A 467,148-nucleotide genomic window follows, 5' to 3' on the forward strand; every position below is an offset into this window, starting at 1 on the left:
TATATTATTATTATTATTATTATTTATTATTATCATTATTATTAATTATTATTATTATTTTATTTCATTTTATGCCCACATGTAACATTGTGCAATAGGAGCACTTGGTACTTTGAACTTTAGTTGACTTTGAGTGGATCTTACATAGAGTTGTTATTGGACCCTCATTATAATTTTAATTTATTTAGATTATTTTGAAGTGCCTTTAGCTTTTATTTTGAAGTACCTTAGCGCTAAGATGGCTGCCCATCCATCTATTTGTGACACAGTTGGATGGACATCAATTACAAATTCTATTATTAAGTTAGTGGTTGCTAGTTATGTAGTAAAAAAAAGTTGAAAAGCTATAGGTTCAACAAATACAAGTCATATCCCGATTGCTGGTGGGATAATTGACAGCCACGTGAAGGGAGAGCAGCTAATTGATTATATAGGCTTGTCCTACTTCAACATAGTGGGAGACTGAAGGAGGTGTGTCAAAAAGAAGTCTTTTCTGAAGTCAGTTCCTTCTTTTCCGTGTCCGGAGATTTGAGAGAGTTTCAAAGCAAACAATTTCTTTCAGTTTTTGTTGTGGAAAAGCCCTCCTACACAGTGGGGAATCCCAACGCTTCTTGATGCAGTCATACAAAAGCAGGGAGTTCATCATTTTGCTTCTGCTTCTCTGCTTCTAAATAAACTCCAACAAGAAGAATGTGATATTATCTCCTCCCACCACTGTCAAGCCTTTTTGGCATTCCTTCTGTTTGTCTTCCACAAAGGGAGGAAAGAAACATTTCTTTTCTCTTCTGACATGACAGTTGCATACAAAATAAGTATCATTATAAGTAAACAGCTGTACATAATTTTTATTTGAAAATGGTGAAGCTCTAAAAATAACATATTACAAATAAAACAAATGTATTCACCATCACTTGGGTATGATCACCTCTCATTGGTAAAAAAAAATCTCAGGAACACTCTACTCTAAATTGCCAGTTCATCACATTGGTTTGGTTCCCAAGTCATTTTTTGTTACCTATCAAAGTGAATGTTGGGTCCACCCCGTGGGAGGGGCGACATGACATTTCCACGGCAGCTTCTAAACAGGTCAACCAAGGGAACCATGGAGTCCAAAGCGATGGGAGGGGTACACTTTCAAGCAAAAGCGTGTAACTGAATCTAACCTATTGAGCAGTCGTGGAATGGGGAGCACTCTTACAATACAATACTATTCATAGGATAACACAAGCAGAGGAATGACAAGGGAGGGGCTCGATCGGGGAGCAAAGGCCGTCAGCCGTGAAGCTAGCCAGTCATCTCCTCCGCGTAAACATAAAGAGCACATCTTCACATCTACAGCCATGTCACAGTGTTTGTTTAGGTCTATGCGATTCTTCTTCACACAGAGAAGGGGAAAAAGAAAAATGTGAAGGCACTTCAGTTGGCAGTGGATGCAAAATGTGACAAAGGGTGAGGAGAAGGAAAATGGGGTCTGCCCTCAGCCTGACCCGCAGCTTTCAGAGTGCTTGAGCACATCAGAAATCCTATTGTGGGTGGTGATTAATTGAGAGTGATAACTTACCATGAACGCAGATTGTTATAGGCTTTAATGCGGTAGGCCTGGCTTTTTAAATGCTGCTTTCACATTGCTTTGTATTCTAGCATATGGGCCCAGACGTATTCACTGACAAAAGAGCAACGAAAATTTATCACACTTGTATGTCCTGCTAACAACGTGTCCTGTTTTTTTTTTTTTTTTGTAAACTGGTTTTCTTTGAGACCTCACTAACCTATGATACTGATGGGAAACATGCTCATAAGGTTCTGGGCATGTTCATTCTAACTTATTTGTAAATAGTGTGTGTTCACAAGCGATAGATTTGTGCGTACTTTAATGTTTACTCGTGTTTTTGGTCAAAAAGCCTCCGAGAAAAAGAGATCACAATTTGGATAAATTTTTAAGTGAGGTCAGCATATTGATATATTAGATTGTAGTATAACATTTCAAAATGACATGGAAAAACAAATTTAAATCAAAATAATATTTCCAATTTAACATACAATAAAATTTCTTAAAATTAACAATTAACTTTCAGGTTCTCACAACATCTCAAGCAAAAAAATATATAGTCGTACAGGAAATATATAGCTCTCTCACTGAAATTTCAGCAGCGAAGAAACGACAGGTGGCTCTGGCCTTCAACTCAGACCAAAGATCAAACTCTTCAAGAGTAACAAGGGAAGCATGTAGACCAGTGGCAGCCGAGTCAAACAGGTTATGCGGTGACACACAATGTTTGTTCTTGGCTTTTCAGCCGTGTCAAGACCCCGAGGCCTGGACCGCTGGCCCTTATCTATCCGAGCTCAATTACTGATGTGTCAGCAGTGATCTATGAGCTTGGACCCTCTCGGTTTACCCTTGGATGAGGAGGCTGAGGAGGTGGTGTGGGTGTTGGGGTCAGAGAGGGAGACGGAGGAAGGGATGAATAGGCTGGCTGGGGCTTGGCTGGAGGTGGCCTGAATCCACATGGTCAGGTCATGTTGGAGGAGTGCGTGTGGACTGGCCCAGTATGAGCTTACCCATGACTGGTGTTGTGCATGAAGGCGGAGGGAGGGGTGGGGTAAATAGTCTGTGGTCCAAAGGGGTCACGCTGTGTTTTTCACCATGTGCGTGAAGGCAGGTAGCTTTTCAGTGGGTGGCTGCCCTCTAGCATGATCCCTGTCAGGCTTCGTGACTTCTCCTTGACTGCTGGACTGCACAGCACAAAGTGGACTTGCAAAGCTCCGATGGATGCGGTGATAGATGGATGGACATGAGCAGGGAGGTAGTAATTGATGAACAATAAGAGGCCCAACGGGTATTGCTAACTCAGTTTGGATAACTGGTTGAGTGAAATGATAGTGGTTAGTCGTTTAGGATGCTCGTAGAACAGTAGATGGATGGATGGGTGGATGGATGGATGGATGGATGGATGGATGGATGGATGGATGGATGGATGGATGGATGGATGGATGGATGGATGGATGGATGGATGGATGGATGGATGGATGGATGGATGGATGGATGGATGGATGGATGGATGGATGGATGGATGGATTTTTTCTTTTTCAATAAAGTGAGACACATCTGTGACACACAGGAGCGATGGGCAGCTCGGTGCAGGTGTCTGAGGTCACATTCTGAAGAGACTCCCATGCAGCGGAGAAGCGTTTGTCTTTGCCGATTGTGATTGATCCTTTTGTTGAGATTTTAAGACTCTCTTTTAACAACAAAGACATAATCTGGTCTGATTAATAGTCTGGCTTCTGTGCATCTGATAGGGCTTTCTGCGCTGTGAGCTCCCATATTGACAAAGGGGTGATCTTTACCGACGACCCCCAGATTTAGTCATGACAGCTAAGCTCATTAAAGACACAGGCAATTATCTCCAAGTCAATATCAGGCTAGCAGATTATGTCTTAACTCAGCTGACCTGGTCAGTGCAAGTCTCAGTTTCCTCACCAAGAGATTCAACAGGAACCCCAGCTGTGACCTTTGCTCTTTTCTCACTTCATCACAAGGACAAGGATTACAGTGTCACGCCAGTGTTGACTGGAAGTTTCGATTGATATGATAAAGATTTACAACAAAGCTCAAAGTAGATTTGATTTAGTGAATTAAAATACTGAACCATTAAAAGACTTTAGAGCAAAAGTGGTGCCTTAATTATAAGATAAATGTTGTCCGCCAGCATTATTTTTCAATAATATATATATTTTTTATATTCTAATCTGTAGCTGCATCACAAATTTTTCCCTTCATAGAAATACATTGGAACCTAGAGTGATGAATATAACTCCTTCCGTTCTGATTAGAACCCGAAACATGAAGTGCGTGCGTGTGTGTGTGTGTGTGCATGCACGACTGCACGCCCACGCACGCACACATGAATATATTTAGATGTAAGTGGCTGAGGCAACAAATTAAAGTCTTAATGAAGAAGGGTGGACATAGTAGTATGAATATTCATTGGTTGTGTGAAAAGCTAGTTGAGATGAGCTGGGTTTTGCACAATCTGCACCTGGTCAAACTTCAACTCTTAACAAGTAACAGAAATTAATTAAAAATTGTGTGTGAGAGTGTTTTTGTGTGTGTGTGCGTGTTCTCGTGCATGCATCTGTGTGTATGTTTGTAATTTCCTATGGATCAAGTGCTGCTAACGTTGCTTTGTACCAGTGGTGCTTTCTGGTGTTTTCTCCTGGGGTCTTTTGGATCTAAATACGTACACAATATACCACAAAGCAAGCAAACACCAAGGTTTGACTCTATTATATTTGCATAAATTAAAGCAACGTCATTAAGTGAAGTGTTTATTGTTTAACCCGCCTGGATGGAAGCAGAGTCTGCAGTCTGCACTTCTGATTTCTCGCTTTTTAAAAAGACAGCATGCAGTCAAGCAGTTTATTTGTGTAGATATTGTAAACTCAGAGGCAGCAGGTGCTTATGTAGAATTTTATCTATAAAAGCATAAACTGTAAAATATTGATCAATCAATATCATCAAGTCAGTAGGCAAGAATGAATTAAATTCAGACATGGTTCAGATTAGATGTTGATTATGGAGGCGTTGCCGGATGTTTCTGGAACACATTTGTGTGTTTTCCTTCATTTATTGATGGTCCACTCAGACAATAGGCATTTTTGTGTGGTTTTGTGCTTACTTGTCGCATCGAAAAAAAGACTCCTTTGACCTCGCTAGCCCAGTCCTTTCTCATGGCCCATGGTCTTGCATTGTCAAAGACCGTGCCGCCCTTTCTTCAGGGACCCCTGACCACCACTGTGAATGGGCTGTTTAAAGCATGTGGTCAGAGAAGCAGGTGAAGGTCAGGGCAGTCGAGGTCAACACCATAACATCCGATTTAGTCCATTTCAATATGCCTGCAGTCACGTCGATGGAGTTGTAATGACCATTAGGACTGATGTAGTTGGCCAGCAGAGAAAATGGATGGATGCTGTTTTGTTACTTCTTTTTTTTTTTGAGAACTGGCAATGACCACACAGGTATAAATGACTGCTTCAAAATAATCTTAGAATGGTTCCACCATACAAGCAAGTTTTTATGAAGTAATTGAGTCATTACTTTATCTCAATTAAAATACTGTGCATGAAATTTATTCCTAATAATAATTCAAAGCCATGTTTAGGGATTACTAAAATTATTAAAGGATTTTTATTTTTTAATAACATGTACACATTCCTGATGTTGTTGGTAAATGCTGATTGGATAAAGAACTTCATTGTTGACTTTGTGCTGAACCAGCAGTTGCACATTAACAAAAAAATCAATAGTGGCGAGAATGCTACATGTGAGCAAAAAAAAAAACTTTTCTGATAGCACTAATGCAGTAACAACATCTCGTGAGGTGTTGATTAAGCATCTAAAAGCCGGACAGACTTTAACCTGCCTATCACGAGGGCACAGGTGGATTCCTGGCACGTTTTACCGCCATTGTGTCAACACTCATTACTCTCTTCTTTAAAAAAAAAAAATACACATTGAATATAGTCTTACACTGAGATATAATAGATGCATTACAATGCCAAAAAAAGTTTGAAATTAATTGTATTAGCTGTGAAAGTGTTCTCTATATAAGATTAAAAATCAGATTTTTTAATACTCAGATTGTTAACATAATCTGATTTTTGTAAAACAATAATTTCTTTTTAAACACAATTGACAACAACGTATTGATTAAATGTGTCATTTTTTTGTGCCAATTATTTGATATTGTTTTTTATTAGAGATACACGAGTCATCTTCTTCATATTACTCACCTGCTTCATTGTGTTCATCACCCGAGTTAGCAGTTCTTAAAACAAAAATGTGCCTGCTGTTTTGTCTCAGACATGGCAATTGTGTTGTATAATAATAAGACACCATTCACACCCAACTATAAGCCCTTGCCATCATGAACCCTTGTGCTGAGGCCCCAAAGAGACTGACCACTTCTTTGAATATAGCACCTATTAGTAAAGCTACATTGTCCTCACAAGGATGATTAGTGGCCAGATCTTCCGGGGATGTCCATGTTTACTCGTAATACACTTAAGAAAGAGCCACTCGAGTCAACTACAAAAAAATTGAAGTTTTCCATTTAAACTCGGCAAAAGGAAAGAAGGGGAGTGATTATTGAATAAATGTGCTATTGTTGTAAGCGTAATGTTGTCACTGTGGATGTATATATTTGTTTGCACTCTAGTACTGAGAGGCCCACCATTAGGACACAAAGGTCCAGCATAATACTGTGGGGGAGAGCAAAAGATATACTATGGTTAAATCACTGCACCTGCTTGTCTTTCTACACCTTATAAGAAATATATATTCGGATCTTGGAAGCATTAACTGCAATTATTGGCAGTGATCATTACCTTGGTTGCACGTTGCGGTTTTAAGCCAAGAAATATAATTATTTAAATGAGTTGGAGTTGTTAAGCATATATATTTATCATATTGTGTGTCATGCGGCTGTGCTAGGCAAGCAACGTAATATCGAGGTCAAGATATCAAATATATCATTTTTTGTGTCCATCACGTGGAGTTAGCTTTTACCATTACACATTTGAACTGAATTTATAGAATAACAGTTTAGTCTGGGTTGTGACTGTTTTATTTTTTTGTATAATCCATCCATCCAAATATCAAGAAAGTATTGTATATATAATCAGCGCACGTGATATTGTGTCGCCCAAACTAATATTGGTTAACCAGGATCTTGCAGCCTCATAAAAAAATCAAGTGACAACCCAAAATCATCTGTTTACCATGTGTTTTAGAAATCAATAGGTACATGCATGTTAATCATTAACTCGCTCTGTGCTGGTATGAAAATGCTGATAAAACCTAATAAAGTCATTTGTCTGTTTGCTGTAACACAGTATCCACTTTGTTGGTATCAAATGTAATGGATGCACTGGTTGTTTAAATACAAGTAGAAGGCAGCTTTCACTAGTCTGACAAAATTGTTTACAATGAATACAAATAGTTTTTCTTTCTTCAAAATCATTGGCGAGAGGGCAATCAAGATCATGCAGTGTCATTTCTGATCTTTCATCTATTAGATGTAAATATGTTTGCACACACGGGCTACTTCTGTTTGAATGATTCATCAATCACTGATAGAAATGTTTTGCACAGGTCTTTTTAGCAGTTCTTTTGGAGCCCTTGAGGAAGCCAGCCAAGTTACATAAGCATGTTGAACAGCAGTCAAACATTTGTGCTAGATAAAGAAGCCCTTGAAAGCTGTTAATCCACCTGTATTTTGTTTATCTTTTCTCAGAGAGCTCCCACACTTAGTCTGGCAATTGTCAAATAAAAGTTGTGTAAACTCGACAAGGACTAATTAATCTTTTGCAAATTGTCCTAAGTCTGGAGCTTTTATTTTTATTTTTTGCATTATAACAAACACAGATAGTATAAGACTTAAAAAAAAAAAGTAATTCCCAATGGGGAATGAAGGTAATTGTAACATTTAGGTAATTAAATAACAGCTAATATTCTTCTGAATAAATGTGCAAAACTCTCACAGATTTTATTGTGCAGTTATGTTATTATACTCTTCAAGATAGTCATAACTTCAATTTAATAACATGGTATGTCGATCCATGTCCCAAATTACAGTTCCTCTTCAAAACAAGTCATTTTACAACTTACTGCCTTTGTCTTATGTCGTGCATAGGATGTGGCGAAAAAATATAGTTATATTTTTGAATTTTTATTATTTTAACTCAACTACATTTTCTAGAATTGTCATTCTTCAAAGTTAGCTTGTATCTAGAAGCAACATCACTGAAGAAATCCATGTCTGTTGTGTGTGTGTGTGTGTGGGGGGGGGGGGGTCTTTGTGCCCCCCCTTCCTCCAAACCTCCCACAGTTTTGAGTTAGACTTCATTCACCCCGAAGTCCATCAACTGTGTTTTGCAAGTAGAAATCATATTTGACTAAAGGAAAAAAAAAACCTTTGTGTGAATGGGCTTTTCTCTCGCCTCTGGAAAGAGTCCAGAGTCTTTTCAATGCGGCATAGGCAACAAAGCCCTCTGTAACACCAACCTTCATTCAGGTTAGAAACCTGACAAGAGTCAAAGACAACTTTTTTTTTTTTAAAAGGGACATAGAAAGGAAAATAGTTTCAGTCAGGTTCAGAAAAAAAATATTCATGAGTGTGAATGCTGCAAATTGTCTGAAGCATGACTGACCCTCATGCCGGGAAAAAACAAACATTGACCACCACGTTGCATGTGATGATGCATCTGCAATGCTAATATCACTTTTTGTGTGGCATGTTAGGCCAGCTACTGGTAGTTGTTCATTTGTTGATCTCCTGCTGGATGACTGGCCAGCCATTGCTATTTGCTGGTGCGTTTGATGTGTATGGGCAATGAGCCATTCACCTTGGCACAGGCACATTGACCCAAGCTATGTGACTATGTTGTAATCAAACCTCGCTGTACTTCAATGAAAAGCTGCGTTGAACTGTGTTTGACATAGCTAAGGATAAAAGAAATAATAATAAGACCTAATAATAATAATAATTGGACATCCACTTTTTCATTGATTTTCATATTATGTATTATTTGTGCCCTCTCTGCATCCATTGCAACCTAGTGATCCTGAAAGGGGGATCCTTCCATCTGTGGTCCCTCCTCAAGGTTTCTCATTTTCCCCTGGTAGAGGTTTTTTGAGTTTTTCCTTGCCCTTTTGGGAGCTTAAGATCAGGGGACGCTTTGAAAATAATTGTCAATTTTTGTCTATGTGAAGCCCTTTGAGACTGCTTGTGATTTAGGGCACTACAAATAAACTTGACTTGACTTGACTTGACTTGACTTGACTTGACTTGACTTGACTTGACTTGACTTGACTTGACTTGACTTTCAATTTTTGTCTATGTGAAGCCCTTTGAGACTGCTTGTGATTTAAGGCGCTACAAATAAACTTGACTTGACTTGACTTGACTTGACTTGACTTGACTTGACTTGACTTGACTTTCAATTTTTGTCTATGTGAAGCCCTTTGAGACTGCTTGTGATTTAAGGCGCTACAAATAAACTTGACTTGACTTGACTTGACTTGACTTGACTTGACTTGACTTAACATCAGTCCTGCAGCGGTCCACCTTTGCCTGCCTCAATCCCTTTGGCTTTGTCCCTTCGCGTCCACCCTACATTCCACGTCAGCCAAGTCAAGCTGGTCAAGGTCATTCTTGAACTCAAACATTTTGAGTAAGTTCCAATCAGGATTCTGACCTCATCACTGAAAGGACTACATGGAACAGTTCTAAAATGCTTTTGGTCCTACTTGCATTATTTTGTAGCCATTGAGAGTTTTGAATCTGGTTGAATGGCCATGACATGTGAGGTCCCCCAAGGGTCAGTCCATGGACCCTTCTGTTCAGTCTGTATATGTTGCCTTTAGGTCAAATGATTCAGAAGACCAATGTTTGGCTATTATGACTATGCAGATGACACAAAGCGATGATTATCAAGGTCCTTAGATGACAACCGTTCAATGATGGTGTTTTGTCACTCTTTAAAACAATATGGATGAACCAAATTTTCCTGCTCGTTTTATCCATGCACTATATTACTCTGAGGTGGCATTTACCTTTTATAAAGTCTAAACTGACTTTTTGACTGCAAGAACAAGATGGTATGACTTGTGACTTGTTTAATGATCATATGTGACTTACTCCCACCGCCGCCCGCCTATATGACTCCTTGGAGTGGCCTCAGACCCATCCTTTCAGATGGCTCACCATAGAGCTTTCTGAGCTCAGTGTTGGGATGAATGGGGACCACAGTTTCTGGAACTGGCCGCCACTAGCCTGCCAATCAATTTGTTTAACTCCCCAGGCGAGGGCAGCGATTGGTGGACCCTCCACACACACTCCCTTCCTGACAACAAAGCAGCCCATATGCCCTCCCAGCAGGGATCGGCCTTGATATGGGGGCCCGTGCATTTACAGACCTAGTTATAGGAATTTGGAGCTAATGGGATGAAAGGACTACCATCAGTGAATTGAAGCAGAGAGCAAATCAAGCGGAATGCACATTCAGGGTGTCAGTCATCATCCCAGCATTGCCTCCAGTCCGCACTTCTTTCTATCAGCTAGCCTGCAACAGCAACAAGTAAAGACTTTTAAATTGCATGGAGGTTAATACAATTTCACCATAATAACATGAATTAACAGGCCTAATCCTATTTTCACTATTGTTAACAAGTGTTGGTCATGGCCAAGCAGTATAGGATTGACGTGGCCTGTTTGTAATATCATTATTAAATGGGAAAGAGCTTTGTGAAATACCTGTGGAGTTCACAAATTAATGTTTTATTAATAGTAATGTAACAGTAATAAGAAAAAAATCAATTCAAGCATCTTTACGCTTTCCAATATTTATGTCAAGCGGATTTATTTTCGTAGCAGCAAAAATATTTGGTCTTGCCTGAACATGACCACTTATTAATCGAGTTTCGAGTAAGTTTTTGTTTTTAAAAATATACATTAACGTTGATTAAATAAATGTTTTTTATTGTAGTCAGATACCGCAACAGGACGAAATGGATAGAAAATGTTACTTTTAAAAAGTCACCACAGTTAATAAAGAGTTTGACCTTGGAATGGATAGTTGCTCTTTTTTTTTTATGTCAACAACAATGAACAATGATCAATTCTCATTTTGAAAATAATACAAATTATGTGCAGGAGTATCGTGAAATGTAATGACAATAACCAGCCAACATTTGAAACTGCAACATTTCTATGGTATTGTTTCAAACTGTTGATTCTTCAGAAGTTAAACAGGTCTGTAAAATAATTTTGGTCATTCCCTTTTGTGGTTCAACTACTGATGTCTATGTATTTATTATTAATTTCGCTGGGATTAAAGGACATAATTGTGTCCAAGGGGTAACACATTTCAAAGCCTCTAATTGGTTTATGGAAGCTCTCTATTAAAGTTTTTTGGATTAGTAAAATCAGACTAATTACCACAAAACCTTCCAAACATATTGAAACGAATGGATCTCTGAGGATTTGTATGGCAAGAATTATCTTCTTAAATCATCGCTTTTACATCTGTGAGCCATTTGATGCCTTAATCACAAAGCTGATTGTTTTCACCCAAGAAAATGATTTTGAAAATAGCTGTTAATCTCATTCTCATGTCGAGTCTGTTTCGGTCAGACATAATCTGCCAGAGTCTGATTGAGCTGCATAATCCCTGCATGAGGAACAGTCCAACCGACCCCCTCGCCCCCACTGGCCCATCTAGCTCCACTAGTGGCTGGAGATGTGACCCCACCCCCGTCCGTCTCCTCTGGCGTAGCTTCTCTACCGTATGAGTCTGCCCTCGGGGCTAAACAATATGCCTCTATTTTTCTTAATTAAACAAACTTAAATCTGTGTGTCTCCACAATCTGTCAGGTAATTTTTGATCTGTGATGTATGTTGAGGTTGTGTCTTTTCTCAGTTGTCCTTTCCCTTCACTTTTTTAACCCCAGCCCCGCCTTTTTAACGTCTGTCCTTGTTTCTATCCTCTCCTGTCCTGATTGCTTATGCACTTAAGATGCTTGTTAATTCAGCCATTTTATTCTCCCTTTTCTGTCTTAAATGCCTGTTAATATTAACAGACCCACCCGCTGTTCCTTCCTTGTATGTACTAAAATGGTAAATTCAGTACTACCATAACCAGTCCAAGTTTCAGTGTGAAAATGAACAACCCTTGAAAATGCAGTGAAAGTGTCTGACAGGTGGAGTGGCCCGGGATTTAACTGAAACTAAATGGTACATAGAGAAAGATCACTAGATCTTTTACGAAGCAAGAGTGGGGAGCGAGGTTGTATTCATATACTTCTTTTTAATTGCTTTTTTGTATTTCTTACCAGCCCATTTAGTCTACATACCTTGGAAATTTCAAATGTGTTTTTTTTAAATCAATAGTCAGATTTACATGTGGATTTCCACAAATGAAAAATCTTAATAGGCTTAAAATCTGGCTGTTTTACTATTAACACATTTGTTTTGATCTTGACATGTTGCCAAACTCTGAACTGTTTTTCTGCGTGCTGTTATTGGTTGGCAATCAGCCCAAGGTTTACCACGTTTCTTAAATCGACTGAAGAAGCTCCATTATATTAAATGCACTATCCAAATTTAAAAAAAAAAATAAAATAAAAAAAAGCTAACCAAACTGTGGTCGCTATACTTCATAAGGACAGAGGCGTCAATATGTTGCCTTCTGTGCTTTTCAAGCACCCTCTAGTGGCTCAAGAGTATATTTTGAAATCATTGCAAAATGTTAGTATTTTAAAACTTGTAAAATAATAAACACACATGAAAAAAACGTACTTAGAATAAATAAATACATACATACATACAAATTTACGTGCCAATTTTTCCAACTTGGTGCATCACAATTGCACATTGACCTACAGTACAATCACGATTACTGTTTAATTTTACAATCCAATTGCATTTTTTTTAAATCTTCTCTGCATTTAATTGTGTCTATATTATATTGCATGAATATTTGTTTTTGTTTACTGTTTATTATTATTATTGTGATCCAGAGTTGGGAGGGCCATGCATGTTCAGACCCCACTGTCAGAGAACAATAGACCATCTGTGGTCAAGAACAATTCTAATGGCACCATAGCTTAGCCAGATAGGGAGGGGGCGGGGTTGGCTAGGCAAGGGTGAAGGGGGGTGGCGGGCAGAGAGCAAGGAGGGCTGGCTGGCAGACGGACAGTCAAACGGTTATTTTATGAAAATAACTTCCTACAAGCCTCAGTTCCACTCGGCGCCTTTCCTCATAAATTTGATTTTGTCTCCCTCTAGTGTCCATTTGGCATTACAACGGCTTTGATTACATACCTTGACCACACTCAAGGGCGTTAAAATATTTTTTTTATTTTTTCCAAAATTGACCAAAGAAAAGAGACAGAGACACCACTTGGGAAACAGCATCATAAAAGATACATGATACACAGATTAAAACTAAATTAACAGTTTAGATGATAATGCCAACAACTGTTTTGTTATTGTCTACCTTCAGTTGTATTCAACATTTTTATATATCAAAAAGGCTTCAGACCATTTTGCATTCTGCTGGATCAAAATCTGGGTAAATGAATACCAAAAATAAAAGTAAACTCCATTCACAAGTTTCATTTGAATTTTGGATCTCACACATTTTGGATTATAATGAATGATAATTATCATTTTAAAAATTCTCGTCTCATAGAAGCCACTTTTAGTTTACTATCAAGGACGATAATACTTTGCAAATTGATTCTTTCAGATTCAAGTCTTTGAAATATTGATTCCAACTGAGAATAGATAAATACAAACATCATACCTAATGTTTATTACGTGAACAAGATTTTTTTTGTGTCATGTTTGCTTGTTAACATTATGTCATGTTTGCTTGTTAACATTACTAGAGTTAATGCGGTTTAGCTCTGGCATTATAACAATTTTGTTCCTGACAGGAGGCCAATTCAATCCAAAAAAACTCTCATGCAAACATGCATCTCACTGATCTTCTGCTTCAATGAACAAGTGGCAAACAGCATCTTCTGCAAAGGCTGCAGGGGATAACACCAAGCTTGCCCAGTGGAAATAATCACAAGGTAGTAGGTTCGCTGAAAACAATAATAAGATAAGACAAAAATAATTTATTTCTTGTACGATGTGAATATAGAGACATCAGGATGGATTTATTGTGTCAAGTAAACTGCCAACATAGCCTGAATATGATAAGGGAGCGTGAGAAAGGAGGAAGAGAGAGAGAGCGAAAGAGAGAGAGTGAGAATGCAGGAGGGGGATTAAAGGGGGAAAAGATTAAAAGCAATAAAGACGGGAGAGAGGGAGCAGGAGATGACTGAGAAAGAGGGAGACAGAGTGTAGGAAGATGCAGAGCTCTCCCAAAGGAGTTTAGACTCATTGGGAGCAGGCAGTCGGAGACCATGCTCGGAAGGAAGCCAACAGCCATCGTCAATTTGCAATCTGATCAAAACAGAAAGGAGGAGATGGGAGAAAAAGTACAAGAAAGTATAGCTTTACTCTAAAGTCAGTCTAAGAAAAGCCCTAGATAGGAAAAAAGAACGACAGGTACTTTCCACAACCCTGTGGGTAAGATGTCCAAGTCTTCATCCCGTCTGGGTCGACCTGGAGTCCAGAACTGCAATTCAAGAAAGGACCTCCAAGGTAACCGCTCTTGCATGCTGCGCATCGGAGAAAGGCTGATGAGAGCAGGCAGTGAGGGAAACTTGGTCCAAAGACCCTTACCAGCACAGAGCCAGCACCAAAGCAAAGCCTCTGGCGCAGGACAAGGACACATCGGAGCAGCAAAAGTTGAGAGTGAAGACAAAGCCCCTGAGCCTGCAAAGAAGTACTGCAATGAAGGTAAGCAGCAAAATGTGTCAGCCAATATAGGGCAAGTCACAATTGTACGTGTATTCACTATATTTTAATTTGTACTTTGTATTGTATTTTACAAAGTAAAAAGTCTATTATATTTTGTATTTTAAGTTGTACCAGCTTGGGCTTCAAGAGTTCACTTCAGTCTCATAGTTCAGAAATGCATTTCAAAGAATATCTTTATATAAAAATATAAATATTAAATATGAATATCGTATATAAAACCAACAAATTGGGCAGAAAATTCATGAGAATTCTAAGCTCCCATAACTGAACAGAGGTCCAAGAAAATAGTGTTTTCAATTATTGACAAGAGGTGGGGCCTAAAGTCCAGGGGCCATAAATACCTGTTACCTGTGTGTATTTCTCACGATAAAATTGGCACAACTTTTTTTCTATGTCAATTTAAAACAAGTGCAGCTTGTAGTCCAGAGTGACTTATATATAAACAAAACAGGATTTTTCCCTAATTTTAGCTGGTGCGACTTATATACAGGTGCGGCTTATTGTCTAAAATATACGGTAGATGCTATATCATGCATTGCATCTGCATTTGCACAGGAATGTTAGCATTTCTACACGTTGAGGTTTTACAGCGTCCTTTTTCCAACCCATTCCTAGTCTTCTTGAAGCAGTCAGCGAATATAACTCCAAAACACGCGCCCATGAGTCAAACACCCCAGAGCAATCTGTGCGTGTCTATTTGCATGTGTGGTTGTGTAGCGGTGGAGGTTTGTTTGGGTGCACAAATAGACTACTCCAGCAGCATGTTATACACTAATTAGGTAACATATAAGTCATATGCTAATGTGTTGCTACGTGCACGATTTTGCAGATGAAGTCAAGAGTGATTAAAGATTTGAATTTATGCATGACATCTCCCAGGGTTCACTAGTTATGATGACTTTATTAGGTGATGTGGGCATTTGGAATATTCCAATTAATTTCAATTATAATTGTATAATGTACAGGTAGAACATAAACAGGTGATTTTTTTTTTTTTTTTTTGCATTTTGCTAGACTTTTCGTTGGTAGAGTTGGGCGTTTGCGCTTTTATGTGCCCTTGTGGGCCACAACCAAGCCATGTGCTGTCCTTCATTTGCATAAAAATCAGGGCGGTCGAAATGCAAACCTGACTAGCTGTCCCCACACAAACACACACACTCACACACACACAATCGTGTCAGGGGTTCTTTTTTTCACGATGATGACGCTTAAAATACGTTCAATTCATGTTTCTGATGGATTGTCCTATGTTGGTGTCATATTTATGAATAAAATATTTATGAATAAAATACAATGACATCCAAATTTGGCAAATGTGACCCAGATCAGATTTATTTATTTTTTTTGCCCGAATGCGATCTGTATCTGATTTGGTATTAATATTATTTTTTGCAAAATGACCTCAGTCTGAATGGTCAGGTTTCATTTTTTTTTCCCTCTTTGCACCGAATGGTTTGCACTTTTTGTTGCACTTAATACAATGACAATAAATCCGAATCGAAATGAAATTGTAATACATCCAACCCAAAATGTTACACGTAGCAGCGACGAGATGCGTGACTAGATTTCTCCAAATATAGAAAAGCCTTACCTAAATTCTCCAAAATTGTTATAACTTTTTTCTGGAGTTATGAGATGATATAATGATGAGTTGATACACACTCTACCATGTTAACTTGCATGTCACTTTGGAACACCCAGTGAGGCATAGCGTGTCTACCAAATTTACAAATAAATCCAACTAAATCATTGGCTCTGCTTTAAAATGATGATTAATAAAGAGCAGACTACTTTCTGTCATCAAATCCGGTGAATTAGGAACAAGGCTGTTTCGTGGACTGTCATGCCAGCTGAGCGCCAATCTACCAAAAACTGTTTTGGTGGTATGTGTAGTGTCCCTATGTGTTCCCTTCAAAAAGATACTTCAGTATGTTCCAGGCTGAAAAAGAAAGAGAGGAAGTGACAGAAATTTTTTCCGGACCAAATGTTGTGGTCCAATGAGAAATCAAAGAAACACATACTGACTACCCTTTTTGGGTTTAGTACCGAAATAGTCTAATTGGACAATTGATGGAGTGGCTGTCGAAATTATTAGCCACATATCCACACAGTGCTGCCCTGCACAGTAAAAAAAAGAAAAAAAAATACAATTCCCCTGCGGGGCTCCACTGAACTAGATCAATCAGATCTACTTTGTCAAGGATTAAGGAGGAGGAAGCAAGAGGAATGGGGTGGGCAATTGTGATTGTACATGTAGCATCAAGATTGTAAACAATCCTTTGTCACCTCAGATTTTCATCTTCATGAAAAATCATACGGATACTTTACTGGTAAGGACGTGGGCCAATCCGATGAGACGAAAGTGTGTTTGCTAAGGTCTTGCACATGTACATATGCTCTGCCAAATGTGCAGCTCTCAATTTGAAGATCGTAGGTTTGATGCCCAACTCTCCTCCAGCTCCTTTGAAAAATCCTTAATTGTATTGTTGTTAATTGTATGTATTGTTTAATTGTGTATTGTTAATTGTTGTAGCTTAATTCAAGACTCGGAATTGTCATTGTCAATAGGTTGAATGTGATTGGTTGTTTGTACGTTCTTTGCGATTGGTGTCTTGTCCAGGTCTTCCTTGTCTTATCACTTTCTTTATATTTAGTTTGCTGTTTCCATTCCGTTCGTATTGGTTGAATGAGATGGCGATGCAATGTCCCATTATTACAGATTGCATTACATAATTCATTTTTGTGATTACAGTGAAATTGATGTGGTGTGAGACTGTGTGGTTGAATCGAGGACATAAGAAGCTGAAGTGACAACATTAAGACAAGATCTCACTATGTGACCTTTCCAGCAAAGGACTGAACGTGACAAGGCAGTCATGAGTAGTCTCTGTTGAGTGCATCAAACACTGCTGGGCCTGAATTTCTCGTTCAAATGTCACTATAGCCCCACATGTGTGTTTTTCCAGAGGAATGTGTGCACTAGAAATTCAAAGCCATCAGTTTAGTTTTTTTGATCATTTATTTTCATTTTTTTTATTGGTATTATTAACCTTTATGGTTTGCATATTCATTGCTTGTCTACAATCATACATTTCAGATTTTAGCTAATTTAAATTAAAAGACATTTAGTGCATTGTAAGTGTGTTAAAGCGATTAAGTGTTTCATGAAAGAACACATTCACCGAGAATGAATTAAGACCAAGATGAAGGTTCCTTTGGTCTGTTTTGCTTTTCTGGAAACTAGAACAGCTTATCTCCTTTGGGGAAAAAAATATCCTAAATAAGTCCAGTTAACCAATTAGCAGATATGCCTTGTGATCAATAATTTGGGCTTTTATACAAATCCAACAGCAAGTTCCATCTATGATCTGGTCCTTGAGCCCAAAGAGTCCAAATCACAGTCCCAGCGTTTATTTACAAACTTCTGAGTGGTGCTTCCAGGACTTAATGGGAGATACTTTAAATCAGCAATGGAAGCTTCTGTTCAATCCACCCCACATCAGCAGATATTTATGTAGGCTACATGCATGGCATGACGTGGTATCGAGGGATTTAAACCTTCAGGGATCATTTGGAGAAGAGGAGTAACATTTCGGGATTACTTACTTATTCCCTTTCCTCAGCATCTTGCCCTGGATTTTCAGTGCCGTTTTCTAAATTCAGTAGAAAGGTGTGAAAAGGAAGCCTGAGCGTTTGGGGGAAACTGTGTGTTACTCATTTCATAACAAAAATATTAAAGTGGTAGTCTCCTGGCTTGTTCCACTAACTTCCCTAAATAAAGTTTCAAGTAACCTTGATACCACCTTGATGCATCAAACAAGAGTTACAATTTATCTCTTCTGTTCTTTATTTCTCTCTGTCTTTGCATTCCATCAACTTTATCTATTCTAGGCCATGCAGTGTCTATTCCCGCCTCCTCTTCCACCGTTGACGGAAAAACTGAGCATCAGCTCCCGAAGAAACATCACACGAACAACAACCTTCTGCGCGACCCGGATGGATCTCCACGCTCACCTAGCACTTTACCCCGAAGCCATGCTGCCAACAGTAGGGACAGTGAGATAGAGAGCCTTCTGATGCAGCACTCTGAAGTGGAGAGAAAGAAGGAAGTGTTCCTGGATCACCTGAGACAGAAATATCCACACCATGCTGCCATCATCTTGGGACATCAGGAACGCATGAGAGACCAGGTACAGTTGATTCATTAACCCGAAGAATTATTTAGTTATTAGTTCAAACATTGGTTAACTATTGTTTTTGTAGCTTGAGTGAATGTTGTTTAGTGATGTGACTCATGTTGCTCACTACTGCCGACTAGTGGCGACTTTCTGCTATTGCTTATTCAAAAGTAAAACTACCGGTCTGGAAATAGCAATAAGGTAGAATTAGGAAGCTCCTCCCACATTCTAAAGACATGCATAAGAGTCACGAAACGTTTTGACACTGCGCAGTGCTTGAGTTAAATGCAAAGTTTTATACGCTCTTCTGAAAAGTGAAATTATTAGGCTTACGCTATGTTTAGAACGAGGCTGCAGGTTACGTGGTGACTTATGCATAGAACAAGACCGCAGGTTACATGATGACCTGCGCTCTAAATTGTTCATAAGTGTGAATGTCATTGTGAATGTTTGTCTATTCGTGCCCTGTGATAGACTACTATGCGTGCACGCGCGCGTTTTCATGCGCGTGTGTCCATGCGCGTGCTTGTGTGCGCGAGAATGTGTGCGTGTGTTGCTGCTGAAATCTTAAGACTTCCTTCCAGTACTGCAGGGGTGGACAAAAAAATTTTAGCGGGCCGCATTGTAGTCATAGTTTCTTTCGGAGGGCCATTATGACTGTCAACCCAAAAAAAATTATGCGCACCTCATATTATATACAGTAAAAGCGACAAAACAAACTGACAAATAATTCGTTTTTAAATCAGATGAGTAAAACCTGGTGAAATATTTAAAAAATATATTATTAAAAGTGAAGACAATCTGCAATTCTAGTAATGACGCACGAATTTGATGCGCAATTTGCCACATGAAATGATGCCGGGTCTTGAGTTTGACACATTGCATTACTGAGTTTTGTCGTGCCATAACGTGAAATACGACAGTTGTGCTGCTAGTCGAACTGGTACAGCCAGCATTATTTGCCGAGGTGGAGTTTTGTTGTCACAAAGAAGAGGTGGGGTTTGTCAGTCCATCGGATTTTGGACACGCACTGCAAACATACATCCACAGTTTAAGACTCCAGTGCATTTAAAACCAAGGGAAGAATTTGGGGGATTTTATACTAGCGTTACCTGGCTGCTAACAATTGGAAGTGACGTCATATCTATTGTTAGGTAAGTTGTTAGAATTATGTGTATGATTTGCTGAACTTTTTGAGAGTTTTGACGAACTTGCTTTGTTTGGCTAGCATGACAGGTTTACCTGAAGGATGTGTAAAGTTTGATTTGTTTTTTGCATCCATAAATGTGGCTCAGGTATTTTGCCTTGCTAATTACGTTTTAATATTTACTTGTGGTAAAGATGTTAAAGTGCCAACTGTCTCAATGTCTTGTGGTTTAGATGTTTGTTTTTGAACTTTGTTTATTTGTAGTGAGTCAACATCAGGCTGTTAGTATGAGCCCAAGAAGGTCATTTTTTACCTGAGGTCATATGTGTCAGTTGCTTTATCTTTCATTCTTGATTGTTCCTTTCTTGTGACATCCCAAGTTATTCCATCAAAATTTCTTCCCCCCATTAATGTGGGTTTCTTTATTTGCTTGCATATAATATGGGTAAATTTTTTTGATATATTGTCAATTCAAAGTATTAGTCCTAGTGGTGTAGTCCTATGAATTAAGTTTGTCTGCGTCAAAAAAAAAAAAAAAAATAGCTCAAGTAATTATTTTCTAGATAAAAAATGTTAGAAAAGAATGTTATTACTTCTTTTCTTCGCATTAGTATTAAGTACATGAGCGAAAAACTGAGTAAATGTCCATGTGCACCCTTTTCATCAAATAATGATCTTCTATATTGTGTGCCAATTACACACAAATACTCTTCTACTTCTAAGTAAATAAAGGAAGCTTAAGTCAAGCTAGTAATGTACGAGCCGTGGCTAAGAACGGTTTGTTTACGTGCACATGTTTATAGCACACATCAAATGGGCACTCGCATTTGTAAAATGAGGGTACAAATCTACCGAGCAGTAAACTGCTTTAGGGCAGAGCTATGGTTGGGCACAATAAAGAAGAATGCAGTGAAGGGATGAGGGACCCTATTCTAATTCAGTGGATTAGTGATGATTGTCGTGTATACTTGAGATCTTTCTTGAGGTAAACAGTGGATTGCTGGAAACAAATGTATTTAAAAAAATATATATATATATGGAAATGTTTTTATTTTGGTTTGTTGTTGAAGTAAAATAAATATCCAAATTTAATGTAGTGATTTTTTTGTTTTAGAGACTGGTAAATGTGACCTTATCCCATGCATATATTTTTTTTTAGTAAAGTTTGATCTGACGCCCTATCCTCAAATGTTTGTTTCTGAGAAGGCGTGCTCGATCTCAACAGTTATACGTCCCAACACAACTCACTTTAGCCAGTAAATTAAACATGGCAGTCTGGGCTTCAAGCCCAAACACATAATCACAATTGTTTGAGTAATTCCATGTGACAGCTGTCTTGCGTTTGATTTAAAAATGTCTTGGCAGGTATTTAATTTATTTCCTCACAGTTACGGATCTAATGCAGAAATTTACTTGCGTTTTGCATTTGTTCATTGACGTGTATTGGAGAATTCATTTTTAGTCTGTTTTTTAGCTGGGATGCGGGCCTTGCCTTGCAGGTGCTAGAGATGGTACGGCAAAACTGAAAGCACGGCACAATTGAGCTGTTTTGAAAATACCTTGATTACATAATGTCTTTTTAAAGTAAGCGCTCACAGTCCTAGATTATGATCAGTTCATGTTTTTACCTGTTCTTGCCACTCTTTTTAAAATATAGGAACAATTAAATTACATAGATTTTTCTCATTGTGTTTGTGTTCCATCTAGTTAAGAAGCCCTCGACCTCCTGAAAGCACCATCTGTGAAGGTGTGTTGGCTGCAGAGAACATGTCTGATGCAGAGTCACTGACCATGACAGTTCCTTTCTCAAGGGGTTGTAAAGCCCGATCGAGTCTACCGATTGGACGGTCGAGCAGTCAGGCAAGAGAGTCAGTTGGTACGTCAATACACAAGTGACTTTTGTGAACTGCGTTGATTTTGGTTGTTCGAGGACTTTGAATACTTTCCTGTCCAGGTGTGTTGTACCTGCAATATGGAGATGAGACAAAACAGATACGGATGCCCGTAGAGATCAACAGCGAGGATACGCTGCGGGCTCTCTTTGTCACCGCTTTTCCTCAGCAACTCACCATGAAGAAGCTTCAATCTCCCAATATGGCTATTTACATCAAAGACACACGTCGCAATGTTTACTTTGACCTGGAGGACATCAGGTAAGAAGATCAAGATACTGCCTAACACAATTAGAAGCATCTCCGAAACATCTCATTGAGCCTGTGGGATATTTGTGGACGGGGTGTATTTTTTTTTGTCTCGTTTTATTCTTGTCAGGCAAAATGAAGGCGGAAACTGCTGCACCACAAATCCAGCTCTGTAAACTCGCACCCTCGTTTCTTCACACAGGCATGTCACATCATGTGTTATCTACTTTCAGAAATATTACATCCCACTCCTGTCTGAAGGTTTATCATAAAGATCCATCACATGTTTTCAACCGCCACACTCGGCCTACCAACACGGACGGAAGGGTGAGTCACTCCATACTGGCTCGTTCACAATTAATGTTTATTCAACAATCGGCCTTTCTTTTTTTCAAAACAATGTTCAATCCAACGTATCGTGAAGCTGCGATAAGATTTCAAAACTATTTTAACAACACTCCAAGTGATTAAAAGATTTGCACATGCAAAAACGGGTGTAACAGGTTGAGTATGATTTCCAATAGTGTGAGTTTAGTTAAAGGGTCTGTTAAAAGGTTTACCAACCACAAACATTTGCATCTTATGAGTCCACATAAGAAAAAAAATGGGGTCAATGAAAGTTAATTTTTTTTTTTGGAGCCTCCCACATTAACGCTGAGAGGATAAGCTACTTTTTATTCATCTTTCATGTCCTTGGGGCTGCTGAATTATAAATGTTTACAAAATGCTCAATTATACACTATCACTTGGAGCCAGTTGTTGGGATTACTGAGAATTTCCGTCAGAAAGGGGGTCTAATTCTTTGTAATTGTGGCTTCCAAGCTTTTGAGATAAGATACTGAAAGAAAGCAGCCTCCCTGTCAGTTTCCCAAACTATATACCGTCTTTTTTTTAACTTCCTCCTCCTTTGTCCGCAAATAAAGCAAAATTCCAAATGACTTGGGCAGTGACCCAAACTTTAATCTAAAAATTCTGCGACGAATTTTACAGATATTTTTCAGCTTTCATGCCGCCATCATTTAAGTTAATGGTGAAATGAATAGGAATGAGCAAGTGCCAAATGCAATTTACTCAATTATTGTGTGCTGTTGGGTTAAATTTGTACAGTGGCATTTAATTGCCCGTTCAGAAGATTAATAGAGCAAAAGGAGATAAATTGCATTAGATGTAGCCAAGCTAACATGAAATCATTTCCACTATTTGAGGGAGACTTTAAATGGCAACTTATCTCTACCAAATTTTTGGTTTGGAAAAGAAAGCTTAATTTATAAACTCTAATTTTGACAGTAGTATTCTAGTTCCTTTTCATATTATATCTAGAAGGATTTCATACCGTTTTGTTTTGGCAGCTCTCCAAAGAAGTACTCTATGGTAGCCACAGTCCAGTCCACAGACTGTCATCGTCCAGTCGTGGCACCCTACAGAGCTTGCAAGGCTCCATGTCGCCGCCCATGGTGCGTTCCATGCCCTCTTCTCCATCCAGGATGGCCTACAGTGGAAGGAACACACAAGGCTTAGTGGGAGTGAAGGATGCTGGCAGCACCACATTGCCCCGAGACCGGCTATCAGGCACAGGACGATCCAGCAGTTTATGCACCAGCAGCAGTGCCATACTCGAGAGGAGAGATGTCAAGCCTGGTAAAATAAATGGATACGCAAATCAATAGATGAACAAATCCACGTACACACGTTTCTCGAACGCTAAATTGAACCAAGTCTTTGGATTCACCAACTGACCAATGTCTACTCTGTGATATTTTCGACATATGGGGACGTTTACAAGTCTAGTATTGTTATGTGCCTTAGATGAAGATGGTGGCAGCTGCAAGAACATGGCCCTGGTGTTGCATGGGGAGGGAGGCCCCCATTACCCAGACTCCTACTGCTCATCCCTACAGGACGGAGGGAGGAGCAGTTTTGCTTCTTCCCAGTGTAGTGGTTCTTTGTCCCATGCTGGAGAAATGGTAGATGCTGGAGTCGCTGGGATTCCTGCGGGCTTACAGCAGTACCGTGCTTCCGTCAAGCCTCTGATGGGATACGGTGACATCACGGAGTACCAGATGGAATCGCTGCACAGGTATGTAGAATTGAGAAATTTGAATTACAAGTTTCTTTTTTTGTAAAGAGTGGTGCAGAGATAAAAACCAAATTTGGTGAGTTTGTTTCGGAGGTGCATTCATTCACCGATGGACTATGTTGCTCATTTGTTTTGTTGCCTCTTACAGACAAAAAAGTAGGAAATTTGGTGAGAGCCAACTTCCTCAATTAGCAACCCCGCCTCCCTCCCCGCACAGATTAAATGAAGTCAGAATGAATGAGGGACAGATCATTGGAGGCGTGGGCCTGGTCTCACCTGAGCGGATGTCCCCAATTCGTCGATCCCTGCGGCGAGAAAATAATGGAGCTACCGTGGGGGTTATAAACAGAAGCAGAGGGAGTGGTTCATCATCATCTACTTCATCTGTGTTTATGGACAACCCACTGGGACAACCAGAAATGCTGATTCAGGGTCACATGACTGCCTTTGAGGCTCAAAGGTGAACATAGATGTGGATTTTCAAGAACCCAATTTTTGGGGGGGTTATATTTAATTCAGTTAACTACCTAGGAAAAATATAGTCATTTTTATTTCGAAAAAAATTGTTTTTCAGTGAGAGAATGAAGACAATGGAGGCACAAATAGCCAGTCTAGCTGGGCTGGTTCACCAAGCGTTGTCTGTGGGAGGAGATCTTCCAAAAGATAAAGGCCCGGTCAGGTCTGTAGTTGTGTGTTTGTGTGTGTATAGTATATATATATATATATATATACATATACTAACTATGTAAATATGTATTTGCAGTGGAAGCGCTGGGAAAAGTCACCCTGGTGAGTTTTTGATAATCTACTTAATCCTCATTACAATCAGATTATTCATTCTGTGACGCAGGTCTAATTTTAAGTTTAGCATCTTCTAATACCTGTCATTTTGGAAATAAATTGTTGCTGAGTCCAATCCATCTTTCCATCACAAGATTAGGATAATCAGAAAATAAAATGAAGAGCTCTTTTATGATATTCATTTTTTGAAGTCCAGTGCAAATATAAAAATTTTATTCAAACGTCAAGGTATTTTTGTACAGTAAAAGTACTGCTTTATTCATTTATAAATCAGATAGCTGCATTTGTGACATTTGACATCATTTCAATATTGTCTCTTTGGTTTTCAACAGCTCCACCTGAGCCACAGGCAACAAGCACTGTAGCTGATGTGATCAACTCTGCCATCTTAGCTCTTCAGGCCCCAACCACTGATAATGAGATGCAGCAGAACTTGCTGCAAGTTAAAAGTAGTGTGTCTGAACTACGACTACAATTAAATCAACTCCGACACCTACAGGTAACTGTCCGTCGTGTATTACCAGTATCCACGATAAATTCAGCCTTTCGATGAACCTGTCACTGTTCTATCGCAGATATCACAACAGCAAACCATGAAGTCCATGTTGCGCACGGCTGGTCAGGAGCTGGTCGTGTTGTTGTGTGATCGCCTGGTTCAGTCTGAGGAGAGAACATCTGGACGAAGAGCTGAGATGGAAGAGGAGAGGATTCAATATATTGCTACAGAAGAGAAAATACTCAAACAGCTTAGGTGATATTTTGGTCACGACGCGTTAAAACAATATTGTAGTTGAATATTACAAATTGACAAATTGAAGAAATAAAAGAAAACACACTTATTGAAGGTTTTTAGTAAAATGTAATGAACTTCTTGTCATTATGAAAAAAGGAAGCTGTTCAGATTTTAATGAAATTTATTTTACAGTACATGCGTTGGTAATATCATTTTTTTCCCTTTATTTTATTGTTTCCGAAGTGATTTTTTAGTCTTTTAGAAATTCCTACACACTCAGACTTGACGCCCAATGCTTTAAGAGCACAGCTAAAGCTCATCTTAGATGGCAAACATGTCACAACGCTCTAACAATCCAGGCAGAAAGAAAATGTGATACTTCATAGGAGAGTCAGGACAATAGAAAATGATTTGCCATGATATGACAACAGTCCCCAAACAAGAAATATAAGTCAGTAAAAATGACATAGTGGTATTTAGAAAAGTAGTCTCCACTGACTGTGAACAGGGAGAAGAGTTGCTTGCAGAAATAAAAGCGAGATAAGTGCATGTGCCAGTGTACTGTATATTTCTAACTTGTTTTTTTTAATGTCCATTTCTCAGTGAACTAGAAGATTATGTCAACCATTTGCAAAAAAACACGGTATCACTCCCTGGCCAGTTGCCAATCACTCTAAAAGACGTGGAAGAGGGGGCGATGAACCTGCGCAGAGTGGGGGAGACTCTGGCCATCCTTAAAGGTTAATGACTGTAATGTAAATCCATCCATCTTTTTGATTCACTGATGAGCTGAGATTTCAGGAAATAAGCAGTACTGGTTGCAATGATGAGTTATCTGGGGTTTTTTTCCCCTACAGGGGAGTTTCCGGAACTGCAGGTAAAAATGCGTTCCGTGCTTAGACTGGAGATAGATGCGGTTCGCTTTCTGAAGGAGGAGCCTCATAAAATGGACTGGATGTTAAAAAGAGTCAAAGCCCTAACTGAAGCTCTCAGCTCTCTTCGCAGGTATTGTACCGTTTCACATTATATTTGCTGTTACCACATTCAAAGTGTAAAATGTTATATTTATTGTTAACAGATGTGTCTCGGAATCAACTTCCCCATCTAAAGGCACCCAAGTTGAGCCCCTGCCGACCCAGAGTCCTCAGTCCTCCCCACAGCCTCAACCTCGATCTTCAGTCAGAAGCCCTCAACCCATTCCATCATCTGCTTTAGCTCAGCCTGAGCTCAACTATGCAGCCTCAGCCTCCCCAGCCACAGCACGCAGAGTTAAGACGACTCAAGTCACCGTAATCCAGGCCCACCAGCACAGCCCACCACTGAACTTCACCCATGGAAGAGATCTACCAACTGTAGCCAAGGTAGGTCTACATTTTGAGGTGTGAACACTGTTTTCTTTGTGGGCCACATAAAATGATGTGATGGGCCGTATCTGGCCCTCAGACCTTAAGTTTGACACCAATGTTATGGTATGAGAAGATTGAATATATGGTGACAGATATCATCATGTGTCGTGAAGGTAAGCCCTCGTAGCAGAGAGGGCAGCCCTGCCCTGCAGAAGAGACCTACTCCTCTCCAGTCGAATGAACTTCACAAATCAAGCATGCCGCAAACAACTCAGGAGAATCACACAACAAACCAAGTCAAGACTTCTTTGAAAACCACTGCCAGATCTATTGAGGTGAGTGTTACACCTAAAAAAAATCACATGTGCATGTTTTACATTTTAGTTAATTTTTAGTCATAATTCTTACTTAATTTTTTTTTTAAACAAAATAATTTTCTTTAAAAATATAATGTTCACATGCCGAGTATTCAAAACATTCTTAATCATCTGCTAACCTCGATTATTCCGAATGTCTTAATAAACTTGATTATAAAATGTAGCGTCCATGATGACGATTAACATAACTTGACTGTTTGACAGAATACTGAACGAGAATCTCCGGAAGGAAGTCTAAGTCAAGAAGCCAGCAGTGTAAGCCAGCCAAGCACCCATCAAACAAACCAGCCCTCAATCGCCACCAAAAATTTAAACCAGGTCCTGCAGGAAGCCAAGGCCATTCTGATGAATTCCATCCCTGATCTGAATGTATCAGATACAAAAGTGGGTCACTCGGACTTGGCTTCTGGAGACGTAAATCCTCATACTGAGATGGCTAAACCTCTGGACACACCGCAAGGTTGACTTTGATTTATTTGAAAATTATACGCACATAACCTGAAGTAGCACAAGCGCTCATAATAGTTGAAAGCAAATTTGGAGCTGTGTGAATTTGTCAGAAATTAGGTCAACAAATCTTGTGGTTCTTTACGGCAGACTTGCTGTCTGGAACTCCGCATCAAAAGCCAGCACGGCAAAATGATGAAGCGAAGCCCCCAGGTAATAAATATTATTTTTATTTTTACATTTGGATCAACAATATCTTGGCTCTGTGATGCATTTGACATGTTTCCTAAAAAAGGAAAATAGTTCTAAGAATTTTTTTGTACCCACACATTTTGGGTGGGGGTCATCTATTTCAAAAGATTTTTTTTTTTTTAAAGTCCTGGACTTCAAACACAAATTTAATCTTACGGTTCCAGCTGTATTAATCTACAATGAAATGGAAAAAATATAATATCTAATATCTCAGCCATGAAATAAGTTCTTGATTGCATTTAGCTTCTCACGCAACAGTGGAACTGCCATCATCAGCTTCTCCATCAGCCTCCCCAGGACCCAAACGGGGGACACGTCCACAAATGGAAAAACCTAGACGCTCCAGTGTGGAAAAGAAACAGAGTCCTGATAGGAGTAGCCAGTCTCCTCCAGTTGTCCCAAGAAGGTATTTATCACCGTGAATGAACTGTCACCTCTATTGTGAAGTTCTTCATGATATCCTCAGGTCTCATGCAGCCACTGTGGGCCTAACCACTGAAAGAACTGGAGAGGTGATCTCTACTACCATGAAAGAATCTGGTGGAGAACAGGTGTGTGGTTGCAGAGTTTTTTTTCTGTATGTGAACAGTATTTCAGAATTTTCCATGCTTCTCGCATCAAAAGGTAAAAAACCTAAACAAAACAATAAGCCGTTATGGGCTCTACTTTCGTCGACGGTAAATGTTTGGGAATTTCGCAAACTGCGCCATGCTGGACGTTTCCGAAGACCAGTTTTTTTTAAGCTCTTCAAATCTCTCTGCAGATATGCTAAGTTAATCAAGTACTATATTTTAGAAACAAAGAATTAATTCTGTTATGTCTGTTTAATCTTTTGAAGGGTGTTAGTGAGAAGGAACCATCTGTTGTTCCTCAACCCAAACCTCTGAGACAACCACCGGAGGTCAAACCCAAACCCAAACCTTCAGGCACCACTCAAGCTATTGCCGCAGAAAATATGGATGATAAGGAAGATGACAATACTAGAGTCCTGAAAGAACTTCAGGTATGTGCATCTCATTGAGTTTTTGTTTATTAAAATAAACAAAAAGCTTTATTACACCGTGATGTCTCCCGTCACTCACTCAAAAACTTCATCCTTCTACTTTAACATCTTTTCCTCTCACAAAGGTATTTCAGAATCACACTAAGAGGAAACTTTCAGCCTTTAAGCCAAGAGATTGAGCCTAAGGTATATAATAATGATAATAATAATAATGCAAATTTAAAACTAAAATGAATTATTGAAAAAAGTACAGTAATCAGCGTGTTTGTCAGGAAGCTCTTGTGAGAACTTGTCGTGTGGCGAGGAAAAATTCTGCTCATGAAATTCAAAATATTGAAGTCAATCTAATATTTGCAAGGGGCGTTTTAAGTTGCTGTTCACATCAACTTTGAAGAACCATTGCAGTTGTACGACATGGAGCGACGTGAAGTACGTCTGCTTTAAAGGGACGGTAAAGCGAGCCCAACTTTGGCACTCTCTCTTTCTCGCTCTCTCTCTCTCTTGCTTTCTCTTATATACATATTACTAATATCAATAACATACATATATACATAAAAACAAGTATATATGAATAGAGATGAATTATTCAATCTCCATATCCTTTTTTTTTTTTTTTTTTTAGGTGACACTAGAAACATCAAGCGATGATAAATGGCTTGTTGAAAAAAGTCTGGTAGAAGGACAACAAAAGATATCCTCAAAATCTGGCCAGAAGCACAACCTTTCAATTAGCTCCACATCAGCACCTCATTTACGACCTACTAATGGTTGTCTTGATAACCATTCAATGGCTGTACCACAAGAAGAATCTAGAAAAGGTCCTATGCCACCGGACTGGAAAATGATGCTTAAAAAGGGAACGATAAATTTAAATAGCGAGAATTCTCCAAATGTAACCTCACAATATATTCATAGACAGAAAATGGAGGGAATTACCAGCCCGGATAATGACGACAGCTTCGATCTAAGATGTATTCAGGAATTCCATACAGAAAATAAGATGTTAACAACAATCACCACTCTGGAAAAAGATGATATACAATCAAATGACACAGCAATACCTGATCAGATGGATATAAATGATGCCAAACAGGTACCAAATGAAAACCTAAATTGTAATAAAACATTACAAAAAGAAAAGACTACAGAGTATTCTAAACAACAATTATTAAATAGCACGCAGGATACAAAAACACAATCAGATGATGTCAAGTTGGAGCTATCTGGAGACAAAGAACAATTTCCAGAAGAAGAAGGAGGTAGTTTGAGTCCAGATATTGTTGATGATGGGGGACCTCCCCCTCCTCCTCCTCCATCTGGTAAGATTGCCCAGCAAATCTCAAAAATTAGAGTCAAGTGTAAAAATCAAGATCTGGACAAGATGAAGGGCTCAGACAGAAAAGAGAAACCACAGTGTTATGAGAACCAAGGTTTTGAGGACAATGATTCCTGCGACACCTTGAATGAGCCTTTAGATTTAGAGTCAGATTTTAAGCGTCTATCAACTATCTTCGAGTTTGAGGAGGATGTTGACCCAATCGTTTCTCCAGAGGGTATTGTGGAAGAGGATGAAATTGACGAAACTAAAAACATGTCTGAAGAAAATAAAGTCTTAGACGTCAACGACATTTTAGATCATGGTCAACATTCTCAGCACAATTCATCATTTGATCAAAACCAAGACAAAACTAAACCAGAATTACTCAAAAATGCAGAGATTAACCGCAAATTCAACTTACCCAAAATCAAATTGTCAGCATTTACCCAGGCGTTACGATCAGAGTCTTCAAAAACGAGAAAGAAGAATCTTGAAGCGGAAGTCCATAAAGAGGACATAGTGATATTTGACCAAGACCCAATAAAAGCACCCAAGAAGCTGAATAAGGAATCAAACCGCAGCACCAAACGACATCAAAATAAAGACGACAAAAGTGCACTCATTCAAATTAGCTCACTTCCTGTTGACGTGAAACCAATATCCAACGGCAAGTCGAAAGAGGACGGACAAGACTTGTGCAAGAATGCACGTCACCCAATTGGCATGGACAGCATAAGAACTTCTCCTTCATCTCCTCCCAAATCCATTGACAGAGCTCATCTGTCAGATGAGGTCAAGCAACTGAGAGAAGGAACCCCGTCAAAGAGGCCAGCCTCTCAGATCCTCAAGAACTCAAATTCACCCCAAAGCAAAAGAGTTAAAGCACAGCCTCCGCCAAACTGTGTGAAATCCTCCACTAAGAAACAGGTCGGACATTTACACTAGCTGCTTTGCTTCATTGGTGATGGATGGGCTCTTTATTCTGTGCATTCATGTTATTTCGGGATTCCTGGTGAGGTTTTTTTTTCTACTAAATCTTTACTGGACTTTTAACTATTTGGTGTTTTAGAGTACAAATTCTTTCCTTTTATCATGAGTTTCTATTATAACATCTTGTCTTTGCTTAACTTCATGACATTACTTAATTTCTATTTAAAATACCTGTTTGGTTAAGTTGTCTACTTTTGTTCATGAATCTTCTTCCAGACTACCACTTCTTGTACTCAGCGAACTCATACCAGGTTACATCACTCTTCTGGCTCACCTGAAAAGACAACCAAAGTGCAAAAAGAGGCTTCTCCAAAACAACCGAGCCAGGTAAATATTTAGCCTGACAAAAAAAAAAAAAAAAAAGCACAAGACAAATGGCAGTAGTTTTCCATAAATCACATCAAGTGTATCCATCCAGCCAACAACACATTTTTTGCTAACCCATTAAAAGTACAATCAGTGTGACACGTGCCTGAAATAGCCAAAAATACATTTATCGAGATTTATTTTCCTATGGTATTCAATGTGTTGCATGATTCTCCAAATCCTTCCATCTTAAGATATCAATTCTTGCTATAACTTTTTTTTCTGACTTCATTTGCCGTAAGTCTTCCTTCTGGCATGCCTCATTCAAAATACACTTTTTACCGTCACAGTGTATTTTTGTAATCCTCCATGTTCATTGGACATAGCAATTCTTCCTCTATTTATCAGCATCTACTTCTTTAGACTTTTAGTAGTTGGCAAATAACTTTTGCTACATTGCTGCCACCTTCTGAAAAGGACACAACTTCCAATCACTACACTTCTAATATAAAAATAGAGATTTAAAACTTAAACCCCATGTTATCCTAGTTATTGCATGTGTATGCCGCCACCTACTGTACATATGCCGTCAATGCAGTCAAACAAACGTTACATAAACAAACGCAAGTTGTTTCTGTCAGTGACAGACTGCATTATATCAACTATTTTGAGCTTTAAATGGTTTACTTTAATACCAAATATACAAATTTGTGGGGTTTATAGTGTCCTCAAATACCAAACATCCAGAGATATATAAATGGATAGGTGGACAGATGACTAGATATACACATACTGACGCGGGAAAACACAGCATTTTAATTAGGTGACATTTGTTGACATCCAGTATTCCTGTTTGCAGGCTGACAGCAGAGGCATAAAAGCAACTGGGGATAGTAACCATTCAGTCGTTGCTTTGCGTGCCTCTAAGATCCCAGCCTTGTGCCATAATTCTGGGAAACACCCTTCATCTTCCGCCTCTCTGTCCACTCCTCACTGCTCAGATGCCACCGATAGCCTCCAGACCTTCTCCTCTTCCTCCTCCTCTTCTTCTGCTTCATCACCCACAGCTTCTTCTTCTTCCTTTGAGAAACACTTACTTCTTTCATCCCCTTCTTCCAAAGTGTGCACTTCCCGTTTGTCTTCTCCTGGCACTCCAAGGTCCAAGCAGGCGCGCTTTAACCCCACCTCCTGCTCGTCAGTGCTTAAAAACTCAGAAAGTTCCCCAGATTGTTTCTCGTCTGTGTCCTCCTCCCCGCCTCCTCACAAATCTCTAATCCCTTCTCTGAATTTGAGTCGTATGCTCCCCTCATCTAGCAAAGCATCCCTCGCTAGCGGTGACCCGGCGACCCCAAGACTCGCCCAAAGAGGTTCTCGCAGCGGCAGCAGCAGCAAACATCAGAATCGTCGCCTCACGCTCACCTCCGCCACCGCCGCCATGTCTCAGCTCACCTCTTACTCTTCATCATCGTACTCTTCGTCATCGCCATCCTCCTCCACCTCCTCCTCCCTTTCGCCCACCTCGTCCTCATCCTCTCCACTCTCCCCATCTTCCTCCTTCCTCCAGCCAGTGGTAGTTCATGGAGGGGGGAGCAGTCAAACATCTGTGCTCAACCCCAGTTCCCCCAATTGTGGCAAGAAATTCAGCCACACCCAACACACAGTGGCGGTGGCCACAAAAGAAACCATGTGATGGTTTACTTATGACACAACATCCTAACACAGTATTGCACGCAAAAATATCATTGCAGCACTGATATTATTCTTATATATCAGGATTTATATGTTGAATATAGATGTATAATGCAGACTTGTATTACTATATATTAATTTGTTGTAGTTGTGATGTTTGGGAGTCACATGCATGATTTGTTTGGCAGGTTTAGCTAAAAAAATTATAATATACAAATATTATATCACACATGATGGCACTATTTTACTCACGAGTTTAGTAATTGTTTGAGGTAAAGTTATTTTTTTATGGTTAGATAGTGGAAGGCATGTTTTGCCTATAGATATTTTCAGTTCCATTTCAAATGGTGCAATAGAGTTTTACCCCCAAAATTTTACAATATATAGAAGTAACTGGTTGGATGGACCATTTTTGTTAAATGTTTCAAAATATGTATTATTTTATTAAGTCCATGAGCAATTCGATAGTATTTGTATTCTTGTTTGTATTGTATTAGGATCTGCTTGCCTGCACAATTGCGATCAAATCTAGGCAATACTGTTTAGCACATGCTCAATGCACTTAAATTTGTTGTAATTTTTCTTTATTTTTCAGTTATTTTCTTTTTGAATTACAATTTAAATGTGACATTATCATTTTCCCACGATAACAAAACTTTCATTAAACCCTTTTCCAAACCTCCCTTTGGTTTGCTCATTTTCTTCCCATCATCCATCACTTGCTTGAAAGGATTTGAAGCTTTGGAATGGACCAAGAATGAAACTGCCTTTTATATGTTTATATGATAAGCCAGGCCGTGATGCAAAAATATTCAATGATTATTAAGTATAATGTGAGTGTATGTGTGGGTTTTTTTACAGTTTAATTTTAATTCTGATTGGAATGATGAATAAACAATGTATTGGGCACAACTCTATACCAAAAAGAGTAGGTCCAATTAGAATTCCAAAGAATTGAAATATGTAAAGTCCAGTTCTTTTTGTTGTTGTTGTTTTTTAGCTACTACTACCATATAAAAAATGTAATATAGCTATTGTGTTCACTCAGTTGTTTCTTGTATAGTATCTCGATCATGTGACTTCAACTTTCTATGGTAATGTGTAACCCACCAAGCCTAAAGTAAAAAAAAAAAAAAAACTTTGCTGTAAAAAATACTGACTTTAATCCCAGAAATGCTAACTTTAAAGTCCTCTTCAGTACAATCAATAACTTCAGTTCTACACGTTCCTGGTTTGTATTACCAATTTTCAGTTTATTCTCATAAAGTCTAATACATTCTCACATATTTACTATGTTAATATCCATTTTTTTTAAATTCCCCAAATTTTGAAACCCTATTTGATCATGAACACAGAAGAAATTTGCAATATGAAGCGTGAACGCTTAATATTGATTTGATGCTCTACTTATGTTTGTCTTAATGAAACAAAATAAAAATAAAAAAGTCTTTATCGTTACTGCTAAAAATCTAAACGTAGATTTTTTCATATTTCCTCATCAATTACAATGCACTTGGTGATATTTCCGTCAGTATCATGTCAAATTTCAATGATGTATTGTTGTAAGCACAATTAATATGCAACTGTGAAAAATAAACAAATAAAAAAACTATGCAGAGACCTAGGCTTGTTTCCTGATGGTTTTGTATCAAATGCTGTATGAAATAGGGCACACAAGACAATCAATATAATGATGTGTTATTTACACCCCCTTTGTAAAACACACTGCATGGACCTTTCACTGTCTTCATTGCGAAATGTACATAGAGTGCAGTATACTTTAGTTTCCGGTTGACTGTTTCACTTTCTCTTTAAAATATTATAACATTCTATTATAAATAGGTGTAAATATTTATTTGTCAAAGTAAATTATGAGACTGTCTAGCGGATATATATCGATGCTCTAGTAGGCGCTCGACGTGACGTCATTCATCTGTTGGAAAAGCGAAGAAGAGATTTTGCGTAGAAGAAGAAAAAGGCGGAAGTTGACTTTAGTACTCGGGGCTTCCGATATTAAATTAATATCTAGGTGTTATTTACAAGGAAAACATGCTTTATTCTCTTAATAGAATGTTAAGGCCGCGAGTTTGTTTCATTACTGATTCGATCAGTACGACATGCATTTCTGCCACTCGACGTGAAGCCCTGTGGCGTGTGTCTAATTTCGGCCGACCGAGGATAAACCATCTCCATGCCGTCAGAAGGTCATCGCTTAATCTGAAATATAAGGTACCAAATTCGATATATCAAGGATTCATTCTGAATTTAAGGTCGTGATGGACCTTCTGCTCGAGTCTAAAATTTTAACGTATTTTATAAGATACAGTATATATACACTGTAGAATATTATTAACTTTAATACAAATACACATGGATGGATGGATATGATATGGGTTAACAAGGACATACAATATAGTAAAGGAATGATGAATAATAAATAGTCATGTTTTTTTTTTTCTTTGGCAGACACAGTCTCACACTCCAGCGTCTTTTCTAACTACTGGGACCAAATCAGATGATGGGAATCTGATTTACACAGGCAGTTTGAGAGCTGCAGTTCTTGGTGAGTTCCTTTATATTACCCTTGAGTTAACCTGCAAGTGACGACCGAGAAAAAATAGTCGCTAAATAAATGTTGTGTTCACAACACCAGTGATATTTTCAGATGCTGTAATCACCCAGCTTAAAAAAAAATAAATGTATTTGTGATACCGGTAGTGATTGTAAACCAGGGGTGGGGAGAATTAAACAAATTTGAGACATTCGAACTTTGTGTTTGTCGGAGTAAATGTGGTCCAGCGAGTAGGCGCCGAGGTCTAACGTAAGTATTTTTCTTCTGTTTCTCTTTGTCTCGTATCAGGGGTGAAATTATTCTCTTACACCACAAGTGGAGCCAGTCTCTGTCTCATGCCCCAGATCTTCTTGAAAACTGGACTAGGAGTCCAGGGTCTTGCCCTGCAAGTGGCTTTCTGCGGTATTATCGGCTTCTTTACCTTCCTCACCCCTGTGCTCCTCCACTTCATTACCAAGGGTTACGTAATCCGTTTGTACCACAACCCAGACCGGGATACTTATACTGCGGTAACCTACGGTGTTTTCCTCACGGAGCAAAGGACAGTTTTTCACCAGGAGCAGGTCACTATACCAGCTGTCAGCAAGATGTTCACCACCTTCTATGCCAACAACGCAGGGCTGCTAGTGAACCCTGACTTGTTTCTTCTCCCTCAGGATTACAACCACCTTATGGGCTATGACAAGCCTTTTACCTTAAAACCAGATTGTATGGAAAGACCGTGATTTTATGTAATGTACAGCTAACAGGTTTCAGAAGAATCCGTTAAATATATGCTTCCAAATTGTTACGCATCTAGTCTTTTTGTTCATTTTCCAAAATGCAATGCAATTTCAGTGATTAGACTATTTTTGGAGTCCTCAAATATGATCTAACTATCCATTATTTTATTGATTCTTTGATAGTTAGAATTTGGAAGTCTACACTGCTTTGTATTCTGGCCCTGAAGTTCAAATCACACAAGATTCAAGAATTTTTATTCACCGTGTTTGAGCGTGCCAACAAGGAATTTGACTTGGGTACATCACAGCCTCTTTTCAACATTTAGGTGACTAACAATACTCAGGACGTGTGAAAAATGACAAATATTCTCAAACATCCCCTGATCTTAAACTCCACAAACACTAAAGTACAAGCAAACTGGAAACAAAAATTGTAAAAAAAATAAATAAAAACATAATACAAACACTTAAACAACATTGTGAATCAAAAATTGCAAACAAGGTAAGTAAACAAGAAAAATAAATTTCGAACAAAAAAGGCATCTCAAACACTTTCTTCATCTCAAATATTTTCTTTTCTTGTCACCTCTCAATACTTTCAAAATACACATCTAGCTCCACTTGATAACTGATCATGGCATCACCAGTCCAAAAGACATATTTATCTGCAAATAAAAATCACAAATTAAAGCTTTCAATGAACAATAAAACGAATGTGCAATTATTTTGCAATTTATTATGTTGATATATTACAGCTGAAAAAATTACCATGACAAGTTGTTAGGAAATTTATGTCTATTTCCTCAAGGGACATGAAAAAAAACAAAGACCTAGTATACACCTAAGTAACTGGCTGACCAACATTTATCTAACTATTTTTATTTTTTAATATCTGTGAACATAGACCAGGTAGGTGATTTTTAAATGTATTATGATTACACAAATAAAACAATAAATATAGAAAAAATAAATATGCAAATTGGTATATGTATGGTAAATAATATGCAGATTAAAAAATAGTTATAAGGTTGAAGCATTATTACCATTGAACAGCTATCTTTCAGTATGCCATTGGAGGTCAGTGGCAACTGCAAAAAATGTTGACCAGTGGCTCTGGCATCTTATTAGGATGCCTTCTCGACGCCTCTCTGGTGAGCTGTTCCAGGCATGTCCCACCAGTAGGAGATGATCCAGAATCATTTTCCTGGCAAATGTTTTGATAAATAAATACAATAAAATTGATCTTGTGTATATCCAAACCATTATCCAGAGGCACTCGCTTCTAACTGTCGAGGAGAAAAATTCAAAGTGTCATCTTTATCTCTATGCAATACTATGCAGATACTCCAAATGGTTTAAGAACACCTTCAAATTTACTGCGGGTGTACATTTTTAAGTGTTTTAGCGTCAAAATAAAAAAAGATCACATGCAAATGTATTGTACTAAAAAAATATGATAAATACAACTAATCTGTAAAAGCAATGATTATTTGGGGTACCACCAAAATTAGCCCGTTTGAGAAATTTGAGAGATTGCTTGCTTCGGTTTGCATACTTGAGCTTCCTCCCACATTATGAAATCACAACTCTAACGTGTGATGTTTGTTGTTGTTGTTGCCTGGAGTAAAATCAACAACACCACCAGCTACTCTATTTAGATCACTGAGCTCCAACACGTAAAAAAGAAGCAAATTATATGCATGCATCTAAAAAGGTGTAACATATGTAGCTAATACTTTAACTGACTAAATTTTCCGTGCACAACACAAACACTGAACAAGTCCAAATAAGAAAATACAGCTGCTGCATTTATTTGCCTGTTGTCAGTTACTAACTGGAAGCTTTGTGACAGGCCTTAACGAACCCACGTACAGATAAAGCAGATCAATAGAGAGGCTGATAGAAATAAATCCATTCTCCTAGCACCCAGCAGGGAGAGAATCTGCCAAGCGTTTCACATTCCTGCTTGGGCCCTTTTCACCCATCAACACGTCACTCTGTAAAATAGTAAGGCAGCTGTCGACATTCGTCAGCTCAAAGTGCATCTATGAACATATCCAGTGTACAACACACCCACCCATACACAAATGTAACACAGTCACACATGCACAAATGTGTTCAAGTACAGATATTTTTGTGAGATTTAATAAAAGCTCTTTTCTCACCAGCAATAAAACTTGATTTCCATACTTACCATCAAATGATTGATTCAATTGATTGGTTTCATAAGGCTTGAAGTGCAGTTATAATTAATTAAATAGCATAATTGTGGTTTAGCTAGTAGGAAAAAATTATGTGTTAACCACAACTATAAAGCAATAAAACATATAGACAAAATAAATCACCCAAAAGAATCATTTTCGTCAAAGAAATGGATGAGGCAAAAACTTTATTGCAGCACTGAAGCACTTCCAAGTTTCAAGAATTGCTCAGTGAAAATGGAGATAAAACAGAGGCCATTTTAAAAAGACCGCAAAGTCTGCACGTTCATTATCAACTGTCCATGTGTGCTGTAGTTTCGAAATCTGTCTGAGAATCTAAAGTTGAGTCTCAGGTGTTATTTTCTCCCTTCCTATTTCCGACCAGTGAGCACTTGCTTCAACTTTCACTGTGCAAGTGGAATTGCAAATCATCCCCAGTCCAATCAGGTTGCGCCGAGCACCAGAGACAGCCGTTCAGTCCATCCGGACGGAGACTGTGGTGATAGCGTTGGTTTCATCTTTCTCTACCGCTGCTTTCTTTCTTCTTGCGCCAGCTTCTTCTTTCCTTCCTCACCCCTCTTATTTTCAATCCTCCATTTTTTTTCCATTCTGATTGGAACCCATTTTAAAAGGCTGATGGAGAGTTATCAGCTTGGGTGACAATTTTGAAAAAATCTGAAAGATCGGAAAAGCTCGTGATCAATGGAGGAAGTCATCTATTGACAATTTGGGAACAATTCATGCATGTTTACATTTGTTCATGATGAAAAAATCCAATGAGATGTTACTAAAATTGGTATGATTAAAATTGAGTTTCAGAAATTATAAGATTAATAAAAAAAAGAATGTATTTTGTTGTTACTTACCTGAGTTCAGATTTGGTCAAGTCAGGAAATGGACAAAAATAATGGCTAGACCAACATTTAATAACATCACCAGAGCCACCAAGATCGAGTTGGGACCCTGTGGAGGGGAAAAATGAAATTTGATATTCTACAAATATGACAAATGTGACCTCGTGTGTCAACACAATATTTCTTGTTAAAATACCCAAATTGTAAATTTTCTTTCCTTTTAATAACCGTGAGATATTGCAAACATTTTTAAACCTCACTTTGAAATTAAATTAGAACATTGTTAAAAAAAAAAAAAATTATGCTGGATTCTGTTGTGTGTACGCAATAATATAAGATACTTATACTAGTAAAACACTTTTCAGATGAGAGAACTTTAAAAATCGATCATATTGCACTTACCGACTCATCCTCAACAATATCGGGGCTACTTTCCACACTTGCTTTCTTGGTTTCTGCAAAAGTCTTTGGTTTATTTGATTCCGTTGCTTTCTGCTTGGAAGACTCTGGAGCTTTAACGTTCTCTTTTGGTGGCACTGGAGAAGGACTGGGAATGACTTTTGGTGGCGGTGCCCAAACTTGCTTGGTGGGAGGTGGCAAGCGCGCAAGGCTTGATGGGTGAAAATCATCTTCCAGGTGAATAGTTTCTTCAGGTGGCAGCATCTTGACATCCTTGACGTAGTAACCATGATATTGGGCGTGGATTTGTCCATTATTAGGGTGACCACTATTTGGTATGGCTGGTTTAAGTGATGACGATTCTGCTTGTTGCCTCACTTCCTGTTTGAGAGAAAGCTTCGATGCTGCCTTGCTAATGCCTGGTTTGGAAAAAGATAAAAGTGTCATCCTGTATATGTTCAACAATAAACATCACATGTATGATATGACATGTATACTTAAATAAATAATAATAAATATAAAATATAAAAGTAGCAAGCACATTTTTATTACTTTCATCAAAAGATTCTACTTTGCATCAGGTAGTCACAACGTAGACAAAACAACAATCGGAATAAATGTTACCTTCTTTTACAGGCTCAGCTGTTACTTTCCCAGGAGGCTTTGGTGGACTGACAGTGGCAGATGGTTTAGTGCTGAAAACAGACTTCTGGATGGGAGTTGGTGAGGGAGTGGGACTGGGGCCCGGGCTCTGAGATGGAGAATGCGTTGGTGTTGTTCCTTTTCGGTAGAAATGAGGGCTGCTCGATGGCGTTTTCTCCATTTTACTCTCCTCAAGGACATCCTTCACTTCCACTGGTACATTGTATTTCTGCCGTATATAGTCAGGGCCTGCAACACGGTTCCCAAAACGAAATCATACACATGAAAACTATCCAGCATATGTTCAATCTACCGTCGACTATTATCAATTCTTTCAGTGTTGTGCCAATGATGTAGATACCTGGCTGATGGAAATTTGGTGAGAGTTCTCTGGCCACAGTTCTTGCAATATCTGAGTCTTGGCTAGCTGACTGAGCAGCTTGATCTGCTGCCTCTGCTTTGGCCCGAGTGTGAGATGTTCTGCAAAAGTCCTTAGTTTAGTGATGGCAAGAAAAACTCAATGAGGATAAGAGCTGTGACTTATGGTCCAATTTTGCAAATACGATCGTAAGTCAAATTAAGCTTGTCAACATCATTGTGACCCATTGGCCAGCTTTCAAATAATTGCACCCTAACCCTAACCCGGGGAAGTCCTTAGAAAGGACTGGGCAATGAGTGAGAAGGGGTGACAAAGACAATACCTGGAGATGGCGATCTCTACTTTGGTTCTGGCAATGGCAGCAGCTCTCACTGCTCCTTCAGTGGCACGATCCACCTTCTGTTTAGTCTTGGTGTTCCTCAGCGGGATGAACTGTTTTCTAAGACTCCGGGTCAATACGTTATTTTTATACTTCCCTTCTTCTTTGGTGCCATTAGGAAAAATAGTACAGCCATAGCCATGGCGCTTATTGTTTAACCATTCTCCTTCATACTTCATGCCGTTGGAACGCTCGGAGACACCAAAGCCATTGCGTTTGTCGTTCTTCCACTCGCCCATGTAGGACTCGGTAGTGGTGGCATCTACATTGTCCTCTAGAGTCAAGAAGTCATCACCTGGGTCTCCGTCTCCGAAACTGATGGTGGAATTGGCATCACTTGAACTGATACGACTCATCGTGGTTTCACTACGTGCTGAGCTGCGCTTACTGGAGATGGACGAGCGTGAATCGGATTTGCGCAATCGATGCAGGCTGCCGAAAAGAGAGCCACGGCGAAAGAGACCCTTCTTCTCAGAACCTTCTCCATCCGAATGAAAGTTGAGCACAAAGCCACCACGGGTGCCGGCGGGGCTGTCAGATAGACTGTCTCGTAAAACTGTGCCGTTACTGTGTTCACTCCGCAGGGAAGCCAGTGAGGTTCGAAGTGGTGAGCGGATGACTGATGCCATACCGTACGGAACACTCTGACGGACACCGTATCCGTGACGCATCCCCCCGGTCCACTGACCCTGGTATGTACCTAGAGCAAGAAAGACAGAAAAGAAAAAAATCTTGGGAATCAATCAAATTCATCAGAATTTTAACGTAGCATCTCAATGTAGAAGGACTCAGTAGAAGTCATAATAAAAATACTCATTTAAAATCTCCTTTGATCTTAGAAGTCACTGAAGTACATGGAACCTTGCAAGTGAAGTTCACAGAACTTTCCGTGGAAATTTCTCACACAAGCCACGTCGTGCCGCTCATGGCTCTCTGCATGCCACCGGTTACGTTCCAATTCAATCTCAGATAAATAATTGCAAGACAACCCCCTGAGGTCAGCTTGTTGAAAAGATTGGCAGCATCGGACTTCCAGCAAGAAGGCCCACCCTTCATCTGAGTGTGGCCGTTTTAAGAACTTCCTTTTTGGATAGGCAGCGGAGGGGGTCATTGAATATATAACCACTCATGAACAATTCATAACAACTGTTTGAAAGTAGATTTATTCCAACAAAGAGAGTTTGGTGATTGATAATAACAGGCAGAAATAAACGACTACATATCCACATGTGCAAAATGCGGGCAGCTGGTGACATCCAGATGACCAAATAATCGAAACCAAAAAACACTAAAAATCCCTAATCCCACTAAACCAAAGATAACTGAACGGAAATAAATGAAAACTGCGTAACTAAAATTTCTAAAACCAAACATACACCTCAAGGTGCTGTTCTTGTTTATCGCAACACATTTGACCCCCAGTAAACCTTCATATTTTCCTTGATTTGCGAATAATGAAAAATCATATCTTGAAAAATGTTCATTCATTTCCCCATATAGTAACTTCATCTAAGTGGATAACGGCATATCTTCATATCCAGTACAAATCACGCTGTAATGTCAGTTTTTTGAATAACTAAATTAATGTAATAATAAATAATGCCAAATCTATGTTTATTACCGTAATTTCCGGACTATAAGACGCACCGGACTATAAACCGCACCAGCTAAAATTCGGGGATATTTTAGTTTTTTTCATACATAAGCCGCACCGGACTATAAGCCGCACGTGCACAGGAGTTTTTTTTACAAAGAAAGACAGTACACAGAAAGCCTTTTAAAAGTTTTAATAACATACTTTAACATATCTTTCTAAACATTACCTGTGACGCAGCAGTAGTACCGCAGCAACACGGAAGTGTGCACTGCTTTGTGTAATCTCTGAGTCACATGGCAGAGTAAGAGAAAGGGTTTAGATCCCTTTGACGCAGGTCACCTAGCGTGCATTCCTACTAAACTCATAATAGTCACAAGCAACACAGCCAGAATAAGCAGCAGCCATAGTAGTGTTTCAAAATAGTATTTTTGTTGTTGCTTTTTCTTCAAGATACCGCACAACGGTGGTCCACAGCCTTTTTACGAGTGTATAAAAGTGATCAAGTCATCACAAAAATCACGAAAAAAAATCTTATATAAGCCGCACCTGACTATAAGCCGCAGGGTTCAAAATTTTGGAAAAAAGTCGCGGCTTATAGTCCGGAAATTACGGTATCTTGTAAATTATTGTTTTGTCATTCACGGACTATGTCTCCATGCGGTCGCCATTGTCGAGTGATGTCACGTTGTAGTCCGCCGGTGAATTTTTTTTTCTGACTTTGCAACTCGGACCTCCTAGTTCAAAAGTGTGTACCTGTGCACGTTTCCTGGTTGGAAATTGCAAAAGTCCAACTTCCCACTTTTCTGGAATGCAGGATTACAATATTACTATTTTTATTAATATTGATGATAAATTGGCCCTAATCAATAATGTCATCTTTAACTCGCTGGAGTAGTTGATACGGATTTTTTATAAGACATATTCCTGACCTGATTTTGTAGCATGCACATTTATGTACCTCGATATTTGTGAGTTCCGTTCGAAGCGGCCGGTTGACCCGTTGTTTTGTGTCGGCCGACACGCTACGGTAGTAGCAGTAGCTACAACAGGCCCAGCTTGACTTGACTGAAAGTCGCAAAAAACAGAGTAAATGAAATTAGGGCTATAACGATACAATATTGAAAGCTAAAATCGCAGGACAAACTCGTGTCAGCTGTGTAACGGCCGTAGCTCCTTCCGAGCTACTCCTTCATTGATAAACTTTGAGATTTCAATTCAAACATCTAAAGCCCATGTTGAACTGGGTGGCGAACTTTTGTGAGGGTCACTGATATTCTTTGTTTCAGGGTTTGTTCAAGGTCAAGGTGGGGAACGTTTCCCCGGTCTGTACTTATCTAGCAATCATGAATCGCTAACACTTCCAAACGGTATCAGGGCAGCTGTGGCTAGTTCTGAGTGGAAATAATAACGTCCAGAAAAGTGCTAAATAAATCTGATTATTATTATTATTGACATTCGCACCTCAGCGGGATATGAGCCTTGACAGCATTATCTTTAGATCTGTAACCCAAGTAAAATATGACCAGCGGCGAGACAGAGTTGTATAACGGTGCTAAAAATGAAGAGAGAGTGCAAAAGAGGCACATGCCACTCGACCAGGAAGGGAGGTTTCATGTAACCACAAGCTGGCAAAAGGAGACGTCCTAAATATTTGCTGGAGATAGGATACCATACTGGTGAGGGCAGTTTATATAATTGCCATTTGAAGATGATCTACTTATTCATTCTTACAATACTAATATGCTAATTGTCTTTCATGCACGGTTTCTCAAACTTAATGTACGTAATAGTGTAGACAGCTTAAAGGCAGAATGTAGTGGGATGGGAATCATATTAGTTCCTGGGTATTTCACACTTGTCGCCAACAGCTCATGATAGGAACTACTTAGCAAGACTGGTATCGGTAGGAATCAAAGAGTCTACTGCACTACGTTTTGGGAAAGGTAAATGTAGCCTTTCTTCACTGAAATAAATGTTAGTCAATGGAGATCAGCCAAGTAAGAAGCTCAAAACATATGGTGGCAACCATCAGCTATGTTTCTCACACTCGGAGTTCAGTCAGCAATACAGTACAGTGTCTATAAATAAAACGGACAACCTCAGGAGAGTAGCAAGTTTCAAATGACATTTTACCATTATTAACATGCAAACTGATTGCAGCTACAGAGAATGTAGAGCCCATTCTTAAATTTGATATTAGATCATTTCATAGTTTGTGATAGATGCCCCGATCCAGTATTCCGTAAAGGCTCTTTTGTGAGTATGGCACAGAATCTGATTCAGCACAGGATCAGCCCAATCTTGTTTCATGTGTTTCTGCGGCATCCTCAAGCTTTATGGCTGGTGTAAATCAGAATGCCAACATGTGTGCGATTACGTTTCACCGCAACAAAACGACGGTCAACCAGCGACGTGCAATTGCTAAAGTTTAGAGTCTGTTCATAGAAAACTGACTTTTGTTGTTAATGGACTTTTTGGGATGAACTTCCTTCTTCCTACACCCAGCCACAACGTTATCATACAAGTGCCAATGTTCAACCCGCTTTAATTTCTCTTTTGCAACAAATGTACGTTTGTTAAGTAGCAACATGACAAATAGCCACAATCATTCTAGAATTTCCTAAAAATGGGATGAGTACTTCACATCCCTCCAAAATCCTCCATAACAAATACATGTATGAAACAATAGATTCCTAAAGTACCGTATTTCCCACACCATAATGGTTAGGACTAACTAACTAACTAACTAACTAACTAACTAACTAACTAACTAACTAACTAACTAACTAACTAACTACATGAAAGTGTTATAACTCATTAGTCATACATGCAAGCTTTTAAATAATTCTGTTTTCTCAAAACAAATAATAATAATAATAATAAAATTAAATAATTCTGTTTTCTCAAAACAAATAATAATAATAATAATAATAATATCCAGGAGGAACTCACTTCTGGGATCTTCTGCCCGTATCACACGAACTTACCTCCATCAGAGTACGTCTCGATGCCATAGCCGTCCTGCAGCCCGTTAATCCAGGTGCCCTCGTACCTGGCTGGTGTGTTCTGGCTCTGTCGCACTCCGTACCGACCCTTAAACCCGTGGGTCCACTCTCCTCGATAGATCCACTTGCCCTTGGTTTCTACGCCGAGTCCATGTCGTTTTCCTTGCGCCCAGTAGCCTTGGTACACGTTCCCACTGGGCCAGGTGTACACTCCCACCACCTCGAAGCCGTTGGACCACGAGCCTGAATATTCGCCCTGGCCCTTGGGTCCGGTGCACACACCGTGGCCGTGAGCTTTGCCGTCCCCCCAGCCTCCACAGTAGGTGCCACCATCGTCAAAGTCGAAACGACCGCCCGTCATTCAGAAAAGGTGTCTAAAGTTGATCACTTTGTTGCTCAAACTTCGAAGAGAGCCGGGTGCTTGAATATAGACTGGCAGGACCCGGTGAGAATGCAAAATCTCAGCGGGGGTGGGAGTGAACGCTGATGGTGGGCGTCGGGGAGCATCGGCAGGAACGGGGCATGGGGATGACAGGCGGCACAGTCACTCACTCCACAGCTGAGAGTTGAGACAGTCTCACGACTTTGAGGCGAACTGTCAAGCTCAGGCTTACGACGTACTGCTTCCTTCGGGGATTTTCAAAACAACAGACGTCAATATCTACGTGAAACATTTACGGAGTGAGGTTCCACAAACTTCAGCAATAAGACATTTTTCATAGAGAACTGTAGCCTACTATTTCATACACTACCCCGAGGGACCCAATAAATCACTTTTGACTCGCAGAGCCGGGTCTAGCCAGGGGCAAGAGGGGGGCCCGGCCCCCTCCAAAAAATATTGTTATATTTCCTATATTTTGATTATCTCAAGTCTCTCTCCTTCGGTCTACTTTTTAGTTCTCTTGCTGTGGTAGTGCAACTGTAACACAAGATGGCAGTAACGAGCTATCTGACGGTTAAAAACACTGCAACAAAGGCATCTGGAAAAAAAATTGTAGTACCATAACTGAAACACTAGATGGCAGAAACAAATTGTGTGTACAGCAAATTGGTCTGTCTGTCTCTCTCTCTCTCTCTCTCTCTCTCTCTCTCTCTCTCTCTCTCTCTCTATCTATCTATCTATCTATCTATCTATCTATCTATCTATCTATCTATCTATCTATCACATTGACTTAGTGCCTCGATAATGATGATATTTCTGTGAACACAAATTAGAAGTGGCAAATGAGACTGAACATTGGATTTGAAATTACATCCGCCCCCCCCCCCCTTATTAAAAAAGGAGTGTGAAATTCAAGAGGCACACGTTAATAGTTTTTGTGAGATTCATTCTTGAGTGTCCTATTACAACCCAGCTGGAAGACAGGAGATACTTTCTCAAATAAGTTTTGATTGTCTTTCACCCAAGAAGCACATCGACATAAAGGATCATAAAAAGATTATTTAGTCAGAATTAGATTTGCAGATACTGCATGCAGTACTGCAAAACAGCCACCTGCCACTCTTCTGCTTGTTGGCCATAAAACAGTCCCCATAAATCACCAGCACCATTTAATATCGCCCTCCAGTCCACCACCTCGGCTTATGTACAAATAAAAACACATATCTTTTCTAAAGTGCACCAATTATCTGAAAATGATGCTCATTTTATGTCACTTAAGTTGCCATGGAAGCCTCTTCCACAAATAACCTCTTGTTTTGCAAATGTTCACATTCACATAAGTGCCCTAAAATAACAAATTATGTGGTTAGAAAATCATGCCAGCACTTAAACAAAAATCAAGTAACCCCAAAAGGACAAAAGCAAGCATTAACAAGCAGCTATGGGTTCAATTACTGTGATACACCAATCCCAATTTCCATATTTTTCTTTGGAGCCGGACAGAAATCGTCATCCTTTTTTTAAAGTCCTTCAAAATTCTTACAGACCTCACGACAGACTTCCAATTGCCAGATGCACCAAAGTGCAAAACAAACGCAGAACTTCAAGTTACATGAGATTTAAAAGTGCAACATATTCAACACAACAGTTTATTACTAGAATTTGTTACTTCTTGTAAGCGTGGCCTTTAAAAATTCCGCAAAATCAATGCAACCTTCACTTTGCGTGAGAGACGTGATGCCCTTTCTTTCACTGAGGAAATTGTGTGTGTGTGCGTCTGTGCATTTGTGAGCGTGCGTGTGTGAGTAGATGCGTGTATGTGGGCGATAATGGCTTCTGGTGTCACCGAATAACAAGTCAACAATCTTATTTTATTAAACCCTGACTCTGTTGAATAATTAACTTAATGCAAAAAACATGTTTACTCAATGTCATGAGTAGAAATATTAGCATAACACGCGTCAGAAATGTCACTATTTTTTTTTCCACCAAGGATGCAAAAGAATAAGATTGGTTGCTTTAATGTCTTTATAGCGTTTGTGCAAATAAGGAAAAGTAAAAACAAAATATCTGTGAAAGTATGTTCATATTCGGCTCGTTATTACAAAGAAAAAGAAATGTTTATTATTCAGTATTTTGATTTATTTGTTTTATTTTTTTTATACTACAATGTTCATTGTTCTGTGTGAATAATTTATTGACGTTGATTATTGCTTGCTTGACCAAGCGATTCTTAGCAAAACAATGCCAGAAGGTGCAAGTCATTGCAAAATTTCGGTTGGTGCCGAGTTATTGCGCAATTCATGGCACGAGCAGTGCTGGCTAGTTGAAAGGGTGTGTCTGTCTAACTAGGTGTGTGTATGTTCTGTTATGGTCAGATGTGGGTGAGTCGTGTGCAAGTCTGATTGCAAGAAGACCCAGCTGCTTTGCTAAATTAGGAGTTGTCTTCAGGTCAGGGGTCGGGTCACTGTTCCTGTTATTCACCCACATTCTGTTACAAGCGCTCAGTCACCCTTTAGCTTTCTTCCAGACAATTTCCCTCTTTACAACCCACTCAGACACATTAGCCCTTATCAGTAAATCAAAATTTTAGCCAACAGCACTCCAGCTAATAAATGGTTTGGGAGCGAAAATCCAATTACATGTCACCCTCAAATATTCACCACCGAATTGATGAATTTTATATTCATTTTCAGGTTTAGGGCAAGTTATTTGTCCGTAATATTTAGTGTTACTCTCACCCAAAAAAAAAAAAAAAAGGAATTGACAGTGAGGACTACAGTGTGGACCGTATGTGTGCTTCAGGCCTGTGCTCACAATTAGCATCACCATCTGTGAGTCAGTGGGTGGCAGATACACGCCATGTTTTGTCCCTGCCTTCAGCTATTAAACAATGTACAGTATTTATGTTATTTTCTCAAACTCAGCGATGCACATTACTTTAAAGACTTTTTCAATGTCACAGAGTAGTCATGGATTTATGAGATCATCTTTTACAACACTTTTAAACTTGACTTGACTTGACTTGACTTGACTTGACTTGACTTGACTTGACTTGACTTGACTTGACTTGACTTGTTTCTCAGAACATATGCAAATGAGAACTTTTATTTTATTATAATTAAGTTTATTATAATTATTTGATTTTAATTTCAAAAATTATTTCATTCTAAGTAGCCTAAGTGAAAGTCTCCCAAAAAAAAAGATCTGACTGGGGCATGTACGATAATATCAGAAATAAAACACAGTCAACAAACAATAGTTGCTTTTTCGAAATTCGGTGAATAGAAAACCCAACCCTCAGTTTAAATTGAAGCACTTTGTTTACCATCTCTGCACCCCGGCCTCTCTTCCAACTGCTGCAGTTACAGTGTGTTTGTTTGAGCTAAATAGCAGTTATGACAGCACTCATATGCAGAATGGTGGTAGCTGCTTGTCCTTGGGTCAAGTACACGAGAGCTTCTATTTTCATACCACCCACTTATCTAAAACAACCTGATTTCACTCACCCTGCCTTTCAGTGGTTTTCACAACATTAAATTCCCAAAACAGTCCAAATAACCATGCTAACTATAGATTTATAATAATAATAATAATAATAATTTGATGACAATGTCTACACACACACACATGCACACACACTTTGCCCTTCTGATTCTATTCTGCTAATTAGTCTCCTCCCTTCCTAAAGTAATTTCTCCTCCCCAGAGTTTCCTAGAAACAATAACATTAAAAATGAACAACTACCCCTCCCTTGTTTCGTATTGTTCACGATAAATTGATAGATGATAAAAGCCACTAAATAGAATAATGAATGTTTGCTTGAGAAAGGTTTATATTCGCAAGTTTGATTTGCTCCAGTAGTGTCATTGAAAACTAACAATTTTATTATTTAATCTATCTCTTTGATCAAATCTGCCTCTGTAACGTCACTTTAAATTGTTTCAGTAATAGGAAAATAACTCTACTGTAGACTGTTGCTGGAAATATTATATATATATATATAATATCGAAGTGTCCTTGAGCAAGACGCGTCATCTGTGCTATCAGCACCACGGACAGTTCCGTTTCTCTGCTCCTGCCCATCCCAATCCTGTGATGCAGATTATCTTGTCTTTTTTTTTTCCAATTTCCTCAAACTTTTACAGTTTCATCAATATATTGTTTTTATTGAATATCTAGCATCAAGCCTAATGATAAATAGGTATAACAAAGGACTAAATCTCCCAACACAATTTAACAATGGTTACCTGACGTCAATGGCCGTACAGATGAGTGCTACGCTATGAAAGATCATAAATGCACCATTTTTGTGAGCTCTGTACCTACCTTTAATCTTTCTTTAATCTTACATAAACTACAACCCTACTTGCAGTGTCTTTTGAATGTTTGTGTGTTGATCATTTTGATTTACGTTTCTCTGGTAGGTATGGCCCAGCCAAATTATCTTCTGCCTGGGCATATGAACAAAGCAGTCAAAGTAAAAGAATGGAAAAAAAAAATAGAAATACTTGGAATTTTTCCAATTGGGGTTTCAGAATTGTTCCCATCAACCATAATGATGCAATCATAGAAACACAACTGACAACATAGTGAATACATCTTTGATAGTGGAAATGCTTTCAGCTATTGTACCCCCTGTTGTGTGGTTTGGGCAAAATTGTTCTGCTTTCTAAACCAAAACCTTTCGATATATTTTGCAGACCCCAACAACAGCTGGTATATTCTTATATTGTTGTAGCGTGGATAAAACATAATCTATTGCTCTAAGACTTTCAATTCTGTGTGGCATCCTCACCTCAAATATCTCCAAAACATGAATAAAATATAAATCAATGTTTAAAAATTAAATTACAGATACTAGTAGAAGCAATGGCGGTGTATCTGTAGACTGTCGAATAAAAACACCAATGTAGCTCATTACACACATACCAGTTAGTTCATTACATATACTAATTATCTTTAATTTGCAAATCACATCAACATAATTTAGATGATGCTAGACACCAGTATAAGGGAAAATTATCTTCTACTTTATAAAGAGTAATTTTCTTCCTGTCATTATGACTAACACCAATTATGCTGCTTCAGGATTTCCAAAGCAATCAATCCTCAACCTCACTGCATTGTTCTGTGTGCACTCATCCACTTTGACTATACGATAAAACCAATAGAAGAGGAAAGATAGATGATTCTTTACTTATTCTCTCTATAATGATGAGATGGATGACAGGAACACACCAGTGAGAAGATAAATGTGCTGTAACCTCGCACATTCCATCCAATAATTCCAATAATAGGTTGCAAATATCAGCGATAAAGCAAGCTGGAATATGCTGTCTTCCTCACCTGTAAAAAAAAAAAACGTCATATACTGTAAATAGAAGCTCCAAAAGGAAAAAAGATAAAGAGCACTTTATTTTGACCGACTTTCAGTATGTCTTTGTGTCCAGAGGCAGTACGAGTCGTGACTGTCGCTGGCGTCACACTGACACAGGTGCATGAGTAATAAAAGACAGAATGCCAGGATGGTGTTGAACACAATGTGTGAATGTCCTGAGCCTGCTTGGGGTAATTGTGCTTTAAAGGTCAGGTGGACCTTATATAAAGATACATTTCGTTGAATATTGTTGAAACGATTATACAAATTTTTGTGTATGTGTTTAGTATGATTCTCTCCACTCGACATGGAGCTCTACCGTAATTTTCGGACTATAAGTCGCGTTTTTTTTTTTTTTTTTTCATAGTTTGGGTGGGGGGGCGACTTATAATAAGGAGCGACTTATATGTGTTTTTTTTTTCAAACATTTAAAAAAAAAAAGTGAAACCGCGATAAACAAACCGCGATCCTTCCTGCCAACTCTTCTGCTGTTGTGGATTTTTTTATTCTACTCCCGAGTCGATATTCTACGACTGAGCTCATTAGTTCCGCACCTGCAGATCTCGCTTACGTTGCCTCACACCACGACCTTTGCCAGATCATGTGTGTGTAGAGCTCGACCTCCCAGCATTCAATTCCAGATTGACTACCTGGTTGCAACTTTCTTACCTAACCTTCCATCATTGTCATCATCATTGCCCAGTGCAAGTCCAGCCACAGGTCACCACTGTGAAGTAAGCACCTTCTGACCTTCTTTCGGGTCCGTTTGGTCTGCAAGCTAAGGTCGACGGCTAGTCGGCAACACTGAAGTACCTGCTGTGTGTTTATTTGGTCGATTGAGCTGTCACAATGACGGATTTGTTTGATGGCGTAAGGAGGTAACAGATGCAGCCCAAATGCACAAAAGCAGGAGTAAGCTAATGTTTTAGAGGATCTGGAATCGGTTCATTGGAGTTTTTATTATTTCCAATGGGGAAATCTTTTTAGGGGTTTGTTTGCCCGCCCGGCATTTTGGAATGGATGAATCAGTAAGAGGTTCCACTCCAGAATTTAAATTGTGGGAGTTGTGGAACAACTGCCAAAAATTTCCTCCACTTGAGTCAAGTATGAATTATGTACCATCTTGAACTGAGGCTTTTTATTAAAGCAATAAAAACTGAAAATGAGTGTAAAACCTAAACCAAATGCTGCAGGTGTGAATTTATTCATTTGCTGGCGTCATTTTAGCATCCTGAAGTCTCCAAAAGCAATTTTTACTTTGTCACACAAACCATTATGAAGGGACGTGGGAGCTTATAAAAAAAGTGCAGCCTGAAAATGCGTTTCAAATGCTCTACAACAGAACAGGAGTGTTTCCTCTTCGAGAAGGCGGCTGATTCAGTTTAAAGCATAATTTGGTTTGAATAACACACCCAATTGTTTTCATTATCAGCTTCATCTGCTGCATCCTGCATTTAAAGTTCCTGGAGAATGTTCTTCATAATCATCTAGACATGCCTAGGATATCACACCAAATTTCCTCTATTATGAGATTGGGTTCGGGAAAAATGTACTCTATATCAATCCTGTTACTGCATTGATATTGTATTGTTTACACAGTATTGTTAGAGTTAATATTAATGTCCCCCCTCCCATTGCTTACATTTTATTTTAATTCCTCGTAATGCAGCAAAAAATATTTATCAGAGGATAGCAGAAAATATAACCCAAACTTTTATGTAAATCAAACTGCACTATACCTTATCACTACGACAATGGAGTAATAAAGTCCTAATCATAGTAAATATTTAATTATAGTAAATATTTATATGAAAGACACTGGGCTGTGAATATTTAAAAAAAAACGAGTGAAAATCAATAAGGAAGGTAATAACATCTGCTGCTGCGGCTTAGTTCATTACGCAACTTTTAAACATGAGTCATATTTACTAACAGCTCACACCTTTCCATTTTGTATAATTTTCCTTTATATGTATATCTCTGTTTTAACGATATTGCTTGTGGCACACATGACACCTGTTGCTTAAGAGATTTTCATCTCTCGTAGTCTTGTAATTTCCTTTTGGTGTACACACACACACACACACACACACACTCAGTAAACAGTATCTGCAGCCTTCCTAACCAGCTTTGCAGTATAATCTTTATTGCCGCTCCCGTTCCTGTCAAATAAGTGCTGAGAACAAACAATGAGGTGACTCAGTTATGTTAGAGTAATGTCTATTCCTAATTAAAAATCTTGTCTTCAGCTTGTTGTTATAGCTACAGAAAAGATAACAGATTACTGTGAGAGAGAGAGAGAGACAGTATATGAGGAATACACACACTTTGACGAGAGCAGGGGTCTTCAAAATACGGCTCTTGATCCTTTTGCTGAGGCTGTCTGATTTGGGAAAATAAGGAGTACTATATTTCATTTTCAATTATAGCGCTTTGTCGGTTTTCCAAATGCGATTGTAAATATGAAGATTATATTAGTCTTTTTTTTTTTTTTTTTAGATGCCAGGACCGGGTTTTCAGGTTGAAAAGCAAATCCCTCGAGTAAGGCAAACTATATCATCTAAATAATTTACAGGATTAGTGACAAAAGGAAGCCTTGAAATGAATCTGTTAAAATAGTTATTGTCGTAAAATATTTATTATGTGAATCTTTTTTATTTTTAAGATATTTATTCCAAGAAAATTTTACTCATGTCAATATAACAAAAAGATCATTCTGGAAAGCTACTACTGATTCATGTTAGTTACTGTCCTAGGGCAGAAAATAAATTTAAAAAAACATCAGGAGCAGTGAGAAATACATTTATGATTTACATGTTAATGAAGATTGTAGAAATTAGTCAAATTAATTGAGAAAGATCACTTTGTAATGTATCAATTCACTAAGTGTTATTGTTATACCAGCTAAAAAAAAAAAACATCAACTGGATAAGATGAGCTTGCTCCATGTTCCAGCCCCTGAGGTGCCATGGTGGAGTTGCATCCTGCTGCCACTAATTCCAATACAAGAAAACAATGTGACCTGATGGCAACCATAAAAACGGCTTGCTTTCTTAAAGCACATTAAAGTCATGGAGTAATTGATGCCCAAAGCAACTTGTTAGATTTTACTGTTCTTGTAAGAAGTCATCATCAACACAGACATCCATTAAATTATCCCACTGAGATACATATGCCAAAAAATACAGATATTAAAAAAGGCGATAATTCATAAATATCAATTACCCCAAAAATAATATCATCTTGTTCATAAATTCTTTTTAGCACCTGGGGCATAAATGATTGAAATTCAGTGAAGCAAGCATGCTGCCATGACGGCATTTAGCTTGAAGAAATATGGTTCAGACAACACTTCTGTTTCACAGCTGATTGAGAAAAAAAAATTGGCCTCACCAAAAATATGGTAAAAAGTGCCTATAAGGAAAATAAAACTTGAATCTGATTTGCATTTCATTAAAACAACAGTCTCGGGGTGTGAATGTGGGTGTGATTTGTTGTCTGGTGGAATGTGTGAAAGCCCCGTGATTGATGGCTAAGCTTGTTTCTCACAAGATGGGGTGACTTCAGGTTCATCAAGACATTTAGGTGACTTTTGCCCTTCCCCACTTATTTTTTCTTCAACTTAGTTAGCCTGCCACACATAAAACAACTTTGTTTTGTCATAATCAGATAGTTACTTTCTAGTACAGCTGCTTTTAATGTGAGTAATGTAATTGCCAGGAGTCATGCAGCAGCATGTTTTCTCACTTAGGGGGTAGATGGAAGGGAAGGGAAGGGAAGGGGGGCGTGGGGGTGACATGGTGCCTATTAGAAAAGGCTGCTAGCTGTTTTTGAAATGAAAGCCTAAAATGGCTCATGACTGATCCCGAAATGCCCTTTTGTCTCTGAAAGCCGGTTATCAAAATACAAAGGGAAGAAAGGAACATAAGATGCGTTTGGTCGACACAGGTTGGATTCTCGACGGTGATGGGAAATCATAAATGAATTACATTTCTAGTATATATTAAATAACAAAACGCAAGCTTGGTGAAAGCAATGATGATTTTATTGTAACATTCAGAACAGTCGGTTACAAAAAGAGTCATGTAATAATTGAAATATTTTCCTCTTATTGCCTATATGATAAATGCGTCGCTCTTAATAAAGTAATACCCCGCCCCGCCCCCCCGCATTCACTCCCTTGACACGATATATGACGTAAACTAGAAAAGCTACTTAAACAGCTCCGCTTGACTACTAACGCAGTGATTTAAGTAGCAAAGGCATTTGAATAAGACACTAATAAAACACTGAGCGTTAGGTGGCGTAGTGCGTGTTTTTATCTCAAATGATTTGCTGATTGGCTGAAAGCTGACCGCGCGTGCCACTTACGGAACGCACGCACATAAATTGCGAGCACCGGCTTGGCCGTCGGTCACCCCGTGGGTACATTTGGAAGGAATTGGTCACAGTGAGTTCATAACTTCACCGTAAGGTAAGACTTTTTGTGTCATTCAACGATAGTAAAGTTATTTATTTCTTACATCAAAAGAGAAATGGAAAAAGAAGAGTTTATTAAGAGTGTTTTTTTTTTTTTTTTTTTTTTTTGGTTATTTCTTCCTCAGTCAATGGCTTTCCCCGCGTACCGCAACTGCATTTGGATGTTGCTACTGGGATCATGCGTGTCGATGGCACTTGGAACCGACTGTAGAAAGGAGTGCGCTCTCTGTGTGTACCGTCTGCTTGGACAACACACTGGTTTTTCTACTTTGGTAACGCTGCTACACTTCTTATTGATTTTTTCCCCTTGTCTACATTTTTACTGCTAAAACAATGACGTCATTAAAAAAAAACACCTTAATTAATGTACGGGAGTTCCTCAATAATAGTACTACAAAATAGTCAGGCGAATAGCATTGTGGTTTCTAATAAACTAACATACCTGTAGAAATATGAATGCACGAATTAATTAATTAATTAATGAACGAATTAATGAATTGTGTTTAATTCCAGCACCCCTCAAAATATTTATTTAACTTGTGGGATTTTTTCCCCCTCTCTTTCATGTAGACTGGAAATGCACATGCCACTTTAATGCGCAGCAATATGTATATACAAATCTATATTTATTTGTCTGTCCATCCGTCCGTCTATCCGTCTACGTGTCTATCTATCTGTGAAAGAGTAAAAGCGCAAGGAAATCACAACATTTGATCGCTTCTCACTCTTCCCGCAACAGCTATTGTGTACTTTTCATCACTATCATGAGTGAGGAGCGTGCCCCTCCCCACCGCTGAAGTGCCAATATGTCTTCAATTCAATTTTCCCGTTCATTAATTCTGTCTTCATAAGCCAGCGGCATTGAAAGCTCAGCAAGAATCCGGTCTCAGTCCAGTCTAACAGGAGTTTCTGATGGTTCAAATAACTGAAAACCAATGACACGTAAGAGATTTAGAGCATATGATACTCCAAATAGCGACCCCTGGGGTATAGTTGGTATCCCGATGTGTTTGGGAGAGAGGGAAACGACCAATATTTGAAATATAGACTTTCATTAGAAGCACTGAAAATTGTGTCATTGACTGAATGGCATGCTGAGGGGTTTTCCTTTCATTTTAAAGAAGTGCACTTGTGATAGATATTGAGATACATTTTGACTTTCAAAAAGTAGTATCTGTTAAATGTTGTAACCTCATCCTCGTCAAGCCATTCCTTCTTCGTGTCAATCGTTCCCCAGATAACAATTTTCATTTTCTTTCTTTTACTTCAAGTGCCAATTTAGCATGGCTTGGCATATGGCGTGAGGAGTGGGTGGGGGGTTAATGAAATAGGGATAGATTGAATGAGTCTCGTATGATTGAAAATCCCAGACGGAAAGTGAAAAGAAATCAATTTCCATTAAAACAGTACCCTAGCTACAGCCAGCAGTTGAATAATATAACAGATCCTTTAAATCAGCCTTGATAATAATGATAAATAATATTAAAAAAATAATGTTGACGAAAATGTTGTCCTTAACGCTATAAATATATTACTACACATTAAAAAAGATTGATTTGTAGCCTGTTCCCTAATGACTCAAGATTACATCAAAGTGAAATAAATAATGACAAGATTTGATTTCTAAACACTTCATGGTGGTTTTCCACTTGCTCCGTGTAGATGGGTCCAGCACACATGTACAATATATTTTCACAGGTCCAAAAAAAAAAAAAATGCAATTGTATTAACAGCAAAATATGTGTTTACAACACTCATGGGTTTCCAGCATGTGGATGACCACCAACTGAATGTTTACATCTGTAATTGATGTACAGCGATCCCTCATTTTTTGTGGGCGAAGCGTTCCAGAACCGCACGCAAAAACCAAAAATCCGCAAAGTAGAAACTGTATGTATATTATTTAAAATTTCAACACCAGTGTCGAAATTTCCAACAGTGTTTCTTGTTGGCCGCTAGAGGGCATGAGTGTATTGTAAGTTAATTAGAAGTTTACCTTGCAAAGCAATTCAAAGTGTCCACCTACAGAATTACCACGCGACACTAACCTGGGCGTCCTGCGTCTGAACTCAATCACGTCCGCAGTGACGCACATGGCTCAGAGCCACGCCTTGCGCTATTAGGGTTCATTGCCGCTGTCCCGACTCCTGGACGGCAGTGTTTTTTTTCTTACATGCGCAGCAGCTAGCCGTGCACCTGCCCCGCGCTTGTCCGCAGTGACGCACATTAGTCAGAGGCACGCCCTGCACTACCTGCGTATATTTAAACGCCATTCTCCCATCACTTATAAACCCGCAAAGTAGCACATTCGTGAAGCGTGAAGTGGCGAGGGATCACTGTATTACAATTCCCTTTTTTCCAATTACAAAGGAACACATTTTTCACGAATAATTGTAGTTTCAGTGTGTGTGGACTAACAAAGACTGCTTGAATATGGTTGTAAAGAGTTGATGAGAGATTTTTTTTTCCCTCAGACATGCTCACTTGAGTGTGAGGGTGAGTTGGACAGTGAGAAGCTTCGCCTCTGCTGGGACATCCTACTGGAGGAAGAGAACCATGTTCCTTTTGATGGGGACGTACGGCAACAAGAAGAACCAGAAGCAGCTGGCATCATTACAACTAATGACGAGGATGAAACATCACCAGGACATCAACTGGCCAAGAAATATGGCGGCTTTATGAAGCGTTACGGTGGCTTCATGTCTCGCCGTTCTTTTTCAGAAGAGTTGTTAGATGATTCTGTAAATCAAGATGAGGAAGAAAAGATACGCCTGGATATCCTAAAGGTCCTTAATACAGCGACTCAGCAGGGGAAAGAGGGGGGCATTCAAGACGGTGAAACTGTAAAGCGCTATGGAGGTTTTTTGCGTCGTGCTGATGATGGGGAAGCGCAGAGTGATCTGCTGGAGGCAGTGTTAGGCCGTGGGTTGAAAAAGCGTTATGGAGGGTTCATGAGGCGTGTGGGCCGGCCTGAGTGGCTGGTGGACGGCAACAAGAATGGGGCAGTATCTAAGCGTGCGTGGGAAAATGGCGAGCTACAGAAAAGGTATGGTGGATTCATGGACTAGAAGCCCAAAGTTAGGACCCCATTCTTATATAAGCCCATTCAACCTTCCTTCACCTTCATCTGGCTTTGTATAAAGTACTGCTCCCTACTTTGTTGCTTCAGTGGGTCCTGTAATGACATGAAATATATGCATTCTGTCAAAATCAATATTTGGGTGTTTAGAATTTGAATATATTATTTATTAAAATACGGTGTTGATCAAGGTGGTTTGGTTGTGTTCTCTTTATTTATTATTTAAATTTTCATTTTGTTAATTTGCCTTGCCTGTAAATAAATCACACTACACATTATGCCTTTATAATTCAATAGGGTGAGTGAGTGCACCACTACAAACACATTTATATTTAAAGTAGAGCAATTTATATTGTAATGCTAACAAAAATACATAACATACAAAAAGACGTATGTTCATAAACAATGACAATAGCTCTTGCCACACCACGAAAACTTCAGTTTCCTTCCCAATCATACAAAAATTAGATTATACCCAAATTATTTAATTATACCAAAAGGTGACGGACGCTTATATGTCCGTAGTGCCACACCGTAGTTGGCTATGGCACTGCATTGTGGGACTTGAAGTTTTACGGTGAAACACGGCTATATACTTTTAGGCGTTTAAAAAAAACAAATAGTAAATTGCATGAGTGGATTACCATTTGTGTCATTTTCATGCACAGATCAACATGTTTAGAGTTCTTATTTAAGTGGGTTTTCGCAGAGCGTCAGGTTTTTTATAAAATGTCACATGATCCATATGGATCTTCCCCTTTTTCTTTTTTTTTTTTTTTGCCACATGTAACATCCCCGTTGTTTTGTATACTCAACTTTGACGTAACATCCTGAAGTTGAGTTTACGTTCCCTGAAGCTATATTAACGAACATCAGCGTCGTCACACCGTTGTCCCTGCTGTAGCGACTTCCACCGTAAGTTAACCGACTTCCACCGTAAGTTAACCGACTTCCACGGACTTGTTAGTTCGCTATTTATACATTTTAATGTTTTCAGTAAGCGAGGCATCAAATCCCGTGTGCCGTGCGTGTCCTAACAAAAAAGCAAAATATAACTGTGATAGGGACGGTCATGTAATGTGCACGTCCTGAGGCCCAGCCTGTATCTTTGCGTCAACTGTAGTGGACTTTTGATTTTGATATGTCATTTAACTCACTTTTGCAACTACTAAGTCAGGAGAGGACATCCAAACCTTTCCAATGATATCTCATGTGTTTGGGTGGGATCAAAAATGAACTTTGCTTTCTTGCAGCGACAAAATTAAGATTGCAGCAAAATACACGTTAGGAAAAAAAATGACATACTTTATTGCTGTTTAAGCAATACTAATCACTACAGCAGACATGCAATGAGTAAAAATGCTTTTTTTTTTTAAATGTTGATTTAGTTCCAAGGAGATAGGGAATAATAAAAAAAAAGAAATACGTACTTCCCCCCCCCCCCCCCCTCTGATCTCACGTTTTTTTTTTTAGTTTTTTGGCAAAAGATAAATGTGTAGTTTGTTTTTAATTTACACTTTTTAATATACAATATTATATAATACTATTTATAGTTAATGATTCTAAGGTTCTCTTCAGTATTATTTTACAAATTAAACTTGAAATTATTGATTGAGCATTGTTTTTGGTAATGTACCAACATTTCTGGACTATAAGTATAAGCTTTGAACCTTGCGGTTTATTTATAGAATTTTTATGATATTGTAAGACAATTTGTTTTGTTAATACAGGTAATCAAAATGCGGACATTTGCGCCTTTATGTATGAACAAAACTGGATTTTGGCCTAATTTTAGCTCGTGCGGTTTATATTTAGGTGCGACTTATAGTCCAGAAATGACTGCGGGAATCCCTTCTGTTGAGAAATGTTAATAGGCTAAAGTAAATGCCTTCAAAACCATACTGCCCAAAATACGGTTCCCTTTTAAATCAAATTTAGGTCATCATTTTGCTGTGCCCTACCTACCTAATAAAGATAAGCAGATAGGAAAATGAAAGAATTGATGCATTTTATGACTTGACATGTTCTTATTATTCTCTGATTCTCTTCACCCCAGGTGTTTTTATTTTTTAGACCACTCTGTCACGTAACAATGAATTGTTTCCTGGAAACCCTAAAAGTCATCCTGTTGTCACTATGGTTCAATGTGGAATCCTTCATTCACTGGTTTATACCTAAGAAGAGGAAGAACATATCCGGTGAGATCGTTCTAATCACAGGGGCCGGCAGTGGAATTGGTCGTCTTATGGCCCAGGAGTTTGCAGCTCATGGTACTACTGTGGTGTTGTGGGACATTAACCAGGAAGGCATGAAGGAAAGTGCCCGATTAGCCAAACAGAGTGGTGCCGTTCGTGTTCACTACTATCTTTGTGACTGTGGTGACAAAGATGAGGTCTACAGAGTGGCAGACCAGGTAAGGATTATAATCTTAAACTTCTTGTAACTTGATTTTATTACGCAATTGCTTGAATAAAGGTTTTAAAAACAGTCCCAAGTACACAAGTTTGAAGTACTCATTCCGTCTATTTTTTCGTTTTGGGTTAGGGTTAGGGTTAGGGAATTCCACAAAGATGGCGGCCACTTTTTACATGACTGTTGCTACAACCTCAACAATTACTACTGCTGCTGAACTGAAACATTATATATATCTTAATCAAAACATTCTAATGCCATTGGGGTTAATTTAATTTATAATTAATTAGTCTTTGCTGTGATAGTGGGAAATAAAAATCATATTTACTAATTCCTGGACCCCCTTACAGGTAAAGCGAGAGGTGGGTGATGTCAGCATTCTAGTAAATAATGCTGGCATTGTGACCGGAAAAACATTCATGAACGCTCCAGATGCCCTCATCGAAAAGACAATGGAGGTCAACACCATGGCGCACTTCTGGGTCAGTCACCTAACGTTTTAAATGCAGAGTGATTATATCTTAATGTCTATCTGCTGTGGTTAGTGGCTTACATTGGGTACTCATGATTTATCTTGAAGAAAATTGCACATGATGATTGTGATTTGTTCTTTGTCTGCGTATTTTCCCTAACAGACCTATAAAGCATTCCTTCCTGCCATGATTGCAAATAATCATGGCCATTTGGTTAGCATTGCCAGCTCTGCAGGTCTCATAGGAGTCAATGGATTGGCAGGTACTGTATGTGTTCTTCATGTTCAAGTCTGTTCATTTTATTGTATTCTGGTTATCTGTTATCAACCCTGGGGCAGATTTTGCTATTGATCATAAGTTGTCAGCCACTTTGATACAAGTTACAAATAGAAGAGATAAAAAAAATCTATTGTTAAAAAATAGCACTTGAAAACATAAGCAATTCATTTTCGTTAACGTACCGAATATATGCGTACTTAGCGTAGTTTCCGGACTATAAACCGCGACTTTTTTCCAAAATTTTGAACCCTGCGGCTTATAGTCAGGTGCGGCTTATATAAGATTTTTTTCGTGATTTTTGTGATGACTTGATCACTTTTATACACTCGTAAAAAGGCTGTGGACCACTGTTGTGCGGTATCTTGAAGAAAAAAACAACAACAAAAATACTACTTTAAAACACTACTATGGCTGCTGCTTATTCTGGCTGTGTTGTTTGTGACTATTATGAGCTTTAGTAGGAATGCACGCTACGTTACCTGCGTCAAAGGGCTCTAAACCCTTTCTCTTACTCTGCCATGTGACTCAGAGATTACACAAAGCGGTGGCGCTGTTTGGACCATCTGCATTGTATTAAAACCCAATTAATCAGCATTTAAATTAAATTCTTCTGACATTTTGCTCACTAAAAACAAGTTGTAATGAATGTGAACTTTTAATGCATTTCATTCAGAAGGTTACTTTGAACCCTGAGGCTTAAATGGCGGCGCGGCGTATTTAGGGATTTTTACGGCTTTCTGTGTACTGTCTTTCTTTGTAAAAAACTCGTGTGCACGTGCGGCTTATAGTCCGGTGCGGCTTATGTAAGAAAAAAACTAAAATATCCCTGAATTTTAGCTGGTGCGGCTCATAGTCCGGTGCGGCTTATAGTCCGGAAATTACGGTATATGTTTACAAATTCACAAGGTTAAAAGACTGCAAGAAAAAGAACATACACAGGCCAAACATTAAAGAAATAAAATAAGCATTGATGCAGATAATAACTACAATAGTAACCTTACTTCCATCTATGGCTTTTTTAATCATACTTTTTAATTGCACAATACGTGATGAAGTAGTCATTTTTCCTCAAATAGTGCCGTGGTAGCAGTTTTGATTGGACCAAGGATTCTTCAACAACAACGTCACTTTAATGTCAAGTTTTGGTTTTGGTTCTCGGCTGCAGATAAGCGCTGTCAAGTCCAAAGGCGACAACATCCACGATTAGTTTTGCGCGTTTAGACGTCAAAAGTGCTGTTGCTGTTGAAGTTTGATGGAAAAAAAAAAAAAAAATAGATGCGCCTGACACGTACAAACTCTCTATATACTGCAATACTGAACACGCTATTGAATCATGTTATTTCCGAGTCCTTTCGTTTACCATTGATTGTTGTGCACATGCTCACACGTGTTCCTCAGTGACGCTGGGTACTTACATGATGGTCCTATCACTGCCAACACAGGCTCTTGCTTTGCACTTTGCTCCCATCTTGTTTCCCAACGGTTCCTTAGATAACTCTACCGTTCCACCCTTTGATCGATACGGAAGAAGATTATCCAACTCTTTCAAACGACTCCTCATATAATTCCCTCAAATTTTGTAAACAGATAGCTATGACAGCTGTCATAGAAATATAAAAGCAGCCAAGCAGTCGTTAACATTTACAGTCCCGATTTTGATGTTTATCTAGCCTCAATGTGTTTTCTAAATACTGTTGGAGGTTTGATCTATTATTTTGGGCAAAGTGTTCTCTCCAAAAAAGCTCATCATTGAGGTCTACGTGACGCACTGCTGCATTACTGTGCTCGAGCACAGATGTCTGTATTAAAAAGCAAACAGCCAGTGGGAGCAAGCAATGGTGATGCAGTTTGTCTGTTTAAATCAAGAAAATTGGCATAATAAATTCGCTGCATCTGTCTAGTAATGTCTGCCATTGATTATTTTTTTTTTTTTCATCCACTGAACATTTCAATCATGTTGTTTGAGCCTCCGTGTAAATTTAATTGTTTCATCCAAACTCATTTTCGTCCCGCAAAACTGAGCGATGCAATTCTTAGCGTAATAGATATTTCATGTTACTTTTCTAATGTCCCCCCCCCCCAACAACTTGATTTGACCTATGTTGCATGTCTGACTCAAATATTTCTTACAGACTACTGTGCCAGCAAGTTTGCAGCAGTAGGTTTTGCAGAATCCGTGGGTTTGGAACTCCTGGCAACTGGGAAAGATGGGATCAAGACCACCATCGTTTGCCCATACTTCATCAATACTGGAATGTTCGATGGATGTCAAACTAAGTAGGTGTCTTTACAGGATCTCAACGATGTTAACATGTAAAAAAAAAATGTTTTGCACATTATATACAAATTATTATATTGCACATTATAACAAAATCTTTCTCCATGCTGAAATGTTCGATAATGACTTCCCTAGTTCAAAAGGAAAAAATAATGGCTAAAAATAATGAATCACCAGACAAAACTTTTGGCCAGGATGAAAACAATATGCATTCTGTGAAAATGCTGTGTTCCACAGTATTGTTAATGGGTCGTTATCCACCTCCAAACTACTTTGAGACACAGGCTGACTTATTGGAATGAATGGAACTAGCACAATTCATAGTTGGAAATGCATCAATGAGGGATTGCATAACGAAATACAGATAAATCAGGAGAATAGGATTGCTGTTTTAACATGGCTTGTCTTCAACAGATGGCCAAGAATCCTCCCAATTCTTGATCCAACTTTTGTTGCCAAGAAGATCCTCCAGGCCGTCCTCACGGACCAGGTCTATCTTCTGTTGCCCAAGAGCATGTACATCATTGCTGGACTCAAGAAGTTAGTCCCTACATTTTTTTTTCATTTTGTAGATTTATTTCCTTTGTAATATTCACCAAGAACATTCTAACAACTTGGCATATATCTCCAACGCAAGATTTTGGTTTCCCATCTTTTTTTTTGTGTGGTTTTGTGACAGTAACAGATCAGCAGATATGCTTATATACTTTAATCAATTAAGTTTAAGCATATCTGTTGTGTAGCGATGCTGTCTGGCTACACTACTCATGAACCTACGAGGCTATTTAATTCTGGATTCAGTTGGGCCAAATATTTTGGGTTGGTTCTGGGCTGTATTTGGCCTGCCCTGCCTACACACACACACACACACACACACACACATGCCTATCGATACTACACAGTGAACCTCAAAGTAATATAAATTATCAAGGTCCTGACCTCGTGGACTTCACAGCTCGTTTTGGCCATGATGATGGGTGACTCATTGAACCTATTAGCGCAGCCACCACGCATCTTGCCGCTATAATTGTTGGGGTAATGGCGGCCCTACACATGGAATTGTTCTGTCCATGACACACAGAAAGGGGTTACAGTGCAGTGGTCATTTTTAGTTTAGTTATTTTCCTGCTGCTGTTGCTCCTTTACAGCAAAAATCTACCACAAATATTATTGTTTTTATTGTGGGGGTGCATGACAGTACCGTATTTTCCGTACTATAAGGCGCACCTAAAAACCTAGAATTTTCTCAAAAGCCGACAGCGCGCCTTATAGTCCGGTGCGCCTTATTTATGGGCCAAATTCCTAAATTTAAACTGGCCCGAAGCATTGTGTCATGAAATCAATCATAAGTGGCCTGCTGAAGACTATGAATCATGAATCAAAAAGACTCTGGATCATTATATTGTGATTATAAAGTAATTTGTTGCGTCTGAAGTTGAAATAAAAAAGATAAAATGGAGAATTATTTGGATGAAAAATCTGACATGATGCATTAATGGTGCGCCTTATAGTCTGGTGCGCCTTATATAAGGACAACGTTTTAAAACGGGCCATTCATTGAAGGTGCGCCTTATAGTCCAGAAAACACGGTAGTTGAAAATGAGGATAAAACACGAGACAATTTAAGGAACAGTTTAAATAAAGTTTTGATTTTAGCCAGAGGTGGCAAATGGGGGGTCAAGGTGGCAGCTGCCACTCCTTGCCACCCTGTAAATCTGCCCATGTATTCTTTTCTGAATAACTGTTTATTCAATACCGTTGTTTTTGCATTGAACACTTTCTCAAGTTATCTTCTCGCCTTGTTCTTGTTTTCTTTATTTGGTCCATTTGTCTGAGGACAGAGCCATTATTCTTTATTAGAAAGCTTTTTTCTCTGGAACACAGCACATACAAATGGATATAGTGGCTCGCCTGTCACCTCTGTTAATTTCACATAAAAGCCTTTGTATTCAGGCTTCTAATAATGTTTTTTTTTTTCTATTAACTATTATTGTCTTTCTTCACTTTGAAGGAAGTCATTGTTAGTCAAATGTCAGTCATCCAAAAGCTGGAAGCATTGACTGATTTTTAGAAGGGAGGCTTTGTTTTTGCTACGAGCAACACCTTACAGAAAAACATCCTTTGATGCTCTGCCATTAAAATCATCTCGACTGAATTACATTGGAGTGATTGGATAAACCTGATACACCTAGTACATTATCCAGATGGAAAATTGAGCCGGATGAAAAGAAAACCATCGAAATGTGGGTATTTGATCTCGCATTGGTCTCAACACATTGGCAGGTTCAGCACGTTCACGTTTGTTGTGCAAATTGATAATTAAGTGTAACTCGGAATGCTGAGTCACTTGGGAAAGAAAAATGGACTGCACCAGGAAGTTAGGTCAATTTAACCCCAAGTTTGGGCTGTTTTGGGTCATATTGAAAAAAATAAATAATTTGGATTTATTAGAAGCGAGTCGAGAATGAAGCCCAGTTTACCAAAATATAGTATTATAATCCAATCCGGTGAATGTTAAGGAATTAAAAAGTAGTATCTGTTTCAAATGGCCACAATGCAAAATAACTAACGCATTAATTTTTCTTTTTTTTTTTTCAAGAATTGTTGGAAATGATGAAGCTAGAAACAAAACCCCCCCTGGGAAGTTACACCACATTTGCTTAGCCACAGCAAAAAAATGTCTTTCTTTCTTCAAAGCAAGCAAATGTTACCTTGAAATAAATGAAATAAACATTTAATGTCACCTTGTTTGTAGAATGACCCTCCTCCCTGGAAGTCAATAAGACTTGTTAAACATTAACTAGTAGGTCATGGTATGTTTACTCAAATTGATACATAACCAATGTCCACAAAACGTGGACTGTGCTGTTATTTTTACGTTTAACTGATTTTCGGAATTAATTTTTGTTTTTCTATACGCAGTATCCTCCCGATGAAGCAAGGCCTCCTGCTCGGTCAATACATGGGTGCCTTCAACGTGATGGATTCATTCCAGGGAAGAAACAGAAAAAAGGACTGAGGAGAGAGATAAAAGGAAGGATGCCAGAAATGAAAAGATGATTATGTTCTACATTGTGGCAGAATTTTCACAGAGTAGCTACCTCCTATCAGTGGTCCAAGAGGTCTTTCAAATTAAGTCCTATTTGCTTTCAGTCAGTGAGGTACCAAGCTTTTTGAGACACATCTACTTTTTGTGTACTGATCAGTGTGAAGGGTTACCAATTTAATAACACATTTCATATCATTAATATTACTATTTGTTGTTAATGACATGCATTTTGAGACACTGATCATCTTAACGTCTCACAATAACAGATCAATTCTTTTTTTGCATACATTTCTTCCAGTGTCCACTTTTTCAAGTGATATAAATTCCTACAACAGTACTTCATATTTTTGCATGATTATTTTATTTTTCCCTTTCACTGAAATTATAAACAAAAACTTAGTTCTGCATATATTTACTTACAATCATCTGTTTTGTTTATTCCATTTTGTCTTCTCACTTACACCGTTCACCCAGAAATTTTTCATTCCAGATACAGTTCCTCCTTGCACTGTTTTAAATTGTGCTAAACAAACAAATAATTCCTAGAAAATCACAATGTGCTTTCACCGTTTGGCTATTTTTGGAACAGCTCTGTGGGCTACTCCTCACATCAATGGGAGGCTTTTGCTAGGTCCACTGGGAGCAATTTAGCGCTCGCTCCCTTGCTCAAGAATACATAATTATGGTGACCTGACTTGAGGATTAAACCCACAACCTTCAATTTGGGAGACCACCTCGCTGAGCCACGTCAATCTAGACTTAAAAAAAAAAGTTGTCGATTTGTAATCGAAATACTTGAATATGTTGATAAAATGTGAGAAATAATTTCGTGTAACTGACTTCGTTGAATTGTACCTGCTGATTTTTACAGCTGTATTACGTTTGTAAAAAATAATTTTAATAAATCTTTGAAATTACAATAGTTATAGTCTCCTTTAGTTTAGTTCTATCTATCTATCTATCTATCTATCTATCTATCTATCTATCTATCTATCTATCTATCTATCTATCTATCTATCTATCTATCTATCTATATTTGTGTATGTGTATATATGTATATACCGTAAATTTCGGACTATAAGCCGCGGCTTTTTTCGTAAATTTTGAACCCGGAATCACGGGTTTTAGCTGGTGCGGCTTATAGTCTGGTGCGGCTTATAGTCCGAAAATTACGGTATGTGTGTGTGTGTGTGTGTGTGTGTATATATTATTATTGTCTATTATTTTAATTATAACTGATCCAAATGAGAAAATTGTTAGGAATTTCAACCAGAAGCAGCTTGTTGTTCTACCGATGTAAATTAGCCAAGAGAATTTGGCGTATTGATTTCAGCTACTTAACTGGATGTGAGGCAGAAACCCACTCAATGATTCGATTCCTAACATCAACGCTATTATTATTATCATTATTATCCTGCAGTGTTGTCAAATAGCTGAGGTCATAAATGCAATTATGACAAAGATGGCTACTGCACATGATTAGTTCCAGCAATATTTCACTTCTGTATTAACAGTCAACTGAAGATGATACTGAATTTGTCCAAACTGCATTTTGGGATAAACAATATAAAGTGAAAGCTATTTTGACCTCCCAAACTCCGTAAAAAAAAAAATCCTAGCGACACAGTGAGCAACATAGGCCAGTTCTCAGCAATACAACAGGCAAAGAGATTACTACTCTCAGCTGGATTCTGAAATGTTCCTACTCATGACCGACCACAGCTCCACAGGCTTTCTCTGACTAAAATGTTACACAACATCATTCTGACAGCTGTTGCTTTTTAATACAGTACGTCTGCACAGCGTGCTTACATTTGAAAGAAAACTATGTATGGCATACTAAATATTTTAAAACCAAATGATTATCCTTTTCTGCAATGAAAGGTTCTCATTAAAACCCAGAACAATTTGAAATAATGATTTCATTGCTCCATCAATATAGAAGACGGCTGAAATTCTAGTAGGAGAAAATATTCTGCATTTGCATATACCGCAACCAGGGATTTGATTCAGACCCATGAAATACAGCAGATTAAGTTATGATCTTGTAAAAGAGTAAGCAATAGGTTCTCTCTGCCAGTCTTTCTGAATTTCTCTTTTAATCCTGGGTGGGGCACTACTGCCATCGCATGTTATTTTTCTGTAAGGCACTCTGGAAAGAGTTGTTTTGGGATTTGGCTCAATACACCAGAGCCGCCACTTAAAAAATGCAAAACATGCATTCACTTTAAAAAAATAAATAGGGTGTGGAATTTTCTTAAAAAAAATAGTCAAGTTTTTTCAGAAATTCTAAGAAAATTTCACAAGAGTGTTTCTGAGTAAATTTGACTAGGAAATGAAAATGTACACCTCCTGTCTTATTTTGTTTGTGGTGACCGATTTTTATTTATTTATGTATTTAATCTTAACCGTTTATTAATTCATACTATTTTGCACGTCTTTACAGTTTTTTATTTAAGATTTTAATAAGAGAGGGCCAATACTTTTCCATATTCAGAACTTCATCTTGAACAGCAACCCTGAAAATATCCCGCACTACTTTTGCAGCTGCTGATGAGTGATGTGCTTTTTTCCACATACAGATAAAAGCACTCTTTCCAGCACTTTCCGTGATGACCCTTTTGATGCTGCTTTATCCACCTCATTGGTGGCAATCAGGGTGAGAGCGTGAGCTGCACACCATTGATGAAGGCAGAGGAATAAATGAAGCTCATCTCATCTCCCTCAATTTCCTGAACAATGTCCATATCCAAGAATCGGATTCCATTGTCAAAGTCAGGCAGTTCTTTTAGTCATGGAAAGCTTTCACAAAGTTACTCAAGTTCTCCATAACTAGTTCCTATTTTTTGTGGCAACTTGTATGCCATCCACTCAACATATATGTATCTTGTTGGGAAGCACTGGATTATGGCGACAGGTGAACGTAGTATTAAGTAGAGAGGGAGCTTGAGAGGGAGAGACGCTTTATCTTCAACCGGCTTCATCCTTCTCAATGTCTTCTGGCTGTTGAACCACCATGACACCACAACAGTACGTATCCAGAAACTCAATTGCTCAAGCCAAAGCCAGGACAGTCGGTGGAGCGATACATCCGGATACCTTTTATGGTGAGTAACAGACCTGTTTTTAACTGTAAGGATCATCCAATAACATATTACAAGTCTTAAAAATATTAAAACCTAGTTAAAATGGTTTTACGAACATTATTGAATTGATTCATGTGTATGGAGATTTTTTTTTTTTCTGCAATGTTTAAAACTGTCTTTTTGCTTGCGGGTATTGTTGAGGAACAGGAACTTAATACTTGCAAAGTCCCTATATTACCAATACTGGTTAACTAACATTTACAAAAAGTACATATATATCTAGACTTTGAAATTTTATATTTACAAATCTAGCTCTGACTCTCATTGCTATATACGTGGAAGCACTTTGTTATAGCTTCAACTGTTTTAAAATGCACTATATAAACAAGGTTGTATTGTAATGTATTATATTGTACTTTAATGAGAACAACATTTTATAGTATTTCAAATTCAACAATGTTTTTTGCAAAATGCCAAATCACAACAACAATGACCACAACAGTAGTGTTAATGCTGAGACCAGTGAGTCCTATTTCAGTCATCAAGAGGATAAAGATTAACACAAGGGAGTATTACTCTTCAGTAATGCCGTCAGATTAACTGAGGTTAGTCTAGTTCAACAAGGTGCTGACGCGTCTGACTTTGTTTTAGTCGCTGAATTGCTGTTGACAGTAAAACCTGTACATCTCGTCCAGATGGTCTATATACAGAAAATTCATTTTCCATTACCTCTGGATCATTTGTCAATCATTTGTTCCATCACACCCAGGTTCTCAGTTATCTTCTAGGATCTTGAGATTATTCCATTTAGATCACAATTAATTTTTTTAACCATTTTAATTTTCTCAGGTGAGCCACACAAGTTTGATCCTTTCTTCAAAGGTCCAGTCCACAGAAGGTAAGCCAATGCTTCATCCTCATGTCTATTTTAAGGTGAGGGGGCTTAAGTCACATAACTTGACTTATAAATGAACCATATCACTTGACAAGTATTATGTGTATATATGTTTATTATATTAGTCATTTCACTTAGTGACCCATGTTGGTCATACATTAACAAAGCCAAATTCACTACGATCAAACCCTGCACCTCAGAACGATGAAGCGGACATGCTAATTTTTCTTAATTATTTGTCAAATTACCTTCAGCTTTCAGAAGTGCTAGTGAGAGATGGTCTTAAAAAATGGATGATGATCTTCTCCTGTCCCAACAGAAGCTGCACAGATGTCTTATGCTGTTGGATCTTCGTTCTTGCCATTCTTTCCTATGTGGCCATTGGAATAGTGGGTGAGTCAACCATCTCCTTGTGCAGAAATTTAAGTTCCTCCAGTAATTATTTCAACAATACGCTTGTTTCAATTTTTGTCAAATAATTACTCGCTTTAATCAGCCTGGCTACATGGTGACCCCAGGAAGGTGCTCCATCCAACAAACAGCTATGGCGAGTTTTGTGGTCAGATGGGAACCTCCAATGCGTGAGTCATTCATTTATATGGTGCAAGCCCCATACCTGAGTGGCTAGCTAGCTAACTATCTTGGACATGACAAAAGCATTAATTCATTTACTTTTGAGTGTGTTGGTGAACTGATGCTAACAATTGATCTTTTTGCAGGAAGAGGCCCATTCTCTTCTATTTCAACATCTTGAAATGTGCCAATCCTTCTACTCTAATTAACCTACAGTGCCCAACAACACAGGTAACTAACTGTTCCATCAGTTTTTGCAAATTTCTGCTCAGTTGATTTAAAAATCCAAATTGCTCAAGAGGTTCACAAACCTTTGAGCAGCACGGTACTTTTGCTTGTGAATAACATCACGTGCTTTCAGATGTGTGTCTCAAAGTGCCCCGACAAATTCGCGACTTATACTGAGATGCAACTGGAGCACAAACTCGGCAACAGTTACTGGCAGTATTACAGACAATTCTGCAAACCTGGCTTTAACAACCCCGACAAGGTACCAATTACAATCTATGTTGATTTGATAAATTCCTAACGCTTTCCATTTATCTGTTTTTCCTTCATGTTTTTGTTTGGGTCCTTCTAGCCAGTATCTGAGGTTCTACGAGACGAGGATTGTCCCTCTATGATTGTGCCAAGTAGACCATGTAAGGGTGACAACTTTAATTGTTAGAATATGAAAATCTTCCTCACAAAAATCCAACCTTCATGTTTTGTGTGTGTGTGTGTCAGTTCTTCAGAGATGTCTTCCAGACGTCATCACTCTTAATGGCACTGTGACAGTGGCAAATAAGACACAGTTCAAGGACTCTCTTGAAACAGCACGCAACGCCAATGAACTCCAAGATGCTGCCAAGTATTGTCTATTTTCTACTATTTGACATCATTTTACCAAATTATTTTTTATTTCACATTCGATTTGTCTGATTTAACACAATGAACGCCAATGAACTCCAAGATGCTGCCAAGTATTGTCTATTTTCTACTATTTGACATAATTTTACCAAATTATTTTTTATTTCACATTTAATTTGTCTGATTTAACACAATTTTCACTGTATTCCAATTTTATTTCACTAAACACGCCACCAAGTGTGATTTTGCTGTAAATTGCGCAATAACTCGCCTTCCGACATTGTTTTGTCACAAATCGCTCAAGAACTTGATCAAGTGAGGCCTGACAGGAGATGCACGTCAAGTTGTGTCTGTAACGGCAATATTAAATCCACAAGATGGCAAAATTATTTAAAAAACATGAGAGCTTATGTTCAAGAAGAAACAGACAGCTGAATTTTACACACAATACCGGAAAACCTTAATAGGGAGACATAGCTTCTATATTTACCATTTACTAATATCTTAAGTGAAATTAGATCGGCACGTTCAAATTTGGAAATATAATAATGACAGGTCTTATTGATAACAATTGTTTGCATTTTCATGGAATTCAGAATTATTTTATAACTTAAATGACCTCTCTTTTTTTGCAGTGGAGTAAGAGGACTAGTGGATACTCGGGAGATGGGCTTGAAGATAGTGGAAGATTATGCGAAATCTTGGCCATGGATTGTTGTGTAACTACAAACACACACACACACACGTAATTTTGATTTATTTTGACAGCAAGTGATGAATAATTTAATTATGTGTTTTCACAATGGCTTCTCTGTCCTGCTGTTCCAACTCGTATTTTTTTTTTTTTTTTTTGTCAGAGGTCTACTGGTGTCCTTGGCATTAAGTTTCCTCTTTATAGTGCTGCTGAGATTCACAGCCGGGCTGATGTTGTGGTTGACCATCATAACCATCATGCTGCTCGTGGCATATGGCATGTTTTTTTTTATCCATCCCTCTCAACTGCTCTCTCGCTCTCTTTCCAGCTCTCTAGCTTTCTCTCGAGCTCTCTAGCTAGCTCTTTAGCTCTATTACTAGCTCTCTCTCTCTAACGCTCTATCTAATGTGTTTATCTGGTAAATATTGTAACCTGACCAGTGTGGCTTTCAACATCTCATTCAAAATGTTTGCACAATTCTAGGTATGTGGTACTGCTCTGTGGTGTTACTCCGACTCGGACACGATCAAGGTTCTGATGTATCTATTGTGGAAGTTGGACTGCAGACAGATCTCAAAGTCTATCTACAACTCAGAGAAACTTGGATAATTTTTTGTAAGTCATCTTTTCCTTTTGTCATTTTGTTTACGGTATACCGTATTTTCCACACTATAAGGCGCACCTAAAAACCTCCAATTTTTTCAAAAGCCGACAGTGGGCCTTATAATCCGGTGCGCCTTACCAATATGGATTGGTGGATGAGGACTAATTTATTAAAGTAAGCTTTGTGTTTATTTTGTGTGTTGTGTGATATTAAAGTTTGAGCAACATTGAGTTATTGATATATTGTTATTGTTTTCACTATTTCGAGTGTTACTATATTGTGATTGCACTAACGTTTGAGCAACGTTGAATTTTTTATTCTATGTGCTTTATATATGGACAAAGTTTTAAAATGGGCCATTCATTGAAGGTGCGCCTTATAATCCGGTGCGCCTTATAGTGTGGCAAATACGGTATTTTCTTTTTTGTCTTTTTTCCCTTACCATAGTCTGAATCTTGAGTTGTAGTGATTTGTCATATCAGACACCCTTGGATATTGTCCTGGAACAGAGATTTTTTTTTTTTTTTTGCCAAATTTAATCCAAACTAACTATCCTCTAGGTATTAAAAGAGATGCCTACATAACCAAACAAGTAACGCAAGAACACATTTCAGTGTCATGGTTGTTATTGCTTTGCTTTCTCATTTTTAGTGGCATCCCTTGGAGTGACAGAGGTTTCAATTGTGTTGATACTGGTCATCATGAGGAGGAGGGTCACGTTGGCCATTACCCTGCTCAGAGAGGCAAGCAAGTATGTAAATCTTGATGTGCTTTAAAAAACAACATGACTTTTATTATTTATTTGATTTGTCTTTTGCAGAGCCATCGGACACGTCACGTCGGTCCTTTTTTATCCGGTTGTAACATTTCTTTTGTTGACTGTTTGTATTTCCTACTGGGCTGTTACTGCTGTGTATCCTTGAGAAAAGGTCAAATATGAACATTCGATACAACTACAGGTGCAAAAAATCTCTAGGGATAGTCCATTTAATTCAATATTGTGTTTCAAAAAGGGATTATTTGTTCATGACGGACAAAAGTGATATATTCCAAGCATACAACGTTAAATTTTGTCATATTCCTGCATATTTTTTTAGTTTTTTTCAGCTTTAATGTTAAAAATGCATACAAAAGAAGGCTTGAAATATTTCATTTTGTCAAGTGACATGATCGTTTGCTGTGGCAAGATACTTAATCATGTTTCTGGTTTGATACATTACATTTATGTTGTGTACCCTCTGCACTCAGTCTAGAATTCTTTAACCAGAACTCTCAATCAGTTACTTAGCATCCTCGGGTGATGCCATATATCGAGTTATGTCCCCTGATGTGAGCTGTCCACATTCCAACAACACTTGCAATCCAGAGGTAACAGTATTTTGTTTTTTCTTGTCAGTTCAGAGATTGTTTTCAGCCAATTTCTATCATAAAATGTTATTTATAAGGCATTTTATCCTTTTTTTTCTCGATTTCATAAGACGTGATTCATTCAAATGTGTTTATTTTACAAATATTAAAATAATAACGTTTTTTTGGTCTTAACACTATTACCTTGTTTTCATCCATGCCCTCACATCATAGACTTTCAACAGAAGCAACATATCCAAAGAAAAATCCTGTGAAGGTTCTCAGTGCCTGTTTGCATTTTATGGAGGAGAGACACCCTACCACCGTTACAATTTCCTACTACAGATTTCCAACTTGCTGATGTTTCTCTGGCTGGTTAACTTCATCTTGGCCCTGGAACAATGCACTCTTGCTGGAACATTTTCCAGTTACTACTGGGCTAAGAGGAAGCCCGACGATGTCCCTCCCTGTCCATTGTTCTCATCCTTCAGCAGGGCAATCAGGTCAGAAAAATTAAAAGAAGTTTTCTAAAAATCACCAATGGGATTATTGTGGCAAGGTGTGGCATGGGTGTAAAATAATCTAGGAAAAAAACTTATTGCAGAAGGACAAACATGAATAGCAGAATTAGAAATTAATGTACAAGAGGACTTTGCAAATGGGACACATGACTTGAGATAACGCAGCACAGCTCGACAAGATTTATGCGGGTGGAGAGCGCTAACGGGCTGATACGAGGGGAGTAGAACTGACGACACCTGTTGGACACAGACAAGACAAGCAGAAACGGAAGGGAAAGAGAGGAAAGTTAAAAAAAAAAGAAACATAAAATAATAGAAAACCCAAAACAAAGACCCGATCATAAAATCCAGGAACAATAAAAACATAAATTATATTAATAATAATAATAATAAAATCAGACCCAAACAAATATTGACAGAAAAAAAAACTGGGCTACTCATTTTCTAGTCTGAAATAATTTACGTATGATATAATTAAAGAGTTTTGATTACATTGATCATTTATTTACTATCATGTGTCACTCCTTTTTTTTTTTTTTTTTTTTTACAACCCTCTTACTTAAGTGCACCATAATACGTGTCAAGACAATAAGACTGCAATCATCCCAACATGAGGAGAGTTATCACAGCAATTAAATGTACCGTAATTTCCGGACTATAAACCGCGACTTTTTTCCAAAATTTTGAACCCTGCGGCTTATAGTCAGGTGCGGCTTATATAAGATTTTTTTCGTGATTTTTGTGATGACTTGATCACTTTTATACACTCGTAAAAAGGCTCTGGACCACTGTTGTGCGGTATCTTGAAGAAAAAAACAACAACAAAAATACTATTTTGAAACACTACTATGGCTGCTGCTTATTCTGGCTGTGTTGTTTGTGACTATTATGAGCTTTAGTAGGAATGCACGCTAGGTTACCTGCGTCAAAGGGCTCTAAACCATTTCTCTTACACTGCCATGTGACTCAGAGATTACACAAAGCAGTGGCGCTGTTTGGACCATCTACATTGTATTAAAACCCAATCAATCAGCATTTAAATTCAATTCTTCTGACATTTTGCTCACCAAAAACAAGTCGTAATGAATGTGAACTTTTAATGCATTTTATTCAGAAGGTTACTTTGAACCCTGAGGCTTAAATGTCGGCGCGGCGTATTTATGGGTTTTTACGTCTTTCTGTGTACTGTCTTTCTTTGTAAAAAACTCATGTGCACGTGCGGCTTATAGTCCGGTGCGGCTTATGTAAGAAAAAAACTAAAATATCCCTGAATTTGAGCTGGTGCGGTTTATCGTCCGGTGCGGCTTATAGTCCGGAAATTACGGTAATAATTTGCCCATTGAAATCTTGCTGCGAGGCAACATTGTTAACTACAAACTACACATATTGTTAACTTCCCCCCCTCTCTTTTTTAACTCTACTTTAAACAGTGTTAACCTGTAGCAATAACTAACTTTTATCAACCTTCGACTGTGTCTTCTACAGGTATCACACAGGATCTTTGGCATTTGGGGCTCTCGTTCTCTCTGTTGTCCAGCTTTTCCGAATTACACTGAAATACTTGGAGAAGAAATTAAAAGGTTTACATATTACACACAATGTCAGTGTGACACTATCAAGTAAAACTTTTCATGTGTTAGTATCCCAATGATTTCGTTTGTGTCTTTATAGGGCTTGACAACAGCCTGTCCAGGTTTATACTATGCTGTCTGACTTGCTGTTTCGGGTGTTTGGAAAAATTCCTTCGCTACATGAACCGAAATGCTTACATAATGGTTAGTTTCCTAAATTGTGTGTTTGCTTTCTTGTGTCATAAAAATCTGGATAATGCTGTCATTGCATGTGTGATATATTTTCCGTTAGGTGGCAATCTATGGCAAGAACTTTTTTAGGTCAGCTCAAGATGCTTTCTTCCTTCTTACGAGGAACATGGTCAGGTCAGCCTCTGTTCAAACTTATATATACATATACACACATATATATATATATGCACACATATATATATACATACATCTTTTACAGGGTTGCAGTTGTGGACAGAGTGACTGATTTTCTGTTGTTTTTGGGAAAAGTAATGATAGCAGGAGGAGTTGGTAAGTCATGATTAATGGCCCCTGCAGCAATTCATTATTTATGTTTTATGTGGAGCATAACACAAACAGGCAATTTGTCCTCCCATCTTTGTTTCAGGTGTTTTAATGTTACTTTTCTTCACAAAGAAAGTCACCCTTTTCCAGGAGGAAGTACCCTATCTCCATTACTACGAGGTTTCTCTCATGGTAGTTACAAGCAGACACATGCACAGATATACTTTATATAAAAATAACAAAATAATTACTTTTGAAATCAGAGGGGAGTAAAAAACATCAACTTTACAGTTATTTCAAAATGGAGACGATTTGCCCTGGTATATATATTTGCTTTTATTTTAGAGTTGCTTTGAGCGTGTGACCAATAATATTTGTTTTGGTTATGAATGAAAATATGTTCAAGTATGCAACAGTATGCATTTGCTTTTTTCAAGGATGATGAACAATCATTTTTATTTTTTTTTCTGTATCAGACAACGATGGTGGGTGCCTACCTGATCGCTCATGGTTTCTTCAGTGTTTATGCCATGTGCGTCGACACATTTTTCCTTTGTTTCTGTAAGTAAATCACCCGTATATTTAAATATTCACTCATTCATCCCAAATAAGCTAACATAGATTACGATACAATACAATGCAACTTTATTTATATACCGCATTTTACACTAACAGCACTTTTTTGAAAGAAAAAAAATAGCAGTATATTAAAAACACAATTAATCTCGTCTCCATTCTCCCCTTTCCTTTTCATGAACTATTTAGGTGACGACTTGGAGAGGAATGATGGTAGCGCAGAAAAACCTTTCCTCATGTCACCTGAATTGCACAGGATTCTTGGAAAATCCTCCCGGTCATGTTGAACCCAAATACTGCTGTGGGAGAAAAACAGACTTTTTGATATATGACTACATTTTCATGTTTCTCTGTATTGCAATAAGCCTCATTAGATGCGTGATACAGAAACTGATTGCCAAATTTTCCACACAGATAAATAGAGCTACTCTTGAAATTATTTATGTTCGATTTTAAATAAATTACATTGACTCTGTTTTGTAAAATTTTTCAAAATCAGTTCTTTGGATTGCTGTTAAAATTATTTCAAAGCCAAAATTAACAAGCCCACTATGGTCTAGGCTTCTAAGGAGACAAATCTTAAGGACCGATGGGGAATTGTGGACAGGGTGGGTTGTTACTTACAATTGTAATTAGTGATCACAGCAAAAAACAGGAAGAAGACAAAGCTTCTTCTATGACGCACTTTATTTGTTGAACTAATTAGGTGCTGTTCTCCAAAGGCTAACAACTAATTCCCAATTGGTTTCAGAGCCACACTTGTCTATGTTGTAAACAAAGTGTGACGCCCACCACAGTAAAGATGTATGGCAGAGCTGCATGTGTGTAATTTGTTTTTATTAAATAAAAAATCAAAATCAAATACAAAACAATTTTATTTATTTCTATTTTATAATTATTATTATTATTGTTGTTTTTTAATTTTTATTATTAGGGTTCTTTGAAAGTAGTTGCCATTGACCGAACAATTCTGTCGTTTGGAGGGAAAGTCACGATTTGGAATTTTTCATCTTTATTGATTTCCTACCCGCACACACAAGGTAATTTAACATCGCTTTTATTTTGAAGGTCCAGAAAGGATGTGGTTTTTTTTCCTCGGTGGTCTTATCGCTACGACTCTCACCATAAATTATTGTCATTGTGTCCGACTGTCCGAGCATTTTGACTTTTTATTCCCCTCGGGAATCTTGATATTCTGCAGGAAAAGAGGGCCTCTGTACTGTCATCCATTATTACAAGCTTGCTGCATGATCGTTGACGGAAGCAACGGTCGGAGGATGAGAGTGGGAGGACTGCAGTAATGATGCGTTTTGTTCTGGACTGCCTGAGGACATCGAGCGCGAGGAACCCAAAGAATGAACGGTTTGTTTCATACTATCGATGATATTCTATCGCATGACATGGCTTCTAAACTTAATTGGACTGAAAATCTTGATGGGCAATTATGACTTTTTGTTAATGCTGTGCACTTCAAGTCGGTTGCAGAGATTTGGGCCAGTTCTGTGGTTGCCCAATTGTATGCAATAAAACCCCACTAAGGCAATTTGTTTTCATTAGGCCTAAAATTCTCTGCAAACTCATTCAAGAACTGTCAGCCTTACTGTAGGAAATAAGTCCAAGCATGATAAATTTCCAAATAAATGAAAATGTTTTTCATGCAACATTTCTCTCCATCCATCATAGCACCACTTTAATGTGCTTATCCGGGGTCAGATTCTGGCATAGGTTTAGCGGGGTGGACTTCCTTGTTTGTCCAACTCTTGAGGTTTTCCCAGGCCTCTTCATCCTCCCCAGTGTGTCCTGTGTCGTTCCCATGGCCTCCTCTTAGTCGCAACAAAATATGTACAACACAAATAATATTGTATGTCACAATGAGGTTGAGTAGATCAGAATGTCAACAAAGAAATTAGGATTCAGTTAGTATTTTGGTCTGGAGTATGTCAGAAAATCAGGGGAAGGGTCATTGGGTCAATATTATCCCCAAGTGAAAGCAGCTGCTTCCAAATCACAGTCGAAATGTATTTTCATTTGGGTTCAAAGAGCTAGCATATTGCTTTTGCCTATTCTGCAGGAGTTTTAGATTAAAATTAATAATTTAATTCCTTCCAGGATAAACATCATAAAAAGGTATAGAAGGAAAAGTAGAGTGGTGGAAAGTGCTTCAAGTTAATATTGAGGTTTTCAACATTTGTTTTGCTATCTGAACACCCACGTACTAAATTTGTGACTTTTGTTTTGTTTGAAAGAGTGACATTTTCCCATTCTAAATTGTGAAGCTCCGCCCATCGCTGGTTAAAACTAATTAAATCCAGTGATTTTTTTTTTTAATCTTAATAGCAATGTAAAAAAAATCCTGATGCTACTGCTCTAGTTGCATAAGGTGCTTGTTGAATATTTCTATTGCACTGGTTAGCGTCCAGTGCACAGATTGCGGGAAGTGACTGCTCCACATAGAATTGAAATTAAAATCCTGATGAATTTTTGTTTGCAACCAGATAATATTCACCCTGGTAGTGTTTTCTGTGGCATTTTTATGAATGGCTCTGTTCCTGATGCTGAACACTGCAATAGCAAATAATGGATGTAGGGGTGGGCTTTGGAGGGGGAGCCAAGAGAGAGGGATTGTGAAGGAGGTAGAAAGAATGAATTTAAATTAATAAGTTCCCTTTGCAATGAGGCTACGCCCACTCGACCAATATTCTGTCTGACTCATATTTTTCCCCGCCTCACATTGGTGCAGTGTGGCTTCTAGCTTCAATGACCACAGACACGCACATGCACGTACTGTCACGTTCCCAGATGTAGCTCCGCCTCCTCTGCAGTGGAGCGACTGCGAGCAATGGAGGAGCCAGCAGTGCAGCAGGATAAATTAGACAGCTCATGGGAAGAAGGGCATGATGGAGGAAAGGCTAATTGGAAGAATGAATGTTCCCTTTCCTCACTCCTGAAACACTCTTGTCTTCTCTGCTGGTCGTCTCCCAGGGAAACTGACGTCGTGGAAACGGACGAAAGAGTCCTCAGCAAGTCAGCCGAGATCAGAGTAAGAAGACCGCAGCACCTTGCGCTGGTGTGTGTGTGCGTGTTTTGTGTGTTTGTGCATGTTCATTTCTTATTGGTTTCTTTCATGATGCATATGATGCATGCCATCTGATTTTTCTTGCATCTGTCTGTACCATTTTTAAATTCACTTCATTTCCCATGATGCTCTTGTGTCACGCATGCTGTAATGTGACGTGGTAGTAAAATCAGTCAATCCAGCTAAAATGAATGGAAGGTATTCTTGTAGATTACCTCGTAAATCTGTGGTTTGATTTTTAATATGTAAGGTGTATATTATTTTTTCAATAACTTCGATCATTTAGGAAAGCACATCATCAATCATATTGTTTTCTGATGTTAAGCCAAACCTTGCTCACTCACTCCCAAATGCTCAATTTAAATTTGGGGTATTTTATTTTGGTTTACCTTTTCATCATTTTATATGATGTCAAACCTCCATGCCTTCAATTTTTTAAATGTGCATGTGTTTTTTGCATTTGTAGGAGCTTGAGAATGCGGTAACAGTGGAAAATCTAGAGCTGCAGGAGCAGCAGTCAGACCGCAAGGAGCTAGAAGAAACACTGGTTAAATTAGAAAATCACAAAGATAAGCTTATTCAGCAAATAAAAGCAACCAGACAGCTCTGCTATGAAGAAAGTCAACAGGTAACATTAATGATTGTACGGTACTCCACCATTTTCCGACGATCTGTGATGATAAAACACCTGACTGTCGATATTTGTATTTTCCAGATACTATCTCTGCAGGCTGAAGAGGTTAAGAGGGAGAGCCAAGTTGAGGAGTATGAGCGAGAGCTTGCCAGAGCCAGATGGAGACTGAGGAAGCTCAAAGAGGAGGTGAAACAGGCCAAGAGCAAGATGGAGGAGGCTGGGGAGAGGAACTATCCTCTCCAGGACTCCATTAGACAGTCCTATGAAGAAATCTTGCAGGTACAGGCAAAAGTGCATATTTGTTATATGTATGAACAATGTATCATGAAATAAGGATTTATTATTAGATGATATTGACAATATTTGATTGTTTTTGTATTTACCAGGAAAAGAAAAGGCTATTTTTTTTAAATATATATAAAAAAGCTCATTTATTGTAATGCACCAAATAATCCGAACAGCTGCATGTCAACTCAAGTTGCAGGAACAGCTGCTTTGAGAAACTGACCTTGGGTTTAGTGGCAGGGGCGGGCACGAGTGGCTCCTCACTTTGTGATGTCACAATGTGAGAATCTGCTCGTTTTCATGGATTGTATTTGGAGCTATCAAAGAGACATTCCTGGAGTTTGTGTAGCAGTGTTTGTCAACACTTTTGTTTCTTTTGACTATTTAGTAACGTTGGTTGGTCAGCACCAAAAAAAACAGTCACTGGTGTCATCCATGCAGGAAGAGCACACGCTATGTTCTGTGTCAGGTGGTGCAGTCACTCCAGAGAGCCAGCTTGAAGGCTCAACATCTCCTGCAGATACAACTGAGGATGAACCACTTCCAATCAGACCATGGGGAAGGAGCCAATCACTGCCTGCGTATGCTGACCTAATCATGGTAAATCATTTTAAAGTCAGCTTTTGTCTGCCATGTTGATTTCCGAAATTGTATTTAAATCATTCGTAACAAATATCAGAGAATGGAGTGGGGTGGGACGGAAATGTCCCACTCTACTTGCTCCCGTTGTTACTTCAACTGTGTAGCTATACAGTGATTTGCCGTTTTTGCCAATTCTTTTTTTTTTTTTGCAGTCTATTAATATTTTTCTTTCGTGTTTAAACTCATCTGGTGGTAATCGTGTTTAGGTGTGATCAGTTCATCTTTCAAAAACTATAATTAGCCACATTTACTTTCTCACTGTATGTAAATTTCCTTTGTGTTTACGTGTGACTAGGTAGCCAACAGCGCACCTTTCTGCAATAATTTGGCTGATACCAGAGAAGAGGTAGATGACAGTAGCAGCAGCTCACCAAAGGTTTGTTTAGTAAACACAAATGTCTTCCAGGGAATACTACCGTATTTTCCGCACTATAAGGCGCACCGGATTATAAGGCGCACCTTCAACGAATGGCCCATTTTAAAACTTTGTCCATATATAAGGCGCACCGGACTATAAGGCGCACCTTCAATGAATGGCCCATTTAAAAACTTTGTCCATATATAAGATATATACATTTGGCCTGCGGGCCGGACTTTGGATACGCCTGCTGTAGTGGCTCAATATTGGTCCATATATAAGGCGCACCTGATTATAAGGCGCACTGTCGGCTTTTGAGAAAATTGGAGGTTTTTAGGTGCGCCTTATAGTGCGGAAAATACGGTAATCATTATCACGAGACTTTGTTACAGTGCTTCCATATGTATTTATAGTAGCAATAATTAAATGTTCAATTTGCCGTTTGTTCTCTAGATGGACAGGTCTAACCTGGAAGACGATCCAGACGAGGGTGACATCAGTGAGGATCAAGGGGAAATAAAGGAACAGTCCATTCTAAACAAATTGGACTTCTATCAAGCTGACCCATTTGCGCATTGTCATATAGGCCGTATGTGTCACATGATTTGTGATTTGAAACATTTAGTTTTATTACGTAGTTTCGTTTTTCCAGCAGAAAGGTTACTTTTTCACCCTGTTTTATTTTGTTAAATAACCAGACTTCATCATACTTGTTTTCTGTTTTTGCAGATGACCTATTTAATGAAGACCTCTTTCCAAAAACAGACTCATCAGGTCAGATTTAATAATCAAGTCAATAGAATATTATATGATATTCCAATTCTGATATTGTCTGGGTTTTTTTTAGATGGATTTACATCAGATCCTTTCAAAGGCAGTGACCCCTTTGCAGCGGACATTTTGTTTCCAGAAGCCAACGTTGGTTGTGATGACGGAGAAGTAATTCTTTGCGATGAGGCCGACACTAGTCTATCTTGTGCTGAAAATAAAGCTTCAACGGGAACACAGTGTTTTGAGTGCGAGTTTCCCGATGAAGATAGTGACATTGAGATCAGCTATAGTCAAGAGGATCTTGACACCATCCCTGGGACAAATGATAACCATGGATTTAAACCAATCCAGAGTTCATCTGAGGAACTCGGCCCAGAACCCATACGAGGCTGGCATACCCAGGGTCAGTTTTCTGTAGAATCTGATCCCAATGGGTATGAACTGGACCTCAGCGCCGTCTCCCCACCCTCTGACATCGAGGAACACAGTCTTGGATCTCTGGTTGGAGAGTTTACCAAGGAGGGTACAGCAAAAGTGGAGGAAGGTAATTTTTGGGGAAAAATATTCATAACCTTTGAACTTCAAGTCTGGTTTCATAATTTGGAAAGCAAACCTTATTTCTCTGTTTTTTTTCAGCCGCCATTGTCCCTGAGCTTGGTGATCCAGCATCGTTGGTGTCAAACACAACAAGCACGAAAGACAGCACTCAGCATCTTGACAGTGATGGAGAAGTACCAGATTGGCTGAGTGGCATCAAAAAGAAACCAGAAGACCCTTCAACATCTCCAAACTCTGTCGCCGCTCATAAAGGCTACACTGAACACGAGTCACAACAGGCCAACCTGAGTTTTGACTGTGAACTAACAAGTCAGTCTTCTTTTGATCCATATGGCTTCAAACTCAGTCCAGAACATTCTAGTCTCACCCTCTTGGACCCCGATGAAGCTGAGCTGAGCCCAGCACCCAGTGATCAAGATCTGGATTTTGACCCAGAACACGCTTCTTCTCAACCAGACCCATTGTGTTTTTATTCCTATGAGTATGAAATCCCTTCTTCTCAAATGCTACAGGACTCCGATCCCTATGGCTTTAAGCTCAGCCTTGAAAAAGAGAATCAGGAGGTGCCCGAACCTTGTTGCGATGATAATATGGAAAACATTGGTGAATTTCACAATAAGGACAACGAAGAATCCTTTCACTATAGCAATCAAGAAGTACTAGAACCTCTTCCTCATGAAAACCAAGAAGTGCTTGATCCTTGTAGCGACAATAACCAAGAACTGCCGGATGTTTTTGAAAGTCGAAACCAAGAAGTGATGGAATTATCTTCTCTGGCCAACAGGGAAATTGTAACGTTAGTAAGCCAAGAAAATCAAGAATTCACAAATCTTTGTAGTCCTGAAAACCAAGAAGTGGTTGAACACTATTACTTTATAAGTGACAAGGATGTTGAAGAGCATAAAAGTGATAACCAAGAAGTGCTGGAATTTTGTAGCCAAGCTAATCCAGAGCAATTTGATTTCTCCTGTACTGAGAATCAGGAAGTGTTGGATTTCGACAGCTACGGCAACCAAGAAGTAGTTGAAAATCAGGACGAGCCAGCTTTAGATCACCAAGGAACAATGAATCTCGATAATAACGAATATGAGAAATTGCTCGATTTGGATGGTCATAATAACCAGGAAGTGTTGGACTTGGTAAAAGATGAGCCAAGCCCTGAAACCAACAACAATCAGTCCGTCCTCAAACCAGAGTTGAGTAACAGCTCCGACAGTGATATGGCACCAGAAGAACTACAACCCAGCAATATCAGTGTCGGAGACGCCCTCATGGACTGCAGCCTTATGTCCACCAACCAGACTTGCGTATCTCATGATCCTTCACACAACATGTTAGAGGGTGATCTTGGTTCTGTGTTCAGGGCTGGTGGATACATCGGTTGTCCTGATGTAGCTGATGATCTAGAACCTATGTCCCACAGACAAGTTAACAGTGTAGCAGAGCCAGTACGGCCAGTCAGACCAGTAAGACCTCCCCGACCTTCACTCAGGGTAAGTTCCTGCGTAATATTTATCAAACGCTGCATGCAAATTTGTATTATTCATGTATCATTGTGTGTTTTAGGCAAAGGAGAAAGTCGAGTCCCCAACTCAAGGAATCGACCTGAAATGATCCAGTGACCTAAGAAGATGAACAATTTTCGAAAGGGGAATTGACAAAGGGATGCAGCAGTACTGTAGACGCACGTCTGTTTTTTTTTTTTTAGCAGTTAAACTGAAATAAGACCCAGAACTGGTCTGTTTCAACAGGACCAGCTTGCAAAGAGGCCTGACAACATACAATATGTCTCAATTAATTAGTACGTTACTGTTAGTCATTTATGTAGATCTTTTTTTTGGGGGGGGTAACTGTTTTCAGCCAACTGTGAAATTAATATCTCTTTTCATACAGTATCTACATTTTCTTGTTTTATGTCCAAGACAAGGCTAACTGGTCCAACATAAAAATAATTTCCAATATTTTAATTCATCTTGAGCTTGTATAGGTGGACTTGTTTCAGATGTATATAGGAGTGTGGATTTTATCCTCTGTAGCGATTGAGTTAGTTAGTTGGTTAGTTAGTTGGTTACAAATGAAAAAAAAAATCATCTTTTTCTGCCCTGTTTATTGGGGGTGAGCAGTTTTCTCATCATCCATTGTACATTACATAATAATGAAAACATATACATATTGGACACCAGTGTAGGTCACGTACATTCAGTTCCATGCTGGTCAATTTCCATTCTGAATTATTTGTATTTATTTATGAATAAATAATAATCAATGGAATTTACAGAGGTCCGTTCCAGCATGAAACTACCACCATCTTGTGTGCTGCATGAAAACTCTGCAGGCAACATTTTACGTCATCCACTGTCATCAATGTACAGGTAAAACCTTCGTCCTAATTTAACAATACACATACAGTGCAGAAGCTAAGAGAAATTGCTGATAAGCTTCTATTGTTAACTATATGATCTATCACAATATTTTTTATTTTTGGTGTTTTAAAAAAAAAAAAAAAAAATCACATGGGCAGAAAAGATCTCTTCTCCACCTTGTCTTCATCATGGCTATGTTTAGGGATGCTGTCATTCAGACACGGTATTTAAAGATGTATAATCAGCCGGTGCATTTTGTCTCAGGTTTAATATTAACACACATTATGCGCACTAATCTATACGTATTTGCTCCTCCCAGAAGGCGCAAAATGAGCTAATGTGCAATGACATTTCTGCCTTTTTTTGGGACAGGTAAACTTTAAGTAAGTTTACCGCAATGCTCCTGCAATACTGTGTGATACATTAGTTCCACTGAGAGTGATTCATGAGTATAGCAGTAGGTCATTGATATATTAAAAAAAAAGACACACAAAAAAATTAGCACTGTATTCAGTAAAACGTGTCATTGCGTATTTGTGTAGCCAGTTCACGTAATGAATATATTCAATACACTTAGTGCATATCATTTAAACAGGCCTGGAAGCAAGCACTTGAGATTTTCTCGTTTTAATTTATACCTACCTCATTCTTATTTTGTTAAAACTGCATGTTAACACCGTGAATCCTGTGATAGCACCCAGTTCTGTGAATTTGACATTACGTAAACATGCCATCAGAAATGCATGACCTACTAACAGTCATTGGTCATCACGTCTTATAGAATGAGTCGGAAATCTTTCACTGATCAGTGATGTGTCTAGGCCTAGGGGTGATACTATCCTTGTTAATGCTTGATATGTGATGTGTAGTTATTTCCTGTCTAGGAAGATATCCTGCTATTGCTTCATCCAACCCAACACTATTTTTGGTACACTATCATCTAATATAAATTGAAATATGCTTGTCATGATTTAGTCGAACTGAAAGATGTCAGTTGAGCAGAAATCTTCTCCGGAAAGACTAAGTTGCAATTTTCAATATGGCACTGTGTGTTTTCTGTTATACAGATATTGGCATTTAAAGTCAAGGTTGCGTGAAACGGTGTTTGTTGTGATATTGTATGTGCTGCAATGTAAATACAATCGTCTGTGCTTGAAACATCAAGGAATACATCAATATTGAACCCCACATGAGGTGTAGTGCCATATTTTTGAAAAGTCAACCTCCATTCTTGCATTGTATACCATACGTACACCGAAACCCAATTTTTCTGCAATCAGTGTGAATTAGGCTGAAGTTTGCATAGTGCGTAGTCGTCCAGGTCTCTGAACCTCTTTGATTTGATTATAAAATAAATATAATTATATATAATTCATATATATATATATATATCAAGAAAACAGACTTGCATCCATAGACAGACAAGTAATCTCATTGACCTTTATTTGACCCTGTTTCTCTAATATCTATCACTGATAATTCGTTAAAAGGAAAAACAATGCGAGAATTAAGAAGCAAAATGATACTGTTTGTTGCTGTAGGTCATAGATCAGTTGCACTTCATGTGCACTGCATCTTAACATAAAAAAAATAAAAATAAAAAAGCAAGAGAGAGAGTTCAAAGTTGTAGTAGTGTTGGCATACTTTTGATCAACAAAAGTTACCAGAAATGATATAAATTCAATGAAAAAAAAAGCATTGAAAGAAAGAAATGCAAGGCTTGCAATTGTACACTATTGATGGGAATGGAATAAGAAAATACTTATTGCCATTTCTAGCTAAGGTATGGTCCATTTGCTATCTAGATACATTTTTTTTTAAATAATATTAAACCCATAATGTATTTTTTTTACACACACATCGTAAATATTTTGTGGTTGAAATGTAAAAATACAATATAACATTAGTGCAGAGGCATATAAAATGTTGTAGTGAACACACACACACAGTACACAGAGGAAAACCAGCTTCCTCGGGTGATGTTAAGTTTGGACTTGACCCCAAATTAAAACAGACAATGTGGGTCATTTAAGCACACACACACTCACACACATTCATTTAAACAACTGTAGATGACTGATACGTTTGCGAGGCTCTGTTTCTTCGTCTGCAGCATACAACTGTCACTGTGATGATGACGATGAGAATTAATAGCAGGATAAAAAGTCCACCAACCAAAGTTCCGAGACTCAGCGCTAGAGGAGAAAATGAAGATTACATTTAGACAGAAAGACTTAGATTTTCCAAAGAGTGCATGTACTTTACCTTGAAAGACATTTTTCTGTCCGGGAGTACACTGCTGGATGCTCCAGGCTCCTTGCTGGTGCAGTTTGTCTCTTGAGGGGATGAAAGCTGCCACCATGAAGCAGTAACTTTCATCTGCATCCAACCCAGACACGTCTCCTTTATTGGACTTGAATATGATGTCTCTCTAGAATTAAAAAATTGAATATGAGTGTGTGGGTGTGTGATGATTTGTTTTTAGGTTGCTTTTTTTTTTTATAGAAGACAGAAGATGTAGTGTCAGTCTTCATTTTTAAAGCATTTTTTTTTTCATTTTTAATATATTCATTATAATTTCCCACCTTTTGGCCAAAGTCAGCTGTGATAGGCTCCAGCTCATTTATCATTAATACAAAAAAGTTCCACAAACCTTTTCTGAACATTTGACTTATGGGAGAACCTACTAGAGTGGGTTTTGGTTTTTATCCTCCACTTTAAGTGGCTTTAGTGGATATTTAATTGCATTTCCATTCAAAGTCATAGTTCTTTAATGCTCTTACCTTTCCTGTATTTCCAGACTTGTAATAGCTGATCTTGTACTGAAGGTCACCCTTAAGAATGTCTCTGATGGTGAGTTGCCTCCCGTAGTTGTGGAAACTGGTTAGAGGATCTTCAATGTTGACTCTCACTTTGCCTTCTTCCACAACCTCCACAGTGAAATTTGCTGCACTAATCTCACCTAAGCAGAAAATATCAAACTTGAAGTTGTGTCTATTGCAAACGAGCCTCTATTGAGGCCCTCATTTACTAATACCGTATTTTCCGCACTATGAGGCACACCTAAAAACCTCCAATTTTCTCAAAAGCTGACAGTTTGCCTTATAATCAGGTGCGCCTTATATATGGACTAATATTGAGCCACTACAGCAGGCGTGTCCAAAGTCCGGCCCGCGGGCCAAATGTATATATCTTATATATGGACAAAGTTTTAAAATGGGCCATTCATTGAAGGTGCGCCTTATAATCTGGTGCGCCTTATATATGGACAAAGTTTTAAAATGGGCCATTCATTGAAGGTGCGCTTTATAATCCGGTGCGCCTTATAGTGAGGAAAATACGGTAAATGAAAGTTCTTACGCAGCAAGTTTAAAAGTTTAATTTTGTGTCTGTTTGTACATACATGTTTGCATTGTGCGTGCGTGTGTTTATCTTGGTGTAAAACTTACTCTGCCTATAAGGGTTGAAGGGTGGTGAGTAACTGCTAGGTAAATCGTCATCCTCATTGTCATAGTCTGTAGCTTCTGTTCGAATTTTAGCAGTAAATGTCCTGTCAAAGTACAAAAGCATGAATTTGTCATACACAGAGAGAAACTCTGCACAATTTGTCTTCGCGGGCCACAAAAAATGATGTGGCGGGCCGTATCTGGCCCCCGGGCCTTGAGTTTGACACCTGTGGTTTAGCCAAATCAATATTTCTACCATATTTGCATAATGATGCAAGTCTGGGGCTGCATAGAACATGTTATTGTAAAATTTGTAGGTTGACTTCACCTTTAAAACAAAGAGATTAAAATAATATTTAAAATACCCTCAGAATTCAGTTTATGAGGTACATACCTATCGAGAGGGTCAAGGTCAGTGGTTAGATCGCACTCTGTCTCTTCTATTTCGATGCAGTTGGGACTTACCATCCACGTGTCACTGTTGTCCCTGATATTCACATAACATCAAATTAGTTTTTTTTTTTTCATCAAGCAGATATTTTTGACTCACCAAGTATACTGGACAGTAAACATGTAGTTTGATGACGTTGTACTCCACATGAGGAGAGTTTTAAAATCCAGAGATACCCAACGTACATTGTCTGCTTTTGGTGCATGTTCATCTATGAGATGACAAACTTAGCGTTATATAAATACACACACATATTGGATAGCATGACAAAGGAAAAATATATCACCCCACCCCTAACTGGAATTGAAAATATTTTGTTTAATGGTAATGTGAAAACGTGAAAATTTGTGTTTAGCAATATGTGTCATGTGACCTCATGGCCTATAGTTTCATGATGTAAAATGGGAAGGATCCTTGTGTTGTGAATGTTTACAGATGACCTCAACTCAGAGGAAGTATGGTGACTCGATAGAAATAATTTTTATAACCCATTTAAGTGAGAAGAAACCCGTCACAATTCATGCACGATGACAAAACAATGAGAAACCAAAACCGCAATTTGTGTTGCAACACCACAAACTCCCCCTCAAATTAATTTCATGTGTGGCATCTGTCTTTTACATTAGTCACCCATGTTTCACAACTGTTTTAAAATATTTCGACTTATTAGTGTCGTAATTCAGTGACGCCTGATCTTAATAACATCTTACCGAGTTTTCTTGGAACATGAACGACTTCATCCTACTCAGTCTTTCCCATAAACAGACCATGATTGAAGTAATACTTTAGGAATGGGGCTCAGCAGATCTAACCCAAAGGTGGGGCTCTTATATGGTAACAAATCACAATTCTCAGCTTTTATCTTCAAAGCGTTTTACTCAAGTAGATTTGAATTGTAAGCTATTTAAGTTAAAAAAAAAATTGCTAGGCATTTTGCTGGCAAACCTTTCCATTTTTATTTAATTCAATACACAAAAAATATATATATATATACACAATTTTTTGGGGTAAATATTCTCTCATTTTAAATTGTAAATATTCTCTGCAACACATTCCAAAAAAGTCATGGATAACAAAAAACTGGGAAATTTGAGGAATGCTAAAGAATACTAAAAAAAAAAAAAAAAATTGAAAAACTGTACTGTGGTCTGTCAAGTCCACATTTAAATGTTTGTTAAATTTTGTGGGATATTTTACACATTATGTTATCTTGCACGATACCTATTTGTACCTTTTATAGACCAATCTGTACCCAAAAGTACGTTATCTGCCTACACAGTTGCTGTCTAGAACCGGGCTGGGCAACATCATAAAAACATTGCTCTACCGCACATTTCTAAATTGTAATTGGATCATATAAATAATCAACACGATAACTTTCTCGTAACATCAACAGATTTAACAGTTTTTTTACATCCTGAGGTTATTCTTATTCAAGCCACCACATGACAAAGAGATATTTAGTCATAAGTAACAAAAGTTTAACATCACCAAACAACTAAAAATGATTCTTCGTGAGCATTTAGAATATAATCTCATCAGCAAAAAATTGGCATGCTCCTCACTTGCGCTATACAGATTATAGAAAGGAATGTGAATTAGAACCACATGAGGCTTAGAGATGGTGTGTTAAAAATGCCTTAATGATCATCTCAGCAGTTGTTCTCTTGTATGGGACCTTACCTGCAAGTGTGATAATCCAAGCAGACATGTAGACTCCAAGACAAAGAGCTATTCTCATTGAGGCCATGTTAAAATGCGTAAATTCCTTCAAGTTGTGATGGCGAGTTCTTCCCTCTTTGTGTTTAAGTTGCAGAGTGTGCGATGTGAATTTGGGGGAGCTGAAGGGTCTGATCAGGGTTCCGCCCCTCTGTTTCACTGACTGATCCCTCCCACATGCCTGTCCCTGATGGAACGTTCCCATAAAACGTCTTCTATCAAAACATGCGCACTTCCCTTACACTCGGAGTTATCTTTATCTAGCATCTCAGAAATACAAGAGTCTACATGTAAAACTCGCCCCGCTCTGACAAGAACCATCTGTTTGTGGGGAGGGTGTAATTTGAGAATGGAAAATACCTTGATTCCATGTTACCATGGCAGCAAATGGGCATTGTTCCAAATGGTCCAGTTCACATTCTGCTGAAGATCTCTTCACATGACTACAAACAAGAGGGCCGTTAGTCAGACTCGTGTGCTGGAACGCTGTGATGCGAGCAAATGAAAACAGATTTAAAGAGCAATCTTAGAAATACCAAATTGATGTGTCATGTTCTTCTGCAGGCACTAAACAAAAAGCTCAAACTGGAGATTTTTGTGAGAGAGAACGTTTACAACTTGTTTTCAATTCCAGTTTGCAAGGATGAGCAGTTGTCACTGTGTGTTGTAATGACGGATATTTTTAGACATTAAATATCTTGGGAACTACTCTAAATAACCGTGTTGAAATCAAAGGTCTCGGTTTGTTGCAGAATGAGCAATGAGTTTGTTTGAAGTGTTCGAATAAGCTGGGAACATGCTGACCCATTGATCTGAGTTCATTTACATAGCAAACAGATTATTGGCAGGTTTGGATCGGTTTATTCCCGTAGCAATTTTTGAGCTAGTCTCGTGTGTGGTATGTGTACTATCATCAGACTCATATTAATTATTTTTGTGCATTTAGCCAACATCTTTGATCCGTATATGAAGGATGATGATACGTTCATTTTGTAATGCATGTCCGGAAATACAGTAGGCCTATGTTACATTTAATCAATTGTAGTGTAACAATTTTAAGTGCTTGTGGGCCTCAGTCAGTACCCCCCTGAGAGTGGAAAGAAGCCAAAGAATGTGGGGCTTGAGAGATGCACAAACATAATACACAGATGTTGAACTGTGGAAGTAAGATTTTCTGGAATTCATCTCGTGCTGCTCACTTTCATCATTGCTTAACGGAGTTTGGCAGTAAAAATCTGAGCCCCACTTGGAAAGAAGAAAAGTCATTGAGAGAGTGTGGGAACATAAGGGGTAGTGTGATCTATAAATCTCTCTGGTAGCAATTAACAAGCCATGTGAATGGTGTACTTGCTCAAGTATATATAACTTTCAATATTTAAGTCAAGTCAAGTCAAGTTTATTTGTATAGCCCTAAATCACAAACAGTCTCAAAGGGCTTCACATAGCCAAAATTGACAATTATTCTCAAAGCATCCCCTGATCTTAAGCTCCCAAAAGGGCAAGGAAAAACTCAAAAAAAAACTTACTTAAACATATTCAATGGTTTTTCTTGCAAAATGTAAAACCCACTAAAACATCAACTCTGCAATGTGTCCTGTTTGTCTGATTTCTATTAAGATAAATAAGATTTGTGATTTCATAGATTTAAAAAAATGGAACGAGGCAAACGTTAATCCGGGCATGCAGTAGTCAGACAGGGGTGAATTTTATTCAGAAATACTATATAAAAATTAAAAAAAAAAACCACAGTCTCGCAATCATACGTTTAAGTGTCATTAATGAATTTGTAGCTCAAGAGGAAGGAAAACACAATGTTTTCAGTGACCCAACTGTAATATGATCTGAATGTTATGAGAGCTCAGATCATCTAAACCATATGACTCCTTCCAATTCAAACAGCACACATCTGTTCCGCTACACAAACACGTTGTGTTATTGTTACATGTATCACTGACAAAAGTGTCCTTTGCAGGCTCTAGAAATGCATGTGAGCATTTAGGTGGAAAATTGATATTGTGTAAAAATGTTTTAACTCTTAAAATTGGATTGTGCGGGCGGTAGTTTTCCCAATATGAAATGCATTTTGCATTTATATTTTTAAAACATTAAAAGGCATCACCAGAATGCAACTTGTTCAAGTACTACTACAAGTCATTCTGATAATGTGTTCTGTTGTTAAAGGAAAACCTGTTTGTGTTTTGCGGTGAGTCGTAACGTGTACAAATGTTCAACATTTACAAACATGTTCAACATGTACTCGTATAAGCACAATTTTTGATGACACTCGAGTTTCTCATGATCATATCGAGATATGGTTTGCCCTCTAGTGGATATTCGGAGTACTACATCGTGAACAACCATGCCACTGTGCATCCCAACCACGTCGGATGCCCTTCCTGACACAAAATATTTTATTTTATCTATTCATTTTTTGGGACATTAAATACCGTAATATTTTATTTTTGCTCGGTTATTATACCGTCTAAATCTGATACCACCCCATGCTCCAAAGAGGGTGAAAATATCCCTTTATCAGATCAAATCTATCAAACAGAAATCTACTTCAGGCAACAAATAATTTTAGCCATCACATTATCGCTTTTTTTTTTTTTTTGTGAGATTGCACAATACGATTGTCTGCATATGATCAATCACATTGAGAAGCCATATATGTGACCTATATATATTTAGCACAAAATAAAACCAAAATATCTATATTTATTCCAAATCATTACTTAAAGGTGTCCAGTAGAAAGAGCATATGGTGACAGTAAAACTACAAAAAAATAATTTGCATAGATCAATTTATCTATGATGACAAAAAAAATCCATCCACGTATAGCCTGGTTTCTTCCTGTTGCTAGGTAACAGTGAAAGGGTTTGCACACATAGGAGCCTCTGAAGCTTTGCATGGCTATTTGTGTGTCATGACCGAGAAACAGCGCTGTCTTTCAGCTAGCACATACTTACCGACTCTTAACACGATCTCCCCTGCTCTCTCGAGTCTGTTTATCTTTATCAGCTGCAGAGGTTGAAGCAGTTTGGCTGGTATTTTTGGTGGTTATTATTATTCTATAGAAACTTGCATGGCTGGCATTGATATCAATAATGGCAATGTATCGAAATGAGGAATTAGGTTTGTGTACAGGGATTTTTTTTTAAATTTTGAAATGTTCTATGAGAACTACATGTATTTCATGGGATTGAACAGAATATGTGCACTTATATCCATGGTTACTACTCTATACAAGCGGGACAAATAGTTAGTTTTCCATTTTGTGATCATTCGAGTTGCACAAAACACCTATCCAGATAAATCGAGCGACTAATTGTGATTGGATTTTACTTTCAAAACTAAGTCGTATTTGTCACGTAAACGTTCAAATATAAAATACGACATTTGTCAAATTCATATTCTTGGAATTTCATGATCTTTGCAAAATAATACATTTGTTTTTAGTAGTTACTTGATCGTTATTGGTTAACTTTTAGATCGTCCATCAAATAACGGTGCCATCCCACCGTGGCCTTTTATTGTGAAAGTCATGAGCGGACATAGTCGTGCTCATGCCAAATGACGTGCAGTATTGCTCTCGGCTGCGAACAGGATGCTGTCAGGCCGAAAAGACGCACCGACCAAGCGATGGCAACTGTAGCTGCATCCTTTGTTTACCTGGCCTAAACAAAAAGGTAAGACCCGTTCATCAACATTATGACGACGCAGATGTTTTTTATCCTAGAAAGCAGAAAATGCATCATCCGCGGTACGCAGTACTTGTAGCGCCTCTTAAAATTGCTGTGATGCTTCAACATAGCCATTGTTCTCAAACTGTCAAATAAGCAGTAGCCCGATCACGTTCATTTCATACGGTATACCTTTATTATGATGAAGAGAAGTAGTGTAAGTAGTGAAGGTAAGCTTTTAATGTGTTAAGAGATCTGTGTGTGTCGGCACGGTGGAGCAGCTAGCTTCCATGCATGGCGGTGGTGTGATGTCGCTGAGGGTTTGGCTTGGGTTTGCTGCATCACCAGCGCGTGCGTGCGTGCGCAGGTATACTTTGTGTTTACGTCGTGCTTCGATATAGCATCGTTCACCCCCATCACCGATCACCGACAGAGCTTCCGGTTTGCCTGCACGATAGAAATGTGAGAGCAGTTGCCTCGTTTGCTTTTCTGTAGACACATCCCCTTATAAATTTTAGCAGCCAAACCGTTTTGTAGTGATTAGAATATAGAAGAGAACAGCCATTGATTGATTTGGCAAACTATGACATTGCAACCAGTCACCGATTTTGCATAAAAATGCAAAATATCAGATGATCCCAATCTAGCCACTACTTCATGCTTTTGTGCGGCCATGAGAGAGTACTTGCATGCATTCTCACAGTTAGTGATTTGGTGCAGGTATTTTCATGATTTCAGGATGTTAACCTTGCCATGTAGTCTGGGATAAGTCATGGAGTTTTTACATCAGGGGCCCCAGTGGAAAATCTGCTGACAATGCACTGCTTCTGTCTGCATTCATGATGACTAATGCTGGATAATTTAGTGCAGGCAAACACAAACAGTCAGGAATTGTCCTGGCTCTGATTGGAGTTATAGTGTTTGGCCCAGGGCTGCTCTGGTAATGAACTGTTGGCTCTGTTTTTTTTTTTTTTTTTTAATAAACAAACATACTGCAACTGTATACTCCCAACAGACATTCTACTGCACTGAGAAGATTCATATACAAGGATTTTGAAATGACAGATTTTGTCCGGTTCCTTCACTGATTCCCAGCAAGGCATGGGAAGAGGGAAGGCAGGGGGTTGGCTGTTTTGCTGAGCAGAAAGTGGTGCTGCACAGGGAAAGGCAAAATAACCCACGGACTACTGCTGAGAGCTCTGTAAACTTACTCGCAAGTCTAAAAACACTACTGCGTGTCCACACCACCCACTCACAGTGATGGCAAACAACAAAAAGACTATGTATTATTATTTTATGATTATGAAGTATTTTGTTGAAGTTAAAATAAAAATGATATAATGGAAAATAATTGAATTTGGATTCAAAATCTGACATGATACAACCTATTATTTTAATCTTTAACTATCCCGGTGATGCAATTGACAATAGATTCTCATTTGCAACCTATCAGCAGACAGCAAAGGATATAGTTACATATTTACAAGTTAATTTACAATATTAGTTGGAAGAATGTCAGTCTGAATGGTTGGCAGCCCTGCACTAGACCATTCTCAGGCTCTGTTGAATATATTTTATGTTCACAGCAATGTTAGATAATATTTTATTATGTAAGGCAGATTTTCTCAGCGGCATCTGCTCCTGAGGGTACGTATGTCCATACTTTATTCGAACAGCTGCAACTAGGATTTAGTCATGAATGTTTTCCTAAGATTGGATTTTTGGAGCTCTTGTATAACTAACTAATATTGCTTGTTCTAAGAATGTCCTCCGGTCATCCTTTTGTCGTCCATATAAAAGTAAAATTGGTACTGAGTGAATCGAAAATCAAAGCGAATCAATTCAAATCAAGTGGATCGAATCGACTCAATTTTGAAAATCGAAATGAACACCCAGTCCTTATTATTAGTTTTTATTGGTATTCTATTATTATTTGTGGTATTATTGTTCTTCCTATTAATGTTCTCATCATTTATTATTGGCATATTTATTGTTTATTGTGGTTTATGTTTCTTTTGTTAGAGCTCATGTACAAGACTTTGTTAAAAGTGTAGTTGTTAAAGTGCTCGCCGTATAAATAAGGTCGAGTTGAGGTCTTCTCTAAATCTTTAAGCGTTACTCAGTAGCTCTGTGCTAAACCCATTAGCTTGGATACAACGGTGCTGTAGCTTAGCGGTTCCAGTGTTCTACTATATTTATTTTTTTATTCTATATTCTGGCCTATTTTATATGTATAGTGATATATTTTAGAAAACAACTATGGCCATGGATGTATTGTTGTCCCTGTTGTCGACACAGCATTCATGTGTTGTAATATTAAGCTCGTTGTGAGGTGGAACTTGCTTTTTGCGATGGGCAACAATGTGTACCGTGATTTTGTGCTTCCTCCTTCGTCAGGTTATCAAATGCTTGATAACTGTTTGGAATTCCAGAAACTGCTCTTGTGGTAAGCTCATTCACTTTATTGTCATATGTAGCTGGTTGGTGGACCAGAGTTGTGACATGAGAGCCAAAAAAAATAATTTGTTCAAATCCAGGTCAGGTCAAAATGATATATGCGTTAAAACAAACCTTCCTGCTATGTGCGTGGACACATTTCATAATTTATTTGATTAACCTAAATCAGAAGTTAAAGGGACAGCTGCTTTGAGAATCTCGGCATGTGTTTAGTCTGCAGGGGCAGCACGGGGGAGCTCCTCACTTTTGTGATGTCACAAAGCCAGGACCTGGTCGTTTTCTTGAATAATGCGAGGCTGGTGCTTAGAGAGAAGGAATAAGGAAGAATTGGCGAATATAGATAAACACTACTTTGTGGGTGTTTGGTGAGTAAAATGCATTTTTACGTGGCTAAGAGCTCACAATAATTGATTCAGTATGATACAACTCCTTTCAAGACTTTCTGAAATCACATGAACTGATTATTGAATTATTCATTAGGAGCAGCCCAAACGTCTTTTAAATAATGTCATTGGAATTTGATTATTTTTTTACAAGCAAAATAAAAAATATTTAGATCAGGAATTTTAGTCAAATGCTTTCACACCAATTTCACTGTTCATGAACATCACATGACCATAGGCTTTGTCTTGGAAAAGTATTAAATGATTTAGTTCTGCATCAAAACAAAAAACAAAAGCACTCCATTGTAAGTTGTTTGTATTGTACTTTTTAATTGTTGCATTTGTCATTTTTATTAGTTAGCCCCTTGCCTAAATAATTGGCTAACTACGTGGCTGTCTTACTTACATGTTACAAATATAATAATGTGGATTACACACAGCCCACTTCGTCGGCCTCCAAGGGCTGAAAGCCTGTAATAAGATTAGAAGACTCGCTGGAATCTGGTAGTGAATTTAAGATCTACAGGAGTTCGAGGTGATATAGGGGTCATTCTTTTCACTTTCACGAGACATGCAAAACTCTTTTTGTTATTGCTGAGGCAATACATCATTATTAGTTCAACATAAATGTTGTGTTTGCAACTGATAATTGTTTTTCACCAATGTTTGTATCATTCCAGACAAGCAATCCCTCATTGATCCGCCTGGGGGCAGTGTTGCTGTCTCCATTGAACAGGAGAGCTGTCTCCCTGTGTGAAATCAAAAAATCATAAAACATATAAAGGCTCGTTTTCTGCTTTTTCAGTCGCCAGTTTTCAAATGAGAAACGGACACGTGTTCGCTGATCCACAAACGCATATTCACACCCATGCAGAATTGAATATTTACAGATGATTAATGCACACACAATAATAATAATAAAAAATAACACGTGAAAATCACAGAATCAGAAGAACATGTAAAAATGATGAATATATTTGTGAATCCGAAAAATGCGTGAAAATCACCGATGTATTTGTCTGAAAAATTGACACAAATCTCTTGTGGCAGATGATTTACCACTGACAAACTATATTTTTGTTGGTGATCTATTGTCAATGTTTGTGTCTTTGACAGCTGTAGTTCCCTCCGACAACCAGCAGTACCTGGAGGAGAAGAGGGAGGCATCACGTTGTAACAGCCAAAGTTTGGAAAACTGAAGTGGCAATCGCATTCCTTCAGTCCATGCTATGAAAAACTACAGATGTAACTCCGGTAAGTGCATTTTTGATGATTTTCTTTCCATTTTTATATTATGGACTGAATTATTAATTAACATTATTTGTCGTTATTATCGGTGGCACAGGGAGTTGTCAGTTTCATTTTATTCTGCACTTTTATTCATTTTATATAAATCCTAAATTTAGAGTTGGGTGATTTTTTTTTTTTTTTGGACTTCAATTCTCTTTTGCAGCGAGTGTTCTGCTTTTTGTCTTTCAAAATATTTGTCATTGCTTTAATACAACTTTACGCATCAAAAATACTATGCTACTGGTATTAGTGAGTATTTGAGTTGAATATTGGCAACTGGTATCAGCTTCAAAATAAAAGTGGCACTGTATTAAACAACCCTAGTGTGCATATGTGTGTGTGCATGTGTGGGAGCTGTTATAAATGTGTGTCTCTTATCTAATCCTGATTTTGTTGCTAGGTGCATCATGCCATTTTTAACATTATTGCTAACCCTGGTGTTTTTTTCTTTTTTCCCTTTTGTTCTATTTCAGATAGTGAGGATAGCTGAAGCCAAGGTGTAAACTGACAGTTTTCCTTTCCTCCACATCCTCTGGTATCCATTCACCACTGCATGCAAACAAACACACACACACACACACACACTCGTACGCATGCACATTCTTTGAGCTTGTTCTTGCTGGATGAATGTAATTGGGCTCACTACTTTGAGTTTAGCACTGAAGACTAAAAGTAAGAATTAAATATTTGTCCAGAGTCAAGTTGAAGATTCACTGGTTCTTCTCGGTGATGGTGTCTTTCCTGTCTGTAGGTGGTCTCTTTTCCACGTTGCGTCTTCATGTTTTGGGGGTCCTTCAGTGCCCCCGCCCTCTGTCAATCCCCCTGCTCCTGCTGCCACCACGGCCGGCCACCCCAGACACTCAGTTGCCATGCCAACAGAGACATTGTCTCCAGCTCTGCCAGATAGCAAGGCCACTGGCACTGCAACACCTTTCAGTTCTACTGTACCCCTTCGAATCCTTAACAAGGGCCCAGACTACTTCAGGAGACAAGTACTGGTTCTTCACTCAGCACTCAACTCCATCTTGACTTAAATCTGATTTTTTTTTTTTGTGTTAATATTATATTTATCTATTTCAGGCTGAACCCAACCCGAAACGTCTCAGCGCTGTTGAGAGACTTGAAGCTGACAAAGCAAAGTATGTTAAGAGCCAAGAAGTCATCAACGCTAAACAGGAACCAATCAAACCACCCATTTTGGCCAAGCCTCCAATTGTTCTTTCGAAGAGAACTGGAGGAGTGTGTGGTGGAGTACACGGAGGCGGAGTACCTTTCAAATCTTCAAATAACAACGCTAAGTCAGACACATGTGCAACGAGCAGCAAACGGGAGAATTTAAATTTGGAGATCCTAAAAAATCTTCTTAACTCGTCGTCGTCTTCGGGTGCGGGCTCTGACGGGCTCGGCGGTGGAGCTAAGAGTGCTGTGTTGATGAGGTCATCTGGGGGACTGACAAGGAGTTCCAGGTAAAAGATGAATTTTATTTTACGTTAACTTGGGTACTGATCATTTCAATGTTTTATGCTCCTAGGATGCCGTTAACCTACCGATCCACAATGGCTCTGAACGAACAATCACGAGACTCTGCTCCCAGTCCAAGTACCTCACATTCCCTGCGCTCCTTTTCCCATTCCTTGAAGGTTCCTCCAGGCAGTAGCGGTGGACGGTGCAGTCCACAGCTGGTAGGAAACCTCAATCTCAGCAGAGTATTAGATGAACGAGGATGTGAAGGAGGGGTTACGGAACGATCGCGGTCTCCACTTCCGCCGCTGCTGACTTCCCATTCCTCCTCCGACCTTCTGCGACTGTGCAACGGCAAGCCTCTCCGCGCAGCTCGATCCAGCAGCTCCTCAGCTCCGCCGCTCCCCCCGAAACCGAACCCTGCTTCCCTCCCACCTCCTACCCTCTCGTTATTACTGCCTCCCCCTCGTACAAACGTATCTCCGTCACCTTGCAACAAAACAACCCTTCAGTCGCTGCCATGTGATGTCGGAGAAGCTGCCAATCCCTCAAAAGATCCCAACCTGGAGTTGGAGCTGGGTTCCTCTGTAGCACGTCGTTCCTCTCTACATAGATCAAAATCAGACCTGTCGGACAGGTATGCCCGAGCTGGAGCTGACGTGGAACGTTTTTTTAACTATTGTGGCCTCGACCCCGAGGAACTGGAGGCAGTCGGTCCAGAGAACTTTGCACGAGCCAATTCGGACATTGTGAGCTTGAACTTCAGATCGGCTTCCATGATTTCCTCCGACTGCGACCAGTCACGGCGGTCTTCAAATGACGGATTGTCGGATGGGGACGAAGGAGAAGATGAGGACGAGGAGGCCGGAGAGCGAGTTCCTTACGGCATCTCTGCTGTGGAACGTAACGCGAGAGTCATTAAATGGCTGTACAGCATCAAACAAGCGAGAGAGACTCAAAAGGTCTCGCATGTCTAGGTAGTCTTCAACAAACTGCTTCTCGTCTGTCATGTGATTTTTCTCATTGCTCCAAGACGGCTTTTGAGAATGACATGGACAGACAGAAAACAAAAAATGACATCAGCAAAAGAATAGAACTTAAACACACGTACAAACTTTTATGAACATCAAATAGTTCCTTTGGGAGTATTTTGGGACGCTGACAAATGTTCACATGTTGGATTCAGCAACACGAACAATGTGACTGCCTCATGACAAAGAGCTACTGACCTATCATAGCGGACAATCCATCAATTCACATCTAGTTAAATGAAATGAAATTCGCTCTGGGTCCTCTGAATCATAACCCGCTTTGCCCGTTCAGCTGTTAAAATAGGTCAAGTGATGTGCATGAAAGAGACACAGTGGACCAATCAAACCTTGAGGAAAATAAGGATGGAACTGTCATGGCTGTTTCAGATTTTACATTCAAGGTGCCATGTTTCCTCAAATAGTCACCAGGACTCTAATAGATGCCTGAGGGCGTCTCCACAAAGACATTTTTTTTTTCTCTCTGAAAAAGACAAAAAAAAAAATCAGGTCGTGGCAGTACATTTATACTAATTTCTATGAAGTTGGCCTCATGAATTAAAATTGATCATGTGGGCCTGAAGAATACATGGCTGCTACATTTGGCGTATATAAACATCCGTGGCCACTGTTTGAAGAAATGCGGCACTTGATGAAATCAAATGTTACAGCTCCACATTGTTTATGCCATATTTATGAACAAGAGCCCTCAAGCAGAAGCAGAGCCATCTATAACATCACCCTTGATTACCGTAATTTTCGGACTATAAGCCGCACCGGACTATAAATCGCACCAGCTAAAACTCGTAATTCAGGGTTCAAAATTTGCGAAAAAAGTCGCGGCTTATAGTCCGAAATTTACGGTATCTTGTTAGGAAAGATCAAAATTCTTTTCAGAAATGTTTTTATTGCATTGTCAATGTATCAAGTAATAGTGACCTCTTAAAGTCGGTTATGCAGGTCACCATGTGATCACATTTAGGTCATTCATATTTCTTATGTTTTTAAAATGAAGAAGAAACAACAGAAAAGTTCATTTGTCTTAATGCAGTGGTTCTTAACCTTGTTGAAGGTACCGAACCCCATCAGTTTCATATGCGCATTCACCGAACCCCTCTTTAGCGGAAAAAAAATAATCGAATTCAAGACATAGATGTTTTTTTTACTGGTGCACAAAATGAGCCGTGCATGAACGTCACCTTGTTCAAAGAATCAAATCAACACGATGCATGAACTCACAACAAATGACATACCAGCAAATCAGTGTGACTTCTGCTGTTGCCAGTTCAGATATGAGTTATCGCGAATTTACACGACATTAAACCCAGGTTAAGAACCACTGTCTTAATTCCGTTTTTAATAAGGTGGTTTATTCCATGGGAGGACGAAAAACACAAATATGACAGAATCAAATATTGTGTCACACGCCGTTTAACCGACATCGGACCAATGAGTGCTTTTGCAAATAAATGTACTTTCATCTTTATCATTTTACATTTCACAAGATCATTTGTGGGTTCCATTTTTTTATGAATTCAAAATCTTCTTTTTTTTTCTTAGCCGCATGTTCAAATTAGAGTTCACATTGAGTCACATCCATTGCATTTGAGTTATTTCAGTGTTATTGTTGGATCTCGGAAATGCTCTCGGGGGTTCTGCCAACTAGTGGGGAGGATTCAAAATGGTTTACATAAGCGCTGCTTCTTTTGTGGGTGGATCATACACACCTGATTCCCCCTCAAGCTAAAATTCAAAGTTATGCTGGCACTGTCTGTCCAATGAATACAATTCAAAGTGACTGGGAGAAAATTAATATATCAGCTGTATCATTGCATGACATTGACAGTGAGACATCAGATTATTAACTTTAGTTAAAGCAATACTAATAACATGTCTGTTCACTGTTACAGGACATTGTGGTCATGTCGTGCCGGTGTTCTCCAACTAATGTGTTTGTAGATGCTTTTGCTACTAATGACATAGCTCCATTCAGGGTGTTGTTGCTGGTTCAGTTTAGTATCTGACTTCAACTTTCCAGCTCCCGATAAGCAAGTCTCCTAATTGTACGTGCTTCAGCTTGACCCCCCCAGTTTACATCTTTACATTGAGTGACCTCCATTTTCATTTCAAGAGAATAGGTTATCGCTGACTTGAGTGGCTTTGCAAGCTTGATTCTTAGCCAAACAAAAATATTTTAGCCAGATGTAGAAAGTCACCGGTAAAGACGGCTACAAAAACAATGGGACACCAGCATCTTAACGAGAATCAAATGTTTTCAAAGCTGCGAACCTATTTTCAGCGTATTTAAATGAAAATGGCATCCGTCTATGTAAATAATAGATTCCAGCTGTTTTCTGTTCTGAGGGGAGACTCGCAGTCCCACACTTTGAAAACCTGCTTTCGGTATTTGAGCACTAGACAAACTATTTCTTCTGCATTCTTCTAAAAGTCCAATTTCCTGCTGAAGGTTAAGCAAGTATCCATCCATCCATCCGTTATGTTGCTGTTGAATACCCTTGTCCTGTCATTTGTGTTTTTCCAGTGGAATCCAGAAAAAAAAGTCACTGTCAGCATTAAGTAAACAAGAGTGTATTGTTCTTGCAATGTCATCATACTATTAGTTCTGTCTAAAAGATATGAAGTTCTTCTGTGGTACTTTTTCTCTCTCAGTGTAAATGATAAAAGAAAAAAAATTATAATTGCTTCTGGGGGGAAATCAATGTGTGGATTTCTGTTTTTGGTTCGTTCGTTTCAAGGTTTGCATTTTAGAAAAAATTCCAAGCAACATTCTTGGGTAACTGCCCTCAGAACCGAGCTGTCTGATCTAACCTCGGCAAAAAGCTTCGTGTTGGCTGTGTTTTGCTGTGGAAACATTCCATTTTACTTGACTAAAAATAAAAACATTCATGTTTAGGTTCTTCTATTTTGCATTATTCCAATAAATGGATTTTTGCCATTGACTGAACTGCAGTTTTTTCTTTGACCAACATAATCAAATTCCTGGCTTGGACTGATATTTATTTGAAGAAAGAAATGATTAAAATGCCATCACATTTTTAAACATAAAAATCCAAATCAGTAATCAAAAATGGGCAGGACAGTTTGTGGTAATATTCGTTAGAAAAAATCTTAAATCACAGCAGATTATTTTACGGAGATATATTCGCTTTCGCCAATCTGTGTATCATCACTGCCATCTACTGGTGAAAATAAATACAACACCTACGAATGAACGACTAACAGAACCAACCCAAATACTTAATATAAATATAAATATATAACGAAATATAATCAGTATGAGGATGGCTGCGTGATATACGCATGTTCCGCTAATAAAGGCACAGGGGCAAGAAATAATAAACCTGCTGTTGACTTAATTGTCTTGTATGTCACGTCAGTTGATAAATGTGTATTTTTTTCTGCAGTCGAATTAGACGTAACCTGCTCGCCCCCCAAAAATATATGATTTAAATATCGTTGGGCTTTTTTTTTTTTCGTACGTTCTGTTACAGATTTTTTGTGACGCTGAGTGACGTCATCTAGAGGGCGGACACCAGCAGTCACGTGATTTGTTGTGATGACAGTTTGGTTCCGTCTTCGATGCCGCTGGTTTCTCCCGTGCTATAAGAGCAATTGTTTGGAATGTATCTCAAGAAATCGGTAAGATTTTGCAAATCAAAGTCGTCATAGAGTAGCACTTTGAGCCCGTTATCGTTTACCTGCACGCAAATGCGTTAAACGAATTTGTCACACAATATTACATTGCTGTTTGTGAGCGCGACCAAAATAGCAAGAATGTACTATTGCTTTTGAATTTATGTTTGTCAACATTCTGTATCTTTTTCGCTACCGCACTAAACTAAAGTTAGCCTTTTAGCCCCCTTGATTTTGGATGCCGGAATGACTTTCGAGTGAAACCAATGCCTGGTTAACAACGTTGTACCGTAATGCCTCTGAGTTGCCGTAGCGAAAAGTGAAGTCTCCTCCGGCCATCTTGCGTTGCCATCCGGTCTGCCATGCATGTTTTGGGAACGTGGGAGGGAATTTTATGCCAATCGTCCATGAGAAGGATCGACCGATATTTATGGGCTTAGTTATAATTCACAAGGTTTTTACATAGCTTTATTTACGGAGGCATCATAATCATATTCTTTCTGTGCAGAAATGAGCTGTCTGCAGGGTGCAGAAAACTTCCATCAATGCTGTCAGGTCCTCCTCAAGCTGTCTGATCAGTTAAGAGATGGCTGGAGTTGGGAGCCCATCCAGGTGAAGAATTTATACTCTATGGCAAAGATATCTGTTGTGCATGTGTGACTAATGTGAGTTTATCATTAGGGTTCAGAAGAGGGCTACATGAGAAAGACTGCTCTCAAGTCAGTCTTCATAAATTCCCAGGCTACACGGAATCATGACGGCTCGAGTTCCGACTTGGAGTCACGCACTTCTTGCGACACCATAGGTGATCAACTAGAAGAGGTGAAAAATTGCTAGACCTGTCCATTTTTTTTCTTGAAAAATGTTCATCAGATTTCTTTTCATTGTTATTTATTTCACCCCTGTACGTCGGGTTGTCGAGACTTTGGGCAGCATTGCCAACAATATGTCAGAGTCAAATAATAAAAATCGAATTTCCAGGCACAGATTAGCGCAGAAGACAATAGATGCACGCATGAATGACGACTCATAAACTCTTTTCGTCCTCTCTAGGGTGCTACAGCTGACCAAGCGGATGTTTACGTCTCAACTGATGACTTTGGTCACGAATATGATGAAGATGGAAGCAGAAGTTTACTTCAGTATGAGTATCACATCGTGTATTCCTGCAGCTATATGGCGCCTGTGCTCTATTTTAGAGCCTCCACTCTAGGTTAGTTCTTTTTATTCCCTTCATGACCACTAAGTGGGGTCAGTACATGGCGAATCATCCCGCAGGTTTGATTAAACATGCTATACTTGAGATGAAATCTAAAATTTCTGGTCAGTTGGAGCATTTGGGAACTATGGCACGTGGAATTTCAGTATTCTCTACAAAAAGCGGTGTGGCCACCTTCTTTTCAACCCTTATAATAACCCAGAATACAGAACTATAGAAAAATACATTTGAATCGTACGGCTTCAATGACACCTAAATTCCGATGTTCCATTGCACTTATTTTATTTTATTTCTTTCTTCTGTCTGTATATCAGAGGGAAGGAGTCTTTCTCTGGAGGAAGTGTGGAGTTTTGTTCATCCAAACTTCAGGTCACGATTGCAGCACAGCCCGTTGACAACTATCACGCAGCAGGTAGTGTATCACTTTAATATGGATATTGAATGTGACTAAGGTATTTTATCAGCTATTTATTTCTGCGGCAGGAGCATCCACTGCTGGGTCAGCCTTTCTTTATGATCCATCCGTGTAAAACTGAAGAATTTATGAGACCGGTACTGCAGTTAGAAACAGAGCAACATAGGTAAGACGGAACAGACATGAGACTTAATCGTTTTCATCATTTCATGACTGGCAAGAGGGTGGTGTAATTTTATATACAAACAAACGTATAAACGTGTTTTGTGCTTTTGTGTCTGTAGACAAGCGAACTACATTTTGACATGGCTCAGCGTGGTAGGCCCCCTGGTGGGTTTGGATGTTTCCCTCAAGTACTCCACCCTGCAGTCTCCTCCCACTCAGGCTGAAGCTTCTCTGCAGCCCGTTTCACCATCTTGACTGTGTAGGTCAGAGGTCCTCAACCACCGGGCCGTGGACCGTTACCGGTCCGTGGGTCATTTGGTACCGGGCCGCACGGAAAAAAAAAACTTTTTTATCGACGATCAATTAATTAAAGTCAAGACGCTCGTCCCAGTCACGTAACCTGTTTCCCCGGTCGAGCCCGCAAAGCTACGGAGCAGATACTTAATGGTGAGTTTTATTTTTATGCGGTTTTCATTATAAATGTATTATTTATTTATATATTTATATAAAGGCCGGTCCGTGAAAATATTGTCTGACACGTGACCGGTCCGTGGCGCAAAAAAAAAGGTTGGGAACCGCTAGTGTAGGTCACCGAAACAAATCCACTGTGACATGACAACACAATGTGCACTTATATCACCCGACTCCGTGTTTTGCATCTGTCGGCTGTCATTAACCTCAAAATTCCTCGAGAAGAAACAAAAGGATGAGCAAGTTGCAAATTGTCAGGGTTCCCACACATCCCAGAAAACCTGAAAAATGATTGGGTTAGGGTTAGGGTCCCCCCCCCCAACCCCCATCAGGGCGTATATGAGGCTGCCTGCATGATGATTGGATGATCTGCCTGAGGCGGAGCTGAGTTTCCCCTCATATGAATGCCCAGCAGCCGCTACTACACATTGCTACGTCTCGTTGCCATTGGACCCAACGCCGGCGTACCTGTGTGGTGAAAATGTTGCTACAAAAGTGTATTCACACTTGACGGCAGAAAGATCTCCCCCCCCCCATACTATATGAAAAATGACTTGCTTAAAAACATGCAGCTACTTCCTAATTTTCCATTAATTAGGCTCACTTGGGAGACTAATTATCAATGAGATTAATATCAGTTATCTCAACACATATGCATAACCCTTCCCAGAGCAACCCTCCCCTTTCTCCTCCAGTCTCCCTCCTCCTGGCCATCTGCCTCTTTTGAGTCCAAGTCCGAGAAAGAATGAAGCCTCCCACTCTTAATGAGTTAGATGTGAGGATTAGATCTTAAAGTTCTGGATAAATACACATTGCATATGGTGATTAGCTTTATGCTACATATTTTTGTTTGTTGTTCATCAGTGGCGTGCATATAATCAGCTTGTTTGCATATGGAAAATGAAGTGTGTGTATGTGTGTGTGTATGTGTGCGTATGTGTGTCCACTTTTGCACATTAGGCATCTGCTGTGGGGATTCATGGGACGAGAACAGTGAACCATATGCTATTATCAAGGTCACATGATTAACTCTGTGTGTGTGTGAGTGCGTGCGTGTGTGTGTGTGTGTGTGTGTATATGTGTGCAGTATGTTTGCTGGTAGAAAATGTTTTGGGTGGTCCAATGTCAGTGTGTGTGGGCCATGACTTTCCCATATGTTTGTTTTGTATTTCGTGAGATTGAACATGCGTAGCTATTTAACATTCTGTATATTTCTGTTTGGATACCTATATTTAGATTTTATTTTATTTTTTTTAGAAGAAAAATGTACTTGTAAAATCTGTCAATTAAATCTTTTTAATGGTCACTGTTTAAGTTAATTCTATGTTTATAATACTCCACTATTCAAGTAGATTGGCAAATTAATAACGAACTTGCGATTAATTAAATTACATAAAACAAAACTTTAAAACATTTAAAGAGGTGGAGAGAGGATTGCATTCATCATGTAAATATTTAAAAAAAAAAAAAATTGTTTTACAGCGATGAGTACACAAAAGACTGTACATTTAAAGAAATCAAAGTAATTTCCTATTACTTTGGGGGAGGTAGCTGATTTTTTTGTAGTTTGTACCTGCTGTTTTCTCGTTATTCGACTGATTTTTTTGTTCACCGTCTCATTTTCGTGCCCTTCATACGTCTCCCTAAGCAAACATACGGACTCATGCCCTTTCACAACAAATAGTCAGAGCCTCACTTGGTCCTAAGAGACACACACAGAGTAAGTAGCAGCTGCTGTCCATGCACACAGGCACACACATGCTCACATACACACACGCGTGAACACACGCACACAGACACACACGTGTGCACACAACACACTGTTTTGTCATGCTTGTTTGCCATTTGTAAGGGTTGGTAAACATTGATACGCCTCCATTCACACAACTGGTATCCTGTGATATGAGCCTCAAGGATTTAATTATTCCATTTTTTCCATTATATATTTTAATGATGGCGGTATCATTGGTATTAATAGCCCAAGGATATATCTTGAATGACATTGTGCCCATCACCAGGAACACTGCGCCTGCTTAGGGACATTGAACATGAACATCCATCCATCCATCCATCCATCCATCCATCCATCCATCCATCCATCCATCCATCCATCCATCCATCCATCCATCCATCCATCCATCCATCCATCCATCCATCCATCCATCCATCCATCCATCCATCCATCCATCCATCCATCCATCCATCCATCCATCCATCCATCCATCCATCCATCCATCCATCCATCCATCCATCCATCCATTTTCCATATTGCCTTCACTGGCGTGCCTATCACGGGGTGCAGTCTGAACTGGTTCACAGTTCAGAAGAGGTGCTGGGTCCCAATTCATGCTTCGGCCTTCCTTTGTGGAGTTTGCATGTTCTCCCCGAGCCTGCATGGGTACTACATCTTCTTCCCGCATTCCCAAAACATGCACGGCAGAGCGATTGACCACTCCAAATTGTCCGCTGGTGTGATTGTGAGTGTGAATGGTTGTTGTGCTCTGTGATTGGCTGGTGACCAGTTCAGGGTGTCGCCTCAAAGACTGAGGGGATAGGCTCCTGCACACCCGCGACCCTCGTGATGATAAGCGGTTCGGAAAATGAATGGATAGTGTTGGTGTCACTCTGTGGATGAATGCTTCATTCAAGATTCAAGAGTTTTTTTTTCAAGAGGTGTTGTTGGTCTCTCTCTCCCTCGCTCTCTCTCTCTTGCCCCTCCTCTCTGTTACACACATGCACTCTACACATGCACACACTGAGTGAAATTTTCCAGTACTGAGATGATAAGAGTGTGTCAGATTATTGCGACAGTTGCTGAATGAAGATGTTGGGCTGCTCAGCCATGGTACAATTTCCACTGCTGACATGAGCACACACCAGACAGCAGCATCCAGACTGGAATGCCATGGCTCGAGTGTATAGTGAGCAAATGCATAAAATGCACAAAGCAGAATCTATGGAATGTTTGGTATGTAGGCTACTGTATTTCCTGACCAATACAATTGAGCAGTATAGTCAAAGAATGAAGAAGGAAATTGAATGAGATTATCATCTCATTAGTGTACGAGTCCATCACCGGGACGTCATGACAGTTTATCGTCATTAGGTCGAAAATATAACCACACTGTGACTTCTGTCAACTCCTGTATATTTGATCAGGAATCATGAGTCTGAGGTCTTAATTAATCAAAATCCATTGAGCTCTCTGATCAGGGCTTCAGGTAACTGGAGACGATCCAATATCACGCTGGACAAGCGAGATACAATCATTAGCATTGTAGCATTAAAGAGAGCAAGCCATTTTTAACACTTTAGATTGGTCAAAAATGATAAATAAATCATTAATAAATAAATAAATGGAAAAAATAAAGACACCCACACATGTAGTCAGACCAATTATATAAATTTTTGAAAAAAATATAAAATACACTTGATGGCACTGATAATTTACGTTTGCAATATAAACAAGCAGTGGATCTAACCTGACAGCCAATCTTCCTAAATACTTTGAATCCCACATTACAGCCATGCCACTGAACGTCAAGCTTAATTCCCTCACACGGCGTAATGAAGTGATTCCATATGACACCTCCAATTGGTGACTTTGGAGGTGTGCCCACCAGACGAGTTCATTGTCACACTGGCTTTGAAACAGTGAAATTAGAAAGGTAAATTCATCAGAGAGAATATTTATTGAGCTATAAAAATTAAAAACAAGATCTCTATTCTTTGTTTTTTAAGATATCATTGTGATACAACAATTTTAACAGTTGGGTTTCACCTCTTAAAAACAAATTGCATTTTCTTATCAGGAATTAAATGCTGAAATAAATGCTGTAAATACTTTAAGTCACATAGGCTCATTTGAACATGGATAATAAATTCCTGCTATTTGTAATTTCACTTTGTTGGTACGGAATTAGGAAAGGGTCAAAGCAAAGGACATAACCTCAACAATAAAGACAGCAATCCAAGATAAACCAAGTCTCATTAATGTGACTGGCACCACTGATAGTCTATTTTTAAATTGATCAATACTGCATATCCTTTACACAAGTACCACTATATAAAAGAAAGAATGAATACAGGGTTGTTTAAAACAAACTAGGAGGAAAAACAATTACCTTGTCACCTTGATACAGACGACGTCAATATTTCTTTCAGCGAGGCAGAGTTTATCAGAGCTGGCCTTTAGTGAAAATCGAGTGAAAAGCTCTGCTGTCACTGATAGCCGTCACACGGATACACAAAGCATCCTGTTGTCAAGGTCACACAACTAGCTGCCTGTAGAAAGCAAATGCATTAAAATGTAAAATGAAACATTAGGGATGGGAAACGGTGTAACTTAATTTATTATTTTGCAGCTATTAAGCAGTAATCGTTCATTCGTCCATCCATCCATCCATCCATCCATCCATCCATCCATCCATCCATCCATCCATCCATCCATCCATATGTCACGTATCTGTGCCATCAGCACCTGGGACAGTTCCGTTTCTCTGCTCCTGCCCCTCCCTCCCCCATCTTCTGCTCATTACTCTCTTTAACTCTACTACTTATACCCTGCATCACTCCTGGTCGGTTCGTCTGTCTTGCTACTTGTCTGTTTGTTACCTGTTTCTACGCTCGGCCTGTTTCCTGTTCTGACTCCCTTTGCCGACCTAGCTTGCCTGTTGACTCGACCACTCCTGAATGCTGCCCGGCCCTAGAGAAAAATCCACACAGGAAGGCCGAAGCATGAATTGGGACCCTGCACTTCTGAACTGTGAGGCGGATGTGCTAACCAGTGCTCCACTGTACTACACAGCCCTAAGAAGTAATCAATAAAATGAAATACAGTACATCAATTGAAGATTCAAGATATCAATATATCAATACATGTGCATTTACTAAATATTCAAGACTGGGGTTTATTATGCACAAGAAAAAGGCTATAGTGGCCCTGACAAATTAAATGGAATTCTTATTTTATTAGCCTCCCTGTTCTAATAAGTGATATGAGACAAAGAATATAAAAGATGAAAAAGAAATAGAAAAATACATTCATTTATAATATTGTTTAATCCGGCATAGTCCAGAACCTCTTTTCATTTACATATAGTGTTTTATCATTTTTACAATAAAATATATTCCGTGAAATTACAGCTGTCACCACTTTTGGGGGTGCTGAAATCAAATTTAGGGATCTTGAATTTGATTGGTTAACGTGATCTTCAACGTGGCTACACTCCAGTTAAGCACGTTGCATTAGTGGAATGAACATTGTCAAGAAAGGAAGTAGGTATAGTAAGGTTTGGTGTGTGTGCTTTCAAAATAAACATAAGTTGTTTTGTGTTGACGCAATAAATAACACTAATGCAAGAAAACATTTTTTTACAGACTGTAGAGAGTTGTTATATCAATAATGTGGCATTTGAGGTTGCACTCACAAAAACAACTGGCGTTGTTCAGGTTGCATATATTTAATTGTGAAAGTTTGTAGGAAGTCAGGCAGTCGTACCGTCATGCAAATGAAACCTGAAACGACCGACCTGTTGTGACAGTTCGTGTGAAGTCCCAAACAGGTAAAAGCCGAAAATGCAATATATGACAGTTGTTCGTTGTTTTTATACCACCGTATTTAGTTAATCGGGAACAACCCTTTGTCCACTGTGAGCCGGTTTTTGCTTGAATTTTTTGCTCTCAGTAAGACGCTGCCTTCTAGGAAGAGTACCAAGCTCCAATGCAACATTATTGAATGTTTGGTTTCATGTTACGGTCAGGCGCGTAAATTGCAGAAACAAAGCGTAAAATAAATTTTGTGTAAAACTAAATAGAACCGTTTTTAAATTGGCATCTACGAAGTAATTATTTAATAGTTGTAAAAAATTTAATTCACCTATTGATTGCTAGTCAACAAATTGGATCAGGTATCCATGTCCATATGTCTTCAAGTAACTTTTACAGTTCAAACAAAGGACCTCGTATACATCCATATGAATGTTGGCTACTTTTTTTTACAAATCTGTTTTGTACCAAATGCGCGCCCGCACACACCAAAATTTCACTAGCCAACACCTGTGGTACAGTGATCCCTCGCTACTTCGCGTTTCATATATCGCGGCATCACTACTTCGCGGATTTGTTTTTCCAAATTAAAAAATCATTTAAAAGTCAAAATAAAACTTCTAAATTGAGGAATCATGTGTCTAACCTCAATGTAGTATTACTCCATATGTTCGTTTACATTCCTTTAAAAGTCAGTTTTCGCGTGTTAGCACGATCGCGAATTAGCATCTTCCCGCTAACTCGTTAGCCTGCCCAATACTTCTTGTTGGTGACCGTACTTCGCGGATTTCATTTATCGCGGGTGGTTTTTTTGGAACAAATTATCCGCGATAAACAAGGGATTACTGTATTTGCGTTTTCTGTAATTCTCTACTTGGAAATGCACATTTACCAATTTATTTGTCTGTGTTTTCTATAATTCTCTACTTGGAAATGCACACTAGTTAGAAGTGTCCTATAGTAACTGACAATCCAGCCGCGATGGTCTCTTAATGTATTTGTGGAAAATTGACATCTATTTTATCCATTTATTTTGGAGAAATATTAATAAAATAACTAATGCCTTCAGAAACGACCACTTTTACTGAAGAATATGACTACACCCCTCTACCGTCCCTAACCCGGTCAAGTACGTTCCATGGACGCCCATTTTACATACTGACAGAAACATGCTGACTGAATATGAAATATCACGACGCGCCGGTTGTCTCCTGCATGTTCAGTGTTTTATGCAAGAGTGACTTGCTTCCTAACTATAAAAAACTGGAAGCTGAGCTCCAAAAGTGGGCGGGCCAGTTTGTCATAAATCTCATCCCCAGAAAGCCCTTAATTTTTTTTTTATGGGATGAATTTTAGTGCTGACATCATTTTTACATATAGACCTATTATATAAATGCCAATGTTCAGCTTGCTGAAATGTCACTAACATTTCGACGCACTCTCTCTCTAGGTTAACAAAACACTATGGGCCAATGGATTCTACAGATAACTGTGCTGTTTCTCTTCATTTGTCGCAACCAGGCAAAGAGGGACCCGACATTATACTGTTCTGGTGAGTTATTTGGTATTATTTTCTATGACACCATACTGACTCCATGCAACATTTTCGTTGCAAGCTTTGGCGAATGTATAAGATTGTAACCACCAAAGTGTACATTTTTCAACTGCAAAACTATTTGAATATAATGTGAACTGTACACTAGGATTTCCGGCAACCAAATCGCATCTAGCCCTAACCCTAACCTGTGTTTTCCAGCTTGCCGTGCAATTGTGGATGAATTGAATCACTCAATTGATCAAGTGGACCCAAAGAAAATGATTAATATTGGCAGCTTTAGACTCAATCCAGATGGAACCATGAAAGACAAAAAGGTAAATTACACAGATACATACAGTGATTAAAAGCATCATAGAGAAGGCAAAAAACAAAATACGGAATTGGTAATACAAAACTAAAGTAGGAGGGTGCCTTCTTAAATTTGTGACCTGAACTAGTTTGTGTAGAAAATGAAATTTCCCAACAATGTAAACGAGTGTTTTTTTTTTAAACATGTTCAATAAATGCTGTTCCAAACATACTCAAAACATGATTTAACAGTTTCAAAAACATAATCGTGTAAATAATTGTGATTACGCTATTGAACAGAATAATGGTGATTATGATTTTTCTAAGGCAAACGGTATCCAAATAGGATATATCTTCTGTTTCTCCCAAATTTAACAACCAAGGTTGTTTGTCAAGAAGATCAGGTGTGCACGGAATAATCCATTCGGCTACACTACCTTGGCAACTGAGGAAGCAAAATACACAATAGGATCATGACCGTGTGTATGTGCGTACATTTGAGAGAATGACAGATACAGCGATAGCGTTTGAACACACCAGTACTTTGGATTCAGATTATTGTTGCAGGCCTAATAAGGTTGCGTCCCACTGGAGCAAGGATATCCTTTATTCTCCAAGGGCCAGGCTATCATAAGGTGTCTAGCTAGTATTGATTTCCCAGGATTAGTTCCTGTTAGACTGGCAGTGACATCTGCATTGATTAGTTGGAGCAAATGAGAAAAGGGGAGCGACTGCAAAAAAAAGGGGGCTTCAATTTGTGCTACTATTAAGACAGGCAAAGGGCTGTTTCATTTTTGTTTGTTGAAATAAGTACTGGATTGTGTTCTTTAGGGTTAGTCAACACATTTGGTGTAGTAATGACAATACAGTTTGACATTGTTTTAGTATTTTGGCTAGTGGTGTGACAAATAATTTAAATCGGAAAATTGTTTTTGATTGACTTAGATGTGAGTGCATTGAATTCAATCTAATCGATCGTGCATCAAATTATTTCTCTTTGGAGAGATACATGTCGGCCTATGTCGTTCATCCCCCTGTAAAATAACACGAACCTAATGGAGGTCATTTAAATGTATGGAGTCTGGCCTACAAGAGAGAACAAATGGAGCATTTACTAATTAATTCTAAGATTGATTTTACGGGCGTGTCCGAAATATTGTTTGTCTCCAGAAGCCACAATGATTATAACAAGTCGGAAAAGGCGGTGGTTTATTTTATTTTTTTTATTTGTTGAAAGATGTCTAGCCCTGCTGAGATTGTACTGGTGTCAATATGATTCTTTCTACTCTTTTTGTCCCTTTCTGTTATCTGTAGATGGCTTGTTTTCCGGAAGTATGGTCCTGTTCAATGCTCAAACGTTGACTCACTTCGAGGGTTGTGATTTTCTTCCCTTTCAAACCACTTGTCGGATTTTACCGCTTACAATATTTCAGATCTGTTGTCGGAGATAAAATAACTCGACAAAGATTTGTACTGTGATTTATTTTGAGTGGTGTAAAATGAATCGTCCGCAATCGATATATCGTCATTAAAAAACACGTACGTAGATTCTGCCCATTATCCTGCTTCTTCCACTAGGTGGCGCTCACTATTTACTACAGTACTTACTGTAGTCACGATAATAATATTTGTGTCAAACTTTTTTTCCTTTTTTAAACTCCACGACAAAAATTCAAATGAATGAATTATTTCAAATGAGTTGCACACACTATTTTAATGTCATATTCATGCATTTAATTCATAAACCTTTGCCCAAATTTTGCGTCTTTGTGGACAATTGTTACCATTCTAGTCGTCAGTTTAGTTCAGGGATGAGCTCCTCCTCTGCCCTTTGCTGACACAATCCTCCACCTGTCGTTTAGTCAATCAAATGTTACTGAACCACAGAAGAAGCCAAACCTTGATCCCATGCCCTCCCAGCTCCCTCCTTTTCAACAGCTTTTGACCTAGTGTGAATCAGAGAGGGAGGGATGTCACAGCTTAGATGCCATCAGCGAGAAGGATTTGCTGGTTTTAAGTCTCTGCTCTTTGGCCTCTTCACAGTAGGACTTCCTGGGGCTGTGGGGCTGCTCAGTGACACAAAAGTTAAACCTGCCTGCTGTAACAATGACACATTTAAGATTTCCAAAGACATTGAACTTAGTTTTAAGGCAAGTTGATCTCATAGCGACCGGTGGGAAGTCATGCATTGAGAATGAGAAGATGCACAATGGTGTGCTTACACAGTGACACATGATATCATGCTCCAGAAATGTGACGGAATAAAGCTAGTTTATGTTCCCAAACCAATGAAAAGATGAGAGAAATAACTTGCAATGATATTTCTGTCACTCTCAGACAATATTTTGGCTCATTCTTCATGAGCAAACTGCTTTCCACAGATGTTTACAGCCACTTAAAAATAGTCCAATGTTTTGCTCTTAGACATTTGTCGATGTTCTTAGCTTTGTGTTTTGGGTCATTTCCCGTTGCAAGACCCATAGACCAAGCTTTCTGACACTGAGCAGCACATTTCTCTCAAGAATCCCTTGATAGTCTTGAGATTTCATTGTACCATGCAAAGATTCAAGACACCCTGTGCCAGATGTAGCAAAGCAGCCCCAGAACATAACATTTAATTTTGGTCCCATCTGTCCATAAGATAGTCTCCCAGACGCTTTGTGCCTTGTCAACACAGTTTGGCAAATTCCAGGATTAATTTTTTATGATTTTCTTTCAACAGTGGTGTCCTCCACGAAGTACACTTTAGCTCAAACAATGACGGAACCGACACTGATGCATGACCTTGGAGTTCACCTTTAATTTTTTTAGGAGGTTGTTCTGGGCTCTTTTATTGCCATTTGTATTATCTGTCTTTTTTTCATCAATTTTCCTCCTGAGGCCATGTCCTTGCACATTTCTGTGGGACAGTGTCTTTGTCACCATTTAAATAGGCCAACTAACTGATTAGCAAGTTAGCAGAAACGTTTGATGCTAATGATATAGCAAATTATTTTCAATTTATAAAGTTGACTGTTTGATTTTGCAGCCTTCTATTTTGAATCCAGCTGCACACAAATTGTCTTGCATTGTCATTCTTCAGGGTTTTTGGCACTTCTCATTTCACGTCGTTTCTTTAGCATGTGATTCTTTCTTCAAAATTTTAGTTTTTGTCTCATCTGCTCCCTTGATTCACATAATAAGCAAGGCTCACATTTTTATATTTAAAATCCAGCTCCCATTATTAGTCAAAGGAAATTAACCAATTTAACTTCCCTAGTGAAAAATATCCTCAAGTGTCACACCACTGCATATGTCACAGCTGTCCTCCAATCTTCTTCTGAAATGCTGACATAAAATAGCTGTAGGCTAAGTCAGTATTTTTGAGCTCTTCCAAGACTGAATATAAATTACAGCAACTCAATTACATATCACCCAATGGGCATAATGAAGTTCTCCTATCAAACCTTTTTACTCTACTGTTTTCATTTGCATCGACAAGTACATTTCATTTTATATTTTCATCCATCTGCTTCCGAGTCAATATTATTATTATTATTTTTTTAATGGGTCTTCATTGGCCCATTTTAGCAGGACAATGAAAGTGAAAGGCCCCCGTCCACAGCGGTGTAATAATGGCGCCCTCTCCAATGGGAATTGAATGGAGGATAGCATCCCTGAGAAGCCTATTCTCTGGCCCAACCGATTGCCCCCCATGCACCCCCCTCCACCTCATTCTTCAAACAACACAGTGACTGACAGCTCCTTTTCACAGCGCTGCAACTGGCAAGGAAGGGGTTTAATTCTAAACCATTTTGTAGCATGGCATGATAATGACACAGACACAAGCCCAAGGGCTGCAATGGACCAACATGGTTTTGTTGTGTTGGACAGGAAAAGTTTTTTTTTTTTCTTTCCCCTCTGGATGAGAGTAATAAAGTCAAGGAATAGTCATGAAATATTTTTCATTCAATGCCCGTTACTAGGTGAATGTTTAATAAATAGTTTCACTTTATTTTTTGGGGGGGACAATAATAATTGTGTCTGTCGTGAAAATGATTGTGGGCTGTGAGACAATTTTAAAAAAGTACATAAGGATTAAATGAACACATGCCCATGCAATGAAAGTATCTAATATGGCAAAAAGTTAGTGCGGACAGATAAAGATTGACATCTGAACCTCATCATCATGGGCTGGGGGGTGACCTACATCCTTCATTGCTCGCCCTTCAGCCTTTGCCCTGGTGCTGTAACATTCTGTTGTTCCGCCAACTTCCTTCCTCCTGTGCACAAGCTCAAGGGATCCTCTTCTGAATGACTCACATTTCTCCTTGAATGAAACGCATGTGGAAGAGTCCGACGGGGGGGATTAGTGATTGCTTTAAGGATTTTAGTACTGCTATTGCAAGTAGAAAAGAGTCGCAGAAGACAAATGCAAATTAATAGATGATGTTGGAGGAAACTACACGGAATGTCTGCAAATGGCGCAGAAGGAAGCGCAATAAAGTGACAAAAGCTAAATGAACATATCCGAGTCTTTATTCATCTTCAAATATTGCTTCCATCCTTCCCGCCGAACTTTAGTTACCACAGTAACAGTTGTCCACTTTTGAATGGGGAGGAAAAAAAAAAGACAAGGAAGATTTCTTCTGTTTGATCATTGGAGGATGGAGCAGATGAAAAAGTGGGCTTTTTACCCTGTACTTGGCTTCTGTTGAGCCCCCCCTGCGTTTTCCATCTCCTTTGACGACCATGCTCCAAAGGAAATGCACCCCTCTGTGTTTTTTCCCAGCCCTGGTCAGTTTCTTTTGCCCTTTTCATTGCCCTGTCCCCACCTCCTGCTCCCCCATGCATCACCACAGAGCCCCAGATACGGGTGTCCTTCCGGGGCTGGTCAGGGCGCTGCACCTGGCTTGACCCGTCTAGACTTGGCTGCTCTCTGTTTTGTCTTGCACAGGAAAAAGAGCGTGGGGTTTGGATGGAGCGATGGGGAGGTATTGGCACAGGTTAAAAGTCAGAGTTGGGGGGTGAGGGTTGTTAGTGGGGATGAAGAAAACCAGGCAGAAATAGGTCATACTGCTGACCTACAGAGTCTTGTGGTGTAAGACAGCTGACACAAGGGCACTCCAAAGGACTTATGGAGGTTTTAAAGAGTTCTTTCATTAGTTTCTGTTTTTTTACTTGCCATTACCGTGACGCACAATTTCGATGTTTACGTTGACTAGTTTGAATACTTGTTTGTTATTGCTTTGAATTTTTAGATTTTGCAAAGGGTCCATTTTACATCGATTTTTCTAACAAAGGAATTGATTTGAAGAAAATAATGACATGTTTAGGAAGTAACACAATAGTCTACAATCTCAGTTAGCCTCCCCCCTTATTTGTGTGTGTGTGTGTGTGTGTGTGTGTGTGTGTGTGTGTGTGTGTGTGTGTGTGTGTGCGTGTGTGTGTCCCAGGTACCTCTAGCTCGTTCTGAGACTCACCTCAGTGAGCTCTTGGATGGAGTTTGCAATTCCATGAGTGACTATGCCCTCCACGTGGACCCTGATACCCAGAAAAAACAATACATAAGGTTCGCACCTCGGAGCAGTGGGCCCACTGGGGACTTCCCTGACCTTAAAAACTTCCAGTTCGACGGACCTGAAGCTCCCAATGCCTTGAAGTTCGCAGTGAGTGCAAAAGCTGGACACATTTCTGTAGGCTTTTTGATCCTGCCGAATTATCATAGACATTGAGACATTTTAAAAAACGAGCTTGATAGAGCACTGTAACATTTGATTTATTTCAATGTAGTCTAAAATAAATCATAGTTTATTAACGTTTTGGTTATGCATTTGAACATTTTAACTCTGCGTCCAAAGGTGCTCAAGTTAAAGTTCAGCATAAATCTAGACCCCATGAGTTATACAAGATTTAAAATAAGGTCCATATCATGATTTCTAAATGGTTTATGATTTTTTTTCAGGGGCATTTTAGTCAAATTAAACATTAAAAATTGAATTTATTGAATTAGTACCCTTGGATTTTCCATTTTACTTGAATTTAGGTTTATATGCTCTAGTCACGGGTCCAGACTCATTATTAGTTGTTAATAATGTAAAACTGAAAAAAAAACAACTAAATATACGACTAATTTAATTGTAGAAGGAAAGAATTGCTTTTCATCGCAAGAATCCCTGCCCGGTGGTATTGAGGGGTGAAGGGGTGATTTTGCTTTTACCAAGTACCAAGGATTATTATTTAAATCCTTCCATTCTAATCCCTTTTTCTACATCTTTCCATTCACACTCTCATAACATTCATCACCAAAAAGGATATACCTTAAATAACACAGCCAGATACATTAATAATGATAATAAGAATAACTGTTTGACAAGAGCTGTTAAGTGTTTATCTTATGAGTTTCGGAGATGTGTGTTATGCAGTGGTTTTAGTTTGATGACTTGAAATTTTCGATGTGTTCATCGAGAATGGGAGCTCTTCTTGAATGCAATATTAGTATGATGATCTATCATGACCTCAATCCTTTTGTAAGTGATAGAGATGAGTGTTACGCATATATCTGTTTTGGGATGTTTTACGAATACACAATCACACCAGGATAAGATGAAATGTTGATTTAAAGCCAGTAATTGGTTGTTACAAGAAATGAATCATGTAAAAGCTGAGACAAAGAACACAATTGGTAAGGACTTCAGTGCAAACACAGCAGCGACAAGACCCAAAATGCAAAATCGTGGCTACTCTGAACTTTGAACCCAATTTTAAAGGTACACAGAGGTCAGGGCAAAAACGGGCGTGTAAACGGTTTAGTTTTGAAGCCAAAACAAGTTTCAAAGTCTTTGTCAACCTCTTTCTTCAAATCAGTTGGTGGATGTATTTCACGGTCAGGATTCTGATTTGTTAATCATTTGGAAAATTCCCAAAGATATACGAAATTGATGAGTCAGATTGATAAATGCAACGTTCATGTTGCTGTGACTTTTGGCTTGTTCCGTCAGCTTTCGCCACAGCGAGTCACTCGCATTATTTTTTTTGGGCACATGTTTGATAACCCTGACACAACCTACCTACTTTTCATCTGTGGTACTGACCGGGTATCAAACCCGTGCCGTTTGAGGCAACGGCAGCAGGATGCAACACTTCGCAAGCAGAATAAAACGCGTGAATCGGAGCCGTCAAAATGGCCGAACAGTTGGGCAAGCAGTGGGGGGAAAATGGCCTCAGCCCTGCAAACAGCGGTCGTCCATTGTGTAAAAAAAAAAAAAATACATAAGACAATACTGTGTGTGTATGAGTATACGCATGGCCAAGCTGCTCTACTTTTACCTCCAGGCCAAATCTTTCTTCTCTAATGTTTTTTTTCCCCTCTCAGTGTGAAATCATTGTAGAGGAGCTAGAGGATGATATCATCGCTCTTTTCAGCCAGAACACAGAGGATGCGCAAAAGGAGTTATGCAACATTGTTTCAGGTACCGTATTTCCCCTCACACATTATTTAGCACGTAAGTCGGGTTTTTGTCAATTTACCCAACAGGATATCCCATCACTATTTACTTCAAGTAGATATTTGGTCTTAACATTCTTGTGGGTTTTGGATGCATACATCAAAACATAATAAGGGCAACAAATCACGTTTTAAAGCATTTCTCTTGATATTCGGGGTGTGATATAACTATCCGCGCCCCAATGTGTACATATTATATAATAAGTTAGTTTTTGTTAATTGTTCCTAACTACTGAAATACAATTAGCGTCCGTTAACCCTGTTAGACATACTTAAGTGAAATCATGCCGAGCTCTTTAATTAATAACGAAATGCGATCAGGAAGCGAAAATAACGTGATCATTTTGGGTCTGCGGCATCTCAAATAAATTTTTTATCAATTGCAATATCAATTAATCAACTTGCTGACCTACACTTTTTTTTCTGCTTTTTTCCAGACTACTGTAATGACGCCAGTAAAAGAAATGATGAGTTATAGTTTTTATGTATAAAAAAAGTGTGACCAACTTTGTTTAAATGAAATGGAAAATCAAACCTCCTTTTGTTTGTTTTTAAAAAGGAACTAAATAAATATTTTATCAATATTTTTCTGAAGTTTATAATTAATGCTTTGTGGTGAGCAACTACTAAACTTCTAACAAATGGAGTGCATGATCGTAGCTGCAGTTTGTTCTATAAAAAATATATAAAAGTTCATTTTGTCTGGGGAATAAAATGTGTAACAGGTGATATGGTACACAAAGTTGCTTCTAAACGTAATGGATTTTGTTGAGTTACGTAACTGTGGTAATCTGAAGGTATCTTCACATATTAGGTTCTTTCCCATGTACAATGAGACTTTTTTTCTTGAGCATAATACTTGATAAATTCATACTTCAAAGAAATATTAGAAATGATAAAAAAATCTAATGGGTTGGCTTTTATTTGCTGATAATAAAAATAAGCGTATGTGAGTAGTATTTTATTACAAACACTAATTATCTCCCATAATTATTTTGATATCTATGTTCAATATGAGTCGGTTTATAAATTAAATGTCAAACGTGTTCTATAAAATACGCTTGTTTTCTTTGGTGTCATGGTGTCACTCGTCGCATTATGGTACTACCTTCAGGATTTGGTGTTGTGTTATTATATTTATTGTCATGCAAACATGCAGTAAGGTAATTCATCTGTGTTTCGTTTTATTTTGGTAGTTCAATTTAGATTTAGGTTGAAACCCAAGTAAGTGTGAAAGATACAACTCCGCCCATCCATGACCTTACCGGGTCTTTACTTACGATATTACATAATATATACAATCCATTTAGCAACTGAAACTCAAGTTGAAATGTTTAATTATGCATTATTCATTCCATACTTTATCATTTCAATAATTGACAAAGTTCTCAAAAAGCGGGTGCAAAATTGTGTGTTTTCTCAAAACAGGTTGCATACGCTTTTGGTGGATTTATTAAGATAGCATGACTACACTATGTAACTGATGTGCAGGAAGTGTGTATGTGTGTGCGATTGGTTGTAGTTTTATCATTTTTATGAAGTAAAATAAAGCCAACTTTATATGACATGCCTTGTCACAATGTCACCCTCCACACTGAAAATGACAAAAGGCCCAAATAAATAAAAATAAGAAAATATATACCAAAATATCATTGAATACTAAATAAAAAAGTATATTTACTTGTATTTATATCTATATTTATTTTGTATTTATTTCCATGTGTTTTGCCAGGGCAGCACCGTAGCGCACTATTTAGCATGTCCGCCTCACAGTATTTATTTTGTATTTATTTCCATGTGTTTTGCCAGGGCAGCACGGTAGCGCACTATTTAGCATGTCCGCCTCACAGTGCACAGACAGACAGACAGACAGACTAAACCTAGTAGGACATCCAATATAAACACGACTCCTCCTCCTAAATAAGAACTAGTGCATTAGGCATCCCTTTTGGTTTCCTTTTTCTGCTCTAGTCTCAACTTTCTTCCTTCCTTTCCTCATTGCTGCTTAAGTTTCCTCTCAATTCTGTAATTAAAGTCACGGCAGGACCCTTGCAAAGTCTTTGTGTAGCTGCCTGTCTGGAAATGTTCGTGAGCTCAGCTTCCACACATGACAGATCAAGGGTTACAAAAGTGCTGACAAAAGATGACAGACAGTTCTCACAGCTGTTGTTGCTCATTTCCCACAAACTATCTACGGATTGGCAGAGATTTAGGTCCTGTCGCTGTTTTTGGTAGATTTACTACATGAAACCAGAGCAACAGTATTTGAAGATGGGTATCATTTAAAACAGACATGTATAATTTATGAGAAAAAAAAAGAATCGTATTTGAAGTAGGTTGCAAGACCCAGAATGTAAAACTTGGATTTTGGACCAAATCAAGCCGGCTGTGTCTTTTGAGAAAAGTTTAGATCAAATATCTAATTTTGTACTAATGATTAATTTTAAAAAAAAAAGCAATCAACAACACATCTTGTCTCCTATGAGTGTCCTGTCCCCCACCATTTGTTCCATAAAGTAAAGAATTGAATTCATTGCTAGTTAATATAAATTTCACTTCAATCCACCATTCTTAGTGAATAGGAAAAAATCTTTGTGAGACAAAAGTGTGATTTTGTATCCTTATGGTATAAAGTTTGGTCACTGAGCTGTGGCATTAACTTGTATTCTAACAAGATTAAAATATATTTGTCCTGGAGATTAGCATAGTTAAGTCTCCCTTTTTTTGGCTTTTGGGGCGGCTGCAGCAGGCTTTGATCAGTGTAGCACAGCAAGGCCCAGGCTTGGCCTGGCCATCCAAAGCCTGGGTGTGAAATTGCTCTGATGTCATCCCCCATTCTCCATCTTTTCCAGCTTTCAGGGCAGTAATTATATTTCCGCCACAAAGCCCCCGTCCCCTTCATTCCATATTTCAGGTTTGACTAGGAAGCGTTTTAGAGAACTATGGCTAAATTACTCAGTGGGGGGAAGGGGAACTTGATGGGTCATCTTTTGTCTGGCAGAGACACAGGGGGACATCGCTACTTGTATATGTACTTTTCTTTTCTCTGTTTGTCTGCCATTTGCCTCTTGCAGAAGGGGAGGAATTTAAGACGAGTGAAAGGACATGAACTTTGTTTCCAAAAAAAAAAAAAAAACGGAACTATTACATATTCAAAAATATGCGTCTTGATAGCTTGGGAGTAGTAGCTTAAGACACAATAGAGGATAATCACAGTGACCATGATTTCATAATAGATCTATTAACAATATTTGGAGCATCATTTTAGTTTGTATACATTTGTTCAGTGTTGTCAATATTTCTTCATTTGTAAATGTTGAGAAGAAAGCCCCAAAAGGTTCATCTTAATATGTATGTTTCTTCTAAAATGTTACTTCAGAATTGCACGACCTTCATGAAGTATAAAACTGAATTAAGTTATCACAAATGGATATGTGCATTTTACATATTTGTTAAAAAGTTTGGATTTTTCCTTCATAAGCAAGCATAGCGGATAGCCAGTTGCTAATCTTTTATCCTTTGACCATTTTTTTTTTGCAATATAAAACAATTCATAACTTTCACTGGGTTGAATCCGCAATGACGATGCAGTTACAAAAATGAAATATTGAATGCTTGTATGTCATACACGAGCAAGTGCATGACATGAAGCATTTGAATATGAAATCATCTCCACAGTTGGAACCACTGAGGAGATTGATGTCCTTTTCTCACCAACCTTGGCAGCAACTCAGGCACCTGCTGCTATTTGCATGGACACCCAAAGTATTTTGACCTTCGTCCAGGTTCTCTGGTGATTTTACTCCTCTCCCCCTCTACCATCTCCCCACACCCTCAAGCCCTTCAACTGACAAACACAGACTGTGCACAGAGGCTCTGTTCACTGCCTTCCCCCTTTCCCAGTCCCAAGTCAAGAGCTCAGCTCATCAAGTCAGCAAGCGTTGGGTGTTACTTCCATATACAAGACAGCTCATAAAAGAAAATGCAGATGAAGTCCTCTAGTAGCCATTCACAGAATCTGAGTCAAAGCTTCTCCGGAGGAGTCAGATAAATAACTCTGGCTCTTTACATTCAGACAAACATTACATCTTTTTTTTCCCCCCATTCTTTCTGCTGTTTCATCACTAAATTCAGGCCTTGAAGACACAAGTAGCATGCTATATATATATATATATGTGTATATATACTATATATATATATATATTTTATTTTATTTTTTTAAATTATTATTTATATATTTTTTTTCCTTTTATCCTGTGCCAAGTGGAAAGGGTAGTGCTCTTTTCTCTGTCCATCTATGCATTTATTGTTATGCAAATTGATTTCCCAGATGACAGAATCATTAACTCAGTTTTCTGCTCAATGCAAACTTTCATCTCCTCATGTTTGCTGTACGTTTCTGTTATTTCAAATAAAATTGCAGAAATCACTTTGCACTGATTTTATTTACCATCATTTTAAAAAATCATTGCCATTAGGACCATGTAACAGAAAAATTAAACCGGCTGAGGAGCAAATGACTAATTTCAATTTTATAATTTTTTTTTTTATGTCAAAGACCCATTTACCGTATAGAAAACGCCATCCCTCTCTCGTTACAACACTGCCACAGACTTCAGCTTTTATTTACATCATTTTAAGGCAAATGAGTTTACTTGCCAAACAATTTCCTCAAGCAGTCGAGAAAATATAGATTAAAAAAAAAAACATTCACAGCATTGTAAGACAACCATTTGGTTTGGCTCATCGTTAACTCTACTCAGCAAAAGGCCTTTGATATGTTACACTCCCAAAAAATTATTGCAGGAAAAAATAACTTATGTAAACGTGAGTCAACATGTCGGTTTTATTATAAATACGAATATATTGTTTATGTGTTTCTAGAAGGATTAAAAAAAAAACAGGTTTCTTAAACATTCGTGGATGTGATAGCCTATAGTAATATAGGTCCATAAATTTCGGTGCCAACTCTTTACTTTGAATGACAACCTATTCCCTGAAAGCACGCGCGTGGAGCTCAGCCAATGAGACTTTTTAAAAGGATTTGAGTTTAATTTTATTATGCTGGTAATGACTGTTATAAAATGATCATATCAGTTGTCTAAAGTAGGCTCAATCAAATCGGGAAAGATGAGCAGCGTGCAATTTTTATGCCAATTCGGATGTGGAGAGCTTCAATCTCTGCTCACTTATAAAATAGGGGGGGGGGGGGGGGGGGGGGGGGGAAATAATCAAGTAGAATCTTGTGTGTGCGTGCGGGTGCCGGCCGACGTGTTCCCAACATGTGGCTTCCGCATTTCGGCATAAAATAGGCACCCATAAAGGCGGTTTGAGGCAAAATTCTGAGCTAAACAACCAGACTTCCTGTCACCGTACTATAAGCAAACAGACACTAACGCCTATAAAAACAAACAGACACTAACGGCGATAAAAACAACCCCAAAAATATATATCAATTAATTCAGAAAAGATAAAATAACATTTTATAAATTCTTAACAGAGATACCAAAATGCAGCAAAACAAATCTTTGGATTTTAGCATATAGTGTTTTTTTTTTTTTTTTTTGTTTTTTTTTTAATCACTATTGTGAATCAGGCTTCGTTACTGAGCGCGTCTTTGTCCACGCAGGTCACTTGTCTCAGCCAGTCAGTCCACACTCTCACGCCCAAGTGTCTCTTTTGTCACCACACATTAAAAATAATGAGAAATAAAAACATGGACATTTTCATTTTTGTTTGACCACGCATGCGTCACTTAAACAAAACAAACGCTTGACTTTAAGTTGTTAAGACTTTGAGTGACAACGCTTTACTCCCTCGTGTGTTGTAATTAAAGAATATATGCTCATTATTTTTCCAATATTTTTTTTCCAATAATTATAATGAATTTGGCCAAATTGCCATTTTCTGCCGCTTTTTAAACTATCACCATTGACAGCCCTGAGGGCGCGTAGCATACGCGCACACATAAACGCACGCAAACACATTTTACACATCTAAAAGTTGTCTCTATTTGAAGTATGAATGCTGGTGTTGACGTGATTTATTTTATTTATTGCATGGTTCAGCGAGAGACGAATCATCTCGGTTAGTCGCTGTCCGACTTGGCGTCCTTGGACGAGGCGTGGTTGTACAGTCCCTGCGCCATGAGATGCAGCGCCAGCGAATTTTTATTCCCTGTGGCCTTTTTTATTTTGGCCCTTTTGTTCTGAAACCAGATTTTGATCTGAGATTCGTTGAGGCCAAGTTCCCGGGCCAGGTCCTGCCTCCGCTGCTCGGTCAGGTACCGGTTGCTCTGAAACTCAGTCTTTAGCCGGTGGAGCTGCTCTACGGTGAAGGCTGTCCGAGGTCGCTTGTCTTCTTTTGTCGGGGTCCGAGCCCTCTTTGGCTTACGGGATCTGGGCCCTTGGGGGGTGGGAATGAAGAAGAGAAATGTTGTGATTCAATCAGTTGTTACAAGTTTGGCATGAATTGTTTGCCTCATATGGAATCTTTTAGTAATAATGAATATTGTGTTTTAATCGCACATTTTTCGCCGAGTTCAATAACTTGTAGGATGGTTTTAGTTATTTTTAAATAGTTATTCTGTGGATTCTTTGTAAAGCGACAATGTTTCCATTAGTCACACAAATGCATCTCCCTGAATTGACGCCTACTTCAGATGGAGACTCGGTGGATGAGTAAATAAACACCACCTGCCATGCCTGATAAAAGATTGTCACAAAAATACGTCATGGTTGCTTTATATACATATAAATGATCGAATGTCAAGTTTAATCATCATAAATTACATGCAGCATAGCCACAAGCTACTTCAGTCATGTGAAACATGATGATAGCGCAAGACGGATTCTGTTGGGTGAGAAACAAACACACTGTTATATTGTTTTATTCCAGTGTTGGGGCGGACGCAGAATAAACCGAACGATAATGAGGAAGACTGATACAAGGTGTCCTCCAAATCCGCTGCAGCGCGCACACAGTGAAGCCTGCAGGAGGAGGAGCGGGGGTGGTGATGGGGGTGGGGCCAGACTGAGATGGATACGGGGGGGGCGCCTCTTTTCCCTCTGTTCCCTAAATAATGCATTTATTTCCTTAAAAAGACACGATAAACAAAATTTCCCCACTTAGGATATCTGAGGGCTGTCGGAAGGAAACATATAAACGAAATTCCAATTAGCGGAGGCTATGTTTAACTCTAAAATATATGGGCCTTAATACAATCATGCTATTTAAAATCAGAAAAGTCCGTATGCTCGTAAATTCGCAAATCAGCATGCTTCATTTGACAGAAATTAACTCTGGGGGAAGGGATGTAGATCGTTTGCAATCACGTGTAAAATATAATGCTTTTCTTTTTATGACGTCAGTCTTTATTTCCATCGACTCTTTTGGTAGGCCGAATGCGGAAAAGCTGCAGCAGCCCCCTTGCTCTTTTAAAGGCCCATTGTAGTGATTCCCGCACACTTTCCATTAGTTTCACGAAAACTTTTCTTGCTACAAAAACAAATTTCTTATTGCTTTGTGTCGCACTTTGCCCTTATATGATCATTTCGGAGTTGTCTTTGAACATCACCAAATGTCTGTTTGGGGGGGGGGGTCAACGGGATTTTCCGTACATCACACAAATCAAAAAGAAAGAGACAAATCAAAAGTTGCGTTCAAAATATTCGGTTTGACTGCAGTTTTAGTTATTTAAGTCAATGAAACTATATACTTTTTGTCACATTTTATGCAAAAGAACGTAGCCTCAAATATTTTGTTTCAGCGAGTGACAAATAGCCCAAATCAAATTATTGACAGAATTGCATGTTTATACAAATGTACATTATTATCTATTTCGCATGTGCATGGCTTGCTCTTTTTTGCGTGTTTGTGGCCTGCGTTTCACATCTAATCCATGCCTTCAGGACTCACCACTCTCACTTTTTAGGCACCCACCATTGTCAAAAATATGCTAATAGAATATTAACAAAGAAGGGTCGGGAACAATGGCGTTAAACTTGGTTTTACTTCATTTTCTACATTTTTGCTTCATTTTTTTCACTGTATATTCTCATACGACTTTATTTCTAGGGAACTACTATATACAAAACCGTCGAATTTATATTTATGTATGAGAAAAGCAATTATGAATTAGGCCATTGTTATAATAGTTTCTTCTGATTTTGGAAAGGTGCAAAAAAGTGAAGGAGAAAAAGTAAGAGCGTACTATTCAATTGTTATGATCACATTAGTTTATTAAAAGTAAGGTGTGATAAAGATAACTATCTATGACGGTACAATAATTGCTTTGTCAATTGTTACAATGATATGTCGATTAAGTTGGGGGTGGATGTGTAGCTCTAACTATTTAAAACAAGTAATTCATAACCTTTTGTGCTATATTTTTAGGGTAGTAAAACTTTCACGGAAGTTTATTCTCAGAATTGATACAATTGCAGATCATAACAGAGATTTTTTTTTTGGGGGGGGGTGAACTCTTTGGGTTTTTTTTGTTTTTTTTTTGCACTCCAGCATATTAGGTTACATTTTCCCCTTTTTGATATGCTATTAAAATGAATACGTGCATATTTTTTTGCACCAACCTGACGACGGACGGTCTGAGTAGCGGGTACAATAAACCCACGCTGGCCACAGCATCTGTTTGGCCCCATCAGATGCTGAGCTGGCTTGGGGGCTGCTACAGCGGTTGTCGTTGTCTCCTCGGACATTCTCACTTTCTTCACTGCCTATCAGCTCACTCTTCCGACTAATTATATCCGAATGGCTGTCGTCGGATGATCGAGAATCGTCCTCTACTCGTGCAGCTCTTCCTTGTACATCGAGGTTGCCGATTTTGGGGTCGTTTCTCATCTCATTTCTTCTTGTGATACTCTCCTGAATTGGAGTCCCATTTTTCCTCTTCCGACCAAAATCCGGCCTTAAAATGTTATCAATATAAAAGTTGGTGATCCTGTGGGACTGCTGGTTGCCAGGTGGTAGGATAAGAGGCAGGATAGCTCTATCTGACTCCTCACCAGAGTCCTCAGGGCTCTCCGGGTCTCGACGAGCATTTTCTTCCATGATGATGACGCCTGATCCTCCCCAGAACTTATTCACCAAAGTATTCCAATCTAATGATGCGGACTGTTGACTATGGTTTCAAAAAGTTTATCACAATAATAATAATGAAAACAACCAACTTTTATTTAGTATCGTATGATGAACGAAAAATCTGCCGTTTTTTGACTGGAAAAAAATCATAGTCCAGTATCAGATCATTCGATTCCTCATCGTTTGCTCTGTTCAGTGATTTCATAAAGAGAAAAATAAATTGGGTTCGTTTTTAAAAGTTTTTCAAAGGGATCCCTGCGCACATTTTTTGATGCGCTCAGCAGTAAATCATTCTGATTCAGACGACGCTCAAATACTTTCGCGAAGGATTTGGATCTCATTTCTCATTGGCTGAGAGGCGCTACGTTAAGGCGCTTTAGACACGTGCCTTAGACCAATACAGTTGCAGAGATCCTGTCACGTGACGTTACCGGAATTCCTTGGAGGCTGTACGGGTCCAACCCATATGCTACGTTCAAGTTAAACCAAAAATGTCCGTGCTATCAAATTTAATAGCCTACTAAATATTCACATATGACATGACCATTAGAAAATAAAATGCACCTTGGTTTATTATAGCAAACTGCATAAAAACGATTGGATGGGTAATGTAAAACAACTAACATTGATATGATTTCATAGTTAGTCGTAGTATCATTGTAGTAATCAATTTTAATTGTGTTTAGCAATCATCTCACATATTTATGTGTACCCACATAACTACAGTTTAATTATTTCAATTAGATTTTTATGCTGTTGGGTTGTTCAATAAAAATACAACGTTGAAATTGTCACCAAAAGTGCAAAATAATAAATTCATGTATCACAATATTGATATGAAATAACACATTTCAACAAAAAAATAGATTAGTTATTAATCATAAAAATAAATTGCATGGCTGAACATGGATGGAAACAATTATTTAAGACAATCACTTATACATATGTTGACTTTTTCGTTCACTTTCTTATGCATATTTTCAATTGTGGTGTTTTCCAAGACCACTATACTCAGTTAAACACTTTTACACCTTGTCTCTGCGATAGTACGTGAATGCAGCAGGGGTAACAGTTTTTGCGCACACGCTTACACACACGCACGCACACACGCACACACGCACACACACTCAATGCCTGGGAGCAGTGAAATCAGTGACGTCATAATTTCTAATTTTGAAAACATTGAGCATGCACAATCAATTACGTTCTTTTGCTGATAGCTACATCTCAAGTTTTATATTGATTATTCATTACTTCCATCGTCTTACAATATCGGAACTTAAACGTAAAATCCAATAGAGTGAAAACTCGTGTGATAGCTTATGCCGGAGGTGTCGATCCCTCCGTCTATAAATAAATAGATAAATAGATATCTATCTATATGAAGACATCCATCCATCCATCCATAGTTCGGTTCATTGTTTTTATTTTTCAGGAAAACATGAAAACACGTGAAACCTATTAATAATGAACCTCATATCAATTCTAAAATTGGTGTCTTTATTTGCTTATTTCACTCTGGATTCAAAAAGAATGGAAGCTCTTACGGGAGTTCCGCAACGAGCTGTGCGAAGCCATTGTCTTTATGCAGGAAGGCAGCACCTGACAATGTACGTATGCTTCTTGTCTGACGCTTGCCTGGACGCACTAAACAAAGGCTCATGTCCAGACGATATTTATTTGCGCGTACATTCGTCATCCACAAATTTCAACTTGCAAAATTAACTTGACCTTGAATTAACTGGATGAAAATTGATGTGAGTTTGGAAGGAATATACTTATGCTATATACTTAGTAAATGTCATATGCAGTCAGACTGAAAAACGAAAGTAAAAAGCTCTTGTCTCAGTATGTGTTGTGAATGTATGATAATCATTTTTGACGGTCCAAAGTGAATGGGCATAAACGATTTTCTCTTTGGCGTCTCATTATCACGACAGGAAGACATCAAATCATCACATTTTGGAGCTTATACGTTATTTATTTATTTATTTATTTATTTATTTATTTATTTATTTATTTATTTATTCATTCATTCATTCATTCATTCATTCATAGTTATTTAGTTATTTTTATACAAGACTTTATTGTAGAGCAATAGTCACATCTTGCACCTCCACTTGTACTGTAAGTCATGGGATGAATTATATTACAATTCATTATATCTGACCCATTTTATGGTATAAAAAAATATAGGGTGTCTGTTTATACTTTATGTTATGTTAGATTTAATTTGCAACCAAAGAAAACAAATTGTAGTGTAAATAAATGATGAATTTTACATGCATTTTGTCTTTATCTCATAATCGTTTAAGTGATAACTTCAAGTGTAACATCAAGACTTTGCAGCTGTTTTGGCCCACATTTCTCTTTAGGTATTTATTTTTGCGTTAGTTACGCCAATTTTGAAAGTTGAATAATTATCAAATCAGAAAAAAAATGAAATGTGTCCTTTTTTGGCTTAAGGGTTTAAATTTATAAGGGACAACCCAGCTGTTGATAAGCCTGTAAATAAAAACTGCTTTGCAGTTTCTTCATTTGAATATTTCAATGATTAGTCACAATATTCAAGAACAAATGAACATCTAGGTACTGTAATGTTCTGTAAGGACAATCATTAAGTCTAAATACATTTATTTGTATCACATATAGTAAAAAATATCTTCAAATTTATGGTCACTTACATAGTATTGCATATAAGTAACACAAAACATCAAGCATTTTTTTGTATGTTGTTTTTATACCATTTCAGGATAGCATGATTGAATAACAATTTTTATGTATTTCCAATGCAAATGCGTATACTCATACTTGAAATCAATTGATGGAGTCCCATGAAAATACCCGAACATAATTTGAGGTCAAAATGAAGTTGACCTGTTGCTAATAGGCTATTTTGTGCTTTTTGCTAACAGAATGTACAGAGGAGTAAGATTTTCTCAGAGTACCTGTTTAAACGCTTCGACGTCATTCTGATCCAAAAGCGGCATATCATTTCCATCAATTAGACTTTGGTTGATGTGCAGCTCAGAAGATAAGAGGTGGGCTTTGTGATACTCTGAATGCTGCTGTCTCCTACATTGTGTGGGTGCCCAGATGTGAGATGAGTCAAGAGACAAAGCAGAGGTCAGCCAGTGCCATCGGCTTCCTGTCCGCTTTACAAAACCTCCCAGAGGGGGAGGTGGGAAGAGAGGGGCTCCGAGGTTAGGGGACACTTCCTATTCCACTCTGTGCGCTCTGTTTACACAGGGACAGGGGAATTAGTGCAAAGCCACACAATCATCACACACACGCTAACGCATCATATTAGGAAATGGAGATGGTTGAACTGTGACCTCTGTTCACAAAAAAAATTCATCACGACAACAGACTTTTTTGTGCTGTACATGTACTGTATTTGAGGGACATAAAGAGAAAAATCTCAGACTCAGAAAAGGCACTAAAAGTCACAGAAATAGATTGCTCCCATAGCTAAATAAACAAACGAAATAAATCATGAAATCAACCAAAATAAAACAGGTGATTTTTTTGTTGCCATGATAAATGAATAATTACGGTCAATCTAAATTTAGATTACGATTTTCTATATAATAAATATCTGCTGATGATCATTTATGACAAAGATAGGCATATTTGTATTCAATCTACATAGATTCTATGTAGATTAAATACAAATATGCCCTTAAAATAATCAAAGTTGTGTTGAAAATCCACCCACTTCCTTGGTAGCAAAATGTCAAATACTTCTTGATCTCTCTGGATGACGTTTACAAATGTTTTTGAGACGACTTTTATATTGGACGTCAGATAGTACATGTAGTCATTATGTCGTACGCAATCCTTGTGTATCTCATATAATAGAGAAACCAAGATCATGAAAAATCTCTTAGAAGATTTAATCACATTTCTAATTTGGTCATTATTGAAAACCATTATTTAAACTGCAATTAACTGTCTAAAATCTTCTGTGATAATAGAAGAAACAAATTTCATCCACAGTTATTTTGATCAGAGTGGAAATCATCAGCCTAACATTGTGTCTAATATTTTGCCCAGTAGCCACACGAAGTTAGCCCAATGTCGCTCTGTGTCATGCAGGGTAAATATTGCAATCAATTTGATTGGAGAGGAGTACCTACTGTTGTGTCCAGTGTGTTCCATTCTCCCCTCCACCCACCCCCCTTATATAAACCAAAACTAGATTTAACCCTTACCTGAAAACACTCATCTTCCTGTATCTGCTTTTCTAGCACCACTCGGTGCATGTGTTTCAGTCCGGAGCGTTGACAGCATGTTCAAAAGGCTGTGAGTAGGCTTGTTACTATCAGTTACTGCTTTAATCCCCCTGATCACCATGCCGTGGATTAACCTGGTGTGAAAGCAGCCCACAGGCCCGACTGATGGGCCTCCCTGGCTCCAGAAGAGCTTGGCAGCCTGGACTGGATGCTCAGTCCTGCATGAGTTCACCGCAGTCATGGGTGACAAAGGGAGGTTTTGCTCCACTGCTTTTTCAAATTTAAAAGCTCTCTCAAACTTTCTCCTCTGGAGAAGAAAGGGTGCGTCCCGGTGAGTGATTCCTGAAGCTGTGTGTTACGTTTAAAGTGACACACCATGACACCAAATGATGAAAACACCATCAAGTATTGTGTAATTGTTCATCACACTCTGTGTGTTTGCTGGCTTTAAGGGAAACCAAAAAAAAATTACATCAAGGTTGATTTAAATAAATAAATAAATAAATAAATAAACCTACCACACCCACAGTTTTCCATAAGTAAGGTAAAAAATGACCCCAATTAGAATAAATGGATTTTATTCTGTAAACTTGACAAATTATTTCATATTTTGGTTTATGATGCTTTATTTTTTATCAAAAATTATGTTCGGCCAGATGATTTTTTCTGTGTCCAACTGGTATTGTTAATCATGGGGAAAGCGTAGTCGATGTCACGTCACAGTTGATTAAAAATAAAAGGTTTTTGGAGTTAACCTTAGAAATTAAATAGAAAATTCTTGGAGTCATTTTTGACCCCAAGTATGGAAAAGTGTGGTACCAAATGGGTGTTCCAGCACGCTTTTCCTTGTTCAAAGTCGGAAAAGGCCAATTTACCACTTTCGTTGATTGCAGCATAATAAATTTGCAGGTCCTCAATCAGTCGAGGCTCCCTCTAGCGGTTATTTGTGTCTATGGGCTTCTTCTGCGTAATGCGCCAATGGCGCACATCACAGCGGCAGCGCGATACTTTCTTGGCTCCATCGTGCACTTTTGTCAATTTGTGGATAATGCCTGTCACCGTGACTACAAATGGCTTTGTAGACTGAAATATGTTCTTGAATTTCTGTATTGCAACTTTTTCAGATCTTTTGGCTTACTTCAGTTTGTCAGACAGGTTCTTTTTAAGTGATTCGTTGTAGTTGTTTTTTTCAATAAATGTACAAAACTTTGCAAAAAAAATGTTCATGGTGTAATTATGGGGTGTTGTGTGAATTTTAGAATTATGAGAAAAAAAATGTATTTAATTTAGGATTGGTAATAAGTGAAAAGTGTAATAAGTGAAAAACATGACCGTGTCCACCAGCACTTTTAATGTTCTCTTTCACCACGGATCAGACAATCATCCATGGACAATTATTCAAACAATTCCGGTTCAGGTTTGAAATGCCCTAATTAAAAGTGTGTTGCTTAGTCTCTTTTTAATCAGATGGTGCTGATTTAATCTTGCTGGAAGTAAGTACCACTCCCTGAAACACCCAGGGGAAGTTGATTGTCAGGCAATTTGTGACTTCTTTTGTTCTGTTTTTGGCTCTTGGAGGTCACTGTCTCTTTTTAAATTAAAACACTAGTATTAAAACGGCCTTTGTTCCATTTCATTTGCTATACTTCATTTTGTTATGCAAAATGGGCTCATATGCTCAAGACTTGGCTCAGTATTTGTTCCTCCTCCCTCTCCATCCAGAATGTAAGACTGCTTTGACTGCCAGTCAGATCTCCACGTCTATTTATCTTGGATTTTCATTCTAGTCACTGTTGCATTTGATGACATCTCATCGTTACAGAGGGTCATCAATAGTGCAACCCTTCGCTTAGTCATATGATTACAAGGTAATAACATATTTATGATGTAATTTTGTCATTTCTTCCTCAAGATGCAGTTATTGCAATTTCTTATGCATATTTACTGAAGCATATGAGCTGAGTTACCATAGTCACACATCTCTATCAATGCTCCAGAATAGCATCCAAAGGTGTCATTCATGCACCGTGTCTAATTGTGTTGGAGAGGTGACATGAAGATAGATTTTACATCCTAAAGTAAGACGCTAATGATAGGTGATGTGTCTAAAGGATAATGTCTCCATTTCACACCCACAAAGTCATCAGGTGATGTATGTCATTAATGTGGCTGAGAGAGCTTATCCAATTATTGCTCTCAATTGGCTGCAGCTCATTTTGACAGTCAAGGTTTTTAAAAACTGACCCATCTATAATTCACCGTGTAGTATGTCTCATTCCTAAACGCGCTGGTTTGATCATTGGCTTGAGACTAATGAATTAAGTAATTAACCAATGCATCAAATTGTCAATGAAATGACAAGATGCAAAATGGTCAGTTGGTTTGCAGCGCACATTTTATTTTGTGGAGGTATCACGTGATTCTGTGTTATTGTGTGAGTGGTTATTTCAAAGGCAAACTAAAACCAAGTTTCTTTCTTTTTTATTTTTTATTTTATTTTTTTTTAGAAGATGTTGTATGTGTCAACACTTGTCAAAACACAGTACAGTAGAACCCCGGAAGTCAACCGCCTCGGAACTCACCACATTAAGTAAAATTGGTGAGCCGTGATTGAGTGTGACCTGTGACCTGGCGACTGTGATGTCATTTTCAGTCGACAGCAAGTAAAAAAAAAATGGCCGCTCCGTGAGATGGACGAAAAGGTAAACACAAATACTCAAACATGCATGCACAGATAGATTTCTAATTCAGGTTTCATTTTCTGGATTCCCTGGTAGGTTTTATGCATGTCATGTGAATAACAGATATTAATGTTGCGTATGTGTAGGCTATGCAATAACAATTCTTAACTATAGCGCTACCGCCATCAATTATTTGCTAATTGACGAGTCTCTTAAATTAGTAGACTAATTAGATCATATGTAAATCGCATCATATTGCACCAGCAAGCAGCTGCTCTTACATAACCATCATTAGCTTACAGCAGGGGTGGGCAATTAATTTTGCAAAGGGGCGACATGAGAAGAACGTTTGCTGTAGACTACACGCGAAGTACGGTCACCAACAAGAAGTAGTACTGGGCAGGCTAACGAGTTAGCGGATAGATGCTAATTCGCGATCGTGCTAACACGCGAAAACGGACTTCTAAAGGAATGTAAACGAACATTTGGAGCAATAATACATAGTTCTAAATGTTAGACATGTTTCCTCAATCTAGAAGTTTTATTTTGAATTTTAAATATTTTATTCATTTAGAAAAAAAAAATCCGCGATGTAGTGAAACGCGAAGTAGCGAGGGATCACTGTACTGTACATGTTTTTCAAGCCTGATGACAACAACTCGTTTGCTAAATGAAGTTATTGTCATGAAGATGTCATGAGGTCAAGTCGAATGAAGTCTTCCGTTCAGAACAAAAACGGATGGAAGGAACCTTCAAAATGAATGTCAATGTTCTCCTCATCATCGCCTCACCTCAGTGGGGCGGAAAGGGTTACCGCAAAATAAGAGAAAACACTAACCCGAACAGTATAGGGGTGTCAGAGGTTTATAAGAAAAACACGCATGATCTTGAAGTTCACTCAATGTTTTTTTTTTCTGCGCAAGGTGTCTCCGTGGCTTGATTAGAATTCTTTTTTGGACTGAATTCATGTTCGGATAATTGAAAAAGCATGTAGACTTTGGCCCTTTTTTTTTTACACACCCTCTTCATTTGCGAATGGTCTAGTCCATGACGCGCTCACCGATTTGGCGCTAGAGAAGCCCGGGTCTCCTGCTCTAAGCACACAGCAGGCGCAGTAATGTGCAGTTTTTAAACCTTCAGCTTTAGGATCGCATAAATGTTTCATCATATGAATTTAATGGACAATCATGTCTGAAGAGGAAAGTAAGGTTGTTGATGAACTTTTTAAAGATGTCAAATTCTATGTGGTTGGGGACATTGACCCAAAGGTGAGACTGATGTTAGCTCCTCTTAGCTAGTATGATAGCATTTTAACTTGTTAGCACTATTGAATCTCAATGGGTTTTGTTGCACAAGCTAACTAGCTGGCTAACAGGCTGTCTTGCTACGCTCGAAATAGCGCGTTTGATCTAGCGATCATTTGATCAATGGCGACATTAGTATTCTTTCTTTCTTAGGATCTCCCGTGAAGTTGTGTGCTTGCTAATAAATGATCGCACAGAAGAACTTTGCCCCTAGCGACGTTTTGTACACTCAAATCTCAAGTGTACTGACTCTTAGGTTCTCAGCTGCATGTAGCTCCGTTTTATAAATCTGTTGACTCGTGGCGTAACAATATAAAGTTATGTTGTCATGCATATTGAATGACTAAAGTTGATCTGAGCTACGTTTATGTACCAAAGTGAATAACTTTGACAGTGTTCATTTGCGTCAACCTGTCAACATTTTACTCCATCTGCGGTGTTTCACTTCCTGCCAAATAGTGCACCCTCGTCTCGCTTCATGTAATAATTGTTTATTTTTCCTCAAATCGTTTCTAAAATGTAATCTAGCGTTAGACAAATGAAGTTTTGGTGGGAACTAGGAGGACATAAGGACGTCATGTGGGCGTGACACGATGCTGAAATTATGAATGGAATATGATGTTACACGCTAATTGTCATTTGACTAGGTGAACTCTTTATGGCCATATTTTAGGTGGTGCAGCTGTTAAAAGACGGAAAAGGCAAAGAGGTCTCCTACAATGCTCTGGCCACTCATATTATTGCAGAGGATGGGGACAACCCAGAGGTGGGGGAATCTCGTGAGGTTTTTGATCTGCCTGTGGTAAAGGTAAGAAGTCAATCCAATCTCGTGTTTAGTGAACATCCAAATTGACAATTGTAAACACTTTGTTTTGGTCAGTCGGGAAAAACAAAAATAACTTCAGTCTGCTGCAGACAAAGTCTAGTTACAGGCACAGTGGGTATTTTAATTGTATGATTAATTCATGATGATCAGTCCTGTTTTCCAGCCATCCTGGGTGATCCTCTCCGTTCGATGTGGAGACCTTTTACCGTATCCTTCCGAAATGTCGAATGTATGCATTATGTGTATTCCCTGATATGATTGAAGAAAAATGTTCTAATAATTCCATGATAGAGTTGACTATGTTTTCTTAACCAATAACCCACACAGTGTCACAGGGTTCTCTCCAGAATCGGGTCAAATATTTTTTGGAGTGACAGCCTGTCTTCCTCGTGTGAGTAAATGCATATTATACTCATTTCTGAAATATGATGCAACCTTGTGGGGCTAAACATAGCAGAGATTTTGATAAGATTGGTCAAATATTCATGTATGGACACATTATTCTTAATAATGGAAATCAATAATTTCTACATTAAAAGTCATAACTTCTTCCATTTTTTTTATTGTTATTATGACTCTTTTTTTTTTTCTCCACAGCTTCCAGACGACCTCAATGCATTGTGGGCATATATAACTTTTTATGGCGGAGAATGTCAGCTTAACCTGAACAAAAAAGTAACTCATTTGGTGGTGAATGAACCAAAGGGGGTAATTGGAAGATTTGTTTCTGAATTTCATATTTTCTAAAAGAGAACTGATTTTACCATTGCAAATACAGGTATTTATTCTTGCCGAATTCAGTTATGTGTTTTTGTTTTCACTTCAGGCCAAGTTTGAGTGTGCCCTTAAACATCCTGGAATTAAGATTGTCACTCCAGACTGGATAACAGATTCAGTAAAAGGTAAAGTTCAGGTCTCTCTGCGACTGAGGATTTTCTTTTTCTATCTGAATAATTTAATCAAGAATTGTAATCACAACTTTCAAAAGAGTAACAGTTCATCTTCAGTGATTATTCCAAGTCAGGCAACAATTCTGTGTGCACTCAAGTCTCCCTGTACGTCTCCATTGCTACACATCGTCAAAGTCCACTAAGCATGTAATTGTGAGATACATGACACACAAGTCCCTCAATTGGGCAACGTTACCTTGCCAAAAGTTCCATTATGAATGTTAAAACTTCCCAACTTTCCACTACAGCTAAGAACCGGAATGATGAATCGCTCTATCACCCTCGACTTACTTATGTGGAGCCAGAGGAAGCGGATGAGAGTGAGCCAGAGTCATATGACCAGCGCTCCCATTCAGATGGAAGCTACAGTCCGCGACGCTCCCGGATGTCCAGTGGTGGCTCATCAGCAGAGTCAAGTCCTCGCAGACGACCTGGCCCCAAAAAACTGAACTCCATCTCCCCGTCGTCCCCACGGAAAACCGAACGCCGCAGCGAGCGCATGTTTGACGACTCTGATGACGACTCGTCCACAGAAAAGGAGGGCACTAACCTCAACTGGACACCAGCTGAGGTTGTGACACCAACCCCTCCATTTGCATCAGGCACGGCCAGGCGGCGAAGTGGGCCACCTGGCAACAAGGATCCCGTATCCTCAACAGGCAGTGGGTTGATCAACCTGTGTGCCACTGTTCCTCCAGTCCCTGGTGCCGGACCCATATCAACAGAGGTCCGCACTGCTGCTGCCATCAGTCAAAATGCACAACAAGGTCAGTAGATACAAAAATGCAAGGCTTTGTTGACATAGTAGAGGTATAGTAAAATGTTATGCAATGTATCATTTTATCATTATCATTTGTCATCATCTCCACCCCTTCAATATCGTGATTGCAATTTTAGATGCGATTTTTCCCAAAGCCACTTTACTGTTTATTTTTTTATACAAGCAATAAATTCATCTGTAATATTAGATTTAATTAGTATATTTTATACATGTTTGCATACATTTTATGTTGTCATGATCAGTTCAATTACTTAACTTGTGAAATATTTTTTATTGATTTATTTTTTTGGGTGTATCAGTTCCAGACAACATGCCCGGTTGGAGCCCAGCCGCTAGAACACTTCGCAACATTACCAACAATTCTGACATGCAACCAACTATTCGACCCACCAATGTAGCACATGTAAGACATTCTAAAAGTGGATGTTTTTTTTTTCTTCTCTTTATAATTGTTCATATATTACTGTTGTGGGACAAATTCGATGTATTTAAGATGCTTTATTTCTTTCACAGATTATCCAGAATCTGACAGCCAATCAGGGAAAGCCAATAGAGCAACAAACCAATCAAAGCCATGCTCAGACTCCAAACAGTAACAACCCCCTTCTGTTCAATCAGTCCAAAATGGCTGGGCAACAACTCACTGCGCAGCAACAGCAGCAGCAGCAGCAGTTAATGCAACAGTCACATCAGGCAGTTCAACAACACCATCAACAGTTACCCCAACAAGCGCAACACCCAATGATGCAGCTCCAACAGCAGCAGCAGCAACAACAACAGCAGCAGCAGCAACAGCAGCAGCAGCATCAAATGATGCAGCTACATCACCAACAGCAACAGTCACAAGTTGTACAACAGCAGGGGTTCCCTCAGTTGTCCCAACAGCATCAGTTCCTCCAGCAGCAGCAACAGCAGCAGCAGCAACAACAAATGCACCAACAGCAGATGTTTTCCCAGCAGCAGCAGCAGCAACACACCTTCTCTCAGCAGCAGCTGCGCCCTCAGCAGCTCTTACGCCCTGGTCTACAGCAGCTGCAACAGCAGCAAGCTCTGCAACAACAGCTCCAGCAATTCCAACAGCAGCAACGCATGCAGATCTTACAACAACAGCAACAACAAAATCAACAACAATTACACCAACAGCATCTACAGCAGCAACAGCAACAACACTTCTTGCAACAGCAGCAGCAAATCCAGCAGCTGCAGCAACAGCAGCTGCAGAATCATCATCAGCAGGCCATACAGCATCAGAACCAACAGGCCATGCAGCAGCAGCAACAGCAGCTTCAGCAGCAGCAGCAACAAACTCTTCAGCCGCAGCCACAGCAGCCTGCTCATATCTCTCTTTTCGGACATGAGCCAGGACAAGAAAGTGAGTAGGAAATTGGCTTTTTCGATTTCCATTGACCTCTGAGCAAATTTAACGTAAGCTCCAAGCCATTCATTTGAAATAAGCATTATAACTTCAAACTAAACATTGACCACGTGACTTTTTCAACATACAAAAATAGTATGATTCTCAAAATCAACCAAGCTCATCCTCCTTGCGTAAATGTATTTATGAACTGTCCCCCCCCCCCCCCAATGTCACAGTTCCACAGGACGGCTTTTTGCTGGGATGTGTGTTTGCCATTGCTGACTATCCAGAACAGATAGCAGACAAACAGCTGCTGGCCACATGGAAACGGGTAAGATAATTAGGTTTCACCAACACGCGGTACATGGTTGTTAATAACTCATTCACTAACTCATTTTAGAGCAATCGGGACCAATTTTTATATGAACACCAAACTACCAAATAAAAAGAGACTCTCTTTTCACCAGGAAGAATTTTGCCTCTTTCCATTCTTTTATAGTTAGTGTTAGGAAAAAAAAAAGGTAGTTTGCACTTTGCACAAATATTTCTCCCAGTGCATTCACAAACTTTGCTGATCTCATATTTAAAATGGAGCATCGGCATCATCACAATGGTCTTAAAAGAACATTTTCTGCCCTTCCCTCCACTCGCAGGTGATCCAGTTCTATGGTGGTGTTGTTGACCCCTCCCTGACCAGTCAATGTACTCACCTGCTTTGTGAGAGTCAGGTCAGCAACATGTATGTCCAGGTAAGGATGCTTGTTTCTGTGTCTAGATGGTGTCTCGAGTACAGCAGCATCAAACTGGCTTTTCAAAGCAAAGAGCTTGTCAGCAAATGTTTTTTTGCTAACACATACCAACCAACAAGATGTGATACGTATGTTAAAGATCAAACATGCTTACGCAGCAGCATGTCAAGCTAGTCTCTTTTTTGACATCCTTGGCATTGGGTTGATTGTCTCTGACCTACCAGGCCCTCAGAGAGGGAAAACGCTGTGTGACAGCCCACTGGTTAGACACGGTCCTCAAACGGAAGAGGATGGTGCCTCCTCATCGGACGCTGCACCTGCCATTTGCCTTCCCTCCTGGAGCCAAGCCTTGCTCTCAACATGTACGTCCTACTAACATACTTTCGATTTCGAATATCTCGATGATATTGCATGCTTCTTATTCTAATCAGCCTTTCCTCCTCTTAGATTATATCTGTGACTGGTTTTGTGGATGCTGACAGAGATGACTTGAAGCTGATGTCGTACTTGGCCGGTGCCAGATATACCGGGTACCTGTGTCGGAGCAACACCGTCCTTATCTGCAAAGAGTAAGGAGGGACTTGCATTGTCGTGTTTTTTTTTTTTGTTTTTTGTTGTCACTACCACAATTAATTTGTCTGTGCTGTGGGTTTCTCTTTAGACCCACTGGGCTCAAGTATGAGAAGGCCAAAGAGTGGAAGATTCCATGCGTAAACGCTCAGTGGATGTGCGATATTCTTCTGGGCAACTTTGAAGCATTAAGACAAATTCAGCACAGCAGATACTCAATTTATACGCATCCTGAGCCGCTGGTGCCAAACCTCCAGTTGGTCCAGAACTTGCTTGGTATGTACTGTTTTGAGCAGCCTGTTTACTGTCATTTAAACATAATTTAAGATGTTTTGATTTCCAATTTTATATAGCTCCTTGGAGAACACCCGTCAAAGTATCTCAAGAAGCTTTAGCAGTGAGTTTGTTGCCACTTTTATTGGTTTTCTATTAGTGCTTGGAATGATACATTTCTTCAAATTGTTGACATTGCAGTCCGATTAAAGACTTGAGGTACAGTTTTGTTGACTTTGCTTGACTTCCTTGTTCTCTTTATGAACTTTGTTTAGAACCTGCTGCTCATCCAGAAACAGAAGCTGGCTGACTCCACAAACCAGCCAGCCAACAAAAAGGCCAGGTTAGTCCCGCAGATCTCACTTTTGCCTTTTTGCTTTGTGTACTTCCTTTTAGCCAGTGCTTATTTTGTGTGTGGTTCACACAGACTGGAGGAGATCCAGTCCCCCAGTAAGAAGCTTCCACCAGAGTCCACTCCAAGAGTTGTTTTCACAGGGTTCGACCCCACTGAAGTTCAGCAATACACAAAGGTGAAACCATCACAAGAGTCCAGCACAATTTTCTTTCCCCAATTGGAGATTAAATTAATACTAGATAGGTTGTTTTAAAACCACAAAAGCATTGTTCTGAGACTGTATGTAAACATCTAACTTAAGCTCCCTCCCTCCCTCCCTCCCTCCCTCCCTTAGAGGCTGCATGCTTTAGGTGGTGAAGTAGCAGAGGGCAGTCTGAAGGCGACTCACCTGGTGGCAAGTAAAGTGATGCGCACCATCAAATTTCTCGCCGCAATGTCTGTGGTGAAACATATCGTCACCCCAGAGTGGCTTGAAGAGAGCTGGAGGAGCCAGAAGTTTGTTGGTATGTTTTCTATTGATATGAGCAATCTACTCTTGAGTGCAACCCTTTCAAACTTGGAGTTAATGATGTGAGGGCTAGCTATAGCCTTGTTAAGTTCACTTATCAGTGTAGTTCAAGCTAATGTGGATGACAGCGCTGTACTTGTGTCTGTGTTCCAGATGAACAGAACTACATTCTGCGGGATACCGAAACCGAGGTCTTGTTTGGTTTCACTCTGGAAGAATCACTCAAGAAAGCTCACAGTGCACCACTCTTCAAGGTGATATGGACAAAAGTTCAGGGACAGTTACAATACAGGGGAGGGGGTCCTTGGTTTACAACAGTCCTGACAAACATATGACAAAAACAATGACTTCTGTACTTATTGTTGTTAAGCCGAAACACACCACATGATATTCGTACCTACAATAATGATTGTTAGATATTACGGAAATGAAATTCAATGGTGTGCGTACTTCCTCTGATTGATTACTAGATTTTTTTAGACAGTAAGGTGCACTTAAAATCCTTCAATTTTCTCAAATAGGACAACTTGGATGTCGATTCAAGGTTGATCAAAATCTGACTCAATTTTCTGTACTGTTTTTTTTTTTTTTTTAATGTGCTCCTCATGGAAATTTCCCAAAATAGACCTGTTCATTGGGATTGTGCCTTATAGTCTAAAAAAAATCACATTGTAAAGGACCCATTTAACTCCCCACCTCTTCTTTACTCGATGCTTTTCTGTCTTTGTACCTTTTCTTTCCGGAATGTAGGGAAAGTATTTTTATCTAACCCCTGGAATCAGCCCCAGCCTCAGCAGCATGAAGTTGATTGTAGAAAGTGCTGGAGGGAGAGTGGTCGCCAAACAACCTTCTTACAGGAAGATTATGGAGCATAAACAGAACAAGGTGAGTTTGGTGCTTGACCTGATAAAGGATGATGACAGGGACAAAAAATAATATATACTGTGAGGACTATAAAATGCATTTTGTTTTGCTGCAGAATCTCCCAGAAATCATCTTGATTTCGTGTGACAATGATCTACACTTGTGTAGAGAGTACTTCGTCAAAAACATTGGTAAAGTCTGCACACACAAACGCACACTGTGTGTGAGGAGCATCTGAAAGTGTGTGTTGATTCTGTGACGTGTTTCTGTTCAGATGTCCACAACGCTGAGTTCATTCTGACCGGAGTTCTCACCCAGAAACTTAACTATGATTCATATCCTTTTACAGTTCATCCATCTCTATGATTTTGAATTAGGGCAGTTTGATTAAGGTTTTAGTATTGATGATTATTCCATGAAAAAAACAACAATATAGATCAGTCATTTCTATAGCATGCACGCCCAAGCACAGAACAATATTTTAGTATATCATTTTAAAAAGTTACAAAAGTTGAGCAGAGACAAACGGACTTCGCAAATGCTATCTCGTACAAACTGAAATGCGATTAGTGAATTAATATCGCAAAATATGATTCCTTGACATTCACACGTATAAGTTCACTTGATGAAACAATGAAGACAATGAAGAGGAGCAATCTGTTAAACCACACTGACTTTTCTATGTTTTTACTTTTGTGCATAGATAATCCAGTGTTTTTTGTAGTTTTTGGTATATGTTTCGGAATAAATAAATAGATGTTATTTTTGTCAGATTAATGTTCAAATTTTGGACTGTTTTAAATCTTGTTCTCACTGTTCAATGTGTACAGGCTTAATCGGTAATACAATGCTTTTTTTGGAGTAAAATTGATAATTATTTGTGAAGTTGTTTTCCTTTTTCACTTCCAACGTGTGCAGTGATGATGGTTGTCAATTTGTGAGCACTGTCTTCAGATATTTATCCTTCAAATATACTAATATTTTAAGATAAAAAGGCCGACTTTTTAGAACAAAAGCTCGCTCTCCTCATTTAAATCGGTCTCGAAAGCTTTCTTGAAGGTATCCCTTCAAGGTTTGAGCCCATAATTCCTGATAGATTTGATTTAATTAATTGTTAATAATGGTTTGGGGTAGTTACTGGTGAAGTTCTAATTGCAGACTGTCAAACAGATAGCCTGAGGCCTTGTGTAGGCGGGGAGGCTGCTTAGGAGTGAGGCACTTCATGTCGCTTGCGGTGCTGCCCTCAAAACTACCAAAGACTGAATTAGACAACCTGAGCCAAGGTCATGTGCTACATATTGTATTAAGTTAATGCTACCATCTCTACCCATGTATTTGTTCAGATCCATCCATCTGCTGTCATAATATGGGTCGTGGGTGACCTTGAGGTCAGCTGGGCTACACGCTTTGCATATCAACAAACAAGCATTCACAATAAATGTGTAGGTTACCGTATTTTCCGGACTATAAGTCGCTCCGGAGTATAAGTCGCACCAGCCATAAAATGCCCCAAAAAGTGAAAAAAACATATATAAGTCGCTCCGGAGTATAAGTTGCATTTTGGGGGCAATTTATTCGACAAAATCCCACACCAAAAACAGTCATGAACGAGCAACAACAGGCTAAACGATAGGTATGCTAACGTGACAAACACAAACAAAGAGCTGAGAACGGGCCTGACGTAACATATAGAGTGATTAAGGACAACTATTACATGAAGGACAACAAACAATGAATAAATAAGAGTGTTGAATAAATGATAAATAAATAATAATAAATAATAATAATAAATATAAGAGGACCAAAAACGGAGCAAGTGTACATACAGCAGACAGTGGACTTGGATATGGTGCTTTAAAGTGTTAATTGGTTTATTTGATGTTTTCTCTATTTTTTATGTTTTGAATATGTTCAAGATAAAGATATAAAAGCATGTGAAGTGATCAACTATACTAAAAATAACATGGGAAGTGGTCAACTATACTTATAAGTGATGTCTTAATGTTCAAGTAAAAATTTGTGGGAAAAAAACATATATAAGTCGCTCCTGAGTATAAGTCGCCCCCCCCCCCCCCACCCAAACTATGAAAAAAAACGCGACTTATAGTCCGGAAATTACGGTAGTTGAAAATGGACTAGTCTACAAAAAAACAACCTATGAGAATTGAATAGAATAGAGTAGGAATAGACTTACTTAAGGTCACTTCATTTAACCTTTTAACTACATTGTTTTTACTCACTACTCCAAAATATTGTTGGTTCAATGTGATTGTACTGCTTTATGCGGGGTATAAAAAAAAAAAAAAGCAGGCATACTTAAAACTAAAAATATTTTGGATCTCTTGATAGTGAGATCAATATGAAAATATCACCTCCTTTAAAGATATAATTTTGCAGCACACACACACATGCACACACACACGGTATATCCTAATTAATCCCAATTATAAATGCAAATGAGGACCATCTTTGATTAAGAAGCAGCTAAGTTCCTTGTTGGTTTGTGATGTCCTCCTTTGATGCAGCCCAGTTGTGGAGGAGGGAAGGTAGACAAAGAAGTACTGGGACACTAAAAATGTTGTAATTAATATACAAGTGCTTCATGTGAGACATTTCTAATTACTCCCAGCCCCTCCCTCTGTTACATCAGACACACTTTTGGCCCACCAACTTCCTCTCTGTTCCGCAGGATGCTGTGGAATTACAGGCTAATTATGCAGAGGCGGGCACTGGGATTCATCCGGCCTCACAATTTACATATGCACTAATTATGCTGAAATTGAACTAATTATGAATAATTTGGCCAATTATTGGTACTTTCTCATTAGATTTTTTTTAAATGAGTTCTAGGAAAACGTATGTAAGAAGACACACAAAGGAAAGATGAGAACTCTTTTAATGTGGACAAAAAAGAATAGTTTTTCTGTAACGTGTGTATATATAGCACACAAACTATTGCAAATTTTTAAAATTGTGGTACATTTAGTGGAGTTAACTATTAACAATTGTTAAAGTTTGACTGAGAAATTTAGACAATAGAAGAGTTGTTTTTTTTTTTTAAATCAGTATAGGCCTCAAAGTTAATTTACTTTATTTGCTCTTTGGGCGAACATTTCTTGGAGGTCAATGGGGCATGCTTGTGTGGCCTGTCATGTTATGTCATGTCAATCCCGCATAAATAACACATTGCCCTCTCTCCAGTTCATATTACTTTATTCAGATTTAAAACATCTTCAATCTTTACAATGTACATGATTCCCTTTAATTCCGTGTAGGTGCAAAACAAACAATGGTTTCCTAAATCACGACAGTACGGCCTGCATAGATGTATACATCGGAGGATTTGGCTTTGTGTGCCTACACTGCCCACTTCTGGACAGTCATGGTAGGAGCAGCTTCTTCTGCAATCATTTGGAAGACCTTTTATTAGAAACCTTATATATAACGTGATAACCAAGACACCACCTTGAACCATTCGCAACAATTATTATCTCTTGTTAGGCTACAATCAATTAATTTATAAGTTGTTTGGCTTTGTTTTTAACAACCATTGATCCGCACATGTGAAGTGTGGTTATTTCCGTAACCTGATATAGACGTCTATTTTAGGTTATTCTATAGACCTAAAATAGACGTCTATATTAGGTCTATGTGTAGACCTAATTTAGACGTCTATATTAGGTCTATAGAATAACCTAAAATATACGACAAATTTAAATCCATGAAATATTAAACCCTAAACTAGGTTGTATAAATAATGAACAGAGGTTGCATTGTTTTGTATTAATATAATTAGTATAATTTTATAATTGTTTCATAACAACATATAACCAGTATGCTTGTTTACAGTCAAGCTCCTCTGAGGATGACGTCACCGTCGCAAGCAGTCCGACGACGACAGCCACATTGCATCAACTGAGAGATGAATTGGGTCAGGCAGCACTATAGCTACATTTCAGCACCGTAAAAAGAGGTAGTTTGGCAGAAGGTAGGAACACATCTTTATTCCATGACTGTCTGACAACATTTTTATGATAAATCTCTTTGCTGTGCTGTACAATAATTTTAGTTGATTAAACTGTCACCCACCAAGCAAAACCACCACAAAAATGAATAAAAATAAATCTTAAATACACTGACTGCATTAAAGGACAGTATTTATGTTCCAGAGCAACAAATCAATGCTTTAATACACACCACTACAACATCTATTTACAAAAGTAGCAAGACTTCTACATTAATATTTAAATATACACTATGTACATTTTGTCACATGTAATGAAGTTATGTTTTGCAACAACCAAACAATTAATAGTTAGATTTCAATTTGTATCTAAAATCTATGTCATATGTTGGTTGAAGGATTCCTAATCCAGCACGTGACTGGTCAAGAGGTGGGACTTTGATGGCAGGGTCCAGAAGTTCCATTTCGAAGTAAGCCAGAACTAAAGTCAAGAACTGCTTAATTTCATATATGGCAAAAAATCTGCCAGGGCATTTGGTGACTCCAGATCCAAAGGGCATGTAGAAGTAGCGTAATTTCCTGCCATTGCGATAGAAAGTCGTTTTCTCCTGACCAATTTCATCCAGAAATCGGTCAAATTTATATTCCTGCAGATTCAAGAGGACAGAAATAGCCAATAAGCAAACTTGCTGTATATTACGCTGATCTTATATATCAACTTTGAATGCTTCTTACATAGGGATCTTCATAGATTTCTGGATCGTAGTGCAGCATAGGAGGATAAAGGGCTATGACATCATCTTTGCGTATATGATATGCTTCCTGGTTGTCAAGGTGAAGTAAAAAGTCCTCTTTGGCAACTCGCACGTTCATGGAAGCACTGGATAGACGCATGGCTTCCTTTATGATACTGTCTGTGATTGAAAGATAGGTCGATATAATATAAACATAAAAAGATCAAATGAACTTGCAACAGTTTTCTTAAAGTCTGACGTGTTAAAATGCTAATATCAATCGACTTATTTATTGCAATGAACTCACCCAAAACAGGCATATTGTCCAGTTGGTCCCTTTTCAGGTTCAATGTGGGATCACACGGGTTAATGGTCTGACCCGATGCCTCCAGTACTCTTTGCACCTCCTCACGAGCTGCTTTCATTGCATCTGGACTTCTACAAATAGATATAGGAGCAATGTGGTCACTATTGCATGTGCACTATTTTAAAATCAATAGTAGGAACTTGATTATGGCTACTGGAGAAATTAATTAAATAAATAAATTCATAAAATATATACCATAAATTCCGGACTATAAGCCGCACCGGACTATAAGCCGCACCGGCTAAAATTCAGGGATATTTTAGTTTTTTTCTTACATAAGCCGCACCGGACTATAAGCCGCACGTGCACATGAGTTTTTTACAAAGAAAGACAGGACACAGAAAGCCGTAAAAATCCATAAATACGCCGCGCCGCCATTTAAGCCTCAGGGTTCAAAGTAACCTGAATAAAATGCATTAAAAGTTCACATTCATTACAACTTGTTTTTGGTGAGCAAAATGTCAGAAGAATTGAATTTAAATGCTGATTGATTGGGTTTTAATACAATTCAGATGGTCCAAACAGCGCCACTGCTTTGTGTAATCTCTAAGAGAAAGGGTTTAGAGCCCTTTGACGCAGGTCACCTAGCGTGCATTCCTACTAAAGCTCATAATAGTCACAAGCAACACAGCCAGAATAAGCAGCAGCCATAGTAGTGTTTCAAAATAGTATTTTTGTTGTTTTTTTTCTTCAAGAACCGCACAACAGGGGTCCACAGCCTTTTTACGAGTGTATAAAAGTGATGAAGTCATCACAAAAATCACGAACAAAATCTTATATAAGCCGCACCTGACTATAAGCCGCAGGTTTAAAATTTTTGAAAAAAGTCGCGGTTTATAGTCCGGAAATTACGGTACATAATGGTGAGTCATTAAAAAAAAATTGTCATACCTTATCATGTAAAAAAGACTCCAAAAGGTTGCAGGCAATGTATTAGCCTGTGAAGCCCACAGCAGCGCAACATGAGTTCTGGCCTTGCTTACATCATTGAAGGTAGATAAGGAATCATTAAGGATCATCCTCATTGAGATTAGATCCGAAACATTCTCCCTCTTGGATAAGTTTTCAGCATGCATTGTTTTTGCTAGATTCTACATATTTTTAAGAGGAAAAAAAAGGCACAGAAATACCAAAATGAATTTTTACATCATAGAGACATGAGATAAATAGGTTATCATTTCATCCAATCAATTTCTTCTCAAGATTGATACTGACCTCTCTTGCACTGTAGGCACTCTTAAAGACATGAATAGGGAGGCCAGCCACCAAAGCTGGGAAGATTTTGTCAAACTCCTTGAAATTTTCCAACGTATTCAGCACCAAGGCTTTCTGAGCTGCCTGCCGGGCTTGGCATTTATCCCCACCAAGATCTTTACCGAACAATGTAAGATAGCCAGACTCAAACATCACCTGGAGGACAAAATTTAAAGCGGACCAAATTAGTTTAATCAAGTCTGTGCTATGTGGCGTACAAATGGAAAGTTATTCGCTTACCTTGTAGCAAAAAGCAAAAATGCCATCTACTTCCCAGCGATCCATGCTGGGACTGAGCGTGTTGGACTTCAACATTACATCTTGGAGATGCTCCATCATGCTGTCAATTAGTGAGGGCAATGCCTCACCTTGCAAAGTCTTCAAAAAAGTCTGGTGAAGATTTTCCGTGGTGTGGCCATGTCGAGGGTCAAAACTATCATGGCCGAATGCCTGGTGAGTTAGTAAAGAAAATTGACATTAAAAATGTCACATTACGAGTAAAACAAACATTGACAAAAACTTTAGAGCTTTCAAATGGTATAAATTCACCTTTACTGATGTAGCAAAGTGGAATTTCCTCCAATCCAAGTGTCTACCTTGTCTGATGACTGAGTGGTAAGAGAAGGGGTCACACAGGAAATGAATGTACTGGCCCGCAATCTTGCAGGTGAAAATGTGGCCATACTTCTTCTGGCGGCTACGGAGGAACTGGAGAGGGTTGGCCCCAAATTGCAGAGCACAACCAAGGTATGGTATCAAACCATTTTCAACTGCGGGCTCTCCAGATTGCCTGTGGACAATGAAATAAACCAACTACTTGATTTACTGAGTCACTATTATAGCAAGCTTAAACTAACAGAGGTTTTGTTTTAGCTTGATAATTGATGTTTTAAAGGCAACATTCGCACTTCCAGTCAATTTTTTTCCAAAATCAGATAAGAACAAATTTTAACGAGCGATGGCTTTATATCCAAAAATGTATTTTTGACGCTCATTTGAAAAAATATCTCATTTTTGAGGTATCATGATTTGCTTTTTTCTCAAATTTTGTGCACCCAAATTGAATATAATCTTACCTGCGCCGTGTCCCCACAGCCAGCCAAAGGATGCAGCAGAACCCCACCAGCACTGCCCATATCAAAGCGATGCTTATTATCATATTGGCAACAGTAGTAATGATGGGATGTTCCAACAAAATAAAAGACTTTCCCGCAGTTGTTTGACAATAGATCAAAAATGTGTAATCAATCAGTAGTTTTACATGTGCATGAGTGCGTATGTGCCATTGATCAGCATGAGAGTGATGGCACATTCGCATGGAGGAGGTTTTTATAACACATTGTGTCTTGGGGTGGGCCCAAAGGCGGACCAAAAATTTGCATTATGTCATCACTGAATATGAGCCGGGTGATGATTTGTCACTATTTCTTAGTCACTCCGATTGCACCAGATTGTCTATTTATATCCTTTAAATAATAATCCCCGATGTGGAACGTTATTAGATCTTGCAAGTGATTTTAACTCATTTGTACATACCATCTATAATCAGTCCAAAAGACTTTTCTATCAAACACATGTGTGCAATGACTGAGTGGGCTTGTGTGAATGATGGCCTTGACCAGAGTCCATGGACAGTGTTACCTGAAAGACATAAGGGTTGGTAAATAGATTCAAGGTCTCTTCTTTGCGCTTGTTTTGTTGTCATTGTAACTATGTGTGATGAGGCAGATGGGGGAACAGCATGTGATATGTACTTTATTCAATTCTGTGTATCCAGCGAACACGTGTGTGGGGATAAAGTTTAACTGTAAAATACACACACACACACACAACCTCAATTTAACAGACTACTTTGGAGAAGGGGTCGTTTTGTTGGGCAAATTACTTCCAAAATGTAATTAGTTACAGTTAATAATTTAATTAGTATTTTAATTACTTCTTCAGAAATGTAAATGTGCGTTGCGCGGTGCATTGCGCGGTTCGTTGCGCGTTACGCGTTGCGCCGTGCGTTACGCGGCGCGCTACGCGCCGCGCTACGCTGTGCGTTACGCTGTTCGCCCCAAGTCACGTCCAAATTTGTATTGTTAATTACTTTACTTTGTTGCCTGTAGTTTTTGTTTTTCCTTGTGATCACCGAAGCATCCATAGTTCTCAAAACCTTGCATTGCCTTGTCTTGCTGCCACAGCTCATAGTTAGAATTCCTTTTGTTGTTCCTTTTTTCACAATCATTTTCACTTTTTTCACTTTTTGCTGTCCTTTTGTTCCCCTGTCTGTTTGTGCTCTGCTTGACTTTTTAATTCATTTAAATAAAAATTCTTTGATCAAAGTAACTATCTGTCCATCTTATGAAAGGTCACTTGAAATGTACAGATCTTCATTGTAGAACTCGAAAGACCTGATTGGAAATTGGATTGCGGCGCTGTAAATGCTGATAAAGAGTGATATGTATTATCCTTGTGAATTCAGCTGGTCCACTTGTCAAGGTCAAGGCTGCAGTGATTGACTGACGGAGTGAGTTCTCTTGGCATTCGCAGTTGTGTGACCTTTGTACCCATGTAACCGAAGCTATTGCAACATTGAGGACTCCATGACTTTACTGTGACTCGTTTGAAAAAAACTGCAAATCACACTTCTGCTAAAACATCAAGAGATTTGTAAGATTAGGGGTTTTTTTTTTTTTTGCATTTAATGCAGTTTCGCTGTCTTACACATTGGTATCAATGAAAATTGGTCAACCTATATATTATATGTGTCATAGAATGTTTTACTTTAACAAATAATGCTTTCAGGCTCGCTTATTCACCCATACTGACCTCACTCCAGTCATCTGTTGTAGTTAACATAAGTTCACACTCAAATAACCTGGAATGGCTCTCGCTCTCTTAGGTCACTATGGGCTAAATTGGATCTGACTTTATGGAGCTCTGGATTGTTGACACATGAATTGTGACGCATCCACTTACTGTACATGCCCAAATTCAGAAGTGGAGGTTTCCAGGGACTAGAATGAAATGTTTTGATTATGTTACATTAAACATGACCAGACTAAAATGTTGTTTGAAAGGTAGTGATTTATCAGTGTCTTGCAAAAATGATGAATTAGTCATCCACCAAACCAAAAGTTGAATGCTGATCCCCAGAATTTGAATGCCTTTATTACAAAATACCCCAAAAATGCACATCTTAAATATCAAGACAACATAACAGCATTAGAAACACATTAGTCATTATCAAATAAATGCAAAATCATTGAATAATTTAAAAGCAATTCTCTGAATGATAATAGAATGTGGATTGATAAATGCATATTCTTTAAGATCATAAATTATTTTCACAGTTTAAACTGCTTTTTCTTTTTCTCTTAATCCACCCAGCTCGAAACCCTAGCTAATGTTTAGCTATGTGTGTATGTTACATAAGACTTTTCTATGCCACTTCTACTCATCAGGTTTGCTGTCCAGCTGACTTAGGGCAAGAGTTGGCAGAAACGAGAGGTAGTGGAGACTGTCTCCACTCAATTTAAATAGAAAGCCTTGTTTTAGTTTGTAAGGTAAACAAAAATAAATGATCTATTTTATCTTGTTTTATTTGTAATTTTGTTTTATTGTTTTGTTTAGGGGGCGGCTCGGTGGAGCACTGGGTAGCACGTCCGCCTCACAGTTAGGAGGGTGCGGGTTCGATTCCACCTCCGGCCCTCCCTGTGTGGAGTTTGCATGTTCTCCCCGGGCCCGCGTGGGTTTTCTCCGGGCACTCCGGTTTCCTCCCACATCCCTAAAATATGCTTGGTAGGCCGATTGAGCACTCCAAATTGTCCCTAGGTGTGAGTGCGAGTGCGGATGGTTGTTTGTCTTTGTGTGCCCTGCGATTGGCTGGCAACCGGTTCAGGGTGTCCCCCGCCTACTGCCCGTTGACCGCTGGGATAGGCTCCAGCACGCCTGCGACCCCCATGGGGACTAAGCGGTTCAGAAAATGGATGGATGGATGTTTTGTTTATTTAGTTTTTGATTGCGCTTTACTGTAGTACTGAAGGATTCTGATACAAACTCTATACCAGTAGGGGCGGTAATGCACCATGAAGAACAAGATGAAGAACAAGATGAATAAGAAGAAAATGAAGAAAAAAGATTAAGAAAAAAGGAGTTTTATTTTTTCAGACTACTATTCACTCGGCTGCAAGAAAGACATATGGACATTAGCCTACAGAAAATGTTCACACTAGAGACAGCTGTTACAACTTCCTCCACAGTTACCTGAAGAATATGGGATTACTGCACGGAATATAGAGCTACTCGCTACATTTTATTTTATTTTATTTTATTTTATTTTGGGGAGGGAACCTCTTTAACCACACTCCAGTCCAGATGATGGCGGTAATAATCCGTAAAATCTGATTGCCAACCGCCATTAAACAAAAGATGAAGAAATAAGACGAAAACGAAACTCTGTTTTAAACCGCCGTAAACGCTTCAAGTGCTTTTTTTGTCTGTCACTGATGCGTTTGATAAGTATTCATATCAATTATTCTTTTGTATCGAGCTAATAATGAGTTTTGTTCAACCAGCGCGGTTTTATAAACATCTGCCAGTATGGATCGTAGAGGACCACCACGATGTAAGTCAGTGCTACTGTGTTGTATTGTATTGTACTGTATTATATTGTATTTACTGTACTTGAGATGTTCCAGCGAGTGATGGCCAGGTAAAATAGTTAATAAGACTTGAAGTAGGGACATGACTTTCTGCCATTTTTCATGAGTTGATTTTGATGTGAGCACGTCGCGCAGGTCGCAGTTCAATACTTGTCAATCTTTGGGTTGTGAAAAAAATACAGATATTTCGTTTTCATCGGCGTGGAAAAATGGGGAGATTTTTTTTTTTCATTGGCGTATCGGCCCACAATTTCTTTAGCCGCAGGGGTTGGGGGTTATTTGTCAACCGTTTTCTTGCCATATAGGGATTGTCACCCGGTGGTTCGCGGCCCTCTAGTGGTCCCTGGCGGTATTGCATATGGTCCGCGAAATTGGAAATGGAAAATAATTGTAACGTTTTTAAAAATAGAATTGATTTGTTTTTATTTTAGACTTTATTTATTTTACGTCAACCAAATCTATTGCAGTGTCCATGCATTCGTCCATCGGGGTTTGGCTCGGAGAAAATCAGAGCTCATGGATTCTCAGGGTTTTTATGAACTCACAAATACCACAAAAATTCAACTTGCGGGCAAGGTTAGAGCTAACAGGTTTACTGAGTGAATGGAAAATATCAAGCTATTTCTGCAGACATTTCTGTGTGGTTGCAGTTTGATCATTTAAACAAATAAATGCAATCCATTTTCAAAATATAAGCCTCATTTGTTCTTGTCTCCTCTAGGTGGTGTGCCATATATATCGTGCCATTGCAACAAGACATCTCCCCATGAAGAACATTAAGCTTATTCATTTAGACTCCCATCCAGATCTACTAATTCCTGTCAACTTGTGTGCTGATACAGTCTTTGAAAAGGATAAATTGTTTAGGTATGTTTTGTCTCCCTTAAATAGCATATTGTTATGGTAAATGCTCACATGTATTAGATAGTAAGACTGACATTGTGCTTAAAGCCATTAATTACAGACATTTTTTTTTTTTTTTTTAGTGAGTTGAGTATAGAAAACTGGATCATGCCCATGGTTTATGCTGGCCACATCTCTTGTGTGGCATGGCTACACCCATACTGGTCACAGCAAATCATGGAAGGGGAACACAAAATGACTGTTGGCAAAGATTCATCCACAACTACCATCAGGTATTATGCACAAATTCTAAATTGGTTTTGATTAGACTATTTTTTTTGTATCTTTTACACAATTCTCTCCATTTTTGGCAGGGTGACGAGTAAAGATCATTACTTCCTCAGCGATGGCTTGTATGTTCCAGAGGAACAACTTGAAAACCCCAAACCCTTCAAATTAAATGTGATCAAAGTCAATCCCGTTAATCATCAGCAACCTTTTGCAGGTATGTATTCAGCAGAGGTATCGTATCATCTCCCATCGGCATTGCCAAAATATTTTGCTTTTTTCCGCCCCCCAAAATAAATATTGCAGAAATGAAAACAGAGGAAGATTCTGAGACACCGCTTGCCAAGAAACCTAGAAGAGAATGTCCACAAGTTGGGGACACCAGTTGCTCTCAACTCCTTCCAAGAACTGATGTACCACAGCTTGAAGATGCCAGGCAAGAACAAAGCTGCAGTGTAAAAAGAGATTGCAACGATGGAAATGAAGAAGGATCCACAAGTTATGTTGTTGAGAGGATATCATCTGTCCTGAATCAAACAGAGCCATACATTCTGGATATTGACTTAGATTTCTTCTCCTGTAAGAATCCATTCAAGGAACTATATACAGCGGTACCTACTATGGCTTACTATTTCCATTTTGTATTTGTGGATGTTCTTACTGTGATTGTTTTTGTGAAGTGAGTGTGCGGAATTTTATTTGCATTTACCATGCAACATAATTAATTGGTTTACGGTCTCTTTTTGAAGGAGGAATATACCATCCTTCAGGAACTCTACAGCTTCAGAGGACCTGCTCCGACAGCTAATGAGGTCAGACTTCCATAATACTCCAGAATGAACACTCCTAAATTTCAATATGTTAACATGATTTTATTTTCATATCCAGGAGGAGCTCAATGAATGTGTCGATCATCGTATTCAACAGTTGGAAGACTTAGAAGCAGCATTTGCTGATCTGATAGAAGACGATCGAGAAGAGGTTGTTTCACGTTGGGTTGGCAAACTTGGGTAAGGACAGCTTTCCTCAATATTGACCAAATGTTCTCTCTTTCTTTTCGTTTTTTTAGTCCCCACAAAGAAATGACCAGTGGATAATGACTTTTTTGTGTCTTCAGAAAGGCGTGTTTTGTCCGCCTGGTTTCCAGTTTGAAGTCACGAAATCCTCACCCAGATTATGAATTGGTAAGAATGATCAACGATTGCCACAGATTAATATACGTAATAATGACTCTCTTTTTGCATTGATTGTAGGCATTTTTCAACTTGATTTTTTCTCACTTGTTCACATCTGACTTTGTACATTGTTGTCCTTATTAGCTATTGATTTTTTTTTTTCTCATCCTCAGGTACATCAGGCAGGTTTAACCTGTGACTCCATCGAGTTGCCCCATCATATTAGCTCTGATGAAGAGATCGACAGACTTGTATCAGCTGTACAACGGTTTCTGAAGCACCTACCTTTACCTACTCTGGTGACAATGTCCAGGTGAACAATTAGTTATGTTAGTTTCAGAGCCCAATGAGTCCAGGGCTAGTTTGGCATTATATTATTTATATATGCATATCTCTATACAATGAACCCTTGCTATAATCCAATTTGTCTTCACCAGTTTTTGCTATTTGCTCATTCTCTATCCTCTTTATATAGATCTAAATAGCTAGAGTTCACTGTACCTACAAAGAATTGTGATTGATTGTATTCTGTTGATGACTTTTATTCTGTCTTGTGCGTTTTTATATATGTTTTAGATCCAGTCTCGATGAATACTGCCCTGTAGAACAAGTGGATTTAGTCCAATGCAGAATACTGACTGTACTAGAAAAGCAGTATGGACCATTGGACATACAAAAGGACTATGAAAATACTAAGACGGAGGTTCAGGATCATCAAGCTCAGACCCCATAAGGACTCCAGGACTGTGATCTAAATTGTGTTTTTTCAAGCACTGTCTGCATGTAAATTGATATTGTTGTATGTTAGTTTCTGGTTTATGCCAAGACTGGTAAAAACAACATGGGGAGAGCGGTCGTCGTGAAGGACGATCAATCCTGCAGGTCATAGGTTCAATTCTCTAACGCAGGGGTGTCAAACTAATTTTTTTTTTTTGCGGGCCGCATTGTAGTCATAGCTTCTTTCGGAGAGCCATTACGACTGTCAACCCAAATAAATGTATGAGCAGTAATAGTCATTTGGGAGCTGTGTCGCATTTCAGGTTGGCCGACTTGGTGAGAGCAACAGGCTAAGACGTTCAGGTCGTTGTCTGCGATGCAACCACATAGATTCATGCCTATGGTATTGCTAAGCTAGTAGGGTCAAAGATGCTAACCATGGGCGTCGCCGCCAAGATTAGCAAAAGAACAAAACCGCAAATCATTATACAAAGTGGTGTACACTCATAAAAATCATGCGGCACAGATTACAACACACACACACACAGCGGGACACAGCGACGTACAGTTAACCTTACACAAACACAGATTTTCATCGCCCCGCCCCCCCTTCCAAATGTTCTGGATTGATATCCCACTTATTGGCATTGACAACTAAAAATTAAACCTCATATAAGTTGGTTGCGAAATGAACTACTTTTTTGGGGAAATTAACACTTTATTGACATAATTTTCGTGCATTACCGTTGATAGAAAAACCGCCCCTGCCGACATGGCCGTGACGTAGGCACGTGAGTCAACCGGGGTGCGGCAGCACGTTGACATGTCTTTATATATCTGCTTGGACACACACCCGAGGAGGAGATTAAATAAGTCACAACGGAGAGAAAATGAGGGATATTATTTACCCCCGAATCTTTGTCATCGTCTTGTGTGCGGTGGTTTTTGTGGCAGTTTTAGTCGTTAACGGATTAGCAGGGGCTGGTAGAGGTAAGTAGCTTCAATAATCTAAAATGTTTTTAAAGTCCCTATGCGAGTGGTGCGTTGGTTGACGCATTCCCACATGACTGAATACTGTGATTTTTTTTTTTCTGAATAACAATTATTTTACATGGACTTCCTTAATCATTATCCTTTTTGGTTGATGTTACCAACTGAGAAAGTTTGGAGCTCTATTCTATTGCTATCACGGAAAAAGTTAGTGTAGGCCCTCATTCCAGAAAGTTTGATTTCAAGTTGCATTTTAAAATCGGTCTAATGAGTAAGTTTTCTGGAAAGAGTGGGTTCGATTCCTGAATCTGGTCTTCCTGTGGGTAATCTGCATGTTTCCCCCGTGCCCAAGTTCTCTGTGCTTGACTTTGTCAAGTGACTAAGTGAAATAAACTAAAATAGACTCTACCTTACCTGTGGTGCTGAACAGGATGAGTTGGAGAAAATAACAATTGTGACTTTGTTTTGCAGGTGGCTTCTCATCTTCAACAGGTAACGTGTCAGCCCGTTATGAGACCAACATTACTCCTGCTGGCTGGACCTTCTCCATTTGGGGTGTTATTTATACCTGGCTCTCCTTAATGGTCATATATATTACCCTATTTGTGTTCAGGGGGTAAGCAAATATTAGTGTGCACTGGAATCTTTTTAACCATTCATTCTAAGACCAATGGCAACTTTTTTTTCCCCCGTTTTCAACAGATCCTGGGCTCAGTGTCTACTGCCGTATGCATTCTATTTCTTCTGGCTGTTCAACATCGTGCTGAATATGATATGGCTGCTGTTGTGGGACAGAGAGTATGTATATGGTTTCTTGTTCTTCTTTTTACGCAATGCATGTTAATGTTAAAAAAATCTTATTTATCAGGAAACAATAAACAAAAAAAACAAAATACCTCAAATCTACTATGCTAAAAATTGTACTAAGTTCATTTTGTTTTTCCTTATTTAATCACTTCACTGGTTTCTTTTATATCAAACAAATTGTTTTAGGTTATTCACCTGACATGTTTCGGCGGTTTCTTCCGCCTTCATCAGAGTGTCACAGATGTGATGGTGACGCGTCTTTAATGTGATGGTGACGCGTCTTTATCAGCTGATAAAGACGCGTCACCATCACATCTGTGACACTCTGATGAAGGGGGACGAAACCGCCGAAACATGTCAGGTGAATAACCTAAAACAATTTGTTTGATATAAAAGAAACCAGTGAAGTGGTACTATGCTAAAATATGAAAAGCTGGGCCCACTTGAATCAATAACCCACATTATAAAATTCAGATTATCATAAAATATTAAACAGATACTAATTTGATGATTTTGTCATGTCTGTTCTCCATTACAGGTTAATGCTGTCAGCATTGGTTGTATTGATCCTGGTTGTGTTAACCAACCACAGTGCCTTGGGTATCTGTTGCTATGTCACAGATTATTATGGACTCTGGCTAAAAACTTATTATCCCAAAGACCTGACCTGTGTCAGAATTCTGGTAGGTGGATTGTTGTGTGAGTGCAAGTGAAGAGTTCCCTTGAAAAAGCTCTTTTTTTTTTTAGGTTTATAAAAAAAATAATTACTTCCAACCAGTTACCCGCTGGGCAGAACTGTGGAAAAGCGGTTAAATATAAAATAACAACAACAAATAGTATATAATATTGTGTTGTTAAAATGACAATCATTTCATTTGGTCTCTCTGTTGATTGAAACTTTGAAGGTCCAGAATGGTTTGGCGCTCTACACCACATGGACATCAATTGCTTCGTTGATCAACTTCACTTTAGTTCTTCAATTGTGGGGTGTGGCCAAGAGCACAGCAGCAACAGTGTCCCTTTGCCTCCTGTTTGCTGAGGTGGTGGGCTGGTAAGCTTACGAAAGACATTTTGTTCCCGGCTTCTATTCGAGAAAACAATTTTTTTGCACTTTTTTCTTTATAAAAATTAAACAAAAATGTTTTTATAGACTGCCAGATGTATTGATGCAATAATATTTATTATTTTTTGGGTTGTTGTATTTTGCTGTGGTTATGCAATCATATTTTACAATAAGTGATCTCCGTCCAGGTTTATTCTTGAAAACTGGGTACTGGATCGTTGGGTGCGCTACATTCTGACAGTGTACCCGGTTGTGATCGTGGCGCTGCTTGGAAATGTCTTCAAACATTTTGATCCAGCCGACCCCAGCCCGAATGCTATCTTTACGGGTGCGTGTCAAACTATGCAAATGATGCTGAGAAAATGCGTTACATGGAATAAAGGGGTGTGGTCAGACAATGTATGGGTTAGGGTTAGGGTCGGTTGTCACTGTTCACTTGTATACTGTTTGTGTCATTAGTTGCTCTCCTGGTGTTGGCATGTATCCTGCTGGTGTTCCGAGTCTGTAACGTCATCTGGAGAAACAAAAGGAGACCCCTCTTCTCTCTAGGGTCGGCACGACAGCTGAATTCACCTCTCGATGGAACCAAATTCAAGATCTTATCCTAGGTATAAGGAATCTTCAGACCACTAGACACAGAAACCCTTTTGACACTTTGGCTGTTGCTGTCAAACTTATTTTCTATGCCAAAACTTTGCATGAGATTTCTATTTTTGCCTTTCCAATATGAAGGTTCTTAACTTTTTATATCTGGCAGTTAATAGGTCATTATACTTGTAAGTATGAAGTAATTTGTTTGTTATCTACACATTTTAAATAACTTCTGCTAATAATCATGTACTTTTACATTGCCGTCATTAGTACATATGCCTATTAAATGCATGCCATGTTTAGCTCTGTGTGTAATGTTCAATATCCTGGTTTTTATTATTATTGTTACAGCCTAAATCTGATGACATGCACTATATATTTTGTCAACCCTTTGAAATTTTGCAGCTTGTTATATTTGATATTAAATCCATATAGTATTATTTTGTGTGTTCGCATTGATCATCAACTGAAATGAATATGATTCCAATTTAATAAGTGATACAGAAAGCAGCTTGCAAAAAGAGCAATGCCAAGGTGCAGCGCAGCACCGTGTATGGAAACTATGAATTCGTTTTGACGTGTTTCAGAACAAAAAAAGCAAACCGGTATCATCAACAGTCTTTGTATGTGAGTGTGTGCATCTCAAATGACACCGTTCCCCAAGTAGAGTCCTGCTTATAGCCCGAGAGCCGCTCATTTCTTTTTCTTCTCGTCTTTCTTGGCGCTGTCCGTTTTGTCCTTCTCCTTGTCCTCTTTCTTCTCCTTGTCGTCCTTCTTCTCCTTCTTGCCCTCTTCCTTCTCCTGGCCCTCCTTCTTCTCTGCGTCCCGGTTGGAGATCTTGTTGTTGATCAGATTGTGCAGGGCCACCACTGAGCGGATGAGCGACGCCAGGTAGACCACCAGCATCTGGTCGTTGGTCTTCAGGTAGAACGCCTTGGTGAATTCCTACCCGGACAAAGTGGGCAACGGTCAAATAACACAGACTAGACAGCAGATTTGAGGTAAAAGAATAACAAGTCCAAAATAATCCTCTACAATCAATTTAATGGTTTCGTTTACATTGTCTCATGTTCAGCGGTACGTCAACTTACCAGCAGGTTGACGTCGGGCAGCAGGTTGAAAACATCCTGTAGCTGGTAGATGATCTGGTGGTTGATGGGAAGCTTGCCGGCGGCCACCCTTTCCAGGTATGAGCGGATTTCCAGCAGCTTGGAGTTGAGCCCTTTCAGACCATGGACTTGGTTCGTGATGCGTTGCGACAGCGTCCCCACAGTCGTGTCCTTAATATCTCTGTGCACGCACACACACCATTTGGAAGGGGGTCGGTTTTATAATCATCTTATACAGCACTTTTCCTTATTAGGCTCATGGGTCGTTATCGATTTATGAATATGGCAAAGCAACAGCGCAATTGAATACCTGAGCAAGTGCTCCACTCCCACTTCTTCTGCTTCCTCAGCTCCAATTTCACTGGTAACGTGCTCAAACGTCTTTGACGTTGGCGTGCCATCCTACAAAGAAACGATATATTATGTAAAAAAAAATTTGGCTTGTTTGGCTATATTTTGGTGACAATATTTATTTATTCATTCATTTATTAATTAGTTTCTCTTTATTGCTGATTTCCACCTAATGTGTGTGGGTCCCTGTGATTAATGGGAATTTCAAAATTTAAATTACTTACATCATGTATTTCTTCTACAGAGATGTACGCTTCTGTGGGAAGGCCGAGGTCTTTGGGCTTGACATCAATAATGACTAAAACCTAGGAGGGTCAAAGAGGCACAATGCAAAGCTTGCAAGACCCAGGAAGGAAAGAAAATGCAGTTTCTTACTGAATTGGTACAGTACTGCTTGATGAGCTCATTGATGGCAATATCGTTCTTGTGCAACTTGGGCCCTGTGTGGTACCACCCCACAATTCTTTCTCTAGCTAAAAAGATAATATGCACAAGTACATGTAAATGCAATACACAAGAAAATGCAGACATGTCACTTACATAGCTAGCCAGCGGTCAAATCTTACCATTGACTTTCTTGAACATGCCATACATGTTCTCCAAGTAGTCGTGGTCCAGGAACCATACAGAGTCATCCTTGTCATCTTCGTCAAACGGTACTGCACATAATCAGGTTTATTTTTAACAATTACTCAGATTGTTGTGCGCCATGTCTTGTCACCGTGGGATAGGGGGGAACGAAATTTCGGTTTCTTTGTGTGTCTTTGGCATGTGGAGAAATTGACAATAAAGCTGACTTTGACTTTGACTTTGATTCAATCATGATAAGTTAATATGAAATAATGTGAACACACTCACCTGCAAAACTATTTGACACATCAAGAACTTTCTTCTGCCACGACCCCAAGAGGACACCCACCACTCTTTTCTGATTGCCAACCTTGCCTATTCTGCATAATTGAATTAGACAAAGTTACCAAACAGTTTATCCTTGTCAGAGGGATAATCAATGCTAAATGCTAAGCACAACACCACTTATTACATCATTGACGAAATATCATAAGTGTTTGATGCCTCGGTATTCATGTATAAAACTGTCCAGTTGTCAAAAATATATGATTTTACAGATCTTATCATTTTACTGACATCGTGTTTATGGAAAACACATCTAGCATTAGAACGCTAACTATGCTAGGCTCTTTACCATTCATTCTCAACGGCGCGCTGACTCAGCCGGCTAACATAGCTTAGCTCAAAGCGCACTTGCATTGGAGGGACTTTGTTTTCATAATTTAAACAGAAAGGAGTAGCCCACTAAGAAAACACGTAATAAACGCACCGACCTGTTAAAATGATCGACCACGCTGAGCAATACCAAAGGGTGAACAACCACATTTTCTACTGCTAACTCCGGCATCTTCTTCGTAGCTTTTACACGCCTAACAACAATGACGGTTACGCTGTACTTCCGCCGACGTCACTTCCTACACGTCACTTCTGTTTCCAGTGGCAACTTGAGGACGCAAAACTCGCCGACGAAATGGTTTTAACTTTTTTTTTTTTATTATTTAATATGATCGTATTTGTTTCGGTGGGGTATTATTGCTTATATCATAAATATTTTTTTTACCTTGCAGGCAGAAGTTGAGGAAACATTCCAGAGAGTGGAAGCTAATTGGAGCGTGACTGGAACAATAATTGCCAATGCAGATGGTAATGGTGACTTACCTCTAGAATAATTTGTGTATTACATCTAGAATTTGAGAAAGGCATTTAGACATTGTCATTTTGAGGGAGCCATTTATAGCTGGAAGACAAGAATATTTGGCACAAGGCATCTATTTTAGCTTGGCATCCGGCATTCATTTGAGGGTAGCATTAAGTTTCTTTAACTATATTGACACTATATTGATTTGGCCCGCGGGCCGGACTTTGGCTTAGTTGAAGAAAAAGACCGAACACGCATTGAAATTCCGACAATGTCCCAAAGTGGGCCTCCACGTTCCCACAGCCCATACATGCCCACTTTCCCAGAGCTGCTGACCCTACGACTTGAGTTGACATTCATCTACTCTGATTTTGGTGCGTGAAATAAATTATAAAACGTTTCCACATACTCCCTGTAGTATGCTCGTGTAACTGTCATTGCTGATTAGTGCATTGAATTAGATTATTTTAGATTATCTATGTTGTTTTGAGATGTCCTACTTTGTGTGCGGTACTTAACGCACCTCGAGTCTCCCGACGAACTGCACGTAACGTGGAGGCGGGGCTTCAATGAACCAGGCGTTATAAAAATAGCAACCAAAATAACTCGTAAGAAATTCGACTGCCGTTGTACCAAAATCAATATATAATAATATGCATGCCTATAAAACTTAAAATACGACGAAACAGAGCCTTTATGTTAGAAAATAAAACAGTTTCTTAATAATTTTGTTGCGTTGTTTTCTGTTATTACGGTAACCTCCATTGCCTGGTTTTCTGCGACACGCCTCCAGTCTCAAATGTTGCAGTAAAACAGTCGTCGCATAGAAATTAGACCGCAAGTTCCACTCGTCTGAGGACGGAGAATACTTAGGACGGACAAACACTTTACGGGGTCAGTCGTTTGAATCAATGTCAACATGATCATAATTCTGTGTGTCGTAGTCCTGGTTTGTTATGGTTGACAGAGTGGGTGATCAGAACAGATTGGAGAATTAAAGCACAAGAGGGAATGTCATTTCTTGCACAAGTGGGAACAAGAAATTTCTTGTTCAAGAGGTTTTGCATGTTGAAATAACGCAAAATACGTTTTGTATGTAACTCGAACATACTCCGTCATTCCAGGACATACCTTTGAAGGGCCTATTGTCACTTGATGTGCACCTTACGTGCAAATGCATTAAGAATAAATTATAATCTATTTCTAATTTATTTTTCACCCCCTGTCTAAACATTTATGCATGCCGAGCAGTTAAAAAAAACACAAACGTCTCATATTTTATGTTGTTTGCTCTGCTGCTGTTTGCCAAGGCAAGTGGACTTAGTACATTTTGAAGCTACATTTTTTTTTTGCTGTCATATCTTACGTTTATCTAAAACCTGTTCTAGTTTTGCCGTTAACGGTTGACATGAGCAATGGCTGGCAAGTAAGCTCAACAGTGACAAGAGTTATATAAATACACGTTGACATTATCAGTTAGATTCCTGACCTTGTCCAGGGAAAAGCATGAAGCAGAATCAAGTTTGACGTTTCTGGGGGCTCCAATGACTGCTTTATACTGTATCATTTCATGTTGCCTTAACTACGAGGCAACCCCATCGTTTCCCTCTGAAATGATTCATATTTAAAAAAAATTGGGGTGCAGGAGAATGTGTTTCATTGGTAGTGTGACATAATTACATTTAAATGAGCAAGTAACTAAATAACTTCATTTGAAAGTTAGAGATAACTACATCTGTGTCAAATCAGATTAGTGTGAATGTTTTATCAGTCCTATTAAATTATTGTAATGTATAACAAGTCCTTTTTGCAGGTGACCAGGATTAAGCATAACCGAACCCCCCCAAAATGCTGCCTCAAGACTTGAAGCAGGTCCGAGTACTGATACTCAATGACAAAGAGAATTTAGAGAGGACCCTGTTCAGACTTGATCAAGGTAAAATTTGTTTTTAGTTCAAACTAAAATGATTTAATATTATGGTTATTAGTAGGCTCTAGCATGATTGCGACCCTCGTGAGGATAAGCGGTTCAGATAATGGATGGGTGGTATTATAGGGGTATTGGAAAATAAATTAATTAATCACCGTTGCACACACTGAAAAAAAGAAAATTGTTATATAATAATTATGTATATTATATAATATTTATTTTAAATAATTATTCTTATTATTAAGAACAAAAGTCTCAGATTCCAGAGAGTTAATATATTTATGTTTCCTCAGGTTTCGAGCTCCAATTCCGTCTGGGTCCAAGTCTTCAGGGCCGGAGAGTTACAGTCCAAACCAACTACCCACCTGAAGGACAAGCGTTTGAACGAAACACTTTCCGTGTTTTGACCTGGAAGAACCCGACAGGACGTGAAGATGACTCTGATAAGTTTTGCTGTCTAGATATCAAGGTGGCTGGTTCTTTCCAGTACTACTTTGGATTTGGGTAAGACTCCACTTTAACTGTAAGGATGAAAATTAGTATTCATTTGACATGTCTAAATATCAACATCACTTGATTGCCATTGCGATCAACTTGTAGCTAACTCAAAACGAAAAATATTATTCCCCCTTATAGGGACGCAGAGAAATCTGGAGGAGGCTACATTGTTGTCAACCCAATCCTTCGTGTTGGATCAGAGAACCGTGTCCTCCCATTAGACTGCATCACCATTCAGACCTATTTATCCAAATGTTTGGGTACCTTAAATGACTGGCCAGCCAGATTGCAAGTTGCAAAGGAGTCAGGTATGTGTGTGATTTCTTTTGAAGATGGCAACATGAGTGTGAGTCCAGTCACAGGAGTTTGGGTTACCATATTAACAATGCATATGTTTATTTTATTCCCTAGGGTACAACATGATCCATTTCACGCCTTTGCAGACATTAGGACTATCCAGGTCTTGCTACTCCTTGGCAGACCAGCTAACCTTTAGCCCCGAATTCAGCCCAGATGGCCAAAACTATACCTGGACACATGTTGGAGCGCTAGTGGAGAAGATGAGGAAAGAATGGAACATGCTGTGTATTACTGATGTGGTGTACAACCATACTGGTAAGTAACCCAATGTGTTAGAAAAGTTTAGGTACAGAAGTATTTGGCATTACGGTCTTTTTTTTTTTTTTGTGATTTTCATCATTGTATGTTTTTGTGTTTTCAGCTGCTAATAGCAAGTGGATCCTTGAACATCCAGAATGTGGTTACAACCTGGTGAACTCTCCCCATCTACGTCCAGCCTGGGTGTTGGACAGAGCTATCTGGCATTTAACCACCAGAATCGTAAATGGACGGTACGAGGACATTGGCCTTACTGCTAATATCACCAATGAGAATCATCTGAATGTAAGTGCACGATTGCTTTTTAGACTTTGGTTTTTGTCAATTTGCAAAGGGAACATGGACTGTTCGGACAACTGGGAAAATATTGACAATTTTACTGTTGTGTTTGTGTTTGCGTGTGTGTTTGTGTTTGTCAGGAGATTCGAAGTGTGCTATGGAAAGATGTGTATCCTCAGATTAAACTCTGGGAGTTCTACCAGGTCAAAGTGGACAATGCTATCGAGCAGTTCAGAACTCTCTTACAAGACGGTATGTAGAACTGTTCATCTGAGATATACGTACAGTATACACTTGTAGAGGAATGAAACAGTACGGCCATTTTTTTTTTTATTTTGGCTGTTGATTGAAATAAATTTGGGTTCCAAAACATGAATATGAGACAAGAATAAAAATCAAATACCTAGCTTATATATTATTTCCTTTTATTTTTACACTGTGTTGTATAGGTCTGAACTATTTATTGTTTTTAGAACCGAAATCGCAATCCCAGAAGACAAGATTTTTTTTACAGATTTTGTTGAAACGTACAACATTGGCACTAATTTGATTCTGTCAGTCTGCTACAACCCCTGGAGGTCAACCGTGTCCTTGGTGTTGGGTCGCATTAATCATTGTGTGTATTTTAAGGCGCGAAACCAGACCATAGTAAGACTGAAGGGGAAAAAGGCCTTACGATTATCCAGGACCCTGGTTGGCGACGTTATGGCAACACAGTGGACATGAACTCTGCTCTCCAAACATTTGTACCTCACAGGTAAGACACATTTTAACACAGTTCATTTGAATTCATACCTTTATCTTTTTTTTTTTTTTTACACAAATACTTGTGCACCCCTATCTTATTTTATTCCCACTTCAATCCTTGAAATGTCTATTTTCAGAATCTGCCAACAAGCTGAAATAATGTCCGAAAGACATCTTTTTGAACCTTTTACTGCACTTAACTTAATTGTTTTTACTGTTCATACAGCTTTTCCCCACAGCACATCGAGGACTGCTGCCAATTGTTGCGACAGAAACTGAACCAGCTTAATGACGAACAACTCCACATTGTGCATCAACATCAAGAACAGGTAGACAAAACATAACCTAATCTGTTTATATTGATGAGTCCATTTTTCTTGGAATTAATGATGAGAAAGTTATAAACCATAATGCGTGAGGAGACATTATAGAAATTCAAAAGAATAAGCATTTTGATGATCTCTGTTTTTATTTCATATTTGTTTGTAATCGTTTGCTTGCAGGCAGCCAACTGCATTTTGGGAAATGTTATGTATGAGCGTCTGGCTGGACATGGACCCAAATTAGGCCCTCTTAGCAAGAAGAACCCTCTTGTTACCAGGTCAATTTTTTATTTTTTGCTTGTGTGTCTGTTCAACCCTTCCAAGAAGCATCAGTTTTTAGATAATTTTGGAGTGTTAAATGATGGTATTTAAAAACAAACAAACGTTGTTGTTGTTGTTTTTTTCAAAAACTAGACTACCAAAAATACTCTAATACGTTATTATTGATAAAATTAGGGTTAAGGTTATTTTTAATCTTAGAATAATTTCAATATTTTCAAAACAGTTTTACCTGGAACAAAGGTTTTTAAGGTTTTTTTAGGTTTTTAAAAGGCCCTGATTTTTTTCTGTCTTCCTCTCACAGGTATTTCACCTTCCCATATCCAGACATGACTCTCGAGCAGGAGATGCAGATGATAGATGAACCAGACAAGACATGTAACTTCATGGCTCACAATGGTTGGGTGATGGGTGATGATCCGCTGCGCAATTTTGCTGAACCAGGTAAACATTGGCTAATTACTAGATGTAAGGTCCACATGCAGAAAGCATATTTGAGTTGTTTGGACTACAAATGTCTGTCCGAGTAATAAAGATGGCGGATTTGCGAAACCGTTTGGCCACACCCACTACCTTGTTTTCAAGTAATAGAAAATGGATAAAACTGAACGGAGTAAATAATATCGCCCAAACAGATTATAAAGAAAAAATTTTGCAGCACCTGGAGAGATTAGATTAAAATTTCTACAATCCTGGAGACTACAAGTAATGTATTTAAAAAATAAAAAAAGGAGAAAATTCGAACTGGTGATGGCTAAAGGAGTAACAAAAAATAGGGCAGTTAATTATTGATTTTGACTTTTTTCCTTTCCTAAATTTAATCTGTGTTGTCTGTTTGGCCCTGCTGTAATTGTCTGTGTCTCTGCTCTTAATTTCTGCTTACTTTAGGATCCAATGTCTACGTTCGGCGAGAATTGATATGCTGGGGTGACAGTGTCAAACTTCGCTATGGCAAGGGACCTGCAGACTGCCCTTTTCTCTGGGCTCACATGAAGAAATACACTCAAATAACAGCCAAATATTTCCATGGAGTCAGACTGGATAACTGCCACTCTACACCATTACATGTTGCTGAGGTAAGCAATCTCGGAGTAGCAGCAGTGATGAGCATTCCGTCTCAGGATGGATGCTGATCGTACGGACGGACGACGAGACGTTTTTTAAAAATTCGCACCGCAATTTCTACAATATTGTGCATTTAAAATACAACAGAAAAAAATGAGGGGTCCACGACCAAACCATGTTAGACAAAATATCACGTAGTATCGAAGCGTGTAAAATGAAGGCTTAGCTGTATTTTGTTAGATCCTCATTTGATTTGAGCTCACAACAAAAGAAGAAGAACTCTCGCAAACTGCTGTGCACTAAATTCTCTTCTTTTCTCCCTGTCTGTAATGTAATGTCTTGTCCAGGCTATGCTTGATGCAGCCAGAGTGGTCAGACCCAATTTGTATTTGATAGCTGAACTGTTTACAGGCAGCGAAATCATTGACAATGTATTTGTGAATCGGCTGGGAATTAGCAGCCTTGTAAGAGGTACTTGTTCAATCAAACTAATATTGTTTTGTTTTTTTTTTTCTTCTCTTTTCCCTGCATTTTGTGTTCTTTCACTTTCCTTCCTATTCTGTTTTCCTGGACTGAATGAATTAATTGTGGTGTTACTTTTCCCTTCCTCTTCACTGTCACTAACCGGCTTCATCACAATTATATCCATTCCTCCACTTCCTTTTTGCCATCCTTAATTTTTATTGACTTCTTGGACTTTGCTGTGTTGCTTTGTGTGTTGGTTGACCAGTACATGCTAGATGTGGCTAGAACAGTGTGCCCTAACCTGTATGTGGTGGCTGAACTCTTCACTGGCAGTGAGGAACTGGATAACATCTTCGTTACAGATCTAGGGATTACATCACTCATACGAGGTACGGTATTGTATTTTTAAAACCTCACATAGATATATCTAGTCACAGTTTGTATAAAAAAATATTAGTATATAATATATATAAGTATTTGGCTATGACGGATGTTTCATCGTTTAAATTAATTATTTAAATTATTAAATTTAAATTGAATTATATTGATTTAATTATCACATTTATAATGGATAGGAATTAAAAAAAATTGAAGAATTACACAGTTGTCTGACATCCAGTGAACATGAAAAAAAAGAAAGGGGAAGTAAGTACATTAACTTATTTGCAAGTTACTCAAACCTATGTGACATCACCGGAATGGCTGTGCCGAAATACTGGAAAGGTGACCAAATCACTAAATAAAAAAATAACAACTAATTGTCGAATGTTGTATTTACATTGCATTTAATTACAAATTAACATACTAACTAAAAAAAACATTGACTGCTCTGTTCTACGAAGCTACAAAAAGTAATTGTCGAGTGTTGAATTTAAATTGCATTTAATTACAAATTAACATACTAACTCAAAAAACATTGACTGCGCTATTCTATGACGCTACAGTATCTGGAATTTGCATGTTAACTAATAAGCACACTGAGAAACATGACTGAATAGCAATGAATATTTTTTAAGACGTTAAAGCTATAAAGTAGCAACAAGCTTTTTCTTCTCTGTTTTGCACCCTTAATCTTTTAGAGGCCATGTCCGCTGGTGATAGCCATGAAGAGGGAAGATTGGTCTATCGTTATGGTGGTGAACCAGTCGGAGCGTTTGTTCAGCCAAGTCTCCGCCCACTGACGCCATGCATTGCACATGCCATGTTCCTTGATGTAACCCATGACAACGAATGTCCTATACAGGTGGTTTATCCAAATCACATCATGACATAACTAACTAGTGGTAGAAAAAATTTATTATATTTACATTATAATTCCCGTATTTTCCAGACTATAAGGCGCACCTAAAAACCTAAAATTTTATCAAAAGCCGACAGTGCGCCTTACAGTCCGGTGCACCTTATATATGGACCAAATTCCAAAATTTAAACTGGCCCGAAGCATTGTGTCATGAAATCAATCATAAGTGGCCCGCTGAAGACTATGAATCATGAATCAAAAAGACTATGGATCATTATTTTGTGATTATAAAGTAATTTGTTTTGCGTCTGAAGTTGAAATAAAAAAGATAAAATGGAGAATGATTTGATTTAGATTAAAAAGCTGACATGATGCATTAATGGTGCGCCTTATAGTCCGGTGCGCCTTATATAAGGACAAAGTTTTAAAATGGGCCATTCATTGAAGGTGCGCCTTATAGTCCGGAAAATACGGTACCAGTGTTTCTTTGTTTCCATTGTGCAGCTGCGTTCAGCACTGGACTCTCTTCCAAGTTCTGCGATGGTCTCCATGGCCTGCTGTGCTACTGGCTCAACAAGAGGATATGATGAATTAGTTCCACATCAAGTAATATTCAACATACGCTTTAATACAATACACTGCATTTTATATTCAAATTTATTGAAGTTTGTGTGTGTGTGTAGATTTCTGTTGTCACAGAGGAGCGTTTTTACCCAAAGTGGAACCCTTCTGCTTCCCTGACCTCTGCCAGCGAGGTTGGACCACAGACTGGCATCATTGCCGGGAAACTGGCACTCAATAAGTTGCATCAAGAACTGGCTGCTCAAGGCTTCATACAGGTATAATTTTGGTCGTAGTTTTTTTTAATATATCTATTTCTACATATAATATTTGAATATGTCTCCTCTATAGGTCTATGTAGACCAGGTTGATGAAGATATTGTGGCCATTACTCGCCACTGTCCCAGCACCCATCAGTCAGTAGTGGCAGTTTGTAGGACAGCTTTCAAGAATCCTAAAACACACAACTATAGAACTGATGTGCCACCGATGTTTATACCTGGTAGGAGAATCACACACAACGCAAATAGTTGTGGTGCAGAATTTTTTTTTCTTTTTTGTGCTTAATGTCATTAATTAGAGATTGAGATTGATGATAATGTTATGCCTTTCGTTTTATTTGAGTATTCAGCAGGGTTATAATAGTGTGGGATTTTTCATTATAGTCATTTGGTGTGTTTTTTTGTCATGATCATTGTTATGCATTGATCCTGTTACCCAAATCTTCTCTCCAGGAAAAATTGAGGAGGTTGTGTTGGAAGCAAGGACAGTGGAAAGACATGCTGGGAGTTTCGTAAAAGATGACAACTTCATCAACGGCATGCCCGAATACACAGTTGAGATAAAAGAGCATATTCCGGTAAATAAAATACCTACTTTCTTCAGCATTGAATTCTCGTTATATGATTCATTTCATTAAAAAAAAAAATCATGTTGCATGTTGATTCCAGTAATCACAAAGATTTATGCTTAATCAAATATTTGTGTGTATTTGCAGTTACAGGAGAGCTCAGTGGTGAACCATGCTGGTGTGACATCTAAAGGTCGATCAGAGTTTGTACAGGAAATCAGCTTCAAGAAACTGACACCGGGAAGTGTCATTGCCTTCAGGTACTATAGAATTCATTACCTCCTCAAAACTGCATCGTTACACTAAAATCTCTGATTTAAAAAAAAAAAAAACACCTTTCTCTTCCTTATAGGGTTAGTTTGGACCCCAAAGCTCAGAAGTTGGTCGGGGCACTCCGCTATTATCTGTCCCAATTTAGCCTAAAATACCGAAAAGGCAGCATAGCAGATGAAAACCCACCAGACGCCCTGAAGATGCCTTTGGCACAGTGAGTCCACATCTAGATATGTAGAATTTTCCTGTCATTATCATAAACATGATGCAATCCATTTGACTTCACTGAATTTAATCAAATGCTTTGAATAGTTATTTTTCTTTGTGTATACCGTAATTTCCGGACTATAAGCCGCGACTTTTTTCCAAAATTTTGAACCCTGCGGCTTATAGTCAGGTGCGACTTATATAAGATTTTAGTTAGTTAGTTCTACCATTTATAGCATCACTATGTTGTACATGATTATCTTGAATGAAACTCTAGGCTGATGTCAAAGTTGACGCTAGCAGACATGAATGTCCTGCTATTTCGCTGCGATGCCGAAGAACAAGAGGATGGCGGAGGCTGTTACAATATTCCAGGTTGGGGAACCTTCAAATATGCCGGCCTCCAAGGTAAGTGATATTGGAGTTCAATGAATTCCCTTTATCCTATGAATTTATTTGATGAATATTGTGCTTCTGTATACTATATGCAGGACTGATGTCAATTTTGGCTGATATTCGCGCCAACAACGACCTGGGCCATCCTGTGTGTTCTAACCTCAGACAAGGAGACTGGCTAATGGAATATATTGTCAATAGACTCGTGAATAAAGAAGGACCTCTTGCACAGGTAAAACTTTAAAATATCTTTGAGCCAAAATAACTACGAGACATAATTACTACCGCTGATTTAGTCTTGGTGAAATCTCACTTGTACATTCCAATGGAGACAACTTGAGTCATTTCTTATGTGCAGGTTGGACAATGGCTCGAGGCCATGTTTACTTATTTGAAGCACATCCCGCGCTATCTCATACCATCTTACTTTGATGCAATCCTTGTGTCAACTTTCACCACAGCTCTGGATGCAACTTTCAAACTCATGTCAAGGTAGTTTTTTGTAATTATGCAACCAGTGTTTATGCAAATTATGCAAATAGTCTGCTTTTCATATGAAGATTAATCAGAGTTTCCGTTTTCAATTTTTATTTAGTTTCATTCAGAGTGGCTCAAGCTTTGTGCGACACTTGGCGTTGGGTTCACTTCAGATGTGTGGTGTCGGACGCGTCCCTGCCCTTCCTCCTCTATCGACTAAAATTGACAACATTCCATATTGCATCAGCCCAATAACTGGCCAGAAGGAGCAGTGCTGTGTGACAGTGGCTGCAGGTCACCAAACTACGAAATTATCTATAATCGTTTATCGTACCAATCACTTGAAATAATCTAGTATCGGCACTGATACCAATATCTAGTATTGGTACTCCCCCATCTCTATTTTACTTAATACTGATTCAAATTTGTTTCATCAGGTCTTCCTCATTTCTCTACTGGAATTTTCCGTTGCTGGGGCAGAGACACTTTTATTGCTCTCAGAGGACTGATGCTGCTCACTGGGAGACACACCGAAGCCCGGTATCCATCTATGTCTGCATACATGATTATTTTATGCCATGCTATTATTTCCTGTTTGGATAAAGTAAATTAACAATAAATGAGGTCTTCTGCTGTGTCCTTAGAAACATCATCTTGGCCTTCGCAGGGACATTACGTCATGGTTTAATCCCAAACTTGCTGGGAGAGGGTCGCTTTGCCAGATACAATTGCCGTGATGCTGTGTGGTGGTGGCTGCAGTGCCTGCAGGTAGGAGCAAACGAGAATGTACTACATATAAACGCATACCACAGAGGTGCTTAAGGTAATTAAATACATAAATAAAATTCAATTTTTCATTTTTGACAGTCAAAAGAAAAACGCAGAGATCTAACAATTGGTTCATGATGGTGATATAGTTAAGTAGGTAGTAATACGAACTTTTCGACATACAAACCGGAGCCTCGTGATTTTTTTGCATCTACCGTATTTTCCGGACTATAAGGCGCACCTAAAAACCTAGAATTTTCTCAAAAGCCGACAGTGCGCCTTATAGTCCGGTGCGCCTTATATATGGACCAAATTCCTAAATTTAAACTGGCCCGAAGCTTTGTGTCATGAAATCAATAATAAGTGGCCCGCTGAAGACTATGAATCATGAATCAAAAAGACTATGGATCATTAATTTGTGATTATAAAGTAATTTGTTGCGTCTGAAGTTGAAATAAAAAAGATAAAATGGAGAATGATTTGATTTGGATTAAAAATCTGACATGATGCATTAATGGTGCGTCTTAAATAAGGACAAAGTTTTAAAATGGGCCATTCATTGAAGGTGCGCCTTATAGTCCGGTGCGCCTTATAGTCTGGAAAATACAGTACTTACGGACAAATTTTCGACTTCCAAAGCGACACCCCAGCAATGCACCCCCCTCCCATTTCTAATTATCCTTACAATACTATACTATTTATTTACTTTTCAGGATTACGTTAACCATGTTCCCCAAGGACATAGTATCCTCCAGTCTCCTGTCACACGCATGTATCCAACTGATGATAGTGAGCCCTGCCTACCAGGAGAAGTGGTATGTACCTTCACATGTCTCTACTGTAATTCAAAACACACAACTTTCAGTCATCAAAAAATGGAACTTTTGAATTATGTATTGAGATATACCGTGTTTGTGTACAGGAGCAGCCTCTATATGATGTAGTCCAAGAGATTCTGCAGCGTCACCTCGAGGGAATTTCCTTCAGAGAGCGAAATGCTGGACCCAAGATAGACATGCACATGAAAGATGAAGGTCTGAGGATGTGCGCGTGCGTGCTTGTGTTAACCACAAACGACGCTGCTGCGCTAAAATAAACAATTAACTCATAAAATATTGGTTATTTTTCCAGGATTGATGTGTATAAGGAGTTTCATGATTTTTCGTAGGTTTAACGCTAAAAATTAGCTTTTTTTTTTTTGATGAACTGCGTATTGCCCCAGTTACAGCGTTGACCAAAAACTCACAAATTTTGTGTTCTAGCATAATGAAGGCCTAAACACTCTTCCGACTTTCTTCCTTCCAGGGTTCAATGTTGTTATCAACGTCGACCCTGCAACAGGCCTAGTCCATGGAGGAAACCGTTTTAACTGTGGCACGTGGATGGATAAAATGGGAGAGAGTGAGAAAGCAAAAAACAAAGGCATGCCAGCTACTCCCAGGTAAAAGCGAGAAATACTGATCACACTTGAATTTGCTAAAATAGTGTGATACTACCTTTTTCTCTGTATGTACGTACATTAATATTGGACATGTAATTCACTAAAAAAAGACGACAAAGCTTTTACACCATTGTGGATAGCTCTCAGCTGGGTTTCCATTGCCCTCAGAAATGTGCATGATTATCTACATGAATGAAAAAATGCAATGTCAAATTCTCCTCGCAGAGACGGAGCAGCTGTGGAGATCATTGGTCTAAGTAAGTCAGCCATCCGCTGGATTGTGGAGCTCCATGCCAAGGGACTGTTTCCTTATGATGGAGCAAAAGTTCACAGAAATGGTATTAAACACACATTAAAAATACGCAGTAGTAGTAGTTCATAAAATACTGTATATTTTGCAACCTAAATCTGAGATTCCATTGCATTGTGTTGCAGGAAAAGAGGTGTTTATCTTATACACCAAATGGAATGAACAGATCCAGCAGTCCTACGAACCAAATTTCTGGGTGTCCGAGGAGAATCAATCTGATCTTGTACACAAAAAAGGTATCTATAAGGACAGTTTTGGAGCATCTAGCCCATGGTGTGACTACCAACTCAGACCGAACTTTACAATTGCCATGGTCGTGGTAAGTTGGTACTGCTATTGAAATAATAAACTTCTACGTGTTGATAGAGCTGTTTGATTTGATTAGATTTTTTTAAATGACAGGCTCCAGAACTGTTTACTGTGGAAAGAGCCTGGAAAGCTCTTGAAATTGCTGAGGAGAAATTACTTGGACCCCTAGGAATGAAAACCCTCGACCCTGAGTAATACACCGTCCTCAAGTGTTAATACTAATATGGAAATGTAGTAGCTTAACATTAAAAAAATATATTTTTTTAAAAATACTGACCTAAATATTCCGTGTTTCGTCTATATGGTTGGATTTTTAAATATGTTTCCTGCATTTTTGCGTACCTGCAGTGATATGGTCTACTGTGGCGTGTATGACAATGCACTGGACAATGACAACTACAATGTGGCAAAAGGCTTCAACTACCATCAAGGACCGGTGAGAAAGTCAATTTGAGTTTGATAATTGGTAGTAATAATGAAGGACAAGGACAGCCATTGTTTAAAACAAGGTCCACTTCTAAATTCATCTTGCAGAATGACTTGAACCCCTTTGCGATTTTGGCATGCAGGTTTGATGTTGAATGGCACTGGACGAGTCGACTAATCAGTTCAATTCCTATTTCCAATTCTTATGTCTGTCCAGGAGTGGCTATGGCCTGTCGGATACTTCTTGCGTGCTAAGCTCTACTTTGCCAGAAAGCTTGGTGAAAAAACCTATGCCAAGACGGTGACCCTGGTGAAAAATGTTCTTTCACAACATTACACTCATCTGGAGAGGTACGAATGTCATATGTTGTATATAAAAATGAAGCTCCCACTTTTTTCATTTCATCACGTGATTGCGTATGCTCGTGTGTACGTGGTCATCAAATGTGTTATGAGTTGCATTAATAATTGCAATGAAAAATATTCAATTCGATTTGCCAGTACCTGCAGGACCCCTGTTTTGAGCATAATGATAAAAATCATGATCAACAATAAAGTTATCTGTGTTTAATTTTTGCTTTTCCCCCTTTACCCCCCAAACCTCTGTCGTTATCTATTTTAGGTCTCCATGGAAAGGTCTACCAGAATTAACAAATGAGAATGGCCAATACTGCCCGTTTAGCTGTGAGACTCAAGCATGGTCTTTGGCTACTCTGTTGGAAGTACTGTATGACTTCTAGAAAACCTCTACAAGGCCCTTTCCAATATCTCTTTGACTCAGTTGAGATGAGTGTGTTAAATTCCAGTGGTTTTGCAATGCACTTCATGTTGAAATGAATTTAATTTGAAAAAATGTCACACCCACAAAAGTATTTATTTCAAGTGTTTCTAATTGATTAAATCAGCTAATGTTACATAGTTATTAGGTGGTTTAAATTCAACCAGAGTGTGAAATTCAACACTCGACTCAAGTAACACCAAGTTTTTGTTCAAGATTTTTAATTAGAAGAGTATGAAGGCACAGTGGAATAATGTTATATGTGCAAGTAGCAAAGGAATCAGCAATATTTAGTTGTGTAGAAATAAGCAGAAGTAACATGCAAGCAACAGGAAAATATGCATGCACAAAGGCAAAAAAAAAAAAAAGAGCTAGTGCAACATTACCATGGCATCAACTGCTTTATACCATATTGTTATGGCTAGGATAAAAATAAATAACAAATACTGTAAGTGAATCATCTGTCAATGTTGTGTTCATACATTTGGATCTGATGTCCTCATTAATTCAAGGTTCATGTTGTCTTTGTCTTGCTAACTTTTGGTCTCATACTTTTAATTGTACCTATTTGTAGCACCTTTTATGTTCACACACTGTTTACTTACTGAAAAAAGTCACCCAAGTCTACCTGTACTGAACTGTTCTGTACTGTACTGTACTGTATTAATGCAATAAAAATTGATACAGGCTTTTAAGTGTTTTTTTTTTAATTTGGAAAAAAACATCCGCGATGTAGTGAAGCCGCGATAAATGAAACGCGAAGTAGCGAGGGATCACTGTATGTCGTATCAGCACTGTTCGCACTAATTTCAGAAGGTGGCGGTAACGCACACAAGTGCTTCCTCACCACCAGTCGAGACAATAAAAGGAGGCGAAGAAGAAACCCTTCTCGTACTCCCCAGTCGGCCATATTGCATTTACCCAAACGCACTCTTTGGTCGACCTTTATTTTGAGTAAGTACGGCTACGTTTTATTGTAGACTAACTACGAGTGTTTTCAACGGATATTCATCTTATTTGTGTTTGTCCGGGTATTTATAACCGTCAAAACGTTGAGATTAATGCTTGGAATCCATACTAGTGGTACATCGGTTAATAGGACGGACACTCGTACTGTTGTTGTTTGCCGTGTCAAACGGACTAGCTAGCTAATCCTTCGGCACGTTAGTGGTCCAGACGTTTTGTCTGAAGGCATTGTAGGGGCCTATGTAAGAGTAAATGTTTGTCTGCGTCGGGCTGCTTGATAGTCGATATCCTCTCCAATTTTAGGATCGCGAAGATTTGGCCTAATACCGTAGACGGTATTAGTGTAACCTATAGAAGGATGACGGCAGCATTAGCCGTTTAATTTGATTATTTCTGAGGCTAAATTTGGGTTGATTTGTTTCGGAAAATAATAAAATTGCGGCTCCAACATTGCGATTGCGAGTTAATATGCAATTGTTTTTATTTTGTTAAGGTTTTCTATCCAAGTATTGTCTTGTTTTCAACAAACACATTCTCTCTCTCTCTCTCTCTCTCTCTCTCTCTCTCTCTCTCTCTCTCTCTCTCTCTCTCTCTCTCTCTTTGATAAATAATTGTTCGGTTCAGGTTTTTTAGTAAAATACAGTTGCATATTAAGGATGTTGGTTATGTTCCAAGTCATGCAGTTAAGTTTAAGGAAAAATATTCACCTTCAGTCACACTCCTAACCACATCTATCAATTTTGTTTCAGTTTACGACAATGACTCAAGCCGTTCAGACCAATGGTGTCCAACCCCTCAGTAAAACCTGGGAGTTGAGCCTTTATGAATTACAAAGAACCCCACAGGTAAAATGTTTTTTTTTTAACTACATGAATAATTTCTAATCCTAAAACCGAGCTGTGTAAAAGAATCCATTGTCCAATGTAAGGTCACAATTATTCCTGTTTTTTTCCTGTTAATTGTATTATTGGAAATTAACTTTTTTTGTTGTAAATTTTGGCACAGGAAGCAATTACTGATGGGTTGGAGATTGCTGTGTCACCCAGGTCATTGCACAGTGAGCTCATGTGTCCTATCTGTCTGGATATGCTGAAGAACACAATGACAACCAAAGAATGCCTGCACCGTTTTTGTGCTGATTGCATTATCACAGCTTTGCGATCTGGGTAAGTTTTTTTATTCTTTTGGTTATTAAGTAGGGGTAAAAAAAATAAACAAACTAACAAACAAATTTTTCATCATATTGGTTGGGCCACCTACTATCCCAAGAATATACCTCTTTGTGTCGTGAATGCTTGTTTGGTTTTATGAAAAGCATTTATTCAATGATTTGATCATTAATTCACTGTTGATTAACCATTGCACTATTTTTTTAAAGTCTTATAATTGCTGCATCCAATTTACTTTAATTGTCCTGTGATTTTTTTTTTTATTTTAGCAACAAAGAATGTCCTACATGTCGCAAGAAATTGGTTTCCAAGAGGTCGCTGCGTCCAGACCCTAATTTTGATGCCCTGATAAGTAAGTTTCCAAATCAACTGCAGAAAACAGGGGTTGTGTGAAATTCAATGTTGTCCAATGTATTATTCAAACATTCCTTACACTGCATACAGAATGTACACCAAAAATTACTCTTAAGCACGATAGAGCATTTACGTTTCGCATCCCACAATGCACTGGGCAAAATGTAAGCAAATTTCCTTTGGCAGTATCAAAAAACATGTCACTCGACTGTGATGTCTTTAAATAAACACAAAAGCCAGCGTTAATTGGTGATGCTGTTTAACAGTGTTTAAAAACTCCATAAAAATATTAAAACAATTGGTAAACATGTGGCAACTATTTACCATATTGAACGATTCCCTCTACCAACAGAGGTAAAAAAATAATAATAATTTGTTGTCATTTATCCTAACAGGTAAAATTTACCCCAGCCGGGATGAGTATGAAGCACACCAAGAAAGAGTGTTGGCTCGCATCAGCAAACATAACAACCAGCAAGCACTTTCTCACAGCATAGAGGAAGGACTAAAGATACAGGCTATGACCAGGTAAAGCAGCTTGTTACATGAATTTATGTAGACTGCTATCTAGGTGGTTTTTAGACTAGATGGTCAAGTCTGCCATTTCTTGAGAGCCAATATTGTATTTGATGTTAAAATACTTTGAAGGGGGTTCCTTTTTTTCTTTTCTTTCAAATTGTCAGACTGCAACGTGGTAAAAGACAAACGGTGGAGAATGGTAGTGGAGCTGAAGATAATGGTGACTCTTCACACTGCAGTAATGCCTCTGTCCACAGCAATCAGGTAAGTTCTGGACCTTAAAAATGCTACAGACAACCTAGTTGACAGACTCAACTGACACTGATTTGATGACCTATAGTATATACATTAAGTAATTATATTTTAAATTGTATTCTTTCACATTCATTTAAAATATATTGTATTTTTTAGTGACAGTCAATAAATAATGTTAACATGTATCATAACATGAAAATCACCTGCCCATTCATAAAATAAAAGGAAGTTGACCTTTTACATCAGTTGCAGGAGTGTATGGCTAAGATCACTCTTCCTCCATCTGCCTTTGCGCCATACTAACGATGAATTTGAACCGATCCCCCAGGAGGCTGGTCCGAGCATAAAACGCACCAAGACAAGTGATGACAGTGGACTTGACATGGACAATGCTGCTGAGAATGGAGGAGGTGACTCTGTGATTGACAGCGGTGCCAGTGAAATTGAATTGGTATTCAGGCCTCATCCCACACTCATGGAAAAGGATGATGGTCACAACAGGTAAATAAAAGTTGATATTTGTAATATAGAATAAAGGATTCATTTTGGGAAAAGTTCAAGGAGTATCAATACTCTTGACGCCACAGAAAATCATCCCATTGTCGTTTCTGCGAAATCTGTAGTCTTTTTTTTTTTTCATTTGTAATTGTGAAAGTTTGCTTTTTTTTGCACCATTGTTTTTTTTCAATCACAGATTGAGAAAATTGGCAGATGGGCTGCGATATCGCGCATTTTGTGTTATTTGTGCAACAATTCACATGTAGCAAGATAGCAGTGAATCAGGTGACACCGCCACCACATAAAAATGAGACGTTGCGAACTATGCTCAAATGTGCATATCTTCTCTTTCAGTCCTGAGGTGTTGCTGAAATCGATAAATTATGTTGTTGTGCGTGTGTTGTTGTGCGTCCCAATGTAGTGTGGAATTTGTGCCTCGCTACATAAAGACATCTGGAAATGCAACAGTGGATCACCTGTCTAAATACCTGGCTGTCCGTCTGGCTTTGGAGGAGCTTCGAAGAAATACAGAGGCAAGTCCTGTTAATGTGGAGGCAGCTTCAGAGAAGCAGTACACTATCTACATACCTACTGCTGGAAACCAATTCACAGTGAGTACTTTTAGATACATGGTATAACGACCCCGTGACCCCCGTGGGGGAAAGCGGTACAGAAGATGGATGGAATAATGGTATAACGACGTACTTGTGTATAGTCCTTTTTTTTTTTTAGCTAACATGTTATTTTATTCTGAATTTCTGAATTCTGTCCATAGGTTCTGAATGGTTCTTTCTCTTTGGAGCTGGTCAGTGAAAAATACTGGAAGGTGAACAAACCAATGGAACTATACTTTGCCCCGACTAAAGAACACAAGTAAATTATTTAAAAGCAGTGTGAGTCAAGTTGTGTACCAGGACCTGTGTACACAAAGTAAAGAAGGTGAAATGGGAAAGATTGACAAATCCTTCTAAATGACTCTTCGAAATAGTTTTTAAAACTTGTTACTATACCTTCTCAATATGTGTGTCTTCGCCCCGTAGAAGTTAGCAGCCAGCAGGTGACAGAGTGACAATAGACCACTAGGAATTGTACCAATCATTCACTTGGAAATGGCAACATGACATTTTTAACAAATATTTATCTAAATTAAAATTTTAGCTCAACTCACCCATGTATTTAATTTGATATGAATTGATTCTTGGTGGTGTAGTCTTTGGAGTATGGTCATACAATGTCCGAACATTGGTATGTCAAAATGTACATCAGTAAATTCAAGGGAAGGACTCACCAGTGCCCTTTTCCACTATATCTATTCAGCATGAAATAAACATTACTTACAAATATGTTTCGTAGAGGCGACACGACTGACGTGCCTCCAAGTATGTAATTACAAAAGGCGCTGATGCTCCTCCATTGTTGGTTTTTTTGCATCTTGCTGCGACAGATATGCTTAGTGCAGCATTATTATTTTTTACAGTTCCCCATGGTACTATTTGAAAGTTGATTGCCCGAAAGGTTGAGCGGAGCTGAGCTGGAACTTTGCAGCAACTGATTAGTGGTCACAACACATTGACCAATATACAGTGGACCCGTGCATACTCGCCACACCAATTTGGGGATTTTCAATACTTTTCAGTACCCCCACACCACACCATTACCACCCCAAATTTCCCCTTTGGTCTTTGTGGAAAACACATTGGCAGTTTATGGGGATTTTTTGGGAATAATCTTTTGGGTTGTTTTTATATAATACTCTCAAGGCATTACAGCAGGCATCAGTTTTACTATGCACGAGTCTACTATATTCCTAAACATCTGTGAAAAGTGTGTGTGGGGGGGGGGGGTCCCAAGTATTGTCGTGTATATTTGTATATTACCTTTTAAAACAGTGGTTCATAACCTTGTTGGAGGTACCGAACCCCACCAGTTTCATATGCACATTCACCGAACCAGTCTTTTGTAAAAATAATTTTCTTTAATTACATACCAGGAAATCAGTGTGACTTTTGCATCATCACAAATTTACACGACATACAGATCTGTTCGGGTTGCTCGGTGGCGCACTGGTTAGCACAGGAGTCACCAACCTTTCTTAAACCGAGAGCTAATTCCTGGGTACTGATTAAGGCAAAGGGCTACCTGTTTGACGCAGACTTCTGACATAGCCAATTTGCTCAATTTGGCTTTCACTGTGTTATTGTAATTTCCAGTTCACATGTGAGTGTGATTTTAACAAGAATAGCAAAAATACAGTCAAACCTTGGTTTTTGACCACAATCCGTCCCAGAAGGCAGTTCGAGAAGCGAATCGGTCGAATTCCGAATCTATTTTTCCCATTCCTTTTTTCATTTGCGCATATTTGTCCGATCGCGCAACCGCAGCGCACCGCCGAACGTGCAACCGTAACGTGTCGCCCACCGTGCAACTGCACCGCGCTGGTCGCATTATTGTGACAGAGCCGAAAGGTTGTTGGTCTCTTTGTGCCCTGCGATTTGCTGGCAACCAGTTCAGGGTGTCCCCTGCCTACTGCCCGATGACAGCTGGGTTAGGCTCCAGCACGCCCGCAATCCCCGTGGGGACAAAGCAGTACAGAAAATGGATGGACAATGTGTTCGGACCTCCGCAGTGGAGACTCTGCCGAACCCCTGAGACCGACCCGCCGGACCCCTAGGGTTCGATCAAACTCAGGTTAAGAACCACTGCTTTAAAATAAGTGTATAGGCTTTTTTTTACGTGTTATTGCATTCTGCCATGTGTAGATAGTCCATTATTCCTTCAATGTCCAGTTATGTTATTGTAAACTTTCTAAGGTCAATTGTATTGTGTTTCTCAAAAAGATCATTTTCATTTGATGTTTAAGTGCCATTTTGTAACATTAAAACTGACCTCCAAAATATGTTCACGGTTAGGTTTATTTACTATGTGCTGCGAGCGTCCTGGTTCAGAGGCTCGACGGGGCAGCAGTCCGGGACGGCCTGACCAGTATTGCCGACCCCACAAAGTTGCTGTTTGGTGACATGAGCTGTGTCCTAACCCTAACCCAAGTACAAAAGTATAAATATAAAAACAAAGTACAGTGTTACTTTTCTAATAATAGGATCCATTTAGAAAAAGTCAGGAAATTTTCAAGTTGGAAAAAAATAGTTTATGGTATTTTTCTACAGCTAATTATGGCCCGCAAGACAACGCAAAGGTTAACGTTTAATCATAGAGTTCTCAACAGAAAATATTGCCTTTCGCTTCTGCTCTTGCCTATGAACTGATGATACTCCAGTCCAGTAGGTGGTGCCATTACACCTCAACGCTACCAACCCCATTACACGAGGAAGTTGACGCTGCTTTTACCAGTTTTAAAGCTTTTATCATAGCTGGCGTCAAAAATGGAGAAAGCGTTTAGTGAGTGTAAGAAGCGGTGTCTCAACAAATGTGACATTAGTAAAAAGGGAAATGTGGATGAAGACATTGTTCACTTGGTGTCTTTGCTCAATAGCTGCGAGGAGTATTTCACCACGAGTTCATGCTCAGGACGCATTACTGTAATTGACACGGTAGGTGAAATGTTTATTTGATACGTTACTGGATACGGTTGTTTTAGCTAATGACAATAACATAATTGCCACGTTGCAGATTATCGACAGTTAAATGCAAAAACAACAAATTATGCATTTCTAATGTCGGTGCCCCTCTTAATCGAGTTTTACCAAAACTACTCTCTCCAGGTGGAGGTGTGGCATTGGGGGTCTCAGTGATTAGGCTTGCGGCATTTCATTACAAAAAGAAAATACAATGTCTTCCAAATTGTCTGTTCAACAATATGGTATCTCCTCTCCCCTTGTTTTGGATGTTAATGTGTTTTAGGCTCTTGAAAATTGTGGTGTACAGAAGAAGAACCTTGTCTGGCTGTATGTCTCACATACAAAGTGCAAATTTGATGATGTGGTAAGTATCTTTTTTCACTAGGTCATTAACCTGTTCATTAACTCAATGATGTGAATGGAGTAATATTTGTAAATACTACATGATTATTGAATATGCGATTGCTTTTCAGGTGTCTGCTCTGGCCCGCTCCTGTGGAAGTGCCGTGCTGAAGTTTGAGCCATTTGTGCTCCATGTTCAATGTAGGACACAAGAGGATGCACGGTTGATGGTGAGTTTAGTTAAGTCGTCCTCAGATGAGCTTTCATAGTAGAAGCTATACATTGCTAATAATGACTGTGGGGCGCAGCTCCTCACAGCATCCCCAATCCAACCCTTAATGCTGAGTGCCAAGCAGGGAGGCACGGCATGATTCCCAACCCTCCTGCGTTGTGGGATTTGTTTTGAGTTGAAAAAATGCGTTCCCATTTTTTTTTCTCCAATTAACGTCTCTTCTGTTTAGCTTTCTGCAGCTGTGCAGTCTGGCTTCAGGAACTCCGGTCTCACTTTGGGCAAGACCGGGAAGATCATCTTGGTACCGTAATCTTTCGGAATAAAATTCCTTGTATTACCCTATACATGTTTAGACTTAGTGTTTTAACATTTTGAAAGCACTCGTCGGCACAAAAATGAAATAGATCTTGTTAACCTGCTGGGAGAAAAACATTAAAGAATTAAAAAATTATTTCCCATAGCCAGTTGGTGGCGCTACCACTAGAATGAAAAATGTGTTTTTTGTAAAGAGAAATGGAGTGCAATTCCAAGCGAAACAAATTGTTCTCCACTTGTTTCCTCCCTGTCACGTTGTCATGGACAGACTTGCCTTAACCTACTTAATCTTTTTTTTACCAATTTCTCGTATCACGTTTAATTTCTTGTATTTTCCATCTGTAGGCAGTCCGCTGTACCCATAGCTTGGAGGTTCCGCTCAGTCACCAAGGCAATCTTTTGGTTTCACATGAGTATATAGATTTCTTAATTGGGATAGCCAATCAAAAGATGGAAGCGAATTTAAGACTAATTGAAAGGTGAGTAAGGTTTGGTTAAAATTAGTTACTCGCCAAAATTGTGTTTTGATTGTAAACGTAGACACAAGTCCTGTAATTCATATTTTCTAGGTTTTACCAGAGCATCCAGACAACTGTGATAAAAAAAAGCACCCAAAAACTACAAAACAAAGAAGACACAAATCAATCAGTTGTGTCTGAGCAGAGGCAAGAACTATGATATCTATATCTGTTTTTTTTTTTAACAATCTTCCCAAAACATGCAATAACGTGAATTTTCAAATGTATGCAGATGATGCTGTAATTTACACTCATGCAAGGAGCGTTAAAGAGGTAGCTTCTGTTCTGATATTAGCCATGGAGTGAGTAACTTACTGGCTTTTTAAGTCATGTTTGCTTCTCAGTTAAAAAAAAAGTTAGATTTATCAATCAAAAGAAATTAAATGTAAAAATGTATTATATGCACATAAATGTATTTATATGTATGTATATATTTGTGTGTTCTATTTTCTTCTGTATTGACCTACCTGGGGACTACAATTTAAAAATTAGCTTTGTAGCTATAATATGGCATATTTTATATTTATATAGTTTATATATATTATTTATTTTTATATATTGCTGGTCACCACTCAAAAAGTGCATTCTCTGTTTTCTTACTTTGTCTTGTCTGAGATTTATTTTTTTGTTTTGCTTGTCTTGACCATTAAAGTGGGTAACTTGGAAGAAAGTAAGAATTTGTGATGAGGGCATCTAGTACTCTTCACGGGAGTAAATTGTGTGCGCGCGTGGGTGGTTGTGTGCGCGCGTACTTGTTTCCCGTGCGCCAGCCTGTGTGTGCATGTGCGTGCGCAAGTGGCTCGCGAGCCGCAAGTTGGTCACTATGATCCACCAGCGCAACAGAGCCGGGGGAGTAGAATTCCATATTTGAGCAGTGGATTTGAGGAACTGCACTCCTCGATAATAATATTTGAATTTGGGCATACGAACCTTAGCAGAGCACCGAATACACGCATTTACGTCAATCAAAGCCGAAAGGCAGGACAACCATCCGCATCAGGTTATCATCTCGACAGGCGAGAGACATTATTTTGCTGGAAAACGATCGAATTTTGCCTTAAATAACATAGCTATTAAGTACGGCGCCTTGTCTCTTGGCAACGGGAAAGAACAGCAGCGGCTCGTAATGACTACCCTGAAACGACTGAAATTTGGAGGGGAGACAAAGGAAAGCGTAACGTTGCTGCCATGTTTTTATTTTGTTGAGGTTAGTTTATCTATCTATCTATCTATCTATCTATCTATCTATCTATCTATCTATCTATCTATCCATCTGTCTATCTGTCTATGTCTGTCTGTCTGTCTAGCTATTGTGTATATGTAACATGTATATATATATATATATACTACATGTGTGTGTATACTACATATCATAATTTTTTATTGAGCAACAAATGTAATAATACACAAAATACATAATTGATTTTTTTTTAAACAAGATTCATGCTCAAAAGGAATTGGCTGAAGCATATTCGCCCACCCCCTTTCTAATTTAGCATTTACAATAAATGATGGCAAACATTTCAGTTTAACCAATTATTAACAAGCATTCATGAGACCAAAATAAAGCAGCTGCCATTTTTAAGGATTGTTTGATTGTCCATGATTACCGCTTTATGATATATAGAGTGCATATGGTGTACCTGGTCCAGTCAGACTGTTTACTGATACTCTGTCTTAGTATATTTAAGCAGCAAGCGTTTTTTAAATTTATATATGGAAGTATTTTCTTTAACGTCTTGTTTCAGCCCGTTCCATGAATCTATCCCACTACAAGAGATATATTTTTCTTCTAGAGTGTTACAGGCATGTCGTTCGTCAAAATCTTTGGTCCCTCTAAGATTGTATTTGACTTCTTTATTCTTGAACATTATTTGAATGTTGTGAGGTAACAAATTATTATATGCTTTGTACATTACTTGTAAATGAGACAGACAGACAACTAGCTAGGGTTGTCCATGATGGACAGCAGCCTGGAAATCCAAGAAAGTAATCCTCACAGCACCTTGGCCCTTGTCCAGGTGAGAAAGAGAGAGAGAGATGCAGCGTGTAGGCAATAGCATCCTCCACTCCTACCTTCTCCTGATATGCAAACTGTCGAGGGTCAAGGGCATGTCGTACCTGAGGCTTGAGATGATGAATCAGCAATCGCTCCAAAGTCTTTAATGCATTTTATGTGTTTGTCTTTTTTGCAGCTACCTATTCTAGCCTTATCGGTCATCAGTCTCTATTTCCTGGAGGTAACAGATATTTTCCAGCCAGTGCATTCTGGGTACAGCTGTAACGACAAAAGTCTTTCTTTACCCTACATCATACCCCAAAAAGAAGTTTGTCCTCTGCCTTTACTCTACAGCTTGGCATTTGCCATTCCCACTGCTACGGTGAGTAGAATTTGCAGTTACCAGCATTTTGAGAATCGCAACATCTTCTCTGCCACGTCCAGCTCTGCCTCCTGTCTTTTTGTTCACGCCACCGTCTCGAAGCCATACAACATAGCTGACCGCACAACCCTTGATCAGGGTCATAGGACATTAGCTGTCACAAGTAATCAATATATCCTGGATGCAATATAACAAATGGTCTTGTCCAATGAATGCATATGCATGAGTATTTTACCTGTTCTTCTTTTTGTTTAGATCCTTATAGGAGAGGCTATTCTATTCTGCTATCTATCGAGGAAGTCCTCCACTATGCAGACGGAGGCAAACATCAGTGCCGCAGGATGTAATTTCAACTCCTACATTCGCAGAATTGTTCGCTTCATCGGTGAGGAAACGCCTACAGCAGTATACTGTATGCCTTTTTTTTTTTTTTACAATTACTACAATGAATGATAGAATACAGACAAATGATAAGTGGGGATGACTATATTTCATATTTGAAGCGGTTTGGTTCAATTCAGTAGATGTGCAGTGTGAAGGAGAGGATCATGCATCCATCCATCCATGCATCCATCCATGCATCCATCCATGCATCCATCCATGCATCCATCCATCCATCCATCCATCCATCCATCCATCCATCCATCCATCCATCCATCCATCCATCCATCCATCCATCCATCCATCCATCCATCCATCCATCCATCCATCCATCCATCCATCCATCCATCCATCCATCCATCCATCCATCCATCCATCCATCCATCCATCCATCCATCCATCCATCCATCCAATATACATAATTTTCAATTAAATACAATTCTACTGCTCTTTCCCAGGTGTCCATATCTTCGGCCTGTGTGTGACAGCTGTGATAACTCACATTTTTCAGCTCTCCACTGGACAGCACACACCTTACTGGCTGGATGTGTGCAAACCCAATTTAACTCACATTAATATATCAACTTGTGATGAAGCTTTTATCCTGGATGATATTTGCTCGGGACAAGACATTCTAATCGTTGCTGGGAGGTAAATATTCTTTTCTGTCCTAAATGAACAGTATTTACACATGTTAAGTGTGCACCAGGATATGTGTGTCAATTAATGATTGCAGTTCTGTTTTGACAAATTTGCACATACAATAATTTAGCTGTCAACCTTTTTCAACTCATAGGAGATTGATAACTATGATCTTTTTGCACGATAAAGCCACATAATTAATTCTGCTTATTTTAAAGGAAGTCTTTCCCCTCCCAACATGCCTCTTTGGCTGGCTTTGCAGCTGTCTATGTCTCCGTAAGTCCACGCATGCACGCACACTCCCACGCACAAACTTGCACACACACACGGACGCTTGCTTGCTGTTGTCCATCGAAGCCGATTATGACGATGATGATGCTTAAAACAAAGTAGCTTTTTTATTCGTGCATGCTAGGCAATACCCTGTGGATATCACAATATGATGCGTGATTGGATTGCATAAATGTGTTTCAGATGTATTTGAATGCAGTGCTGACGGATTCCACAAAGCTGCTGAAGCCTCTCTTGGTGTTTTCGTTCATCATGTTGGCCATCCTCGCCGGATTGACAAGGGTCATACAGTTCCGAAACCACCCTGCTGATGTCTACTGTGGATGGATCCTTGGGCTAGCTGTTGCTACCTACCTGGTAATGCAGTCAACATTTTTTGTTTTATTGATTTGAATATTAGAGTCTCGTGTCATCAGATTGACTTTGTTACTTTGTATTCAGGGAATTTTTGCAGCGGGAACTTTCCGGCCCAGTGAAGATAAATTGAAAAAGCAACCGCTTCTCTTCACATTAAGGAAGCATCTCCCTTCTTCTTTCCATAGCGTCTGCCAATCAGATGCCACCAGCAACCACCAAGGTATAAAAATATTTAGCTGATATCGCGATATAACACAGTTCACCCCAATCCTCAAGACATAGCAAATTAATCCACTATAATTTTGTCTTTTTACTTTGTGATTTAGTAGGCCACCACATGATGACAGCCAGCCAACCAGAACCAGTCAACATCAGGACCCCTTACCACACCTTGTCCCCTAAGCAAAGTGAACAACTTCTCAAACGAAGCTCTTCCTACCGGGAGCCTTCTCAATCCAATGTGAAGATTGCCAGTGGTAATTTGGAGATGCTCGTTCCACCAAGTCCAATGACCAATTGTGACAAAAGCTTCAACAGCAGCACTCTGCCAAGGTAATCACCAAATCTTGGTTGTAGACTGTACATATATAAGGCTATTGTGTTTATTCCCCAAGGTCTCATGGTGGCTCATCATTGGAGGGATGTCGCATTCCTCGGCGTCAAGCCTCTGTCCATACCTCAATGGATTCTGCTCGGTCCAAGCAACTCCTCAGCCAGTGGAAGAATAAAAACGACAAAAGGAAGCTGTCTCTGCAGGTCATGGATGGCATCAAACCAACTTCCTTATCTCCTCAAAAGGATGTGCAGCGACACTACCCCACTGAATCATCTGGCGCAGGTTTGGATACAGAGGTCCAGAGTGGAACCCACTTTTCTTCAGCGACTGCCCAAGAAGCTGGAGCCCACATCCCAGCCTCATATATAAAAATAGCTGCAAGCTGTGTTTCCATAGCCAATAAAAATCCCCTGCCCCAGAATGGAGGAAGTGGCTTTGCTGGTGGACCAAGAATGGTTGTTCAATCACGTCCTGGATCTTCTCAACTCGTTCACATTCCTGAAGAGGAAAATTCTACCAGCAAAGATCAGGAGAGTGAATCGGAAGATAGCAATTTTGATGTGGTCGGGTCTGCTAAACAGAAATGGATGAGAGTTTCGGAGAAGCCCACTATCCCCTGCAGACCTCTCAGTGCAGGTGGTCAGCCTCGACTCATGCAGGTGACTGATCTTTATATTTATTCCTAATTAAATCCATCTAATTGAGTGTTGCTTCTAACATTCTGGAGATTGACTTTCCCACAATAAACGACCCTATCTGTCATTCTAGGTCATTTCTTTTTCAAAACAGCAAGGTTTGCGCAACTCTCGATCAGAGGACGGTGGAAGCACTGTCAGCTGCACTGGATCCATTCGGTATAGAACCCTGATGGACCAGGACCCATCACCACCAGCCTCCACTACTGGTGCAATTGAAGGTACAGACCAAATTGACAAATTTTATTTAAAGTCTCTGATATTTCTTCTTTCTTTTTAAGGCCAAGGTTTGGAACGAACCGGCAGTATAGTCCGTGTTGAAGCCCATCCAAAGTCAAATAAGCCTGTGATGAAACCTCTGAGCAATGATGGAAGTGGCCCTTGGCGTTGGAATCCATCAGAAATGTGTCAATCATTACAACAGCCGGCTTTTAACATCAGTGATTTGCACAGAAATACAGAAAACTGTGATTCCATGCAGGATGCTGGGTCATTGGATGGGCAACAGAGTGGAACAGGGACCAGATTGGAAAGCAAAGTTCAAGAAGTTCACCCACACATAGTATATCAACCACATTCTGCTTTTCAGGATACCAACACAAGCAATCTTCACACTCCCAGTCCCGTATTTGCTCCTCCTTTCCATCATCACCCTCAATCTATCACCACCATCAGAGTCACCCCAGTGGAAGGGACAGTTGCAAGTAGTGAGTGCAGCTCAGACAGCCAATCAGCTGCATCTTCTAGCCGAGAGTCCACCTTGAGGAGAAAAAGTGGCACGCATATTCATTTTAGCCAAGATTCAAGCCTTATGACGGATCACATCATCTGTGATAAAAGCAACCTCTTCAAAAATGAATGCGGCAATCTTTTTCAAGGAAATTTGGAAGGTTTTCAAGATAACACCATTCATACTAACAGGCATCTGGAAGGAATGTTTGGCCATCCAGGCCCACGCCCGCCACCTACTTTACCCCGTCCCCTTATGATTCACTCCCCACCTCCAAATCTAGGCTTGGCCTTTAAGGAAGCTTAATGTACACACTGTATATTTTGGCCATTTGACAACCTGACTGGGCTGTACCCTTCAGCCATTTTATCTATTTATAAATTATCGTTTTAAAAATCCTTTTACTTCCCTTGTGATATGAGCATTTGACTTTCAACATCATGTCTCGGCTGACTGGACATATGGTAAAAGCAAACACAAAATTTGGACTGCTGAAACTGCTGAACATTTAAAATTTCACTGCTATTACTATTTCTATATTATTATAATCTCACCAACTGATTTGATTCACCCCTGTCGCCTTCCTAGTGGGTCACTGATGAAGCAGAAGAAACAGAAGACAATAATCTCATCCTCCAAACTATTGCTTCATTATTGTACAAATTGTGTAGACCGATGTAGAATAAGTGGGTAAAAGATTTGAATAAAATAGTAGTCATTTTTTTTAAACAAACATTCTAAATACAACAAACTACATATGTATATCCTGTTTTAGCAAGTCATATTCTTTTATATTGTAACAATCTCAAGAAACTGTGGAACAGTAAAATAGAATTCTATCACCAGTCAAATGAATTTACTCCCTAACAATCAGTTTTTATTTTATGAATTTACATTCTGCTGTGTTTGTAATTTTCAACTCAAACAAACAAAAACAAACACAGCTGTACAATAGCAGTCCAGAGGAAGTTTGTAATAATAAAGCTATATAATGTAAAATACAAGACATGTAGAATACTAAAATGTTTTTAATAATACTATTAAACTATATAATAAAGTGTATATTTATATAGCTTCAAAAAAATGATTGATATACTTTGTAGAATTTTTAATAAATAAAAATACACTGCACACTGCAAACTAATAATGTATCACGCTGTCAATAAAATTGTATAATAAAATTGTATACAAGGTACTGTGCTGGCTGCTACTCACGTCTTTGACAGTTTTACGATGCCATCGATTCACAAAAACAAGCAGTCTTCTTCCCAAATGCTTTTTTCAAAACCGTGAGTGATACCATAAATATAACAATAAGCTTGTTCAACTTGTTTACTCGCCTTTTGATGCTACTTTTAGCGGTGTGTGGTAAAATGACTCCTGAGTCTTTTTTCGGAGTCATCACTTTTATGTCTAGAGCTTCAAAATAAGTGCCATCATTGGAGGAACATTTTGCACTTCTTTGACGTGGCCTCAACACTGCAAAAACATATTTCTTAAAACTTTTAAAATACTTTACAAATATTAATATCTTGTAGTTGCTGCTGGTTATGTTGCTGTTATTTCATACTAATGAAATGTCATTTTTTTGCCCACTAATTTTTGACTTGTAACTCTAAATGGCGTGGGTGAAATACTGTAATTTTCTGTTGCTTATAAGTGTATCAGCAAACATATTAAGCCTGTAGGGTGTTTCATAAAAAAACATATTCCCACTTTAAATGATTTGTTTTTTAATTATCAAAAATGTGATGTGGCTATGCGGTCATGTATTTTTATTGTAGAATTTGATTACGAACAACAGCTTCATTTTGTGGTGCAGTTGTGAACTAGAAATGTAAAACTTTCTATGTATACAAGACAATTTGTGTAGATGACAAAGAGCTTTGAAATGTATTTATTTTTTATGTTTTTGTACTCAAGCTGTAAGACAAATGAGCAAGTGTTGAAAAGCATACATACGTGAGGAGCTGACAATGTGCTTGAATGTTTTGAGGGTATGGCATGGCTAAAATGATGCTTCATTTTTAAACAATACAAATGAGTTTTACTTCAAATTATTCAGATTTATGATCATTTTAAGTGTTGCCTGAATAACCTTTGTGCATACATATCTATAGATACACTTGCAATAGCTTTTACTATGATTACCATATCATCAAATATTAAATATCATAGTGTATATAAATTTTGCAAGATGTGCACACACAAGTAATGCATACAGTATTTGTTGTTGGATAGATAAATGGGTATTTTACAATTCATGTTTACCTTGCCTTATTTAGAGTAAAAGACCTATTTTGTATTTTGTCTGTGAAAATATCATTTAAAAATCGATAGCTTTTGGAAATTACGACGAACCCCGCTTCGAATGAAGTTGGGCCATGTAAAACATCAATAAAAAAAATGAATAAAATTGTTTACAAAACCCTTTCCAACCTATATTCAATTGAGAGGGGAAGGGGACTTTTGAACCACACTCCAGTCCAGATGGTGGCGGTAATGCTTCAAAAAAGCTGGTAGCCAACCACCATTAGAAAAAAACTAATAAAAAAAGAAGAAGAAAACGAAGAAGCGGCTGCCACGAAAGAGGCCGTTGCAGATAATGCGACCATTAAACTCCCTGTCTCGTGCGACATTTTGGCGCTAGATTGAATATTAACATATTTTCTTAAAACTACGCACCACTGTCACTCTTTACGAACAATGGCAACATTTGGACTCGATAGCTATGCTACAATGAAATCATAATTGGGGATTAGTGTCAAGAATAGACGAGGTTCGTTAGCCATGATTCGTTTATCCTAGTGGCTTTTTATTCAGTCAGTCAGTCGATTATCTTACAGCGACCTGTCGGGGGTCAACATATAAAATGAAATTCACAGAGCATCTTTCAGCTCACATCACCCCAGAATGGAGGAAACAATACATTCAGTATGAGGTATGTCTGAAATACATGCTAACTTCAAGTTCGTGATGCACCGTATGCATTTGTGTTGTAAATAATAATGTAAATGTAATGCACATTTTCTGTCGGTTGTACGGAATCAATTTGAAACGAGAAATACAGTACATCTGAATTGTTATTTTCTAATGTTTTTATTGTCTGTCAGCACACACCAGTGCAATTACTCTTTGTCGTGGATTCAGTTCGTCAAAACATGCTGACTATGCATGTTGTTGTCCATGTTATTTGGCTGTGTTGTGTGATACGAACTGCTTCAATCTACAGCAGTAACCAAACTGTTTACCTTTTCGTACGCTACACCACTGTGGGGAAGCGAAGGATTTTTGGTCGTAAAATTTTTCATCAGCCCCACTGTTTTTGAACATTCATCTGTTATTTTAATGGGTCTAACAATTTTGGACAATCATCTAAAATGTTCCCCTCAAAATTGTTATTTGTGAGTAAATATAAAATTGATCTGGTTAACCTGCTCCAAGAATAATAATAATAATATTTATATCCTGTAACCAGTAGGTGGCGCTTCCATTGTGATAAAAAATAAGTTTGTCAATGTCTTCAGGTCCATACAGTGATCCCTCGCCATTTTGTGCTTCACCTTTCGCAAATGGGCTACTTCGTGGGTTTATAAGTGACGGGAGAACCGCGTTTAAATACACGCTGATCGCTCGGGGCATGCCTCTGAGTGTGTGTCAGCCGACCAACAGGCCGAGAACAAGACAGGGTGGTTCTGGAACGCATCTCTCGTGTACTGTATTACTGTATTATAATGTTTTGTTTCTGTATCTTCAGGCTTTCAAAGAGATGTTATATGCTGCTCAGGATCAGGCCCCGTCCATTGAAGGTATTTTCGTTCTGTAATATGTCTCCCTGTGTCTGTCTCACTCCCTCTTTTTGTCTCTCTGTGTTGTATAATCACAACAAGTATGCAATGGCTCACCGTAAATGACCTTTGACAAGTATTTAATTTCTCTTTCTGTAGTTACGGATGAGGACACCGTTAAAAGGTATTATGCCAAGTTTGAAGAGAAGTTCTTCCAGTCATGTGAAAAAGAGCTGGCCAAGATTAACACGTTTTATTCAGGTAAGAAAATTAAATGTAGAGAGACTGCGAGAGAGAGATGTATGTTATTGTTCATCCCATAAAATGTTATGCCTCTCTTTTATTTTCCTTTGTCTTCTAGAAAAGCTGGCTGAGGCTCAGCGGAGATTCGCCACCCTACAAAATGAATTGCAATCATCATTGGATGCCCAGAGAGAGACTGCAACCAACGGGCGGGATCTGCGAAGGAGGAAAACCGTGTTTACCCTATCGCAGCAAGAGAGATGCAAACACAGAAATATAAAAGACCTTCAGCTGGCCTTCTCAGAGTTCTACCTCAGTTTGATCCTGTTGCAGAACTACCAGGTGTAGAAACACAAATGGCTCACTAAAATATTTGGTTTATTATTATTATTTTTATATTCTAATTTTCAATGGTTTGTTGGAAAACTATTGCAGGAAGACGAGCACGCCTCGTACCAATTACCTATGTCCAACTTGAAATCAAACACTATTCAAATCAAAACTTAATTATAGGTGAAGTTACATTTAATTGGTCAGTTTTTGGACGGTATCTCTTTCAATTGGGTTGCATGAGGACAGAATAGCCTCCAAGAACTATTGCTTGGATGTGAGCTCCCTCCCTCCCGTCATCATAGACCTTTCCTTTGATGATACTCCAAAGGTTTTCAATAGGGTTGAGGTCAGGGGAAGATGAATGGATGGATAAATAGGAACATAAAAAAGTCAGCTGATTTCATAATTGTATAGGCAGGCATTGTGGAGTTTTTTTAATTTGTTTTCAAACATCACTGTTATTTTTCCCCATGGCCTATTTAAATGTTTCTGTGATGACATGACCTAAAAGTCCATTAACCATGGGTTCTCTCTCTCACTCTATGCCTGTCTGCAGAACCTGAATTTCACAGGCTTCAGAAAGATCCTGAAGAAGCATGATAAGATTTTGGATACATCTCGGGGGGCTAATTGGAGAGTGTCCCACGTTGAGGTGGCTCCGTTCTACACTTGCAAGAAAATCACACAGCTCATATCTGAGACTGAGGTAAACACATTTCATATAATCGCAAGGAATTTGAAAAAAAAGAATGATTGTGAGGATATTCCAGCGGACTCGTGACAATTGTCGCCAGACCACGTGTCCGTTTGTGATACATTGTTGCTGTCTTTCAGGCATTGGTCACAATAGAGTTGGAAGGTGGTGACAGGCAGAGGGCCATGAAGAGATTGAGGGTACCTCCCTTGGGAGCTGCGCAGGTGAGACACACACACACACACTCACACACACAAAGCTTTAATAAAAAAAAGTCTGATGATTGCATTATTTGTTGTTTTTTTTATTTACAAAAACAAGTGGGCTCAGACATACATGAAGACTAATGTCGATAATTCATTATTTTTGTTTTGATCAGTTTTGTGCGTTCTTCTTGTTCTTTCTGTCTTCTTACAGCCAGCTCCCGCTTGGACCACATTTAGAGTTGGACTATATTGTGGAGTTTTCCTCGTCTTAATGGTTACTGTCATTATTACAGGTATTACACACCCAATTTGAAACGACTGCATATTTGTTGTAGTGTAATGTCTAAAGAAGATACTAGGGGCTCTCACAAAGCAATCTTTTTAGAATCAATGATCCTATCGATTTATAACACAATTTAATTTTTGGGGGAAATCTCGACACATCGCATGTTCAATTAAGCTGTAGAAATTGGTTTGACTTTTCGTTTTTGTCTATAACTTTAAATCTGTTTTCAGGAGCTGTCATGTTTCCCATCGCTGACGTTTGGCCAATGATTAGAATCTACAGAGGAGGCTTCCTTTTAATAGAATTCCTCTTCCTCTTAGGTAAATACACAAATGTGACAAATGTCGCACAATCACATCAGCATCCTTGGGCATCTGTTACTCAGGCGACAGCCATCAATAAATATACCCTTGAGTCTTCTCACAGGTATTTTCTTTTTTCTTAATTCTGTTCTAGGTATTAACACCTATGGATGGAGGCAAGCAGGAGTAAACCATGTGCTTATATTTGAACTCAATCCCAGAAATAACCTATCGCATCAACATCTGTTTGAGGTTTGAACAAGCACACATGCATGACCAATTCCCCAATAACATTGGCTGACTTGGTCTTGTCTTCAGATTGCAGGTTTTCTGGGGGTGTTGTGGTGCGTCAGCCTGCTGTCATGTCTATTTAGTGACAGCATTCCATTGCCAATGCAGGCCCATCCTTTGGCTCTTTATGGCTTTTTTATTGTCTTCCTTATCAACCCAATCAAGACCTGCTACTACAAGTCACGCTTCTGGCTTCTCAAACTTCTGGTAAACATCACTTACTGCACATAATCTGAATGTAAAGGAACACACACATATCCAGGTTGAACTCAAATGGAAACATCCATCTTTTCTTCCACAGTTTCGAGTAATGACCGCACCATTCCATCGTGTTGGCTTTGCTGACTTCTGGTTGGCTGACCAGTTGAACTCTTTGGGAGTTGTTTTGTTAGACATGGAGTACATGGTCTGTTTTTACAGTTTTGAACTTGACTGGAAAAAACACGACGGACTCATCAGCAGTGAAGGTGAGACTGCGCTCTCAATTGCAATGAAATAATGAACATTTACATGAATCAAATCATTTTGTTTGTAAGCAATCAAATGTTATTGTAACAGGATTCAAATGTCGTCATGTTCAGGTAACGATGTGTGTAATACCTACTCCTATGGCGTCCGTGCAGTGGTTCACTGTCTTCCTGCTTGGTTCAGATTCATCCAGTGTCTTCGTCGTTACCGGGACACGAAAAGGGCCTTCCCTCACCTGGTTAATGCTGGGAAATACTCCACTTCCTTCTTTGTTGTAACTTTTGCTGCTCTCTACAGCACACATAAAGGTACACTTAAGAAACAGTTTCACACAGATTTATGCGGACAGTCAACAGTAGGACATTCTTTTTTCTCGATTCTATTATGGTAAGGTAAATTACATTCAAGCAAAAAAAATAATGTATCACTTGTCTTTTCACCTTTTTCAATGAGATACTTTTTCCCATAACAAACAAAAGGCTCATGTGTATTTGTGTAATGAGGGATGGTGGGCCCACAGCATATCAATTCCCTATATCACAGTATGCATAATTATTAGACATCTTATTTTCCTCAGGCAAAATGAGGCAAAACATTTTTAGCTGACTGTAAAAAGTCTGTCAATAGAATGCAGCACTCTTGAAATTCCTGAGATACCGGGGCGAGGTTCTATGCATTTAACAAAAACATGCATGTGTGCTTTTTGCCACTCGAACTGACTATTTTTGTTATGTTTCCTCAGCTCAATCATATGATGATGCCAAGATTTTCTTCTACTTATATGTAACGTGTTTGGTGGTCAGCTCATGCTACACACTAATTTGGGATCTGAAGATGGACTGGGGCCTGTTTGACCGCAATGCTGGAGAAAATACCTTTCTGAGGGAGGAGATCGTCTACCCACATAAGGTACGTATATTCTTCCTTCTCTCTTTGGACATTGAGTACCTAACTGCAGTTTGTAGATGCATTTTGCTCATGTATTTTTGGTCTGTGTGTCTTTCTGTAGGCCTATTACTACAGTGCCATAGTAGAGGATGTACTGTTGAGATTTTCGTGGATTTTAACCATCTCCCTCAGCACAATCGCCAGTGTTCATGGCATCTCTGATATAGTGGCAACTGTACTGGCCCCGATGGAGGTCTTTAGGTATGTAGCAAGCATCCATGCTGTGGTATGTTTATGAAACTATTTTTAGTGTGCCTTCATACCTGTAGTTTTATTTATTTTTTTGCGTTTAACAATTGGCCAGGATCACCAAATTGAATTAATACTGGATTTCTCTCTTCCAGACGTTTTGTGTGGAATTTCTTCAGACTGGAGAATGAACATCTGAATAACTGTGGTGAGTTCAGAGCTGTCAGAGACATTAGCGTGGCTCCACTCAATGCTGATGACCAGACCCTGCTGGAGCAGATGATGGATCAGGAGGATGGAGTCAGGAACCGACAAGGCAAAAAGAGTTGGAAACGGAGCTATAGTATGAGTCTACGTCGACCAAGACTTTCTTCACAGTAGGTCTTCCGACACCCACACGACAGCAGAATACATTATCAACTTGCAAAGTTCTCTTGAGGCATATTTACTCAGTGTGTCATTTCATCTCAAACAGTGACGCAGACAGGGTTGCCTGGTTGGCATGAATGGGAAAAAAAAAGAAGCTTTTCTGTTTTTACTTGCTTGCTTGCTTTTCATCCTACATAGGCAAATTGTGTTAACGTGCAGATTTCAAACTATAAACTTGATGACTTGTAATGTCATGTAGTTCCAAGTCTAAGTGAAGTGCATCCTAAATTTGTAATTTGTTAATTATATGCAAATATATATATTTACTCAGAGGTCTGTAGCTTAACTGTACAATTTATAGCCTACCAATTTCTGTTTTTTTTTCCTCCCCCTCCAGATCCAAGACCCGTGATACCAAGGTTTTGATAGAAGATACAGATGATGACTCCTGACATCAGGCCACGCCCCTTGCCTGGGTCCAGAATTTATTCAAAGGAGGAAATACATCCTCCTAACCAAGGAATTACCCGGCAAGTTGGGCGTTGAACTCACTTGAGTTCAAGACTCTCATGCTTGTAAAAAAATCTCTCATTGTATGAGCATTGTACAGGTTCGGCACTATTTCAAAACAGAGTCAACAGAACTGAGAGTGCGAGAAAAACTGTCACTGAATACTTTAATGTGTAATTTACCTTCCCTTATAACCTTCAAGATTCTTACCTCACCTTACTAGTATGTGGACCCCGACTATCCATGTCATGGACAAACCCCAGATGTCTTAAACTCCTTAACATTCCTCTCCTCGACTCCTCTAGCTTGGCATGAACAATCCTGGTTTTTGGAACCTAAGAAGACTATATTATCATGAGGTATCTGTTCTCCATTTACTAGATGCTCCGCCACCATTTAGCTTGAGACGGACTTCAACGCAACTCCTCCTAAGACACCCGAAAAGCACCTTGTAGAGTTATCATCTTTCTTTGGTTCAACCTGGTTTTTAGACGCACCACATTTGAGGACGATTTTATTCATTTTTTGTTCACTGTCACACATTTATTATGGATGAACTTAAATGGAATATTATATAAACACACGTAACAAATAATAATATGTACTGTATTTTTGGGAACGTAAGGTGCACTGGATTATAAGATGCGGTTTCTATGAACAGGTCTATTTTGGGAAATTTCCAGACATAGGGCACACTGGTTTGTTTATAAGTCCCACTACTGCACATTATGGGAAACAAACCTGTATAGCAAATAAGTCAAACTTTGTTCAACTTCAATTCAACATCCATCCATGTGATTAAAAGGCATACTGGTGATTTTTAGAGAATATTAAAGCATTTTAAGTGTGCCTTGTAGTCAGAAAAATACAATACCTGTGGTTATGTGTAGAAAATGGACAAATTAAATTAAGGTGTATAGAAATTTTGGGGAGAAATGTTATGAATATAGTTCCAGGACTGTGAGCTTCTTAGTTTTCTAAACATCCAGTGACATGAAATATATAGATAAGCCTAGGTATATATGTGTATTAGTTGAATGTATGTTACATGCTTATTCTGTCACAAGGGCAAATGTATTTAGAAATGTGTGCTCTGAATTCAAAATTTGGTTGAATTACCTCACAGCTATTGCAAATATTGTTGGGGGCCTCCCCAGAAAATAGTTTCTTTTGGTGGGTATGGGGTTGTGTAAGAAGTATTAGCTACCACTTACATTCCAAACCATGAAAGAGGTCAAATTTTGAGCAGGAAAGTGCTCCATCGCATACATCCATCTCAAAGTTTCTCAAGGCGAAGATGATCAATGTGCTCTGTGACTGGCCAGTTCAGTCACCGGACATTAATATCATTGAGTATGTCTGCAATAGAATGAAAGAGGAAGCATGGAAGACAACAAAACATTTTTGATGAACACTGGGAGGCATGTAAGACTGTTTTCTTTGCTATTCGTAATTGCGTCATCAATACATTTTATGGATCATTGCCAAACCAAAAGTCTTCCAAGTTATGGAAGTCAGATATTAAATTTCATAGCATCACACCTTAATTCACTGATGTTTAGTTGGTGACAAAACTTGTGTCTTGACAAAACATGACCTCTCTGTGTTCATTAAGAAAATAAAATGTGTCTTGACAAAACATGAGCTCTCTGTGTTCATTAAAAAAAAAATAAAAGCGTTTGTCTTGCCAAAACGTGACCTCTGTGTGTCACCGGTGTCAAGCTCTAGTCCTCCGGGCCGCGTTCCAATATGTTTTCCAAGTGACCCTCGTTAAGTGCAGGTGCGTGAAAAGTTTTAGCCACTGTCACGTTCAAAAGGAGCTAAAACTTTTCACGCACCTGCACTTAACGAGGGAATCACACGGACACTCCATTAGGTACACCGCCATTTTCAAGTGTACCTAATAACAGGCCGCTTTATTAGGGAAATATCATGGTCACAGTTCACAGGTGTCAAGCTCTAGTCCTCGGGGCCGCGTTCCAACATGTTTTCCAAGTGACCCTTGTTAAGTGCAGGTGCGTAAAAAGTTTTAGCCACTTTCACGTTCAAAAGGAGCTAAAACTTTTCACGTACCTGCACTTAACGAGGGTAACTTGGAAAACATGTTGGAACGTGGCCCCTCAAGGACTGGAGGTCAATACCCCTGGTTTAAGTGCCACACCCGCCCTCACCCCCACTTTCTGATTGGCTGTTTGATCTGTGACATCACACGGACACTCCTTCAGGCACGCCGCCATTTTCAGGTGTACCTAATAACAGGCCACTTCATTAGGGAAAAATCATGGCCAAAGCTGAACTGAAAGTGAAAAGTGCCACACCCGCCCTCACCCCCACCTCCTGATTGGCTGGTTGATCTGTGACATCACACGGACACTACATTAGGTACACCACCATTTTGTACCTAGTGTACCTAATACAGTCCAAGTCCAGTCCTCGAGGGCCGCATTCCTCCATGTTTTCCAAGTTTCCCTCGTTAAACACACCTGATTCAATGAAAAGTCCCAAATATCGTGAGCAGCAGGGGGGGCCCCATTTCAACCCCTTACACTGAGTGCCAAGCAGGGAAGAAATGGGTACCATTGTTATAGTCACTGGTATGACTCGGCAGGGGTTTGAACCCACAACCTCCCAATCTCAGGGCGGACACTCTCCTCTTAGGCCACTGAGCTGGTAAACACTTGTATCGTAGTACAACACTTGTAGTCGTTTTTAAATAACGTGTATACGCCTAAATATTGTTATCCAATATATCTACTGCAATTTCACATTAGATTGCTGGTTTGAAATTTGCTTTTAATATTATTATTTTTAATAAACATTTATGTTAAAACTTGTCTGGCGTCTTATTCCTTGTTTTTATATTCGCCAATTAAAACATTAAAATCAGACATTTGGTTAACTGCTTTATATGACAATATGTGTAGGTACACTACACGAGGTTAAAAAAAAAAGAGAATAAATAAAGGGTTAATTGCACAACAAAAGCATTTCCTCGCACCTGCGTTCGAACAAAGGTCTTGCCGAGCAAGAGCCCGACTCACTAACCAGTCGGCTGTTTCGACCGGCGGTCGACAATTGCTTGCACTGTTTTGTACTAGTGATGTGCATTCCAGTTCTCAAGTGAGCTGAATCTTTAGAATCGGTTCACTCAAAATATTTGTTCAAAAGAATCGTTCACCAAATCGTTCGCTACACTTTCTTATTTTATTATTTTTTTTACCTCGTGTAGTGTACCAAAATATCCCATAATTATCTGCCTAAATAATTATGACTAATTTAAAACTATTCTACTTGTTAATACCTACAAAATAACATATTCTAACCGGAGATTGCATTGACCTAATTTTCACATGGTCCTTGTTTACATTTTGCATTTGACACTGACAGCTGTCAAGTGCCACGTTAGGGCTCTTCTTGTGTAAGTTTTATTTGTTATGGGTTTTCTTTTGTAAGTTTAACTTTGGGTACTTCGAAAGTGTCATTTTAAATTGTACTTTGCTAGGTGTTCGTGTACGTTGATGACATCTGGAGCTGCTCCATAAAACCATACATGTTCCATGTACTGAGAGCAAGGCTTCCATAGGGTAGTGGTTAGTGCTCTGGGCTTCCATCCCGGCGACCCAGGTTCGAATCTCAGTGGGACCCAAAACATTTTACCATAGAAAATTTGCAACACAGTTGCTCGTGTAACCATAAAACCATACATGTCGCATGCACTGAGAGCAAGGCTTCCATAGGGTAGTGGTTAGCGCTCTGGGCTTTCACCCCAGCGAGCAAGGTTCGAATCTCAGTGGGACCCCAAAAATTTTATCATAGAAAATTTGCAACACAGTTGCTCGTGTAACCATAAAACCATTCATGTCGCATGTACTGAGAGCAAGGCTTCCATAGGGTAGTGGTTAGTGCTCTGGGCTTCCATCCCGGCGACCCAGGTTCGAATCTCAGTGGGACCCAAAACATTTTATCATAGAAAATTTGCAACACAGTTGCTCGGGCAACCATAAAACCATACATGTTCCATGTACTGAGAGCAAGGCTTCCATAGGGTAGTGGCTAGTGCTCTGGGCTTTCACCCCAGTGACCCAGGTTCGAATCTCAGTGGGACCCAAAAAATTTTATCATTGAAAATTTGCAACACAGTTGCTCGTGTAACCATAAAACCATACATGTCGCATTCACTGAGAGCAAGGCTTCCATAGGGTAGTGGTTAGCGCTCTGGGCTTTCACCCCAGCGACCCAGGTTCGAATCTCAGTGGGACCCAAAAAATTTTATCATAGAAAATTTGCAACACAGTTGCTCGTGTAACCATAAAACCATACATGTTCCATGCACTGAGAGCAAGGCTTCCATTGGGTAGTGGCTAGTGCTCTGGGCTTTCACCCCAGTGACCCAGGTTCAAATCTCAGTGGGACCAAAAACATTTTATCATTGAAAATTTGCAACACAGTTGCTCGTGTAACCATAAAACCATACATGTCGCATTCACTGAGAGCAAGGCTTCCATAGGGTAGTGGTTAGCGCTCTGGGCTTTCACCCCAGCGACCCAGGTTCGAATCTCAGTGGGACCCAAAAAATTTTATCATAGAAAATTTGCAACACAGTTGCTCGTGTAACCATAAAACCATACATGTCGCATGCACTGAGAGCAAGGCTTCCATAGGGTAGTGGTTAGCGCTCTGGGCTTTCACCCCAGCGACTAAGGTTCGAATCTCAGTGGGACCCAAAAACTTTTACCATAGAAAATTTGCAACACAGTTGCTCGTGTAACCATAAAATCATACATGTCGCATGCACTGAGAGCAAGGCTTCCATAGGGTAGTGGTTAGTGCTCTGGGCTTTCACCCCAGCGACCCAGGTTCGAATCTCAGTGGGACCCAAAAAATTAGGGTTAGGGGTTAGAGGTGGGGTTAGGGGTAGGGTTAGGGTTAGAGGTGGGGTTAGAGGTAGGGTTAGGGTTAGAGGTGGGGTTAGAGGTGGGGGTAGGGTTAGGGTTAGGGTTAGAGGTGGGGTTAGGGTTAGGGTTAGAGGTGGGGGTAGGGTTAGAGGTAGGGTTAGGGTTAGAGGTAGGGTTAGAGGTAGGGTTAGGGTTAGAGGTAGGGTTAGGGTTAGGGTTAGAGGTAGGGTTAGGGTTAGAGGTGGGGTTAGGGTTAGGGTTAGAGGTGGGGTTAGAGGTAGAGGTAGGGTTAGGGTTAGAGGTGGGGTTAGGGTTAGGGTTAGAGGTGGGGTTAGAGGTAGGGTTAGGGTTAGAGGTAGGGTTAGGGGTAGAGGTAGGGTTAGAGGTAGGGTTAGGGTTAGAGGTGGGGTTAGAGGTAGGGTTAGGGTTAGAGGTAGGGTTAGGGTTAGAGGTAGGGTTAGAGGTAGGGTTAGAGGTGGGGTTAGAGGTAGGGTTAGAGGTAGGGTTAGAGGTGGGGTTAGAGGTAGGGTTAGGGTTAGAGGTGGGGTTAGAGGTAGGGTTAGGGGTAGGGTTAGGGTTAGAGGTGGGGTTAGGGTTAGGGTTAGAGGTGGGGTTAAGGTTAGGGTTAGAGGTGGGGTTAGGGTTAGGGTTAGAGGTAGGGTTAGGGTTAGAGGTAGGGTTAGGGGTAGGGGTAGGGTTAGGGTTAGAGGTAGGGTTAGAGGTAGGGTTAGGGTTAGAGGTAGGGTTAGGGTTAGGGTTAGAGGTAGGGTTAGGGGTAGGGTTAGAGGTAGGGTTAGGGTTAGGGTTAGGGTTAGAGGTAGGGTTAGGGGTAGGGTTAGGGTTAGAGGTGGGGTTAGAGGTGGGGGTAGTGTTAGAGGTAGGGTTAGGGTTAGGGTTAGAGGTAGGGTTAGGGTTAGGGTTAGAGGTGGGGTTAGGGTTAGGGTTAGGGTTAGAGGTGGGGTTAGGGTTAGAGGTGGGGTTAGAGGTAGGGTTAGGGTTAGGGTTAGGGTTAGGGTTAGGGTTAGAGGTAGGGTTAGGGTTAGGGTTAGAGGTAGGGTTAGAGGTGGGGTTAGAGGTAGGGTTAGAGGTAGAGGTAGGGTTAGGGTTAGGGTTAGAGGTGGGGTTAGAGGTAGGGTTAGAGGTAGGGTTAGGGTTAGGGTTAGGGTTAGAGGTGGGGTTAGGGTTAGGGTTAGGGTTAGGGTTAGAGGTAGGGTTAGGGTTAGAGGTAGGGTTAGGGTTAGGGTTAGAGGTAGAGGTAGGGTTAGAGGTAGGGTTAGGGTTAGAGGTGGGGTTAGGGTTAGGGTTAGAGGTGGGGTTAGAGGTAGGGTTAGGGTTAGAGGTGGGGTTAGAGGTAGGGTTAGGGTTAGAGGTAGGGTTAGAGGTAGGGTTAGGGTTAGGGTTAGGGTTAGGGTTAGAGGTAGGGTTAGGGTTAGAGGTAGGGTTAGGGTTAGAGGTAGAGGTAGGGTTAGAGGTAGGGTTAGGGTTAGAGGTGGGGTTAGAGGTAGGGTTAGGGTTAGAGGTAGGGTTAGGGTTAGGGTTAGAGGTGGGGTTAGGGTTAGAGGTAGGGTTAGGGTTAGGGTTAGGGTTAGAGGTGGGGTTAGAGGTAGGGTTAGGGTTAGGGTTAGAGGTGGGGTTAGGGTTGGGTTAGGGTTAGAGGTAGGGTTAGAGGTAGGGTTAGAGGTAGGGTAGTTTAACTACCATGTATGGTATTTTTTTTGTTTGTTTTTTTTTTTTTCAAAAAAAAAAAAAACGGTAGTTTAACTACCATGTATGGTAGTTTTTTTTTTTTTTTTTTTTTTTTTTTTAAAAAACACGGTAGTTTAACTACCATGTATGGTAGTTTAACTACCGCGTATGGTAGTTTTTTTTTTTTTTTTTTTTTTTTTTTAAACACGGTAGTTTAACTACCATGTATGGTAGTTTAACTACCGCGTATGGTAGTTTTTTTTTTTTTTTTTTTTTACGGTAGTTTAACTACCATGTATGGTAGTTTAACTACCGCGTATGGTAGTTTTTTTTTTTTTTTTTTTTTTTTACGGTAGTTTAACTACCATGTATGGTAGTTTAACTACCGCGTATGGTAGTTTTTTTTTTTTTTTTTTTTTTTACGGTAGTTTAACTACCATGTATGGTAGTTTAACTACCGCGTATGGTAGTTTTTTTTTTTTTTTTTTTTTTTTTTTTTTTTTTTTTACGGTAGTTTAACTACCATGTATGGTAGTTTAACTACCGCGTATGGTAGTTTTTTTTTTTTTTTTTTTTTTTTTTAAAAACACGGTAGTTTAACTACCATACATGGTAGTATGGTAGTTTAACTACCATACATGGTAGTTAAACTACCGTGTATGGTAGTTTTTTTTTTTTTAACGGTAGTTTAACTACCAACTACATGGTAGTTAAACTACCGTTAAAAAAAAAAAAAAAAAAAAAAAAAAAAAAAAAAAAAAAAAAAAAAAAAAACTACCATACACGGTAGTTAAACTACCATACATGGTAGTTAAACTACCGTGTTTTAAAAAAAAAAAAAAAAAAAAAAAAAAAAAACTACCATACACGGTAGTTAAACTACCATACATGGTAGTTAAACTACCGTAAAAAAAAAAAAAAAAAAAAAAAAAAAAACTACCATACACGGTAGTTAAACTACCATACATGGTAGTTAAACTACCGTTTTTTTTTTTTTTGAAAAAAAAAAAACAAAAAAAAAAAATACCATACATGGTAGTTAAACTACCCTACCTCTAACCCTACCTCTAACCCTACCTCTAACCCTAACCCCACCTCTAACCCTAACCCTAACCCTACCTCTAACCCCACCTCTAACCCTAACCCTAACCCTAACCCTAACCCTACCTCTAACCCTAACCCCACCTCTAACCCTAACCCTAACCCTACCTCTAACCCTACCTCTAACCCTACCTCTAACCCTAACCCAACCCTAACCCCCACCTCTAACCCTAACCCTAACCCTACCTCTAACCCCACCTCTAACCCTAACCCTAACCCTACCTCTAACCCTAACCCTAACCCTAACCCTACCTCTAACCCTAACCCTAACCCCACCTCTAACCCTAACCCTAACCCTAACCCTACCTCTAACCCTACCTCTAACCCCACCTCTAACCCTAACCCTAACCCTACCTCTACCTCTAACCCTACCTCTAACCCCACCTCTAACCCTAACCCTAACCCTACCTCTAACCCCACCTCTAACCCTAACCCTACCTCTAACCCTAACCCTAACCCTACCTCTAACCCTAACCCTACCCCTAACCCCACCTCTAACCCTAACCCCACCTCTAACCCTAACCCTAACCCCACCTCTAACCCTAACCCTAACCCTAACCCCACCTCTAACCCTAACCCTAACCCTAACCCCACCTCTAACCCTAACCCTAACCCTAACCCTACCTCTAACTCTACCTCTAACCCTAACCCCACCTCTAACCCCACCTCTAACCCTAACCCCACCTCTAACCCTACCTCTAACCCTAACCCTAACCCTAACCCTACCTCTAACCCTAACCCTACCTCTAACCCTACCTCTAACCCTACCTCTAACCCTAACCCTAACCCTACCTCTAACCCTAACCCTACCCCTACCCCTAACCCTACCTCTAACCCTACCTCTAACCCTAACCCTACCTCTAACCCTAACCCCACCTCTAACCCTAACCTTAACCCCACCTCTAACCCTAACCTTAACCCCACCTCTAACCCTAACCCTAACCCTACCTCTAACCCCACCTCTAACCCTAACCTTAACCCCACCTCTAACCCTAACCCTACCTCTAACCCTAACCCTACCTCTAACCCTAACCCTACCTCTAACCCTAACCCTACCTCTAACCCTAACCCTAACCCTACCTCTAACCCTAACCCTACCTCTAACCCTAACCCTACCTCTAACCCTAACCCTACCTCTAACCCTACCTCTAACCCTAACCCTACCTCTAACCCTAACCCTAACCCTAACCCTACCTCTAACCCTAACCCTACCTCTAACCCTAACCCTACCTCTAACCCTAACCCTAACCCCACCCCTAACCCTAACCCCACCTCTAACCCTACCTCTAACCCTAACCCTACCTCTAACCCTAACCCTACCTCTAACCCTAACCCTACCTCTAACCCTAACCCTACCCCTACCTCTAACCCTACCTCTAACCCTAACCCTACCCCTAACCCTACCTCTAACCCTAACCATACCCCTACCTCTAACCCTAACCCTAACCCTACCCCTAACCCTACCTCTAACCCCACCTCTAACCCCACCTCTAACCCCACCTCTTACCCTAACCCCACCTCTAACCCTAACCCCACCTCTAACCCTAACCCTACCCCTAACCCTAACCCTACCCCTAACCCCACCTCTAACCCCTAACCCTAATTTTTTGGGTCCCACTGAGATTCGAACCTTAGTCGCTGGGGTGAAAGCCCAGAGCGCTAACCACTACCCTATGGAAGCCTTGCTCTCAGTGCATGCGACATGTATGGTTTTATGGTTACACGAGCAACTGTGTTGCAAATTTTCAATGATAAAATTTTTTGGGTCCCACTGAGATTCGAACCTGGGTCACTGGGGTGAAAGCCCAGAGCACTAGCCACTACCCTATGGAAGCCTTGCTCTCAGTGCATGGAACATGTATGGTTTTATGGTTACCCGAGCAACTGTGTTGCAAATTTTCTATGATAAAATGTTTTGGGTCCCACTGAGATTCGAACCTGGGTCGCCGGGATGGAAACCCAGAGCACTAACCACTACCCTATGGAAGCCTTGCTCTCAGTACATGCGACATGTATGGTTTTATGGTTACACGAGCAACTGTGTTGCAAATTTTCTATGATAAAATATTTTGGGTCCCACTGAGATTCGAACCTTGCTCGCTGGGGTGAAAGCCTAGAGCGCTAACCACTACCCTATGAAGCCTTGCTCTCAGTGCATGCGACATGTATGGTTTTATGGTTACACGAGCAACTGTGTTGCAAATTTTCTATGATAAAATGTTTTGGGTCCCACTGAGATTCGAACCTGGGTCGCCGGGTTGGAAGCCCAGAGCACTAACCACTACCCTATGGAAGCCTTGCTCTCAGTACGTGGAACATGTATGGTTTTATGGAGCAGCTCCAGATGTCATCAACGTGTACACGAACACCTAGCAAAGTACAATTTAAAATGACACTTTCGAAGTACCCAAAGTTAAACTTACAAAAGAAAACCCATAACAAATAAAACTTACACAAGAAGAGCCCTAACGTGGCACTTGACAGCTGTCAGTGTCAAATGCAAAATGTAAACAAGGACCATGTGAAAATTAGGTCAATGCAATCTCCGGTTAGAATATGTTATTTTGTAGGTATTAACAAGTAGAATAGTTTTAAATTAGTCATAATTATTTAGGCAGATAATTATGGGATATTTTGGTACACTACACGAGGTAAAAAAAATAATAAAATAAGAAAGTGTAGCGAACGATTTGGTGAACCGATTCTAAAGATTCAGCTCACTTGAGAACTGGAATGCACATCACTAGTACAAAACAGTGCAAGCAATTGTCGACCGCCGGTCGAAACAGCCGACTGGTTAGTGAGTCGGGCTCTTGCTCGGCAAGACCTTTGTTCGAACCCAGGTGCGAGGAAATGCTTTTGTTGTGCAATTAACCCTTTATTTATTCTCTTTTTTTTTAACCTCGTGTAGTGTACCTACACATATTGTCATATAAAGCAGTTAACCAAATGTCTGATTTTAATGTTTTAATTGGCGAATATAAAAACAAGGAATAAGACGCCAGACAAGTTTTAACATAAATGTTTATTAAAAATAATAATATTAAAAGCAAATTTCAAACCAGCAATCTAATGTGAAATTGCAGTAGATATATTGGATAACAATATTTAGGCGTATACACGTTATTTAAAAACGACTACAAGTGTTGTACTACGATACAAGTGTTTACCAGCTCAGTGGCCTAAGAGGAGAGTGTCCGCCCTGAGATTGGGAGGTTGTGGGTTCAAACCCCTGCCGAGTCATACCAGTGACTATAACAATGGTACCCATTTCTTCCCTGCTTGGCACTCAGTGTAAGGGGTTGAAATGGGGCCCCCCCTGCTGCTCACGATATTTGGGACTTTTCATTGAATCAGGTGCATATTTTGTAAGTGTCAAGAATGTGTATTTGACTACTTCCTCTTTATTTTGGGGGACACCAACACATATTACACATCGTAAAACACATACATATTGTCATACAAAGCAGTTAACCAAATGTCAGATTTTTGTTTTCATGCCCATAAAAATAAAAACAAGGAATAAAACACCAGACAAGTTTTAACAGGTTTTAATGTTTATTAAAATAATAAAGTAAATGTCAAACCAGCAATCTAATGTGAAATCTCAGGAGATATATTGGATAACAATATTTAGGCGTATATATGCATACACGTTATTTAAAAACTACTATAAGTGTTATAAAATAAAGATTATCCAAAGAGAAGCATAATCTACCCGTTTTTGCATAACGGCACATCCATTCATGCAATACAGTTAGCCATTAGCTTGGAGAAAACGTGCATAAAAGAAGTGGTTCCTTGGCAAATCGTAAATCTACATTCTGGCTTACATAGTTCACGCCAGGAGGGAGATGCAATACGTTCACTGACTGATCAGTGCACGGGAAGGAAGGCAGTTCACCCATTGACTCGTTCGCGAACGGGAAAGTCAGGATTCATTCCCTCAATGATCCGTTCTCGCGATGAACTGGGAATGCAAATCGTTCAGTTGATGAACGGGAAATGCAATTCACGACTCGTTCGTGAACGGAAAGTTACGTCATTTCCTTCTTCGTTTTGTTTTACGGCGAGGTGGCACCAGCTTCAATGCCCACCGACACCTACTGGTTGAAGTCATATGAACTGAAAAAAGAACGAATCACTTTAGGAAGTTATTCTTTCACTCTCGTTCACTGAAAAGATTCGTTCTTTTGAACGAATCGTTCACTCACGAGCCAGCACTAACAGACAGACAGACAGACAGACAGACAGACAGACAGACAGACAAACAGGAAAAAAAAAGGCCAAATGTGTTGACATCCATAGGTTCTTAAGTTCTGTATTTTACTGAAGCATACTTCAAAAGAAATTGGTAGGACCTTAATGCCACCACTCTTCCACTTTAATGGCATTTCCAATGTTTTGAATCACTCAATGCAGTTCTGGTTGGCTTCTTTGGTCAACTGTAAAGAGGAAAAAAATGAACTTAAAACTCCAATGACAATACATGCACTTCCATTTAATTTGAAAGTGTGTAGCCACATATATCAGTCAATGTTTAGCTGTGATTCCGTTGTCCTCATAGCCATTGTTTTTTTAACACTGCTTAAGGTAATTAACACTAATCTGGACCCAAAAAGTAATTTCTTGAACAACCAAGTACTTCACGGGGGATCAGTTCAATACAAATATAAAACCCGAAAAATTCATAGTCTATGATACACTTTACTGACAAAAATCTTTTTAAAAAAGTCATTCAAATCAAGTAACACAAGCACATACTTACTGCAAAATAAACTGGTTGATAAATTCATTCTGCTCAGATTCCATTTTAGACAAGGCATCACATTCAACACGATATCTGAAACAAGGATACATACAGGATTGACCATCTCGTACATATAAAAACATGTTAAATATTAACAATTTGACGTGTTCTAGCTTTGATGCTAAATGTCCACATCATCATGGCTGCGTGCTGCAAGGTCCCTGTTGTTTTTGTATCTTGTTTTCTCCGTAAAGGATCGCACTTTTTACACCCTAAACATGCATGTAAACTAATCATATTTTGCACCCTCATCAGCCCTAGTGTAAATTTTTATATTTTATTGTCATAAACAATCACAACAAAATGGCTCTGTAGTGCCACCTAGAGTGGAAAAAATAACAATCTCGATCAGTGTGACCGAGGCCTACAAAAAAGCTCGTTGACAAATCCTACTGAAAATACTGAAGCTACGTCGAATGTTGTGACTTTTCAGCAAAAGGCCACAAAATCTCTATTTTACCTTTCAAGCTGCGTCTTCTTCTCCACAATGAGAGCTTGAAGCTGCTGTTGCAGCGCCTCTCTTTGCTTTGCCACTAATTTCAGCAAGTTTCTTGCTCCAATGGCCTACAATTAGAGAATCCATGATTTAATGTAATATAATGGAAATATTTGTCTAATAAATGGCAATACATATTTTTTTTTACTGAAATTGTTCAGCTAGAGTAGTGGCACTTGCAGAGTTGTTGTATATCAAGGGGGGAAATAAAGCCCAACCTTACCTTGAATTTTTCCATCTCCGCCTCTTTTGCCAACTGATCTACGAGCTCTATTAGAGATCCAACTTTTCCCTGAAACTGTCCTATTTCTGTAAGGGATAGAATGGTAATCAGGTGTGTTGTCAGTGGATGAGATAAATTCATTAACCTTTATGCATAAAGAACAATAGACAAGTCTTACTTTCAACAAATTCTTTGCACTCTTCCTTAAGGTCTGATGTTTTTTGGCTGACATCTGGTTCTAGTGCTCGTAGTTTGTGGAATTCATCAAAAATTATGCCTTCCTCTTCTATTAAGTCTTGAGCCATTGCCAAAGGGCCTACAAACAACATAGGGAGGTAAACTGAAATGTGAAAGAAGCGGTGCACGCTATTAAGGTTTTAACAGTTAAAAACAATAGTGTACAGTTTTAAAAATATATATTATATATCTTACAGGGAATAAGGTCACAAAGCCAAGTAAAACTGATGACTGGTCCCAGCCCCATATAAAATGCAGTGGGTTATATTACACCTACTGGCAATTGTGTTTACACGTTCAGAGTTCCTAAATAAATATTTTAAAAAGTAATAATAAACCCGTCGCCATGGAAACAAAGGTCTGTTGCATTCGTGTCACGTGACATGCCGTCAAGTCGCTCCGGAAATTACGTCATGTGGCCTGAAGCTGCTCTCGCTCAATTATACTACCAACAGTGCACAATAAAAAATATAAAAAAATCGGCGGATACTTCGTTGCATTTTACCTTGATTAAAACTACACGGGCTGCAAGTGCTGTAATCTTTAAGTTGGTCCATTTTAAGTCGGTGTGTCGGGGTTAAATATGTGGACCAAAAAACAACAGCTGGTGCTCATTTGAGAACCACATCAAAAGTGTTATGTACATTAACGCAATATTCTTATGGAAAATGCAGTTATCACAGTTATAAACTGTGCAAAATTCATCGATCGAGCTGTGGGTTCGTGCAAGCATACCATAGTTTGAAGCTTCCTTGTTAATAATATAAGAGCGTTACCAAAGCAAATAAAACCTTACCGTGCATACGTGTGGTGTAATAAGTGTCTAATGCTTACCTATTAGGATATTGTGTAAGGCTTAACAGTAGACCGATAACTTTTCCGTTGTTGTTCCGCTTATGTGGAAGAAGTCCACGACGCACAACCGTCCCTTGTAGGTACCAGATTTACTCGAGAAGTCATATCGGCTTGAGAGGGCTGCGACAGTTGATGACGTCACGCTACGGCAAACTCAATTGGACAAACTATACTTAAAACACGTTTACATTATGGTCAGCATGCATTTGTGTTTTCTGTATACGCGTCGTAACAGAGAATACCTGGAAATAATATTGATAACTGTAATGCAATATTGTGTCACAATAAAAGAGAAAAAGTGTTCGTTTTTTTTAAAATTAGCGTTTGCTCATTCAGTTCACTCCAAAGTTCTACAAGGAAATGAAAACCTTTTTTTGTGTGTGCTTTGGTTTGTTAGTTTTGTGTTTTTTGGTATTGGGGATGTCTTATTTTGTTTTTGTCTACAAAAAAAAAAATCGGGCATTTAAAATTGCACTGAAACATGAAATTGTAATTGCTGACTTTAGGGGGCGCTGGTATTAATTTTTTCCACACAACTATCCCAGAAGTTCAGCAGTCTGTTGTCCTTATTGGCACAGAAGTCTGTAAAGTCTTTCAGCAGGCGGTCAGCCAGCCTTTCGTCACCTAGAGCACCAGTCCTCCAGGCTTTAGTCAACATAGTATTGTAGGCCCAATAGAAGCCAATGCGATCTTCACCACTGAATGACCCCTGGCTGTTGGATGTGGTGGAGTTCCTGCGCCGACGCTGTTGTCCGCTGGTATACTTTCTTTTGGAGTATGGCAGTTGTAGTAGAACAGTGCCTGAAAGGAAAGGGGCAGAATGACGCTTGAATTTTACAAAATATATCCATACCTTAAAGTTGTGGGACCAACCTGTTACATGGATGTATTGGGGCCTGTTCTCTGATGGGAAATTAAAAGCTGAAGCAGAAAACTTGTCAACGATGAACCCAAATCTGCAAAAAATATTTATGTTGTAATTAGTGCTGTCAGGCAATTAATAAACAAGGGGTCATGGTGCCACGGTGGAATTGATGATTTATCTTCAGAAGTTGTGGGTTCCAAACTTAAAAATATTTCCACAAGTCAAGCCCAACTTTTACTTGTTAATATCTATTGCTGCTTTAATGAATAAAATATGAACATTTGTGAGGATAGTAGAGATTAGAAAAGAAAAAAAAAAAAAAAAGAAAAACCTGTACAATATGGCCTCTTGAAAGAGCTGCATCCTGTCCCAGTAAGATTCTGGTTCAAAACCTGTTTGATGAACAAACATGATAAATGTAGAAAATACATGAAAGAAAAAAAAAACTGTCATATGTATAGAGTGTGTACCTTCAAACAGGTTTTCACTACCATTTTTCATAAGGCAATGAATATTCAGATTAATGAAGAGTTGAGCTCTCAGAGGATCGCCATACAGGTGCGATGTCAGGGCGAACGGACCCTCCAACACAGGAACCAATAAGAAACCACAGGATGCCGCTTTCCTGTGCCAACCTTGAATCTAACAAAAAGATTGAAACAGACTTAAAAGTGGACCATACTGTCTCACAGATGGATGGATACAGTAGATAGGCAGACCAAGACAAGAGTTTGAGAAGGATATTGCAGCCACAGCTCCACAAATCTTTCCTGCATACCAGACATGCCAGACTGTCATGAAGAAAAAAAAAAAGAAATCAAAAACTTAGTTACCATCTCAAAGAGTACTGCTGCAGTGACAGCCATCCAATGAAGTTTGATCTCAAAGGCAGAATTCAAGGAAAAGGTGCCGTGGTAATAACAGGTGCACCATTCAGTTCGACCCCAGCGATTATGAGCATCCATATCCAGAGTAACTGTCTTCTGCTCTGGAACCGTAGCAGCTGGAGAATAGACAAATAGGAGACAAATGACATGATGGACAGAAAGGACAATGAGCATGGACTAATAGGATGTAATGATTGCCTTTCTTCTCTACTTACGTGAGCTAACGTTGTTTACCAGAGAGACTTACCGTATTTTCCGCACTATAAGGCGCACCGGATTATAAGGCGCACTATCGGCTTTTGAGAAAATTGGAGGTTTTTAGGTGCTCCTTATAGTGCGGAAAATACGGTAAGTAAATCAAGTGCTAAGTATTAGTATGCAAGTATAAGTATTATATGGGCACGGTCCGTATCAACTAAACAAGAGAAAGACTCTCTTAAGTGCAACATGGATTGTCTGGTTGTACCTAGCAGTGCAGCTGACTGGCTGCGTCCTCCAAAGCTGCGACTGAAAGAGCTATGCCTGCTTGCATAAGAGGCTGGTCGACTAGGCAGCCATGGCAGGAGGAACGCTGGGAGATCAGTTGGTTGTTGTTCCTCAAACACAAAGGCGACCTCAAACCATTTTCTCTGAAACAAGGCAAAGTCTTCCAAGCCTGCAGTAGACCAGCCGCACGCCACTGTTGGGGGGAGCTGTGAGGCTTGACCTGAAAGATGGGAAAGAGAAAGATGTCACATATGTAATTGTGGAAATTGTGAACAATTTGGAAAGTAATTTGAATCCATTCACCATCCTTTTCTGCCACAATCCGATAGATGTAGAACCCATAAACAAAGGTCCGCATAGCATCTCCGGATGCATGGGCCACCAAACCCTCATCGAGCATTTTCTAAGAAGAAAAAACAGAGAAACAAAGATTCAGAGAAATGGATGCTTAAGTGAAATGCAGTCAGGAAAGACCCCCCCCAAAGAGTGCTTTGGTTTAAATATTGTATATTGATGTTAAAAATAAATGTTTATTTTTTGTTTTGTACCGTATTCCATTGTAAAATCCCTTGAAGAAGTGATATTCGCACAAAAATATTTTAAAAATTTGATGAAAAAAAAAAGTCTGCTGCCACACCTGGCAAGAAAAATACTTTAAAAAAAAAAAAAAAAAAAAAAGTATAGTGCTATAATGATGTTCGGAAATTAGTGATGCTTTGATTCTGTCACTTCAGAATTCACAACAGTCAGTGTTGTTATTTTCAATATTTTATAATATATATATATTTTTTTTACTTTATATTATTTATAATATTTGTAATTTACCTGCATAACATCGACAGCCATGCTCTGTGTGGTTACACCCTCAACATTGGTGACTAACCAGTGGATGACCTCAGCGCTTATGAAGCAGTTGAATGGAAGGCCCCTCTGTTCTGGTAGCAGTAGTATCCCTGTCCTATGTTATTACAGACCATAATATGATCATTGTGTACTTCTCCCACATGAACACTTTCACCCAAATACTTACGTAGGATTTTTAATGGCATCCAAGATTTCCACGAGTGTTGACGAAGAGGATAGGGAGAAGTCCTCCAGTGCAAACTGACTATTACTTCCCGCTAATCTGTTAAAGATAGCAAATCAATAAGAGAGTTTGACGTGCTATCGAGTCAAGCAGTTATAAAATCTGAGAAACACAGACAGTTTTAAAAGTAATCATTCCACCCTTTGTTTTATGGCATATTAAAAAAACATGCAAACTGTTTCACAGATCAGGCAGGAAGAAAAATGGCACTCTTTCAATAAATGAAAGATATTGCTGTTAATAATAATATAAAAAAAAAACTACCACTTATGGTATTATGTCATTTTTACAATTTTTCACGGTATGATACTGGAACCGGTACTTAGTGCAACACTACTGCAGATAATAATTTGATTTGGACCTTCAGGATATTTCCAAAGTGCAGTTATTAAAAAGGTGGAAACTAATAATCTTACCTGGTGTCATTGCTGACGCCAGTTGCATTCTCTCCTGCAAACTGCATTGATGTTCCAGCTGTCAGTCCCACTTGGAATGCCCCTTCAATGTATTCAGCGGTGATCTATATGAATAACACAAAAGCAACAATATTATCATCAATCATAACTTCTTTGTGAGGTGTCAACTTTAAGACGAAAGTTTACCTTGCGTGGACTTTCGGCACTTGATAGTTCAGGTGTTATGGGCTTGGGCTTCTGCTGTTGTTCCTCTAATGTCCTAACATAAATGAATACAAATAAAAAAAAAAAAAGAGACATTAATAGTCATTAAGATGAAAATCCCTTGCTATAGTGTGACTATATTTGATTACAACTAGAGCTTTTGTTTTCACTGGCCTACCGGGATGACGATTGAGAAGACGCCTGGAAACTTTTAATTTGTGAGGAAAAAAAAATATTGCATGTCTGATCAAATCATGATCATCATGTCCAATTCTGCATTCTGTGGATGAAAGCTGAATAATAAAAATGACCATCTTCCTAATGCTTCTGCATCTAAATGTAACCTATGATCGTGTGCTGATAGGACACTTACCTATGGTTCTGATCCATCTCCAGTAAAGCAGATAAAGCTGAAGTTCCTTTTTTGCCTTGCAGTGGCACCATTGGTTCGGATGGATATGAAAGGAGAGAATTCATGGCCTTCATGGGAGTGCCTTTCTGTATTGTCAAAAAATGATGAATGGAGTTAAGTTTAGCTCTGCTGTAGGTACCAATCTCAAAGAAGGGGATTTTGTTTCTCGCAAAAATATTTGCAAACCACAGAGCTTCTAGTTATCCGAGAGATGAGGAAAGCTTGTCTTCATACGATCCCATTCCCAAAGATACTCACCCTGATAATCCTGTCGGAACGGTGGCGTCGGCGAATGCGGTTGACTCCCTCAAGGAAGCGGATGAAACCATCCAGCAGGACCCAGTCACTACTACTACCTATTCCTGTACTTGATCCAGCTCCATAAACATCCCAGTGCCCATCTTCATCAGCCACACGCCGAGCTCCTCCAGCTGGAAGCAAGAGGACCCTTGTCCTCCAGAACTTGAGTGAATCGATCAAACTGGCAGAGGCAAGTTAAGATTCAGGTTAAAAAAAAATAAAAATTGGGCATCATACATCATCTTTATTTCACAACGCAATGTGTCGGTCTCCAAATCAAAATAAAATCTCTACCTGAAGTCCTCCGAGCCTGCAGAGCAGATATATTGGTCCAAGTAATTCCATTTATATTCCTCTGGTCGTTCATGGCCAAACTCAACCCAACAGGACACAAAATGAGCATCCACATGAGGAGGACACAGACTGTAGCTGTACTGGATATGACGTGACTCATACGGGTATCTAAAACACAAAATCAGTGCTATTGTACCATTTATTTTCATAGACCTAGAGATATGATGTACTGTACAACAGAGGTCCCCAACCACCGGGCCGCGGACCAGTACCGGTCCGCGGGTCACTTTGTACTTTTTATATAAATGTATTATTTATTTATATAAAGGCCGGTCCGCGAAAATATTTCTGAAACGGTCCTTGGCGCAAAAATGGTTAGGGACCACTGCTGTACAATATTTGCCAGTAAACTCACTTTGGCAAGTATCGCGTAACGGTGAGTATCTTGTCTTTGAGGCAAACTTTATGGAAGGTCCTACCCATACTGAGCCAACAAACTGTCTCTTCTTCCTCTCCTCGACGCATTGATATCAAACCTATTACATATTAAAAAAAAAAGAAGACATGTCAAACATTGATTGTGAGTTTTATGGCAGCCTCTGACGTGTGTATAACCAGAACGTTATTTGAATGTACAAAACATTTATGAAGCTTGTAATTACCTCTGGTGTATAAAGGACTGCTGCCAAGAGGAGTAGCCACAGAGGGTTGTCGTCTCCTCTTGTTCGATGGGACGATGATCTGGTAACCCTGCATCAACCTCTGACAGACAAATTCTTCAAATACTTGAGTAGCATTCATCCCCGGCATGTCATCTTCTCGCCTAAAAAAAAAAAAATAATAATTAAAGAGAACATGAGGGCAGGTCAATTGGGTCAAAGTAAATGTTGAAAGACACCTTTCCAGATCACTGTGTGGTAATAAGTCATAGCATCCTTCGGTGTAGTCACTTTGTAGCTTTTGCCGATCGGGGAAGTAGTCAGTGGTGAGGGGCAAGCAGGCCGGTGTGGTCAGAGATTTCCAGTCAACCCCCACTGCACAGCAGATGCTGGGAACTATCAGACATAATATCATTATGTACTGTGTATAAAAATAATTGACCCAAAAAAAAATTGAGGGAAAATGTGAAACATTAAAGTAACTTAAAGATGAGTATGACAGTACAGAAAGGAGAAAATATGAATTACACAGAGCGCACAGTTTATATACCATTATGATAAATATTTTAAGATGTCTTAATTAACAGTGGTGTGTGGGGAGTATTTTGAGAAATATTACTAAATAAATTCTAAATAAGATCCTCTGTAATACCTTTAAAGATAGATAAAGATCAAATAAATTAAGAAAAATTTTCAGGGGAATCGTCAAGTTCACTGTATTCTTAATTTACTTACTTTGATTGTCAGCACATTGGGATGAGTCGACAAATTCAGAAGAATTGTTGGTCGCTATAACGATACCACATTTAAGGTCAGCTGACAGAGCAAAGAGATGCATTTACATCAATTATTATAAACGTACATTCGATGATTAGTAATGGAATGCTATTTAAATACTTTTTATTTGTTCAATCGTCAAATGTTTTTGAGTATTCTTACCACCACTGTTGCCAGGGCTTTGAGTGTATTCTTCCATCCCTCCCCTCATGTAAAAAACATTCTCATCTGCTTGTGGGTAGCTTGCTTGCCTGAAACAGAAGGTGTTTAAAGTTATACTCAGCTATTCCCTCAGCTGAGTTTCCAACTACTTTTAGGGTTTCTTAGATTAGGGTTTGTAACTAGGCTTTCAAAGCTAGAGTTAGGGTTAGGGTTAGAGCTAGAGTTAGGGTTAGAGCTAGGGTTAGAGCTAGAGCTAGGGGTTAGGGTTAGAGCTAGGGTTAGGGTTAGAGCTAGGGTTTCCAAGGAGTCTTGCTATCGCTAATTAAGGTTTCAAACTAGGGTCAGGGTTTCCGACAAGGCGTTTAAACCAAGGTCAGGGTTCTGAACTAGGTTTTAAAGCTAGGGTTAGGGTTTCAAACGAGAGTTTCCAACTACTTTTAGGGTTTCTTAGATTAGGGTTTGTAACTAGGCTTTCAAAGCTAGAGTTAGGGTTAGGGTTAGAGCTAGAGTTAGGGCTAGAGCTAGGGTTAGGGTTAGAGCTAGAGCTAGGGTTAGGGTTAGAGCTAGGGTTTCCAAGGAGTCTTGCTATCGCTAATTAAGGTTTCAAACTAGGGTCAGGGTTTCCGACTAGGCTTTTAAACCAAGGTCAGGGTTCTGAACTAGGTTTTAAAGCTAGGGTTAGGGTTTCCAACGAGAGTTTCCAACTACTTTTAGGGTTTCTTAGATTAGGGTTTGTAACTAGGCTTTCAAAGCTAGAGTTAGGGTTAGGGTTAGGGTTAGAGCTAGAGTTAGGGCTAGAGCTAGGGTTAGGGTTAGAGCTAGAGCTAGGGTTAGGGTTAGAGCTAGGGTTTCCAAGGAGTCTTGCTATCGCTAATTAAGGTTTCAAACTAGGGTCAGGGTTTCCGACTAGGCTTTTAAACCAAGGTCAGGGTTCTGAACTAGGTTTTAAAGCTAGGGTTAGGGTTTCCAACGAGAGTTTCCAACTACTTTTAGGGTTTCTTAGATTAGGGTTTGTAACTAGGCTTTCAAAGCTAGAGTTAGGGTTAGGGTTAGAGCTAGAGTTAGGGTTAGAGCTAGGGCTAGAGCTAGAGCTAGGGTTAGGGTTAGAGCTAGAGCTAGGGTTAGGGTTAGAGCTAGGGTTTCCAAGGAGTCTTGCTATCGCTAATTAAGGTTTCAAACTAGGGTCAGGGTTTCCGACTAGGCTTTTAAACCAAGGTCAGGGTTCTGAACTAGGTTTTAAAGCTAGGGTTAGGGTTTCCAACGAGAGTTTCCAACTACTTTTAGGGTTTCTTAGATTAGGGTTTGTAACTAGGCTTTCAAAGCTAGAGTTAGGGTTAGGGTTAGAGCTAGAGCTACAGTTAGGGTTAGAGCTAGAGCTAGGGTTAGACCTAGAGCTAGGGTTAGAGCTAGTGCTAGGGTTAGAGCTAGGGTTTCCAAGGAGTCTTGCTATCGCTAATTAAGGTTTCAAACTAGGGTCAGGGTTTCCGACTAGGCTTTTAAACCAAGGTCAGGGTTCTGAACTAGGTTTTAAAGCTAGGGTTAGGGTTTCCAACGAGAGTTTCCAAATACTTTTAGGGTTTCTTAGATTAGGGTTTGTAACTAGGCTTTCAAAGCTAGAGTTAGGGTTAGGGTTAGAGCTAGAGTTAGGGCTAGAACTAGGGTTAGGGTTAGAGCTAGAGCTAGGGTTAGGGTTAGAGCTAGGGTTTCCAAGGAGTCTTGCTATCGCTAATTAAGGTTTCAAACTAGGGTCAGGGTTTCCGACTAGGCTTTTAAACCAAGGTCAGGGTTCTGAACTAGGTTTTAAAGCTAGGGTTAGGGTTTCCAACGAGAGTTTCCAACTACTTTTAGGGTTTCTTAGATTAGGGTTTGTAACTAGGCTTTCAAAGCTAGAGTTAGGGTTAGGGTTAGGGTTAGAGCTAGAGCTAGAGTTAGGGTTAGAGCTAGAGCTAGGGTTAGACCTAGAGCTAGGGTTAGGGTTAGAGCTAGTGCTAGGGTTAGAGCTAGGGTTTCCAAGGAGTCTTGCTATCGCTAATTAAGGTTTCAAACTTGGGTCAGGGTTTCCGACTAGGCTTTTAAACCAAGGTCAGGGTTCTGAACTAGGTTTTAAAGCTAGGGTTAGGGTTTCCAACGAGAGTTTCCAACTACTTTTAGGGTTTCTTAGATTAGGGTTTGTAACTAGGCTTTCAAAGCTAGAGTTAGGGTTAGAGCTAGAGTTAGGGTTAGAGCTAGGGTTAGAGCTAGAGCTAGGGTTAGGGTTAGAGCTAGGGTTAGGGTTAGAGCTAGGGTTTCCAAGGAGTCTTGCTATCGCTAATTAAGGTTTCAAACTAGGGTCAGGGTTTCCGACTAGGCGTTTAAACCAAGGTCAGGGTTCTGAACTAGGTTTTAAAGCTAGGGTTAGGGTTTCAAACGAGAGTTTCCAACTACTTTTAGGGTTTCTTAGATTAGGGTTTGTAACTAGGCTGTCAAAGCTAGAGTTAGGGTTAGGGTTAGAGCTAGAGTTAGGGCTAGAGCTAGGGTTAGGATTAGAGCTAGGGTTAGGGTTAGAGCTAGGGTTTCCAAGGAGTCTTGCTATCGCTAATTAAGGTTTCAAACTAGGGTCAGGGTTTCCGACTAGGCTTTTAAACCAAGGTCAGGGTTCTGAACTAGGTTTTAAAGCTAGAGTTAGGGTTTCCAACGAGAGTTTCCAACTACTTTTAGGGTTTCTTAGATTAGGGTTTGTAACTAGGCTTTCAAAGCTAGAGTTAGGGTTAGGGTTAGAGCTAGAGTTAGGGCTAGAGCTAGGGTTAGGGTTAGAGCTAGAGGTAGGGTTAGAGCTAGGGTTTCCAAGGAGTCTTGCTATCGCTAATTAAGGTTTCAAACTAGGGTCAGGGTTTCCGACTAGGCTTTTAAACCAAGGTCAGGGTTCTGAACTAGGTTTTAAAGCTAGGGTTAGGGTTTCCAACGAGAGTTTCCAACTACTTTTAGGGTTTCTTAGATTAGGGTTTGTAACTAGGCTTTCAAAGCTAGAGTTAGGGTTAGAGCTAGAGTTAGGGTTAGAGCTAGAGCTAGGGTTAGACCTAGAGCTAGGGTTAGGGTTAGAGCTAGTGCTAGGGTTAGAGCTAGGGTTTCCAAGGAGTCTTGCTATCGCTAATTAAGGTTTCAAACTAGGGTCAGGGTTTCCGACTAGGCTTTTAAACCAAGGTCAGGGTTCTGAACTAGGTTTTAAAGCTAGGGTTAGGGTTTCCAACGAGAGTTTCCAACTACTTTTAGGGTTTCTTAGATTAGGGTTTGTAACTAGGCTTTCAAAGCTAGAGTTAGGGTTAGGGTTAGAGCTAGAGTTAGGGTTAAAGCTAGGGTTAGAGCTAGAGCTAGGGTTAGGGTTAGAGCTAGGGTTAGGGTTGGAGCTAGGGTTTCCAAGGAGTCTTGCTATCGCTAATTAAGGTTTCAAACTAGGGTCAGGGTTTCCGACTAGGCGTTTAAACCAAGGTCAGGTTTCTGAACTAGGTTTTAAAGCTAGGGTTAGGGTTTCAAACGAGAGTTTCCAACTACTTTTAGGGTTTCTTAGATTAGGGTTTGTAACTAGGCTTTCAAAGCTAGAGTTAGGGTTAGGGTTAGGGTTAGAGCTAGAGTTAGGGCTAGAGCTAGGGTTAGGGTTAGGGTTAGAGCTAGAGCTAGGGTTAGGGTTAGAGCTAGGGTTTCCAAGGAGTCTTGCTATCGCTAATTAAGGTTTCAAACTAGGGTCAGGGTTTCCGACTAGGCTTTTAAACCAAGGTCAGGGTTCTGAACTAGGTTTTAAAGCTAGGGTTAGGGTTTCCAACGAGAGTTTCCAACTACTTTTAGGGTTTCTTAGATTAGGGTTTGTAACTAGGCTTTCAAAGCTAGAGTTAGGGTTAGGGTTAGGGCTAGAGTTAGGGCTAGGGCTAGGGTTAGGGTTAGAGCTAGAGCTAGGGTTAGGGTTAGAGCTAGGGTTTCCAAGGAGTCTTGCTATCGCTAATTAAGGTTTCAAACTAGGGTCAGGGTTTCCGACTAGGCTTTTAAACCAAGGTCAGGGTTCTGAACTAGGTTTTAAAGCTAGGGTTAGGGTTTCCAACGAGAGTTTCCAACTACTTTTAGGGTTTCTTAGATTAGGGTTTGTAACTAGGCTTTCAAAGCTAGAGTTAGGGTTAGGGTTAGAGCTAGAGTTAGGGCTAGAGCTAGGGTTAGGGTTAGAGCTAGGTTTAGGGTTAGAGCTAGGGTTTCCAAGGAGTCTTGCTACCGCTAATTAAGGTTTCAAACTAAGGTCAGGGTTTCCGACTAGGCTTTTAAACCAAGGTCAGGGTTCTGAACTAGGTTTTAAAGCTAGGGTTAGGGTTTCCAACGAGAGTTTCCAACTACTTTTAGGGTTTCTTAGATTAGGGTTTGTAACTAGGCTTTCAAAGCTAGAGTTAGGGTTAGGGTTAGAGCTAGAGCTAGAGTTAGGGTTAGAGCTAGAGCTAGGGTTAGACCTAGAGCTAGGGTTAGGGTTAGAGCTAGTGCTAGGGTTAGAGCTAGGGTTTCCAAGGAGTCTTGCTATCGCTAATTAAGGTTTCAAACTAGGGTCAGGGTTTCCGACTAGGCTTTTAAACCAAGGTCAGGGTTCTGAACTAGGTTTTAAAGCTAGGGTTAGGGTTTCCAACGAGAGTTTCCAACTACTTTTAGGGTTTCTTAGATTAGGGTTTGTAACTAGGCTTTCAAAGCTAGAGTTAGGGTTAGGGTTAGAGCTAGAGTTAGGGTTAGAGCTAGGGTTAGAGCTAGAGCTAGGGTTAGGGTTAGAGCTAGGGTTAGGGTTAGAGCTAGGGTTTCCAAGGAGTCTTGCTATCGCTAATTAAGGTTTCAAACTAGGGTCAGGGTTTCCGACTAGGCGTTTAAACCAAGGTCAGGGTTCTGAACTAGGTTTTAAAGCTAGGGTTAGGGTTTCAAACGAGAGTTTCCAACTACTTTTAGGGTTTCTTAGATTAGGGTTTGTAACTAGGCTTTCAAAGCTAGAGTTAGGGTTAGGGTTAGAGCTAGAGTTAGGGCTAGAGCTAGGGTTAGAGCTAGAGCTAGGGTTAGGGTTAGAGCTAGGGTTTCCAAGCAGTCTTGCTATCGCTAATTAAGGTTTCAAACGAGGGTCAGGGTTTCCGACTAGGCTTTTAAACCAAGGTCAGGGTTCTGAACTAGGTTTTAAAGCTAGGGTTAGGGTTTCCAACGAGAGTTTCCAACTACTTTTAGGGTTTCTTAGATTAGGGTTTGTAACTAGGCTTTCAAAGCTAGAGTTAGGGTTAGGGTTAGAGCTAGAGTTAGGGTTAGAGCTAGGGTTAGAGCTAGAGCTAGGGTTAGGGTTAGAGCTAGGGTTAGGGTTAGAGCTAGAGCTAGGGTTAGGGCTAGAGCTAGGGTTAGGGTTAGAGCTAGGGTTTCCAAGGAGTCTTGCTATCGCTAATTAAGGTTTCAAACTAGGGTCAGGGTTTCCGACTAGGCGTTTAAACCAAGGTCAGGGTTCTGAACTAGGTTTTAAAGCTAGGGTTAGGGTTTCAAACGAGAGTTTCCAACTACTTTTAGGGTTTCTTAGATTAGGGTTTGTAACTAGGCTTTCAAAGCTAGAGTTAGGGTTAGGGTTAGGGTTAGAGCTAGAGTTAGGGCTAGAGCTAGGGTTAGGGTTAGAGCTAGAGCTAGGGTTAGGGTTAGAGCTAGGGTTTCCAAGGAGTCTTGCTATCGCTAATTAAGGTTTCAAACTAGGGTCAGGGTTTCCGACTAGGCTTTTAAACCAAGGTCAGGGTTCTGAACTAGGTTTTAAAGCTAGGGTTAGGGTTTCCAACGAGAGTTTCCAACTACTTTTAGGGTTTCTTAGATTAGGGTTTGTAACTAGGCTTTCAAAGCTAGAGTTAGGGTTAGGGTTAGAGCTTGAGTTAGGGTTAGAGCTAGAGCTAGGGTTAGACCTAGAGCTAGGGTTAGGGTTAGAGCTAGTGCTAGGGTTAGAGCTAGGGTTTCCAAGGAGTCTTGCTATCGCTAATTAAGGTTTCAAACTAGGGTCAGGGTTTCCGACTAGGCTTTTAAACCAAGGTCAGGGTTCTGAACTAGGTTTTAAAGCTAGGGTTAGGGTTTCCAACGAGAGTTTCCAACTACTTTTAGGGTTTCTTAGATTAGGGTTTGTAACTAGGCTTTCAAAGCTAGAGTTAGGGTTAGGGTTAGAGCTAGAGTTAGGGTTAGAGCTAGGGTTAGAGCTAGAGCTAGGGTTAGGGTTAGAGCTAGGGTTAGGGTTAGAGCTAGGGTTTCCAAGGAGTCTTGCTATCGCTAATTAAGGTTTCAAACTAGGGTCAGGGTTTCCGACTAGGCGTTTAAACCAAGGTCAGGGTTCTGAACTAGGTTTTAAAGCTAGGGTTAGGGTTTCAAACGAGAGTTTCCAACTACTTTTAGGGTTTCTTAGATTAGGGTTTGTAACTAGGCTTTCAAAGCTAGAGTTAGGGTTAGGGTTAGAGCTAGAGTTAGGGCTAGAGCTAGGGTTAGAGCTAGAGCTAGGGTTAGGGTTAGAGCTAGGGTTTCCAAGCAGTCTTGCTATCGCTAATTAAGGTTTCAAACGAGGGTCAGGGTTTCCGACTAGGCTTTTAAACCAAGGTCAGGGTTCTGAACTAGGTTTTAAAGCTAGGGTTAGGGTTTCCAACGAGAGTTTCCAACTACTTTTAGGGTTTCTTAGATTAGGGTTTGTAACTAGGCTTTCAAAGCTAGAGTTAGGGTTAGGGTTAGAGCTAGAGTTAGGGTTAGAGCTAGGGTTAGAGCTAGAGCTAGGGTTAGGGTTAGAGCTAGGGTTAGGGTTAGAGCTAGGGTTTCCAAGGAGTCTTGCTATCGCTAATTATGGTTTCAAACTAGGGTCAGGGTTTCCGACTAGGCGTTTAAACCAAGGTCAGGGTTCTGAACTAGGTTTTAAAGCTAGGGTTAGGGTTTCCAACGAGAGTTTCCAACTACTTTTAGGGTTTCTTAGATTAGGGTTTGTAACTAGGCTTTCAAAGCTAGTGTTAGGGTTAGGGTTAGAGCTAGAGTTAGGGTTAGAGCTAGGGTTAGAGCTAGAGCTAGTGTTAGGGTTAGAGCTAGGGTTAGGGTTAGAGCTAGGGTTTCCAAGGAGTCTTGCTATCGCTAATTAAGGTTTCAAACTAGGGTCAGGGTTTCCGACTAGGCGTTTAAACCAAGGTCAGGGTTCTGAACTAGGTTTTAAAGCTAGGGTTAGGGTTTCAAACGAGAGTTTCCAACTACTTTTAGGGTTTCTTAGATTAGGGTTTGTAACTAGGCTTTCAAAGCTAGAGTTAGGGTTAGGGTTAGGGTTAGAGCTAGAGTTAGGGCTAGAGCTAGGGTTAGGGTTAGAGCTAGAGCTAGGGTTAGGGTTAGAGCTAGGGTTTCCAAGGAGTCTTGCTATCGCTAATTAAGGTTTCAAACTAGGGTCAGGGTTTCCGACTAGGCTTTTAAACCAAGGTCAGGGTTCTGAACTAGGTTTTAAAGCTAGGGTTAGGGTTTCCAACGAGAGTTTCCAACTACTTTTAGGGTTTCTTAGATTAGGGTTTGTAACTAGGCTTTCAAAGCTAGAGTTAGGGTTAGGGTTAGAGCTTGAGTTAGGGTTAGAGCTAGAGCTAGGGTTAGACCTAGAGCTAGGGTTAGGGTTAGAGCTAGTGCTAGGGTTAGAGCTAGGGTTTCCAAGGAGTCTTGCTATCGCTAATTAAGGTTTCAAACTAGGGTCAGGGTTTCCGACTAGGCTTTTAAACCAAGGTCAGGGTTCTGAACTAGGTTTTAAAGCTAGGGTTAGGGTTTCCAAAGAGAGTTTCCAACTACTTTTAGGGTTTCTTAGATTAGGGTTTGTAACTAGGCTTTCAAAGCTAGAGTTAGGGTTAGGGTTAGAGCTAGAGTTAGAGCTAGAGCTAGGGTTAGAGCTAGAGCTAGGGTTAGGGTTAGAGCTAGGGTTAGGGTTAGAGCTAGAGCTAGGGTTAGGGCTAGAGCTAGGGTTAGGGTTAGAGCTAGGGTTTCCAAGGAGTCTTGCTATCGCTAATTAAGGTTTCAAACTAGGGTCAGGGTTTCCGACTAGGCTTTTAAACCAACTAACCCTAACCCTAAAGCCTCAGTAAGTTTCTCTGGTAAGTTTCTCCAACCTGCCCGTGGTGTCCTGATATGTGAGTTCCAGCAGCTCAGCTGAGGCCTGGGCATGATCTCTTTGGTAACTGTCTTGCAACTCTGCAATGTTTTGCCAGGTCTGGTGATGGATTTGAAAAGCTTCTCCAAAAGGATCTGGAGAACAAAATATCACTTCTTAGACATACAGTGGATACAAAAAGTCTGCACACCCCTGTCTAAAAGTCAGATTTAAAAAAAATAAATAAATAATAATCATTTCAAAACATCTACTGTTAAATTTATTATAGGAAATAAAATATAATAAAAATAAAATAATAAAGAATGAAAAAGTGATGAAGAATTTAAATGACTAATTGTATAACTCACCAACAGGGAACGTGTGCATCCAGCGCCTGCGGTTAGATGTGAGCTTCATGGGCATCCTGGTTGGTGTGAAGGGATTCATCAGCGCTCTCTGTGGTGTATAACCTCCCGATTGTATGTACAAGGTGGACTCGGCACTTCCCACTGTAAACCTAGCAGGGGCACTTGAGTCTCGATGAGACTCGACAGTCTTCTCAAAAAACTCTGAATAAAGAATCACAATAAATGGAAGGAAATTTGAGAATAAATGTGTCATTTTCTCTATATTACGCAACCTACCTTTGGCACATGTGTATCCCAGTGAGCTACTGACTTCGTTAACCATAGAGGGCATTCGGGGTATCAGAAGCATGTTGGATACAGGTCCGAGACTATCATCAGATGCCAGACTATGTTGTTCATCGGTACCAGCAAAACACAAAGTAGGAGATACACCCATGCCAATGGCAACCTCCACTGATGCGCAGATTTTCTTTCCACTCTTCTCTTTCCCCCGACCCATCCTGCAGGATAAAGTTGAAGAATTTCTGGCCAACATGGATGCAAGTGTTAAATCTAAATTGGTAAATATTATTTGAGGTGAGACACTAACACACCTGCAAGTGGGACTTCTCTGAATCAGTGAAGGACCAGGGAGTCTGAAAACCTGAGAGTCATACGCTTCATAGTCCACCTGTATTGGCAAGCCGTTCTCACACTCCTTTTGTATACATAACGCTATAACAAGTATGAAAAGAGATCTTGAGTCCAAGACAAAAAAAAGATACGTTTTTACAACTTACTTTGTTCTGTGCCTTTCTTTAGTTTTTCATAATGACGCTGAAAGAAAAATATGTAGATATGTTTTAATTAATAACATTAAATTGCAGATCGATGTAAAAAAATAAAGAATTTTACCTTTTGATCAGCAAGTTTAATTCGGGGAATAAAATTATTACAAGAATTCTGACTTTTGGAAGTGTAGAAGCTAAAAGGCAAAAAGGAAAATTATTATTTCAATCTATTTTTATATCGGAAAAAGTTGAATGGAATGATTGAAATACAGTCTTGCCTGTGGTTGATCCAGTGAGGCAGATTATAGTCATTCCCTACAAAGGAGTCAGGTGTCGCTTTATTGTGCAACTGTGAATTAAATGTGGAAGTCATCATTAATAAATGTACTTGATTTTAAGCAGCTATAGTGAATTTGGGTTTTACCTTAAAGAGCGGCACTGCATGTAATGGCTGTTCGCCCATACACACCAAGTCAACACCGATCCCTACAATAATAATAATAGAGACATTTTTAACATAGTTCACTGCAGAATCATTGAGCGTTTGAGTTGAGCCTTATGTTTGAACATTTGCACTTACCGTTGTCAATCATTCGTTGCTTGGTCAGAATCATAAGCAGACGGTCAACTTCAAACACCCCCACACCCGGCGTGATGACAACACACATCTGACCAGCCCGGTCAAAGTTACGATTGATATAATGTTTGTCGAACACTAAAAGAAAATGGGAGAACATCAGATTTATAGAAAGATATTTCAGTGGAACTGGCATAGTCAAACATAAACATATATGATATTGACTGTCTTCCAACTTGTTCCAATTTCAATAACATTTTGAGTCAGCAAATAGTCACCCTCATAATCCCTTGTTAATTGAATTGTCAATTACCAAAATGCAAAGATGATTTTTTTTTTTCATGAAAATTCAGTTGTAAAATTATTACAATTCAGCAGCTTTTTTTTTTTTAAATAAATTAGGGTGCTAACCATTAAAAGAAAGGTTGATGGCTTCCAAGTAGTTTCCCTGAGCAGATGTTGAATTATATCCAACTGGAAAACCATCTGCCATCAAGAAAAAAAAAAATCGGAGTTAATACACATAATTTGGAACAAAGTGCCAAAGTCATCTAAAAGGTTTACCTGCTTCTTTAAGTCGCACCAAGACAGGATACTGAATAAAGAGATTCTTGACAGTGACCAATAAAGATGTCCACTCATCACGCCTTTCATTCTGAGCCACAACTCTAATAATAATAATCAAAAGAACATTTCATTCTTATTAAGCTGCCATTAAATTGAATTGAGCTACATAAAAAAAGAAATGATACCTGTAGAAGTCTTCATAAAATCGACCTTCGTGATCTTGTTGGATTGATGCTCTAAAACTCTCGGGAAATTCATCTATAAAAGATGATTACTCATATTTTATTGTTACAATTCACAAACATTAAGATGACGAGTGGCTCACCTTTTGATTTAGCATTGTAGAATGTACGTGAAAAGAGCACAACTGTCACTTCATGACTGCAGTTTTTATCCTATTCAAAAAAAAATTACCAATTATTTTGGGGATTCGACATTTTATAGAACATGTAATAGAAAACGGGCCAAACCAAAGGTGACTCACAAACCTTCCACTTGCCAAAAAGGTCTGAAAGGAAACCGTTCACAGCCTTTTCAAAGTATAAATCACCTATGAATGAAACGCTGACATGAGACAAAACAACAAAACTGAAAACATGTCACATAAGTGTATCGTGTAGTGCTAGACCGATAGATTTTTTTTTTTCAGGGCCGATACCGATTATTAGTATTAGGTAACTGCCAAAATACCAAATATCTGACCCAATAATCAGGACGATAATCGGTCGATCACTAGTATGGTGCAAACCAAGGCAACTAACTAACCGTAAATGTCAAAGTCCCACATCTCACAGCTCATTTGGATGAAAACGTAAACCATTGCAGATATGGATCTGAACACAACCTGTATCACAAGGTAACAATGACAAAGATTCACCATCCGTCCATCATATAAATATAAATAAACAGAGCCTCTGTCTTACCCTGGTGTCGTCACTGATGTATCCACAGGTCACTTTTTCTCCCTTCCCCCACAGTTCACTTGCCTGGGATCTAGCACACCAAAAACACATGAGAGGAACAGCACTTTTGTTCCCGTTGTTTTAAAAAGTTCAAAAAGTTGAGTTACCTGATTCCAGCATACTCCACTTTCTGTGACACATAGGCACATGTCCTCACCTACAATATACAAAACAAAATAAAATGAACCAATGACAGAAATGCATTAAATTCAGATGTATATTTTTACAAGCCCTACCAAACTCTTTTTCAGTCTCCACATGTCACCCCTGCCGATGTACTGGTCCTTAAATGTCAGTTCCATCAAGTCCAGAGTGACGTCCTTTTATGGCAAAAATATGACATGGGTATTACGCACTGGTTTCCAAAGTACTGATACCTCTTGAACTGTTTCACATGTTGTTATATTACATTCACAAAATCAAAGTTAAATTCCTGATTTATCATCTTTCAAATTACTGTTAAACATGATACTGTGCCACCACCTCGTGCCCAATAGTGGAATTACACCCTAAAATGGAGGGACCACAATCTGGGAACCTATGATGGAATGACGTACATACTGTATACTTTAGAAAATCATTGTAGACAGAAAAAATAACTTAAGTTAGCAAACCTTTGGGTCAACAATGTTAACAATGACATCTTGGTATGCACGAAGTCTGAAGGCTTGTGCCACAGTCTGATCCACACTGATGGTTTCTAAAAGGGAATAAAAAAAATGATGTGATTCAAGTCACTTGTAAGTTAAGAATTTGGTATAGTACTGCCACGACCCACTAGATTTCAAATCAATGTACATTTTTAGGGGCGCCATGTAATTCTGAATAATTACTGTTGTGACAGTCTAATTTCCCAAATGGGACAAAGCAGGAGCTTTTAACCTTTTGACTAAGAATGTGTGGACATAAATATTTTTTTCCTGTTTCACAAGAATTTTAAACAAGTTGAGATGGTTGACTTACCTTTCGGGAGGTCTTCTTTTAAGCTCTTCACTTGGAGCAATAGGGGACTGTGCATTTTAAGGAAGAGAAAAAGGATGGTCTCATTAGGGTAAGAATAAATTGATTTAAAAGCAGTTGTACATATAATCCCAAACACTGTATAATCTCCCAATATTAACTTCCTTCTCATGGTACAAACTCACCTGTATTCGTCTGTGGGGTGTGCAATTTCAATAATGTCACCAAGACAGATTTGAGGGAAAGCTTTTGGATTGACAACCACCTCATCATCTGAACAAAACAAATGTTTGATTGCAAACAAATCTCAAAGAAATCAATATAGTACAACTGTGTAGGACGTTTTTAACTTACCATTTCCACCAAAACCTCTTTTGTGCAGAACAAGCTTGTAAGATTTATTGGTCTTCATAATGTAGCTGATGAAAAAAAAAAGGACATCAGTTAATTGGTCATTTATAGCGGCGCAGATGATCGCTTCTTCATCCAACGCAGTCCGGGCGAGCAGAATGACGGCGTAGATGATCACTTCCACATCCAAAGCAGTCGAGTTGACTTCATCCAATGCAGACGAGTTTGACTGCCTCGAGTTTGACAATCACTTCCTCCCGGGTAGACTACACCATAGTTTGTTACAGTAGACGTTTATACTTCATTTGTCCCCGTCAAACTCGATGGCTGCACAACGCCAAAAGGGAATGAGTCCAAATTTTCACAGACAGCAATGGAACGGCGCAGCAAGTTGCAAGAATAAATTCCGTTTCAATTTGTTTACTTCTTCTTTTTCTTCTTTATTGGCTTAATGGCGGTTGGCAACCATTTTTTTACGGAGCATTACCGCCACCATCTGGACTGGAGTATGGTTCAAGAGTTTCCCTCCCCTAAATACGAACAAAATGATTAAATACACAAAAAAATACATTAAGTGTAGATAGTAGCTCTATAGTCTGTGATTCTGTGCAGGATCCAAATATTAAAAAAATTAATTTGTTTTTTCTTAAAAAAAGGACGTTTTAGAGCTGTAAATCTAATATAGTGATATTGGAATATGTCAGAATTTAATATCAGTCTATTTCTAGTTTCAATTTTTTTTCACTTAATGTCAAGGACGTTTTGAGATAATTTCCCATAACCTCAAACTTTCACACATACATATTTATTCACAACTATGAATGGAGGTCTTTAGTGCTACACAGCACCGTGAAGGTATAGGGCAAGGAATTTGGAGAATGTCTCTGGCTTGTATCCTGCAAGACCAGCTGGGACCTAGAGAGAAAGATAAAAAATAAAAAATAAAGGTACATATATGGTATATAAGATATAAGTTTTGATTTCCACATTTTGATTGGTGAAATGTACTTGATAAATGAAAGTCAAAAGAAAAAAGGTCAATATATGGATTGGGTATACTCGATTGGATATATAGGACTATAATGACTTCTGCCCCATGTATCCATCCATAGGCATTTGTTTGCATGATATAATTTCATTGTAAGGGTGGCACTGAGATGACTGGCCATTTATTCAAGCCATTTCAATTTTATATTGATATTGAATTACCCCCTCGCCCCTGAGTTTATAATATAAAATGTACTTTAATTCATGATCTTGTGTTTTGACAAAATAAAATTTGTTAAATTGTGAAAACGATGCAACCGTTCAACTTTAATTATAGAGCTCGCTAAGGAGCAATTACCTTCAGTTGCTTCTTCTTGAATAATGGTCTGACCTTTGCAAACTCATAGAGGTCAACATCTTCCTCCATCCACACCTAATACAAATGAATAAAAAAAAAAAAAATCTAAGTTACAAAAGCATACCGAGTACATTAATTAATTAAGATTGTATTTGTGCATTGGTCTCTTATATACACTTACCTGGTTTTTGATGCCATCGTCTTCTCTCAGATCTGTGGTGTTGAGTTGGAAAACAACGAACTGGAAAAGTCTGCCATTGGTCCCGACGCCCTGTATTGTGATAGGATGATCCAAGACTCTAGAAGTGTTGGCCTTGGTGTATGAACAATCCAGAAATGACAGCGGGGATGAAAAGGGAGAAAGGAAAATGGAAAGCAGTTTGTCAAATTCACAAAGATCCAACAGTAGCACAGATTTAAAGTCAGGCACGTCCGCGGGCAGCCCTATGTAAATGGTGATATGGAATATGCTTCCTTAGTGAAGGACCCCAAACCAAAATGTCTGGAATACGTACTCAACAACACTAATTTCAATGAATTGCCTACGTACACCCAAGGCATGGTAAACAACAATGACAACCTCAACAAGCACAGTCTTACCCCATAAAGCAAATGTGCACGTGCCAGCGCATTTCCAAAAAGAAACATGATGATCTTGGCTCTGAACTGCTCAGGGAGAAGCTTGTAAGCAATATCACGCTCCAGGAAGTAAATTGTGTGGGCATGAGGGTAATAATGCTGTCCTCTGAAACCTGAATGGAAAAAAAAAAAGAAACATGTCCAAACAATAAAAAGACGTAAAATAATAAACATAAAAAACTGTTATATAGTGTGTAATACTGTGATCATATATAGTGGATATAAAGTAACCGAAGTGAGACCGCAGTCGGGCGTCAAAATGGTTTAAAACCTGCTTAATAACAATGCCAACTAACGTCAGATTCCGAAGCTTCGTTCAAGATCAGAGGGAAAGATTTCCCGACATTTTGCGCCGAAATCCGAATATATTGAGTACCAAGGAGGTCGACTTCCGGGGTTCTACTGTATATATTTTTATTATTACTTTTATTGATTACGTGAAAGGTGTACCAATTTTGGTGTTTACATGTCGGAGAAACATTTTGAATTAAATGGGTTAAAATGCTGCACCTGCATTCTGACACAACCAGTAAATGTATTGGTCACAGAATTACTATGAAGTTTATGATAAGTAATTCCCAAGACACAAAAGACAGAGCTATTCCTCACCTGTACAGTTCATCTCCTTGTACACATGTACCTTCTGAAAATCCACCGTAGGCGACACAGGATAAAATGTTTCAAGAACATGATCTGCTGTGTCTGACACTTGCTTTTTATCAGAGACCCTTGGTAGAGGATCCATGCTGCTATAGAGCAAACCATTTTGTCCCCGAATCTGAAACAAGTTTTCACCTGGTACACAAACATAAAACCACATCAGTGCTTTGTCCTGAGCTGTTTACCGCACTTCAATGTAAATACCATGAAATAAAAGCTGGAACTAAGAACATTTGTGTAATATTCATGTTTTGATCAGAAACATTAAGCTTGTTCCTAAACACTAATGGAGGCTGAATAGTACCTATTGCTGAAATTGGCTCACTAAATAAGTATCATTTTAAATAGCAATGATTAGAATTGGTGTTAGTAACAGAAGGAATTTGGTTTTTGATAGTTTACCTCTTTTCCATGAAGCTGCCAATGAATATTTCTCAGTTACCATTCTCCTTCCAATCAATGGGTGGCTGGACTGAAGCGTGTCACAAAGATGGAGCAGGTTCAAGAGGAGTGGGTTGCTAAGAAAGATAAATATTAAATATAGTGATCCCTCATTTATTGCAGGAGATGTATTCCACAAACACCCACGAAAAACAAAAAGCCATTCAGCACCCATTTTGCGTATCACATATTTATCCAATATCATGCCACCCTAATTTCAACCAAAAGTTAAACATAGATTTAGTTCTACAAATACCAGGGTATACTATGACAAAATACCTGTAATGTTCTGGTCGCTCCTCAGTTGTGTCCCAGAAGCGGGCATGTTTGATGGCGTTCTGAACACGCTCATCCTGATTTGGTAATTGATTGGCAGGATTCTCTGCCAGTGATAGAAGCTGAGGTGGCAAACCAGAGACTGCCTTGGTTTTGGTTACCCAAAGGGCCTGGCGAATACCTGGAAAGACATTACAAAGTCATTCCGTTATCTCCCTGCCCACTTGCAAAAAGACATAAGAGCATGGAACGGTGCTAGAGAATTTAAGTCACTTCCCACTACAACATCGGACCCCCAACATCTGGGTTGGGAGACGATCACTCTGCCACTGATCCACGCCAACAAAGTGCCTTTACGTACGTTACCGTTGTTTTAAAAGATGTTAAAAATCCAATACGATACCTTCAAGTGCGCTGGTCCTCTGGTGGAAGACATGACACGGTGTCTCTTGATACAAAGGCATGTCATGAAGTGGAGGTGACCTGTAAAACTGGGGATCCTTACGGTGCCTTTTCCACGGTGGACAAAAAGGCTTAGCTAGCCACGGGACATGGTGCATCTTTTCTCCGTAAGTGACCATATCCAGTCCCGGGATGTGAACTTTTTCTGTGGGCTTGTTTACACTCGGAGCCTTCCTACAATGAACCTGACTGCCATAGAAATGTCGGACCTGTAATCGGCTTCTCGGTCCATGTGGAGAGAACCAGGTCAAGTCTCTGAAGCATACCGATTTAGAAAAACGCCAAGGCGCTACTGCAACAGAAGTTTCCACAAACATTGGTATTCCTGCTTGTCGGTAATCAAGCGGTAGACACTTGAACAGCGACGCGAGGTCAACACTTGCGTCTGTCAAGACACAATCAGAGCCCTGGCTGATTTGAGACGCGCATATTCTTCTTCTTCTTCTTCTTCTTCTTCTTCTTCTTCTTCTTCTTCTTCTTCTTCTTCTTCTTCTTCTTCTTCTTCTTCTTCTTCGTCTTCTTCTTCTTCTTCTTCGTCGTCTTCTTCTTCTTCGTCTTCTTCTTCTTCGGTGTTTAAATGGCGGACTAGACACTTTTCTGTTGTTATACCGCCATCTACAGGAAAACTAAGTCTACTACTAGGTTACCCGTAATTTATTTATTTTATTTATTTATTTTTTATTGGGGGAAGAAAATTGTAATAGCCTTTACATTTTTGGAACCATAAACTTGGGTCATAAAATTTCAGTTTGACAGAATTGACAGGTTCATTTTGAAACTTGTGAACTAAGAAAACTAAATTAACGTTCCTATTTTTTTATTTTGAAACACAATATTCCATTTCTTTCTACGTTAAACATCAATACGCATGCAGATAGAAATTTTATTTATTTGGATCCGGCTATCTAAATACTTTAAAAATACATATATTTAAAAATGAATTGAAATTTGTGTTATTTAACTATTTCAATTGAAATAAAATGTTATAAATTATTTTAAGTACACATTTATTAAAAAAATAATAATAAGGAATATTGGGTCTTACAATAAATGTACATTACATTTATCTTAAAAGAATCCTGCGAATATATGAATTTACTGAAGTGGCCGAGATGGTTTCAGAGGTCAATAGAGTCATCGTCAACGGCAAGTGACCTGTCAGCATCCATCAGTGCATGTCACTGGTCGACCTGCAGCAGCAGGTCCCAAGAGGTGCCCTGTGATGTTGAATGAAAAGCAAGTGTTAACCCCCTGGTCAGAACCCGCTTAGTGGGCAGTTAGTGCACCACACAGCCTCACTTCAGCGGGGACACTGAAGAAAAGAGGCGAGGACACTTTATCTGGTGAGACAAACAATGTCCAAAGAAACACAAAGCACTGAGGAGTAGAAGGAGGAGGTTCCCACAGAGTTTAGGGCGTCCAGCGTGGAGTGAGGTGACAAGGTCACAAAGAGGTCATACGAGCCTCCGTGCCTGAAGCAAGAATACGGCCGGACTAATAGATTTGGAGAGAAAGTAAGTTGAGCTTTCAATGTGTTCCCAAGCTTTTATCTGTCAAGGAACCATAATTGATCAAATCACCTTTAGGTGAAATGTAAGAGTGAAATGAAAGCAATATTAAACTCTAAAAAAAGGCAGTTAATTCAAAAATCAAAAATCATTAGGTAGACAAGTGAAAGCAATTAGATCCTTTCTACACACCACCATGAAAGGCTGACCCAAACTTCTCCAAAACACAAACGGGCCATTTTGTGGAGTCCACATGTGAGCCTTGCTTAGAAACCAGGGTCAACATTTACCCCTTAATGCACGCAGACCACCGGCTGCATTGGTGTTAGTGCGCAAATTAACAACAGATGACCTGATGCGGGTGTTAAGTGGATGCAGAGATGTCATCCGAATTGCATTCTGGTACATGGCCTTTTGTCTTGAGCATAACAGGAGGCTATAAGCTCCTTATCGTCACATTACAATTATCAAAGTTGAATCGGGGCCGACCGACGGTGCCCCGCCGCCTCTCCCAAGACACGCCCTAATGTGGCCGTCCTTGTATTGTTTCCGGCTTCCCAGATGGGTTTTATTATTCATTCAAGTCCTTCGGCCCGATTTAGTGGTCGTTCTCCAATTAGGAGTGATTTCTCAAGAGGCCTTTGTCACAGGACAGAGAGATGTGCTCAATTGGCTCAATGACATTCAACAAGTGCCCTAACATGGGGAACTCACAAGGCTCATTGTGTTGGTGGTAGCTGCTTTTTACCATATTTCCAATTAACTGAATTCACACTATTGGGTGAATTCTGAGATTTACTTCTAATTACTGTCAGTTTATTTCAATAACATACAAAGAATGAAAACGATGTTATTAAAAATGATTTATTTTGGTGATTTTGGAAGCATTCAAATTTGGCTAGGTTGTTTACAAGGGATTTATTTTCATTTTATAGGAGCTACTGCAAGGCTAAAATTAAAGTAGCCATTTTCCTTGGCTGGCATATGGCCAAGAAGTGCACGAAGCCAGACAAAACGAGCTTCCTGCCATCCGACGTCCACTTTGAAGACAGGATGACTTGTGATGCATCACCAGTGTGACTCACTTTTAATGCCCTGGCCATTATGCCCTCTGCGCGGGACCAAAGTGATAAATTTGTGTCTCCCAATACTGTGATGTCAGGCTAATCCTTGATTCATGCGTGTGGAAGCGTCACTGGAATGTTGTGAGTGTTTTCCAAAACAACTTGCTAAATCAAAAAGGGACAAAGGGCATTCACCATTGATATCGAGAGCCCGATTCATTCATTGGGCACGACTCACAACGTCGACCCCCATCGAGAGCCATAACACCCCTTCAGACAATACTGCGCCAATTCATCCGTCGTGGCAAAGGCAGAGGAGTTTCCGGTGTTATGTGCCCGTTGTCGCAGAGCCATCAATCACTGGCGACGGTGTGCCCAAAGCAGAGGGGGTGGGGGGTTGGGGGGGGACAGCGAGAGAGGGTGGGACACAATAAGACAAAAGATGGAAGTAGGGGTCCAAGCTCGCAACATTCCCAAGAGTGGTTATCATCTTTTGGTGCAATGCCACTGCGGGATTTCCAAAGATGGAGGCAACCCGTCATGACCTCACAGCTTCTCTTATCTGAAGAGCACAGCCTGGCGTGAAGGCGCCGAGAAAATCTTTCAAAGCAGGACCTCGGGGAGCTGCCGACAATCTCACCTCTTGTTGAAAGTGACAGCATGCTCACCCCCACTTCTTTCTAGCTATCAAAACCTCTTCCTGGACAAACAAGGGGAAGCTCCATTATGAAGATGGAGAGGGTCACAGAAGGAGGAGCTATTCAGCCTTTGAGGGGCCCACCTTTGTTTTTGTACTTTGGGGGTCTTTTCAAAGGATATTGGGGGGGGGGGCTTGTTTTGTCACTTTGTACGCTTTACCAGGAAAAATAGAGATTTAGGTTTCGATGAGAACGATAAGAGCGATATTCTGTGCAAGTTAGTCCAGAATCTTCTAGTTTTGCCACAATGTTACGGTTGTGGAGGTGCTGCAATCTCTGGATTGTCAGATTTGAGGTGAAATTTTTTCTTTTAAATATTACCATATTCTTTAAAAAAAAAAAAAGACCATGTCACACTTAGTCAGTTTAGCAAACTACCACAGGGCAAATGAATTACACTATTTTGAGAACAATAGTACAAACAACATAAAAACATTTTATTCATCTTGAAAAATACAGTGCTTCTCGATAACCGTGTTCATCGCATTAGGCTAACGAATTGTGCCAAGCTGGATCGGTGATTTCCAACACGTGCGCTCACGTGAGTGTGGCCATAACACTTAATTGATATGAAAATTATTCACTACAAATAATTTGTGTTGAAGTAAATTTGTGTGCGTGTGTCTGTGATGATACATTATTTTATCAAGTCAGTAACCTTTCTTTCGGGAAAAAAATAAAAATATAAACAATATTCTCTCCAATACCTTTACAAGAAGTATAAAAAAAATCAAGTCAAATCATGTGATAGTCCAGTTTTCCCTTCCTAATTTTCCCTACCAGGGTCTCCACACAGAGTCTGAAGTGAGTGGAGGTGCACCGGGAGACATGTACTGACCACTCTGTGCACTCAAAGGTGTGAGAGCTGCGCTGGGAACAAGAAAAGCAAAATGTCCATCAGGAGTTGGGACCACCTGATAGCTGCTGTGGAGATTCATGGTGTCAGCGGGGGGTCCAATCGGTGAGATGCTTTTACAAGGTCCCTGAAGGGCGTTAATGCCAGTTTGTCCCAGCGGGCCCGAGTGAGGCGTGTAGAAGTTGACGGCGTTCATTTGGGAGACACGGGCGGCCAGGTGGCTGAGTAGGCGGGTCCTTGCTTCGGAGTTGACCTCATCACACGCGGAGAGGTAACGGGTGACCTCACCGACACACTCGCTGAAACCGGCCCGGTATTTACCCAGGACGGATGAGTCCGTGGTCACAACAGCTGTGGAGGAAAACACGTTTATGATGGCTCACTATCACCATCTTGAGTTTCTAAACACAATGTTGTTCAATTATAACTTGTATTGGTAGCAGATACAGTTTCACAGTCACATCAAAACCATGACATAATAATTTAATTAAATACTATAGATGGGTGGATAGACAGATATAGTTTACATTCTAATAAATACATTCAAATTCAAATAAACCTTTTACCTGTCATCTGAAATCGTTGCAGGTTCCTGAGGTGCTTCACGGTCATTTCCAAGATATCTGCCTTCTCTAATTTGGAGTGTCTGGAGCTCTAAAGGCATTTTTAGAGTAATCATTATCAAATTGCAATGTGTACACGGCAGATCTCGTCTAATTGTCTCCTTACATCTTTCTTGAGTGCGTCCAAGATGAGAGTCTTGAGATGGCCGAGACTCTCGTTGATGCGCGCGCGTCTCCGCTTTTCCATAATAGGTTTGGAAGACTTCAAAATGACACATCATGCATTTTAATTAAAAAAAACACACACAAAAATTGGTCTTTAAGAAGCAAAGAGAAAATTACTTACTTTTCTGCCCGTCATCTGACTCCGTGTACTTTCCACAGTGGAGTTCTCACTGGGCGCGGATGAAGATGTTCGTTCCAAAGTACCGGCCGGCATCTTCACATGTACCCCTTCCACTCGAGGAGGGGGGGGAGAGTTAAAAAAAAAAAAAAGTGCAAAGCGTGTCCCGCCTTCCCCTGGCAAAGCTCCGAGGAGTTTGACTGTGACAAACGTCCGTCGCTGGCCAAAGTGACATTGCGCCAACAGCTCCTCTGGATCTATTTATAGAAACGGAGGAGCCGCACGCGAATGGCTCGTGCGCCAGCGCACTCAAGATGACCAATGAGAGCTCTTCATGCGACACTCAATTTAAGTTTAACTCCACTCTACTGTCATCATTTTATTGCTAATTTTCTTATTTGATTAATAACAGAAAAGACACCATTTCAAATACATAAATAAATAAATAAATAAATAAATAAATAAATAAATAAATAAATAAATAGTCCTATTTTCAAAACGTTATTTCGAGTAGGCGGCCATACTAAAGACAATCAAAAGATAAATACACTATTTTTATGGCAGTTCAAAGCAAAACCAATCTGAACAAAAACATTTCTTAAACTTGTGTAAGGGGAAAAAATCCTAAACAATGACAATTATGACGAGAGCCCACTAAAATACACTCCTTGAATAGCGACGAAGACATTCACAATCTTTGCACAATTGCAATTCTCTAACAAAACACTGAACTGTATTTGATCTATGAAAATTTTAGCATCCTCATCTACAAAAGGCAAAGTGTCTTTCTGTGACAAGTGATTTTGATCAAGTCATTTTGTCTGCCTTCCATCCTCTGTTGATAGACTTCAAACACTGTGTAGCCTTCAGATGTGAAATGACCCCAAAAGCCAGGCCACTATTTGCATTTGCACCAACTACCTTCTCCTAATTCCTTTTCACTTCAACTCATATTAGACCAAGTCATACCTGGGCTGAAATGGAAATTAAAAAAAAAATCCAGGAGCTGCACAACAAAATTCCCAACAGAGGCTTAAAGGGGAAGTCAACCCCCAAATTTTATTTGCAATAAAATTTACGAGATTTATGTTCTGTTTGTGGAATATTTATTATATTAACTATATTATATTACAATTAATTAAACAGGCCCTTTGTTTTCATCCATCTCAAGAGGCACATAGATATTGCCAATAAAAGTTTGGGGTTGCCTTCCCCTTGAATAGAATGCCTTTTAAGACAATGTCACCAAAGTCAATTAAACTGTCTGGACTAACGATCCTCTTGCTAGTTACAGTGTGTGTGTCTAATGCTCGTTCACCTTGGCTATAAACTTTATCCTCCGCTACCACCTTCGCCAAGTCACAAGCATGTTGGCAGACAAATGACCATCGTCATCAAATACAGCAAGGCAGGCCTTTTAACTCCATGCCTGGTCAGGAGGGGAGGGAACAGACCGAGGGATCACTTCAACATCTCATCCAGTGCTGCACTTGCTCCTTCTCCCTTTGAATTCCTTTAAAATAGGCAAGGGGGGCCCACCCAGAGCAACTCTCAGAGCTGGCTCTACCCGCCTTTTGTCCCCCTTCCAAGCTGCAGTTTCTGCTCCAGAAGCCTTAGACAAGGCCTCCATTAATTGCACGTCTGTATAGAATACACAGGGGACAATGGGCCCAACAGTGTGTCCAGCCCCCAGACAAGACTGGAAACAAGCGGTACAGGAATCCGGCAGAATGGAATCATCCCGGCTGATGTCACTGAATACATTTACCTACCTCAGAGCACATTCACTCTGCGCTTTGTTTTATTTGAGACGGAAAAAAAAAAAGGAGCAGGGCTGGGTAGATGTATCAATGGAAAAGAGCCGTCAGTGGGGGATCAGGGATGGGAAATAAGCGACTGTCATGGCAACGAGTCGAATCCAAAATATGGTCGAATTTAGCGGAGGCAGGGATGTTAAAAAGGGGTGGGAGGTGTTAGATTAAACCGTGCGTGAGATAAGAGACGGCTAAGGTTTAGTTTTGGGTGGCTATTTGGGTCTGTTTATACGGCAATAAAGAGTGTATAGGGGGGGGGGGGATTAGAAGACTCATCTGTGCTCATGTTTGTCAACATTAACCTGAGCTTATTCTCAATAGTAGAGTGCAAATACTATTTTATATCTCGGTGCAGCACAACCTGTTAATAATGGGCCAGAATTCATCAACTTGGAGAAGAGTAGCAATCATGAAAGGAGATCCTAGTCATCAAATTGAAAAAAGAAAAAAAAAAAGAAGCTTTTTACAGAGTCAAAGAGAGGCCCCCGGCATTTCATTTTTAAAAACCCTGACATGAAAGTGTTCCTCAACCACATTAGGAGGTTAGCAACTCTTTAAAGAACTAGTTATCATGTAGATTACGGCGACGTGTATTTACATGTTAATATGTTCAGGGATACTATCGTGTTGAAAAGGTGCCGGTTGATTAAATGTGCTTTTCTGTCTTTGCAGCATGGGGATGAAGGAAGGGGTTTTGTTCTGATGAAGTTCAAACACATTCCTGTACAAGCATCCAATAGAGTAACCTATGAACTTGATATCCCTTGTGCTTATTATGGGATGTTAACAGTGTGGCATTAAACGGTTGGCTGGATGAGATTTTACCGTACATTTTTACTGAATAAAAATCGTTTTTTTTAAACTGTTTTTTTTTTTACTGTTCATACATTAATTTCACGTTCACAAAAACATCCGTGAAAATCCTTGAAAATTTCCGCCATGGCAAAGTCAACAGTAACTTCCGACATTTATTTTTCAAATTAAGGTTTTCAGATAATGATCAATATTTGTGTTATCAAATTTAGAGTTTAAAAAGACAGCTATTAAGTTGGCACCAATTTGGTTGAATTTATGGAGCTAATTCTTTTGGAATCTAAAAAACTGGTTGGTGCTTACATCGTTTTCTATTCGATGTAGCTATAGAATCATATTGTCTCTTTTTTTTTTTTTGTATTAATAATCCCTCTCAAGAAAGGACCAGTGGTTAACACGCGGTCCTTATCCTCCCCCACGCTTCAGCCATATTCACGAGTGTTTGCATTGGGATTTATGAAAGTGAAGATGGCTCATTCTTGCCCGTCAAGATGGCTCACAAGACCGGCGTTTTGGCCACTTAGGCATTGAATGCAGCCCAGGGGGATGCCCTTTCAGCACTGGAGGACCTCTGGCTGAGTCCCCTTCACACGGGAGATCAGGCCCACTTGGGAAAAAGACCCGCTGCCCAGAGCGACGGCGCCCTCCTTGTCCCGGGCCTTTCCTTCTTCACCTGCCGGCTTAGCGCTCATCACTTATGCACATAATCTCTGGTTAGCGCATGTGATCCACAAGCAGCGGGCCCGGGCCCCTGGCTCAAGCGCTCACATGCTTGCTGGGTGGCTCTTGGGTGGCCATGGCAACGCTCATCTTCTCATGACAGTCAGACTCCATGGCTGGAAATCCCTCTTAAGGTTTTGTTTGTCTTTTTATGTACATACGTAGCTTTCTGCCGATTCAATGTTTGTATTGCTTGATCCGTGGCTGTCCGTCTCAATATTAATATAATCGGCTCAAGTCTGAAAGTCTAATATTTAGGTGCCGAGGCAGATGTATTTGGCTTTTGAGAAATCACATCTGCATCTCTATTTACTCAAAAATATATTTAGAAGTGCCATGGATAGAAGATATTTTTATGAATGAATCAAAATTTTTGGACCTAATTTCCCTCAGATGATCTCTCAAATTTTACAGACAGGAATCAACAAGCAACAATGAGGAACAAAAGCTGGATGTTTAAAATTTAAGCATCACTGCCTGGCCATATTTTATTGTGAGTCTGATAAGTAAATTGAAAATTTGTTAGGGTTAGGGTTAAATTGTTAAGATTCAGGACAACAAACTTCTTTTCTGTATGGTGAATGCAGTTCACCTTACCCAAACAATAAAGCAGTAGTTTGTTTAAAATATCGTACGCGTCCTGGGAGAGGCAACCTGGGGCCCCCGCAGTAACAAGTGTCGCAGTGATCCGGGCCGGTCCTCCCCCTGTGTGAACACCATGTGAGAGGCGGCTCTATCCGTGCCCCTGCCACCTCCACACAAGGCCCTCCATTGACTTCTAACCTGTTGCGGGACCAGAGGAGACAAAGAGCCAGGGGGCGGGGCGCGTCCCTTCGACAAGCCTGTGAACAAATGTTAACACGGCTGCAACTGTCCACCCCCTGAATCACTGAATTTATTGACCAACCACAGAGCCCATTCAGGCACCGGGGATGCGGGGAAGGTGCATGCCCAAGGGTTTTGTGGCCTTCTGGTGGGTCACGGACCTTTTAGCAGACGAGCTCGCTTTTGTGTCTTCTGTAACACGAAGCCAACCGTAAGTGAGCATCAGGTCGGCCTTGCGTCCTGACTATTAATCTGGACCGGGGCCTTACGAGCACCCACCCATATTGACGCCGGCCTGAAGTCGAAAGACACCCATGAAAAGGACTTACACGTTATTCTGTCTAGGCCCTGAAAGCGCTGCAGGGGGTGCTGTAAATAAAGACTGTGCGCATTGTCCTAAATCTTGAAAGTACACAGAGGAAAGAAACGTAAGGGCGAGAGAGAAGAAAGTTGGAAATGTTTGAAATAGCACAAGCTTGAGAAAATCTTTTCCAGGGGGTGGCTCACTGTGAGAAAGAAAGGCTGTGTGTTTTGGCTTCTTTATTTCTTTCCACTGGGCTCCATCTGTTGCTCTACGGGTACAAAAGGAATACTGCGGAGAGCACAAAAAAGCCATCTTGCTTTGTGGAGAGGCAACACTATCCTCCAAACTACATGGCAAACACATCTCCACTTTGTACGTGTTGATGTTTACCAAAAAGATGATCCACGCAAGTCGTATCAATTCATGATGTATCCTCATCCTCATCATGAATATTCCCAAAAAGCTTGTCACTGATCTGCAGGGGAATCTTTTCTTTTAGTACAAATGAAGACCCCCTTCCCTCATTCACAGCCCCCCCCCCTAAATCCACCCATTCATTGCATACATTGGCCCTGATCTCCACATGAAATGATAGCCCTCTGTCTCCTGTGCTCCGGCTGCCTTAAGCGCCCATATGCCAGCCAGCGAGGAGGCTGGGAAAGTCCATAAATGATCAGTAGGTGTCGGCTGAAAATGTGTGACCAGGGTCAGCCCCCCCAAGAAGCACCCAAGAGTGGCTTCATGTGGAGAGTCCGAAAAGAAGGAAAATCAAGGGGGTCATAAAATAGTGGCGACAAACTGGAATTTAGCAATGACTGAATCGTGATTAAAATGATGGAGTGGCTGACCGTTTTGGTTCGGCTTGAAATTATGAGCCTGAGATAATTGAGATAAAAATGAGATAAGATAATCTTTTTATGATCCCTAAAAAAATAATGGCATCCTTATCACACTGAAGTACCTTTGCAAACTTTATATTTGAGGATTTCCTGAACCGCTCCTTATGTAGAAGACTTTGGGAGATGTTGTGGTCCTCGCCATCCATCTGAGCTTTGGATTGCTGGTCCACATTATCAAAGGGGGTCTTCCCGGGAGCCGCCATCACTTTTACTTCGGCGCGAAACCATTGCTTGAAATCATCCTGTGAAAGCAACAGTAACAGATTTAACAGAAATTCATTTCATGTTGAAAAAAATACATGTGAATATTTAAATTCTAGCACTGTGCAAAAGTTTCATTCATCTTTTTCACAGCAGTCATTTATCATGGGACTGCTCGGATGACATGAAAATTTTAAACTGAGCAGTGGTGGATGGAAAGGTCTCGCGCAACAGTTAATTTGGAGAAGATCAGGCTACAGTTGCAAACACACAAACATAAATACCGTGGTCCTGAGGAGCAGTGTTTGTGCTTCCCTCAGTGAGGTAAGGGTGCAGGTGGCTTTGACGCCCCACTCGGGCAAAGAGTAGAGGAGCAGGAGCAAGAGACCACCGGAGAGAAGGGTACCTATGCCCACCAGGATCAGTTTCCAATGGCAAAGTCGGTATCCCCGTACCTCCTGCACGATCAAGATCCATTAGAACAAATAATGATTGATGATAAATATGAAGGGCTGATTACCATTTCATCCTCCAGGCTTTTATTGACGAGCTTCACTTCTTGGATCTTCATGCTGACAAAAGAAGAACCACTACAAGGAAAGCAACAGTTTCACGGTCGAGGGCCTCGTCAAGTTTCAAGTCTGACTACGAGTCAATATGAAATACAAAGAATGGTGACTATTTAATATTTATAATTTGATATTAAAATATTTATAATAGTTTATAATATTTTGCATTTTGTTTTTTCCTACCATTTGTTGTCATGTCATATTTTTTAAGTTTTTAATATTGCACATTTTAGATAAATATGCTGTAATTGTGGCAGTTTTAAATTGGAAGGATGGAAGCGGTCAATAACTCACCGTGTTATCGTCCCTTCTTTTCTCGGAGTTGTGCAGCTATTATCATGCACGGCTTCAATTTGTCAACTCAACTCACTTTGTTTGCACATGACAGCAGTAAGACCATTTAAATAAATAAATAAATATTAAAGAGGTCAATAATGGGCGGATTAGCTGGAGGCAAAAGGATACAGAAAGCTCAAATGAAAGAAATCGGTTAGCATAATTCAACAGTGTGTTTACATAGAAATGGACACGAGAAAGGGTTATTTGAGTGGAAAGCAAAAACACATGCTAACCCGAAAAAAAGACAACAAAAAGATTTTTTTAAAATGGACGATTATGGAATTGTGTCTCATGAAAACTCCACGATCCCAAACATCAGGGTCACCCTCAGACCTCATCTAAAAATATGTCTGAGTTACACAATTTCAAATGTCACAACATCTGTTTTTGAGGTGTTCTTATCGCAAAGATTTTTTTTGCCTCAAATTCACTTATCACTCTCTATTGCAACCTGGTGGCAACCATCGGTTATTTGCTTCATTGGGGGAGAAGGCGTGAATTTGCCTGTGGAGATAAAAGTTTCCATCCATCCACTTGTTGCCTTCTACAAGTGTCTGGCATCACATTTGTTTCTTCAAAAAACAACTTCAATCAACTATGAAATTGATACAAATGTCTTTTAATGTAAAAAGTCTAAATCAAGTCTGGGGGTTCAGGGATAGCCTGAAATCACAGAAGAAGTCCTTAAATGTTCAGTTAACTTATTTTTTCCCCTATTTACTGAATCCATCCATCCATATCCATCCATATCCATCCATATCCATCCATATCCATCCATATCCATCCATATCCATCCATATCCATCCATATCCATCCATCCATCCATCCATCCATCCATCCATCCATCCATCCATCCATCCATCCATCCATCCATCCATCCATCCATCCATCCATCCATCCATCCATCCATCCATCCATCCATAAAGCACCAGACATCTCGTAGAGGCAAGGCCTGTGTTTAAGGATATTCTGTCACTCTTGGTGTCAAAATGGGACCGATAAGTGGTGCTGAGGTGTTCCAGCATAGGTGATGCTTGAAGGTGCAGGAGGCCAGTCGATCTCCTCTTGCAGCTTCATTGCCAGATACTTGTGTTTAGTCTTTGGGGGCCGGTTTTTATGACAAAGGATCCTGGAGAGGAAGGCCAAGCCCCAATGTTGATTCGCCATCTGAGATGAGGTTCAGCGTGAAGATGGAACACAAAAAGTGTGTCAATAGAAGGTACATTTGTCAAGGATGTTTTGGGCGGTGAGTGTTGCATATTGTCATTGTCGAATTGTTGAATACTCACATCTAAAAAATGACTAGTAGGTGTTATATCTATTATTGCTATCTATTATGAACTAATATAACCACAACACAATCATGTTCAAACATTGATTTAATTTAAGTCTCTAACAATTTTCAATACTTAAGATTGCTTAGTAATCTTTAAGCATAAGAAACTAAACAGGGACCAAGCATTAGCATCAATTTGTAAAAAAAAAAATATTAAATTTACTATTTTGTTTCTCAACAGCAATGACATTTTGGCTTTACAATTTATATGTGCGCACCAAAATTAATTCAAAAAAACATGAATGTAAGAGTAAGCATGAGCATATACTAGACAGAATCAAAAATCAAAATCCTGCCAACCTGTGTTGTGTTACTTGTGTGTTTGCTGGTCCACTTTACACCCGGATTAGTTGGAAAAAACTTCCATAGAGTGTCAAGGATCAAATTCTAGGAAACATTTGCAGTGATCAGAGGACTCCACCTTATTGATTCGCAGACCCACACATGCACAATCAGGACTATTTCTCCATTGATTATTAGAAAGCATGAAATAGTCAAGGAACAATCATTGTGCAAACAGAATATAAATTGGTATTTTCAAATTAGATTATAAAAAGGCATCCAGAGGGAGATGCGAGCGTATGAGCATACCTCGAGGATGAAAGACAGAACAGCGTGCGCTAAAATAATGATGAGCAGCATAATGCGCCAGTTGTAGGGAACATCCGCGATCTGAGGGAAGGAAGGGCAGAGAAATGTTTACACTTTCATACTTATATCAGTATCAATTTATCGCAAAATGGCCAAAAAAAGCAAGAGAACTTGACTGGTTGTTGGACATACTAATAATTTCTAGATGACATTACCAGAAAAGCTAGACCTTATGTCAAAAAATAAGGGTCCTAGGATTGACCTCTGGGGAACCCCATGGGTTATTTCCATTTGGTATACTCTTGATGTATTTTTTTTTTTTAACTGAAATGTGATAGTGGTGTTATTGAGTCAAGTATGTCCCCACTGATAGGCAGCTAATTAATAAAAGAAAACAAGATTCACCTCCATGACCTCATCAACAGCAGGAATGGGATACAGCATGATGAAGAGGATAAAAGTGTACAGAAGAGTGCAGGTTAACACGAATGACCCTGAAATTTAAAAAAGCAGAACAAGTCGGTCAGACTACAATAAACACAAAGGTCCTACTAGAAACTATAACTCAATTAGATGAGCATAGTTTTGAATACTCTGATTTGAATTGACTACAAGGGTAAAAATAATGGTGAGCAAAATGATGTTGAAAACAATTTTGCTATCTTACAGTTTTTATAGCTTGGTTGTCTGAAGGGTTTTCCTTTTGCGAATACAATCGCAACAATCAAGTACTGGAATGCAGAAACGTAGAAGAGGGAAGTGTTTTCAAAGTTCTTGATGATATATAAACCTCCATCTTTGGTTTGGTTGAGGCTGCAGGTGTCACTGAAACTGGAGTCGTTGCATTGACTGTGACAGAGAAAAAAAGTTTGTCACGCCTTTATTTTAATAACACCGCAAACTACAAATCAATAGTTAAAAATGACTTCAATCTTTTAGAGACTCAGGAATGTTTAAATACTGTACAAGGTGACACTCACATTTCCTGAGGAGTCCGATACCAACTCTGTTGTCGCACCAAGAAAAAAGTAAAGATCTGAAAGAGTAGACAGTTGACTATCTGAAACAAAATTGACGATAGCACAGGGATGGTCATCAGACTGCTTGGGGGGGTGCGTCGCACCAACTTCTTCCACGCTGGGTTCAGACTCACTAAAATGAGATGCCAGATCAAGAACCTGAGTTGTATCATCACAAAATGCAAATCTTGATTAGACCGCTCCATGACCGTCCACGATTTAATATTACTCACTGGTAAGGATGATTAGAGAAAGCATCACAGAGTCAGTTAAGAGGTACTGCCAGTCTCCAAAATTGCTGAGAACCTAAAGACAACATCAGTCCAGTATTTTACCTCCCCTTTTTCTTGGTCGTCCTGCCCGGTACTTTATAATAAAACTCACTTTTAATATAATTAGTGAAACCAAGCACTGTCTCATAATGTATTTTCATATTTATATTTCAGAATAATTACCGTGTAGAGCAGAATGACTCCACAGAACATAATGAAGCTGAAGAGGGACATGAATTTGAACACGCAGAAAGTTGTGACGAGAGCACCACGGCCTTGCCTATGGACAGTGAGGCAAGCAAAAAAATTTAAAGTTCCACTATTACCGCCATGTTAATGTGCATTATGTATGACAAGTGAGATTTGACACTGAAATGTCAAATTGTTGTCCAGTTGCAAGCTACCTGATGAGGTTGGTAATGCAGGAGATGTTTGGGATGGAGGAGGTGAAGGGAGAAGCCACAGAGGCCTCCAGCTCAGAAAGAGAGATCCCGCTGTGAGCTTTCTTCAGTGCCTGCAAGAGAACGAAACAATTCAGAGGAATGAATTCAACAATTTCATGGTGCATAACTCACATCATTTACTTTTCACCCAATTGAAAGAACACTTTAATTATACACAATTATGCCAAAAGCCAATATATCATAGATTTAAAAAAAAAAAAATCTCATTAGCATGGATTCCACCAAATGACAGGTCTATTTGCATAAAACTAACCAAAGCGCATTACTACAGCCAAACTCATAAATCAAGTAATATTGTGCTTTAAAAAATATAGTGAATAATTTGTGAACCACGTATAAAATGTGATTTGCAAATACAGATCTCAAATACTTACCCCACAGTCATTTGCGCCATCCCCACACATCCCAACAGTGTAACTGCATGGTAAAAAAAAACAGTAACGATAACATTATTTGCTAATATCAAATGAAGAACACAGATAGCATGTGAAAATTCATAAATAATCTGACTCGATGCTCTGCAGGGCTTGCACCAGCTGAGTCTTCTGGTCCGGAGTCATGCGAGCAAACACGCTGGCTCTTAGGAGGAACTAAAGCGCCCCCGTGAGGAAGAACAACAAATTACACCCAGTTGTTTTTTTTTTATGGCAAGATTCTGAACACTGTTAGCTAATTGGTAGCGTCATACCTTTTGGAAAATTTCTGGAAAGTGTTCAGTGATGACATTGAAGGATTGGCCACTGACAGCGAAGTGATAGCCAGGGTCATTGTTACTGCACAGCTCGTCACCAGAAAAAGGGATCTTAGTAGTCTTAATTGGAGCGGAAAATCAAAGCAGCACAAAAAAAGTTATTATAATTTCCCGAGACTTTTAAAGAAAAGGATTTTAACAAAAAATATACCTTCGGTTGGAGACTATGTTCATTTGCAAACTACACAGGTCTGTGCATGTACTTGGTTTTGAGTCATATAAAGTGGAGCCACTTTTAGGAGCTACATAAAAGTAACAGGAGGAACCAGCGCGCCTCGAGGTCACATAACGAGTTTGTGCAAGCTTGAACAATTTGACAGATGAAATACCACATACTGGATTTCTTTCTATTCAACACAAATAGAATGACAAAATTAATTTGTCATGCTTTTGATTTGATGTTAAGTTCCTTTTTTGTATTTGGCAAACATCACCAATAATTCTATTTTCAGCATAACATCCCTGTTTTACCTGATTGTTGATCTGAACTGGGCTCTTGCAGTAGCGCCACGTGATCTTGGCGGGATTTTGATCATTCGGAGACACTGCATCTGCAATAATGACTTTCTCATGGTCTGGAATCATTCCGCAATCTCGAGCCACTGATATTGCTGTCAACATGTTGTCACCTGACATCACACAAAAATAGTCAAATATGTGAATTCGATACATTGATGACCCAATAAGAAATTTACAGTGTTTACCTGTCACCATTAAAGTTCGAATGTTGGCTCGTCTTAACTCAAGCAAAACGTCAGCAGTCTGTTCTTTGATTTTATTCTGCATGATGATCAAACCAAGGAAGTCCATGTCGGTTTCTATCTGCTCTCTGTTAACACCAAAGAAAAACAGACGGAAGTCAAACACCTTCATCTTCTCTACAGAAGGAAAATTCTCAAAGAGATGGAAATTCCTCACACAAACGCAAATAAAATGGAATTTTTTTTAATTAGCAATTTTTGGGTGCTACCTTGCAGTGGTATAACTTTGGAATGTAAAATGAGTGGATAAGCACTTTTTTTTTCGTTTGAATTTTAAATGCATCAACGTAATATAAAACATTTTTTATTTTAAGTGCATTATTAGTGTCAGACTGATATTTTAAGCAGACAAAAACGATATTTTTAAAACAACTATATGTGGCCACCAGAAATCTGACTAAAAAAAGGACATTTTAGTGTGGGATTATTCTGCAATAAATCTATAAATAGATGAATGCATACCGGCTTAGGCTCTGGACTTTGAGCCAGGAGAGTTCAGACTCTAGCTGGTTATGGGCCAAGGCAATAACCCTGAACCCTTGTCGTGTGTAAGCCTCAAGAATCTCTGTGAAACTTTGTGGAACTGCGGAGACAAATACATTATATATTCATATTTCTATAGAAGGTCTATCTTGACTAAATGAATGAAGGCATACTCAAGATGTCACCCATTGGAAAATTGACAGACTTTGGTTAGACTGAATGACTTAAAATGTCCATGGACACATGTCCGACCTGTGTGTGGTTTGCAGAGATTAGCCACAGTCTCTGGTGCTCCTTTCAGATACACGTCAAAATGTTTTAGTCCCAGTTGTCGGACGACCACACACATTCTCTGCAGCGCCGAGGAGAAAGGAAACTGGCGCACAATGCCGAACTCACAGGACTGAAAGGTAAAAAAAAAAAGGCTTTAGGGGTTGTACTTTTCAGGATTAAGAGAAAAATATACAAGTCACTTGATTAAACTATTGAGTTTAAGGATTACCTGATCCGGGAATTGAACAACAGAGGAAATTCTGGCATTGTAAAGTGCAGTGTGGTATTCGGTTGCCTCCTCAAGAATCTGATCAAACAAAATGTATAGTTGAATTTTAAACATGACTTTAAAATATGAAGCCCATTCTTCTATAATGTACTCATTGTAACGGGATTCTCATGGGAAGAGAAACCTTTCCGTGCTCCTTACCGAGCCCGTGGCGCTGAACACCTTGATGTCTAAAGGGTCCCCGCAGAGTTTGCCTTCTATGGTGATCAAGGTGTGGCAAGTTGCCATGCAGGCAGCAAAATTAGTCTTCGTAGATATCTCAATGTCTGGAGCTGAAAAACTGTGAAACAATTAATTAGTTTAAAGTTCAGAATTCAAATGGGAAAGATTTGTTTTGCTTGTTTGACATTTTGAGGTGATACATTTGCCTGTCTACCTCATTGTTGTACAGATTATTGTCATGAACATAAATTTTGCGATAGCAAGGCTTAAAGTCCCCCAGCTATCAGGCAACATGAGGTGCACCAGTTTTTATTTCAATCATAAAGCTTTAAATGAGGACTTGGTGAGTCCAAAATGGTTAAATGACTCACATGCCAGCTTCAGCTCTCTGAACACCCCATACGTCTAAACAGTCTTCGGTGAGAGTGCCCGTCTAAAAAAAAAATAATAATAATAATAAAAGAATTGGAGTAAGGATTTCTAATTAGATTGACATATACTCATTAGACATACAAAATCATTTGAACAAGCTCAGAACATCCTAGTCCTATTAAGATAAGGCAACTGGTTAAACATTGTTTTAAATTCCATACAAAAGGTTTCTCACATACATTTATGGGTGTGGAGTCCTATTTGTGTCTCTGGTGGGTGTGGGGGGTGCTAACATGACATTTGTTGGTGTTGTCACTAGGTGCGGTTGGTGAAGGGATGAATGAATGTTTTTGTTCACCAAAAGGGCTGCTTGTTAGCAGCTACAGACAATATCCTATTCTAAAAGGATTTTGAGAAAATGGTTTTGGCACAAACCAGTCAGACAGGGAAAACGGTTATGCGTAGTATCATAATAGATAATCAGAGTATCAATGTAATTTTTGAGTTATTAAATGCTATTCCGAGTAAATACTTTTAGGTGGAAGATAATTTAGTAATTTAGTATTTTGTTGGGATAAGTGAGGCAAAATGATTTATGGCTGGGTATTTAGGGATGATTAAGATACTCAGACACTCTAGTGCACTAAAAAATTTCAGAACAGTGCGCTTTGGGCTGGGATTTCAGGATGGACTTAAAAAAGCATTTGTTTTGTACAAAAATAAATAATATATAAATAATAATAAATAAATAAAATAAAAAGACTAATATAATGAAACAAAAGCTGTAGATTAGACCCACCTTATCAAAGCAGACCAGGTTCAGCTGACCCGAGATGTTGATCCTCTGCGGACTGATACAAAAGATGCCGTCTCGCTTCAAGCGCCGCTGCGTGTGCACAAGACCGGCGGTCAAGGCTACGGGTATGATCGGGGGCACGGCAATAAGAGTAATATTCAGAGCGTCGTAGATGACAGCCTGGACAGAAACCTGGAAAGGATGCAAAAAAAAAAAAACAACCGATATTACACACCTCACTTGATAGATGGATCTTTTCAAGGCGTGATGGTAGTTCCGGGTGACAGAAAAGTAACAAACTGCAACGATATAAAAGCTTGTTGAGTTTGAGGTTCCACCTCCGGATAGCTCAAAAGGATTTTTGTTTTCACTTCAAAAGTATCAGAATTAAACCTGTGTACATGAAGAGAATGTTGGAGATTGCAAAACTGGAAGACATTTTCCCACTGGTATGTATAAAATGCCTGGGGCAGGTTTTCTTGGAGTAATTCAAACTACGGTGGTAGTGAAGGAGACTAAAATCATGCATCATGCCATTTACCCTGTTTTCTCAATCGAAGGTTTATCTTCTGCCACCCGGGATTACATGTAACGTCATGATGCAAAGTATAGAGCTGAAAAGTGATACCCCCAATAGGACATCAACAACGATGGCGTAGAAGAAACCAAGCACTCCCAACACCACCATACACATTAGGAACTGTGTAGCATCACGGTGCAGTTTGAAGTTGGTGGGTTTTGGGTAGAGGATGGAGCGCACGAGCTGGCCCTTTTCCGTCTTAAAGCCTGTTGAGCATATTCACATTATGACTAAGGCAAAACAGTTGAAGGTTGCTTCGTTTCATCATATGGTATGATCATCACTTGGGTTACAACATTTCAGGAATCCTCACCTGTCCTGACCACAATCACCTTCACCAGCTCGTCAGCATAGTAACGGCTTTGGATGACATGTGAGCCACAGAAAAGGGTGTGTCGCTTGTGTTCCTCTGTAGAGTAGATCCTCTCTGCGTCATCGCCTGAACTTGGCAAACTGGTCTTCGTAACAGGTACGCTCTCCCCTGGAAATCCAGACAAAATTCCAGAGTCAAACGTGTTCATGAGAACAGTCTGAACGTGTTGTTTGATGTTGGGAGATCTTTATGAGGAACTTCATGAAACGGTTTATTAACTGAATAAAGTGGGTGTCGTCACAGAAGTCTCGAGACTTCAAATGTTTTGTTTTTCACAAATTCATTTTGAAGCGTTGCAGATGAACTACATGGCAAAGTTGCATGTGTTTGCGGTTTTGATCATTTCATTAATTGCAACGTGACAGAAACCGTATGTTCCACATACCTGTCAACATGCTTTCGTTCACAATGCAGGTCCCATTGATGAGCACGGCGTCACACGGCATGATCATCCCATTGGATGGAATAGCGATGACATCACCAGGCACGAGCTCAGTCGACATGACTTGTTCAGTATCTGGGATCAAGTTTGAAAAGTGGCCACAGATAATTCCTGATAATTATATTGAGTCTTGATATTACAGGAAATGTTACTACAATGGTACCTTGACTTTATTCACTCAGATAAAATTTACATGTAATGAATTGAAATGCCGTTAATAAAATATAAGAGCATAAAAGCTAAAAAAATAGAGCGTGTGAGCATTTGGGTGTAAGTTGTGGATGACAGCAGCTTCAACTCAAAATGCGACGTTTTTAATTCACTCAAGTGGCAGGGTATCTGGGTCTTGTTTGTAACTTATATTTTGCCAAAAAAATAATTAAATTGACTAAGTGACGGCTCATACTTCCAATAACTTATAAGTCAAGCTACCACTGTATTTAAAAACACACAGATGTTATTTCAGAACAGAATTAGGGGATCTAATGAAAAACGTACCTTCATTTCTTCTGCACACTGAAACTCCCATCATACTGTGTGCAACCACCAAGTTATGTAGTTTCCTGTATTGCTGGAATGAGAGTGGTGAGAAAAGATTTAAGAATTCTATCGACGGTTTGGAAAGGACCGCTTGACTACATATCACACGGTATTATTATGTTAAGTTGAAGTGATGCCAAAAGACACACAGGATAAGCATAAATCTTTACTCACCTTTCGTATGGTGTACAAAGAAGCAGCTATTAAAAGTAAAGATAAAATTAACATGCTGAGGGAATAATGGAAATATTCCTGAACAGCCCACAGAACAATGGCAAAGAGCTGGAAGATGTAAAATGGGTTCAAGACCTTGAGGGAGGGGGGGAAAAATAAAAAATAAATGATCATTCAAAAATCAAGAGGCTGAAATAAACGATGAAACAAATGTTTGTTTCTGATCCCCAAAACATACCTCTTTTACTAAGAGTTTAAAGAAAGATGGAATTCGTACGTCAATCTCATTCTTGCCGAAAAATATAGCTCTGTTGACGACAAGCAAAGTATTAGTTCAGAGAACCGTTTTTGAGGACAAAAAAGCAAAGTGTCATCCCTGCATATTATACATAATATTGTACAGTGTAAAATTATTGAACAAAAAAAAAAATTAGGAAAAATCTTGAATATTGGTACCTGTAGTCCTGTATTGTTTTTGTGAGTCCATAGCTGTGGTCTCTGTAAATGGCTGCACAGCTCACCTTTAAGTGCTCCAAGCCCCTAAAAATCACTTAAATGTTATTTCTGCTTTCACTGAATTCATAGATCAGTGATTCTCAAAATGTGCTGGCATACCCCTAGTGGTACACAAAATAATTACACTAGTATGTACAGTTCAGTTGTATTTAACTTTGAAAGACTGTTAAGTGTACTTAGAGATTTATTTTCTAAATATATTAAATACATTTAATCTTGGACATAATGGTGGTGCTTGGAAAGCAGAGTATTTTTTGTGGTGGTACTTAACAAAATAATAGCAAATAGGACAGTGTTTTACGTGAATGTTTCAAAGTCCTGTGTCCCTTCGTTCCAGTAGTATTTGATGCTGTGGTGAGTGAAGTAGCGGATCTGCGAAGAGTGAAAAAGAATCTGGGTCACAATCTAGGCTGATGTATTATTTTGAAAAGAAAAAGAGAAAAAAAAAATGTGTGCAGTTCTCACAATGTTAGCAGACTGTCTGAGGTAGAATTTCTCATTTTGCTCCTTCTCTTCAGCAAAAAGGATTTGGTGGTGGTGGACATTCAGCAAGTGAGCCACGGACTGATCATCCACACTATCGAAGGGGGTCTTCCCTGGAGACAACATCACACGTACTTTGGCACGAGTCCACTGCCTGAAATCATCCTGTGAAAGCAATGAAGCCGAACATGAATTTAATCGTATTTTTTAAACTTCATAATTTTATCACATTTTTTTTTTTTTTTAAAAAGTTACTTTTTAACTAGTAGGGCCACATAAAACATTACTACCAAGAACATTTTTGACTTGACTTCCCGAGTGCATACCTATACATCAGACACTAAACCAATTACTCCTCCCTACCTTGAGGCAAATTAGATGCGCCACTATGACTGAGAGTCATCCCGGCATATTTTACCGATGACTCACTTGGTGTGCAGCATTTTTCAGCTACTGTGCACCAATAATTAAAGATTCAGTCATCAAGTGGGCTAAACAGAACTTTGTCAAAGCGTACCGTGGTCCTGAGTAGCAGAGTGTGTGCTTCGCTCAGTGAGCTGAGCGTGCAGGTGGCTTTGACCTCCCATTCGGGGAGCCAGTAGAGCAGGAGTAGCAGGAGACCACCAGAGCAAACGGTACCAACACCCACCAGGATCATTTTCCACAGGCAGGGTCGGTAACCCCACACCTCCTGCAATCCCAAAGAGATATTTTATAAATTCAGCTCTTTAGAAAATTTAAATGGAATATCAATAGTCCGGTGAATAATTATTTTCCGTAAATATTGTGTAAACACTGGCGTTCCTCAAAGATCTGTTTTAGGAACACTTCATTTGTATCATTTGCCCGATTTTTCTCAGTGGATAAATTGATTATACTACAAATAACAAATATCTATTTTACTACGAGCACATAGGTTGTGGTTTCGCATAAGCTAACGCAAATATGCCGTTACGCGGAGCGTGCTGTGCCTCTCTGAACACACCCACTCTCAGAGTCATGAATGGACGTCACAGTAAATGAATGAACACGCCCATTAAAACACAAACTGACGCAGCATTTCTGTTTTGGTTCCTCAGCCATTCACAAACCTAATGGATAAAATTTCATTTCAGTTTTTGCCAGGGCAGCAGCTATGGACAATACAGATAGAAAAAGAAAACCAAACCTAATGAGTAAAACAAATTAGCCAGCTTGGTCTAAATCCACAATAAGCAGGTAGGGCGAATGGATAAATACATCGGGACAATTACCATCTCATCCTCCAGGCCTTGATTGATGAACTTCATTTCTCTGGTCTCCATGCTGGCAAAAAAAACTGGAACAAAAATACAAGGGAATTTGGTCTCCTAAATCACCTCACAGTGTTTAGAAAGAAGACAAGCTGATATAACTATTTAAAAGAATATACTGCACTTTTTTTCCATTGGAATCCTTACAAAAGTGTAATTATGACTTAATTTTTTGCTTACTTTAGTAAAAAGAGGCTTCATACATTCTGATTCCTATACAGCAGGGGTGTCCAAACTTTTTCTTCCAAGGGCTGCATACAGAAAAATTGAAGAACTCAAAGGCCACTTTGACATTATTCACCTTGAATATATTTCAATGCCAAAAACAATTCATCAGTGTCGCTCAGAATATCCTCAGAGATTTTACATTATATTTATAAATAAATATAAATTATATAAAGAACATCTAGGTGCATGCACTTTTTTGTGCTGAGTACCATACACTGAAAATAGATCATTTTCTCTCAAATAAAAAATAAATTAAAAAAATAAGAAGAAAAGACATCAGCAGTTGTTTCCCAAGATTCTTACTTACATTGTGAATAATTTTGCCTGGCCTGCTTGTGACTTAACATTAATATTAATCATCAAATTTTGTCTGTTTATCAGAGGCGGGTAGTAACGTCGTGCTACATTTACTGAAGTAAAATTTTGGATTAATTGTATTTGTCAGAGTAGTTTGACTGCACCATTTTTATGTGTATATTTAATAAAATCAAAGTACTGCTATGTTACTTTGAGCTATAGTTTGTTCTTTTATCTAATCCATCTATAATTGTTTGCATTGTTTGTTGAAATTGTTCGGGACAATTTTGCTTTAATCCATATGGATTTTGCAAAATCGCAAGATTTAATGCATTATTAATTTAATAGAGGTGATAATGTTGGTCACTTCCTCAATTTGCACATTCCTCATTTAATTTTTTTTGTACTTAACGTTCATGCCCGGATTGAGAATAAATCAGTGACTTGAGTATTTATTTTTACCATTTTTGACTTTTATTCGCGTAATTACTTGGAAGACTATTCTTATTTGAGTACGGTTTGTAGCTATATCTACCTGTTAAAACTCGATCGTTATTATGAATTCAAGTTTTGTTAGCAATTCCGACTTTTGCTTTGAGTTGCTTATACTTCAAGTAACGTGAGTCAACAATCGAAACAACCTCCATGTGCAAAACGAGCAAAACAACACGTCAATGATTTCCCAAACGTCAACGCGCGGAATTTGACAAAAAAACATTACTATCAGTAAACATTCCATACCGTTTATTTGGCCCGTGCTGGCTCTTTCTCCATACACGGAATTGAATGAGCCTACCTGTACCTCCACATTTCTCTTCTGGCCGACGTCTGCGGTTATTTTGGCTTCTTTAATCATCAGGACACACCTCTAAGGCTGGATTTACACTGCATGCTTCAAAAGACATAAATCAGGATGTTTTTTTTTTTACCCCCACTCATTCAAGTAGAGAAAAGACAACAAAACATCCGACGGATCTTCTACAAGCCTCTTCAGAGTGTGAGATAAGAATCAGATAAGCATCGGCTAATTTGCATGGTAAATAGACAGATTGTAAATCTTCATGTTATCGATCTACGACTACTATGACTAACAACGTGGGAAAATGAATACGAAGCTATGTAGGATACAAACTACAGCTAAACAAACCAGTTTAAAAATTAGGAACCTTTAAAATTAGGAAAGTTGTGTCATCGTTTCACTTGAAAAACGGGAAATGTACGATGGTGCATTAGTCCAGTGATTTTTAACCAGTAAGTGCCTTTACAGATCATCGATTGTGTCGGCACAGCAAATGATCCAATATTGCTTGAACTCTGAAAATGTTTTATTTACTAGGAATAATTTTACTCATTTTATTCATGCCAGCGACACATAGTGGCAGAACAGTTAAAGTACCTGTAAAGTGAGAATAAGTATCACTCAATCAATATAAAATAAAATAATGAAATGAAATAAAGTATAGGATGGACAACTCGTGCTCACTGCTGAAGGCATCACTTGGGCATTTTTTTGTCAAACTAAAATGTTGAAAAATATTTGATCTTATTTCCCCCAAAGGCAAGGTGGATTCACTTTTGTAGTTTACAGCTAAAACATCCAAATGTCTAATCTAATGAATTGTTGATTGTATTAATTGTATTAATATCATGTTAACAGTTTGTAAATACTGGCAAGCACATTAAAAAAAAAAAAAGATTATCTGAAGAACGGGCATCTGACTACATTTAGTTGATAAGCTAAGAAAAAACATACAATGTGATTATGTATTAAATATTTTTTTGTAATTGGTCAATCTTAGATTGGCTGATCTTTCTGGGCTGTCATAGAACTGACCAAATGAGTCCAATTTGTTCTTTTACTTCCTTAATAGTGTCATAAATGTCATGTATTTTGAACCAAACTGTTTTAACTACAGAAAAATGATAACATATGAAATATGTAATGCAAATCAATCTACTTAAACTGCTGAGATTTGAGTTATTGATTCAGAGTAATGTTGATAATTCTGCTTCCTGTTTGAGATCTTATTTGAAGTTCCATGAAAGGAAAACGTTTTTTTTATTTAGTTTTTTTTAAACAAGGGGAGACAGAAGTGTGCAAGAGAAGAGTGCTGTTGGCATAGGCAATTGTGGAGGGTGCAGGAGGCCAGAAAGCCTCATCTTTCAGCTTCAGAGCCAGACACTTGTATTTAGTCTTTGGATGACGTTTTTTACAACAGAAGTTCCTGGAGAAGTAGGCCCAACCCCAACGATTATTCACAATCTGAGGTCAGGTTCAGAATGAAGGCAGAACATAAAAAAAATGTCAGTGAAAATTATATTGTACTCACAAGCCAAATTACAGTGGAACACTAGTGCCTTGAAATTAAATAAAACATTGAACTTGTCATTTGTGATGTCATCAGAGCACATGGGTGCCCTCTAGTGATAAATGAAAGAATTACTGTCCAATTACAGTTCCGTTGTATTTAACTTTTAACTCGTGTACATTTGCATTTACATTTAATCATCAATAACTGTTAATATTTAGGCCTCAATTTGATTTAGGTGCAATACATTTTAATTGAATTATTATTCAATTAGAAAATATAGAAAGGCATAGATGTCCTTGGAAATGTTGGAAAGTTTAGATGAGGTCAAGTTCAATTTAGCTCAATAGCAAAAAACGTTTTGATTTTTGATTATGATGAAGACAGATAAGTTTATGAGCGTACCTCCAGTAGGAAAGACACAACAGCATGCACTAAAGCAATGATGAGCAACGTAATGCGCCATTCGTAGGGAACATCCGCAATCTGAGTGAAAGACAAATACACATAATTTTTGTGCACCTGCTAGAATAATACATTTCACATCTATCAATTTGATAGTACACTGTGTGCACCCTTTATATCTACATTGTGGTTAGGATTAAAATAAATTACTGGTGTACCCATGTTATGCCTACGGGCTTTTTTGCAATTGAAATGTTAACCACAAAAAAATTCTAAATAAATCAACACAACGGGTTCATCTGAATTTACCTGAAACACATCGTCAATAGCAGGAATGGGATGAAGCAAGGCGAACAGGAAAAAAGCATACTGTGTAAAGACAGAAAGCATAAAAGGCCCTGAAAATGGAAAAAAAAGTTAAAACAAATGTTAATGAAACATTAATAACTGTGATTCATTTTAAATTATTTACAAGGAAATATGCTGGTTATAAATCCACATATCTGACGAAGAAAGTTTTGTCTTACAGTTTTTATAGGATGGTTGTCTAAAGGGTTTTCCCTTGCAGAAGGTGATTGCTACAGTCAAGTACTGGAATGCAGAAACGTAGAAGATGGAGGTGTTTTCAAAGTTCCTGACGTCAGCATACAAGTAATTTACACCGTACAATTCTTTAGGTGGTGGCGTTACACTGAGGTTGGACAGTTCGTTTGGGTCATACTTGGAGAAGGGATCGTGGCTGTGGAGAGACAGAGTTTGTCAATCGCATCTAATATAGAAAATAATATAGAAAATAAGAAAGAATGTGTGCAAGTATGTTTTCATGATAGCTTTTCTTATTTCGCATGAAACAGCCAGAATGCAAAATGTGTAAATAAAAAAATAAAAAATATTTGAAAAAATATAATTGAAAACATAAATTATAATACAAATTATTTGATGATACTTGATTTCCACATTTTCATTTTTAAACCTTTACATTTTATTTTTAATTCTAGTTTTTATTTGTATCAATTTTTTTATTACATTTTTCAATGATATTTTTTGTATTCATTCTTATTTTCCCTTTTATTTATTTATTTTTTATTCTGGCAGTTTTCATCCTGCAATGCGGAAGGAAATGTTATTCAAATGAGGGGGCGGTCCTAAATGTGTTCAATTATAAAAAAAATAATAATAATTTGTTTTTATTTTCATTTTTATTTACTTTTAATTTTGGCAGTTTGATCTTCTATACTAAAATACAAAATTATAAAACAGAAAATACTGTACAAGTCATAAGTTGGTTGATCCAGGGTAGAATTAAAAGATGGGAGTTATTAGAAAAATAATTTATGCTGACACAAAATAGACTGTATACAGTAGCAATTACAGCACAAATTGCATTTGTAGTTCAAGTGATTCATTTCTTTGTTTGGTAATTTTCATAGGAGACGTTACTCACATTGACTTGGGCGGCTCATACCAACTCTGATGTTGCACTAAGAAAAAAGCCACAAGCTGGAACAGTAGGCAATTGAAGATCTGAGAAATAAGCGAGGAGAGCACCGAGCAGGAAATCAGGTTGGTTTCAGGGGTTTGCTTCACCAACTTCTTCCACGCCGGGTTTAGGCTCACTACACATCGAAACAAACCCGTTGGAAAATTATGCATTAAATTCAGCACTCTTGTGTCAAATGATTGTGACTCATTATGGGAGACCATCCTGCTCATTTCTAGACTAGATCATCTTTGCACATCTAATAAATGGATTTCAAAGATTATAATAAAAAAATTTTTTAAATTATATGCGTGTTACTCACTTGTAAAGACAACAAAGATAGTGACGCCAATGTCAATAAATAAGAACTGGTAGAATCCAAAGTTTGTAAGAACCTGGAGAAGACACATCAGACACACTGCACATCTGCATGTACAAATTTTTGGTTTTAAATCATTGGAAATAATAACTAAAAATGACACTTGCAATCATTTCTTTCCTGTCTGTTATTAAAAAAAAAAAACTCCCACAAATATGCATCATAGCAGAGCATTTATAATTTGTGGTCTATTTCCCTGTTCTATGAATTATAGAACAAATGCATCACCGTGTCTACAAATGAGGCAGAATAGTTACCGAGTAGAGCAGAGTTGTGCTGCAGAACAAGATGATGGTGAAGAGGGCCATGTATTTGAACACACAGAAAGATGTGACAAGAGCGGCGCGGCCTTCCCTGTGGACAGTGAGGGGAAAATAATTACTTTTCAAAAATGGTCAGCTATCATACATAGATGTCTGCGCTCTTTTTGTAAGAAAATGACAAAACCTGATGAGGTTAGGCACACAAGAGATGTTCGGAACGGTGGAGGTAAAGGGGGAAGCCGCTGAGGCCTCCAGCTCAGAGAGGGAGATCCCACTGTGTGCTTTCTTCAAGGCCTGCAAAAGAAAGAAACTTTAGCCCAAAACTTGAGATGTCCGATCAGTTTTTGGATACTCACCCCACAATCATTAGCACCATCTCCACACATCCCAACAATGTAACTGTAAAGTAAAAAATATCATGCAGAATAACCCGCTATAAAAATAAATTTGGTAATTGATAAAGATTACAAATCAAGCTGACTCGATGTTCTGCAGGGCTTGCACCAGCTGGGTCTTCTGATCTGGAGCCATTCGGGCAAACACAGTGGCTCTCAGGAGAATCTGAAGCACCCCCAAAGTCCAGCATCCAGTCAATGTGAAAACCATAACATTGAAAACTAAACAAGCCAAATGTATCTTCATACCTTCTGAAGAAGTTGTGGAAAGTGCTCAGAGATAACAGCGAAGGCTTGGCCACTCAATGCAAAGTGATAACCTGTGTCCTTCTCACAATGTAATCCCTCACCAGCAAAGCTGATGGTAGACATCTGAATGGAGTAAGCAACAGGAGATCACACACAGGTTTGATCCAAATGTGTTGTTTCCAACAATTATTCAAAACCATTGCCACATTAATCTGGTAATGTATTTGGAATATTCCTTCACTTTCAGTAAAAAGAATTGGGGGCAAAAGCCAGAGCATGCAATACATAAAAACTACAAAGCAGGGGCAGAGCTAGAGGGGGGCCACGGAGGGCAAGTTCCACCATAAAATATCTTTGGACAACACATTTTCAAATTTTTCCCTGATTTTTTTTTTTTTAAAGATTTCTACTCATCCCAGAAGGGAGCATATAATGAATCTGAATAAAGAAGCGTTTTCTGATGAATTTAAAGACTATATTTTTATATATATATATATATTCACACGGTTCTTAGTGCCTGTCTTACTTGATTATTGTTCAGAACAGGATTCGCCGGGTAGCGCCACATAATACTAGCTGGGTTTTGATCATTCGGAGGCACAGCATCTGCAATAATAACTTTCTCATGGGCTTGAATCATCCCACAGTCTCGAGCCACTGATATTGCTGTCAACATGTTGTCACCTAACGGCGCACAAATGCGATGGCAAATACGTGAACTTCAAAAACTGGCAGCCTAACGATATGCAAGATACAGTTTTTACCTGTCACCATTAAAGTTCGAATGTTGGCTCGTCTTAAATCAAGCAAAACGCCGTTAGTCTGTTCTTTGATTTTGTTCTGCATGATGATCAAACCAAGGAAGTCCATGTCGGTTTCTATCTGCTCTCTGTTGAGGCACCAAAATGAATGCAAAGGGAAAAAGACATGGTAGAAAAGTGAGTAATTCATAATGCACCTCTTCTAAATGTCTATAATTGCTTATATGGGTAAGTAAAACCAACTCAACCACAAACCTCTCCCTGAGGTGTGAATTTTGTCGAGATGTCTGGTTGCATTTATTGTGATCATCTAACAGATTGAAACTAAATGTATGTGGAGGAGAAAATAACTAAACGACAGTCGCCAACATCAGAGTGAAGCTCAGAGCTTGAAGAGCAAGAATTTAAATAAATAACATCTTTGTATTCTGGGGTGGGATGTTCCTGTAATTGTCCCGTGATGGAGGAATACAACAATGGTGAGTGTAAACTTTGTGCCAAGAGTGTTTGGACTTGTTGTTTACTACAAGTATCATTTGAAAATAAGATGTGTTCAAAGACATGGGATGTTTGTGTATTCACACATAAATTCGACATAAGCATGAATACGCACCGGCTGAGGCTATGGATTTGTGGCAAGGAGAGTTCGGACTCCAGTTGAAGGTGTGCCAGGGCGATAACCCGAAACCCCTGCCGGGTGTAAGACTCCAAAGTCTCTTTGAAACTCTGTGGGACTGCGGAGACAAACACAAGCACAGCAGGCCTGTCTGTCATTTGTGAGCTCAGCATATTAATTGTTTTAATGACAAGAGAAATACACAAAAAGTGGCTTGCAGACACAAAAGCGTTGATTGTCTGATATTTACTTGAAAATGTGCATTTAAATGTTTAGAGATGGTCAATTTAAATTGATTTTATGGCCACTGTTCGGCACACACACACACACGTGTTTGACCTGTGTCTGGTCTGCAAAGGTTAGCCACAGTCTCCGGTGCTCCTTTCAGGTAGACGTCCAAGTGTTTTTGTCCCAGCTGCTGGACCACCACACTCATCCTCTGCAATGCTGAGGAGAAGGGGAACTGGCGCACAATGCCAAATTCACCGGACTGAAAGTTAAATGTTAATATATTACATTGAAGAAGAGCCATATAGGATAACATCAATCACTGAAGATGGATTACCTGCTGCGGAAGTCGCACAACAGTGGAAATATTGATTTTGTAAAGGGCAATATGTTCTTCTCTGGGGTCATCGAGAATCTGAACAAAACAATATAGGATGTCGCTTTTCAAAATAAATATGGTTACGGAGTCTCCACGGCAGGCTTGAATGCGTAAACAATCAGTGTTCTTTACCGAGCCTGTGGCACTGAACACTTTGAGGTCCAAAGGGTCGCCAAAGAGTTTGCCCTCTATGGTGGTCAGTGAGTGGCAAGTTGCCATGCAGGCAGCAAAACAAGTGTTGAGCAGATTCTTTGTTGACACCTCGGAGTCTGGAGGTAAAAAACTGTGTGGGACAAGAGGACTATAAGGATGCTCATAGGAGAACTTAGAAGGACAAAATGCACAAAACATTTCTTGATATTTTGTCGTCTAAATTTTCAGTTGTGCGGCAAGACTCATTTTATCCTGAACTAGTTGCGGCATCAAAAAACTAAAATGTCGAGAAAAAAACAAAAAAGAAAAAACAGGTCTTTCTTACTTACCTTCCATCTTCAGCTCTCTGAATACCCCACAAGTCCAAACTGTCCTCAGTAAGAGTTCCAGTCTAAAGTACAGACACAAAAGTCTTATTAGGGCAGATATGTCATCAAATCTGAAAGCCTGTAGGTGACCTCCACCTTGTCAAAGCAGACCAGGTTCAGCTGACCACATATGTTGATCCTTTGCGGACTGAGACAAAAGATGCCGACACGCTTCAAACGTCTCTGTGCGTGGCCAATACCAGCGGACAAGGCCACGGGTAAGATGGGGGGCACAGCAATAATAACGATATTCAGAGTGTCGAAGATGATGCCCTGAATATGAACCTGGACGGGATGAATATGTGAATAGGACATATAGACGGAATAACTGGGCTATTTTTAGATACGACACCTCATTTAGGACATCGATAGTGATGGTGTAGATGAAGCCAATCATTGCCAAGCCCACCATACACATCAGGAACTGTGTGGCATCACGGTGCAGTTTGAAGTCGGTGGGTTTCGGGTAGAGAATGGAACGCACGAGCCGACCCTTTTCTGTACTGAAGCCTGTTGGATCATGGAAGGTAGAATGATGCACAAAACAGCGGGAGAATACATTTTCAGCATCAGACCGCACCGGTTCTGACCACGACCGCCTTCACCGGCTCATCAGCATAGAAATGGCTTTGGATCACATGTGAGCCACAGAAGAGGGTGTGTCGCTTGTGTTCCTCTGAATTATAAATCTTGTTTGCCTCCGTGCCAAAACCTGGTAAACTGGTCTTCATAACAGGTACGCTCTCTCCTGTGGATCCCAAGACAGAAAGACTTACTCACCAGGCTTGTTCACATTTTTTCCCTATCATAACGAGTGGAGTTTTGCTATGTGCGCCCAAAATAGTGCCAGTCCTTTGTACATAAAGTGGAATTATTTTTTTCATTTTGTTTCAATTTTGCCAGTTCAATAAATACAGTTAAATAAATACAAAGAAACACAATAAAATTAAAATAAATAAATAAATAAATAAATAAATAAAGGTCAACCTGTCAACATGCTCTCGTTCACTGTGCAGGTGCCACAGAGAAGCACGGCGTCACATGGCATGATCATCCCATTGGTCGGAATAGCGATGACATCACCAGGCACGAGCTCAGTCGACATGATTTGCTCAAAGGCTATGAGATAGAGGGGGGGGGGGGGGGGGGGGGGGGGGGGGAAATAATGGCAAAAACATGGCGATGCTTACTATACAGCAGGAAATGATTAAAGAACTGATATGAAATATTTAAAGTGCACATATTTATGGGCGTGGGAGAGTATGCACATGAATATTTGTGTGTGTACTGTATGCATTTCAGATTCCACTTCCTTGCCTTTTTTTCCTCTGCACACAGACACTCTCACCATGCTGTGTTCCACCACCATGTCATGCAGCCTCACGTGTTGCTAGAATGAGACCAGACAACCGGTGAGAAAGGATCACATGCTTGTTCCAATGGTGTTTAAATTCAATAAGACTCGTGAGAAGTTAAACTCGAATGTATCGGCACATAAATATTTCCTCAGATTGGTCTCCGCTCACCTTTCGAATGGTGTACAGAGATAAGGCGATTGCAAATAAAAAAATTAATGCCATGGCCGCAGCATAATCGTAGGAGTCTTGAGTGGACCACAGAATAAGAGCAAAGAGCTGGAAGACGTAAAATGGATTCAGAACCTTGAAAGAAGAAGATAAAAAAATGATTACGAAGCTAAAGAAACGATAATTTTCCTCAAACCAAAAACGTACCTCTTTTACAAAGATTTTTAACAAAGATGGCACGCGTACGTCAATCTCGTTCTTGCCGAAAAACAAAGCTCTGTTGACAATGAATATTCCTAGTCATGAAATGTGCATCATGGACCTGCTAAACGATTTAAAAATTGAAATTGTGGTACCTGTAGTGCTGTTGTGTTTTCGGGAGTCCAGAGCTGTGGTCCCTGTGTATAGCTGCACAGCTCACCTTGATGTCCTCTAAGCCACTAAAATAACCCCCAACATTTATTTACGCTGACATTCTACAGAATAAAAATAATTACCGTATTTTCTGGACTACAAGGCGCACTGGACTATAAGGCGCTTCAATGAATGTCCCATTTTGAAACTTTGTCCTTACATAAGGTGCAGTTTTTAGGTGTGCCTTATAATCCGGAAAATACGGTACATTGTTTAAGGACCCCGTACTTAAATGGTTCAAAGTTCTGTGTCCCTTCATTCCAGTAGTATTTGATGCTGTTGTGGGTGAAGTAGTGGACTGAAGAGAGGGGGGCCGTCAGTAATGTAGTTGGCTTCATATACTTAAAAACATACAAAGCGTAAAAAGTCACATGATCATTTTCTTTCTGTTAAATATGTCATCTTGTTTCAAACTTTATTTTACAGTACCTTGACAGACTCGCTAGGGATGAGCTTCCGTATTTGTTCCTCATGTTCAGTCTCGGGACCTTGATGGTCATCTCCATTCAGTGGGTGATTTGTTGACTGCTGATTGAAATTATCAAAGGGGGTCTTCCCTGCTGCCATCATCACATGTACTCTGACACATATCCATTGTTTGAATTTGTCCTGTGAATGAAAATAGATTTGCATTATTTGACTTACCCTTCAAGTCACACATTTATTTGGATTAAAGGGAGAAATTCCAGTTTTCTTTCTCACGCACAGGCACATTCAGAGTTAGGGACGCCCCATACCGTCGTCCTGAGCAGAAGTATTTGTGCCTCCCTCAGTGAGGACTTTGTGTAGGTCGCTTTGACGCCCCATTGGGGCAGCCAGTAGAGCAGCAGCAGGAGGAGACCACCAGAACAAACTACACCGACACCCACCAGGATCAGCTTCCACAGGCAGGGCCGGTACCCAAACACCTCCTGCAGGGACCATTTGAAAGGATCGTGAGCATTTTCAATTTTTGGAGTCCCTCAGGGACTCCTTTTAGGGCCACGTAATTGATTTATCTCAATAAGACAGAACAAAGGAAGCAGGAGCAAATAATACATTTAATATTTTAGCATGTCAAATAAAAAGAAAGAGATTATTACCATCTCATCATCCACACCCTGATTGATGAGTTTCCCTTCGCTGCTTTTCATATTGACAAAAAAAACACACTATAAAACACAAAGAGAATTATTACATAAATGTGACACATTCTGCACATTTTCATCTCAAAGTAAAAAAATGTTAACGTCATTCTGATATTGTGGCTTCTTTTACTTTACATTTTGGCTCTTGATATTTTAGTTGACGGTAGAAAATACACACAAACACTAATTACAGACTGGAGGTCAAAATAAAGGAAAGAGTACATTGACTATTGCATGAGGGCATAAAGTTCATCTGGAAGTTTACAGTGGGGGAAAAACAAAGTCCACAAATTCCAAGAAGAAGAGCAACAACTAACTCAGTGACACTTACTTGCATTCACGCTGCCATAAAATTTTAATTTTAATTCCTTGGAGGCAGTAACCAAATTAAATTAGTTTAGTAAATTAGTTAATTATGCATTAAAATCATCTTTGTGAATAATTACTGACTGGAAAACAAACACGTTGGTTTTACATTATAAATCTCACTGAGAAGTAAAAAAAATTCTGCTGAAAATATAAAAGTGGCAAGATAAAACCTTTTTGGTTTTACAAACAAAGCATGCAAACCACACCCTTTATTTTGGAGATTTTGATGTTGCTATTTTAAAAATCAACACTTTCGATTTGTAGACCCGTCATCACACTGACCAGGTTTTGCAACTGTCATCGATTATAATTATTTTTAGAATGAATGAAAGACATAAGTTTATAAACTCATGTGAAAGTTGATTCAAAGAGGCAAAACTCACCCATATATGCACTCCACTTGGTGTATTCACATCAAATGCCCAAGTCCACAGCTCTGTTAATGTTTGCCAATGTTCTCCATCCGTTTTTCTGCCTGCAGCTTTTCTGGAGAAACATGACCAAGACACACACTGGCGCAAAGGGAGTGAACAAAACACTTAAGATTACAGTATTACTATTAATCAGAGGAGGTGTAGGAATTTTTAATGAAAATACAATGTATACAAACAAAAACAAGACAATATTTGCTTTTCAAAATATATTTAAGTTCATCCAGGGTAACTCCCCAACATAAAAATATATTTGGAGAATATCCAGTATCCACTTGCTTAGAAATTGCTGCACATACTTGCTAACAATTTTATTCATTTTGTTTTGTTTTATACAGAAAAAAAAAGATGTATTACCACTAGGTTAAAAATAACACTGCTTAGAACCAGTTATATACAATGACAACAGTTACAGTGCACAATTTGTAAAATATAGACGTTGCAAGATAATTTAGCCTGGAACACAATCCAAATAAAAACAGTAGACACAAAAACTATTGTATGTTGATATGTAGAGATTCTAATTTCCGCTTCATTTTTCACGCCTTTAACATCACATAGCATCCTGGCAGCTCCACGTTCTTGTCCTGACAGAAAATTTCAACTAAAATTTACAAACCAGTTTTAAAATTTCATCAGTGACAAGAGAAACAACATATGCATAAACGTCCCTGAAAAACGCTGGTGCCTCGCCCACCTTATTTAGATATGGATCTTGCATAACACACGCTGACTTTGGTTCCATTGATCTCACTGTCCTCCATTGCCTTTTTGGCAGCTGCACACATTTCTTCATTTTCATACTCCACAAAGCCAAACCTGAGAAAATAAAATCAATAACGACAAAACACACCTAAATGTGTAACAGACCAATCCCTGTCACATTCAACCTACCTTTTTGACTTTCCTGTCACTCTATCTGTGGCAACTTTTGCATTGAGGCATCCCTGGAAAGCTTCTTGAAGAATCTCTGTGGTAGTCTTGTCGCTAAGTTTCGATACGAATAGTTTTTTGGACTCCACTAAGAAAGAAAAGAATAGAACTGTACTATTCCTGGCAGACATCAGTCAATTAGTGCAAATAAAACTCAAGAGGCAAGCTTAAATCCCAAATACCTTCTCCAATCTCTAGCTGTTCTCTCTTTTCAGAGAATTGGACTTTGATCAGCCTTTTTAGGATTTTCACCTTTTTGGTGGCATTCATGGCTTTTTCAGCATCTGCAACTGTGGCAAACTCCACAAAGGCATATCTGTGGGCAATTGTGACATCAAATGTTGACATGCATTAGCTCAGAAAGAAATAGAGCTTGATAAGTACACCTTTACCCATTTGCTTTATCACCATTCTTTGGCATAGTGATGGTGAGAGCTTTCTTAAAGATGTGTTTAATTTTCTTTTCTGTCACGTTGAAAGGCAGGTTGCTCACAAAAAGTTTGGTGCTTGGAGAAATTTCAACTAAAAAAAAAGAGGGGGAGAGAACATTTTAAAGAATACAAGAAAAAAAAAACTAGTTACTCAGATATACAGAAATTACCTTCATGGGATGGTTTGGGGTTGGCATTTTTCTTTTTATTGCTGCTAACAACTCCGACAGGGTCAATGATGAGAACCCGTTCTTGGATCATGGCTCCTTTTTTCCTCGTCCTCATTTTACTAGCAATAGTTTCATTTTTAAACTCCAAAAAGGCGATACTGTTGATGAAGACAAACTTTAATTAGTTTTGGCAACAAAATATTACTGGCATTAGTAGTAGTTAGAAAAGTTGGGGGAAAAAAACTCACCCTTTGTCTGGTCTGTCAGCCTGATCAGGGAACCTGATGTCAATTGCTTTCGGGAAAATGTCCTTGATATCTTTCTTTGTTGCGTTATATGGGACATTCTTCAAAAACAAACATCTAGAATCTTTAGCTGATGAATGAAAAAAAAATAAAGTGAACATTTCTGAACCTTTTCATCAAATCAAGTTTAGAAGGAGACTAAGGAGCATCCACGTTTATTTTTTGCAACTAAACAACAGCACCCCCTAGAGGTTTGGACGCAGAAGCACAACAGTAAGAAGCCCATTTTACCTTTCTGGTCCAGTTTAGGAGCCTTCTTCTTCTTTTTCACAGAGTCCACTATTTTGACCTTTGCTTTATCAATAGTCAGAGGCTGACCAAGAATTATTTCCCCATCCAGTGACAAGGCTTTAGTCACATCCATGTTTGAGGCCAAATCCATAAATGCATGTTTTCTTAAAACAAGAACGTGATTATATGTCAACGTCAATACTGTCGTAACAAAGTTAATGGTCATATCATTGTCACGTAAAATGATCCTTACCTGGATTTAGCTAATCTGATGTCTTGTACTATGAGACTTTGTGTCATAAAGAACTTTTCCAACGAGGCAGTTACTTCTTCAAAAGTTTTGGAGGCGTTTAAGTTTCCAACAAAAACGCAATTACCTACAAAAATACACAAATCGCTTCAGATGAAGTTTGCAGAAAGAAAATGTGTCTTTGAAACATCCATACCATCATTGATGACTTTAGTTTTCTTGGGCGGTGAAGTTTCGCCAGTAGATTCTGCTTTGCGTTTCTGTTTTTCTGAAATGGATCAAAGAGATATGTTTTAAGAGTTAAGCTTGAGAGTACGTTGGATTTAATCCTACTATCAACTTTTGGATAAAGTTTTCTGGTATAAATTCAACCAGCAATTTTGAGGAAACAAAAGAAGATGACATACAATTTTGATGGTCATTTTCTTACCACCACTCATTTCTGCAACAGCAGTTTGATCAATCAAATCAGTTCTCACTTCACTAGCAGCAATTGTTAGGACAGGATAAATAAAACTATTATTACGCACCATCTGCTTCTTTTGTCCGAGTAAGCATTAACTGTAAAGATTAATTTGGTATTTCAGAAGATTGATATAAAGCTCAATTCCACATGCAAACTCAAGCATGGGAGTCATTCGGCAAGAAGCCAAGGATCAAGAAACACATTTATAATTTTACTAAGTGTAACTTTGTCTGGAGAAGTAGTTCATCTGTACTTCGGACAGTAGTTACTCACTTGTGATAGCGGTGACATCTACGTCATTCTTCAGAACTTTACTTGGTGTTTTTTTAGTTGTTGTACCCTGAGTAAAACAAATAATGCATCTTTATTCATCTACATAAACCAGCATCAACAGACAAATTAAATGCATCGCGATTAAATGGCAGAAGCTATATTGTAGAACTGTATATCATTTTTTTTTAAACATTTTGTTACGGTTTCCCTCATGTAAAATATGGTGCAGCACACAATTATGAGTTTAGAATCCACACATTCTTAATATTATACTGTATGGTATTTCCCTAAAAATAAAGAGATTTCAATCAGAATCAGTCTACAACAAACTACGAAGGGATTAATTAGTACTTTAAATTAACGGTAACCAACCGTGACTCATCTTGTGTTTTTAAAACACAAGCAAGCTAATGAATGAATACATAGCAGTCATTAGTTACAGAATTTGATGAAAAACAATCAATATCGCTACCCACATGATCCAAACGCGCAATAGTTAACGCTTTTTCTCGTCAGGATATTTTGACTTGGCATACTGACATTTATTTCTGGTGAAAATGTAATTTTCTTTTTTACCTTTGCCATTTTTGTAGCATACGGTGATACACGTGTGTGCAAGCTAGCGTTTCCTACTGCGCATGCGCAACGTCTTGAGGCGTTTACTAACTACGGGTGCCCCAAAAGTGCGGTTGTTTGAGAAATTTTGCGGTTCGATCGAGATTTTACTCTCCGTACGAACAACGTCTCCGCCAGTTCTAACATCTTATGTGTTATGTCTAATGTTTTACGAGTTTGTCAATAAGCGTAACTTGGTAAAATAATTGAATTAATTCACCACTTAATGGACGAGGATCGTTGTGTTACAACATGGTACGTATCTGGCTGCTAAAATGACGCTTTGTTTCGTTTCCGAAGCTACGCTGATGTTTGCAACTGGGTCGGGGTGCCCAAAGTCCAAAGGTTCAGTCACTTGCCTCAGTGGCACAACAAAAACAGCGATTACGCGCACACGCGCGATGTAGTCTTGCCATAACACCGATATGACATATGAACGATAGTCAGTTGCCTCCAATGGGGACTCCAAGGAATGGGATCAAGAAGGGACGATTTATTTTGTCTGTGGACGTGGGCACGACTACGATCAGATGTCACGTGTATGACAAGAAGGCAGAAATTCGTGGCTCGTGCTCTACAGAGGTCCAGTATTCACTTTTTCTTCTAATACAGTCAAGCTCGACCTTCTATGCACTCCACGTAACGCTGTATTCTTAATTTAGGTGGTCCCGTTATATCCAGCGGAAGGATATGTGGAACTTGACCCAGATGAACTGTGGAAAGGCTTCATCTTTGTGGTGAAGGGGGCTGTGAAAGGTATTGATTGTCTCCAACATCCCCAGTAGAACCATCATCAAGACATTGTTAATTAACAGGGACCATTGTTGGATTCTTTTTTTTGCACAATATAGATGCCGGAGTCCAAATGCATCAAATGGAAGCTATGGGCATCTCCACCCAGCGAGCTACCTTTACAACGTGGGACAGGTGATATGAGCTGAGAATTCATGTAGTATACACAGCACGTTATTTACTTTTTTTCCCCTTTCACAGGAGAACTGGCACTCCTTTCCATAATTTCATCAGCTGGCAGGACCAGAGAGCAGCGGAGTTGGTAACATCCTGGAATAGATCGTGCACTTTGAAAGTGAGTCTCATTCTGTATGTTCCTAATATAAATAAGTACTGCACAACTTGTGAATCCTGTTGCCATCTCTGTCTTCAGGCGATCCATGGCGTAATGAAAGTTCTGCACTTCGTGACCAGGCAGAAGCGCTCACTTGCAGCGAGTCTGATTGTCTTCTCCCCTCAGCATGTCACTTTCCGTCTTGTTTGGGCCCTCAAACACTACAAACAGGTGAGTGCATGTGAAAGTTGCACAGCACTGATAAAACTACCGCAAGTCTCTAATATAAACCCCAAATAAATATTGATTTAAATGACATGACAACATAAATGTTTGTGCTGCTCTTAGGTTGCTCAGGCTGTGGCCGAAGGCAACTGCTGCTTTGGAACGATCGATACCTGGCTCTTGTTTAAACTCACAAACGGTAGGCTTGATATTTCACATTGTTCTCATGTAAGCGCCACCCCTCTTGCAAAATCCTCTCAAACCGTGCGCAACGAGTTGCATAATACAAAAACACACATACATATGAAATGATCATGAGATAAAAAAGAAATAGTCATCTCAGCGTCACCTGATCTCTCCCAGGAGTGATTCACGCCACTGACTACTCAAATGCAAGTGCGACGGGGATTTTCGACTCCTATCAGGTTTGGTGATTCGTGTAATTTCTTCGTCTAACTTGTGGATGAATTCATTTATTATCCTTGTAACGCTTCTTTATTCACAGATGTGTTGGAGTCAGATGCTATGCTCTCTGGTCTCCCTGCCGCTCTCTATTTTTCCCCAAGTAGAAAATACAGGGTGAGTAAATGAATCTCAAAATCACCAATCATGACATTCCGGTATATTAATGAGATCCGAGAATTGTGCATCCTATTGTGTGTCAGGGGGAAGCTGGAGGGTATCCAGCTGACTCTGGAAAAAGACAGACTGCACCCAGGATGGGTCACCAGTCAATAACAGGGCACATAGAGGCAGACAAGGATTCACACTCACAGCTAAAGTGACTGAGCAGACAAAAATTGATCTCGAGCTGTCATGTGTTCTACTACGGCACCCGTGACCACTCATGAGATCCAATACATAAACTCAGTCTTTGTAAGGATGATCATATTTGAGTGTTATTTAATAATCAACATATTAGAAGATGTGCAGTTCCATAATCTTTAACCATAAATGAAAGTTAATCAATACCTCGGACGGTGTCAGTAAAAACTGGATTGATGATTTTTTTTTACTCTCCTGTCACACTCCAGACATGAATTTGGTTGCACTGACCCGTCCATCTTTGGTGTGTCCATTCCCATCATGTCAGTGGTGAGTTGGTATCACAACCTACTTTATCTTTATCACTAGGATATGACTTGTCATATCATTGTCTTTATTGTCCTCCATGTTGGATCGTGTTATCTTGCCAATCGTCAACGCATAATTATGAAATGCCTCACGCTGTAGATGGCGGACCAACAGGCTGCCATGTTTGGGGAGTGCTGTTACAATGTGGGTGATGTGAAGATCACCATGGGAACAGGTACCTTCATGGACATCAACACTGGCAGCACACCTCACACGTCCGTAAATGGTAAAGTAACAAGGAGCGACATCACGTATGATGCACGAGCACAATGTTGGTGCCATGTCGGTGACGAGCACTAGTTGGTCTTCTCTTGTAGGTCTCTATCCTCTGGTGGGTTGGAAGATTGGCCCAGAAGTAGTGTATCTGGCTGAGGGTAATGCAGCAGATACTGGCACCGCCATCAAATGGGCACAGGCACTTGGTGAGTCACGAAAATAATCGGAAATTGCAGTCATGATGAGGGATTTGCACCACCTACTGTAGCGGTTGTGCAATTACTTTTAAGCCGTCATGCTACTCCTGTTTAGGCGTGGTTGGAGATTGCGGCGAGATTCCAGACACACCAAATGTGACTCAAACCATGACCTCAAAAGTCACTGTTGCAAACAGGAATCTTTTTGGGGCATATCATTGATTATAAATGTTCTCTCCATTATACGCAGACCCCTGAGGGTAATCGTAACAAAAACATGGCCTACTATTAAATTACATAGAACAGTTCTGGTCTAGAGAAATCCACCATCATGTACAGTAATGTGATAGCTGTATTTTTTTTTTGCTTTTGCAGATCTCTTCTCAGATGTGGAGGATACCAGCCCCATGGCGTACAGTGTGAGCGACGCCAATGGGGTGTGTTTCGTCCCGTCTTTCAGCGGCTTGCAGGTACGAGCACAGTTTGAGTATAAGAACATTTACTTCAATTTGCATTGATATCCAGCTTTTCAATCCATTTGTCTTTGTAACATATTTTGCATTTTTTTTTTCTCTGCTACCTTTCTGAAGTGGCCTTTGTAAGTGTGCCTCATGAATATTAATATCCAAAGTACTGTATTGTGATAGCGGATGCATTGGCTGTGTCCGGAATTGTTCGCTCATTCCAAACTCCCTAAAGAGTCATTCTGAACACAGCCACTTTGAAAACAAACTCCTTACCAGTAGATTAATGTTACCTGTTTATCGCATCCTGTTGGAATGTAAAATTCTTGTATATGGCCTAAGGCTCCCCTGAACGACCCAAAAGCCTGCGCTTCCTTCATGGGCCTCAAACCTTCTACCACAAAATGCCACCTGGTCCGTGCCATTCTGGAGTCCATTGCCTTCAGGTAAGACTTTTTTTTTTTTTTTGGAGGAGTCACATTGTCCTGTGCTGAAGAGACCTAACATTCTCTCTTGTGCATTCCTCACAGAAACAAACAGCTCTATGAGACGATGCTTAGAGAAACCAACATTCCCATTACAAAGATCAGGTAGAGCTCTTTTATGGCAGCCCCATCTTATTCCATCTCACGAGCTAATATCCAGTCAATTGGTTTGGATTAGCGCCAGAAAACAGGGTGTGCCAGAGAATTGGGCTTCAGTGAATGTAGATTAGATATTACTGGCAACGTAATGTTTCTCTGATTACAGTTCACGACAGCGCATTGTGGCTGAGTGCATTTTCCCTTTCTATTTGCCTCTCAGGGTGGACGGCGGGGTTTCCTCGAATGATTTCATCATGCAGCTCACTGCAGACCTGTTTGGTAGAAAGCTACAACGATGCCGGAACCATGAAATGTCCTGCTTGGGGGCTGCCTTTGTTGCCGGACTTTCTGTGGGTACGTTTGTGGGGTTGTAATTGTAAAATGTTATTCTTTAGTGAGGAATTAAATGCAATTTGAGAAGGTGGTTGGGTGGGGGGGGGCAAAATAAAAACTGACATCAGACATCTAAAATATCAACAGTATAAATTTACCGTAAATTTCGGACTATAAGCCGCTACTTTTTACTCAAATTTTGAACCTTAAATCACAAATTTTAGCTGGTGCGGCTTATATCCAGTGCGGCTTATAGTCCAAAAATTACGGTACACTGATAGCGTAAATACTGGTGTATAGAGTGGCTCTTTATACGCATCAGTGCAGCAAAGAGGCTGTTAAATGTGCACTAATGCAGATGGAATGAGAGCGAGAGAGTAGCACCTCAAGGTCATCTATTCTCTGTAGCCTCATTAGGATCGCGGATAAGTACAAACTATCTCGGCTGACTTGATAGGAAAAAGGCGGGGGGGGGTCAATGTAGGCAAAATGGCATTCGCATTCACAGCCATGCACAATTTAAGAGTCTACAATTTCTATGCCGCAAAAATTAGAGTTCAGAACCCTGTGCCTGAGGCAGACGTGCTAACCATGATGGCCACTCAAGTCCTCAGTGTCACTTTGCAAATGTCCAATTCTGTAAATTGCTTTCCCATTCATTCTTCACATGATGATTGTGTAAATCACTTACAGAAGATGAATTTGTTGTGGTGTCATAATAAGTCTTAAACGGACGGGAGGTGGTGGTGGTGGTGGAAAAATCAATAATGGTTTCTTTAATGCGAGTTAATTGTGTTTTGTCAACATTCTGGTGAGAGCATAATCGTCTGTCCTTGCAGGCTATTGGAAATCTTGTGAGGAGCTGACCAAGCTGCACAGCGCAGGTGACATATTTTGTCCTAAAAGAGCGGCCGGTGACTGTCCTAGTTCCGGGTACGATCTCCAGAGATGGGAAAGGGCTCTACAACGCTCTATGTATTGGTACAAGCAACCATGACACGGGATCCTTTCACAAAAGAAGAAACTGAAACCTGAGCCACTCTTTGGAAGAAAAAACACAAAACAATTGTGCCACATCCCCGCTATTATACTTGAAACCACGAGAGCCCGTTTGACCGTAGAAATCAATTGTTACTTTCATTTAGATGTGATTTTCAAGTCACTTCTCAGGTTGCATTATTTCATCAAATGGACACCATACTTTCCCACACAGGGGCGTTAATATGAGGCGTTTCCATGTCTCATTCTTACTAAGCCCCCCCCACCCCAACATGACGTGGGCTACAAAATCGATACAACATGTGCACCAAATACAAATTTATGTCCACAAATGACTAAATTGTATTCATAATATATTTTGTTGTGGCTGTGAAATGGTAAATTGGGACCACAAATGCTTTTTGGTGCACATAAAAATAGGTGTCACCTGCACACAAAATGCTTAATTGCGCATTTTATATCTTACAAAATGTTCCCTATCTTAGCGCACTTCATTACCTCACTCAGCTGCTCAGGAAGTATTTGAATATTATTGATTTGTGCTTTGTGGACACATTATGCAAAATGTAATCACGCAAATCTGAAAATAAGCCCTCCAGTCGGCACAGTTCACGCAAGACCAAATACATTTACACTTGGGTCACTCACGGGAATGCAGAAAACCTCAGAATTGTTGGTCAATGTCATACTAAGGGAAAACAATCTATATTTTCTCTTCATATGGTGTTTACGTTTTTTTCTCTACTAATAGACATTTCTTCTTGTGCGTTTTGTCTGTAAGTGATCATAAATCCTGGGTTGCCTGGAAGTGAGGCCAGTATGGAAAGCCATTGGAGCATTGATTTGATATCAGTCATATGGTCAACGTACTCCATTTTTTTTTTTTCAGTCGTAGGACAATTTGATCAGCTAGTAGAATGACAATAGAAACATTTTGCAACAACTAACTTCAACTAATAGAAAACTGCACACTGTAGACCAATAGTGACAAATAATAGAAAAAAAAAGGTACTAGTGAGACAGTCATTCTACTAGTGCGCTTAATTGTCTTACTACCATAAGCTGGATATCAAATATTTTACTCTAAAAAGCTTGTAAAAGCCTCTGTCAATAAGTTTATATTTCTGGTTGGATTGAATCCAAACCTGGAATCAAATTAGGTAACAAACCTACGTAAACATAAAAGGCTTATTAGTGTGACGGAGCCTTCGTAAGCCATTTTCTGACATCTGTTAATAATTTAGAAGCAGTATGTGATTCAATATACGTGCGCTTTAATGAAGGTTGGTTGGGGCTGTTGGGAGCCAGTCGCTCGAGCGTGTCTGCACTTGGCTGTGTTATTGTGCTCTCGAACGTAGCAAGCAAGCCTGATACTGACCTCACATGCCCTCACAGACACATTCATTGCTTGTGTAATGATGTTGCTTTTTAACAAGGTGCAACAACAAAAATGTATGTATGTTTTTCTCTTAAATAAAAGATTTTGCATTTTATTTTTTTAATGCACTATGCCGTATGAGATGCTAGAAATAACATTTACCTCACACAAAATAACTTGCATGTGCATCTCCTCACTACAGCATAGCAGCTTGGCCATAAGATGGCGCTGCAGGAATATTTTTATATTGGACATAACATTGGCCTGAATGCAAAAATAGCAAATAGGTGTTTTTCAGATGGAAGTTACGGTGTTTTCCAGTGAATAATAATAAGTTAGGTTTTAGTTTTTTATTTTGATTACAGTCTGAGTATTTTTTCCACCTATGACAACATAGTAGGTGACCAGGTGCTGACTCATAAACCTCACAAAAAAAAAAAAAAAGATTCCAAGGTAATGCAGTTGCGTGATTCAAGGCAAGGGAGATGGAGTGGGGGGGTTAGAAGACACACGGCTGTAATTGAGTGTAGGGAGCGCTTCCCATTGATGTGAGCACGCTCACTGCAAGGGTTGCTATGGCAGCTTGCGGATGGAGAGTGAGAACAAATGGGGGGGGGGGGAGTCCTGCTCATGGTGCTGGTATGGTGAAGGGGCGCTAATTGAGTGCACTGGAATAAAAAGGGGATGGGGGGGAGCTTCCTCAACAATAGGAGGATTGTGATGAGAGTGAGCACAGCGTACATCACACAAATTTCTCCAGTATAGCTACACTGAGCTCCTCCGTCTCCCAAACTCTTATCAGCTAACACCCCACTCTTTCCACTCCTACGACTGTCAATCTCATGTTTTTCACTGCAAGCGCAGAATGCAGAAAGCCAAACGCGTCAGTGAGGCAGGCAAAACGAGCCCATGAATCAGTGCTGCCTGCTCTCACACTAATCATGGCCGTGCCGCATTGTATGAGTTGTGGAGGGAAGGACCCTGATCCTTGAAACAAATTCAATCTGACAACACGAACTGGATGCGCCACGACCACTTGCCTGACCCCCCCTCCATTCCACCCATATGAACGGCGTCCTGAATCGTGGGGCATTATATAACCCCCACCCCCAACTCTGTTCTCGTTGCCTGACATGCTGGTTGTTAAAGGAGTGTCACAGGGCTGGAAATTAAGCTTTTGTACCCTTGTCAGTGTCTCTTCCTCTTACACTTGAGCTCTAGGATAGCTCCATCATTTGGGGGCATCCATGCTATAAAATGGTCTTATGTCAACGTTGTCTGATTATTATATTTGAAAAGAGAGAGAAAATATACGTATATGTGGCAATTCACTTGAATCATATTTAAACTTAATGAAACACTTTATAAAGCATTATTCAGCACCCGTTCTTACTCTTGAACAGTTGCCCCCCAAAAAGAGGCCAAGCGTGCTTTTAATTTACTGTTAAACTGAGATGTAAATCAAAAGAGAACATTGTATATTTAAATACAAAAACTTTTAACCAATCATTTAATCTAACAATAGTCTGATAGGTTCATGGTAATATATATTGTGACAAGCCTTTATAGAGGGAAATTTTAATAAGGCACTGGATACCGACGAGGTAAAAAAAACAACTATATACAGTAATCCCTCGTTTATCGCGTATAAGTGGTTCCAAAAACCACCCGCGATAAGTGAAATCCGCGAAGTACGGTCACCAACAAGAAGTACTGGGCAGGCTAACGAGTTAGCGGAAAGATGTGTGGTATATGGTTTTTGCTGCTTCGCTGGTCTTCAAAAAACACTCGGTGATCGGTGGCTGTTTCCCGACGAATGAGCACTTCAGGGACCACGGCTGATTGGGAAAAGATTTTATTCAACCAATGTCAGGGTGAAGTCTTTCCAAAAAGTTGAGTGGCACAAGGCATGGATGTCAAAAAAGCCCCCCTCCCCTGTCAGGCCCGTATCTTTTATACCTGGCAAGGAGCTGATGTCATGGCTTTGTGCACCAGCTGCGGTTTTCAATCTACTAGTTTACTTCAGTCCTAAAAAGGAGATCTTGACCAGCGCTGTTGGTGATGGACGACAACAGCCACTTTACCTTATTATAGGATTGCACACATTGCTGAAACTGAATTCTCCCTGACCAGCAAATATAGAATAGAACCGTGTCACTGACGCCAGATGGACATTCTAAGGCCACCTACAGGAATAGAGAGGGAATTCCAAATTACACTTCAGATGCTAATTCGCGATCGTGCTATCACGCAAAAACGGACTTCTAAAGGAATGTAAACGAACATTTGGAGTAATACTACATTGAGGTTAGACACATGATTCCTCAATTTAGAAGTTTTATTTTGACTTTCAAATGTTTTTTTTAATTCGGAAAAAAATCCGCGATGTAGTGAAGCCGCGATAAACGAAACGCGAAGTAGCGAGGGATCACTACACATTCATTGCTCGTGCACTTCCGGGTCGTATTTTATCCTAACCAATCAAATCAGCGTACTCAAATTATATCTTGTCTAAAGCATATAACGAGTCTGAAGCACATAACTAGTCTTTAGACTATTCTTCTGACTTTTTAAACACCCAAAACATTCTAATAATTCGACTCTAACAGGCTAATTCAAATTGGCGTCGATCTGCGCACCCATTTGTTTGTCCTTCGATAATTTACAGTAGAGTCAAGGGAACACAACTCAATCAAATCAATATGAGCTCCTGTATTTATCACCGTCTGCGTCCCCCTCTATTTCTCTGTGGCTTTAGCATAGTGTTCCATTGCCATGGCAACAAGGCTTGGCAAATGCCCCAAATATCTTTCTACAGTATATGCTCAGTCAGACGCGAATAGAAACAAGCCGGTTGAGCCTGCATGCTGGAATGTGCGCTACAAGCCTCACAATCACGGGAGAGAGAAAGTGTGGGGGAGACATATACAAAACCACATCCTTTTCTTTAAACACATTGTGCAGCATTAACTGTGGGAACCGCGACCATAAACCGCGGATGGAGCATAAAGTGATGATGATAAGAACGCAAGATAGCGCGTCCTAAATTTGTAATTGGTACGCGTCTCATGCGTCGGCAACCAATGCGCATCCTTCCTCCACATCAGCTGCCACCGTGGGGCATTTGTCGACGTCACTGGATTTTCTTTTTTTCCCCTCGATTTTTTTGTTCCAGCACTAGAGCCTTCCGTCGTTCCTTCCTTCCTTCCTTCCTTGCGCCTGCCTGCTCTCCCTCTTTCTACACCGCCCACTCCTTCCCAACCATTGATCCGACCACTCGCCGGCTTTTTCGCCTCATCACATCACCCGCTGTGCGCTTTTGTGCGTTATTTTCCCGCACCAACGGAGCAAAATAACCCCCAATATTCTGGGGATTTATTATTATTTTTTAATTTAATTTTATTTTATTTAGCACCTCTCCCCTGCTCCCAACTTAAATTCCACCATGGCGAGTACGGAGGATAAACAGGCCAACAAGGCGGACGAGTCCAGCTGGAAGGACTCCTTCTACAACCCGAGGACCGGCGAGGTTCTGGGGCGCACGGCAGGCAGCTGGGGTAAGAACTGTGACCCTATTGTATTTTTTTCTTTATTTAACACGTGTTTGGTCTGCATTAAAAGACGCGAGCATCTCGGAAAAAACGGTGAGAGGGGGGGGGGGGGGGGTTGAGGCACCATCACAGGCCTACATAAAGATGGAAAGGAGAAGCCTGCACCATGATGTGATATCTATACATGCAAGGCCCACCATCAGGATTTTAATGAAAGTTTTTTTCCCTGCATGTGCATGAATGAGAACATTACGTGTGAGGTAGGCCACCGTACATCAATTTCCTCTACTGCACCTATATGATGCTTTTATATAATGTGGTCAGAGGTAGAGGTAGTAACACAGCATCCAGCTCCTATAGGCTGCGGAGCGGGGGCCGTCATGCAGCCCGGGCCCCCCCTTGCGCTGCTGTGCAGTGGGATGCTCCATTGCAGTTGCATGGCCGCCCACATTAGCATGCCTGTCAAGGTCAAATGGGATTCCCTCTCTTCTTTTTCCTCACTTCTTCCACCCCATCAACTCGCTTCGTTCACTAAGCATTGTGGAACACTGCTGGGGAGTGTGGCGAATTCTCTTCGGTGATCAGCTGGTCTTCCAAAGCAAACGGTGGAAAAGTGGCTGGCTCTGGGAAGGAAAACTTCAGTGACACGGCTGATTGGGGAAAGATTTTATTCAACCGATGTCCGAGTGAAGTGTCTCTCGCCCTAGCAAAATGTTAAGTCCCCTTTGTCTTCATGAGTCAAACTTATACCCCGCGCTTCCCTTCTCTCGGGCACAAGAGGGCATCTGGATGACCTATGACCCTCCAGCCTCCCTTACCGATTCTACACAGCCTACTTATTGTCTGTTGCAAATGGAAGCCAACTGTATCTGGCGCCAGCAAATCTGCATTCATGGACTAGGCCCAAAATAATGTTGAACAGAGGCTGTGATTTACCGAAGTTAAATTCCTTGTTTGGCACGCTCAAACATGGCGAATAAAAAAAAATCATCCCTCACAAACATGATCCGGTCATACTTAGGCTTACCAGTGAAATGTACATACATCACGAGACCTAAATAAAAATACACTACAGGAGGAATGATGGAAAGGAGGGAGGGTGCACGAGTGGGGAATGAAGGGTCCCCCCGTTGCCCTATGTTAAGGGGGCAGTGCCAGATACTGTGAATTATCAGAGATTTTTTTTTTAAATCAAAAACTAACATGCATCTAATTTACTCTACTTTTAATCTAACAAATTCCTGTTATTGCAGTGTATAGAAAAGTCTTCCTACCTGGCAGTTTTGTCACGGATCAGATGGAGCAGGGCGACCAAATGCAGCTTGGACCAGGGTTTATTGGAGAACGCAAACTAACAGACTCGGCAAACTGACATGACTTAACAAACAAAACCGACAACAGGACTGACCGACAAAGATGTGCGACATGAAGACAACAACACACAATGCAATGATCAGACAGGGGTGTGACACTTAAATACGAGACAGGTAACGAGAGGCAGGTGCATTGATTGTGAGTTGACACAGGAAGGGAGGGGCGAGTACACAGACGGACAGAAACCATGACAACCTACATATGAAACAACCGGGGACGAGTCGTGATAAGTTTTAGTTTGCCACAAGTCCCCCCTCTTAAAAAGTATTACGACCTATGAATAGGTTTATCTTGCAACAGGAAATACAGTGGTGCCAAATTAGATTTATTTTTACAAAACCCCTCCCATTTCAAATCATCTTTTTCCACTGAAATGAATGGAAACGTTATGAATCCTTTCCTGCCTCCCTTGCCAAAAATTGCAAGAATCCATTATATTGTATTTTATGAAAACATACCGAAATCAAATAATTTGTCATCAGCCAAATGGTTGTGAATGCCTTGGCCACCAGAGGGCAATATACGATACAAATGATAATTTACATTAAGGAAATAATGCACATGGAAGGTGTCTTAGTTTCCCTCAGCTCATCCGAACGCCACAAATATAAGTCAATTTATTCAGCTGATAAAGAATGTATGGCGATGAGTCCTGTTTTAGTGTCTGTCTACCTGTTGCTGCACCGTTTGTGTTCAATCGATTGCTTTAAGGGTGTTGCACCACATAATACAAGCTATTTAGCCTTAGCATTAAAGTAGCAGACTGAAAGGCTAGCTATGCGGTTTTCTTAAATATAATAGAATATTTATTTTATGTTTAGTTTGACAGAAAACTTAAATTGGGAGTGGCATTAAACAACCCAAAGACGCTTTTTCCATGAATTTTTTTTACAATTTTCCAAACAGCCACCATACAGTATTGGTAAAAGCGAGTCACATCTTGAAATACTCAAGCCAAGTCACGTTTTTGGAGTGTGATCAATGATTTTATAGCTTCATTTTTTCCTGCAGCGGAGATATGCAGACATTCTGTGCCGAGTGCTGCAGTTTCATCCCCAAAAATTAAAGCCGGCTCCCATATTCTTGAACAGTAGCCAACATTTGCCAAAATGGTTTCCCCCTCAGCGATAGTTTCCAAAGGCGAGATCGTTTTTGTGTGTTTGCAGCCGGTAATGAATTATCCATAACGCTTCTCTTTTGTCTTGGTTTCAACGTGGCCCCCTGTAGCCCTCATCTTGTTGTTCTACTTGGTCTTCTACTGCTTCCTGGCTGGTATGTTTGCTCTGACCATGTGGGTGATGCTGCTCACTCTGGATGAGAATGTGCCCAGGTACAGAGATCGCGTTCCTTTCCCAGGTTAGTGTCTCCTCCGTCCGTCCTCACGTGCACTACGGTAAACCTTTCAGCTAATTGCCAAGACGCCTCCATTTATTATTCATATTTTATTCGTCATATAATGAGATGCCGTTGCCGTAAATGTACTACAGTGTCGATGTGGCTTTACGGAATTATATATCGACCTGCTTGGTAGCTATTTCCTTCACGTTTGCTTTTCTCTTACTCTCTCCAACCCTTCCTTCTTTCCTTGCTTCCTTCTAGGTTTGGTCGTCCTTCCAAAGTCTCTTGACATCACTTTCAACAAATCCGATTCCGCCAAGTACGACACGTATGTGAGAAGCCTGGAGACCTTCCTGCAAAGTGAGAATGGAGAAGGATTCCTAATTTCTCGAATTCTTGTCAAGGCAGAACTGACATTTGCGCACTTTTTTACTACACATTACTGACCTCTGACCTGCATCCACCTCCTTTTTTCAGAGGGTTATGATGACGCTGAACAGGACAAGAATCTAGACTGCCCCGAAGGAGAGTATTTCCTGCAAGATGACGAAGCGGAGAAGAAAGTGTGTCGCTTCAAGAGAGGCTACCTGAGTCTGTGCTCCGGCCTGTCCGACGTCAACTTTGGTTACTCTGAGGGGAAACCATGCGTGCTCCTGAAACTCAACAGGGTGACCAAAAATAAAATACATCATGCTCACCAAACGTATTAATGTAGAATTTGATTAACCCAAAAAAATCCACATATACGTACGAAAGCAGTGCAGCTAGGTTATTAAAGTAGAGATCATGTTTAGGCCAGAATAATTCATTTGAATTCATTTCTCTGCTCACTTTCTAGATCATTGGCCTGAAGCCTATCGGGGATCCTTACGTCAACTGCACCATCAAAGTAAACTTGCCTCTTTCCAAATAGACATGCTTGTATGTGTATTTTTTGTGTTTTTTTTATCTGTCTCATAAAAAAAAAAAAAGCTGTGACGAGCAGAACGGTGTGAACACTTCGTTTTGTTGATCTTAATTTTATTTCCCCCCCCCTTTCTGTCTGTCTGTTTTGTTTCTTATTGACTTTCTTCTGCATGCTGTCAGTGGCGACTTTAGGGTAAGATGGTATCGGGAATATTAGGCCAGTATTGCTATTAAAAATAAGCAAAGTCACAATGTGCCATTTTCAAGCCATTTTTAGTACAATCAGCATATTGTGTGCTGCAAATAGCAATTTGCAACAAAGGCATACCATGCTTTCCACTTCATTACAAACTCCACACTAACAAACCAGGGTCATCGCTGAGTGTTTTGTCGATGGAATTTCATATAAGGCTCGCATAGCTAACAAGTATTCTCCTCCACAGAAAGAGCAACCAGTCCAGATGCAGTACTTCCCTCGAAAGGGACGTATCGACAAGATGTACTTCCCCTACTATGGCAAGAAAGCCCATGTGAGTGTTTTGGGTATCACCTTAAAAATACTATTTCCTCAAGTAAATTTAATCAATGAATAGTCTGTACTCGGTTACTTCCAACCAGTTTAATTTGTTCCAGGAGAATTATGTTCAACCATTGGTTGCTGTTAAGCTGCTGCTCACCAAGGAGGACTACAACAAGGAGCTGTCGGTGGAGTGCCGGGTAGAAGGCTCTAACCTGCGCAATAACGACGAGAGGGATAAGTTCCTGGGTCGTGTCACTTTCAGGATCAAGGTGATTGAGTAAAAAGGGAGGGAAATTGCTGGTCAAAAGGATCCCCCCCCCTCCCCCCTCCCTTCGTATACCCCCTCCCAATGCAGAGGCTGCCCACATTGGCTAAGGAAGGAAGTGTCTAATCCCTCTCAAGACAACATTCGGGATGAGGCAGATTAGTCTGGTTGGTAGTAGGAAATGCGGTTAGGAATGTTGCGTTGATGGCATTGATGACCCTTCTTTCCTTCAAGATTCCTTGCTGACCTCCGCAAACGATCCCAAGAGAACAAGACACAGGCTCCCTCCTCCCCTTCCCTTGTTTTGGTTTCATTTTGGTGTGATTAGCTGACTAATAGCCAATGAAAGCAAGCCATTTGGAGCTGTCGTGTTATTGCTGATGCAACTTTTTTCATATTGTAGGTGTCAAACTCATTTTTGTCACGGGGGCTACATCGTAGTTGTGGTTTCACGCGGAAATAAATTACGGTCCGCAAAATTACATTTTTTTTTTTTTTACAAGAAACTCCTGTTAATCACCTGTAAAGCATTTTTATTTCATTCTAAAATTTCACCCAAAATTAAATATCCCAAACAGGTTGTTGACTTTTTTTATCTGTTGAAATTGAAGAAAAATTCCAATTTTGGTCCAAATTTTCTTCCACAATTAAAACAAATCCATTTGTTAAGAAACATGAACTCGACAAACTTTGAGTTTGACACCTGTGGTGTAGGCCTTCCTTCATCCTGGGAAGAGAGCATTCTTGTTTTCATGCCCCCATAGCCATACAACACATAAATAATTACGTTGTAAATTTCCAGCACTTTTTTTTTTTTTGGGGGGGGGGCAAATGTGTCACATATCATACCACAAGAATTCCATGTCTTGATAATCAATATGATACAGCCACTGTATTCCTATGTATATGGACAAATTTCCCTTTCTACACATACATAAATACATAGTGACCCATATTTAGGGAAAAATAGATAGATCTTTGTGTTGCGGCCCATGATGCCGCAATCTAGTCTTGTGCCGTCTGTCTGTTTGTCTGCATGTCTATCTGTCTGTCTGTCTTCCTGTGCGGTCACCTCACCATTGCAATAGCTGACATGTAGGTGAGCCTTTCAGGATGAGAGAAGCTGTCTCGCCCTCTCTCTCCTCCTCACAAAGGGAGAGGGAGTTGGATGCTGCTTATGGTTACTATAAAAAGCAATTTGAGCATTTAGTTCATATCCTTGTCCATGTGCTAGATTACTCTTTGGCCTCACTAATAGATTGACTCGGGTTGAGTGTTTTACAAGCTTTCCCGATCCGATCACATGGTCAGGGAAACATCTAAACCGTGTAGGATAGTAGCCCTCGAGTTTGACTCCTGTGCATGATAATGACATTAATAGTGAGATAAAACATCAGACATTTTGGTGCTACTAGTGTGTGACCAGTTGGCTCTATTAGGATTACAAATGCAGCAGAGTATTTTACAAGTTCGGTTTAATTGTGTACGAGTAGGACATGGAAATGAAAGATTTGGAATAAATGCTCAAATGGCCTTCCGCAGATGCAAGCTGAGGAGACAAACGCACATACACTAAGTACACTGTAAATTGGTTGGAAGTCGGAGATGAGAAATGAGAGAAAAAAAAATCATTATTCACTGTAAGTATGTACTGTATATCTCTACGTGATCTGTATATCTATCCGGGTCTCAAAGATTGTTTGTTAGTTTTCTCTCTCTTCTTCAGCCCGTTGATCTGATTGTCTGCCAGTCTATTACTCTTACTCAATGTATATATATATACTGTAAACACTATCGACCATATTTACTTAATTCACACTGTATTTTTTGTCACACAACACAATGTCTGTGGACTGTAAAGAAATAACTTAAGCAAAGATTTACAGGAAATGATCTAATTCAAAACTATGTTTACACAGTCTTTAAAGGAACCCACATTTGAAAGAACAACTTGTAACATCTTCTCAGGGTGCCTTAAGACCTGATGAAATACATTGTGGAATAAAGTGGTTTTGAAGAAAAAAAAAGATATAATGGCCAGTCTATTTTATTTTATTTTATTTTATTTTATTTTATTTTAGACATTCACGTTCATACTCATTGCTGCCACTGGAGGCCGCTAGAGTCAAGATGTTTCAAGACTATTAAGGACATGCATTGGGACAGTTAATTTCATGGATTTTTGTGATGCAGTACAGGACTTCAAGTTTATCCTCATTGTTTTTATTTTTTTTTTACTTGACTTTGGCTTCAAGAATAATTCATGACGAAAGATTCTAGCATTAAAAAAAAAGAAATATGTTTAAAAAAAACTGCAGGTGTTGTTGACAATAACAATGCAATTTTACTTACTTTTTTAGTTTTCTTACAAATTTAAGGACTGAGTGCGAGTATTCTTTTGTCAGTATTGCTCTCTTGTTTTTGCCACCATCTCAATCCATCAGGCACTTCTCCGTGTCAAAAGAGGATTATCAGTGCGGATTTAGGCGTCTCCTAAATTCGGCCCATCAAGCAATCATGGAGATTAGTTTTTTAAATATTTACTTTTATTTAGATTCTATTTTAAGTCATTTACAACAAATATAATCTATCAGTCCATACTTCCTTTTCCATTTAATCTGCTTTCTTCCCAGATGGTCAAAGTGGCAGTTGCACAGGGGTGCTTTAGAACCTTAAGGGATTTGAGAGTGATTTACGCAAAGAAGGGGAAAGGATAACACCGGTTATCCCGTTATCAGCTAAGAGTTGAACTTGCCGGGCCTGAAAGACAACCTGGAGGCAGCCAGTGAGTCCATACTAATGCAACTGATTTATATATGTGTGTAACACACACACACACACACACACACACACACACACACACACACACACACACACACACGTTCCTCTTGTATTTCCATTATTCTGTCCAAAAAAGTGACGTCAACCATGTTGGTCCACAGAAACAGAGACATTTTAAAAACATATTTCTTACTTTTTTTTTAATGAAATTTCAGCCTTACATCTATCTTCTACATATATATGTTAAAACTTTTTCGGTATTGATATTTACAAGTACATACATTTAGCCTTTCAACATTAACTGTAAAAACTCAAGCTCACAATTGGGGGATGTCAAAAAGTTTCAGGAGAAATCATTTTCCTGAGAAATATTCGTACTCCGCAGGGTGTATTTTAATTCTAATGATCAATCTTGTGGTATTTTTCTCTTGAGACTGGAAACAATGCTGTGAATGGATATCCTCTCAGCATCTGGTTTGAGTTATTCACACATTCCAGAATTGGATGTCATCACCCAGGTCCTCTAAAATTTCCCACATCCTTCCCATTCTCGGGGATAATCCAGTCCATGCATTATCATTTAGTCAATTTGCCTCATAGCACCAACATCGAAGGTACTAAACCACTTACACTGCTCCTCACTCAGAGTATATAGATGTACAATATTTACATTTTTTTTTTTTTTTTTTGCTTTTATAGTGCAATTCAAGGTTCAACAAAGAGGCCAGAGGTTTAAGATTGAACTGCACTCCAACTACAGCAGTTAAAAAGCACTTTTCTTGGTGTGTGTCCTTATGATGGATGGCATCATAAGGCCTGCCAGGGTATGCTTCAACTTTGACGTCTATCAGACCATCCAGAATTGTGTAAAAAAAAAAAAAAAATTACAAATAGATTTTTTTTTTTCTTCAATATTTCTAACAACTTTTTCTCCTTACATTACAAATATATCTGTACTTTTATTCCTTACTTTGCCAAAAAGAAAAGGTGGTAATTTATTTCGATCTCTGAGGATGACGATGTAAAAAAGAGAGAAATAGAAGTCGACCGCAGACAGATGTTGAATGAGTTGACATCTTGGGGTTTTATAAGGCGGAATGTGAAAAGCAACAGATTCGGAGAAAGCAAATATTTCTTAAGCAATCAGTACTTCAACTTTTACCAGCCTTTTTTTTTTTTTTTCCAACACAAGCATCTGTCTTTCTACTTAAGTACAAAAAGTGAGTACTTTTGCCACCCCTGCTATGATTCTATTCAACCTGGACTCTTTTCTGGTAAACTATTTTAATATTTCTGTAAAATTTCTGCCATGTACGGAACAGCTGGATCTAAAATTTGCATTTTTATAAATCCAAAGAGATTACATGTGTTTTGTCATTTCTTTTTTAGTCTTTTTATTAATCTTGCTTTTAAGTTGGGGTTTATTGTGACATTCATCTCATCATTTAATTTTTTTAAATTTATTTGGCTCTGTAAAGCACTCTGCATTTGCTTTGAAATTAGAATAGTGCTATATTAATAAACTCTGCCTGCCTTCATTCATACTTTGCTGCCACATTGTTTGATTGGCAATTTGCAAACTTTTGGTGTTACAGATTAATTTCGTTACCGCCGACGCGTCTCTGTTACTGACCCAAGTTCCTCATTCCGACGCCTCGGGAACACCAGAGCTCATCCTTTAGATGAGACGTTGAAATGCATCAGACAAATGACACTGTACATATTTGAAAATATTATAAATGTGCATGTGACATGAAAAATGAACAAAGAGTCCCTCTTAGAGCAATATACAAGTACCGGACTTCTTTTCGTCATCTCCACCTCCGCCGCCCTCTTTCCTGTTGGGATCGTTGAGCTCGTCGAACAGTCCCGTTTCGATCATCTCCTGCTGCCACTGGATTGGCACGGCGCCTGAGCTGAACTCATTGAAGAATTTTTCATCTTTGGCATCAAATTGGATGCCTTTGATTTCAGAGAACTCGGCGATGTCGCCCGTGTCCTTGGCGTAGACCACGTTGGGCTTGGGTGTCCACGGAGGATCCACCAGGCCGGCTTCCAGACGGGGAAAGTTTATGGTCTTGAACCACGGATGCTTCCTGGGATCTGCCATGTTGTCCCTAAAATATTTTCAAACAGTTGGGTAATTTGTATTTATTTTTTATTCACCCATGATAATAATTTTTGTCTGTGTTCAAAAATGTTTATAATGTGTGTCGATGGTTTCGTTTCATAAATGTGCTTGAAGAAGTAATTCCCAACTTTGGTACTACGGGAAATTATCCAATAGAATTTACTTGGTCGGAAAATCATTCATTTACTTCAGTAATCTCATTACGGATCGACAATAATTTAATTGAACATAAAGTTATTAAAGAAGAATAATTTTCAGAGTGCAATTGAATAATTTTTCCCCATTAGTGTGGTGGTGAAAGATCTTACTTCATGCCAAGACGCTCATCTATTTTCTTCTTGAGGAACAGCTGGATGATGTCCTTTGTGGTAGCATCAAAACACTTGTGCTCCCACTTGGGTTCCTCGTTGAGAATACGGCGTTGTACCTCCTCCTTCTCCACCTTCTCCTTTTTACTATCAGGCCCTTTGAAAGGCGTGTAGCCGGCCACCATCTCGTAAATGCTGCAACCCAGCGCCCACCAGTCCACTGAAGTTCTGTATGGAGTTTTGCTCAGAAGCTCTGGCGCCATGTATGCTCCAGTACCAGCCTATGGAAGGAAGACAGGGGAAAGGAACCTATGAGGAACCTGAAAGATGACTTCTAAACTACCCAACAAGGCTATATGGCCTTCAACGACCTCTCCTGCCACCTTCACTTTCACCTTTAACTTAGTTATCCTCCACTGCTGCTATCCCCGCCCCTCCCCTCATTCTGCATGACCCGACCCGCAATCTCGAACCGGGAGCTTAATCCTAATGCTAAGCCTACTACCTGTCAAGAGTCATACACATCTATCTACACACCTACCTTTTACGTACCTACCAAGACTTTTGGAACCGTGAGTTGGGACACGTAACAGGCAATTGAGCTGACTCTTGCTAGCAAGATACTAAACCCCTAAATCTAGTGTAACATGCAAATGTAGCATGGCCACCAACTTCTTCTTGTTTTGTGATCTACTGAAGCTTCAACAGACATTTCAAATCACTCGCTATAAAATGAAAATAACTTGCACTATTACTTTTATGTCAATCTGATCAGGGACAGACTGTATAATGCCAGTTAAGAGGATTAGGGGGACCAAAGCCAGCCTTGCCATAGGAGGTTAGTCCAGTCACTTCAGCTGGCTGAGGAGCATCACAGAACTGGATAATGAGATTAGCGGACGTTCATAAGCGCTGAGGGCTTACTCTTTGCTACAGCAAGTACAAGGCCTAAAGATACCCAGTTTCAGAATTGGTCATCTTTCGGGACATACGTGATTTGGGAATTAGGAGATGTCATGAGAACAAACATGAGTTCTCAGATGAAGAAGAGTTCAAAGCAGACTGATTCTTTACCAAAAACTTTGAACTTGGTAGAAATGAAAGTGGATTTTCAGGGGCGTCGGTAAATACATGGAGGTCTGCAACACATGGCAAAATATTATGTACCTATTAAAAGACATTCCAAGATGCTCCTAAAATGCCCCCTGGCTATAATCTGATCACAAAAGGATGAGTTACATAATGAATACTGAGACAGCAAAGGTCTTCTTAAAGCAGTCCCGTAATCCTTGTCCGGATTTACAGTGACAAGCCCACCAAGATTGACAACCTGCCCAAGAACATGGGTTCAGTTTTAGTGACCACCTTTCTTACCGAATAAGACCTGGCAACCAGTTTCTGAGGCATCGTTTGCCTTCCCTTGTCATTTGCAGTAAGGCTAGATTTGCATTCCATAAAAACCAAAATAATAGGAACTGCTACGAGTGGATCTACTCACCATTTGAGTGACAGTTTTGTCCGGGGCGATCTCTATGGCCAGACCCAAATCTGAAAGTCGACACTGGCCGACGCTGTCCAGCAACACGTTCTCAGGCTTCATGTCACGATAAATGATATCCATGGCATGCAGGTGAAGAATACCGGTGGTGATCTGGGCCGTGTAGTGAACGATGCGCTTCATCTCAATGCCCTTGTCCACGCCTTTGCCGTCATAGCCAATATTGTAGATGTGGTACTTGAGGTCTCCTCCATTCATCAAGGTCATGACAAGGCACAGGTGGGTCTTGGTGTCATAAGCGTAGGCTAAGTTGACCAGAAAGAGACTGTTGACCTTCTCCAAGATCTTTTTCTCCAAAAGGGCCATCTTCTCACCGCCCTTCTTCTTCAGTCGCTTTTTACACAACTTCTTGCAAGCGTACATCTGGCCAGTGTTTTTCACTTGTACGGCACAGACCTGGAAAAAGTCGGATTCAATTTCTCAGTTGTCACAAAAGTAGCCTTCAACTACAACGACGTTGATTCCTTTTTGAATTTCCTAAAATGGCTTTATGAAGGCAATATTTCACTTACCCTGACATTAACCTGAAACTACATTTCAGAAGGCAGTATAGATTGTTAAATCAACTTGTTTGTTTGCAAGCTTTGAACCCTGGCAGGAGATGATATGTTTCCAATTTTCAACACAGATGGGACTCTTTAAAAATAAAAATAATGCCATACACTTAATGTGGATACTTGGTTCAATCATTGTGGAAATCATCACAACTTCTCTCATTTAACTTCTTCAACAATGTTGTGAACAATGTCCTGAGAAGCATCTGACCCTTGTGTTGTCCTAATTTGGACAGCAGGTATAAGTACCACTAAGCATGATGCTCAATCATTAAAGGAGTACCCCAAGGATCTGTACTTGATCCTGTGTCATTCATGCTGCATAGGATAGGATAAGTCACCGACACCAAACAGTGGGTCACATCAGTTACAATATTTCGTAAAGACAGCAGCCTCACACAACTCTTTTTTTTTTTAAATAAAAATATGTACTGCTCTCAACAGATGTAAGTTGAGTGCATTGATTAATATATGTACAATACTTTGATTACATTGATTAATATATGTGCAGTACTTTATACTTTCTCCATAACCATTCAATTAAGGGATTCCACTAAGTTCAATTCCTCAAGAATCACTTCTAGATCATGTGCCATTCAGACTGAAACCTGTTTCTAAAACTGAACCATTTTGTTTGCATGTGCTAACTTGCTAACAGGTTCCTGTATGTTAATGTAGCCATTGATGTCATGCTTATTCGTATTTCTACCATCATTACAGTTGTAGAAATATTGCACGTTTTTTTAATCTGATCGAGGATCATATTCAAGGAGGCTAAGGATTTTATTAAACACAGTGACGATATGTCATGAAGATTCAGTCTTACCTCTCCAAAGCCACCTTTTCCCAGAGTCCTGAACTCATAGAAGTACTTGTCGCTGATGGGCTGCTTCTCATACTCCTTCCACTGGAGAAATTTATCAAAGAATGGACTGGCCTGGTAATCTGTAAAGGGTTTTCCCTTCAAATACTCTCTCACACCTTCCTGGACTTTGGCTTTCATCACCTCTTCGAAGTTAGCATCTGTCACCGCCTTGCATTTTTCGGCAGCCTCCCCAGTGAGAAAGGCCAAGAAGTCTTTAGAGTCAGCTTTGCAATACTTGTTGATGATGTTCTGACGCGACTTGTCTTTGACTGCACCTTCAGCCAGATCCCAATCGTAAAACTCGTCTAAGAAATCAGCGGCCAGCTTATACTGGGCATTGTTTGCCAGGAACTGACGGAAAAACTTTTTGCCAATAGGCTGTTGTTCACACAGTGATGTAAAGTCCTTATCGATGGAGCTTCGCACTGCAGCGCATTGCTCCGGCTTTGGCAGAGACAAGCTCCGACGGCGCTTTTTCATCTCCTTGTCATCCCCACCCTGGGCTTTGAGGTAGGCCGTGTTGGCCACCAGGTTATCCAGTCCCCCCATGTCACACATCTTGACGGCTGTATGTGGTCGGCCTCGGCCCCCTCTTACGCGACTGGGTTCTTCAGCGACTCCCAAAGGAACTGGTGCAGTGTGTCTGCGGCCGGTCTCAGGTTGCGGGACTCTCAAAAGCCAGTGAAAGAATGAGCTCCTTCACCCAACCTACCTGCAAACCTAAGACACACTGACACACCCAGTAATTACTCATTTAGAATTAAATACCAGGGAGGGATTTTGGCTTAAGTATCTTTGTGTGGTCTATTTGAGGATGCTGTGCACAGAAAGGGAATCGTAAGCGGGCTCTGTCCTAAGAAGCTTTGCAGCCCTCTATATTTGTTCATGATGCAGTCACTAGCAAGGGATGCTAACGATTGTTTCTTTGGAGTTGGGTAAATTTCCTTGACCGACAATAGGGACATTTAACGAGCTATTATAGAAGGGGTGTCCCAACTCCAGGAGGTCAAATCACAACCAGTGAATTAGCCATGCTTAATTGGCATGTTATGGTCAGTGAGAAAAATCTGTCAGTTAGTGAAAAAGCGTACAAAGAAAAGGAAAGTTGCAAACGACCAGTCATAAATCGAAAAGATGCCAAATGTCATGTTGTAAATGGATCAGTCAGAAAGGGTTTTAAGCCCCCTGAGTGGATGAAAGCGGGGCAAGACTTGCAACCTATCCAAAAGGTCAAAGGGTTAGGTTAATCTTTACACTCACAAGCCAGCGTACGATATCCTCTGAGTTACCACAGCTCTGCTGAGCCATGAATTCTCAGTGGAGCTACTTGATGTCATATGTTGGCAAACATGTCGGCAATCGAGTGAGAGATTGAGCTGAGGTGCAGACGACGACAACCCGGAGTTGTCTGGTGCTATTTTCTCCATGTCGTACAATGTTTGATCTGCAAGAGGCATGAGCCTTTAACCTTGATGGGATTAACGTGGCCTGACGAGCAAGTAAAGGTTAAGATGGCCAGAGTGTCTTGAACTTATTCCCAACCAGCTCCACTATACTGGGTCTTTACAAGGTCTGACTCCATCCACTTAATGACTCAAGCTGTCCACTAAAGGAGCTGATGAGCGCAGGGGGAGTGGTCACTAGTGACAGATAACCACGATAAAAAAAAAAAAAAAAAAAGATCGACATTAAATTACTTTTGATTTAAAAATGTATGACATTTTTCAAATGTGGTCAATTTTCAAAAATCAGTATCCATCCATTTCTACAGTTAAAAAAAATATATATATATATATAATCACTCATGAAAAGGCTACAGCTCACTTGACACTCACACCAGATAGGAAATAAATCGGATTGCTTTCAGTGAAAGCGACACTGCAGATTTTGTGATCCACTTGATTTAAATGTTGCCAGGCAGGGAAAATCCTCTTCACTTCACATATGAATGAAGGACTGCGCCCCCTAGAGGATTGGTTTTCCCATTGACACGTAATCCTATCAGCACTAACAGTTGTCTTCTTGGAACTTGAATCATGATGTAACTCAAAGTGGCCTGCTTATCAAAACGTGACAATTTAAGATAAAGAAAACAAAAAGAGAACATTTAAGATGAAAGAAAAAAAATAAGATAGAAAAAATCTACCTTTAACAAAGCTAAAAATGCTCACTTTTGGGAGGTATTCATTATTTTTATTTGGCAGTAGTTAGTCTCTCATATCCAGTAGTAATGTAACAAAAATGTGGCTCCTCAGTTAATTTAGATGTAAATGGCACACTGTATAATAATCTAATTGCTGCAAAAACGTTCGATAAATTATCTATTTAAATCATACTGCTAAAGACTTAAATGAATATTTGATGTAAATTGCATGCATGAAAAATTACTCTGCAAAATATGGAATGGATCATCTTTTTTTTTAGTGCCCTGATCCTTCTATTGTTTGTTCCACCCCAGTTAGGTCGGGACAAGATGTCTCTGACCTCTTCTCGGCGGTTAACACGGCCTCCTCCTCTTCGGCTCTCAGCCGGCGGCGGTTGATGAGCTTCTGCAATTGGAGCTTGTTGGTGAAGAAGATGTTACGCCAACCCACTTCTCGCGCTAGGGCAGGAACCCCGGGAGAAAGTGTTTTGCAGCACCTCCGAACCGCCTGCTCCCAGAACTCCTCCGAGGCACATAACTAACAAACAGTTGAAGAGTACATCATAATACTGTAGATTCAAAAACACTTGTTTCTGTTAATCAACAAGGTGCATTATTTTATCTTTGACCATTGAAAGAACCCACCTGCCTAAACCTGCGGGAAGTTCGTCCAAGTTGACCCACATCCTCTAACTCCAGATAGTTGACGATCCGCAGGAGTAAGGAGTCAGGGAGACGTGCAAGGTAATCAAAATGGCCCTGGCATAGAGCCTTGGTGTACTGCAAGGCACCATAGCCAAAAATCGTGCGGAGATCATCTGCAATAAAGATGACATTTGTCAAGACGCATTTAAAATAGACAATGTGGACTACAGAATAGGCACTTTGGTTGCGGCGACATTTGCTGTAAATGCCAGTAATTATGTCATTATACGCATTTCATAATAGATTAATGTGCCACCATCTGCATCAGAGCAATTAACATAACCCATATTTATTCCTCATACTGGATAAAGTCCTTACTTTGTAGTTTGCTGTCATCCAGGAAGTCTTCATGTGACATGATCAGTTGGCCGGGCTTTGAAAGTCTGTATACAGCTCGGGGAGATATCATCCACCATCTCCAAATCACCTGTTTTCAATAGTGAAATAAAACGATCAGTGCATTACAACACCATAATAAGAAACATTAAATTAATACCGTACCGCTGTGAGGGTGTCCATTAAAAAAAAAAAAAAAAAAAACCTACCAGTTTTTGATTAAATGGATGGAAACGAGCGTGGCTAACGTTAACGGCTAACGGTAATTTGTATTCGGAGCTTTAACAGTGACTGTCAAAAGCGGCAAAAGCCAGAAAATTCGAATAAATATATTTTGACAGTTGCAACTTAAGAGCGTATACTTACGTCTTTCTTGGTAACAACACAGTTATAGTAGTTTTTATTTGTTGAGGGACCACGTCCAGAGGTTTCAAACAGCGGGTCTGTCAACAGGGACGCCATGACAGTTTGTGGCGTTACCATAGCAACCGTCTTCAATGACATGCACAGTAATAGTGTTCGTGTCGAGTAGAAAGGAGACATATGTACAATACGCACTTGCTGAAATAACTAGAAGGATGCAGTATTTAAAAATCGTTTAATTTATTTATACATATATTTATATATGTACACATTGACTTAGCTATTTTTGTAAAGACAAGAAACACATGAAATTTATTTGTTAGTCACGAGCGGCACAATTGGGACCCTAATATATGTCCAGAGTCAAATTAAATCAATAATAAAAAAAAAAACGCGGCCTTGATTGAGCGCAAACCCGAATAGTGAGACCTATGCTGAGGCAGATTTGGGTCATTTTGCACATATTATCTAAATAGTCAAGACTCTTTAGTGCATTTGTGCTCATGTTTGCTCACCTTAAGTTACTCAAAAGACCTGGCCTTGGTTGATGACCTTTGGCTCCGCAATTTTCCTTAACGATAAAACAGCATACCGACTAACCTGCATGGATTAATACAATTTTTGCAAGCTCCTTTTGGTTATAGGCAAGCGTAACTGGGTTGTGAAGGCTACTCATGGACAATTTGGGCCTAAGTGTCAGTTTAATAGCATTCATGCTAAAATAAAATAAAAATCCCTTTTTGAAATGAATTACCTGCATCTGACGGTAAATAAACCCTCACTTAAAATAGCGTGTAGTGGTTTTTACACAAGGTGTGGCAACTCACGGTCCTTGTTACACATCATACGGTAAATATGATTACAAATGATGATATGCACAAAGCGTACAGGCATAAACAAATGATAAAAAAACGAAGTATGTATATAGTCCAAACATTTTCACCCTAACAGTCCCTTAGTCTTCAATACGGTCCTTTGTACTCCTTCATAGTGTAAACTTTGTGTGGATAGAAATGTAGTGCCACTAATAGCGTGACTTAACGGTGTGTTGACTAATGTTCTGCATGCTGCCCTCTGGTGGCGAGGACTGGGGGTTGTGCTACAGGAACGGGTTGGTTGAGGTACCACCTGAAGGGAATGCTCCGGTAGGGGCTCCTGCCTGGAATCACGAGAGAGGTCACAGGAATGATTAGAGCAGGGAAAAAAAATGCTGACCCTCACTTGACATCTGTTTTCAAATGTGGGAAGTCAAAGGTCATCCATTGACTCATCAATTACTGGGCTAATCAACTTAGTGAAATATGGGAACACTGGGAATAATGTTATGATTGCATTTGTAGCTTCCGTCACAGGGCACAGCGGTAACTTGAGACAAGGCATGCTCACCATGAAGGGGTTATTGGACACGCCAGGACCGGCCATGGGCTGACCGAACGGCGTCATGGAGGGCTTGTTTGGACCATAAACTGGAAATGCAGGGCCTTTTGAGAGAAAGAAGAACATGAACCTTGAACTTTATAAAACCAAACAAATCAATTTTTTTTATTTGCCGTTAATTAAACTGAGGAAGAAGTGAGAAAGGATTAAATCCCAGAAAGCCAAATGACATTCAGAAGCTCACTGAGCCTTGAAGGAGATGTCAAATTTTGGTTGTTGGGCCTTTGGTTCACAAATACAAACTTGAAACTTGAACATTTCAATGGTATTTACCATAAATGTCTTTTAACTGGCACTCAGATTATTAGGGGGTCCTTGAAAAAAATTCTCACCTGTGAGAGGCCCCTGGACCCAAAAAGTTTGAGAACCCTTGATATAAATCAAAGCATTCAATAAAATGACAACCAATATGCAACCTCAAATCACTGCGTAATAGCTGCCACTGTTGTGACTTTAAGTTCTTTGCGTGCAGAAGCGACAATTTCCAAAGCAAATATTCATCATGCTCAGAAAAATCATAATGCCTGAAAAATGCGTGCTTAGGAACTCAATGGCTGGTACTGCGTGGGCAAAAGGGAGTCCAAGGACACGGGGATGCGGGAGGACACTAACCATTGGACTGAGGGTGGTAGGCCCCGGGTTGTGAGTAAGGGATGGGGGCCTGGCCAGGGAATTGTTGCTGGAAGTTTCCGCTGAAACTGGTCGGGAGGCAGTACGAAGACGAATTTCCAAAGCCAGCAGGCATGCTCATAGAGCCAGTACCAAATGAGGCGGCTACAACAGACATACGCAACGAAAACACAACACAAGGAGGAAACAATTCTAAGAACACAGGCAGCTATCTAAGCTTACTTGAACATCTAACTCAGGGGTGGGCAAACGTTTGTGCTCAAGGGCCGCATTTGAATTTGACAGCTGAGGTGTACGTGTACGTTAAATATTGCAATTTATTTTGTCAATTTAATGTAAATGCGCAGCGGGGCTGGATAAAATGGATGTGTTACATGTATTTACTCAGTCCTGACCTAATCACAAAAAGTACCACACAAGGAAAAGATGTCCATGTGTGCTTCAAAGTGCACACACCTGCAGCCGCGGAAGCTCTGCCATTGGCCTGGAAAGGGTTGGTGGCCATCTCGGAGGCAACGGCTGCAGCAACAAAGGGATTTGTGGAAGGCACACCTAAATGGAAGGCTTGATTTTAAAAAGAAAGTCATGAACTGACGTGTGCCCGATTTATTTATTTTTTTTGGGAGAAATCTCAAAATCCAAAATTGCAACCATCCCATCTATAACTCCAAAAAGATTACTATGATTCAAGTCACCTCCAAAGCCGGGCTGCATGCTGGGTAGAACAGGTGCATTCTGGGCTGGAGATGAGCCAAGCACTGGACCAAAAAAACTCCTGTCATGACAAGCCTGTGTTATTGCATGAATTCATATTTCTTTAAGAAGTCACAATGCATCTTTTATTTCTCTTCACAAACACTTGAAACATTTATCTGACTTCCTGTAAACACGACACTCATATCATCATTACCCAAGTCATTTGAAGTATTTTGAACATACTGTAAGCCGAGTTATTATGATTAAAGAGAAAAAAAAAACATTTGTGTGTGAATGAGTGGTGTACTGGCATGTCCGCTAGTCTCTCACCCTTGAACACCGCTGCCTGCAGACGAGCTTAGCTTGTTGTCCAACTCGGCCAGCGCAGCGTAGCGATCCTCTGTGCAGCTCCCGGTTTGGGACTGGATGGGGAGAGCACTTGACCTGGATGGAATTGGCACGCCTCCTCCTGTTTAAATAAGTATTATGGACATTTGTCTGACATGCTATATTTAATCGTGTTATTTAGAAGCTTCAACATTGTCGTCCTAATTAGCTAGACTGCCTAGCGGCTGCACTTATAAATCAACGTATATGAATATAAAAAACAAAACAGGGGGTATGAGTGAATGTGGACAAGCTGGTGGGGATGGAGGGAGGAGGGTACCTGTGGAAAAGGACTTTGAGGGGGGTGACGTGCTCAGATGGGATGGAATTGCAGTGTTTCCAAATGCATCAAAGTTGGCAAAGTTGCTGTCTGTGTTAGCCTGAGTTGCTGCTGCCAACAACAAGGGGAAAATTGGATGATGGGTGAAAGAGTAATGGAATGGAATGATGACAGCATGTACATGAGTCTGGAGTTTTTGGAACATAGGTGGTTCCTTTTTTTTACCTGATTGGTTTGGAAAATGTGCAAAGTTGGCAAAGTTGGTAGAGTTGACAGCCTGGGCGGGTGGGGCAGCAAAAATGTCACCACCCAAGTCCGACAGCAGGTCAAACTTTTTCTCTTGGGCAGTGATGTGAGCCTGGGAGCGGCCCAACCCTGGGGACTGGACATGCGGCACAAACGCTTAAAAATCAGATCGCTAAAGGGTTTGTGGATGGGTTTCGATGTGCTTTTGCTTACTTGACGAAGTGGGGTCTTGTTGAGTTGTAAGGTCTTGAGAGGCTGGACTTCCGGGGTGCTGCCAGTGCTGCTTGCTGAGGAGCCAGAAACAGATGCCTGGACGCAGATGACGGACCTGGCCTGGTCCGGAGGCACGTACCTTCAAATTTACGGGAAAAAAAATTTAAGATTCTCATGACTGAAGATGGGCATTGCAGTTTAAATGTGGTCATCACTGGCAATTTGTTTCTGGTCCATTCAACGTTGAGGCTCTATGTGTTGCCAAATCGTCGTGTCAATTTAATCTGCCCAAGGCCTTCAGAAAACATTTGTGCTGGCTCGTGTAATTCACTATTACAATGTTAAATGTAATAATAATTATCATAAATAATAATAATACATTTTAAAACTAAGCTCCACTAATCAGGGAGATTCTCATTTATTAGCCATTTTTCAGGCCAAAGCAATAAAATGATGACTTTGACACCATGTGGTACAATATTGATATCGTGTTTTGTCCTTAAATCCACCTTGTGCGATGTCAAAAGAGAAAGTTATGTTTCTGTTCTCTCCAGTAGTAGCTGCAAACAACCAAATCATCATTTCATAAGAAAACAATTAACTGACCAACAACCTTAGTTTTGTACCAACAACAACAACAAAAAAGCAAAAAATAAATTCAGGATACCATCTTTTCTTTTCATATTTTTCCTGGAGGAACTCTTTCACTTTCTGCGGCTCCCGGAAATCTGGAACAACTGACGTCCTGTCATCATAGAGGCCCAACCAGATGTGTTTACAGACCTATAGCAGGGTGGATGGTGGAGAGGGGTTTAAAGGAATGACGGGGGTGGGAGGGAGGGAGGGAGGAAAAGAGGGTGATTTGAGTGGGGGTGACCGAGAAGGAGGTGAAACAAAGTAGCAGGGAGGGGGGAGGGGATGACGAGAAATGGAAGGAGGAAAAAAAGCCCAGAGAAGGAATGCCAATAAAGTTGACAAGGCAGAACTAAAAAAAAAAGGCCGAAACATGACTTCAAAATGAAAGCCAGAGAATCATGACTATTCAAAGATGTCTGACAATGTTGTGCAAGTGTGTGTGTTACCTCATTGCTGTGTTTCTGAAGGAACTCAATTTCTTGCTGCGTAAACGTAGTCATAGAAATCGACTTCACTCTGTGTGGAGGGTTCAGCCCTCGCCTATGGAGGGGAGAAGATATTTCTTGAGAGGCCAGATCCAATCCAATGCGTGAGAGAGACCGAGGCAAAGACAAATACCTAAATACAACACCAAACAATTGCGGCATGCATTTACTGCCACTGCATTCCTCGAATTCAAAGCAAAGTCGAACGATCACGAGAAAATCACTCGGAAAGCTTAGCATTCCATTTAATAGATGGGAGTTGAAACATATTTTGGGTTTAAACTAAACTACAATGTGCCACTGATTGATAAATACATAAAGAAAAAAGAAAAATAAACCTGCAGTCCACCACAACATAAAAATAGGAACCAAATTTTGCATTTGGAATTTTGGTTTTCCAGTCCACGTCTACTGCAAATTTGTTTTAAACTACCAGTGGGTGAATTTTCTCGCAAGAAACTATATGACACCACTTATGTGCTCTGTTGGCAAAAAAGTACAGTATAGCATACAAAGACAGGATGCAAAGAAAATTCCAACAGAGGAATCAGTCTACTCATCAGAATTTTTTACAGCTAGTTTGGAAAGGGTTCACCGTGAACAGCATTTTCCGCAAATTCACTAATTACGTTTTGGGTCATTTGATGAGGGCAAGGACAGCTTAAGAAAAATGACAATGCTATGACTGATGTGGACGACGAGATTTCAAAATTGTCAAAACGTTTGCGGATGAGTGACCTCATCAGCCGTAGGTTGAAGTGCATACAAAATTTGCGAGCGATCTGGAGAGTGATTGGGAAGCATAACCAGAGCGGCCAACCTACTTGAAAAACATTTCCTGGACAATTTGTCTGAATTTCCTGTTTTTAACCTTTTATCAAGATACATTATCTATGTATACATTCTAGTCTTGGTGGGGGAAAAAAATGCCTGCGGGAAGGGATTTAAAAACAACACTGGTGGTACTGTACTGGAGAAGTGACGTCAGAGTCCATGCTGAGCAGAGATTATGGTCGGATGTGAGAATGCAACTTTATTCTTCCCTTTTTTCCCCCATAGAATGAGGACAAGGGATTTTAAGTAGATTGCTACAAGGTAGTGTCTTATCTATGACTAGAACTATCATTTTTTTTAGAATCAATACCCTGTCAGATGATCTCATCGATTCATTAGACACCCAATAAACATAATGTGAGAATTTTCCAATGTTAGCCTATTAGCTATATTTGTCCCAGTCCTATTAATCAATTATTTTATTTATTTATTCAAACTTTATTTAACCAGGTCAACGACCGATTGAGATGAAATCTCTTTTACAACAGTGACCTGGCCAAGAGGCAGCATTACACATTTGCTCATTTTTTTCTTATTTTCCAAAACCATGAAAAAAATTATTTGAACAACTTAGGCTAAGCATGTACATCATAGGAATGATGAAGCGCACATAGTACATGCAAGTGAATGGTTAGCCACTCCATCACAGAGTACAGCGTGTTGCTCAACTCAAGTTCATTACGGATGATTTCCCAATACTTTTGTTTTTGGGGGTAAAACGGGAAGTGGCCGACTCATCCACAATGAATGTTGCATAGAACACCAAGGAAACATGTGGGTGTCACTAATTTTGAACTTTCTCTCCCAACATCTGTACTTTCTACTCCTAAATTTTCCACAATAGGCGTTTATGTAGGGTCACATATATTAAAGGTTTATTAGTATTTTTCATAAAGGTGTAGCCCTGACATAAATCTGGTTTGGAGCAATAACAAATAATACTGCCTGGGTAATGCCCCTTTTACATGATCCAAAATCGAAATGCCCACATGTCTTGTTACGTCAGAAAAAGAACTGGCTGCTGTCGCTCCAAAACTGACAACTTTTTAGTCAAAATAAAACTTTTTTTAGTCTTGACTGTTTGGTTCAGAATAAATAGATACGATGATTTTAAGTGTAGAATGTGAGTACTCTGGCCACCTCTGCTACCCATTACGTCGCTTACCATGACCACACCAACAACGCCCATGAGACCGCGTTCCACTAATCCACTTTTTCAGCCTAAATGTACCTTTGAAGACTCCATTCAATTAATTCAATTAGAGCTTCTGCGTAGCCGTACACACAACCACGGCCTGGGACTGAATCAGTCTCAGTGTCCAACCTGTCTCGACTTGATCGCTAGCATACGTGCTAACGGAACCGCCAAGTCAGCCACCGGCGCAGCTCCCCAGCTTCCCCCTTCCCTCCCGGCAAACGCCTCGTCCTCACCGGGCGGACAATATTCATGAAAATCGGACTTACAAGATGCCGGAGCAGGTGGTGCAGACGAAGGAGCCTACTGTCATGTTGACATAGGTCGGGCCGCGTTGATCACAGTCGAAACATTTCCTATTCGCGGGAAGGCTAGTCATTTCCCGGAGCATCTTCAAATGAGTCTCCTCTTGCTTTCGCTTCGCGCTGGTCGCCATGGTGAGATATTCAGGTGGCCGCGGTAGGTGTCTTCGGGGCCGCGTTGGACGGCTGCGGCCGGGCGGGCAGGCAGACAGCCAGTCGGTCGGACGGGCGGGGAGGAAGGAAGGGAGGGAGACAGGCAAGGCGGCAGGCAGGCACCTTGCTGAGCGCTCAAGCAGGAGAGCGACTGACTGATTCTTCTTCTCAGGGCAAAGGCAAGTAAACAAACCGGCTTCACCAATCAGAGCGCCACCAGCAGGACAGAATTAGATCGCAAGTTAGAAAAGAGCAGACATTCTCTCTTTTTATGTATTGGTCCAAAAACTTTACTAAAAATCCCCTCTTAATCGTAACACCAACTAAACATAACTACCCAGAGCCACTTTACATAAAACTCAACTAGATGAGTATTTAAAAAAAACATTTATTTTCTTTGGCACAGATTACAATCTCTTAATTGAAGTCTTTTGGGGGAAAAGAAAATCCACTATCATAATTCAAGTCTGTGGTCTGCGCCTTGGCGGCGAGTACACAACAGGTGCTAGTTGAATCCCTTGCAATGAGACATCCCCTGTCTCTTTTGGCCACCCTGACAGCGATCACACTGGCCTCTTTCATAGCGAGTCACGACTTGCTCTGCCTTTCTTGATAGCTTGATGATGCAGACTTTAAAAAATGGTCACTTTGAATGGCATTTTGCCACTCAGTCAAGAAAAACGATCCCATATAAAACAAGAACCATCAATGCACTATTATTTTCTACCCACATAATCTAGAATCTCTTAAAAGCATGTCAAACAGGAACATTAAAAAAAAAATGGAGTCGTTGCCTTGCAAGACACTAAAAAAAATTAAAAACATCCTGAATATTTTTTGCATGATGGAACAAAATGTGATTTTCACATTATAAAACGAGGCACAACCTTTTGTTTAGATAAAAAAAAAATATCTACAGCAAATGCGAGAGGTCCAAACAACTCCCATTCACGTTTGCCGGCTTCATTTCAATTTTGGTTTCTTTCTCTTGCTGCTTCCACAGTCAGCAGCTTCCACAGGCTGGAGGAGGACAGAACGAATAATTGTTAGGAGAGACCAATTAATGCACAATTGTTCAGTTTCAGCTAAATTATACTGTTTCTATTCTACACATAGAAGCAGAGCATTTTCGCCACAAATAGTGAAAGTTAGCAAGTAATTAATTAGCGGTTGCCCCAAAAGGTTTGTAATGGAAGCTGCAAAACATTTTAAAGAAAATCTCTGGCCAGATCTCAAATCAATAAATCTGTGCCAGACCCCCCCCCCCCCCCCACCGAAAAAAATAAAAGGAAAATCATAAGGTTCACCTGCTCCCTCTTTCTAAGAACTCTGAAAAAGTCATCCATCCGAGTTTGCCTGCAGTTTCCCGCTGCAGTCGTCTTTTCCCTTTCCTTCCGCTTACTCTCCCGAATCTGTCGGAATCTCTCCATGCGATGACGGACTCGTTGCTCCCTAAAAACATGGATCCAGACATTGAGTGACTATTTTTTGAAAAAAAAAGAGAGAATACTACCACACCTGACGTATGTACTCTGGCAGAGAAACCCAACCAAGGCTTCTTCGTCAGGTTCAGTCCACATAAACTCAGGTACTTCTGCGTTTGGTGTTTCCAAAAATAACTTCTGCGCTTCTTTGTATTTCCAGTTATCTGGTACAGGGTGGGTCTGTGGTGCAGCAAGGAATGAACATTTGAGAAAAAAACTCATACAGCACAGCTTAGTTGACAAGTTCGCACCTTTGTGTTGATGTGCAAAACGACATTTTCGATAGTGCGGTACTTCTGGATGAGACTCAGCGCTCTCTTTGGACCAAAGCCGACTATCTTGTCGCAGTAGTCGCATCCCAGCAAGATGCAAAGGTCAACAAACTAGGAACACAAAAGAAGTCCTTGATGAATCTTAAATGGCGCACTGGAAGCTTAAAGAACCTTGACTTAATTATTTTGAAAAAAACAGCACTGTAGTGTATATAAACATAGTAAAAGAAAATGTAAATAATTTTATAAAGCTGGAAATACTGTTGCATTTGCGTGATGATTCATTGCTGGTATATCTGAAGCTTGCATAGAATTTACTTTTTTGTTGGCAACACAAATCCCAAAAAATAATTTTAAAATAATGCTTACCTCTTTGTGAGTTAGTTGGAGTTTCTCCAACAACTTCGGTAAAGAATATTCCACAATGTCACTGTGAATATGAAAAAAAACAATGGTAAATACAATATAGTATGACCCCAATAGCTAGCTAAAACTTTTTTTTTTTTTTTTTTAGAAGATATTGTGAAATTTAAAAACATTGTGCGTGCTCCCACTTTATTTTAGAGGGATCACTATACTGGTTAATTTTGCATTAGTGGAAATGTTATATAACAAAGATTGAAGACTTATTTTTTTTTTAAGTTTAGTTACAAAAACGCTGATGACTCTAATTAAAAATACAGAGATAGATGATAACAGCAAATGAAATCAGGCCGTTTGTCCCTCTGTACCTGTCTTTTTTGGCATTCATATGACGAATCACAACATGCGCTCCAAATGGCAACGTGTCCATGTCTTCTGATGCCACAGCTTCCGCGCTCCCCCGTTTCACCAGCCAAGCGCAAAAGGCTTCAGCATCTCCTGGAGCCTGCAACAAGCCAACATGAAGGGGAAAAAAATGCCTTCAGTGAAAAGAATCCAGAGGTAAATAAAATAATAATAATTAAAAAAAATTCAATTTTGATGATCATACCTGGATCACAGGTACACCCAGCAGCTTCAGGAGTTGGAAACAATCTTTTGTTTGAAGTGATGCTGGATGGAAAGAACATGATGACATCATCATTACGCATGGACGTCCCAAATATTGTAATAATAATAAGAAGAATAAAACAAATGTTAGAATTTAGGTTATAGCTGCATGCTCCTGTGTGTGTGTGTATAGGTGCTTGGAAAGATGTTTTTGTACCTGTGCCCAAATGGTTGGGGGAGCTCCAACCTGCTGCCTCTGCTCGTTTCTGAAGCTGGAAGAAAATCATGAATAGATCACACAACTTTCTCACAGAACCAATTGTCAGTTATTACAACCCGTAAACAGAAATGTTTAAATTACCTTCCAAATTCATATTCAATTTTCAACGGTCACAGTTTCTGTGTAACTTACAGCAGCCATCTTTTCTTCCGGGGGTCTTCCATCAAACACAAACACAGGCTTTATATCATGTTCCAGGAAGGTGAGTGTCCGAAAGAGGAGACCGGTCAGCGGGCTGCACACATCACAAACATGCAGCCAACCATGTCATTGCATGATTTAATTTAAAATTGAAGCAAATCATTTTCAATTACATTATTTTTCCAGTTTGCATGATCTTGTGTCTCAAGGGACTTACTTGAGTGATGGTGTTGCGGTACGGAACTGGTTTATGACAATTGATGTATCCATGGCAATTACCTTCCCTGTGGAGTGAGCACAAACTCAAAAGCATTAATGACGTTAATATCCATTATTAACTTGCCCTTTTCTAAACTTTTAAATGTCCAGATCTTCACTTTTTCAGTACATTTTGTGCAACTTGCTGAGCTGAAATACATGACAGGTGTTTGATCCATCAGACTTTCCAAGGAAGTCCAGTTCTGTGCCTTTCTGTGACAGTTTACAAATTCAATTTTTTTTTCCAAGTACAATACTTTTGACAGTTTATTCTAACTCCATAATGATGAAAGATAAACACAGTGGTCACCAAACAACGAATCTGACAAAATTAGCAATAGGAGTAATTGTAAAAATTATTAAAATTAATCAGAGAATCAGATTTTGCTTTTGAATTGTGGTTCAACAGAATTGTCATGATTTTTTTAATTATGAATTACGGCACCAGTCTGCACTCAACGCAAGGTAAAGGGGTCGGGCTAGGTTAGCATGTGGCTAACAACAATGGCGAAATCGTGCCAAAGAAAAACGAGCCAAAACGAAAAGATGAAAAATAGTGACTATTTACCTGTGTAGTCACCAATATACTTGTGGGAAATTGCGCCGGGAGCTTCGAATCGGATCAAATCTGCTAGTTTTGTGATCCCCATCCCCGCACTGTCAACAGCTATGACGTCACTTCTGCTAATGCCAGGAAAACATTCAATACAAAAACCAAACTTTTTTTTGTTTATGGTTTATTTTGATTTTGTTCTCCTGAAATTAGAGGGATTACATGTATCTTCGCTTTACGGCGGAGTTTTGTTCCTCTGGTCAGCGATTTAACTCCATTATATACGTCAAATCTTAAGGCGTCGACGCATTATATTAAAATTAAATTTGTATTTAGGCTTTTTTCACTTCGAAATTTTGTCATTGTAAACAGAGGATTCCTGGTACACACGGTCCGTCTAGTAATAATAATTTCAAACATTTGGGTACAAAGTTGGACAAAAAAAACCTAAATGACAATTACGTCAATTTATTAAAGCAAAAATAATTTAACAACGAAAGTATTGAGGTTTAAAAAAACATCTATGACACACAGATAAGAAAAAAATACCCTCAATATTAATAGATCTGCAATAAATACATAATTAAATACATTGATATCTAGATTTTCCACATCCAGAAACACACCATTACAGAAACAACAGCTCTATGACTAGTCTATTTAAAAAAATAAAAATAAAAGGTAGCATCTATCCATGTTGTGGGAAAAAAGTTTTGAAAGCAAGTTCCAACAACTCAAGAGAATGTGTTACATTGCACCCATGAACAGGTTATGTAATTACCAAAAACATTTAACAAAAAAATAATTACCTCATCGTTAACAATTCCCTATTTCACTACTGTACATGGATGTTTGGGTAAAAGAGAACTCACCGAACATTCAACATACTACATCTTATGGCATCCTTATTTTAGCATTATATTACGGGGGTCGACCCGGGGGTCAACCCAGGGGTCAACCCGGAGGTCAAACCACCCCCCCTGCTTATTTTGACACTTTAAGAGCATTTATTTACTGACCTCTGGTCTGGGTTCCCAAAGCATCTGTTGCCAAAGTAAAATCTTACCTTGTTTTCTATTTTTGGCAATGATTTCATTAAAAAAAAAAAAAAAATCACCAGTGAAATATAGTTTTTTTTGACTGAACAGTGTAAATGACTTGCAAAGAAGAAGTAACACGTATGGTAAAACTACTTCACATGTACGTATCACTGGGCAAAAGGAGATTCAAATATTTCTACTTGGATGCATGCAGCATAATCACACTTTCCCCACTTAAAAAAATAATATGAACCTGAAAACACAAAGCAAAAGCAGCGCTGGTGTTGGACGCACATTGTGAAATATGAATTTCAAGAATTTCCCATAAAGTGTGGGATGGAATGCAGTTGATTTCTGTGGTTGCCTTTAGAGGTTTAAAGTGAATCTCTAAATTGACATTAATAAGATATCACTTTGGCTCCATTAGTTTTGGGTGACGCTTTCATCTTATTTTTTTTTTAGCGGCGGAACCAAACCCAGGTGTTGATCAGCCAGAATGCAACAGTGGCAGAATACAAGACCACCTCTCGCTTGGAGCGTTCCTTATTTTCTTCCTCCAGCATTTGTAGACGGCGATTTAGCTTCACAATCTGAAAGATTTGACAAATTGAAATTGTGCACATGCACGTTTTTGTAAATAGTGTATATTAGAGACATGACATGTACTACAAGATGAGAAAAATTAAACCTACTTGTCGGCGCAACGAAGAGGCATCTACTAAACCTGACTCATCAGGATTCATATCCAAGGCAAGGTCCAGGTGTGTCCTGTGCAATGAAGACCAAAGATGGGGGGGGGGGGGAAGAAAAAACAAAACATTAGTTAGTCACTCTCAAACCCAACACACAAGCATTGAAACAACAGCAGAGCAAACAGCAGAAAAAAAAAACAGGTCACCTGCGGTGGCTGTCGTCTAGGAGTTCAAGGACCTGCTGGTAGGCCCGGCGTGTCGTGGACTGGATGTAAGCCAGGAAGCCTGCCGCTGTGAATAAGTTAACATTTGCGTCCTCCGGGGAGCACAGAGGGGGACACATGCGGACTAGGGGGGCAGAAGGTGAGGGTGTTGCACTGTAAAGAGAGGAACATTTTTAAAGTCATTAAGAGAATAATAGGCGGTAAAAGACTCATGTAGTATAGAAAAGAATATCCTCACCTTACGTCACCTCTGATAATCTGACTGCTATGGCGAGCAGATATGAATTCACCGGCACTGCGTTCCTTTCGTGATCGAGAATGAACCTGGCAATGAGAAAATCGTGTGTTTCACAACTTTTAAAAAAACTAAATACAAATGTTATGGTTCCATTGTGGAACAATAAAAAAAAAATCTCTCTTTAAATGAGGATAATTATGAAGAACCATTAAGTTATGTACACGATTGGCTTTACCTGGCCAAAAAAACGACTTACTGCTTGACTGGGGTCTCTCTTGTTTATTTGATCCGTTTCCAAGGAGTCCAGTGGCTGTTCTGACAGCGTGAGAACACGTGGCGGAGCTTTCATGTCCAGGAGCTCCATGGCAGGAATGGACTGAATCAAATCCAAGTCTCTAGGACAAGAGAACTGAGGATCCCCATCATCACCTGTGCAGAAAATGGAAAGAAGAGAGTCCGAAAATCAAGAGTCACTCATATTACGGCAACATAGACACCAAGAGACTGGAGGAGTCACAGAAAATCATAGTGTGAATCATGTCAGACCTCACCTGCTACGACAATTCTGTCAGGAACCTGCATCAGAGTTGGATGGGTGTGCAGGAGTTGCTGCAGTGGCAGAGAACCACTTTGATTTTCCGGGGCAACCTTGAGGATCTCCGGGATGCGCATCCGCTGGCTGATCCCCTCCGTGTACTCCAACTCATAATGGATACGGTTGATCTCCGCCGCCTCGGCGGGGGGTGAGGTGTACGACGGCCCACTCATGCAGCCTGTGGAGGAAAATGGAAACTGTATTTGAGTACATTTTTCAGGTATCGACACCAAGTGACGTTATGAGATGTTACAAAACTTCTCGTGCTTCGTGCATTTAACATCAAATTTATTCAGTCACAAGACTAATATAAGTTACTTTTGGCCTCGATAATTACAAGAGGTGCTCAATGTTGTGGTCATTAGCTTCTAGACATGTGTAGGGCAAACTACTTTTTGGGTAAGGGTGGTCAAAGTGCCCAATGGTGCATTGATGCACATAGCTAAATAAATGCAGTACAAAATTTAAATATTTTTTTGCAATTTTTATTTTAATGACGTCTGTGTTCATTATTTTTGGCTGAATTGGTATCTCATAGTCTCATTCTGCAGAGCTAACCATAAATAGTATATACGTACATGTATTTTTTAACAGATCAACAATTGCGATACAAACAATATAACGAGCACGAGAGCTCATCCCATTAATGCAAACGTTAAGAACATAGCTATTAAATATTTGGCACGATAAAAACTATTTCACGTCTTTATGCATCAAATTACATAACGCTACATACTGTATCGGAGAGGCTAAGCTGTTGGCAGACATGACATCGACAAGCTTAGACGTCCAGAAACCAAAAGGACACATTAATATTAATTATGACTAAGATATCGGAAGATGAATGATTGAATGAATATCATTAACAAACGATGTTGTTTACCCATCGATCGCAGTTATGGCAAGCGATCAGTCACTTGCGCTGACGGGCGAGCCAAAGCGTCGGCTTTACGAGCCTTTTGACTCGACTTAAGCCCTACGACGACTTACCTTTTGTAGTTGATGCAGGAGATTTAATTACTCATTGATCAACTGGATAGCAGCTCGTCTCGAAATGCTAGGAAGCGTATGTAACCCGGAGTGTAACACCGGAACAGAAAGGAAACGAAACGAACGCCCTTTCTAAATGGTCACGTCGGAGTGCTTGATAATCTTGTAGGCTTTGCGCGCCGGGGCGGAGCTGGAGCTGGTGGATAAAGAAAATAAAATAAAAACATTATAAAATAACATTTACAATCCTATTTCCATCTTTTGTGAATACTTTTTAATGGGAAAAAATGTTTATTTAAAAAATCACCGTAAAAACACATTCATATTCCTAGCTGGCACTTTGTATGTCGTTTTTTTTTATATCAGAATTTTACATTTTTGTAACCTGTAATTTTTTAAACCTCTTTAAATTGGGGGGGGGGGGGGACACAAATTTATTCTGATAAAATTTTTACTGAAAAACTGAATTTGTTATATCGTTACAATGTTTTTCCCCAATTGGAAATCAGCAGTTTTTAATGACTTTGGCAATTAGGGGTACACATGTTAATCGCTCCCTAGTAATGAGACAAAAGTTAACTGAATAAATTTATAGTAATATCCAATTTACTACATTACAATCGCCTACAATTCCCAGAATTCCAGTGGCTTTAGCCACGGTCGCGCATGCGTCCTCGTCAGAGCCATTATTTTGTCCTCAAGCTGTTGAACAACAGGGCTTCGTGAAATGAATTAAAAATACCAAACGCGGGAGGGCTACTTTTCTGATCGCCCACCGCAACGGACATTTATGGAGTGTCTCATCCGTTAACTTGGCGTGTCGCAGGGCTGTTGGCTCCCAGGGTGGGCTTGGAGGCTCCGAAGACGGTGCTCGGAGTGACAGCCCCGTCAAAAGAAGCAGTAGGCTGCCTCCTCTTTATCTTGTTGGCTAGCCACCTAAGCTAGCTTCCTAGACAGCGACGAGGGGAAGGAAGGGAACAAAAGGGTACATTTTTAAAAACCACATTCATCACCCCGGAAAGAGTGAACATTCAACCTGAAGAAGAGATGGCACACCTACGAGACATGCAAAATCAGGTACATCCATGCTGTGGTGTATATTCAATTTCAGACACAAAAGAAAAGACTTTCATTATTAGCTGGGTGGTTGTGCGATGACGAAACCCGTTTAGTATTTTTCCAACATTTCCTGTTAAGCAAAGGCACATATTTTAAATAAGAAAATATCTCACGGTACACCACACAACAAAAAGTAGATATACCGGTTATTGTACTTTCTGCCATCTAGTGGAAGGGTATTTTATTGTAATGCCTGTGTCAACGCTTACATAGAGAAATAAACAAAGATTTGTCGTAAATAAATTATATTTGGATCAATTTTTTTTCCCATTTACTTTTTTTTTTTTTTTTCTCGACACATTGTAGGTTGGGAATCACATTTCTAATGTGAAGTCCCTACGTTATACATAAGTACATATATATTTATTATTTACTTTCATTTAACTTTTCAATGGCAGTAAACACCTAAAAAAAAGTAAATGAGTAGGGCAGTGAAAGTGTGAGTCCCTTTTTAGAACACCCAGTGTACTTTACTGGAATATTTATGCTGTCATTGGACCAGAACTCCAGGTTGGATCCTGAAGAGTACTTCACCAAGCAAGAGCGCATTGGGAAGGGTTCCTTTGGGGAGGTCTACAAAGGCATCAACAACCGCACCAAGGAGGTGGTGGCCATAAAAATCATCGACCTCGAAGAGGCGGAGGATGAGATCGAAGACATTCAGCAGGAAATCACAGTACTGAGCCAGTGTGACAGTCCCTATGTGACCAAGTATTATGGCTCGTACCTCAAGGTGAGATCAAATTGCGTATCCCTCCACGTGAATGCTTTGAGACATCCATTCTCTCTTTTGTCTACCAGGGGACCAAGCTGTGGATTATCATGGAGTATTTAGGCGGAGGATCTGCTCTGGATCTGGTAATGTCCTGCACCTTTCACACATTCCCAAAATGGAAAAGTAAAACCGTTTTGTTCCTAAACAGCTGCGTCCAGGACCTCTCGAAGAGACGTACATTGCCACGATACTGCGGGAAATCCTGAAGGGGCTGGAATATTTGCACTCGGAAAGGAAAATTCACAGAGACATTAAAGGTTAGAAAAACAACACATTGACACATTTATCGACTTTAATGAGGCTGTTTATGAAAGAGAGCTGACCTGCAGGTTCAGCGGCGGACCACCCTAACTAACACCCTGTTTCTCCCTTCGCTTTCTCCAGCTGCCAATGTGCTGTTGTCCGAACAGGGCGAAGTGAAGCTGGCTGATTTCGGGGTGGCGGGACAGTTGACTGACACTCAGATTAAGAGGAACACCTTTGTGGGCACACCTTTTTGGATGGCGCCCGAAGTCATCAAGCAGTCGGCATATGACTTCAAGGTGAGCCAGCGCTTTAAGTCAGCAGGTCCCAATTTTGTTAACTGTTTTCCGTTAAATTATATATTTTTTTTCTTCATATCACTGTTATTTGAACTAGGGTGTGTAGACTTTTATAGCCACTTTACGTGTAAATTCCTTTTGCACCATTAACTTTGATTCATTTGACCCCTTTTGTCAGGCTGACATTTGGTCGCTCGGAATCACAGCCATCGAGCTGGCCAAAGGCGAACCCCCCAACTCAGATTTACACCCCATGAGGGTCCTCTTTCTTATTCCCAAAAACACTCCCCCTACCCTGGAAGGATCTTACAGCAAACCTTTTAAAGAGTTCGTGGAGGCTTGTCTAAATAAAGACCCTCGTTTTGTGAGTAACACACATTTTTTATAATAAACGCACTCACGCATTCTTTTGTAAGGAAGTAAAAAGTCGTCAAATGGTTCTGCTGACAAAATTCTCTCTGACTAAACTGTTTGCCGCCTTTCTGCCTCAGAGGCCGACAGCCAAAGAGCTGCTGAAGCACAAGTTCATCACGCGCTACACCAAGAAAACGTCCTACCTGACTGAACTGATCGATCGCTACCGCCGCTGGAAGTCCGAGGGTCACGGGGAGGAGTCCAGCTCGGACGACTCTGACATGTGAGTCTTTGTTGCAGCTTTGTCGAGCTCACCTGATTATTGGCCGTGCTTGAGTCATCCCGCTGGCACTGCCATGACTCATTATAGAGCTGAGATAAGAAGAAGATGTGACAGTCAGCAATCCGCTGCAATTAACATGCGCAACACTTTTATAAATGTTCGGGAAGTTGAGGCCATTTTCAGATCTCTCGTTTGTTTCTGCAGGGATCCTGATAGCGATGTGGATTCATGCCCCATGTGGACCTTCCCCACAGTCAGACCAAACTCTTTGAATAAGTTGCAGAAGGGCTACACACATACTGACTCAGAGGCAAGACACAAATTTACATATGTAAACTAAATAAGTACAAAAAATAAAATCTGTTTTTGTTGATTGATATTTTCTTGTTCTTCCAGTCAGGAGATTCAATGAAAAGGCAACCCAAGTCACAGTGCTTGTCAGCTTTGGTCACACCCATCTTCAGAGAGGTACGTACGTCTCATCAACTTTTTGGGACCCCATTAGGGACCTGGAGAGAGCAGAATTTTTACCTTGGGCCGGCCAGATAAGAGTCCAGATTCAACCTTTGCAGGCCACCATAACTTGGATGACAATCTAGTCCACAAATTGTAGATTATAGTATGTCATAGGTAGCAAAGCACATAAACAAAATGGCAGTCATGGCATTTCATTCATTTCAATGGGGAAAAACTAATCTCATATACAAGTAAATAAAGTTACAAGCTTGGTCATGGAAACGAATTAAACTCCCAAGTCAAGGTATCAATGCACCTGAGATTGCACATTTTCTCGATTCCCTCCGTCCTCAGTTAAAAGAGAAGCGGCGAGCGAGTGGCGGCGGAGTGGGCGCCATCGAAGAGTTGGAGAACGCCTTTAACCTGGCAGAGGAATCCTGTCCGGGCATCTCCGACCGCCTTGTCACCCACATGATGGAGAGAGTGTGCAGGTAGACCGTCAACATCCACCATCTCATAGGAACCGCTGATGTTCTAAACGTGCTGCTCTGTCTTCCCTCAGGTTTTCTTTAAACGGCAACACCACGCCATCTTCACGATGAATGTTTAACCCCACCCAACAAATCAGACAACGACCTCAGCAGCCCCCCCGACCCCCCGTTCTGCTTTTACAACCTACCCAATCCTCATCCCTTCCCCCAGAGATCTTTTATGTAGTTATTAAATATTTTTACAATGTTTCTTTGAGAGCGGAGAGTATTTAAGACAAAAAAGAAGTTAGCACGTCGGGTATACCTGGTAGACTGAAACGGTGTAATAAATTCAGTGAAAAAAAGAAATGACTTCTCTCATCAATTTTCAATGTGCATACTGCACAAATAACAAACAAATGTTTGGTGTTCTAGCATAATTGCATAAGTCATTTTGAAGTCACTCTCAGAAAAAAAATACCATGAAAAGTAGAATGGCAAAAAAAGTGTATTACAATCTGACATCACAGTTATAGGGTCAAATACCAAAGGGCCGAAGTCACACAATACTCACTTGGGGCTCCTTTTTTATTCCCTTTCAGGCTCTGTTGCAAGTTGAATGGATTCTACAGGAGTGGCGGGACTCTGTAAAATATCTTAGAATAAATTGTTATTCTGGTCCATCAATATAGTATCTTCAAACCATTTTATTCATTTCATCAAATAACTTTATGCTTGTCTTTACACAGTCAGCACAAATCATGTGTTGTTTGTAATAAATAAATATAAATATCTGTTCGTAGTTCTAGTGCACTATTCCGAGTTGGAAAACTTAGACTTCCCCAATTACTATTTCATTAAATTAATAAAAGATACTCAAGAGTGCAGCCACTGGTCATATGCCCATTCTTGCACTAGACCATTTTGCCCAAAACAGGAACCACTTGAGAAAATAAAATAAAAAATATTGCAGCAGATATTTCCTCAAATTCATTTTATGCTTTTATTCACATTTCATATCTGACAACCGTCTCTCCATACATTCTACAGGGACACACAGCTAGACCAGCCATCCTTAATAATAATAATAATAATAATAATAATAATAATAATAATAATAAGCAGCATTGAAGAAACATGTTTACATTTTCCTCCCTTCATTACCAACATCTTTGTAATAAAGTCACCTGAATGTATCATCAATGATTAGTTCAAAAATAAAACATCGACAAAGAACTAGCAATGAGACACCACCCTCACAATAATATTATTAAAAAACTCAAACATAAAAAGAAAGTGACTCAAGTCTTTTTTCAGAAATGAAACAAGATTGATTGGTCTACAGTGTGTGTATGTGTTTGTCTGTTACGGTCATCTGCATTCGCTGTCATGAACTGCTACGGCGCAAGGTCAAGTCCATTCTAGGCCTTTAATTAGAGTTCCTTAATTAGCAGAGCTGCTCCGTCCGTTGTGGTCTTTAAAACGGATCTAGTCGGATATCTTAAAAGTTCTTCAACTTTGTCCTTCTGTCCTACCTCTGCTGCCATCATTAGCATGCGAGGACGTCACTGCAATGGCTCCAGACACACTTTGTACTGCATGAATGTCTGTGTGTATACCTCCATATGGCTTCCTAGCCTAGCATGGAATACTTTGGTCAAAATACATTTAGTGTCCTGTCCAGTGCAATTCAAGAAACATTAAAGGAATTTCTTTTTTTTTTTTCTTATGTGGTCACGGGAATGTATGGATGATCATTAGGGCCACAGTGTGTAAGGAAAAGAAAATGGTAAAATTAACAAGAGAAGGCTGAAATTTTGAGACTATAGTATGAGGAAAAATATATTTTATTTTTTGGGGGGGAGAAAATGAAACATTTTGAGACGGTATTGGTGAGAAAAAATGTTTTTTTTTAACCATAATATATCAATTTTGACAATCCCAAGGGTAAGATGACTTTTGGAGGACAAGAGGCAGGGGTCAATCAGGACTGGCCACAAATCAATCACAGGAGACACATAGACAAACATCCATTCACGCTTATACCTAATTTGGGAAGCCTACACGTCTTACTTACATTAAGCTAGCAGGATTTGATTTTTTACTTTTGTAAAATTGTAATATTGTATATATAGAGAGGGGATTTTGTTGAAATTATAATTTTTTTGTCTTTACAAGAATAAAGTTGAGATGTTATGAAAAAAATGATACATTTTAAAAAACATTTTTGGTCATATTATAAAAAAATAAAGTAATAATACAACTAATCTTATACGAAAAATATTTTTTTAATAAAAATATGTTCAGGTTATTAAGAGTAAAGTCCCAAAACATGTTACAAAAACATATGCAAGATTAAATTAGAATAATAAAGCAGTAAGGAAAGACCGTCTTATTATTTATTATAAAGCTATAGGTTTTTTTTAGTGAAGGCACGACATAAAATCATCCATAGTAGAATAGTTATGGTTAGTATATGTGTGCCCTGTGATTGGACGGCGTCCGGGGTGTGCCCTGCCTCTCACCCAGGATGTAAATGCTACAAGAAATTATATATATCCTGATAATTTTACTATTTTTTCTTTTCAGTGTGGCCCTATTCCTCCTCAATAGTAGTCTTACACACACACCAAATTGTATTCATGACATCAAATCAGTTTTTTTAAAAACTCTAACCAAAGTAATGATCAGACCATCAGCCTTTTTCAATCCATTTAATACTTTCACTGATAATGCACTAACAACTCTACTTAAGTTCCGTGTTGTTGTTGTGTGGATTTAAATGAACCGATAAAACACTAAAAACCCCTTAACAAATTAAGATTTGATAAGGAAAATAAATTTGAAAAATCCACCAGGTTTCTCTTTGCTGTGCTTAAATGCGTCTGTCTCAGTAAGCTACATGACACCCACCATCTATGTAGCACGTCGTCTGCAAAGGGCTTGAATGCATATCCGAGCAACATGTTGACATCTTGAACCCAAAGAAAGCTTTTTGGTCGCTGAGATTAAAAACTTTTGTGCTCCATTCCTCTTGTTGCCTGCATCGGCGTTCATTGAGTCATCAAGAAGGCCTCCGGGATAGGATTAGTGTGCTTTTCTGCACAGTTTCTATTCTCACCACTAGATGGCGACATCGCCACATTCCCTTCGCCAACCATGTCAATAATTTACTTGAAGTCCAAAAAACGAACTGCTCTCTTCATTTGTCAGTGAATCCACCTGAAGCCTCCGTGCTCCTCCCTGTTTCCTTCAAGTGCTTCCTTCTTCCCTTCCCGCTGTTTGCCCACCTGCTTCTCGGCCTTGTGAGTACTTGTGGTGCCAGTGGGTTCGGCTGGTGTCAGTCACTGGTACTGGAGGTAATTCTTGAGGGAATCAGGCAGGGGTAGTCTCTCGATCTCCTGAAGGCGTTCCCGGCCCAACGCCAGGCGGGCCGCACGGCGACACAGGTCGGTCAAAGGAAGAGGCTCGGCTGAATGAGGAAGGGGAGAGAGGGCAAAGGTTATAGAGGGCACAGCAGGTGGCTTTGCATTGTTTTAAAAAAAAAAAAGGAAACAACGAGATGCACATGAATTTTTAAATAAAGCTGAGGAGATGGGTAAAGGGGTCAAGCGTGTGATGTTGCACGCTTGAAATATTTACAAGTCTTTCACATGACTCCTGCACATGAACTGACAATTGGGTCAGATTTTACCGCTCTTGGGAGAAACGTAGGTGTGCTAAATATCTCCAGAGGAACAAACTTGCTTTGTTTGGGATCTCGTGATGTCAAGTCCTTAAAACCTTCCACCTGATGAGACTCCTACAGTCATGCATACACACAGCTTAGTTCATTTTGCATGCATCAGATCCCCACCACAATGGCCCCTGACCATCGGGAAAGGCCGCAGTGGGGGAGCGTCATATAATGGAGGTCATTCAGAGGGAGAGGGGAGCAAAAAAAATTCAAAGTCAAAATAGTGGAGGCTTTTTTCCATGTAAATCCGAGCTTAAGACCGGGGAAATCATATACTTGTACTAGTCTCTAAGATTGTTCCTGTCTCCTTACAGTAACAGGAAGTTTATCAATGCACTACCCGTAAGCGTGTGGCGTGCTAACTCATCCGTCGTGGTTTGCCAGAGCTAATGTATAATAAATAATACATCTCAGATAACGAATAGATGGGAAGTGGTGTGACCATATTTTCTTTTTTTTTTTTTTTCATCTTGTGTGTTTATTTGCCGGTGCGCGTGTTATTTAGCTGGTTACTACTTCCTGGTTCATTGAGGATGACTTGGGAAGAAAAAAATACACACTCACGTGTCCTTTTAGCGTGACAGACACTTTCATGCTCATCGAAATCATACGTGTGCTCACCCCCCGACTTAAGTATGGTGATCTCACTTTGAAGCGCAATTACTTGATTGTAATGAGAGCGGTTCTCCTCACATTAAAATGATATGGCGGCATCAGTCCTCCTCTGTGCTGACATTGACGTCAGACAAAAAGCTTCAGACAACTGGGAGCATTAAAAGTATCCTGCAAGGGCATTGAGGAAAATTAGAATTGGCTCTCAAATATTTATTACTATCACCTTAAAAACAAAAAAAAACACGGTATATGTACTAGCATGACAGATTTACGGATTTTTGGAGTAAAAAAAAAAAAAAAAAATCAGGCTAACACAGGCAGGTTATGCAAAATAATTTGTATAACCATTGGTGAGAAAAAAAAAATAACAGCACCACAGGCGCTCATTATAAGCTCAAAGCTAAATATAGCATCAACAGAAATAAACTGTGATGCTTAGCAGGCTGCTTTTGTGACACCCGAGCTGGTGAACATCTAACCCACTGGGAGGAAGTCAATTGCAAACTGGCGGAGGATGACAACAACGCGAAAGAAGATGACTCATTTATGTTAAATTGCTTATCAACGGAACGTATTAACCTACGACCTTACGAAAGAACTTCGATGTCATAATAGCCATTCAGTTCATTGCCGCATTTTGGAGCAGGTTACATCAGCTGGTTGAAATATTTCAAGGGAAGTGCTGACGTCTTGTCTGCATTGACACACAGGCGTGCAAATGAGCCTTGCCTTTGTCACCCGGACTGGATTTTGGCGCACCCTGTAGAAAAACATCAGCTGCATTGCAGTCGGGTTGAAACCAGGAGCCGCTTAATGCCACACATGATGGCAGTGACTTTGCTCAAATACTGCATTCCTGGTAAATTCTCTTAACGAAAAGGGCAGAAATGCTCATATTAAGGAAAGACGAACGTTAAATAGTGCAAACTCCTTTTGCCGCAGTAGGAGCAATTTCAAGTCAGACCTCATTAACTTCCTGGAAGAGATGCAATCTTGAGTGAGTGGATGAGCTGCTGATAATGCATTGATGCAAATGTATTCTCAATCATTCGTTTCCAGTCAATTAATCATATTGTGATGCAGATTAAAATGAGTCGATTTTTGCATTTTAAAGCTATTTTTAAAAAAGTCTCATTCATAGTCACGTTAATAGAATCAAAAGTTTCAAATTGATTTACCTTGCTCATTTCAACAGGAGCTGTATTCACTCAAGTACATAAAGAAAGGATCAATCTAATCAATCAATACTTTCCTCCATGATGAATTCTCTGTCACTATGAAGCGAGTGCAACGTGAAGCGGTGGCCTAACGGGGTCCGAAAATGTGACAAGAGCCTGTCATGAGATTCGCCAAGCAGGATTTATTGTCTGCAGGTTATGCTAATTGGTTGCAAACAGAGACCTGAGTCAAATTTGACAGGAGCGAAAGGTTTGACATCAAGTCAGTGTGAACATGAGATGAGATTAGGTGCACCTAATGAAACCCAAAACGTGTACTTGGAGAATTTACAAGTGTAAGTACAGTAATCCCTCGCTTATCATGGATAATTGGTTCCAAAAACCACCCGCAATAAGTGAAATCCGCGAAGTACGGTCACCAATTTAGAAGATTTATTTTGACTTTTAAATGTTTTTGGGAAAAAAAATCTGCGATGGAGTGAAGTCGCGATAAACGAAACGCGAAGTAGCGGGGGATCACTGTATTTGTATTTTGTATTTCATCTCAGGTGTTTTCATTCTTTATCCTGCGACAAAAAAACAAAAAACAATGCCCAAATGACTGAGGAAAAGAAAATAGAGTGAACTTAGCTGACGATAATAGTTTTCTTTTGATTCCTTAAGCAAAGAATCTTTAATCTAAACTCTAGAGAAGTGAGTAATCCTTTAAGCCTTTAATTCAAGGTGATTGAACTTAAAATGGCCGCCCACACTCTGACAGTGATGAGATACATGTGTACAATGAGTTTCGTACATGCGTACTTCAGACAATCCAAAGTCACGCTATCGATCCATTCTGATGAAATTTCCTGTGCCGCAAAAATTGTGCTTCTGTTTTTAATACAATTCATACATTCAACAGATTGATCAGATTTTTTGTATTTATCATCGATTGTAAAAGCTTGAATTAACTCAGAATTGCATGGGTCAGTGCTTTGAGATGTTTTTGTTTTTTTTAATTTTAGCTGCATTACAAATAATTATCATAATCAATAGAAATGTTTTTTTCTCCCAGCATCCACCCCAGACAAAAAAGCTACTCTAATGCTCTCCTTCATTCGCAACATTCTGTGCTAGAATTTAAATGTTGGCAAATGATGACACGTTTGCTAAATAGACCTTTTGTACATAACATTAAAAAAAGGATGTGGCACCTTGGTTAAATATTTCACAGATTTTTCATAGGAGGTGTTATGTAAAAGTTTATGTCGAGTCATATTCTGTCTGGAGCGCTTTAGTGTCACAGATAAATCTTGTTACAAGAGAAGAGCTGCTGGTCACACAAGCCAAGACTGTGTTTCTTTTTAAAGCATTGCTAGCTTTCTCTCTCTGCGGACCATCCGTGCCTTACTGGAAGTGGAGGAAGTGAAGAAACAGGAGGAGGGAAGGAGAGGAGGCAAGATGAGGAGAGCAAAGGTGGAGGACTTTTGAAGAGGGATGGGGAACACAGACAAGAGATGCTGAGACGAATAAGGCACGCTGATCATGAAACCGTCTGCGTTGATTTACTTCTAAACACGTACACTTTTCTAACACTTTTATACCAACTGTCAAGCTTTTGTGTCTGCTTTACTTGTCTAATACGTACCCAACAGTTGAGATCAATTTATTCTAAATCTTTAAAATGTAATCACTGTCCAAACTTGCTAACAGTTAGCTAGTTAACAACTAGCTCATTTGCTGACTCCCATGTCAGACCAAGCCCTGCCGTTTAAAAAACATACACACTCAAAGTCACATTTGTTGAGTATAGCGACCCCAAGTGGACAACAACAATAACTGCATTTGACATGCACATTCTGTTTAAAAAAAAAATCTATTTTTATTCGATTACCTGATTAATCAGGGGGAATAACGTAAAATAATTGACTGAAATACTCCATAAGCAACCATTTTGAAGCTGTCACTTTGACATCAAATTACTGCATACAGTTGCTTTAATTACCGTACTGACTCGTGATTAACCATCATTAAGGCGCCTCATCCAAGCGCAGGTGGAAGTCATTTTGACAGCTCAGCATCATGAAAACACCTCAAATGATGCTAATCTACCTCATTAGCATGACATTCAGCGCACACAGGGCTTCAATGCCTCACACAAGGGCAGCACTTGGTAAAGGTCATTTACAAGGCAGCAAGAAGGTCAAAAGCAAAGGAAGGAGAGGCTCAGGATTAAGTGTGAATCAAAAGGTATGAAAAGTACACACACTTTTTTTTTTCCCACAAGACTACAAGCATTATCTCACACGTGTACACGCAGCAGGTCAGCTCTTGGCGCCGACCTGCAAACGTCAGAGATAAACAAGCTGCTGATCCTTCACAAGCTGAACCCGCGTCAGGTCACTCGCAGAAACTCACACACGTATAACAGTTCTCAAAATAAGTCAACATTGACGTAAGATCTACAAATGTAAAAGCAAAATCATCTGACAAATGTATTCTATCCCCTCCATGATTTCTTTAATTCAACAAAACAGATCATCAAGAGAGTTTGATGGCGCGAATATGAAACCGTAGGTGATCCCCAACGTAGCGTGAAGACTTTAAAAGCACACGAGCCGATGAAAAGAGCGAGATTGTGTTTCCCGCTTGCCCTATGTGCGTGCACGTCATCGACTGACGCACAAAAAGGACCGGTTTGTGTGCTTGCGACCTGACACGCCGCACGTGCAAACACAGAGCAGCGGGAGTGCAGAGTAGCATGCTATAATCCGCCAGGCTGACGGATTTAAGGCTGCAGACAAGCCCAACATGTGAGCACTCGGGGCGACCATTCACACAAATGGATGAACAGGTTTAAAAAAAAAAAAAAAAAAAACCTCAAGTAATGCAGGGACGGCTGAGTAAGCACAAGAGGGACTCATTTATGCATCCTTTATCAGTTTACTGTACTTTATGAAGATTCATCACATTAGTGTGTAATGAAAGTTGAGTGCTAAGACAGAAATATGTGCAAAGTTTAAATACACAGAGCTCTGATCATAAAATTTTATGATTCCCCTTTAAACATTGTATATAAATAAAATCAGCAAATGGGCAAATTTGCACACGTCAAACCCCTTCACTACCTTCCTTTAATAATTATTCTCCGCTCTTAAATAACCCCCTCACAATGATGCATCTGAGACCTTCCTAATTACCAATAAAACACCAACATTTAAGCGACATCATCGATTGTAACTCAATCGTGGAAACGATGAGATCAGACTTTTCGCTGGAGACAGTGTGATGCTGCTTTAAATCCGGAAACCTTTAGTATTTGTCTGCAGAATACAACTAAACAACCCTGACTAACTACCAGAGGCTGCAATTAGCTGCAGGTTCTGTTGCCATGGTAACAAGAGAGAATAAACGGGGAGGAAACTATTCCCGATGATCATTCGGAATAACAAAAAGTTACAAATAAGTTTAAATATAACGTGAAACAGCACTGTCATTGGATGAGTAAGAGGAGTTCAAAACAAATAAATGCTTTAATGTCTTCAGGTCAGGGGAGTTGAAGAAGAAGGAGAAAAATCTAGGACATAGGAACAAAGGGGTGACACTTTGTTTTTTCTAAAATAGTAATAAAGAAATACACTTTAAAGTTCATGCTGTAACTCAAGCAACTTGTGTGCTTTCACAATAGATTTGCTAATTATCAAAAAAATAACCACATGCTGTGTTTTCAATGTGAGCAAACAAAACCAAACAAATTCCAAATTATTGAAAAACCAATAAAGAAATGTTCCTTCTATTTTGTCCTTCCTGCTGTGACACACTGAAAAACGACCAATAGCTTTTGTATTTGCTTATTCCTTTTTAAAATCAAACACTATTAAAAAAAAGAAAAAAAAAATCTGTATGTACCTGAAAGCATAATAACCCAAATCAATTTCATCTCACTGCTTTCAAAGTTCTCCATGTAGCCTTCCCAGCGAGAATCTAGCAACTGAGAATTATCTTGAGTGACACTAACAAGCGCTACAATCAGAGCAAACAACCAATTCACTGGTTGTGAAAGGCTAATTGGATGTTACCCCCCCCAAAAAAAGGAGCCAATTAATGCTCAACACTCAGGATGTCATCATCATCCTTTTGTTATTTTTTTTGATGCTCCTGCATCCGTGTCAATTTGCTTTAGGCAAGTGCAGACACTCCCCCAGACATGACAGAGGCGGTTAATCCTCATCTCGGGAACACAGTCATGACGCCACGCCGTATAATGTAAACAGACCAGACGGGGATGGAAAAGTCATCTTGCGACTTCTTTCCGTTCATTTTTTTTTTTTTTTTTTAGACTGGACATCATCGTTATTGTACGGAATGATCATTTAAGTAAAAGACGTTCAGTGCAAAAAGTTTTGCTATGGAAAAAAAAGATGAAACATTTTTAGTGCCTCGGATTAATCCCAAATAAATTTAAGCTGGTCTTTTTTTTCCTGACAATTTTGTAGTCACATCTTATAAAACAAGCCTTGGTTTTGAAAGAAAAGAACCTCGGCAGCATCAGACGGACGTGAATGTTCGAAGCTATTAATCAGTCAGGCGAATGATACAAAAGAATTCACGGATTGGCCCTTGGTGAACTAAAACATCTCTGTGTGCTTTTATTCCACAACGAAATAAATGTTCGGTGAAAGCAATCTCAAGGGCCTTTGCCGATTTGCCACTTTGGTGTCACTTGCCTCACTATGGGTTGCCTAGCAACACACCATTACCTTCATGTACACATAACTCAACTTGTTGGCTTAAGATGAGTGCCTTCATTCCCAACTTTCTCCCCGTGCATAAAATACAATTTAGATACGCTTTGTCACAATCCATTCTCCTTAAAAGGTGCAGCGCCATGAAATTGAACATAAAATCTGAGCAGACAGGAAAGAAGCCGGGTACAAAGGGTCTGATTCTTGTAGAACCACAAATCATGGACATTTCATTTAACGTGGTCCGTCAGTTAGAGGACAGTAGCTGCAGCGCGAGGTCGGGCTGCTGTGCTGCAACGTTTGCCAACAAGCTACTTTTGCAGCCTGGGCAAGGTGCCCAGAGGCAAGTCAGGAAATAAAAAAGGAAAATGTGAATTTGATAAGAGAGCAGGTGAAATCATGAATAACGTTGAGGATGAAAGATGAGAAGACAAGAACAAAGTTACTAAAAAAAAATATGCCGAAGCAATAATAATGTTTTCCGGGCTCTTAGGGAAGCGGAGGACACAGGCAAACTGTCTCGAGTCATGACATCATTGTCACTTGAAGTGCAAACAGGAAATGTCGCCATGGAAATGGCGCAGCTTGCCCTCATCCCCCTACCGCAGATCTGATTCAATATTAAGTCGGTTCCTCTTCCTGCATTGCAAGAGGTGAGAACGGAGACAAGCACTCCAGACAACAAATTATGTCATTGATGACCTTGTTCTGTTCGGATTAGTGCACCACAGGTGGAAGAACGCAAAGTTTGGTCGAATTAAATCAATGTCACACACATTAAAGTGAAGTTGTAAATTGGATGGGCTTCATTCAGCGTGAAGAGGGAGCGAAAACTTTAAATAAAACGCAATCCATAAGAGGACACAAAGGACAGCGAGAGCACGGGAATGCCGGGAGGCCAGATTGAAAAGTTGATTGGAAGGTGGTGCAAAACCTCCTGAACAAAGAAGGAGCTTGATGAAGACTTGAGAGCATAATCTTGCACTTAGCCTGATGGAAATCACTAAGTGTGCTTGCTGCACTGCTGCAGAAAAACGGAACCAGAGCGCATCAAAAGCTCGCTATAGCGCACTTTGTTGTTTGCACCCACGCTACATTGCAGATTTTTAAAAAAAATATATCGATTTTTTAATATGGATTTACACAGGCACCCTGGTGAGATGTAATCCAGTAATCAGAGGCGGCTTTAAGCGGCTATATTTGTGCAGCTCCAAAGAAGCTAAATAAATTAGCATGCATTTTTAAGCTCATATATTTGATTGACAGCAGAGATTGCGATGCCTGATTTAATATAAAAGGAGTAAAATCATTTTTTTTAAATGTTTTTATATTTTTCACCCATTGAGCGTATCCCGAAGTGAAAAAATGGGGTTCGCAGATGCCCATAATAATTTGGCTACGATATTTAACAGAGCTAACACTAGTACGACTTGTGGCTCCAGTACGTTCTCCAGTCTGATCTACGCCGGTGTTAAACGTCAGATTTATGGAGATGTGAAAAGCAACTGCTGAGCAGTGCAAAGTGATTTCAGCCCCTCTCAGCATTGCTGGCCCAAATATATTGGCGTCACAATGGAGGGGGTGGTGAAGAAGGAGCTACGAGGCAATGCCATCTAAAGTGTTGATTCTTGAATTTAAATTTATTTTCTAATCCGTCAAGGGTGATTTCAACCGAGAGCTTGCTGTATAATTTGCAATTATTTGTACCGGCTTGTTTGTTGTCACATTAATTCAGTTGGATTTCATAGGAAACATTTTAATGTCCTTAATAAACGATCAGTGAGAATGAACAGATAATATTTTTTTGAATCATTTGGCAAGTTCTCTGAACGAGCTAATGGAAAGAGTCATAATGATTATTTTTACAATTGTCTTTTTTGTTGTCAGATGGAGTGATTTATGTAATAAATTGCTTTTTAGCGTGCCATTTTTGCTAAAATTTTAAATCACCGACGCACGTGCATTTAGGAGTCCATGCTGTTTCCTCTCAAACAGAAGCCCATGAGGGTCAGTTTTAGAGCCTTTATCCTGTGACTGCTTCCTTTGTCCGATCACTCGTTTCCTTCCCACCTGGCTATTAAACTCATTCTCCAACAACAATGGAGACACTGAATGGACGTCACACGTTTGGTAAAACCTCCACCGGCGTTTTCCATTTTAACAGTCTTAATATTAAGGGAACAAATATCTGCCACTAGACAGTTGGTGACTAAGCTCGAATGTCTGGCATGATTTGGCTGTTTGCTAGCGACAGATTGTAGGAGAGCAAACTGAAAAATGTGGCGTGGAGTGTGGAGGAAACAAGTGCAAAACGCAAACAGAGCAATGCCACAAATTCTTTTGCGGCAAATAAACATTCATAATTGTCTACATTTCATACCTTTTTTCGTGACTTGTGGATGTACTCTAGCTCAGGTGTGTCTGCCAGCCACAAATTCAATTTTTTGTTGTATCTACCTCGAGTTTGTGAAGACAGAAAAGCAAAAATTTCCCCACCTCTGGCCTCAAGTCAGCTGGGATAGGCTCCAGTTGACTGCAAGCCTAATGAGGCATAGAAACGGATGGTGGAAGCCTGAACCGTGTTCACTTGTTGTTCTTTAGAAAGGAAGAAAACAACCTTTGGGACTTTTTCTTCCTACTTGCAGGTTTAGGAAAAACAAAGCACAACCGTCACAAAAAGTTTTCATTTGTGCTTCAGCATATTGTACTTTACAACACAAGCTCTGTGTTCAAAGTGACAAAGCAATACTGTGAATATTGGAGACATTACTGGACGCTAATATTTTTGTCAGGAGGCAGATTTCCTAAAAACGTTATTAAAGATAGCCAGTACGAGCCCTTATCTTCACTTCTTAGGCTATCTACAGAATTTCACGCAGTTCGAGCACTCCTCTCTGATTCTTATGCTAACATTCTCTACATTACCCCTCAGAAACTCTCAAGTCAAGTCAAGTCAAGTCAAGTCAAGTCAAGTCAAGTCAAGTCAAGTCAAGTCAAGTCAAGTCAAGTTTATTTGTATAGCCCTAAATCACAAACAATCTCAAAGGGCTTCACATAGCCAAAAATTGACAATTATTCTCAAAGCATCCCCTGATCTTAAGCTCCCACTCATTTTTGTGGCTAACATTTGTCGCTTATTTTTGTCGCTAGCATCTTTGTCGCTAACATTCTCTACAGTACCCCGCAGAAACTCTCCGCTCATTTCATCTTTGTCGCCACACTAATAAAAAATAAAAATCAGACCACATAGCCTTCCAGCCATCCATTTTGTCGTGTTTAATCTCAAAACATGTTTTTTTTTTTGTTTGTGTTGTAGCTTCAAAATGACAAATCACAAATGTCAAGAACACAGCCACTGAGCCCCCTTGCAATGATTGCACCATCTGTGCAACAAGCCAAATACCTTCACAACCTAATTCAAATCGATATAAAAGGCTGTACAATAACAACAAAAAAATAATAAAGAGTAAGAAAAATGGTTGCAGAAAGATATTAGAAAAAGCTGGGTGATGATACGCAAACATCAACACAAACTCTCGTTCAGTGAATCTCTGTGACGGTAACATCAGTGGTGGTTTATTTATTTTTTGGTGCATGTATTTTTTGTTGTGACCTAAGGCTGAAAGAATTCATTGAATAATTCAACAAAAAAATGTTGGACTCGTTATTGCAAACGCATGCCCAATGTAGAAATAAGAAAGTGTGATGGCAGTGAGCCAGAAAAAGGGGAGTGTATCGACGACGGAGAACGTGAAAAGTTGGAAGATAACGTGCAATGTGCTTCACAAGAGCGCCGAGACCGGCTAACGTCTCGATGTGAGTGAGTCAATATGTGATGTGAAAGGAGCCTGAAGCTTTGACCTTTCTGACAGAGTTCATGCGTTCCAGACAAAACAGTAGGGAAGAGGAAGAGAGGTCAGTCAGAAGGTCAAACAGATTATGAAAAAGTGGGTCGCGTCTGGAATGTGACGAGAAAATAAGCTTGTTGGGGATCAAACTAGCCTTGTCGGAGAAAAACTGGAATTAGCGTCTCTCTATGTAAGAGACTCCCCATATTTACTAACATGTAAATTGTAAATATGATTTTTTCAGAGTGGTATGCGGGATCCATCTTGTGATGCCCCCCCTCCCAAAAAAATAACTTTCAAGAATAGCTCGTGGATGGGCAAGTTGCCCAGTTTCAGTCCTTGTTTCCTCAAACTCACATTGCATTCTATTTTCATGCTCGTGAAGAACACAAGTACCAAAGCCTCGCCTCTATTCCGATTTGTTTTCCTCTCAGAAACTCTCCGCTCATTTCTCTTTTCAATTGAATTTGCTGTTGCTATTCTTTCCTCGCTTTGCCACAGGATTGATTTGCCCTCTCCAGTGTTGTGGATAAAAAAAAAAATAAAAAAAAATTATGAACATGCTACAGAAACCTAGCATACACACGCCGGGAAATAATCCGTGAAATGTGAGGCAAAGAGAAGATGAAGATGCACGTTAAGACGACGGCTCCTTTCTATTATTGCAAGCCAAGTGTTTGTTAATTGGTATAATTATAACGACAGGAGGAGGAAAGAACAATAAAGAGACCAATAAACACAGGAGACGGAGGCAAATGGCAGCCTGCTCTAAACAAAGTGATGCTGTTGATGGAATGTGGCAGCAATTAGGAGGAACTCTATGCAGCTCAGCGTTTATTTGCATCAAAGCTTATTACGTTAACCCGTCTGAACTTGACTGCTTATTCTGCAGCTGGATGTTGTGGCTTTTATGTCCTGCGTGTTTTCCCGCATGACTGGCCGCAATGAAGGCACTGTGACCAAGTACGGAAGAAGCAAAATGTTACAAATTTCTAGCCAGCAAGTGTGATGGGGCCTTAAGGCAAATAATTCAAAAGTAAGCGGTTGGGGAAAAATACAATAATATGACACAATGTCTGTTGTCTAGTTGTATTGCTTCCATGACTTGCATATAAACTGACGACGAGGACCAAGACGGCAATTATGACTCCACTCTCGCCATGTGAGTCATTTGCGGAGCAGACAAGAGACGATTCTAAAGTGATACTGAAAGGATGTGCAAGCCAGACTCTAATCTTACCTCCTCAAAAAAAAAAAAAAAAAATCTGAGAAAGTGCAGGTTATTTATTCCATCCCTACATGATTCTAATCTCCGATTCAAAAACTCAGCGAGCTGCCAACTGGGAATGTGGTCTAAAGCAACGATGGAAAAGAAAAAGCATTGTCTCGGATTTAGTGGTTCTGTTGGAGTTCCCCTTCTCTGGGATCCAGACGTTTAATACGCCTGGCATTGCGACATCAAACAATATTTTTCTATGAGATGAGATAAAATCTAAAACGAAGACATGTGTGGTATTTCTTTGTGTGTTTGCGCCATGTGAGCATTCACACCCAAAATATCGGTGAAATGGCGATATTTTTTCCTTTATTTATTTGGCAATATTTTCTCTTCTCCTTAATTTCAACCATCATACATCGCTGATAGTAAAACCTGGCATTACAGTATGAAGTCGAAATTCTTGTAAAACTTCTGGTGCTAGTTTTATATTCCCTGTATTGTTCCAAGAAGACCCATTGCACTAATTTACTCTGAAATCCAGCAGATGGTTCTTAAAAAAAAAAAAAAAGTCACCAAACAATGCCTCAATTTCAATGCCGCCTGTGGTGCAGTAGATTAGCTCGAGTCAAGCTAGCTAAACTAAATGCTAACACCAAAGCCTTTATCAAGAAGTTAGAACATTCAAGTCTGATGCCGCAATGTGTTTTGAGTCTGACTCATGTTTCAGTTGGCCAGCTGCAGTTTCACAAAAACATGCAGGCTTAGGTTGGCAAGGGAGTACATGACCCCTTATCTTTTTTCTTTTTCTTTTTCCAAGGTAGGAAACAGACCGACATTGTTACGAGAACATTCCATGACAAGCCATGGAAGCAGAGAATCAGTTTTTGGGTGATATGGAATTTAAAAAGTCATCAAATTATGGATGGAAGTGAATCATTCCGATTATATTTAACTCATACTACTTCCATACAACACAGCGACACACACACTGGAGAGGTGAGTAGCCTACTTACGATCAAGTCCGTTGATGTACTTCATGGATATCTCACAATGGCCCCACACAGCGCTGACGATGGGATGTAGTTTCTTGCCCTTCAACCCTCGGAACGCCACTCCTAAATACTGTCCCTCCACCATGAAGCTCAGCGTGCCCTCGTCCATGTCCAGAATGACCAACAGAGAGTCCGGTAGTGTGAACGCCTCCTCGGGTTCCAGGAAGGAAGGGTAAGTGGGTAATGAGCTGTGGGCCCGGTTCTTGCTATCGTGGTAGAGGCGGTTACGTCCCAGATCCCAGCCCCAGGACTCAGAGTCTGACCCCACCAAGGCAGTGTACCCGACAGAATGTAAAGAAGCTTCGGAGGTGGCTACCCCGACAACTGCGTGGGTGCCGCGCTGTCGGGACGGCCAGTGAATCCTCCAGACGTGGAGTCCCCTAGTGTAGCCCACCCGTCCCCGGATGCAGTCCGTGCTCTGAGCGACGGGGTGGCGGTGAAATGTCAACTTATCCTCCTCTTTGATGAAAATGTTGAGCGAACGGTCATCGGCGTTCCACGCGTGACGAAGTTGGGTCTCCAGGCTGGCGCAAGGCATGTCCAGAAGGAGATCCAGCCTGGGAGGTTTGGAGAAATCCGGGCCCCTCAACTCTGGGTGCTGCCTACTGTGAGCCGAGGGTCGGTAGGATGGGGAACCGCCGCTTTCCCCGCGGCCGTCCACAGATTTGATACCACCGGATATCTTCTGACCCATGGCTGCAGTGGAGCAGGCAGGAGAAGGGAGGCTGGGGTCGGGGTGATGGGGAGGGAGGGTGGCGTTTGTGCAGGTGGGTGCTGCCCTGAGCACAGCGTGACGTTACCTCATCAATGCGGTGCAACTGAAGTGTGCTGTCTCTACTGAAGTGTGGTAGAGGGAGATGGAGGAGGACGTTACAAATGAAAGATGAATGTGATCTGCGTTCATTCCCCAAATATCTTTGGGAGAACAGAAGGGCTGCTGCCAACCCTGTTGACAGAGAACAAAATGGAAGCAAGTATTAAAAAGAGTCAGCCAGTTATCTTTTAGTTTTCTAGAAGCAAGTATACAACAACATTGTAATGATATAGAGGAGACGGCTACAAAGGCCGCAAGAGCCAATGAGCTCACAGTGGTTTATTATTATTTCACGTTCGTTACGAGACAAAAACAGCCAAAAAAACCCACATTTCTAGATTAAAGATACATTTCTTCAGCAAAACAATTTCACATAACATGCAGTGACTACAATACAATACAAATCTGATCGGCATTTGAAAAACTGTGACCACCGCTAATGCTATTGCTAATGCTATTGCCAATGCTAGGGCAACTATGTGTAGAGAGTAAACCTGAGTCAAAAATCTTTTGTGTATTAGAGTCCGACTTTCCATTCTATCTCGTATCTATTGATGAAAACACAATCATGTTGGAAGATCTAAAGAAGCTAATGATGACAGATCCAATTAAATAAGTAAGAGGAATGACAAATGGCGAGTGATGATGTTCACAGAATTAACGCCAAATTACTAGTTGGATGCGGATAACGTGATGAAAGGATGAATAGACACACACACATATTGTCGCATTTACACAAATACACTTCCTATGAGTCACGCTGCATCATTCCAGTTAATGTGCACCGATGCCAGTCCGATCATGCAACCCTCCAAACATTTCTCTTGTGAATTTTCATTAAGGAGCGTGTAAATTTTAATGAGTATTGCCTGAGTCTTCAAAAAAAACAAAACAACCTGGTAATAATTTATCGGCACCATTTTAGTGGACCTCGGACAAAACTACGTGGAACACAGCTGGTGACAAAATATGAAAATCACTGGATGATTTTATATCTGCGTTTAATGACAGACTGATTAAGGACGCAATCGAGAACATGTTCAGCATCGTTTCTTCATCATTATGTGAGAAGATAGGTTCCATGTGGTTAAATTGACATCATGGTCCCTTCCAGGAACGGCGGCTGCTACTTATGGTTTCAAGAGAGAGAGTCACACCTCAGAATAAAGGTGTGGATGACATAACTCTCGAGATGGCTCATCTATCTACCACAAAAGTTTCCCTCATCCGCCACAAGACACAATGAGCCCTCATCGTGGTGGGATGAAGATCAATCAAAAAAGAAACAGAAACTATAGTAAGAACGAAACATCATGAGCCGGATAATGTTGGGAAATGCTTTGTTGCTCATCATCACATGCATAGGCTTGTCAGTCGGAAATTAGCTTCAAAAGAATGTTTCCAGTATGAATAATAACGTCAAATTGTAGTATTCTCCTTTTCAAACAGGGAGTGATTATGTAACGCCCTTTTTTAGACAGATAGCAACAACAGTACCCAACGCGTCTTTTCTCCGCTGTACCGATACCAAGTCAACGATACCGATACATCAGCGTACGCTAAGGGCCTTTTTGTAAGGTAAGGAATTGTTTGACGGGATTTACTGCATGTAACATGACTAATGCATGGTCCGCACACACCTCTTCTGACTCCCTAGGCATTTCCCACTAAAGCTCTTTCTCTTTCCTCACAAATGAGGTCATGGCAACGGGTAGCCAAAACATGCACCTAAACCCAGCACACCCCCAGCATGAGCAAGTTCAGTGCTGGGACAGGCTGACAGCTGCCTCTGTGTGGGTGTGTGTATGGATGTGTGTCCTCATGACTGGCAGACGGGTTAAAGGCGGCCGCAGCATGCAACATTCATCACTGCCAAAGAAAACTCGGTGTGTGTGTGTGGCTGACAATCCAGTTACGGGCTGTCATCAAGGCGACATTTGACCTCCAACCCCGCGGTCGCCACGGCTGTCATTGCACCGCCCTAAAGCTGGCGTAGCGTCTGATGCTGCAACTCCCAGCAACATGCTTCTCTGCCATCTGTTATTTATTTTCGTTACCTATTTTTTATTTCACTGTCATAGTTGGAAGAGGGGAAATTATTTGACAATCAAAAATATATATGGTTTGCTTTTGCAGAATAACAAAAGACTTGCACATGCACAATGATGATCTCCTAAATTCTGGTACTTTCACTTTAAATTATTTTTTGGCGTCCGCTACACAATACTGTGTGTGTAATAATGCTACTTAAAAAAACACCAAGGAAATTGGAGGAACCGAGTCATTGATTTAATTAATTTAATTTTAATTTGGAATATGTCCACTACTATATCATGCTCAAATACCAATAAATACAAAAAGCTTGCAGGAACTCTAAACAGTACACAGTCAGCTTAGTAAGTGAATCTTGTCGCTAAGTGAAGCTCCACTATGTGCTCATTAAATGCTAACATTAGCCAATACAGTGATCCCTCGCTACTTTGCGTTTCGTTTTTCGCGGCTTCACTACATCGCGGATTTTTTTTTCCAAATTAAAAAACGTTTTAAAAGTCAAAATAAAACTTCTAAATTGACGAACCACGTATCTGACCCTTAGGACAATGTAGTATTTTTCCAAATGTTTGGTTACATTCCTTTCGAAGTCCGCTTTCACGTGTTAGCATGATCGCGAATCAGCATCTTTCCGCTAACTCGTTAGCCTGCCCAGTACTTCTTGTTGGGGACCGTACTTCGCGGATTTCACTTATCGCGGGTGGTTTTTGGAACCACTTATACGCGATAAACGAGGGATAACTGTAATATCAACCCTGTTATTAATATCAGCCAACAATATTTTGTGTTTTAACAGCATTACGTACATCCATTCAATACACTGAGTATTTATTATTTTTGTTTTAAAGGAATTCATCAGCGTGAACATTAACTGTCATGCGGCGTTTCCTCGACTTTGACTAATTCCAGTGACGTCTGAAAAATGATTCACAAAGTGGTCACTTCTTCCACGTTCCACTCCTAGGGACGCACTGGGGCGCCAGACCGAGCATAAACAGACCTCACATGCGACCACAAGCGCACACATTTATGTTACATGTCTTCGTGGCAACAGCCGCACCACCCCCTAGATTAAACAAACTGCCATCCTTCCTACATTGCCGACATTCATTCCTGCTGAGGGAATCCCTGGGTGGCTGAGTTTGTCGGAGGTAGACGTAAACTGAACCGTCTGGCTGCTGACAGCATGTCAAAACACACGGACTGGGACATTCGCTTGATGAAAGGAAGTGGTGTTCACGCATTGTACTTATTAGGCATTTACAGAGTAAGCGCCATTACACTGCGAGTTTTCTACCCACTTCACTCTCATCTGTCCATCCCCCTGCCTCACTTTTGTACCATGCTGCTCTGCCGCATCACTTGGTGCATTTTATGGTCTATAGTCTGACACCGAAAGCTCCGTCTCCCAGCATGCGGCAAAACAAGCCCAGCGTGCAGCCTGCTAACGTACTGTACACAAGCAATTACGCACGTATTTCGACACTGGAAACACACGCTAAGTGACCATCACAAAGTACAGTGACCCCTCGCTACTTCGCGTTTCGTTTATCGCGGCTTCACTGCATCGCGGATTTTTTTCCCCAAATTAAAAAAAAAAAAGCGATTTAAAAGTCAAAATAAAACTTCTAAATTGAGGAAACATGTGTTTAACCTTTAGGACAATGTAGTATTGCTCCAAAGGTTTGTTTACATTCCTTTAGAAGTCCGTTTTCGCGTGTTAGCACGATCGCGAATTAGCATCTTTCCGCTAGCCTGCCCAGTACTTCTTGTTGGTGACTGTACTTCGCGGATTTCACTTATCGCGGGTGGTTTTTGGAACCAATTATCCGTGATAAACGAGGGATTATGTACATAACGCAAAGATTTTTTTTTTTTTTTTTTTAAATTCCCTTTAACTGGTAGTAGATGCTTCACACGCGCTAAATGCAAATCATAGTGCAGCCGGTGAAAAAAAAACATGTTCTTGTCTATGCATGTAATGTGGATTAAATTGAGTCGCTGCGCCTCCCTGGTACTAATAATGACCTCTTTAAAAAACGGCTCCAATGGTTTTCTTCACCTTAGAAATTTAAATAAATACGTCGTACTAACAAACTTGGTGATTAAAATCAAGAGAACACTAACATGCATTCTGCAAGCATTTGTCACAGCTGAGAGGTGTGAAAAATGGATAGTGTCATGGTAGACGGTTAGCGCTACAGTGATCGAGCGCCTCTTTACGCACACCTACGCACACAAATACAAATGCTTGCCTGTGCTATCGAGAAGGCAGTAGATTCAGGTGGCAGATTCATAACCCCAGTGGACGTAAAACTGAATCCAAATCAGTTTGAATCCGGTGCACCGATGCTGCTCCTTTGCGCATTCAACATAAAGTCTGAATTTAAACCAACCTCATGACAAGTTAATTGCTAAGCTATGCTAACAGTGACCGGTAAAAGACCGTAATTGAGAGCTTGGGTGATTGAGTAGACTTTTTACACGTCTGGTTTAAATAGTGTTAAAGTGTGGCATCATTCAAATGAACAGCAAAAAGAAACCCGTAACTGAAAACAACTGCAAATTATTAAATTATTTAAATTATATCATTTTTAAAAATGAAATATATGTTACGGCATTAGGCACAGGGTGAACTTTGCTGCTTCTTTCATATTCCAATATTAATAGAAATACCGTTTTTACGCTAGTGGGGCCCACATACAACATATTACTGTAAAGATTATTTTTGAGTTGCCGTCCACTTTAAAGCAGCAGTGAGTGAGTTACTGTAGAGTGTGTTTGGGTCTTTTTTTTTTTTTTCCTCCGGGGCTTCCCTACAGAATAAAAACCTAACCTACTTTCAAGCCCCTGAAGTGGATAAGTCATTCGCAATCAAATGTGCAATTGTAAGCTACAAAGACAAGGTCACCAACTAAAACCAAAAGCGAAACAAAGACTATGTTGTCATAAAATGTGTGATAAGAAGAAGTAATTTGTGTTACAGTATCATTTTGATCAGCAAAATTGCCGGCACGAGTGTGTCAGTTTGTCATTGATGTCAACAAGCGACCTGGACGGTCCAAAACGAAAGTAGGTGACCCGACGTTGCCATGGCAATGACAGAAGCCATTTATTCCGTTTCAGGTCAACTTTAAGTTTGAATAATTCATTTCTTTTAGCAGCGGCATAGTAATAGACAGTAATTCATTCATAGCCTCCAATGATTTGTTTAATTTAGCAACAGTCCAAATGATATCGCCTCATCTGGGACGGTGGGAGGAATAAAACAAGACACCGATTTACGCTGACATTTTACAGTAAATTCGTCAATTAACGACATGATAATTGACATGACTGCACCTCAGGCTCTGCCGAACAAACGAAGGCTCACATCGTCTCATGATTGAAGCCCTTGTCTCCCTCCCCCGTGGTGTTCTCCAAAATTGCTGTGTGCAAAGTGGAACAGGGGCTTGCAGCAACAACCCATTTAACAGCACACACCCATCATAGTGTGATCGTGAAAACCCTCCCCGTCATTGGCAAATTGCTTCCTGAGTGAGGAGAAAGGAGCAAGGGAGATTAATAACAATGCTTAAGAGGGGGCAGTCATTAAAATACTGCTGGGGGAGGAAGTCTGTATAGATTGGAGACAAGTAAGAAGGGTGGCGGGGAACAGAAACAATGCTAGAGGTAGGGGAGCCGGCCGGGGGGGGGGGGGCTACGTGGGTCAGCAGCTGAAAAAACAAAAGGATAAAGTCAGAAAGGAGGGCCGCTATCTCTCCTCGCCAGGGCGGACCACACAAAAGTATCCTCGCGCTCCGACCCAACAGTCACCGACAGACTAAACACTGTTGCAAGAGACGCTACTGGAGGCTGTCAGATTAGGAGTGCTTGTAAGTGTATAGACTAAAAATAGAAAGCAGGACCTATCCTATTATTATATGAGCGTGGGGGAAATCCTGGAGTAGTTATCCCATAACCCTAACCCTATCCCTAACCCTAGTTTGGACAGTGCAAATATAATAAAAGCATCAATAAGGCATCAAAAGAACAGCAGGTGTAGTTAGCATGATTAGCTTGTTTTTGTTTTGTTGTTACAACAAAGTTTTGCTGTTCCACCCCATTTCACTTTGTTTACTAATGTAACAAATATGGCGTTTAATGTAAATAGCATTTTAGAGCTAGCATGATACAACGAATCCCATAGCGAAGTACTTCTATTGGGGACCTTCTCTGCCGATTCTTGCTGCTCTTAATTACGCTGCATCTATATCCATTAGAGGCCTCGGTGCCGCCCTGACATGTTACAACACAACATGGTACTAAACTGAACAACTGTAAATTCTTGCAGCATGATTTATTTCAGTTTTGTTTATACCACAAGCACTTCCTGAATTCCCACCAATTTTGCATCTGCGCTCGGAACAAGCGAAGCTGGCTGGGTATAAGACGACATCACCTTTATTATTATTTAGCAGCACGATGGGGAAATTTGCACGCACTGGCCAGGAATTAAACCCACGCTGTCCGCATCATTACACTACTAGTGCCTGTACGCACCCATGAAAAGAATCGCTTCAAAATCTGCAATTAGCGGGGAATTAATGAGAAACCAGCCTACAGCGGGGGAACACTATCCCACTAAAAAGACGCACACACACATAGAGGGGGTATCCCAACTGGCCAGCTGGGACCTGGAGGCCATTAAGACAATTAAAGGAGCGAGTGAGAGATGAAGAGAAAAGTAAAAGCGTGTGGTGTGCATGGTAACATCCACAGGGGGAAAAATGTTAAATATAAACACAAACATCACAATGCATGCCGGCGAGCTTTTCCCTCATGTACACCTCAGCAACAGCAAAGCATGCTCACTCTGGAGCCATCCAGGTGGATGCTACTGCATAACATCATTCCTTGAAATAGAAACCAGATCTTTTCAGTAAGAAAGCCATTTTTCTAGGCAGCTTACAGTGACTCTCCAGTGAGCATCCTCACGTCTGGCAGCGTCTGCCCAAGTCCATGTTGAAACTCTTCTATCCAGCCGGCGAGAGAAGGCAAGCGGATGAGAGCAAGGAGACGACCAGCAGCCGGCAAGTCGGATAGAAAGAAGAGAGACTTCTGTTCTCTGCCAGCCGCTTCGGCGTCCTCCCCTCCTCCCTCCCTCCCTCAAGCGTTCCCTCCCTCTTTTCCTCCCTGGAGCTTATCTGTCCAGGGGCTATTAGTTATTCCGACCACCCCCTACCTACCCCTTTGCTCACCTTCCCCCAGCACACTCTTGACTCACAATTGTGTTTCCAAGGCACCATTGTCACCATGAGCTCCGCTGTGGCATCAAACACCTCCAAACTCCACTCCGGTTACAGAATGTGCTCGCTTTACTCTTTAGCAGCGCACCAGATACACCGAGAGAAACCGAAAAAAAACAAACTTGCAAACTTTTCAGGCACCCTATACATTGATATCCCAAATTAAGGGTTTCGAAAGGTCATATGGTGCCAAGTGATTATTTTGGTGCCCTTCACAACTACTACGGACAATGAAAAGTGAGTACCGTGGTGGAAACTAGAAAGGGCGAGGGAAAAATGAGAAAGAGAGAGCGAGAGCAGGAGAGAGAGGCGAAAGTCGATCCCCTGTGATCTCATCAAGCTGAGTCGCCAGCAGCAAAGCAGACCAGCAGGCGGCTAAGAGGAACACCCGTCTCACCTTCCCCCTCACCTTCCATCTTACAAAGAGCTCACACAGAGCGACCGATCCGATCAGGTCCCAACCGCGCCCTCTTGCCTGTATACGAAAACCGTATGGTGACACACACCTACACGTGCCGCCGGACCCGCACGAGGCCAGCATGTGGCGGCTGAACTGCCAGTCATGTGACCACCAAGGTTATTATGTTAAAGGAAAACTAACAAATAAAAAATGAAATAATGACAAATAATGTAAAAAATATCAAGGGGCGAGGCTGCAAAATTCAAAGACATATTTTGCCTCTTAGTTGCTCCTATCTTGTGCGTCTGTCTAATTTTTTTTCATTCCTCTTTGACGCAATTTCGTCGTCACGATTTTCCCTAGGCGGCGGGACGTTGGCCATTTACGCCATCTGGGAAGTGACAGGCATTATGATAACACACACATTGCAGAGAAAAGTCACATTGGGATCTAAAAACTCACTACTCTCACTAACTTAGGAACTTTTCACCGTCATGTCTCACATAAAACTGAAGCGGGCAACCACATGAACATCGCTCAATAGTCAAGAAGAAAAGTGTATATATGTGTGTATTCCCACTTGCACACATTTCGCCGTACTAAGAGTCTTAAGAGGGACTACAGTGATTGCAGTCACGCAGGTCTGAGGTCTAGCCAGACCACTTCCTGTATGAGCTTCCTTTCCCCAAAGTTTGTGAAGGCACCAGAGCGTCAAAGCCACCCATGACACAACATCTCCAGTGATTTCATTGCATCACATGTCTGCGCATTTTGCAGCACTCATGCGCTCAGACGTCTACACTTAACAAAAGTGCACACATTGGCGTTGAGTCATCGATCAGTCACAGCAGAGTGTTTGTCTCAGCTCTGTTAAAAGCACGCCGTTTAACTTCTTGGATGATTTGTTTCTGCTAAGTCACTGCAAATTGAATATCAGTCAACATGGGCTCCTGGGTGCTCGTTCCATTACTGGTCAATAAAGATGTCAAGTCAACAGAAGACAATGAACGGGAATAAGTTCTGCCAGCTAATGTCAGGACGTCGATTGAACTCGTTCTGATTGGGAGTGCTGGGTCACCTTTGGCCTACAAGCGCAGAGAGTGAAAACAAACCAAACAGTGGGGACGCCTGTTTTTATATAAAGCCCAGCCAAGGAAGTGAGAATAGAACAGAATACAGTCGGTCCCCCTTTTAGAGATAAATACAGCTTCCTTTTCGGCTGGAAGGACTTTCCATAAGTAAGGTTTCACCCATTCCGAATGTGTCTGAGGTCATCTCCAAATATATATACACTTTTAATTGAAAAGTGAATTCTGCTCAATTTTACCAGTGTGGGGGGAAAAAAAAGAATTAGCCAAATGAAGCTGAACTTCCTTCAAATGATCATTCCCCCATCTTCTCAGCTGGATTCTCCCTCAAATTGCCTTCTGATTTTCTGCCTCAAAGCATATTCTTACTTACGGCGGCCCCTTGGGGTCTGGGGTCACGTGTGCGCATGCGAGTTAATCTGCGGTACAATGAAGGTGAGTGGGTGGATGGGGGGGGGTCGGTTGCTGTTGTCACACGACACAGCGAATTAGGGCTGCGTGTGCATGTGAGCGCGCACTGCCTTCTGCCGACACACGTGTCAAACACAAAGCCATCCAACATGGCCCAGAGGAGACGTGTGGGGGGATAGGTGCCCGGGAGATAGATGGTGGGGGTGAAAGGGGCAAAAAGGTAGCGCAGAAGAAAGGAAATCGTGGAGTTAAATGTGCAGCCTGGGGGGCGAAAGGGTGAAGACGTGTTAAAGGGGAACGCAGGGGGGGGACACGAACAATAGATGGCTGGAAGAAACATCCACATGAGCAAAATTGGAGCAAACAATCAAAGAGGGGTCACATGGGACATCTTTTCATCCACGGCCACGGGACTTGCGAGGTTTACAGTGGCAACCTTACTCTGACATTAAAGTGACTTATTCAGATTCAAGCTGAGAATTTAATGAGATCAAACCTATTTGGAGTTTTACGCGCAATAAGTAACAGGATAAAATCAAATGTCAGCGAACGCCACACGGCTCCTACACAACCATGTCTTTTAGTAGCCATAAAAAGTCATTTACGACTTCATTTGGAAAACCTTGTTCAAATCCATATATTTTGGAATAATTATATATCATTCCTAATGGCACACTGGCTTGTAATAAAACATAAGGGGGCATTGCAATGGTGGACACTGCCATGAACAATTCTTATTTATAAATAACAAGACACAATAATATACTGTAACTGTGGTCATTCATAGAGGGCAAATAATTAATTGATCGTTTCACCGTAGTCTATCGGTAAAAGGTCAAATGTGGAATATGCTCTTAACATCCGGTTCCTCCTCTCTTCAAGCGTCGTACGGTCTGAAAATAAAAGTAAGAGCTTATTGACAGACACACCGAGCGATTGTCGGTTTCTTGCGTGCACATCGATACACGTGCTGGTCGTTCGTTGGGAGGCTGGTAAATGGAGGCAGCGGGAGTCCATCTGCTGCTTCCACTCCTCATTCTCACTCCATTAAAAACACAACCTTTCCATGTCTCCTTACAGGAAAACATTAGGCCTGAGTCACGGTCGGACATGCTAAGCTCTCTTGTGCAGGCTCTTCAAGATAATTGATGCATCAACTAAGGGTATCCGCAACTTGCTTTCTTTTAATAAATCTGAAAAAATTGTTATTGTCATATTATTCTGCTAAATAACAAAATCAGCCTAAAGAAAATCGATATCGGTCAGGCACTAGCACATGACCTAGTAAACAATTTGCACGCTAGACCACCATTTGCACATAAATGGGCTGCCAGAAAGTATTTTTAAGAGAACAGTTTCAGGGCATAAATGAATCAAATGAAAATATCTTTAAAAAAAAAGTGTCCTCAATTGGCTTTTCTGGGTAAGTGTTCAAATTGAGGCTAAAAAAAGTTATTCTTTTGTTTCATTCTTTTCCAGAGAAAAATAAAATATCGTGACGAAATGCAGTTTTGTTATGGATTCATCCATATTAATCATCCATGGCTTTGCATTTTTACCGTGAAAGAAAAATCTTCCCAAATGTATTCCAGACACTTCATCCCCAAGTGTGTGCCCTGTGACCTCTCCCTATTTTATCATCCCATCTCCGCTCATTGCTCCATCAGACTATTCCTGCCACCGTCTTTTTTTTTTTCCAACCCACTGCCAATACTCCCCTCCCTTTATTCTCGCCTCGTCTTCCCTCCTCCATTTTCACCACCAGCTGCTGCTCCGCGTCTGTCGTCCCTGACCTCTCTGCACCACGTGCCACGTCCTCCTTGCGTTGCCCCCAAGAGGGCCTGGGTCATTAATGTGCATACAGACACACTACACATGCAGCCATGATGGGCGTTGGTCTCCATCACAGTTCACATGGCACTCATTTGTCAATTAAATAGCCCAGAGACAGCAAATCCTTCAATTTAATGGGCCTGGAGGAAAAACTGTAATTAAACATGGTCAGTTTATGGACATGATTAGAATGGTCGGTGGAAACATCACTAGCGAGCCAGTATGTGCAGAACCATTTTGTTTCGGATTTGTCTATCTGACTTAAAAAAAAAAAAAAAGATAACAATAAAAGCACCCACTAGTCTAAACGCAATGTTACATACAATAAAATATCACAAAAGAAATGTTTCGCTACTCTTAACTTGTTCGTGACGAGTTTTGCTCTGACTGACCAACCGGGTGAAAAAAGGTCCTGACGTGCAGCCATAGGAGGTCAACATGGCCTCCTCGAACAAATCGAGCCCACGTAAGAATATGAAGCGTGAACTCTGGACTGGATTATGACACTTTAGCAATGAGACACGTCTGGCTCCCGCACAAACACATGCAGATAAGCACGAGACGCCGATACACTATCTCAAAACATGTTGGAACATGCCGCTTGACAAAATACATCAATAACACACTACGAGAATGCATCTTGGAATCATTTTAAATAGAAGGGAAATTGGGAAGCTCAAGTTAATTAATGATGCTTATTAATAATAAATGCGTGTCACCGGGATCATTTCATTTATTTAGAGCCGATGGAAAGACTTCTGGTTTCAGGTGTGATGACCTAGTGTACATTGAACTATATAAAATAGTGATGAGACGCGGGATTCAAGTCTACGTCATTGTGGCTTTGGCTCTTGTTCGAGTGTCCACGCTTAGGGCTGAAGGTGAAAGGTGAGTTCGATAGAGGATGTGGACAAGAGCGCAATTGATGGCGCTCATCAATAAGAACACTCAGACATACACCAGGTTTAAACATCAGTCACTTGTGAAATCGATGAGCGGGCATTGTAAAAAAAAATCCTAATTAGGTCGAACACTCCGCTTCGTTAAATCCATCCTGGATTTAATTTCGAAATGACGCAATCCGGCGGCTCGGTGGCGCACTGGGTAGCACGTCCGCCTCACAGTTAGGAGGGTGCGGGTTCGATTCCACCTCCGGCCCTCCCTGTGTGGAGTTTGCATGTTCTCCCCGGGCCCGCGTGGGTTTTCTCCGGGTACTCCGGTTTCCTCCCACATTCCAAAAACATGCTTGGTAGGCCGATTGAAGACTCCAAATTGTCCCTAGGTGTGAGTGTGAGTGCGATTGGTTGTCTGTCTCTGTGTGCCCTGCGATTGGCTGGCAACTAGTTCAGGGTGTCCCCCGCCTACTGCCCGATGACGGCTGGGATAGGCTCCAGCACGCCCGCGGCCCCTGTGGGGACTAAGCGGTTCAGAAAATGGATGGATGGATGGATGACGCAATCCTTGAAAAAACAAAGAGGGAAAGAGATCGATAAAATAAGTGAGGAAAAAGAAAGACAAGATTACATTAGGGCGGATTAGGACCGTTTGCCAACAAAAAGAAAATAGTCAAAGATGTGCATAATTACTTGGATACATTTCAAGTAATGGTCGATGCCTCGCCTCTACAAAATTTCCAGGAAATCCGCTGTTTCTGCACAATCTTGCGCACAAATAACACCACGCTCAAGTCGAGGCAATAAATCAAACACTGGCTTACATGCAAAAAAAAAACACATTGGGTGACACACATCATGTGACCATCAGCGAGGCCTTTGCCTCCCTCGAACAGCTTCATTGCTTTCTCATTTTACCACTTGACATTTTTTTGGCTTGATTAAGTGTAACCCGTACCAAAATAAACATCAAACACGGAGAGCAGCTGAGTGATCATCAGGGAAATGTTGTCCACGCTTTTTGTTCCACCAGCAATTAGCCACGACGGCTAATGACCACGCCGCGAACAATGAGCCTCATTCAGCAACATTTGCTAGTCGCACAACTGCTTGCTTATGTCATTAATCAATTATTTCGGATGAAAATTCATCATCTGCAATTCTCTTTGTTTATTGTTTCATTTGACGGTCAATTTGAAGTGGCAAGAAGCCTATTTTTGCTCATTATTTGCCCAAACTTGCATTTATTCCCAGCCACTGTCCATACAGTTTCCATGACAACTAAGAACACTCAATAAACATATATATATTACACGCAGACAGACAGCCATGCTAAGTAGGACATAGGCCTACACGCATGACGTCTCCACTGTAAGCGTGAGAATGAGAGTGGGAAGATCGAGCCAAAAATAGGAGCGCAATAATGAGCGTCTTATCATCTTCTGCATCGTTTCCATATCTCCTCTGCAGCCTCCTTCTCCTTGACAGAAGCGAATGTTTCCCTGCGGCCGTATAAAACATATCACGCCGGGAAAGTATTGCAATTTGCTAGCTCGCTGAGATTGGACGGCTGTTCCGACTACTTTTCTTCACAAGCGCGACTCTCCAGTTACACCTCCGGTGTCTTTAACTTATTCAAGATGGTCACTAAGGATCTGTAACAGACACAAACAAACCAACCGAAGCCAACTGATGCTTTTCTTACGGCTTTATTTGGTGCATTGCCACATCTGTTGTTAAAATAGAACAGCTGTTCTATCCTAACCGAGAGATTGCGGGAGGAAGAATGACGCCCGCCCCCCCTCGCCAAGTGTCAAACTAAAAGGAATAAATAAGTCATAACCTATGACAGAAGTGCTCTGCTATGTGGACCTTATGCGCTCGCTATACTTTCCCCCGCAAATATTCATCTCAATCTATTTCTCATTCACACACAAAGCGGTTCTGTCCACACCTGTATGTAAACACAGATGATGTGTTTAGTTTAAGAGGAAGCTTAAAAAAACACATTTATTGTGAACACGATCATAGATCTTGGTGAATTTGAAGATGAATCTATTAAAATAGGCATTTATTAACCTTTTTGGGAAGTTTGATGATTACATTACAGTAATCCCTCGTTTATTGTGGGTAATTGGTTCCAAAAATCACCCGCGATAAGTGAAATCCGCGAAGTAAGGTCACCGACAAGAAGTACTGGGCAGGCTAACGAGTTAGCGGAAAGATGCTAATTCGCGATCGTGCTAACACGCGAAAACGGACTTCTAAAGGAATGTAAACGAACGTTTGGAGCAATACTTCATTGTCCTACAGGTTAGACACAATGTAGACGTTTTATTTTGACTTTTAAATGTTTTTTTTAAAAAAAATCCGCGATGTAGTGAAGCCGCGATAAACCAAACGCGAAGTAGCGAGGGATCACTGTATACAGAATTTGCAGTAGGGGTCCAGAACCAAGACGGAGGGGTCACATCTATAAAAAAAAAATAACAAATAAGTGCTACAAGTGCACGCAGACATGCACAAAGGCTCAGCTCTGCTCCCCTCAGACTGATGATACACCCCATCAAACTGCGGGCTGTTCCACATGTTTGTGGGCCTTAAAATTTGAGACTGCTCCTAATCCTAGCCGTATGTCTGGCGGTAAAGCCTCACACGTTGCGGCGGTGCTCTGGTTTCCGCTGGGAGGCTCTGAAGTGGCCTGATGAAAGGTGGCGGGGTGAGACATGCCTGATGTTATGACCACAAGTTCCTAAATGGGGGACAACAGAACCTGTTGGCCTTTTTAAATCACAACCACCACATTGTCATAAAAAACAACTTGAAATATCAATTTGACGCTGAGATAACTTTTTGTACTTGTCTACTTGGGAGGTCAGCACGTGACTGTTTTTTTTTTTTTTTAAATTTCCCGAGTTTTTTTTATTTGGCACCCGGAGTCCGCTTGCTAGCAATTCTTCCATTGTTAAAGTCATGATAATGTATAATGCATAAGTGTATATCTGCTGCTAGCTCAACTGTTGACTTTGCTCTGATTTCTCAGCTAAAAAAACAAAAAAATGCAAGTGGGAATTATCCTCAAGCACCACTTGAATGGCTTGATCACAGTTAAATAATTGATAAATTATACACAACCAAACCACCTCTATCAATGATTTATCATCATCTTTGGAGTTTCTATTCCAGGACTTGGCTCACTGCCGTTCGGATTCCTGACGTTCTCATCTCACCTGTGTGGAGTCGTGTCTATTTGCAGCTTTTCTTATCATTCTCATGCTGCACTTTAGGCCTCGCCGCCTTCTCCCACATTTCCCAATTTGTGTCCTGTGATTAGTCACCTCCATCCTTTGCCATCTTTCTTGTCAGAAATGAGTCACTCCAGCACAAGGCTCCTTCCCGCTGCTGTTCTCGAGCTCACCAGTCTCCTCCCTCCCTCTCTCACTCTCTCTTACCAAAACAAGCTGCTTCAATTTATTTATTTTCGGGCTCTACATCTCATCTTGCGTCCCCCTCCGGCCAAACATTCTCTCTTCTTCCACTGTCACTCTTTCTGTTCCCCCCCACACACCTTCATTTCTCTTCACGAACATCTTTCTTCTCCTAAACACCCCCGCCCATCCTCAACAGCGCTTGTCACCGTGAATCACGGGTTTATTCATCAGCGGCGGATTTTTTTTTCATGGCACAACAACGGAAAAGGCGCAATTCTAATGACTAAACTGCCAAGTTTGTGCCCATCATTTAGGTCCGTGTTAAACAATAAGCAAGGAAGCAGCTGCAAGCCCCAGCTGCACCATTACCAGTTCTCGACTCGGGGCGTGTGTGTGTCTGAATGCATTTGATGCTTTTCAGACGGCTTTGTTTAAAGCTTAGTAAGTGCTATCTAATTGGAATTGTGCATGCGTGGTCTTCTGGGGAAGCCCATCTCCATAATTAGGCAAGGCCAGCCGCACATGGTCCCCCTTGACATTTCCCTTCTAAAAAATCTAAATATTCATGAGAGTCTAAGCACCATAATCGTGGCCCGAAAAGGTAGAGAGACGGAAACAAAAGGAAAATGAGTCCGAAGCTGGTAGAAAAAGACGCAACACATAATGGTGGATTGTGTCACCATCATGAGATAAGAAAAGAAGTGACACATTGAGAGTTTTCCTCATGTTGTTAGTCATCGCTGCTGTGACAATGGAGTGTTGGACCTAACGACAAAATAGTTTTGCTCCACAGCTGTCTACAGAGTCAATACAGCAACAAACATGGAGTCTTCATACGTGTGGTTAGCCTCGCTTGTCCAGTCGATGTTAGTCTTAAAAGATTCATAACGCCATGGGACTGGCAGTGCGGAACAGGGCCAGCAGCAAAGTCACCTCCATCTCCAAAATCTGATCATGTCCAGTAATGCGCAGACAATTCAAGCACATAACTAGAAAATTATTCACGTCATCAACTTCGCCTAAATTTTCTTCTTTTATTCCACACGCCAACTGCTATTGTTTTGAATCCATCAACTTACAACATCTTGTTTCTGTGATAAAACATTTTTTTTGTCCGAAACCATAAAATTTAATTTTTAGCCTCTTGTTAATGTCAAACAATATTTATGCCTTAAGATGTATCAATTGCCTTTTATTGCGCTCACACTTCCTCCAAAAAATGACTAATATTAGTTTTAGTGGGAGTGCAGTCTGGTCTATTTGTGGACGCATAGGAAGAAGTCAACAAAGGCTCCTGTTACAAAATCTTGAAAGACGAGATCCGAGAAATCCTAAGAGAGAGTACTGTCTCCATTTCCAGTGTGACATTGCAAACAGAACAGAATGAACTGAAGACATGTCCCTTATCACACTATTTTTCAGTTTTGTGTGTAGCCAAAAACACACACACACACACACACACATCCCTGCTCAGATTCAATACTGGCGAAACACGTTCGAACACACCGACAAGAAAATAAGCAAGCGCTCGCCAACTTTGAAACTGCCGTCATTTATATGTAAATGAGCTCACTGTGTAGGAACCACAAGCTGATTCACACATTCCATCTGCTCAGAAGAAAACATCATCAGGTCTATCTGGGAGCCAAACCACATGTAATGTTGTGGTGGACATGAAAACCTGTATTGGCATGAGAAGGTGGTGTCTTTAGAGAACAGGCCAGGTTAGAACCTGTCCTCAGATGACTTGTGCACATCAAATATGCTAAGAACTGAGCATCGGCAATCTGGACCCGAAAGCACAGAGTAAGTAGAAACGTCTGAGGAAATCCGTTCACTCATAGTAGCGTTAATTTTAGGATTACCTAAGTTGTTGTGACATTGCAATGAGTCAGCTGCTTCAGGACTCACGCATACACGGCGGTCCCGTAGCTTGTTAGCACTTAGCTATGGTGAAGAAAAAAAAACAAACAGGGACCACTTGGGACAAAAACGGTGTTAAACTACAATGGCTGCCGTGGCAAACTGGTTTATAACACTAGTTTACGCGTTTTGGTAAAAGAGGAGGATCAGTCACTTAGATGGAACTAATGATATCAAACATTTATTGAGTGGCAATATGTAGCCACCCACGCTGACTCTGGAGACAAGCCCAGCAGGGGGACTTAATTCAACACTGCAAGGGCAAAAGACACGAAACTGCACAGCGTCCGCGTTCCATTTGTGGAAAAGTGAATGTGAAAAACGTCACGGGCAGGAGGGGACGTACTGGCATCCGCGGGTTGCGGGGTAATGCACCTTTGAGCCTCCGGGACTCAGCAGCTCGAAACAGAACGAGATCAATACACGGCTTTTCTCGATCTGGCGGTAGAACAAACGCATTTGTTTGGCAATAAAAAGAGCCGGCAATATAGGAAGGATTGTCAGACTTTATCCGGAAACAAATTGATCAGTGATGACGTTGGTTAGACGTATCGACCTTCCATACTTTCCTCATCACAACATGAATCTCAGCATCCGACATTAATCGTGCTGATCATATGTACCTCGACTGAGTCTAATTTCCGGCCTTTGCTGGATATGATCTTTGAGCCTGCTTCCTGTGGCATACAACAAACGCAGCAGGAGGTGGGAGAAATTAAATCATTAAAAATAATGACAGCGGATGAGGGGGTAAAAAAACGACTCATAAGCATCAAGAGGGTAAAAATAGAAAGTTGTGTACTTGGTGTGTGAGATTTAATGGGTTAAATCCAGAGTGGGTTTACATATTAGCCGTCAGTCATTTTATTTCCTGCCTTTCACGGATATGCCCTATGAAGTAGTACGATACACTCCAAATGAGATTTAATAAAAGCATGGATTAGTATTTCTACATGCACCGCTTTAAAAAAAATTGCATAAAAATCTAATATAGTGCAAGAAAATCAAGTGTATTCTCTGGAAGTTCACAAACGATAGCGCTTAGGTCTTGCAGGCGGGTAAGTGGAAATCATAGCACTCGAGCGGTGAAGATAAAGATTTGAAAAGGTGAACGTTGAATGATTACAAGAAGAGTTTTGAAGTGCTTTGAATGTGTTGAGAAGGAGGTGGGATGGATCGGTAAAGGTCGCAGCGATGATGAGGACGCGAAGGACATTGCTATTAAGTTGCGCTGGAGTGAGGAAGACATGTTTTGCTGTTTTTACAAAAGAAGGAGACGGATGATGATAAGTGATAGTGAAAGAAAGATGGTGAAAGGGTTGGAGCTGACAAGCAGCTGATCTCCAGTACTGACCGACCCCTTGTCACAATTTCAACGCTCCTCTTCCATTTTCAGTCCCCCATCCCCCGATCACGATGGGCCATCCATCAAGCAGAGACACACACACATATGGGTGTGGTCGAGTCCCAATCAACTTATCCCGCTTTCATTTCTTATTCTCACCATTTCATTTATTCATTTCTAAATCTTCTCTTTTGCACTCGGTAGCCGTCTGCTCTTCTTCCCTCTCCTTCGGCCTAACCCCTTTACTGCCTTCTTTATGTGCCCTTGTCGCCTTCCCCACCTCGTATAGAATGTGGAATAAATGTCAAGGTAGCCGCAGAGGAACCTGATCACTTCTAGCAGTGCAAGGACTGATTCCATCCTTGAAGTCTATTGTGCACAGGAGGCAAATTATGTGACCCTGGCCACCCCACAGAACAATTTCTAGCTACACCCCTGTGTAGCTAGAAACCCTAACCCTAACCCTAATATAAGGCACCTGTATGATCCAAAAGAAGTATCCAAAATTTGCGCATCTAGAAATATTTTAAACAGATCGGTAGCAACATTACAAAGACAAAATACAACTCTCAGGAAGGTGCAGTTCGGTTCCAACTACAAATTGTTCAATTAACACCTGGGTAGTTGTGAGAGGGACTCTGTATTGTTTGTGCACCTTTCTTCTTATTTGAACAGGTGGCTCGAGAGAGAACAATAAAAAAAAAAAAAACACACAGTAGATGTTTGCTTATCTATCAGCTTGGGATTCACAAAGACACCAAAGGATGGGGGACTTTGAAGGCTATATACTGCAGTCCCCGGAGTGCAAATATTTTCCAGTTTAGCTTCACTGAACTTTACATCTCGTAACTGTCTCAAGCAAAGGACACGTTAAGGTGGCATGAGAAGCGAGTTAAAAAGAAAAACTAGTAAAATTATGGCTGAATTTACAAGAGTGCGTGCCTCTTGATCATCACTGAATTACAAACATGATCAAAACAAAGGGGTTCAAATACACATGATACACGCTGGTACTCAGAAACACTTACCGCACGAAGAAACTCAACTCGTCTCAAAACGTCACGTTTCTGGGTCTTCTCCTCTTCGCCGTTAATGGGCACGATGTTATTCCAGCGGTGTTAACAACAAGCGACTAGCTGCTGTTTCTTTGTTGCAGTTGAATGATAGATTCAGGAAGCCGAGTGGCCAAACCCCGACTATGTGTGGCCATTAACTCAGCAACTAGCGCGCTGATTGGTCACGGTCACCGTAGCAGCCATCACACTATTGGCTGAGGCCATGATGCTATGTTTATGGGTTACCATAAAGTCCGCCAAATTGAAAACTTCGAGTCAATCAGAGCGTGCTAATATTTGTAATGTAGAAAAAAAAGGCATAAATTACCTTAGAGTACGTATACTCGCTCAAATGTGTATTATTATTATTATTATTATTTATTTTTGTATTTTTTCTGTTTGTTGCTTTATATTTTGTTTGTTTGTTGTATGGACTTATATGTGGCACTTTAGAGTGTGATTTGTTTTGTTTTTTCTTTTTTCTTTTGGATGTTCGAAATAAAGATATCAATCAATCAATCAATCAATCAAATGGCAGGCGCATTTACAAATTCCAGTACAATATTGTACTTTTTACAACCAAGCACAAAGGCAAGAGAGGCCAAAAATTTTATTCAATTAAGAATACTGTTAGTCAATATTACTACGACTAAAGTAAAAAGGAAAAGTCGACCCCAGCAAATTATTTCAGTAAGAGTTAATTGAGTTGGTTAACTAGCATAATATTAAAAAATACTCAAGTATCAGATAGATAGATAGATAGATAGATAGATAGATAGATAGATAGATAGATAGATAGATAGATAGATAGATAGATAGATAGATAGATAGATAGATAGATAGATAGATAGATAGATAGATAGATAGATAGATAGATAGATAGATAGATAGATAGATAGATAGATAGATAGATAGATAGATAGATAGATAGATAAACAAATTTATTCACACCCATATGACCTATAATTTAGAGCTCCAACTCTGATTTAAAAAAATAGGGAGTAAAAAAAGTAGACAAAAGAAGTCGGTCTCCCCCTAGTGGCGATATTTGGTAAACACACCAGCTGCAAGGATCTCAAATGTTCAACACTTTCCCCTTTAGAATTACTACCCCCCCCCCCCCTCCCCCCACTGTGTCCAATAACAACAAAGCGTTTCTTTTCACAATTATCTTTATTTTCTTTCGTTTTAGTAACAAAAAACAAACAAACAAAAACAGTGATTGGGCTACCCCCCTTCCCCCCCCCACCCAAAAAAAAATCTTTAGCACCCTGTCCACAAATACAGGTAATACCGTTCAATTGCATACATGGAAATGAAACAGAATTTCAAATAAAATATGAAAAATCACGTGTCCAGTTTGTGTATGTCACATTTTGGTAACTGACCTTCATAGTATTATACTACAACGGAGCAAAAGACAAACTCTATTAGTGTCGTTGATGAACACATGAATGTTAAAAAAAAAAGGTTTTATTTGTTTTTTTTGTTAACTTTGCAACTGTTAACCCTAACACATGTCACCAGAGAGAAAATTCAAAATAATTCCAAGTAACAATGAAGGGCTTTGCTCGCCTCTGTAACAATACTGCAGTAAATGTTGAATAGTATTCGCGGGAAATCATGCATAAATAAGTTTGGTTCCTTGCATTTCTGTTTTCAAGGGAAACGGGCAAAATCTGAGGTGAAGAAAAGCTTTTTTTTTTTTCTTTGCATGATGCCTACTTTGTTTTTACCTATGGCAGAATATGGTCTGGTTAATTAAGGATAATCATTTTGCCGAACGGTTTTCGCATCCCTAGAAGGTGTTAAATTAATTTAAAGAAATTACACAACTTTTTCAACATTCACAATGTATATAACACTTTCAAACAAGCGTATTGCTCAGACTCCAACATAAGTATGTAAACAACGCAAATTGTGACATCATTCCAGCATTACTGAGAAAGACATTACTTCAATGAAAACAAAATCGGCTGAAAATGTGACTGAAAGTAATCGCCCTGCAGCATGACGTATTAATGCGTAGCGTTAAAAAAAAAGAAATCAGTCAAACACAATTGATGTCAATTGCACAACATTGGGAGGGGAGAAGTTGCAACAACTCGTACGCAGACAAAAAAAAAAAAACGATATGCATATACAGTATTCTTATTATACACACACACACAAACGGGGTATGAATCACAACTACAGAGAACGCAATACTGTACAATATATTTGCTATAAGAGCAGTAGCGCAAAATACTTTTTTTTTTTTTTTTAATATACATTTTTGTCTTCTTTTACAATTTACACAACTCAAGTGTCCACACAATAAAATGCAAAGCACAAGCCTTAAAAAGGCCACAAAAGTGCATGTTATCGGCTCGGCTGGAAGCCAAAGGAAGGAAGAAGTGATGCGGCAGAGGAAATGGCACCTGTGCATTTTGCACAGAGGCTCTTCCACACTCTTGCGAAATTAAAAGTTAGTGTCAGGGTGGGAAATCTTTTAGTAGTTATTTATTACACATGCAGATTCTACACTGCCGATGCCTGTGGTAAACACATGACGTCTACATAATTTGGGTTCTGATGGGATAAACTATTTTTTCATTTCATTTTGGGTGACAGGTCATTTTGGTACTTCTTGAAAATCACTCCAAAAAGAATTCAACTTGGCCTTGAACTCAGATCTTAATGTCACGACAAAGCACTGGATCCAGCAAAGCCAAACGAAAAGGAAAGTTTGAATCCCCCCCCCCCCATCCTTTACGAGATGATCGGCCATTTCAAGTAGTATTTGTATTTCCGCGGGATCCAGTGCTTCAAGGGGAATATTTGAAGTCATCATTTATGTGTAAATATAAGGGAGTAGGGATAAAAGCAATATACTCCTTCAAAAAAGAAACCATTCGGCTGACATTGAACCTTGGACAAACATTCATCAACTCTTACAACTCTCTTAAACTGGACTACATGTGCATATAGTGCTAATTTTTTTTGTTTTTTTTTTTTCTTCTTCAAAATACAACAGTGAACCCTGCTATCGAAGGAAATGATATATTGTGCTGTCATTGCCTGAAGACAACACGAGACGGGAGCAAATTCGCTACTTTTGTCTAAATTAAGCTCCTTAATTTGATGGTTTCGAGATTGTGGTGTCTTGAGTTTTTCGAGAGGGAGGCTATCGTTTGGTGGATTTTATTGCTGTGACAAAAATTTGAAGTTGAAGTAGTTCATTGTGTCATTTTAAATTGGTGCGCATTTGTTGTTGACTAAAAAAAAAAAGTTTTCAGTACGGAGGCTTTAAATCAATTTAAAAACAATGCAGTCTAATAATAATAGGGATATTTTTTATGCCCTCTTTCTCAAGACACCACAGTACATGGGAACAAAAAGAGCAAATGGGTTCTGAAAATTCCGAAATAAATTCAAAAACTCGAAAATCTTTGAATAAGAGAATTTGCGAATACGTCACCGTGTACATACGTCACCGTATATTTTGTCGTCACCCTTCCTGCAAACTGCGGTTCAAACATTCGCCCTTCCGAAATGTTCTCGACAGGAATGAAAAGCGGCGATTCAGCCATCGTTCGTAGAATCAACACTTAAGGCCACTGAATTGTGCTCTGTTCTCCTTTTGTTCAGGCGACACATCTCTTATCCAAGGCAACATTCAGCAATCTCTCTCTTCAGACAACCTAAGGACAGACAGGAACTAGAAGTCTAGAGGTTGAAATGATACCAAGGGGTTGTTTCATAAATAACTTGGCTGTACTTTCTGGTCCATTTCAACTTCTTCGCTTTTCCTTTGGTCTTCATTTACTTCTCAGCAAAAGGCTTAGGTTTTTTGTACACAGTGGAAGGAGCAGAGCCGTGGGAGCTAACGGCCAAGTAGGTAGACAACCACTTCGTAGGTGCACATCATGATGGCCGTGTTGGGAATCTGTCTGACAAGGTGCGTGGTGAGGCCGCGGTATAGCGCCCGGTAACCTTCCTCTTTGGGTACGGTCAGCAGAGTTTGGAAGAAGGAACGGTACTTGGTGCCTTCTTCTCGTAGCCTTGTGCGGATGACCTCTGCGGTTGGGGAGTAGGATAAAGACGCTTTCGTGAGTATTCAAAGCGGTAAATGTATAAAGTGAGAAAGATTCATTACCGTGGGGGTACGCGATGGTGGTGGCACAGGTCTTGGAAGTGGCGGCAGCGAGCATCATGCCAACAAAGTCGGAGGCGTCTTTGACAGACTCCTCCTCGCCTTCCATGCTGGTTTGAGCCCTTGACTGTAGCAGCTTACGTTTGATGCTTTCATAGATGACAAAATGGATAACCGTCTCAGAGATGCCTGCGTACGACGCCGACATGCCCTTGTAAAAACCTCGCAAGCCGTCCATCCGGTATACCCTCCGAACGCAGTCAAACGCGTTCATGCGGCGTTCGCCTCGGTTCCTGAGGTCGCCACCAGAACGGAGAGGAACTCATTAGGACAAAATAATACCCACTGCTGCTTTTTATGCTGGTTAAAGCTTCTCACCTGGAGTCCAGTTGCATGCGGGTCTTTATCAGCCAAATGGGGTTGGTGGCTGTGATGGCTGTGAACCCTAAAAAAGAGCAATGAAGATTAGACAGACGTAGAGTCCGTTGGAAATACCGCATGATATTATCCCCCAACACAGTTGATATATACTAGACTACCAGAAGCACTGGATTTGCTTTCGTAATACTAATTGTCTTAAAAATGGAGTCACGCAGATTCTTTGCTACACATGCAGAAAATGTAGCCGTTCACGGCTAATGCCAAAGCAACAATACAGCAGGTGTGTAGGTCTTTTAATTTATCTTCATGCCATAGTGTTATATTTGAAATTTCAAAGTTTGTAAAGTTCATACAGATACAGTCTCTTAGAGTTATTATTCTTGTCTTCCCCCCCCCCTCTCAAAAGAACTCAACACCACATCTTGGTGATGTCATTGGCTTGTCTTCTCTCGCTGGTACATTTAGCGGTTAGTTGGTTAAGACGTATGCCAAGTTCAGCCAACAAAACCTGCTACAGCAGAACACAGTACACAGAAACAAAATTAGGTGTGGAGGAGATACCCCCATTGTTCAACAGGACTGAAGTTGAAAGTAGGGGCTGAACGACTTCAGATTTTTTTTTTTTTAAGTCGATACGTGATGAAAGTCGAGTCAAATAAGTACAGCTGTCCTTACGTTTTTTTTTTTTTTTCCCGCGCCGCAGTTAAACCATATTTTGATGTAAAGTAATAAATAAATACATTTGTAGAAATACAACTCAGCTAGTGGTAATTAATGGTGGTGTTAGCCTAGCATGTTTTAATCTTCAACAAGCATGTTGCCCACCCCCAAAAAAAAAAAAAACACCCAATAATCTAGCGTTTATTTTCGTTTTGATTTCATTTGTGCTTTCACTATGGGTCTAATTTTTGATCAAATATTTCCACATATATCATCCATATTAAGACCATCCAGATGACGATTAAAAATCTCAATCGCTCAGTTGTTGTCCATGCGATATTAGACTTGGCAATTAAGTACCAAGCACGAATATTCACTTGGTGGCAATGCCCTCATTCCTCACCGCCGGTGCCAAGGTACCGCCGACATGAATCATTTAAGATTAACGGCGATCGGAATAGCCCGAACTGGCAAGGCAAACCCCGATGCTCTTTCACAATCATCTTATTTTTTATTTCCTAAATATAAAAGCATCATCTGCCTTTCTTTCCAGGTATGCTATGATAAAAACCATGTCCATAATGAAGTTGAAATATGCATCATTGTGTGTACTATTTGGAAGTGCAGAACAGTTGATGCCAGTAATGGAAGAGCTAAGAGCAGAGCAAGCTCAGTAGCAGATAACATCTCGGTACAACAGCCCTATGATGACGCAGGTTGGTTGAAGAGAAGAACATAAAGAAGAGGAGGAGGAGGAGGAGGAGGAGGAGGAGGAGGAAACAGAAGACAAAAAGAGGGAAGAAGTAGAAGGTAGCGTCTATGGCGTGTACTCACGGGGGAGGGGCAAAGCTCCTCCAGCTCCTCCCCGCTGCAGCTAGTAGCCTGCAGATATGGGGGGCTCAGATGGCGGGGATGTCCCACCCAATCACGCAGGGGTGAAAGCTTTACAGTAAAGCCCTAAAATAGACACAGGCTTTTCTGTACCACAGTCACACACAAGCAGCAGTCACATCCACCCACCCGACCCAAAACCCTTTTTTAGAAATGGACGGTTCTATCTTTCCCCAACTCCAAACCCCATCCCCTTCCCATTTGATTTAGTTTTTACACTTACAGGATTATATTTCCACTTTGTGACCAATTCATCCCTCCCTTTTATTCTTTGTTATTAAATGAGCCAAAGGCGATGGATACGGAAAAGAGGAGAACCGGATCAAAACTCCAGTCCCGGGCTGAGAACGACAAATAAAAAATTCTTAAGCTTCCTGCGTAATATACGGTGCTAAAAAACACAGGAAGCAAAGGCTACATAAAATTCCTGGGCTAAAAGTGGAAATGCTAACCTTGTCCGTTTGCCAAGTACAAAGAAAAGACAACTTTTGAGATATGAGATAGTGACGGTTAAATCCAACTCTGACTTACTCCAGTGACTAGGCCACGCCCCTTAAAGCTCCACATAAACAAATAAATTAAAAAAAATAATTAAAAAGGTTTTCAGGTTTGTAGTCCTGCTATTACACAGATTATTATGTTAATTACTGTATTTTCTTTTGCCTCCTATTTATTTTGGGTGTAATGCCAATGTCGGCCAGTAGATGGCAGCACACTAATAAGTTTTGTAAAATTGAATGACAATCAAAAACAAAAAGTATTTCAGCATAGACTAGTTTTTGTCGAAGATTACTAAATCCTAAAAGCTCAATGCTCATAACTGAACTGTGCACGTTGTTGCAACATAGGTTTTAATAATGTATTAATTACTTTAGTAATACGTTTTCAATTCCACATGAAGCTGCAGCTTATGCAACATGGATCTTTCTAGAGGCGCATGACAGCCTTCACTGTGGTTTGACCTATTTTTGGAAAGAGCCAATGTGGTTATAATTGAAAACAGGAAGGGATATATATATGTCTGTGTGTAAAACTTGGAAGTCTTCATGCATGCTTTGCGAAATTACTTTACAAAACTACTCATTTAAATGGAGCCTCCTAGATGAGATTTAAGTAAAAGAGATATTTGTAATGTACATCTGTTGTAGCTTATGACTTCAAATCAAGTTGTGCGTCAGACAGTGACTTTCAACATGGGCGCAAACATGCCAAGATTGTTTTTAGGAATTTGACAAGGGGAAGTTTGGGCAGACGAATGTCGCCAACTTCCTATAAACACACTCACATGATACTTTCCAGTGTGCATTTGTGTATTCAAAATAAAACAATTGCAGTGTTGCAAATATTAGCTCTGTATCAGTGACAAGGTTAGCATTTCTTTTGTGCGTAACAAAAAAAAATATATATATAGTATATTCAGAGTTGTCTTTACTTAATCATTACCGTAGCGGTAATATAATGCTAAAGGGAAAGCAACAGAGGAAAATACAAACCAGAAGCTAACATTGCCAGAAGCAATGCTATAAAATCATTACATTAAAAAGCCACAGCTTACCAATACTAATTGAAATCACCGTCATACCAGTGTAATGAAATGAGGTGCTACCTGACGTGTCCGCCCGAGTGCCAGGGGCCCCTGTTGACCACTGGGGGCCGTGCTCTCTCCTCTATACAGACAGAGCAAAGAAGGGGGCCCAGACCACATTGTATAAGCAACAACTGGGATGTCAAAACCATTTAGAGCCCTCTCAAGAGGCCTCAAAGTAAAATAAATAAATGAACAATAAATAATAATAGTAGTAATGAAATAAAAAACGGGGGTGATGGTTCAAAAAAGTAGGAAATGATGTGATTTTTTTTTTTTTAAAAGAATTTCTAAAAAGCACAACCTAAACTTCGAGGACCTTGTGGTGTTTTTTTTTTTTTGTTTGTTTGGCAGCACCGAACACAGACTGCGTATTAGTGTAGCTGTTAGTACTAGCGCAATGAAGTCAGTAATGAAGCCAGCAAAGCCATCACATACTGATTTACTGTTGTACCATCTGGGCGAAAGAAAGATATACAGATTCCAGGAACAATAACGAGTGTTGGCACAGTGGAACCTCAAATGTCAAACATTTGGAAATTTTTGGGGAGGAAAATAGGCCTTTGAAACTGACCATGATGCTGGTAAATATATCCGAAAATCCAGTGTGACATCATTTCAGTGCCAATATCGAAATCATGATACTAGTACCACTAGAACTCCCAGTAGTGGTTGGTGAAGAATCACAAACTGTGCATAATATTACAGTGGCTTAATTTTGTTTTTAATCCAATTAATTAGCAAGCACAGTTTATTGTCTTTAACATTTTAGTACACTAACGTTACATTTAACCTTTTCGAAATAGACATAGCTAGCTTAACTGTGGGTTGTTAAAACATAGTGTCGCATGGACGGACATATTTCCAGAAATAACGTGATTGGAAGTAATACTGCATGTCCAATGTATGGAGAAAAGCCAGGAGATGTCACTGCAAGCCACCAAGTGTGCTCATGTCATTAAATGACACATTGACACGTGAGGTGGACAAAGAGGATCAGAAACTTGGCCAACCTGCTCGCGTTGGCTAACTAACTATTATATAAAAGCATCAGTTTGATCTTTAAGGTTCCACTATACTTGATTTTTTTTTTTACATGCTTTTTCAGATTTGTCTTTAGATACAAAATAGAGTAACGATATATATATATGTATATTTTTTAATTTCAAAATACCAGACTTTTGAATGATCCTGAGAGTCTTAAATTGTGCTTTCTGGTACACCTCATATATTTATATAAGTAAAAACCAATAAATATTAACTTTAGCATTCTTTAAATATTAATGAAGGTGTACATTTGTGATGAATGTATGTTTATGATTGAGGGGGTGAAAGGGGGGGGGAATGATTTAGCATGAGGAGAAATAATTCATCTGGTGAATATTGAGGGAGTAATTCTATCATACTCTGTCTATTAACCGAGAGATACTTCTCAGGCAGGCTGACTGACAGGAAGCCAGCTATCCAGACAGACGGACATAAGGAAGAGGGGGGGGGGGGGCCTTGGTTACCTGCCATCCCAGCCGACACCATGTGCACCTGGGTGGAGTCTGCCTCCAGCACGCCATTCAGCTTCTCCTTGGCTGTTGAATAGGCAGCAAAGTAGATCGCCCTATGGTAAGTAAATAAGAGTGTGAGGTTTAATGGAATATATATATATATTTTTTTTTTTAATGAGTATACTTGTAATACATAATCTGAAATACATAATCAGCTTTCGAAGCATTTTAACTCTAGATAGAAGCTGCACGTGGGGGGAAAAAAAATTATCTCAGTTGATTTAATCATTTTTTCTGCTGGGTGGACTCAAACCTAGTTTTCTTTTGACATTGTTAGATGAGTAGCTGACTATCTGGTGTTATTTTGGCCTTGACACAAATCTGCACAATCACCCCCTTGTCAACAGTTTCAATGACTTTTCCGCAAAATTGCTATTTGGAGAAAATTACAATTCTTATAGGTAATGCCTTCTGACATTTTTCCTCTAAGCGAAAGAAAAATTGACAGTGTCCAATGTAGTTTTGGGCCGTCATTCTTTTTATATTTAAAATATATCAATGGGGAATGGGAACTTAAGACAGGAAGCAGTAACTGAATGGGTCAGGGGTCAGCTGCAAAAACAACTGCCTCATTACAGGAACTGGCCAGTGTGATAAAACCAACATCACATGACGGCCATGCTGCAGCTGGCCGGCACCTTCTGTTGCTGTTTTTCGACAAGACTGTTATGCAAGCACGATTAGCCAGGCTGAGCGGGAAGAAATATTTCCGTTCTTACAATTTCTAAGCAGGACATTTTAATCACAGAGTGAACTTTGTTGCATTCCAACCGATTAGCCAGCCTCTCATATTTGCTGCCAACAAGCTTGGGAAAAGGATATGCCAAAGGATTCGCAAAAACATTGAGCAATAACAGTGACTCAGAAATGCACTCTTGAGCCAAAATATCTGCACCTTTTGTCAGTTCACTCTTCACAAACTCACTTATTTGGCTTCAAGATGACGTCAGACTTATAATACAACAGAGCTCAATTGTGCTAACTAGTGATCATACCTTGAAGGTGCCACGCCCACAAGGTTAGGTCCCAGTCCTCTAAAGAGCGATCGCAGCCCCTCTCTCTCGAAAATCAACCTGCAGAGAGATAAGAATTGACCTTATACGCACTCCATGGTTTCCGTACATGTATGTGAAGAGCATACCATAATACCAAATATTCAATCAGAGCAAATAACGTGTTCATTTTCGTTTAAATATCAAATATATAATTAGTATTGATAAACAATTGAGCTAACGCGCTATTGCATTTAGCGCCGCAGTTGATGACAGATCAACCCCTAAATTATCACTCGTAGGGCAAACATAGTGTAAAAGCGGATATTTACAAAGCCACGATCGACATACGGAGACTCCCAAAATAAATAAAGTAGCAGGTGCCGTTGCCCCGATGATCTTTAGAGTTGAATAAAGAATGACGACTCCCTCGAGTCATTCGGTACCGTCACCAGAGTTCAAAGACTGAAGTAAAAAAAATTACAACCAATTTGCCGATTTTTACATTGCACCTTAAACGTGATTTTCGTTTTTACAGTACACGAGTCTGGTTAGAAAAAGTGTTTCGAGTCCCCCATTTTGATATAAAACCATTTCCCGATGAGAGAGTTGGAGAATAAAATCGCTCCCCACGGTTACACAACCAAAATCATAAAATAACAAGGCTTCCTCTCACAGTGCTGCATGTTGACCTACTTCAACACAAGTTTTTTTTCCCCCGTCCTGACCAATCACGACACTCGTCTGTCCTCAGCTATGCAAGCTCTACAAGAGCGGTTGTGAGACTTGTGGTTGCTCCACAAGTGACAGATTTGTGGCTCTAATAAAACAAAGCTCAACTGCAAAGCAATTACCTTGCACTGCAAATTTCTGAAATTCCAAACATTTTTTTTTATCACTTCTCAATTAGGGTCACAAGTGAGCTGACGTTGGGCAAGTGTTGTCATTTAGATTCTCCAGGTAACCTAAAATGGTCTGCTTGTTGCTACTAAATAAAGGAAAAAGCGTTTTGTAAAGGAAGCCTTTGTTTCACATAGCCGGTTAAATTGCGGTGTTGAGAAGCAAACATCTATGACCAAAAAAAGAAAAACTGTAGAAATTCATCAGTTAGGAAATAATTAATCTGGGTGATGAAACCTTGTATACACATCACTACCTATTACATAATTTGTTAAACATGACCACAGTGGAAAGTGGTGACCGGAGAATATAATTACAGTTAATGATTACTAAATAAGTTAATGAATGTCAAAGTTTTTGCACTCTCCATAATCGCCATGTGGTAACATAAGCCACTTAAAAGTCTTAAACGGCAACATGTGATTTTTCATGTTTAACACTAGGTTAGTGATAAAAAAAAAAAAAACGACTACTGAACTCACGAGTCATAACCTTAATTTGTATTTATATTTAAGCATTGTTTGTTTAGAGATTTTTTCCCCCCTAAATTCAATTGTAATATTAATAAATATGCTTTGTAGGAAACAAAATCTGCCCCGTTTTAGTCCATTTACTGTAATTGTCAATTTCATATTTGCAATCATGCTTTTCGGCACGTTCCATTTATTTTTTGACATTTGCCATCATCCTCCTTACTTGAGACAGTGAAGAGGTCCCGGTGGAGCGACACGGGCGACGCTGGCTCCGTTTACGGTGCTGAGCTGGACTTCGGAGATATAAAATGTAACTGAGGAGGACTGCAGTCTGGTCTTCACCACTTCCAGAGGACACGTCAAAATAGCTCCCACTGTACCTCCACATCTGTAAAGAAACCAGACGGAAAACGTTGTAAAGATAAAGCAGGACAATGGGAACGAAAAACAAATATTGTGTACTCAACTACAACTGACAAATGAAAGATCCACAAGTTTTAATTGCTTAGGCATGTTAGTAGGTAATAAGCAAGGCATACTTCTAAAGTAAACTTCCATGTGTGATTGCGCTGGATTTTATAATACAGTTTAATGTGAAGACACCACAGCTGAATAAAAACAAATTCTAATGGGACAAAATTAGCTCATATGATGATTTGAACTGTTATTTACGTGCATCGATGTCAGACACAAAATGAGTAACATAAACTAGTGATCGAGTTACTCTGACCTTAACTGAAGCCATAAGTAAAGAAGTAAACATCCTGCATCAAAAACATAAAACAGATCTCAATAACTTATTTACATTCTAACTTCATATTAACCGGAGAGATTCTTACTCATTCACTCTGCTTTCACCAAATAACTTTAAATGTGTTTTCTTACACACGCAAAAACGACAGTAGGAACCGAATCGGAAACTAGTAGTGTTATTTAAATGAGGTCACATGAATTAAAAAAAACGGTTTCAAGTGCTAACTTAAATGCAGTTGGCAGAAAAAGTGCACGCTCTTCATAGTAGCACCAGCTATATTTACCTTTCACTAGGCCGACCCACATTCATGCAGAGGCAGCGGTGACCCTTAGCCTAGTTTTCAGAGCAATGTTAACTGCTGCATGTGCAGCGAGCGTGAGCTCACTGGGTAGAAGGGGGGGAAAAAAACCATTTTGCTCTTACCTCAAGCTACATTTCCATCTCCCCCAAGTTGCTTTGTCATAAAAATATCTTTAAATTCCAATGGATTTGCATGAGCCAAGGAAAACAATAGCCACTTTTGTCACTGATCAAGGCCTGAATGTTGAAATGTTTCGCCACGTTCATTCAAGGTCAGAAAAGGTCGCAAAGACGATTTCCAGACATTTGCCAACAGTTCGTAAACAGTTTTTATAACAAATCTTTGCTACTTAGTGAGATACAGGTTTTAAATGGTTGTCAGACCTGTCTGTCTGCAAAACGGCTAATTGAAGGTAATAACATTGACTTTACATCACAATAAGATAGATAGATAGATAGATAGATAGATAGATAGATAGATAGATAGATAGATAGATAGATAGATAGATAGATAGATAGATAGATAGATTAATTTACTCACCTCTATATGACCTATAACGTAGTGCTACAACTCTGAATTTAGATATAGTCCTGTTAGCATTTCACAAAAAAATAGCTTAACTCCAATTCAAGCTAATTGCAAGAGATTTTTCAGAGTAAAAGCTTTATACGTTTTATTTTGTTTACGCCGGAAGTGCGGCCATTTAAAGAAACAAAACTGTTATCTTACTGTAAATTTTAAATCATAACGAGTGAACTAAGCGCATCACTGCCAAAAGCAGTCGCGTGATAACTGTAAATAATTCAAAGTAGTCTTATTAATTAATGAATACTTGTGTTACGACATGACTTAAACGACTATCACGGATATGATGAAATGTTATGGAACTCACCCCCCGGCGAACAAATGAACCAATGTGTCCCTTTGGCTCATTATTTAGCATACTCTGCAGGGCAGCAAACCTCCGGGCTGCGGCAGAGGAGGAAAAAAACTGCCGATTGCCGTCCCGTACTCGTTGATATTTGTTGGCCGTCGTGAGGATGCACACGTAGATCGGACACAACGACGATGGTTGTTGATGATGACCCAGCGGTGAGGCGACTCGAACGCCGATCGGGCCCTCTCTGCTTCGTTGTGTCTTTTCTCGGCGCTAGCAGCTAGTTTCGTTTTCCGAACTGCAGCACAGAAGATGATGCAGGTCAACGCGGTGTCTTCGTTTGAGAGCAAGTGTCCGCTCCAGCGCACGTTTATATGGGGCATCCGCTTCTTCGTCCGAATTCTGTCCTTTGCCTCGGTTGCTGCGGCAAGAGGGCAGAGCTCATAGTATTAACTGTACTTCGATAGGCTGGGAAACACGGTCGGTGATTGGTCTATTGCTCACTGACGTCACTCAGGCTACGCCCTGATCACGCACTGTTCACATGCTCAACAATTCAATTATTAAACCAATGGGTAATCTTTTGTTTACATCTTTGAAGAACAGATGCATTTATAATTGAGGCAAAATAATATAAAATAATTTAGACACAATTTCTTAAGAAAAACAATTCACTTTGAAGTGGCAACACTTTCATTGCATTGTGAACTCGACCACTGATTTAGGAGATGCACAAGCTGTGGCTTGAGGGTCCACAAAATAATTCTTCGGAATGTCTCCTAAAATGTACGAGCTTATTGTATTGTTTGTTTTATTATGCACTTTCATTTACTCCCATCTTGCTTTTTATCCTGAAGCACATTGAGTTTATGCTTGCCACGTGAAATGTGCTATGCAGAGAAAATTGACGTTGACCTTTCCTTAAATCATTGTAGATAAACTCAATGAGTTCGGCTCCACATTTCCTAAACATCGTCATCATGCGACAGGGAGGATGGATGGATGGATGGATGGATGGATGGATGGATGGATGGATGGATGGATGGATGGATGGATGGATGGATGGATGGATGGATGGATGGACGGACGGACGGACGGACGGACGGACGGATGGACGGACGAGCAGACGGATGTTGCATCGCTATTAAAAAAGCGCATATTGACATCCTGACACTGGTGTGCTAATAAACAAACATAATATTATTATATGCTAACATATGCTAATGTGTGCTAATAATAACATAATTTGTTACATGTGTTTTAACTGAACTGACCGTGAATAGCAACATAAATTCACGTGTTACGTTAACCTTTCACATCAGCTGATAGACTCACGCTCAGAATGGTTAGTTGCTGATTCAATAATGTTCATGAATGGATCCTCACAATTTTGTAATTGACAGCGGAGTATCGCAAGTTGGAGTCATGTGCACGTTTTCAGCATTCGCATTCTATCGTGTCATGTCTTTAATTACAAAGTTAATGTTAGTCTCATGATCAAAAACTCTTGATTGAATGACAAAGGAGCCATTGTATGTGCATAAGTGCAGATTCACTATAGGAATTCTTGACATGCAAATGTATTGTAAATGCAAATCACTACCACTTCCTTTGGTTGATTGATTAATCACTTTTACAACGCTGACTGCAACTATCATTCATTCTAATCATTATTGTTGTAGTGTAAGGTAAGACAGTGAATGAAATGATTATAGTCTGTTCTTATCATTCCAGTTATTTAAAGGTAAATTTAGAAATAACTATAATTCTTTATCATATATTTTGATAACACATAATTACAATGTTGTAATATAATCATGTTAATTATTATGTTCAAGCCTTGTTTCATTTACTGTACTATATATATATATATATATATATATATATATATATATATATATATATATATATATATATATATATATATTAGCAGATCGCTTGTATTTAATTATAATGAGGTTGCCTTCATTTTTATTTTCATTTATTCCTGTTTTAATTTTTGTTTACAATTTAATAAAATTTAAAGAAAATATAAGGTCTGCACCAGTGTGTTTTTAATTGCTGTATGTTTTAATTTTCATTAAAACATGCCTTGATTCGGTGTTCATTGAAAAGTGGAGCAGAAGCAGCTGCCATGTTAGAGCATCTAAATGGTTTTTACTATCTTACTTTGCTTCTCATGGGAACTCTTTTAACGATCACGAGATTAAACTGCAGCAAGTCAATTACACAATTACTGAAAACACAACGTTGTGAATAACTTATGCAATCAGACCATCTGCCTTTTTTTTTTTTTTTTACAAATGTCCAAAGCCGTAACTGGCTCGTGATCTTCTTTCTTATGTTTCCAATAAATTAGATATCAAATATAAGGTGCCTGACAAAATTGTGATATGAACGTGTAACAGAATCATCAGGTTTATATAATGACACTTCAAAATCAATCTGTTGTGTTTGCTCTTAAATGCCGTTTCAGCTGAATTTGTCGAAACTGTCAATAAATCAATCAAACGCCGTTTTTTAAGACATGGAAAAATAAATACTACTTTATCTGTCATTTTTTTTATCTTTCCATAAGTCTTTGAAAAACGAAAATACATCAACTTCGAGTCTCCGGTGGCTGGAATATGTTGGCTTTTCCACATGACAACGAGGCGTTCTAAAGGGGCCACACCACCAGACTATCTGAAGGGAAGATGTATTTTTGTCAGCAGTACATAAAAATGCTAAATGCTAAAAATACATTTATTTTTTTTCTCAAGCAATATGCTTTTGGTTGGATCATGTTTAATATAGCTGCTGCATCACAAATTGGGGTGTACATTAAATAGCTGTTCTAAATACTTCACATGAAAATCCTCGCGTGTACATGTGCTCTTCGGTCCACGTTAAAGTCCACTAACAGAGGTCTCATGATGTTCTCCAGAGAGAGGTGGTATCTCATGATTACTGTTGAACTTTGACCAAACAGAGGAGTGGGACGGCAAACACGCATGCACGCTTGCATGTGCGAGTGTGTGTCAATGCGCATGCAGCATGTACACTATTGCGCACCGTGAGAGTGTACTTTTATCAGTGTTTGGGTACAAAGGGAATAAGGGGTCGGGCAAGGCATACAATGAGGTCAAGGCAGATGTGACTAAAATAGATACTGTTCAACTGAGTTCATTTTTAGACGTTTTACAGTAAAAAATGCTTGGCCCTCCATGTACCACTGTAATAATTCACGTGAAAATACAGAGGGATAAAAGGCCTCATCAAAACTGAGGCAGTGGTTGTATTCTTGACCTGTATATTTAATACGGTAATCCCTCGTTTATCGCGGATAATTGGTTCCAAAAACTACCCGCTATAAGTGAAATCCGCGAAGTACTGGGCAGTAGTGTTGGCTCGTGAGTGAACGATTCGTTCAAAAAGAACAAATCTTTTCAGTGAACGAAACGTAACATCTTATTGCATACCACTAGAGGGAGCGTTTATACTAACAATGGTATCATTGAGAACTACTGCTTTAAATCATGCTTAGTTTCAGTAGCAGGTTTTGGCACGGGTGACCCGGTCCTAAAAAAAAAAAAAAATAGCTGGTGGGTTCAATCCTCAAACCTGGTGATCATGTCCAAGAGTCCTTGAGCTGATGTTTGTTTTTCTTCCCGATATGGCCTGGCAGCACTGTTCTTATCAGCATCAATTTACTTTTTGTGTTTACTCGAGGTGTTTTTAGAAAACAATAAGTATCCCCTACAATTTTGATTTCTAGCCATTGGTGATTCCTAGCAACTTTTGACGTATAGAGTGATATATGTACTTCAACCTTGAAGGTGGTGAGCTTTCCAAAATATTTATTTTCATTAAAGCCTTTCTGAACGTGAACTGAACAACAGATATTTGCAATGGCTTCTGATTTCCAATTTTTTTTTTGTTAACAATATTACACGTGACCTGTGACAGAAGTGAGTTTGTAAAATATATACCCTTGTAACTTGACTTTATTCAAATGTCATAAAAAAATACTAAAATATGACACATGTCTTTTTTTCTTGCCTTGGCATTTACATAAATTTACATCATTAGTGATTTTTCTTTATCATTAAGACGTGCTCGATGACATGCGCTTTTTATCGGTTTCTCTCATAGCGCGTGTTACTGATTTAAAACGCAGAAAAAGGCAACCGCAAACACGGCCTTGAGCGCGACCAGTATATTAAAGACCTATGAAATCTCCCACCTTTGTCGACGACTGCAAAAGCAACACACGTCACGTGACGCTCTTCCACAGCTGAGGATGCTCAGGCTTGCTCGATGCTAGCCCGTTAGCTTGGCTAGCGTTGTCTGGTAATGCAGGGAGACACCTCCGCTTTTATTTACACCTTTTAAACGACACCCTTCTTGGGGAAAACATTCAACAAACAATGGCGGTGTCACAGTGTGTGTGCTCGGCTTTCACATTCTCTATCGGTAACCGCTTTTGGTTCGATGTCAATGTCATATTTTGCAGCTAGAGCTGACCAGTTAGCTTTCCGTCGTCTGCTGTTTTTGCTTTTCCACAGAAGCCAAGGCCGAACGACAAAGGGGAAGGCTCTAAGGTGAATAAATATCTCATCGCACTCCACTTGTTCGTTAATTGGTAATAATAAATGCTCGCTTTTTAAATTTTTTTTATTTCTCGATATAGTTTTCACGGAGTGAAATGGCGTTAGTCTTTGTCGCCACTGACACTGACGGTCGTGTTGTGTCAAATGTTTTGGTTGTAACCCAGCGTCCCTTGTGAAACTTGAGTTTGACAGTTCAATTCAATGTTATCCTCTGATGTAATTAAGAGTCATTTTCATGTGATTCCGTTTATAACGTCAAATGCACTTGTACAAAAAGATCTTAAAAATATGTAAATGTTTAATTCTCAGTCCCTAAATGTGTTAGAATATGCAAAATATAAACGTTGCTCGTATCGCTAGGTGAACAAAGGAGTTTTTTGTATGGCATCATTTTCACACAACTTTTGGGCCAATTAGGTGAAATTGGACCATTTCCTGCAGCTCAGATGTTCTCTCATGCGTGCTCATGTTTGGGAATCATTCATCTGTTGTATTTGAGTACTCTCCTCCATTATAATGTTTTTCATTGTAATTAAACAAAAAATCATTTACTCAGTTTTAATGTTTGCTGGGTGGTTGATAAAAAATGTGTGAGTGTTATCTAAATCAACTTCACCCAAAAACGTTTTCTTCTTTCGTTGTATTCTGGCGAGATATACTAAATCCCGCCTGATTTGTGGAAGTCTGGTGTAATTTTGATGTGAGTTTTTGGCCAAAATATACAGATATGACTGTAGGGGCATTCAACTCTTGTACGTGCATATCTCGTCAATTAGTTTTCCATGTCGTTGATCTGTAGGTGGAGAACCGGGGTTTGGACCGTCTCGCTCGTGCTGTCTTGTTACCCCCCGTCAATCCCAGTTCAGCCATGTCTTCATCAGGATGCTGCCACCTACCTGGCTCTCTATGTGATTACTCGGGGAATGCCGAATCCGACTCCTCCAAGGATTCTGAAGAGTCGGATTCCACTGCACAGGCTCAGTACATTGCCAAGGTTACGGCAAAAGATGGCCGCCCACTCTCCACTATTGTTAAAGCTGTGAGCCTGCAAAGGTAAGAAAAGGAACATGACAGCTTAATGAATGTCCTGTCATTATTTCTAACCACGGTTGCATCGGCAAATGGACCCACAGTGACGTAGGCATGTGCCGAATTTGCCATGAGGGTGGTGGAGGGGAGACCCTGCTCTCGCCGTGCGAATGCACCGGCACACTTGGGAAAGTGCACAAGAGCTGCTTGGAGAAGTGGCTGTCGTCCTCCAACACCAGCTACTGTGAATTGTGCCATACTGAGTTCACCATTGAGCGGAGGCCACAACCCCTCACACAGGTCAGAAAGATTTGAGCATAAGTATTGTGCGTTCGAGTCATGTGTTGCACATCTACATGCAACAGGTCAATTTTGGAACGTGGCGTGACACAAAAAGCTTCCTACAGTACGTTTCCGAAGCGTAAATGTTTTTCTTTCTGATCAATATCAAGGTCCGATTTGTGAACATAGCACATCAAGGATCATCATTGCGATCAAAATCATCGTCTTATTGCATAACAGCTCATGAGATGACTCCTCCTTTTGCATGTTCTCCAGTGGCTGAAGGACCCAGGCCCCCGCAGTGAGAAGCGGACTCTCTTGTGCGACATGGCCTGCTTTCTGCTCATAACACCGCTGGCAGCTATCTCGGGCTGGCTGTGTCTGAGGGGTGCCCAAGACCACCTGCAGCTCAAGAGCAGACTGGAGGCTATTGGCCTAATCGCACTCACCATCGCCCTCTTCACCATCTACATCCTCTGGACACTGGTAATATTCTTCGAGCCCATCCACATCGTTTTAAATGTATCCCAAAAGTTTTATTATTTTTTTATTTCTTGTACATGCTGTAACGTCACGCCACCAAAACCAGAAATGGATCTCAGTCAAATGTTCATATGTACGTCGAGTCAAAAGTCAAATATTCGTGTAATGACAAAGAACATTAATGAAGTGTACTTGTGACATTGCTTCCCCTGATGATGTTCTTCCCTTCTATGACCTCATTTTCCCAGGTTTCATTTCGATACCATTGTCAGCTGTACTCGGAGTGGAGGAGGACCAATCAGAAAGTGCGTCTCCTTATGCCTGACATGAAAGGCGCATTCAGCACCCAAAGTTCTATGACGACCAAGTCGACAAAGAAAATGACTGACGAGACCATCGTATGAGTGCGGCCCGGCGCCAAGGGGAATATTTAAAATGACGCCAGCCCAAGCACTCGGGAAAAAAAAAAAAAATCCCACCCAAAATCAAGATAATGAACCTTTGCACTTCATCCGGACCATCCTGAAAGCGGGAGGGACTACTTTCTCCCACTTTTGTCTTTGTATCGAAGCACTTGATGTAAACTACAGTATTGGCGAGCCACAAACGTGGTTCGAGGATGGTACCAGAATCACCATCGACGTCTTGTCCGGACCGCCGGTGCTGAGATGTCGACGTCGGACATACAAAAATGAAGATGGACTTAACCAGCCTGGCCTTAAGTCTCGGACAAAGGTATCAAATACTAAGACACGAGCTCATGTAGCAGGATATAACAAGAGCATGCTACGACAGTATATGGAACATAGTCACTACCTATATTTCCCCACATGCACCTTCACAATGTTGTATTTACCCGTTTTTGGAAAGAGGGGCAACCTTTCGCTTGGCAATTAATGCTACCAACCTGACACTACAGTTGGCATAATTCTTCACAGCGTGCTGAGTGCTAAACTGTTAGTCGATAATATACGCCCGCCCTGTATTAGACGTTTGCGGAATGGGCGGGAGGCTCCGTCTCTTGAATTGTATTTTTACTCCCCAGTTGAACCTTAATGTGTTCCAGTTCCAGTATGCGTTGATTCTTGCTATGGGTTAAAAAAAGGAAAAAAAAAAAAAACTTGGGACAGTTAAGCCTTTAGCACTTGGATGTCAACAATTCGAAAGAGTTGAAGAGGAAAAACATCCCGTTCTTGGAAGCAAGTTATACGAGGTGGAAAAGGGGCATATTCTCCCGAGTGCTTGAGTCCGAAAAAGGGTGCTGCTTATGCATTTTCACTCGTTACGCAGGTGGGTGTGAAAGAAGCCAAGACAAGAAAATCCCGAGCACCTAGAAAATCATTGCGGAAATGACTAAGAGCGAGCGGAAGAATATGCCCCCAAGTGCGTCTTGAGACAAATAGCGCCACCTTTGGCATTGGGTGCAATCACCCTTTACTGCAATTTTTTATTTTTTTTTTGCAAAGCCTCTCCAAGCATGTACGTCAGGGGTCACCAACCTTTCTTAAACCGAGAGCTACTTCCTGGGTACTGAAGGCAAAAGGCTGCCTGTTTGACACACACTTCTGAAATATGCTCAATTTGCCTTTCACTGTGTTATTATTGTCATTTCCAGTTCACATGTAAGTGTGATTTTAACAAAAATATCCAAAATACAGTCAAACCTTGGTTTTTGACCACAATCCGTTCCAGAAGGCGGTTGGACAAGCGAATCTGTCGAATTCCGGATCTATTTTTCCCATTACAAATAATGGAATTTTTTTAAATCCGTTTCGTGACCCCTGATGTACATGTTCTTTTGAAACATTTTGAGAATTGTCGTTTGTGTGATAATCCCCACCCTTGCTGTTTTGTACCAAATTGTGATCACAATCACCTATCCCCCCCCCCCTACCCCCATTTATGTTACTAATCTTATTACTTGTCATGAAGCTCCCATCACTACATTTATTTTGCACATTACAAATGTTAACTGCCAGACACGGTTGTCTGGAGAGCAAGCCAAGTTGACATATAAAAAGTGGTTGCGTTATATGGTTACACATCTTGTGTCCCACTTCTTGGATTTGGGAGTTGAAATGAGTATTTGTGAATATTTCTGTCAAATCGGGCAAGTCTTACTCCTACTAGTCAATCATAACATTAGATGATTGTCGAAAAATGCTTGTGGAGAAGAAACACAAACTAATGTTTTGATGCTTGCAGGTCGTCCGTAAGGACGCCACGGTAATTGTCAAGTTTTTCAGCAGCAGTACTAAAATTTAGTATTTTGTGTCACCTTACTCTCTGCTGCATCCCAGGAAAGTTACTGTTCAATAAAACTTGAGGGACTCAAAAAAACCTGTTCTTACCTCCAATGCTCTTCTGTTCTATCAGTGTTGTCGCCACCTAGTGTTCGGGAATGCAGTGCACTTTTAATCACTTTCATTGCAGTACTCATTTTCGCCATCATCACTTGAATGAGAAAACCAACCCCCAGCCTCCTCAACCACGTAATATTGTAAAATTTATTTTCATGGCATTAATATGATGTATGTGAGCAAACACGCTATCAAAATGATAAACATAAAAACAATATATTTTACAGGAAGTAAGTAAGCATCAGCAGCATCACTACCACTTTTTGAGATGACCGGACCAAGAGAAGAGGAATGCAAAAATGGAGTGCTGCTACCACTCGAACATCTCCCTTCCGTAATCATGGTTAAGTCACAACTTGTGTGGTACCAGCAGTCCATTTTTTTTTTTTGCATTAGAATGTACTGTAGCAGGCTGAAACTGGGTCAAATTACACCTTAAAATCAATTCCTTCTGTGGGATCATGAACCGGTTCCCTGGATCTAAAAAATAGCAATTTCAGATTACATCGCAGCCCAGGAAGGCGGTAACATGCCAGCACTGGATCCCAATTTATAATCCACCCTTAAAGTGAGCAGGATCTATTTTCCAGGGTTACAGATTCTGACAGCATTGAATCTTGCTCCCCCTCTGACCGTCCGTGGTCGGGGGCACGCTGATGTCGACCACGTTGTTCCCTGGCGACTCGTCGTGGGCCGACCGCTCGGCGATCTGCTTCTGCGATACGATGCGGTAGATTTCTGTGCAAAAATGACAACGGGCTGTAAAGTGTCCACTTGAAATACTCAGATTTAGGAGAGAAGACTCACTAACATGCAGTTCATACAAAATGAACAATTACCTGCCTAAAAAAATATAACTATTTTGCCCACAACATGAGAGTGACCATTTTTTGAAAAGTTTGTCATGAATCTACAGTCATACCTGTAAGGATATTTTTGAAGGCCTCTTCAACATTTGTTGAGTCCAAGGCTGAAGTTTCTATGAATGACAAGTTGTTTTTCTCTGAGAAAACACAATGTACAGTAATAGTTAAGTTTTTGCAAAACTAACAGCAATTTAATGCCCTTGCACTAGATGGCAGAAGTGAGTAAATTGAGCCGAGATCATTATTTCAGTAAATATGCCGATCTATACTTTTTGTGACGTTTTTGTGCGTTTTTAATGTATATATGCCATAGCTCGATGAAGGTTAAAATAAATAGCCCAGGGCAACTATGTTATCCCCTAAATTTCCAAAATGTGGCTTCGATTTCAGAGTTTGCTGCCAAATCCACATCTCCATTTTTTGTCCACACAGCTAAAATGGATACTTGCTGAAATCGACAATGCCGAGCGACTTAAATGTGCTGTCTAAGCGAGGTGCTGATCTCTCGCAGAGACGTGTGTTATCGTGTTACATCTTGACACAGATTAAGCTCCGGTTTCCAATAGAGGGTGAATCAAGTACTGATAATATTTGGTTGAGTTTGTGTACCTGCAAAGGCACGGGCCTCATCCGTTGGCACGGCCCTGAGGTGGCGTAAGTCGCTCTTGTTGCCCACCAGCATGATGACGATGTTGTTGTCGGCGTGGTCCCTCAGCTCCTTCAGCCAGCGCTCCACATTTTCGTAAGTCAGGTGCTTGGCTATGTCGTACACTAGGAGCGCCCCCACGGCCCCTCTGTAGTATCTGGGTCATGTCAAGGACAACGACAAAGGTGAGTATATGGAAGTATTTTTTATTTATTTTTTTATGCATGACAATGAAGAAACTATTTAGTAAATTTTCCTACTCAATACAGGTAGGGCTGTCATTATTGAATATTTTTAGAATCGATTACTCTAAAAAAAATTAATATAATTTTATTTGAATACAATTAATTTAATAAAATGTAATTTATGAAAGTCCAGATGTTTGCAAATGTCTTGATTAAACCCAAAAATCAATCAATCTGGTCATCTTTAGTAAAAAAAATAAAATAAACTTGATTATTAAAATATGAGACAATTAATTTCATAATCATTTTGTTGCTGATTAATTGTCAAGGACAACGACAAAGGTGAGTATATGGAAGTATTTTCTTTTTTTTTATGCATGACAATGAAGAAACTATTGAGTAGTAAATTTTCCTACTCAATACAGGTAGGGCTGTCATTATTGAATATTTTTAGAATCGATTATTCTAAAAAAAAAATAACATAATTTTATTTGAATACAATTAATTTAATAAAATGTAATTTATGAAAGTGCAGATGTTTGCAAATATCTTGATTAAACCCAAAAATAAATCAATCTGGTCATCTTTAGTAAAAAAAAAAAAAAAAATTAAATTAAAATATGAGGCAATTAATTTGATAATCAAAGAACTCACGCTGAGGTGATGGCTCTGTAGCGCTCTTGTCCCGCCGTGTCCCATATCTGAGCCTTTATCGTCTTGCCGTCCACCTGAATGCTGCGTGTTGCAAACTCCACACCGATGGTGCTTTTGCTCTCCAGGTTGAACTCATTTCGTGTAAATCGAGAGAGCAGGTTGCTCTTACCGACACCTGAGTCTCCAATTAACACAACTGTAAAAAAGAAAATACCAAACATTAGTATGTGAAAATCTAAAAATCATGGAATCGATCAGCTGGTCTCTGTGTTGACAATGCACTAAATGGAATCTTGTCTATCTTGTGATGCTTGCTGCATGGCCTCCATATACACAGTCGAGGCTTAAGAGTTTTGTCTTAACAAAGTCCTGGGAGGATCAGAGCTGGAAGCTGAGTCAGGGGCCTGCAGGGTTGGGGAAGGGGGGGGTTCCTATGTACAACAAAGCAGCAGAGGTGGAGCCAATGTGTTTTCTCCCCTCCGCAAAGGAAATAGAGCCGAACTTTGTCCCTGCAGACACCATTCTGGTCTGGGCTGCAGGAAACTGATAACAGGCTCCACCAAAACCTGAATCGACATTTTCGGGCCGCCTTACCCTTCCTGTTTCTACGGGGGCTTGGGACGATGGCTCGGCCAGACAGGGAGAGGGAGAGAGGGGAGGCTTGCCTCGCCTCCGGCAGATGCACTATTCATGCCACAGAGGAGACTTTGTTACATCTAAATAGCCTTTTGGCTCCTGCGTTCGCCAGGATGTTAATGTGCCACAGGAGCTGATATGACCATCAAAGAGGCATTTTGGATCCAGCTGAGCTCGGTTAAGATAAACAGCGGATCCATCAACATGCAGAATGCATTCAATCATGAAGCTATTTGTGTCACTAACATGGCTAAGGTACAGTATATTGGCGAGAACAGGATGCCAACACAAGGCATAAGCGAACTCTCTAAGGCCCCGTGCCCACTAGGGGGAGCAATTAACGGTCAACAGAGTTTACGGCTTAAGATGTAACAAATAGCGAAAACCCTACGAAAGCTTTCATTTTATATTGGACAAAGATTTAGTGTGAGAACAAAATAATGAATCACAAACATGCGAAGGACGATATTTGTACTCTGTTTTCGTACATTTTTAGTTATGTTTACATACCTTAGTCAGGGGTCACCAATATTTCTATTTATATAATATTTCTATTCACTAATATTTATATTTAAGCATTGAGCAATTCATTTGGCAATGAATGAGCAAAGGCAATCACTTTGATATACACTTCTAAAATAATCGTAAATATTATCTTTGAGGTTAGAATTAATGATTGATCGTCATTAATGTGAAGACACAGATCATGTTAATGATTTCTCGCAATCAATATTCCAACCGGGTAGGAAACGGGTAACTATTGATATGCAACACTTCTCAACAAGTACTTACATTTTTAATATTCCTAGGAAATCAGAGTGTCCCATCTCCAGTGAGCTATTTTTGGAACAGTCCCACGTTTAGTCATGTGACACTTGTTGGCTACCTGATCTACAGTATTTGATTGTATTTACTTTACCTCTTTGGTTAGTTATTGCTCTTGCAGTTTTTTGGCATAGATGAAATTCCGTTTCCCACTTGTGACTGTAAATCAAGCCCAGTACACTCAAGTAGAGTACTTTTGTTTAATAGTTGGCAGAAATAGATGCCCCCCAAATCAAATTTTCCTTAGGGCCCCGTGGAGGCTTGAGTCGAGTCTGGTCAATGTAACACTCTTTATGGGAATAACACAATAGTTCAATAGGCCTACTAACAGATGGGGTCCTGCACCCTACCTATAAGCATAGCTGCAGGCGTTGGGACGTAATGACAGCGTTTTTAAGATCATCATTCTGTCCTTGCATAAACACAGGCCCAGACACTTCGGTATTAACGACGCAACAACAGGCTAAAACGCTTTTCAAGGCGATTCTGTATGAGCTGGTGTAAAAGAGAAACCCGATCATTTCCCCCCCCCCCTTTCCTTTACCTTTGAACAAGAAATCGTATTCATCGTCTCGGTTCCCCATTCTAGACGAGGCCGCTACGACGCTTGTCCCCCGGAGGATGATATGTGAAGTATGGGAGGGGAAGATGGGTTAAAAAGAAGCTAAAAAAATATGGCAAAGGTTAGTGGTGGGACAAAAATGCGCCAATGCTTGCTGTCAGGGCTGCGGGGAGGCACAGCAGCTCCCGAGTCTGCAGAGGGAGGAGTCCCTGCACTTTGAATATTTTCCTCTAGGAGGCGCGCCACTCGTTAAAAAGCGCCGATGCTGCTTCAGACCATCAGAATCTGTCTGCAGACCGCAGACAATGCAGGACCGAGCGTACAACTATAGTTAGGTTAAGTCTCTTTACTGGATATTGTTCATTGTTATTGTCTTCGGGACAATGATTAGTGTTGTTGTTTTTATTATGATACTTGACATTTCATCAACAAAATGCATAATGTAGTAATACAAGTCTCGTTATACTAAAACACAATGTTGCTGTTTTAAAATAATGTTCTAGTCGAGAGACTTAGTTCAAAAAAATCTCAATCATTATTTGGCAATGCCTTTTTGTTTTGATTTTTTTCTTTTTGTTTGTTTAATAGTGTGTCTTGATAAATAAAATGTAATGTTGATTTTAATAATAACAACAGGATAGTGATAATTTTAATAATAACTGGGAGATATTATTATTATTATTATTATTATTATTATTATTATTATTATTATTATTATTATTATTATTATTATTATTATTATTATTGTTGTTGAAACCGTTCCACTTTAAAAATCATGTGACATCTGACTCCGCCCCTGAAACGTCATGTCTTTTTCCTATTGGCTGAGCCTAAGGTCAGCTGCTACCCTAAGGTTGCACGTGCATTTTGACGCTCGCTGAAATCAAGATGGCAGCCTCCTTGTTTCGGGGTTACCGGGTAGGCTCATATCTATCGCACGTCCTTTATTATCTCTTTTTACGTTCAGCGAATACTAAGTATGACAAACAAACACAAGCTTTAGTTTGTGGTTTGTCTTTGTCGGTCCCCTTCGGCGGCGGACTGCATCGCGACTGTAATTAACGTGACAGACGATGTGTGAATTGAAGTAGGCTGTCTGTGCCAATTGGCTAGGTTCTTATTTTATATTGTACAAGGAAAAAAATAACACTAAACAGTTGAAGTTTAATGTGTACCCTACCAATAAGTTGTGGCTCCAAGCAACCAGACAGTCATTCCATATCAGTAGTTCAAATTTGTCTTCTCTGGAGGACATTTGTAAACCTAAATAGCGCCCACCCACTGCTTACTATATGAACTAATTTTGTGTTCTGTAAAAAATGATGATAGACAGTCATGTTTGTTGTTGAACTCTCGGGTTGACCTCTTGAGTTAATTCAATTGAATGTAAGGAGTAAAGACGGTTCTCTTCATTGTAGCTGGTCGGTAAACATCGCTTTGCCTTCTGCTCCCGTCCGCTGGGTTCCATAAGTTGGAGAGATGCTGACAGGTTACACAAGAGTCAAACAGCAACGCTGCAGGTAAACTACAAGCGTCGATTCAAATTTCGAATGACTAACTCTAGTTTATAAATCAATGTAGTTCATCAAGAGCGAAAATGTCACCAAGGCTCTTATGTAGATACAGTGGTACCTTAAATTATACTGTAGTTTGTTTTTGAGCTTACACATGTACGAATGGAATGTTGAAGCATGACTTTACCATTTACCTGTGCTTCGTCAGGTGCGACATGCCTCGGGTCGCAAAGGTTTCCTGGGAGAATTCATAGATAACCTTCAACAAGAGTTTGGGAAGAATCAGGAGATGAAGGAGAACATTAAAAAGTTCAGAGAGGAGGCCAAGAGGCTTGAGGAGTCTGATGCCCTCCAACAAGCGAGGAGAAAATATGTAAGAATGAAATACATATTCTTCACTGCATTTTTTAAAATCTTATTGTCCTTGTGATTGTTTTCAATCAGTAGTACATGTTTGTTTCTTCAGAACTCCATAGAGGCAGAGACGGTGAAGACATATGACATATTTAAAAAAACACTGGGCTCTTTATCGGCAACAGTGAAAGATGTAAGTAACAGAGCAGAGCCTGATTTTGATATTATTTTTATAGAAGTGTTAAACTGTGTTGAGCACAGAGTCTTGAAAAAGAGGTGAGTCGCACAGACATTGGGAAGAAAATCAAGGAAGGTGTGGAGGAAGCCGCCCGCAGCGCCATGCACTCTGCCGAAACCGTTTCCAAGGGAGGAGAACGATTGGGCAAGACCAGCGCCTTCCAGGCCATCTCACAGGTTAGGAGTGGGTGGGTGTAATGAATTTTGCAACTTTCCATCCATCTTGCTGGGTTATTGTTAGTACTCAGCTAACTGTGACAAGGGGAAAAGTAGGTCAATCATTTTCTGCTGCAATTAGGGCACGGACACAATTGACTGTCTCTTGCACCCAAATAGCGCTTCATTCCAGAAGGTTGAGTGATACTTTCCTGTCGTCCATCCAGAGTGTCGAGTCCATGAAGAAGGAGATTGACGTTGGTGACGTTGGACCTTACAGAGCTCCCCCTCAGCTGAGGAAGAGGAGTGATTTTTCTTCAAAGGGAGCTGATAGTGACGCAAGATTATTTGAGGCCAATGAGTAAGTCATTATTGCTCCTGCAGCTCTCAAACCTGAAGTGATGATACTTTTTTAAAATTTTGGGACACCGTCAATAAAATCTGTTGTTTTTCTAATGCAGGGAGGCTTTGGGAGTTGTTCTTCACAAGGACTCCAAATGGTACCAGCAGTGGAAGGACTTTAAAGACAATAACATGGTTTTCAACAGTACGTAGGTTATTTCCAGATGTTCTTCATCCATTTTCTGAACAGATTATCCTCACTAGGGTCTTCAGTAGACCCACTACTACACTCGTCCCCAACCACTAGGCCATTTGTGGCAGTAGATACGGTTGATTCCACATTTCAGTCTTCATGGATGAACTGCCAAGTTCAAGTTTGATCATGTGTTCTTAGCCAAGTTATGTCACTTTTTTGTTTTCTGCAGGATTTTTTGAGATGAAGATGAAATACGACGAAAGTGATAATGTCCTTGTTCGAGCATCCAGGGCTGTGACTGACCGAGTCACCACCGTCCTCGGTACTGACTTTCTCGGTTAACCGGTTCGTCTTTACGGTGCAAAGATTTAGTTAAAGCTATGAGAAGAAAAAGGGTCGTTTGTGTTATTTCATAACATAATGCGAGTATTGTCGATATTGTTTGTTTTACCAGGTGGCCTTTTCTCTAAGACGGAGATGTCTGAGGTGCTGACTGAGATTGTGAAGGCAGACCCCAAATTTGACAAAGACTCTTTTCTCAAACAGTGTGAAAAAGACATCATCCCAAACATACTGGAGGTGAAATAACTCGTCTGAAGTCAATTTGTCCGTCCGTGTCTTGTGCTTAAGTTTATTTACGAAATGCAGAGATCAAAACTTCACAGCGTTGGTGTTCTTTTCCGTAGGCTATGATTCGTGGCGAGCTGGATGTTTTGAAAGACTGGTGCTATGAAGCGGTAAGTTCTACAGAAGCTTTTATGTGACTCGGGTGATTTGAATAAATCTGTTGGTAATCTCACCAAGGTAGATGCTTCACACAGGGTGCAAAGTATATTTTGGTTTCTTTCCCCAGACATACAGTCAGCTTGCCCATCCCATCCAACAAGCTCGAGCTTTGGGATTGCGGTTCCAGTCTAAAATCCTTGATATCGATAATATTGATGTAAGTCCCCACACGTCCAACTTTATACATGCAACTTTATACACTTTGCTTCTTTATTATGTCTCTGTCTTACTCTTGGTTCTAGTTGGCCATGGGAAAGATGATGGACCAGGGCCCAGTGCTTATCATCACCTTCCAGGCCCAAGTTGTCATGGTGCTAAGAAGCCCCAAAGGAGACATCGTGGAAGGAGATCCGGTCAGTCCATTTATAAGTACTGAACCATTGTAATGACTCTAATGCAAGTTCATTGACAGTTGAAAGCTGAGCAGGTCAAAGAGCCGGCCGGGTGCCAGTTTTGTCAGTAGGTGGCGACAGAATCACATTTGTGACGAGCGTTTGTGCTCTCCTCCCCTTGACAGGAGAAGGTATTGAGGACAATGTATGTTTGGGCGCTGTGCCGCGACCAGGAGGAGCTGAACCCCAACGCAGCCTGGAGACTCCTCGATATCTCCGCCTCCAGCACTGAGCAGGTTCTCTAGGAGAAAAAGAAAGGGTGATATCAGTGAAAAGAAACAAACTGGAAGTAAGGGCAGAAGGAGTGAGGTGAAGTCTGGATTACCTGCATGGACTCGCGCTTTCTTAAAGAGGGACAAATCCAGGTGAAATTTTGCGTATCTCCTTTGACATCATTTCTCCTTTGCCATCACAATTAAGAAGCTTAATGTGCAGGTTCATGAAAAGAGACGCACAACTTAGAAGAAGACGTCTTTGACTCCATGGAAACTTATTAAACAGCCTCTTAAGCTACAGTTTAAGAAAGGATGGCAACAACTTGCATGGTCTCATCTCATGGCACAGTCCATCTACACCAGCCAAATAAGGTATTTTTTTTTCCAATCCCATGATCAATACCTGTGGCAGTGCCTGAGAGCTCAGGTAACAACCAATCACGACTCGGCTGTTTTCCGGGTTTTGTCATGTGACGTTGGCAAGCTGAGCGCTCAGGCACTGTGATGTCATTTTCAGTTGCCAGCTACAAAGCAAAAACATGAATCATCCTTTTTTTATGTTCGGCTATTCATATTTGTTTTGGCAGCACAAAAAATGGGTCACTTCGGCAAATCTAATTTGCAAGGTGAGTTCTGATTTTGGCTGCACACATGAAACTCCTCATCCCCTCAATTGTTTTTTTTTTTCTCCTATCTCTGACCACAACTGACTTGACAGCTCACAATGCCAAGCAGCTACATTCAACTGTGATTTTTCTCGACATGTACTATAGATATATTGCAATGAAACAACTTCTCATCTCAGAAAAAAAATTCTCATGAATATTATCATGTTCAGGTTACATAGCTTCTCTGTATAATACAGTGGCAACAAGTCACCATAAATTCAAATCAGTACTAGGGGTCTTAGATTATACCTTTATAAATCGGTAAATCCAAAGTATATTGTATGGTTTTAATAGGATGTGACAAAACAGCTTGCAAAGGAAACAATTTGCATGCTTGTGTAGCTCTCATTCTATATTACATAATAGTTTGATGTAAATATGTGGGACCATATTCAAATATGATGATGTCATCGTCACTAAGAATTAATTATGTTGCACTTTCATGATTGGTGTTGATGCCACATGTTAATTGAATGACTGAGTTTACTATTTGTTTTTAATCCTGAGTTTGTTAATTCAGCACATTTCACTGCGGACCAGATTATTTTGACCATTTCTGTATTTCTCGATATAAAAATAAGATGATGATGATCAAGTTCACAAGAATGCCTAAGTGAAGAGTTACCTTTTATGATTGACGTTGATTTAATCGGCAGTCTATCGGTGTTGTTTATTTCCTGACTTATTTTTTGCATCTAGCAGAGAACATTAAATTGCACGTCATGTGTCGATTTCTGGATCCTTCCATTAAGCGAACCTTCACGAGGGTCACGAGCACGTCCTTACAAAGTCTTTCTGCGCTTGCGACTATTATCGCTCGAAGAAAGAAAGCTTTTTGAATCATATAATGAGAGGGCTACAAGTACAATGAAAAAAATGTACGCTTGAGGCTCAATGCCACTTAAAGCAGCGGCACTCTATAAAATAGCGATATCACATGACGTAAGCAGATGTTGGAATACCCTAAAGCCATCGTACTTGTCGTCTTTGCTCATTTTTACTTGCTGCTTTGCCTGAAAGAATTTGATCAAAACAAAGATACAGTAATGACGTTTAAAACTGTATATTTGGTTTTATGCCATTGTGTTTCAGTTTGACCTCCTAACATAGTCCAATGAGAAGAGCACAATTCAGACTTTCATAAGCACACCGTCGGGAGGTGTTTAAATATTTATACTCGCTGTGATTTGATCTGAATGTCCTTTATAATCACATGACAATTAATTAAACCTCGAGGGAGGCCGACATGTTGATGAGCACCCCTGTGTTTGTATAGTTTTAATGTGCCAATTATTTCCATTTCACAGCGGAGGTCACATGTCTGGCTGTTCAATGTGTTTATGTTCCACATATCAACTATGTCATCTCTTGCAGCCAAGCTGGGTCAGAATCATATTATGCAACCTTGCGATAATGTATTGATAAACATTCATTGGAGTGAAATGCTCATAAGTGTTTTTTGTAGGTCAGACAGCGGAAAAATATGTCACTAAACATATTGGCTTTTGTTAAAAAATATGGACATTTCAACAGGGGTGTGTAGACTTTATAAACATTATACTAGTGCAGTAGGGTAGTTGTTAGTTCTCAGGTGTTTCTTCAAAATGCGTTTCTGTTTATTGTGTCCACAATTTTTTTTACTGTGCTTAATGAGTGATTTAGTCTTCATAACCCCTGAAGTTATCTTACATAAGGCAAAAGCTTCACTATATCTCTGCATTTTACTCTTTGAGAGGAAAAAATAAGTAGCAAGCAATCCAAAGAGGGGGAACTCCTGAGGAGGAGGGGAATGGAAGAGACTGATGGAGGAGGTGGGGCGGATCCCTGAAAGTCAACACGCTTAAAAGCCCCTGACACAGCCGAGGAGGTTCCTTGAGGAACATGAAATGGAACGGCGAACCTGAGTTTCTTCATTGTGATTCTACTTCAATTAATCCCCTCAATGGTGACACAAGTAAGTTTTTCTATCTTAATATTTTATTGGATATAATATGTATTGTCTATGACACATTATGTGAGATTTTTGATTTATCCTTATTTTTCTGGCAACAAAATATTCTTTATATCAGTTCAGGGAAAGTGTATGTATATTATATTATATATATATATATATATATATATATATATACGCACAACACTGCAAAAAGATATAACTTGTGATTTTATTATTTTATTTTATTATTTATGATGAGTAAATTTATCTTAAAATAAGAACTACCATTATACCATAGTATCGCTAAGTAAATAAAACGAGTCCTCAAAATAATGAAAAATCAAGCCAGGGTTTTTGCTCTCAGATTCTGTGTGTGGAAAATGGATCTTTATTATGTCTACAATTATTTTAAAAAAATATCAGCTTAAATATAGCTTTTGATGACATGACAGTCCACATGGGCCTCTTGCGTAAACTTTTTACTACTTCTACATACTGACTAATCTGGCTCTCGTGTTCATTTAACTTTCTGTCGCTCTCACGCATGCAGTGCACCTGCTTGAACTGATTTGATAATCAATCCCGAAGCAGGCCATTTATGCTCCCAAGATGTCTTCAGGGCTGTTAGTCTCACCATGTGGAGAGCTATCAATACGTCTTTGCCGGAATCACTGGGGTGTTGGCGATGGAGAGTGTGTGTGTTGTTGGAGAGGCAGACGAGCCTCCTGGAATAGAATCTGCTGACTGTCGAGCATGCCCTGCATCCCAGGAAACGTCTTTTCACTCCACGGCCCATTAAAGAGGTTACGGGGAGTGTTTCTCCACTGCAACTCTCCAAGGGTCTCTGCGCATTTTTCTCCTCCGTCATCGCTGTGATTTATTTATCTTGAGCAGTTCAAGACAGGGACAGACTGTGTACCTCTTACTGTTTGAGTACATGTTCCAATGCAGTGTAGCGGAAGTGTGGAAGTTTGAGATTGACTTGACTCATTCCAACTGAGCTCTTTTTTTCCTCAGAGTGATATATTTAGTCATATGTATAAATTAAGGATTTAAAAAAAAATCTCGTGCTGGCCAAAACACAAAACCATCTCTTATTAAAATTTGCTATTAACCAGTTGTGAGACAAATTTTGAAGATTACTGTTCTTTATTAAATACAAAATACACATTTTGAGTAAGGGGGGAAAAAAACTAATGCATGTTTGATATTTTGCTTTTTCTCAGATATTCGATGGAGGGACTACAAATGAAGACAGGCTGCCTGAGTTTAACATCGCAAAACACTTCAAAACAGTGAGATTCATTATTATTGTCGATCGTATATGAAAAAGGAAAGTTTTGCAAAATCTCAGAGCATGCCAGGCCTTGCCAATAAGCACAGCGGAAGGCTCATGAGCTTGTGCTCCTAATTATTCCTCGTGGAACAGTTTGGAAACAGGCTGAGTTCAGTGGGCCGTTTTATTGGGTGACTTGGGAAACTTCTTAGCACTATTTCTGAATGCAAATCAAAGCATAGTAGATACACCGAGCCACTTACCGTCCAAAATGAGCTTCACCAACTACTGGGTGGTGGACTACGACCTGTCCTCCCCGGCCCCGCCCAGCTTTGCCAGGGGTCCCGTGGTGCCGCAGCCGGCGGCGGGACACCCTGAGCAGGCCGCGGCTTTGTGTTTCGTGGGCCTCCTGGTTCTCCTGCTGCTCTTCTTGCTGATTCGCTGCGTTCGGATTCTGCTGGACCCCTACAGCAGCATGCCGGCGTCATCGTGGACGGACCACAAGGAGGGTCTGGACAGAGGACAGTTTGATTATGCGCTGGTGTGAAGACTAGTTTGTGCAGATTAGACGAGTAATGGGCCGATTACCAGTTTGACAGTTTACAGCAGTTTTAAAAAGTAAATGGGAAAAAAAAGCAATGTTTTAACAAGTGAATTTTAAATTTTATTTTTGTTACATTATGTCTTTTATTCTGGGAAAAGAACACCTTTATTTTCTTCCAAAAAAGGACCACAGTAAAATATAGTTTAATTTGATGTGCAATACATTAAAATTTAATCAAGTTATTTTCCCAAGCACAGCTGAGCAGTAATATGAAATATACTTTTTAGGGATAAATGTTGAAAGATGATTTATATTAACATGAAAATGAAGTTTGTGCCGGAACGCAATGTAGAATAAATAACATGTAGCTGTGGTTTCAACGTGAACTAATCAGGTGGGTGCTCAGGTAGAATTCTTTGGACCAAAGACTGCACCATTAATGGGATGGATGCTTTTCCATCCGTTGTTTCCCACAATATTTATAATCCGTGACGGTTGTTTATGGTTTCGCTAGTCCCTTTAGGAGGCTTATGATGTCCAAAGTGGATGGAGAATCCTTTGAGATTCAATAATTCCGATTTTACAATGTATTGAATGGTATTAGATTGGGCAGATGTACGTAATGCAATGGCCATGTCAGATAGTGACAGCTTTAAATACATTTATTATGTCCTCCGATCCCTTTTGCCTTCTGTCCTCAGCCAAATATGTTCAACAGTGCCTGTGGAGAAAGATGTGTGACCAAATATTGTCACTGCTACTTTGTACGACTTGTTTTGTAAAAACCCTCTGTGCCCTTTAGTTCTATGCAATGTCACCCTGACAAATGTTTTTAGGGATTTTTAGCAATGGAACATTTGTTTCCTTGATGATGAATAAAAAGTTTAGTTTAAAAAAAAATAGTGCTGCTGTTTTTTTTTATTCTATCCTGTTGACAAGCTTTACTCTGAAATTTTTAATTTAAATTTGCCGCGCAGACGAGTTTGACTGCGCCGACTGGGGAAGAAGCCGGAAGTGACGTTACAAGGTGTTCGCGATTAGCTACAGTGAATGTAAACAAAAGTATGTCGAAGCGTGGAGGCAAAAGGTGTATCGCTATGGGATGCTGTAACACTAACGAAGCAGGTGTATCGCTATTTTTGTTTCCAAAAGACCAGGGTTTGAAGAAACAATGGCCCAAACAGGTACAAAGGACGCGGAAAGACAAGGCTACAACGCCAGTCACAGACCAAGAGCGGACTCCATTTGGGAAGCCTAGAGGTGCTTTTGTCAACCGAGAGAGGAAAAGGGTAAGTTTAAGTTTTGTTGAATTTTTTGCGATTTTGTTTTTTCTAAATTTTTAATGGATAGCGGTAGCGGTTTGACATGCCTGCACAACCCACCTGCCTGCCTCCATCCCACCATCCCAATAGTCTACACACCCCTGGTGAAATGCCATTTTTGTCATGAATAAACCAAAAATAAATAATTTCCATTCAAAAGCTTTTTCGCCAATAATGTGTCCTATAATCTGTACTACTCGATTGAAAAAAAAAAAATCTTTTGGAGAAAGTAAAAATAATGTGATTGCATAAGTGTTCACACCCTCTTATGACTTAGGGTATGGCTGGGTTAAAAATTAACATTCACATTCAAACTCGCGTTAAATGGCCATCAGCAGACACCTGCATCTCCATCCATCCATCCATCCATCCATCCATCCATCCATCCATCCATCCATCCATCCATCCATCCATCCATCCATCCATCCATCCATCCATCCATTCATCCTAGGCATACAACTGTGCATATTCATACATATGTATATAAATGTATTATTATTTCAATTTCATGTACATATGCAAAAGATACAAATAAGACAGTAGCTGTCACAAGAAAAAAAATACATTAGGTACACAAGCAAGAGTCGACTTTTAATACATTTGGTCCATGTAGCTCTTTGCGGCAGCAACACTTAGGTGTAATGTTTGAAATTGTGTACTCTGAAACAAAATAAAATATGTCACAATGTAGCTGCCATCAGATGAGGAATGGACCAACACAGCTGTCCTCAAAATGCACATAAAGACTGACCACAAGGGACATTTTCATTGTCCTTGAATTGTTTTGGGACTTTTAACATTGCATATCAAAGTGCATCTATGTGGAATATGATTGAGGCAGGCAGTAGTTACTTAAAAGTAATGTGAAAGTGAATTTAACAAACAGACAGTCACAACCGTTATCCTGCTAGATGAAATTAGATGAGAACAAATATATAGGTCACATTAATGATGGAAAATGTTTTTATATAATTTGTCGTGATTTCATTTTTTATATCACAAGAATGGGATTTGAACAGGGGTGTGTAGACTTTATCAACTGTAGCTGAACAAGAATGGGTGCAGTCTGAGCACACATAAAAATGTTTTACCTACAAACATGTCTGTCTCGCCATAAATAATTATTGTCATTGCAGCATGTTCGTGCTTTGCCACCATATTACTACATAAAACACAAAGCAATACACAAAGCATGTCAAATTTACCATGACAATATCAAATAAGCAAGCACAAATTGTACAATAGATAACAGTGTAACACAATGTACAAACAAAACGGCTCCAGAACTGACTTAAAAACGTAATAGTAAAACACATGACAAAACACGGTTAAAGCAACAAGTAGGAAATTAAAAAACAAGCCAGTCTTGCAATCACAAAATTATTACAATCGATAGAACTACAACCAATGCAAAAAAACTGCTGATTAATTTTATGTGATATATCCGCAGGCCATCAGATATGCTTTTATTTTAATTGATTTATAAATTAGCTTCATTTACAATGCAGTCAAATTAATGTAAAAAAATGCAGACACAAGAAAATATTGACGTTGCATCCAAATATCTTTGTGTATTTGAATTCACAATTATTTATTTTCTCTACAAGCCTGTTTTATCCAGGAGTCCAGTTTACATAGTGCTGAGGTGCCTTGAAATACGCAATTTAAGAGCGTTTTTGAGATACAAATCGTTCTGACATTTCTGACTCACTTCACAACCAGCAGCAGATTGGCAGACAGTGAATAATTATTACATATAATGTATTTAAATAACTATATATTTAAATAACTATATATTTAATATAACTCTCTCTCTCTCTCTCTCTCATATATATATTAAAAAAATATATATATATATATATAAAATAAAATATATATTATATATATAAAATAAAATATATATATATATATATATATATATATATATATATATATATATATATATATATATATATATATATATATATATATATATATATATATATATATATATATATATAGTGTAAGCAACACATTTACTGTGTCGCTTATAATTATGAAAGTCATATACTGCCACCCGATGGCCAAGTCGGGTACACCATAAGAGGCCACAATGAATAATCGTGATGCACAAACCGTGAATTAAACTCGCATCTGAAGAAATCACGTAGATGTTTGGTATCAAAATTGCCTCTTAAAGTAGTCTTTTACATAAAAGCATAAAGTGCAATGCAACAACCATTGAAATACAAACCCAGACACCAAATGGACAATAAATTTGTCTAATTATTAGACAGGCATGATAAATACAGTATGATGAAGACATTGACTGTAATCGCTTCCACTGTAGTGTTTAGAAAACATAGATCTCTTTCTGCTCGTGGAGAATCAAAATTATTAGTCCAAAAATTCAATTCTAAATACTCACGCATCCTTACTACAGATGGAAATCCATTTTGAGCATAGTTATATACATTTTCATTGCATCCACACAATGCTCAACAGAGACTGTTTAAAATTAAAATTTCTACTACACTGAGGTCATCTTTGGGAGCAAGTGCAATTTGTTTCTCTGTTGATTTTTTTTTTTGTTTTTGGGCAAGTTTTAAAAATATTAACATATATACTGTATAAACACGGCAGCATCTTTGTGCGCTCTAGAAATTTAATATCAGTATAGCTTTGCAGTCCAAAATCAATTCTGTGTTTTGCATAGGTCAACTTCTTTGGAGAATAAAAACGCCACGACAAACTCCAGATTTCAAATTTGCCTATTGCCAGCGTTTTTCTATCCTCTGATTGGTAAAAAAAGTGTTCAGCCACCAAAAATAATTGTGTAGCAATCTGGCACATAATACATTTAATGACCGTATTTTCTGCACTATAAGGCGCGGCTAAAAACCTCAAATTTTCTCAAAAGCCGACAGTGCGCCTTATAATCCGGTGCGCCTTATATATGGACCAATATGGATTCGTGGACGAGAACTAATTCATTAAAGTAAGCTTTACGTGTTTATTTTGTGTGTTGTGTGATATTAACGTTTGAGCAACGTTGAGTTATTGATATATTGTTATTGTTTTCACTATTTCAAGTGTTACTATATTGTGATTGCATTAATGTTTGAGCAACGTTGAGTTACTCATTTATTCTATGCGCCTTATAATCCGGTGCGCCTTATAGTGCAGAAAATACAGCAGTAGCTTTGTTAAGTATGGTGTTATTAAGAAGTCAAGTAAAATCTCAACATGATGTCCACCACATCAGAACACTTTGTAGCTGCTTTTGTTTTACACTGCTTTGTCAGTTTGACCAGACTCCTACTCCTTTGAACCATTTATCACAATAAAGAGGCGTGTCATTGGCAGAACCACAAACAGAATTCATACCTTGAGTTTTAAGGATGTTGCCCTTTTTTCTAGTTCAGAAGAAGCGAAGCTGGCCTCTCGCTTTAAAAAGCTTTCTTATAGAAGTCCATCGGGCAAGTTGTGATCCACTCAGAGGCGATCCAGTCGAAAGGCATCCTCCGTGGCCGGGTCAGTGAGCAACATGTCGGGGTCATTGAGCATGTGCAGGCCATCAAGTGTCAGTGGGTCGATTTTTAGGTCATCCAGTGGGAAATGGTCGTCGACGTCGAAGCTGACGTCGCTTGACAGGGAGTCGCCCAGGTCATTAGGCAGGCTGGGAGGAGACTCGCCACTCACTGAACAGGAGCCAAACACACTGAATGAGGAAGGTGAACGGGCTCTTTAGTCTCTTTTTGCCACAAATAGTCGCAAAAAGACCAACCGGCATTCCTGACCCAAGTCAGTTTTACATTAAGTCAAAAATACGGAGTGCTATTTTCCCAAACTTTGGCAAGAAGCTAAAACTGACTCTAAAATTGGGCCTACCGTATTTCTTAGTATGCAATATGAGCACCTGTGAGAATGATGTTGGGGATGTTGCCGTGACTACTGTAGCCAAGCTGCTGAGAGTCCGCCAGGTTACAGTGGCCACCAGACAAGCCCATCAAGGCCTGGGAGTGGTTGAGTGTGGAGGCCTGGTTGTTGAAGCTACCACAGTTGTTGGGTGTTTCCATCATGTTGAACTGCTCCAGCTGGCAAGCACAATGAGGAAGAAGCAATACAAAAGTGCAGAGGTTCTCTATAAATTCTTGAAAAATATTAAAATGATTATCATTTTAATTGAGGTAGCATACCTGTTGAGAGAGAGCACTGGCCTGAATAGACAGAAGCTGCTGGTCATAAAAGTCTGCAAAGACACTGCCCAGGATGGAGTTATGCTGCTGCTGAAAAAAAAAAAAAATCATAATGCAAATATAATAAGCGTAATGCAATACTAACAAAAACAACTACAGTAAGATTCCATCACAGAACAGCAAAGGCTAATTTGAAAGAAAGAAAAAAAAACATAATAAAAAAACAAATATTTCAAATGCATGTTCCTGAAATCTCTTCTACAAATAGAGAAGCAGATTATGATCAACAACCCTGAGCCGTGTTTACCATGGGTGTGCTCCGATTATCTAAATGCAACACCCAGCAAAGCTTGGCTCAATTTGTTAAAATCCATCCGTGAGAATGATTAAAATTGCCCCAAAAAAAAAAAAACACTTCCATGGGGATTACCATTTCCTGTTGCAGTGCCTAAAATCCCCCCTAGCTTGTGTAAAATCATTTTCATTTTCTCGGGGGGTATTAGGGAGGGGATACAGAGGAGCAGCAGGAAGAGAAGCTTCGTCACGCACCATTGTATCACAAAAAAACAGATCTGGGCAAAAAACAAACTAATTTAGCTTCAGACATGCAATGGTGTGTTTTTTTTAGTAAATCACATTGAAAACAAAAACAGATTTCTACATTTAGTTTAGGTTTCGAACTAAATTAATTAAATTCTGCCGGTTTAAGAAGCACTTCTTTAGCTAATATGCTGCATGGGCATATTTCTTTTGTCCAGATCTGCTGCAATCATCAACAAGGCAGCTGGGGGGCAGACACAGACTCCGACAAGACAACCACGACGCCAGGGATGGACGCTTGTCGAACAAAGAGCCCGCCTACACCTCGTTGATTCCCACGCCCTTACTTGAGGCGAAGTTCCAGGTGAGAAGCTATGGTTGGAGATGGGGGAGGTTGGAGATTGATTGGCAGAGGATCCCACCCTACTGCGGTATTGTTGAAGTGGGCAGGCCTGATACAAGAGGATATGATTTGTCATTCAAAAACTTCCCAGTCATATATCGGTGAGGCCTGGATGGATTTTGGAGTTTTGCTAATCTTTTTCGGTGGTGTCTTCTTCGTCTAGCTAGCGCAGAGAAAAAAAAAACAACTCCTCCTACTGATGTGATACAACACGGGACGATCGAATTTGCCGAACCGTTTATCCCCACCAGGACCACAGAACAACTCAATGTTGAAGTTAAATTTCCAGCAACGTTCCATTGGATGTTATCTGGAGAGTACCGTATTTATTCTAATTATCGCCCATATTCTAATAATCGCCCAGTGTGTGTTAGCCATTTCAGAGCCCCTTGGCGATCGGACAAAAAGTGTTCTCTGTTAATCCCCCCTCCATAAACCTTCTCTAATTATCGCCCTGGGCGATAAATAGAATAAATACAGTAATCAAAATGTTAGATTATACTCACAGGCTGGTTCTGGTGTGTTTGGGATGGCGGAGGCTGATTGAAGAAGGCATACTGGGATAACTGCTGCTCAAGGTTCATGGCATTGATTGCAACCTGTAAACAGCCAAATCAAATTTACTTCAAAGCTTAATCACAAAACAAACTACCGTATTGGCCCGAATATAAGACGACTCCTACATTTTCAGTCTTATTTCAATGCAAAAAACACCGTCTTATATTCGGGCCAATACGGTAGTTGATGGAATTATCAAAAAACCAAGATTTACCTGAGAGAGTGGGAGCGGCACCGATGTTGGCGAGTGCTGCAAGTTCTGCTGCTGGTGAAGGTCTCTCGTGTTAAGAATAAGAGGATCCATGTTGTCCTGCCCAGACTGCGTCTCCATGGTTACTGCGGGCTGAGAGGCGTTCAATCCTGCCCAGCGTTTAAAAACAATGGCATGAAAATGTAGTTTTCAACAGCACTCACACGGTGCGGAATCAGAACCTCAAAAAGGTTTCTGTAGGTGTTTCATTATGAGCACTGCTGGCTATTTTGCTACCTTGTATTTTATCCAGCATGTGCGCGCCGTCGCTGGAAGAACTCAATGAGACGGCCGACGCATCGTCTGAGTCCAGCGGGGTGGATAGCGGAGGAGGGAACTTCATGTTTGATAGGTCAGGCAGAGAACCGCCAGTGCTGTGAGCAACTGGTTTGAGATGCTGCTCCGGTGATGGAATGATGCTGCCGGAAAAAAAATGCAGAATTTAGAACTTGAAGGAATAACAATACGTTGATGCCTTGAAATTAGGGCTGAACGATTTAAAAAAAAAAATATTACAATCAACACTGTAAAACTCACTGGATTCCAGGGACTTCATAAGATTTAGATCTAGAAACATCCTGAAAGGAGACAAGATCATAAGCTTGACTAAATTCAGACTAATCTAAAATACAAAATCTGGATGTGTCCACCTTTTTGCAGTCCCAGTTCTCTTTGGGCATTTCTTCTTCAACCACCTGTTTGACAATTTGAAATCCTGGCAGTAAAGTAAAAAGGCACATACTAAATCACGCCGGTCGTCCAAAATGTTTGATAGTTGGAAGGATTCCCGGAAAATGTTCTATATTCTGTAGAGCAGGTGCCACCAATGTGGTGAGTTAGTCTGACAGAGAGAACAATTACATTTTTTTCCACTAGATTGGCAACAAAATGACTCAAGTATCGACTGAAAGCAACAAAATGGAAAAAAATTACTAGCATTTATTATCGTCGTTATTTTTTTATCAAATTGTGTGTACCTTGCTTGGGCTGGAGCTCTTGGAACCCACCCATGAAGGAGGCTTGCTGGCCGGGAGCTAATGTGCTCTGGTGAAGCGCCGAATCAGAGTTTGCCCTGCAACGCAAATAGACAAAACCAAATCAGAGACTGGATTTACACTGCATTAGTGTTTAATCCCAATTTGGTTCATATTTTAACATTTAGGCAATATAAGGGATTTACTAGGACGACTACAAAGGGTACACAGGAGGATATGATCACGCAGAGAGCCACTTACCTCCTCCAGCTGATATCAGGTGGCGGTGACAAATATACCGAGCCGTACGGACAGCTGTCAATGTGATACTGAAGCTTAAGAAAATACCATTGCATAAACTTTTTCAGACAGCAAATGAACTATAGTGAACCCGCTATCATTGTGGGGGAGATACGTTACAGGCCCATCTGGAAAATTTGTAATCTAAAAATAATGTAAGGGAAAAAAAAAAACACTTTAAAATAGTTTTCATCCTCACGTTCACACTAAACAGATTTAAACGTCACATTATAGGACGCAAAAGGATATCTGGCGTCCATGTTTGTCGACAGTAAGAGGGTTCCGATGGGGTGATGTGATTCGGTTGCGGTAGACTCTGTCCACCAGCCCGTGGTGTCGCGATGAGCTGTTTGCATCCATCCCGGAATTCTAATGACAGCAAATTTAGGGAAACATTCCCAAACCAAGTTGGTATTGTGAAGGTCTTCATTCACTTCGAGGCACAAATCATTTAAGGTGATTTAAAATGGACTTAAACCACAACATTTTCTTTGGAGTTATATGTTCTGTGCACAACAAAATGTTCTGATTTATGTTTCATTTGCTGAATATGAATTTAACAGGCAAAACCTAATGAGCGGCCATTTTGCCACTTGCTGTCGACTAAAAATGACATCACTCTGGCTCAGGTCACAACCAATCACGGCTCACTGTTTTCTCAAGCTGAGCCATGATTGGTTTGTGACCTCAGACCTGGCAACCGTGATGTCATTTTCAGTCGACAGCAAGTGGCAAAATGGCCGCCTTCTGAGATGGATAAAAACATTTTAATTTTGCAGTTTAAATCATAAACGCAATATGAATCAGATTGCTGTGTTCATACTAGTGGGATCACAAAAAGCATAAATAAAAGGAGCTGACCTGAAAAGAAAAATCAGCAGTGCTGCTTCCAATCTGGTTTACGTTGGGCAACGATCCTCCATAGTACTGCCCATGGTTCGGTCCCAACTGCAAATACTGAGTCGTCTGCAACTTCAACTGGAAGCAGATACAAAAATAGATATATATACCCACTTAACAATGAATACATAAATTAAATTCATTACAACCACGAGTGACGACAGAAATGTGCTGAAACATGTCATACTAATTCTGAAGCTCAGTCCCAAAAGCCCTCAAAGGATACAGTATTTATTTCAAAATGGAATCCAATTCCTTTTCCCATCAGGGCGACCAAAACAGGTCAATTAAATTTTCTCATTCAAGCTCACTTTGGGAAGGGCAGAAAATCTAATAATAATGACTTTCCCTGCTCACGATCCATTTAACTCCAGTTCCAATCTGAACATTTATGTCTCGGAATATGTTCACCCGCTGATCTGTTGATTACCGTATTTTCCGGACTATAAGTCGCTCCGGAGTATAAGTCGCACCAGCCATAAAATGCCCCAAAAAGTGAAAAAAACATATATAAGTCGCTCCGGAGTATAAGTCGCATTTTGGGGGGCAATTTATTCGACAAAATCCCACACCAAAAACAGTCATGAACGAGCAACAACAGGCTAAACAATAGCAACAACAGGCTAAACGATAGGTATGCTAACGTGACAAATACAAACAAAGAGCTGAGAACGGGCCTGACGTAACATATAGAGTGATTAAGGACAACTATTACATGAATAAGATGTTTATAAAACCATCGGTGTCACTCCAATTCATTAAATAGCAACAACAGGCTAAACGATAGGTATGCTAACGTGACAAACACAAACAAAGAGCTGAGAACGGGCCAAATAATAATAAATAATAATAATAAATATAAGAGGAGCAAAAATAGAGCAAGTGTACATACAGCAGACAGTAGACTTGGATATGGTGCTTTAAAGTGTTAATTGCTTTATTTGATGTTTTCTCTATTTTTTATGTTTTGAATATGTTCAAGATAAAGATATAAAAGCATGTGAAGTGATCAACTATACTAAAAATAACATGGGAAGTGGTCAACTATACTTGTAAGTAAGTGATGTCTTAATGCTCAAGTAAAAATTTGTGAAATAAAACATATATAAGTCGCTCCTGAGTATAAGTCGCCCCCCCACCCAAACTATGAAAAAAAGCGCGACTTATAGTCCGGAAATTACGGTACATATTAGAAGGTCTCTGGATTAGAGAGAGGCCAGTCCAAATCCTTTCAACCACAACACAACAACTGAGAGAAAGAAAATTATTTAAATGTTTAATATTATGTATTTGCAAGGGGACAAAATGAATCATAGGTCACCACAGGTTCTAGCGTAAATAAGTATAAATAGAGCCCATAATGTGTCAACTCAACGACGGTCAGGCCAACATTCAAGGGATTTATCTTGTAGGCCCATTTGCTTTGTGTGGTTTAAAATCCACATAATCTGCCAAGCTTCATCTTTGCTGTGTGGTTGTCAATCATAATCACAGGATGGATCTGACAAGTTCACTCAAATAGAGTAACACACGTTGCCATACTCTACATTGTAGATTCAAATAAGGCATCCAAAAAAATTGCAATAAATTACGTTGAATCGTTCTAAAAAATAAGTGCATACCTCAATATGGGAACTGTACGGTGCCAACTATGTAAATATTAAATAAAGCAGAGTTTTTCTTTATTCACCCCATAAATTGCTATTTTTAAAATTTCATTCTACATTAGAACGTTAATTTGAATGTGAGTAATTGTTAGGCCGTACTGTTCAGTGTTAATTTTATTCATTGGTGGTTTTGGGGCAGATGAAACGGATTAAAGTCATCTCGGTTCATTTCAACACGGGAAATTGAGTCGATCGATCCGAGTCACGAGCCTGGACAAGGAACGAATTCACCTCGTAAGTCAAGTGTCGCACGCCCCTTTGCTCCCACTTGCGTGTTGCAAAAACCGAATCAACTTTAACTTCACCGTACTGTCATCTCTTTCCATCCACTTGATAATTGGAGATTTCAAAAATGGGGAACACGCAAAATATCTCCTCCATGTGTTAGCTTTGAACGCTTGTTGTTGTTTACCTGCGTACTCTGCAAGTACGTTTCAGTGCTCGAGCAGAAGTGAGGAGGCGGGGAAAAGGCGTCCTTACCCTGGCAGCCCGATTAATGCTGAGGTCTTTCATCACTTCTTCGAACGCCGCCGTGTCTTGTGCCTGCTTCTGGTTATGCAAAGCAATCTTCTCGCTGAATTTCCGCGGATTGTTTTGAGTCGCCATGTTTTGATGCTCTTCTGCTCCGCTTTCTGTCAACGCTCAGTGTCAATGGCAAGTCACACTGAGTCAGGAAAATCCACTTCCGGTTAGTGGAGCATACCAAAGTAAAATCTCCGTTGTACGGCATGGTTTAATTTAATTATTTGAACACAGAGTTCGGGTAAAAATTGTCCCATTCTGATAAATACCCCGAATGTATTCTTTTCACCCAGATATGTAATGATTTTTTCAATTCTTTTTTGCTTTAGTTTATGTGAGTCGTGATCTACAGCAGCTCTTTGCAAGTGTTGTCGTAGTTGTGAGTTCAACAGGCGGCTGAAAGTGCATCAATCTGTCTTTTACATCACAGTACCTCTAAAAAAATGTTCATTTTAAATTGAAAAACTTGGACGTTGGGGAACTCGAGTCAGCACATTCTTCCTTTTGCATTGAGTTATAATTTGTAAATAAATAATTCTCATTTTTTTATGCCTTAGGAAGTCTTCCCTCTCTACATGCCTGTACTTGTCTTGTAAGTACACAAAGAGTTGCACTTTTGCACTGAAACAACTGCTCGCACGACAACTTCTGAATTCAAACGCGAATTGTTTAAACAAAATTAACATAAAATCAATGAAACGCAGGGGCATCAGTGTGTTTGCAATATTAGTATGATCTGATCACGTTTATATGATTTTCACAATAATGGTACTTAGGGTAAAACCACAACTATGATATGGCCCGTAATGAAAACGAGTTTGAACGCTCTGCAAATACCTCAGTGACTCTTGTTCATACTAAAGTCAAATGACAACCCTGCCATCAAAGAGACTAAGATTTGATTTAAGTAACCATGGCAACACTGAAAAGCTGTGATTCAAGGGCAAACCGTAGCAAAGAAAATCGTTGTTGAGATTACTCTGGGAAGTTTACACTTGTATAATGGACATAAAGAAACGCGCTGCTGATCCTGCTGGTCTGACAGTTTTCAAAAATGTTTTTGCCCCACTACTTGAGGAGTATTTGTGGCCTTGCAGAGCTTGTCTTCAGGGTATCCCAGCTGATGGGCACACCCAGGAAAATTACAACCCTTCAACATTCCAACCCATTCAAAGTTATAACTCATTCACAGTAGCTACATGAATAACACTTTTGCAAGCATGAAGAGTCAAATAGAATAAAATAGAACAGTCTCAAAGTGTAGATGACTTACAACTTGTAGCGCGTTGGCTCCCTCTAGTGGTATGTTAAAGAATCACTTCATTGAACGTTTGCGTAACATTAAGTACAATCATTAGCATGACTTTTTGAAAAGTTTGTTTTCAGACCGTTTATTAGGTACACTTTTTAAACGTACATTTGTGATGTACTTTTTTATTTTCCCGTGTTTATTTGTTTTTTTTTAATCGCTAAATCAGCTATATTGCCAGATATGAAACATGGTGCTACGTGCAAAAACAATGTCGACTGGTTTTTGGGAGCGTGAAAGTGTCAGCAGCGGAAGGTACATGATGATGAGTCCAAGGTTGCAGATTTCCCTTCTTGAGCAATCATCCCCTTCAATTTACTCACTTCATTTTTCTTTTAAAAGGCTCATATCATATTTACACAATCATTTCCCCTTGAGGAATTAGTATGAATGTAATAATATCGAGTGACTCGTGTGAAACACACCAAACATGATGATACGCTTGAAGGGTTAAGTCCAGACAAGTTGGATTAAATTGAATGATGGGGTATTTTCGTGAAAAGCTCTTACAGGAAATCTGATGATAGCTTCTTCATCATCCCCCACTTTCATGTTAAAAGAAAAGAGGAAGTATTCTGTTTCAAGTGTGAAAAAGGGTTGACAACAAACTGCTGGACGTTTCTCTCAATTGTCGACTTTGGCGTCCTGAGCGGTAAGACGGCTGTTTATTTTGCTGTACTTGATGTCCTACTGAAATAGAAATTGCAGACTGTATTCATCTATTGTAAAATGAAATATAGATTCAAGACTTAATGACATGTATTTTGTAATAACGTTGTTACAAATTTTGAGATTTGTTGATTTTCACTATTGTGTATACTCGGTCCATATTTGAATGTAATATTTGTACAAAAAGTCAAAACAAATATTTCTTTAAATTAGACCCCCATGGTTGCCTTAACTTCTCTTTTTTTACGTCGTTGTCATCTGCAGTTAAAAAAAAATACAAATAAAAAAGCTTGGTACAGGCCCGTCTATTTTAAAATGTACAACAAAAAAAATCATCAGAAATTTTCAAGTAGTACAGCATTGGGCTGAAAAGAAACTTTTGGTGAATATGATTTATTTGATGTAGTGTGAGGTCACAGAAAATTTGTGGTAAGCTGAATTTTATTGATTTATTTTTTAATATATTTTCAGGTCATGTGGCTCAATAACACTTGCGTACCAGTAAACGGCACCGCATGTGCAGCGCCTCCCTCCCCTGTCGGTCTCGCCGTGGGCCTGACACTCTTCTTCCTGCTGCTGGTTGCAATTGCTCTTACGATCACGGTCAAATTCTGTAAGAACAAATGGAATCTGCCTCTATCGGGTCAAAAGAAGGAATGCATAGAGACGCCACAGTGGGACCGTCAGTACGCCGGCATGATCACACAATCGACTGAGAATCCTCCCATCTATGAAAATGTGAAAGGCCAGAAAAGTGGCGGCAGGTCTCAGAGCAGGTATGCCATTATCTTCATACATAATAATGTTGATTCCGAAAGTGTGACATAGTATGAACGTATTGTCCCTAACAGAACGGAAACAGATGAAGAAACATTGCATGTGATGTGGTTTCCCCATTTCACTTAGTTTTATTTGAGAGAAAATGCTCCGTTTCGACTTTATGTGATCTTCTGAGCAGCTGATGACTCACGAATGATGCTTTGAACACAACTAAGGAAAGAAAATCCATTAAACTAACACCCCTAAGTACAAGTAGACAGTGTACAAAAAGTAAAAAATATTTCTCTAAATTAGACCCCTCTTTTTTTTTTTTTTTACGTCATCATCTGGAGTTTAAAAAATAAAAAAGGCCTATCTATATTGAAATGTACAGTGTAAAAAAATAATAATCATCAGAAATTTTTCAAGTAGTACAGCACAAGTACAGATATCTAAAAGTAATAGTAAAGTAACGTTTTCGTACTTCCCACCACTCCAAGTAACATAATATTTGCACTAATGATTTTATTTATGCTTTTGAATTTGACATTGCTGGTGATTATTTCTCTACAGGTCATCTCATGTACCTGATGAGAATTTGTACTTGCAGTGTGATTCTCCCGATGATGCAATCTACAGCAATGATCCTGCATGTAACCTCGCCTTTCTACCAGAATCTCGAGACGACGACGTTTATATTGTCCCGGAATCATAAGAACTGACATCACAATCGCATTTTTTTCTCAGCCCGGCTTCACACAACCTGTGGTGATTTTGTAAGCACGAATGTCTGTTTCTTCAAAATTAATCTCATGTTTTTGGCTATTTAACACTTTGTCTACAGTATGGAATGTAGAACCAACCTTAATATTTTCATATTTAGCTCTAACAAATTCAACCTGGACTGCATAAAAACGTGAACATCTCTATTTCCTTCATTATGTGGCACATGAGAGTCAGCGTGCTAAATTGGCACAAATGTGACATCGTCATTCTATTTATTTCATTTATGTTCCATAATGCAGGCTACTGTTGTTTGGATGGAGGGATGAATTCCGTAGAACAAAATCTTGTTTGAACGTAACAGTGCTTAACATCTGGTACATTTTCCACTAAATTCAACCCGTGGAAAGTTTTCTTGGCAACAGCCTCGGTCAAGGCTACGTAGTGGTGTCAGGGTCATTGAAAGGAGATACTGTCGAAGTTATCAATAAGCTGATTTGCAGTGCAGTCTACACTGTGCAGACACACCTTGGCCTTCATAAACTAATTTGATGACAGCATGGCCAATGAGAGCTTTTTATTTCCTGTATGTTTATTATGAAATGTCCTTGTTGGTGATATAAATTCAAGTGCAACAGGTCTGTATAGATAAATAAAAACGGCAATGAAATAATCATGACAATACAAAATGTTCGTCATATAACTTCAACGTAAATGACAAATTAAAAAGTATGTTATAGCAGTGATTCCCGAAACTACTGTGTCATGCAGTGCAAGGGATTTTTTTTTTTTTTTATTCCCAAAAAAATTGGTAAATTATCTGTCTATGGCAATATAATGACAAAATGCTTTTTGACTAGATCGCAGATGGTACAATTAACCTGAGAATGTTACATGTGTATTGTAAACAACCACATTAGTTTACCTTAAAGTCAGCTAGCTTAATGCTAACACATAATAGGAAACACCATAGAAGTGTTACCAAATAGCATCCTTAGATATTTGAACACAAACGGTGAAGGGATACATGTAGACAGACAATATAACAATAGTCATACTTTCTTTATCCTCTGCAAAGAATGAGCAATATTTCTGCTTAATCTTTATTGAGGAGCTAAGATGTTTCCATCTATATATGTCTATACTATCCTACCTAAAGGTGGCCAAGGCAACACTATTTAATCAGCATTTTTGGTGAGTATGATGTATTTGACATTTTTTATAATGACGTATGTTATTTGATAAATATTGCTCTCTCAACTGCTCTCTCTTCTAGACTCGCAGTTTGTGGTGGTATTGAAAAGTGGATCAAGTCGGGTAAGCCCCTACCAAAAGTATCAAATGTACCGTATTTTCCGCACTATAAGGAGCACCTAAAAACCTCCAATTTTCTCAAAAGCCGACAGTGCGCCTTATAATCAGGTGCGCCTTATATATGGACCAATATTGAGCCACTACGGCAGGCGTGTCCAAAGTCTGGACCGTGGGCCAAATGTACATATCTTATATATGGACAAAGTTTTAAAATGGGCCATTCATTGAAGGTGCGCCTTATAATTAGGTGCGCCTTATACATGGACAAAGTTTTAAAATGGGCCATTCATTGACTCAAAATATTTAGTGTAGTAGTGTGCCTTAGCTCAAACAATTGGGAATGGGGAAACACTGCTTTATAAAATGCTGTAACAATAGCAATTGATATATGAATGTACTTAAGGAGTCGGACAATAAATAAAATTTTCAAATAAATAAAATATTTAAACATGAAAGTCCAGTCAGAAAAAAAACATTACAAAATGAGTTTGGGCTGCCTTAGGCACAATGACATTTAGTGACTATGAGGTCACTAAAAGGTGACAGTTTCAACTTCCCCCGACCGTCGTAGTACATGAGGACCATGGGCTCGTAGGAGGCCGGCACGCAGCACGGCCTAGGCGAGCCGCCCTTCATGATCTGGTTTAAGCGAGACTTCACCTGCGTGTGCATGCTGGCTGGCTTGTAGTTGTGTGGGCACGTGCCGTCGCACAAATGCATCGTGTACTCCGTCGGGGCCACGATCCAATCGGTCCAGCCGATGTCTTGGAATGACACGTTGACGGATTTGCGGCAGCACCATCCTTGTTCGTTGCACTCGTCCTCCTTGTTGGAGCGACGCGGCCTTCTTTTCCTTGCTGCTTTGGGGGGAATGAAGTCTAATTCCAAGGAGATGATTGGCTCGCTTTCACCCACAGCCATCCTTACATCCACAACCAATGCTGCATCATCATCATCTGTTTTGATCCACTTTGTCACCTTGGTGCCGATGTCCATTGTCACATTTAGCATCTTTGAGACATCAACACGAGAGGTTGTGTGTGTCCACCCGGTGGAGTTCACCATCTTCATGCGCTTGAATTTAATCTCCCGACTAATGTTAGACTTTACTTGCGTTGGTTGAATTGGAGTCGCCGTGGAAACCCGAAGCTGACATCGGGTTAAAATAGCCTCCGGATGGATCTTTGGGTTCTTATGGAAAACAGCTCTGTACATGTGTTGACCGGGTGGCGACTCTTTCCAATGAGGTGGTTTCACTGGGCCCACAATGGAGAGAAAGAGCAGAGAAAAGTGAGATATGAGCTAGAAAAAGTCTACACACCCCTGTTAGACTGCAGGTTATGTAATAACAAGCACAGTGGAAAATTGCAGTTTATCTGATGTATTTTCTTTGTTGAGCTTTTTACGGGTAAAGTCACATGAAAAGATTTCATGAATGAACTCCGCAACAAACATTCCGTTCTACTCCCACGTTCCTTTCACTCACGAGTGTTAGTCATGATGAAATTAAGCAAGCGTTTCATCACCCCGTTTACCTGGAGCTGGAAAAAGCACCGTCGACACAGTCGCTCCCGTCGACTGGCTAGAATTTCTCCTCATCTCCTTGAGTTTTTCCCAGTAGAGCTGATACATCCTCCTCAATTCTCGCTCAGATGCTTTTTGGGTGATCTTGGGCTCTTTGTCCATCCCAAGTGAGCTCAGGATTCCCATCTTGACCGCCTCCACTAGTTGGACCCTCTGAATGTCCACATCAAGTGTTTGCTTCTGGGCCTGTTGAGGCTTACATTTCCCTGAGCTGGAGCCAAAGAGCAGGAGTAGCAAGGAGGAGAGGAGCATGCATGATCTGAGCATGGTTCTAGGAGTGCTGCTCTTGTCTGGATGTGCTCTGTCTATGTTGTTAATGAAATTCTTGGCATGCTTTCATTTATAGGGAGTCTGTTGCCACGCCTCTTGCTCAGTCAGGTGAGCTTTGATGGTCTGAGTCAGGCTCACAAGGTATATTCAGGAACAGTAATGTGTCTAATGAGCTCTTGTAAACTTTTAAAACAAACATTGTGGTGAAGTCCTTCAAAACCATTTCAGGCCAGTTAGAAACTTTAAAAAAACAGATCCACCACTCATCTCCCAAGGTGTAAAGTTCACAAATACTGAACAAAGTAATTTCTTACGACTTGTGGATTGTGTTCAAAACATTTTTTTTTTCCACTGAGGATGAGATTACAGCATTTGCTGCTGGCTGTTTTTATGATAGAGAAATAAAAGATAATTGGGAATGATGTTTGGTCTTGAATAACATCTAAAGCTCCGGATCACTTCGGCGTCAAATACAATGACAGCCACTGTGTGCATGGAAACAAAAAATAAAATAAAGCACAAAAGTACGACTTGCCGAAATAGGTGATTTGTTTTGGAACCCATCCGCTGGTATTCTTAAAAAAAAATCCCCATTTTGCTGTTTGCATGCTCAAGTTCCATCTTGTGAATACGTTGAATTGAATTGGACATTTATTTAGACAAAAGTAGTGCCTTGCCACCCTATTGTGTCTTCAATAAGCAATTATAAACTTTGTTTCAAGGTGTTTATTGCAATTCAACAAAGAGATTTACACAAGTCAGCTAGCTTAATGCTAACCAACAATGCAAAAAGTCATCGCCTAGCTAAATAAACTAGCATGAATCTTTCAAGCAACAGACATTTGAATGCAAACACAAATAGCAGCAGGGAATGTAAACAAAATGTAGCAACACATCCATTATGGATTTAAAGTGAGGCAACATGCTTGACGTTCTCAATGCTGGGAGCCAAGTTTCAGCATGTGCAGCAGATGTCTCAAACCAACCAAAACAAGACTGAAAGAAGCCTCGCAAATTGCAGTCGAAGTAAAGAAAGAATTAGCCACAGTTTCTTGACGTGTGTGTGTGTGTGTGCGTGTCTATAGATTTTTGAGCCGTGAGTCATTGAGGTAATAAAGCAATCAGGTACCACAGCAGGCAATTCAACCTTGCAAGATAGAAGTGTGTGAAAGGCTTAGGTGAGTCACCAAGTGTGCAATCGTGTAGTTTGTACTACAATAGTGAAATCTTACATACAAGCCATTTTTTTCCTGCAGGTTAGAGGAGAGAACGAGACTTTCTTTGACATCATCCAAACATTCACTTTCTGTGGTGCTTGTACAGACAAGGTACATTTTCTTTCTCCATTGTTAGTTGATTTAACTGTTTGTTTTGTTTAGTCGGTTCACAACATTAGCTAAGGAATGTCAATACATTACTGATATTCTTAAACATGTATATGTGTTTTTTTTTTATGAGTAGTATGTAAAGTTTTGAAATAAGGAAACTATTTTGTGTGCTGACTTGTCACCTAGTTAGTAAGGCCCTTTGAGGACAACCTAGTAACTCATCCAGTCAGATTACGCCATCTAGTGGCAGATATAGTGTACGTCCTGTGACTATAGATGATGACAACCCTTGAGCAAGATCCAGCCATTTCTTTCAGTTGCGCATGCACAACTTCTCAAAATTTGGTCAAAGTTAGGTGGAAATTATCTGTGTTGGACACGAACCGTGATAGTGACGTGACAAAACTGAAAAGACACACATTAATTGACAAAACTGCAAACCAATACAATTATTCAATGGGAGGCAATTAGACATTGTGTACTTAAAACAACGAAGCAATTAACTAATTCAATTAAAATCTCAGGCTACCACAATATACTGGCAGGCAAAACAATGACGTCTTCTTCCACTAGATGGCAGAAAAAACTAATTAACCTACGTTCCCATTTTGGTTTGGTAGTGTGCTTTTTAAATGCTCGTCGCGATTTTAAATATCTTAAATAGTTTTTGAACTGTCAGAGACCCTAGTCAAGGAAGAAAATGTGTAAAAGTGTGTATTTACTTTTCTAATAGTAGCATTCCACTTATACACATGCGCACAACCAAATTATGCTTTTGAGTGCTGCATTCCTTCATTTTTTTTTACTCTTTAAATAGTTATTCTTTACAGCAAAAATGCATTAAATCAGGTGCCAGTTTAGAAGTTTCATGTTTCCATCCCCAAGAATTAGTTAAGCCATGAATAGGGAATTTCACAATGAAGAACAACAAGCGGCCCACTTGTATAGACATGTGATACCACAGTAGAAGAGACAAGCCATTGTGGTTATGAGGAAAAAAACAAAACAATACAAAGTGACTCTCTGATACCGCTGGGTGACAACAGAAGCAGATGCCTTCAAAGCATAATTGTTTTTCCCCGCAATAATTATCAACAGTAAAATAATAGGTTTTTTTTTTTTTTTTTTTTTTTAATATGAGCACTTTGGCCAACTCTTGCATCCACTTCAATGTGGGGGAAACCGGGGAGGAAAATGAACAGGCTGAATAGGAGGGGGGTGATGTGGTGGCGCAGCAGCGAGGAGGAGCAACTCTCTCCAGGGTACAGCAGATCGCCAAATGGCTTGACTGGGCAACCAAACGCGTTGTCCTGCACTGTACTGTCGATGTTTTTGATTTGCATTTCATAATGGATGAGCCGAATATCCTGAGACGACGCGGGCTACAGGTAAATAAATAATAAGATGCTGTCACGAAACGCCGCTTGTTTCCAGGCAAATTACAAAGAGCGTGAGCATGAGCCGAACGCTCAGAAGATACAGTAGACTATTTGATGCTTTCAATTGGGGTGGTGTCCATTTTAATTCCACCTCTATAGAAATAATCATACACACCATGTGTTGCATTTGCACGCGGGGTTGACAATACTATGTGTTTATTTTGGAGCATCTCATGACAAAGCTTTGCTAAATGTGGTTGCCTTGGTGATAAGAGGGGTACACATGATCCAGACAGGAACACCTCCTTTATCTTCTCCTGAGTGCCATGTTTGTTTTTCTACGATGGGAATAATGAAGTGCACGCGTTACTGTATTCTTTGTGCCTCTGGTTTCTGTTGAGAGTGTCAGAATTAAAATAAAGTCCTAATTTGGGGATTGAGGTGGTAAGAAGTCGTTTTTCTATCTAATTTTAAAATATACAGATCATTATTAATTGTTACTAGGGGCACAAGAGTGAAAAGGGAGAACATTATTATATGATCATGTAAAAAAAAAATTCATCCATCCTTGTTTTTTTTTTTTTTTTTCAATTTAAATGCCTGATGCACCTTTAGGTGCTATTGATAAAAAAAAAAAAAACATGACATCAAGGTGGGGTCATGATTTTAACCTGATTGTCTTTTGCTGTCAAATGAGGACAGCACAAATGCCCAACGGATATTGCGCCAAAGCATATATTAAACATGAGAAAAATCTCACTGCGCACCCCCAAAGAAAAAATGAAACACAAAAACAGCTTTCGGTTTCGTTAAACACCATGCTAATATTCTGTTGTACGAATCACAAACACATTTCTTTGTTCTGCCTGTCACTATTATTACTGGTAAAGATAGATGCAGACACAGGAAAAATCTTTTTGTCCTAATATTTCTCGGATCAACATAAAAAATGTTGATTTATTTGGCTGCGTTCTAACATAAGAAAAGACAGACTGCAGAATAGAAGAACCGAACCTTCTTATACCATCAGAACAAGAAAAAAAAACAGCTGTCAGCAAATCTTGTTTCGCCTCAGTCCTGCCAATCACATGGTCAGCATTGATTGATTGATTGATTGATATCTTTATTTGACCAGTTAAGACTTCCACTATATTCTCTGTGACTCATAACCTATTAGTAATACATGAAAGTAGGCCACACCACAGCTAATGACATTTACATGCACCAGGAGGGTAATCAGGGATTTCGATCGATGAAGCCAGCACAAGTACTTCTTATGCTGTAGCTTGTTCAACATGTAATGATTGTTCAAGAGTATGTTCGCGAAAGACTCTCCAGTTAGGTCTGGAAATGTTTGGAATTAATTCTGAGGATTTTGGCTTCACCAGGACACATATGTTATTGGAATGTTGACTTTATAGACATCAGTGGGAAAATTTAGATACAAGAAATGCTTTCATAAATGTCTGCAATCTTCCTGAATTTGATTATTTGAAAAAATTGGAATCAGAATAAGTATGGATAAAATGATGCAAATACTGTCACTGTTCAAGGAATACACAAAAGTGATGTTTCTACTGCCATATTTGTAATGTGTTTCTTCATTTCTTTATTCCAGAAAGAGCTGAGTCTACCACGGAGAGGAAATGTGTAAGTGATACAAAGTTATTGTTTTTGCAACCGGCTCATCCAGGTGCTTGTCACCTGTCAGTTTATCACTTTATGTCAATACTCAAGTTATTTTATGGCTATATACATACATTCTCTTGGTAGCTGACAATTGAAGCTGTAAATCAGGACTGTCTGCAGTCAAAGTGGTCTCACCGCTCAGACTGGTTTTGTGTTAACTCAAGCGATAAAGCGGAAGCATGTCAGTTGGGCACAATTTGAATATTTATGTTCTGTTTTTTTTTTTTTTAACTTAAGGCCATTTGAAAACCTAAGCTTTTAAAGCAGGAAGTGCCTGCCTCTCTCTTGACAATCTTCAACCAGTTCTGCAATATCTGCATTTTGTTTACATGAAAGATTAAGGTTTTAGTCACCTTGTGACTCAGTCGAAAATCAGATAACAGTCAGATAACAATCATTGAAATGTCGAACACATAACGTAATGCTTCACATTCAATTGCCCTGTGATTGACTGGCGATTGGTCCAGGATGAAGTTCAGTTCTTGTCAACAATAACATAACCAATAGGAAACTAATCAAAGAAATGTGTGTACATATTGTCTTGTATGAATTATATTGTACCCCATATATCTATATATCAGTGACAACTATTTGCCACCCCCTAGTTTTTAGTTTTAAATAAGAAATCCCTTTGCACTGGTAAAGGAATATACAGTGTTGACTTCATAGAGCTCTTATATATGCACTGAAAAATGTATTATTAAAAATAAAAATATATATTAAGAGCGCATATTCGTACAGAAGCATGTACAGCATTTTGTCTGTATTTTTTTTTTTGTTATACATCTTGTTAGGAACTGTATTGTGCCTTGGTAGCAATAATGCAAAATTGTGGCCCACCACACAGGCATTAGCGCCGTGACCCAATTTTTTTTCTTCAGTTTGTCCGAGGGCACATGAAGGCAACACCATTTCCTCCTCCCTCCAGCGCAGATCTTTGCGCGTGCGCTGTGCGTCGCTGCTGTGACTGGAAAGTTTTTTTTTTTTCTCTATCACTCTTTATGTGTTTTTTGTCGCATTTATCAGTCGATAATGTCGCATTCTGGCGAGGGCAGACTTTTCCTGAAGCCTATCGGATGACAAGAGGAGACCTAGAAGGACGGACATGGCCGTAGAAGCGGCTCGTTATTACCGAGCTGGCGATTTGCGGATCGGGGCTCAGTTTTTACCCAAGCTGGACGACCGAGTTGGTGCCTTCGGAGGTGGCCGACTAACCAGGTTAATCTAACTGGCTCCAGTGAACCTCCACTGGGGGAGACTCTTTGACATGAGGCTGTAGAGGACAGCTCCCCTCCCTGGATTACCTTTATCGGTCACCACCACCATCATCATCACCACCATGGCTGACCAAAACCATTACTGGACGGTGCTACCGAGCTACAAAACTAGTTTTGTTACCGGGGCCATGATGAAAAGAACCAAAGGGTAAAATAATAATGATCAAAATGCTAAGCCGTCTGTATACCATCTCGTCGGGCCTTTATTGACAATTTTCTATATTATTATTTCAATGTGTGGCCCTAGAATTTCTGAAAGTGAAGTATCTGTCGATCGTTATTCCGATATAATTACGATGTTAGCTCTGGGAGATAGATTGAATTATCACATATGTACTGTACTGTACTGTACTGTACTGTACTGTATAAAACAAGCTTGTAACGTTCGTATCGAGCCTCTTAGTTTATGACAGCCTTATCTCCATTGACCAATATAAAGGCTCTCAGTAGAACATTGGTGGTCCATGCATTTGTATTAAATCTGATAAGGATTATTCTAGAAGAGTGAGTTGTACTCTCACCGGGCATTTTATTGGGCACACTTGCAATAATTAATTGTTTTTGAATTGTGAGAAACACTAATACAGTGTTACATTGTAAATGGATGGATGAATGTACCGTGAGAGAAATGTTTAATTCATTCTTTGGCTACAATCGGAATGCATTGGAATGAATGGCAGTGGGGTGTGCTCTGCCTATAATTTAAGTAGGATTAATTGCAGAGAATGAAGAGTACAGCATTTGAGTATTGTTGTCTGTGTACAGGTGTTGCTGCACCGGTTATGGTCAAGTTTATTTATGTAGCCCTTTATTCATTTATTTGGAAAAACGTGCAAATATACCACCAAATATGCACTTAAACAGCACTTACAATGCTTACAACCGTCGTCAAATATGTCCATAACTTTTAAAATACAGCACAAAAAACAAGGAATGGCTAACGCAGGAGTTACTACATCGAAGGGGTTGATGCTCCGGGGAAGAAAGTTTGCTACTTTGTCATCCGCTGGGCCAACATAGCGTCGAGCGTTTCGGTGTTTACTGACTGGTAACCGCTTGATCAGTGTAGTGTCAACACAACTGGCAGTTGGAGATAGCTTTCGTGATGTTCCACCGAGCTGTTGTTATGGATTCCATTTGTTTTCTAGTTTGGTGAAACTGCCGTCCGTGTCTGCTTCTTGTGAGTGTTTGTATTTGAAGAATCATGACTTGGAGTCCAGTGAGGATTTTAATTTATTTTTGAAGTCGTCTCATAGATCAGTATTGCAAGCTATTTACCCATTATTGTGGTTCTCAACGGAGCTCAGGGATTGGACGCAGGATAGGAGCAGACGTGGAACATTGAGCTGCATATTCAACATGCCGTGCCATGACAAGCATCTGCTCACTGTTCACAGTGATGCTGTCATCTTTTTGTTCTGGTTTGATTTTTCTCAGAAGAATAAAATGGAACACATGCGAGAATGTTTGTGCGTTGGGCTGCAGATGTTTTTAAGTCAAAGTTAATTTTTAATCTTCTTCTTCTCTGTCATTGGACTGTCTTTGTCGATTTTTAGTTTTTCCTCAGTTTGTGGTATAACATACAAGTGTGTTCAGACACAGTGGAAGGATTTTTTTCATATGGGCCAATAAATGGGGGGGGAGCATTTTAGCGCTGGCCCCGAGTGTGTGAATGTGCCTCGTCGACAACCTAGAAATGTCAAGTTCTATCGGTTTTCACATCCACTTCATTATTTTAGGTCACAAGAAGGTGAGGGACGGCGATATCAATATTTTTGGGATGACCCTGAGTTAATGCGACAAGTGTTTTGGAAGGTGAAATGGCACATCTGTACAGCAACTGAAATATTTAGGATCAAATAGGCATTAACGGTCCTTTTTTGATCCTAGTGACATTTTGTTTAAAAGTAAAGCTCAGAAGGCTTCGTAGACACTTTGACACAGGGAGCAACAGACCAGTATAAGGTGAGTTTTTTTTTTTTTTTTTGGGGGTGTAGGCATATTATAGAAGGACATAGATCTGAAATTGCAATAAATAATGAAATCACCCCGGAAGAATCCAAGCAACAAGATTAAGCCAAGACATTACAGATCAACTCAGGGTTGCACTGATACAAATAAGAGAGTGTATACAGAGTTCAGTCAGCTTCTCCTGGTAATATCCAGAAATTAAATTCAACTTGGTGGTTCTGTTCAGCCGACACAATCCAGAGCTCATTCAGTATGTTCATCTCGGAGTGGAGAAATGTTCTGCTCAGCTATGGTAATGGATCTGCAATGGCGCTATGGAAGAGAGTGGAGTTATGTCATGGCGGCCAATGGGTGCATCTGGCCTCCTTCTTTAACCGTTCAACAAGGCTTTATTTGTGCGATTAGTTGCTGTAGCTTCAACCCAGTCATGGGAACACTTCCAGCCGTGTTATCAAATCGAATCAGTGTTCCTTGGAGCTCATCTGCTCACCATGTTTGGAATATTTGGTTCCTATTTGTCAAAATGAATGCACTGTGTTTGTAAGCTGTATAGATTGTTTTTGAGGAAGCTCATGGCATAAGTGACTTTTTTCGCTGTTTAAATTGTTTTTTTTTATTGTCACAGTGCCCGTAACAACAAGAGGAGGAGTTTGGCGGTCGGGACCCCTTCGCCCACACTCTCACGGCCGCTTTCACCTCTCCCACTCACTACAGGTACTTGTGTGTTTTTTGTGTTTACACTTGTGTGCCATCTGAGATTGTAATTTGAGAGTCTCATTAGATGAACTGCGTGCATGATGAGCCAGGAGTTGTTAGCCCACAGAATTACCCCAAGAGCTCAGCGACGACTCAAAGGAACTCCCTTGCTGACTCAACAATGAGGAAGAAAAAGGGCATGCATAAAGTTCTTTGGAAAAAAAACAGCTGCTTACCCAAAAAAACATAAAGGATTGTCGGAGAAAATCTGATTGAAACGTTGCGGCTTAAAAGGACTTTCATGATCATAAGTTGCCGTTGAGGGTGGCCCAACCGCTTAATAGGTTTCGGGGCAATCATTTTTTCACGCAGGGCTGTTTAGGGTTTTTCTTCTTTTAATAACAAAAAGCTCCATTGAAAAGCTGCATTTGACTTGTTTACTTGCGTTCCCTTTGGCTGATAGTTAATTTTGTTTGACGATGGGAAACATTTAAGCGTGACAGACATGCAAAAAAATAACGAAACCAAGAAGGATGCAAACACTTTGTCCACAAAACGGAATGTCACAAGATTGTCAGTATTTAGCCTCTAGTGTTGTTTTGTTTATTCCCTAGTGGATATTATGGAACTTTTTCATTAAGGAATCAAAGACGTTCTTGTGTCGAGCTCAGACAACATGACATTTTTTGTCGTTCACGACCGCCGCAAAGTTAGATTAGCAGACAGTTTTGTTCCGTGTCTTGAACCACACTGCAAGTCTGACACTGACCTGACCCTGCCCCCCGTTATTGACTAATTTAATCAACCGGTCAGACACGATGAACTATTCTTAATTCTCAATAGTTTATGAATGGTAAGTTTGTAACAAACTGTGTTTCTTTAGCTGGCAGCAGTCCTTCAGAAAGCCCAAGAAATGTCTCCGCTAGCAACTCTGCCAACTTCCAGTTTGCCCGCAGGTAAGAGTTGACTCAAAGTAGAAACTCAAAGAGTAGAGAGTCAAAGTAGATTCAAACAGTTGACTCAAACTGTTTGAATCTAGAACTATCGTGTAATTTTTAAAAGAACCTTAACAGGGTAATAATGGCATGCTCCGACCTTTCCGTGCTACCCTCATAATGGGGGGGGGGAGAAAAAGCCCACTGAGAAGCAGCCCAACCAGGTGAGAAGCCCAAAGGCATCTTGACAACACATAGGGGGTCCAAAGGAGCATGAGCCGTAATGGTCGGCAGCACAGAAAAATTGGGTCGTTCCTATTAATGTGGACATGTATTATTTATTTATTATCGACTGTCTTGTCAAGTGGATTGGGCTTTTTTTAAAGATGCAGCGGCGGTCTCCTGGAATTCATTTCTGGGTTAATGTTGCACTGCAGTAGAGCATAATGCAGCACATGCTGGAAGATGGATTGTGCTACTCCACACGAAGCCGCATGACTCATCCACGTTAAGACTTCAGAGACTGCCAATGTGAAGACAATGTTTGGCTAGGTTCACTGGGTTCATTTGTTATTTACTCGAGTGTCCAATTATTTTGTCACTCAAACCTCTAACTGCAGCGACTCGCGATTTACAAGGCCTCAGGACAACTGCAAACCAAGCGACACGACCAAACACGACTGAACTGGACAGATCGTATTGCCGTAAAAGTGGCAGCGACCTCGTGGTCATAATAACCACAATAGAGTGACAATCCAGAAAAACGACATACGGCAACTCTCCCGCTTGTAAAACTGAAAATAATCCGCAGGTCACGGTCACTCGGGAAAATTCCCGTTGTCATTTCATATTTAGTAACATGTCCCCTAAAGACATGGATTGTCAGCAGTGAAACAAACCATTCTGGACAGATTGGGGGGGGGGGGCGTCATTGTCGTAGTGATTGCTTGTGCGAGTGTATGAAGTTGTGAATGTCATTGGTGCATTGCAACAAAAGTTTGGCTGCATACGAGAGCGTGATAGACAGACTGAAGCCGTGTTTATTTTATTTCTTACGCTTGTCTTTCACTGTCTCCCTCGCTTCCTTCATCTCCTGCTCCATTTGCACCCGTGAAGCCATCTGGCCCGTACTGAGAGGTAAGAAACCATCACAAATGGAAATCTCCATGTCTTGCAGTTCTTTTTTTTTTTAATACTGATTTTAACTGAATTGCAGAGGTTTTATCAATTATTTCCAGGATTTTACTGTTTTGTTTTGTTTTTCAGCAGAGGAGATGGCCGAAGATGGTCTGTGGCATCGGTTCCCTCCTCGGGATACTGCACCAATGCACCCAGTTCGTCAGTATCTGTAAGCCTCTACGTATCTCGGTATCTTGCTTCCAAGACCCCCGCAGTCACCTTCATGCCAATTCTTTAGCACAGCTGATACTTCACCCCCCCCTGCCCAAAATCAATTTTCAAAGTGAGAAACTCTCACCTGCTTGTTGGCTTGAAAACTGGCCTTATTTTGCTCCGCCGGGCAGTCTGGAACCAAAACGTTCATTCATCGCAAGTCTGTGTTCTTGGCAAGAGGACAAACGTCGCCGGCGTCTGCAGACCGTCGGGAGCGTCATTTCACGCTCGCGCGTCAGCAGTGTTGAATGTGACCTAAAAGTCCATCGACAAGTCGCGAGAGAGTCTTTAAAAGCACTAACAGGCGAACCAAATATTACAGTTTTCGTTGAATTATACACGGCCAAGTAAAAGGGGGGCTTGTTTTCATGAGTTAGTCATGATAACAGGATGTGTCTGATGATAAATACTTGAATCACAGCTCTTTATCACGTTGCACAGAGGGAAGGAATGAATCACCCAAGAGTAATGTTGAACGCTTCCAAGAGTGCTTTTTCCAATGCAATGCGATCTGTTTTTCGGACTTAATCCAAGAATTTTAATGACAAAAAAGATCCGTAATGCCCAGGTGTTTATTGTCATGGAAATCCAACTTAATCCCTCACAAGTGATTTTTTTTTTTTTTTTTCCTGGCACAAACAATTAGCAAGGGCGGGTCCAGGATTTCCTCACTCAATTGATTCCGTTTGGGAAAAGTCACATTTTATTCAGCATTTGTGAGTTACACCCATTACGTTTTTGCGTCTGTTTTTTTTTTTGCGGTGACTCTCTTCATACTTTATCTTAAAACTCGTCAGTTGGCCGGAAAACAATCGTTGGGTCTTGTGCCACGGCTGTAATTTTGCATGCTTGGCCACATGGCTCAGAGACAGTGAGGTCAGCTCTCCCCGCACAAAGCCCCCTTTCATTTCTTTATGTAGCTCCAGCCCGGAACATCTCTCGTTTCCTTCTCAGGATTTCTCCTCCTCTTTCTATCACCTATTACATTTCCCTTCTACAACTAAGACCTCTGCCCAAGAAAGTTTTCTTCAATTCCAAGGCACACATTTTGGTGTGGAGTGAGTCAAAGAACGCACAGCCTGGAATTCTACTTTTGCAGGACAAATCACTTAAGCTCACGTACTCCTGACTGAGATGACAAAATGAGAATTTATGTTTAGTTCGAAGCGCCCTTGCTGTTTATTATGTTGCCGTCATACACTTTTCCATATAAAGCAAAAGTAAATGCTCTGCAGCGACCGCCGCTGTCACTTATTTCCATTTTCTTCAGGACCAATCCTGCTTATCTTCACTCCTCTTCTTTTCTTCCATAGTCATCCTCCTCCCAGGAGCTTTTGCACCAGCTGCCTCTCCAGCCGACACAAGATGATCTCCACTTCCTGTTTAAACATTTCCGGAGCACGGAAAGTGTGGCGGATGAGGAAGGACCACACACTTCACCCACTGTCAGGGTCCGCTCGCGCAGCCTCAGGTAGCATCAGTCTATATTTGTTATTGTGTGTCATTTTTTAAATAAAAAATAATAATAAGCAAATCCGTCACACCAGGTTCTTCACCCATCCAGAACTGAGAGATCGCAGTGAATAAATAGAAGTCAAAACTTAATTCATGGACTTTGAGTAACGTTTAGTCATAGTCCAAAAGTAAAGTTGGATAAAACATGACAACATTTCGGTGCTGGTAAGACACCTTAATTTAACTCCACGTCTTTTAAATTAAAATAGGTTACTGGCAAGTGTCATTGGTGGCTTTATAAATAGCTCCAGAGTGCCTGTAAAACATTTGTTGTCCCCAAGACGTTAACCATCACCAATGCGACCTTATTAAACCATTCAACCGAAATAGAAACGTTCTGTTACTTGCGTTACGTGCTCTCGTTTCTGACTGCTCGGGGGTTTCTATTTTCAAGCGAGTGTGTTGATTTGTCTGGCGTGTTGCAAACATTCCTTCTTGTAATTGAACCTGCTCAAATACAACACATGGATGCATTCGTGGCTTCTGGAGATGAGGAAGTTATCTGAAGCATTTTCAAATGAGCTGACCATGTTTTTTTTTCCCGTTCTGAAAAATATAATTTAATGATGTTTTTATCCTTTCAACGTTTGCCTGTTTCTCATCCAGCCCTGGACGAACCTGTGGAACGTTCGACAATGAGATTGTCATGATGAATCATGTCTATAAAGAACGATTTCCCAAGGTACCGTGGAACTTGGAACCCATCTTTATTTATCCTCTATCCCTCTTAATCAATCTCCACTTTTGATTCTTTCAACACAATATTTATTAGTCTTCCATTGTTGTTCCTTTTCCAGGCAACAGCGCAGATGGAGGGTCAACTTCTGGACATTATTGAAGAATGCTCCCCTGGAACTGCTCTACCCCTGGGCGATGGTGTGCTTGGGTTCATCCAGCACCAGCTGGTGGAACTGGTCCGAGACTGCCTGGATAAGTCCCAGAAAGGCTTGGTCACCTCTTGCTACTTTGTGGAGCTGCAGGAGAAGCTGGAGAAGCTTTTGCATGAGGTAAATACTCCCGTGGCGTGAGCCTAAGAAACACTTCTGGTTTCTTGCCATTTAAATGTTCCTTTCAGAACAGCCACTTGATTTGTTCTTTCTCCATCAGGCGTATGAACGTTCCGAGAGTGAGGAAGTGAGCACCATTACAAAACTAGTGAAGAAAATTCTCATCATCATCTCCAGGCCTGCCAGGCTTCTGGAATGTCTGGTAAGGCCGGGTTGTAATAGTTTCCACCACTGCCTATTGTTAAAGGGATTTTGTTGTTTTTGCATGTTTGCTTGAAGAGAAAAGGCTACTGGTCAAAATGGAATGAAACAACTTGAAGAAGAACACGTCTCTTGTCTTTTCCAGGAGTTTGATCCTGAGGAGTTCTACCAGCGTTTGGAGACTGCGGAAGGTCAAGCCAAGGTGAGCCAAGGGATCAAGACGGATATTCCCAGATACATCATCAGTCAGCTGGGACTCACCAGGGATCCTCTTGAAGGTGCTGAACTGTCAATTCCTACGATACATAAATGAGCTCGCAGGGGAAAAAAGTGCGTTTTTAGCGACTGAGTTCTTTTATACATTCAAGTTCCTTAGGCGGAGTCTCACTTGCGACCTGCTGGTTTTATGGTTTTGCCCATTACACATTCCATTACGTCACACATTTCACCATTGTTAAACTTTGATTTAATATGCTGTTATTTTCTGCCCTGCTCATCATGAGAACTTCTAAAAATTTGCAATCATTTTTATTCATTTTTATTTTCATTTATTTTTATTCATTTATTTTGTCTTTTTATTCATTTATTTTTTTTTCCCCTAAAACAAATGTTCCAATATTTAAATGTGATCTTAATGCTGTGAATTTTTGCATCTCCAGAGATGGTCCAACTGGAACAAACAAGCCCAGTTCACAGGTCTGCCAGCAGGGAATCCGATGAGTCTGGAGAGGCAACGCCAACCCAGGTAGAAAGTCGTGCAGAACATCAATACATAGATCTAGAGCACAAACATGATCTCAATGCTTTTGTGATTCAGAGCCGGGCAGTTTGCACTCCCCCGCGTAGGAAACCGCTGGAGAGTGACTTTGAAACCATCAAGCTAATTAGCAACGGCGCCTATGGGTGAGAAAAAAAAAGACGTCGGAAGATGTGTTCTCATTCAAAATGTTCTTACTTGTCATCTACTCCGGCCCACCATCTCTCCTATGCCCCGCCCCCCCTCGGCCACTTGCAGAGCTGTATTTCTAGTCCGTCACAGGGAAATGCGACAGCGCTTTGCCATGAAGAAGATCAACCGGCAGAACCTGATTTTGAGAAATCAGATCCAGCAGGTCTTTGTGGAGCGAGACATCCTCACCTTTGCTGAAAACCCATTTGTGGTTTCCATGTTTTGTTCTTTTGAAACACGCCGGCATCTCTGCATGGTCATGGAATACGTAGAAGGTAAACAAGCAGTTTGATGGTCATCATTTATCTTTCTTATATTCATCACAATACATGTCCTTCTGGCTTCCCATCATTCCAAGGTGGTGATTGTGCCAATCTTTTGAAGAACATCGGTCCTCTGCCTGTGGACATGGCACGCATGTATTTTGCAGAAACCGTCCTGGCTTTGGAGTACCTTCACAACTATGGCATCGTACACAGAGACCTCAAACCTGACAAGTGAGCCCCAACGTGTTCCTTCATCTGTTAAAGTCTCAATTTTGGGGGTCACATTTCATATAATTGTGTTTGTTTTCCTTCCTTCCTAGTTTGTTAATCACCTCCATGGGGCACATTAAGCTTACAGACTTTGGACTGTCAAAGATTGGCCTTATGAACATGACAACCAATTTGTACGAAGGTCACATTGAGAAGGACACGAGGGAGTTCATCGACAAGCAGGTACGTGGTCTTCTTATTACCATGAAATAATATGGACTTCATGAAATCAGCTAAGATCCTTCCAGGTGTGTGGCACCCCCGAGTACATTGCTCCTGAGGTGATATTGCGGCAGGGCTATGGCAAGCCTGTCGATTGGTGGGCTATGGGCATAATCCTCTACGAGTTCCTTGTGGGATGCGTGCCTTTCTTTGGAGACACGCCAGAACAGCTTTTCGGTCAGGTGGTTAATGGTAAGGAAATTCTCGACTTAATTAGTCACTAATTAGTAACTCACTGCAGTCGTCACTGTGTTAGAATGCTTTCAGTGAGTTTGCATTGTTGACGTTGTTTGCTCAGATGACATCATCTGGCCCGAGGGAGATGATGCTCTACCGGCTGATGCCCAAGACCTTATCACCAGACTACTTCGTCAGAGTCCGCTGGAGCGCCTGGGAACAGGTAGCGATTATTACCGGACTTGAAAATGAAGGATTTTGTTCAAAATGTGTATTTATGCTCCTTAGGTGGAACTACTGAGGTGAAGATGCACACGTTCTTCCTGGGACTTGACTGGAATGGCCTTCTGAGGCAAAAAGCGGAGTTCATACCGCAGTTGGAGACGGACGAGGACACCAGTTATTTTGACAGTAGGTGGATTTATAGAGGCATACTCGAGATGACGTAACTATCGTTTTATACCTGTTGTATGATCCCGTCATTTACAGCACGATCCGAGCGATACTCTCACCTCGAATCCGACGATGATTATGAAACAAACGACGACGAGTCTTCTCTCGAACTGCGACAGTTCTCCTCCGTGGCCCATCGGTTCAGCAAGGTATGTTTCTTTCAACTAAACATCTTTTTGTGATTCAAATATTTCTTCCCGTACTGAAGGTGTACAGCAGCACGGAGCACCTGTCCACCTCCACACCGTCCAACCAGAGCTTGTCATCTTCAGAGCGGAGCCATAGCGAAGAGAAGGATGAGCGATGGGAAAGCAGAGGCGGCTTTTCCCCCGGTGACGGACACAAGCACCTGGCCGTCGGAGACAGAACAGATGGATTCAGGGGGAGGTGAGATTTGTCACACAGATTTAAACATTTTAAAACATTTCCTGTTGAATAGATAGAGAATCAACTTGCTCTGTGCATGACTCCGTAATGATTGGCAAGTCAATAGCAGAGTGGCAAGTCAGGAATTCACCCTCACGTCCAAATATGGCAACCTCCAGCTGCAAAAAAAAAAAAAAAAAAACCCAGAATGGCGACAAGCAAAATACCAAACTTTAGCCTTTAAAAAGGAGTCCACATACCAGCGGGTGATGTCTTTTTTTTCCTCGATTTTAATGTGGTCAGTGAGAACAAACTGTTCAGAGTTCCGGAATAACTGACTCCACTTTCCCTAAAAGTTTAGGCCTTTCAGATCATTAAATGATGATTCACGACCACAGGGCCGTGTTTTGAAAACGAATGTTACCAAACGTAACCACGACCACGCACGAAAGCGGAGGCCATTCGCGTATGAAAATAAACTGCAAACTGCAAAAACTGTTTTGGGCTGTGTCCACCTGTTGTTGTTTTTGTTATCCTTAGTTACCACTATTCCTTCGATACATTCTTAACCTAGGTTAAAATAAATTCTGCGTGTGTTTCTCTCGCAGCTTGCGTCCTCGTGCTTCGTCCGGTTCGTCTCAGTCGGAGCGCAGTGCTAGCCCGCTAGTATTAAACAGCACTCAGAGCCTCGACTTGATGCCTCGCTTTGCCATCGCTGCCGAGGAGGAGGGTAAGCCTGGAGAAGCAATCACGTCATTTTAGGTTCAACTCATGAAAGACTCGGACGCCTTACTCTTCCGCTTTGCGTTTGTAGATGGTATGGTCTCCAATCTGCGGCGCATTCGGTTGCGCAGCAACAGCACAGGCACCAGGCCGTCATTCCGCAGAGGCGCGTCCAGACGCATCGCCCACCAACTGGACACCCCAGAAAAACCCAGACCTCCTGCTGGGAAAGTCCCCAAGTCCGCCTCGGTCTCTGGACTCTCCCTCATTATTACCCCAGGTTCATACTTTTTACAATTTAAAGAATGCCTTATTTGTGAAACATGAAAAGAGGACCGTTTATACAATCTTAATATTGTTACAATGTACAGTACTGCAGTTGTGTAGCTGCTTTTATGGTTCATGTTTACAGTGCCCTCTACAGACTGTTGCCAGGCAATGTATACAACGCAAACGAAACGCATTTGTCCTATAGGGGGCGGTAATGTACCAGCATAATGACCACTATTAAGATGTTATGTAGCATAAATTTGTAATTTGGCCTGTGTAATAGTTACAAAACCTGCCTCAGAGTCTGTTTTGCTGTCTTCAAGGGTAATTAAATTGTATTAAGATTTTGGTCAGTTGTTTTGACCATTTAATATGCAACCACAATAGCCCAGTTGCATTTAACCACGTTGGGGACAGCAAGAATGACCTTTTCAAATATGCTCTCCATCCAGATGACTCAGCGGGTCCCTCTTCCAGCCCCAAGTCATCTCTATCGCTCTCGTCCAACCCGTCGTCGAGAGACTCCTCCCCCAGCCGGGATCTTTCCATCAACATCAGTTGCCTCAGGCCTCCAGTGGTCATCCACAGCTCCGGGAAGAGGTTTGGCTTCGCTTTGCGAGCGATCAGAGTCTACATGGGGGACAGCGATGTCTACACAGTTCACCACATGGTCTGGGTATGTGTCTGTCTCACAGGCGCTGCGGTCGGAACGATAATTATACTGATGTCAAATTCGAGTTAACTATGTTTTTCTGTGTGTCCTTTTTGGGCATTTCTTATTTAAAAAAATGTCAACAACACTGTTGTATCATGGCAGCATAGCTAAGATGGCTGATCTGTGTGTGTGTGTATGTTCAGTGCGTGGAGGACGGAAGCCCGGCGCACGAGGCTGGTTTGAGAGCTGGTGACCTCATCACTCATGTCAATGGTGAATCTGTGCAAGGTCTTGTCCATACTGAGGTGGTAGAGCTTCTGCTTAAGGTTCGAGATGAAATGCAAATCGATTGTGGTTCCTCTATTAGCGTCATATTAAAAGCTACGTTTTCAGCAGAGTGGCAACCGGGTGACCCTCCAGACCACCGCTTTGGAAAACACTTCCATCAAAGTGGGGCCTGCCAGAAAGACGAGCTACAAAGCCAAGATGGCTCGACGCAGTAAGAAAAGCAAAAGGAGAGATGGGCAAGACAGGTAGAGTGTCACTGCAAAGCATTTTGGAATTTTACTTGATGTCTCCAGTTTAATTTTGGCTAAATGATTATTGAACGTATGTTGCTGTTGACCTTTACTTGTTTTGCTCCGCAGCCGACGGCGTAGCATCTTCAAGAAGCTGTCCAAACATACGCCCCCTGCACCGATGCAAAGCAGTCGGAGCTTCTCGTCCGGCTTCCACCAGTCATCTAGCGACAGCCTCTCCGGCTCCCCCACTCAGTCTCTCTCCCCTGGCCCGTCCACTCCCTGTCGCTCCCCTGCTCCTGACCACTCCGGAGGTGAGATGGAAAAGCTTTTCATTAGATGCACCTGCACAATACGTATATAGTATATGCTCATTTACATATTGAAAAGATGATCTGAGTTATCTGTTTCTCTCTTCACTCAGATTCAAGTTCCTCTCCCTGCTCCAGCTCCCCTAACTCACCGGTACCTCAGACTCGTCCCAGCTCCCTTCACGTGATGGGCCGCTACACCAAGGCTGGTCGCTGCAAGTCCACCAGCAGTATCCCACCATCCCCGCTGGCCTGCATCCCACCTCCCCAACCTGTGTCTCCACAGTGCTCCCCCTCCTGCCTCCCTAGCCACCCAAAGTCATTACAGGGCTTTCACGGTAAAACGCTGTCCCCTCCCACGATCGCCCGTCATTCCGTGCGTCCCCGCAGTGCCGAGCCGCCGCGCTCGCCGCTTCTCAAAAGAGTCCAGTCAGCAGAGAAACTAACTGGTGACAAAGCAACAGGCGGGTATCATTGTGAGAGGAAAGCCTACAGCACGCGTCGCCATACCATGGAGGTGCCTCTGTCTGAGGGCGAGGACGCAGAGGAGGACGCCGCCACCAGCTTCGTCTGCGTGGGCGAACACGGCCGCCAAGGGCTGTACGTCGGGGGCCCAAGAGGCCACCAGGACGTCATCGGAGGAGGCAATGAGCACCACCGCTCTGCCGCCTCGCCACAACACCGTGGCGGCAACCACCACTCGTCCGAGGTGGTGGTGATGAGAAAGCTGGCCCTGTCCGAGCGCCGGGACTCCTTCAAGAAGCAGGAGGCCGTGCAAGAAGTGAGTTTTGACGATTTGGACGAGAGGGAGGCCACGCTTCCTCACGCTCAGCCCAAGACGTTCAAGGCTTCCTGGGTCACCTCGGCCCAGTCAGACTCCAAGATGAAGGTGGGGGGGAAAGCAACACAGCAGAAAGCCAAGTCTAAAGATGAAGAACAGTTTTAGATGTAGTCACTCCACAAGGGATCGAAATTAACAACCAGTTTGTCCTGGGGGTGTCTGTTAAAAAGTTAGGTTTTTGGACTTTTTGAGTAAATTTTCAGGATGGGCCTAAAAGTTACAGTTGCGCTCGGTGGAGCACTGGTTAGCACGTCCGCCTCACAGTTAGGAGGGTGCTGGTTCAATTCCGACCCTCCCTGAGTTTGCATGTTCTCCCCGTGCCCGCGTGGGTTTTCTCCGGGCACTCTGGTTTCTTCCCACATCCCAAAAACATGCTTGGGCGGCCAATTGAGCACTCCAAATTGCCCCTCGGTGTGAGTGCGGATGGTTGTTCGTCTCTGTGTGCCCTGCGATTGGCTGGCAACCAGTTCAGGGTGTCCCCCGCCTTGTGTCTGAGGACTGCCGAGATAGGCTCCAGTACGCCCGCGACCCCCGTGGGGACAAGCGGTATAGAAAATGAATGGGTGGACTAAAAGTTAGCGTCCATATCTATCCTGAAATTTCACTTAAAAGTCCAACAGCACTAACTTTTTGTATGTTCATCTTGGGCCGATCGCATCTCCAGACAACTGTGCTCAAGTCCCATCACAAGCTTGAAAATGGATGTTTTGAGGTCAAATGCGCATCCTTCAATACCGTTATCATGAATATGTCGATATGTGTTCATATCCCTGTCACTTGGTTTCTGTCTGTCACCGAATGACATTTTGTAAATATATTTGTATTTCAAATGAAGACTTGTATTTATAACTATGCTCATCTGCTCTTTGGGTTGCTAAAATGGCTTGGGATGCTTTAGTGATTGTTTGCTACTGTCAAATAGTGTAAATACACCGAGCGAGTGTTTTTTTTTTTTTTTTTCCTCTCAATTTCTTTAGGGGCTTTTTGTTGCACTTGGATGCAACCCAAAAAATCAATTTTGTGCTGCTTCTCAAGAGGAACATTATTGAGTCTCATCACTACTTGATATGAAGATCACACTTGAAAGACAAACATTGGTGCCAAAGCAAGGTTAGCCATAAAAACCACACACAAGTATAAAAAGCTGTTTGAACAACTCTATATCCTTAATATCCAGCTTGAGGTGTATGTACTCGTTCTCACTTGTTAGGTAATTTAGCATACTAGTAGAACAACTAGGGCGCTTGATGTATAATAAGAATGAATTTTTGCTGCGATAATGTGGTATGGGTGTTTTTAAAAAAAAAAAAAATGTAACCACATAGTTGAACAAGAAATCCTGATTGGAGGAAATAAAAAAAAAGATAGGTGTTTTTTCCCCACCCTATATACCCATAAGGAAGCATTGTTGTTGCAGTAGTACTAAACCACGCTGTTTGTGTTTTGTATAAACAACAGTGGACCTTAAAAACAGCTGTCGTGGTGTTTTTGAAAGTGACCTTGTAAGAATCGTTGGCCTGCAAAGTGAGTTGAGTGCAGGTTCCTAATCGCCTCTTAAGATCAACCTCAAAGGATTGTGCATGCTTTACATTCCACCATATTATTCCCACCTTTACTTTTTATAGTGCCTGTTTGCAGGATTTTACTCAGCTCGTGGAAACTTCTTTGTTTAATACAGAAGCAAATGTGTCTAGGAGTTTTTCATGCAATTTGAAGCTCATTTGTTGGATACATTTTGGGATGCTTTCAGGATTTTTTTTTTTTTATTTCATACTTGTTGATATCTGTACCTTTAAGTATGTCTTTTTCAATTTCTTGTTTCAAATTGACATTTAGCAGGTTAGCCTTCAACCCCCAAAAAACTTGTCATTGTATGTGCGTTACTCTCCATGTGAGGTGTTGCTCTCAATTGCCATTTGTGTGTGTGTGTGTGTGTGTGTGTGTGTGTGTGTGTGTGTGTGTGTGTGTGTGTGTGTGTGTGTGTGTGTGTGTGTTTACTTCCCCAACAAATCCCTTTGTCTCCATGTTAACTGGACCCTGTGAAGTTCCTACTATGTGGGGGATCTTGTTCAGACTGATGTGCCAATGTGTGCGTGTGTGGTTTTTTTTTTTAATTGTCTTAACAGTGCTTGAATAAAATATTCACCCAAAAGTCCAAACTTGGAATGTGTTGAATTTTCTCACTTGTAATCCAGGCGTGGAGTTGGGATGCTAATGTACAGTATGATCACACACAGAGGTGGGTACAATAGCCAAAACTGCCCGACTGGGTCGGACTAACCTGAGACGACGAGGCACTCTAAAGCTCCTCCGCCCTTCTCTGTGTGACGTCTGCACTCACAACCATCAATCAGGCGCTCTAAAGCGGAAGAAGATTTTAAAACAATACAGTACATTGGGGTGGTTGTGTTTTGTGCTCAAATTAGGCATAATAGTAGGAGAATAAAGTTGGAAATATGTGAAATTCACTTGTTAAATGTGATTTTATTCCTTCAATAAACTTTGAATTCAACATACATAGTATGAATATTATGATTTCTTTCTGGGAAAAATACATTACTCTCCTGTGTTGAGATACGCTCTCAATTAGATGGTTTCTATTATGTTTTGTCCAAATGTTGATTTATTGTATTTATTATTTTCTTGTTATAATGACAGAAAATGTTGACTGTATAAGTCAGGGGTGTCAAACTCATTTCTTTCGGGATGGGTCTGACAAGTTCACAAGTAGAGTAACACGCGTTGCCATGGCTACTCTGCCAACATCCAGAAATTACGTTTTTTCCCCTCTCTCATACAATATGACATTGCGACCTTTTTTTTTTTTTAATTCTCTCGAAATGAATCAAAGATTTCAACCGAATATTTGCAACGTGTTCGAACTTTTCCGTAACGCTTCGGCTCTTTCCGCCATCCTCCTGCCTCCTGGCTGTTCCCACGCGACGACCACCCCCCTCCCCTCCCCTCCCCTCCCTTGCCGTGCTGGAAAATGGCTGTGCAGGGGAGCAGGGAGTTCTGAACGGGAAAAGAAAAGAAGGCGAAGGGAAAAGAGAAGAGTAAGCTGCGTGCACCACTGGAAGCTGCCGTGAAACTTTCCCCACATTGACCAATTCCATCTGCCATTTTGCAGAGTTTTGAACAAAGCGACTAAATATTAAGAAGACTCAACAAATATCCACGGGTGAGTTTTCCTCTCCAACTTATTGCACATTTCCAGTACTGCGAGGCAGCCACTGTAACTTACTGGAAAATGGTGGAAGCCTCAAATCGCGCTTGGCGACACCAGCTTCGTTGCACCACTTTTTTTTTTCTGGACTTTTTAAAGCTAAAATTAAAGTTGAACATTTAAATATCACTTGCGCAGCAGATGTTGCTCGCCGCATTAATTGCATTGTGAAGTGTTGCAAAGTTAGTTTGCTTTTTATTTCGTAAAAAGTTGCTTTCTTGGAGTCCTGTTATGTTTTTGAACTGATTTAGTGGAGAATAGTTCACGAGACGTTGACGGTTTAAAAAAAAAAAAAAAAAAAAAAAACTTGTCAAAACGCATGTGTGTTGAATATTATTGTAGCCAGTGTAACGTTATGGACAGTTTGAAAATTTGCATTTTGTCTAAATATGGGGGTTCTTAATTAATAACTAACTTAAAATATCAAGATAGTACATATAAAAATGTACCTCCATAAATGTTTGGAAACAAATTGTTCTTAAAGATTAAATGCAAAAGTATTGAACTTAAATGTTAAATACAACTGAACTGTACTTTAGCGGTGACTCTTGTACCACTCGTGCTATCTGCACCTCACTTTGAAAATAATTGCAATATGAAAGCCGCTTGTGTGCACAGAGGTGGTAAAACTATGCACACTGTGTACATAAATAGAAGTACAGGTATGTACTTTTGTTAAGAGACTCATAAAAACTGATTTAACTCCTGTATTTAAAGGGGAAGTCAAGTGAAATATTTTCTGTGCAAAAAAAAATTCTATGTATCCCCTTCTTGTGTAAACATTTCTAAAAATATTGCTTTTGATAAATATGAATTAAGGAGGGCAATCCTCTTGGTTTTAGCCATCTCAGGGGGTGGCCATTTTGCCTTCCACTGCCACTTGTCGGCACAGCTCACCTGTTTTCTCTGTTTGGTCATGTGATGTTGGCGCCCTCAGGCACTGTGACGTAATTGTCAGTCGACTCCTCCAATTCCGTTTACTCATCCCGATGGCGAGTATTTTTTATATTATTATTTTTTTAAAGGTAAATAAAATTCACTGTTAGAAATTTGATAGTAAAATAATCAATGTAAAATTAAAACTCGGATGGGACAAAATCAAAAGATATAACAATTATTTTTCAGCCAGCTAAAAATTAAGTTTAAAAATGATGTAAATGTAAAAAGATTTTTTTTTTAATATAAACTGAAAGCTACTTCACTGGTAAGTTATTGACTAGTTTTACTATGTTTGGAAATTTAAAATGCCAAGTCAAATAGCCAAATTCACACCAAATCCAGTTTTGTTCCAGATTTGACTCAGAAACTAACGCTGAAAAACATTAATGAATCCACTTTATCCTTTTGTTTCTAACCTATTTCTTCTCATTACATAATGATACCAGTGTTACTTGTGTACAACTGCTGTAAAAACTTTAAAGGTTAAAACAATTGGCAAATATTAGCCATTTGGCTGATTTATTTTGGATATTTGAAGAGCCATAATTGGCTGATTTAATCAGCCTGGTCCTAATTATATTTTAGATACAGTGGCCAGGAGAATTTATTTCTACAATCATGCCATGTTTGTGGTTCAGTGTGCCGCATCAAAACGTACTTTTTCTTGTTGCAGTAAGATAGTTTATACGCGCACAAGTCGTTTTTTTTTTTTTTTTCTTTTAAATATGATTCTCCAGTCGTGTTGCTCGGTGCACTTTGGGCCTATTTCCAAGAGCCTTCATTTTGAAAGTGGCTAAATCCTCTCTAAATGCTAAGCGTGACTTTCCAGAGGAGTTGGAATCAAACGTATGCTCCTTCACTTCACATTTCACCAGATGGAGTCCAGCTGGGGTTATTTTTGTTCGAAATCCTCCTGCAGGGGAGGCCCAGTTCAACTGAAATGGTGCAATTTGATCAAAAATAGTAACAGACAATATCTTTCGGCCCCACATTCTAAACACGTTTTGTTATGGCAAGGCTAAAAGGTTGAAGTGGAGAAACTAAACAATGAGCAGTGGATAATCATTTGACAGAAAATGATGGCTGGAAGAACATTTGAAAAGGAAAGCATTTGTGGCTCATTTTTGTTTGTGCTCCGAATAGAAACTGAGTACAAGTGAGTTTTGTGACCCACAACAGTCTCTCAATGCCAAAATTTATTAGCACGTCGCAAACGTTTGCATTAAACAACATCGGTGTCACGACTTGAACATTGCACGATACCCAAGCCTCCATTTTAGAAGACGACGTCCTCCTGAAAGGTTGGCCTGTCTCTAGTCTCCACTGTGGCGCAGGAGATTTTTCACTTGCATGTGGCTCCATGGCCCCAGGCCAGGCCAGGCAAGGCCAGGCCAGGCCAGGCTGCATGCGTGCTGCCTCGGTCGGCCAGAAAGTCAGATTTTTTTTTTTTTTTGTAGACATGTGCTTTAGTTCAACATTATATGCAGATGTTTGTTCACCCAACTCGGTGTGTGTCGATGAACTACTGCAAATGTTTGCAGTTGTCGACACTTCTGAAAGCAAAATGTGTCAAATTTGGCTTCACTTAATTATACGGTGACACAATTAGACGCGACTCTCGATGGAATGGTGACGCTCTTACTTTTGAGTTTGTTTGCTAAATCAGACATCTGAGAAAAGATTGCGCAGGAACATGTTACGTAATCTCACCAGCAAGAGAGCATACTGGATATTTGTCGGACCTTGTGGCTGAATACCGTACAATGATGACATTGTTGTTTTTTTTTTTTTTGTTAAAATATTGAACTCATTGTTTTTATATACAAATTTGCATTCACTTCAAATTTTTATTCTTGGTTTTAAAGTTAAGAGGACATAAGGATGCTAATTAGTGTAGTTGTAAAATACTACATGACTAAAATAACTATAAAGGAATAGCCATAAAAGTAATTACAATTAAATACACCAATGTTAGACATGAATGACATGCTCTCGGGTTAAATTTTGCAATTATTTTGTTTTTATTTGTACACATTTCATAACTCCGGTATAATAATACTATTTAGTTGTCACTGTATATGAATATTTTTGTCACAATTTCCACAAAACGATGATTTGTTTTTGTGTCTGTCATCAAATACGTGGCTTAAGTATCAGATAAAGGTCCTACGTGTGGTGAAACGGTGTATTTGTTTGGGTCAGATGTATGATGGCTGCCTAGAAACATTTTCTAATATTAGAACGTTTCCTTGATTTGCCCGGCTTCTCTGGTGACTGAGTAGCACATGGTGCACGCGGCAACCAATGGCGTGGCGGGAAGAGCTTTCCCTCGCTCTAGCAACAGTGAGTTACTTGCTGCCTATTCATTAATTATTTTCCCGCGGTCTCCCTCAGCCGTTTGGAGTCCGCTGACAGCAAAGTGCTCCGTTTTTTCTCACCCGCTTTCTTTCTATGACTGAATAGAAAGTTGTAATAAAAAAAAACAAAAATGGATCTTGTGATGCCGAGCCGGCCAGCTGCTACCTCGCTCGGGGGACTGCTTCTTCAACACTCTCTGAGCAGGACTTGGGCGACTCTTTTTTCACCTTACACCACTCGTACCGCTAGTCGAAAATGGATCAACGTGCGAGGGCGCTCGAGATCACGTTTGCCTTTGACTTTTCTTCAACTTGTTCCCAGCCGGAGCCTTCGGACTGTAAACAAACCAGACAGCAACTGGATCAACCATTGGACTTTTTTGCTGAGTGAGGATGGGGAAGGGGGGAGGGGGGTGTCAGTCAGAGGCAGGACTGTTGGGGGGGGTAGAGCAGGTGGAGGGAGAAGGGAGGGGGTAGGACTAAGGGGGGGGGGGAGGTTATGGTGGTGTGAGGACTGCGGGCTGTGGTTGGGTATGCCAGTGCCACGTGTCTCGCCTGGCACCTCTCGCTTCTCGGCTGGGAAGGATGTTGAACGGAGAGTCTGGCTGAGTCTGTCCGGCTTCTCTCTCAACCAAAAGTGGGGTGAGTGCTGTACTCGGCTGCATCGTCTCGACGCGATAACTCTTCGATCGCTATCTTTTTTTGTTTTCGTTTCCCAAAAAAGGCAAAATGATATCGTACGGCTACACGTTTTAATAAGGAATTTATGTTCTCTCCAAATGCCGTGAGGGGACCACGGTGTCATGTGGTTCGAAAGCATTCCTTTTGGTATTCATAGCTAACCGGTACGATTATGCTTTTGTTTTGTTTTTTTATTTGTTTTTAAAGCGTGCGCTCACCTACTTTTATTTTCGTGCCTGCAATGCATCACTCTCAACAGTATCTATTCATCCAGCATTTTTGGTTGCACAACGTTGGGCCTTGCAAAGCAGGCCTAAGGTTATTTGGTTTTGAACGTTTTTTTATTTGCTTCTATTTTGCCCAACGTCTCGAAATAGCTTGCGACTCTTGCCACTGAAAACCAAAACTTGCATCCAGGCCGTCCTGGCTTGTCTACCTTCACCCCCGATAACACAATCATCGTCCTTGGCTGGTCTGAAGACCGCAGATGTTGTCGGCACTTAATCGGCAAACCCTAATCTTCTTCCTCGCTCGCCATCTCTTCCCTCGGTCCAGTTGCCATTTTCAAACGCAACTTTATAACATTCGGGCCCGCTTATGTTTCAGATGGTGCGGGAAAAGGACGCTCGCGTATTTTTGGTCACATTTTCCAAAACATCTATAACAATGAATCGGATGAAATGTGTGGCCTTTGCTCGCAGCTGTGACGTCGATTTGCTTTTATTTGGCGCTTTCACATTTTTTGAACGCAGTGTGATTTCATGATGATGATATTTTATTCTTATGTGTTTTACGTGATCGACGTTGGCATGACTTGACGCTACGAATCTGTCATCGTGACGCTGAATGATGTAGCTCTTTTGACAGAATGAAGCCAAAAACATTTTGCAGGCAACAAAGAGTTGCTTTCTTTTCTCTTCTGCAGAAAATAAATTACTACGAAGCCTTTTGCATGTTCCGCCCAATTCTAGTCCCCCCCCCCCCAAGCATAAACACAAGTCCTGTTTTCCTTTGCACGCTCCTTCAACGAAAATGTTTTTCTTGGGAATTGCATGGCACGATTTCACAGTCAAAGTTCATGTTCCTGAGCAAATTGTGTCGCATCGGTTCAAGCCGCGAGTGTGTGAATGCAGAGCGAAGGCAACGGAGGCTCCCGTCCAGGGACCAAGTCTGCTGTTGGTTATGACACAGCAGCATCATGCCATCCGTGTCCTTCCCGAAGACTGCACAAATGCATGGCGCTGCCACCGTTCGCCATTTTCATGCGGTTTGAAGCTTCGTTGCACGTAAACACCGTAGCCATCGCTATATTTATGCTCGGCTCGATCGAATGACTTGCACTTCATGTAAAGATGTTTTTAAAATTCACATTTTTCTCTCTTTTTCTGGGTTTGAATGTCCTGCAGGTTGCTCATAATCCCTGTCCAGAACATGTGGGAGCTTTACAGAACCGAAGAGGATTAAAAAGCGTCCCACTCCGCCACTGGTACACCAATTTAGCCCACTTCATTCGACTGCAGGGAGCCCTCCACTGGCCGATTTTTAACCCGACTGTTCCCGTAGCATCCAGCCGCCAGCAGGTGTTCGCCGCTATAAGGAGCATGTTGCCTACGCTCTCCCTGTGCTCCATCATCTGGCTCAACCGGGGTATCAAGTTGAGGAAAGTGCACCACTTCAACACCGGTCAGGTCTGAAATAAGCGTGCGGAGGTCAAGCGCTACCTTGCGGACTTGTAAAAATGCTTCTAAGCTTCGGGTGACTCCGTGGGTCCCGTCCACACCCACTTAAAGCCACCCCGCAACATCCAACTTGTCGTTTGCTGCCTTCTCGTGGGGGATATCTGTCTAGCCGGACCCACTTTTTGCAGGGGGACCATATAGTCCTCCACTGGGCAGCCATTTTGAATTGTGCTTCCCTGGCAAAATGGCAACCGAAGGTTTCCAGTACCGTGCCCTCTACGCGTTCATAAAGGACCAGGAAGAAGACTTAGATCTGCAACCAGGGGACCTCCTGATTGTTAGCAAGGCCTCGCTCCTGTCCGTAGAGAACTACCACGAGGGCTGCGCAGAGAAGCCCGAGTGCCTCGGCTGGCTCCTCGGTTACAACGAGCGCTCCAAGCAGAGGGGCGACTTCCCCGGAACGTACGTCGAATATGTGGGCCCTGTCAAGATGGCGCTCCCGTCCAGTCAACCCAGGTCTCAGCGACCCTTACCGGTTGCTCCAACACCAGACTCGTGCCAAGGTAAGGCCAATTGCATTGTTGATTGCAAATGAAGGTGATGTTTCAATATGATGCTGGAATATTAGTTGAAGGACAGACATTTAAAGAAATAAGCATTTTTGAGTCAAAAATTAGGAGGTGGTTTTTATTACAACTGAATTGCAATCAGATTTTCTCAAATGTATGCATTCATTATACACATCCCTTTTTCTTCAGTGGAGATGGGATTTTTTTTTTCGCTTAACATTCTACGTTTTATTTGTATATTTGTCACTCTCAACATTCTACATTTTGTTCATACACAAACCATAAATTCCAAAAAAAAACCACTCCACCCAATGTGTCAAATTCAAAGATAATACTTTCCCCCATTCATAATTGCAAAATTGCTTTCAAAATCCTAAAACAAGCAGCAAGGAATGTTCAAAACAGAATCTGAAGAAAATATCAACCAAATTGGAACCAAATTGATGTTGTGTTAAATGTACCTTCATTAAAATGAGTTAGAATGCGCTTGCTGTAATTCTCATAAGTGTCTGTATTGCCCGATCAAACGTGATTAGCATTTCATTATAATACAAGCTAATGGATATTTCCTCTGGGACTATAAAGAGTTCATTTAATTCCAGAGAAGCTTTCCACCTTGGCAACACCCTCTGGATTTCAAGTGTGGAGAGCCAGCATTGACTAAAAATCCCACATTGACAAAAAATCGTTCAAATCTGAAATACTAACTATTACGATACAAAGGTTGTCTTCAGACTACTAAAGGTTCGGCAGAATTAAAGTCGCTGCATTAACCTGTACTCCGAAACCGTATTGGGTGTCATTCTCCCTGCTTTTTGGACAGATGGCAGAGGTTTGGCTCTGAGCACTTAGGCTGTGAACTCTGCATTACCTCAGCTCCAACCAATTGGGCATTCATTGCACACACAAGTACAGTGTCCCCTATTCGGATGCTCAGTTTTTCCAGGAAATTCCCTGTTCTTTTCAGAAAAGCGCTTATCACAAGAGACTCACGTGATGCAACACAAATATTTTCCGATCCCTTCTTGATTCCAGGAAAGTTAAGAGTGATAATTAGTGAGCAGCCGCACCATTTTTATTATTTTTTTGATCAGCAAATGCAGGTGCTCCAGTGAATAAATATCCTGGTGCGTTGACAGACACTGAGACAAACCAGTTGGGCAGTCGACATAAATTATTGGTGATTTTTGGTGAGACTTTAGCACCGTGTGATACCTTCGACGTGAGGGCTGGCGAGAAAGGAGCGAGGAGGGGGCCGAGCTTTGCCAATGAATGGCCGACACTGTGGTCAGACCCGAATTTGACAAATATCACTTTCATTTCTCCGTTGGAACTGACATTTTGGCCATTGTGTGAAAAGAGCTTTTGTCAGCGCAGCTACATTTGGCATGGAGGTCCAGCAATACAATGGAACCGTTTCATTTTCCTAGATCCCAGACAGCTTTTGCGGGGCACAGGGAACAAGCCCTACCACGAATAGTAAAAACACAATACTCGCACTCCCCCAAAAAAAGCTTAACATTGCCTATATTCATTTTTTTAAATCCATAACTACATTTGCCATACCTCAATTTGAACGATTAACAAAACATGAGCAAATGCGCAAGCCGTTAGCTCGTGAGCTAACGTGCTTTTGGTGCTCCTCCCGGCCGACAGACGAGCGGTGGGCTTATGTGCGGCGTCGCCGTCTCACTTGGAAGTTTAAATAACATCGGGCCCTTCTGTAAATTGTGGCGTCCAGGGATGATGCATTTTTGGCACGTAAGCAAAGCTAGCTGCTGTCGAAAAAAAAACTGACCTGAGTAGGTAAATTTGTTCAGAAGGAACTGCAAATATGTGGGAGCTCACTGTATTTAATATATTATCGCTTTTGCCCCACAAGCAAAAACTACAGCTATAACCAGAATTATTCTTTTTTATTTTCCTTTGATATCACGCTTTCCTTGGCTTCACTGTAATTTCCTGCTGAGGTGAACCGTGATCTGGCATGTGTGCAAACTCCTCCCTTCTTCTTGTCCAGCTTCACTCTCTCGATTCACATACACGTCTGATACGGTCTCTGGGCACCCATAAACCATGTAAGCAGGGCCAGTTCTCAGAAAGGAGAGAACCCCCCCCCCCCTCACACACACACACACACACACACTACTTGGAAAAGCCTTTCAAAGAATCCATGAAGGAGGTGGGAGAGGATCCGAGACAGCAGAGAATAGGAAAAGATGTGGACAGCCTGAAGGGGGGGGGGGGGGGGTCAATGGTGAAAGCCAAGGCCAAACCATCCATCTGCAAGCATAGCAACCAGCTGGATTTGGTTCCTCAACTTGAGCAATTGCAACATGTTTCAGGTTGCAGTGCTTGAGTAAAGTAAACATTAAGAAGTTTGAGTATTCATTTTTGGTGTACTCACAGACACAAGTACCGATACTTGATGTTATTTTTTGTGATGAAAATGTGTCTGTTTAAATGTATTTAAATTTTAAACACAAACTTTTCATAGGCCAGTTTTGCTCTCCATTACCTACTCCACCTAAAGCGGTATCGGTGTCAAAGTATCGAAGCATTTTTTTTTTATTAGTCTTAGTAAGGGTACACGTATACAATAATGTACTATATCGGCACCACAACGTTCTTAATTCAATTTGATAAAATTCTCTACATGATATATTAGAATCTTGTAGTTTTTTTCTTCTACAGGTTTTAGTCAGTATCAAAAACCAGATTTAGAATTTTGTGCAAATCAGCTGCATTTGTCGTTTAGGCTTGAACTTGAACTTGTGTGTTGTGAGAGAGGAATGGATGGTCTTGCCCGCTCTCGAAACATTGCGTGTCTGTTTAGTCGGGGTGCAGCGGAGACATGTCGCCATGTAACTTGAGCGGCAGCATTACATACTGCTACACGCCATTGGTGAGCCAGGCACCAACTGGTCTTGTCGCCACTCAACATAACAAACACATGTTTGGAATGACCAGCATTGTGTAATATTGGCCACTCCTCTCTTTTTAAGGACATAGAGATGACTAAAAAACAAATTAGAGATGTATGATACCACTTTTTGCCAGATTGATACCATTACGGGAATTCACTCTGATTACTCATAGGTACCGAGCACTGGTACCTCTAGTGCAAAGTAATTTTGATATTTAGATTTCATTGAACAAATGTGCAGAATAGTTCCATTTGCTGCCAACTTACTTGATGTCAGATTTTGGTTTCAGCAGCTTTCACAAATGCATGTTGATTCAATACCCCTATGGCTGGAATTGGTACTTGCCTGTCTCTAATAAAAAAAAAATGGTTAGGGTAAATATAAAAAATGCAGCTCATACCATTTATGCAAATTTTTAGCAGCTTTGAAAAATAATTTTTACGAGCGTGGCATACCACAAAACGGGTATCCAGTGACATCGTGTTCTTCCCCCCCAACCACTAGTTGCATTCCATTTAGTGGTTAACTTTATTTTTGCACCGAGATGCGATTGATCAACCCTCAGTTCCGTAAGATTAGCTTGAATTGACGAGCTATAATAACATCGCCTTGAGCAAGAATTTGGAGACACATCCTCCCCTCAACCCTTCCATTTGCCTTCTTTATTGCGCACAGCCAAGCTCGACAAGTAATAATAAGCCCTGCAAGCCTGCATTTAGCCGCATCTGTACTTTCAACTCGAGTTTTCGACCCTTTTCGTTCCAGCCCACGCTGTCTGACGTTTTACGTAAGACAAATGGCAGCATTGATCGGTTGTCCTCAAGTCAACCTTTGTTTGCTTGACATGGATCTTCAGCAGCTGTGCGAATTATAACACTCAGATGCCATGAGCAAAGTCAAAGGTTGACGTCAGACTCTTTAGGTTCTTTTCACAACCTTAACATTATAACAGTACTGCACAAACACGTGTTCCAATCTTAGTCTTGCCAAATACGCAGCTCGTACGGATTCTAACAGGACCAGCACAACTTAGCTTGGGCCACCATCCTATAAGGATCCCTTGCAAGAACCAAACATCCAATCAAATGACAGATCTGCTGCTCACGCGATGACATTTTGCACCGGCGTTAGTCTTCAATTCATTTAGTTCCTTTTGGCTCAGTGATTCGATCTGTCGGCATTCCCACACAATTTTAAGATAATCGCATTTTCTAATAGAGGCATCTTGTGGAGAATGCTAACGTGCAATGCCGCTTGGAACCAACTGTCAAGTCAGGACTGCACAAGTACGTCCAAGTGAGTGCTACTGGGTTGAGAGAAGAGGGGGAAGGGGCCTGCCCGTCCAGATGGCCGACAGGGATAAAGAAGAAGTGGAGGTCTGTCTCTGTGTGCGCTGAAGACGCTGCCAGGCAAAGTTTTCATGTTTAACTGGCAGGCATGGAAACTGAGAGAGAAGGAAATGGAGGGGGGGGGGGAGAGAAGTTGGATAAAAAGTTGAGAACAAAAGGCAGTGAAATGGAGGAAAAAAAAAGTCCCGGTGAGAAGCGGGAGAAGGAATGTTGGAGCACAAGATAGAAAGAGAGACGTTCGGGGAAAGTGAGGACAAGAACCAGAGCAAGAATGGAATGTGCTGACACAGCGTTTCTTGTCTGAACTCCCCAAATTAATAATCAGCAGCAATTGAACAGGAACAGAAGCCTAGTGCCAAGCCCCGGTCAGGCCCGGCCCGGCCCGGCTCAGTCCTGCTCGGGGTGTTACCCCCACCGCTCTCAACCTCCCTCTCGTCCACCGCCCCAGCCAGCAAACGGCTCTGCTCCGGGACCGAATAGGAGGCGCTGCGTGCTTGTATGTCCTGGCCGAGCAGCGCCTGGCGAACTGCCATAGGGCTTTTGCTTGTTCAGGAGTTTTGATTAAATCCTTTATTGTGCTCCACTCACGCAAAGAGCTAAGGCGAAGCAGCGAGCGGGACAGAGTCGAGTGGAGGAAAGGAGAGAACGCTCGACAGGAGAAAAGAAAAGGAGGGGTGAGGGAGGGAGGGAGGCAAATTTTTTTTCACCCTTTCACTCTCCTGTAATCTTTCACTTAAACCCAAGCCATGTTTGGTTTAGTATACAGACGGTTGCAAAGTACAAAAACAACTTGTGTTACTTCTAAGCTTTTTAAGTGCACTTTCTCATCAAATGGTAACTTTAAAATGGTAACTTCAAAATCATGAAATTATTTCAAATTCTAAAGTGGATTCTTAAATGATTTTTTTCAGTCCCCCCTATGAATTGGTCAAGGAGCCGTGCCTGCTCACAATTGATGACAACACAACCTTACATTTTTTTCTATCCAGCAAACACAAATCCTCACAATTCCCGCGCTTGTTGATCTTTGTCCTTTTACACATTTTTGAGGTCACACATTTTGTAGAAACCAAATCTTTTCTGCCCCAACGACCGTAAAAAAATGGTGAATTGCTATTATTACTATTAAAACTTTGCTTGGAATAAAGATTTGTTTTTGATGAACCCCATGGCGATACTTGGAGAGCAAAGTATTTTTTTAGGTGGTGTCGAAAGTTCCAGAATCACAGGTTTCGGTGGACAGGTGTGCTTCTTACCAAACGGGCTAAAATTACTTTTTATATGCTGACCTTTGCATAGTCATGTGTTCTTTAACATTGTATCCTCTCGCCAAGTACCTAAATGATCCCCCGTTTACTGCGTAGCTGTCGATCCTTGCGGGGCTTTCTGGAGGCTCTGCGATTGACGTGTAACGGTGATTTGCGTTGTTGTTTCAGCTGCTTCAGTGCCCGACCTGAATGAGCAGTTCACACCACTAGAGACGGCTCCCGCCGCCCTCGTCAGCCTGATCCAAGCCATAGAGCAAAGAGGTAGATTCTATATTGGTGTCGGGCAGCCGAGTGAATCGCTGGGCCGCCTCGCCGTGTTTCCATCCATGTGCGACCGTGTCCCTCTCGCGCGCCATCTGCCTCTCGCCCTCACGCCAGCCTTAGCACAAGTGTCGATGTACAGACAAGTGGGTCCACTCGCGCGTTAAATCACTTGTGTCCAAGTGACATTACCTCCTTTGTTGTCTCGTTGCACGTATAAAGACTCCAACGCAGACCGTCGACATCTGTTTCATTTGACAACTGCAGCACGCTGAGCACATCGTGCAGTACTTCCTGCCGTACTTGTGCACAGTGTACTCTTTGTCGTAATTGGTCAATTTCAATTTAAGTACAGTACGTGGTGCTTTGACTTGCGGATAGCTCACTTCATTTGTGTAACAAATCCATTTGCTCAGTTGAAATGACATGAATTCATTCCAGCCTACAAGAAAACATGTTGCGTGTTTTTAAATCAAGACAAACAGAACCTTAACGTATTGGTACATGATAAAATACAATGTAAGATGATTAAATCGGATTAAAGGATATACTGTATTTTCCGGACTATAAGGCGCACCTAAAAACCTAAAATTTTCTCAAAAGCCGACAGTCCACCTTTATAGTCCGGTGCACCTTATATAAGGACAAAGTTTTAAAATGGGCCACTCATTGAAGGTGCGCCTTATAGTCTGGAAAATACGGTAGTGTAATTGCTCAAGTCAACTCAATTTTATTTATTGAGCATTTTAGAAACGACATTATAGCGGACCCACACTGCAAGAAATGGTATAGCAAAACTGACGGACATTTTAAATGGATGGGGGAGGGGGCATTAATATTCAACAAATAATAAATATTCAATTGCAACCAACAGTAATGGTTCAATTAAATTTAAGTGTTTCCTTAAGTCCATGCCATCGTTTATGCTAACAAATGTTAGCCTAATAGGATAATTGCCGTTATGAGCGTTCTATAAAACATATAAAACTATAAAACTACCCGAGAGACAGGGTTGTGTCGAGAAATGGCCCTCCTAACTCAAACGTTTGAGACCCAATGTTCCTGGAGGATTTTATGCATTGGAAATGAGTAATGTTGTTGCCCAGAGTTCACACCATGTTTCCAAAGTGGAAATAGTGGGGGGAGGAACGCTGCTTGTATTGGCTTGTATCGTACGTGGAAAATCTTAAAATGTTTCTCTTGAGTTGGCCGTATGTGGAATTACCAGATGTTTTTGGTGGATGTAAAAAAGAACAAAAACATCCATGCATGACGTTGGATCTAGGTGTGTCCGCCCAAGTGTCATAAGTGTTGGTTACACTACTCTGCCGAGTCAAATTCATTTAAGAATTCATTCATCTCGGGAGGATGACATTTTATCCCGCATCGCCCCCTGCTGTCAACTAAAATGAACACCACAGTGCCCTCAGGCTCGCATTGTGACCGAACCCAGACAACAAGTGAGCCGTGAAGTTCGAGTTCAGCTATAGTGTGTATAAAATCGAATGAGCAGTTGATTAAGATTTCACATGGCGCCTTCCTGAATTATTCTGTATAACTCTTATTCCATAAATAATATATTAATCAGAGTATCGTGGTTTCATTAGTGCTGGCACATATAATTCAGTTTTTTTGTTTTTCCTGCTCTGTTTCCTAGGTCTGGACTCCCCAACTCTGTACAGGATGACTACTAGTTCCTCCATTTCAGAAAGTCCACTGCACAGTTTGATTCCAGGTAAGTTAGCCTTGACAACTTGTAGTTGCCCAAATTATTAGCTCTAATTATTCCTTATACAGCGCTTGCTATGATATTTATCCAAGATTCTGACTATCCTTTTATGCAGAGAGTGACATCACTCAGACAGATGTGGGCATTTTGTCCGAGTGTGTCTTGCACTACCTGAGAGACCTTCCCTCACCTGTCATCCCTGCCTGTACCTATGCTCAACTACAAACTGCCGTCACGCAGCAGCAGCAGCAGGACCTACAGCAGTCAGCAGGTAGAAAGCCCTTTTGATAACCCCTATTCAAGAATGATCTCGCACGCTACTGACTGACATTGCTACGTGAATCGCTCCTCCAGGTGGTGCAGTAGCTGGCAGCCACGACAGAGAGGTAAGCCGGGTCCTCGAGAGCTCCGCCTCCGTCCCTCTCCATCACCGCCTCACCCTGCAGTACCTCCTGGCACACCTGGCAAAAGTGACCCAGGCGCAAGCCAGCAACGGTTTGGACACGCACACGTTGGGCAAAATCTTTGGACCGCTGCTGATGAGGACAGGCCCCGCCACTCCATTGTAAGTTTGACAACAGAACGTAGATAGTAATTGTGGCTGCCTTGCAGAGCAATTATCAAATAATGCTTTGGCAGGTTGTCGTTGGATGAGGAGTTGCCTGCCCTTGTAGTGCAACGACTTGTGATTGAGAGAACTGCAGAACAAGACCTCACACCACCAGGTAGTCTATTCATTGTTCCCTATTTATCAACAGCAGGGGTGGAACCAGACATTTTTACTTGTCTGATTCCAGTTCTTCCGGCAAAGCCAACAAAGACAAAAGTCACACCCGCAGCCATGACGGACACAAGCACACTTCTCAGTGATGCTGAATGGTACTGGGGAGAAATATCCAGGTAGGAATGACTGTTAAAACTCATTTATGACTTTGGAATGTATTGGATTTTGTAGCTGATCAGTTGCAGTGGAAAATGTATTTTTTGCTCGTTCGCAGGGAGGAGGTAAATGAGAAATTACGAGACACTCCGGATGGTACTTTTCTTGTACGAGATGCCTCGAGCAAACTGGAGGGCGAGTACACCCTCACCCTCAGGTGAAGAGACACTATTGGAATTGTGCAAGATCTCAGAAAATTATAAATTGAATTAAAAAGAAGTTTTTTTTTTTCCTGCCCATTCTAGGAGAGGAGGAAACAACAAACTTATAAAGATCTACCACGGGGATGGCCTCTATGGCTTCTCAGAGCCTCTCACTTTCCTGTCCGTAGTTGAGCTGATCAACCATTACCGGCACGAGTCCTTGGCCCAGTACAACGCCAAGCTAGACACCAAACTTCTCTACCCTGTTTCCAAATACCAACAGGTTGGTGCAATTGGCCACAAAGTCAACAACCTTCATGAACGTTAACATTCACAAGGTTGACTTTTAAGTCCATTCTTGGATTTTGCGTCCGAGTTGAAAATAGCACCTTAAAAGTAAATAAATGAAATGTAGAACATAGAACGGCAATCCTCTTCAATCTCAGTTTGTAGTGTCTTTCTCAATACATAAAACTTTTGTGTTTGCATGGTTCAGCTGGTGAAGGAGAACAGCATCGAGGAGGTTGGTGAGCAGATGAAGATCTATCATGAGCAATTCCAAGAGAAGAGTCGCGAGTACGACTCCCTGTACGAGGAGTACACGCGCACTTCACAGGTACGACTTCGATTAAGAATGTTTTGTTGTAAAAAAAAAAAAGCTTATTCAGTTCAGCTCATAATTGTACCTGAAATATGTGGCAAACTAGATTAGGATTTTAAATAGATAAATAAAACCAAGGAGAAAAAAAAATAATGTCACAATCCTATGACAGGAACTGCAGATGAAGCGCACAGCCATCGAGGCCTTCAACGAGACCATCAAAATATTTGAGGAGCAATGTGAGACACAGGAACGCTACAGCAAAGAGTCCCTGGAGCGCTTCCAGCGCGAGGGCAATGAAAAGGAGATTCAGAAGTGAGCCGGAGTTTTGCTTCATGGGCTTATTCACAATGTGCCTGTTGTGCGACATGTTTTGACTCTGCCATTGTTTCCATTTTTCCGTCCAATCAGAATCCAGAGCAACTCTGAGCGTTTGAAGTCTCGCGTGAAAGAGATCCACGACAGCAAGCGAAAGCTGGAGCAGGACTTGCGAGAGCAGGTCTCTGATAACAGAGAAATCGATAAGAAGATGAACAGCCTCAAGCCGGATCTCAGACAGCTACGCAAAATTCGAGACCAATACTTGATGTAAGGCAACGCACGTACACGACACGAATTCGGTCAAATAAGTGGGTTTGTACTGAATGCGTGTCGGTCTTGTTTTCAGATGGCTGACACAGAAGGGTACGATGCAGACAAATATTAACGAATGGCTGGGTATAAAGAACGACGCTGACGAGTAAGTGTGTGTGTGTGTGACGAATACTGCAGCGCATGCGTTCGTTTCGCCCCCCAAAAAAATCAGCATCATCTCGTAATTACGGCGCCCGCTTTTCCAGCTCGTACTCGCTGGAGGAAGACGAGGGCTCGCCCCACCATGACGAGTGCACCTGGTACGTGGGAGACATCAAGCGCACCCAGGCCGAGGAATTGCTGAGGGGCAAATGTGACGGAACCTTCCTCATCCGTGAGAGCCAATCACAGAAGGGCTCGTACGCCTGTTCTGTCGTGTAAGTCGACGTTTCCATTTGGTCGCAGGTTAGTTCTTTGGATACGTGAGCTTGTTGGGTATTGAGAAGCTTCTTCCCCCTCGTTGCAGTGTGGACGGAGACACGAAACACTGCGTCATCAACAAGACGGCCACAGGTTACGGATTCGCTGAGCCATACAATCTCTACTCCTCCCTCAAAGAGCTGGTGCTTCATTACAAAAACGTCTCCTTGATCCAACACAATGACCAGCTGAATGTAAATCTAGCATACCCAGTCCTGGCCCGCTCTCAGAATTACAGCCAGCACCCCAGATGAATTCACCACCAGCAGACAAGGGGCACAAGCAGGGAGGGGGGGATTTTCACTCTCATACATTGGGGAGGGGAATGGGCTCTGTTGTGTTTAAGTGGCGAGTTAAATCATCTTAGCAAGCATGACTCTCCTGCTAGAGGCCGGGGTGCGTATTCCACCTGATCCCAGAGCGGCTACGAGCACGTCTTGCTAGCAGCATGGCTTCACAACCCGCATAGCGACTTGTAACTTCAGCACTGTTACACTTGGCCCGTCTTTAGCCAGCTATGGCTGTACAGCAGTGGTTCTTAACCTGGGTTCGATCGAACCTCCACTGCGGAGGTCCGAACACACCTGATTTATCGTGTAAATTCGTGATAACGTATATCTGAACTGGTCTCGTAAAGGCACACGGATTTGCAGGGATGTAATTGGTTGTGAGTTCATGCATTGTTGGTTTTGTTCTTTGAACAAAGTGATGTGCATGCACGGCTCATTTTGTGCACCAGTAAAAAAAGTCTTGAATTTGAAAAAAAATATATATTTTTACTAAAGAGGGGTTCGACACCGCCAACAAGGTTAAGAACCACTGCGATACAGTGTAAGTTGCACCAACTCAGTGTGAAAATGTACAATACATGCTAAGCACACAAAATAGCTTATTTAGAGGAGGGTGATTATTATTATTATTTTTTTAATCTTAACAGGAGGCACTTTTTTTTTTTTTTTTTTTTTCGCCTTAAACACATGATTGCTGTTTATAGACAAAGGCCCGAACTGTTATCCCCAGACTGCCTGCAAACTCTCCATAGACAAAAGCCTGAGCTGTCATCCTGTGAAAAGGACTGGCTTGGCTCAACCAGGCTGCTCGCTTCACACCTTCAGTCGGCGAAGAAAGCTTTGGACCGGTGTGGTGTTGTCACTGGAGCCTGGGGAAGGGAGAAAGGTTGGACATTTTGTGGAGTGGATAGTTTTAGAGGCTTGTACTAATTGAATTTGACGCTTGTGGAAGTACCATAGTGATAGCTTTGAATGACCACAAGCCTGTGTCACTAGTAGAGAGCGAGTCGGGAGAGAAAGGCTGTCAAAGTAAACAAAGCTGCAGCTTTAAAATATACCTTTTTTTTTTTTGTAAGGGGGGGAGCGGCTTTATTTCCAAGCGCTTTTGGCTTGTTGCTCTATCTCAGCAGGCCTCCTTTTAAATTGACGAGGGATAACGCAATTAAAAAAAAAAATGAATGCACGGTACATCTCGTGAAATGTTTCAGTCACAATACACTAGATGGGCAGGTACACTGATGAATGCAGTTCCTCAGGATGACTGAAAATAGTGGAAAATGCATCCAACTTATTTTTGTTTCCTTCCTTCCTTCCTTCCTTCTCTTTGGGTCCTTTTCAAGACTGTAGCAGCTGTAGCCATCGACTTAACTGTTAGTGCTTATCGTATGTGTCTGCTTCCTATATGCTAAAGAAGGCACTCGCAGAGCATCAATCGATGTGATTATCGTATCTTCGGTACTGTATTTGCTTTTGTTCCTAGTTCGACTGTTTCTCTGCGGTCCTTGCAGATGTTTTTTGAAATAATATTCATTCACGGTACTTCCCCTTCCTTGCGCTCGACTGTTGGTTTTATCACAAGCTTGACTCACAGAGCTGTAGATTTAATGTCCAGAAAAGAAAAAGAAAAAAGAAAAAGCAGTAATATAAGCGTGTATTTCAGCCATACATGCAGTCGCTGTATGCGAGCTCATGCGCTTCGATTCCATTTCCAGCATCCAGCTAATGTGAGCCAAATGAAGGATGTCTTTTCCATGTAGCAAGAATGAGAAAGCTTTTTTTTTTTTTTTTTTTTTTTTTTTTTTGCGGTCAGAGAGATTATCAGTCCTTCGTGTTTGCTTTTCTATTTGTTGTATATGAACAGTGCTTTACAAATTTATGAGAGCAGTGGTTCTTAAACATTTTATCTTTAAAAAAAGTATAGTTAACGTTAGAGATGCACCGATTTGGCTTTTTCAGTTTCGATGCCGCGGCTTTGCGTATCGGTCGATACCCGATACCGATAGATTAAGATTAGTCCCAATAGATTAAGGAAAGGATCGGATCGGCTCACAGATCGGCTGCATTTTCCGATACCCGATCCATCTATTTTGTTGATATCGGGGCCGATATCCGATCCAGATATCGGATCGGTGCATCTCTAGTTAACATTGTGAGCTACTGTAACAGTAAGCACAGTTGGAACATGAACACTTTGCTTAAATTTAGGAAAATTAAAAAACAATATTTAATATTATAATATTTAAACTAATATAATAAACTAAACTAATATAATAAAGTGATAACTAATTAAAAAAATATACTCCAAAAATGTGTTCCATCAAAATGTATTGCACATCAAAGTTGCATTAAAATTCTACCTAAATAAATGTTTGATTAAAAAAAAAACACTTCTTAAAGATTGAAGGCTTCCGCCGTGAAATGGACAAAAACGTAACTGCTGCCCTATGTGACTTGGCTCGCCAGAATCTTGAAAACGCAGGTACCGTCACAGATGGCAACAGTTACATTTTGATAATGGCCATCCATCTCACACCATCGTGCTCTGGCCCGAATCTCCCTCCTCATCCCCACCACCGTCGCTGTCATCACTTTTCTGTCCATTCTGAAAGAGAAAGTGACAAACGATAAAGATTAGGAATTTTTTGGATCTTTTTTTTTTTTTTAATTTCCATGTCATTCCAAGTCTGCGAAAAGAACCGCTAAAGTGGGGATTGGGGGCTTGGAATGATTTTAATCTGTAAAGCTCTGAGTTACATTTTTTTTTTTTATATGATAAGCGCTCTATTGATAAATTTATTGCTAGAGGAAATTCCACAATTTGAAAATCATTGCTCTAATAAATTTGCTCAGCACTGTACATTGAAGCATGATGCGTGCTTATACGATGCACAACACACTCGTATGCGGAGATTTGCTTTCCCATTTCCACACCTCCAGTATTTGTTTGAATTCAGGTCTCCTTTTCAAAGCACAGTACTCGCTTACACAATTTCCATTAGCAATCTCACCGCTTGCCAAATAAGAAACTGTATTTTTTCTAGACGGGTTGTGCAGAAGAAACAGGTCAGTATTTTTGGATTTTAAAACAATGGCCAAACTCAGCTGTAGAACATAAGCGTGTGATGAAGGGCTATAAAATCAATATTTTCCTTTTATCACAAAGATACAATTAACAAAGTCCGCTTTCAGTTACAAGTCAATTGCTCACTTTTACTGACAACCTTCTTTCGCAACACATACACGACCGTGATCTCGTTTGGGCTTTACCGCTTTTTACTAACATTTCAATTTTTTACTCGGAGAGGCCCAGATGTTTTTTTTTATTTAGTATATAAATGAGAGCGACTTTCCAAATATTCATTTCTGCCATCTTATCCAGGTCTCTTCAGTTGTACTGTACTTTGCACACACTTCTTTGGCAGAGTGGATCATAGAGGTGAGGTCAGCGCTTCTGCTCAGAGGGCTTAAAAAAAAATAAAAAAATAAAAAAGGAAGTGAAAGATTAGAAGTGCCTTGCGTTAATAATGATGAGCGCATCCTCTCTGTCTTGTTGTTGGAGCCACATTCGACACCCGCCATGATTTTTATCTTTCTCAGCAAGAAATATGTGTGTTTGTGTTTTACATGTCAGTTTGGCTTTAGTTGTGCCTTGTTGTTTAGATGTATTTTTGAATTATTACAAGTTCTTGCTCCAATATGGTGTACTCTCACTTTGCACACACTCTTTTTTTTTTTTTTTTTTCCAGTTTGGATTTATCTTGTTTATGTTTCAATAAGATTCAGATGACAGTGTGAACATCCGTGGCCAAGTGTAGCCGCTTGGAGAGTTACTAGCATGCAGAAATGATGAAAAACTTGTTCCGTGTGAATTACTAGGTCAAATTATCTGCCGTTGCTAACATCCATCATCTTGTTTGTTGGACCAACACTTATTTTGAACAGCACTTTTTTTTTTTCTTTTTGTCTGTTCCACACAGAAAGTCACTACTTGGGGATTTTAGGCTTGCGGGTGAAATTTTTGGAAGAATCGAAAATGCACTGGAGAGAGGAACCTCATTTGCCATTGTTTTGCAACAAGGAGATGAATGGCAATATTCACATTTCACTTTTCTTTCTTTCTGTGACTCTTCCAGTACCAAGGCTTCAGTCAGCATATTTTGTCGTTACTCTCCTGGCTCGAGAACAGTACATTGAAATGCATTTTAGGCTCTTCTTCCAAATTTTTCCCGAAAGTTTCATATCTCCAACTTTTGACAATACTGGAAGTAGTCTATTAAACTGTACCCAAAATGTGTGTCGAAGCACAGTCGGTCGGCGCTGCTAAATTGCATCGAGACCACAATTTCTTACACGGGCCAGTTTAGCATTATAATAGAAACGTTATTGTCATTGTCAGCGGTCTGTGTGGAGAGTTACGGATCGGAGTTTGAGTGCTTTGAGCCGTTCATGAATCTTAGCCAGTGAACATAAAGGCGTCGCGTTAATTGAAACCGTGCGATTGTCAGTTGTTTCAGGGATGTTCAGGTGACTTTGGATCTGCTTCCTTTTAGGCTCTCAGCTTTTTGTAGTCCACGTAGCTCAGTGAGGTGAACGCTTACAGCTGCCATATTTTGTGAGAGCTAAAGCAATTTTGGTAGCAGATAGACACGACGCAGGCATGCGTCCAGGACTCTGCACGCTTCGCTTTTCTTCCTGCTCGTGTATTAGATATGCATTTTGTGTCCGTGTATCTTGAAACACGTTTTTCTATACGGCAAATAATCATTTAAAGAATAAGATATTTTTTCATCAGCTTTGGTACACTGTATATGATCTTTCTTGAAAAGGCCTCACACGCCCCAAGCACATTTTTCACTGACGACGAGGAACATGCAAATTGGTGTCTGTACAAGTTTGAAATGTGAGAGACGTAATACAGAATAACTATTTTGAAGTATATACTTAGATATCTATATTTTTGGATGATGTAATTATCATTTGGATTGTGCTTGAAACAAATCGGAACGAGGCGTTGGGGGTTATCTTCGCGCTCTGCGGCTTGGAAATCAGGGCGAGCAGTTTGTAAAACGCACGCAATTTTACTAATCAGCTGCCGTAAGCTTCAGCGTACTTCTCGTCGACTACAGTATATTCAACTTGATAATCGGGTGCATTCAGATGATGAAGCAAGCTCATGTACATGTGTTGATATTTTACAGAGCCAAGGCTATACAGTATGTTCAGTGCATCTTGGCTGCTTTGCATTTTTTTTTTTTTTTTAAATATTCAATGTTTTATTTTTTATCTTGAACTCAGAATCTGTCATTGTGATTTGGAAGATTTGAGAGTTGTTCTGTGACCACGGAAAAAAAAAAGTGGTTATTGTCAAAAATCCACCACAGACAAAAAGTGGAGTGACTTAAATATAAAAATCGGTCGACTTGACTGAGGGTGTCGGCTACAATTGGAAAAACACGTATGCCGTTTTCCAGTTCACGTTCACTCCTTCCTGCAGATCTTCACAAAATGAAACAATGATGACATTAGAAGTGTTCTTTTATGGTGCCTGACTATATTATTTTTGTTTGTTTTTTTATTTAGCTTTTGGGGGAGGTCTGTTAGAATTGTTCGTCTGTGTATTGAATTTTGTTTCTTTGATTTATAACCTTACAGAGCCTATACGGAAAAAGATAAGCTAGCGTGAATTTTGTTTTTTTGCTCAATACAGAAAGAAATACAAATGTTTACAATATGTAATTAACCAAATAGTAAATACCCATTTAAGAATCAATCTATCCCTCAAAGTGGCCAGGATTGATTTGCATTTTTTTTCTTTTTTTCCTGTTGTTATAAACTTGAATATATTGCTTGTTGTTTTTTTCCAGTTAACGTTCCTTGATTTTGTTTGACTTGTCAGAACAGTGCTCCCTCTATTTACCACATTTGTTTTGAACCTAACCTGCTTCCGAAAACACTGAGCCTTGTGTGTTGCATCTTTTCATTGTTTGTATTATAGTACGTTCATGACCCTCAGATATTTCATGGGGTAGCAATTTCATTGTAAATAACGAATCTAACAGTAAAATATTAAATTACACCAACACTATAAATGACAATTCAAGAAATCGTGCTTTTTTTTTTTTTTTTTGCACTATTTGAAGAAAAGGGCATGGTGAGTAAATTTCTTCATTTGTCTAAAAGCTTGTTTGATTGCTTATTTCATTTCAATTCAGTTGAAACAAAAAACAGATACGTACTGTAGTTGCACAAGTGTACACACCCTCTTAAATGATGAATCTTAGTCCCAATTTTAATGTCACAAAATCGTGTATACCCACTCAATATCCAGTCGTCTCACACAATTGAATATTAACATTCAAGCGTTGAAGAAATGATTGGTTGTCATGCTACAAAAGGCTCAACTAAATACAAATGGCTAAATACCGTGATTATATATAATCTGCAAGTCTATGCTATTGAACAGTGGAATTGAATGAAGCAATCACGCAAAGCCACACCAAAGTACAATTGAACTGAGAGGGAGCACTGTTGTTTCAGCCTCTTGGTTGCTTTGTGTGTAACCCATGTTTCCCAACCTTTGAGCCAAGGTACATATTTCATATTGGAGAATAGTCTCACAGCACACCACTTAACACAAATTTCACAAAAAGGTGCTTAATTCCTCTGTTATCTTGTGGAAAGACCTGTTACTATACATTGTTGGCATAAATAAAATAATACAAATGTTTTTGAAGTAAATCAAATATTTGTCACTCAATTGCCACCGCACACTGGTTGGGAATCACTGCTATGTAACTCCTGTGCACAAAAAAAAAAAAACAATCCTTGTGTTCACCCTCAGTCTGTTGGTCTGACATACTTTACATACAACCTATTTCCATTCTCATGTACAGTCTGTAGTTTTATTCATTCACACAGGTACTCTTTCATCTATATGGTTCTCTCTAGCCTGATGCAATGATTTTAAGACAATAAAATATACAGTATATAAAATATGGTCTGTTGCTGTCTGGTGAAAATTGTAATGCAACATCAATCCTGTTATACAAAACGCTGCAAATGGTGGTCTTGGCATTTGATCAAGATGGGAAGACTTTATATCAAATTGCTATTCGATAGAATGACGTTTAAAACGTCAAAGACTTTATATCAAATTGCTATTCGATAGAATGACGTTTAAAACGTCACCAGGCCGCCAGCCAATCAGAGATGACGCGGCACTATATAAAGGAAACGCAGGGCGGGAACTTCCGTACGTTTTCACAGCGTGCTTACAGATTGAGCTTCGAACATTATATTAAGTTTATTGTCGGATAATGAAGGTGGCTTTGTTGCTTATATTGACTTTTATCGTAAGCTTTAAGTCTAAATGTAGTTCTCTGTCTTTGCCATGTCCTTACACTCCGTCACAGTGGTGTTCATCTCCAGAGTCAGCCGTCCAGTGCGGGGTGAGCTTGATAATGAGATATTTTTAACCGTATAAACTTGATATTGAGTCTGGTTATTCTTACGTAAAACATTGTATTAAACCTTTGCGTTGTGTGTAACGATACAAACGTTATATTCGGTCTGGTTCTACACAGGTAAAACGTCGTTTGCGTTGTGTGTAAAAAAGACCGACTTTTTTTCAACCAAGTTTCTACCCTAAAAGTCATTATATGAAATCTAATACTATCGATACTCGGGCTAGTAAAAGAAAAAGTAAAAGTAGA

At 39.9% G+C, this 467,148-nt stretch overlaps 47 protein-coding genes and 3 long non-coding RNA genes across 88 annotated transcripts; 26 read left to right on the plus strand and 24 right to left on the minus strand.

The window, feature by feature from the left end:
* Positions 1 to 14,078: 14,078 nt before the first annotated feature.
* Positions 14,079 to 33,925, plus strand: kiaa1217 (KIAA1217 ortholog). Of its 2 annotated transcripts, XM_049747196.2 has the most exons (24): positions 14,080 to 14,417; positions 18,330 to 18,628; positions 21,471 to 21,639; positions 21,718 to 21,916; positions 22,138 to 22,231; positions 23,254 to 23,542; positions 23,711 to 23,981; positions 24,130 to 24,441; positions 24,556 to 24,660; positions 24,745 to 24,770; positions 25,115 to 25,281; positions 25,358 to 25,533; positions 26,119 to 26,255; positions 26,373 to 26,520; positions 26,594 to 26,876; positions 27,035 to 27,196; positions 27,443 to 27,698; positions 27,836 to 27,898; positions 28,181 to 28,343; positions 28,404 to 28,488; positions 28,776 to 28,940; positions 29,563 to 31,185; positions 31,465 to 31,575; positions 32,869 to 33,925. In XM_049747196.2, the coding sequence occupies exons 1-24, from the start codon at positions 14,150 to 14,152 to the stop codon at positions 32,884 to 32,886; spliced, it is 5,589 nt and encodes a 1,862-aa protein (XP_049603153.1). In that variant the 5' UTR covers positions 14,080 to 14,149; the 3' UTR covers positions 32,887 to 33,925. The 2 variants fall into 2 exon arrangements, with proteins under 2 accessions (XP_049603154.1, XP_049603153.1); XM_049747197.2 differs by lacking the exon at positions 29,563 to 31,185 and having other exon boundaries at positions 14,079 to 14,417.
* A 1,248-nt stretch (positions 33,926 to 35,173) lies between these two features.
* tmem70 (transmembrane protein 70) lies at positions 35,174 to 36,605 on the plus strand. Its single transcript, XM_049746722.2, has 3 exons — positions 35,174 to 35,472; positions 35,710 to 35,806; positions 36,104 to 36,605. Exons 1-3 carry the CDS (start codon positions 35,293 to 35,295, stop codon positions 36,538 to 36,540), a joined length of 714 nt encoding a protein of 237 aa, XP_049602679.1. The 5' UTR covers positions 35,174 to 35,292; the 3' UTR covers positions 36,541 to 36,605.
* A 2,304-nt stretch (positions 36,606 to 38,909) lies between these two features.
* Positions 38,910 to 46,567, minus strand: jph1b (junctophilin 1b). The gene is made up of 7 exons (XM_049746720.1): positions 45,976 to 46,567; positions 41,335 to 42,091; positions 40,995 to 41,113; positions 40,616 to 40,882; positions 39,995 to 40,410; positions 39,605 to 39,701; positions 38,910 to 39,413 (listed from the first exon to the last, which is right to left on the minus strand). Exons 1-6 carry the CDS (start codon positions 46,352 to 46,354, stop codon positions 39,621 to 39,623), a joined length of 2,019 nt encoding a protein of 672 aa, XP_049602677.1. The 5' UTR covers positions 46,355 to 46,567; the 3' UTR covers positions 38,910 to 39,413; positions 39,605 to 39,620.
* Positions 46,568 to 55,554: 8,987 nt separating this feature from the next.
* Positions 55,555 to 59,507, plus strand: LOC125984666 (proenkephalin-A). The gene is made up of 3 exons (XM_049746721.2): positions 55,555 to 56,229; positions 56,360 to 56,506; positions 58,709 to 59,507. The coding sequence occupies exons 2-3, from the start codon at positions 56,363 to 56,365 to the stop codon at positions 59,300 to 59,302; spliced, it is 738 nt and encodes a 245-aa protein (XP_049602678.1). The 5' UTR covers positions 55,555 to 56,229; positions 56,360 to 56,362; the 3' UTR covers positions 59,303 to 59,507.
* A 565-nt stretch (positions 59,508 to 60,072) lies between these two features.
* Positions 60,073 to 68,724, plus strand: LOC125984913 (epidermal retinol dehydrogenase 2). 2 transcript variants are annotated; one of them, XM_049747228.2, is made up of 7 exons: positions 60,073 to 60,228; positions 61,370 to 61,726; positions 62,076 to 62,207; positions 62,361 to 62,460; positions 64,610 to 64,754; positions 65,170 to 65,295; positions 67,678 to 68,724. In XM_049747228.2, exons 2-7 carry the CDS (start codon positions 61,406 to 61,408, stop codon positions 67,772 to 67,774), a joined length of 921 nt encoding a protein of 306 aa, XP_049603185.1. In that variant the 5' UTR covers positions 60,073 to 60,228; positions 61,370 to 61,405; the 3' UTR covers positions 67,775 to 68,724. The 2 variants fall into 2 exon arrangements, with proteins under 2 accessions (XP_049603185.1, XP_049603186.1); XM_049747229.2 differs by having other exon boundaries at positions 60,095 to 60,249.
* A 1,928-nt stretch (positions 68,725 to 70,652) lies between these two features.
* Positions 70,653 to 79,899, plus strand: slc44a5a (solute carrier family 44 member 5a). Its single transcript, XM_049747227.2, has 22 exons — positions 70,653 to 70,911; positions 71,740 to 71,788; positions 72,105 to 72,178; positions 72,282 to 72,366; positions 72,505 to 72,589; positions 72,720 to 72,848; positions 72,939 to 72,999; positions 73,085 to 73,208; positions 73,843 to 73,926; positions 74,065 to 74,177; positions 74,385 to 74,516; positions 75,157 to 75,256; positions 75,326 to 75,418; positions 75,786 to 75,873; positions 76,087 to 76,355; positions 77,859 to 77,953; positions 78,045 to 78,148; positions 78,237 to 78,310; positions 78,396 to 78,466; positions 78,564 to 78,652; positions 78,937 to 79,021; positions 79,226 to 79,899. The coding sequence occupies exons 1-22, from the start codon at positions 70,821 to 70,823 to the stop codon at positions 79,321 to 79,323; spliced, it is 2,193 nt and encodes a 730-aa protein (XP_049603184.1). The 5' UTR covers positions 70,653 to 70,820; the 3' UTR covers positions 79,324 to 79,899.
* Positions 79,900 to 80,120: 221 nt separating this feature from the next.
* On the plus strand, positions 80,121 to 89,531 carry LOC125984892 (uncharacterized). Of its 4 annotated transcripts, none has more exons than XM_049747193.2 (11): positions 80,121 to 80,398; positions 82,019 to 82,103; positions 82,579 to 82,740; positions 82,828 to 83,025; positions 83,473 to 83,631; positions 83,969 to 84,049; positions 84,485 to 84,620; positions 84,761 to 84,805; positions 84,879 to 85,346; positions 85,439 to 86,853; positions 86,927 to 89,531. In XM_049747193.2, exons 1-11 carry the CDS (start codon positions 80,337 to 80,339, stop codon positions 86,972 to 86,974), a joined length of 2,859 nt encoding a protein of 952 aa, XP_049603150.1. In that variant the 5' UTR covers positions 80,121 to 80,336; the 3' UTR covers positions 86,975 to 89,531. The 4 variants fall into 4 exon arrangements, with proteins under 4 accessions (XP_049603150.1, XP_049603151.1, XP_049603148.1 ...); XM_049747194.2 differs by having other exon boundaries at positions 82,019 to 82,076; XM_049747191.2 differs by lacking the exon at positions 80,121 to 80,398 and having other exon boundaries at positions 80,648 to 82,103.
* LOC125984893 (tissue factor) lies at positions 89,150 to 93,580 on the minus strand. Its single transcript, XM_049747195.2, has 7 exons — positions 93,304 to 93,580; positions 91,720 to 91,831; positions 91,564 to 91,656; positions 91,173 to 91,273; positions 90,507 to 90,685; positions 89,989 to 90,154; positions 89,150 to 89,918 (listed from the first exon to the last, which is right to left on the minus strand). The coding sequence occupies exons 1-7, from the start codon at positions 93,542 to 93,544 to the stop codon at positions 89,782 to 89,784; spliced, it is 1,029 nt and encodes a 342-aa protein (XP_049603152.1). The 5' UTR covers positions 93,545 to 93,580; the 3' UTR covers positions 89,150 to 89,781.
* Positions 93,581 to 96,866: 3,286 nt separating this feature from the next.
* Positions 96,867 to 105,128, plus strand: fam110b (family with sequence similarity 110 member B). Of its 4 annotated transcripts, none has more exons than XM_049747222.2 (6): positions 96,867 to 97,029; positions 100,980 to 101,117; positions 101,627 to 101,688; positions 101,905 to 102,145; positions 102,234 to 102,619; positions 102,685 to 105,128. In XM_049747222.2, exons 4-6 carry the CDS (start codon positions 102,023 to 102,025, stop codon positions 103,589 to 103,591), a joined length of 1,416 nt encoding a protein of 471 aa, XP_049603179.1. In that variant the 5' UTR covers positions 96,867 to 97,029; positions 100,980 to 101,117; positions 101,627 to 101,688; positions 101,905 to 102,022; the 3' UTR covers positions 103,592 to 105,128. The 4 variants fall into 4 exon arrangements, with proteins under 4 accessions (XP_049603179.1, XP_049603182.1, XP_049603181.1 ...); XM_049747225.2 differs by having other exon boundaries at positions 101,631 to 101,688; XM_049747224.2 differs by lacking the exon at positions 96,867 to 97,029 and adding an exon at positions 97,053 to 99,469.
* A 2,077-nt stretch (positions 105,129 to 107,205) lies between these two features.
* Positions 107,206 to 109,361, plus strand: atg10 (ATG10 autophagy related 10 homolog (S. cerevisiae)). Its single transcript, XM_049747148.2, has 7 exons — positions 107,206 to 107,302; positions 107,805 to 107,908; positions 107,978 to 108,118; positions 108,350 to 108,509; positions 108,830 to 108,927; positions 108,999 to 109,096; positions 109,215 to 109,361. Exons 2-7 carry the CDS (start codon positions 107,807 to 107,809, stop codon positions 109,348 to 109,350), a joined length of 735 nt encoding a protein of 244 aa, XP_049603105.1. The 5' UTR covers positions 107,206 to 107,302; positions 107,805 to 107,806; the 3' UTR covers positions 109,351 to 109,361.
* A 40-nt stretch (positions 109,362 to 109,401) lies between these two features.
* cnpy1 (canopy FGF signaling regulator 1) lies at positions 109,402 to 125,029 on the plus strand. 3 transcript variants are annotated; one of them, XM_068648646.1, is made up of 6 exons: positions 109,402 to 109,542; positions 116,564 to 116,665; positions 116,870 to 116,985; positions 122,395 to 122,607; positions 124,314 to 124,410; positions 124,883 to 125,029. In XM_068648646.1, the coding sequence occupies exons 2-6, from the start codon at positions 116,578 to 116,580 to the stop codon at positions 124,921 to 124,923; spliced, it is 555 nt and encodes a 184-aa protein (XP_068504747.1). In that variant the 5' UTR covers positions 109,402 to 109,542; positions 116,564 to 116,577; the 3' UTR covers positions 124,924 to 125,029. The 3 variants fall into 3 exon arrangements, with proteins under 3 accessions (XP_068504747.1, XP_049603106.1, XP_049603107.1); XM_049747149.2 differs by lacking the exon at positions 109,402 to 109,542 and adding an exon at positions 114,979 to 115,130; XM_049747150.2 differs by lacking the exon at positions 109,402 to 109,542 and adding an exon at positions 116,205 to 116,242.
* Positions 125,030 to 128,871: 3,842 nt separating this feature from the next.
* On the minus strand, positions 128,872 to 133,921 carry LOC125984991 (homeobox protein engrailed-2b). The gene is made up of 2 exons (XM_049747364.2): positions 133,034 to 133,921; positions 128,872 to 130,850 (listed from the first exon to the last, which is right to left on the minus strand). The coding sequence occupies exons 1-2, from the start codon at positions 133,509 to 133,511 to the stop codon at positions 130,534 to 130,536; spliced, it is 795 nt and encodes a 264-aa protein (XP_049603321.1). The 5' UTR covers positions 133,512 to 133,921; the 3' UTR covers positions 128,872 to 130,533.
* Positions 133,922 to 140,422: 6,501 nt separating this feature from the next.
* Positions 140,423 to 149,879, plus strand: paxip1 (PAX interacting (with transcription-activation domain) protein 1). Of its 2 annotated transcripts, none has more exons than XM_049747236.2 (23): positions 140,423 to 140,478; positions 142,435 to 142,569; positions 142,751 to 142,794; positions 142,915 to 142,978; positions 143,185 to 143,295; positions 143,414 to 143,489; positions 143,786 to 144,304; positions 144,618 to 144,721; positions 144,832 to 145,690; positions 145,912 to 146,006; positions 146,329 to 146,424; positions 146,649 to 146,786; positions 146,872 to 146,993; positions 147,086 to 147,270; positions 147,348 to 147,391; positions 147,543 to 147,610; positions 147,695 to 147,797; positions 147,957 to 148,125; positions 148,284 to 148,384; positions 148,881 to 149,015; positions 149,110 to 149,185; positions 149,269 to 149,328; positions 149,604 to 149,879. In XM_049747236.2, exons 1-23 carry the CDS (start codon positions 140,467 to 140,469, stop codon positions 149,618 to 149,620), a joined length of 3,333 nt encoding a protein of 1,110 aa, XP_049603193.1. In that variant the 5' UTR covers positions 140,423 to 140,466; the 3' UTR covers positions 149,621 to 149,879. The 2 variants fall into 2 exon arrangements, with proteins under 2 accessions (XP_049603193.1, XP_049603192.1); XM_049747235.2 differs by lacking the exon at positions 140,423 to 140,478 and adding an exon at positions 141,509 to 141,725.
* A 2,171-nt stretch (positions 149,880 to 152,050) lies between these two features.
* LOC125985103 (uncharacterized) lies at positions 152,051 to 156,497 on the plus strand. The gene is made up of 5 exons (XR_007487227.2): positions 152,051 to 152,379; positions 152,844 to 152,982; positions 153,357 to 153,428; positions 155,981 to 156,060; positions 156,409 to 156,497. It is a non-coding gene; the product is annotated as an uncharacterized lncRNA (long non-coding RNA).
* cyp7a1 (cytochrome P450, family 7, subfamily A, polypeptide 1) lies at positions 152,978 to 156,631 on the minus strand. Its single transcript, XM_049747593.2, has 8 exons — positions 156,390 to 156,631; positions 155,863 to 156,103; positions 155,554 to 155,763; positions 155,275 to 155,469; positions 154,951 to 155,150; positions 154,000 to 154,130; positions 153,694 to 153,872; positions 152,978 to 153,605 (listed from the first exon to the last, which is right to left on the minus strand). Exons 1-8 carry the CDS (start codon positions 156,629 to 156,631, stop codon positions 153,303 to 153,305), a joined length of 1,701 nt encoding a protein of 566 aa, XP_049603550.2. The 3' UTR covers positions 152,978 to 153,302.
* A 3,066-nt stretch (positions 156,632 to 159,697) lies between these two features.
* c17h5orf22 (chromosome 17 C5orf22 homolog) lies at positions 159,698 to 163,284 on the plus strand. Its single transcript, XM_049748415.2, has 10 exons — positions 159,698 to 159,925; positions 160,684 to 160,829; positions 160,949 to 161,098; positions 161,180 to 161,310; positions 161,400 to 161,704; positions 161,843 to 161,905; positions 161,982 to 162,103; positions 162,211 to 162,277; positions 162,442 to 162,581; positions 162,845 to 163,284. The coding sequence occupies exons 1-10, from the start codon at positions 159,857 to 159,859 to the stop codon at positions 162,999 to 163,001; spliced, it is 1,350 nt and encodes a 449-aa protein (XP_049604372.1). The 5' UTR covers positions 159,698 to 159,856; the 3' UTR covers positions 163,002 to 163,284.
* Positions 163,285 to 163,431: 147 nt separating this feature from the next.
* On the plus strand, positions 163,432 to 166,876 carry si:dkey-29d8.3 (uncharacterized protein LOC556220 homolog). The gene is made up of 7 exons (XM_049748419.2): positions 163,432 to 163,975; positions 164,447 to 164,591; positions 164,678 to 164,773; positions 165,321 to 165,465; positions 165,688 to 165,833; positions 166,034 to 166,173; positions 166,305 to 166,876. The coding sequence occupies exons 1-7, from the start codon at positions 163,876 to 163,878 to the stop codon at positions 166,451 to 166,453; spliced, it is 921 nt and encodes a 306-aa protein (XP_049604376.1). The 5' UTR covers positions 163,432 to 163,875; the 3' UTR covers positions 166,454 to 166,876.
* A 32-nt stretch (positions 166,877 to 166,908) lies between these two features.
* On the minus strand, positions 166,909 to 169,400 carry LOC125985506 (26S proteasome non-ATPase regulatory subunit 7). Its single transcript, XM_049748418.2, has 8 exons — positions 169,240 to 169,400; positions 168,755 to 168,846; positions 168,463 to 168,555; positions 168,272 to 168,369; positions 168,121 to 168,201; positions 167,856 to 167,947; positions 167,528 to 167,726; positions 166,909 to 167,381 (listed from the first exon to the last, which is right to left on the minus strand). Exons 1-8 carry the CDS (start codon positions 169,311 to 169,313, stop codon positions 167,130 to 167,132), a joined length of 981 nt encoding a protein of 326 aa, XP_049604375.1. The 5' UTR covers positions 169,314 to 169,400; the 3' UTR covers positions 166,909 to 167,129.
* agla (amylo-alpha-1, 6-glucosidase, 4-alpha-glucanotransferase a) lies at positions 169,396 to 184,534 on the plus strand. 3 transcript variants are annotated; one of them, XM_049748410.2, is made up of 36 exons: positions 169,396 to 169,439; positions 169,534 to 169,609; positions 171,418 to 171,540; positions 171,828 to 172,038; positions 172,171 to 172,340; positions 172,444 to 172,647; positions 172,754 to 172,935; positions 173,070 to 173,181; positions 173,560 to 173,686; positions 173,903 to 174,005; positions 174,180 to 174,277; positions 174,583 to 174,722; positions 175,167 to 175,354; positions 175,691 to 175,814; positions 176,888 to 177,051; positions 177,553 to 177,654; positions 177,732 to 177,887; positions 177,961 to 178,111; positions 178,344 to 178,468; positions 178,607 to 178,719; positions 178,812 to 178,946; positions 179,217 to 179,347; positions 179,431 to 179,567; positions 179,694 to 179,827; positions 179,931 to 180,106; positions 180,250 to 180,352; positions 180,457 to 180,580; positions 181,294 to 181,395; positions 181,503 to 181,614; positions 181,886 to 182,021; positions 182,247 to 182,359; positions 182,457 to 182,650; positions 182,734 to 182,831; positions 182,989 to 183,076; positions 183,284 to 183,417; positions 183,689 to 184,534. In XM_049748410.2, the coding sequence occupies exons 3-36, from the start codon at positions 171,453 to 171,455 to the stop codon at positions 183,804 to 183,806; spliced, it is 4,593 nt and encodes a 1,530-aa protein (XP_049604367.1). In that variant the 5' UTR covers positions 169,396 to 169,439; positions 169,534 to 169,609; positions 171,418 to 171,452; the 3' UTR covers positions 183,807 to 184,534. The 3 variants fall into 3 exon arrangements, with proteins under 3 accessions (XP_049604367.1, XP_049604366.1, XP_049604365.1); XM_049748409.1 differs by lacking the exons at positions 169,396 to 169,439; positions 169,534 to 169,609; positions 175,691 to 175,814 and adding exons at positions 170,231 to 170,498; positions 176,074 to 176,197; XM_049748408.1 differs by lacking the exons at positions 169,396 to 169,439; positions 169,534 to 169,609 and adding an exon at positions 170,232 to 170,498.
* A 143-nt stretch (positions 184,535 to 184,677) lies between these two features.
* Positions 184,678 to 188,772, plus strand: rnf2 (ring finger protein 2). Its single transcript, XM_049748416.1, has 9 exons — positions 184,678 to 184,798; positions 185,560 to 185,655; positions 185,816 to 185,976; positions 186,249 to 186,331; positions 186,729 to 186,861; positions 187,017 to 187,116; positions 187,436 to 187,608; positions 188,027 to 188,216; positions 188,381 to 188,772. The coding sequence occupies exons 2-9, from the start codon at positions 185,569 to 185,571 to the stop codon at positions 188,480 to 188,482; spliced, it is 1,029 nt and encodes a 342-aa protein (XP_049604373.1). The 5' UTR covers positions 184,678 to 184,798; positions 185,560 to 185,568; the 3' UTR covers positions 188,483 to 188,772.
* Positions 188,773 to 190,650: 1,878 nt separating this feature from the next.
* Positions 190,651 to 193,018, plus strand: tyw3 (tRNA-yW synthesizing protein 3 homolog (S. cerevisiae)). The gene is made up of 6 exons (XM_049748421.1): positions 190,651 to 191,153; positions 191,464 to 191,544; positions 191,654 to 191,752; positions 191,984 to 192,055; positions 192,415 to 192,548; positions 192,639 to 193,018. The coding sequence occupies exons 1-6, from the start codon at positions 190,986 to 190,988 to the stop codon at positions 192,745 to 192,747; spliced, it is 663 nt and encodes a 220-aa protein (XP_049604378.1). The 5' UTR covers positions 190,651 to 190,985; the 3' UTR covers positions 192,748 to 193,018.
* Positions 193,019 to 193,165: 147 nt separating this feature from the next.
* LOC125985502 (phospholipid phosphatase-related protein type 4) lies at positions 193,166 to 201,053 on the plus strand. 2 transcript variants are annotated; one of them, XM_049748411.2, is made up of 11 exons: positions 193,166 to 193,794; positions 194,783 to 194,968; positions 195,224 to 195,353; positions 195,808 to 196,000; positions 196,210 to 196,267; positions 196,466 to 196,639; positions 196,724 to 196,859; positions 196,966 to 197,191; positions 197,254 to 197,854; positions 197,964 to 198,111; positions 198,172 to 201,053. In XM_049748411.2, the coding sequence occupies exons 1-11, from the start codon at positions 193,714 to 193,716 to the stop codon at positions 198,924 to 198,926; spliced, it is 2,688 nt and encodes an 895-aa protein (XP_049604368.1). In that variant the 5' UTR covers positions 193,166 to 193,713; the 3' UTR covers positions 198,927 to 201,053. The 2 variants fall into 2 exon arrangements, with proteins under 2 accessions (XP_049604368.1, XP_049604370.1); XM_049748413.2 differs by having other exon boundaries at positions 196,969 to 197,191.
* Positions 201,054 to 201,183: 130 nt separating this feature from the next.
* LOC125985503 (xenotropic and polytropic retrovirus receptor 1 homolog) lies at positions 201,184 to 210,081 on the plus strand. The gene is made up of 16 exons (XM_049748414.1): positions 201,184 to 201,561; positions 202,378 to 202,429; positions 202,568 to 202,669; positions 202,770 to 202,993; positions 203,541 to 203,690; positions 203,819 to 203,902; positions 204,096 to 204,177; positions 204,401 to 204,490; positions 204,627 to 204,724; positions 204,791 to 204,970; positions 205,065 to 205,230; positions 205,345 to 205,539; positions 205,974 to 206,140; positions 206,241 to 206,380; positions 206,524 to 206,745; positions 207,135 to 210,081. The coding sequence occupies exons 1-16, from the start codon at positions 201,493 to 201,495 to the stop codon at positions 207,187 to 207,189; spliced, it is 2,076 nt and encodes a 691-aa protein (XP_049604371.1). The 5' UTR covers positions 201,184 to 201,492; the 3' UTR covers positions 207,190 to 210,081.
* A 7,854-nt stretch (positions 210,082 to 217,935) lies between these two features.
* On the minus strand, positions 217,936 to 221,987 carry LOC125984664 (intraflagellar transport protein 20 homolog). Of its 3 annotated transcripts, XR_007487028.2 has the most exons (7): positions 221,530 to 221,987; positions 220,637 to 220,798; positions 220,459 to 220,544; positions 220,200 to 220,303; positions 219,698 to 219,772; positions 219,291 to 219,374; positions 217,936 to 219,054 (listed from the first exon to the last, which is right to left on the minus strand). XR_007487028.2 is itself a non-coding variant. In XM_049746718.2 (6 exons), the coding sequence occupies exons 2-6, from the start codon at positions 220,785 to 220,787 to the stop codon at positions 219,371 to 219,373; spliced, it is 420 nt and encodes a 139-aa protein (XP_049602675.1). In that variant the 5' UTR covers positions 220,788 to 220,798; positions 221,530 to 221,987; the 3' UTR covers positions 218,469 to 219,370. The 3 variants fall into 3 exon arrangements, 2 of the variants coding, with proteins under 2 accessions (XP_049602675.1, XP_049602676.1); XM_049746718.2 differs by having other exon boundaries at positions 218,469 to 219,374; XM_049746719.2 differs by having other exon boundaries at positions 218,469 to 219,374; positions 220,637 to 220,774; positions 221,530 to 221,695.
* depdc5 (DEP domain containing 5, GATOR1 subcomplex subunit) lies at positions 221,621 to 240,888 on the minus strand. 3 transcript variants are annotated; one of them, XM_049746716.1, is made up of 41 exons: positions 240,744 to 240,888; positions 240,575 to 240,662; positions 240,393 to 240,439; positions 240,044 to 240,129; positions 239,666 to 239,749; positions 239,537 to 239,586; positions 239,391 to 239,460; positions 239,233 to 239,311; positions 238,956 to 239,017; positions 238,793 to 238,862; positions 238,653 to 238,725; positions 238,465 to 238,568; positions 238,312 to 238,386; positions 237,904 to 238,038; positions 237,748 to 237,809; positions 237,602 to 237,672; positions 237,448 to 237,517; positions 237,333 to 237,369; positions 237,147 to 237,267; positions 236,830 to 237,053; positions 236,554 to 236,754; positions 236,205 to 236,340; positions 228,100 to 228,188; positions 227,896 to 227,949; positions 227,400 to 227,556; positions 227,164 to 227,324; positions 226,917 to 227,037; positions 226,502 to 226,669; positions 226,166 to 226,388; positions 225,869 to 225,993; positions 225,478 to 225,550; positions 225,292 to 225,395; positions 224,819 to 224,914; positions 224,614 to 224,746; positions 224,092 to 224,191; positions 223,769 to 224,008; positions 223,249 to 223,418; positions 222,886 to 223,057; positions 222,747 to 222,807; positions 222,424 to 222,506; positions 221,621 to 222,351 (listed from the first exon to the last, which is right to left on the minus strand). In XM_049746716.1, the coding sequence occupies exons 1-41, from the start codon at positions 240,799 to 240,801 to the stop codon at positions 222,053 to 222,055; spliced, it is 4,632 nt and encodes a 1,543-aa protein (XP_049602673.1). In that variant the 5' UTR covers positions 240,802 to 240,888; the 3' UTR covers positions 221,621 to 222,052. The 3 variants fall into 3 exon arrangements, 1 of the variants encoding a protein (XP_049602673.1); XR_011085601.1 differs by lacking the exons at positions 221,621 to 222,351; positions 222,424 to 222,506; positions 222,747 to 222,807; ... (4 more) ...; positions 224,614 to 224,746; positions 224,819 to 224,914 and adding an exon at positions 225,674 to 225,788 and having other exon boundaries at positions 225,335 to 225,395; XR_011085602.1 differs by lacking the exons at positions 221,621 to 222,351; positions 222,424 to 222,506; positions 222,747 to 222,807; ... (5 more) ...; positions 224,819 to 224,914; positions 225,292 to 225,395 and adding an exon at positions 225,674 to 225,775.
* A 637-nt stretch (positions 240,889 to 241,525) lies between these two features.
* mrpl37 (mitochondrial ribosomal protein L37) lies at positions 241,526 to 245,104 on the minus strand. Its single transcript, XM_049746717.2, has 8 exons — positions 244,505 to 245,104; positions 244,105 to 244,282; positions 243,787 to 243,902; positions 243,334 to 243,519; positions 242,686 to 242,837; positions 242,267 to 242,398; positions 242,086 to 242,160; positions 241,526 to 241,655 (listed from the first exon to the last, which is right to left on the minus strand). The coding sequence occupies exons 1-8, from the start codon at positions 244,878 to 244,880 to the stop codon at positions 241,578 to 241,580; spliced, it is 1,293 nt and encodes a 430-aa protein (XP_049602674.1). The 5' UTR covers positions 244,881 to 245,104; the 3' UTR covers positions 241,526 to 241,577.
* A 3,145-nt stretch (positions 245,105 to 248,249) lies between these two features.
* Positions 248,250 to 252,301, minus strand: LOC125984428 (transcription factor HES-1). Its single transcript, XM_049746268.2, has 4 exons — positions 249,599 to 252,301; positions 249,419 to 249,514; positions 249,256 to 249,343; positions 248,250 to 249,040 (listed from the first exon to the last, which is right to left on the minus strand). The coding sequence occupies exons 1-4, from the start codon at positions 249,689 to 249,691 to the stop codon at positions 248,610 to 248,612; spliced, it is 708 nt and encodes a 235-aa protein (XP_049602225.1). The 5' UTR covers positions 249,692 to 252,301; the 3' UTR covers positions 248,250 to 248,609.
* A 7-nt stretch (positions 252,302 to 252,308) lies between these two features.
* On the minus strand, positions 252,309 to 256,536 carry LOC125984429 (polyamine-transporting ATPase 13A3-like). The gene is made up of 4 exons (XM_049746269.2): positions 256,035 to 256,536; positions 255,692 to 255,761; positions 255,456 to 255,629; positions 252,309 to 255,212 (listed from the first exon to the last, which is right to left on the minus strand). Exons 2-4 carry the CDS (start codon positions 255,740 to 255,742, stop codon positions 254,940 to 254,942), a joined length of 498 nt encoding a protein of 165 aa, XP_049602226.1. The 5' UTR covers positions 255,743 to 255,761; positions 256,035 to 256,536; the 3' UTR covers positions 252,309 to 254,939.
* Positions 256,537 to 256,682: 146 nt separating this feature from the next.
* LOC125984423 (polyamine-transporting ATPase 13A3) lies at positions 256,683 to 269,442 on the minus strand. The gene is made up of 33 exons (XM_049746260.2): positions 269,315 to 269,442; positions 268,229 to 268,299; positions 268,010 to 268,074; positions 267,274 to 267,447; positions 266,739 to 266,921; positions 266,575 to 266,645; positions 266,214 to 266,297; positions 265,996 to 266,065; positions 265,758 to 265,892; positions 265,542 to 265,614; positions 264,987 to 265,118; positions 264,542 to 264,709; positions 264,277 to 264,434; positions 263,652 to 263,840; positions 262,852 to 262,913; positions 262,460 to 262,598; positions 262,259 to 262,336; positions 262,009 to 262,159; positions 261,736 to 261,856; positions 261,217 to 261,341; positions 260,984 to 261,141; positions 260,450 to 260,572; positions 260,272 to 260,351; positions 260,136 to 260,178; positions 259,702 to 259,811; positions 259,481 to 259,577; positions 259,259 to 259,331; positions 258,987 to 259,158; positions 258,674 to 258,855; positions 258,412 to 258,500; positions 258,007 to 258,087; positions 257,716 to 257,802; positions 256,683 to 257,246 (listed from the first exon to the last, which is right to left on the minus strand). The coding sequence occupies exons 3-33, from the start codon at positions 268,058 to 268,060 to the stop codon at positions 257,064 to 257,066; spliced, it is 3,642 nt and encodes a 1,213-aa protein (XP_049602217.1). The 5' UTR covers positions 268,061 to 268,074; positions 268,229 to 268,299; positions 269,315 to 269,442; the 3' UTR covers positions 256,683 to 257,063.
* Positions 269,443 to 269,455: 13 nt separating this feature from the next.
* LOC125984430 (uncharacterized) lies at positions 269,456 to 273,060 on the plus strand. 2 transcript variants are annotated; one of them, XR_007486964.2, is made up of 3 exons: positions 269,456 to 269,609; positions 271,817 to 271,938; positions 272,718 to 273,060. It is a non-coding gene; the product is annotated as an uncharacterized lncRNA (long non-coding RNA). The 2 variants fall into 2 exon arrangements; XR_007486965.2 differs by having other exon boundaries at positions 269,457 to 269,609; positions 271,856 to 271,938.
* On the minus strand, positions 270,614 to 280,506 carry LOC125984422 (polyamine-transporting ATPase 13A3-like). The gene is made up of 31 exons (XM_049746259.2): positions 280,378 to 280,506; positions 279,581 to 279,649; positions 279,236 to 279,409; positions 278,928 to 279,107; positions 278,727 to 278,839; positions 278,441 to 278,524; positions 278,292 to 278,361; positions 278,085 to 278,219; positions 277,876 to 277,948; positions 277,546 to 277,677; positions 277,139 to 277,306; positions 276,911 to 277,068; positions 276,655 to 276,843; positions 276,520 to 276,581; positions 276,170 to 276,320; positions 275,996 to 276,073; positions 275,770 to 275,920; positions 275,428 to 275,548; positions 274,818 to 274,942; positions 274,580 to 274,737; positions 274,054 to 274,176; positions 273,891 to 273,970; positions 273,766 to 273,808; positions 273,594 to 273,703; positions 273,404 to 273,500; positions 273,090 to 273,162; positions 272,732 to 272,903; positions 271,815 to 272,026; positions 271,597 to 271,685; positions 271,288 to 271,368; positions 270,614 to 270,836 (listed from the first exon to the last, which is right to left on the minus strand). The coding sequence occupies exons 2-31, from the start codon at positions 279,629 to 279,631 to the stop codon at positions 270,633 to 270,635; spliced, it is 3,657 nt and encodes a 1,218-aa protein (XP_049602216.1). The 5' UTR covers positions 279,632 to 279,649; positions 280,378 to 280,506; the 3' UTR covers positions 270,614 to 270,632.
* Positions 280,507 to 280,557: 51 nt separating this feature from the next.
* On the minus strand, positions 280,558 to 284,170 carry LOC125984426 (nucleolin). 2 transcript variants are annotated; one of them, XM_049746264.2, is made up of 12 exons: positions 284,061 to 284,170; positions 283,485 to 283,551; positions 282,942 to 283,013; positions 282,749 to 282,872; positions 282,496 to 282,659; positions 282,208 to 282,334; positions 281,960 to 282,117; positions 281,751 to 281,880; positions 281,541 to 281,674; positions 281,320 to 281,446; positions 281,123 to 281,244; positions 280,558 to 281,012 (listed from the first exon to the last, which is right to left on the minus strand). In XM_049746264.2, the coding sequence occupies exons 1-11, from the start codon at positions 284,067 to 284,069 to the stop codon at positions 281,124 to 281,126; spliced, it is 1,233 nt and encodes a 410-aa protein (XP_049602221.1). In that variant the 5' UTR covers positions 284,070 to 284,170; the 3' UTR covers positions 280,558 to 281,012; position 281,123. The 2 variants fall into 2 exon arrangements, with proteins under 2 accessions (XP_049602221.1, XP_049602222.1); XM_049746265.2 differs by having other exon boundaries at positions 280,558 to 281,029.
* Positions 284,133 to 290,810, plus strand: gk5 (glycerol kinase 5). The gene is made up of 17 exons (XM_049746263.2): positions 284,133 to 284,354; positions 284,543 to 284,681; positions 284,762 to 284,855; positions 284,951 to 285,026; positions 285,093 to 285,186; positions 285,265 to 285,396; positions 285,514 to 285,589; positions 285,754 to 285,815; positions 285,896 to 285,969; positions 286,425 to 286,485; positions 286,624 to 286,750; positions 286,842 to 286,946; positions 287,313 to 287,407; positions 287,744 to 287,847; positions 287,932 to 287,991; positions 288,206 to 288,339; positions 289,158 to 290,810. The coding sequence occupies exons 1-17, from the start codon at positions 284,326 to 284,328 to the stop codon at positions 289,313 to 289,315; spliced, it is 1,620 nt and encodes a 539-aa protein (XP_049602220.1). The 5' UTR covers positions 284,133 to 284,325; the 3' UTR covers positions 289,316 to 290,810.
* Positions 290,811 to 293,673: 2,863 nt separating this feature from the next.
* atp1b3a (ATPase Na+/K+ transporting subunit beta 3a) lies at positions 293,674 to 300,676 on the plus strand. The gene is made up of 7 exons (XM_049746267.2): positions 293,674 to 294,252; positions 296,848 to 296,976; positions 297,220 to 297,318; positions 297,436 to 297,626; positions 297,797 to 297,847; positions 298,308 to 298,394; positions 298,498 to 300,676. Exons 1-7 carry the CDS (start codon positions 294,141 to 294,143, stop codon positions 298,663 to 298,665), a joined length of 837 nt encoding a protein of 278 aa, XP_049602224.1. The 5' UTR covers positions 293,674 to 294,140; the 3' UTR covers positions 298,666 to 300,676.
* On the minus strand, positions 294,734 to 295,695 carry LOC125984431 (uncharacterized). Its single transcript, XR_007486966.2, has 2 exons — positions 295,521 to 295,695; positions 294,734 to 294,869 (listed from the first exon to the last, which is right to left on the minus strand). It is a non-coding gene; the product is annotated as an uncharacterized lncRNA (long non-coding RNA).
* A 16-nt stretch (positions 300,677 to 300,692) lies between the features above and the next one.
* Positions 300,693 to 308,474, minus strand: grk7a (G protein-coupled receptor kinase 7a). Its single transcript, XM_049746261.2, has 4 exons — positions 306,808 to 308,474; positions 305,368 to 305,823; positions 303,870 to 304,150; positions 300,693 to 303,547 (listed from the first exon to the last, which is right to left on the minus strand). Exons 1-4 carry the CDS (start codon positions 307,402 to 307,404, stop codon positions 303,208 to 303,210), a joined length of 1,674 nt encoding a protein of 557 aa, XP_049602218.1. The 5' UTR covers positions 307,405 to 308,474; the 3' UTR covers positions 300,693 to 303,207.
* Positions 308,475 to 309,017: 543 nt separating this feature from the next.
* fbxo36b (F-box protein 36b) lies at positions 309,018 to 310,545 on the minus strand. The gene is made up of 4 exons (XM_049748384.1): positions 310,397 to 310,545; positions 310,013 to 310,121; positions 309,635 to 309,807; positions 309,018 to 309,527 (listed from the first exon to the last, which is right to left on the minus strand). Exons 1-4 carry the CDS (start codon positions 310,532 to 310,534, stop codon positions 309,267 to 309,269), a joined length of 681 nt encoding a protein of 226 aa, XP_049604341.1. The 5' UTR covers positions 310,535 to 310,545; the 3' UTR covers positions 309,018 to 309,266.
* Positions 310,546 to 310,609: 64 nt separating this feature from the next.
* On the minus strand, positions 310,610 to 318,043 carry agfg1b (ArfGAP with FG repeats 1b). 4 transcript variants are annotated; one of them, XM_049748376.2, is made up of 12 exons: positions 317,702 to 318,042; positions 315,365 to 315,458; positions 314,950 to 315,065; positions 314,283 to 314,421; positions 314,049 to 314,205; positions 313,824 to 313,934; positions 313,487 to 313,625; positions 313,156 to 313,235; positions 312,917 to 313,012; positions 312,443 to 312,604; positions 311,780 to 311,874; positions 310,610 to 311,552 (listed from the first exon to the last, which is right to left on the minus strand). In XM_049748376.2, exons 1-12 carry the CDS (start codon positions 317,866 to 317,868, stop codon positions 311,493 to 311,495), a joined length of 1,416 nt encoding a protein of 471 aa, XP_049604333.1. In that variant the 5' UTR covers positions 317,869 to 318,042; the 3' UTR covers positions 310,610 to 311,492. The 4 variants fall into 4 exon arrangements, with proteins under 4 accessions (XP_049604333.1, XP_049604334.1, XP_049604336.1 ...); XM_049748377.2 differs by having other exon boundaries at positions 313,824 to 313,931; positions 317,702 to 318,041; XM_049748379.2 differs by lacking the exon at positions 312,443 to 312,604 and having other exon boundaries at positions 317,702 to 318,043.
* A 212-nt stretch (positions 318,044 to 318,255) lies between these two features.
* zgc:110269 (probable flap endonuclease 1 homolog) lies at positions 318,256 to 322,005 on the minus strand. Its single transcript, XM_049748381.1, has 11 exons — positions 321,863 to 322,005; positions 321,254 to 321,320; positions 321,028 to 321,130; positions 320,833 to 320,887; positions 320,617 to 320,678; positions 320,375 to 320,511; positions 320,013 to 320,073; positions 319,623 to 319,754; positions 319,406 to 319,551; positions 319,195 to 319,339; positions 318,256 to 318,907 (listed from the first exon to the last, which is right to left on the minus strand). Exons 1-11 carry the CDS (start codon positions 321,942 to 321,944, stop codon positions 318,851 to 318,853), a joined length of 1,047 nt encoding a protein of 348 aa, XP_049604338.1. The 5' UTR covers positions 321,945 to 322,005; the 3' UTR covers positions 318,256 to 318,850.
* A 1,270-nt stretch (positions 322,006 to 323,275) lies between these two features.
* Positions 323,276 to 325,788, minus strand: LOC125985478 (mitochondrial fission factor homolog A). The gene is made up of 7 exons (XM_049748383.2): positions 325,627 to 325,788; positions 324,593 to 324,814; positions 324,298 to 324,470; positions 324,042 to 324,127; positions 323,786 to 323,956; positions 323,580 to 323,655; positions 323,276 to 323,477 (listed from the first exon to the last, which is right to left on the minus strand). The coding sequence occupies exons 2-7, from the start codon at positions 324,807 to 324,809 to the stop codon at positions 323,346 to 323,348; spliced, it is 855 nt and encodes a 284-aa protein (XP_049604340.1). The 5' UTR covers positions 324,810 to 324,814; positions 325,627 to 325,788; the 3' UTR covers positions 323,276 to 323,345.
* Positions 325,789 to 326,292: 504 nt separating this feature from the next.
* Positions 326,293 to 329,994, plus strand: LOC125985476 (serine/threonine-protein kinase 25). The gene is made up of 11 exons (XM_049748380.2): positions 326,293 to 326,703; positions 327,248 to 327,478; positions 327,547 to 327,603; positions 327,669 to 327,777; positions 327,905 to 328,062; positions 328,241 to 328,426; positions 328,554 to 328,699; positions 328,904 to 329,009; positions 329,096 to 329,167; positions 329,510 to 329,646; positions 329,718 to 329,994. Exons 1-11 carry the CDS (start codon positions 326,674 to 326,676, stop codon positions 329,755 to 329,757), a joined length of 1,272 nt encoding a protein of 423 aa, XP_049604337.1. The 5' UTR covers positions 326,293 to 326,673; the 3' UTR covers positions 329,758 to 329,994.
* A 610-nt stretch (positions 329,995 to 330,604) lies between these two features.
* LOC125985481 (SPRY domain-containing SOCS box protein 4-like) lies at positions 330,605 to 366,673 on the minus strand. 2 transcript variants are annotated; one of them, XM_049748387.2, is made up of 3 exons: positions 366,504 to 366,673; positions 345,959 to 346,943; positions 330,605 to 333,097 (listed from the first exon to the last, which is right to left on the minus strand). In XM_049748387.2, exons 2-3 carry the CDS (start codon positions 346,689 to 346,691, stop codon positions 332,970 to 332,972), a joined length of 861 nt encoding a protein of 286 aa, XP_049604344.1. In that variant the 5' UTR covers positions 346,692 to 346,943; positions 366,504 to 366,673; the 3' UTR covers positions 330,605 to 332,969. The 2 variants fall into 2 exon arrangements, with proteins under 2 accessions (XP_049604344.1, XP_049604345.1); XM_049748388.2 differs by lacking the exon at positions 366,504 to 366,673 and adding an exon at positions 353,815 to 353,971.
* Positions 366,674 to 367,985: 1,312 nt separating this feature from the next.
* On the minus strand, positions 367,986 to 380,482 carry LOC125985480 (solute carrier family 25 member 36-A). The gene is made up of 7 exons (XM_049748385.2): positions 380,054 to 380,482; positions 378,330 to 378,494; positions 376,737 to 376,814; positions 375,694 to 375,794; positions 371,044 to 371,110; positions 370,669 to 370,958; positions 367,986 to 370,589 (listed from the first exon to the last, which is right to left on the minus strand). The coding sequence occupies exons 1-7, from the start codon at positions 380,092 to 380,094 to the stop codon at positions 370,396 to 370,398; spliced, it is 936 nt and encodes a 311-aa protein (XP_049604342.1). The 5' UTR covers positions 380,095 to 380,482; the 3' UTR covers positions 367,986 to 370,395.
* Positions 380,483 to 384,300: 3,818 nt separating this feature from the next.
* On the plus strand, positions 384,301 to 388,764 carry LOC125985442 (E3 ubiquitin-protein ligase MARCHF2). 3 transcript variants are annotated; one of them, XM_049748302.2, is made up of 6 exons: positions 384,301 to 384,493; positions 384,586 to 384,662; positions 385,430 to 385,683; positions 385,764 to 385,959; positions 386,218 to 386,427; positions 386,673 to 388,764. In XM_049748302.2, exons 3-6 carry the CDS (start codon positions 385,499 to 385,501, stop codon positions 386,826 to 386,828), a joined length of 747 nt encoding a protein of 248 aa, XP_049604259.1. In that variant the 5' UTR covers positions 384,301 to 384,493; positions 384,586 to 384,662; positions 385,430 to 385,498; the 3' UTR covers positions 386,829 to 388,764. The 3 variants fall into 3 exon arrangements, with proteins under 3 accessions (XP_049604259.1, XP_049604258.1, XP_049604257.1); XM_049748301.2 differs by having other exon boundaries at positions 384,302 to 384,493; positions 384,586 to 384,621; XM_049748300.2 differs by having other exon boundaries at positions 384,302 to 384,621.
* Positions 388,765 to 388,910: 146 nt separating this feature from the next.
* Positions 388,911 to 393,377, minus strand: LOC125985443 (ras-related protein Rab-11B). Its single transcript, XM_049748303.1, has 5 exons — positions 393,141 to 393,377; positions 391,136 to 391,331; positions 390,260 to 390,453; positions 389,707 to 389,787; positions 388,911 to 389,522 (listed from the first exon to the last, which is right to left on the minus strand). The coding sequence occupies exons 1-5, from the start codon at positions 393,178 to 393,180 to the stop codon at positions 389,377 to 389,379; spliced, it is 657 nt and encodes a 218-aa protein (XP_049604260.1). The 5' UTR covers positions 393,181 to 393,377; the 3' UTR covers positions 388,911 to 389,376.
* A 592-nt stretch (positions 393,378 to 393,969) lies between these two features.
* Positions 393,970 to 411,153, plus strand: LOC125985440 (mitochondrial import inner membrane translocase subunit TIM44). 3 transcript variants are annotated; one of them, XR_007487318.2, is made up of 15 exons: positions 393,970 to 394,076; positions 394,577 to 394,678; positions 394,881 to 395,045; positions 395,139 to 395,219; positions 395,288 to 395,440; positions 395,647 to 395,780; positions 395,881 to 395,966; positions 396,187 to 396,279; positions 396,412 to 396,536; positions 396,644 to 396,694; positions 396,811 to 396,900; positions 396,986 to 397,096; positions 397,261 to 397,722; positions 402,924 to 403,060; positions 408,030 to 411,153. XR_007487318.2 is itself a non-coding variant. In XM_049748298.2 (13 exons), exons 1-13 carry the CDS (start codon positions 394,047 to 394,049, stop codon positions 397,378 to 397,380), a joined length of 1,341 nt encoding a protein of 446 aa, XP_049604255.1. In that variant the 5' UTR covers positions 393,970 to 394,046; the 3' UTR covers positions 397,381 to 398,749. The 3 variants fall into 3 exon arrangements, 1 of the variants encoding a protein (XP_049604255.1); XR_011085658.1 differs by lacking the exons at positions 402,924 to 403,060; positions 408,030 to 411,153 and adding exons at positions 399,752 to 399,972; positions 401,178 to 401,500; XM_049748298.2 differs by lacking the exons at positions 402,924 to 403,060; positions 408,030 to 411,153 and having other exon boundaries at positions 397,261 to 398,749.
* LOC125985439 (CREB-regulated transcription coactivator 1) lies at positions 406,098 to 413,540 on the minus strand. Of its 5 annotated transcripts, none has more exons than XM_049748293.2 (14): positions 413,344 to 413,540; positions 411,158 to 411,274; positions 410,544 to 410,665; positions 410,258 to 410,317; positions 410,000 to 410,094; positions 409,673 to 409,737; positions 409,560 to 409,600; positions 409,260 to 409,441; positions 408,987 to 409,132; positions 408,721 to 408,813; positions 408,159 to 408,263; positions 407,272 to 407,358; positions 406,992 to 407,169; positions 406,098 to 406,773 (listed from the first exon to the last, which is right to left on the minus strand). In XM_049748293.2, the coding sequence occupies exons 1-14, from the start codon at positions 413,467 to 413,469 to the stop codon at positions 406,568 to 406,570; spliced, it is 1,623 nt and encodes a 540-aa protein (XP_049604250.1). In that variant the 5' UTR covers positions 413,470 to 413,540; the 3' UTR covers positions 406,098 to 406,567. The 5 variants fall into 5 exon arrangements, with proteins under 5 accessions (XP_049604250.1, XP_049604249.1, XP_049604252.1 ...); XM_049748292.2 differs by having other exon boundaries at positions 407,272 to 407,361; XM_049748296.1 differs by having other exon boundaries at positions 406,649 to 406,793; positions 407,272 to 407,361.
* Positions 413,541 to 417,570: 4,030 nt separating this feature from the next.
* mast3a (microtubule associated serine/threonine kinase 3a) lies at positions 417,571 to 441,583 on the plus strand. Of its 6 annotated transcripts, none has more exons than XM_049748287.2 (31): positions 417,572 to 418,162; positions 421,099 to 421,191; positions 421,270 to 421,341; positions 422,483 to 422,729; positions 424,339 to 424,370; positions 428,283 to 428,371; positions 429,237 to 429,309; positions 430,405 to 430,425; positions 430,555 to 430,636; positions 431,994 to 432,151; positions 432,802 to 432,877; positions 432,993 to 433,202; positions 433,303 to 433,404; positions 433,549 to 433,681; positions 434,063 to 434,148; positions 434,221 to 434,306; positions 434,419 to 434,627; positions 434,711 to 434,849; positions 434,939 to 435,071; positions 435,137 to 435,302; positions 435,409 to 435,510; positions 435,576 to 435,698; positions 435,777 to 435,889; positions 435,949 to 436,127; positions 436,715 to 436,836; positions 436,921 to 437,109; positions 437,552 to 437,775; positions 437,958 to 438,080; positions 438,151 to 438,287; positions 438,402 to 438,586; positions 438,697 to 441,583. In XM_049748287.2, the coding sequence occupies exons 4-31, from the start codon at positions 422,691 to 422,693 to the stop codon at positions 439,527 to 439,529; spliced, it is 4,164 nt and encodes a 1,387-aa protein (XP_049604244.1). In that variant the 5' UTR covers positions 417,572 to 418,162; positions 421,099 to 421,191; positions 421,270 to 421,341; positions 422,483 to 422,690; the 3' UTR covers positions 439,530 to 441,583. The 6 variants fall into 6 exon arrangements, with proteins under 6 accessions (XP_049604247.1, XP_049604244.1, XP_049604246.1 ...); XM_049748289.2 differs by lacking the exon at positions 421,099 to 421,191 and having other exon boundaries at positions 417,572 to 418,039; positions 418,122 to 418,162; XM_049748290.2 differs by lacking the exon at positions 421,099 to 421,191 and having other exon boundaries at positions 417,571 to 418,162; positions 430,558 to 430,636.
* On the minus strand, positions 418,161 to 421,104 carry gdf15 (Growth differentiation factor-15). Its single transcript, XM_049748299.1, has 2 exons — positions 419,695 to 421,104; positions 418,161 to 419,415 (listed from the first exon to the last, which is right to left on the minus strand). The coding sequence occupies exons 1-2, from the start codon at positions 420,008 to 420,010 to the stop codon at positions 418,658 to 418,660; spliced, it is 1,074 nt and encodes a 357-aa protein (XP_049604256.1). The 5' UTR covers positions 420,011 to 421,104; the 3' UTR covers positions 418,161 to 418,657.
* Positions 441,584 to 442,380: 797 nt separating the features above from the next.
* Positions 442,381 to 466,429, plus strand: pik3r2 (phosphoinositide-3-kinase, regulatory subunit 2 (beta)). Of its 2 annotated transcripts, XM_049748509.2 has the most exons (18): positions 442,381 to 442,480; positions 442,555 to 442,605; positions 448,034 to 448,113; positions 448,191 to 448,869; positions 454,588 to 454,680; positions 456,338 to 456,415; positions 456,525 to 456,680; positions 456,764 to 456,974; positions 457,049 to 457,134; positions 457,207 to 457,309; positions 457,408 to 457,506; positions 457,595 to 457,775; positions 457,989 to 458,108; positions 458,266 to 458,408; positions 458,505 to 458,681; positions 458,761 to 458,832; positions 458,933 to 459,103; positions 459,193 to 466,429. In XM_049748509.2, exons 4-18 carry the CDS (start codon positions 448,551 to 448,553, stop codon positions 459,398 to 459,400), a joined length of 2,217 nt encoding a protein of 738 aa, XP_049604466.1. In that variant the 5' UTR covers positions 442,381 to 442,480; positions 442,555 to 442,605; positions 448,034 to 448,113; positions 448,191 to 448,550; the 3' UTR covers positions 459,401 to 466,429. The 2 variants fall into 2 exon arrangements, with proteins under 2 accessions (XP_049604466.1, XP_049604467.1); XM_049748510.1 differs by lacking the exons at positions 442,381 to 442,480; positions 442,555 to 442,605 and adding an exon at positions 446,432 to 446,588.
* The last annotated feature ends 719 nt before the right edge of the window (positions 466,430 to 467,148 follow it).

This window comes from Syngnathus scovelli, chromosome 17 (assembly GCF_024217435.2).
Source record: "Syngnathus scovelli strain Florida chromosome 17, RoL_Ssco_1.2, whole genome shotgun sequence".
NCBI lineage: Eukaryota > Metazoa > Chordata > Actinopteri > Syngnathiformes > Syngnathidae > Syngnathus > Syngnathus scovelli.

Excerpts from the sequence above, each read along its gene's own strand:
- kiaa1217 (XM_049747196.2), top strand. The coding sequence starts at position 14,150 with ATGTCCAAGTCTTCATCCCGTCTGGGTCGACCTGGAGTCCAGAACTGC. Across the intron at positions 23,543-23,710 it reads GAGGAGAGATGTCAAGCCTG|ATGAAGATGGTGGCAGCTGC; the intron begins GTAAAATAAATG and ends TATGTGCCTTAG. Across the intron at positions 26,256-26,372 it reads GACTCTGGCCATCCTTAAAG|GGGAGTTTCCGGAACTGCAG; the intron begins GTTAATGACTGT and ends TTTCCCCTACAG.
- tmem70 (XM_049746722.2), top strand. The coding sequence starts at position 35,293 with ATGCTTTATTCTCTTAATAGAATGTTAAGGCCGCGAGTTTGTTTCATT. Across the intron at positions 35,473-35,709 it reads CGCTTAATCTGAAATATAAG|ACACAGTCTCACACTCCAGC; the intron begins GTACCAAATTCG and ends TTTCTTTGGCAG. Across the intron at positions 35,807-36,103 it reads TTTGAGAGCTGCAGTTCTTG|GGGTGAAATTATTCTCTTAC; the intron begins GTGAGTTCCTTT and ends GTCTCGTATCAG.
- jph1b (XM_049746720.1), bottom strand. The coding sequence starts at position 46,354 with ATGACGGGCGGTCGTTTCGACTTTGACGATGGTGGCACCTACTGTGGA. Across the intron at positions 41,114-41,334 it reads GTAGAGATCGCCATCTCCAG|AACATCTCACACTCGGGCCA; the intron begins GTATTGTCTTTG and ends GGACTTTTGCAG. Across the intron at positions 40,411-40,615 it reads AGCTGAGCCTGTAAAAGAAG|GCATTAGCAAGGCAGCATCG; the intron begins GTAACATTTATT and ends TTTCCAAACCAG.
- LOC125984666 (XM_049746721.2), top strand. The coding sequence starts at position 56,363 with ATGGCTTTCCCCGCGTACCGCAACTGCATTTGGATGTTGCTACTGGGA. Across the intron at positions 56,507-58,708 it reads ACACTGGTTTTTCTACTTTG|ACATGCTCACTTGAGTGTGA; the intron begins GTAACGCTGCTA and ends TTTTTCCCTCAG.
- LOC125984913 (XM_049747228.2), top strand. The coding sequence starts at position 61,406 with ATGAATTGTTTCCTGGAAACCCTAAAAGTCATCCTGTTGTCACTATGG. Across the intron at positions 61,727-62,075 it reads TCTACAGAGTGGCAGACCAG|GTAAAGCGAGAGGTGGGTGA; the intron begins GTAAGGATTATA and ends ACCCCCTTACAG. Across the intron at positions 62,461-64,609 it reads AGGAGTCAATGGATTGGCAG|ACTACTGTGCCAGCAAGTTT; the intron begins GTACTGTATGTG and ends TATTTCTTACAG.
- slc44a5a (XM_049747227.2), top strand. The coding sequence starts at position 70,821 with ATGACACCACAACAGTACGTATCCAGAAACTCAATTGCTCAAGCCAAA. Across the intron at positions 73,927-74,064 it reads TCTTGGCCATGGATTGTTGT|AGGTCTACTGGTGTCCTTGG; the intron begins GTAACTACAAAC and ends TTTTTTTGTCAG. Across the intron at positions 78,311-78,395 it reads CTTACGAGGAACATGGTCAG|GGTTGCAGTTGTGGACAGAG; the intron begins GTCAGCCTCTGT and ends CATCTTTTACAG.
- LOC125984892 (XM_049747191.2), top strand. The coding sequence starts at position 81,876 with ATGGAGGAGCCAGCAGTGCAGCAGGATAAATTAGACAGCTCATGGGAA. Across the intron at positions 83,632-83,968 it reads CGTATGCTGACCTAATCATG|GTAGCCAACAGCGCACCTTT; the intron begins GTAAATCATTTT and ends ACGTGTGACTAG. Across the intron at positions 84,806-84,878 it reads TCCAAAAACAGACTCATCAG|ATGGATTTACATCAGATCCT; the intron begins GTCAGATTTAAT and ends GGTTTTTTTTAG.
- LOC125984893 (XM_049747195.2), bottom strand. The coding sequence starts at position 93,544 with ATGGGAACGTTCCATCAGGGACAGGCATGTGGGAGGGATCAGTCAGTG. Across the intron at positions 91,657-91,719 it reads TTTACTGTCCAGTATACTTG|GGACAACAGTGACACGTGGA; the intron begins GTGAGTCAAAAA and ends TGTGAATATCAG. Across the intron at positions 89,919-89,988 it reads ACAGAAAAATGTCTTTCAAG|CGCTGAGTCTCGGAACTTTG; the intron begins GTAAAGTACATG and ends TTTCTCCTCTAG.
- fam110b (XM_049747222.2), top strand. The coding sequence starts at position 102,023 with ATGCCAACAGAGACATTGTCTCCAGCTCTGCCAGATAGCAAGGCCACT. Across the intron at positions 102,146-102,233 it reads CAGACTACTTCAGGAGACAA|GCTGAACCCAACCCGAAACG; the intron begins GTACTGGTTCTT and ends TATCTATTTCAG. Across the intron at positions 102,620-102,684 it reads GGACTGACAAGGAGTTCCAG|GATGCCGTTAACCTACCGAT; the intron begins GTAAAAGATGAA and ends TTATGCTCCTAG.
- atg10 (XM_049747148.2), top strand. The coding sequence starts at position 107,807 with ATGAGCTGTCTGCAGGGTGCAGAAAACTTCCATCAATGCTGTCAGGTC. Across the intron at positions 107,909-107,977 it reads GGAGTTGGGAGCCCATCCAG|GGTTCAGAAGAGGGCTACAT; the intron begins GTGAAGAATTTA and ends GTTTATCATTAG. Across the intron at positions 108,928-108,998 it reads TGACAACTATCACGCAGCAG|GAGCATCCACTGCTGGGTCA; the intron begins GTAGTGTATCAC and ends TTTCTGCGGCAG.
- cnpy1 (XM_068648646.1), top strand. The coding sequence starts at position 116,578 with ATGGGCCAATGGATTCTACAGATAACTGTGCTGTTTCTCTTCATTTGT. Across the intron at positions 116,986-122,394 it reads GAACCATGAAAGACAAAAAG|GTACCTCTAGCTCGTTCTGA; the intron begins GTAAATTACACA and ends TGTGTGTCCCAG. Across the intron at positions 122,608-124,313 it reads CCAATGCCTTGAAGTTCGCA|TGTGAAATCATTGTAGAGGA; the intron begins GTGAGTGCAAAA and ends TTCCCCTCTCAG.
- LOC125984991 (XM_049747364.2), bottom strand. The coding sequence starts at position 133,511 with ATGGAAGAAAATGCTCGTCGAGACCCGGAGAGCCCTGAGGACTCTGGT. Across the intron at positions 130,851-133,033 it reads CTCAGACCGTCCGTCGTCAG|GGCCCAGATCCCGTAAGCCA; the intron begins GTTGGTGCAAAA and ends CCACCCCCCAAG.
- paxip1 (XM_049747235.2), top strand. The coding sequence starts at position 141,645 with ATGTCTGAAGAGGAAAGTAAGGTTGTTGATGAACTTTTTAAAGATGTC. Across the intron at positions 142,979-143,184 it reads TGACAGCCTGTCTTCCTCGT|CTTCCAGACGACCTCAATGC; the intron begins GTGAGTAAATGC and ends TTTTCTCCACAG. Across the intron at positions 149,016-149,109 it reads TGGAGCATAAACAGAACAAG|AATCTCCCAGAAATCATCTT; the intron begins GTGAGTTTGGTG and ends GTTTTGCTGCAG.
- cyp7a1 (XM_049747593.2), bottom strand. The coding sequence starts at position 156,631 with ATGCGAATGTGCCATCACTCTCATGCTGATCAATGGCACATACGCACT. Across the intron at positions 153,873-153,999 it reads GGACAATATGCCTGTTTTGG|ACAGTATCATAAAGGAAGCC; the intron begins GTGAGTTCATTG and ends TTTCAATCACAG. Across the intron at positions 153,606-153,693 it reads AAATCTATGAAGATCCCTAT|GAATATAAATTTGACCGATT; the intron begins GTAAGAAGCATT and ends TTGAATCTGCAG.
- c17h5orf22 (XM_049748415.2), top strand. The coding sequence starts at position 159,857 with ATGAGTTTTGTTCAACCAGCGCGGTTTTATAAACATCTGCCAGTATGG. Across the intron at positions 161,705-161,842 it reads TCAAGGAACTATATACAGCG|GAGGAATATACCATCCTTCA; the intron begins GTACCTACTATG and ends CTCTTTTTGAAG. Across the intron at positions 161,906-161,981 it reads CTGCTCCGACAGCTAATGAG|GAGGAGCTCAATGAATGTGT; the intron begins GTCAGACTTCCA and ends TTTCATATCCAG.
- si:dkey-29d8.3 (XM_049748419.2), top strand. The coding sequence starts at position 163,876 with ATGAGGGATATTATTTACCCCCGAATCTTTGTCATCGTCTTGTGTGCG. Across the intron at positions 165,834-166,033 it reads TTTGCTGAGGTGGTGGGCTG|GTTTATTCTTGAAAACTGGG; the intron begins GTAAGCTTACGA and ends ATCTCCGTCCAG. Across the intron at positions 166,174-166,304 it reads CCCGAATGCTATCTTTACGG|TTGCTCTCCTGGTGTTGGCA; the intron begins GTGCGTGTCAAA and ends TTGTGTCATTAG.
- LOC125985506 (XM_049748418.2), bottom strand. The coding sequence starts at position 169,313 with ATGCCGGAGTTAGCAGTAGAAAATGTGGTTGTTCACCCTTTGGTATTG. Across the intron at positions 168,847-169,239 it reads GTGGTCGATCATTTTAACAG|AATAGGCAAGGTTGGCAATC; the intron begins GTCGGTGCGTTT and ends TCAATTATGCAG. Across the intron at positions 167,727-167,855 it reads GGAGTGGAGCACTTGCTCAG|AGATATTAAGGACACGACTG; the intron begins GTATTCAATTGC and ends GTGCGTGCACAG.
- agla (XM_049748410.2), top strand. The coding sequence starts at position 171,453 with ATGCTGCCTCAAGACTTGAAGCAGGTCCGAGTACTGATACTCAATGAC. Across the intron at positions 172,648-172,753 it reads TGTGGTGTACAACCATACTG|CTGCTAATAGCAAGTGGATC; the intron begins GTAAGTAACCCA and ends TTGTGTTTTCAG. Across the intron at positions 178,112-178,343 it reads GCCACCGATGTTTATACCTG|GAAAAATTGAGGAGGTTGTG; the intron begins GTAGGAGAATCA and ends TCTTCTCTCCAG.
- rnf2 (XM_049748416.1), top strand. The coding sequence starts at position 185,569 with ATGACTCAAGCCGTTCAGACCAATGGTGTCCAACCCCTCAGTAAAACC. Across the intron at positions 185,656-185,815 it reads AATTACAAAGAACCCCACAG|GAAGCAATTACTGATGGGTT; the intron begins GTAAAATGTTTT and ends ATTTTGGCACAG. Across the intron at positions 186,862-187,016 it reads AAGATACAGGCTATGACCAG|ACTGCAACGTGGTAAAAGAC; the intron begins GTAAAGCAGCTT and ends TCAAATTGTCAG.
- tyw3 (XM_049748421.1), top strand. The coding sequence starts at position 190,986 with ATGGAGAAAGCGTTTAGTGAGTGTAAGAAGCGGTGTCTCAACAAATGT. Across the intron at positions 191,154-191,463 it reads GCATTACTGTAATTGACACG|GCTCTTGAAAATTGTGGTGT; the intron begins GTAGGTGAAATG and ends AATGTGTTTTAG. Across the intron at positions 191,545-191,653 it reads AGTGCAAATTTGATGATGTG|GTGTCTGCTCTGGCCCGCTC; the intron begins GTAAGTATCTTT and ends ATTGCTTTTCAG.
- LOC125985502 (XM_049748411.2), top strand. The coding sequence starts at position 193,714 with ATGACTACCCTGAAACGACTGAAATTTGGAGGGGAGACAAAGGAAAGC. Across the intron at positions 196,001-196,209 it reads ATTCTAATCGTTGCTGGGAG|GAAGTCTTTCCCCTCCCAAC; the intron begins GTAAATATTCTT and ends CTTATTTTAAAG. Across the intron at positions 196,860-196,965 it reads TGCCACCAGCAACCACCAAG|TAGGCCACCACATGATGACA; the intron begins GTATAAAAATAT and ends TTTGTGATTTAG.
- LOC125985503 (XM_049748414.1), top strand. The coding sequence starts at position 201,493 with ATGAAATTCACAGAGCATCTTTCAGCTCACATCACCCCAGAATGGAGG. Across the intron at positions 202,670-202,769 it reads GATTAACACGTTTTATTCAG|AAAAGCTGGCTGAGGCTCAG; the intron begins GTAAGAAAATTA and ends TTTGTCTTCTAG. Across the intron at positions 204,491-204,626 it reads AGAATTCCTCTTCCTCTTAG|GTATTAACACCTATGGATGG; the intron begins GTAAATACACAA and ends ATTCTGTTCTAG.
- LOC125984664 (XM_049746718.2), bottom strand. The coding sequence starts at position 220,787 with ATGTTGTTTGTAGGCCCTTTGGCAATGGCTCAAGACTTAATAGAAGAG. Across the intron at positions 220,545-220,636 it reads GTGCAAAGAATTTGTTGAAA|AAATAGGACAGTTTCAGGGA; the intron begins GTAAGACTTGTC and ends TATCCCTTACAG. Across the intron at positions 220,304-220,458 it reads CGGAGATGGAAAAATTCAAG|GCCATTGGAGCAAGAAACTT; the intron begins GTAAGGTTGGGC and ends CTCTAATTGTAG.
- depdc5 (XM_049746716.1), bottom strand. The coding sequence starts at position 240,801 with ATGAAGACCAATAAATCTTACAAGCTTGTTCTGCACAAAAGAGGTTTT. Across the intron at positions 239,461-239,536 it reads GTGGAGTATGCTGGAATCAG|ATCCCAGGCAAGTGAACTGT; the intron begins GTAACTCAACTT and ends TTGGTGTGCTAG. Across the intron at positions 238,569-238,652 it reads TTTTATGAAGACTTCTACAG|AGTTGTGGCTCAGAATGAAA; the intron begins GTATCATTTCTT and ends TATTATTATTAG.
- mrpl37 (XM_049746717.2), bottom strand. The coding sequence starts at position 244,880 with ATGTTTGTGGAAACTTCTGTTGCAGTAGCGCCTTGGCGTTTTTCTAAA. Across the intron at positions 242,161-242,266 it reads ACGATGGCATCAAAAACCAG|GTGTGGATGGAGGAAGATGT; the intron begins GTAAGTGTATAT and ends CATTTGTATTAG. Across the intron at positions 241,656-242,085 it reads TCAAGAAGAAGCAACTGAAG|GTCCCAGCTGGTCTTGCAGG; the intron begins GTAATTGCTCCT and ends CTTTCTCTCTAG.
- LOC125984428 (XM_049746268.2), bottom strand. The coding sequence starts at position 249,691 with ATGCCGGCCGGTACTTTGGAACGAACATCTTCATCCGCGCCCAGTGAG. Across the intron at positions 249,515-249,598 it reads GTCAGATGACGGGCAGAAAA|TCTTCCAAACCTATTATGGA; the intron begins GTAAGTAATTTT and ends GTCATTTTGAAG. Across the intron at positions 249,344-249,418 it reads TGGACGCACTCAAGAAAGAT|AGCTCCAGACACTCCAAATT; the intron begins GTAAGGAGACAA and ends AAATGCCTTTAG.
- LOC125984429 (XM_049746269.2), bottom strand. The coding sequence starts at position 255,742 with ATGAAGATCCAAGAAGTGAAGCTCGTCAATAAAAGCCTGGAGGATGAA. Across the intron at positions 255,630-255,691 it reads AAAGCCTGGAGGATGAAATG|GAGGTACGGGGATACCGACT; the intron begins GTAATCAGCCCT and ends TTGATCGTGCAG. Across the intron at positions 255,213-255,455 it reads CACTGCTCCTCAGGACCACG|GATGATTTCAAGCAATGGTT; the intron begins GTATTTATGTTT and ends TTGCTTTCACAG.
- LOC125984423 (XM_049746260.2), bottom strand. The coding sequence starts at position 268,060 with ATGGAGACCAGAGAAATGAAGTTCATCAATCAAGGCCTGGAGGATGAG. Across the intron at positions 263,841-264,276 it reads TTGTTGATGTCCTATTGGGG|GTTTCTGTCCAGGCTGTCAT; the intron begins GTATCACTTTTC and ends CATCCTTTCCAG. Across the intron at positions 260,352-260,449 it reads TTCCAGAAATTTTCCAAAAG|TTCCTCCTAAGAGCCAGCGT; the intron begins GTATGACGCTAC and ends GGGGCGCTTTAG.
- LOC125984422 (XM_049746259.2), bottom strand. The coding sequence starts at position 279,631 with ATGAAAAGCAGCGAAGGGAAACTCATCAATCAGGGTGTGGATGATGAG. Across the intron at positions 276,074-276,169 it reads TGTTCAGTGCCACAGGCTCG|ATTCTCGATGACCCCAGAGA; the intron begins GTAAAGAACACT and ends TGTTTTGTTCAG. Across the intron at positions 275,549-275,769 it reads CCTTTGCAGACCAGACACAG|TCCCACAGAGTTTCAAAGAG; the intron begins GTCAAACACGTG and ends TTGTCTCCGCAG.
- LOC125984426 (XM_049746264.2), bottom strand. Across the intron at positions 282,873-282,941 it reads AACTAAAGTCATCAATGATG|GTAATTGCGTTTTTGTTGGA; the intron begins GTATGGATGTTT and ends GTATTTTTGTAG. Across the intron at positions 281,675-281,750 it reads AATGGTGATAAAGCAAATGG|ATATGCCTTTGTGGAGTTTG; the intron begins GTAAAGGTGTAC and ends AATTGCCCACAG.
- gk5 (XM_049746263.2), top strand. The coding sequence starts at position 284,326 with ATGGACGAGGATCGTTGTGTTACAACATG. Across the intron at positions 285,816-285,895 it reads GGATTTTCGACTCCTATCAG|ATGTGTTGGAGTCAGATGCT; the intron begins GTTTGGTGATTC and ends CTTTATTCACAG. Across the intron at positions 287,992-288,205 it reads ATTCCCATTACAAAGATCAG|GGTGGACGGCGGGGTTTCCT; the intron begins GTAGAGCTCTTT and ends TTTGCCTCTCAG.
- atp1b3a (XM_049746267.2), top strand. The coding sequence starts at position 294,141 with ATGGCGAGTACGGAGGATAAACAGGCCAACAAGGCGGACGAGTCCAGC. Across the intron at positions 297,627-297,796 it reads TGCTCCTGAAACTCAACAGG|ATCATTGGCCTGAAGCCTAT; the intron begins GTGACCAAAAAT and ends CTCACTTTCTAG. Across the intron at positions 298,395-298,497 it reads ACTATGGCAAGAAAGCCCAT|GAGAATTATGTTCAACCATT; the intron begins GTGAGTGTTTTG and ends AATTTGTTCCAG.
- grk7a (XM_049746261.2), bottom strand. The coding sequence starts at position 307,404 with ATGTGTGACATGGGGGGACTGGATAACCTGGTGGCCAACACGGCCTAC. Across the intron at positions 305,824-306,807 it reads GAAAAGGTGGCTTTGGAGAG|GTCTGTGCCGTACAAGTGAA; the intron begins GTAAGACTGAAT and ends GACTTTTTCCAG. Across the intron at positions 304,151-305,367 it reads ACAAAACTGTCACTCAAATG|GCTGGTACTGGAGCATACAT; the intron begins GTGAGTAGATCC and ends TTCCTTCCATAG.
- fbxo36b (XM_049748384.1), bottom strand. The coding sequence starts at position 310,534 with ATGTCATTGAAGACGGTTGCTATGGTAACGCCACAAACTGTCATGGCG. Across the intron at positions 310,122-310,396 it reads GTGTTGTTACCAAGAAAGAC|GTGATTTGGAGATGGTGGAT; the intron begins GTAAGTATACGC and ends TATTGAAAACAG. Across the intron at positions 309,528-309,634 it reads CTTCCCGCAGGTTTAGGCAG|TTATGTGCCTCGGAGGAGTT; the intron begins GTGGGTTCTTTC and ends ACTGTTTGTTAG.
- agfg1b (XM_049748376.2), bottom strand. The coding sequence starts at position 317,868 with ATGGCGACCAGCGCGAAGCGAAAGCAAGAGGAGACTCATTTGAAGATG. Across the intron at positions 315,066-315,364 it reads TTCAGAAACACAGCAATGAG|GTCTGTAAACACATCTGGTT; the intron begins GTAACACACACA and ends ACCCTGCTATAG. Across the intron at positions 311,875-312,442 it reads CTACCACCCTCAGTCCAATG|GCCCTGCATTTCCAGTTTAT; the intron begins GTTAGTGTCCTC and ends TTCTCTCAAAAG.
- zgc:110269 (XM_049748381.1), bottom strand. The coding sequence starts at position 321,944 with ATGGGGATCACAAAACTAGCAGATTTGATCCGATTCGAAGCTCCCGGC. Across the intron at positions 319,755-320,012 it reads TCCAACTAACTCACAAAGAG|TTTGTTGACCTTTGCATCTT; the intron begins GTAAGCATTATT and ends TTGTGTTCCTAG. Across the intron at positions 318,908-319,194 it reads TTCTTAGAAAGAGGGAGCAG|CCTGTGGAAGCTGCTGACTG; the intron begins GTGAACCTTATG and ends GTCCTCCTCCAG.
- LOC125985478 (XM_049748383.2), bottom strand. The coding sequence starts at position 324,809 with ATGAGTGGGCCGTCGTACACCTCACCCCCCGCCGAGGCGGCGGAGATC. Across the intron at positions 324,471-324,592 it reads TGACAGAATTGTCGTAGCAG|GTGATGATGGGGATCCTCAG; the intron begins GTGAGGTCTGAC and ends TTTTCTGCACAG. Across the intron at positions 323,478-323,579 it reads CCTCTTCGTTGCGCCGACAA|ATTGTGAAGCTAAATCGCCG; the intron begins GTAGGTTTAATT and ends CAAATCTTTCAG.
- LOC125985476 (XM_049748380.2), top strand. The coding sequence starts at position 326,674 with ATGGCACACCTACGAGACATGCAAAATCAG. Across the intron at positions 326,704-327,247 it reads TACGAGACATGCAAAATCAG|AACTCCAGGTTGGATCCTGA; the intron begins GTACATCCATGC and ends TCATTGGACCAG. Across the intron at positions 329,168-329,509 it reads TCACACCCATCTTCAGAGAG|TTAAAAGAGAAGCGGCGAGC; the intron begins GTACGTACGTCT and ends CTCCGTCCTCAG.
- LOC125985481 (XM_049748387.2), bottom strand. The coding sequence starts at position 346,691 with ATGGGTCAGAAGATATCCGGTGGTATCAAATCTGTGGACGGCCGCGGG. Across the intron at positions 333,098-345,958 it reads GTACATCAACGGACTTGATC|CCGAGCCTCTTCCTTTGACC; the intron begins GTAAGTAGGCTA and ends TTCCTCATTCAG.
- LOC125985480 (XM_049748385.2), bottom strand. The coding sequence starts at position 380,094 with ATGAGCCAAAGGGACACATTGGTTCATTTGTTCGCCGGGGG. Across the intron at positions 375,795-376,736 it reads GTGGGCGTGGCACCTTCAAG|GGCGATCTACTTTGCTGCCT; the intron begins GTATGATCACTA and ends TACTTACCATAG. Across the intron at positions 371,111-375,693 it reads GGTGTCGGCTGGGATGGCAG|GGTTCACAGCCATCACAGCC; the intron begins GTAACCAAGGCC and ends GCTCTTTTTTAG.
- LOC125985442 (XM_049748302.2), top strand. The coding sequence starts at position 385,499 with ATGTCTTCATCAGGATGCTGCCACCTACCTGGCTCTCTATGTGATTAC. Across the intron at positions 385,960-386,217 it reads GGCCACAACCCCTCACACAG|TGGCTGAAGGACCCAGGCCC; the intron begins GTCAGAAAGATT and ends CATGTTCTCCAG. Across the intron at positions 386,428-386,672 it reads TCTACATCCTCTGGACACTG|GTTTCATTTCGATACCATTG; the intron begins GTAATATTCTTC and ends TCATTTTCCCAG.
- LOC125985443 (XM_049748303.1), bottom strand. The coding sequence starts at position 393,180 with ATGGGGAACCGAGACGATGAATACGATTTCTTGTTCAAAG. Across the intron at positions 390,454-391,135 it reads TACAGAGCCATCACCTCAGC|ATACTACAGAGGGGCCGTGG; the intron begins GTGAGTTCTTTG and ends GACATGACCCAG. Across the intron at positions 389,788-390,259 it reads TGAGGCCCGTGCCTTTGCAG|AGAAAAACAACTTGTCATTC; the intron begins GTACACAAACTC and ends GTGTTTTCTCAG.
- LOC125985440 (XM_049748298.2), top strand. The coding sequence starts at position 394,047 with ATGGCAGCCTCCTTGTTTCGGGGTTACCGG. Across the intron at positions 396,280-396,411 it reads CCGAGTCACCACCGTCCTCG|GTGGCCTTTTCTCTAAGACG; the intron begins GTACTGACTTTC and ends TTGTTTTACCAG. Across the intron at positions 396,901-396,985 it reads TTGATATCGATAATATTGAT|TTGGCCATGGGAAAGATGAT; the intron begins GTAAGTCCCCAC and ends TCTTGGTTCTAG.
- LOC125985439 (XM_049748292.2), bottom strand. The coding sequence starts at position 413,469 with ATGGCGACTCAAAACAATCCGCGGAAATTCAGCGAGAAGATTGCTTTG. Across the intron at positions 409,442-409,559 it reads TATGAAGTCCCTGGAATCCA|CATCATTCCATCACCGGAGC; the intron begins GTGAGTTTTACA and ends TTTTTCCGGCAG. Across the intron at positions 407,170-407,271 it reads CCAGTGCTCTCTCTCAACAG|CTGGAGCAGTTCAACATGAT; the intron begins GTATGCTACCTC and ends TGTGCTTGCCAG.
- gdf15 (XM_049748299.1), bottom strand. The coding sequence starts at position 420,010 with ATGCTCAGATCATGCATGCTCCTCTCCTCCTTGCTACTCCTGCTCTTT. Across the intron at positions 419,416-419,694 it reads GGTGCTTTTTCCAGCTCCAG|TGAAACCACCTCATTGGAAA; the intron begins GTAAACGGGGTG and ends TTGTGGGCCCAG.
- mast3a (XM_049748285.2), top strand. The coding sequence starts at position 425,749 with ATGGCTGACCAAAACCATTACTGGACGGTGCTACCGAGCTACAAAACT. Across the intron at positions 430,426-430,554 it reads CATCTGGCCCGTACTGAGAG|CAGAGGAGATGGCCGAAGAT; the intron begins GTAAGAAACCAT and ends TTTGTTTTTCAG. Across the intron at positions 438,288-438,401 it reads AGGAGAGATGGGCAAGACAG|CCGACGGCGTAGCATCTTCA; the intron begins GTAGAGTGTCAC and ends TTTGCTCCGCAG.
- pik3r2 (XM_049748509.2), top strand. The coding sequence starts at position 448,551 with ATGGCAACCGAAGGTTTCCAGTACCGTGCCCTCTACGCGTTCATAAAG. Across the intron at positions 456,416-456,524 it reads ACTGCACAGTTTGATTCCAG|AGAGTGACATCACTCAGACA; the intron begins GTAAGTTAGCCT and ends CCTTTTATGCAG. Across the intron at positions 456,975-457,048 it reads ACAGGCCCCGCCACTCCATT|GTTGTCGTTGGATGAGGAGT; the intron begins GTAAGTTTGACA and ends ATGCTTTGGCAG.